General features: G+C 47.4%; 4 protein-coding genes and 1 long non-coding RNA gene across 10 annotated transcripts in view; 2 read left to right on the forward strand and 3 right to left on the reverse strand.

Moving 5' to 3' along the window:
* LOC144807975 (uncharacterized) overlaps positions 1 to 18,303 on the forward strand; it is a 21,880-nt gene extending 3,577 nt beyond the window's left edge. Inside the window, exons 2-4 of the mRNA XM_078673559.1 lie at positions 307 to 372; positions 4,208 to 4,272; positions 15,451 to 18,303. Coding sequence (XP_078529685.1) covers positions 16,169 to 17,602 — 1,434 coding nt within the window. The 5' untranslated portion in view covers positions 307 to 372; positions 4,208 to 4,272; positions 15,451 to 16,168 and the 3' untranslated portion in view covers positions 17,603 to 18,303. The remainder of the gene's footprint in view (positions 1 to 306; positions 373 to 4,207; positions 4,273 to 15,450) is intronic.
* A 43,439-nt stretch (positions 18,304 to 61,742) lies between these two features.
* Positions 61,743 to 124,710, reverse strand: LOC144806645 (uncharacterized). The gene is made up of 4 exons (XM_078672971.1): positions 124,608 to 124,710; positions 86,414 to 86,464; positions 84,518 to 84,636; positions 61,743 to 70,100 (listed from the first exon to the last, which is right to left on the reverse strand). Exon 4 carries the CDS (start codon positions 68,692 to 68,694, stop codon positions 67,063 to 67,065), a length of 1,632 nt encoding a protein of 543 aa, XP_078529097.1. The 5' UTR covers positions 68,695 to 70,100; positions 84,518 to 84,636; positions 86,414 to 86,464; positions 124,608 to 124,710; the 3' UTR covers positions 61,743 to 67,062.
* A 578-nt stretch (positions 124,711 to 125,288) lies between these two features.
* LOC144806656 (uncharacterized) lies at positions 125,289 to 344,064 on the forward strand. Of its 5 annotated transcripts, XR_013605877.1 has the most exons (8): positions 125,289 to 125,393; positions 148,353 to 148,403; positions 150,252 to 150,370; positions 156,837 to 161,123; positions 161,391 to 161,466; positions 276,364 to 276,428; positions 277,445 to 277,498; positions 312,734 to 312,903. XR_013605877.1 is itself a non-coding variant. In XM_078672986.1 (4 exons), the coding sequence occupies exon 4, from the start codon at positions 158,085 to 158,087 to the stop codon at positions 159,882 to 159,884; it is 1,800 nt and encodes a 599-aa protein (XP_078529112.1). In that variant the 5' UTR covers positions 125,289 to 125,393; positions 148,353 to 148,403; positions 150,252 to 150,370; positions 156,837 to 158,084; the 3' UTR covers positions 159,885 to 161,678. The 5 variants fall into 5 exon arrangements, 1 of the variants encoding a protein (XP_078529112.1); XR_013605869.1 differs by lacking the exon at positions 312,734 to 312,903 and adding an exon at positions 344,032 to 344,064 and having other exon boundaries at positions 156,837 to 161,466; XR_013605866.1 differs by having other exon boundaries at positions 156,837 to 161,466.
* LOC144806684 (uncharacterized) lies at positions 304,789 to 343,471 on the reverse strand. 2 transcript variants are annotated; one of them, XR_013605887.1, is made up of 4 exons: positions 343,355 to 343,471; positions 314,734 to 314,912; positions 305,268 to 305,436; positions 304,789 to 305,172 (listed from the first exon to the last, which is right to left on the reverse strand). It is a non-coding gene; the product is annotated as an uncharacterized LOC144806684 (long non-coding RNA). The 2 variants fall into 2 exon arrangements; XR_013605882.1 differs by having other exon boundaries at positions 304,789 to 305,436.
* Positions 344,065 to 411,086: 67,022 nt separating the features above from the next.
* Positions 411,087 to 413,584, reverse strand: LOC144807976 (uncharacterized). The gene has a single exon (XM_078673560.1). It carries the CDS (start codon positions 413,497 to 413,499, stop codon positions 411,649 to 411,651), a length of 1,851 nt encoding a protein of 616 aa, XP_078529686.1. The 5' UTR covers positions 413,500 to 413,584; the 3' UTR covers positions 411,087 to 411,648.
* Between the last annotated feature and the right edge of the window lie 163,132 nt (positions 413,585 to 576,716).

The raw sequence follows: 576,716 nt of genomic DNA on the forward strand, positions 1-576,716 counted from the left end.
ATGCCTTTCTTATTCCCTCTCTATCTTTAAGCATGAGTGGATATCGCTGAAACAGAAAAGCACACCATTACTAATTTCCTTCTCCACTTTTTTACTCTCTCTCTATTTCCTTACCCAAAGGGCCTATGGCTTTGGCTCCTCTTCTATTCTACAATATAAGTATTCTATTCTTTGGTAACCTGCATTATAAACAACTTTTTAGCACCCTTTAACTCTTGTGAGTTCATTTATTCTTTTTCACTCATTTGTTCGTTCACTCTCTGCCTTACTTTCTTATCTTCTAAATTCTTATTACTTCTCCCTTAGGAACCCTCTGGACCTTCCGCCGTCAACCAAGCGACGAAGAAAATCAGGAACTGAAGTATTCAATGGGTAAGTATTAATTCTTCTCTTTATATATTTTTTTCCTGTTTACTTTAAATTGGTATTTCTCTCTAGCCTACGCCTGGCACAAAACGTCACTTTTTCTATCTAACTAGACTACAGAAAGAACGTGACTAATCTCTGAAAATCCGTTTGTGAAGTGCGTGGTTCTAAAATCAACCTGCGCTCTTCACAGCTTGTCTAGACCTCGCACCCGTGTCCAGGAGCGCAGGACTAGACCGACAACTTCTACCGCGGTCCTCCCTGTTGGTAGTACAGGGGAGAATACCCAGTTCCGCAGTATAATCACTCGCGACCATTTGCGAGCGGTTAATCTTTGCAATGCCCATTTAATGGCAGATACTGCGGGACAAAGAAGAGCTTTGATTTCTTTTTCCTGCACCTTCGCAAGGTTAAGCCTCCGGGCTGAGGTTTGTGAGGATTTTGCAAGTGAAAAATATTGGTTAATCGGGGAGCATGAGCATCTGATTGTTCCACCCATGACCTATCCTCTGGGCCAAAACCCTTCCAGTCTACAAGATAGAAGATTTTCCCTCGAATGGACTTTGAAACTAAGATTCTTTTAACTTAAAATTCTTCTCGTCCTTTCACTAAAATAGGTTCTCTGTTTCTCAATTCTTTCAAATGCAGTGAAACCTTTTTAAGAAGAGAAACATGAAACACTGGGTGTATTTTTAGCTGTGGTGGTAGTTTTAGTTTGAAAGTCACTGGATTTACTACTTGCTCCACAGGAAATGGACCTATAAATCGGGGTTGAAACTTTCTATTTCCTTTAAGCTTTAGGTTTCTTGTGCTTAACCATCCCCTGTACTCCAATCTGGTTCAGGTCTTCTTTTTCATCTGCACTTGTAGCGTTCCTTAGCTTTCATTAAGTTCTTGGTGGCAGACTCGTGTACCTTGCTAAGATGCTGTACAAAGTTTTGTGCTGCAGGCACCGACACTTCTTGAGAGGAAACCTCAGAATTCGGATGCCTTCCATAATTCAAGTAGAAAGGGGGAAAACCAGTAGAGGCATTCTTAGCATTATTATGTGCAAACTCTGCAGTCCAAAGAAGATCAAGCCACTCTCCCTCTTGATCCAAAAGAAACAGTCTGAGATACTTTTCTAACTCTTGATTGGCCCTTTCAGTTTGACCATCTGTTTGTGGATGAAAACTCGTTGGGTAACGTGTCTCAATTCTCAAATCCCAAGAAATCCACAGGTTTCCCCCCCCAAAGCGCATTTTTCAAGTTTTATGTAAAGCTTGCTTTCCTTCAGGCAATGCAAAACTCTTTTGACCTTTTGCTGATCTTCTTCTGATGAGGAATAAATGAAAATGTTGTCGATGTAAACAATTGTGCATTGATCAATGAACTCCTTCAGGACATCATTAATGAAGTTCTGGAAGGCTGCAGGAGTGTTGCTCAAACTGTGGGGCATCACTTGGTACTCATATAATCCATGCTTTGTTCTGAATGCTGTTTTCCATTCCTCTCCACTTCTCACTCAAATTAAATGGCACTCCCCATGTAAATCTAACTTCATGAAGATTTTGGCATCTTTTAGTTGATCTAGAAGAACTGAAATCAGGGGAAGAGGATAACGATTCTTTATTGTAATCTTGTTCAAGGCACGATCATCTATACACATTCTCAGATCACCGTCACGCTGCGGAATGAAAAATAACGGTGAAGAAACGGGGACTGTGATGGTCGTATGAACCCGTTTTCTAAGTATTTCTGAATGTAATCTTTAGGTTGACGGTTTTCAGCTTCAGTAAGCGCATACAAGCGCAAGGAAGGTTAGATCCAGGTTCCAAATCAAATTTTGCAGTCATACCAATGATGTGGGGGCAACTTCTTTGATTCCAATTCACTGAAAACTTCAGCAAACTATTGCTATTCTACCGGAAGACCTGACACACCATCATCTTTTGCTTGCATAATAAAGCTGAAAGACTTCTATCTTGCTCTTTCTGCTTTTCTCCGAAGCAATTCTCCAACCAATAACTTGGTTGTATTCAGTTAACCAAGGCAAACCCAGGATGATTCCAAACTGCGGAGCATCGATCAAGTTAAATTGAATCTCTTCCTTCTGACCTTCAAAAGAGACAAGTTCCACAACTTCTGTGTGACTGGTTATTGGGCCAGAAGCTACATTTGTACCCTCAACAGCCCTAACTGCCTCACTTCTCTCTTTAGGTAATGCCTCAGACCAATTTTCGAGGCATATTTGCGGTCACAAAAGTTCCCTGTAGCACCGGAGTCCAGCATCACGGCCACTCCTGAAAGAACTCGGTCTTGAAAGCTTAGGGTCCTCGTCAGAATACGGTGTGGAGTGGAAGATTGTAGAATATTGGCTACTTGATGAGAAATTGGAGTTGTATCCTTGTTAGCAACCACCAGCCCAACTCCATCTACTAGTGGTGCAGAGAGTTTTCCTTCTTGAAGGTTTTTGGCTTCTTGGGACATTTCTTTACAAAATGTTCACTGATACCACAATAAAGCCATAGATTATTCTGTCAACGCTTTGCTTTCTCTTCTTTGGAAAGGGGTCCTCTAATAGTTCCAATTTGCATAGGTTTGACTCCATGTTCTTTATCACCAGATTTAACAACCTCTGCGCTGACCCGGTCAAAGCGTGGTACACTGGGCCGAAATTTCCATTGTCTTTCACCCCTTCATTCCGTTTGTCGATAGTCTATCTCCAAAACGAGATCAATCAAAGCTGAAACTTCTGCAGGGCAATTTGGGATCTGTGACACAGCATCCTTTAAGTCATCTTTCAAACCCCGATAGAACAAGCCTGCCCTTTTGGCCTCCGGCCATTCAGTTTCTACTACAAGTTTGTTAAATTGGGCCAGGTAAGTGACAAGCGCTCGATTCCCTTGCCTCAACTCCAGTAATTCATTGTCCGACGATCAAAAATTCACAAAAACTCTTTCTTGAATTCCTCGAAGTTATATAAAATTGGGGTTCCTTGGGTGACCAGGGGCATTGACCACGAAGCTGCGTCTCCATTGAGATACGACAAGATGGAAGCTCTACAAGATTGTGCATCTGGGAAGACAGTGGGCCGACACATGAAGTACAAAGAGCAATGAGTTAAGAAATGCGGGCCTTCATTTAAAATTTGATTACCTTATTTTTCTCCCTGAATCCTATCCACTCTTGTTGAATCTCCTTAAGAATATTTCCTAATTTTTTTTAAATGAACCCTTTAGCGTTTCTGCTCAGGTGAGTATTGACGTGGGCACTTCACTCTGTTAAGGGTCGTGGTTACTCACAGTGCCACACTCCCAGGAGCAGAACTATGAGATTTTCCAAATTCGGAGCAGAACTATGAGATTTTCCAATTTCCACCACTGGTTTTCCCACAGCCACCAACTGAAGAGTTTACTAGTGGCCGTGTGAACCCAGCCGGGGAAAAGGGGAATGGAACAGAGAAGAGACTGCCTGACCATCTGGCTCTTCCACTCTACTTCTTCCTTTCCGCCGTACTCCTTTTTTTGCCTTTCTACTCCCTCTCTCTCTTCAAGCATGAGTGGAAATCGATGTAACAGAAAAGCACACCATTACTAATTTCCTTCTATTCCTTCTCCACTTTCTTACTCTCTCACTCTCTCTATATATATATATACATATTTCCTTACCCAGAGAGCCTATGGCTTTCGCTCCTAATCTATTCTTCAATATAAGTATTTTATTCTTTGGTAACCTGCATTATAAACAACATTTTCGCACCCTTTAACTCTGTGAGTTAATTTATTCTTTTTCACTCATTCGTTCATTCACTCACTGCCTTACTTTCTTATCTTCTGAATTCTTCTTACTTCTCCCTTAGAAACCTTCTGGAGCCTCCGTCATCAACCAAGCAACGAAGAAATCAGGAACTGAAGTATTCAATGGGTAAGCGTTAATTCTTCTCTTTAAATTTCTTTTTTCCTATTTACTTTAAGTTGGTATTTCTCTCTAGTTCTAAATTACCGAGCTAACTAACCGACGCACCGAAGCGCTCGAACATGCGCCTAAGCCTGGCACAAAATTGCACTATTTCTATTTAACTAGACTACAGAAAGAACATGACTAATCTCTGAAATCCATTGGTGCCTCGGTTCTAGAATCAACCAGTGCACTTCACAGCTGGTCTAGACCTCGCACCCGTGTACAGGAACTCTGGACTAGACCGGCAACTTCCACCGCGGTCCTCCCTGTTGGTAGTATAGGGGAGAATGCCCGGTTCCGCGCTATAATCACCCGCGACCTTTTGCGAGCGGGTGGTCTTTGCAATGCCGGTTCAGTGGCAGATACTGTGAGACAAAGAAGATCTTTAATTACTTTTTTATGCACCCTGACACCTGTCCAGGGGGTGCAGAAGAGGTGAGGTCTGTACTGTGCTAAGGAGGAGAGTCCTGGCCTGGGGGTGCAGTGGAGGTGCGGCCTATCCAATGTAGAAGTAAACCTCAGCAAGGCCTACCAGTGCAAGTGGTACTCCCTTCTCTGCACAAAAAGTCCTCAGACCATAGGAAGAAGTTGGCACAGAAACTGGAAAATAGAAGAGTATAGTTTATTAACCTCCGGAGGTGGTACAGCAGTCCACACAACACCCTTCGGTATTGTATGGAGTAGCACACCGAACTAAAGCACATGGCCCCTTTTATACACAAAGAGGGGGCTCAAAGAAGGCGGTACAAAACACAAGAATGAGTTTTATGTACATATAAGGACATTTAGAAGCACAATCGATGAGTGGGCGGAGTTAACGGTTCTCGAGACCTTCGAAAACACATTCCTATCTGGAACTAATTACTAACAGCTGTAGACTACTGGGCATGCGCTAAAACAGGAGATACTAAATATAGCCTGTTGCTGGGCAGATTTCAAGCGCAGTTAACAAGGAAGTAGGACAAAACACACAGTGAGCACATGGCAGGATATGACAGACAAAATGGCTGCCGCAAATACAAAATGGAGTCGACTCAATTGCTCCGGTAGTTGCCAAATACAGCATGTGGTGGTGGTGGAGATCGTGAGGGAGAGGCCGCGGGACTACAATCCTAGGATACGTACCTGTATAGTGGCCCTGTCGAGAAGTAACATTTGGTGTTTATTTCCAGCATCTTTAGGTAAGGTGGTAAAGCCAGGATTAGATGTTATGTCTCCCCTCGGCCCCTCCTAGGTTGATTGGTCTGTGTGTAAAGGCGCTTTTGTGTACTGCGTACATGTGAGGTGCAAAGCCCAATTCAGGTGTCTCCCTTGTATCTAAGTAGCCTCTAAAGTTGTGTGCTGTTCTATAACGTTAGTGATACTCTGCATTCTCTCCTCTCACTGCATGCCCCATTGCTGCTTTTTAGAGTCACTCCTTGTATTGAAATTCTTTGTAAAGCAGATGACCCTTGTAGGAAAAATTATAATATCTCTGACACCCATGGTACGTAATATCCCATACCTGGCCAAAAAAAAAAACCGTACTCTGCATGAATAACTATATGGTAATACTTCCTTCAAATATTGCTCATTTTGCCCATGCTTCAGTCCATATGAAGCTAGTCTTTGCCCTCCCACCCTCTTGTCCACACAGTACACTAGATCCCACCAGGTATTACATGCTCACCTGCATCAGATTTCCCTCGTGCCTGGCCCGTGTTCCTGGCCTGTGTTATTGTATTTTCTACGTCAGATTCTGATCGTGTCTGGTCCATGTTATTGCATTGTTTGCCTCAGATTCTCATAGTGGTTGGCCCGTGTTATTGCATTATTTGCCTCAGATTCTACTAGTGCCTGGCCTGTGTTATTGCATTGTTTGCATCAATCCTAGCCTCTTCGATGCTCATGACGAGCTGAGCTCGTCATGAGCCACGGCGCTCCGGTGCTCATGACGAGCTGAGCTCGTCATGAGCCATGGAACGCTCAGGTGCGGGGAGAATTCCCCTCCTGTGCTGAGTGTTCCACGGGAGGCAATGCACCTGTGATGAGCTGAGCTCGTCATGAGCACAGGAGCGCCGTGCCTCATGACGAGCTCAGCTCGTCATGAGCATGCAGGCGCTGTGCGCGCCCCCTCCCCCCCAGCACAGCGGGGGAATAACCCCCGCAGCGAAGGGCTAGTGCCTGGCCTGTGTTATTGTATTGTTTGTGCCAGATTCTCCTATTGCCTGGCATGTGTTATTGCATTGTTTCCATCAGATTCTCCTAGTGTCTGGCCTGTGTTATTGCATTGTTTGTGTGAAATTCTTCTAGTGCCTGGCCTGTATTATTGCATTGTTTGCATCAGATTCTCCTAGTGCCTAGCCTGCGTTATTGCATTGTTTGGATCAGATTCTCCTTGTGCCTGGCCTGTGTTATTGCATTGTTTGAGTCAGATTCTCCTTGTGCCTGGCCTGTGTTTTTGCATTGTTTGCCTCAGATTCTCATAGTGCCTGGCATGTGTTATTACATTGTTTACATCAGATTTCCCTTGTGCCTGGCCTGTGTTATTGCATTGTTTACATCAGATTCTCCTAGTGTCTGGCCCGTGTTATTGCATTGTTTGCGCCAGCCTGTGTTATTGCACTGTTTAAATCAGATTTTCCTTGTGCCTGGCCTGTGTTATTGCATTGTTTACATCAGATTTTCCTTGTGCCTGGACTGTGTTATTGCAGTGTTTGTGTCAGATTCACCTAGTGCCTGGCCAGTGTTATTGCATTGTTTGAATCAGATTCACATAGTGCCTGACCTGTGTTATTGCATTGTTTGCATCAGATTTTACTTGTGCATGGCCTGTGTTATTGCATTGTTTGCATCAGATACACCTTGTGCCTGACCTGTGTTATTGCATTGTTTGCATCAGATTCTCCTAGTGCCTGGCCTGTGTTATTGCATTGTTTGCGTTATATGCTCCTCGTGCATGGCCTGTGTTATTAGCATTGTTTGAGTCAGATTCTCCCAACGCCTGGCCTGTGTTATTGCATTGTTTAAATCAGATTCTCCTCGTGCCTGGTTTGCGTTAAGGCATTGTTTGCGTCAGATTCTCCCAACGCCTGGCCTGTGTTATTGTATTGTCTACATCAGATTCACCTAGTGCCTGTCCAGTGTTATTGCATTGTTTGCATCAGATTCTCCTCAAGCCTGGCCTGTGTTATTGCATTGTTTACATCAGCTTTTCCCAACACCTGTCCTGTTATTGCATTGTTCGCCTCAGATTCACCTAGTGCCTGGCCAGTGTTATTGCATTGTTTCCATCCGATTCACCTAGTGCCTGGCCTGTGTTATTGCATTGTTTGCATCAGATTCTCCTCGAGCCTGGCCTGTGTTATTGCATTGTTTACATCAGATTCTAATAAAGGACCGGAGGCTTCAGATTATGCTTCTCAATCTTTACTGCAAAATCACAGCAGCCAATGAAAATGCATATTTTCTTTTGTAACAGTATAAACAAACTACATTGCCCATGATGCACATATAGTAGCCACGCCTCCATTGTCCATAAGATCCCTTTGCATGTAGCCATCTTCCTCTTTCTTTGCTGCTCACAGCAAGAGATAAGTGCACCTTTCATGTTCCCATACTCTGCATGAGTTTAGCTAGTGATTGATGCCTATTGTGTTATGTGACCGGATTTATATATATTGAAGGTGTTTCTAGATTAATGTGTTCCTAGACTGTCATTATTGGTACCTTAGCGATTGTTTCGCCAGGATTCGAGGGACTCAGGGCGCTGCTCCGTTTCCGAGCGCAAAATCCTTCCCCTTCATGTGCTTGCTAGCGGAGCAGTTTTCTCTCTGACCTGCGAGCTTGCGACCCGTCATAGTCGCGTTTGGGTGTACGGTCATCGACCGGCAGAGCGGCAACCGTCTACACGCATAGGATCCTCCATTACCGGCATTGCGCTTCAAGCGCCGGCGCTGGGCCCCTTCATAGCCCTCCCTTGCCGTAGGCGCCTGGTTGCTCTCGGCCGACGAGCGCGTTCAAACGCTGACTAGATTGGGCTGGTTTTGGGCTGTTTTGGTTGCGTTTGGGCTGCGCTCCTCGGCGCGAATCCCCGTCATACTTAAACGCATTTTCAGAGCGTTTTCACATCGGATTGCAGCTCTGTATAATTCTCCTTGCCTAAAGGTTGTAAAATTCTGGCCTGAGAGTGAGCACACGCTCTGGAGATTATTTGGCCCATGTCACTGACCTATTTGGACTACAGCTTTGCTAAGGGGGCTTTATAATTGTTTTATAAACTTTTAGTGTGCTAGTGGGCTGCCCCCCCATTACTCCTCCTGGTGACTGTGATACCAATTGGGCTTTATCACTGTTCTATTGGCCACACTCCAAATTGACTATGGAAGAGTGGGCGCAATATCCTGCAGAATATGGTGAGGAGGAGGTGTATGATGACCAACAGCAGGAGGCTGTTTTGGAGGACAACATTGTAGAAGTGTTAGATGCTTCGGTCCAGTCTTCAGTAAACAAAGCAATGGATACCACGGTCCCTCAGACCGTCCAGCAAGCCCTTGCAGCCGCCTCACGGCCTATTAGGAAGCAATTGGGCCCTTAGCACGTGGTCATCTATTCGGCGAACGTTTTGTAAAAGACGTCTCAAAGTATGTGGGCACGTTCGCTTCCCTCGATAAGGCGCAATCTGGAATAAAGAGGGTATTCCAGCAACGTGTTTTTAATCGGGCCGGACGAGGCGGGGGCCGCTCGTCAGGCCGAGGATTTCAACAAGGGTCCCAACGCGGCGACTTTGGTCGCGGAAGAGGAGATTGGGACTCCACTCGTGGAGGTACCTTTTATCCGGCACGCAGAGGCTTCAACAGAGGGCGTTTTGCAGTCCGGCGGCAACAGGGCCAGCTTCAAAGGACCGCAATCCACAGGTGAGTGTGGTAGACCACTTTCCACTTCCTTTGGGGGGTCGCACTCGTCACTGTCTGCGACAGTGGCAAGCCCTGACCCGGGACGCTTGGGTGTTGCAAACCGTTCAAGGTTTTCAGTTGGAGTTTTACTCTCCTCCTTTGCAACCAGTTCTTCCAGCAGAACTTCATTTTTCCCTACGACATCGCAATTTCATAGCCGAAGAGGTTGCAGACTTGCTACAGAAGCACGCGATTGCACCGTGCAACAAAGGGCCTCACGGCTTCTGCCGCAACATCTTTATTGTGCAGAAGAAAGGAGGTGGCAACAGACTCGTTCTGAATCTCAGAGAATTCAATCAATTTCTTACGTACAATCATTTCAAGATGGAGGGGATCCATCTTCTGGCGGATTTGCTACAGGAGGAAGATTGGTTGGTAAGACTGGATCTCAAAGACGCCTACCTCTCCATCCCAATCTTCCCTCCCCACCGCCGCTTTGTCCAGTTCCGGTGGAACGGGCGGTGGTACGAATTTTTGGCCCTTCCTTTCGCACTCTCCTCAGCTCCTTGGTGCTTCACCATGAAACCTGTGATTGCCCATCTGAGGGAGAGGGGGATACGACTCATTGTATACCTAGACGATATCCTAATTATGGCACAAGATCAAGCCACACTCAGGCAGCACCTAAGTCAGAGTTTAGGGTTTGTGATCAACCCGAAGAAGTCGGTGATTGCCCTGACTCAGGTGACAGAGTTCCTCGGGTTCACAATCGATTCACAGGCGGCTCAGCTGTGCCTTCCCAAGGCGAAGTTGAGAAATCTCAAGACGGAAATACAGAAGTTACTGGACAGTCAGACAGTCACACTCAGGGCCATTGCCAGAGTGGTAGGGATTTTAGCATCATCAATTCAAGTAATATTCCCGGGCCCTCTTCATTACAGGGCTCTTCAGCGCCTGAAGATCAGACATCTTCAGAGAGGACTGTCTTATGCGGACTCCATCCCATTATCAAAAAGTGGGCTAAAGAACGGTGATGGATTAAACCCAGATCGTTTGACTGGGTGTGAGTGTTTGATTGGTTCTGATGCTCCGTCCATTACCACCCCCTTTTGTACCACTTCTAGAAGTTGGCATGTTTGTGTAATTTGTGTCTGGCTTGTAAATGGCTGGAGCTGGCTGGTGAGCCTGGCTCCATGAGTCATATTGGGTCTGCCCCGGTGGTGAGTGTTGAGATTAGCATGAGTGATGGGAGGGAGGAGTACACCTGGGACCTGAATAGGGCTGGGCTTACGCCACACAATACTGGCGCTGGCCCCTGTGGTGCGTCTAATGTCCCTAGCCTGGCCAGTGAAAGGAAAGGTTGGCTGAGGAAAACAAAGTGCTCCAAAACCAGCTGCGACTGGTTTTTTCCCCCACCCTGCACCCTGAGACAAAGGGATTTACTGTATAAAAAGAGGCTGTGACCTCTTACAAGGGGTTCTCTTGCTGGATCCTTTCTTGAGGGGGGCTGCTACTGCTGGGCACCAGGAGGACCGCCACTGGGGATTGCCTCCCTGCCTAGGAGGACCCTGTGTGCTGGTTCTGGGCCCAGCCTTGCCCCCCCCCACCTCCTAAAGGACTTTTTGGCTGTGACTTGCCCTGGACTTCTGGGCATCAAGCGCTTGGGAGCGCTTTATTTTACCACTAGCGCTTGGGAGCGGTGTGGCTCACTGGTTAGAGGCGGCAGACCCAGAAGCAGAGAACAACCTGGGACCAGGGTTCAATTCCCGACGCGGCAGGGTCGTGGACCAGGGTCAGCTGACTCGATAATTCTCGCCTCGGTGCCTACTCTAACCAGGGATCACACTCGGCAACTCTGGGCATTAGCTTGCCTCATCTCTACAACGGCCCCCCACATTCACTGGGGATGCCTGGTTTCACCTTGGAGATGCCCAGTTAGGGACCATCTCACAGGGATAGCCAGGACGGGTTCCCCAGCGGTCTACAGCGCCAGGACACCTCAGGGCAGCAGTGCGCTTTACAAGACCACATACATTACATTACATTACAGCGCTGTAATTATCCCCCTAGTGCCTTGGGAGCGCTCTCTGTTCGTAACCGGTGCCCACCCTGCATTTTCCTCGCTTAATTGCCAAGCTAAGCCCCTGGCAGGTGCCCCCCCCAGCGAGTGCCCACCTCGCTTTATTATTTATTTTGAGGGAGCCTACCCCTCGTTTTGACCCCCGAGATCACTGCCGCCGGCCCGGGGATCCTATGTGAGGTGCTGTCCCGCCTCCACACCCCAGGGCCGCGCTGCTATCGGCCGCAGCCACGACCCGGAAGTACTTAGTGCCGAAACCAGAAGTCGACGGGAGCCCACCCCATGCTCCGGTGCAAGGTGGTAAGGAGAGGCGTCCTGAGGGCCCTGGAGGACGGGAGATCACCCCGCCTCCACCCGACGCGAGAAGAAGCCAGAAGCTGGTGTTTGGAGGCTCCCATGAATGAGGGAGAACCCCGTGGTGACCAGCGTAGGAGTCTCGTCAGCAGGGAGACACAGCACGACGTCGGAGCCTCCCCGCAGCAGAACCCAGTGAGTGTTGATGGGCGGGCGAGAGCTACGGGCATGTCCACAGAGCCTGAGAGGCTCCACTAGCTCCTCAGTAACTGAGAGCGGCCCCGGTTGGCAGAGGGCCGCTCCCCCAAAGTTGCCGCACCTTTGTTCGAGCCCACGAGAGGCTCCTGAGCATTTTGCCATCTTGAGTCCCCCAGGGAGGGACTCCCAACGACGGTGCACATTTCTTTCAGAGCCCCGAGAGGCTCAGGGGGCATTTCTCTATTTCGAGTCACCAGAAGGTGGACTCCAACGAAGGCCCAGTATTGTTGAGAGCCCGGAGAGGCTCCAGGGGCATTTAATTGATCAGAGCCCACGAGGCTCAAAGGGGGCACAGTGTATTCCGAGCCCACGAGGCTCCTAAGGGCCCAGTTGTTTGGTCGCAGAGCCCACGAGGCTCCCACGTGCTCTTGGGCCCCATTGCTTGTTCAGCACCGAGGAGAGCCAGGAAGGCATGCTGGTGCCACGCTCAAGTTCTATAGCTGCCCAGCACTTAGTGGGCAGCTGCTCCGTTTAGGAATTCTTGCGCATTTCTTCTTTTGGCTGCCTGCGCAGCCTGCCCTGACATTTGGGACACAGGGCATCCTAGCCCCAGAGAGGCCAGTTGGCCGGGGACAGCCACGGGTTGTGGCCTATGTAATTTCTGCTAAAGTGTTTTTCATGCACCTCTGAATGGATTTTAATGCGTCATGTGTAATGCTTTTATTCCTATACCCCTAAATGTATGGTGATACGTAGGTGATTGTTCTTCCTAGTACAGGTGTTGCTAGTGAGGTCCTGGTTCCCTGCGTGATTCTCCTAAGGTGGTTATTGTTTCCGTAGGTGGTACTTACCTGTTACCAGTGATTACTGGTTGTGTGCTCTATGTTCTATTTTGTGCTACAGTGATTTTATATTCTATGCCTAAGTGCTAATTCTAACAAGTATTCTAGTTCTAAAAGTGCCTATTCCTGACAGTGGTCCATGTGGCCCTGTCCTGTACATATATCCCCTGTAAATTCTGCCCATGCCTGTTGGCACATTGTAAAGTGTGTGTTTTTATCTTATGTGTTTGCTACAATACAAAGGCTATTTTTATACATTACCTTGTGTGGAGTTTCCTTTGTGGTGGGCCTTGGGTGTTGTTGCTGGGTGCGCACGCAAACGCTTAACTTCCATAGTCTCCGAGTTTAGCCTTACTGCCGTGTCACGTTACCATGGGGGTGAGCAAGGGTTTTCTTGGCGTGTAACTCCCTTGCCCTGACTTAGAGTGGTGATCTCTGACTGACTTTTGCGCAAGCCTTTGGCCAGCCAGAGATCCCATTTCTAACAATTATAATAAGGCAGACAGGATATCTGTCACGTTTTGATAATGCCTTGGTGTAGTTTGCAGAGTTTACCCCGCGGAACTCCATGAAGTGTCAGGGAAACTCCGCCGCACTCTGCAGACTTCCGCTAGTGTTAGAGTGTAAGTTGCACTTCTCATACTGATTTTTTGTGCCAGGAGTTTAACCCCCACTGTAAAATCAGCACGAACAGCACTACGTGTCGTGCCAGAGGGCATTGCTGCTTTCTGCCGCTCTAATTGATATTCTAATCGAATGGCAGCTTCATCAACAAGAATGGCAGATTTTAACACTCGAGTGGTCGCGACCTGCCGGGACCTCCCTCAATGAGAAATCTCACAAGGAGGAGGTCTAGCGTGTTATATTTTCTCACAAGCGCTCGTCACCTTACCTTTGGCGAACCGCTTGAGAAAAGAACTCCGTTCGGCATCGAGTTTTTTGGACCCTTCGCGAGCTCCGCCGGCCGAGCGGAATTCTTCACCCACCCCTAGTTTTGAGGCAATAATCTGTTGGACAAACTCTAAACTAGGCCCTTTGTCTGCAATAAGTGTTGTAGAAGAAGTGAGATCCATGGCCTAGTGAGTATGAGGCAGTTATCTGACTTCTGATGAACCCCACAGAGTGAGTGTGCAGCCATAGGGCAGTAGGGGTGGCCGAAGGACAGGAAATTAGGTAAACTTGAATATGAGAAATATGGAAAGGTAGAAATGCCGCATCACCTGTGGATAACTGACAACTCCTCCCGCTCTGCCAAATGCCCATCCAGTGACAAAGTATCATCCTGAGCCCCAAACGGACAATGTCATGCCAGATGCCATGTAATGTTGCAAAAGGGGGGAAAAGAGTAATATGCACACATCTGCTGCGGGGATATGTCAGGTGTAAATTATTGGTTGTGATGGATTATCTATAAGTACTAAATGACTGATCTAGTTGAATATTAAATATATGAATCAACGTTTGTTTACCTTATCAGCGCTTATAATGTAAAGGATGGGGCTTACAGTGAACCCCTCGTTATGTTTTACACAACAGCCCCGGAAGGAGCTGCAGCTTACAGAACTTTATCTACTTTAGGAAGAACTAAAGACCTGCTTTTTAAAGTTGTCTTTCAGGGCCAGAACCAGGCTCTGTAAGCTGCACTAGTTTCAGGGAGATTGACAGATGTTATGCTGATAGGAAACCCCCCCTCAACTGACAATAATGTTCCAATCTTCCAAGTTAGAAGAAACCAGAAATGCTTGAACCAAGGAGCTGTTGAAAGTGTCAAAGGTGACTTATGAACAGCGAGTAAAGACAGGAGTTGGTATGTGAGATGATCTTAAGTGAATCGGAAAGAATGAGAAAAAGTGTGTAAATTGAGTTATTTTTGTTGTATACTTTGTAAAGAGTTACTGGAAATTTTACAGCCCAGCCTGATCCATCTCTTTCTCTAAACTCTATTGTTGTTTAAATGAAATCTTGACCATGTGCTTCTATCTTCAGCTATACCACTAAGTACTTGGGAGCTAAGAGCACCCTTACTTTGCTCAGTTACTCTGTGAACACTGGTAAATCACCTCCTTTTCAGACATTAATAAGATGTGACCTGATCAACAGAACTTTTAGTTAAATATCTGTGTATGATGAAATATTCCTTGCTAAGTTTCAAAGGCGGTAAAGAAGAAGGGGGAGATTTACTAAGATTTTGCACTGTTTGCATCACAAAAGAGGCACAAAATGGAGCAAAATCTTTTTTCCTAATTTACTTTCCAGCGCTAAACTTGTTTAACACTGGAAATAACGTTAAAATAAATTTGACACTGCGCATAGCATTGTTTCGCATTACTTTGTGCCATGGGGCCTGCCAAGGATGGTGCATGGGCGTTCCCGTGCAACCAGAAAACTAGGTGCAAGGAAGGAGAAATGCTTTCCTTCCTCCTTCCTTTTCTGACTTTGCATATGTGCTGCACTGTGCAACACGTATGCAAAATGGTAAAAGCTTTCCCTCGTGTCGAGTCATAGTAATTTGTACAGAAAGGGTGTCCTTCCTGTACAAAACCCATGCTGGACTCACAGACACACACACACCCTAGTGCTCTGGTGCTGAGGTGTGTGCATGGTGCAGGCCCTCTGTAATCAGTGCCGGCGCAAGGGAAAGGAAAGGAGAGAGCCATATCTTCGAAAATATGGTGCTCTCCTGTTCCCTTCCTGTCGCGCTACGCAGCGTAGCCTCGCGGGGGAGGGCTGCGCTGCATTGTGTGGAGATTTGGTAAATCTCCCCTGAAATGTCTGTTACAATCAGTTAAACATTGTGAATTCTCATTCCATTATGTTTCAATTTAGTAATTTAAAATATCTTTCGATCCAACAGAAAACAAGCCTTGCATGTGTGAAATGACCATCAATAATGAAGCGAAGGCTGTAAATCTTCAATAATAGCGGAAATAATGAGCTCCAGTATTCAGGAAAACATCAGCGCAGTCGGCGACAGAGGAACCTGCACACAAACTGACAGATCCCGGATGAAGCTTCAAGGGCAGTTCAGTGATTGTAAGAGTCTGAGCTGTGCACCTGCACGCTACAAGACGAAGAAATGACCTTAGTAAAATTAAGGCAACAACAATAACAAACCCCCTCCTGTATAAACAAGTGTCCAACATCAGCTTTGATCATGGGATCGGTATGATGTGATTACCGCAGTGCTCTGTTTTCTAAGATGATTACAAGCCATCATTCCGGGCGCTAGGTGAATTGTAAACTCTTTCTGGCCAAACCACAATAACCAGAGAAGAGCACAACAGAGTGGAGCCAGACAACTGACGGGTAAAGGAAAGAGGAGTTCTTATATCTACAATACAACAGACTGTCCCGATTTGCACTGGCCAGAAGGAAGATACATCTTTACCCGCAAGCGTGCATTGCCATAATCCAATCTAAAGGCACAATCCCCTACAAAGACACCTTCTAGATATTAGGAGTGTGGCAAATATTTGGTGGCTATCGCATTTTATTGTTAAAACAGAAATCAAACGTGCAAATTACTGCACACATATAAAGTTTGTGAGAAAAACACAAGTGCTTTATCAGCCATGTCGGCCCATCAGGAAATGCAGTCATGGGATGTAGACAAATATATACACGACCCACAGACACTAACCAAGAAAGAGGAATCATACACATGCAGCACGAGCTTTAGTTTGTCATCACTACGCAAGCTTCATCAGCACACGTACACAGGACAAAAACCATTCAAGTGCAGTGAATGTGTCAAGAGATTTAGTCAGTTATCAATCCTACAGAAACATCAGCGTACACACACGGGGGAAAAGCCATATCATTGCAGTGAATGTGCAAAGTGCTTTAGTTACTTTTCAAACCTCCAACAACATCAGCGAATACACACGGGACAAAAACCTTTCAAGTGCAGTGAATGTGTAAAGAGCTTTGGTCAGTTATCAACCCTACAGATACATCAGCGTACACACACGGGGGAAAAACCATATCATTGCAGTGAATGTGCCAAGTGCTTTAGTCAATTATCAAAACTCCAAAAACATCAGCGAATACACACAGGGGAAAAACCATTCAAGTGCAGTGAATGTGCAAAGTGCTTTAGTCACTTATCAAAACTCCAAAAACATCAGCGAATACACACAGGGGAAAAGCCATTCAAGTGCAGTGAATGTGCAAAGTGCTTTAGTCAATTATCAACCCTTCAAAAACATCAGCGAATACACACAGGGGAAAAACCATTCAAGTGCAGTGAATGTGACAATAGTTTTTGCAGCTCTTCAGCATTAAGGTATCATCTGCGAACACACACAGTAGAAAAACCATACAAGTGTAGTGAGTGTGCAAAGAGCTTTAGTCGCTTATCAAACCTCCAACAACATCAGCGAATACACACAGGGGAAAAACCATTCAAGTGCAGTGAATGTGCAAAGTGCTTTAGTAACCTATCAAACCTCCAAAAACATCAGCGAATACACACAGGGGAAAAACCATTCAAGTGCAGTGAATGTGCAAAGTGCTTTAGTCAATTATCAAACCTTCAAAGCCATCAGCGAATACACACAGGGGAAAAACCATTCAAGTGCAATGAATGTGGGAAGAGCTTTAGTCATATATCAGACCGAAAACGTCATCTGCGAACACACACGGGGGAAAAACCTTATTATTGTAGTGAATGTGACAGTAGTTTTTGCGACTCTTCAACATTAAGGTACCATCAGGTAACACACACTGGGAAAAAACCATTCAAGTGCAGTGAATGTGCAAAGTGCTTTAGTCACTTATCAAACCTCCAACAACATCAGCGAATACACACAGGGGAAAAACCATTCAAGTGCAGTCAATGTGCAAAGTGCTTTAGTAACCTATCAAACCTCCAAAAACATCAGCAAATACACACAGGGGGAAAACCATTCAAGTGCAGTGAATGTGCAAAGTGCTTTAGTCAATTATCAAACCTTCAAAACCATCAGCGAACACACACAGGGGAAAAACCTATTCAAGTGCAGTGAATGTGACAATAGTTTTTGCAGCTCTTCAGCATTAAGGTATCATCTGCGAACACACATAGTAGAAAACTCATTCAAGTGCAATGAATGTGGGAAGAGATTTAGTCAGTTATCAGACTTAAAAAGTCAGCAGCGAACACACACGGGGAAAACCCTATCATTGTAGTGAATTTGACAGTAGTTTTTGCAGCTCTTCAGCATTAAGGTATCACCAGCGAACACACACAGTAGAAAAACCATTCAAGTGCAATGAATATGGGAAGAGCATTAGTCAATTATCAGACCTACAAAGACATCAGCGAACACACACAAGGGCAAAACTATATGATTGCTGTGAATGTTTGAAGAGCCTTAGTCAGTTATCAACCCTACGAAAACATCAACAAACACACACAGGGGGAAAGCCACTCAAGTGCAATGACTGTGGGAAGAGCTTCAGTAAGTCATCACACCTACAACATCTTCAGTGAACACACACGAGTGTAATTACATTGTTGGCATTTAAAGTGTCACTATTGTTTTAATATTTTGGTTCTAGGCTCGTATATACCAGCTTAATATGGCCGCCACTCACGTCCTTGTATTTCGTCTCCTTGCATATTTACTATTAGGTTTACTTGGACCGTTCCAATATGGCCGCGATCGACGTTTTCCTTCTTTTCATTTTTTTGCATGTTTGGGTCATATGCACCACTTCAATATGGCCGCGATTTATGTTTGTCCCTCTTTTTTACATTTGTTACATTGACCCCTTATTATTAAGTCTTCAAATCCCTTATATTGGTTTTCCGCATAAACTCTACTGTCTAGATTGAACTCATATTCTGAGAGTCGTCAGGTTCGTCATGTGTATTTAACAATCTAAGTAGACCCTATATCGGAGTGTAATTACATTGTTGGCATTTAAAGTGTCACTATTGTTTTAATATTTTGTTTCTAGGCTCGTATACACCGGCTTAATATGGCCGCTACTCACGTCCTTGTATTTCGTCTCCTTGCATATTTACTATTAGGTTTACTTGGACCGTTCCAATATGGCCGCGATCTACGTTTTCCTTCTTTTTCGTTTTTTGCACGTTTGGGTCATATGCACCACTTCAATATGGCCGCGATTTATGTTTGTCCCTCTTTTTTACATTTCTGTCTTTAATATTGATATACAATCATAAAGACACTTTTACAGGGATCACTCTTGTCTTTATAATAGAGACGCTGAACGCGAAGGATTATTTTCTGGATTCTTCCTTTATCCTTTTCTTCTACCCATACTTCCCAATTCCAGATGATATATACACCCTTCAAATATGGCCGCCATCGAACACTAACACTACATGGCCATTTACGGTGCTAATACCTTACAGGTGGACCGACTTAAACAATTAGCCGGGTTATAAATACGGATCATGCCACAGATAGTTACCTTTAGGTGCTATACGGACTGAGGGTGTACGACGGCTGGGCTCTGCAAGACGGCATGTAACTCTCCTCGTGGTAAGTCAATCTAAATTTCTTTTGCTCCTTTCCCTTCCTTTTTCATAGTCGGTATCGTTTCTGAACCGACTCTCTCCAAATATGTATAGTTATATTTCTTTATGTTCTATTACTGAATACGAGCATTTCTTGAGGATCATATATACTAACCTCATGCTTCTTCATGCTTGTTTCAAGAAGCATTTTGACATGAATGTTTACATGTGGAAGACCATATATAGGGAGTCTCTTTTTTATCTTTTAATAATCTTTGACGTTTTGACGTAAATTTTGGTCATTAGATGTATAGTATCCTATTGGTGAGTTACTATGTAGGGGGCAACTTGGACACGACTTCTGGTTTACGCATCTCCACTTCACGTCGACACTTTATTTAAAGTGGAGGTGAGGTGGGTTCAGTGCATATTCGCTATGAGCCCTTTGCATGTTTCCATGTCTTCCATCTTATAGTTTATCTTTGCAATTTTTGTCATGATTCAAACTATGCATAACGTAATTTCTTTTTATAAAAATATTTTCAATAAATATTACTCTCTACCTATTTATATTCTTTCATGTCTAGAAATTTGTTCGAGGAATAAGAGGACTCATTGGAATTATAAGCCTTCTTCTGTCTTTGAGGTCCTCTCTCACATAAATGTAGGTAAATATTCCTGTTCTCTCTTACCCAGACTTCTGCCTTCTTTCCAATGAATATAATCGATGTTGATGATTGTTTTTTGTTTTTTTCAGATTAAGGTGCACAACTCATGGATGGTGCACCTATAGAATTACATTTTGAGTATACATTTTTATTTATTGCATTAATAATTATAGTTAAGCCTTATCTATTGGGCAATACATATGGTTCAGTCCAAAAGAACATGCAGATGTAAAATAGAACTGGGTCTATACCTGGAGAGCAGGAATTATGCAAATAGATTCAATTTAATGTAGCCTGATATAGATCATAGAAAGGAACACATCAGATCTGAAGTGTTTACATAGGTGTTTCTTTTTTCCTTATAATTAAACCACAAGCCCAGTTGTATATATATTTTTTTTTCTTAGAGGATACAGACATTATTCAGACCTCCAATGGTTATTGCATTTTCAACGTGAGTGTCCTTCTATTCTCCTTACTGACCATAAAATGGGATGACCTCCTAGTAGATTAGAAGCTGTTAGATATGTATCATTTCGCTTTCTTATATTTTCTTTTTTCACCCATTTGTTTTATCCAGTTCTTAATTTTTCTCTGCGAAACAGACTTCGTTATCCGGGTCCTTGTGCACGCTCATTATGCCAAGTTTTGACCACCTATCCTTGGTAGGTTTGCACTTACAATTCTCAAAACCTATTTCACATGTCATGTTTAGCGATCACTACTGTTTCAAGAATTGTTCTCCAACTCAAATATACAAGTTCACACACTTTTTTCGAAATGAACTCAATGTGTGTAGTTTTTTCTGAACTAAATTCCGCCTCTAGGCTGACTATTTTCGAAATGAACTTAATGTGTGTAGCTTTTTCTGAACTACATGTCGCCTCTAGGCTGACTAATAATAATAGTCTAAATAACAGTCCATTAGGCTCTATTTATGTTTAATCTCTCTTTTGGGAAATGTAACAAATAGACTCGTGCTCTTTCTTGTAACTTTCAAGATGATTATTCTGTTAAAGTTACCTGTTTTTAAACTTGTTACTATTGTTGCTCTTTTGGGATATACAATAGTGCATGATTTTAATGGTTTGTTTTATATGTCTTTTGTAAACACAGCCCTGAAGAAGTCCCACAGGGACGAAACGCGTCAGCTGCACGTTTTTCTACTGTTGAAAAATAAAGGATTCAAACAAATAAGACCTTTGGATATCACTGTTTTGTGCCTCAACATTAATATTATTGTTCCTGCACATTTGTAAATGTATGGTGCACCTGTGTTTTTTCTCATTACACACGGGAAAAAACCATTCAACTGCAGTGAATGTGTGAAGAGCTTTAGTCGATTATCAAACCGCCAAACACATCAACTATTCTATTCTATTCTATACGGAATTTGTTAAGCGCACGGTCACCCAGGGGTTTCATGGCGCTGAAGAAAGCAGATGGTAAAAGGTAAGTGAGAGAGCAGATGGTGTAATGCCCTAACCGTACGCTTGTTTAAATAGCCAGGTCTTCAAGGCTCGTCTGAACTCTGTCAGCTTGGTGCAGCTCCGGATGGACAAGGGCAAGGAGTTCCAGGTCTTAGGGGCAAGATGTGCGAAGCTGGATCCGCCGAGTCGTTTCTTTTTGAAAGTCGGCACCGTGAGGAGGGACAAATGGGTGGAGCGAAGCTCACGGGTAGGTTCATATTTGTTGATAAGTTGGTTGATGAACCTGGGGCTCTTTCCGTGGAGAGCCTTGAAGATTATACAGCCTGTCTTAAAAGTGATCCGATGGGTGATGGGGAGCCAATGGAGGGAGGCCAGCAGAGGTTTGGCTGACTTCCTGCGATTGCTCTTGAATATTAATCTAGCTGCTTGATTTTGAGCAATCTGCAGGCGTTTGGCGATGGTGAGGGGAAGGCCTAGGTAGGTAGAGTTGGAGAAATCTAACCGGGAAAGAACCAGTGCGATTACCACCTGGATGAGGGCAGAGTTGGTCAGCAGGTGAGCAATTTTTTTTATCTTTCTTAGCTGATAGAAACAGGAGGAGATCACGGTTCCAACCTGGGTCTTCAGTGAGAGATCGGCACTGAGAGTAACCCCAAGACTTTTGGCAGACTGGGAGGGGGATGGAGGAGCACCTAGCGAGGGAGGCCAGAAGTGGGGCCCCCAACTGAGTGCACTGTTGCTAGGGAGTACTAACTCAGTTTTTCCTGGGTTCAATTTAAGGTGGTTCCGATCCATCCAGCTCTGGATGTGCAGCATGGTCTTTTGGAATTCCTCGACAGAGTCCGGAGAGTTGAGGGAGAATACCAGCTGCAAATCGTCTGCGTAGTTGAATATGGTGACCTTCCTATCTTTCAGGGAGTGCAGTAGGGGTTTGAGATAAAGATTAAAAAGGAGGGGGGACAGAGAGGAACCCTGTGGGACACCGCATGTGGTAGGGAGTGTGGGGGCTATGAAATTTTCCAGCTTTACAGCCTGGGATCTATCCGCCAGGAATGACTTAATCCAAGAGAGAGCCGCGCCGCTGACGCCAGCTTGTTCGACACGGTGTAAAAGTATGGTGTGGTCCACTGTGTCGAACGCGGCCGATAGATCGAGTAGCACGAGGGCCTGATGGATTCCACTATCGGCATTGGTCCTTAGGGTGTTCTGCACGGCGAGGATCACCGCCTCGGTGGAGTGTGCCTGGCGGAATCCCGCTTGGTTGGGTTCCAAATAATCAGACATTTCGATGAAATTGGATAAGCAACTGGTTACGTGAGTTTCCAGTAGCTTAGCGCCGTAAGGGAGAAGGGAAATGGGGCGGTAATTAGAGGTTGGAGGGATCGGCGCCTGGTTTCTTAATAAGAGGGACCAGGATGGCCTTTTTGAAGGAGTCAGGTACTATTCCCCGTGAAAGGGAGGTGTTCAGAATAGGGAGAATGCCCTGGGGGAGTGCAGTGTAGACTTCTTTTAGGATGTGCGGAGGACAGGGATCGTTGGGTGAGCCAGATTTTACTCGGTTCATTAGCTCCAGTAATTTGGGTGGTTCGATGGGGGGGATATCCTGATTTCCCACAATGGGGAAAAACCCTATCATTGCGGTGAATGTGACAGCAGTTTTCGCTTCTCTTCAGTATTAAGGTATCATCAGCGAACTCACACAGGAGAAAAACCATTCAAGTGCAATGAATGTGGGAAGAGCTTTAGTCAATTATCAGACCTACAAACATATCAGCGAATATACAAAGGGAAAAAACTATATGATTGCTGTGAATGTTTGAAGAGCTTTAGTCAGTTATCAACCCTACGAAAACATCAACAAACACACACAGGGGGAATGCCACTCAAGTGCAATGAATGTGGGAAGAGCTTTAGTCGACGATTAGAGCTACAAAGTCATCAGCAAACACACAGGGGGAAAACATAGAAGGGCACTGAAAGTGAGAAGTGCTTTTGTCAATTTTTGATCCCACACAGCCCTCAGTGAATTCACTCCTTCATTTAACTCACATGGAAATAATCCTAGAGCTGCAGAGATTCCGGAAAGAACTTAAGAACATAAAAAATAATATTGACCCTTGTAAATGTAAATGTAAATGTAATTTGTACTTGTAAAGTGCACTAATACCCCAACTGGGGTGTCCTGGTGCTGTAACGCATACCGCTGTGGAATCCTTCCTGGCTTTTCCCTGTGAAATGTCCACTCCTGGGCACCCCCAAGGTGAAGCCAGTCATCCCAGCGCTGTTGGGGCCGTTGTGGAGATTAAGCAAGCTATTGCCCAGAGTTGCAGAGTGGGACCCATGATTAGATTAGGCACCGAGGCGAGAATTATTAGGTCCGAGGAAATTGAGCCCAAGACCCGCCGAGGTGGGAATTGAACCCAGGTCCCGGGCCAGACCTCTGCATCAGGGCCTGCCACTCTAACCATTGAGCCACATTTTTCCACTTCTGACCCTTCTGAGGACATAGAAAAGAGCAAAACAGTGCAGTTATTGTGAGAGGAATGAAATACAGAAAAAGATACAATTCAAATTATGTAGGACATTGAAATACCAGATGATAAAAGACCCGAATAGCAGTAAAGAAGAAAAACAGATAACAGTATCTGCAGAATTATAAAAGTGTTTGTTTCCAGTGATTGTTCACTTCCGTACACATAGCAAAGTGACATAATGTACCAGGATACACAGTGGGAGACAAGCACAATGTGGATTAAAAGAAAAGAAACATTGTTGATTATTATTTGGTGAAGAAGAGATACAAAGAAAAACATTCAATCGCCCCTGACCACACTACCTGTAAAAGCAACACTGAACAATACTGGGACTAACAGTGGTATTTTCAGTTAACTTGTCGGATTAGTGATAAAACTTATAAACCCAACTGAGCCAGAGTGGACATGTTGTCAGGGCTCTGGAGATGGAAGCTTCATTGGTAAAATGCATGTATTACTATTAACAAATGCCACTGCATTGAACTAAAGCGAAGCACAGGTGTTCAAGAAATAACCTATTTTTAGATAAAAAAGAGCATATACCTTATTTTTAAGTAACGTTTGCTGCATCTTTTACACACTGTTATCGGTTGATGGATCAGTTCGTGCCTCGGGCCTTATAACTAAGTGTGATCCGTGGCTCCTCTCCGACTTGGCTCTCCCTATTCATTTTGTGACTTGCCAAACTCTACTTTTTACCAGAATTGAACCACTGTAAGCATCAGACTCTGTTTGAAGAATGTGGTGAAATAGTCCTCAAATGTTCTGAAGGATTTGTCGTATGAATGCCAGAAGTGGCAGTGACATTCATGAAGCTAAAGCTAACAGGAGTGTGTGGGAGATAGAGAGGGGGAGAGATAAAGAGAGTGAGAGAGACAAAGAAAGGGGGAGAAAAAGAACGAATTGGAAGGAGGGGGAACGTACGTTATTTGTACTCATCTAAAAATAGAAGAAGCAGCCGAATACATGCCAATATGTGACATCACCAGAGAAATGGGCTGAACACCTGTGAATTTAATGTTTATTTTTAATACCTATAGACCCATGTCATGCCAATAAACAGGGCACAAGTAAGGAAAATAGTGAAGGAGCCCATTATCATATGAAAAACACAGTGACGTCACATGTAGTGACATCACAAGAAGTGATGTCAGGCCCTTATAATTTTCACGTGAAAGGTTGATGGACTGTTTTAAAAACAATAAACAAGAAACATAAAATAATGTAAAAATAAGTTTTTGGTTTCAGTGTTTATACATCATGTGTTTTGCCCACTATTAGTTTGTAACTAAACTTGAAAAAGGACTGAAAGTGTAAATATTTTTAAACAGATATGTGGAACTTGGAAATTACATTTTTAAACAGTTTTCAGCGAATAAATAAAATATGCTTTTAATTTGCGCTTGTTTCCTGATGTTATTCTTTATCCAGCCAATGTATTAAGCAATAGAAGGACTAATTGTGTCAAGTTCTCTGTTCCTCTCTTGCGCCACTCACACAAACAAACACTCAGAGGCCTGTGTCTGCAGTGCTGGGGCACGAAGTAACAATTACCAGTTGCAGGCTAAGGAGCTATGTGGAATTGAGTCCCGTTTCTAGATAATAGTGGGGGGACCGCTTCAAACTGTGGCTACCCCCCGACTTGTGCCGTGCTGATAAAGCAATAATGAATTTGAGTAATTTGCTATGAATTGAAATGAGAGAAAGAGAAGAACAGAGCAAGGTGCAGGATATATTAAAGAAAATGAAAAAAAGAGACACAAGACTGTAACCTGTTCTGTGTACTAGCACTTTACGTAAACAAGTTGTGCTGTGCGTTGTGAACAGGCTGTCACCCCCTTTGTATGTAAATGAGCTTCTGTGACCAGACACCCCAGGCTCCCATCTCTTCTAGCGTGGATGATAATGTGAGCACTGTAAGGTAATCACAAACTAGGACTATATTGAGAAACAATCGACTTCCAGGTCACACAGCTGTTGTTATGCAGTTCTTTATTATTATTTTTTCATTTACTTTAATTTACAGCAATCCTCCAGGTTACTTTTTCTCAGTATTACACTTCAGGTCGCTCATTTGTCGGCATGGGTTTTGTCCTCACACTGGTCTAGGACGGGCCTTCTCAAGGTAGAAGGCACTGTAATAGGAATAATAAATCAGACATATATGAAATTGTATGTAAACAAATGTGTGCCTTTCAGTTATCAGGCACCACCAGACTCACATCTACACATGGAATTGAGCACCAAACTAAAGTGACTCCTCCCTGAATAAATATTTGCCATCAGTAATCGGGCTGATCGTTCTACTGATGCGCTCAGCAAATACAGTTTCTGGCATTGTGCGCATAGGCCGAAACTTTAATTGCTGAAGTTTCACGCAGTTCCCCTGATGCGCACAGCTTATAAGGTTTGTGGATATTGTGCACTGTACGCAGATCACTGAAAATCACCCTTAAGTAGTAACTAGGTCAAAACATAGCTCGTACATCATGCAAAATGTCACTGCCCCTCCCTTCTTGTTGACATCTCCAGAAGTTCCTCCTCTCTCGTGGAAGAAGGTTTCCACACATTATGCTCGTGTCTGTGGCACTTCCTTAAGTGCAGAGAGGAAAGCCTCATTGTTAATGCATTGCTTGGGCTCTGAGGGACAAGAATTCTTTAAGTACCTTCCTGAACTCTCTGATAGTGACTCCGACACTCTTAATGAATACGAGATCTGCTTCAAAAAGTTGGACTTGCACCACCTCCCCAAAGTGAGTACTGTCCTTGTAAGATATAACTTCGGGAGAAGGATGCAAAGGCAGGATGAGTCGGTCGAACAGTACATAACTACAGTGCGCACATTGGCTTCCACATGCAATTTTGGTGCCGCTTTAGAGGATCGCTTAAGAGATTAGTTCATGTTAGGATGCGCCCTCGACAAAACGAGACATGCCCTGTGGCAAAAAGACACACCATCGCCTTAAGAAGTGCTGACCATATCCAAAAGTCAAGGGCATTCAAAAGTGTGTGTTGATATTATACGCAAAGACAGTTCAGGTGATAAAAAGGAGAACATTAATGTCAAGGTGGTGGTGGATAGATTTGTTAAACCCAAATTGAGCACCACTTCAAAGCCCTTTAACACAAAGAATTTTCAGAGGAAGTGTTTCAGGTGTGGCAACTCTGGCCATATGGCCAACTTTAACCCGTTGCGTGCGTCGGACGGCCCCCTAACGTCACAGTGGGCATGTGCGGAGGACGACTAGGGGCTGTCCGAACTGCACCCACTCATTAATATGCCCGCACAGCGGTGAAATTTGCGCCACTGTCAACGGGTTAAAGACTGCCCAGGTTGGAAGGCCATGTGCAAAAAGAGAGAAAAGGTCACGTATCAAAGAGCTGCAGATCGGGACACGGGCATAAAAAAGTCAGGGAAGTTTATCTTTATGAAGAAGATTTGGAAGGAATCAATGTTCTCCCTGTCACAGGGAATGCTAGAGATGGCCCTCAGGAGCTAGTTTTGATCAATGATGCTCCAGTGAGCATGCTCTTCGACTTTGGGGCCAAGATACCGCTAGTCCCCAAAACATTTTATGAGTGTAATCTGCTGGGCAAACTCACCCTGTTGAAGCCAGACATTAGACCAAAAGGTTAAGGTATGGTGACTATTGAGTTGCTGGGTTATTTCTGGGTCACAATTGATTTCAAAGGGAGAGTCATGCCTGGTAAAATCTATGTCTCGATGAAGCAGGACTCGCTCATAAGTTGCTTCCATCAACGTGATCTACATAGCTGCCTTTATCCCAATGAGATCTATCTGCCTAAAATAATTACCACCAGTTAGGGTTGTTAGTAATGCTAATCGAGACTGGATCAAGGAATTCCTTGAGGTCTTTGCTGGTGGACTGTGTTTGTTTCAAAAACTATGTACATTGGATAAAGGTCAAATCTAACTCTGTTCCAAAAACAGCTAAGGTCAGAAATGCACCTCTGTAAGTAAGGGAGAGCATGAAAGTTGAATTAGGCAATCTCTTTGCCAAGTTTATCATTCAAGAAGTTGAAGCAACAGAGTGGGTCTCTCCTGTTGTTATGGCCCGCAAAGCCAATGGGGAGGCTAGGCTCTGTGTCAGCTTGAGGGAGCTCAACAAAGCAGTTATTGTTGATCATTATGCTTTCACCCACATAACTAAAATGCTGTGTTCTCTTGAGTGGGCAAGGCATTTTTCTTCCTTGGACTTGACCTCCGCCTATCACCAGGCCGGCCTTCACTCCTCTTCAGAACATTCAGAGCATTCACACCTCTTCCCAGGACCTTACCTCCTGGGTAACACCCTTTGGTACCTTTAGGTTTTCTAAGAATGCCTTTCGACTGATTTCTGCAGCCTCCGTTTTTTAGAGGGCGATGGAGGGCATTCTTGGAAGCCTTCAGGGTTTCAAGGTGTACCCAGATGATGTGCTCATCTTTGGTGTGGATCTTGAGGAACATAATGGGAGGCTGAGGTCAGTATTGAAGAAGTTATGTGATGCTGACCTCACCCTTATTATTGACCAGTGCAAATTTGATGTCAAAGAATTAGAGTACCATGGGCGTTTTGTGTCCGCTGCAGGCATCAAACCTAAACACTCATTGGTAAGCACCATTTTAATTTGCACAACCCTTTGAACAAAGAAGAGTTCGTAAAGTTTCTAAGCATGGCTGAATTTATTAGAAGTTTGTTCCGAACTTTGCAGGGAAAACCTCTTGTTTGAGGTCTCTCCTCAAGAAGGGAGGCACATGTGTTTGGTCCAAGGGCTGTGAGGAAGAGTTTGAGTGCATTAAGAAACATCTGAATGAAGCACCTTGTCTAGGAAGGTTTGACCCCACAAAGGAATCTTATCTCATCACTGATGCCAGCTCAAAGGGGTTAGGAGCAGTTCTTTTGCAAAAGGTTGATGGGGAGGTTAAAATGATTATTTTCCTCTCTAGGCCCTTGAGGTGTGCTGAATGCAACTGTTCTGTTGTGGAAAAAGAAGCTCTGGGTTTTTCCTGGGCAGTGCACAAGCTGAGAAAGGATTTGTGGGGGAAAAGGTTCAGAATTCGTACTGACCACAAACCTCTTAGGGAGGTCTTCTCCAAGAAAGGCATTGACTCGGTCTCCCATGGGTTACGGAAGTGGGTTGTGGCTCTACAGTTCTGGCACACCGTCTGCCAAGACTCGTGGTATGGAGTGTGAAACGACAGATGATGTTGAGAGGTTTGGAGGTGAATAATTGGAGGAAGGAATTAATTTGTGTGTGATTAGCGAAGGGTTGATTTCAGAGAGAGAGTGGAGGGAACATCACATGATCGATTTAGACTTGCAGAAAGTCCTCACCATGGTCAAAGGTGGTTGGTGTGAGAAGAAGGACTGTGAGGAGGTCTTCGAAAGCTTTTGGCAAGTTAGGGAAGATCTGGCGGGGGAGGATGGTTTCCTCGTGTGTGGTAGTAAGTTGGTTGCACCCCTTGCACTAAGGGATAAGCTAGTAAAGACTGCTCACACCTCGCACATGGGCATTGCCAAGACAAAGCAAAGTATCAGGTAAGAATATTGGTGGCCAGCCATGGATGTACATGTAGAGAGGTTGGTGCGTGAATGTGCGTGTTATGACAGGATATTGAAGTGCAGGACTCAACCCATGGTTATTAGGGAACAGGCTACTGGTCCGTGGTGGACACTTCTATAGATATTTTGGGACCTGTGAAGTTGAAAACTCAGGATCTCTATTTGATCGTGTGTATTGATATGTTTTCCCATTGGCCTGATATCAGAGGCGGTTTATTCCGTTGAGTCTGGGAAAGTGATTGAGTTTCTAGAAGAGTTATTTGAACGTGAGGGTTTCCAGTTAACACTCTTGTCAGACAATGGTGTTCAGTTCACAACCTTAGTCATGGAAGAGTTTCGGAGTTCCAGGGGGATCAAGCATAAGAAGGCGTCCCTGTACCATCCACAAAGCAATGGTGTGGTGGAAAGGTTTGTCAAGGTTGTTAAAGAGACTCTGCAACAAGCTGTTGTCTGTGGTGAAAGTTGGGAGTTGGCCATGAGGAAGTAGGTTAGCGAGTATAGGTTCACTTCTTGTTCGTCCATTGGTGAAACTCCCTTTCGTTTTTTAAAGGATGGGTCCCCAACATGGAGGTCACTCCGTTGTGGGTAATGGCCAAAAGAACCTTAGTGGATGAAAAGGTGGGTTTTAGAACAGGGGGTCTCTAAACGGCAATGGCTTGCACCTTTGTCCAAATAGGGACCCTTGATTCTAGTCAGAGTAAGGGGGTGACACTCCTAAAATAACCCCTGCTCAACCCTGTGGTATCTTGGCAAGAGCAGGAAGGTTTATCTCAGAGGCAGTGTGTGAACCATTTGTGAACACATACAGTAATACAGGGAAAACACTACAGGTGTACACTACACAGGTTTTATAAAAATAAGTATTCTTAATATAGACTTAACAAAAGACTCAAATGACAAAAATCCACAATACTGTAAGCAGAAATAAGATGGTGGAAGTAGCTCAAAAATAGGTTATTCACTTAAACGCAGTTTTTAGCAACAGATAACCCCAACTGGAGTTATCACGACGTCTAGGTCAAAGAAATCCCAAAGTACGGTGCCGACCGTGAGGTGCGGGGCTTCGAGCGCGTAGTCAAAACAGACCCACAAAGAACAGTACCTTGGGAAAAGGGAAAATAAAGACAGCTCGCGGCATAGTTGGCGCTGTGCTTCGTCGGTTCCTTGCTTCAGGGGAGGCGACGCGTCAGGTCCTCAATGCTTGCACAAAGCAGGGGAGGCGTTGGTTCCTTACGATAGCGCCGAAACCATGGTTCCGTACAATGTCACGCTGTCGATGGATTCTTGACCACCCACGTCGAGGATCGGCTCCACAATGATGTCGGCTTTGGAGGCGATGCAGCATAGCAGCTGGCATCGGGCCTATGTCACAAAGTCGGAGCAGTGCTCAGGGCTTGTGGCAGGTTACGATGTCGCTTGTTGGCGTCGATATGGCACGGCGGCCGGCGGCGGGTCTACGTTGTAAGTCAGAGCAGCGCTCACGGCTTCGATGCAGATTATGGCTTTGCTCGCCGGCGTTGGTTTTGCAATTTCCTTCTGTAGCAGCCAGAAAAGCAAGTTCCAGATGCAGGCAAGCAGATGGGGTGAAGTCTTTGTATCCCTGAGACTTCAGACAGGAGGCAAGCTTAAATTCTAGCCCTTGGAGATTTTCTGTAAGATGATGAAAGTTTCAATAAAAGTCTTTTCTCCTTTCCTTGGCAATAAAGAAACCACTGCAGGCCATCCCCAGCAAACAACACAATGGTATAGGGGTAGTCAAAAACTCCTGCTGATTCTCTTGTTCTTCTCCTTGATTCCCAGAAGTGATCTAAAGTTCTGGGGTCTGGGTCCCCCTTTTTATACACACAAATCCTCTGTCTCTGAAAGCAGAGAGTGTCTGTACCTAGTCTAAACGAGTTCTTTGTGCATCCTGCCAGTGCACAACTTCTTCCTTTGTCAGGGTGGGCCAGGGTCAACAGACACACCACAGGAGGTGGAGCCAGCATTGTGGAAGGCAGACACAGCCCTATTCAGGCCCATGTGCTACTCCCCCCACCACTCTACATGCAGATAGGTCTATTCAGCCCAGTGCTGACTCACCCTGTCTCCTGGAGCCCCCTCAGCCCCTGTCACTCACAAACCAGACATGGAATACACAGCCTTGCAGAAGCAGGCTTGGATGGTTAGGCAAGAAAATACCTATTTCTAAAAGTGGTAGTTTCAAACACAGAATGTTTAAAACCAACTTCACTAAAAGATGTATTTTATCATTCTGAATTCAGGCATATTAAATTCGTTTTTCTACCATGTTCCCTGGGATAGTTAAGATTATAAGGTGTTATAACCAAACTGCCATTCTGGCCTATGGGGACAGGTAGCCTTGCAGTAGTGAAAAAGAAAATTGGCTGTAATTCACTACCAGGACATGCAACACACATCAGTGCATGTCCTACCTTTCACATACAATGCACCCTGCCCTAGGTCCTACCTAAGGGGTGGCTAACATGTAGAAAAGGGACGGTTTAGAGACTGGTCAGTGGGTGCACTTTATAAACAACATAAGGCCTCACCTAAAAGACACTTAGTCCTAACGTAAATAACAAATCCAGGGTTTTCAATACTCTTCTCAATTCCCTCGAGTGTGTACAGTTCAACTGCTCTTGTTTGTCACAGTGTCTCACTAAAAACAACAACTGCTACCATCCAGACTCCCCACCTTCCAGCAGTGAAAAAATGTGAGAGAAGGGAGAGAGTACCTCATGGTAGAACCGCCAACAGGGTTGCTGACTAACAATCGCCAGCTTACCCACTTCTCATCATCGGTAACTCTCTCTCTGAGTGTGTAAGAAGTAAAGAAAAGACAGGGACAAACAGTGTTTGTTCTCCTTTTCGAGAACCACAAAAAAAAGGGTGACACAAGTGATAGTGAGACAAAATAACCGTGCTTACTATTGTGTTTATGTGGCCAATAAACCCCTGTGAGAAATAATGAACGTAATTCTGTGAGTGGGTGCACTTACCAAGTCCACATCGCAGTACTAGACTGCATACAGGCTCTGCAATGGCAGGCCTGAGACACACTTTACAAGCTGTTTCTGTGGGTGGCACAATCAGTGCTGCAAGCCAACCAGCAGCATTTGACTTACAGGCCCTGGGCACACGCAGTGCACTGTACTAGGGACTGACATGTAAACCAAATAAGCCAATCATGGAGTCATTAATCCATGACATCAAATTAACATAGGGAGCACTTGCACTGTGGCACTGAATAGCAGTGGCACCGTGCTCACATACAATGCACCCTGCCCTAGGGCCTACCTTAGGGGTGGCTACCATGTAGAAAAAGGAAGGTTTAGGGACTGGTCAGTGGGTGCACTTACCAAGTCGACATGGCAGTACTAGTGGAAGGGAGTCTCATGCCAATGCTACCAGGTCTAACAGTATTGAGGACTGGAAAGAGGTGATAAAAAAATACAGATCTTGTATGATAAAAGGAGGGCTGTGAAGAGAACAGTGGTCGACGTGGGAGACTGGGTCAAGATGAAGTCTCCCAGATCCAAATTCAGTCTTCCGTTTAAGGGTATCAAGGTTTTCAAAAATGCAATAAAGACGAGTGAGCCTGATTCAGGCTCTGAGGTGGAAGAGCCTGTTGCAGGAGAAAGGGGCTCTGGGCCACTTCACTTGAAATGTATTCCCCGACATTTGCACGATTGTGTTTCTTAAAGTGAGCTCTTTTCCCATCTCCCATGCACCCCAGTTTTCTCTTTGCCTATAAAATCGCTTTGTTGAGTTTTTCAAAGATCCTACATGCATTCTCTATTATGTTCTTTGTATCCTTTGCATTCATAGTTAAGTTTCCTTTTATTTTCTTTAAGTTTAGAATGTGTGAGGGGGAGAAGGCGTGTCGTCCTGTGTCATGATACTCTGGAATGTGAGGATGGGTGCTGGGCCGTGGGCTGGGATAGAGACATTTGTCATTCATTCTTAGCTTGATGAAGGATGGGGTCTCTGTAGCTGTGATACTTAAATAAACCTTTCTTGACCCCCGTATGATCTACTCTGCTTTCTGGAGGGACACACTTCCACAGACGTCCATGTTAAATCTAGCAGCGCACAACCCACTGAGCATTCCTGCATGTGTGGTACTTGATGGCAAAGGTTTATTGTCAGCGGTTTGTGCCATAACCACCGTTCCCTCTAAGGCGCGTGCGCGCGCGCTCGCACCACTCCTGACCTCACCACGCACCACCTAGCGTGGAGCGCGCACACAGTCAGGAAGTCGAGCCGCCGGCCGCTTTGAAAGAGAGCGGCACGAATGCGGCAGAGCGGTCGTGAGGCAAGCAGGTAAGGTGGTGGGGGGAGGGCTTGTGGCGCTTGAGGCTATGAGGGAGGGTGGGGTAGACTCTGGCCTTTTGTTTAAGTATTGCTGTTAATCAGAGCCCCTTCACGGGCTCCGATTAACAGTAATACTTAAACAAAGGCCAGAGTCTTCCCCGCGCTTTCCTAACAAAAGAGTAGACAGTTTCCAAACACAGTGTTTTTACCAAAGGTAAGCCCGTCTGCACACGTCCGTGCCTGGAAGGCGCCCAGCCCCCTGGCACCCGAAGATGCCAGCCCGCCCGCCGGACTTACGACCACGCCACCCTCAACGCACTCAACATCGGCCGAATCCCCGGCTGTCATCAAGCCACCCCGGGACGCACCCACGGATCCTTCGCCTGCCAATCCTGCAAGTTTTCCTGCATCCGGACCTACACCGCACCCGCCAAGCCGACCCCCAGCAGCAACCACCTGAAGTGCATCCTGCTCAACACTCGCTCCGTCCACAGGCACGCCGTAGAACTCTGGAACCTCCTCGACACCACATCTCCAGACGTCGCCTTCCTCACGGAGACCTGGATGAACGCCTCCTCAGCACCCGACATCGCCATCGCCATCCCGGACGGATACAAGTTCACCCGGAGGGACCGCGTCAACCAGACGGGAGGAGGCATCGCCATCGTCCACAAGAACACCATCCGCGTCACGACCAACACCGACGACACCCTTACAGCCGCCGGACACCTGCACTTCCAGATACACACCAACCCCAAGACCACCCTCAGAGGCACCCTCATCTACAGACCCCCGGGACCACGCACGCAATTCAGCGAAGACATTGCCGACTTCATCAGCCCGCACGCCCTCCCCTCCGCTGACTACATCCTCCTCGGTGACCTCAACTTCCACCTGGAGAACAACAATGACCACAACACCACCACCCTGCTGGACAACCTCACCAACCTCGGACTCAAGCAACTGGTGACCACCCCCACCCACTATGCCAGCCATACGCTTGACCCCGTCTTCTCCTCCAGCAAGGACATCTCCTTCAGCCACGCCACCGGACTCCACTGGACAGACCACAGCTGCGTCCACTTCAGCTTCAAAAGGACCACGACCCATCACCACCCGCAACAGGTTCCCCGCAGGAGCTGGAACAAGATCACAGCCGACCAGCTCGCCACATCCCTGAGCCAGAACCCTCCAGCCAGCTCAGCGAATCCCAACACAGCCGCCAACAACCTCACGAGGTGGATCAACAACTGCGCAGACAACCTCGCTCCACTGAAGACCCCTCCCCACCAGACCCGGCTCCAAGAAAGCATCCTGGTTTACCGACGAACTCAAGAGCTCCAAGAAGAACTGCCGAGCCCTCGAGAAAGCCTGGCGCAGAGACCCAACTACAGACAACATAACCACCCTCAAGCTTGCCACTCGAAAGCATCACCAGCTGATCCACGCCACCAAGAGAACCGCATTCAAGGAACGACTAGACAACAACGCCCACAACAGCAAGGAACTCTTCAACATCGTCAAAGAGCTCTCGAACCCTAGCGCCGGAAACAACGACATCACTCCCTCGCAAGACCTCTGCAACTCGCTCGCCTCGTACTTCCACAACAAGATCGCTGACATACACAACAGTTTCAGCACACAGCCGACGCACCCCACCACCACCCTCCACGCCTGGACCCCGGTGAACACAGAAGACACCATCCGCACAATGAACTCCATATACTCCGGCTCCCCAACCGTCCCCTGCCCTCACCACATCTTCAACAAGGCCGACTCCGTCATCGCACCCCACCTATGGGACATCATCAATGCCTCCTTCGACACCGCCACCTTCCCGGAGAGCTGGAAGCATGCCAAACTCAGCGCCCTACTGAAGAAACCATCAGCGGACCCCACCGACCTCATAAACTACCGCCCCATCTCACTCCTTCCTTTTCCTGCCAAAGTCATCGAGAAGACCGTCAACAGACAGCTGTTCCTCGAGACGAATGGATCCCTCGACCACTCGCAGTCCGGCTTCGGAGTCAACCACAGCACCGAGACTGCCCTCATCGCAGCCACCGATGACATCCGAACACTGCTCGACAACGGGGAAACAGCGGCCCTCATCCTCCTGGACCTCTCCGCGGCGTTCGACACGGTCTGCCACCGCACCCTAGTGCAGCGCCTCAACAACATCGGAATCCAGGAGAAGGCACTAGAATGGATCATCTCCTTCCTCGCCGGAAGAACACAGAGAGTACGCCTCCCCCCGTTCAGATCCGAGGCCACCAAAGTCATCTGCGGCGTACCACAAGGATCATCACTCAGCCCCACGCTGTTCAACATCTACATGATCCCCCTTGCGGCCATCGCACGCCAACACAACCTCAACATCATCTCCTACGCCGACGACACCCAGCTGATCCTCTCCCTCACCAACGACCCCGCCACCGCCAGAACCAACCTACACGAAGGGATGAAAGATGTAGCCGAGTGGATGATGACCAGCCGCCTAAAACTGAACTCAGATAAGACGGAAGTCCTCATCCTGGGATCTTCGCCCTCCGCCTGGGACGACTCCTGGTGGCCCCCTGCCCTGGGCAGCGCACCCAAACCAACAGACCACGCACGCAACCTGGGCTTCATCCTGGACGCCTCCCTCTCCATGACCAGACAAGTCAACGCCGCCTCCTCGTCATGCTTCAACATCCTATGCATGCTACGCAAGATCTTCCGGTGGATCCCCTCCGAAACCAAGAAGACAGTCACCCAGGCTCTCGTCACCAGCCGACTGGACTACGGCAACTCCCTCTACGCCGGCACCACAGCCAAACTCCAGAAAAGACTCCAGCGCATTCAGAACGCCTCAGGACGCCACATCCTGGACATCCCCCGACACAGCCACATCTCCGCACACCTGAGAATCCTGCGCTGGCTCCCCGTCAGTAAGAGAATCACGTTCCGACTCCTCACCTGCTGAAACACCACTTCAATCGACGAGAGATACGCACACGAAGGAATGCAGTCCTTTCCTGTTTTTCATCCCAGGATCCTCAGTTGAACTGTAGTTTTGTAAAATTTATGAAGGCAGTGGAAAAGAAGATGCCAAAAAACTAATCTCCAAAGGTTTCGATACAGCTGACTAAGCATTGCACCTCCCACTGTCACTGCTGACTTGATGAAGACACCGGGAAATCAAGATTAAAAGAGAACATTTTTGGTATTCTTATTTTTAAAACTACATGATCAATAAAAACTGGTGTGACACAGTCGCAGTTCCTCGATTTGATTAGGCACAGAATGTCTGATAGTTTTTAAAGAAAATTTGATTCGGACTTTGTGTTTATGCCACATTATACCTGCGCCAGGTATAATGTATGCAAGGGGGGCGTTCTGACGCAAGAAAGGGTCATAGAAGTGACGCTTTGAAATCTATGAGATTTCACTGCGCCAGTTCCAGGACACAAATGCGTCAATTTCTTACGCCTGCCTCACAGCAGGCGTAAGACTGACGCAGGCCCTTTCACATGGGGCTTGCCCCATGTGAAAGGACACATTGCTGGAGTTACGTCACTTTTCTGACACACTCCAGCAATGCGTCACTTTTGCGCCATAGAGATACGTCAGAAATCCTGACATATCTGTAACTCCTTGCGCCATGATGCGTCATACAGTAAATATGACGCATCATTGGTGTCGCAAAGAGAGCGCAGTGAAAAGTGACGCATCGCTGTTTTCACGCAGCGATGCATCGCTTTTCATAAATGAGGCCCTTGCTTTTTAAAGTTGTCTTTCAGGCCAGAACTGGGTGTTGTAAACTGCACTAGTTTCAGGGAGATGGACAGATGTTATGGCGATAGGAAACCCCCCTCAACCAACAATAATGTTTCAATCTTCCAGGTTAGAAGAAACCAGAAATGCTTGAACCAAGGGAGCTGTTGAAAGTGTCAAAGGTGACTTATGACCAGCGAGTAAAGACAGGAGTTGGTATTTGAGATGATCTTAAGTGAATAGGAAAGAATGAGAAAAAGTGTGTGACTGGAGTTACTTTTGTTGTATACTTTGTGAAGAGTTACTGGAAATTTTGCAGCCCTTCCTGATCCATCTCTTTTTCTAAAATCTATTGTTGTTTAAATAAAATCTTGACCATATGCGTCTATCTTAAGCTTTACCTCTAGCACTTGGGTGCCTCATGAGCGCCCTTACTCTGTAAACCCTGGTAAATCACCTCCTTTTCAGACATTAATAAGATGTCACCTGATCAACAGAACTTTTAGTTAAATATCTGTGTATGATGAAAAATTCCTTGCTAAGCTTCAAAAGTGATAAAGAAGAAGGGGGAGATTTACTAAGATTTTGCACTGTGTTTGCGTCACAAAAGTGGCACAAAATGGCGAAAAATCTTTTTTTCCTAATTTACTTTCCAGAGCTAAACTTGTTTAGCGCTGGAAATAACGTTGAAGTAATATGACACTGCGCATAGCATTGTTTCGCATTACTTTGTGCCATGGGGGCCTGCCAAGGGTGGTGCATGGGCATTCCTGTGCAATAACAAAACTAGATGCACGGAAGGAGAAATGCTTTCATTTCTCCTTCCTTTTCTGACTTTGCATGTGTGCTGCACTGTGCAACACACATACAAAATGGTAAAAGCTTTCCCTCGTGTCGAGGCATAGTAATTTGTACAGGAAGGGTGTCCTTCCTGTACAAAACCCATGCTGGACTCACAGACACACACACGCTAGGGCTCTGGTGCTAAGGTGTGTGCATGACGCAGGCCTTCTGTAATCAGTGCCGGCTCAAGGGAAAGGAAAAGAGAGAGCCATATCTTTGAAAATATGGTGCTCTCCTGCTCCCTCCCTGTCGCGCAGCGCAGCCTCGCGGATGAAGGGCTGCGCTGCATTGTGTGGAGATTTGGTAAATCTCCCCCGAAATGTCTTTTACAACCAGTTAAACATTGTGAATTCTCATTCCATTATGTTTCAATTCAGTAATTTTAAATATCTTTACATCCAACAGAAGACAAGCCTTGACTGTATGAAATGACCATCAATAATGAAGCGAATGCTGTAAATCTTCAATCATAGCAGAAATAATGAGCTAGAGTATTTAGGAAAACATCAGCGCAGTCGGTGACAGAGGAACCTGCGCAGAAACTGACAGATCCGGGATGGAGCATCAAGGGCAGTTCAGTGATTGTAAGAGTCTGAGCTGTGCACCTCCACGCCACAAGACGAAGAAATGACCTTAGGAAAATTAAGGCAACAACAATAACAAACCGTCTCATGTATAAACAAGTGTCCAACACCAGCTTTGATCTTCGGATTGGTATGATGTGATTACCACAGTGCTCTGTTTTCTAAAATGACGACAAGCCATCATTCCGTGCTCTAGGAGAATTGTAAACTCTTTCTGGCTAAACCACAGTAACCAGAGAAGAGCACAACAGAGTGGAGCCAGACAACTGACGAGTAAATGAAAGAGGAGTTCTTCTCTCTGAAATACAACAGACTGTCCCTATTTGCACCGGCCAGAAGGAAGATACATCTTTACCCGCAAGCGTGCATAGCCATAATCCAATCTAAAGGCACAATCGCCTACAAAGACACCTTCTACATATTAGGAGTGTGGCAAATATTTGGGGGCTATCGCATTTTATTGTTAAAACAGAAATCAAACGTGCAAAATACTGCACACATATAAAGTGTGTGAGAAAAACACAAGTTCTTTATCAGCCATGTTGGCCCATCAGGAAATGCAGTCATTGGATGTAGACAAATATATACCCGACCCACAGACACTAACCAAGAAAGAAGAATCATACACATACAGCAAGAGCTTTAGTTTGTCATCAAAACGCAAGCTTCATCAGCACAAGTACACAGGACAAAAACCATTCAAGTGCAGTGAATGTGTAAAGAGCTTTGGTCAATTACCAAGCCTTTAAAGTCATCAGCAAACTCACACAGGAGAAAAACCATTCAAGTGCTGTGAATGTGCAAAGTGCTTTAGTCACTTATAAAACCTCCAAAAACATCAGCAAATACACACAGGGGAAAAACCATTCAAGATCTTTGAATGTGCATAGTGCTTTAGTTACTTATCAAACCTCCAAAAACATCAGCAAATACACACAGGGGAAAAACATTCAAGTGCAATGAATGTGCAAAGTGCTTTAGTCAGTTATCAGACCTAAAAAGTCATAATCGAACACACATGGGGGAAAAACCATTCAAGTGCAGTGAATGTGACAGTAGTCTTTGCAGCTCTTCAGCATTAAGGTATCATCAGCGAACACACACAGGGGAAAGACCATACAAGTGCAATGAATGTGGGAAGAGCTTTAGTCAGTTATCAGACCTAAAAAGTCATAATCGAACACACACGGGAGGAAAACCATTCAAGTGCAGTGAATGTGACAGTAGTCTTTGCAGCTCTTCAGGATTAAGGCATCATCAGCAAATACACACAGGAGAAAAACCATTCAAGTGCAGTGAATGTGCAAAGTGCTTTAGTCACTTATCATACCTCCAAAAACATCAGCGAATACACACAGGGGAAAAACTATTCAAGTGCAATGAATGTGCAAAGTGCTTTAGTCGGTTATCACACCTTCAAAGACATCAGCGAACACACACAGGGGAAAAACCCTATCATTGTAGTGAATGTGACAGTAGTTTTAGTTACTCTTCAGCATTAAAGGTTCATCAGCGAACTCACACAGGAGAAGAACCATTCAAGTGCAGTGAATGTGCAAAGTGCTTTAGTCGGTTATCACACCTTCAAAGACATCAGCGAACACACACAGGGGAAAACCCCTATAATTGTAGTGAATGTGGCAGTAGTTTTAGTTACTCGTCAGCATTAAGGGTTCATCAGCGAACTCACACAGGAGAAGAACCATTCAAGTGCAGTGAATGTGCAAAGTGCTTTAGTCGGTTATCAAACCTTCAAACACATCAGCGAACACACACAGGGGAAAAACCATTCAAGTGCAATGAATGTGCAAAGTGCTTTAGTTACATATCAAACCTACATATTCATCAGCGCACACACACAGGGGAAAAACTATATGATTGCTGTGAATGTTTGAAGAGCTTTAGTCAGTTATCAACCCTACGAAAACATCAACAAACACACACAGGGGGAAAGCCACTCAAGTGCAATGAATGTGGGAAGAGCTTTAGTCGACGATCAGAGCTACAAAGTCATCAGCGAACACACAGGGGGAAAACATAGAAGGGCACTGGAAGTGAGAAGGGCTTTTGTCAATTTTTGATCCCACACAGCCCTCAGTGAATACACTTCTTCATTTAACTCACATGGAAATAATCCTAGAGATGCAGAGATTCCAGAAAGAACTTAAGAACATCAAAAATAATATTGACCCATCTGAGGACATAGACAAGAGCTAAACAGCGCAGTTATTGTGAGAGGAATGAATTACGGAAAAAGATAAAATTCTAATTATGTAGGACATTGAAATACCAGATGATAGATGACCCGAATAACAGTAAAGAAGAAAAACAGATTACCGTATTTGCAGAATTATAAAAGTGTTTGTTTCCAGTCATTGTTCACTTCCGTACACATAGCAAAGTGACATGATGTACCAGGATACACAGTGGGAGACAAGCACAATGTGGATTAAAAGAAAAGAAACATTGTTGATTTTTATTTGGTGAAGAAGAGATACAAAGAAAAACATTCAATCGCACCTGACCACACTACCTGTAAAAGCAACACTGAACAATATTGGGACTAACAGTAGTCTTTTCAGCTAACTTGTCGGATTAGTGATAAAACCTATAAACCCAACACACCCAGAGTGGATCTGTTGTCAGGGCTCTGGAGATGGAAGCTTCATTGGTAAAATGCATGTATTACTATTAACAAATGCCACTGCAGTATATGTAATGAACTAAAGTGAAGCACAGGTGTTCAAGAAATAACCTATTTTCAGATATAAAAGAGCATATACCTTGTTTTTAAGTAACGTTTGCTGCATCTTTTACAGACTGTTATCGGTTGATGGATCAGCTCGTGCCTCGCGCCTTATAACTAAGTGTGATCCGTGGTTCCTCTTCGACTTGGCTCTCCCTATTCATTTTGTGACTTGCCAAACTCTACTTTTTGCCAGAATTTAGCCATTGTAGGCAGGAGACTCTGTTTGAAGAATGTGGTGAAATAGCGAAATCCCACATCAAAAGCATATATGTGCCAGGACAATCAGTTGCACTCCCAGCAACTTGTCTTCCACACTTGATTGTCCCTTGTCCTCAAATGTTCTGAAGGATTTGTCGTATGAATGCCAGAAGTGGCAGTGACGTTCATGAAGCCAACGCTAACAGCAGTGTGTGGGAGATAGAGAGGGGGAGAGATAAAGAGAGCGAGAGAGACAATGAAAGGGGCAGAAAAAGAGAGAAATGGAAGGAGGGGGAACGGCAGGTGATATGTATTCACCTAAAAAAAGAGGAAGCAGCCGAATACATGCCAATGTGTGACATCACCAGAGAAACGGGATGAACACATGTGAATGTATATGTTTATTTTTAATACCCATAGACCCATGTCATGCCAATAAACATGGCACAAGTAAGGAAAATAGTGAAGGAGCCCATTATCATATACAAATCACAATGACGTCACATGTACTGACATCACAAGAAATGAGGTAAGGCCCTTATAATAATTTTCACGTGAAAGGTTGACAGCCTGTTTTAAAAACAAAGAAACATAAAATAATGTAAAAATAAGTTTTTGGTTTCAGTTTTTATACATCATGTGTTTTTTCCAATATTAGTTTGTAACTAAACTCGGAAATGACTGAAAGTGTAAATATTTTTAAACAGATATGTGGTACTTGGAAATTAAATTTTTAACAGTTTTCAGCGAATAAATAAAAATGTGCTTTCAATTTGCTCTTGTTTCCTGGCGTTATTCTTTATCCAGGCCCTAAGCCCCAAAATGTTCCACATTTACAATGTATTAAGCAAAAGAAGGGCTAATTTTGTCAAGTTCTCTGTTCCTGTCTTGCGCCACTCACACAAACAAACACTCAGAGGCCTGTGTCTGCAGTGCTGGGGCACAAAGTAACATTTACCAGTCGCAGACTAAGGATCTAGGTGGAACTGAGTCCCGTTTCTAGATAATAGTGGCGGGACCCCTTAAACTGTGGCTACCCCCGCCTTGCTGATAAAGCAATAGGGAATTTGAGTAATTTACGATGAATTGAAATGCTAGGAAGAGAAGAAGAGAGCGAGGTGCAGGATATATTAAAGAAAATGAAAAAAAGAGACACAAGACTTTACCCTGTTCTGTGTACAAGCACTTTACGTAAACAAGTTGTGCTGTGCGTTGTGAACAGGCTGTCACCCCCCTTTGTATGTAAATGAGCTTCTGTGACCAGACACCCCAGGCTCCCATCTTTTCTAGCGCGGATGATAATGTGAGCACTGTAAGGTAATCACAAACAAGGGCTACATTGAGAAACAATCGCCTTCCAGGTCACACATCTGTGGATATGTAGTTCTTTATTAGTTTTTTTAATTTACTTTAATTTGCAGCAATTCTCCAGGTTATTTCTTCTCAGTATATCGCTTTATATCGCTCTTTGCGCTCCATCAGTTAAACGTGAGGTTTGATGTTGGATTTGTTGTTAGTGTCCCTAGACCATGTCCCAATCCCTTTGTCCTCGATTTGTCGGCATGTTTTTTGTCCACACACTGGTCTAGGATGGGCCTTCTCAAGGTAGAAGGCGCTGTAATAGCAATAATAAATCAGACATATATGAAATTGTAAGTAAACAAATATGTGCCTTTCAGTTATCAGGCATCACCAGACTCACGTCTACACATGTAATTGAGCACCAGACTAAAGTGACTCCTCCCTGTATAAATAAGTGCCATCAGTAATCGGGCTGATGGTTCCGCTGATGCGCACTGCAAATAAAGTTTCTGGGCCTAAATTTTAATTGCTGAAGTTTCACGCAATTTCGCTGATGCGCACAGCTTATGAGGTTTGTGGATATCGCGCACTGTAAGCAGATCACTGAAGTTCACCCTAAAGCAGAAACTGGGTCAAAACATAGTACATACATAATGCAAAATGCACTGCCCCTCCCTTCTTTTTGATATGTCCAGGAGTTCCTCCTCTTTCGTGGCTGATGTGGAAGAAGGTTTTCACACACGCTCTTGTGGAGGCATCTGAATCTGCTCTTGAGTATCCCGAATGCGCGCTCAATGGTGCCTCTGGTTGCTATGTGTGCTCTGTTGTATCGCCGCTCCCCAGCGTTGGCAGGATTCAGGTAGGGCGTCAGTATGAAGTCCCGGACCGCATACGCACTGTCACCTGTGGGGTGGGGTGGGGTGGATATGTTATGTTATGTTATATAAATGCTTAGAAAGCGCTCGAATGCCGAGGCGTCTTGGCGCTGGGGTGTGTAAAGGAGGCAGAGTGTGGGGAAGGACTGGTCACTAACCGGCATTACACAACCAAGATTTTAAGGTTTTCCTGAACGATAGAAGGTTCGGATGCAGTCTCAGGGCAACTGGTAGTTTGTTCCACAATTGGGCCACACAACAGGAAAATAGGCGACCCCTCCATCTAGCTCGCCTGTACCTAGGTACACAAATCAGGCCGTGATTAGCCGAGCGTAAGTCACACAAAGGCATGCAAGGACTGAGCCTGTTCTGACAGTGGTCCACACCTCCCCCGTACCGTGCTTTGTGCACCAAGCAGAGTGCTTTGAACTCAATTCTCTGATGGACAGAGAGCGAGTGAATTGCTCTCCCGCCCTGAGTGGTGGGATGGCGGTTCGGCAGCTTTAGAATCAATCGAACGGCAGCATTCTGCTGTGATTAAAGTTTGCTAATATGGTACTTATCAATGCCCAGGAACATCGCATTGCAATAGTCCACTCTGGACATAAAAAGGGCGGCCATAACTGTTTTTTTAAGTGCCAGGGGGATGAAAGGGAAGATTTTCCTCAGGGTCTTAAGTAATAAAAAGCAGGCTGATGTTAGACTGTTCACCTGAGCTGACATATTAAGTTTGTCATTGAAGATGACTCCCAGATTCCTCACTTTCTTTACGGGTAAGGGACATTTCCCGGCTTCCGGTGGCCACCAATGATTGCCCCACATTGGCAGTCCATTCCCAAATTCAATGACTTCTGTTTTGTCCGTATTAATTTTTAAGAAGCTCCGACTCATCCACTCCATGACGTCCGTCAAACAAGCATGAAATCCTTTCGCTGTTAGCTCTGGCTTATCTGAAACGGAAATCACCAGCTGTAAGTCGTCAGCATATAACACAAGAGTAGAGCCATGCTTCCTTACTAGCCTGGCCAACGGCCTCACGTAGACGTTAAACAGTGTTGGCGACAGAGCTGAGCCCTGCGGGACACCGCAGGGTAGATTAAAACAGTCCGATTGTAGACCGTCCCAGTTCAGACTTTGTTTCCTGTTGTTTAAAAAGAAGGAAAGGAGAGCAAGGGCCACCCCGTTTATTCCAGTTTCCTGTAGTCGCCGCACCAACACCGTATGATTCACGGTGTCAAATGCGGCCGACAAGTCAAGGAGCACAAGAATGGCCCTCCCTCTACCATCCACTACTGTCCGAATTCCCTTCGCTGCAGTAATCGGAGCAGATTCCGTAGAGTCTCTGGGGCAAAAGCCATGCTGGGATGGGGGTCCAGTAACCTGTTGATGTCCAGGTATTCAGTTAAAGTTTTATTAATCGACCTCTCCAGAATCTAGGCTACCAGTGGCAGACCTGAAATAAGAAAAAAGAAGAAGGTCCCCTTTATATCCAATACGGGACAGGGGAAGAGTGCAGTAAAATTACAATGTCCCTACAACAGAGAAAATCCACAGACCCTTACAGTAAGATGATGTTAAGGTTGTCAGAGCTCAAATATGAAACAACAATGCCACAATGTCAAAAGTATAATAAAATTTAAGAAACTTAAAAAAAAAATCAGTTATACAAATACATCATTTATTACATACCTTACACAATTCTCTGCACAAATCAATATCATAAAAATACATCCTTATTAAAATATTTCCCAGAGAACAATGGTTCTAAGCGAACAGTTGTCACAATATCATAAAAACACATCCATATTAAAATATTTCCAAGAGAACAATTGTCGACGCAGCGTTTCGTTTTTTTTGCTTTAAAACACTTTCATCTGGACAGTTTTTCTCAGTATCACAATTAGTGTATGCAACCGGAGTATTTTGTTTTTCATTAATACTTCTAGGTACATCCAATCAGTACCGGATTATGGGAATATCGAGCTTCACATCTGGATATCCTCCTTTCAGCAATTTGGATGCCCACGAGGAATAATGTATACTGGAGCCACCACTATCTTCAAGTTAAAAAACGAATTTGATTGAAAATGAAATTCGGTTAGGTAGCAAAGCGCTGTATTTTGATCCAGTCTTTGCAGTTTTTTCAAAATGCGCTATCATTAGGGGATGTCCTCCTGAAGGGGTCTTTTATTATGACCATCGGTAAAATTAAATGCGGCCTTACTGCTCCAGCTATAGGGGTTTCTGCTTCCAAACGTATGATCTGAGATAGGTCGGTAGTTTCTACAGTCCGTAGGATCCAGGGTGGACTTCTTCAGAATTGGCCTAATACTAGCTGTCTTCCGAGCCAAAGGGTAGATGCCAGATATCAGGACCTGGTTAATCAGAGATGTGAGAGTCTCGCTAATCCTCTCCGCTGCCAAGTGCATAATGGCTGGTGGACATGGGTCATGGGCCGAGCCAGATTTGATAGATTTTAAAATATTTATTACGGTCTCTTCAGATGGGGGTTAAAACATAGCAACTTGTTTGGCATTATTTCTTCCTCCAAAGGTGGTAGACTTATGTTTGACTGAGAAATTAATGAACTGGCCAAATCGTTATATATAGTTTGCACCTTATTATGGAAAAAAACTACAAGCTGTTTGCAAAACGCCTGATCAGGCTTAAACCCACTACCCTGCTGAGGTTCAGTCAGTGAAGACACAGATTTAAACAACTCTTTAGCGGAGTTTCCGGCAACCTGAATTTTCGAGGTGAAATACACCCTTTTGGCCGCTAAAATAGCCTCTTTGTATCTATTCATCGCTTGGTTATAGGCTTCTCTACTGATTTTGCAGTACTCTACTCTCCAAAGGCGCTCGAACCTTCTGCATTCAACTTTTAACTGTTTAAGTTCAGGGCCATACCATGGCCTCCCCGAAGGGCGCCTGTTTGCTATAGCGGTCTGCTCCGAAGCAACACAGTTTACTGCTGCTTGAATCCACTCATTAAATTGAGTGGCAGCCAGTTCATTATCCTTGTCTAAGCTTGGGGAGTTGGTCGGGAGATGGTCGGGGGCAGCCCCTAGGCCACTCCTTGTAACCTTACTCCGGCGACGAAACGTCACCTTGGTAGCTTTATGAGAGGGACACTTCCCCAATTCCCTGGCCCTAACCTTAAAGAATACTGCTTTGTGGTCAGTCCACGGGAGTGCCTCTACGTCACCTGGTGAAATGTCCAGATGGTTCGAAAAAAGCCCATCTAAAATATGTCCTCCTAGATGCGTAGGTTCAGATACAAGTTGGTGCATGCCATGCGCTTCCATTAAATCTAGGAGTTGGCCCGTATCTGGGTTGGCAGCCAACTCCAAGTGATAGTTGAAGTCACCTAGGACTGTAAAGTACTGGTAGTTAATACAGGATTCCAAGTAGGACATAAGGGCTGTTAGAAAGGTGGCTCTAGTGCCCGGTGGTCGATAGACCAGTAGGCCATGTAGTACGGTCTTGTCCTTAAGTCTGACACAGAATTGCATGGCTTGCGCCTGAAGATCGGCCACAGCTTTCGTCTGCACCTTCAGGCCTTCCTTGTATATAATGGCGATGCCGCCTCCTCCACTGCCTGATCTGCCGTAGTTAGAAAAAAGGCATAGGCCGGGAGTAGGGTGACATTCCAGTCAGGGATTGAGGTTGTGTCTGTCCAGGTCTCCGTTAAAAAGACCAAGTCAGGGCTATGTGTGTTGAGTAGTAGTTCGAGCTCATACTTATGTTTAACTATGGAGCGAGTATTCAAGAGGATACAGAGAAGCTTTTTTGCTGAGGCAGCCACCTGTTCTGTAGTCCGTCCTTGGTCGTTGAGAGCGGGAGGTATATGATTAGGTGGCCAAACACCCTCAGTATAATCTCTGCGCATACAGCAGGCTGCCCCGCCCCTTGGTACGGTGTATTGAGCTAAGTTACCGCCCAATCAATATCCGCATTGCGAGCAAATAAACATTTCCCTCTCACCGTCCAGGTTCATCGTAGCTCCCGCTCTACAGTTCTCCCCCCCGTAACTTCATCAGTGCTTCTCTTGAGTAGATATGGGGAAACAGAAGACCGGGGGTCCTGGCCCTGGGCACGTTCCGGGCGCTGACGGGCGCAGATGGGCTTGCCTTTGGCGCGCCCGCTGCGCCTTCGCGCCAGCGTGCGTTGTAAAGGATTTCAAGCTAAAAGGCTAGTGCGCTAACCCAATGAAAGCGGGCCCGCTCTTACAGACTGACAACGCCGGGTTCTTGCGTCTATGCCAGGAGAGTATGTGACTCGGATGTAGCTTGGCAAGATGGTAATATTAAAAACAGTGCATTTATTATTAAAAATGATTCTCCAGTCCCAATTAGCAGCAATGAGCGCAACTCGCAGCTTGAGTCTCACTCAAACAGCAGTACTCTGCCCCAGAATTACACACATTATGGTTAAACACTGTTCTGCACATTCTAGTCTTAACAAATGTGGCCTCTGTTCAAATGCATTTACCTAGTAAATATCCCTCGCCAAACTTCCCACTTGTGAGTCTACGGTGTATCCCACTGTGACGGTAGATGAAAGCGTTGTGCGTGCTGCCTGGGTATTTGGCAACAATGTCTGTGATGATGTGTTTGGCATCACACACACACCAGGGAGGGAATATTGCAACATGTGTCCCAGGGAATTGGGCTATTTGATAAAATTCCTGCTTGGTCTGGTCTAGTGCCTGTGGGGTGCTTGGGAACTTAATGTGATGATGCAGCCTCTGTACCATGGCATCAAGGAACATGTGGAAAAAGCGTGAAAGTGCACTCTGTGACACCCCACCTACTGAGGCAATCACCCCCTGGAAACTACCAGATGCCAAGAGGTGCAGTGAGCACTGGACCTGGATGTGGGTGGGGATGGATTGAGTCCTGCCTGTGGGGTGTTCAAGGAAGGGTTTGAGTTCCTCAATAAAATCAAGGATGCTCTCTTCATCCAATCTGTAGTGTGTGTGGATGTCGTCCTCAGTCCTCTGGAACAGGGTGATGCGCACACGGAATATCCTCTCCTGGCGTCTCCTCCTCTGTGCAGCAGCTCTGAGTCGCAACCTCCTGGGTATCATGTGCAGTCCAGCCATAGTGGAGAAAAGTCTGTTGCATTCTGGGACTCCTTAAATAGTTTGCACCTGGTTACCAACTGCTCCTACTTGGTGGTAACTGCGATTCTCTAATTTGCGCTTTTCGTGAATTCGCACGTTTTTGTGATTTCTCATTTGCAAAGCTATTTGGCTTCATACATTGGAAATAGCGAATTTTCATTCGCAAACGCTGTTTTTTTGCGAATCGCAGCGTTTGCGAATGAAAATTGGCTTGATACATATGGCCCTTAATGAATATGAGATCAACATTTCATGGACTCAATTTCATCTCACAAGAGGGTAACTAAATTTGTTAAGGTGCTAACTTCTTGTAAGGCAATTTTGCCCCTAGTAATGTCGAGGTCAGTGACCAAACTAGATGTAGGATTTGATACTGGAGCAAGGCTGGGCCCAGAAATTTGCGACACTTGCAGGACAGAGAGCTCTTCATGTACACAACTGAAAATCTATTAGAGCAGGGTATTGGAGGGTGAGAGACAGATATACTACTTTCTATTACAGTAATGGACTTGTCAGGAGCCTTAGGATCGAGGACCTCACTCGCTAGAATAGCTGGGCCTTTGCCATCTGTGTTACTTCTCTCCACCTCCCTTCGTTTTACCCGAAACATGGCGGGGATAGTAGGTGATTGGTTGGCCTCAATTTCAGGCCCTGACACCCCTCTACTCTACTGCCTAGAGCCCTCACCCATGGTAGGATCTTGACTACCGACAAGAATCTCCCCACACTCACCAACAAGAGAATCAATTTGATCAATAACACAGTTCAAAGCGGCATGGCTAGGCGTTTTTTAGCTTTCCTCCCCTTCCGATGTTTGGATGGGTTAACAGACTCCAACCGTCCATCGACTTTTGCTTACCCATGCCCTTAATACGTCTCACTTGCTAGGTATTCAAAGTGTCACAAGATAGCAATTGTCTCAGTTAGTCCCAAAGTAATGAGATAATAGTATTCAGGACCCTGTCTGTACCACGGGAATCCTCAGCAAACAAACTCTACCTTCCTCTACCTTCCTGAAGTAGACAATCCCCCAGGAACAGGTAGCGCTTCCTCCGGGACAAAATACAATTTTCGGGGGGTGGCCCGGCCCGGCAGCCTACGGCCACAGATGGCCCGCCCTTTGCCCGGGCTTAGCGATGCGGGGGTTGGCCTTGGTTTTAAAGCGCCTCCAGGTGCGCAAATCAGCTGAGGCGGCTTCCTGCCGCAAGTCACTCTGGGGATTGAAGTCTCCCCCTCTCAGCGGCCGCGATGGGATGAAGGAGGCTGCGGCGGTAGGGGGAGCCGGGAGCCAAGAGCTGGAAGCATAACAGGTGAGTCAGGGAAACCACAGGGCTGCAGGCAGAAATGTCCCATTGGATTTGTGAGCAAACCTGGTAGGAATAAGCAAACCCTGTTTGTGAAAGAAAAGAGTTACTAGCAATTGTGCACCCCTCCACACTTTCTTGTAGTATATCACGGGATGGAATTAGTAGGATGGTCTCTTAAAAATAAATATTGGAGAAGTCTTCCATCAGAACATCGAAGAAATCAATAATTAGGATGAGCGCTGGTGATAACATTGCCTATTAGGTAGAAACAGTGCCTATTAGGTAGAAATACGAAATGTCCAAGTAAGCAAAGAAGGGTCTTGCACTCCTGCGCTAGGTTTGTAAAAACAGTAATGTTGGCAAAAAGAAAGTTATTGCGCTCCTGTGCTAGGTTTGTAGAAGGAGAAATGCGGGCAAAAGAAGGTTCTTGCGCTCCTGCGCTAGATTTGAAGAAGGAGGAATGCGGGCAAAAGGAAAACAATTCAAACTCAAAAACCCGAGCCTTCGCGCAAGAGCACGTTTTGGAAATAACCCAAAACTAATGCCACAACCTGGCTGTGAAAATGTTGATTACAAATCTAACTACTATGGTTGGTTGTGTACTCGAGGGGGGGCCACGTACTCTACCTGATAATATTACAACTAATGGCAATTCCTTCCCCCTGAGACCACGCATAGAAAAGAAGGCACACCCAGTACAGGCAGGGGTCAGTGGAAGTGGAATCATTCCTGTACCTGCAGAAGTAGACACGTGTAGGAGAGTAGGGTCTGCTATCCTATGGTCACCCCAAATTTTTGCTTTTTGCTTCACTGGTTTATGACTTAATGTGGCTGTGGGCCTGCTAATCAGACCCACAGCCTGCTGTTCTCTCTCTAAATTAATGCCAATGCACATTAGGTGCATTATGAAATTGGAACTGGTTCACCTTATTGGCCCCTGTAACAGTGTACCCCAGGTACCCAGGGCATAGGTGCTTCCAAGGCCTACCAGGGGCTGCAGCACGTATTGTGCCACCCCTGGCCTGGCCTCCATATTTGACACAACTGGCTGATCACTCAGCTGGGGTAAGTCGGTGTAATCACCCCTTACTTAGGTGTAGTATGCCTATGCCTAACCTAAAATGGACACATATGTTCCTATCAGCCACTCCTATGGAAGGCCTCATCAATCCTGGAGGCAGAGTGCTTGGAAATATGTGAGATGGTGCTCTGGCATGAGCTGAGCCTGTCTGCAGCTTTCGGAACCATGTCCTTTAGCTGTTTCATGATACTGCCATACCATATACTCTTAAGTGCATTATGAACCTCGCGGTTAAATGCTATCTTTGGTTTGGCTTTATCCAAACATGTCGAGTAAGGTGTCATACGATTTGGAATACTACCCCCTCGCCAGTTCTAGCGACAGGGGTAGCATTCCACCCTTCTAGAGGGATACGACATGTAACTAACCTGAACCCCGGTTAAAGTTAAACAGAGCCTCAGCATCACAAAATGGATGCTGCCACCACAGACACAAGTCTGACCTCCTGCTGCTGGGAGTCCTTCCAGCGAGGGCAGCTTGGACAAAGGGTTTCCTGCCTTGGGAGGTGCTAGCACCACCCCAGACAGGATTTTGTGTATTGGGTAGGACAGGGCTGAATAGAATCAGACATGCCTGGGGCACACAAGGTGTCCCTGTGCATAAGCCAGTTCAAACCGGTGCTGGGGCTCTCCAGCCCCAGTCTTGGCGCGAAGCAGGACAAAGTAAAGGGGGTGTAACCACCCCCCTTCCTGGTCCCACCCAGAGGAGGGACCTCGCAGGTATTCCGGCCCCTAGATTTGGAATAAGAGTAGGAGCTGTGTCCCAAGACTTCAGATCATCCTGAACTTGACTTGAAACTAAGAAGAAGACTGGACTTCGACATTCTGCTGCACAGAAGACTGAAGAGAATCTCCCTTGTGGCCAAGGAGTGACCACCCTGTGAATACAGGCACCAACCAGCAACTCGACGTCTGCTTTGCCGCCACCTCCTGCCGGAGCCCGAGCCCAGAGCCCAACAAGACCCAGACTCCCAGACATCTTAGAGCCCGATCCACAGTACCTGCAAAGAAGAGACCCATGGAGGCACCGAGAGACGTGGGACTGGCCATCTTGAAAGACCCCCGAGAAGCTGACTGCACAGCACCCGAGGCACCCTCAATGCTGTGCTTTGGGGTTTGAGAAGCCCCACCACGGAGCAGCATCTGCACCGAAGATCAGCCCCCCAGCATCTCCACCATCTGCGTGGGGCCCTTTTACACTTTGCCACTCGACGCGCCATCCCGGCCACTTGCCACGTGGCTAGCGGCTATCTTGGCGAAGAAATCTACAATCTACACTGCTGGTCTGGTTGCTCCAGACTGGCCCTTGCTCCCCTGAGAAGGAGCACCCGCTCTGACCTTGCTGGTCCGAGTAACAAGCTTTTTCCACTTCCTGCATGGCTTGCATTAGCCAAGGCCTTTTTTGCTCCAATCAAGTTGCCGACACCGCCATCAGCTAGAACCTTCGTGGGACAGCTCGTGATCGACTCCTGGAAGTCCTTGACCTCTTCATGTCCACGTGGCTGTCGAGACAAGCTGCACCTCTTCACCTGTTTGCACCCGACATCGCCTGGTTCCACGGTAGTCACTGGCTAGTGACTTTGAACATTGTCCCCTCTGCTTTCAGGTCTTCACATTTTCAGATCCATCCTTGGATCCACCGGAACTCTCCTCGACGACCCACCTGCAGCATCTTCATCTCCAGGCACCATCGGCCTGCGTGACGAAACCCGACACGACTTGGCACCTGTGTGTGCACCCGCTTCCTGTGGGTGAGGTAACTCAGCAACGCCGGTGTTCCTACACTGGTACACACCTCTAGTGCCTAGCTCTAAAGTTTTGTCCTTCTAGGTCAGTCGGAAGGTTCCTAAAACACTAACTTTGTAACTTTTACGCACCATTGACATTGCATTGGTGCATGCGTGTGCTTTAAGCGCTGCACCCGAGTCCCGCGGGCCTTTCCCGACTTCTTCACTGTTAGTCCCGAACAGCTCCAGCGATTCCCCAGGCCCTAGGCCTACTTCCTTTCAGATTAGTGGTCCTTATACCACTATTTTAGCATATGGTTTAGGTGGCCCCTAGGGCTCATCCATAGTGTGCAACTTTTGTGTATTTAAACTGTGTTTTGTTTTAACGCATTTGCTTCTGTGCTCATAAAGAGTATAGGGGATATTTGTAGTAAATAAATATATATATATATTTTCAATATATATCTGTGTGGTGTCCTTTCATTTGGTATTCAAGGGGATTGTGTATGGTGAAACAGCTTGCTTCACATGCCTTTACAGAGTTTAGCCTAAGACTGCTTTGTCCACGCTACTAGGATAGCTGGTCTATAAGGTTGACTTACAACCAATCATCATAAGGGTTGCTTGGCATGGTACAAGGTGATCACAAGAACTAGTGAGCATCATATACCAGGCCAACTTCTCACAACTTGTATCACTTTACACATGTTCTCATCATATCTGTAAATTCAGTAATGTCTCTTCCTTTTACATAGTCAAAGTCAAATGTTAAGTGACATCACTCCCTGTAAGGTCATCAGTATGCCAATTAGTTTTCAAAAACTTGAGATGCCTTTTTTAAATATCTCAATTCTTTATTGATTTTCCATAAACAATCAACAGGTATGAAAGATCATCTATTAAGCAGAGTCCAAGATACTGTGTAAATTGGAACTTGTGAGAATGCATTGAGAACAGGAAAAACAAATAGCATAACCCTTCGAGATAGAGGTGATACGGCCCAGAAGATCCCGCAGATGATTAGGGAAGGAGGACGAGGGGGAACACGAGGGGAAGGGACATGGGAACAGGAGTGTAAAGTCAGGGAGCCAGGCCACCTGGCAGCCCCTCAAGAAGCCAACTCCCACCCCCAAAGTAATCAAGGAGCAGGCACAGAGGACGGAACCAGGCCGATTGGTGTCAGCGTATACTGCTACCGATGTAGGAAGGGTCCCCAAACTTCTGCAGTTGGTCTTTCAGCTTACACATAGGTCTTTTGTAAGTGGCCATGCTGAGCATGTCAAAGAGCCATGTACTATGAGACGGTAGTGTGGTGGATGACCAATGGCATAAAATTCCACCTTTGCCTCTACGAAGGCCGTAGTCAGCCAACTCTTACCATGGTGGGTTAGATCTGGGAATATTGACATTTTGTGAAGCAAGGTCAGACGGGTCGTTAATTGTGGTGTCACCCCTAGGTTGGTCATCAAGGTATCCCAAACTGAGCCCCAGTAGCACAAAAGTACTATACAGTCCCACAGGAAATGCAAAATGTCACAGGCCAGTGAACCACACCTTCAGCACCTCCAGGACTTGGAATCCTCTGCCATATGTGCTTTATAGACCCACTCCGGCGTTCAGTGCCAGTGGTGTAGGAACTTGAAATAACTGAATTTCAACCTTTTTGATTCAGTCCTTGGTGCAATTATATCGCACCAATCGGACTCTTAGATCTAACAATAAACAACTTCTTGAAGTCCCTAGGATTAAACAGTCACGGACGGGAGGTCGACGGTTCCCCTACAATGCGGCCAAGTTTTGGAACCAGCTTCCGGACCATATTCGTCTTGAACATAACTATCTTAGGTTCAGGAAGCAGTTGAAGACGTTTCTCTTTCCTTGAGCTGTGGTGAATGATAAGGTGTCACAAGAAGTGTTGGGATGCCCTTGGGTAGCCATGCGCAATACAAGTGCGTATTCATTCATTCATTCATTCAACCTGGCCTCTTGGAGGGAACTGCCATGGTCTTTCCAAAGTTCATGGGAGTCCTCCTCAGAGAGTGAGAGGCACAGCCTCTGCTCCAACAAACACCATAAATTGTGGATGGTGACACTCAAAAAAAGGCTGTCTGCAGCGGTGTAGCAAAGTAGGATCTGCTTCTATGGCTCCCTTCCCTTTTTGCCCGGTGTTATACTGTTTCTGACTAATCTGGCTGGGATCCTGCGAACCAGTACCCTAGCCTATGTTCTTTCTTCCCTAAATTGGCTATGGCAAGTACCTTGGTACATTCCTGTTTGGCTACTGGTGCACCCTTGTAAATCCCTAGTATATGGCTCTGAAGTACCTGGGGCATAGGTGCACCAGGGTTCCTCCCTGGGCTGAAGCATGGATTATGCCACCCATGAGTGTCCCTCTAAATCCTGACTACAGGCCTGCCATTGCAGACTGTGTGAGTTGGTGCCTGCACCTTTCAGGAGAGATGTAAGCTCCTTATATCTCTCTCCACTGCACTTAGACCCTATAAGTCACCCCTCTGGCAGGCCTTTTCAGCCCCATAGGCAGGGTGCTCGGTTTTAAGATTGAAGGTTCCCCTGCATGACGGGGACACCCATACAAACCCTGGAGTCCATTCTCCAGGCTTTGTAAGTGGAACAGCCATCCTGAAATAGAGAGACCAAGAGTCATCACGTGATGACCATCTCGAAACTGACTGGAACGAACCTTGGCATGTTTGGTATCAAACCTGTTGGAATCATACCCCAACACCATATCCGGTGTTGAAGGTATGATTCCAATCACAGGAGAGCTCTTCCGGGGAACCCTCCCTGCTCCCGGGACCGACGTTACAGAGCCTAACAGCAACCTAGGTCTGCTGCCGATGCCAAACACAATTCTGTGCTCCTGCTGCTGGGCCATGGCCGAGCAGGGGAAGGTAGGACAATAGGTTTCCTGTCACAGGGAGTTCGCTCCCCACCTGCAACAGCACCACCTGTCTGCCCGTGTCTCCCAGCTCGCTGCTGTTGCCTCGGACACGAGTTCAAGGCCCTCCTCCACCCGCAGGCTACCACCTGTGCCTCATCCCTGTTGGCCAGTGGTAGGTTGCTTTGTGTAATTGTATTGCTTGTTGTATTGTTTATTTTGTTTGCTTCATTCCCCCTGTTGCCTCTTGTGCTATTTCTGTGCCATGTGCCTTCTGCCTTCTCGCCGTTCCTCCTGTGGTTTCCCCGCCACTGCGTCCCCTGCGGCCCTGCCCCCCACTCGCTACACTTCGCCTTAGTGTATTTTGTATTGCATTTTGTTGGATTGTTAGTTGTTTTCTTTTCCATTTCTCCTTTTCCTCTTATGCCAATTCTGTGCACTTTTTGCCTTTTGTACCCTCGCCGTTCCCAGTGTTCCCGGCGCTGCGCCCCCTGCGGCCCCAACTCCCCGCTCGCTCATTCATGCACCCCCACCTCCCAGATGCTCCTCCCTCCCATGTTCCCTTCTTATGGCGGCTGCTGCACGGTGAGGAGAACGACCCTTGACCCTTTCACAGGCAGGTGGCTTCCCACGCCGCAACAGCACCACCTGTCTGCCCGTGTTTCCCAGCTCGCTGCAGCTGCCTTGGACGCAAGATCGGGCCCTCTTCCACCTACAGGCTACCACCTGTGTCCCATCCCTTGTGACCAGTGGTAGGTTGATTTGTGTAATTGTATTGCTTGTTGTATTGTTTATTTTGTTTGTTTCATTACCCCGGTTGCCTCTTGCGCTACTTCTGTGCCCAGTGCCCTTCTGCCTTCTCGCCGTTCCTCCCATGGTTTCTCTGTCGCTGCGTCCCCTCCGGCCCCGCCCCCCCACTTGCTACTCTAGCCTTAGTGTATTTTGTATTGCATTTTGGTGGATTGTTAGTTGTTTTCCTTCCCATTCCTCCTTTTCCTCTTGTGCCATTTCTGTGCCCTTTCTGCCCTTTCTGCCTTCTGTACCCTCGCCGTTCCTCCCTAGTTTTGCCGCCGCTGCGCCCCCGCTCCCCCACTCGCCCATTCGTCTCCCACCCAGCTGCTCCTCTCTTCTACCTCCCCTTCTTATGGCGTCCGCGCCTGGACCTCGCCCAGAGCCAGAACACCTGGCCCCCGCGAATGTCACGACGCCCGTCTCCGCTACTACTTCAGCTCCCTCCACGCACTCAATGCCGGACGATCATGCACCTGCTGCCTGGCTGCCCCGAAACGCACCCAAGGACCCTTCTCCTGCCAGAAATGCAGCTTCACCAGCATCCGGCCCGCCAACCCTCCTACCAGGAAAGAACCCAACTACCTTAGATGCATTCATCTCAACACTCGCAACACTAGAAAGCATGTTAAGACTCACTTACCAGCCGGGATGAGATGAAAACTGTGGATCAATAGGAAAATTAGTTAAATTAGGATTGCTATATAAGATACAGTGCCAAAGTTCATAATGCCATCTTTGATGTAATCTTTTCTAGATTTTCGGTGCAGGGCAGTAGAAAAACGAATTTGCAGGAAATCGCGCTGAGTGTGGCACTTCTTTACGATCCCTAAGGGATTCTATAAGGACAGTATCCACTTGTCCTTGCTAAAATTTACATTTAGTTACAATCAATCAGGGAAGCTAGATTCAAAGAACTTAAAGTATAAGTAAAAGAGAGGGATTCATATATTCATTAGAAGTTTCAAAACTCCACGTTCGATTTCTGAAGAACTAATAAATCATTGTGGCTTTTCTCTGCGCTTCTGGTTAACGAAACACGGCAGAGAAGACCTACAACATAAGCGGGATGCAGTTGGCAGCCCCAGCGAGTACATGCACGTTTTTACAGTGTTCAAAGACGGCCAATCAGTTGGGTGGCGGTTTAGCTGCCGCTTGCTGTATGGTACAAGTGGGATGATATGACGTATGCATCTCAGACAACCCAATGTTACAGTCCTCTTTTTCTATCACAAACTTACTTCAAATGTTTAGTTTGATTTACGCTATTCCTGTAACTGTTCAAAACGAAGAGATAGATCTTGAGAACACAATTTGTCACAAGGGGAGGCTGAGAATTAAGAAAAACAAATCTCCTGGTTTTATAGATGCCATCTTCAACGTGGATGTCACTGTCTGTGATGGTGAGACCGGGGCTGTTCAAGGAAATGCCACTGAGTGCGAGCTGCCCAGACCTTTAATAGAGAGTTCTCAACCACAATATTTTGGCAAAGAGGTCAAGTCAGGAATAAATAAGCGAGGTTTATGGCTGCCCAACTCAGTGAACTAAACACCTTGTTGGGGGTTCACAAGGATTTTTTTAAAGCACTCTGTACTTTAACAGAGCCTGTTACCAAGCACTCAAAGTGTTTACAGATAACAGACTAAAGGAATAAGGAGGTAGTGATGCCTAAGATTGTATTTTATACCAATCAAGTTACTTCCTGTGTAAACTTGCTCACCAAATGCAGCAATAGCTGGCAGAAAAGGCTTACTTTAAGGTCCAGTATCTATGTTTCTTCTAAATATTAGGGGGTTCAACACACTTTATCCAGTTTTATCAAAGAAAAAAAACATAAGAGTCATAAATAGGAAGCTTTTTTGCAGCAGGCTGCTGGGGTTCTGCACAAGGCGATTGAATTGGCTATTAGACGATTATCTCGCTCACCTTCCCATCCTTCCCTAGTGGTTTCTTGTGTTGCTCCATATGCTGGTTCCCATACTTAGCCTCAGTCCCCTCAAGTAGACTTGGTGGACATACCTCAAGCTATGCCTCAAGACCAGGCTGGGGGTATCGTCCTCCTTACACCAGTTGTTGTCACATGGGTCGGTGCCCAGTCGCTCAATTTTTAGGTCAGCCCCTGACATGACGCCAGTCAATGGGCTGGGCCCAGGAGGCACTAAAAGGAAGCGCCCCTCGGTTGGGGGCCCTTGTAAACGCAGAAAGAACATTGGATCACAGTCATCTTCAGCAGTCCACCCAGTAGTGCCTAACCTGGATGCTATTTCGTTAGACATGCTCAAAGCGGCCTTGCTGTCAGCACTTGGAACTAAATTGGACCCCATCCTACTACAACTTTCTGCACTGGAAAGCAACCTGTCTGCACTGATTGCCTCCTTGCAAGGGGACAATGCCCTTCTCTCCACAAGTATCCCTCCTGCAAGGCCTACGATCTCGACCATCATTTCCAGGCCCAGGGGTAGTGGCACAGGGGCAGGAGACAGAGCAGTGTCTATCACAAAGCAGTCTAGTCACATGGTAGGAGATACAACGCCACCTATTATGCCCAGGACTGACCCTAAAGATTGTCCAGCCAACCGGAGGTGGGCGGGGGTCACCCTGAACCCAGTTTCTTCTCAGTCTTTGAAATCTCAGGGTTTCGAAGTGGGCGGATTGTGCAGTTCTGATGATAGGTAGGAAGGCTGGAAGCCATGCCCCCAGGGACTAGAAAAACTATTCTCCTAGTTTGGGCTCTGTTCATCTCCTACCCGAGTCCACTCCGCTTGTTGTGGTGTTAGCTGGAGTACCATGCCTCAACCCCGGGACCAAGGAAGACTTTTACTAGCTGAACAATAAGGTGGTGCACTGGCTCAATTCCAACATTGCCACTAGGCTTAGGGTGGAAAACAAAATTCTCATGGTGCACCGGACACAGTGGGTTGGTAGTACCAAGAAATCCTGGCTGGGGGGCTGTATTATCATCAATTTTAACAATCCAGTCATGGTAAACCGAACCTTAAGCACGATTGCCTAGTCTAACTACAGGCGCTGGAACTCAGCAATCTTGACACTTCCGCTGGGATACTTCTACAGACTCAATTATTACCAACTACGGTCCCAGAACGAATGGCTCCAAGAGGTGGGTCATCGGGGTCATGCATAGGGGATGATAGGGGTAAGCACAGCAAATAGGTTTACTCCTCTGAGCTCATTGGAAGATTACAATTGACGATGTGTTGGTCTCTCGGACCCTGTGGCACCCGCATTCCAGGGAAATGTATCGCCCCCGGAACAGGCATCGATTGTGATTGGAGGGTGTAAATTTCTTTCTAGGAAAATCGCGGGGCTGGAGAGCGAGATTGAGAACACCAAATGGTTGGCCCTTGTTATGAGATTTGATGTGATATGCCTCCAGGAAACTTGGGCTGTAGACAATAATTATCACCTGGATGGCTATAAAACCCTCTTCATTCCAGCAACCCCATCCAGGTCAGGGAGAGCCAAGGGGGGGGATTATCACATTTGTTTTTCTAGCTGTCCTTGACATCTTCGCTGCCTCACTAAAAATCTCTCCCAATTTACATGTGATGTTGTTGTCCAGTGGATAGAGCAAGCTACTTCTGTTAAACTTTTACAACGGGGGAGTTACACACCTGGATGAGGGCTATATAACTCTGCTGGGGTTCAGGATAGCATCTTGAAAGGTCAGAGTTATCACTACATTTTTCTAACAGGGGATTTTAACTCATGTGTGGGGACATCAGGCAAAGAGAAGTGGAAGCTATGGACTGTGCACAACAAGCAGGCTTACACATGGAACATACTCCCCAGGGTATTGAGCTTAAGCTGCCTCCGGGGAAAACAGACATTACTCCCACCTTTATTGGGAGAGGGTGTGAGACCTTTATTGAATTCACCTTTGTATCTACCCCCCTTATTCACTGGTTACCGATTTGTCTGTGAAGGTGAGTGAATGTAGTGACCATAACCCCATTTGTGTCTTAACAGGCTAGACCCAAACACTCGGACATACTGAGGTGGGTGACGGGGGGCTTGTGGCCCCCTTAAAGTGGTGGAAGCGGGAAGGAGCATAACGTGGGAGTGTATTGTCCCAGAGCTACTCCACGAGTCCCTTTTAACCCAGTGTCGCAGCAAGTTTGCAACCTGTCTCGATGGACATCATGGGTGCATTTGGATCTATGTCTACTGTCATAAGGAAGTTATTACGAGCCTCGGGTGGGGGCTATACGCACCCCAAGGGTTGATCCGTGATATTTAAAAGACAAGAAGTTCAAAGCTTGTATGAGAGATAGAGCAGAATTCTATTTTAAGGAAAATGGGCGGCCTGTTGAATCAGCTTGCGTGCTATAGGGTGAATTCAAAAAACACAGTTGATGGACAGAATGTAGAACAATGTCATACATTCACCCCAGTACAAGGATCTGGGCCTAAATCCATAGTTTTTTTGCACTCCACACCACCCTGGGTTAGACACTGGCTATATGCAAATCAGCTCTGACCCTGTGCCTCATGGGAACAGTCTAGTCGGTACTACCAAGCCATGTCTTGTGTTTTGATTAACTTGTACATATTATATTTGTCAATCTGTAACTTGGAAAATGTTTTATCATTTTATGTATGATTTTTATGGTTCTCTTTTATTAAACCGAATAAAGTTTGTTGATAATAATCACTAGGGGATTCATTTTCAGGGTAGCATGGTATCCCTCACAATAACTCCAGGAGTCACAGTCCACACAATGTACATGCTTTGTTCCCCCTACTTCTAACCTTACATATACTCCCAATCACCTGCCCAAACCTCTCCCTGCTGATGCCAATGTGGTCCTCCGTCATCCAGCAGACCATATTTTTGGCCCCTTTAAAAGTTCCCATACAATAAAAATGCTGCAGTTGTAAATACATATAAACAACCATTTGTTGTGTTTGAAACATTTTATTGAATAATAAAACCTAATAAACATAAGCTGATTATTAAAAAACAAAACATCAGTTGCTACAACATTTGCAAATATATTTAACAAAACATTAAAGCTGGATTTCAGAAATTCTGTCTTTAAGTATTGTGTAAGAGTTACGTGTGATGGTTTTTATTTGATCTGAAGCAACACTAACACTAAATAGGTACATGCACAGGTTATTATTCAACTAACATTATTATCAAACTTAATTTGGAGGAAATTGAGAAAACTTGCCTCATGTACCAAGGGTTTTCTTGTTAAAAAAATCCACTGGTTCAGTATTTCACCGAGTTTGCAAATGCTAAACCCCTTTTAGAAATGTACTAAGCCCATTTAACAATTCAGAATTCGGAAGGGGAATGTTAATAGTTTACCTTCTTAATATTAAATACATCCTTAAGGTATGTATTGAGCTTTGAAACCATATGTGGGCTGAAAAACAGTAACAGGAGGTAGTAACCCAAGGGTACATTTGTAAATCTGAAAGTAAAATGGGGTGCATTAAAAAATTCCATTATTTAAAAGCAATCACAGACACAGTAGTGTGCTGACTCTACAAGCAACCACTTTTTACTAAATGGATTATTAGTACATGAACCTCAGTATTTCCTATATTGCTGAAATTTAGTCTCTAATATGTTTGTAATGTTGTGTAAATATGTGTTTCTGTTATTTCAATATTGTCATGAAATGTACCTATTCTTTTTGTCAAACATATTGAAATATCTTTATCACAATTTTTGGGGCATTCTAAAAAGTGTTTTATTTTCTAACTTGAAGCTTCCTAAGAAAAATACTGACACCAGTTCCTGGTTTCTCCTAGATCATTTAGCTATCTCACTAAACAAGCACAATATTGATTTGAGAGCGGTGGTTATTGTAGTCATACGCAATGGGGTTAGTTTAGAAAAGACCAATATAGAACTTCCTTTATATTTAGAAATAATACTTGCAAAATTTATGTTCAATAATTTCAGATAATTTACTGATAAATATATCAGATAAAGATCCCCTAATTTCTTATACCTTGTGGTATCACAAATCTGCTAGAATTAACAGACTTCTCTTCTAGATAAATCCAGGTATCAGAAGTTATTAAATGCGATTATCAACTTTCCGTTATTTTAACACACTTTCTCAGTGCACAGAGTATTTTCCCTACATAGATCATAACATTTCATGCAATGGTCTGTGCTTGAACGTACAATGAAGAGGTAAAAATGTATTTCTACCACAAACAAGAAACCCTTGGGTCTATGAGGATTACTGTTGCAAATGAAGAGCTAGCTTAGATGAAATATCCCTTTAAAGGGAAGATTTCCCTCACCCACCATAGTTGGCATGCTTCCTTATTGGGCATCTCCTTGCACCGTGATACAACCCCCTCACTGAGAGGAAGGAGTTCAGGCATATTTTGTTATAGAGAAAGGTATAACTAAATACCACAATAATGAGCTCAGGGTAGTGGGGGCAGCAGAGTGAAAGTTAAAACTGGCTAAGTGTTTAGCCATGCAGATCAAGTAACAATGTGAAATAATTTCTATTAAAAAAAAGAAGACTATAAACTAAGCTAGACTTTATAACTGGTTAATCAAACGTTTCTGGAGGTTTAGTATATATAAACAACTCCTTCTTTCTATGGTGTGTCATAAAAATGATGCTCTAAATTTTGGTAAGAGTACACAATGTCAAAAAATTCAATACTGCTTTTATATCAATTTACTTTTGAAAGCTTGAAGTGAAAGACAATTCTAAGTGGCATTTGGTTATGAGTAGGCGCTAATGACTATTTCCGGATGACAATGTAGTTAGCATTTTTTGTATAAGATGTGTTAAAAGTATGGGTAGGGAAAATGACTATTTTGGCCAAATGCTGCCCTTTCTATATGCATGCCAGTTTTAATTTGTAAATAGAATCACAATTTTTTATGTGGTAAACTGTAATGTTAGATGAATCTATTTTACTCTTCTGATAAGCAAGGGATGACGATGAACCGTTTTTTTGCCCCTGGTTTTAAATGGATTAAGGTTGGAACAGACGAGGTGTTGGTTGACTTTGCCTCAGAAAATGGTTGTTTCCCGCATGCTGCTTTCATGCGACTTACATCCCTTCAGTGGAAGAGGCGGCTGCATGCCTGCATATATGGCCAGATCAGTACTTGGCTGTTTCGGTTCTACAGTGGGGCTAGAATAGAAGCTGTTAAGGGCTTCCCATTGGTGCAGCAAGTACAGTGGCACCAGCCCCCAGATGCCTTAAAGGCCCACTGATCCCTGATAACTGCTGTTTGTCACAGTTCAAACAGAAGCCTGAGGGGCCCACAAAACAATGATTATTGCTGTTTTCCACAGTCCAAACAGAGGGCAGGGGTCACATTTCCTTTCTTGCCTTGGGGCCCAGGGCACACTGGCTAGGCCACTTGTTAAGGATGCAGCAGGGAAAAGGTGGCGAGACAGGTGGATTATTTAAACAGCTCGAAGATGACTTCATGTCTTGGGTATTAAAGTATTCATTGCAATTAAAGACTGAAGCAGGAATAGATCTCATAATATAGGAAGGCCTATGTACAAATGCAGCTCGATTAACGGCTGCCTTTTTACTTCTCACCTCTCCTAATTTACAGTTTTATTTTAGATGCAGACTTAAATTGTGACCTATGAATATGTTTATCTATCTTTAGGTTCCAAATGACCCATTTTTTCCATATGCAAGTATCAGACAGGTCGGGAAAGCCTAATGGCTTTGAACTTGATAAAGCCACATTAATCACTGGTCTTGAAATACAAATGGCAGCATTAGGCACGTAGAGGTGTAATCTACGTAATCCCATTATGTTCAGGGTACGGGAGGGTGTTGAGGGCATAAAGCACTTTGACAAAAACATTGCTGCCACCGTAGAAATTCAATCTTCCTTGTCCTACCCTAGTATACAAGTAGTACCACATTCTTTGTAAACCTGAATTAAAACACAAAATAATACTGTATTTAAAGGCCCAGTTCAGAATTACATGGAAGGTGCACTATCCCAGACTACACAACAATGCAGTCTTTAGTGTGTGCTATCATCCCACACAGGGGGAGTACACCAGATTATGCTGGAAAAAGCATGCGGTGCCCCAACGTAGGTACAGTTGTGAAGCACCAGTCTGCTTACAAAGTAAAGTGTCTGGGAGCTATTAAACGAGGTGGCCAGTTTCCCCTGCAGGTAGTTGGGGTCTGTCACCATCCTGTCAGGTGGGGGTATACAATCAGTGCGCCTTCTGACTGCTTGTTTGCGCTTTCACCCGTGTCAGTAATACAGTGCAGTCGCAAGACAAAAGGTTTTCCCACATTTGAACGTGGCCATGCCCAATACAAAGGAAAACATGCCCGCTTAGAATCTCTCCTACGTGATCCACACTACATAAAGGGCTATGGAAGTGTCTGCAGCCTCTTATGCAGAACAAAAGCCAAAATGCCTATGGGACGCAGAAAGAGGGTGCACTCTGATGCTTCATTATGTACGAGGACCTTTGGCGTTCGTCTGTACTAAGCTAGTGACAGAGTTAGTGGAGTGTTTATTGCCCTCTATGTCACTCTACTTCTAAGCACCTAATACAGCTTGTACAGTGGTTACTGTCATCTGTTCACCTACATTATGCTTAATAAAAATAGTGCACAATTTCGGCGTTTGTGTCTGCCTACAACGTGGACCTGATACAAATAGCAGTAGCTACAAGTTGGATGGTACAATTCAACAAGAGTCTAGGATACTCCAGCACAGATGACTTTGCATCAACATTACCGGGCATCAGTCTTGATGGCAAGCCAACTTTGTATACATTATTATCAGAGACTATACTTGCCTCTTGGATACAACTTTACAACAGAATTTTATGAATTTTCGTACAGTTGTATTTATATAATAAAACAACCTACCCACCATAATTGATCTATCTATTCATCTTTTTGGGTTCTGGAGTGGCATGCTACTCGCCGAAAAGCACTTCAACACTTCATATGGGGTGGAAAGCGCTATATAAATGCAAAACCCTCCCTCTTCTATCCCTCCACTCTCTTTTTCAACCCAACTAACAGACCAACATGTCCAGCTCTCAAATACATTTTATATTTCCCTACACTAATTCACCACTAATCATTTTTGGAATGAGGAGTTGCGTGCTCCTCGCCGAAAAAGCGCTTCAAATTGACCCTAACGCACTCCGCTGCTCGCAGAACTCTGCGTTGAGCGGTTGAGTTTTTTTGACATTTTGCGAAGTTCTTCATTGCGGAACACCGCCTAGGCCTAATCTTACCATGAAAATCTAGATTTCAGTCATATGTAAAGAAACAAGTGTAAGTAGAAACCTTTTGGGTGGAGAAAATTGAAGACATTAATATTGTGAATTTTTTGTTAATTAGTTGATGTTTGCAAGTACGAACACTTCTCTGTGTCAAGTAAAGACCTTGAGAGTTTTGTAACTTTCAGATACTCAAATTGTGGATTTTGTTGCAATTTTTTCAAGGCCTGAAATTTCTTTGGAGGTTGCATGCGGGCAGCCTAAGTTATCCTGCAAGAGTTTCTTGATGAATTCTATTGCAACTACAATATGTGCTCTCTCATGTAAAGTCAGGTTGTTAGAAGCTTTTCTGCAACTCAAGATACGCCTTACTTTTCACCTGGTGTGGGTGCATTTCTCATGTTAAGTGAGATCTCCTTTCTGAGTATAACGTTTCTGGCTTTCCCCTCCTGTATAAGGCTTTAGTCCAGTGTGAATTCCCTCATGTGAAATGACATTGTATTCGTGAATAAACCTTATCTGACATTCAGAACACACATAAGGCTTTTTTCTCCCTTGTGAGTTTGCTCCTGACAAGTGAGAAGTAATTTGTGACCAAAACTTTGCTTGCATTTCGAGCACTCATGAGGTTTTTCCCGAGTGTGGGATCTCTCATGAAGCATAACACTGTCTTTCAGATTCAAGCTTTTATGGCATAAGGATTTTCTCGAGTGTGGAGTTTCTCATGGAGAGATAGTGCTTTTCTCTGCAGCTTTTCCGGAATTCAGAGCACTCATAAGGTTTTTCATCAGTATGGAGTTGATTATGGTTAGTGAGGCTGTGCCTATCAAATAGGAATTTCTGGCATTCAGAGCATTGGTGATGTTTTTCCCCTGTGTGCGTCTGCTCATGTAGAGTGAGATTGCATTTTAAATTGATGCTTTTCTGGCACTTGGAGCACTGAAGTATTTTTGATGGTGTGTTTTCTTATGGTGCATGTAACCATCACTACCTCTGAATCTTTTCTGACATTTAGAGCACTGATAATGTTTTTCCCCCAATGTGGATTCTCACATGTTCAGTGAGATGAGATTTACTGCTGAAACATTTTAGGCATTCGGAGCACTGATAAGGCTTTTCTCCAGTGTGGATTATTATATGGCAAGTGAGACTGCCTTTTTCACTGAAACATTTGTGGCATTCAATGCACTGATAAGGTTTTTCCCCAGTGTGGGTTCTTGTATGCCGAGTGAATATTCTTTTTTCACTGAAACATTTCTGACATTCAATGCACTGATAAGGTTTTTCCCCAGTGTGGGTTCTTGCATGTGTAGTGAGTATTCTTTTTTCACTGAAAGATTTCTGGCATTCAGAGCACTGATAAGGTTTTTCCCCAGTGTGGATTCTTATGTGCCGTGTGAGAAATCTTTTTTCATTGAAACATTTCTGGCATTCAGAGCACTGATAAGGTTTTTCCCCAGTGTGGGTTCTTGTATGCCGTGTGAGACTACTTTTTATACTGAAACATTTCTGGCATTCAGAGCACTGATAAGGATGTTCCAGAGAATGGGTTATTGAATGTTTAGAAAGACTTTGTTGGTTGCAAAACCTTTCCTGGCTTTCAGAGCACTGATAAGGTTTTCCCCCAGTGTGGGTCTGTATATGCTGAGTGAGACTGAATTTGTTTTTGAAACATTTCTGGCATTCAGAGCACTGATAAGGTTTTTCCCCAGTGTGGAATCTCACATGTGCAGTTAGAAGTGATTTACGGATGAAATGTTTTGGGCATTCAGAGCACTGATATGGGTTTTCCCCAGTGTGGATTCTGATGTTCTCTGTGAGTCTACTTTTTAAACTGAAACATTTCTGGCATTCAGAGCACTGATAAGGGTTTTCTCCAGTGTGGATTCTGATGTGCCGTGTGAGACTACTTTTTAAACTGAAACATTTCTGGCATTCAGAGCACGTATAAGGTTTTTCCCCAGTGTGGTTCATTGCATGTAGAGAAAGACTTTGTTTTTTACAAAACCTTTTCTGCCATTCAGAGCACTGATAAGGTTTTTCCCCAGTGTGGATTCTTGTATGTTCATTGAGTCTTATTTTTACCCTGAAACATTTCTGGCATTCAGAGCACTGAAAAGGTTTCTCCCCAGTGTGGGTTCTTATATGAAGAGTGAGACTGTTTTTGTCAATAAAACATTTCTGGCATTCCGAGCACTGATAAGGTTTCTCTCCAGTGTGAGTTCTTCTATGCCGAGTGAGATGGGTTTTGGCATTGAAACATTTCTGGCAATCTGTGCACTGATAAGTTTTTTCCCCAGTGTGGGTTAATACATGTTGAAAAATACATTGTTTTTTACGAAACCTTTTTTGGCATTCAGAGCACTGATAAGGTTTTTCCCCAGTGTGGGTTAATACATGTTGAGAAAGACTTTGTTTGTAACAAAACCTTTTCTGGCATTCAGAGCACTGATAAGGTTTTTCCCCAGTGTGGGTCCTTATATGTACAGTAAGGTCTCTTTTTTCACTGAAATATTTCTGGCATTCAGAGCACTGATAAGGTTTTTCCCCATGGTAGATTCTCATATGCTCATTGAGATGAGATTTACGGCTGTAACTTTTGTGGCACACTGAGCACTGAGAGTGGTTTTTCCCAGTGTGCATTCTCTCAAATTCAGTGAGATGAGAATTATGGCCGAATCTTTTTTGGCACAGGTAACTTTTTTCCCCAACTTGGGTTACTTTGCTTTGATTGAGGCGAGTTTTAACACTGAATTTGTTCTCACAGCCCGTGCTTTTATAAGGTTTATTCCTAGAGTTAATATCTCTACATTTAGTTTTCTCTTGCTTATATGCCACGGTAAGAGTCAACCCGATTTTAGAGTCGGGCTTGTTTAGATAATGTTCAGCATTTATCTTTAAAAGAAATTGTGTGTAATCTTCTTAACACTTAAATTGAGCAAAATATGTCTGGATGCAGCCCTGTAACACCTGTCGAAATGTTTCTAGCAAATAACAGTCTTTTGGTTATAACCTCTCCGGCAGCAACTTATTTTGTGACTGAAGTTTTTCTCAAATCTATTTGTATGGGTTCTTAACAATGCAGTGATAAGGTGTTAGTCTGATATTTAATGATTAAACTGAGAAGTACCTTTTTGCACTGGCGTAATGGCAGTAACTGAGAACATTAGAACATGCACAGTAATATTGTGTCTCACCAGTCGCAGAACATCAGTTCCTTTTACCCTTTCTATGTTTGGTGGAAGGCTAAGGATTGTAGTTCTGAAGACGAGGATTTATTTACATTAGCTATAGCGCAATGGTGCTCATTTAATCCATTTTTATATTTAACAGTTTTACATATCACTCCTGCACAACAGATAATGTTGAGGCGATTTACATAGAATTACAGAACAGTACACAATAAAAAGGAAACAATCTGAGATGGTCATGAACACAATAAAGTGGTGAATTTTTAAGGTTTTCGCCAGAGTGAGCAGAGTGGGTCGAGGTGTTATATCCCGAGGCAGATAGTCTCAAACTTGCGTAACTGGTTAAAAACGGTTGTTGAATAAAGGTGATTTTCCAATCTTTTGGTTGTTAGCGTGTCAGCTTCGGAGTCTTCTTTCAGTGTCTTTTCTTTGATGGTTTGCAGAAGAAACCTTTTGTTATACCTTTCTTTTATGCAGTGTGTGCGTCCACTCTGGAATTACATGATGCTTTAGATCATGCGTGTTTTAGATGAACGTTATTCTGTCATGCTGAGGCAATTTGTCTTTCTGATAATATTTCAGATGAGGATGTTGTGATTGGTCTTTCTGGCATTATTTCTGATGCTGTGTGGACAGATATGACTTTGCTCTGGGTTAATGAAATGCAAAATTAGAGACTTCACTTACAGGTATAGTACCTTCCTCAGCTCCCACTTCCTCGGCACACCTAGATTTTAGAAATTGTTCAAACTTAGAAAGCTGGATGTCCATCAATTTTTCGATATAAACCTTCTTATGGCACTTACATTCAGTTGGCTGGTGCTAAATCTTGCTTTCTTCGTCCATAATTTCAATCCCCTATAGTATTAAAATTAAATAGTTAATACATGTAAATCTACCCAAAAATAATTTACAAGCCATATCAATGCAGAATTGCAGAATTTTGAAAATGTTGAGCTGTTCTTCAGACAGAGCAGAGTGTAGAATGGTAGCATGAGAGTACTTGGATCTAGGAGTGAGGATTTGTAGAATTTCCAACATTTTATTAAGCTCAGAAAGGATACATGTACCCTATGGACTTGTAACATAGAATCCCAAAAGCAGACATTAAAGTCATATGGACTGGCACCAAACAGATATTTAAAATAGAATACTATTAATTAATTTTAATGTAGATTTCTAGGATGGGAATTTCCCCTCCACGGACAACAGGCACTTCCCCTGCCCTGAGTTACCACCTACTTGTATCTGGTATCCTGACTTTTGAGCTCTGGCCTCTGCCGCAAGCAAATCTATTGTGTGTTGCGGGGACTATGCATAGACCCATCCCTCAACTATGGTCCAGAGTATGAATCAAGGGCAATGAAATTAAGGAGTACTTTCATGTGTGCATTTTATTCCACCTGATTATCAGTTGTTAGGCTTTTCTGCACCTGGATTTACCGGACAGAAAAATTAGACTGAAAAGACCCACAAGACTCTCGGTGCAGCAGAAGCAGCCAAGACGTATGCTGTTTTTTTTACTAACTGGGGGAAACACACAATTCTTCCCTCTGTTAGAAAATGCTTTCCTCTTCCCTACCCTGCTTCACCCATCTCCCCCCAACCAACCACATGAATATATCTACCACCTGCATAAAACAAGTGGTAAATAAAAGCAGAAAAATACTATGAAATAGTGAAGGGCATGTGGTTTGACAGGCAGAAGAATCTGTTCCTCGTGGCAACTCCCCAGTCCATGGCGTCAAACTTGTAACTGCACGTTACTGGGGTAAATCTACCACAAAACAATTACATAAGATTTTTCTGCCACCCCTGTACTATGCAACTTCTAACAAGGGACTATGAGAGATCTTGGACTGGTCCTGTGACCTGGAGGGTCACACCAAGTGTGCCCTCATTTAAGGCAGAGGACTGTCATGGGTTTAACAGCTAGAGCGGTGGTGGCAATACACCATGCTGTAAGGATCAATAGCCTGATGCGATCTTTGCATCATTGTCAGTGGAGTGGCTTTCTACTGACACACCCATGTAATGCTCCATTTCTTTGCCTGTGCCCAGACTTTGCGCCAACATCAAGTGCGTGTTTAGGGTGTTGGTGTGCGTAGCATAAATGCAATGTGAGAGTGCGACAGAGTAAACTGCATCTCCTGCCTGCCAGTTGTGTATACAAGTGGGACCATCTATCCCTCTTTTATACCCCAGTCCAAAGTCCTCTGTTACCAACGAATAATGTGCTCTACAAAGTACTCAGGTGCCTGCTGTGCCACCAGGGATGGTGTCAGCCTGACAGTCTATCTAAGTTGAAGGGACATCACCTGCAGGCTGAATTACTTAATGGAGAAGCTGTGTACCTGTCCTGAAGAGCCTAGAAGTCTGCCTAGAAGCCTGCCTGTCTGGTAAGAAAGGGAAGGGAGTTTGACTATCCAGCAGGAGGACAAGGCTGCCCTGGAAAAAGAAAGGTCCGACACATCCCAGTTATATGTAGGGCGGGCCGGACAGCCATCCAGCAGGACCAGCTAGTCTGGGGGACCCCCCACCCCGCCCCCCCACAACTGACTCTCCCAACAGTTCAAGGCTGAAAATAAAATTCTACGACAACGTGATTGTTGAGGCCCCGTAGGAGAGTGTGTGCTGCCAACCAGCCCATTCAAGGTTGCATTTGCCAAATTCCTAACACAACAAGGTCTGAATCTACTGACTTCCTGGAGAGCCTGTGTTGGGCTTTTAGCTGCTGAATTTCTGACTACTCTGTGTCAGAGGCCCATGAAGGACTACAACTACTCCAGTGTCGAACACCCTGTCTGAGCTTACGCCTGTGGTCCAGCCAGCCACAGTGTGGGCTCAATTGCTAATGATCAGGCCTCCAGAGGGCGCTGCACTTACAGACAGGCCAGGTGTGACTGATACCTTGGGACTGCTGATCTTCAGGAAAAGGCAAAGAAAAGACAGAGTGGGTGCCCTACTGTATGCAGCCTTACATCCAGGACAAAAGCGCTCCACAAAAGCCTGCTGGTGGGTCAATGCTCTCTCGAGTCTTTGGGCGTGCCATTCAAGTGTCGGGAAACAGGATAGAGACCCAGACAAGACTGACTCATCCTGTGAAAGGGTAAGACACTTACGACAGAGCATACACGCATTGGGGTGACTGGAGTGACAGAACTGACCCTATACTATATTCATGATACTCCTAAACGCCCCTAGAGGGGAAGAGGGTATCAGAACCAGACGCACCTGTCTGCAGCTCATGGTAGTCTGGCATGCCTGCACTATCTTTTGACCCAGACTGTCCATAAAGTTGATTTCAGAGCCGCTACACACATAGCAGGGGGAATCTCAGAACATTCGCCGGTGGAGTTGCAGCTCGATGCTCTGGTTGTGGACTTCATGCTACCCCCAAGGGTTGATCCGTGATATTTAAAAGACAAGACGTTCAAAGCTTGTATGAGAGATGGAGCAGACTTCTATTTTAATGAGAACAGAATCAGCTTGCGTGCTATAGGATGAATTCAAGCCAGTGATCCTTGAGGACACTGACAACAAGGGGACGGAAATACTGGAAGAGACTTCCTGAAAGACCTGACCCTGCCAATGCTAACGAATGAGGACTGAGACGCACTAGACCAAGACCTGACAGTAGACTATATATATAAGACAATAAGAACCTTGCAAACAGAGCAAGCAACAGGGCCTAATGAGCTCCCCTTAGAATTATATAAAAGCATGATGGATGAAATCATGGAGTACCTTCAGAGTAGGTTTCAGACTGCCTGAAAATAAGGGTGTCTCCCAGAGGACAAAAGAATGTCTGAGGTGGTGGTCATCCCAAAAAAGGACGAACCAGCAACTGAGTGTGGGTCTTATAGACATATCTCCCGCTTAATTTTGAGACTAAAGTCCTTGCGCAGGCCCTGGCGATCTGCCTGCGGACAGTAATTGCATCAGTGGTTCATCCTGATCAATCGGGCTTTATACCACACCAGGGAACGCGCTTAAATCTCCGACACCTTAATGGAGTACCACACGCAACAGGGGATTCATTTGCTGAACCAGTGGCGCTGCTGTCATGCTCTTGTATGTGGACCCTCTAGCGTGCATGTGCGTCAATAATACAGTCTCCCGAGTCTTTGCCGTCCGACAGGGATGCTCCTTGTCTCCTATGCTCTTCACACATGCGTAGGTTCACTAGGACCTCTCTTATGGGGTATTTCAGTGGATCAGGAGTGGGATGAAAGAATCTCCCTCTATGCTGACGTTTTGCTGTAGGACACGTAATCAGTCTTCTCAAGTGAACAAATCCTACAAATTTTTCACATATTTAGAGATTATTCTAGATATAAGATCAATTGGAAGAAGTCCTTAATATTCCTTCTGGAGGCAGGGACCCTGCGGCTGCACGCTAGGTGCACAGTTCGGGAGGCACTACATGGCTTTAAATATTTGGGTGTGTTTATTAAAAGAGAGCCACAGGCAAGAACATACTTCCGAAATTAGACCAGATTTGCTGGGATGCCCCACACTTGCGGTCCTTACTGGGTCGAGTGGTCCTATTTAAAGTGATGACCCTCCAGGGTCTCCTGTACATCGTGCAAAAAACGTCCTTTAAGATCCCACCAAACATTTTCTTTCAAAGGGTAGACTGAGAACTTTGGCTCCTGATGTGGGATGGTGGCACTTCGCTCTGAGTAAGGTGCAGAGGGGAGTTTAAGGTGGAGTGGCGGTCCGTAGCATTCTCAAGTACTACTGGGCCACGCAGCTGATGGCTGTCAACAACTGGATTTTTGTGGACTGTGAGGATCCTGCTTACCGGGTAGATAGATTGACCATGGGCAAGAGAGGTTACCCCACCCCGGTGCTGTATCGAAGAAAGTATGAGTGCGCCCTACCTACTCATACCTAAACAGTGGTAAGGGTGTGGAGAGAGGCTACCAAGTGTTTAGGCTGAGAAGGTAAGCTGCCTGAAATTATTGCACTGTATGGTGGTGATCTCTTAAGTGCAGTGGGAGGATTGCAGGGCTTCACAAAATGGGGATTGATTAGCTTAGAGCAGCCGGGCGATGTGTGGAGGGGACAGGCGCTTGTGCCCTTCACGATCCTACAACAAAAGTAAGAATTAGGTGACTAAAAACGGTTATGACATTTGCAGGTGGGTCACGCTCTGCAAGGTCACATCTGGGAAGGGGGGAGATTGCCTGATGCATCCCCACTGGAGGACCAGCTGCTAACTAATCCCCTGACCGAAAAAACAATCTCAACCATCTATAGGAAGTTGATCGACAATTCTCTGGATCCCTTGGGGATGTTTCAGGTGGCCATTCACCAACTTTTGTTATTTTCAAGAACAAGCTTTCAAAGCTGGAGTTTGTTTTTAAAAAGCAATAACTAATGACCCTCACACCCCTGGAACTTTCTCTTTGATTAATTTACTCCCAGGAAGTTGGATTCATTTAAAGACAAATTCTCATCACGACTGCCAGGTATTCCCTGGTGGTCCTGAATAAGAGAAAAACACATCAGACAGCCTGATCTAGAAAGGAAGGGCCGTCCGGTGTATTTACTGGCAGACCATCGTTAGTTGGACAGGATACTCCACCACGCTTGTGAAGGAGTACCCTGCTCACCAAACTCTAAATCAAGACCTTTATCTTGTCTGTGCTATGCATGTATCTCTAGGTCTGCTTCATTATGTCCATCAGTCTTTGTATTATCTACCTGTTATTGAGGCTTGTGTGTTTAGCACAGGTTTAATCTTACGGTCTGTGTGTGTGTGGGTTTATTTGAATCCTGCGGTTTAATCTGCACTTGTTGTTTATGCGGTGTTATTTGGTGCCCCTTGTAATTATACAAAATTATGTGACAGGCGACCAGGTGTCTCTTGCCTGTGACTTCTGAGGAAGTAATGGTGCATAGTTAATAGCAGCAACATTGCAAAGTGTCAAGAGCCTGATTTAGAGTTCGCTGGCCGGGTGACTGGCCGGGTTACTCAGACACAAACGTGACGGATATCCTGGTTGCCGCATTACAAGCACCACTGAATATGATATGTGGGAGCCTCATTTCTTTCTTTCGTACTTTCTATGTCCCTTGTTTTTATTATCTTTATTTCACTTTTTTTTTCTCTCTTATTTCTTTTTCTGTTTCTCTCTATTCCTGGCTTATTTTTCATTCATTTCTTAATTTAAGAAGGCTTAGCTTCCTAAAGCATTTTATTCATTCATTTCCATTTCTTCTTTCCTGTCATGGGGATGACTGCACAGATATCCTTACAAGTAGGATCTTTTGAATTCTGCATGAACCTATTTACTAATGGTCCTAGTTGAAGGTGTCATTAAGAAGTTAAATATATGTTTCTGATGTGAGGTAGGGTGGGTATGTGTGAGAATGTGTGTCAGAGAGAGTGTGTGTCTGTGTGTGTCTGTCTATGTCTTAGTGTGAGTACTTGAGCGTGGGGAGTCGGCTCTCACTATACTATACCAAAAAGAGGTATAGTGTGCAGAGAGTCCAGTGGATCCCCAGAGATTTTACAGAGGCTAAAGTAGATAATACTAATGCTCTTTTGTGGTAGTGTGGGGGAGCAGTTAGACGTATACGAGGGTAGTTTTAAGCATTTGTTGTACACATAGTGGCAATAAATGACACACACTGTTGTACACACAGTGGTAATACATGACACACAATCAATGAATAAATCTGAGACCAATTTATAAAATGACACTTGGTTAGATTTATTTTGCGGAACGACAGAATTTCATCTAGGGTAAATAAGTGTTCGAGGCATATGGGCTGCAGATGGTACATTTATGAATAGATCGCCACGTGGTGTTGGGCTCGGATGATTGCACTTGTTTTTCTCCTGGAGAAGTCTTTTGTAGTCACAAGACTGATGACTCCTCCCCTGGGTGCTAGTGCACATGGGCATTGGCTCCATCCTCAGATTGTTTTTTTCCGCCATCTGGTTAGGATGAGGATCGAAGCGCTCCGGATCGACTTTGAGAAAAGAGTTATATTTCGGCACGTATTCCCTTTCTAATTGGACGGTATTGTTATCGAGCGCGAGTTCATTTCCATTTCGACGAGCTTCGACGTCAACAACAAAAATTTCCAACTTCTACGTCGAGCAGACCGGGAGGCCTATCTCGACGTAGTCCAGCCCGGAATCCATGGAAAGGACTCCATTCAAAAAATGTCCAACGTGTGGTGCTAAGTTCCCACACAAGGACCTACACGAGGTGTGCAACCTCTGTTTATCACCTGAACACAAATCCAGGGACTGTGAAGCCTGCGCGGCATTCTCCTCCAAGTCGATGATTAGAAACCGTCGAGCCGAAGACACGAGGCGTCGAGAATGCAGTCAGATGCAATCCCGGAGTTGTTCGAGGCCCAACACCTAGAAGAGGAAGAAGAAGATGAGCACGAGTCGGGGTCGGAAGCGGACGAGTCTGACGTCGAAGAAATCGACGTTCATCAAACCGTGAGTGACGACGTCCCTTTACCAAAAAACCGACCCCGTTTGGTGTCAACCCCGTTTGGTTTCGAGCCCGGTCAGACAACCGAAAAAAGTTTCCGACGCCCCGCCTTTAGGCTCGGCGACCAAACCGAAAACGAAACACTCGGCCTCCCATCATGTCGGATCCGAGAAATGGTCGGCATCGACAGCGACACCGAAGCTCCATAACAAGGAAAGCTCGCAGTCGAAACATTCCATGTCGAAACTGAAACAAGCTTCGACGTCGAAGACTTCCTCGACACCGAAAAAATCGGATTCGAACAAACTCTCGGTGCCGAAAACATATAACACTGACAGTCAAAAGCACCTTTCGGAACCAAAAACTTCGGTACCGACACAGGAGCATCAGACAGATCCAAAACAAAAGACTTTGTTTATTGATCCACAAACTGGCAAGGTGGTGACAAAACTACCTAAAAAGAGGAAGAATGAACAGTTGGACGACAAAGCTCCTCCTCCTAAGAAGAGAACAATGGGGACAAATACAACTCCTCCCCTTTCTCCACAACCTAGAGACACACCCTCTTCTCCTCTTCCTCACACTCTGCCAGCTATTCTTCCACCTTCTACATCACGACCATCTACACCTCAAACAGATGTAGAAAGTGACACAGGGGAGGGGGAACTTCCTAGGGATGATAACGACACTATCCCAGAAGATACAGACCCATGGGAAGATTATAATGCAGGGTCAGATAATGATAATGACCCTGAACTGTATCCCTCAAAACCTTCCCCACCTGATGATAATACAGGCTTTGCACAGTTAATTAATAGGGCAGCAAAATACCACAAGGTAGACTTACATGCAGAACCTCAGATAGAGAATTTCCTTTTAGAAACACTACCTGCTGCACAAAGAACCTCAGGGACCCTACCAATGCTTAAGGGTCTCCTTAATCACACATCAGACATATTTAAAGACCCAGTGAGGGCTAGGGTATTAAACCCAAGAATTGATAAAAAATATAAGGCAGCCCCAAAGGACCCAAAATTTATTAAGGGACAATACCCTTGGACTCCCTAGTGGTCACAAACGCTCGTAAGAGAGCAAATTCATTAACTACGGGAGAATCTCTTCCTCCTGACAGGGAGTCCAAGTTAATAGATGCCTCTGGCAAAAGAGTAGCATCCCAAACAGCAAACAGCTGGCGCATAGCTAATACGCAAGCGCTACTTGCACGTTATGATAGAGCTCATTATGATGAGTTAGAAAAACTCATTACACATCTCCCTAAGGAACATCAAAAAAGGGCAGATCAGCTCATACAAGAAGGGAAGATAGTAACTAACACTTCCATTAAGTGCGCCTTAGACACAGCAGACACTGCAGCAAGATCCATAAACACCAGTATCATGTTAAGAAGACATGCATGGCTCAGAGTCTCAGGATTCAAACAAGAGGTACAAACCTCCTTATTGAACCAGCCTTTTGATGGGAAAACACTTTTCGGCTCAGGGACAGATGAGGCCTTAGAAAAGATGAAAAAAGACACAGAAACGGCTAAATCAATGGGAGCATTGCAACAGCCAGCTCAAAGAGGTTCCTTTCGTAGGTCCACCTATAGAGGTGGATCAAAGAATACAGGCACAAGCCAGCAATCAACCTCTTTTACACCAACATCACCCAGAGGTAATTCTAGAGGCAGTTACAGAGGTAACAACAACAAGGGTAGAGGTCGCGGAAATAACAACAACCGCAACTCTCCAACCGCAAAACAGTGACTTCATAAAGCTCCCCCCCAGACCATGTAACACCGGTCGGGGGACGTCTATCACAGTTCCTAACTGTCTGGGAAAACATCACATCAGACAGGTGGGTGAGACAAATTATCCAACATGGTTATTGCCTAGAACTGACAGCTACCCCACCAAACATCCCCCCCAAACAGCGTCCAATGAGTCAAGATCATCTAACATTGTTAAAACAGGAAATATTATCACTACTATAAAAGCATGCCATAGAGAAGGTTCCACAACATCAACAGGGAACAGGAGTATACTCTCAATACTTTCTGATTCCCAAAAAAGACGGGTCCCTAAGGCCAATTCTAGACCTCAGACCTCTCAATGCATACATAAATTCAGAACATTTCCACATGGTCACGCTCCAACAAGTACTTCCTTTATTGAAGAAAGGGGACTTTCTTTCTACACTGGATCTAAAAGACGCATACTTTCATATCCCAATTCACAAAGCCCGCAGGAAATACCTCAGGTCTGTTGTAGAAGGACAACATTATCAGTTCAAAGTCCTTCCTTTTGGGGTTACAACAGCGCCAAGGGTGTTCACAAAATGCCTAGCAGTGGTTGCAGCACACCTAAGAAGACAACAAATACATGTCTTCCCTTACTTGGACGACTGGTTAATAAAGGCCAAGTCACAACAAGAATGTCTTCAAAACACACAGAAGACAATTCAGTTGCTGCACCAGCTAGGGTTTACGGTGAACTACACAAAATCCCACCAGCAACCAAACAAGGGGCTACTATAGACACAGAAAAAGCCATAGTATACCCCAATCCAGTCAGGATTCAAACAATGCTCACATTGATTCAAAGATTTCAACCACAACACTCACTAACAGCTCGAGTGTTCATGCAGCTATTAGGAATGATGTCACTGGGTGTGAGTGTTTGATTGGTTCAGATGCTCCGTCCATCACCACCCCCTTTTGTACCATTTTGTTCGCCATAAGTTGGCTGGGTATGCTCAGACGTGAGTCCCTTGCTCACTTTGCCACTGGATTCAAGCAAGCCGGGCTGAAGACGGCTAGAATGCCAGAAACCGGTCCTCGGAAGCTTGTTTCCGGTCCAGGGAAGGCATGGCTTGGCAGTTCGGGCTGGACTGTTCCCATGAGGCACAGGGTCAGACTGATTTGCATATGGCCATGTCTGAACTGGGGTGGCAGAGTGGGCTAAAGAACGGTGATGGATTAAACCCAGATCTGTTGAGCGGGTGTGAGTATTTGATTGGTTCAGATGCTCCGTCCATCACCACCCCCTTTTGTACCATTTTGTTCGCCATATGTTGGCAGGGTATGCTCAGACGTGAGTCCCTTGCTCACTTTGCCACTGGATTCAAGCAAGCCGGGCTGAAGACGGCTGTAATGCCAGAAACCGGTCTTCAGAAGCTTGTTTCCGGTCCAGGGAAGGCATGGCTTGGCAGTTCAGGCTGCACTGTTCCCATGAGGCACAGGGTCAGACTGATTTGCATATGGCCATGTCTGAACTGCGGTGGCAGAGTGGGATAAAGAACGGTGATGGATTAAACCCAGATCTGTTGACTGGGTGTGAGTGTTTGATTAGTTCAGATGTTCCGTCCATCACCACCCCCTTTTGTACCATACTGGCATAGAGATGGGCATTTTCTTCTACGGCAGACGCTTCTATCTCGTCTTGGTCAGATTCTTACCAGAAGATATCCAGAGTGTGTTGAATGCTCTGACGCTGACTCTCTCGCCGTCGAGCCTGATGATCGGGTAGAGTCCTCTTGGACCGAAACGACTTACAATCGTCGCAGTCTTTCTCCTTGTGTGCTGGAGAGAGGCACAATTTACAAACTTGATGAATGTTTTGCGAGGGTACTTGGCGTGGCACCCAGGACAGAAATGGAATGGAGTCCGTTCCATTTGCAGTTGACTGGCCCTACGCAGCAAGGCCTGACGGTTGCCCATGAGGTTTTCTATCGAACATGGAGAGTTTGCTGATCTATTTGAAACGCGGAGAACAGGGAAACGGGTACTGAAACAATACCGTTGAGGGTAGAGTGGACTGCGGGAAACCCAAAGAGCGGTTTCGGAGCGCAGCAATACACATCCGAACCCATTTGGGGTAAAAACAATCTAACAATGGAGTCGATGTCCATGCGCACTATCACCGAAAGGTGGAGTCACCTTTCCTCGTGATTGGAAAGACTTATTCATAGAAAAACAACTTGCAAACATCCAGACCCAACACAAGATGGCAGGAGTATGCAAAGCATGTGCATCTACAGCACACATGCCTCGACCAGAGGATTAATGGCCCCAAATCTCTGCCGTGGTATCTTGTCATGTTGTGGCTGAGTGTGCCATGTGATGTGTCAGGCTATAGTGCTTGGTGTGATTTGGTCATTTTTGACAAGGTGGAGTGCTGAATGGTGAGACAAATTTTGATTTTCTTTGTTTTTGGGATTGTGTGAAATAGTGCGGTACCTACCGTATGATGTAAATAAATTACATTGCTAATATACCATAAGGACGTGGGGTGAGTGTTATTAGGGCCTAAGCCTTGCTGATTATATGCAGAATAACAAGTCTGGGAGGTCACTACTGACTAGGGCAGGTTAGCAGCTGCACAGGCCTTGGGCATTGATCCTACTGAGGATAATATGTGACGGGCCGCTGGTGACTGGAGCTGGCTAGCAACAACGCTAGCCTCTGGTATTTATGACAAGCAGGGTAACAATACATGTCAATATTGACTGGAGCTGGCTAGCAACAACGCTGGCCTCTGGTATTCATTACGAGCAGGGTAACAATACATGTCAATATTGACTGGAACTGGTTGGCAGTAGAGTTGACCTCTTGTTTTGAATATTTGCAGGATTTAAGGTTCAGGGGTCTCTACTGACTGGAGTTACTTAGCAGGATAATAGATCTCAGGGGGACAATACTGACTGAAACTGGTTAGTATGATCACTAGTCCCAAGGTGCTACTAATGACTCAAGTTGGCTAGAATGATAACAGGTCCTAGGGGCCAGTACTAACAGGAGCTGGCTAGTAGGCTTACATACAGGTCCAAGGGGCCACTACTGGCTGGAGCTGGCTAAAAGAATAACAGGCCCAAGGGTGGTGTGGTGCAAGTGGCACCAGTGACCGGGGTTGGCTAGAAGCATTGACGGCCTTTGGTATTGATTAAATGAAGGATTCCAGGTCACAGGAGGCTCTGCTGAATACAGCTGGATAGCAGCAGTGGTGGCCTCTAGAAGAAGGAATTGAGAAAACATAACTGGATATACTGGATATTTAATACCGATAATTGGTTACACATGAATGCCACAAAGTGCATTGATATATTACATTACCAAATTACAATATTCTTATATTAATTTGATGTGTCTTAGATCTGCACCTCACGGACTCCTCACATTCCTCTCGAGAGAAGATCCTGCCTCCTACTCATTAGTGTCGTTTCAGTAACTATTATGAACAGCTGTGCCCCTGCAATAACACAATTGTGTGCAGCTTCAAAATAGTGTATGATTGTTTACATGTAATAGTGACATATAGCACATCAATCTAAACAGTTAGTGGAGATACGTAATTCAGTGACAATTCATCTATTGAGACGGGTAAGTCAATCAATATTTTGTGTTTAGAGTGTCCATTTTCTGTTTATTGTTCCATTTCAAAAAGCCAACACGTGTTTCATCGCAAGGAACAAATGCGAATCTTCAGGGCAGATATATCTGGAAAGTGTGGCTTCCAGGACAGGATGTGCTGGTTCAGATAGGACACAAGAAAGGGCGCGAGAGGACCGGTCAGGACGTGAACAGGAAAACCAAAATTGTGTTTATTTGGCTTCTATGTACTAGGGGTGTCTACCACGGTAGGGGCAGAAAACCACGTATCGCGTTATTAGGACAAAAGTTTCTTATTTGTGTGTAAACACATCTTCGTTTAGGGCAGGTTGAGTGGAGACCGGGAGGAGAGAGGTCTTCGTGGTTGTAGGGCGGGTGCGCTCGTGACCAACAAAATACCTTGTCCTGGCGGACGAACTTCTCCCTCTTGGAGTTTCCCGGCGCCGTATTTCGTAAACGGACCGCCCTACAACCACGCCCTACAACCACGAAGACCTCTCTCCTCCCGGTCTCCACTCAACCTGCCCTAAACGAAGATGTGTTTACACACAAATAAGAAACTTTTGTCCTAATAACGCGATACGTGGTTTTCTGCCCCTACCGTGGTAGACACCCCTAGTACATAGAAGCCAAATAAACACAATTTTGGTTTTCCTGTTCACGTCCTGACCGGTCCTCTCGCGCCCTTTCTTGTGTCCTATCTGAACCAGCACATCCTGTCCTGGAAGCCACACTTTCCAGATATATCTGCCCTGAAGATTCGCATTTGTTCCTTGCGATGAAACACGTGTTGGCTTTTTGAAATGGAACCATAAACAGAAAATGGACACTCTAAACACAAAATATTGATTGACTTACCCGTCTCAATAGATGAATTGTCACTGAATTACGTATCTCCACTAACTGTTTAGATTGATGTGCTATATGTCACTATTACATGTAAACAATCATACACTATTTTGAAGCTGCACACAATTGTGTTAGTGCAGGGGCACAGCTGTTCATATTCGTTATAGACCAGTTTTCTGGCCTTTCTGAGTGGTTGTGAGGTATTACCACTCGCCCTATTGCCTACACCATTTTACTCTTGCTTGCCAACATTTAGCGGTCACCAAGGCGTGCGCCCTGTCTTTCTGGAATTCCCAAAAAAGACCTCAGCAGGTGCTTACAGTCGTTTCAGTAACTGTTTCTATCATGTGTTCAGGTTTCATTGACTTGTATTAGGAGAAAAGTGTATAAAAATACATTGAGTAGCATTAGCATTATATACTCCAACTTGCTTTAGAGTGGATGCTCTTGTCCATTGCAAAGACAATTATCACTTGTTAGTTTGCTTGGCCTTTTGCTATTTTTGCATTAAATTTATGATAGATTTGTTGGCCTCCCGGTGTGTTGTGTTTTATTTTACATAGCACAAGAGACGCTGAGAAAAATGACAGTCCAGTATACACATTCTTCATATAAATCAACTCACAGTATACTGTTCTGGAGGTTCAGTCCCACAGACATTATCTCTAACTGAACGCAGGCACCCAAGGAAGCATGTGCTTTTCAAACCAGTTGCCCTCTGATTCGGCGTCCTCCCTATTGGATAAGTCAGTTTGTCCTGAATTTTAGGAGGGTTACCGTATCTAGTGCATTCTGTTAGGCAGTGCTCACCTGTGGTAGTAAGATGTTAATAGGCACCTTATCACCTATGCACGGTGCAGGGCTTTGAGTTACAGAGCTCTTCACGCTTTGGTGAAGATTAGGTCACATTTACCCATTTTCCCATATTTGGTCCTGATGAAATGCCAACAGATTGCTCCATGACTACACAAGGCATGAAAAACGTTGACCTGAAGTATAGACTCCAGCTTACCAGCAGGTCCATAGGTGATCGACACTTTCACACAGTGATAGGGACCATTAGTTCCTCAATTTCTCTGCTACTGTTTTTAATCTCAACATGGACCAGGAAGATCACATTAACTATATTGTGGCAACTGGTCAATAGTTGATCTTTTATTCAGACTTCACCAATCTCACATCTTATGACACAACATCCTCTGTCCTACTATGCTCATCCGGCGTACTTATTAAAAGATCTGCGACAAAGTGCCTTCTGGTGGTGCCCACCAGGCATTGTAGCTCCGGCCTGGTGAGGAGTATAGCCCAATGATGAAGCAGGTCACCTTCAGGTGAGTGAACACAACTTGTCTTAAAAGCACATGCTTCCTACGGTGTCTGCGTTCAGTTACAGATAATGTCTCTGGGACGAACCTCCGGAACAGTATACTGTGATTTGACTGTTTTATTTTAACAAATGTACATAGCAAATATTGGCGCTTGCTTGTTTCACAAAAATGATCGGATACCTGCCTCCGAGCGCACTTCTTACAGACGAGTATGGGGTTATCATGTTGCTGCTACCAGCTCCTTACCTGTGCGAGTTATCGGGTACGATGCAGGGGCAGACCCAAACCAGTCACATATGAAGATCAATGACAAATACTGAAGAATTACCAGAGCTTCCAAGCTGGTGACCATTACTTAATTGATCCTGAAAATAAAAGACACGTTTTTAGTATTCTGGTGACTCATGACCATAAAAAACAAAGGTTATAAATTCAATATTGTTTGAAATACTTAAAAAATGGAACTGAAGGTGCTGAACCGGATGTTGTCCCAGGTCATGCGTGACACCTTCCACCACTATTGCTTATGGGACTTGTAGTTTTGTTTTTCTCATTAAAAGGATGGTCTCTAAAGTCACAGTGAGATGAATGACAGTTGCCCAGCCCTTCTATTCTTTGACAGACAGAGGCTCATCAGCCGTTCATATTTTTTTGCAATGGGAAAGAAACTTTTAGTGCAGCTTGTGCCAACTGAAGAGATAAAACCCCTGGGCATGTTTAATTAACTACTGATAAACATGAACAATCAAGAACATGAGTTTCTGGAAAACTATCAAGCACCCAATCAGAATCAGCCGCCCTTCACACCCAGGAATTCTTGAGGCTTTGGAGAGGGTGAATTGCACGTGGTGTAAGAGGAACACTACATCGACTCAAAGCTCACTTCTCAGGGATGTACTGAAACACCAGCCTCATGGCACACTTAGCCAGCTCTTCACCTCCTCCTCCTCAAACTGTTGACCAGCTATCAGGGCAAATGAACCTGCAGCAAAGCATCGCTGGCTTGGTTCCACACCGGACCAGGCAAGGTGGTCAACTCCATACTCCTCCGAGTCAGCAAGCACTCTGGTCGAGCCAGTCCTAATCCCACATGAATGTTCCCTATCACAACTATTTTAATGGTACTAGGTTATGTTTCTGCCAAATGATTGAGTCAAAAATTGAAAGGTTTGACTATGAAGTGCTGAAAGTGAAATCATGAAGTTTTTCAATATTTCTGAGTCTGCCACAGTACACAGGACCATTATTTATCTACAGCAGCAAATCATGCATGTGCCCTGTAGAAAGCACATTTGAATGAAACATGGAAGGCATTGCAGCCAACATCATAGCAACATCATAGCAGAGTGAAAGATAACTTGTGTTATTATTCCAGCAGAACGAAATGCCATTCCTAATGTGTACGTCATTTTAAAGACAAACCCAGAAAAATGTACGGTCAGTGTTGTTCTTCTGCCAGTTAAAAGACAATCTCCATTAATGTGTCAGGAAATAAAATACTATGAGAAATCCTACTTGTTGGCAGGGTGCTGTCTGCCACTATATTGCAGGTTACTTCCAACGTAATCTGATTTACACATACATACTCCAGGGTGCTGCCAGCTATCGGGTCTGCACACAGCAGTCTGGAGCCACTCAGGAAGGAGGTAAGCTCTTCATTTCATCTTAAGCCCTTAGGTTACATTCACAGCCTGATAGACCCGGAGAACTTTATCCACGCTCTTACTGCGTCAAGCAGATAGACGTAGCTTATCATAGTCTGTGTTGTGTGCTGGGTGATGCCTGGCATCTTATTATCGTTGGCGGGAGGATGGATGAAGCTCTGATAAGAGCTACTACAAGAAGAGCAGAGAAACAGGACCAGAGATCGCCACAGAGCGACAACTGTCCAGAAGCTGAAGAAGGAACTCTGAAACAGCAAACCTCCTGCACCCTGGAGATTTTCCAGGATAAGCAAATGATGGTAATGAAATGCAAACTGCAGCATTAAGGTCACACACTACAACATCTTTCCCTTTAAACCAAAGGTAACAGCCTACAAGAAAAAACTAAACAAAAGCAACAAAACTAGAAAATGCATTTCCAAATGCTGCAAAAGAGAAACAGTTAATACAATTGAAAAATATTAAACTTTGTTGGTACCTTAGTAATGTGCTTACTTCTGGGCTTCACTCCATCTGCAGCGATAACGCTCTGAAAGGAGAAATTACTGCTGTGAGTCTCAGAGTCTTCAGTATTCCTGGTCTCAGTCACGAAGACTGTGGTGTTGGAAGATAACTTTCTCTTATTTCGCTTTATAGTTCCAACAGTCACGCCATTGCTTTTAGCAGACACGCTACTGTCGGCAGCATCACAACTTCAGGCAGACCAGCAATGCGGATCTCACCACTCACATTGGGTGAATATTAATAAGCACGGTCTCGGCTTACCAAGCAGGACAAAAGAATCGGGTCTCATAACCATACCCAGAGCCACAGCTAGCTCTGCCGCCACTTGAGTACACCCAAACACCTCAGCACTTAAGCACCAGCCCCAGGGGAGACCATCTGTGAAGTCCTTGTTAACTGGCACCACTCCTGGGTCAGCAAAAGCAGCATCATGGACAACGTCTAACACTGCTGCCACAAACATTCATGAAATTCCAAATCCTCGTCACCCAAACTACCCAAAAATGGCTTTCTAGATAAGCAGCCAGCCCTGTAGTTTCTGTCTCTGTTTATTAATTTGATGCCAAAGATGTAATTTTAAAAACAGCCTTAGCAGCCTGACTGGCATCATTAAGGGTTCAAAGCAAAGGGCTGTGGTCTGTGAACTTTAAAAGATGCATGCCCCCAGACCTCTTCTGGACAATAAAACTGGCAAAACAATTCAGAAGAATTGGTGACAGCATAAATCATGTAAGAGTTCAGTAAGCTCACTCTGTACCCTCAGAAAAACAGAGCACACTCTATGAATGAGAGGTACTGCCTGAGCTTTAAGTTTGATACAATGCTCAAACCATTCACTGCTCCCACTCGGTAAACATCAGGAGAATGTAGTAAAGTATTATTAAGGTCATTTGCATCAAAATCTACATTCGATACAGGCATGTCACTCAACACCGCTGGATTATCAGGAACCGGCCTCATAGCGAAACCAACTTAGTCTGATTCTGCCATTCCATCCCTTACCTTCCATTGATAGATACACATTTTTGAGTGAATCTTTTTACCCAATCATTCCAGCAGACTAACAAAGTAATCCAGCATATATCGATATCCTGCTCACCTAAGGTGTGGGGATTTATACTGGAGCTGGCCAGCTGTTTCTCACATCTCTAGTTTTATCAAAGGCTACATCACACAAAATCTTGATGGGTAGTCCTGAATCCGCCATTCCATTTAACAGCACCGCACCAGCATGAATGATACACAAGGGACACATTACCTGTCGCATGAAGGTGGAACGAACTATGGAATCAATGGCTAAAACTAAGTTATTCCCTCTGGAGACATTTTTCCTCATTAACATCAATTGTGCAGACTTTTACAGTAGTGCATACAATCATACTGCTTGAAAATGCCCCAACACTGCCACACTGTCCTTGATCCGGGCATTTCCCATTACTTCCCACGTGTGACTTAAACCCACATCAGTAACAACTGCCATAATGAGCTTTCTCAGCCCAATTCCTTTTTGTTCGGTCTCTGGAGTTCACAGAACAACCCAGAGCAGTCCCAAGAATGCGACTCACTGATGATGCGCCCTCCTCAGAGGTCAGTGTCTTAGATGAAAGCGTGGAGCGCCCTATGCTTTTAGGAATGTTCACCTCTCGGGGAGAGTTGGGTTCCTGCAGCTCAGTAATCTCTCCTGCAAATTCTTAGAGAAACAGCTCAACACAAACTTGTCTCTGCTACATACATCCACTCTGTTCTCAAATTTGCTTGGGGCTGTCAAAATGCAAAGAGCTGCAATATATCTGTTTTAAAAAGTTGTGACGTTCAAGCGTGATGCTTGGTTCATCTCTAAACTGAATTTTGTAGCGGTTCTGTTCCCGCACGATACTCTTCCCATATTCCAAGTGCTTCATCCCTGGTAGGTAATCAACTGCCTATTTGCAGATAATTTCTATAAACTCTCTGCTTGTTCTCAAGAAATTGAATTATTTGTGGTGAAAGAGGAAAAATCACAACCCCTGTCAGAGTGAATTCCCAACGCCATTAAAAGTAACCTGGAGTCAACCCCCTGGTACCTAAGGCACGGAACAGGCAGGCTTAACTTAGGACAATATGTAAAATATGTATGCAGAAACCAAAACAGTAAAAGTCAAAATGCAAAACAATAAAAACAAAACAAGCATTGGAAATGCAATAGGTCTCGCAGTAGAAAAGTTGGAGCTATTGGTTTTGTAAATGACAATTTTTTTTTAATGTGTTTGTCTTGAAAATAGCAAAATTAATAGCTTTGTCATTTACAATGCCAATACTGTAAACTTTTTCAAATGTGACACCTATAGCATTTGTAATGCAACATGTTTTGTATGTACGTGACTTAGATGTATTCATCTAACAAATACAAATGTCTTTTAATTTTTTTAAATAATACTGAAATAAAAGTTGTTGTAATTTATAATAGCAATAGCTTAAACTATTGTAAATAACTTTTGTGAAGAATATGTTCAGTGTATTTTATTGTGACAAATCCAAGAACAGAGGTGAAATATTAACATATTGTTGTGACATTTGTAATAAAGCTTGAAACATTGAGAGAACATATTTGAACCAGTTGTTGTTGAATGGTTGCACAGAGTGATGCTGCGAGGGTGATAGATAGGTAGAGTGAGGGCGATAGGTAGAGTGAGGGCGATAGGTAGAGTGAGGGCGATAGGTAGAGTGAGGGCGATAGGTAGAGTGAGGGCGATAGATCGATAGATTGAGCGCACTGTTAACTGTATGTTGCTGAGAATCGGCCTGTGGGTTCACTGCTGAACTCTGAGCAGTATTTCAGTATAGGGTAAACAGCCTGCCTATAATTCCATCCACCTTCATTGAGAGCGGGTACTCAGGCATGAGGTTTGTGGCAACACAGATTATAATTCACCTAGATGTTACGGTAATTTGTATAGTGCATTAATCACACAAGAGGGTATCCATTCCTCCAGAATCAATGTCCTCCCACAAAACACTGCATCTAAGTCTCCTGTTCTTACGTTCACATTGTTGTGTTTTAAAAAGTATTCCTATAGGAGCTGCATCGTTTAATACAGAAAGGTCGGGGGTGGGGGACTGGGGTCATATCGTGAAATACAATGAAATGCCCTTTAGCTGGTTTTGGTAAAGCTGCTCTGCTGTTCCTGCATACATTATCTCTTAAAGTTGCGCTGCTGTTCATGCATACATTATATCTTAAAGTGTATGAGTTGTGGTATACGCTGTAGACAGTACAGATAGTTGTTTCTTAAAATGTACTGCAGATGATGCAGTTTTAGCAATCCCCGGTGCATGGACTCGTTCTGAGCCTGCACATTAACATAGGTCAAGACCACGAAGTTCAACTTTCATTTGTACTGCCTCCATGTCAAATGAAGCCTAAAATGTATACTGAAACAAGGCTTGACAACTGACATCCTCAGCTGTACAAAACAATACTGCATTTAATGGAAACATGTTGAGATGTGCTTGTTCTTTCCCCCAAGGTGGAAAACACATTATACCAATGCACACTGCACAGAATACAAGTGTTGAGTTCCTTGTACAACTGCCTGGCTGCAACATAATCCCACACTGCTTTAAAAAACCTACAAAAAAACACTTCTTTCTGATGGTGAATGGCTCATTCAAATGACCGAGGCACCCTGCAAGGGATGGATCTTCTTACTACTGTTGGCAGGGGGAGAAACAGAAAGGCATGGGGAAAAGCAGAAGGGCAAATGGAGTGAAAGAACGGCAGGGGAGAAATAGGAGCCCTATTAAAGACAGAAAGGCTAAGAAGAAACAGAAGGGCAAGGAAAGTGACGATGGGGCATTGAGGAGACGGAAGGGTATGAGGAGAGAAGGGTATAGGAAAAACAGAATGTTGGGGGAAGAGACAGGTGAGGGGAGAATCATATGGTTGTTGAAAGAAACAGAAAGGAAGGAGGCAGTACAGAAAAAGAGAAGTAAGAAAAGGTCAGGGTATTCCTAGTTTTCATCCCATTCATAGGGGCTGCACGTAATTTTACTGTTTATGGGCGGGGTGGGCTCAGTGCGTGCACCAGAGCACACATGGCGGTGGTACAGCGCTCACAGAGCTGTGCACAAGTGCTCCTATTCACAAGGGCTGTGCGTTATTTTACTGCTTATGGACGGAGCATGCTTGGTGCGTGTATATCGCCATTGTCTAACCCAGGGTGGTGTGGAGTGGAAAAACGATGGATTTGGGCCCAGATCTTTGGACTGGGGTGAATGTGTGACATTGATCCACATTCTGTCCATCATTGTTGTGTTTGCAGTTACCGCTCTAAGTGTACTGGGGATGCTCAGACGTGAGTCCCAGGCACTCCACACCACTGGAATCAAGCTAGCCGGGCTGAAGAGAGGTGTTACCTCGAAACCGGGCCGGTCCTCGGATGCTTGTTTCCGTTCTGGGAAGGACATGGCTTTTGTAGTTCGGACTGGACTGTTCCCATGGGGCACAGGGTCAGCGCTGATTTGCATATCGCCATTGTCTAACCCAGGGTGGTGTGGAGTGGAAAAACGATGGATTTGGGCCCAGATCTTTGGACTGGGGTGAATGTGTGACATTGATCCACATTCTGTCCATCATTGTTGTGTTTGCAGTTACCGCTCTAAGTGTACTGGGGATGCTCAGACGTGAGTCCCAGGCACTCCACACCACTGGAATCAAGCTAGCCGGGCTGAAGAGAGGTGTTACCTCGAAACCGGGCCGGTCCTCGGATGCTTGTTTCCGTTCTGGGAAGGACATGGCTTTTGTAGTTCGGACTGGACTGTTCCCATGGGGCACAGGGTCAGCGCTGATTTGCATATCGCCATTGTCTAACCCAGGGTGGTGTGGAGTGGAAAAACAATGGATTTGGGCCCAGATCTTTGGACTGGGGTGAATGTGTGACATTGATCCACATTCTGTCCATCATTGTTGTGTTTGCAGTTACCGCTCTAAGTGTACTGGGGATGCTCAGACGTGAGTCCCAGGCACTCCACACCACTGGAATCAAGCTAGCCGGGCTGAAGAGAGGTGTTACATCGAAACCGGGCCGGTCCTCGGATGCTTGTTTCCGTTCTGGGAAGGACATGGCTTTTGTAGTTCGGACTGGACTGTTCCCATGGGGCACAGGGTCAGCGCTGATTTGCATATCGCCATTGTCTAACCCAGGGTGGTGTGGAGTGGAAAAACGATGGATTTGGGCCCAGATCTTTGGACTGGGGTGAATGTGTGACATTGATCCACATTCTGTCCATCATTGTTGTGTTTGCAGTTACCGCTCTAAGTGTACTGGGGATGCTCAGACGTGAGTCCCGGGCACTCCACACCACTGGAATCAAGCTAGCCGGGCTGAAGAGAGGTGTTACCTCGAAACCGGGCCGGTCCTCGGATGCTTGTTTCCGTTCTGGGAAGGACATGGCTTTTGTAGTTCGGACTGGACTGTTCCCATGGGGCACAGGGTCAGCGCTGATTTGCATATCGCCATTGTCTAACCCAGGGTGGTGTGGAGTGGAAAAACGATGGATTTGGGCCCAGATCTTTGGACTGGGGTGAATGTGTGACATTGATCCACATTCTGTCCATCATTGTTGTGTTTGCAGTTACCGCTCTAAGTGTACTGGGGATGCTCAGACGTGAGTCCCAGGCACTCCACACCACTGGAATCAAGCTAGCCGGGCTGAAGAGAGGTGTTACCTCGAAACCGGGCCGGTCCTCGGATGCTTGTTTCCGTTCTGGGAAGGACATGGCTTTTGTAGTTCGGACTGGACTGTTCCCATGGGGCACAGGGTCAGCGCTGATTTGCATATCGCCATTGTCTAACCCAGGGTGGTGTGGAGTGGAAAAACGATGGATTTGGGCCCAGATCTTTGGACTGGGGTGAATGTGTGACATTGATCCACATTCTGTCCATCATTGTTGTGTTTGCAGTTACCGCTCTAAGTGTACTGGGGATGCTCAGACGTGAGTCCCAGGCACTCCACACCACTGGAATCAAGCTAGCCGGGCTGAAGAGAGGTGTTACCTCGAAACCGGGCCGGTCCTCGGATGCTTGTTTCCGTTCTGGGAAGGACATGGCTTTTGTAGTTCGGACTGGACTGTTCCCATGGGGCACAGGGTCAGCGCTGATTTGCATATCGCCATTGTCTAACCCAGGGTGGTGTGGAGTGGAAAAACGATGGATTTGGGCCCAGATCTTTGGACTGGGGTGAATGTGTGACATTGATCCACATTCTGTCCATCATTGTTGTGTTTGCAGTTACCGCTCTAAGTGTACTGGGGATGCTCAGACGTGAGTCCCAGGCACTCCACACCACTGGAATCAAGCTAGCCGGGCTGAAGAGAGGTGTTACCTCGAAACCGGGCCGGTCCTCGGATGCTTGTTTCCGTTCTGGGAAGGACATGGCTTTTGTAGTTCGGACTGGACTGTTCCCATGGGGCACAGGGTCAGCGCTGATTTGCATATCGCCATTGTCTAACCCAGGGTGGTGTGGAGTGGAAAAACAATGGATTTGGGCCCAGATCTTTGGACTGGGGTGAATGTGTGACATTGATCCACATTCTGTCCATCATTGTTGTGTTTGCAGTTACCGCTCTAAGTGTACTGGGGATGCTCAGACGTGAGTCCCAGGCACTCCACACCACTGGAATCAAGCTAGCCGGGCTGAAGAGAGGTGTTACATCGAAACCGGGCCGGTCCTCGGATGCTTGTTTCCGTTCTGGGAAGGACATGGCTTTTGTAGTTCGGACTGGACTGTTCCCATGGGGCACAGGGTCAGCGCTGATTTGCATATCGCCATTGTCTAACCCAGGGTGGTGTGGAGTGGAAAAACGATGGATTTGGGCCCAGATCTTTGGACTGGGGTGAATGTGTGACATTGATCCACATTCTGTCCATCATTGTTGTGTTTGCAGTTACCGCTCTAAGTGTACTGGGGATGCTCAGACGTGAGTCCCGGGCACTCCACACCACTGGAATCAAGCTAGCCGGGCTGAAGAGAGGTGTTACCTCGAAACCGGGCCGGTCCTCGGATGCTTGTTTCCGTTCTGGGAAGGACATGGCTTTTGTAGTTCGGACTGGACTGTTCCCATGGGGCACAGGGTCAGCGCTGATTTGCATATCGCCATTGTCTAACCCAGGGTGGTGTGGAGTGGAAAAACGATGGATTTGGGCCCAGATCTTTGGACTGGGGTGAATGTGTGACATTGATCCACATTCTGTCCATCATTGTTGTGTTTGCAGTTACCGCTCTAAGTGTACTGGGGATGCTCAGACGTGAGTCCCTGGCACTCCACACCACTGGAATCAAGCTAGCCGGGCTGAAGAGAGGTGTTACCTCGAAACCGGGCCGGTCCTCGGATGCTTGTTTCCGTTCTGGGAAGGACATGGCTTTTGTAGTTCGGACTGGACTGTTCCCATGGGGCACAGGGTCAGCGCTGATTTGCATATCGCCATTGTCTAACCCAGGGTGGTGTGGAGTGGAAAAACGATGGATTTGGGCCCAGATCTTTAGACTGGGGTGAATGTGTGACATTGATCCACATTCTGTCCATCATTGTTGTGTTTGCAGTTACCGCTCTAAGTGTACTGGGGATGCTCAGACGTGAGTCCCAGGCACTCCACACCACTGGAATCAAGCTAGCCGGGCTGAAGAGAGGTGTTACCTCGAAACCGGGCCGGTCCTCGGATGCTTGTTTCCGTTCTGGGAAGGACATGGCTTTTGTAGTTCGGACTGGACTGTTCCCATGGGGCACAGGGTCAGGGCTGATTTGCATATCGTCATTGTCTAACCCAGGGTGGTGTGGAGTGGAAAAACGATGGATTTGGGCCCAGATCTTTGGACTGGGGTGAATGTGTGACATTGATCCACATTCTGTCCATCATTGTTGTGTTTGCAGTTACCGCTCTAAGTGTACTGGGGATGCTCAGACGTGAGTCCCAGGCACTCCACACCACTGGAATCAAGCTAGCCGGGCTGAAGAGAGGTGTTACCTCGAAACCGGGCCGGTCCTCGGATGCTTGTTTCCGTTCTGGGAAGGACATGGCTTTTGTAGTTCGGACTGGACTGTTCCCATGGGACACAGGGTCAGCGCTGATTTGCATATCGCCATTGTTAGACGGGGACCTGGAGGGTCGGCCGAGCACAAGGGGAGAGGCCTCCGGTGAGGGCCGTCTCCGACGATCGCACAGACAGGTAACTTCCCCCCCACAGATGGACACCACACGAAGATCAGATTAACACCTTTTATAGGCAGTTCTTGAAGTGAGGCAGTACGATACAAGGAGATCAGGACACGATGGTCCTCTCAATTTTAGTCTCTAGTAGGGAAAGGGGGTAGCGGGACAGTCTTGGTACCTACGGGTACTGGGGTGGAAACGGCGGTAGCTCACAATCCTCGAGCTCGGCGTTCGGATGGATCGGACCGCGGCAGCGCCAGCAGGTCCCGAAGAGATCGTAGGTGGCAACGGGCCGCGGCAGCGCCAGCAGGTCCCAACGAGGATGATGGTTACAACGGGCCGCGGCAGCGCCGGCAGGTCCCACGAGGATGAAGGTTGCAACGGGCCGCGGCAGCACCAGCAGGTCCCACGAGGATGAAGGTTGGAACGGGCCGCGGCAGCGCCAGCAGGTCCCACGAGGATGAAGGTTGCAGAAGGCCGCGGCAGCGCCAGCAGGCAGGACAATAGTTCACAAGGCAGGGCTGCGGCAGCGCCAGCAGTCCGTCAAGGATGAGTTCTTCTCGGTGTCTCTCGACTCCAGGATACAACTGCCTTCCTGTTCTGGGGCTGCCTCAGTTATAGGTCTGGCGCTCTTTGATGTCCGGACCCTCGCTCTTGGAGGTCGGGAGGTCCGGGATGAGGGAGTCCAGACACCCAGCAGGGGGGTGGAGCCAGCGCCCGAGGAGGCTGGGGGTGATCGGCACCTGGCGGGAGAGAGCCATCGACACTTCTTACTCCCATTGACCTGCCAAGTGGTCCGTTCACCTCCTGGGTGGATGGTGGTGCCGGGATGTCGGGGCCTGGCCAGGCCCAGGGTTGGGGTCGAGCTGAGGCCGCGCGGCCGCGTGATGCCGTGTCCAAGATGGCGGCTGGGCCGGGCAATGGTGCTGACGGTGGCCCGGGCCCGTGACACAGGGACATCCGGGAGCAGGCGTCCCATAGGGGACGGGTTGCGGGTTGGTTCTGTGGGTAGCACCCGGAGAGCCGGTGTCTGGGCTCTGTCATGCGGGGGGGGAGCGAGCCCGTCATGGGGCCTGTCCAACATGCGTCCCCCCCAGCTGAAGGCGGGGAGAGTCACCCATCCTCCTGGGGACTCTCCTCGTCGAGGCGGAAAAAGCGGGACAGGCCATCCGCGTTGGCGTGGTCTTGGCCAGGGCGATGTTCCACAGTGAAGTCCATCCCCTGCAGGGAGATGGACCATCGCAAGAGTTTGGGATTCTCCCCCCGCATTTGCATTAGCCATTGAAGGGGCCGATGGTCTGTTTGTACCCGGAAGTGGGTTCCGAAGAGGTAAGGCCGGAGCTTCTTGAGGGCCCACACTACAGCGAAGGCCTCCCGCTCAATAGTGCTCCCGCGCTGCTCTCGGGGCAGTAGGCGTCTGCTGATGAAGGCCACTGGTTGGTCGACTCCCTCGGGGTTCAGTTGGGAGAGGACGGCCCCAATACCATGGTCGGAGGCATCGGTCTGAACGATGAACTCGCGGCTGTAGTCGGGGGCCTGGAGCACAGGAGCGGTGCACATGGCGGCCTTCAGCTTCTCGAAGGCCGCTTGACAGTCGGGCGTCCAGTTGACTCTTTTTGGGTGGTTCTTAGACGTGAGTTCCGTGAGGGGCCCCACAATGCTGCCATAGTCCTTCACGAACCGCCGGTAGTATCCGGTGAGTCCCAGAAAGGCTCGGACCTCTGTTTGTGTTTCGGGGGGTTGCCAGGACTGAATGGCAGCTACCTTGAGTTGAAGGGGGGCCACCAGACCGCTCCCCACTTGGTGTCCGAGGTAGGTCACGGACCCCTGGCCGATTTGGCACTTGCTGGCCTTTATTGTGAGGCCGGCCTGTTGGAGGGCCTGCAGGACTTCTCGGAGGTGGTGGAGGTGGTCTGTCCAGTGGCGGCTGTATACTGCGATGTCGTCCAGGTAGGCGGCGCTGAATTCTTCGAGGCCCGCCAACACCTGGTTCACCAGTCTTTGGAAAGTGGCTGGAGCGTTCTTCATGCCGAATGGCATCACTCTGAAATGGTAGTGCCCATCCGGGGTGGAGAAAGCGGAACGTTCTTGGGCCCTGGGGGTGAGGCCGATCTGCCAGTAGCCCGCTGTCAGGTCGAAGATGCTTAGGTAGCGGGCTGCCCCCATGCGGTCGACTAGTTCATCTGCTCGGGGGATAGGGTGAGCGTCGGTTCGGGTGACCGCGTTCAGACCCCGATAGTCAATGCAGAACCGGAGTTCAGGTGTGGTGCCCGGGGCCGCGGCCTTGGGGACCAGGACGACCGGGCTGGCCCAGGGACTGTCCGAAGGTTCGATGACTCCGAGGGCGAGCATCTTGGAGACTTCTTCTTGGATGCAGGTACGTACCCGATCCGGTACTCGGTACGCCCGGTGTCGGACAGGAGGACTGTCCCCGGTGTCCACGTCGTGCAGGCACCAGGAGGTGACTCCGGGTGCGAGAGAAAACAGGTTTGCGAACGGTAGCAGGAGGGCCCGACAATCTTGACGCTGCTCCGGGGTCAGGGCCTCGGAGAGTCGGACCCCGTCCACCGAACCATCTCTTTCACGGGACCTCAGTAGGTCAGGGAGGGGCTCGGAGTCTCTTTCTGCGCCACTGTCGATAGCCATCAGCAGGCTGAGTTCCGAGCGCGCGAAGTGTGGTTTGAGTCTGTTGGCGTGGAGCACCCGTAGGGGGTTCCGGGGGGACTCCAGGTCGATGAGATAGGTGACGGGGCTCTTGCGCTCGATCACCTTGAAAGGCCCCGTCCATTTGTCCTGCAAGGCGCACGGTTCGATGGGGGACATCACCCATACCTGCTGACCCGGTTCAAACTCGATGGAGGAGGCATGTTGATCGTACCACTTCTTCATGTCCTCTTGACTGGCCTCAAGATTGGCTTTGGCGATCTCCCTGAATCGCCGGGTCTGATTGCGGAGGGTCAGGAGGTACTTGTAGACGTCTGGAGGGGTCTTCAGGGGGGCCATTTCCCATTCCTCCTTCACTAGGCTGAGAGGCCCGCGAACGGGGTGTCCGTACAGGAGTTCGAAGGGGCTGAAGCCGAGGGACTTCTGGGGGACTTCTCGGTAGGCGAAGAGGAGGCACGGTAGTAGCACGTCCCACTGGCGGCGTAGGGGTTCTTCTAGTCCCATGATCATCCCCTTGAGAGTGCGGTTGAACCGCTCAACCAGTCCGTTTCCCTGGGGGTGATAGGGGGTTGTGAATCGGTAGATGACCCCGCACTGCTGCCAGAGGGATTTCATATACTTTGAAATAAAGTTCGTGCCCCTGTCGCTGATGACTTCCCGGGGGAAGCCCACTCGAGAAAAGATCCCCATTAAGGCTCGACCCACTACTGGGGCTGTTATAGTACGAAGGGGGACCGCCTCAGGATAGCGGGTGGCGTGGTCCACCAGGACCAGGATGAAGCGATGCCCTTGTGCTGTTCGGGGGTCCAGGGGCCCCACAATGTCTATTCCCACCCTTTCGAACGGGGTGGTCACCACGGGGAATGGCTGTAGGGGTGCCTTGAGTTTGCGGCTGCTCTTCCCGCTGGCCTGGCAGGTCGGGCAGGACCGGCAGTGGTTGGAGACGTCATTTCTCATTTTGGGCCAGAAAAAGTGAGTCACCAGGCGGTGGTAGGTTTTGTCTTGCCCCAGGTGCCCAGCCAGGGGGACATCATGGGCCAAGTTCAACAGGAAGTCTCTGAAGTGGAGGGGCACCACCAGCACTCGACCGGCCCCCAGCTCTGCGATTCTTTGCTCGCTGTACAAGAGATCATTGTCCCAATAAACCCAGTGGGCCCCGGTGGTGTCTCCTTGGCCCTGGGCGAGCGCTTGCTGTCGCAGTCCCTCGAGGGAGGGACAGGTCTTTTGCTCCTGCCGGAATTGTTCTTGGGTGGGCCCCCCTTCTTGACGCCACTGAGCCAGGTCGGGAAGTTCGGGGGGCTGTGCAGACCCCTCTGGGGTTGGTTCCGGGTGGTCGGTATGGATGGTGTCTTCTTCTGGAGCGATCGGGGGCGGAGGTGCTGACCATTCAGGTTCTTCTGGTCTAGGGATGGTGCGGGTGGCCATGGACCGGGTGGTCACGCACGCCCAGTCCGGGAGACCCAACATCCCCAGATGCTCTCTTCTTTCAACAGCTGCCCACGGGGAGCTCTCGAGATCGTTCCCCAGGAGGCAGTCCACGGGGGCATCGTCGCGGACAGTTACTTTTAGCATGCCGGACACTCCTCCCCATTCGAAGGGGACGCAGGCCATCCGACACAGGCTCTCCGAATTGTCTGCCGATCGGACGGGGCAAAGAACGTTTGGCAGGATTTGTTCTGGGGTCACCAGGTGACAACGGACGGCCGTCACACTGGCCCCGGTGTCACGCAGGGCTTCGGCCTTGTGCCCATTTATGCTCACCCATTGGCTGTACTTCCGATTGTTGGCGGGCAGGGGAGTCCGCGGGACCATGTCTCTTCCTCCTAGGCAGGCCAGGGTCATGGCGGCGGGTTCCCACTCGAACTGCTCCGACTCGTATGCTTCAGGGTCTTCGGAGACTTGTTCTTCTCCTAGGGCGGCGGCCGCCACCTGGCGGGGCCCGGGAGCCTGGTTCTTCGGGCAGGTCGGGTCACTGGCATAGTGGCCGACTCGCTGGCATCGGTGACACGTAACGTTGGCTCGGAACCCCGGGCGCATCGGGGGGTTTCCCCGGCCGGCTGGGGGCGGGGTGGTGTTAGCGGGAGTGACCGGGACAGCGTCTCTGCCCCGGCCCTGTCCTCCTCCTCCTCCTCGGGGACGATGATGACCTTGGTTGGTTCTGTTCTGCTCGTTCGGCCCACTCCGGGCCACTCGGGTGCTCTCCCACCGGTCCGCCTCGGTGGCGAGCTGCCGTGGTTCAGTCAATTTACTGTCGAGGAGGTGCTGCCTGAGCTCGACGAAACAGTTGTTGGAGAGGTGCTCCCACACAATGAGATTGAAGAGTTGTTCGTAAGTGGTTACGTTGTTACCCTTGATCCATCCCTCGAAGGCTCGGCTGAAATAGTTCACGTATTCCAACCAAGTTGTACCTGGGATCCGGGTGCAGTTGCGGAACCTCTGGCGGTACATTTCGGGCGTAAGCCCATATCGACTGAGGAGGGCGGCCTTCATGTGGTCATAGGACGTCATTTGATGGTCCGGAAGCTGCAGCAGGGCATCACGGCCCTCATTGACGAATCTCCCCCATAGACCGGCTCCCCAGTCACTTCGAGCGATCCGGTGGGCCGTCATGGCGATCTCATAGGCCTTGAACCACTGCTGTATGTCGTCGTTTCGGTGGTATTCTCGGACCACATCCTTGGGGATGTGGACCTTCTGCTCGGTAGTACCCGGGGAGCGCGGTGGCTCGGGCACCCCTAGGTTTTTGTTCAGTTTGCGCATTTCAATCTCTGCTAGTTTGCACTCGTGTTCGTATGCCAGTCTTTTTTCTTCGAGATCGCTCTGTCTCTGTTTTTCCTCTCGCTCTTCTCTGAGCCGTAAGTGTTCTAAGTTTATTTTTTGTTCCCCCAGCTTCAATTCTCCGTCTAATTTGAGCCGTGCCAAGTCTAACTCGTGTAGTCTATTTTTTTCCCGCTCCTGGATCTCTTCTCGGGAGGGACCTGTTCTCCGTTCTTCCGTCAGGGTGGTGTTGACTTCCGGGGCTTCGAGGTCCCGGGGGGTGGCGGTATTCGTCTCTGTCCAGGCCTCTAGGGCGTTTTTGAAGTCTTCTTTTGTGCTTAGCCCGGTGGTAGCAATGCCTAAGTCCATGCAAAATTGTTTTAGCTCTCGGTGGTTGTATTCCTCCAGCTTTTCCATCTGGAACTTCTCTGCAGATCCGCTCTCTTTGGTCGTCATTATGGTTTAGTCGTAGGGTGAGTTACTATCTGTACGGTACGCGTTGGTTCGGATCCCGCCGCTGCCACCAATGTTAGACGGGGACCTGGAGGGTCGGCCGAGCACAAGGGGAGAGGCCTCCGGTGAGGGCCGTCTCCGACGATCGCACAGACAGGTAACTTCCCCCCCACAGATGGACACCACACGAAGATCAGATTAACACCTTTTATAGGCAGTTCTTGAAGTGAGGCAGTACGATACAAGGAGATCAGGACACGATGGTCCTCTCAATTCTAGTCTCTAGTAGGGAAAGGGGGTAGCGGGACAGTCTTGGTACCTACGGGTACTGGGGTGGAAACGGCGGTAGCTCACAATCCTCGAGCTCGGCGTTCGGATGGATCGGACCGCGGCAGCGCCAGCAGGTCCCGAAGAGATCGTAGGTGGCAACGGGCCGCGGCAGCGCCAGCAGGTCCCAACGAGGATGACGGTTACAACGGGCCGCGGCAGCGCCGGCAGGTCCCACGAGGATGAAGGTTGCAACGGGCCGCGGCAGCGCCAGCAGGTCCCACGAGGATGAAGGTTGCAGAAGGCCGCGGCAGCGCCAGCAGGCAGGACAATAGTTCACAAGGCAGGGCTGCGGCAGCGCCAGCAGTCCGTCAAGGATGAGTTCTTCTCGGTGTCTCTCGACTCCAGGATACAACTGCCTTCCTGTTCTGGGGCTGCCTCAGTTATAGGTCTGGCGCTCTTTGATGTCCGGACCCTCGCTCTTGGAGGTCAGGAGGTCCGGGATGAGGGAGTCCAGACACCCAGCAGGGGGGTGGAGCCAGCGCCCGAGGAGGCTGGGGGTGATCGGCACCTGGCGGGAGAGAGCCATCGACACTTCTTACTCCCATTGACCTGCCAAGTGGTCCGTTCACCTCCTGGGTGGATGGTGGTGCCGGGATGTCGGGGCCTGGCCAGGCCCAGGGTTGGGGTCGAGCTGAGGCCGCGCGGCCGCGTGATGCCGTGTCCAAGATGGCGGCTGGGCCGGGCAATGGTGCTGACGGTGGCCCGGGCCCTTGACACAGGGACATCCGGGAGCAGGCGTCCCATAGGGGACGGGTTGCGGGTTGGTTCTGTGGGTAGCACCCGGAGAGCCGGTGTCTGGGCTCTGTCATGCGGGGGGGAGCGAGCCCGTCATGGGGCCTGTCCAACAGCCATTGTCTAACCCAGGGTGGTGTGGAGTGGAAAAACGATGGATTTGGGCCCAGATCTTTGGACTGGGGTGAATGTGTGACATTGATCCACATTCTGTCCATCATTGTTGTGTTTGCAGTTACCGCTCTAAGTGTACTGGGGATGCTCAGACGTGAGTCCCAGGCACTCCACACCACTGGAATCAAGCTAGCCGGGCTGAAGAGAGGTGTTACCTCGAAATCGGGCCGGTCCTCGGATGCTTGTTTCCGTTCTGGGAAGGACATGGCTTTTGTAGTTCGGACTGGACTGTTCCCATGGGGCACAGGGTCAGCGCTGATTTGCATATCGCCATTGTCTAACCCAGGGTGGTGTGGAGTGGAAAAACGATGGATTTGGGCCCAGATCTTTGGACTGGGGTGAATGTGTGACATTGATCCACATTCTGTCCATCATTGTTGTGTTTGCAGTTACCGCTCTAAGTGTTCTGGGGATGCTCAGACGTGAGTCCCAGGCACTCCACACCACTGGAATCAAGCTAGCCGGGCTGAAGAGAGGTGTTACCTCGAAACCGGGCCGGTCCTCGGATGCTTGTTTCCGTTCTGGGAAGGACATGGCTTTTGTAGTTCGGACTGGACTGTTCCCATGGGGCACAGGGTCAGCGCTGATTTGCATATCGCCATTGTCTAACCCAGGGTGGTGTGGAGTGGAAAAACGATGGATTTGGGCCCAGATCTTTGGACTGGGGTGAATGTGTGACATTGATCCACATTCTGTCCATCATTGTTGTGTTTGCAGTTACTGCTCTAAGTGTACTGGGGATGCTCAGACGTGAGTCCCAGGCACTCCACACCACTGGAATCAAGCTAGCCGGGCTGAAGAGAGGTGTTACCTCGAAACCGGGCCGGTCCTCGGATGCTTGTTTCCGTTCTGGGAAGGACATGGCTTTTGTAGTTCGGACTGGACTGTTCCCATGGGGCACAGGGTCAGCGCTGATTTGCATATCGCCATTGTCTAACCCAGGGTGGTGTGGAGTGGAAAAACGATGGATTTGGGCCCAGATCTTTGGACTGGGGTGAATGTGTGACATTGATCCACATTCTGTCCATCATTGTTGTGTTTGCAGTTACCGCTCTAAGTGTACTGGGGATGCTCAGACGTGAGTCCCAGGCACTCCACACCACTGGAATCAAGCTAGCCGGGCTGAAGAGAGGTGTTACCTCGAAACCGGGCCGGTCCTCGGATGCTTGTTTCCGTTCTGGGAAGGACATGGCTTTTGTAGTTCGGACTGGACTGTTCCCATGGGGCACAGGGTCAGCGCTGATTTGCATATCGCCATTGTCTAACCCAGGGTGGTGTGGAGTGGAAAAACGATGGATTTGGGCCCAGATCTTTGGACTGGGGTGAATGTGTGACATTGATCCACATTCTGTCCATCATTGTTGTGTTTGCAGTTACCGCTCTAAGTGTACTGGGGATGCTCAGACGTGAGTCCCAGGCACTCCACACCACTGGAATCAAGCTAGCCGGGCTGAAGAGAGGTGTTACCTCGAAACCGGGCCGATCCTCGGATGCTTGTTTCCGTTCTGGGAAGGACATGGCTTTTGTAGTTCGGACTGGACTGTTCCCATGGGGCACAGGGTCAGCGCTGATTTGCATATCGCCATTGTCTAACCCAGGGTGGTGTGGAGTGGAAAAACGATGGATTTGGGCCCAGATCTTTGGACTGGGGTGAATGTGTGACATTGATCCACATTCTGTCCATCATTGTTGTGTTTGCAGTTACCGCTCTAAGTGTACTGGGGATGCTCAGACGTGAGTCCCAGGCACTCCACACCACTGGAATCAAGCTAGCCGGGCTGAAGAGAGGTGTTACCTCGAAACCGGGCCGGTCCTCGGATGCTTGTTTCCGTTCTGGGAAGGACATGGCTTTTGTAGTTCGGACTGGACTGTTCCCATGGGGCACAGGGTCAGCGCTGATTTGCATATCGCCATTGTCTAACCCAGGGTGGTGTGGAGTGGAAAAACGATGGATTTGGGCCCAGATCTTTGGACTGGGGTGAATGTGTGACATTGATCCACATTCTGTCCATCATTGTTGTGTTTGCAGTTACCGCTCTAAGTGTACTGGGGATGCTCAGACGTGAGTCCCAGGCACTCCACACCACTGGAATCAAGCTAGCCGGGCTGAAGAGAGGTGTTACCTCGAAACCGGGCCGGTCCTCGGATGCTTGTTTCCGTTCTGGGAAGGACATGGCTTTTGTAGTTCGGACTGGACTGTTCCCATGGGGCACAGGGTCAGCGCTGATTTGCATATCGCCATTGTCTAACCCAGGGTGGTGTGGAGTGGAAAAACGATGGATTTGGGCCCAGATCTTTGGACTGGGGTGAATGTGTGACATTGATCCACATTCTGTCCATCATTGTTGTGTTTGCAGTTACCGCTCTAAGTGTACTGGGGATGCTCAGACGTGAGTCCCAGGCACTCCACACCACTGGAATCAAGCTAGCCGGGCTGAAGAGAGGTGTTACCTCGAAACCGGGCCGGTCCTCGGATGCTTGTTTCCGTTCTGGGAAGGACATGGCTTTTGTAGTTCGGACTGGACTGTTCCCATGGGGCACAGGGTCAGCGCTGATTTGCATATCGCCATTGTCTAACCCAGGGTGGTGTGGAGTGGAAAAACGATGGATTTGGGCCCAGATCTTTGGACTGGGGTGAATGTGTGACATTGATCCACATTCTGTCCATCATTGTTGTGTTTGCAGTTACCGCTCTAAGTGTACTGGGGATGCTCAGACGTGAGTCCCAGGCACTCCACACCACTGGAATCAAGCTAGCCGGGCTGAAGAGAGGTGTTACCTCGAAACCGGGCCAGTCCTCGGATGCCTGTTTCCGTTCTGGGAAGGACATGGCTTTTGTAGTTCGGACTGGACTGTTCCCATGGGGCACAGGGTCAGCGCTGATTTGCATATCGCCATTGTCTAACCCAGGGTGGTGTGGAGTGGAAAAACGATGGATTTGGGCCCAGATCTTTGGACTGGGGTGAATGTGTGACATTGATCCACATTCTGTCCATCATTGTTGTGTTTGCAGTTACCGCTCTAAGTGTACTGGGGATGCTCAGACGTGAGTCCCAGGCACTCCACACCACTGGAATCAAGCTAGCCGGGCTGAAGAGAGGTGTTACCTCGAAACCGGGCCGGTCCTCGGATGCTTGTTTCCGTTCTGGGAAGGACATGGCTTTTGTAGTTCGGACTGGACTGTTCCCATGGGGCACAGGGTCAGCGCTGATTTGCATATCGCCATTGTCTAACCCAGGGTGGTGTGGAGTGGAAAAACGATGGATTTGGGCCCAGATCTTTGGACTGGGGTGAATGTGTGACATTGATCCACATTCTGTCCATCATTGTTGTGTTTGCAGTTACCGCTCTAAGTGTACTGGGGATGCTCAGACGTGAGTCCCAGGCACTCCACACCACTGGAATCAAGCTAGCCGGGCTGAAGAGAGGTGTTACCTCGAAACCGGGCCGGTCCTCGGATGCTTGTTTCCGTTCTGGGAAGGACATGGCTTTTGTAGTTCGGACTGGACTGTTCCCATGGGGCACAGGGTCAGCGCTGATTTGCATATCGCCATTGTCTAACCCAGGGTGGTGTGGAGTGGAAAAACGATGGATTTGGGCCCAGATCTTTGGACTGGGGTGAATGTGTGACATTGATCCACATTCTGTCCATCATTGTTGTGTTTGCAGTTACCGCTCTAAGTGTACTGGGGATGCTCAGACGTGAGTCCCAGGCACTCCACACCACTGGAATCAAGCTAGCCGGGCTGAAGAGAGGTTTTACCTCGAAACCGAGCCGGTCCTCGGATGCTTGTTTCCGTTCTGGGAAGGACATGGCTTTTGTAGTTCGGACTGGACTGTTCCCATGGGGCACAGGGTCAGCGCTGATTTGCATATCGCCATTGTCTAACCCAGGGTGGTGTGGAGTGGAAAAACAATGGATTTGGGCACAGATCTTTGGACTGGGGTGAATGTGTGACATTGATCCACATTCTGTCCATCATTGTTGTGTTTGCAGTTACCGCTCTAAGTGTACTGGGGATGCTCAGACGTGAGTCCCAGGCACTCCACACCACTGGAATCAAGCTAGCCGGGCTGAAGAGAGGTGTTACCTCGAAACCGGGCCGGTCCTCGGATGCTTGTTTCCGTTCTGGGAAGGACATGGCTTTTGTAGTTCGGACTGGACTGTTCCCATGGGGCACAGGGTCAGCGCTGATTTGCATATCGCCATTGTCTAACCCAGGGTGGTGTGGAGTGGAAAAACGATGGATTTGGGCCCAGATCTTTGGACTGGGGTGAATGTGTGACATTGATCCACATTCTGTCCATCATTGTTGTGTTTGCAGTTACCGCTCTAAGTGTACTGGGGATGCTCAGACGTGAGTCCCAGGCACTCCACACCACTGGAATCAAGCTAGCCGGGCTGAAGAGAGGTGTTACCTCGAAACCGGGCCGGTCCTCGGATGCTTGTTTCCGTTCTGGGAAGGACATGGCTTTTGTAGTTCGGACTGGACTGTTCCCATGGGGCACTGGGTCAGCGCTGATTTGCATATCGCCATTGTCTAACCCAGGGTGGTGTGGAGTGGAAAAACGATGGATTTGGGCCCAGATCTTTGGACTGGGGTGAATGTGTGACATTGATCCACATTCTGTCCATCATTGTTGTGTTTGCAGTTACAGCTCTAAGTGTACTGGGGATGCTCAGACGTGAGTCCCAGGCACTCCACACCACTGGAATCAAGCTAGCCGGGCTGAAGAGAGGTGTTACCTCGAAACCGGGCCGGTCCTCGGATGCTTGTTTCCGTTCTGGGAAGGACATGGCTTTTGTAGTTCGGACTGGACTGTTCCCATGGGGCACAGGGTCAGCGCTGATTTGCATATCGCCATTGTCTAACCCAGGGTGGTGTGGAGTGGAAAAACGATGGATTTGGGCCCAGATCTTTGGACTGGGGTGAATGTGTGACATTGATCCACATTCTGTCCATCATTGTTGTGTTTGCAGTTACCGCTCTAAGTGTACTGGGGATGCTCAGACGTGAGTCCCAGGCACTCCACACCACTGGAATCAAGCTAGCCGGGCTGAAGAGAGGTGTTACCTCGAAACCGGGCCGGTCCTCGGATGCTTGTTTCCGTTCTGGGAAGGACATGGCTTTTGTAGTTCGGACTGGACTGTTCTCATGGGGCACAGGGACAGCGCTGATTTGCATATCGCCATTGTCTAACCCAGGGTGGTGTGGAGTGGAAAAACGATGGATTTGGGCCCAGATCTTTGGACTGGGGTGAATGTGTGACATTGATCCACATTCTGTCCATCATTGTTGTGTTTGCAGTTACCGCTCTAAGTGTACTGGGGATGCTCAGACGTGAGTCCCAGGCACTCCACACCACTGGAATCAAGCTAGCCGGGCTGAAGAGAGGTGTTACCTCGAAACCGGGCCGGTCCTCGGATGCTTGTTTCCGTTCTGGGAAGGACATGGCTTTTGTAGTTCGGACTGGACTGTTCCCATGGGGCACAGGGTCAGCGCTGATTTACATATCGCCATTGTCTAACCCAGGGTGGTGTGGAGTGGAAAAACGATGGATTTGGGCCCAGATCTTTGGACTGGGGTGAATGTGTGACATTGATCCACATTCTGTCCATCATTGTTGTGTTTGCAGTTACCGCTCTAAGTGTACTGGGGATGCTCAGACGTGAGTCCCAGGCACTCCACACCACTGGAATCAAGCTAGCCGGGCTGAAGAGAGGTGTTACCTCGAAACCGGGCCGGTCCTCGGATGCTTGTTTCCGTTCTGGGAAGGACATGGCTTTTGTAGTTCGGACTGGACTGTTCCCATGAGGCACAGGGTCAGCGCTGATTTGCATATCGCCATTGTCTAACCCAGGGTGGTGTGGAGTGGAAAAACGATGGATTTGGGCCCAGATCTTTGGACTGGGGTGAATGTGTGACATTGATCCACATTCTGTCCATCATTGTTGTGTTTGCAGTTACCGCTCTAAGTGTACTGGGGATGCTCAGACGTGAGTCCCAGGCACTCCACACCACTGGAATCAAGCTAGCCGGGCTGAAGAGAGGTGTTACCTCGAAACCGGGCCGGTCCTCGGATGCTTGTTTCCGTTCTGGGAAGGACATGGCTTTTGTAGTTCGGACTGGACTGTTCCCATGGGGCACAGGGTCAGCGCTGATTTGCATATCGCCATTGTCTAACCCAGGGTGGTGTGGAGTGGAAAAACGATGGATTTGGGCCCAGATCTTTGGACTGGGGTGAATGTGTGACATTGATCCACATTCTGTCCATCATTGTTGTGTTTGCAGTTACCGCTCTAAGTGTACTGGGGATGCTCAGACGTGAGTCCCAGGCACTCCACACCACTGGAATCAAGCTAGCCGGGCTGAAGAGAGGTGTTACCTCGAAACCGGGCCGGTCCTCGGATGCTTGTTTCCGTTCTGGGAAGGACATGGCTTTTGTAGTTCGGACTGGACTGTTCCCATGGGGCACAGGGTCAGCGCTGATTTGCATATCGCCATTGTCTAACCCAGGGTGGTGTGGAGTGGAAAAACGATGGATTTGGGCCCAGATCTTTGGACTGGGGTGAATGTGTGACATTGATCCACATTCTGTCCATCATTGTTGTGTTTGCAGTTACCGCTCTAAGTGTACTGGGGATGCTCAGACGTGAGTCCCAGGCACTCCACACCACTGGAATCAAGCTAGCCGGGCTGAAGAGAGGTGTTACCTCGAAACCGGGCCAGTCCTCGGATGCTTGTTTCCGTTCTGGGAAGGACATGGCTTTTGTAGTTCGGACTGGACTGTTCCCATGGGGCACAGGGTCAGCGCTGATTTGCATATCGCCATTGTCTAACCCAGGGTGGTGTGGAGTGGAAAAACGATGGATTTGGGCCCAGATCTTTGGACTGGGGTGAATGTGTGACATTGATCCACATTCTGTCCATCATTGTTGTGTTTGCAGTTACCGCTCTAAGTGTACTGGGGATGCTCAGACGTGAGTCCCAGGCACTCCACACCACTGGAATCAAGCTAGCCGGGCTGAAGAGAGGTGTTACCTCGAAACCGGGCCGGTCCTCGGATGCTTGTTTCCGTTCTGGGAAGGACATGGCTTTTGTAGTTCGGACTGGACTGTTCCCATGGGGCACAGGGTCAGCGCTGATTTGCATATCGCCATTGTCTAACCCAGGGTGGTGTGGAGTGGAAAAACGATGGATTTGGGCCCAGATCTTTGGACTGGGGTGAATGTGTGACATTGATCCACATTCTGTCCATCATTGTTGTGTTTGCAGTTACCGCTCTAAGTGTACTGGGGATGCTCAGACGTGAGTCCCAGGCACTCCACACCACTGGAATCAAGCTAGCCGGGCTGAAGAGAGGTGTTACCTCGAAACCGGGCCGGTCCTCGGATGCTTGTTTCCGTTCTGGGAAGGACATGGCTTTTGTAGTTCGGACTGGACTGTTCCCATGGGGCACAGGGTCAGCGCTGATTTGCATATCGCCATTGTCTAACCCAGGGTGGTGTGGAGTGGAAAAACGATGGATTTGGGCCCAGATCTTTGGACTGGGGTGAATGTGTGACATTGATCCACATTCTGTCCATCATTGTTGTGTTTGCAGTTACCGCTCTAAGTGTACTGGGGATGCTCAGACGTGAGTCCCAGGCACTCCACACCACTGGAATCAAGCTAGCCGGGCTGAAGAGAGGTTTTACCTCGAAACCGAGCCGGTCCTCGGATGCTTGTTTCCGTTCTGGGAAGGACATGGCTTTTGTAGTTCGGACTGGACTGTTCCCATGGGGCACAGGGTCAGCGCTGATTTGCATATCGCCATTGTCTAACCCAGGGTGGTGTGGAGTGGAAAAACAATGGATTTGGGCACAGATCTTTGGACTGGGGTGAATGTGTGACATTGATCCACATTCTGTCCATCATTGTTGTGTTTGCAGTTACCGCTCTAAGTGTACTGGGGATGCTCAGACGTGAGTCCCAGGCACTCCACACCACTGGAATCAAGCTAGCCGGGCTGAAGAGAGGTGTTACCTCGAAACCGGGCCGGTCCTCGGATGCTTGTTTCCGTTCTGGGAAGGACATGGCTTTTGTAGTTCGGACTGGACTGTTCCCATGGGGCACAGGGTCAGTGCTGATTTGCATATCGCCATTGTCTAACCCAGGGTGGTGTGGAGTGGAAAAACGATGGATTTGGGCCCAGATCTTTGGACTGGGGTGAATGTGTGACATTGATCCACATTCTGTCCATCATTGTTGTGTTTGCAGTTACCGCTCTAAGTGTACTGGGGATGCTCAGACGTGAGTCCCAGGCACTCCACACCACTGGAATCAAGCTAGCCGGGCTGAAGAGAGGTGTTACCTCGAAACCGGGCCGGTCCTCGGATGCTTGTTTCCGTTCTGGGAAGGACATGGCTTTTGTAGTTCGGACTGGACTGTTCTCATGGGGCACAGGGACAGCGCTGATTTGCATATCGCCATTGTCTAACCCAGGGTGGTGTGGAGTGGAAAAACGATGGATTTGGGCCCAGATCTTTGGACTGGGGTGAATGTGTGACATTGATCCACATTCTGTCCATCATTGTTGTGTTTGCAGTTACCGCTCTAAGTGTACTGGGGATGCTCAGACGTGAGTCCCAGGCACTCCACACCACTGGAATCAAGCTAGCCGGGCTGAAGAGAGGTGTTACCTCGAAACCGGGCCGGTCCTCGGATGCTTGTTTCCGTTCTGGGAAGGACATGGCTTTTGTAGTTCGGACTGGACTGTTCCCATGGGGCACAGGGTCAGCGCTGATTTGCATATCGCCATTGTCTAACCCAGGGTGGTGTGGAGTGGAAAAACGATGGATTTGGGCCCAGATCTTTGGACTGGGGTGAATGTGTGACATTGATCCACATTCTGTCCATCATTGTTGTGTTTGCAGTTACCGCTCTAAGTGTACTGGGGATGCTCAGACGTGAGTCCCAGGCACTCCACACCACTGGAATCAAGCTAGCCGGGCTGAAGAGAGGTGTTACCTCGAAACCGGGCCGGTCCTCGGATGCTTGTTTCCGTTCTGGGAAGGACATGGCTTTTGTAGTTCGGACTGGACTGTTCCCATGGGGCACAGGGTCAGCGCTGATTTGCATATCGCCATTGTCTAACCCAGGGTGGTGTGGAGTGGAAAAACGATGGATTTGGGCCCAGATCTTTGGACTGGGGTGAATGTGTGACATTGATCCACATTCTGTCCATCATTGTTGTGTTTGCAGTTACCGCTCTAAGTGTACTGGGGATGCTCAGACGTGAGTCCCAGGCACTCCACACCACTGGAATCAAGCTAGCCGGGCTGAAGAGAGGTGTTACCTCGAAACCGGGCCAGTCCTCGGATGCTTGTTTCCGTTCTGGGAAGGACATGGCTTTTGTAGTTCGGACTGGACTGTTCCCATGGGGCACAGGGTCAGCGCTGATTTGCATATCGCCATTGTCTAACCCAGGGTGGTGTGGAGTGGAAAAACGATGGATTTGGGCCCAGATCTTTGGACTGGGGTGAATGTGTGACATTGATCCACATTCTGTCCATCATTGTTGTGTTTGCAGTTACCGCTCTAAGTGTACTGGGGATGCTCAGACGTGAGTCCCAGGCACTCCACACCACTGGAATCAAGCTAGCCGGGCTGAAGAGAGGTGTTACCTCGAAACCGGGCCGGTCCTCGGATGCTTGTTTCCGTTCTGGGAAGGACATGGCTTTTGTAGTTCGGACTGGACTGTTCCCATGGGGCACAGGGTCAGCGCTGATTTGCATATCGCCATTGTCTAACCCAGGGTGGTGTGGAGTGGAAAAACGATGGATTTGGGCCCAGATCTTTGGACTGGGGTGAATGTGTGACATTGATCCACATTCTGTCCATCATTGTTGTGTTTGCAGTTACCGCTCTAAGTGTACTGGGGATGCTCAGACGTGAGTCCCAGGCACTCCACACCACTGGAATCAAGCTAGCCGGGCTGAAGAGAGGTGTTACCTCGAAACCGGGCCGGTCCTCGGATGCTTGTTTCCGTTCTGGGAAGGACATGGCTTTTGTAGTTCGGACTGGACTGTTCCCATGGGGCACAGGGTCAGCGCTGATTTGCATATCGCCATTGTCTAACCCAGGGTGGTGTGGAGTGGAAAAACGATGGATTTGGGCCCAGATCTTTGGACTGGGGTGAATGTGTGACATTGATCCACATTCTGTCCATCATTGTTGTGTTTGCAGTTACCGCTCTAAGTGTACTGGGGATGCTCAGACGTGAGTCCCAGGCACTCCACACCACTGGAATCAAGCTAGCCGGGCTGAAGAGAGGTTTTACCTCGAAACCGAGCCGGTCCTCGGATGCTTGTTTCCGTTCTGGGAAGGACATGGCTTTTGTAGTTCGGACTGGACTGTTCCCATGGGGCACAGGGTCAGCGCTGATTTGCATATCGCCATTGTCTAACCCAGGGTGGTGTGGAGTGGAAAAACAATGGATTTGGGCACAGATCTTTGGACTGGGGTGAATGTGTGACATTGATCCACATTCTGTCCATCATTGTTGTGTTTGCAGTTACCGCTCTAAGTGTACTGGGGATGCTCAGACGTGAGTCCCAGGCACTCCACACCACTGGAATCAAGCTAGCCGGGCTGAAGAGAGGTGTTACCTCGAAACCGGGCCGGTCCTCGGATGCTTGTTTCCGTTCTGGGAAGGACATGGCTTTTGTAGTTCGGACTGGACTGTTCCCATGGGGCACAGGGTCAGTGCTGATTTGCATATCGCCATTGTCTAACCCAGGGTGGTGTGGAGTGGAAAAACGATGGATTTGGGCCCAGATCTTTGGACTGGGGTGAATGTGTGACATTGATCCACATTCTGTCCATCATTGTTGTGTTTGCAGTTACCGCTCTAAGTGTACTGGGGATGCTCAGACGTGAGTCCCAGGCACTCCACACCACTGGAATCAAGCTAGCCGGGCTGAAGAGAGGTGTTACCTCGAAACCGGGCCGGTCCTCGGATGCTTGTTTCCGTTCTGGGAAGGACATGGCTTTTGTAGTTCGGACTGGACTGTTCTCATGGGGCACAGGGACAGCGCTGATTTGCATATCGCCATTGTCTAACCCAGGGTGGTGTGGAGTGGAAAAACGATGGATTTGGGCCCAGATCTTTGGACTGGGGTGAATGTGTGACATTGATCCACATTCTGTCCATCATTGTTGTGTTTGCAGTTACCGCTCTAAGTGTACTGGGGATGCTCAGACGTGAGTCCCAGGCACTCCACACCACTGGAATCAAGCTAGCCGGGCTGAAGAGAGGTGTTACCTCGAAACCGGGCCGGTCCTCGGATGCTTGTTTCCGTTCTGGGAAGGACATGGCTTTTGTAGTTCGGACTGGACTGTTCCCATGGGGCACAGGGTCAGCGCTGATTTACATATCGCCATTGTCTAACCCAGGGTGGTGTGGAGTGGAAAAACGATGGATTTGGGCCCAGATCTTTGGACTGGGGTGAATGTGTGACATTGATCCACATTCTGTCCATCATTGTTGTGTTTGCAGTTACCGCTCTAAGTGTACTGGGGATGCTCAGACGTGAGTCCCAGGCACTCCACACCACTGGAATCAAGCTAGCCGGGCTGAAGAGAGGTGTTACCTCGAAACCGGGCCGGTCCTCGGATGCTTGTTTCCGTTCTGGGAAGGACATGGCTTTTGTAGTTCGGACTGGACTGTTCCCATGAGGCACAGGGTCAGCGCTGATTTGCATATCGCCATTGTCTAACCCAGGGTGGTGTGGAGTGGAAAAACGATGGATTTGGGCCCAGATCTTTGGACTGGGGTGAATGTGTGACATTGATCCACATTCTGTCCATCATTGTTGTGTTTGCAGTTACCGCTCTAAGTGTACTGGGGATGCTCAGACGTGAGTCCCAGGCACTCCACACCACTGGAATCAAGCTAGCCGGGCTGAAGAGAGGTGTTACCTCGAAACCGGGCCGGTCCTCGGATGCTTGTTTCCGTTCTGGGAAGGACATGGCTTTTGTAGTTCGGACTGGACTGTTCCCATGGGGCACAGGGTCAGCGCTGATTTGCATATCGCCATTGTCTAACCCAGGGTGGTGTGGAGTGGAAAAACGATGGATTTGGGCCCAGATCTTTGGACTGGGGTGAATGTGTGACATTGATCCACATTCTGTCCATCATTGTTGTGTTTGCAGTTACCGCTCTAAGTGTACTGGGGATGCTCAGACGTGAGTCCCAGGCACTCCACACCACTGGAATCAAGCTAGCCGGGCTGAAGAGAGGTGTTACCTCGAAACCGGGCCGGTCCTCGGATGCTTGTTTCCGTTCTGGGAAGGACATGGCTTTTGTAGTTCGGACTGGACTGTTCCCATGGGGCACAGGGTCAGCGCTGATTTGCATATCGCCATTGTCTAACCCAGGGTGGTGTGGAGTGGAAAAACGATGGATTTGGGCCCAGATCTTTGGACTGGGGTGAATGTGTGACATTGATCCACATTCTGTCCATCATTGTTGTGTTTCAAGTTACCGCTCTAAGTGTACTGGGGATGCTCAGACGTGAGTCCCAGGCACTCCACACCACTGGAATCAAGCTAGCCGGGCTGAAGAGAGGTGTTACCTCGAAACCGGGCCGGTCCTCGGATGCTTGTTTCCGATACTGGGAAGGACATGGCTTTTGTAGTTCGGACTGGACTGTTCCCATGGGGCACAGGGTCAGCGCTGATTTGCATATCGCCATTGTCTAACCCAGGGTGGTGTGGAGTGGAAAAACGATGGATTTGGGCCCAGATCTTTGGACTGGGGTGAATGTGTGACATTGATCCACATTCTGTCCATCATTGTTGTGTTTGCAGTTACCGCTCTAAGTGTACTGGGGATGCTCAGACGTGAGTCCCAGGCACTCCACACCACTGGAATCAAGCTAGCCGGGCTGAAGAGAGGTGTTACCTCGAAACCGGGCCGGTCCTCGGATGCTTGTTTCCGATACTGGGAAGGGCATGGCTTTTGTAGTTCGGACTGGACTGTTCCCATGGGGCACAGGGTCAGCGCTGATTTGCATATCGCCATTGTCTAACCCAGGGTGGTGTGGAGTGGAAAAACGATGGATTTGGGCCCAGATCTTTGGACTGGGGTGAATGTGTGACATTGATCCACATTCTGTCCATCATTGTTGTGTTTGCAGTTACCGCTCTAAGTGTACTGGGGATGCTCAGACGTGAGTCCCAGGCACTCCACACCACTGGAATCAAGCTAGCCGGGCTGAAGAGAGGTGTTACCTCGAAACCGGGCCGGTCCTCGGATGCTTGTTTCCGTTCTGGGAAGGACATGGCTTTTGTAGTTCGGACTGGACTGTTCCCATGAGGCACAGGGTCAGCGCTGATTTGCATATCGCCATTGTCTAACCCAGGGTTGTGTGGAGTGGAAAAACGATGGATTTGGGCCCAGATCTTTGGACTGGGGTGAATGTGTGACATTGATCCACATTCTGTCCATCATTGTTGTGTTTGCAGTTACCGCTCTAAGTGTACTGGGGATGCTCAGACGTGAGTCCCAGGCACTCCACACCACTGGAATCAAGCTAGCCGGGCTGAAGAGAGGTGTTACCTCGAAACCGGGCCGGTCCTCGGATGCTTGTTTCCGTTCTGGGAAGGACATGGCTTTTGTAGTTCGGACTGGACTGTTCCCATGGGGCACAGGGTCAGCGCTGATTTGCATATCGCCATTGTCTAACCCAGGGTGGTGTGGAGTGGAAAAACGATGGATTTGGGCCCAGATCTTTGGACTGGGGTGAATGTGTGACATTGATCCACATTCTGTCCATCATTGTTGTGTTTGCAGTTACCGCTCTAAGTGTACTGGAGATGCTCAGACGTGAGTCCCAGGCACTCCACACCACTGGAATCAAGCTAGCCGGGCTGAAGAGAGGTGTTACCTCGAAACCGGGCCGGTCCTCGGATGCTTGTTTCCGTTCTGGGAAGGACATGGCTTTTGTAGTTCGGACTGGACTGTTCCCATGGGGCACAGGGTCAGCGCTGATTTGCATATCGCCATTGTCTAACCCAGGGTGGTGTGGAGTGGAAAAACGATGGATTTGGGCCCAGATCTTTGGACTGGGGTGAATGTGTGACATTGATCCACATTCTGTCCATCATTGTTGTGTGTGCAGATACCGCTCTAAGTGTACTGGGGATGCTCAGGCGTGAGTCCCAGGCACTCCACACCACTGGAATCAAGCTAGCCGGGCTGAAGAGAGGTGTTACCTCGAAACCGGGCCGGTCCTCGGATGCTTGTTTCCGTTCTGGGAAGGACATGGCTTTTGTAGTTCGGACTGGACTGTTCCCATGGGGCACAGGGTCAGCGCTGATTTGCATATCGCCATTGTCTAACCCAGGGTGGTGTGGAGTGGAAAAACGATGGATTTGGGCCCAGATCTTTGGACTGGGGTGAATGTGTGACATTGATCCACATTCTGTCCATCATTGTTGTGTTTGCAGTTGGTGCGTGTACCGGAGCACACGTGCTAATGTGTACATCGCTCACAAAATGGGTGACTGCTCCTGTTCACACACGCTGCATGTTATTTACTTCCTGCCAAAGCAGATGCGGGCAGGAAATGTGCAACTAGGTTCAAAAGGAACAGGGGAGTCATGGTGCTTAATTCCTGATAACCTGAAACACTCACTAAAACGCTTGTTACCGCTATTCCTGGAAAAATTAGTCTACATCATTGCTCAAAATATAGAACTGGCCATGACGTACCCCTTCATCTGAAGGGACCTGTGCTTGCGTAGAACATACATTTCTGTCACACAATTTTTTTTTTTATTGAGTTTATGCCGGACGCGTGCAATTCCTAATCTGACAGTGCCTCCGTTTTTAACGATGATGTTTGGGTACTGTCAGACCAGGACCTGGCCTTTCTATTCCGGTCTGAAAACAGGCATATAATCTCAGCTCACGTGTTTGGCTGTAGCTTTGTTTACACACGTCCTGGTGAGTGAGTGTGGAGTCTCACTGCCCTGCCTCTTGGAGTTCATTTTCTGCCTCTGCTCACTGATGTCTATCCCTAGTTGCCTGGTGCTTTCCGTGTGTAGCCATTTCCAGGGGCCTTCTTGCTTGCATACAAAACAAGATTGTAAAAAAATATCACATGGTTATATTACGATGTTGCTGAGGGCGATTCCGGCAACACTTTGGTTTGGGTGAAATCATGGACAGGAGTAGGCACGCAACTGCCATGATTTTATGTTAAAAAAACAAAACAGCGAGTTGGAGCTGCGCAGAACAAAACGTGCAAGCCCCATAATTTAATGTAAAAATAAATAATAAACAAGTTAAGAGAGCTGCACACCCATCCAGCGAGTGGAGGGTGTGGCCCCATTGTGTAATTGAAAGCAAATATAGCGTGCTGCAAACACATCCCGCCATGTACATAAAACCGAGCTGGCTGCATGAGCGAGGGGGTTGGAGAGGGGAAAAGCGAGAAAGGCTTCTGGCTATAGTGAGATTCAGGGCTGCACCGATTACGTTACACACAGGGCACAAGTCCTAACAAGGAAGCAAAGCAAACAGCCGGAGAAGAGAGAAAACGGCAGGAATCGAAGTAAAGAGGAGGATGCAAGGAGAGGTACAGAGGGAGTTAGCATAAAAGGAGACACGGCCGTCGGCCGTGAAAGTGAAAGTACGGCCGGCCGGCCGTGAATAATTAGGGGATGAGCGCACGCTGAGAAGCTGCCTTTGATGTGGTAATGCGAGGCAGGCAGGCGGCTGGTGGCATTGCGCACGCGCTTTTTAGGGCTTGCGCTTGCGCAATGACCTAAAAAGCACATGCACTTCAAGAAATCGCCAGTGGAATCGTGCTTGGGTAAACGCTGTTTAAGCCCCTATAGAGCTTCGCCAGCTATGCGCATGCGCACAGGAGGCGAGCCCTAAAAAGTAATAGAAAAATAATGTAAAATGTAATGAACAAAATAACAATAAAATGACAAAACCCAATAAGCGGAATCTGAGATATGAAATGTAACGCTTCAAGTAGCGATAGTGCCAAGAATCACAAGGTGCCAATGATACTCCATTGTTGCGGAAAACCTAGGCATAAATTGATGGTGACCACGATGGAAGTCAGGTCGGATACCCCAACCAGGTTCGTGCTGGTCAAAGATTTTACCTTTTGACTTTAGTCCTTTAAGTCTTCTTCCATAATAGGAGTGCACTTCTATAGCCTCCCAGGACCTCAGGGAAGCACTTAGAGCCTCATATGGGCTCAGTCAAGGACCAACAGCCGGGACCAGTCCAGCCCATGCCACTGGTCAGCTAACAGTTGCAGCAAAGGCCTTTTTAGTGTTCTGTATCCTTGTAGGTTGAACACTACACAGCACATGGGCACATCTATTGTTAGTGCAGCAGGCCTGAAGAAGGGGTAAGAGCTCACTGAAGCCTACCCTATGCCCACACAGGAGCAGCAATCATTACTGAAGCAGGTGCAGGGAAGCTCACCAAGGTGCTATTTCCGCAATCAGATGTAGGATAGATATATAGGCAATCACCCGGCATACCCGACGAGACTACACGCTAGTACTAGCAATAATCCTTTCAAGATTTTATCTGACTGGAAGCGACTTGGTGTTCCTCAATAAGACTATTTCAATATGGATCGAAGGCATTAAATTAATCATGAATGTACCAAACTGATGCTACGTTGATTGCCTATATATCAATACTACATCTGATTACATGCTTAGGTGAAAGAACGTGGACAGTGGCCCTCTACTTCAGAGGCAATCATCGGTTCTATGCCCCTTTTAACTCAGTTGGATACCTCTATCTACACTCTCCTGAGACACTGAACTGATCTATGGGGAACTCTTCGCCTCATCTGTACAGCACCTAACCGTAACTTGTTCACAGATACATCCCAGGTGGCAGACAGTACCACCATGGCAAACAAAAGGGATCTGGCTCAGTACACCCCTTGGATCAGACTTTTGTTCCCAACTCAAGGTAAACTCTGTGAATTAAGACAGCAACCAACAGAGGCCCCTGATAACTGTCAGCTGGCAAAAACATCGAAGACAAACTGATACGTGCCAATACACAGGTGAATAGACCAAAGGTTTCATACAGACCATGCTAGCACTACCTCACATTAAATGTGGAAATTGCATCTCATGCTTGAGTACCATCGAAGGAGATAAATTTGAATACAGAGGCAAAAGTATCATACATGAAGAATTCACAAATTACAATAGTACCAACGTAATATATTGTGTAATATGCCCATGCCAGCTTGCATACGTAGGTAAAACAAATCGGGCAGTAAAAAAGAGGATCACTCAACACAGATCAAGAATTAAATGCAAAGTCCAGAATGCACCCATGGTACAACATTGCGAAGAAAAAAAGGCATGGGACACAAGACATAAAATGGACAGTCCTAAAACATGCAAAAGGATGTTGCACTGATTCTATACTATCGCGCTTCGAAGAAAAAACTATCCTACGTATGGGCACCACCGACAATGGACTCAACAAGAAGAGCTAAATAATTAATTGCATATGAGGAGCCAACTACATAACGCACAGCACAATATGCAGTAACATTCGTACTGATAGTTTTTCACTAGGTCCTGATGAATTGCCACTGATCCTCCAGACTATTAAGCAACAAACATGTCGACCACTTAAGAGTAGAGCGCAGTTATCCCGAACTATTAATTCAGAGAGTCACCACTCTTCCTTTTAACCAGGTGGGGAGCCAAACTGAATAAAAGTCATTCTTTGGAATACCCAACCTCTTTTAATCACTTTCCATTACATCTCATCTAAACTTTATAGGTCCCTTACCTCCAATGCACCAAACGGCATAGAACAAAAGAGCACCACCTAAGAGGCCCAACGAGGAGCAGGCCCAAATGATGAAGCATGGCACCTAGCTGGCTGGGTGTGTGAGGGCCCTAGATCCGAAAGGAGGAATTCCCCCTCCTGCCGATTATTTTAGGACTGCCATTTCTCTTTGTGCCAATATATTGTTGATCTCTCTTTACTTCTCTTGACCCACCTAAGGAACTGCATACCCTCTTCTCTAGTGTTGGCCTGGGCATGTATGCTGGACCTTCCAAAAGCCCTTCTGTCCCCCTCTTGTTGATTGACATAAGGGGATTGCATGCTTCAAGCACTACTATGGTATGAGCCCTGGCATAATCAGAGAGGCTACATCAGCGGTCTAATATTATGAGATTGCTGACATAATTTGCGGCTGCACTACATGGCACCAAAGGGACAAGTGGATTTTGTTACAGGACAAGTACATTTATGAAGCAACCTGCCCCATGGATGAGTAGATATTATATTAAATTCCACCCCCCCACCCCCGTAACTGACATTGTTAGAATTGCAGTTAGTATGACTCTTCTGAATTTAAGGAGTTATTAGATAAGATAATTTGCAGTGGACTTCCTGGTAAAAGGGCTGATGTGTATTGGCCACAAGGGGAGTGACCCGTAATCCTGGGAAGATTCTACAAGGCATTTTGGGAGGTGGTGCCAGTTCTTAGTGATCTGGTGGGTACCAGTAAGCTTCTGAAGCTGGTGTTTTGCTTACATGAGAACAGAGGTTAGTCAAAACTAAGTTTGTTGCATGTAAGGATACACCAGTTTCTTCATTCGGCACACTGCTAAGCTTAGTTACACAAATAAGTTATTTTTGGTCTTTTCTGTTTTGATCCATTAGGAATAATTCTTTGCGATTATTATGAGCCCTTTTATTTGCTCCGAGTCAAATGTTTCAGAGGTGTGCCCATCTAAAAGTGTATTGGTAAGTATGACAGCTTCTTGTTTGTAATCGTCAATCTTGGAGCATTTTCTTGTTATGCGAAGAAACTGTCCAACTGGTAAATTTTCCAAAGTGCGTGTGGGTGTGCACTTTGAAAGTGGAGGAGGCTATTCTTATCTGTAGGTTTTGTATAAAGTTTGATGACCAATCTACTTTGCTCATCTTTGATAGAGACATCTAGAAATGGTAATTCATCATTGCTTGTAGTCATGGTGACTCTGAATTTGTTTCGGCTGTTAAGCTAATCTAAGAAGCGGGTTGCATTCTCCAAGGTGCCATGTCAGATGATGAAGACATCATCTATTTGTCTGCACCACAGACGTAGCTTCTGTTTGAAGGAGTTAATTATTCCATTTGTTCTTTTGTTCGAATCGGTGTACATAGAGACAGGCTATGCTGTACGTGAAACTGCTCCCCATGGAAGTTCCATGTAATTGTGAGTAGATGGTATCTTCAAATTGAAAGAAGTTCCTTGTTAGGGCGAAGTACGCTAGTTGTATAGTCCACTTGACTGGTGCTTCAAAGGCCACTCCCTTTCATTTAGGATGTCTTCAATGACTCGAAGGCTTTCTTCTCGGTGAATGCTTGTGTATAAGGCTTCCACATCAAGGCACATCATAAGTTCAAAAGTCACATCAAATTCTTGATCCAAGATGATATTCAACAGGTTTTTAGTGTCTTAAACGTAGGACCTCGTTTCTGAGACAAGTGGCCATGAAAACCAATCCACAAATTTGGAAAGAGGCTTGAGAACGGAACATATGCCAGAGACGATAGTGCGCCCATGTGGAGGCTCTGTTTATGTCTGTTTTAGAAATATAAAAATAGGGTATCTTAGCTTTCATTGTAATCAAAAATGCAGCTTCCTTTCCAGTGATCCATCTTTCATTCTTGGCCTCTTCCATCAAAACATTAATCTCTTTCTGAAGTGTTTCAGTTGGGTTAGTTTCCAACACTTTGTCATTTCTGGTGTCTCCTAATAGGGTAAGGTATGCCTCTCTGTAGTTACCTGCTGACTGAATCACAATGGCGCCTCCTTTATCCGCGTGTTTCATGACTAGGAGAGGCTTCTTCTCAAGATCTTCCCAGGGCTTTTCTTTCAATTTGTGTAAGATTATTGTAATTGGCTTTCCTTATGTCTACATTCTCAATCTGCTTTATCGCAGCATCTTCAGGCCAAAACTTCAGGGGGGATACAACCTGGTTGGGAATTCAAAGATAATTCCAAGTTCAAATCTGTGTACCCTTGACTAAAGTACATGCTAAGGTTTATTCTTGCAAAAAGGCTTTAAGTCTTATCTTGAGGAAATTAAAATACTTGCCCGGGATCCCTTCATTTGAAACCAATTTAGGGGTCATGAGCATTATAATTAGGTTGAGTAGATTATTTGAGTCACTAGACCTGCAAGTCTTCTAACATTTTTAGGAATTTTCGAGGCCTGTTTGGGACCCGACTGTACCAAACAGGATTAGAGAGGCCCCAACACGAATAATCTCAGCTGCCTGCTAATAAATTATCATTACTACTTAAATTAACTACAGTCTGCTAACTTGGAGAGCTGCCCAGCCCGCCGCAGCACTGGGCAAACCTCAGGAGAGTGAGAAGCTGAGGTACACAGATGTAATTTTTTGAAAAGGCTTCAGCTTAGCTGCTAGCTCCCTAAAATAATGTAAATCAATTTTACTGTAGGCAATATGCCTAATCTGTTTATTAATAAAAGCTATGGAAAAAACATATGGTGGGATGTATTTATTGTTAAAAGCATATGTTAAAAGTGCCTAGCGGTGTAATATAGGGGAATTGCTATTACATTGCATTAAAGCCTGCAGAGAGGTATTTATTACCACAATCTAACATATTCCCACAGAAGACTCGTATTTGATCAGCTTTTGTAATAACAATGGTCTCAATGAAATAGGCTGTAATTGCTGTGACTTTACTCAAGCCAGTTTTATCTACAGCTGTTATATTACAAGTGACTTACGATTAAAAGTTATATATTTGTCAAAACAAAAACATGTCACTTAAAATGCTTTACATAGATTGTGTATGATGAAAATCAAATTTTGATCTTGTATTTTTAGCATTGTATGAATTCAGAAGCACCAAGTAGAGATGGTCAGAATTGTTCCTTTTAAAACAAGAGTTAGTGAAAGAGACGGTGAACATGTCTGTCTTTTGGTGCTTGAGAAGAAGTGTTTGTAAAGGGCTGCAGGGTGTGCAAGTAGAAGCGTGTGTGTGGAGTAAAACTGTGAAGGCAGCTACATCGGGCCTGTGCACTGAAGCACGATAAGAGAGTAGGCGTGATCTGTATCCACAAATGGGCACTTCCACAAACCGAATGGGAGGACAGGAACAGCACCAGCCCTCACTGCACCAGCTTCTGTTCATTTTAAATACAAGAGCATGGCTTTAAAAAAATATTTGCTGCAAGTCCCAGATCAGCCAAATTAAAAGATGCTCATGTGGACACTCTTGTGTCAAAAACATCATTTATAGATGCGGGCAGCAATGGGTAAAGTCTGTGGTTGCGGTGGCCCAGGAGAAAGGTAAGAATGTTCAACTTGAGATACGCCAACCACGGCGGCATTCAGAATCATGCCTGAATACTCCAAACACAAATTTTACGCGAGTCTCCCGTTTTTTCCTATCTTGTAATGCATTTTACATACCAGTATATCTGACTCCCCTAATGTTACATTTTGAGTTATTGTTGTCTTGTATCGTATGAAGCCTCCAAAAGCAGCCTGCCGGAGCCTGAGGAATTGAACAGTTCTGAGTTCCTGGCTGCTAAAATTAAATTATTAACAGTCTTTAGTCTACAGACCCAGTGAGTCCAGGCCCGCGGCGACGAGGAGTCTCCAACAGCCTGGTCGCAGGGCATTGCATTTATTTAGATTTTTTTTATAGCGCATACTTTACCCAGAGGTGTCAGAGCGCTTTACAATAGAGTGTAGTATATAGGTTTAGATATTATGGTAACATATTTACAGAGTATAAATTCGCTAAAAATTACACAATGCAAACTAAAGTTGTAGCTATTAGGGTTCCAAAAGTACATATTCCACAGTTGAAGAGTAAGGACAAACTAGTTCTCCAATGTGGAACATGAAACAGAGTTATTGGAAGCTGTGTCTTTGAAAGAGAAGAGTTTTAACCCCTTCACTGCGGGGCTGTTTTGTCTGTGCGACCTGAATTTGGAACTCGCTTCCTCCATACCTCCGCACTGCCACCTCTTCCAAAAGGACCTTAACCCCCCTGGTGCTCATGACGAGCTCAGCTCGCTATGAGCCACGGCGCTCCGGTCGCACCCGTTTAATGGAACGCTCAGCACAGCAGGGGAATCAGCCCAGCGTGCGAGCGTTCCAACGGGCATAACGAGCTCCGCTCGCCATGAGCAACGGAGGGGTTAAGGTCCTTTTGGAAGATGCGGAAAGAGGTGGTGGTGCGGAGGTATGGAGGGGGCGAGATCCAAATTCTGGTCGCACAGGCGTCGGTGCGCGCAGGAAATCAAACTCAGAAACATATGGCGCCCGCTCCCTATATAATGCACCGCCCCCAGGCTGGGCATGTTTGCTGTTTTGACCCCGCCCTCACATTCACTGACCCCGCCCTCACCCCCACAGGCCCCACATCCACTGACACCGCTTCAACTTTTCCAGACCCCCGCCCCCCCCCCCTAGACCCCGCCCACCCAACCCCACATCCACTGTCTCCGCCCCCACAGGCCACACTCCCACAGGCCCCGCCCCTGGTAGAGGAGGAGCATTCACACCACAGGCCCCGGCCCCACGCGCCTGGGATTAACAACTGCGCATGCGCTCAAGGGTAGTACACCAATGCAGTTTAGAAACGGGGATTCTGTAGCCAGGCTTAGAATAGTGAGTATCACGCGCCGTGTAACTGCGCATGCGCGGAAAACAGACACTGCCTCCCGCAGCGGAGCGCGGGTTAAAGCGGGTCTAAGAGTAACAACTGGGCATGCGCAAAGAGTATAGTACCAATGGCGTTCGGAAACTGATAATAGAGTGTCTCACCTCTCCTTGTGCCCCGCTCAGTGGAGGCTGCAGGGCCTGGGGAGAGGTGGGGGCACGCCGGGGGCCCAGCTGCCTGAGAGGAGTGTGTCCCGGTGTGTTATTGACCCCCAAGTGACGCGCGCACTCACGCCGCTGCACGAGCCACCATCGCGCACGAAAAAAACAGCGTCTCACAACTGCGCACGCGCAGGAGCGCGCGACACGGCTGCGCATGTGCGGAGCGAAGACACCTAGCACCTTGCACGGAGTGCAGCCAGTGAACTGCCCTGGACAGAGGCCGCTCAGTCTCACTGCGCATGCGCAGAGGAAAGACACCACCCCAGAGGAGCCGAACCGAGGAGCTTTGTACTGAAATACATCTCACCCTGTGCTGTGGCGCGAGGCGCCTCGTGCTCCGCGGCGGGAGGCAGTAGTTGTATCTCATTCATTGTCTCCCCGCGCGGACGCTGTCATTGTTGTCCCTGCGAGGACCCCGTCACCCATGTCCTGGCCCTGAGCTGTGGCCCCTTCTTGCGCTCCGTGCTGTCGGGCCTGTGAATCTTTCTTGCATCGATTTCTAGAGTGGGATTGTAGTAACAGAATGTCTATCCCCAGCGCATGCGCAGTTCATTGAAGGCCTTCCTTAGCTCGCGCTCCGCGCGGGAGGCAGTGTCTGTCCTCCGCGCATGCGCAGTTGTTAATCTACGGTCGTCTTTCACCCACGCTCATCGTCCCGGGGTTACACAAAGGCCTCAGAAAGCTCAACCCGACCCCAGCAGGGCCCAGAACCCCCGCATGAACCCCCAGGTGAGGCCATGAGATACAAAGACTGTCTGGAGGGTCTCGAGCCTGCTGCCCGGGATTCATGTTTGTTGTTGTTGTTGTCTGCATCGATACTTAGACATGATTATTTTGTATCAACAAGGCTCATTGACCATCATTTGTGCATTTGGTGTTATGTATTTATTTATTGTCTCGTGCTTCGTCTCGCTCTTGCCCTCGCTCCAACTTCCGCTGCGGTAATGTTCTAGAGTGTAAAGCAGCTGGAGAGCTGAGAGAAGAGAGAAGAGGCCTTCATCTGCTGTGCTGCAATAAATCCACTTTCTATATTAGTTACGGTGTCAGACCATCTTTACAGTTGGGTCGCTCTTTCGAAGGCCTCAGCAAACGGGGACAAGTCTGTGTGATGAGAAGATCGACTTGAATCCCGTTTGTGGCTTTCACCAGAGTGAAGGGGGCAGCCCCGTGAATCGAAAGTGAAAGAACGCACTCCCAGGCACCACCGACTGCGCCTCAGGTAAACAAGCATTGGCAACGCACTCCCAGCTGCACCGACTGCGCCTCAGGTAAACAAGCATTGGCAACGCACTCCCAGCTGCACCGACTGCGCCTCAGGTAAACAAGAATTGGCAACGCACTCCCGGGCAGCACCGACTGCGCCTCAGGTAAACAAGCATTGGCAACGCACTCCCAGCAGCACCGACTGCGCCTCAGGTAAACAAGCATTGGCAACGCACTCCCAGGCAGCACCGACTGCGCCTCATTGCACCTGGGCTGGGCCTGCACAGCATCATCTGATGAGGCTAAAACTCCCCCAAATATGACTCAACCTCACTAGGGCCTCAGTGACCAGGCAGCGGTCAGCCGATGCCCATCAGGTAAACAAGCATTGGCAACGCACTCACAGCCAGCACCGACTGCGCCTCATTGCACCTGGGCCTGGGCCTGCACAGCATCATCTGATGAGGCTAAAACTCCCCCAAATATGACTCAACCTCACTAGGGCCTCAGTGACCAGGCAGCGGCAGCCAATGCCCATCAGGTAAACAAGCATTGGCATCGCCAGTAGGTCTCGCCTTTGAGACCTTATAAGTGTTTAGTTATCCAGCACAATATCCTTGGTGCAACAACATCAACTGTTGCATGGCTAAACACTTATAAGGTCCCAAAGGCGTGACCTATTGGCTATGCCAATGCTTGTTTTCATTGGTTCCTGTTCGTGCCTTTTAGAGATGCATGCTTCTGTTTCGTCCTCGTGTCTAACTGCTTCCGCCTTTTCTTGATCTAGGTCATGGGTACTCACAAACATTTTCTCGGGGGCCGCAAAGTTTGCTCTATGGTGTGACCGAGGGCCGCCCTGATGCCAGCGGGGTGTAAAGTCGGGGTAGGGAAACAAAGCAAGTATATCTAGTGGCTGCCTTTAAGAATGAAGGTGTTCCTAAAGTTAAGGGCCTAGTTACTTCCTTTTCCTAACTGCAATTAACCTTTAAATAAGTGTTTGCTGTATATGTCCATTGCTTTTTCATGTTAGTTCTAAGTCAAGTAATCGGCAGCCCAGTGCTGCTGCTGCCAAGGGGTTCGCATGTAAAGACCTGGAGGGCTTTATGCGGCCCCCAGGCCGTACTTTGAGTATCACTGATCTAGATCCTCCTGGCAACCACCCCAGCTACATGTGTATTTCCATGTTCTTCAAAAAGCGGTCGTGTTGAGCCGGGGCCGCTGTATCTCCTTTGCTCTCGGTGGTCCCATGGGAGTAAAAGCTGCTCATTCTGCCAATCCTTCCCTAACTTTCCAGAAGTGTCAGAGCGGACAGGCTCGCTGAGTCATTCTTGGTTACTGAGCGAATCTGTTACATTTTTGCAACATTTCTTCAGCGAGTCTGTTTATTCTTAATGTATGGTGACAAGAGGCTCAGATCAGATTCTTCCTGTTTCTCTTGCTAAGCCATAGCGCGTCCATTGGGGGGAGTGGGAGGGGTAGAGCTGGGGCTGCCCTACAAGATGCTCACACCCTGCACAGCTCAAGAAGCTGCCATGGCTTAAGAGAAACAGGAAGAATCAGAGAAACTGACACAGGTCAGACACACGGTACCAGAGAGTACTAACTGAGAACTTGCTTGTTTGCACAGTCTTTTTAAGCCAGAGTATTTTGAATGATTGAATGTATTGCTTTTAAAGCTCTCTGAACGCTTCTAAGACAATCACATTTTAAATGTAAAGCTTTTTGAAACAAATGTTTTTTTTAAAACTGAAATTGAATTGAATGCTCACTCACTGTGGGGAAGCCTGACTTATTTACGTCGAACAGTAGAACGGGAGTTGGGCGGGGCAGGACCAGTGAGCACAGCTGAGAGGACTCGCCCTCGTGGGGAGCGAGGGGCAGGTCAGCGCTCTAGTAGTTAAGCAAAAGCCTACTTATGGTGCCCGCAGCACCGACGCGCAATCAGCAAGGCTTTGCCCCTAATAACACTCACCCCACATCCTTATTGTATATTAGCAATGTAATTTATTTACTTACATCATACGGTAGTGTGGACCGGGCTTGTGGATCAGGGATGAGAGAAATGCCAGGTTGTTGAGGTAATGCTGGTTTTATTGGAATTACACGTTTTGACTTTAACATCAAAGTCCTCCTGGTTCTGAATGTTAGTCTTTCCTTGGCAAACTGACTTGAATCCGTTTTGGGGTTCTGTTTGTTTCCGGCTTGGTTTTCTGGGTGTAGGTCTGCCCTTCAAGGTCTGGTCTGTAAGGCGACTTCCCGGACTCCGGTTTCCCATGCAAAAGAAGACCAACAGAGAGGGAGCCGTTAGTTCCAATGTCGTCTGGGGGTTTGCACCTCGGGGCCGGGTGTAGTGAGACTGGGGATCACCGGTGACAACGTGCATCTAGCAGAAGTCGGTGTGGTGAGTCGGGACTACTGACAGTGAGGGAACAAACGTGGGGTAAGGGAAACGGGAAACGGGAGGAAGGGAAAGACGAGGGAGAACGATCAGGGGGCTATTTACACTATTCACACACGCTTGCTTCCCACCCAAGCCGCCATACGCCGCCGTACCTGGGAAAGCCACACTCCTCCCCCGGGAGTGTGGCACGGCGGCTCACGGGGTCGTTGGCCTCCTGGCTCTCCGTGGGACTCTTCTCCGTTTCCTTCTGGATGTTCTTCGGGAAACCTTCGTATTCCTGTACTGCAATCTCCAACCCGCTCTCCAACGTCGCTCCTCGCCTTCTCCACCGGGGTGATGTCACACGCCACAAACAACACTTCCTGGGGTTTATCCAATCCGGCATTGCTGACGTTTACAGAAGGAGGGTTCTCCTCCTCAGTGAACGTCCAATTAAAGGCGCCGTGTTCCTCTTCCTCAAGTTCGTCCTGTTCTGGTTCCCAGGGGTCCGTCTGCAATAAAGGAGGCATCACGTGGTCAGTTCCGGGTTTCCACCACTCCTCGTTACAGGTAGGTACCGCACTATATCACACAATCCCAAAAACAAAGAAAATCAAAAATTGCCTAACCATTCAAATTTTGATCTTATATTTTTAGCATTGTATGAATTCAGAAGCACCAAGTAGAGAAGGCCAGAATTTTTCCTTTTAAAACAAGAGTTAGCGAAATAGACGGTAAACATATCTGTCTTTTGGTGCTTGAGAAGAAGTGATTGTAAAGGGCTGCATGGTGTGCAAGTAGAAGCGTGTGTGTGGGATAAAACTGTGAAGTCAGCTACATCGGGCCTATGCACTGAAGCACGATAAGAGAGTAGGCGTGATCTGTATCCACAAATGGTACTTCCACAAACCGAATGGGAGGTCAGGAGCAGCACCAGCCCTCACTGCACCAGCTTCTGTTGATTGTAAATACAAGAGCATGGCTTTAAAAAAATATTTGCTGCAAGTCCCAGATCAGTCAAATTAAAAGATGCTCTAGTGGACACTCTTGTGTCAAAAACATCATTTATAGATGTGGGCAGCAATGGGTAAAGTCTGTGGTTGCGGTGCCCCAGGAGAAAGGTAAGAATGTGCAACTTGAGATACGCCGACTATGACGGCATTCAGAATCATAACTGAATACTCCAAACACAAATTTTACGCGAGTCTCCCGTTTTTTCCTATCTTGTAATGCATTTTACATACCAGTATATCTGACTCCCCTAGTGTTACATTTTGAGATATTGTTGTCTTTTATCATATGAAGCCTCCAAAAGCAGCCCGCCGGAGCCTGAGGAATTGAACAGTTCTGAGTTCCTGGCTGCTAAAATTAAATTATTAACAGTCTTTAGTCTACAGACCCAGTGAGTCCAGGCCAGAGGTGACGAAGAGTCTACAACAGCCTGGTCGCAGGGCATTGCATTTATTTAGATTTTTTTTTTATAGCGCATACTTTACCCAGAGGTGTCAGAGCGCTTTACAATAGAGTGTAGTATATAGGATTAGATATTATGGTAACATATTTACAGAGTATAAATTCGCTAAAAATTACACTGTAAACTAAAGTTGGAGCGATTAGGGTTCCAAAAGTACATATTCCACAGTTGAAGAGTAAGGACAAACTAGTTCTCCAGTGTGGAACATGAAACAGTCAGAGTTATTTGGAGCCGTGTCTTTGAAAGAGAAGAGTTTTAACCCCTTCACTGCGGGGCTGTTTCCTCCGCTGTGGGGTGGGGGGGGCGCGCGCACAGCACCCCGGTGCTCGCTCTGCGAGCTCATCATTACCGCATCCGTTTAATGGAACGCTCAGCACAGCAGGGGAATCAGACCAGCGTGCGAGCGTTCCAACGTGCATAACGAGCTGAGCTCGTCATGAGCACAGGAGGGGTTAAGGTCCTTTTGGAAGATGTGGAAAGAGGTGGCAGTGCGGAGGTATGGAGGAAGCGAGTTCCAAATTCTGGTCGCACTGGCGTCGGTGCACGCAGGAAATCGAACTCCGAAACATATGGCGCCCGCTCCCTATATAATGCACTGCCTCCAGTCTGGGCATGTTTGCTGTTTTGACCCCGCCCTCACATCCACTGACCCCGCCCCCACTTTCCCAGACCCCACCCACACCCCCAACAGACCCCGCCCACCCCACATCCACAGACTCCGCCCCCACAGACTCCACAACCACAGGCCCCACTCCCAGAGACCCCGCTCCCACCCATAGGCCCCGCCCCCGGTAGAGGAGGAGCATTCACACCACAGGCCCCGCCCCCACCCGCCTGGGATTAACAACTGCGCATGCGCTCAAGGGTAGTACACCAATGCAGTATGGAAACAGGGATTACTGCTGCCAGGCTTAGAATAGTCAGTCTCAAGCGTCGTGTAACTGCGCATGCGCGGAAAATTAGACACTGCCTCCCGCAGCAGCGCGCGGGTTAAAGCGGGTCGATTAGAGTGTCTCACCTCTCCTTGTGCACCGCTCAGTGGAGGCTGCAGGACCGGGGGGAGAGGTGGGGTACGCTGGGGGCCCAGCTGCCTGTGAGGAGTGTGTCCCGGTGTGTTATTGTCCCCGTAGTGACGCGCGTGCTTACGCTGCTACACGAGCCACCATCACGCACAAAAAAAAACATGGCGTCTCACAACTGTGTACGCGCAGCACCGCGCGTCACAGCTGCGCATGTATGGAGCGAAGACAGAACTTCCTATCGCCGAGGTCGGACCTTGCACGGAATGCAGCCTGAGAACTGCCCTGGACACAGGACGCTCAGTCTCACTGCGCATGCGCAGAGGATAGACACGCCCCCACAGAGGAACCGAACCGAGGAGCTTTGCACTTACATCTCCGCGCGTTCTGTGGCGCGAGGCTCCTCGTGCTCCCTGGCGGGAGGCAGTTGTTGTATCTCATTCATTGTGTCCCCGCGCGGACACTGTCATTCTTGTGCCTGCGAGGACCCCGTCCCACCTGTGCTGGCCCTGAGCTGTGGCCCCTTCCTGCGCTCCGTGCTGTCAAAGCCTGTGCTGTGAATTAAAGAAATAAATCTTTCTTGTATCGATTTCTGGAGTGGGATTGTAGTAACAGCGTTATCTGTCCTCAGCGCATGCACAGTTAATTCAAGGCCTTCCCGAACATACGCTCCGCGCGGGAGGCAGTGTCTGTTCTCAGCGCATGCGCAGCTGTCCATCTACGGCCCTCTTTAACCCGCGCTCATAGTTCAGTCCTGCGGTTACTCAAAGGCCTCAGAAAGCTCAGCACGACCCCAGCAGGGCCCAGAGGACCCGCATGAAACCCCAGGTGAGGCCATGAGATACAAAGCCTGTCTGCTGCTGGAGGGTCTCGAGCCTGCTCTCCGGGATTCATTTGTTGTTTGTTTTTGTTGTTGCATCGATCGATGATTATTTTGTCTCAACAATGCTCATTGGCCCTGACTGCTGGAGTTGGGTCACTCTTTTGAAGGCCTCAGCAAACGGTGACAAGTCTGTGTGATGAGAAGATCGACTTGAATCCCGTTTGTGGCTTTCACCAGAGTAAAGGGGGGCAGCCCCGCCAATCGAAAGTGAAAGAACACACTCCCAGGCAGCACCGACTGCGCCTCATTGCACCTGGGCTGGGACTGCACAGCATCATCTGATGAGGCTAAAACTGCCCCAAATATGTCTCAACCTCACTAGGGCCTCAGTAACCAGGCAGCGGTCAGCCAATGCCCATCAGGTAAACAAGCATTGGCATCGCCAGTAGGTCTGGCCTCTGGCGACCTTATAAGGGTTTAGTTATCCAGCACAATATCCTTGGTGCAACAACATCAACTGCTGCATGGCTAAACACTTATAAGGTCCCAAAGGAGCGACCTATTGGCTATGCCAATGCTTGTTTTCATTGGTTCCTGTTTGAGCCTTTTAGAGATGCATGCTTCAGTTTCGTCCTCATGTCTAACTACTTCCGCCTTTTGTTGATCTAGGTCACGGGTACTCACAAACATTTTCCCGGGGGCCGCAAAGTTTGGTCTGTGGTGTGACCGAGGGCCGCACTGATGCCAGCAGGGTGTAAAGTCGGGGTAGGGAAACAAAGCATGTATATCTAGTGGCTGCCTTTAAGAATGAAGGTGTTCCTAAAGTTAAAGTCCTAGTTACCGCCTTTTCCTAACTGCAATTAACCTTTAAAAAAGTGTTTGCTGCATATGTACATTTCTTTTTCGTGTTAGTTCTGAGTCGAGTGCTGCTGCTGCCGGGGTGTCTGTATTTAAAGACCTGGAGGGCCTTATGCGGCCTCCGGGCCGTACTTTGAGTATCACTGATCTAGATCCTCCCTGTCAACCGCCCCAGCTACATGTGTATTTCAATGTTCTTCGAAAGGGGGTCGGGGTTGAGCCGGGGCCGCTGTATCTCCTTTGCTCTCGGTGATCCCATGGGAGTAAAAGCTGCTCATTCTGCTAATCCTTCCCTAACTTTCCAGAAGTGTCAGAGCAGACAGGCTCGCTGAGTCATTCTTGGTTACTGAGCGAATCTGTTATATTTTTGCAACATTTCTTCAGCGAGTCTGTTTATTCCCAATGTATGGTGACAAGAGGCTCAGATCAGATTCTTCCTGTTTCTCTTGCTAAGCCATAGCGCGTTCATTGGGGGAGTGGGAGGGGTAGAGCTGGGACTGTCCTTCAAGATGCTCACACCCTGCACAGCTCAAGAAGCTGCCATGGCTTAACAAGAGAAACAGGAAGAATCAGAGAAACTGACACAGGTCAGACACACGGTACCAGAGAGTACTAACTGAGAACTTGCTTGTTTGCACAGTCTTTTTAAGGCAGACTATTTTGAATGATTGAATGTATCGCTTTTAAAATTACTCTGAAAGCTTCTAAGACAATCACATTTTAAATGTAAAGCTTTTCGATACAAATGTTTTTTTTAAACTGAAATTGAATTGAATGCTCACTCACTGTGGGGAAGCCTGACTTACTTACGTTGAACAGTAGAACGGGAGCTGGGCGGGGCAGGACCAGTGAGCACAGCTGAGAGGACTCGCCCTCGTGGGGAGTGAGGGACAAGTCAGCGCTCTAGTAGTTAAGCAAAAGCCTACTTATGCTGACTGCAGCACCGACACGCAGCTGCACGCTGCGGGCATGCCTTAGGCAAGCCAGTCTGCGTCCGGACATGGTCAAGGGCAAGGCACCATGCGGTATTCGTCCCAGAAAGCGGTAAGCTCATCACATATGATAGAGCAGTATTACTCTCATTGAGATACTCGGGTAGAGCTCATTGTGAGATGACTCAAGCGCCAACAAGCTTGATAGGGAAGAAGATGTCATGCCCTGTCTGCCGGACTAAGTTCAACTCAGGCAAGATTGAAGGGCCACTACAACTAGATAGGCCCACAAGGAATGATATATGGGACTTATTAACAGTAGATCCTTGCCAGCACACACCACAGAAATCATAATGCTAATAGAGAATGAAGAACTTGACATTCTCTTCGTTACTGAAACGTGGTTGAAAGACTGGTCCGCCCCATACCTAATCCAAGGACTAACCCCAGATTTCTCTATACAAAGACAAGATAGGATTGTAAAAACGGGAGGCGGGGTAGCAATCATTTACAAAAACGACTATGAGTGCATGATATCGTCCGTTGCCACCACCAACAGTGAAACTGTACAATTCAGCCTAAAACATCGGCTTATAACTCGTTTTCAGGCACACTGCTCTGTAGACCCCCACTCCAGTCCTAGAGGAATTTTCCAGCTTAATAGCAGACATGGTGGCCAGCAAGAGCTCCATTACATTATTGGGGGACTTTAACTTCCATCTGGATGAACCTATCACAGCAGTTAGATTAATTCATGACATGGAGGCCATGCAACTGAAACAACTGATAAACACAAGCACCATTGCAAAGGGAACCATACTGGATGCCATTTTTAGGTCTCGCATATGCAGTGAGCATACGCTGCATAGGAGGACCTTAACCGTTGCTCTGCTCTTTTTGGAAGCACATACTAGTGCTTGTGGCGGCAACTGCCTTGAGGGAGCAAGCAGGGGCGCGCCACAAGCACTAGTATGTGCTTCCAAAAAGAGCTGACTGCGCACACACGCACGCTGGCATTCTAACGTGCCGCAAGTGCACGCATGCACTACTTGCATCTTCAAATGGCTCTTGCTTTAACAAATCTCATCAAAGATCGCTCTATCACTGATGCACGCACATCTATAGGGAGAATATTTGAATGTGCTTTACTTAAACAAAACCTGTTCATTCAACGATGGCTCCGTGGATGCGCAAGCATCAGCCAGAGCTCGCTTTGAGTGCACTTTTGAATAGTTAACAAAATGCCACTTAAGGACAGCCACCGCAGATGCTCATGCATTCATGAATATCTAGGACAACAACAAGCACCTGTAAAGAAAATAGTTTTTGAAAGCTTGTTTTATACTCAGACTTTTGAAGATGCCTTTCGGGAGTTCAGGTATTGTTGCAAGATTTGCTCCCACTTCCGAGTAAACAACCAGAGAGGTCTCGTCCGTGCCAGAGATGCATTTTCAGAGTCTCAGAGTCCTGTAATTCAATCTCTTTATTAGTTTAAAATGAGCAATAAACAGTTAGTGTAGACTCGCACTAGGGTTTGCCTGGAACACAAGTCAGAATAGAATAATATCATATCTCCTCAGAACTACAAACATGCATAGATGGTGCCTTCAGCATGCCAAAGCACAACATTGATGCCATTTTTACACCCACTATTAGAGGGCATGATTCACTGTATATTTCCACTGTCGCTCTGATCCTTGACACAAAAACATTTTTTAATAATTAGAAAGGAAACACCAAGGCAACACTACAAAAACAGTAGGAAACGATCTTGCACAGGCAACGTTTATTTGATTATATGTATTAACCCTATTTTAAAATACGGTGTATAGCACTGTACCAAATGAAACACCAGTGCAACACTAAACAAGCATTGGCATAGCCAATAGGTCTCGCTTTTGGCTCCTTATAAGTATTTAGTTATGCAGCACAATAACCTTGGTGCAACAGCATCAACTTGTGCATAGCTAAACACTTATAAGGTCCCAAAGGCGAGACATATTGCTTACACCAATGCTTGTTTCCAATGACACTAAGCTAAAAGTAGGGGCCCCTAAACCAATGCCATGGTCGGATCATTATTTCACTGGAAAATTCCCAGGCTTGACAAACCAGTCACAAAGTAACCGGGATTAAGAATAAATGGCCAAAATCCCTACCTGACAACGTAAGGATTGAATTAGAGGACCAAGCCTGACAGATGATGTAGAAGAAGACCACAAGATTTGGGCTGACTGGCTCAACAAAGTTGCAGCCCAACACCCAGAGAAAACCAGACAAAGTAAACTTGATGTTAGGATTAAAGCCCCATGGTTCAATGAGCAATTAATTTTGACAAAACAATTATGTAAAAGAATGGAAAGGTTGTGGAGAAAAAACTATGATCCTGCCATCAAAAGTCAATATAAGGCAGCTATTAGACAATATCCTAGGGAGATGATCCAAGCACAGACCAAATTCTTCGAAGAAAAAATTAATACGGCACACAACACACAAATGGGTTTCCGGCGCACACAACACACACATGGGTTTCCGTCCCCAACATAGCACAGAGTCAGCTCTATTGGTGGTAACTGAGGAACTAAAAAAGTGTTAAACCAGGGGTGCACAACTGGCATCCTGCTCCTGGATCTTAGCGCCACATTTGATACAGTTGACCATTGCACATTGATCAATAGGCTAAAGGAAGAAGGTATCACAGGCACAGCAATAAAGTGGCTCACTTCATTTCTGAAAGACAGAGTTGCTGGAAGGGGACTATCTATCCGATACCCTCCAACTACCATACAGTGTCCCACAGGGCTCTGCAGTGAGCACCACACTTTTTAATATTTACATGCAGCCTCTTACAGGGATAGTACAAGAATTTGGTCTATCCATAGTGTTGTACGCGGACGATACACAACTTGTATTATCAGTGATGAACGACCCTCACTCCCTACACAACAACCTAGGGCATTTTATGAAATGAATAGCTGAATGGATGTGTAAATAGTCCGTTAAACAGAATGAGGATAAAACTGAACTCATGGTCCTGGGAAACAAAACAGTCCCCAGGAATCTTATAAGCTGGCCTACTCAGTTGGAAGAACCACCAACCCCCAAGACTGCCATCAAAAACCTGGGAATCTGGCTAGACAAAAATTTAAGCATGGAGACCCAAGCAAAAAAACTTTCAGGCAAATGTTTCAGCTTACTCCATATGCTTCGTAAAATTCTACCCATCCTACCTGACCAATCTCGTAGAATTGTGATCCAAGCATTAATCGTGTCACAGCTGGACTACGGGAACTCGCTGTAACTGGGCGCACCAAAATACGTCATTAATCGGTTGCGGGTAGGGCAGAATGCCGCAGCAAGAATCCTGCTACAAATCCTGAAACAGCAATCGGCCAGGGCAGCCCTGAGGACACTTCACTGGCTTCCAGTCCAGGCGAGGATCAAGTTGAAGGCACTGTGTATCGCCCACAGAGCCATGAATGACAGAGGACCGGCCTTAATCCCAAAATTGGTTACACACTATACACCGAGTAGGACCCTAAGGTCATCAGAGGATCTTCTTATGCAACAGGGCAGAATAAAAAGAGAAAAATGGAGAGGAAGGTCCTTCAAGCACTTGGTTCCTAAAATGTGGAACACACTACCCAGGGACATGTGCATGATAACCAACGAATTAGAATTCAGGAAAACACTCAAAACATTGCTCTTTCCCTAAAAACTCCCGATTTTAGGCAACTTGACTTATTCCACCGTAGTTATGTTTCTCTTAGCGCTGGGAAGCCTAAGGCCAGCTATGCACTTTACAAATACATAAACATCTTATCTGAGCCTCTTGTCACAATGCATTTAAGAATAAACCGACTCACTGAAGAAATGTTGCAAAAATGTAACTGAATCACTCAGTAACCAAGAATGACTCCACGAGCCTGTCTGCTCCGACACTTCTGGAAAGTTAGGGAAGGATTTGCAGAACAAGCTGCTTTTACCCAGAGCAGTGAATGAAAGTCTGCGCATAAAAAGCAAGTTACATTGCTATATTATTTAGACAGAGAAGGTTTAGAACAATATTTCACTTTGCCATGATCAGAATGTGAAGCATGATAATACAAAACGATATGCAATTCCAGGTTACAATATGAATACTTGGCATCATTCATTTAATTAATTTTGGCCCGAGAGGTCCTGACAGTCTGGGGGAAGGAGGGCGTCCATGTTTTTTGCAGATAGGGAGTGGGGTGAGGGCTCACGTTTTGTTACACCACTGACCTGCACATAAACTTAGTACACAAAAAGTTGTGAGCCTTCTCTTGTCACTGTGCCTCTCAGAGAGCCCCCAAACTTGGAAATTAATTATCTGCTAACTGCAGGAACATGAGTTATCCACAGAGCACTGTCAGGGAAAGCCATTAGCAGCAGCCAACTTAAAGAAACCCTTCTAATCCCATTCAAGAGTGAGAGGACTGAAAGTAGCCAATCCAATCCCAATCCAAAAGACTTTATTCGGATAGCAACGTATCCATAAAAGTAACACATGTACAGGATAAAAACCATTAGAAAACTATATAGATAGCAATGTCCAATCCATAATGTAGCAAAATACAGTAAACCTAGGTAAAGTGCATATTGTGAATAGTACTATATGAATGACTTCATAGATCGCACATAGATTTCCGTGCACCCGTAGCTACTCTCAAAATGGTGCCAATGTGCAAGATCAATTCAACATTGTCCAATTTAAATTTGCAGTCAAGAGCGTCTGTTAAATTAATAGGTGACAATTTTTTAAAATACAGAATTAATAACCATTGTGCATATTTCATAAGTTAAGTTTAAGTTAAGTTAAGTTAAGTTAAGTTTAACATTTGTATAGCGCACTACTCACCCGGAGGGTCTCAAGGCCCTTGAGGGAGGGGGTACTTTACTTATCGAATATCCAAGTTTTTAGTTGTTTTCTGAAGGAGAGGTGGTTCTGTGTAAGGCAGAGGTGGGTGGGGAGAGAATTCCTGGTTTTGGCCGCTAAGTAGGAGAAGGATCTTCCCCCCATGGTGTATCTATGAATGCGTGGAATTGCGGCGAGGGCTTGATTGGACGATCGTAGTTAGCGGGTGGGGGTGTAAAAGGACAGGCGCTTGTTGAGGCATTCGGGTCCTAGGTCATAGAGGGCTTTGTGTGCGTGGGTGAGGAGACGGAACGTTATTCTCTTGTTGACGGGGAGCCAGTGGAGGTCTTTCAGGTGACCGGAAATGTGAGCTTGGCGGAGGATGTCTAGTATGAGTCTGGCTGAGGCGTTTTGGATGCGTTGGAGTTTTTTCTGTAGTTTGGCTGTGGTTCCGGCGTAAAGGATGTTTCCGTAGTCCAGTCGGTTTGTGACCAGTGCGTGGGTGACCGTCTTTCTTGTTTCGGTGGGGATCCAACAGAAGATTTTTTTGAGCATACGTAGGATGTTGAAGCATGATGATGAGACGGCGTTGACTTGTCTGGTCATCGAGAGGGAGGAGTCCAGGATGAAGCCCAGGTTACGTGCGTGTTCCGTAGGTATGGGTGCGTTTCCCAGGGCCGGTGGCCACCATGATTCGTCCCAGGCGGAGAGGGATGAACCTAAGATGAGGATTCCGTTTTGTCCGAGTTCGGTTTTAAACGGCTGTTCTTCATCCACTCGGCTACTTCTTTCATCCCTTTGTGTAGGTTGGTTTTGGCGGTGTTTGGGTCTTTGGTGAGGTAGAGGATCAGCTGGGTGTCGTCTGCGTAGGAGATGATGTTGAGGTTGTGTTGGCGCGCGATGGATGCGAAGGGACTCATGTATACGTTGAAGAGGGTGGGACTGAGTGATGATCCTTGTGGTACGCTGCAGATGACTTCGGTGGCCTCTGATCTAAAAGGGGGGAGGCGGACTCTCTGGGTTCTTCCGGCGAGGAACGAGATGATCCAGTCCAATGCTTTTCCTTGTATTCTGACGTTGCTGAGGCGTTGTATAAGGGTGTTATGACAGACTGTGTCGAAGGCTGCGGAGAGGTCAAGTAGGATGAGGGCAGCTGTTTCTCCGTTGCCCAGTAGTGTTCGAATGTCGTCTGTTGCTGCGATGAGGGCGGTCTCGGTGCTGTGTTTGGCTTGGAAGCCGGACTGTGAAGGGTCGAGGGATTTGTTGGATTCGAGGAAGGCGGCGAGCTGACTGTTGACGGCTTTCTCAATGACTTTGGCAGGGAATGGGAGGAGCGAGATGGGGCGGTAGTTCTTAAGTTCAGTGGGTTCTGCTGTGGGTTTCTTCAGAAGGGCGCTGAGTTCGGCATGTTTCCAGCTTTCCGGGAAGGTAGCGGAGTTGAGGGAGCAGTTGATGACGTCTCGGAGATGGGGTGCGATAATGGAGTCTGCTTTGTTGAAAATGTGGTGGGGACATGGGTCGGTTGGCGATCCTGAGTGGATGGAGTTCATCAGGCGGATGGTGTCCTCAGTGGTGATTGGGTTCCAGGCTCAAAGGTTGTTGGAGGGGGCTTTTAGTTCGGAGGTGGGTGGGGTGGACAGGTCTCTGGACTGGTTATCAAAGCTGTTATGTATGTCAGTGATTTTGTTGTGGAAGAATGAGGCTAGGGAGTCGCAGAGGTCTTGGGAGGGAGTGATGTCATTGGTGCTGGCAGTGGGGTTGGTAAATTCTTTGACGATGTTGAATAGTTCCTTGCTGTTGTGGGCGTTGTTGTCGAGTCGATCCTTGAATGCTGATTTCTTGGTGGATCGGATCAGTTGGTGGTGTTTGCGGGTGGCGTTCTTGAAGGTGGCCAGGTTGTCAGTGGTTGGGTTTTTTCTCCAGGCTTTCTCGAGGGTGCGACAGAACTTCTTGGATTTCTTAAGGTCATCGTTGAACCAGGGGGCTTTTTTGCTACCTTGCTTGATTTGATGTTTTTTCAAGGGTGCTAATTCGTCAGCGCTGTGGGTGATCCATTATGTGAGGTTGGTGGCTGCAAGGTTTGGGTCCAATGATTTTGCAGGAGGGTTTTGGTGAAGCGATGTGAAGAGTTGGTCGGTGGTAATTTTGTTCCAGTTTCTGCGGGGAATTGGTTGTGGGTGGTTGTGGGTCGTAGTTTTTTTGTAGTTGAAGTGAACGCAGCTGTGGTCTGTCCAATGGAGAGCTGTGGTGTGATTGAAGGAGATGTGCTTGCTGGAGGAGAAGATTGGGTTGAGCGTGTGCCCGGCATAGTGGGTGGGGGTGCCAACAAGTTGTTTGAGTCCGAGATTGGCGAGGTTGTCCAGAAGGGGGGTGGTGTTGCTGTCGTTGTTCTTTTCCAGGTGGAAGTTGAGGTCTCCCAGTAGAATGTAGTCCTCGGAGGGGAGGGCGTGTGGACTGATGAAGTCGGTGATGTCTTCGCTGAATTGTGTGCGGGGTCCTGGTGGCCTGTAGATGAGGGTGCCTCTGAGTGTGGTCTTGGGGTCGGTGTGGATCTGGAAGTGAAGGTGTTCGGCGGCTCCGAGGTGATCGTCGGAACTGGTCGTGATGCGGATGGAGTTCTTATGAACAATGGCGATGCCTCCTCCTGTTTGGTTGATGCGGTCCTTTCGGATGATCTTGTAGCCGTCCGGGATGGCTATCGCGATGTCGGGCGCTGATGAGGCGTTCATCCAGGTTTCTGCAAGAAAGGCGACGTCCGGCGATGTGGTGTCGAGTAGGTTCCAAAGTTCAATGGCGTGTCTGTGGACCGAGCGGGTGTTGAGCAGGATGCACTTCAGGTTGTTAGTGTCGGAGCTCTGTTTGGAGTTTGTGGATTTGGTGTGGGTCTTGGTGCAGTCGAACTTGCAGGAGTGGCAGGTGAAGGGTCCATGGGTGTGTCCGGGGGCGGCTTGGTGGCAATCAGGAAGACGGCCGGGGTTGAGTGGTAAGAGGGTTGCGGCGTCGTACGTTATGCGGGTGGAGTGGATTTTGCGGGGGCCAGGGGGTCTGGCGCTGGGCGCGGTCCAGGCGCGGACGGGCGTAGACGGGCTTACCTTTGGCGCACCTTCGGCGCGCATGGGGCGCGTCCGCTGCGCGTGGACGGTGCGCGTCAGCTGTTCTGACATAAGTGGAAAGTGGAGGGGGGCGGAGCGAGGGAGGAGCAGCTGGGAGGTGGGAGCGGGGTGGAGAGGACGGGCTCCGAGGCACAACAACAAAATGGATGGCAGCAAAACCGAAACAGGTTGGGGCACAAAGTGGGATTACGCTGTGGGCAGTGGCACCGGCACAATCAGGCACTAATAATTATTTTCTGTAATGCAATGCGAGCGCTACGATAATGCACCAATGAGCAATAGAGCGCTATGAAATTACAATGCACAAATGAGCAATAGAGCGCTATGAGATTACAATGCACAAATGAGCAATTGAGCGCTATGAAATCTAAGCAGGCAGCAATTCTTTAAAGCAACAAGCAATGCGAGCGAAGCTCAACGATACCCAAGGAAGACCAGGGAGCGTGGGGAGCGACCGCTTTCGAAGACTAAAAAGTGTAAAAGCGTTTGACCGCTGTGACCATCACATGGACATGGCAGGGAGTCAAGTTTTACGTTATACCCATAGGGAAAACAAAGCAAATATCTTACTGTCCCAGCTCTTAGACGGAATAGGAGGCCTCTCTCCCATTGGGACATCGGTAGTGCGATGTCACTTGGTAGACAATGCTCAGGGTACTCAATGGATATAAATTTTGCGACAGTTTGTTTATTCAATTCCCTTTCTAGTCTTTCCGCGCTATAAAGTGCGTACAATGCTGTCTTTAAAACTTTTTTGTCCATTGATACAGATGTGTTCGAATTAGCAAACAGTCTACCAAGGTTAACGCTTTCCAAACTCTTCACTACCCCAGGAAGCCATGGAATATCCATCCCTTTCTCACAGCAAAGACTCTCATCTATTATGTCCCTTGTGAGAGAAGCCTCGGGATTCTTCCTTATGGATAGCCAAAATAGTGCGGGCGGGCCCTTATGATGTCTTCAATGTATCCTAATTTCAATTTGCCGTGACATGTATACAGAGGGGTGGAGATTGGAGCGCCCAAGAGTTTTCTGCAAAATCTATTTTCCTTTGATTGGACGCAAGAGCATTTTGCAACACCCCATACCTCTGCCCCATAGGTAGCTATTGGTACACACTGGATCATAAAAATCTTTAAAATGGCTGCAATTGTTCCCTATCTTTTAGGGCGGGGAGTCTGAGGATTGAGCTAAATGCCCTCGAGAACTTACTTTTACAATATGCCAAGTGTTCCCACCAGGTGACGTTCACAGCGAAGACCATTCCCATATAAGGGGAAGTAGCAGTACAAGTTAATTTTTGGTCGCCCACAGAGATACAATTTAATGGACATTTCCTTGCCCCACAAGGCATTATAAAATATTTCTTAAATTTTGTGCATATATCTAGGCTGGACATAAAATCTGTGAAACCTCGAACTAAAGTGCATAGTCCATTTGGTGTGCGACCAATTAAAACTGCATCATCTGCATATAAAAGCACTGGGAGAGGTTTGCCTTAAATTCTGGGAACATCATTAGTTAGTGTGATCAGTGATTTATGTCAATTGTTTATATATATGATAAATAGAAAAGGAGCCAGAACACACCCCTGTGTGACCCCTCTATCTACACTGATGTAATTGGAAACTTATCCCCCACCCCCAATCCTGACCCGCGCTTTCAGGTCCGCATGGAGATAGGCCAAAAAATGAACAAGGGTCTCATCCAGTCTATATTCTAAAAGGATGAACCATAGACGGGAACTATTGACAAAATCAAAAGCTGAGGACAGGTCCATAAAAGCTAAGTAAACTGGCGAATGCTGTGTAATAGTGTACTTCCCTATCATCAAATTAAGATTAAGACATTGCTTGTTCGTGCCAACTTTACCCCTGAAACCTAATTGGCATTGTTCTAAAATTGAATTGTCCGTTGTCCAGGTAAACTTTTTTGTGTATAAGCCTCTTTTACGGGTGTTATCTATGAGGGAGATCGGTCTACAGCAACAAGGTTGTGTGCAATCGCCCTTTTTAAAAATGGAAACGATCGTGCTAGTACACCATGTCTTAGGCAGTGGGGCATTGGTTAGATTATTAACAATATTTAACAACAGTGGGGCCCAAAATTCTGGTTTATATTTAATAAGATCGATGGGCATCCCATCAGAGCCTGGAGTTTTATTGCCCGCACTCTGACGTATAGCCGCCTCAACCTCGTTTATTGATAATGAGACTCCAGGTGGCACCCTTTTCATAAAAGGGTCGGATTCAAAAGCAGGCTCTTGGTAAATAGTGGAAAAGTGACTTTCCCAGGTAGTGCTCATTATGTTGCAGCTGATGGGAGTTAACGGTTGTCCCATTGATCTTAACACTTTAATGGTAGTCATAAATATATTCCCATAATTTAAGCTGGCAGCATTAATGATCGCACCCCAGTACTCACCTAATAACTGTTCCTTCCTATTAGCAATAGCCAGCTTATATGGCAACCTTAAGGACTTGACCACATCTTTACACCTAGGGCTTTGAGATAGGCCTTGCGGAGCTTCCTGTTGGCAATTGAGCACTCCTGATTGAACCATCTAGGTTTGCGCAGTACTGTACAAATGGGTTTAGACAGCAGGGATTTAATGGCCCCACTGAGTTCGGTAAAGGCGCTGATAGCCACTGGGTGTGCAACAGGGCCTCTAAACAGATGTTAATAAGATTCATGTTTCCCCTAACCATAGAACTGAATCGGTCTGCGTTATTAATGCCTCGCCAGCCCAGTCTAAGGTTATCTGTGGATGGTGATTGATCCCGAGCACCACATTTTGTCTGAGGCGTTGGAACTGGAGACATCCGTAATGTTATTTGGATTGGGTTATGGTCCCCAAAGATTTTGGCCATAATTTCGGCTTTAAGCAAGCTTGTTTCTAAAGCGGGGGAGATAAAACATAATCAATTGTAGATGAGCAGCCCCTCCCTCTGTGGGCGGTTCAGGGGGGCATTATCTTTTGTAGTTGCATCAATTTCCATAACATTAATTAAGTTAAGGGTGGTCAAATGGTCCATTAGCTCTCTACCCCATTGCATGTTTGTCTGCTGCTGTGTGAATATTCACTTGACCATGACAAAGATAGCTTAGCATTAAAATCGCCCCCCAGACAGATTCCTACTGACTTGAAAGAGTCTTTGGATTTTCCAATAGATGCAATAAAATTAAACACATTTATAAAATGCATATTTGGAACAGAATGAAAATCATTGTTATAAGAATGAATTATCCAAAAGGAAATTCCCCTATTAAATAATATGCCTTGAAAATTATTGTTATCTGTATGTACAGTTTTTATGCAACCCCCTGTCTTAATATTGACCCAGATTGATAAACCCCAAAATGGTCGACCCTGCTTAGGGGATGTTGCTAGGATGTTATGGCACTCAAACCCCACAATATGCAATTCTTTTGTGGCCCATGTTAACTGAAATAAAAGGATACCTTGGTCTTTAATAAGTTGTACCCAATCTAGCTAATGAAGTTTAGAGTACAACCATGAAACATTCCAGCTTAAGATACGGAGGTCTGAACTTGCTGAGGCCTTCGTTTGCATAGGGGGGATACGTGGGCTGTGGGAACAGTACACTCAGTTACTGGCAGGGCAAGAGGTTACCTAATAGCAGGATCAGTATTTTCCTTTCATTCGGATACATGGAAGCTTCTATGCCTTGATAGCCAGTCCGCACATTTATTGCGTAGCTGGTCCCATGACTCATGCTGATCCCTCTTCAAAGTAGGTACTCCTGCCAGTACCAACACATGAGGGCAAGCAGCAGGCCGCAGACTCAGGATATCCTGATTAGCCATTGATACTTGGGGCGGCAGGAACATTAATGCATGAGGTACTAGGCAACCTGTTCTGATTCGAGCCCCTGGGCCTGTTTAACCTATTAGCACCATCCCTGGTGGGGTTGGTATTTGAAATGGTTATTGGTATAGGGTGTGTGGGGGGGAGGAGCCGTTTCTATCTATAGGCAATTGACGCAGCCCCTGGATTGATCGTATATCGGGTGAAGGGTGATTGCGGGAGCAGTAACTCTGGCGGTTTGCCACACAATTTCGGCATCTAAAATACTCATACCAACACCTATGCTATCGATGGCCCTGCTCCCATCAACCTCTTTGATTTTAGCCACCTTTTCCCCCACTGTCCCCTTAAAATGTTTGGCTTCTAAAATAGCCACCCGCCTTCTTATCCATGGTAGATGAAAAGAACTGCTGGGGAAAGAGTCATGACCTCATTCCATGCCAATCTTTGGAGAGGAGCTGTGTCTCCTGGAGGAGGCACTCATTTGTCTCCATGTTATCCAGGTAGGAAATGATGGACCTCCTTTTATTGAGATTGTTGAAACCTCTCGCATTGAGAGTGAGAATTTTCAGTGTGGGCTGGGAAATAGCGTGTCATAGTGAGTGCACCAGCTTTGGCCTGTATTTGGGTCCCTGTGATCCCTCTTCCCCCTGAGCTCCCAACGTCTGCCCGGCCTCCATTGCCGCTTGATCCTCTCTTCAACGCCTTCAACCTGCATACCCGTTCTCCACCCTCCCCTCCCTAACCCCAACTTAGAAACCCATTAACCTCAAATTGTCCAGGGCCCGCCATTCGTGCGTGCGCGTCCTTGGAAGTCGGAATAGTTGGGAACATGTGTGGCCAGTTCCACGTGTCTCTACACTCCCCATGTCTCTACGCTCCCCGCAGACTTCTTTGCCGCCCACCCATCCTTGCAAATGTCACATGTCTGTCCCTCAGTCGTTCACGGTGTCATCATGGGGGGATGTCTCCTTCGTCAATGTCTCCAGCACTGCCAGTCTCTCTTGTGCCATGGTCTTGGGGTCCGGTCTCGTCGCTCGCTCTGTGCTACGCCTCCCGTAGAGCTTATGTCATCTTTCTCGAGGAGTTTTAGTCCGTGGGCCCTCTTTCTCCTCCTGATTGGATTCTCAATGCCCAGCACCTGGCAAGTGTCCTGCATGGACCTGAGCTGGAGGAGTTTGCCCTTCCATATGAAAATCAGCCGGAAATGGTGACCCAAAGAATACGGTATTCCTTGATTTCGAAGACGCGTTGTTGCCACTCGGAACACCCAACACTTTTGAAGGGGTATTAGAGCCAGGTCCTGGTACAAAGCTATGGAGTGGGCCTGATATCTTAGCCGTTGCTTGTCCCTGGCAGCACGTAGTATACACTCTTTTAGTTGAAAGTCTGGAATGTAAGCCAAAATATCCGGTGGGGGCGCCCAGTATGCTCCTGAAGAGACCCTGGAGGTATTGTGTGATGTATGGCCCTTCTTCTTTAGGGGGAACTTCCTTAACGCTGATGTTGTTTCGCCAAGACCGATTCTCCAGGGCTTCTGTGTGTGCCTGGAGATCGCTATGTTGAGCCTTGAGCCGGAGTATCTCTTGCTGTAGATGCTTCACCTCCTCTTCCCTGGCTTGCTCCTGATCCTCGATGGAGGCAATGCGGTCCCCAATGGCATCGACGTCCCGCCTTATCATAAGGCGGGACGTTTATGCCGTTTGGGAACGTGTGGCCTCCATTGGTTATCTCCTTCATCTCCCCGCTATTTCCCTTTTCAGCGTCTGCAAGTCGCCTTGCAATGCACCGAATAGCGACTCTAAAAAGGCGTGGGTAACTGGGGCTTCAGAGGTGTCTGCATCTTCGCTGATTTGTGTCATTGGGGAGAGCCTCCCTTCTCTGCTGCCGGTCATCGGGAGCTTGGTCGGTATCTTTTTTAGATTCTGATCCTTCTTGCTTCTCGCTGAGGACATGGCTGCTATATCTCTTACCACACCACCAGTCTGGCCTGCCTTGTCAGGGGGGTCCCAGCCCCAGTGGGTGGCTGTCATTGGGTTGTCCTCCCGCTGAGCTCCACTAAGCTGTTGCATGATGGTGAGGGCCCTAGGTGTCACTCCCTTTCAGTCTTGTGCGGGCCATGCTGTCTTTGACCGTCTGCTATTGCCCTGCTGGGCATCTGCTGCTTGTTCTCAATACTCTAAGCACTTTGCGCCCGAACCTGCTGTGAATCCCCCTGTAGGCCAGCTGCCCTATCTGGCCCTACAGCACTAGATGTCTTCTAGGACCACTGCGGCTAATTCCTGCATTATGTGCTTGCAGGCCGTGGCCTCCGGTTTCCTCTGACTTGGCAGTCAGCTCCAGAGAGACTGATCCATGCCCGGGCCCCTCATCCATTGGCACCTTGTGATTCTTACAGCGTTACAGTTCATATCTCATTCCCCTTATTGGATGTTGTCATTTTAGTGTCATTTTGTTCAATACACTTTACTTTATTTTTCTATTTCATTTTTTTTATTTTTTTTATTGTTTTGCATTTTGACTTTTATTTTTTGGTTTCTACATACATATTTTACATATTACCTTAAGTTAAGCCTGCCTGTTCGGTGCTTAGGTACCAGGGGGTTGATCCTAGGTTAATTGAATGGCTTTGAAAGTTCACTCTGACAACGGTTGTGATTGTTCCACATCTACCGCAAATAATAATTCAGTTTCTTACAGAAACTATCTAACATTATCTGTAAAACAGGCAGTTGATAACCTACCAGGGTTGAAGCACCATGTGGACAGATTGAAATATGGGATGAGTATTGTGTGGCAATAGAATCTCTAAAAAACTTCAGCTTGCAGACGAACTAAGAATTACACTTGAATGTCATAACTTTTTAAAACAAGGTAGTCAGGAAAGTGTGGCGAATATATTGCAGCATTTTGACAGCCCCAAGCAAATTTGAGAACAGACTGGATGTATGTTGCAGAGACGAGTCTGTTCACCCAATGCGAGTGGTGATATCCACTTTGCTAATCTGCCTGAAGTGATGATGCTGCTGACAGTAGCGTGTCTGCTAAAAGTGATGGATTGACTGGTGGAACTATAAAGCCAAATAAGAGAAAGTTATCTTCCGACACCGCAGTCTTCGTGACTGAGACCAATAATGCTGAAGACTCTGAGACTCACAGCAGTATTTTCTCCTTTCAGAGCGTTATTGCTGCAGATGGAGTGAAGCCAAGAAGTAAGCACATTACTAAGGTACCAACAACGTTTAATATTATTAATTTGTATTAACTGTTTCTCTTTTACAGCATTTGGAAATGCATTTTCTTATTTTGTTGCTTTTTGGTTCGTTTTTTATTGTAGACTGTTATCTTCGGTTTAAAGGGAAAGATGTTGTAGTGCGTGACCTTAATGCTGCAGTTTGCATTTCATTACCATCATTTACTTATCCTGGAGAATCTCCAGGGTGGAGGAGTTTTGCTGTTCCAGAGTTCTTTCTTCAACTTCTGGGCAGTTGTCACTCTGTGGCTATCTGTGGTCCTGTTTCTCTGCTCTTCTTGTAGTAGCTCCTATCAGAGTTTCTTCCTCCCGCCAACGATAATAAGATGCCAGGCGTCACCCAGCGCTCAACACAGCCTGTGATGGGCTACGTCTATCTGCTCGGCGCAGTTAGAGCGGGGATAAAGTTCTCCGGACCCATCAGGCTGTGACTGTAACCTAAAGGCTTAAGATGAAATGAAGAGCTTACCTCCTTCCTGAGTGGCTCCAGACTGCTGTGTGTACACCCGATAGCTGGCAGTACCCTGGAGTATGTATGTATAAATCAGATTATGTTGGAAGTAACCTGCAATATAGTGGCACGCAGCACCCTGCCATAGAGTAGGATTTCTCATAGTATTTTATTTCCTGACACATTAATGGAGATTGTCTTTTAACTGGCAGAAGAACAACACTGACCATACATTTTTTCTGGGGTTGTCTTTAAAATGACGTACACATTAGGAATGGCATTTCGTTCTGCTGGAATAATAACACAAGTTATCTTGCACTCTGCTATGATGTTGCATAGATTGTTGGCTGCAATGCATTCCATGTTTCATTCAAACGTGCTTTCTACAGGGCACATATATGATTTGCTGCTGTAGAGATATAATGGTCCTGTGTACTGTGGTAGACTCCGAAATATTGAAAAACTTCATGATTTCTCTTTCAGCACTTCATAGTAAAACCTTTCAATTTTTGACTCAATCATTTGGCAGAAACATAACTTTGTACCATTAAAATAGTTGTGATGGGGAACATTCATGTGGGGTTAGGACTGGCTCGATCAGAGTGCTTGCTGACTTGGAGGAGCATGGAGTTGACCACCTTGCCTGGTCCGGTGTGGAGCCAAGCCAGCGATGCTTTGCTGCAGGCTCATTTGCCCTGATAGCTGGTCAACAGTTTGAGGAGGAGGAGGTGAAGAGCTGGCTAAGTGTGCCATGAGGCTGGCAGTTCAGTACATCCCTGAGAAGTGAGCTTTGAGTTGATGTAGTGTTCCTTTTATACCACGTGCAATTCACCCTCTCCAAAGCCTCAAGAATTCCTGGGTGTGAAGGGCGGCTGATTCTGATTGGGTGCTTGATAGTTTTCCAGAAACTCATGTTCTTGATTGTTCATGTTTGTCAGTAGTTAATGAAACACGCCCAGGGGTTTTATCTCTTCAGTTGACAGAAGCTGCAATAAAAGTTTCTTTGTCGTTGCAAAAAAATATGAATCGCCAACGAGCCTCTGTAGGTCAAAGAATGGAAGGGCTGGGGAACTGTCAGTCATCTCACTGCTAAGCAGAGCAGTGTCATGCTTCACCCTCACTCAGGCCTCTGATTTTGACCAACATCACTTAGAACACTGGGACTTTAGAGACCATCCTTTTAATGAGAAAAACAAAACTACAAGTCCCATAAGCAATAGTGGCGGAAGGTGTCACGCATGACCTGGGACAACATCTGATTCAGCACACCCAGTTCCATTTTTTAAGTATTTGACACAATATTGAATTTATAACCTTTGTTTTTTATGGTCATGAGTCACCAGAATACTAAAAACGTGTCTTTTATTTTCAAGGTCAATTAAGTAATGGTCACCAGCTTGGAAGCTCTTTTAAATCTTCAGTATTTGTCATTGATCTCCACGTGTGGCTGGTTTGGGTCTGCCCCCTGCATCGTTCCCGATAACTCGCACAGGTAAGGAGCTTGTAGCAGCAACATAAAACAGTCAAATCACTGTATACTGTTTTCGGAGGTTCAGTCCCAGCGACATTATCTGTAACTGAACGCAGACACCCTAGGAAGCATGTGCTTTTAATACAAGTTGCGTTCGCTCACCTGAAGGTGACATGCTTCATCATTGGGTTATACTCCTCACCAGGCCGGCGCTACAATGCCTGGCAGGCACCACTAGAGAACACTTTGTCTCACATCTTTTATTAACTACGCCGGATGAGCATAGTAGGACAGAGGATGTTGTGTCATAAGATGTGAGATTGCTGACGTCTGAATATAAGATCAACTATCGACCAGTTGTCACAATATAGTTAACCCCTTCGCTGCGGCGGCTATTCGGCCGCATCGCTAAGGGGACGGGGGGGCCGCGCAGCGCTCACACGCTGGTGACGGAAGCGCTTCGTCACCAGCCTCGGGTGAGCTGTGCTTATGACTGACCGGTTCCGTCATGGCCCTGACCGCTCAATAGAACGCGCAGCACAGGCGCAAAATCAGCGCCGCGCAGGAGCGTCGGACAGGCCATGAAGGAACCGCTCCGTCATCAGCACAGCGACACCGCGGCTGATGACGGAGCGGTTCCGTCATCTGCTTCGATGCGGTTAATGTGATCTTCCTGGTCCATGTTGAGATTAAAAACAGTGGCAGAGAAATTGAGGAACTAATGGCCCCTATCACTGTGTGAAAGTGTCGAACACCTATGGACCTGCTGGTAAGCTAGGGTCTATACCTCAGGTCAACTTTTCTCATGCCTTGTGTAGTCATGGAGCAATCTGTTGGCATTTCATCAGGACCAAATATGGGAAAATGGGTAAATGTGACCTAATCTTCTCCACAGCGTGAGGAGCTCTGTAACTCAAAGCCCTGCACTGTGCATAGGTGATAAGGTGCCTATTACCATATTACTACCACAGGTGAGCGCTGTCTAACAGAGTGCACTAGATACGGTAACCCTCCTAAAATTCAGGACATATTGACTTATCCAATAGCGAAGACGCCACATCAAACGGCACCTGGTTTGAAAAGCACATGCTTCCTAGGGTGCCAGCGTTCAGTTAGAGATAATGTCTGTGGGACTGAACCTCCAGAACAGTATTCTGTGAGTTGATTTATATAAAGAATGTGTATTCTGGACTGCCATTTTCCTCGTCATCTCTTATGATATGTAAAATAAAACACAACACACTTGGAGGGCTACACATCTATCATACATTTAATGCAAAAATAGCAAAAGGCCAAGCAAACTAACAAGTGACAATTGTCTTTGCAATGGACGAGAGCATCCACCCTAAAGCAAGTTGGAGTATATAATGCTAATGCTACACAATGTATTTTTATACACTTTTCTCCTAATACAAGTCAATGAAACATGAACACGTGATAGAAACAGTTACTGAAACAACACTAATGAGTAGGAGGCAGAATCTTCTCTCGAGAGGAATGTGAGGAGTCCATGAGGTGCAGATCAAAGATACACAGACAAGCTACAGAATTCACTGTTTCTGGAAATAACACTTCTGTTTGTCAGTATTCAATTTACTACAAGATGCAGGAAAGTGTGCTGATGGACATCACTAAATAAAATGGTTCTGGGCCCTAATAGAATCATGTAACTTTGCAGGCATATTAAGGCGAACAGACACATCTAATTAATATAAGAATATTGTAATTTGGTAATTTAATATATCAATGCATGTTGTGGCATTCATGTGAAACCAATTATCGGTATTAAAGAAACCAGTATATCCAGTTATGCTTTCTCAATTCCGTCTTCCTAGAGGCCACCACTGCTGCTATCCAGCTGTCTTCAGCAGTGCCTCCTGTGACCTGGAATCCTGCATTTAATCAATACCGAAGGTCGTCAATGCTTCTAGCCAACTCCGGTCACTGGTGCCACTCACACCCCCACCACCCTTGGGCCTGTTATTCTTTTAGCCAGCTCCAGTCAGTAGTGGCCCCTTGGGCCTGTATGTAAGCCTACTAGCCAGCTCCTGTTAGTACTGGCCCCTGGGACCTGTTGTCATTCTAGCCAACTTGAGTCATTAGTAGCACCTTGGGACTAGTGATCATACTAACCAGCTTCAGTCAGTATTGGCCCCCTGAGACCTATTATCCTGCTAAGTAACTCCAGTCAGTAGTGACCCCTGTACCTTAAATCCTGCTAATATTCAAAACCAGAGGTTAACTCTACTGCCAACCAGTTCCAGTCAATATTGACATGTATTGTTACCCTGCTTGTCATGAATACCAGAGGCTAGCGTTGTTGCTAGCCAGCTCCAGTCACCAGTGGCCCGTCACATATTATCCTCAATAGGATCAATGCCCAAGACCTGTGCAGCTGCTAAACTGCTCTAGTCAGTAGTGACCTCCCAGACCTGTTATTCTGCATATAATCAGCAAGGCTTCGGCCCTAATAGCACTCACCCCACATCCTTATGGTATATTAGCAATGTAATTTATTTACTTACATCATACGGTAGGTACCGCACTATATCACATGATCCCAAAAACAAAGAAAACCAAAATTTGCCTAACCGTTCAGCACTCCACCTTGTCAAAAATGACGAAATCACACCAAGCACATCACATGGCACACTCAGCCACAACATGACAAGATACCACGGCTGGGATTTGAGGCCATTAATCCTCTGTTCGAGGCATGTATGCTGTAGATGCACATGCTTTGCATACTCCTGCCATCCTGTGTTGAGTTCGGATGTTTGCAAGTTGTTTAATTATTACCCCTAGATTTATATTCCGGGGTAAAAATTACCTGCACCACTCCTTCTTTTTGATCTGGGTTATTTAATTTAAATTGTTGCAGGCTATTTTCACCTTGAGCATGTTCAATTAACCTTCCATTATGATTACTAACAGTTTGAGACCATGATTGTCGATGTTTATGTAACTGCTTCGTTTCGGTTCCCAGATCTTGTGGTCATTTATTATCCTTCCAGGTTTTTAACAAATCTCTATTCGTTTCATCCCCTCTGATACTCTCCCTCTTTGCTCTATTTGTTTCCAATTGTGATGGCTTATTTCCATTTGCAGCATTTCTAAGGACTGAATTTTCCCATTCTCTATCATTTTTTATACTATCAGCTTGATTGTTCAGGCATTTATTTTTCATAACTGCTTGTACTTCCGATAGATCCTTATTAAATAGAGGGTAAAAGGGTTTTGTTGGAGACATTTGTTTACTCTAACCTTAACAATTTGATATTTGGTCATGGTTATTTCCAGTGTTCAATCTCACTTTATCTGATGCAATTGTATTTTTTATACTTTTAGAGGCTTTATTTCTTGCTTTCCGTTATTTTTTCCTCTCTCTTTTTGATAGATGAACTTCTGGAGCTACATCTGTCATTGTGGATTATGTCGAGCATAGGTTTATCACTTCTTGATCTTTTGTTTTATCATCTATTTTTTCTTTAACAACAACAGTATTGTCTTTCCATTTTATTCTATCTTTAGAGAGGCAGTCGTTCTTGATGGTTTGAATTCCCACATTAGGAAAATTCCCTTTTACAACGTCAATTATTGTTTTTAAAATATCCGGAATGGTAGCTAGTTTGTTAATTAGAGGGGCACAACTACACTCTGCATACGTAGATATTGGCTGAGATTGTGCCCTTACTATTAGATTATTTTGCGTTATCTTCTGCTCAATTCCGGTAACAGAGGATGCCATAGCGCCCGAGATCTATTTGGACCTCCTTTTTGTTGGACTGATATGTTAAAGCTTCCAGAGTTAATTGCGAGGTTTTGAAGAATAAATCCCAAATTGCTCCTGCGTTCCCACTTCCTGGTGCCTGAGTACCTGGGCTATGATGTTGCCCATTTATGAATGAGAGGTCCTTATACTCCTCTTTCTGTGGTCGTTGAAAATCATGTCCCTCTTCACAAGAATTAATGAATTGTGGACTACTATTCAAAACGTGTTTTTGATACGGAGTACTCCAGCGCTGCAGAGTTTCTGGGTTGCTGTTGTATTCATCCTTATTAATTTGAGATCCGTTATTTTGATTACATTTCGGCTGGTCCTGTTTTTTAGCTGAATTTATTTTAGACAGAGTAAGATCCGATTTCAGTGGGGTATTGGCTTCCCTTATGATTTTCCCCCCACCATTTAGTTAATTTGGAGCATCTTGCTCTCGTTGATTTATTTGGCCCAAATAAGATGGTTCCCCTATCCCGTTAGCTTTTCTGATTTTTACTTGGACTTCTATTGGCATTGGCTGCCTAGTTTGTAGTAAGTGCCGAGTATCTCCCATTTTTAGATTTGTGCATTTTGCGTCCTCTTATTGTGAACGACCAGTAAGTGGAATAGTTAACATCTCTAGGTCTGTTATTTGACCCCTTTGGTTGACTTGGTCCTTAGTTGAATTTGACATTTGTTCGACTTCAGCTTCAGACTCAGGGTGGCCTGGTTCACTTACTCCTTGCTTAGGGGATATAATATTTGTTCTACTCAGTGTTTTAATTGGAGTTTGAAGTTCACATGGGTTAGTTAGCATTGTTAGCATAGCATCATTTGGATCTTTCATAAAATCAAACTTTGACAGCGACTATCCCAGTTTCCCAAATGTATGGACCTTAGATGATTTAAAGGACTATGTGTCACCTGCCTGTTCTAATATTGTTGTTTGTTGTATTTTTCTTTTCCTTTTGATAGGAGGGAAAGGTGGCCGCTCCTTTCCTGAGCTCATAATACACCCTCTAAGGTGAAGAAGTCTTGCTCTTTTCAGAGAATCAAACGGGCCAGTGACAAGACCAAAGGGTGCTTTGATAGGACAAAAACACCACCAAATACCTCCAAGGGAAAACACCCCCAAAGCACACCTCCGTACAGAATCCGCCGGTACTGCTGGTTACCTAATTAGTTAATTAATTAACCGATTGATCAACATCCGGGCACCGGGTAGGGCTGTAGTCTAGGCATACAGAGTAATTCAGGGGCCGAGGGGTGCTTTAAGAGGGTCTAAGTCTATTGTCACTTTCCTCTTTCCATAATTTCTCAGATTTTGTATTACAGACTTATTACAGACTCCAATGGCTCAGCGACTTAGGGACCGATCAATCTTAGCTACTCGCCACACGCCACACACCTCTTGCCACTTGTCACTCACCACTCACTGTTCATTGCTTGTTCGTTGCTATTCATCGCTGACAAGAGTACAAGGGAGAATGCTGGCAATCGTTCAGGAGCAAGAGCGGAATCCAGAGCCAGTCCCACTACAGACGGCAGATGTAGGCACTTCCCTCCACTGCTCGGCTCAGCTCTGCTCTGCTCAATACTTAGTAAATACGTAAAATCAGGTGGCAGGCCAAGGTTCCTCTGTGATCCTCTGTTCTCCTCTGTGCTTCTGTGCGCTGCTGCAGCGGCCGCACCAGCAGCACCGCAGGCCAAGGCTCCTTTGACCCCTGCAGCCGCCGCGCACGAGCAGCACTAGCAGCGCCTTAGCACTGCGGTGCCGGTAGCGGCCTTTCCTGCCCCCACAGCAGATTTGTAGAACTTAAAGCGCCCATATAACAGGACGCGGGTGAAGCGGGAGAAACCTTCGGGAGCGGGAACTGGTCACAAAACAAACCCGGGCAGTCGTCCCAGGCTCCGCTCCGCTTGCTCGTCAACTCCTGCTCGGCCCTTCAGCTCTACTCGGTACGCTCTGCACTCAATGCCGAATCACAGGCCGACAACGACTGTGAACGCCAACAGAGGGAAGAATTGTGTGTTTCCCCCAGTTAGTAAAAAACCAGCATAAGACTTGGCTGCTTCTGCTGCACCCAGAGTCTTATGCGTCTTTGCAGTCTAATTTTTCTGTCTGGAAAAAAATGGTGTCCTGGTTTTCTGCACCCAGTAAGTCCAGGTGCAGAAAAACCTAACAAATCAGGTGGAATAAAATGAACACATGAAAGTACGCCTTAATTTCATTGCCCTTGATTCACACTCTGGACCATAGTTGAGGGATTGGTCTAGGCATAGTCCTCGCAGCACACAATAGATTTGTTTGAGGCAGAGGCCAAAACTCAAAAGTCAGGATACCAGATACAAGTAGGTGGTAACTCAGGGCAGGGGAAAACGCCTGTTGTCCGTGGACGAATAATTCCCGTCCCAGAAATCTACATTACAAATTAATTAATAGTATTTATTTGTTTAATATCTGTTTGGTGCCAGTCCATATGACTTTAATTTCTGCTTTGGTATTCTATGTTACAACTCCATAGGGTACATGTATCCTATGTGAGCTTAATAAAATGCTGAAAATTCTACAAATCCTCACTCGTATATCCAAGTACTCTATTGCTACCATTCTACACTCTGCACAGTCTGAAAAACAGCTCAACATTTTCAAAATTCTGCTTTGATTTGGCTTGTAAATTATATTTTTGGAAATGTACATGTATTAACTATTTAATTTTAATACTATAGGTGATTGACATTACGGACGAAGAAAGCAAGATTTAGCACTAAGCAACTGAATGTCAGTGCCTTAAGAAGGATTATTTTGAAAAACTGAAGGACATCCAGCATTCTACGTTTAAACAATTTCCAAATATCTAAGTGTGGCGAGGAAAGTACTATAACTGTAAGTGAATTCTCTAATTTTGCATTTCATTAACCCAGAGCAAAGCCATATCTGTGCACACAGCATCAGAAATAATGTAGAAACACCACTTCAGCATCTTCATCTGGAAAATTATCAGAAAGACAAATTGCCTCAGCATGACAGAATAACGTTCATCTAAAGCATCATGTAATTCTAGAGAGGAAGCACACACTGCATAAAAGAAAGTTACAACTAAAGGTTGCTTCTGGATACCATCAAAGAAAAGACGCTGAAAGAAGACTCCGAAGCTGACACGTTAACAACTAAAAGATTGGAAAATCACCTTTGTTCAACACCGTTTTTAACCAGTTACGCAAGTTTGAGACTATTTGCCTCGGGATATAACACCTCGACCCACTCTGCTCACTCTTGCGAAAACCTTAAAAATTCACCACTTAATTGTGTTCATGACCATCTCAGATTGTTTCCTTTTTATTGTGTACTGTTCTGTAATTCTATGTAAATCGCCTCAACATTATCTGTTGTGCAGGAATGATATGTAAAACTGTTAAATATAAAAATGGATTAAAGGAGCACCGTTGCGCTATAGCTAATGTAAATAAATCCTCATCTTCAGAACTACAAACCTTAACCTTACACCAAACATAGAAAAGGTAGAAGGAACTGATGTTCTGCGACTAATGATCCACAATATTACTGTGCATGTTCTAATGTTCTCAGTTACTGCCATTACGCCAGTGCAAAAAGGTACTTCTCAGTTTAATCATTAAATATCAGACTAACTCCTTATGACTGCATTGCTAAGAACCTATACAAATAGATTTGAGAAAATTTCAGTCACAAATGAAGTTGCTTCCGGAGAGGCTATTACCTAAAGACTATTATCTGCTAGAAAATGTTCAACAGGTGTTACAGGACTGCTTCCTGACATTTTTTGCTCAATTCAAGTTTTGAGAAGATTACCCACAATTTTGTTTAGAGATAAGTGCTGAACATTATCTAAACAAGCCTGACTCTAAAATCGAGGCAAAATAACCGAAGTTGGGGAAAAAAGTTACCTGTGCCCAAAAATATACAGCCATAAATCTTATCTCACAGAATTTGACAGAATGCACACTGGGGAAAACTACTTTCAGTGCAAAGTATGCCAAAAAAGTTTCAGGCGTAAATCTTATCTCACTGAGCATATGAGAATCCACACTGGGGTAAAACACTCTCCGTGCAAAGTATGCCAAAAAAGTTTCCGGCGTAAATCTTATCTCACTGAGCATATGAGAATCCACACTGGGGAAAAACCTTATCAGTGCTCTGAATGCCAGAAAAGGTTTAGTATCAAACCGAGTCTATATCAACATGCATTAACCCACTCTGTGGAAAAACCTTACCAGTGCGCTGAATGCCAAAAAAGTTTCAAACGTAAATCTTATTTCACTGACCATATGAGAATCCACTCTGGGGAAAAACCGTATCAGTGCTCTGAATTCCAGGAAAGGTTTTGTAACAAACAAAGTCTTTCTCAACATCTAATAACCCACTCTGGCGAAAAACCTTACCAGTGCTCTGAATGCCAGAAATGTTTCATTTACAAAACCAGTCTCACCCGGCATAGAAGAACCCACACTGGGGATAAACCTTTTCAGTGCTCGGAATGCCAAAAAAGTTTCATTGACAAAAACAGTCTCACTCGGCATAGAAGAGTCCACACTGGAGATAAACCTTTTCAGTGCTCTGAATGCCAGAAATGTTTCAGTTGCAAAAGCAAACTCACTGAACATACAAGAATCCACTCTGGGGAAAACCCTTATCAGTGCTCTGAATGCCCAAAACATTTCAACCGTAAATCACTTCTAACTGCACATTTGAGATTCCACACTGGGGAAAAACCTTATCAGTGCTCTGAATGCCAGGAAAGGTTTTGTAACAAACAAAGTCTTTCTCGACATGCAATAACCCATTCTGTGGAACAACCTTATCAGTGCTCTGAATGCCAGAAATGTTTCAGTATAAAAAGTAGTCTCACTCGACACATAAGAATCCACACTGGGGAAAACCGTTATCAGTGCACTGAATGCCACAAATGTTTCAGTCAAAAAAACTGTCTCACTCGGCATACAAGAACCCACACTGGGGAAAAACCTTATCAGTGCTCTGAATGCCAGAAATGTTTCAGTGAAAAAAGACATCTCACGCTGCATATAAAAACTCACACTGGGGAAAAACTTTATCAGTGCTCAGAATGCCCAAAAGATTTCAAACTTAAATCACTTCTAACTGCACATGTGAGATTCCACACTGGGGAAAAACCTTATCAGTGCTCTGAATGCCAGAGGTGTTTCAGTGAAAAAAGACATCTCACGCTGCATATAATAAACCACACTGGGGACAAACCTTATCAGTGCTCTGAATGCCCAAAAGATTTCAAACTTAAATCACTTCTAACTGCACATGTGAGATTCCACACTGGGGAAAAACCTTATCAGTGCTCTGAATGCCAGAGATGTTTCAGTGACAAAATGAGACTCACTAAACATACAAGGATCCACACTTGGGTAAAACGTTATCGGTGCACTGAATGTGACAAATGTTTCAGTGAAAAAAGTAGTCTCACTCAGCATATAAGAACCCACACTGGGGATAAACCTTATCAGTGCTCTGAATGCCACAAATGTTTCAGTACAAAAAACAGTCTCATTCATCATATAAGAATCCACACTGGGGAAAAACCTTATCAGTGCTCTGAATGCCAGATCTGTTTCATTCAAAAAAGCAGTCTCACTCAGCATATAAGAATCCACACTGGGGAAAAACCTTATCAGTGCTCCGAATGCCAAAAATGTTTCAGCCAAAAATCTCATCTCACTGAACATGTGAGAATCCACACTGGAGAGAAAAAATTATCAGTGCTCTAAATGTCAGAAAAGATTCAGAGGTAGAGATGGTTACAAGCGGCATAAAATAATTCAGTTCTCCGAATGCCAGAAAAGCATCAATTTTAAATTCAATCTCACTCTACATGAGCAGACGCACACAGGGGAAAAACATTACCAATTTCTGTGAATGCCATAAATTCCTATTTGATAGGCCCAGCCTCACTAACTATAAGCGACTCCATACTGATGAAAAACCTCACGAGTGCTCTGAATGCCAGAAAAGCTGCAGAGAAAAAAGCTATTTCCCCATGAGAAGCTCCAGACCGGAGAAAATCCTTATGCCATAAAAGTTGAATCTGAAAGACAGTGTTACACGTCATGAGAGATCCCACTCTGGGGAAAAACCTTATGAGTGCTCGAAATGCAAGCAAAGTTTTGGTTACAAATTACTTCTCACTTGACATGAGCGAACTCACACGGGGGAAAAAAAGCCTTATGTGTGTTCTGAATGTCAGAGAAGGTTTAGTCTTGAACACAATGTCATTTCAAATGAGAGAATACACACTGGACTAAAGCCATATACAGGAGGGGAAAGCCGGAAACGTTATACTCAGAAAGGAGATCTCACTAAGCATGAGAACTGCATCCACACCAGGTAAAAAGTAAGGCGTATCTTGAGTTGCAGAAAAGCTTCTAACAACCTGACTTTACATGAGAGAGCACAAATTGTATTATTATTATTATAATGCTGAGGAGGTTAAAATATTCAAATTGAATTCTAATTACATATGAAATGTTCATTGTTCAATATATTTCTCTTAGTATTTTAATGTGAGGACTTTATTGCTTAAGCAAAATAATTAGTATTTGTTTTTCTATATGTAGGAAGCATTACAATAATGAAATCACTGTATCCCACCTTCTTTGTTTCCTTTCCTGTTCTTTATGAACGTTTCTATTGCTGAACTTTAAAGATTGCGCGAAATTATTAGGAATTGTGCTCTACATAACTTTGCTGTGTTACAGTATGTTGATTTTGTATGTACTACTTTTGTCTCTTATGTGTATGGCAACTGATGTTTTGTTTTGCTTTAATAATCAGCTTATGTTTATTAGGTTTTATTATTCAATAAAATGTTTCAAACACAACAAATGGTAGTTGATATGTATTTAAAACGGCATCATTTTTATTGCATGGGCAGTTTCAAAGCGGCCAACAATATGGTCTGTGGGATGACGGAGGACCACATTGGCATCAGCACGGAGAGGTTTGGGCAGGTGATTTTGAACTTTATGAACGTTTATATTGTTGAACTTTAAAGATTGCCCGAAATTAGGAATTGTGCTCTACATAACTTTGCTGTGTTACAGCAGTTGATTTTTATGTACTACTTTTATCTCTTATGTGTATGGCAACTGATGTTTTGTTTTGCTTTAATAATCAGCTTATGTTTATTAGGTTTTATTATTCAATAAAATGTTTCAAACACAACAAATGGTAGTTGATATGTATTTAAAACGGCATCATTTTTATTGCATGGGCAGTTTCAAAGCGGCCAACAATATGGTCTGTGGGATGACGGAGGACCACATTGGCATCAGCACGGAGAGGTTTGGGCAGGTGATTTTGAACTTTATGAACGTTTATATTGTTGAACTTTAAAGATTGCCCGAAATTATTAGGAATTGTGCTCTACATAACTTTGCAGTGTAACAGTATGTTTATTTTTATGTACTACTTTTGTCTCTTATGTGTACGGCAACTGATGTTTTGTTTTGCTTTAATAATCATCTTATGTTTATTAGGTTTTATTATTCAATAAAATGTTTCAAATACAACAAATGGTAGTTGATATGTATTTACAACTGCAGCATTTTTCTTGTATGGGCAGTTTCAAAGCGGCCAAAAATATGGTCTGTGGGATGACTGAGGACCACATTGGCATCAGCAGGGAGAGGTTTGGGCAGGTGATTAGGGGTATATGTAAGGTTGGAAGTAGGGGGAACAAAGCATGTCCATTTTGTGGACTGTGACTCCTGGAGTTAGTGTGAGGGATACCATGCTACCCTGTAAATGAATCCCCTAGTGATTATTATCAACAAATTTGATTAGGTTTTATAAAAGAAAAACATCTTCCAAGTTACAGATTGATAAATATAATATGTCCAAGTTAATCAGAACACAAGATAAAAATTCATGAATTACAGCAGTAGCTTTTTGCGTCTGTGAGATCCCAATGAATGCCGTCATCAGAATCGGTAGCCGCTGGGGACAACACAGTGCATGGGCTGTTACTGGTTCAAGCAAAGTATCAACATCCGTTGGCATGACTGATGGGAGTTTGAGACATGTGTCTAACACGCATTCTTCTCCGCATAGCAGGCAGCGTAGAACAGGTAGGATGCAATCTTGCCAAATTGGTCTGAATGACAGAAACCATGTGGTATTTAATTCTCTTAGACGAGGTAGTCCCAAAATTTGGACGATGCGCTCACGACACTTCATCGCCAGTAGAGTTGTCTCCATGGAGAACTAGGTGTCGTTTGTGAAATGACTTGCCATATCGCAGCAATAGAAGCAAAAATAGTATTCCTGCAGCGAGTCCCAAAATGAGAGGCAATCCGCCAAACACAGAGTGCACAAAGTTTGGAAATATTACCAGGACTGCTTCAAAAGGTGCTAACAGTCCAGAAAATACGGTCTTAAATACATGTATAATACCACTCGTATCAGACATGTTTAAGACACGACTTAACGTTTCTGAGAAATGTATAGGGCAATGTGTAGTTAAGAGGGCATGTAACTCTGCAGAAGTTCTTGGGATTTGCAGAACATAGGTTTCTTTTGCCGAGGTCAGTGTCACTGTTTTTTGCAAAAGAATGGCTTTCATTCTCCTTAAAGTATCAATTTGTATAGAAGAGATGTTCAGTGAAGGCCAAAGTGGCGACTCCTTGCTTTCTTGGTTTTAGGAAACAATACTTGCATACAGCAAGTGACCCTGGCTGACACAGTTACTAGATATGGTATTCCTGGCAACATGCCACAGCAGCAGCGATCATCCAACGTAAGGTAACTCCCATTCGAGAGTTGTCCAAAAATTGGGTCAATCACCGCTGCTGGTGAACCTTGCAGGTGGGAGGATAAGTTTTTAGAGGAACTATTGCAGGCCCTGTGTAAGTTTATACCCTGACATAGGAGAGAACCACTTAGTGCATTTTCACAATTTTCCCCGCTAAGAAATACTTCACGACCCCCACTCCAATATCTGTATGTGTACGGCAATTCCCAGGATGTCTTGATGTATACTTTACCCAACCTTTTATATGTGCCTGCTGATACATGTTCTAGGCAATATTGAAAATGGAAAATTGTAACAGACTGAGTGAATGTTCCAATGTATAATCCATTCCATAACTGGCTTTTCAGCGACAGTAAATGGCAATCTTTCCAGTTTTTCAATGCTCAGCACCGTATTGTCTGCTCCCCTTTGTGCCAATTTGATCTGTTTATCAGTGAGATTGAATTCTGAAAACAGTGACGTAGTATAGCCTGAATGAAGGTTTTGCAATGTCCAGCCTAATAGCATGATAGAACGTACTTGCGACTGACCATGTTGCAACATGACCAAGTCCTGTTCCATGATGTCTATGGCAGAAGACACTATGCTATCTAAAGAATATATCCTGGATCACAGAGTCGTTAACCCATTGTCAACCACAGAGAGAGATTTCTCTAAATAAATACGATCAATTTCTCGAATTCGTTCTGCAGTCTCTGCTTGCGTAATTTTCCATGCTTCATTATAAGCAGCAAAGATACCGGCATATATAAAACGTTTATGACGCGGTGTTCTTGTTCCTAGCAACAATTCCCTAAGATCAGCGCCATCTTTAAATAAAGATAAGTGTTGCTTTACATCCTTAAGTGTAGATCTATGTATCCAATCAAGGCAAAGTTTCCCTACACTGTATGTTGTTACTATTCCTGGATGCTGTCCAGGAATATTGAACATATCTTGGTTCTGGCCTAATGAATGCGAACCCCTTTGTTTTATTCAGGAATCTATCTTGACAGTTGTTTGTGTCTGTGGGCCAGATCAACCATTTATTCCAATCTGGATCTGTTCTGTTTTGATGCAAAATAGTATGTACGTCGACACCCCCCTCTGAAGTGGTATCACTAACAGGTGTAGGTGTAGGTATAGACAGATTGTTCAAGTCTTTTATCTTGGCTAACCCAAGACAAGACGTCTCTTAGACAGTGTCATTCAAAAACATAATTTGCTCAGGGATGATGCAGGCTCTAAATTAAGCTTCTATCCTCTGCACTTGCCAATATTTTGTGCCCCAGACAGTTTTTTGTCTCGATGTTGTCTTTCCAAGATTCGAAACCTAGTGAAGACAGTTGAGCATAAAAGGCTACAGAATAAATTTGCTTGGTATTTGTTAACATACTTTTCATTCCTGTTTTTGTTTACATTTTTAAAGTAAAATGATTCCGGATTGGATACATTGAACCCTGAAAAGTACGGACATTTTCTAAAAAATATTTTGATCTACCCTTTGGTGGCGTAGGACAATGTTCCCATTGGTTATACATTAATACATTTCTAGGATTTGCAGATTTGTGCAAGAAATGATGACCATAGTGATTATAACAATACATTTGTTCATAATCTGATGAACCTTCTAAGTATTCATGATTTGTAAAGTCTGACATCATATTATTAACAGTCTCGAAGTCCCAATCATCAGAAAAGGTACTAGATGAAACAAAGTAATTCAAGGAAATCTTGAACTGGTGTGAAATCTTCAACAGCTCTGACGGGCCAAAAATGTCATAATTAGTTCTGTCCCAAGCTATACTTGCTGGTATAGGAACGTCTGTGATGTTCACTGATGGCAAGTCTCCTTGTTCACAATGGGATGATTTGTGTGGCTTGAGAATTAAGTTGATGTTCTTACTTGCTGGGTCCATTTTGACATATCTTCCCTTTATCAGCATTCCCAAAGTTATTACCAGAGTTAACCAAAGTAGAAGAAAAAGCACACCCGACACAATCCAAAGTTCAATCCATGGTGATACCAAATAGGTCTTTTCCAGGTGATGAAAAAGGTTTGTTGCTTGTTCTTTCAAAGTTCTTTTTACTGGCGCAGTTTTAGGTTCGCTTGGATCCTCGGAAAATGTATCAAAGTTAATGAAATAGCCAGAGGCAGTTCTGTCAATTGTTGGGTTTGCATCTGGATTCGTTGAAATCGCTGGAACCTCAGGATTACTTGTAACATTTGTGTAGTCAGATGCTACTTCATTGTAGACAGGCGTTTCTTGACAAACTGTTATTTGGGTTTCAAGAGGTACAACTTCCATAGCTTTGTTGCTTAGTACTTCATTTCGCACTGCAGATTCTTCAAAGGTGATGAGTCTCTCAGTTTGAACCTCTTGGATAGTAGCCAGAGCTGGGCATCTGCTAAATTGGCGGAGTCCACTTGGCCTACTGCTTATGATTGTCCACATGAGGTGGTTTGACCAGGTTGATAGACATAAACCTGTTCTCCTTTTTTCCAGCAAGGGGCGGCAGTAATACTGTTCTTGATCCGTGGATTGATACAGGTACTGGTTGTCAGTTAGAAGGCCCAAATTCCTTCTTGTCCGCGATCTTTTCTCCGACCAGATCACCAAGGTTTGGGATCCAGACAGGCCTTGCTGGGACGGTCGGTTTCTCTTCAGTGGTGGTTGGCTTCAGGAACACATTACTTTGTTTCGTTCCTATTTCATTTAAGTCCTGTAAGACAGCCAAACGATCTTTGATATCAAAGAGTTTGTGGTCTACCAATCGAGGTCCGCTACTAGCATTCTGGTCCCAAAAAGGACTTCCTATGGAGTGATACCCCCTAGAGAACTTCTTGGCAGATTGTTAAGACTACGTTGGACACTTATTAGATGTTTGACCCACCCGTAAGCCGAACTTAATACCCTAGCTGTTATAGATTGCTTTATGTCTCGTTTTTTTCTCTCCACTACCGAATTTCCCTCAGGATGGAATGGACTAGAGTACCGCAATGCAACGCCCAGATTGGCCGTGGCCTCTTGGTAAGCTCGAAAGGTAAACGCAGGACCCTGGTCAGAATGTAGCGTGCCGATAAAGACTCGCAAATCTTTAATAACAGTTTGAGCGTCAGCCGAGCGCTGAGGCCACATCCAAATGAATGTTGAATACGAAACCACTGCGATCATGATATATTTATAGTTGCCATCACTCTGTATGGGACCGCAGTGGTCCAGGTAAACGCAAGCTAATGGTTTATCTGAAATCAACAGGGGCATCTGCGCAGGACGTTTCACAGTAGAGACTTTCATCTTTTGGCATATTTCACATTCCAAAACATAGTGTTCGAGGCATATGAGCTGCAGATACTACACTGTGCATTAGATCGCCAGCTGGTGTTAGGCTCGGATGATTGCATGTTGTTGTCGTCTTGGAAGAAGTTTTTTGTAGTCACGAGATAGGTGACTCCTCCCTTGGACGATAGTGCGCAAGGGCATCGGCTCCATCCTTAGATTGTTTTTTTCCGCCACTGGGTTCGGATGAACTTTTTCCGCTCCGGCTCGACATCTACTTTTCAAGTACTTCAAAGCGCAAAAACGTGACCTAACTACCTTCGATATCGACTAACATTGTTTTCGACTCCATCAGCTCGATTCCGGTCATCGGCGCGGGCCGTTGGGCCTATCCACGCCGTGAGGCCTACACCTTATGGAAAGTACGCCATTCAAGAAATGCCCCTTGTGTGGAGCAAAGTTTCCATGCAGTGACCACCACGAGGTCTGTAACCTGTGCTTATCGCCAGAACACGACGAAGCCAGCTGTACAGCCTGCGCGTCCTTTCGATCCAAGAAAACCATCCGAGATCGGAGGGCCCATCGACATGATATACAGAGATGAGCTCCAGAACCGGTGGATATCTTCGACGAGGAGGTTCCGTTCGTTCCCGAAGAGGATTACGATGATCTCAAAATCGTCATATCAGAGGCAGACGACTCAGACGACTCCGTACCATTGGGTCAGTGTGTGAGTACTACTGCCCCTGCATCAGACACCGCACCCAAACTGAAGGCAAAGGTCAACACTCCGCCTCCTGGGCCCAGTCGAGACCGAAAAATCACTTCGAAAGCCCTACCATCGAGCCCGGCTCAGAAGAAAATAAGTAAGCCTTCCGGCATCTCCTTACCGAGCAAGCCGCACGTGTCGATCCCACCAGCTCCATCGGCACCGAAACCGAAAGAAGTCGAGGCTCTGTCGACTTCTAAAGACAAAGGTGCGAAGCCAACGTCCGACGCCTCAAAGCCGACGAGACCAGCTTCCACTCTGAAGCCATCACCTTCGGTATCGAAACCGACAAGGCCTGATTCCGATGCACCCAAGCGCTTGAAACTGCCTACCACACCGAAAACAACACCTTCGGTGCTGAAAACTATGCCAAAGGACACTGTAACGCCTCCTAAGGCTAAAGACAAGCAGCATACTCGTTCGGATCCGAAAAAATCGGCGCCGACAAAGGTTACACAAGGAGAAGAACTTTTCCAACCTGATCCGCTGCAAAAGAAGATCTACATTGACCTAAAGACAGGTGCTGTATCCACCATACCACACAAGAAGAGGAAGGCAGATACAACACCCACTGTAGTACCTGCCAAGAAGAAGGACTCTGCCACATCTCCTATCACCCTTCTTCTCCTATACTTCCTTCTCCTCCTTCACCAGGAGATAATATTAGTTTTGGACACCTGCTGAACAGAGCTGCCATTTATAATGGAGTCACTATGCACTCTGATGAGGCAGAGGAAGATTTTCGTTTAGACACATTTGAACAATCGCAAAGGTCTGTTCAAATTCTTCCTATGATTAAAGGGGTCATCAAACACGCTCCAGAGATATTTTAAGAACCTGTACGTACCAGGATCTTAAAACCCTAGAATTGAGAAAAAATATAGGCCTGCACCTGCAGATCCAGCCTATATTAAAGGACAACTACCATTAGATTCACTAGTTGTATCAAATGCTAGGAAAAGGGCAAATTCACAAATGTCGGGTGAGACACCCCCACCTGACAGAGAATCTAAAGTAATAGATGCTTCAGGCAAAAGAATAGCTGCGCAAGCTTCTAACATATGGCATATAGCTAACACACAAGCCCTCCTCTCAAGATATGATAGGACTCATTATGATCAGTTAGAGAAACTACTGGAACATCTACCTGACCAATATAAGGCGCAGGCAAACAACCTTTTACAAGAAGGCAAGCTAATTTCCAATGCCTCAATCAAGTGTGCACTTAATGTGGCAGACACTGCATCCAGAGCTGTCAACACTAGTGTCATACTTGGAAGACATGCGTGGTTACGCATTTCAGGATTTAAACAGGAAGTGCAAACTACCATTTTAAATCAACCATTTAATCAAAAACAATTGTTCGGACCAGAGGTAGACACAGCACTTGAAAAGATGAAGAAGGATACATATACTGCCAAATCTATGGGAGCTTTACAGTCCAAACAAGCTAAAAGTTCCTTTCATCGCTCCTTCTACAGAGGAGGCTCCAAACAGTCTGGAGCAGACAATACAACATCCTTCAAATCAAACACACAAACATCCTCTAACAAAGGATATTTTAGAGCAGGATATGGAGGAAACAACAACAAAGGAAGAGGTCGGGGTAACAACAATAATCAAACCTCCTCAAACACAAAACAGCGACTTTCCTCTGCTCCCCCAACAGCATTCCACTACTGTGGGGGGCAGATTAACACAGTTCCTACCTGTCTGGAATTCCATCATAACAGACAAGTGGGTAAGACAAATTATCCAGTCTGGCTACTGCCTGGAACTTACTGCAACCCCTCCACACATACCACCCAGACAGCGTCCAATGTCGGCAGAACACCTTACTCTGCTCAAACAAGAAGTCCTGTCACTTCTTCAAAAGGACGCAATAGAAACAGTTCCTTTACAACACCAAGGAACAGGGGTTTACTCACAGTATTTTCTAATACCCAAGAAAGATGGGACACTAAGACCAATTCTAGACATCAGGCCCCTCAATCATAACATAAAATCAGATCATTTTCACATGATCACTTTACTACAAGTGCTCCCACTGCTGCAACAAGGCGATTTCCTTACAACACTAGATCTAAACGACGCCTAATTTCACATTCCTATGCATCCTGCTCACAGGAAGTATCTAAGGTTTGTACTGGAATGACAACATTATCAATTCAAAGTCCTTCCATTCGGAGTTACAACAGCACCAAGAGCATTTACAAAATGCCTAGCAGTAGTAGCAGCACATCTAAGGAGACAACAAATACATGTCCTCCCTTATCTAGACGATTGGCTCATGAAAGCCAAGTCATTCAATCAGTGTGTTCAACATACACATCAAACAATTCAAACATTGTACGACTTAGGGTTCACAATCAACTTCACCAAGTCACACCTGCAACCCTCTCATATACATCAGTATCTAGGGGCTACAATAAACACGTCTACAGCTCTAGCGTATCCCAGTCCAGCAACGATACAGAGCATTCAGTCCTTAGTGACAGTCTTCCAACATCAACAATCTCTGCAAGCCAGAGTGTTCATGAGACGGATAGGATTGAAGGCATCTTGCATCTTCATAGTACCATATGCAAGACTGCAGATGCGTCAGTTACAGGAATGTCTAGCACGACAGTGGAACCAGGCTCAAGGGCAACTAACAGACTTGGTGTTGTTAGACAGCCGCACACATCGCTCTCTGCAGTGGTGGAACACCAAAAACTTGACAAATGGGCGGCCATTCCTCAAACCTGTCATCTCTCACAGGATGGGGAGCCCATCTCCTACATCATGCAACTCAAGGGCATTGGACCATTCAACAAAGATTGTTCCATATCAACCATCTAGAGCTGCTAGCAATATTCTTAGCACTCAAAGCATTCCAACTACAAGTACAAAACTATATACACCCGTCCTATAAAGGATCCATAGGGCATTAAGCTTAAGAGCCCCAGTAAAAGTCCAAGGGAAGAAATTGAGAATCAACCTTGGATCAAATACCGCTACCAACTTTTGGGTAATAAAATAACCTGTTTTTAACAAAAGGGAGTTTAACTGATAATTGGGAAAGGAGCAAGACACCAAAAATTCCAACACAAATAATTAAAAAAAAATTTTAACCGTAAAAAGCATAGTCCTGAAGAAGGTGTTCAAGCCAGTTCACCGAAACGCCGCGTCGACAATTCCTGTGCTTTTTTGCTTTTGTTTTTAATTGCACTGCATTCCACATGTTTTTTTAATGTAAAGTTGTTGTTTTTAATGAAATTGTTAAAAATTGTATTACCTTGTCGGATAAACTAAATAAATGTATGAATTTTAATATGACTCTAGTATTCAATAACCTCTTACCATCTTGAAAAAAAGATAATTGCATGTAAAAAGGACATTTGCATTCAGTAGTTCTATTTGTAAATTTGTTATCAGCTGTGGGTGCCTCATATTTATGTGACTTAGAACTTTGATAAATAAGACTGTTCATTTCCTGTCTTATCTATCTACAAAAACCAGGAAAAGGGAAACCTTTGTTTTTTTGAATGCGTGTTTCTACATCTAAATGAAAACCCTTAATTGTTCAACACATCGTATGTTATTAAGTCATTGAGGCACCTTTAGTGATAATATAGATATCCAAGGGCCAGTTACATGCCAAGTTTTGAGGACAACAACAGACTTTGTAATGTTTTCTATTGATATTCAACGCATGCAAATATAATTTATGTGCATATCCTGAAATACACCAGGCCCTCCTAGACCTACGTTGGATTCCCTTGTGTTATGGGATTAGTGCTGGATGGAACGGCAGGAAAAGGGTTCACATTAAGTGATGTTCGTCATTCATAGCATTGTGCCTATAGTGTATTTATGCATTTATTTAAGTGATGATTTTTGTAAAGCACCTATAGCTCCTGAGCCTTTTTCAGAACACTTAACTGACTTGGGAAATGAATATGCTCAGTCGGTGTTTCAAATGTAGTACCTTTCCAGAGAGTCTTCAAAATGAAGTTAGTGTGCATGCTGTACCTTAATTCCACTGGGTGTCATGTCCTCCGCCTCCTTCTTTTTTTTACCTGTTGCCTGCCCAAGATCAGGAAGCAGGCACACCGAAACGGCACCTCCTCACCACTTCTTGTCAGCCAATAGCAACCCCCATGCCCAGCATACACAGAGAACTACACTGCTATGGCACAGCACTACCAACTGCCTGCCTTCCTGCCCCTACACTGTTACCCCGCGGTGCAGCCACAGGACAGTGGCTACATTGCCTGTGTCTGCCCCGCAACACGTTGTTCCTGCCATGGAGGTTTCCCACAGCTGGGTGCAGTTCATAAGTACAGGGACCCAAAGATATGTGGCATCGCAGAATAAGAATGGACGTGGTACAGGTAGGCTTTTTAAAATGTATTTATTAGTTTTCACTTTTATATAGCGCAAACTTTACCCGCAGGTATCAGAGGGCTTTAAATCAGCATGCTTATAACAAGCAAGACTAGCACTCTATATTACTGCCAACTTTGCTTAGCATAAGCAACAGCTAACCATTCGCAAACAATGTTTATATACCAATTGCAAATTTAAAAAAAAGGATGCCAGTAACTCAAACTTTAATGCTGCGAGACCTATTGCATTGTAAATGCTTGTTTCACAAGAGGGGCCATCCAGACATAGATCTGTTCGCCACACAAGAAAACGCAAAATGCCCAACGTTCGCCATCAGGTTTCCACACCCGCTGTCCAAGGGCAATGCGATATGGATGAACTGGTCAGGCAGATTTGCGTATGCTTTTCTGCCACTACCACTAATACCACTAGTAGTACGCAAGCTCAGACAACAGTCTCTCAAATCAATTCTGGTAGCTCCCAATTGGGCATGCCAACCATGGTTCACCACACTGTTAGAACTGTCTCTAGTTCCACACCAAAGCTATGTCTCACACCATCTCTGCTAAGGCGGAACCATGGAGACATCAGACATCCAGACCCAAATCAACTGAATCTGGCGATCTGGCTCCTGAAGTCTTAGAGTTTGGTTATCTTTACCTACCTCCAGACAGTATGAACGTTATTAAAGAGGCCAGGAGACCTACTACAAGAGCTTGTTATACTGCTAAATGGAAGAGATTTGCCATTTATTGCAACAATAACCAAATAGATCCCCTGGATGCTTCTATACAGGATATCATTTGCTACCTTTGACATTTACAAAGATGTAACTTGGCACATTCATCTATACGACTGCACCTTGCAGCAATTGCAGCATATTTACAAAACAGACAACATCTGTCTCTTTTTTGAGTACCTGCTATTAAAGCATGTATGGAAGGATTAAAGAGAATCATTCCCCCCAGGTTACCACCTTCTCCAGTGTGGAACCTAAACGTTGTTCTTACAAGGCTCATGGGACCACCTCATGGGGCCACCTTGTGAACAAATGTGAACTGCAATTCCTCACATGGAAAACAGCTTTCCTTATTGCTATTACCTCTCTTAGAAGAGTAAGTGAGTTACAAGCTTTCACAATACAAGAACCATTTTTACAACTACATCGTAACAAAGTGGTTCTAAGAACTAATCCTAAATTCCTTCCAAAAGTCATTACTCCTTTTCATTTAAACCAATCTGTAGAGTGACCTGTGTTTTCCAAAACCCTGACTCTGTAGCAGAAAGAGCTCTACACACACAAGATGTTAAAAGAGCTCTTCTCTACTATATAGATAGGACTAAATCTTTTTCAAAAACAAAACAATTGTTTGTATCTTTCTCTCCACCGCATAAAGGCAACCCCATCTCCAAGGGTGGAATTGCAAGGTGGATTGAAAAATGTATACAAATATGCTATCAAAAAGCAAAATGTACATTAACAGTTCCTCCTAAAGCGCACTCCACACGCAAAATTGGAACATCTATGACTTTCTTAGGGAGCATCCCCTAGAAGACATATGCAAGGCAGCGACATGGTCTACAACACACACATTCACTAAACACTACTGTGTTGATGTGCAAACCAAGCAGCAAGCTGCAGTAGGACAAGCTGTCCTTAAAACTCTTTCAAACTACTGCAACAGATACAGGTGACCACCGCTAGGGACACAGTGCTGCACAATCGATGCACAGTGTAGTATCTGCAGCTCATATGCCCGAACGGAAAATGCTACTTACCAGTATGCATCTGTTCTTGGCATGTAGAGCTGCAGATTACTACACACCCTCCCGCCTCCCCGGGACCTGTATCTGTTCCAGTTTTCATCTTACTTAGATGCACATGCAGGACATCTTTCTATTTACTTCTACTAACTCCATCATTTCCCATCATGGCGAAAAACAATCTACGGATGGAGCCGATGCCCATGCGCACTATCGTCCAAGGGAGGAGTCACCTATCTCGTGACTACAAAAGACTTCTTCCAAGACGACATCAACATCCAATCATCCGAGCCCAACACCAGGTGGCGATCTGATGCACAGTGTAGTAATCTGCAGCTCTACATGCCAAGAACAGATGCATACTGGTAAGTAGCATTTTCCTTCTGGTTTGTTTCCTCATGTGTGGCCACCAGTATCTCTGCTTTAATAATGACACTGTGGCGGAAACACGTGCATGTGCAGAGGCGAGCCCTTCATGTGCTGCTAAAGATTAGTCCTAATCTTTGTTTCATGTTTGAAATTACTCTATCCCCCACTCCAGGAATTTGAGCAAATGGAACATTGTTCGCATCAGTTATATATGAATATTTGAGTGGAAACCCTTTTGGTAATGTTTACCACTGTCTTTGCTTGAAGCATTGACTTCCAACATTATTTTGCCATTCATTTTTGTTTTTGAACGAGTGATTCCAGCTACGGAAGCCGTTTGCACAGCTGCCTTCGCGACTTCATCAGCCAATTAATTCCCTGCAACGTGAACGCATTCATGTTGATGACTCAGCCTATGTATCACATGAGTGTTTTGTAGTTCTTGTCGTAACTGAACTACTTGTTCCCAAAGCAACTTATGCTTAATTGTGCCACTCTTTGCATCTTTGTAACCGTTTTGAATCCAGTTTTGGAAGTATTCATTGTAAGATTGAACACAATAATGCGAATCGCACACTATGAGTGTGGGGAATTCGCGGTCCGTATTCTCAAGCGCCATCTTGAATGCTTGTAGTTCAGCTCGCTGAGCTGTACAATCTCCTAGAGGTTGAGTTTTAGTAACCATTGGTCGGGATTTGCCATCGTGGCAACAACCTTTAACGATCCCGCAGGCCGCACTATAGGCTTGTTTACCCTCGGTAGCGGGTTGAGCTGATCCGTTACTATAAATGATACATTCATACTGTTCTAGAGGCAGAATTTCAGTAGGCAGAGGACATTCTTGTTCGTATTGTAAAAATGCTTGTGTTTTCAAATAAGGCTAAAAAATATAGTCAACGTCTGTTGCAGCAAGAGAATTAACCCATTGTATCCATCTCGGATGTAAAGCTTTAGCATTAGGAATGCTCTCTTTTGTCACTGCCTCTAAGGCAGGTACAGGTGTAACCACCATAATGCGCTTACCGTGTGCGAGGGCTCTCTCTTTCGCTACAGCAGTTTGAACAGCTGTCAGAATTTTTTCTGTAAAAGTGAATTTCATTTCTGCTTGTGTGTACAAATGTGATTTGTAAGTTATTGGTACTTTTTCACCTTCGTTAAAAGTTAAGTACGTGAATCCGCATTGCCCTGGAATGATTGGGATCACTAAGTTGCGTATGTTTACACGTGTTTGCAAATGTTTTGTCACTAACATCTCTGTTTGCAATAAACGCAAAATTTCAGTGTGTTTTTGTGTCCAATTAACTGTTTTAAAATCAGGTTTGATTAATGCATAGAGAGGTTTTGCCTTTCTGTGTAATTTAGAATGTAATTTCTTCCGCAATTCAGGAAACCTAGAATCGACTGTAAGTTTTTCAGCGTTGTTTGAGGTTGGAGCAGCGCTCATTTCTCTAGAAAGTTTGCTGCCAGTCTTTTGCCTTCACTTGAAAGTTCGTATCCTAAAAAATGGACATTGAGGTGGGCAATATTTGATTTCTTAAAATTGAATTTATACCCTTCAGAGGCGAAGCCCAATATAATGGTGTTCACCCTGTTCAAGTGCCTATCCAAGTCATCATCTGTCAGATAGATGTCATCAACATATAACAATGCTTCATCATCATAAGTTTGTAGTAACTCTGTTACCCTCGCTTAGAATAACACAGGACTATTCTTGAATCCATGAGGGAGACGACAGAAGTGACTCTGTGTCCCCATGATTGAGAAAGCGGTCAAATACCTACTTTCTGGTGCAATGTTTTGACAGAAGAAACCGTTAGAAATATATAATGTGGTTTTATATTTTTTACGCACAATGTTATTCAATAATGCTGCACTGTGTGCTTTTTGTACTGCAAATGTTTTGCAACAAGAGTTTAGATGTCTGTAATCCAAAACTAGATGATATGTATTGTCTGGTTTGGAGACAGGAAACAAAGGATTGTTCATTGACGAGGTGTATGTTTCAATCACCCCCTGATATTCAAGTTGATCTAAGATCTCCCTGACCTGTTTTGTATCTTCATGCTTAACTGGGTACTGCCTTTGTGCAGTTGGTTGATTTTTTAACTGGATCTTATAGTGAGGAGAATCCTCATCCCATCCTACATGATTTTTGTATAATGCGGGAGCTTGGGCAACTGCTCATTTCCTGGCATAAGTATATTTTAAGTGAATTGGAATGTGGTTGGAGAAGGCTGGCATAATGATGTCTTCGCCATGTGGGCACTTCCTGACAAATTCTGGTAGCCAGTCTTGTTCAGCAAGAAGAATGTCATAACCCTTAGAAAGTCGCTCCCCAAAGAGTGCTCTCACTTTTCTTGGTATGTCTCCCTCCATCTGGAGTGTTACTTCATATAACTTATGTGGAGAACTAACCCTGAGATCTGCAGTTTCAACTTGGATGAACTCATTCAAGTCCACTGTCTCCAGATGATCCTTCAAGTTCTTGTGAGCTCTGGTGACTTCTGCTGCACTGTCCAACATTGTCTGAGCCCATTCCCCGTTCTTGAGTTGTGTCCTAAAGATCCTCGGCATGTCTGATTTTTAGACCTGCTACCTTCTTTTTGGTGAATTGAGGTTTCTTGTTTTTCTGAACGTGTTGATCGTCTTTGGACTTCATGCGTTCTTCCTTATGTTCTGACCATCCTCTCCTTTCGGAATTCTGTGACAATATCTGGTGCATTGTTCTGTGCCTTACAAACCGTGCATATACGTGTGCATTGATTGCTTATCCTATAAAATACTATTTATGTAGGGACGACATATTTTTAAAAGGGACTTTTTTGCATTCCATATGGTTAAGGTGTTTCTAGTACAACATTTATATTGCTTACCTGGCGGTTAATGCACCCTTGCTGTGCCACTGAGTGTAATATCACGTTTATAAAACTCTCACACACCAGTAGCAGTGGGAGGCGGGAAGCAGAGTCATGGCAAGGGATGCTTCTGTGGCAACCATCTTCTGTTACTAAAAACAGTCATCTAAAGGCAAGTGTCCAACAACTTGCAAAGTGAATGCTGCGGGGAGAGGGGGGAGGGATTGGGCAACACTTAAAGCCTGGCACATCACGGCACAAAGTAGCCTTTCAGGCTATACGTTATTATTCAAGCCAATCAGTCTGGTGTGTTGCATCAGCCTACCATCCTGCAGGACTCAGCAATATTTACTCAGGCTGTGCTTGCACAATATTTTCTGCACTACCCATCTGTTCTGTGTTAAATCCTATGCAGCACCATCATTTTCATGACAGACAGTTACAGCCTGCTGTGTCAGTAACTCCCCCATTCGAAGTCCTCTAGACAGTGCTGTAGCTCTGTCTTTTATCACACAGGTAATTTCCTCATTCGGAGTCCTCAAGACAGTGCTGCAGCTGTGTCTTTGGTCACACAGGTAATTTCCTCATTCGGAGTCCTCAAGGCAGTGCTGCAGCTGTGTCTTTGGTCACACTGGTAATTCCTCATTCTTAGTCCTCTAAACAGTGCTACAGCTGTGGCTTTGGTCACACAGGTCATTCCTCATTCTTAGTCCTCTAAACAGTACTACAGCTGTGTCTCTGGTCACAGTGGTAATTCCTCATTCTTAGTCCTCTAAATAGGGCTACAGCTGTGTCTCTGGTCACAGTGGTAATTCCTCATTCTTAATCCTCTAGGCAGTGCTGCAGCTGCTTATCTTGTCTTGTCAGTAACTCCCCCATTCTAAGTCCTCTAGACAGTGTGCAGCTGTGTCTTTGGTCACAAAGGTAATTCCCCATTCTTAGTCCTCTAGGCAGTGCTGCAGCTGCTTATCTGTCAGTAACTCCCCCATTCTAAGTTCTCTAAACAGTGCTGCAATTGTATCTTTGGTCAAACAGGTAATTCCTCATTCTTAGTCCTCTAGGCAGTGCTGCAGCTGTGTCTCTGGTCACAGTGGTAATTCCTCAGTCTAAGTCCTCTAGACAGTGCTGCAGCTGTGTCTTCAGTCACATAGGTAATTCCTCAATCTTAGTCTTCTATGCAATGCTGCAGCTGTGTCTTTGCTCACACAGGTAATTCCTCATTCTTAGTCCTCTAAGCAGTGCTACAGCTGTGTCTTTGGTCACACGGGTAATTCCTCATTCTTAGTCCTCTAAACAGTGCTACAGCTGTGTCTTTGGTCACACAGGTCATTCCTCATTCTTAGTCCTCTAAACAGTTCTACAGCTGTGTCTCTGGTCACAGTGGTAATTCCTCATTCTTAGTCCTCTAAATAGGGCTACAGCTGTGTCTTTGGTCACACAGGTAATTCCTCATTCGTAATCCTCTAGGCAGTGCTGCAGCTGCTTATCTGGTCTTGTCAGTAACTCCCCCATTCTAAGTCCTCTAGACAGTGCGCAGCTGTGTCTTTGGTCACAAAGGTAATTCCTCATTCTTAGTCCTCTAGGCAGTGCTGCAGCTGCTTATCTGGTCTTGTCAGTAACTCCCCCATTCTAAGTTCTCTAAACAGTGCTGCAGTTGTATCTTAGGTCAAACAGGTAATTCCTCATTCTTAGTCCTCTAGGCAGTGCTGCAGCTGTGTCTCTGGTCACAGTGGTAATTCCTCATTCTAAGTCCTCTAGACAGTGCTGCAGCTGTGTCTTCAGTCACACAGGTAATTCCTCATTCTTAGTCCTCTAGGCCGTGCTGCAGCTGTCTCTCTGGTGACAGTGGTAATTCCTCATTCTTAGTCCTCTAGACAGTGCTGTTAGCTGCTTGTCTGGTTCGGTCTGTAATTCCTCATTCTAAGTCCTCTAGGCTGAGATGCAGCTCTGTCTCTCTTCATACACCCACTACACTCCAAACCAAAAAACATAGGTAAAAGGCATTGTCATTATCAACGCCAATAGCTCTAACTCTCAAAAAAGCGAGACCTATTGCAGTGCAAATTCTTGCTATACTTCTATGCACATTTCTTGTGATCTCTGATCCCGAATTCACATTGGACAGGCAAGCTTCCTGTGACTACAGATAAGTTGTGATTCATTCACTACATATTTAATTACGATCATGTCAAACACAGGTCTTGAAATATGTATCTTTTGTATTTCCCAGGCTGCACTTGTTTTTAGAACTGAGGAAGACCCAATCTGATGTTTTAAGAAAACACTACTAGCAAGGGTCAAAACTTCAACTATATACATATGTTGTGCCCCGTATTTACTCTAAACACAACACAAAGTATTCACTCTAAAACTAGCCGTTGTTATTCATAGACTTACGGAACAAAATAGGCACTATATCGAATGAATTATTTTAATATATTTTTTTGTTGTGTTCAAAGTCTATTGGTCATACTGCATGATGACTTCCCTTCAATGTCACTTTCAAAGACAGCCTTGATGAATTATTTTCCTGTAAACCTCTGCATATGAATAACAATATACGTAGGAAACCAGACTCCTGTGTTTTTGAAATCATTTAGTGATAGGTCAAAGTTGTGAAGCAGAATATAAATAGTTGGATGCAACATTTCCTTCCTTCTGACAACCGTTGTAGCTACATATTATGAGCTTAAAGCAAGCAAGGACTTTAGAAACTTCTGCCAGAGTGTTTGGTAGTTGTGGAAGATGGTGGGCGTGAGGAGGAAGATGGCGCGTTGAACCGCACCGATGGGGGTGTGTTCTCTGCCGTGCACTTGACCGCTGCTGTTCTTACCAGCCCTCGGCTCAGCCTTGTCATCCAGCTGGGAGACTTGAGCGTGTGAATTTGTGTGGGTGCTCGGCCCCTTCTCTGTATCTACTCCATTATGGATGGCTGCATGATCCCGCGAAGGTGTGCATCTTGAAGCAGCATGTTCCTGAGGAGGTGAATACCCTCAATTTTGAATTGGCGATAGACCAGCCACTCCTTGAAAGACCTGAGGTTGATCGCCAGGCGGAACCCCCGTCCCTCTTCTCCACTAGGATGAAGCTGGGAGAAGCATATCACACTCTTGGCCAGAAGGTCCGTAGAATTCTGTGTGGTACCCTTGGACGGTCTCCAGTACCCACTAGTCCGCCGTTATCTCTGCCCATTTGTGCAAGAAAAGGCATACCCCCCCCCCCCCAAACAGAGAGGTGATAGAACAGGGTTTACTGTTGTATCCATTGTTGTTGGATCCCCCTCAAGGTTGATTATGTTTCCCTTGACTGCCACCACGGGAGGGAAAGATGGTTCTGTGACGGCCATCAAGCCATCTTTTCGCATGGGCACTGTTAGGACCTTGGTATGATTGGCTTCTGGAGGAGCAACCCCTGCCTCTTCTGGCCCCTCCAATAACCCTCGCCAGGAAGATATTTTTTATTGAAGACTGAGCTTTGTCGAGGGCTGAGAACATGGCGACGAACTTTCCTGGTTCTTTGACAAAAGGGTCGCCGAACAAGGTAACCTGTGCTATCGGGCCTGCCTCTGAGATTAGAGGTTCTCCCAGCTTTGGGTTGATTTTGATTAGAAGGGAGCAGCATTGTTCTGCTGAGTGGGCGCAGTTGGCATTGCCCAGGAGGCAGATCGCTCTCTGCGCCCAGCATGCAACGTCCTCTGTGGGAAGAGGATTCTCTGACTGTCTAGCCTGTTCTGCTAGTTTGATGAGCTTGGTTAAAGGCCCCACTACGTCCCGGAGTTTGTCCTGGCAGGCTCGCCATGACCTGTCTACCCCTTTCTTAGGATCCCTCATGTACTTAGCGAGAAAGGTGCATCATTTGGGATTTATCTCTGGGGTTGCTGTCACCATCTCGCGAAGGAAAGGTCTGGGACATTCCACCCTTAGGCTTGCCCTAACTTCTTTACTGAGAGGCTGGCGGCTCTTGCTCGCCACATACACCGCCCCTTTCTTCTCCGGGACACACTCTGCGGAGCGTGGTGGATAGATTCCTTCTGTGTTAAACATGTCACTAGGCCAATTGTCTCCCTCAGCAGAGTCTGAGCAGGTTGAATGTGGGTGCCAGAATCTGCCCAAGTCTTGTGCCTCATCGTACGAGGCTTTGTCATCCTCAACATCACCCTCACCTGTATCGGGGAACCCCTATTTGGGATCAAAATCCATTGAGACGTCATCGCCCATTTCTCCGGGTATTTCTTCCTACCGGTAGGGTGCATCTTAAGCGTGCACGCACTCTTGTGGAAGACTTCATTCAAACAGCTAAAGCCTTCCATGTGCCCCCTGTTATGCTTGCCAGCCTTGCGTGTGGGGACTGAGATCACCACACCAGGCCCAGCCCCTCCGTCCCCAAGTATACCTCTGTAATCAGAGGCCGACAGTTTGGCAACACTCTACTGCAGAAGGGCAGATCCTATGATATGGCTATGAGACATGGCTTGGGGAAAGAACTTATCCATCTCTGCAGGAAGGTGTCATTGTGGGGGCCAAACCTCCTCCTAGGCACACGAGGGTGCATAGTCGTGTTCTCTCTAGGATTGCATCTTCTTTAAGGGTGAGAGCACCAATACGTCCTAAGGTATATAAATGGGCATCCCCCTCGCTGGTGCTCCGAAGTGGTGTTCCAGGCAGTAACCAATTTCAGGGGTGTACGCTGCTTGCCTGCACCACACAAAAGTTTTAATTAGGCTTAGCCCTGTTTGTCTTACCGCCTCCGTGGTGTCGGGTGAGGGTTGAAGAGAGGAGGCACACAGCGGGAGTACGCTTCACCTCTCTTCAGCAGTACGTGCTGCTGGAGCGCTGACAGAGCTGCTCTGCGGTGTCATGAATGGGTTGGGAAGTGCGAAAGAGTGCCATGTAGCGCACCAGCGCTGTACTAGGTAGACACCTGTGGGCGGTTTGCCTACAGCGCATGGAGCCTGAAGCAAGGAGGCTGTAACTAAAACAAAACAAAGCTATGTGAAAGCTCATGTAGAAAGGCAACAATTTTTTTAAATAAGCAGTCAAATCAATAACGCTGCACCAGAAATCCCCACTATCCATCTAACAATAGTCAGGAAGGAATCTGAAGGCGACTTAACTGACGTCATGCAGTGAAGAAAGAGGAAGGCCTGCGATGTGTTGTGTTATTTAGACTATCGTACTGTTAATGGATTTGACTATTGGTGACCATGATTACTCCCTGTGGTTCATGGGAGTTGTAGTATTGTTGCAGTGTTGTTTTTACTTTTATCTTTGAACTTGCTATTAGTAAAGAGTGAAGAAAGATATGCATAACCTCACCTCCTGTCCTGCCGTAGAATTCCCATGTCTGGAAGAAAACGGTGTTAACGGCACAGGTTGTATCTAAAGAGTTAGACTCTTTAGAGGCTGCGCCCTCTCTGCAAGGCTGTCCACACAGTCTCTACATCTTGACAAAACACAATACTTCTACAAGTTCTACTATAGGAACAATGTATTTTCTACGTGCGTGCGCAACTATGACGAGTTGTAATATGCATGCGCAGTTGTAGGTGGCATTACTACACATACGTCTTGTTCCATGCAAGAGCACTTGTTATTCATCATATCGTGCAATGCGCACTTGTTCATGATCAAATTCCTCTTAACCGATGTACGTGCTTCAGTGCCGCGTGTCCAGGGGAATAACAGTGTCTGTGGTCCCTGCTGTGCCCTCAGTGCAGGACTCACACAGGCTGGCCCCAGACAGTCTACACTCCGTGCATCGCTCCTCACATGTTGTGTTCTCTCTCTTTATTCATTTATGCGTCGCTATATAACACAAACTTTACCCAGAGGTGTCAGTGCACTTTACAATAGAGCAAAGTAAGTTGCATAAGGCATGAGAGTAGCATGGTAGTAGATAAAACTACTTATATGTACAACAGTTACTCTCACTGCCAAACCGCCCCTCCCTTTCCCCCATCTGCGCCAGGCCTCCCCTCCCTTAGGCTGTCTACTCACTCTGCCAGACCGGCCTGTCCTCTCCACTAGCTGTCTACCCTCTGTGCCAGGCCATCCCTCTCCATTGGCTGCCTTCCCTCGGTGCCAGGCCGCATCGCTCTCAGGCTGTCTACCATCTGTGCCTGGCCACCCCTCCCTGTCCTCCAGCTGTCTACCATCTGTGCCAGGCTGTGCAGCCCTCCCTCAGGCTGTCTACCCTCTGTGCCAGGCCGCCCCTCCCTCTCCACCAGCTGTTCTCCATCACTCCCTGCCTCTCACAAACTGCATGCATGAGGAGAGTTTAGGTAAGAAATGGCCTTGAGGGCAGGATGGGCTCTGTCAGTGCTGTATTATACAGGACAGTTACAACCCCCTCAAGGGACCCCTGTGGAGTGTGACTGGTTGTAGGTTAAATGAAAAATAACCACAAAGTGTATATATAAAAGTGTTTATTTACCACACAACACTCACTAACACATTGGTTTATTTCCTACCCACAAATACACAACAATACTTCAATTGCAAATAAGATAAGTAGCACAAACTACAGTGGTCTCCAGGGAAACACCGAACCATATCCTAAAAAAGTGGAATGTGAACTGTGACCGAAGTCAGGACTTGGACCAGGAGACTCAATGTAAGACTTCAGAAAAGATGCCGTTAGCGAAGGCTTGGCAATAGTCCGGTGGAATCCAAGGGGGGATTCTTGAAGAGGAGACAGGAGGCACGGAAGAGCAGTACCCACCAATGTCAGAAGGTTTAGGAGTAATGACAGTGACCTTGTCACGGCAGTTGTGGCGACCAGGAGACACTGAGGAAGATCAGGAGCCATGCACAAGCTGTCCCCCGTCGGAAGTGAAGAACCAGGGATTCAGTGTCCTGCAGTAGGACTAACAAGCCTTGGCAGGTGCAACATGCATAGAAAGCAAAGAAGGAGCAACGTTTGGGCCAGCAAGGTCCAAGGGACACAACATAAGCAGGAGTGTCATAGCTGGTCCAGAGCAGGCAGGGGAGCCCACTGAAGGAGAAGAAGACTCTCGAGAGGAGCTACAGGCCGAAGGCACAGGAGTCACAAGAGGACCTCGAGCAGCTTACCAAAGATGAAAGCCCGTGGTGCAGAGTATGCGGTGAGGACGCTGTTCTTGGCAGGACAAGATGCTGGAGGCTGGAGATTCTTGTAGCCTGAAGATTAATAGGGCTATAAAAGTCCTGGCTTAGGGCCTCTCAGCCTAGGCATCGAGTTTAAGCGCATAGAGGAAAGGGCTGTTGCCTGTTTGAGCTTGTTCGAGACTGGTCGGGACTAGGGCCAGAAATGCTGCCCAATTTCCCATTCAGGAATACCCACCCTACACCATTCACATCCACAAACAGAGTAACACACTCACACCAAATGTACATGACTCAAAACCCTATGCACATGCCAATGTTACCAGTATACACTACAAAACAAACCAAAAAACATCTGCACACCCTCCTAGCCCAACTACCACACCGTCACCTACAAACAGTATACAATTCTATCCTATACCACTAACCAATCCATTCATCACTAACACAACACCATTCAACACCATACATAACTACATTCCATTCAGACATGCACTCCCTGCTCTAAATACCCCTATCAGACCACTGTATCTCACTAACAAACATATAATCACCCTTCCATCATTTGTCCAACCAACACCCTCCTCTTCCTTCTACCTTAACACTAACGCACAACACATACACTGCACAGCACCACACTTTTTAACTCTTGCAACAAACCAGTCTAAGAGAAAGACAAATACTCTTACCTCTACTTCATCCCCTCCTACACACAACATCCACTCTACTCATACACTCATCACCACCGCTCTACCTTACAACATCCACTCATAAACAATACTATACAAACAAATCCATCACATGAAACAAATACACCAGAACCCCTTTCCAATACTCCTCAAAAACAAAACATCACACACACCAGCACAACAAAATCTTCAAAGCGCAACACCTCTCAATACCTACCATCACAAAATACAAACATACACCGGCTTTTCAAACAACATAAAGGAACAAACTCCAATGCCAAGCTTTCTCTCTTCTACCACACCTAACAAAGATACAGCAACACAGCAACACTCCTCCAAACGCCTCTCATCCACTGGACAATTTAAGAATCTTACTACGTGACCCACTGCTGCACCACCACCCCTGACTCATACACCTGCCGCCCTAAACAAGCAAACAATATAAGCAATTAAGAAAGAAAGGTCAACGCGGACATCATCTGACATCTTTTACTATACCGATCCCCAAAGCAAACCTTTCTAAACTCTTCTCTCTGACTCTTCCCATCCAAAAGCCTCCTCCTACTGCTATGACCTCACAAAAAAACCTTGACTATCCCACCACTATCCTTTTCAATCCAAATAACAGTCTAACATGTTCACTTCTCAAATTCCATATTCCACTATACTAATTCAACACTAATCCTTTATGGGTTCCAGAGTACACATCTACAACACGTATACAATGGTAACTGCCTTAATAACGCGGTCTGAGACAGGCATGTCGTTTACCTGCAAGCGGAACCATGTTTACCTTAACCACACATATGCATGTTTAAGGCAGTGCGCGGTCTGAATGTTGGATAGGCAGGGAGATGAAAAGGAAGCGTTAAGAAAGAAAGGTCAACGCGGACAGGTAGAGGGGCTGGGGTGGGGTTTGGGGGTGGAGTAGTTGGTTTTGGGGGGGTGGTCAGGGTAGTTTTTAGGGCTTAAGGTTGGATTGGGTTAGGGCTCCTTGAGTTAGGACTCAGGGGCCATTTCAGTTTTGCACATATAGGAGTTAGCAAGGTTTGGCTGAAATTTGGTTTTTGACTTGTTTTGGCTGAATTTTGCTTGTTTTTGAATGGGTGCAGGTGGGGTTTTTTAGGTCAAAAGTCATACCCATTCCTGTGAATCGATCGGATGCAGCTTGGTAGGTATTTGGGGACAAGTGGGACTTGTGTCCCTCCAAGTTTGCAAAGGATCGAACAAGTGGAACTAGTAGAAAAGCAATTGTTTCTGAGATGCTGGTGCCCAATTTTACCCAATGGGCCCATTTTGGAGGTTCTTGAGAAATATTTTTGGGGTGGTTTCAGTCGCTCCAGGTGAATGCGGCTTCTGATGGTTGGGGATGCCTGCTGTGTGTATGAACATTTTGGGGAAAATCGATCCACAGTAAGGGTGGTTTTGGACCTAGTTTGGAAAAAGCAAATCGCCTGCATTGGGGCCTATGGGATTGCATCTAATGTTTCTGAGTGGAGCTAGTTGGATTTGCTGGTTTTGAAATTACCACACATATTCATTTAGCAGTCAAACCTTTGCAACAAAAATCGTTGTAAAGGCATACATAGTAAACAAATGCATGGTTAAGTCGCATTTGAGGTTGGAACTGCGTTGTAGAGGCATGCGTGGTTCAGCCATGACTGCCTCTGTCATACAACCTTATGTAATGTTTTGGACTCATTAGGCTCAGTGGGTCTCAAGGTCAATCTCGTAAAAATCCACTTAGCCACTAGAAAATGTGTTGCAGGGATTCAGCTCCTAGCACAGAGACCCAGGACCTCAGTGAATTGTGGTGTACCAAAAACTCACCTCAGTGCCTGGAAACCCTAACCAGCTAGCATCAGTGTCACATTAGCTCTTCATCCTATAGCAAAGGAACCAATGATTAGAAAACCCAGAACATGGGACTTAGGTTATACTCAGGAATGGTGGGAAGCAAGATCACTCTTTCGTTATACTCTCATACCAGTCCACAACAGGAGTAAAAAGAGACAGAGGCAAAGTTAAAATATTTATTTTAACGACGTGCTCTAAGATGCAGTATTTTTGCTAATATAAGCAGACATACAATCAGAAATAATATGGTCAGCATTGTTACAATTGCTTATTTAGTATTCATCTTTTTTTAATTTTTTTTATTTCATTTCAAATTCATATTTCGAATAATGTTTCTTGGAATCAATATATAGAAAAATGTTTACATAACATATACAAACAATTAAAATAAGAAAATCAATTCTATATACATGATACCCTACAATCATATTACAATAATGGTGAAAACTGGTCTTATATTGCCTAATATAACACCCTCCCTAGATAGGAACTATGTTTTATAAAATATAGAAGGTCTCTTAGGCTTGTGCGGGTGACCCCATACCTCTAGGATCAGCAGGAATGTATCACATCAGGATCTGCAAGAGCTCTCTGTCTCTCTGGAAAAACGTGAGTCTTCCAAGTGCCTGAAATCATGCTTACAGTGCATTAATAAAGGCACCAGAATCACGTTGGCGGCAGCTGCATGTATGTTATGGCTAAAACGTGAGCCGATCAGCCCGAACAACAGCTACCTTGTTATGATAATCTTGGAGGCTTTAGAACACTGTGTGCAGACTAGAGTCTCAATGTAAGTCTCGGGATGCTAAAAACAAGCCATTCTCGTGTGAAGCATTTCACGCAGCCTAACTTACAACAACATTTATGTGTAGTGTCGTGTGCAAAAGCAGCGAAAAGGTAAAATGGCGTTTAAACTTCTAATAAGCCTATGCTAAAATAGCAATGCACGCAATAAGGCCCAGCCCTCACTACACCCTCCCTTGATCGGAGAACGCACAATAGCGGGGCAATTTCTAGAACGCAGAGTTCAAGTTTGAGTGAGAGAGAACCCAGTTCAAAATTTCCCCAAACTGAATAATTTGGAGTACAATCCGAATTAGTAACCAGAAAAATTACAAAACCCATCAGGGGTGCAAGTTGTTAACATACCTAAAAAGAGTAAAGAAGAAAAAGAAATGAATGAAAAAAATCACGAGTCCATTACGTGTCCATGAAGCAGAGAAAAAAGTTTCACTTCAATCCAACAGCATATAGCCACAGTACGTTGCAACCGCCTCCAACAGGAAGTCGTTGTTTTCGTCAGTGAACAATTCAGCCATCCAATTTAGCAATGGAAAAGAACACACATGTTCCTCAACAGCCGGAGCCTCTAGCACCATTAGAGGACAACTCTGGTGTTCTTCGAGATAAATGCGCGCCAAGAAATCAGTGGCAGCAGTCCATATATCCAATTGCCTAGGATTCTATGGGCCGCTGCGCAGGCCATAATCCCGACTCCAGAACAGTCTATTTCATGAGCAACTAAGGGGCTCATTAGTAGATCATATAATGGTTTAGGAGACACCGTGTTGCAGAGACACAAATCCAGAGCCCATTCAAAACTGCAATCCAGACAGTGGAAAACTGGCTGCACGCATGTGAAGTACGAAAACCGGAAAGATAAACCATACGCCACACTCAGAGTCGCCAGAGGTAGCGATCCATAGTATTCAAGCATCTGGTTACGAAGTTGGAGCAGCCGGGGCAGATTGTCATGGGGCACAGAATGTGCAACCTTTTCGGAGTAAGCAAATCAACAGCAGTACACCAGCAGTCAAGGCGAGAATTAACAGGAAACCGCCAAAGAGGCTGGAAAAAATAAAATGAAAAAATGTTGGTATCACACCGAATATAGTTTGGAATGAGGTCACAAGGCCAGAACGTACTACTTTAAAAAAGTGTGCCAAGCCCGTGGTCGAGGAGGCATTGAATATAGTGTGAATCAACTGCCCCAAAATACAGGGGGAGATCAGTATTTAATAAGGCATGTACCTCGGTATGAGTATTAGCCACGCGAATGACGAATGTTTCACACGCAGATGTAAGGGCGAATTCTTTTTGAGACAAAAGAGCCCTCATTTGACTCATCTTGTTGAACTCTGCTTTCAAGGTCGGAATGGAAGGCCAGATGGATATATCGAGCTTCCCATGTGGAGGAGGAAACACGACATTCTTAAAACAGACAACACGTTGGGAAACAGTTACTATGTACAGAATCCCTGCCAGCATACCACAGCACTCTTCATTAAATAACTACTGTTTGCTAATAACGTGAAAGTAGGTGTAATAGCCAGTTCGGGTGTCCCTTTAAAATACAGGCCAAATAGGGCATCTGAATTACAGGAACCGAGCAAATATATATTCCTACAGACCAATGAGTGATCAGGGGGGGAAGTGCAATCTTCAACTTTTCTGTAAACTTCTTTACCCTCCCTCAGACACCTATAGGTGAACGGAAGAGACCAAACCTCATGGAAGTATGCACTACCCAATGGTTCATACCTGCCTATGGCATAGTGTTTCATGCAAGCTTCAAATTTAAATAGCGGGAAGGTAACGTTATTAACCCATGTGTTGGAAAGGGGAGTCTCTGGTTGGCGCAGTGCAGCACTGGCGACAAGCAGGGACCCTCTCTTCCACGTCAGGGCTAAGGGTTACCTTCAAGAACAACCTCTGCTTACCCTCTAGGTAGTGTGGCGCAAGTAGTCTAGGCTAATCTCTGGGGTACATAGGGTTAAACATTTGCAATATCATACCATCACAACCAACCCACCACACAATGACACCAAACTGTATTTGTAAAAAATATATTCTCTTTATATATTTGTTGTAGAATCAGGCTTGTAAATACAGTCTTCGTTACTTAAGAAATGCGAGGTTCCAGTTACTCTTAAAAAGTCACAGTGTCTTCAAAATGCAATGTTTTGGGCCTTCTGCCCAGGTTTATCAAGGTTCAGTGTTTTCTAGCGCCTCAATGCGCTTCCCCCCGCCTCCGCTCGCTTCCTCGGCGAAAATCGGGCCCGACCTGCCAAAGCTCACGCTTCCCGCGTGGGCCGCGAAAGGCACGGCCGGGTCCGCTCTGGTAATTAGTCACCCTTCGGGGCTCGACTCGAGGGGAGAGGGCCGCGGGCCACAGGGAGCGTCAGGAGGGGCCTCGGGGGCCAGAAGCAGGGCGAGCCTCTGACTCAGGGGCGGCTCGCGCTGTAGGGCAGACAGCAGCTGCGAGGCTCCCGGGGCGCCCGAGTTCACACAGCGCGGTGCGAGCTCAAGTTGCAGGACGCTCGCACCGCGAGGGGGCAAAGACACAGTACCTTGTCAATTCCTTGGAGATCTTGGAGCGGACGGCTGCCAGGGGAGCTGTCCCACGTCGCGTTGTCTTCCTTGGGGGTGCGGCGGCCTGCGAGTCTCAGCTGCAGGTCACAGGGCACCCGGGATGGCGGTGCGTTCACGGGACAGGGTTCTCTCAGCAAGGTTCGCTTCGGTCGCTGAAGGGGGAAGCTGCAGCAGGCGGGGCTGAGGGGGGTGCACTCCACGAGGCGTGGTGCACAGATCAGGCGGGGGCCCGGCAGCGAGTCACTTCCCAGCTGCGGGGGCCAGGGGGTCTCAGCGCCCAAGTTACGAGGCGGGGCGGCCTGTACCTCGGGGGTCAAACAGGCGGCGATGCTCGGACCGGACAGGTCCTACCTTTCCTTTGTGAGCGCGGCTCAGCGCAGACAGTCACGGCGCTCGGACCAGCGTGGGGCTGGTCTTAACTTTGGAGCTGGCACACGATCAGGCCACAGTCACGGTGGTCCGGGGAGGGGCACGGCTGCACGAATTGTTAGAGAGCGTGGCGGAGGGCACAGCGCTCTCAAATCTCCTTCACTCGGCGCTGTAGAGACACACAGCACACGCCAGCAGCAGCTTTCTTCAGAGGGGTAGCGCCCACTGTTCCTGGGGCGCTGGTCAGGGGGCAAGTTCACAGGCAAGCCCTTGGAGATCTTTCAGCAGAGTTTGACACAAAGTTCAATAAAAGCAAAAGTCTCTTGTAGTCTCTTCTTTTCCTCTCCTTCTGCAGCAAGGCACCAGACACAGGCCAGAGACAGCACTCCTCCTTGTAGTCCTTCCAGGTCCTTCTCTTCGGGCAGAGTTTCTTCTGTAGCGCAAACAGGATCTAATTTACAAGGAGCAGGGCTCCTACTTTTATACCCAGTTTCTTTTGTTCTTACAGGCCAGGGGGGCCTTTGCCTAACTGCTCTCAGCCTCTGAGCACTTGTGGTGGGTACTTCTGCTTCTGCATTCAGTGTGAGGGCAGGCACATCAGCCGCTCCCCAGGGGGGCGGAGCCAGCATTGTGAGGACAGGGGCAGCCTGAGCACTTTGTTGACAAGCTTCGGTCCTTCCTGGGCCAGGTGCAGGCTGAGTCATCAGTCGCTCCCCAGGAGGGCGAAGCCAGCATTGTGGAGGCAGAGCACAGCCTGATGCATCATTCAGGGGAAACTCCCACCCCCCACTAAGGTGTCATCCTGCTATTCACCACCTGTCAACTCCCAGTCCTGTCACTCACACAACTCAGACAGTCAGATACACACAAAAGCAGAGGCGGGCTGAAATGGTTAGACAAGCAAATGCTAGCTTTCTAAAAGTAGCATTTGCAAACACAGGATATTAAAATAAACTTTACTAAAAGAAGTATTTTATTATTTCAGGCATACTAAACATTAATTTCTACCATGTTCCCTGAGCCTGCTGGGATTATAGAGTGTAATAATTCCAGCAGCCCATCTGGCCTAAAGGAACTGGTAGCCTTACAATAGTGAAAAACGAATTTGGCAGTAATTCACTATTAGCACATGCCACACACATCAGGGCATGTCCTACCTTACACTTACAATGCACCCTGCCCTCAGGCCTACCATAGGGGTGACTAATATGAAGTTAAGGGAAGGTTTAGGGGCTGACAAGTGTGTGCACTTGCCCAGCCAGCATGACAGTACCAGACTGCACGCAGGTTCTGCAATGGCAGACCCTAGACACATTTTAAGGCTGCTTCTGTGGGTGGCGCAACCAGCGCTGCAGGCCCACTAGCAGTATTGGCATTTACAAGCCCTGGCACTCCTGGTGCACTTTACTGGGGACTAACAGTAAATCCAATGAACCAATCATGGACATCAATCACATGTACACTTTTCACAGGGAGAGCATATGCACTTTGGCACTGGTCAGCAGTGGCAAAGTGCCCAGAGTCATTAAACCAACAAAATAGGTCAGAGAGAGTATTGGAGGAAGGCAAAAAGTTTAGGGATGACCCTGCCAAGAGGGCCAGGTCCAACACCATGAATAAGCTACACTGTAGAATTTGTCTCGGCCACAGAAAATGGTAAGGGTTCTTACTTTTCAATATGAGCAAAAGAAAAAATATAGCATCTTTCATTGACATAAATTGTTATTTAACAGTCAAATTAAATGGTAAAAACAGTGAAGAAGTGTTCATATAGTCCCAAAGCACATTCCCAGCCTTCAACGTTTGTAAAGTCCATGTGAACTGCGTAATAGAACGCAATTGATTTTGACCATGATACAGGACTGGGACTTCATCTTGCACAATATCAACAACAGAAGAAACGATATTATCTAATGTGTAAATTCGGGAAGAAAGTTTATTAATGCTATTATCTACAACTGGATGCACCTTTTCTAAATTAGCTTGCTCAATAGCTCTTAACCTAGAAGCAGCTTTAATTTGGGACAGTTTCCAAACTTTGTTATAAACTGGATAAATCCATCTTTTGGACCTGCCTGTTGCAGGACCTTTTACAAAGTAATTCAAGTCAACGGCGTCAGTCAATTTAGACAAATGGAGTTTAACTGACGCTAAGGTGGAGTGCTTGAACTAGGACTGACATAGCTTTCCTACATAATAGGTAGTGACAGAATGGTCACTCTCAAAACGGGGAACCACCCTAAACTGTATATAGCCAGGTGTTAAACCCAGAAAACAATGTTGGCACGAATGTGCACTTTTTTGCCATTATAACCAGTCTTGGGGATTCAAACTGGAAATGTTAAAGGACAAATTTTGTAAATGAGTCTGTAACTCACTAAGGGACCTACTGGTGTGATTATTCCAATTGGAGTATTCTCCCAAATCAGGAACAGAAGAAGCATTTAATTTTTTAGAAGTTGCCAATCCAAAGCAGGTGGTTTGTGAAATAGTAGAATTCAGAAACAACATATGGTTCGGGATGAGACATGCACGATGCAAAGCTTCAGTGCCAATCTTTAGAACCCCAAACAGATTTAAGATCAATAGTATCTTTCCACAGCTCATAGTCTCATACAACCACTTGGTCGATAAAGGACTTTGAATATAATAACTTAGTGTGGGTAAGTCTAACTTTGGAAGAAGACTTTTCAGTCATCTTAAACAAAAATGCATCAGGGTGTGATTGATTAAAACCTGTAAAGTAAGAAAACTTTTTCAAAAGAGCTTTAGAGCTTCCTTCAACGGTAGCGGGACAATGTTCCCATTGTGTGTAATTAACTACATTTTTAAATGTGTTTGCTTTGTGCAGAAAAGGATTGCCATAGTGTTGGTAACAGAACAAATCAGCATATTTAGCAGAATCTAAGTACAAATCTTCAGCAGTGTAATATTTCAAATCAGAAAAAAGATCCTCTACGGCTTGGACGTCCCAATCTTCAGAGCATGTATTTTGTTTAACCACATCCCCCATTGAAACACGAAGTACATTAGGGACATTAATAACCACTGTGGGTCCGTGAATCTGAGATTTTATAGCATCCCATACAATCCCATCTAATACAGGCCAAGCAGTGATAGTCATGAAAGTCTGGTCCCTCTTCATTCTGTATGGCGAGGAGTGAGGGGTCAAAGTTCCATCAATTAATCTAATTGTAGTTCTTTCTATAACATAGTGGCCATTCACAAGACGGAAAAAATACACCACAAATCCAATGGACATAAACAAAAAAATTGAAAAAAGCACCAGCCAAATGGAAGTCCAAGGAGGAATCAAAAAATGTTTTTGAAACAAATAGCAAAAATTTAAACTTTTGAGGGAGACTTTGATCTGGTAGAGTCAGTGTCACATGAAAAACGTGGTTGATTAGCCACACAGGTCTCTAAATCACGCATGGATAAATCTGTGGGATAACTGTACTCAGTATCATCCTAGGTATATCCCGGTGGAGCACTAAAATAGAGAAAGGAATAAAGTAGTGATCGGACCAGATCACTGGACTAGGGTCACCGATTGTAATATCAGGGAGGTTAGAGCAGATAAGGTCCAACGTATGTCCAGCCCTATGTGTGGAAAGAGTAACCAGTTGAATTAATCCACAGTCATCCAGAGTGGATAGGAAGTTATTACTAGACATTCCTAGGATACTGGCTAAGGAGTTTGGCAGAAACTGGAGTAAGATCTCATCGGAATGTTTATTGGATCATCTCCCCTCTGCTGAACCACCAGGTGCCTTAGACCTGGATTCCCGTCTAGACATTTTTAATATTTGGGTGTCTTCAGCCATCGATTCTATTGCCCCACTTCGGCCTATTAAAACCTGTCGCTCAGCCCCTGCAGCACTCTGGTATTCTGATGACCTGCGTAAATGTAAGTCTGCATGTAAATCTCTTGAACGCAGCTGGAGACTGTCCTATTCAGCAGACAGTAAACTAAAATACAGAGCCTCTCTAAAAGATTATCGGAAAATGATTATAAATCATAAATGATGTTACCTCTCGGAAAAAATCAGTCAGGCTCATGGCTCTTCCAGGGAGATTTTTAAAACGGTCAAAACTTTCACTGAACCACAGGCTCTTAACCGGCGACCACCAGTGTCCCAAACTCTTGGCACACGGCTCTCCGATTACTTTGAGGAGAAAATAGCCTTAATCTATGACTCCTTCCCCATTACTGATAGTCATGATTTCAGGGAAGTGTCATCGGTAACCTCAGCACCAACCTCAATCTTTGCTGAATTTTAGGAAATCACCGAAGATCGTTCCCTCCAAGAACTATACAAATGCAAGTCAGGGTCGCCTAACGACCCCTGGCCGGCTAAACAATACAAAGCCCTTGCTATACTTCTCAATTCCCACCTTAACAGTGTCTGGAATGCCTCTCTGCGTACCGGTGTTTATCCAGAGTCATGGAAACATGCCCTCCTTGTTCCCATTCTGAAGAAGGTCAACGCTGACCCCGATAACCCGGCTAACTACAGGCCCATTTTCTTACTTCCAGCCCCAGCTAAGATCCTTGAAAGACTGGTGCACCAACAGCTCGCAGGCTTCATCGAATCAAATGGCCTATTTCATAATTCCCAACACGGGTTTCGGTCCGGATACAGTACTGAGTCGGCCCTGATAGAGATGGTCGACTCCGTGCGGTGGACACTGGATAAGGGTTCTAGAGCGGTGTTGGTGCTGCTGGATCTTTCCGCAGCATTCGACACCGTCTCCCACCCGATCTTGCTCAACCGTCTCAGTGCCATAGGCTTTCAGGGCAAAGCACTCAATTGGATTGTTTCTTTTTTGTCCAATCGCACTCAACAAGTGTTTACCCCTCCCTACACCTCTACAAGTCGCCCACTTAAATGGGGAGTGCCGCAGGGCTCCCCACTGAGTCCCCTCCTATTTAACGTTTACTTTTTCCCCCTGGCTGAGTTAATATCCCAGACTAGAATTAAGATGACATCGTACGCTGATGACATCCAGCTTCTTTTTCCCTACGATGATTTTAACCTGACCACCTTTGATCCCCTGAAAAATTGTCTCGGAGACATTGCTAACTGGATGGATGACAACTTTTTGAGACTGAACGCAGGAAAGACTGAGGTTCTTTTCTTTAATCAACCCTCTCCTTTGGATTCGAACCTCTGGTGGCCGGTGGATTTGAGTCCCGCTCCCCTCCCTGAGGAATCAGTAAGAAACCTGGGCGTTAGATGGGATACGTGTCTTTCTTTCCATTGCCAAATTCATACGTTCTCCGCAGCCTGTTTCCAAAAAATTAGGTTGATAATAAAATTCATCAACTACTTACCCAGTAAAACCAGAAAAACAATTGTTCAGGCCCTTATTACATCTCATTTGGACTATGCCAATGGTTTATACCTTGGATTATCTTCAGGTCTGTGCCACAGACTGCAGATAGTCCAAAACGCAGCTGCTCGGCTAGTCTGTGGCATCTCTCTCCGAGAACCTATCTCCCCTCATTTGCGAAACCTACATTGGCTACCGATCCACAAAAGGGTGGAGTTCAAAGCTTTGACTTTGGCTCACCGGGCCACAAAAGGACGCGGTTCTGCCTATCTCTCATCGTGCCTTCGTCCCTATAGTAATTCCCGAAATCTCTGCTCCAATTCCAAGCTACTACTTGCAACTCCCAGACTTAAAAAAGTACGCTCTGACGGAAGAACATTTCAAGTGTGTGCTTCCTCTCGGTGGAACAAACTTCCAATCTCTCTGCGCATGATTCAAGAGGAACTGCCATTCCGTAAATCTCTTAAGACCTTTCTTTTCTGTTAATCGTATCCTCCGGTAAGATCCAGTATCCTGAGCATTAGCACCGGGACACCCCATTGGGGTAGCTGCGCGCTTTATAAAACACACAAATAATAATAACAAATAAATAATAATCATCAAGAGGCTCAGCAGCCTGTGGATTCATTGAAGGATTCGTAACTGTAGTCATCATGATGGCAACATCAGGTCCGGCAGCAGTTGTCGGGACCAGAACAAAGTTTCGCAGCATAGCTGGACAAGAGACCGCAGGTGTCATATTAATAAGAATCGGCCTCTCTGTGTAGTTTGACATTGTCAATGGAGATGTACCTGTTTTCCTTCTGACCAGGAAGTGGAGGTAAAATGACTGTTCTTGTATCCTGCACGCCAAGCACAGGAACTGGAGCACGATATGAGGGGCCAAACTCCTTGTTTGCAACCTTTTCTTGGACCAATTCACCAACTTGGGGTATCTAGCCAACTACCGGGATCTGCAACACAGCATCAGATGTGGAGGGTAAATGTTCCTTTGCAAGACAGACACGGGTCTTTTGTAGATTCTGGAAAACAGTACAATGTTCATCTACGTCAGAGGGAGCGGCAGTCACCGCTTGGTCTAGACCTTCAAAGTCCGGAACAAACATTTTGATACCAAAGAGCATCTCATATGGGGTCCGCTCATCCAGAGACCTTGTAGGGAGATTATTAATTGCACGCTGACCGCTATTGAAGTGGGCTGTCCAGTTCCAGCCTGTACCTAATACCCTAGCTGTCAAGGATTGCTTTAAGTCACGGTTCATCCAGTCCACAACACTGTTGCCCTCAGGCTGATATGGAGACGAAAATTTGACTTGGACCCCCAATGAACCTCATGGCATCCTTGTATGCCTTAGAGGCAAACGCCGGACCCTGGGTCAAATGGAAGGTACCACATGCAAAAATTCCCACAAAGACACGCAAATCCCATACGACAGTTCGAGAATCAGCACTCCTTTGGGGCCACACCCACACAAAGTGCGTCCAAGAATCAACTGCTACTAAGATGTTTTAATGCGCAGTATCAGAGGAGAAAGGACTGCAGTGATCTAAATAAACACACCCAAGTGGTTTATTAGATATGTACAACTTTTTCTGGGGCGGGCGTGCAGCAGTAGAAGGTTTAATCTGCTGTCAAATGTTACAATGAAGGACATAATCACGCATCTGTTTGTACAATCCACGCCACCAGTAACGCTGTTGTTAGAGAGATACAGTAGATGGCACGCCGGCATGCGCTGAGGCCATGCCCTCGTGAGCTGCTGTAATCAAAGTCTGCCAGTAGTGCGCGTTGGGAATCAACCTGTCACCAACGTCGATAATTCTCACATAAGGAACTTTATCAGGACTTAAATGATAGAAGTATTTAGAAGGGAACCCTTTTGGGAAATTACCTCCCTTCTCTGATGGGGCAATAGCTGCCAATATGTCATCACCAATCTTACTTTTGGAACGTGTAACTGCTGCTACTGTGTATGTCCCAACTGCTGTCTTGGCCACTTCATCGGCAAGACTATTGCCAACAGCGTGAACTCCAACACGCTGGTGACCAAGAGTATGAATCACAAACGCGAGTGGGAGCCATTCTTTAAGTTTAGCCACTCGAACCCAGATCATTTTATGTTTTATTGTGTGACCGTTGGAGTCATTGTATGATTGAACACAGTAGTAAGAGTCACTTACGACAAGAGTAGTCACACTAGGATCCACGTACTCCAATGCAAGCATCAGAGCACGAAGCTCTGCCAATTGGGCGGTACAGTCCCCTAATGTCTGTGTATGCACGACATCGGACTTGAATTCACCAACCACCATAGTACCAACCACTATTGCGCAGGTAGAAGAATAGGCGTGCCTTGAACCCGTAGCCAGTTGCACTGAACCGTCAGTGCATATGATACAATGGAACTCCTCCAGTGGTCGCATGGTCAGAGGAGCAGATGAACAAATTCATAATGCAAAAACTCCCGAATCTGCAAAGAGCATTCAAAAATGAGCGTGACATCCGGAGATGTCAAGGACGTGGCCCATTGTATCCACCTCGGGTGCAGTCTTTGAATTTGGTACACTGGCTTTTTTCACTGCCTCCAAGGCAGGATACTGAGTAACAACCAAAATGTGTTTTCCCTGCGACAGTGCATGTTCTTTAAGAATTGCCATTTGCACTGCTGTCAAAACTTTTTCCACAGTGGAAAACCGCAACTCAGCCAAAGTGTACAAGTGTGACTTGTAAGCGATAGGGACTGTGTCACCCTCATTAAAGGTCAGGTACATGAAACCCACCGCCCCAGGCACGATTCTTATTACCAGGTTAGTGTGGTTATCACAAGTCAATAAGAATTTAGATTCCAGAAGATCAGCCAGCAAAGATTGCAAGATGGCTGAATGAGCAGGCAGCCAGCAAGATTTGGAGAAAGTAGGTTGTACCAAAGAGTAAAGAGGCTTGATACATTGGGCATAATCGGGAATGTAAGTACACCCGAAATTCAAAAAGCCCAACAAAGACTGTAGTTTTTTCAGTGTTGTAGGCGCGTGCCGCTGTGCGCATTTCTCCAGGAAGTGAGGAGCCATACCTCGACCTTCATTGTTGAGCTCGTAGCCCAGGAACAACATTGTGTACTCTGCAATGTGCGATTTTGCAAAGTTTAATTTATAGCCAAAGTCCGCAAAATGGCAAATTATGTGGTCAAAACGACACAGATGCGGCCATAATTTGTCGTCTGTGAGATAAATTTCATCCACATACGAACAAGCATCTGGGTTGAGCCCCTCCAAAAGAGAGACTATGCGGGCGGCAAAGATGCCTGGACTATTTTTATAGCCCATAGTCAAACGTCAGAATTGGCGTTGTTTGCCACCACTGGTAAAAGCTATCCATTGACTACTAATAGAGCATAGATTGTGGGCAAAGAAGGATATGTCAAGTGTGGTTTTAAACATTTTGCGCACAAGACTATCCACAAGAGCAGAACTGTGAGTATTCTGTACCACGCACGTACGACAATGTGAGTTCAAGTGGCAGTAATCCAATACCAAACGGTACAAGCCATCAGGCTTAGTCACAGTAAAAAGAGGGTTATTCATCAGAGACACACAAGTTTAAATCACACCTTGATATTCCAATTGCTCAAGGATTTCTGCTACGGGAGCTTTCGCCTCACGTCGCATGGGTATTGGGGTTGTGGCTGTGGCATAGACTGCAAGGGAATCTCATGTCTAGGGGATCATTTGTCCCATCCACAGTGAGTACAGTACAAAGCCAGTGCAAGCACATTAGCCCAATCTTCTGCAAAATGCAGAGCCTGCTCCTTCGGCACCGTGTGCGCAAAACTAGGGAGGATTACCTCCTCCCCTTGTGGAGCTGCTAAAACAAAAGGCAGGGGCCAGTTGACCTCGACCAATAAAATGTCATAGGTAGTAGTCAAATTTTCCCAATATACCCCTTTTATAGTACGTTGTATGTCACCTTCAATTGAAAGGACAATTTCAAAAAGTCTTTCAGGGGGAGCCACTCTAGTGTCAGCTGTCTCAACAACAACGAACGTGTCAGTTGCTGTCACCTTCAGAAGTGGATGCAGCACCTCGCACACTATGGTAGTCTCCGCTGCGCTGTCCAACAGCGTCAGTGCCCATGTCAAGTTCTGAAGCTGTGTTCTCACTATCCGTGGCATATCTTGCTGTTAAAGCAGCAACTTTCTTTTTCTGAAACTGGGGTCTCTGACGTGGAGAGTCGTCCTGCTTGCCTTTACTGTCCGTCTTGAGGTGTTGCTCTTGCTTCGCAACCCTTCCTCTGCCGCCGTCTACTCCACCGGTGGGTGAGACCGATGAATCCTGCAAAGAGCAAGGAGAACGTTGATCAGGAACCTGAAAACCATCAGGTGACTTAATCATTCAAAGTGCGCTCAGTAGACGCAGATATTGGCGAGGTGGGATGGGACCGCTGTTTCTGTTGCTTCTTCCCCTGTTTCTTATTCTTATTCCAATTCTGTTTTGGAACAGAGGGGCGATCATCATAGACTGCCACAAAAAACAAACCCCATGTGGTACGGTCATTTACTTCCGGCACTAAGTCTTTCTGCAAACTAATTGTAAGAATCCTTTGTTTCTCCACAGAAGTTGTATTAGGAAATACTGCCTCCAGTTGGACAAATTTCTCAGCAATCCAAAAAGGCATTTCAATCTTATCCTGGGGACACTTGCCCATAACCGCATTAACTATAACGGGACTAAGCTTTAACCCGTTTGGCCTAACTGGATGCGCCGCAACACCAGGAGCCCCACCCTGCATGTTGCGTGAAATGTAATGAACCAAGGCCCTTATAACCCCTACAGCAGAGGTATAAAGGGTACTTACTTCACCGATGGGAGCCGTTCCAGCTCAGGGGTGTGGAGTAAATCCAGCCAAAACAGGCCAAGAAGAGCCTGGGATGGACAAAGGACCTAATCTCACCGCTGTCAAGGAGTGGGGGAGGGCGCCATTAAACCAAACTCGGTGCTGCATAGCAGAAATCGAATCTCCTGTGTCCTATAAGGAGTGTACTCCATAGGCATGACAGTGTGAGTGTAAACATGGAACATATTGGTATCCGCATTGACCGCAGGAAACTTAACCTTGAGTAGAATAGCTCAAATGGGTAAGTCACGTCAGCACTCACAAATTGCCATGCCTTCCAAGGGGAAGTTAAAAGCCTACAAATGATTGCGAACCGCCAACCGACTATGCTGCGGTATTTCGACGTCACCCATTATGACACAGAAGAGAAAAGCACCATACAAAGTAATCTTGAACAACTGGGCAGTAATCCAACAGAAACCGTTTTAAATATCAAGCTTGAAAAGACCTATTTAACTATAGGTAGGTTTAGCCGTCACCACTGTCAACCGTAAACAATAGTGAGGGGGTCGTGGACTGATATAAGCACTACTCGAGAGCCTCAAATGAAGACCACAACATTAAGTGCGCCATGTAGCAGGGATTCTGCTCCTACACAGAACTGTGCACAGAGACCCAGGACCTCAGTGAATTGTTGTGTACCAAAAAACTCACCTCAGTGCCTAGAAACCCTAACCAGCTAGTATCAGTGTCACATTAGCTCTTCGCCGTATAGCAACGGAACCAATGATTAGACAACCCAGAACATGCGACTTAGGTTATACTCAGGAATGGTGGTAAGCAAGATCACTCTTTCGTTATACTCTCATACCAGTTCACAACAGAAATAAAAAAAGTCACGGGCAAAGTTAAAACATTTATTTTAAAGACGTGCTCTAAGATGCAGTATTTTTGCTAATATAAGCAGACATACAATCAGAAATAATATGGTCAGCATTGTTACAATGCCATAAATTACAAAAGGAGAAATCATATTACAATGATGGTGAAAACCAGTCTTATAGTGCCTAGTTTAACACCCTCCCTAGATAGGAACTATATTTTATAAAATAGAGAAGGTCTCTTAGGATTGTGCGGGGGACCCCATACCTCTAGGATCAGCAGGAATGTATCACATCAGAATCTGCAAAAGCTCTCTGTCTCTCTGGAAAAACAGGAGTCTTCCAAGTGCCTGAAATCATGCTTACAGACCCCAGGTCACCCCCCACGCCGCACGGCTCCTCGTGATTGCCCGAGTCTCTGCCCTCTGCTCCGCCGCTGCCGAGGGTTCGCCCCTGGTATCCGGTAACTGTGTTTTTTCCCCTCTGTACTTTGCTAAGGACTGTATACTGTAATTTGTATTTTTCGTATTGAATTCTCAGGCACTCCTTGCGCTCTGTGCCCCCCGCTCCCCGCTTCCCACCGCTGCTCCCCCTTGGCCCCGCCCCCTTTTCCTTCTGTTTCCCCTGCCCTCGCCCATTGGCCGCCCGCTCCCACCTCCCAGCTGTTCCTCCCTCCCAATTTGCCTCTTATGGAGGCCGCGCAACGGCCACGCACCGCGGGTTTGGCGCTGGTGCGCCAATGGCGCACTGAAGGCGTGCCAAAGGCAAGCCCGTCTGCGCCCATCCGCGCCTGGACCGCACCCAGCGCCAGAAGCCCTGGACCCCGCGCTCCCCGCAATGCCAGACTGCACTACGACTCCAGCACCCTCCACGCACTCAACACCGAATGAGACCACCCCTGCTACTGGGCCAACCCGAAGCACACCCAAGGGCCCTTCGCCTGCCGGAACGCAAATTTAACAGCATCCAGCCCACCAAACCACCAACCAGAGAACCCAACCACCTCCGCTGCATCCTCCTCAACAACCGCTCCGCTCGCAAGCACGCCATCGAACTCTGGGACCACCTAGACTCCACCGCCCCCGACGTTGCCTTCCTGACGGAGACCTGGCTGAACGCCACCTCAGCACCAGACATCGCCATAGCCATCCCACAGGGCTACAAGATCTCCCGCAGAGACCGCACCAACGGAGTGGGAGGGGGAAATCGCCATCATCCACAAAGACTCCATCAGAATCTCGACCAACACCGATGACACCCTCACCACCACCGAGCACATGCACTTCCAGATCCACACCGACCCCAACACCACCCTCAGAGGAACACTCGTCTACAGACCACTCGTCTACAGACCACAGTTCAGCGACACCATCGCCGACCTCGTCAGCACCCACGCCCTCGCCTCCACGGACTACACCTACTCGGGGACCTGAACTTCCACCTCGTCAACAAGAACGACGCCAACTACACCGCCCTGATCGACAACCTCGCCAACCTCGGACTCAAACAGCCCGTGATGACACCCACCCTCACTGCTGGACACACGCTGGACCCCATCTTCTCCACAAGCCCCCATGTCTCCTTTAACCACACCACCGAACCCCACTGGACCGACCACAGATGCGTCCATTTCACCTTCAGGAAACCCACCACACACCACCGCACCCAACAGCTGCCACGCCACTGCTGGGGCAAGATCACCAAGGACCAACTGACTACCACCCTCGCCCTGAGACCACCCGCCGACCCAGACACCACCGCGACCAACCTCAAACAGTAGATCAACGACTGCGCCAACACACTCGCCCCTCTTATGACCGCCACAACCAACCACACCAACAAGAAAGCCACCTGGTTCACCGAAGACCTCCGGATCTCCAAGCACACCTGTCGGAAGCTGGAGAAGAAATGGCTCCACGACCGAACACCTGACAGCCACACAGCCCACAAGAGCGCCACCCGCAGACACCACCAACTCATCAGGGCCGCCAAGAGGACCGCCTTCAAGGACCGCTTAGATAACAACGCACACAACACCAAAGAGCTCTTCAACATTGTGAAAGAACTCTCCAACACTAATGACATCCCACCATCACAAGACCTCTGCGACTCCCTAGCCACCTTCTTTCACCGCAAGATCACCGACATCCACGACAGCTTCAACTCTGACACCCCGCACCCACCACCGAGTCCACCACCCCTGCGACCACCACCCGTACCAGCAGCCTGACTGCCTGGTCCAACGTCAGCGACGAAGACACCATCAAAACCATGAACTCCATCCACTCCGGATCCCCATCTGACCCCTGCCCTCACCACGTCTTCAACAAAGCCAGCACAACCATCGCACCTCACCTCCGAAAAACAATCAGCAGTTCCTTCGAGACAGCAACCTTCCCAGAAAGCTGGAAGCACGCCGAGATCAACGCCCTTCTGAAGAAGCCCAAGGCGGACCCTAAGGACCTCAAGAACTTCCGGCCCATCTCCCTGCTCCCGTTCCCGGCAAAAGTAACAGAGAAGATTGTCAACAAACAGCTAACCCGCTACCTCGAAGACAACAACATCCTGGACCCTTCCCAATCCGGCTTTCGCAGCAACCACAGCACCGAGACTGCCCTCATCGCCGCCACTGACGACATCAGGATCCTGATGGACAAAGGAGAAACGGCCACCCTCATCCTCCTGGACCTATCAGCAGCCTTCGACACAGTCTGCCACCGCACCCTATCAGCACGCCTCCATGACGACGGAATTCAAGAAAAGGCCCTGGCCTGGACCACATCCTTCCTCTCGGGCAGAACCCAGAGCGTCCGCCTCCCACCCTTCCACTCGAAATCCGCCGAGATCATCTGCGGCGTCCCACAGGGATCCCCCCTCAGCCCGATGCTGTTCGACAACATAACCTCAACATCATCTCCTATGCCGACGACCCCAGCTGATCATATCCCTCACAGAAGACCCCCACACCGCCAAAGCCAACCTCCACAGAGGAATGAAAGCCATAGCCGACTGGATGAAGGACAGCAGACTGAAGTTGAACTCAGACAAGACAGAGGTCCTCATTCTCAGACCCACCCCATCAGCCTGGGACGACTCTTGGTGGTCCACATCGCTAGGCACAGCTTCGGAACCCACAGACCACGCATGCAACCTAGGGGTCATCCTCGACTCCACCCTCTCCATGACCAAGCAAGTCAATGCCGTCTCCGCGTCCTGCTTCAACACCCTCCGGATGCTCCGCAGGATCTTCAAATGGATCCCTCCCGACACGAGAAAAAACATCACCCAGGCCCTCGTCACCAGCAGACTCGACTACGGGAACGCCCTCTACTCAGGAACAACAACCAAGCTCCTGAAACGACTACAACGAATCCAGAACGCCTCGGCACGACTGATCCTTGACGTCCCCCGACGCAGCCACATCACACCCCACCTGAGAGGCCTGCACTGGCTCCCCGTCAACAAGAGGATCACCTTCAAACTCCTCATCCATGCACCCTACACAACACCGGACCCACATACCTCAACAACAGACTCAGCTTCCACACCCCCCCCCGAAGCCTCCGCTCAGCCAACCTCGCCCTCGCCACAGTTCCTCGTATCCGGAAAACCACTACCGGCGGCAGATCCTTCTCCTACCTCTCCGTCAAGACCTGGAACACTCTCCCTACCAGCCTACAACAGACTCAGGACCTGCTGGCCTTCAGAAAACTCCTCAAGACCTGGCTCTTCGATCAGTAGCAGCCCGTCCCCCTCCCCCCTCCAGCGCCTTGAGACCCTCACGGGTATGTAGCGCGCTTTACAAATGCAGTGATTGATTGATTATTAAAGGCGCCAGAATCACGTTGGCTGCAGCTGCATGCATGTTATGGCTAAAACATAAGCCGATCAGCCTGAACAACAGCTACCTTGTTATGATAAATTTGGCGGCATTAGAACACTGTGTGCAGACTAGAGTCTCGATGTAAGTCTAGGGATGATACAAACAAGCCATTCTCATGTGAAGCATTTCACGCAGTCTAACTTACAACAACATTTATGTGTAGTGTTGTGTGCAAAAGCAGCGAAAAGGTAAAATGGCGTTTAAACTTCTAATAAGCCTATGCTAAAATAGCAATGCACGCAACAAGGCACATCTCTCACTACAAAGGTACAATACCTAGGGCATTTAATTGGGAAATCTTAATTTAACCCCAGAGAGAAAAAATTGCATCCATTCTCAAGATATTCTTCCCAAAAACAAAAAGAGACCTGAGGGCTTTCTTGGGACAGGTAGGCTACTACATAAGATTCCTACCAAAATTTTCTCAATTAGCTGTTCCCCTAACACACAGCTTTCCAAACTTTATATGTTGGTGAGACACCTTTCCAACACTCTTCAAATGGCGACAATAATGCGAGCGAGTGCATCGAGCTTGCCCGAACCACCCCAGTCGGGGTTCGGGGTGGACGGGGGATTCTCCCCCCGAGAAAATGTTGAAAAAATAGTGGGCAAATGGTGCATTTTCAAGCAAATTTGAGAAAGCAATAAGGTTAATAAAGCAATTGTGAATCTGTTCTAACAAAGACAGTGACTGGCAAAACTGGGTGTAAGCAAGATTAGGTTTGTGCCTGAAACAAGAATATAATCATGGACACATTGACACATGCCCCAGTGATTTACGGCACAAAAGGGGGGGTGTACGCACTGCCATCCCTTTCAACCATGCACAAAGTCAGCCTGCTGCCTTGCTGAATATGAGTTATACAAAAATCCGTTCAGGAAGGGGGAATTGTGATTGGTAAAACAATCAGGCAACTTATCAGCTGGTCTGCGCATTGAACTCAGGTGGGACCGCTTTCCTCATCGCAGTGCGCCAAAAGGCAACAGAAAATAAGACGAGTCGTATGTTTTTCCATCCAGCACTTTGAGGTAAAATTAACTGGATATAAGAGATAAGGACAAATACATATATGGCATATAAATTGTAAATATCAATATGTATGGGGACCCAACATATCTTACGAAAACCTTTCCTTGATTTAAAAAAAAATATATATGATTTGTAATATAACACACATACTTTTCCAAAACATGTTGTCCTTTATGAGTAACAATATGTAAATATGTGCAAGAATGAAAAACTTTGAATATAAACAATAGCACTTACTATTTTATTGAGATGAATGAGAGGGATAGGATGAACACGGCTGGTCAATAGTTGGTGGAATATTAGATAAAGACACACGCATTTCGTCATTAAGCATTTTCAAGCTTCCACATTTCAGTGTCATGTTTTATTTCAGCTAATTCTTCTTTAGAAAGTGAAAAAGTTTCCAGTTGCAGTTGAAAGAAATTGATTTCTTATGCAATCATAGTCTTTGATTTCAACATTTGGGAAGTAATGATAAACTTTCTCTCCGAGCCATGTTAAATGGTCAACAATCAGCCGACTGATCTCATTTTTCAGTTGGCACTCATCAGTTTTGGAAAACATTTCAAACCTGCCTTCTTTCACTTTCCTTTCCCAAATATGTATTTTGTCTCTCAAATCACAAATTTTATCTACTGCCGTTAAGATATTTTCTCCTATTCCTTGCATACTGGTGTTAATTTTATTCAAATGTTCAAATATGTCAGCAAAATATGCCAATTTTGTGCACCAAAGTGTGTTTAGAATTAGATCGCCGAATCCGTCTTGCTGATTTTCCTCCAAAAGTTTAAGTATCATTTCCCGCAATTCGTATACACAACAAAGCACTCGACCTCTTGAGAGCCAACAAACGTCTTTGTGCAGCAGGAGCTTTTTAAATCTTGTCCCCATTTGTTCACAAATATGAGTAAATATTTGTGATTCAAGAGGTCTGATTTTAATGTAATTGACCATTTGAATCACTTTGTCCATAACTTTTCTGCGACTAGTGTCTCGCGATGTAAAAAGCAATGAGTAAATATGATATTTTCATTTTCTTTCTTTGCTAAAGCTATAAAACCTTTTGTTGAGCCAACCATTGAGGGTGCTCCATCAGTGCATATCCCCACACAATTTAACCAGCGCAAATTATTTTCCTTCATGAAGCAATTTAAAGTTTTAAATATATCCTCACCTCTAGTTCTCAGTGGAAGTTCTAGGCAACACAGGAATCGCTCAATTATTCTGTCACTATGAATGAAACGTATAAAAACTAGTAATTGAGCTAACCCACTGACAACTGTTGATTCGTTTAATTGCAATGTAAAGACCATATTATCGTCTTGGAAAATATCCTTCCTTTGCAGCTTAACGTTAGCTGGCATATCTTGAATACGTCTTCCAAGTGTGATATCTGCCAAAGGGATTTTATTAACTTCTATCTTAAATTCTGCCCCAAACATTGTTCGAACAATAGCACAGCAATATTGCTTTATGGTGGTTTCGGCAACAATGTGTGGTTCCTTGTTTCTGGCAATTATTTTAGCAACCAAGTAACTTGGCTTTTGAGCTTTCTCCGATGTCTTCTTTCTCTTTGTGAATGATGCAGACTGCTTCCTTATAGATTTAGAAAGTTCAAAGTATTCCACTGGTTTTTCTGACAAATGGCTGTGTTTTGTGGTAAAATGTCATTTTAATTTATTTGGCACCATACTTTCATTTGCAAGTATTTCCCCACAAACTAAACACTGGAGACAAGGATGGTTTTCATTACCCGAAAATGTGAACCCCAGTTACATATAAGCTTTATTATGTAAACGGGGATTGGAGATTTTCCCTTCACACTTCTTACGTACTGAGACGGACCGCTCAGTTGATTCTTGGGTACTTTGCTCAATAGCTGCTACATTTTGTCCTTCGCAAACGCCATCTTCACCAGCTTTTCACTTCCTAATTATAAACTTATCCATTTTTGAGTTTCTGTTTGCCTTATGGGAAAATGATGAAATGTGGAAATCTAGACATAGGAAGAACATGAGATATGAAGTTTAACATTCTTACGCCTAGCTCACAGTCCTCATTCTCGCTAGTAACATTTCAGGATTTGAGTAGTAGATAATCATTTGAAATCAGAGCTCTCAGCATAAGGTGGGAAAGAAGTAATAACTGCATTGACGCGGGCTCGGACAGACTCAGGATGCCACGTGAGCTGTCCAGAACCCACAATTATATTCCATCCTTTAGCAGAAGGCCCTTATATTTCTATGCCATGGTCTTTCCCGGCAAACTAGATTGCTTACTTTCCTAACCAAGCATTTGCAATGCAATAGGTCTCGCATTTGCGAGAGTTTGAGCTATTGGCATTGTAAATGAAAATGCCTTTTATTTGTGTGTTTTGAAATTCTGTATGTGATGTGTAAACTCGCACTTTATACTTATAGTCAGTGCTTAGGAGAAGCATGGTTGGCAGTAAAAGAGGCAGAGTTACTGCCAGCCTTGTTTCTTGTAAGCAACAACTATAAGTACAAAGTTGCATGTTTACGCACCACTAGCAGGTTTTCAAAACATAAATAAAAGGCGTTGTCATTTACATGGCCAATAGCTTAAACTCTTGCAAATGTGAGATTTATTCCATTGCAAATGCTTGTTGAGCTCTGAGACAGAGGCGGCAGCTGCCATAGGAAGGCAGGGACCGTGACGTCAGGCCGTGCGTTTCAAAAGCAGGAAGGAGGAGAAGGCAGCTGCAGCCAAAACAGACCTCGGACTTTGAAGGCACAGCAAATGTGGCAAGATAAGAGCAAGATTTACAGCCCTGTTTACATCAGAGCTCTATAAACCAGGAGCCCTGGTCTCTCATGCTCCAACTTAAAGAAAGAAATAGTGCTCACCAGCTCTGAGTGACAATACATGTAACAGGGGGCAGTCTTTGAAAATGGGCCGAGTTTTTAAAGCCCATATCCTGAATACAGCAGGTCCTGCAGAAACAGTGCAAGCGCTGCCTCGGCGAGATCAAAAAACGGCCTTTACCTCTGGAAAGGTGCTGCGGGCCAAAGCCAGAGAGTGGTCCCTTAGTGCTGCTGCTAAATACTGACTTCTGGCTGCCACCGTGAACGCAGGCAAAGACTGCACAAGAGCACCCAGCATGACTGCTATGTGCTTTATCTCTTCGATAGTTATGAGACTGCTAGAGGACAGGCAGGGGTGCTGGGAGATAGAAACAAGCTAGACATAAGGAGTGGAATGGAAACAACAGACAACACGAAAGAGTGACAGAGACAGCATGGATAGCGCCATCTTGTCAAATGAGTTACTTCTATGCTCTTCCTCCCTAGAGAGGGTGTTGTATTTTATTTTACATACATTTTAGCATTCCATGGCTAACAGAGGCCCAGGAGCATAAAGTGATTTACGCAGAATGACATTAGGATTTAGTCGAGGGGCCGGTATTATCGTTTCGTTTCACCGTACAAAAGTGGCAGCACAGGGCACAGAAGAAGAGAAATATAGAAGAAAAAAGAGGGACATAAAGAGATGGAAAAAGTCAGAGATTTCAAGAGTTGGTGTAGAAAAATAGGGAAACAGATTCCCATTGAAAGTGACAGAGGAAGGGATATGGGAGAAAAGAGGCGTGAGGGATGTACTTTGCTTGCAGTGCTTCTGCTGCAGCCTTGCAGCTTCGTTGCAATGGAACTAAAAGAAGGTTCTGTAATGCCATCAAAAAAGCACTAGGAGGCAGTGTTTGAAATGGTATTGTAGACGTAGAGATATTCTTTGCCCAGGAGTACATGTGTGATCTTGGGAAGCCTGTACTCTCCCAGTAAAAGTCCCCATTGAGAAGAGCAAGTACTCTCTCCCGCTCAAACTAAAGAAGTGCAGGTACTCAGTACCTTTGAGCACTGGCTCATTTAAAGCACTGCTCGGAAGAGTTGCACATAAGGAAAATGAGCAGTGGAATTAGGAAAGAGGCTCATGTGAAAAAGAACAGAGACTGGTGCAAAGCAAGTGTCACGGGAAAAAAGTTAGGTGTCTCGGCTAAACTTGTAGAGAACCGACAGAGAGAGAATGAGTGCCACAGAAGAAACAGACAGAGTGGGAGAAACAGAGGGGCTAGATTGGCTCGAAGCAAGTTTCTCTAGGAAAGAGGGAAAAGTCTAAGAGAAAGGAGAGGAACTAAGAGGAAAAAAGAAATACTAAAAACGGCGAGAAAAAGAAGGAATGTAACTTGCGAAGATAAACTAGAAAGGTGAGTCAAAGAGAGATAGATATAGACAAAGGGTGGCAGAACGATGAGAAGGGAGAGGGTGACAGGAATGGGAGGGAAAGGGGTCAAGTGTCAATGGAAACGCAGGTGTGATAATCGGAAAGTATGAGTGAAAACTGATGGAGGACACTCGCAGAAACTTAGAACGCGCGAGAAAGAGTAGAGCGAGGTAAAGTGAGAGAACAAATGAGACTGAATGAGCAAAATATAGAGGTAGGAAAGGGGAAAGATTGAATTTTCATCCCCACACTGAGAGCGGGGGGTAAAGCTGAAGAGTAATCTAGGGGAGCTCTGTGAAACAGAACCGTGGCTATCAGAGGCGCAGCATTAGCAGTGTCACCGGGGCTCAGGGACCGGATTGGACCCAACAAACCTTGGCAACAGCAACCCACGCAGAATGAAAAGATTGGCTTCGGAGTAGACCAGCAAGGTCTGAGGTACTCACCCTTTGGAGGCTGGGTCATTGACAGCGATGAGTCCAGGATGGACCCCAGATTGCGTGTGTGGTCGGTGGGAGTCGGTGCAGCTCCCAGTGTGGCCGGCCATCAGGAGTCGTCCCAGGAGGACGGGGTGCAGCTGAGGATGAGGACCTCCATCTTGTCCGAGTTCAGTTTCAGGTGGCTGTTCTTCATTCATTCGGCGACGGCCTTCATTCCTTCGTGGAGGTTGGTTTTGGCAGTGGTGGGGGCCTTGGTGAGGGAGAGGATCAGCTGGGTGTCATATGAGATGATGTTGAGGTTATGCGATCGGGCCATGTGGGCGAGCAGTGCCATGTAGACATTGAAGAGTGTTGGGCTGAGGGATGATCCTTGGGGTTCGCCGCAGATGATCTTGGTGGCTTTAGATTGGATTCCAATTAAAATCAAAGCAGAATCCGCACTGTGAAATTCAACACACTAAAAAGCAGTTCGCATTTTGCAAAAATATTTTTAAATCAATTTAATGTGTCGTGCTAAAAATGTTGTGTCTCAAATTGTGTAGAAACATGCAGAGATGTTTCTTTTCCAGTAATTGATATTCCTGATATATAATGGTGTCATCTATTTTACATTCTGTTTGCTGCAATAGTTTTGTAACACTGTAAGTGAGCGTAAGATAGACTATATAGGTTGGAAGTAATAATAATGTTAATCTAGATATAAGTGTTTTGTGTAGTGCTTGCTACGTGGATATGGCTGTTTGCGCAGTGCAGTGTTCATGTTTTTATTTTCACTACCGACCTTGCCATGATTGCATGCCCTATTTCCCAGCAGCCTACCACTTCCTTTCAGACTTTTTCAGGCAGACAAGGGACCTGATTTTGATGGTTATCTCGAGGTTTTTTTTTCTATTCTAGCCAGAATGGTAAAATACTTGTCTGGAAGCAACCCTACCTTGATGGATAGATGGTATTTATCACACCCGTTCAAATCTGATACCCAAGAGCTAAGCAGCTTTGACTTGCTGAAATCTACACTGGAGGGGCTTGGGGCTAGGGGAGGGGTAGTTCGGTCTTTAAACCAATCTGTAATTACAGGGTTTGTTGAAATCCGACACACTTGTAAATGCAATTACCGTACGACCTAAACAGAGTTTTAAAATTGTACAAATTTGGCTTACCGAGCGCCTGGAGAGCAGAGGCGGCTCCGTGGTCTCTGGGTCGGAAAGGGAACAAGGCTGCACGCTCAGCTTCTCCTTCTCTGCGTACGTCGCTGTACTGTACTGTGTCACTGAATGCAAGCCTTCGCCCTAATATGCCTATGACGTCACGTCATCGTCGCGCGACACACCCACACATGGGAGGCGACACAGTGGAGAAGTGTGGCTCAGGGGTTAGAGGCGGCAGACCCGGAAGCTGAGATCGGTCCTGGACCAGGGTTCAATTCCCCGCCTCAGCGGGTCTTGGGCTCAAAAAATTCCATGGACTCGATAATTCCCGTTCCGGTGCCTACTTGACTCACGGGTTCACACTCTGCGACTCTGGGCAATAGCTTGCTTAATCTCCACTATGGCCCCTCGCGGCGGGATGCCTGGCTTTCACCTTGTGGATACCCTGCTGGGGTTATCTCACAGGGGAATACCAGGACGGGTTCCCAAGGCAAGCGCCTTGATGCCTTCGGGTGATACGTGCGCAATATAAATCGCAATACATTTACACATTTACATTTACAGTACTGTGTCACGACACACACTTTGGAAAGCTCTGCCCTAACAGAGCGTAAAAAAAAAAGAATAAAGAAGCTGAATTAAGGTTACGTCATCCCTCCTAAGCGGTCCTATTGGATTTCTATACCTTACAAAACATTCTCCCCTCAGAACCCATCCTTCGCAGTCACGATTTTACAAAACCTTTTATTTCCAAAACAAGAGCATTGGGAGTTGGCTTAGGTACGGCACTGTCCCAAAAAGATGAAAGAGGAGAGGAAACCCCATCCTATATATGGCTGCATGCTATTTCCCCAAGAAAAGAACGATGCTACAGTGGAGAAAGAAGCCTTAGCTATTAAATGCACTTCGATACTACTTGGAAGGACAGCCTTAGCTATTAAATGCACTTCGATTCTACTTGGAAGGACAGCCTTAGCTATTAAATGCACTTCGATACTACTTGGAAGGACAGCCTTAGCTATTAAATGCACTTCGATTCTACTTGGAAGGACAGCCTTAGCTATTAAATGCACTTCGATACTACTTGGAAGGACAGGACTTTGCCCTCTATAGATACCATGCTCCTTCTGAATGGATGGCTCATAACAAGGGTAGAAACCCTCGCATACTAAGATGGTTCCTGGCCCTTCAGCCTTTTCATTTTAAAACTCAACACCATAAGAGAAGGGGGAGAACAAGAGAAAGATGCCAGCATGGAGGAGAGAGAGAAGCGAGACCAGCAAAACAAAAAGACATCAGAAAAGAAGCCTCGAGTCAGCGCCACACTGGAGGAGAAGAATCGGCAGGACCGCAGCAAGGCAGAAGACATCCGCTATGTGTGGTTCACCACCGAATGGTAGACAATGGGGGGGTGCATCATTATGGGTAGGGGGAGTACCTGCATGAAGGGGAAAGGAGAAAAACTGGAGGCCCATGCATGTCTCTTAGAGGGTGCCAGTATACAAGTAGGGGGAGGATAATATGAAATTCTCCCTCAAGTTGGGCAAAGGAACTGAGAGATCCAAAGCTTCCATTTCTTTTCTTTTTATTTCCTTCCCTACCTTCTCCTTTTGCAGTTTTCTGTGAACTTCTTAATAACCTTGGGCACTCCCTCCGGTCTACCATCACGCTCCTACCAGAGAGAAAAGAGACACTGAGTGTTTAGAATCCTTCATCGTGGGTGACCTGGTGACGGGAGAAAATAGTAATAGAATAGAGTAGCTTGCACCTCGCATTGTCCCTATTTATTTTGGAGGAGACGGCCAGTGGCACCATCCCTCAAGAAACCTGTAGAGAGGAAAAGTAAACCATTACTACACCTGTCAAGACCAAGAAGCTGTAGCCCCCACCCCTTACCCTTTTGGAATTGTGTTCATCGATATTATTGATTTATAAAACCGTAACAATATCCTAACACCCAAAAAAGGCAAAATTCACAGAAGAACCAAGTCATCAAAGCCATATTTCCCTCCCACAATGCTTTTGGGAAAATTGTTGGTTGACAACATTTTAAAAGACAGGTAGTCAGTCAAGTCAACCAAAAATATTTTTCTCCTAATGGATGAATAAGGCTATAAACAGATAACAAATGAAACACAATGAAGGGGTAGAAGGGAATGCAAAGGACATATGGTATTGGTTGGGAATGGTATCTCATTCCTGCCATGCTGTACTGTTGTGGAAACTGGTAGTGTAAGACAACATTGGGGATCCATGACCACTGTCTCTGTCCCTGTATATTTCTGTTCTCTTTTTTTGATAAACAATTTTTATTGTTTTCACACACAAATTCAGTCCTGTATTACAATGCATAAAAGCATAGGTATATACAAAAGGTAGGACTTTCCCGAGGTACGAATCTGGCAAGTTACAAAATAGTATAAGTAAACATTTCCATAAATCTAAATCCGTCCCCCCAGCCACTTCCCCCACACCCTGCGATATTTCCTAGGGCAACCACGTGTTTCATACAATGTTTTCTCCTGCGCGGCGCACCAGTCAACCCCGCTCCGCCATCGTCGACACTCGGAGAATCCGAACATATCTAAGAGGCAGCTATGTCATTTTAGTCACAGCCAATGCAGTTGTGACAAACAGTTTTTCATTCCTGGACCCGTCCAGCCCATCTGTAATTCCCAGAAGTTTATCTCGAGGATCATGGGGGACCACCCATCCCAGCACTTCCGTAAACTCTTCTTCAATGTCACCGCAGAACCGTGACAATTTGGGACAAGCCCTCACCATGTGGAAGAAGTCAGCGGGATCATGTGCGCACCTGGTGCATGCAGGGGAGGGACAGAGTCCAGCCTGAGGAAGGCGGGCTGGGGTCAAGTAGGCGGCGTGCAAGTAGTATAGCTGGACCAAGCGAAGTCTGGCGGAATGAGTGATAGTCCTGGGGGCCATCAGGGCATCACGCCAATCCACCTCATCCAGAGTTCCCACCCATTGATGTCGGAGTCGGTCGAGCGTGGTCGGGGTATTAATAATTAGTGTGCGGTAGATGCAGGAGACTCCCACCTTCCCCATGTCCCTAAGCATGATCTGGGCCTCAGGCGGGTTGTGCTCAGGGATGCGTGTGCCCTCAGAGAGGTGTACATGGAGGGCGTGACGGAGCTGCAAATATTTGTAGAATTGGAACTGGTGCAGGGAATACCGGGTCCGTAGGTCCGCAAAGGAACGCATATGGTCATTCGCCCACACATCGCCCAGCTGAGAGATCCCGTAAGATCCCAGGAGCGAAAGCCCTGTAGGCCACTCACCTTCTTAAGCCAGGTGCGGTGCCAGAGGGGGGTGCACCAAGTCAACTTGTGTGTCCACTGAGTGTGCCGCAGCGCCACCCGCCAGGCAAGGAGCACTGAACGCGTCCCGTCCGGCAGTCAGGATGGAATGCGGTCCCCATAAAGTATGGATTGGATGTCAGTCAGTGGCAGCGTGTGCAGCTCAAGCGTGAAGGCCGGGTCAGACCACCCCCCACTAAACCAATCATGTAAGGAGAGTCTGTTCTCTTAACAGTACTACACAAGAAAACATGTCAAAGAGGGGCGAGGGAAGTGAGTCCCTCATAGGCGAAATCTACATTTGCTTGACTGATGTTTCAACTACTGATGTAATGCTAATTAACCTGTTCCTTCGGCACTAACTCACGGGTGTTGCGCGCGACCGTTGGCCGCCGCCACCCTGCCCGCTCAATGGAATGCCCGCACCACGATGGACATTCCGACGCGGTAAACGGAGTAAACTGAAGCTGTCTGTCTAGCATGGCAGGATTGTTAACTTGTTCAATGCAAGTAAAAACGATTTAATAATATAAAAATAAAAAAGAGGGGCGAGTGAAAGCTTACTAAACAAGCAACGGCAAAGCCAATAGGTTTTGCCTCAGCGAGATCTATTGGATTTATCAATGCTTTTAGACATGTTGCACAGCAGTGCAGCTGTTGTGCAAAGCAGCTTCAAGTAAAGAAAAAAACACTGTGTGGGTTTCTACTTTAGGAATAAGAAAAAAACAAATGTCAGTGATCCTGAAAAAAGGTTACTGCTACATATAGAGCGTTGGCTTGCAAAACAGTGATATATAAGGTGTCTGCAACTGTGATCAGCTGTTTTAAAGAATCCAGAGATTCTCCTTTGGCTTGATAATGGCCTGCCCACCTCTTGCTAGGGCGCCGCCACCGCTTGCACTCCGCCACACCCCTGGAGGGAATCAGCGGAGCACTCGACGATCGGATAGCCTGCTCCAGGCCACAGAGGCGCCACCGCCATCTCCAGGCTCCCCGCGGCACCCGACACGGCCCTGCATCCACTCGTGGGGGCTAGATGTTATGCGGAGGGTCGGTCCCCCGCGGGAGACCCCCGATGACAGCCGGCGCCTCCCGTCCAGCAGCCAGGTGACCAGATTAGTCCGCCGGCCTCGCAGCAGTCACCATCACCGGGTCTCCCTCAGAGCAGCAGAGGCCGCATCCCCGGCCTTGCGTAGTTCTGGCCCGGGAGTCTCACGGGCCCAACACTGCGATGGCCGTTTCCAGGCTGCAAACCAGTTCCGCCTTACTACCCGGTGTTCCCCCTGCCTGCAGGGTCCCGGGCCGATCCAAGGGCTCGGTTCAAGCTCTGCAGAAAGGATTTTAACAGTCGGTCGGGAGCCAAAGGTCACGTCATGTCGACCCTGCTGCTTGGCCGCGCCCCCCGTAGAGTTATATCATTAGCAGTACTACGAAAGTAAAGAAATGGTAAAGCTCTACCATGTAGCAATAATCATGAAAACATACATAGATATAAAACACATGATAAATGTGCATACTCCTACAATACTTCACCAACTAGATATACCTAAATGTACAATGCATCTATGTAGGTGTTATGCCAAGAGTTACTCTAGGATTTAGTCAACATCATTACCTTAGAATAAGAAAATGGGGCACCCCATCCTCGTCTCGAGTTGGACACCCCGCAATGGATGTTAGACCACTGCTCGCTGGAGCATCTGCATGCAGGAACCTCAGTGTCACTGGTCAGTGTATATAAAGCAAAGTGGATATGCCTTCATCGACCTGCACATCAATGTGTCTCCTTAATATATCAGCTTGACAAATAGTGATGAAGCAAATATTGAGTGCATTCTTAGTGTCCAACGCTCATCCACCTAGGGCGCCAAACTCTTTATCCACACAGTGAAGAAAGATCTAACTTTATCAAGGCATATCCACTTTGCTGTATATACTGTATGTAATTATTTGCTGATCTAGCACTCAAGTACCTTTGAATCAACAAGTTTGATAATTAAGTTCTGTCAATTGGTATAGAATAGATAGTTAAAAGTTCATGAAGTAATGAAATATTAGAGACCATATAATTGATGCGTCTTTGTGTGAGATAAATTGTGCACAGATATACTGATACAATATGCTTTTAGGCCACCTTTGATGACAACAGAGATGCCTTGTTAGAAGATCTGTATAGTGCAAACCCCGGAAAAAGCATGACATATCCCAAGATATTGGCGAAAGAAGGGTTTACCACAGAAATTTGTAAGATTGGAAAGGGTAAAAAAAACAAGAACTGTAGCGATGGTGGGATGCCACCGTATCACGGAAGTACATAGATAAGGAACAAGTCCCTAGAGGCCTATGCGTGCTGATTTTTCCCTCCTTTGAGGATTTGGATAAGGGACACCTTAAGGAGTGGGGGAAACTTTTACTTCATTCTTCTATGGGTAAGGTGGATATCCTAATAAGAGACACTGAATTAAAACGAGAGATGCTTCTCTTAGAAATTGCCAATCTGGAGAAAGAGATACAAGATCCTAATCTCCCAGATGTTACAGAACGCAATTGGGCCATTCTTAAAGAGGAATTGTAGAAACATCAAATGTATTTACGGGAAAAGAAATCCCAAAAGATCAAATGGGATGAGCGCGATTATCGCAAAGGCAGGATATACCTGTGCTATAAAATGTGATAAAATAAAACCATGCATGAGCCAAGAGGTTCCGAATGTACATCGTAGTCAGCAGAATTAACAAGTATGTCGGATGTGTCTCGTAACAGCAATGTGACAAGTGGACGATCATTAAAAGCCCTTAGTGGTGCAGGAGGTATGGGGCCCGACCCGTTTGTTTAAGAACTGCACAGGTTCAGGAAAGGCAACAAGCAAGCTTTCAAAACAGATATGAATAGAAAAGAACGCCGAGGGGTAAATTAAGAACAAGATCCAAAAGAGAAAGTAGGGGTAACAACAAATGGGGGGCACACAATCAAAAGATGTAGAATACCCCATGATACTGAACCATGTAATGATATCAATATTGTAAATCTCTCTGAACATGTAAGGTCGAATACAGAAATAAAAATACTAAGCAAGGGACTTGGCTTCTGTCCTAGCTCTAAATCGGATTTCTCATTGTTTCATATCAGTTGCTTTAAATTTGTCAGGAACATTAAATTGCACAAATATTTTTTCAGATATTAGGCATTATATTAGGTATAGAAATAGGCCCAATGCCACAAACATATGTTTACCATCTGACCAGAGTGAGTCTATGCCATCCATTAGAGAAATCAAGGATGTACAATTACTACTTAGTTTAGATGACCAGGTGGACAATCCAACATTACAAAAATCAATAGCGGATTCAAAGTGAAATCTAGATTCACTCCTCAATTGCAGGGAGGAAATAACTTCGATAAATTCCAACAAAATGTCATGTCTGATCTCTATAAATTGGAGGACACATTCCATACTAAAAGTACATTTTATAGACAGAACATCACGGTAGAAGAAAGAAATGCTGTGGGCAATCTTAAGAAGCAGTCCCTTGTCATCCGAGAGGCTGACAAGGGTGGAAATATAGTCCTGATCAATCATCAGGAGTATACCTCAGAAATAGACAGACAGCTCAGTGATGTGACGACATACATGCAATTTAGTGGTAATCCCATGAAAGAAACTAAAGATTTGATATATAGTCAACTAAAGTTTTGGAATGATCAGTGCCTAATCTCGGATTTGGAGATTAAATATCTCTACAATGATGAGCCCACTTATCCATGCATCTATTGCTTACCCAAAGTACACAAGGGTGGAGATTTTCCTCCGGGGAGACCCATCATATCTGGTGTTGGGTCTCCCACTGAAAAAATCTCTGAATATATAGGTCTGTTGCTTCAACCGCTGGTTAAAAACTTCCCTTTGTTTATCCAGGCTACTGGTGATGTCCTGAATAAAATTGGAAATGTGGATTGGGTCGTTGGGCATCACTTGGACGTTTGTGCATTGTACACAAGTATTCCAGACAAGCTTGGTCTAGACGCAGTACGACATTTTCTGGATACAAGACCTATGGAAACGTCTGATGTTATTGGCAATGATAGAGCTGGTTCTTAACAATAACATCTTTCTGCACAGTGGTATTTGTTTCCCCCAAATTAGAGGGGTGGCCATGGGGGCAAAATTTTCCCCATTGCTGGCCATCCTTTATATGGGGTACTTTGAACTAGCACACATCTGGTGCAAAGGCCCAGTAAACCGTCTGAACAACATCTTGTATCTAGGTAGATACACTGATGATATCCTTATGTTCTGGTCAGGCACCATTGATGAATGAGACCAGCTCTTTGCATATATGAATGACAATCCTTTCAATTTAAGCTTTACAAAGGAACAAAGTACTTCTCGCATAGATTTTCTAGACATCACTATTGTGGTGGTCAAAGGTAAACTATGTTCAGTTCCAGATAGAAAACCAACTACTTATAATGCCTTATTACATGCAGAGAGCTCACATCCTATCTCACAGATTAACTCATTTCCTTTGGGGGAAATGGTGAGAACGAAAAGAAACTGTATTGACGAAACCAGACTCAATGAAGAACTGGTACAGGTGGAAAAAAGATTTATGGCGAGGGGATATGGCAAATATGTAATTGACACGGCTCGGTCAAAGATCAACAAGAAGGACAGAAACACTCTTCTCAAACACAGATGCAGTAAAAAGGTGTTGGATTCTAAAAAAATCAGATTTATCACACCATATACTTCGATCAGTACAGGTTTGTATAGAATCTGAAACAAACGCTGGCATCTGTTATTAGAGGATGGAAGTCTACGCGAGAAGATAGGCACCAAACCCTCAATTACTTTTAGGAAGGCAAAAACACTTAGACAAGAACTATGTCTGAGTTATCTTCCACCTAAGAGAACAAGTACATGGTTACCTACTGCCCCTGAGGGCTTTTACAAATGTGGAATGTGCAGTGTGTGCTATTTTGCCATGAATAAAACTACCAAATTCAAATATAATAGTGCGATAACACACAGTTAATCACTTCATTAACTGCAATACTACATATGTAGTTTATTGCATGAAATGCATTTGTAATAAAATCTATATTGACAGCACTGTACGGCCCTTAAAAGACAGAATACAAGAACACATAAAAGCAATCTGCATTAACAGCACACAATACCCTTTTGCAGTACATTTTAACACCATACATGCAAACAAAGAGATCATAAATATAGGGTTTCATGGGTTAGATGTGGCACAGCTGGGCCAAAGAGGTAGTAACAGGATTTCCAAACTGCGACAGATTGAAAGTAAATGGATAATTTCCCTACGAGCAGTAGAACAGGGAATAAACACAGACAAAGAACTTTTTGAATTACTGTCGTGAATTGGGTTAGATTTATGTATCACAGCATATCTGTATTTGCTAATACTGTTGCTAGTGATGAGCAGTAGATAGAGAATATGAAGCGTCTAATATAGCGCTCAATATCTACCTATGCTGCAAAATATCAAGCAAGACTGATAAAGGTCATATCATACTAGCAGGAACATACGACGACCTAATTCATATACCTTATAACATCATTTGGAACCATTTATGTTATAAATGTGAATGTATTATATGAAATACGACCAGAGGTGGGGTTTCTATAGTTATGAGTACGGAGCAGGATGTCTAATGGAGCGGTTATGAATTTCACGCCTAAACACATAGAAGGGATCTTCTACGGATTAGTCACAAAGGCATTCAGGTTGTAATTGAAGAAAAAATTGTAAATTAAAGACGTAATTTGCATTGTCACAGAATCAGGCCTGAAATGCCTCAAATGTAAAGATGTCCGATTGTTTGTTATATGTCTACTGTTTATATATGTATGGCAATATTTATGGAATTATGGACATATTGTTGATATTACTTTTCACATGCGGTGAGTGATGCACCGAATTAAGGAGAGCTGTTGTCCGGTCTAATGCGCTTAAGTCGGTTAATGAATCGGGTATATATTTATTCAACAAGGGCTGTGGATGGCATTTGAAACTAAAAGATGGCCGCCACGTCCTGTCTTCTAATTCTCCTTGACCTTTCTGCAGCCTTTGACACTGTCAATCACTACACCCTCCTCAACACTCTCCAACAGAGAATGGGCATGGAGGGCACTGTGCTTAAATGGTTTGCCTCCTTCCTCTCAGATAGATCCCAAATGATCAAAATAGCGAACAGTCTTTCATCTCCTGGGGCGGTGGGTCAAGGTGTTCCTCAGGGCTCTATACTTGCACCCACATTGTTCAATCTCTACTTAGAACCACTGGGAAATCTCCTACGTAAATCCGGGATCCACTATCATCTCTACGCAGACGACACTCAAATCTACCTCAAGGTTGCCTCCACTCTCGACTCCATTCAAAACTGGATCTTTACTCATCAACTGATTCTGAATCCCGACAAAACTGAATTTCTCCTCTTCTCCCCTGGTGCAATCATGGATGGATCAGATGAATCTACTTAACAATAAACCCATCATTGTCGACAGCGCGAAATCCCTTGGTGTCATACTCGACAAAAAACTCAATCTAATCTCCCACATCAATTCCATTGCAAAGTCTGCTCGATACCAACTGCGCCTTCTTTGGGGAATCCGTCGCTTCTTCCCGGAGCAGGACCTTAAAACCCTGGTCCAATCGCTGGTTCTCTCCAGAATGGACTACTGCAATTCTCTTCTTACTGGCCTCCCCAAATCACACCTGTCTCCACTTAAATCTGTTCTCCATTCAGCAGCTCGTTTCATTTATGGGGCCAAAAGAAGCGATCACATCACACCGATGTTATCCACCCTCCGCTGGCTTCCCATCGAGGCTAGAGCTATCTACAAGACTGCCTCTATCACCCACGAAGCCTTGCACTCCTCCTCTCCTCGCTACCTGGCGAATAAACTGAAACTGTCGGGAGGCTCTAGACCTTCACGAAATACGGAAAACTTACTGCTTGAACCCCCACTTTCAAGAAGGAAAGATCAATGGCCCAATCCTTTTCAGGCAATGCAGTGAGAATCTGGACCTCCCTTCCGCCTCAGCTCCGGACCACCGCCTCCACCCGGGCCTTCAAAACGGACCTCAAAGTTCTCCTCCTTCAAAGGCACTTCCAAACTTAATTCATGCCCTCTCTATTATCTGAAGGAAGACCTTTTAGTATAGAAAATGTCTATTCTCCATGACTCTGGAAGTGCCTTCCCAGTGTGTTCTTGTGGTTTGAGAGTCTGCCATTTATTGCAGTATTGTCCTTCTACCTGTGTTTGGTTCTCTTTTGTAACATGCACATGTCACTTTTCTCTTGTAGCACACTGTTTGCTACCTCTTACATTTTGTTTGCTTTAGATACTTGCACAAGTGCCACCATTGCCTACGTAACGTCTGTTCTTGTATTTGAGTGTCTGCCATTTATTGCAGTATTATACCTGTTTGTACACTTTTGTAACCTGCACACGTCACTTTTTCCTCCTGTAATGCACCGTTTGCTTCCTCTTATATTTTTTTGCTCACAATTGTCACTTTTGCCTCATGTAATGTAACGTTTGCTTTTGTATTTTGCTCACTTGTAATGTTCTCAGGTATCAGTTCTGTTCCTATTGTGAAGCCTCTGACGCCTTCGGGTAAAGTCCGCGCTATAGAAAAACGCAGAAAATAAATAAATAAAGTGTGTGTGGCTGTGCTCGGTGTGTGGTTGTGTGTAGTGCATGAGTCTGTGTGGCTGTGCTCAGTGTGCTGTGAATGAGGAGAGGCGGGCCCGTATCTCTGGGGGGGCGGTATAGCACACCCACTCCCCCACTCTTTGATTGTCCGTTTCAGGGTCCGCACCTGTGCGGGCCCCTCAAGGGTTGACAGCAGCGCCCCCTTACCTCTCCAGCCCTTGTGGGTGCGCAGCTTGGAGACCCGCCCTCCTCCCCTCCACTCCGACCTCCACCGCCGCGGTGTCTAGGCGCTCTGCACTCTAGCGCCTTGAAGCAGCCACCGACCCGAACTTAGTGAGGGGCACAGAGGGACCCTGAGCCCCGGGAGAGGGGGCACAGATCGTTCGGCACTGGTGAGTGAGCAGTCCCCCCTCCCTCCTCCACTCCAAGACCCCCCCCCCCCCCATTCCGACCTCCACCACTGTGGTGTCTATGCGCTGTGCACTCTAGCGCCGTGAAGCTGCTGCTGCCACCGACCTACACCGAGTGAGGGGCACAGAGGGCCCCCCGGGAGAGGGGGTCACTGACCGTTCGAGGAGGTCTCAGAGCTCGGGTAAGTATCTGACCCCCCCTCTCGTGTAGCGCTCTATGCAGAGCCTCAGCTCCTCTCTAGGCAGACCCCCCAGGATATAGCGGCATGGATTGGCAAATTTAGCGGCACAAAAATGAAAATTTAGCGGCACAAAAATGGAAATTTAGCGGCATTTAGCGGCATTTTATTTTGTGGTTTTTGCAACACCAAACACAGATATCTTACTGTTTGAGTTATTTGACAACATGGAGCTATGTACATTTTGTTTATTTACAATTCAGCCAATTTGTTTTAGTTAAAAGGCATGTTAGTCTTGGCCACGTACGGTAAGTTCTTCCGTGTTCCAAAGAAATGTGTGCTAAATTTACAAGGATAGGCAGACATTTTCTTGGGTCATTTCATTAACAGCATACATCAATCCTTCTTTGTATAATTCAATTACAAAACATCAATAAAAATCGCATTTCAAAACTCACAAGTCAAGTGCCCCAGCAATTCGAGTCCCTGAAACAGCAGAAGCAGTCGCTGCATCATTGCATATTGTAAATTAAGCATTCAGAAATTATATTGTCACTTTAAAAGAAATGGTAAGGAACTGGCAGCAGGTTATTAATGTTTTATGTTTGATTGAAAGTTTGAGGGTGTAGGTTTCACAAATTGTGAAACCTACACCCTCAAACTTTCAATCAAACATAAAACATTGTGACAATGCGCAACATTAAAAAAGTCTGCCTTTCTGCCTGTAATTTCGTTTCCCCCGTCTCTCTGCCTTTGTGTAAAGTGCTAGAAAGCCAACTAGTTTCTTTACTTTGTGAATGATTGAATCAATCATTCACAAAGTAAAGAAACTAGTTGGCTTTCTAGCACTTTAGAACAGCAGCAAAGCCATATCTTTTTTTCTAAAAATGAGGCCAAAGACTACAACTGTCACAAGTAATGTAAAACGAGGCGCACAGATAAATATATACAGTATTCTGAATGGTAACACACACTGCAGAGCAGAGATAGCCAAAAGCGTGGGAGTACAAGTGTTAATTCGGACAGACAGAGTAAGATAAATAGAAAGCCATAGTCGTTTACACAAAAAGTAAACATGTACTTTGTCTGTATGTTACATAAATTGCAATGGAAAATAACTCGGCCTTAACAAACCCCAGCGCACCGAGCCTTACAGCCAGCATGGAAATAACACTGCCGAGTCACATAATTTATGTGACTCGGCAGTGTTATTTCCATGCTGGCTGTAAGGCTCGGTGTGCTGGGGAATACATGATAAAGACGGGAATACATGATAAAGACGGAAAACGGGAGTTGAGCCTGGATGATTTGCCTGGATGATTTACACGCAGCCCTGGCCGGGGGCCGGTCGGCCACATCTCCACGGCTACCCTCCCGCCCGGGCAGCACTCTCCCTCTCCCCTATGTGCGGGCCCCCACCAGCGGGACGGACGTACCTGTGTTCTGCTCCGCCGAGCCCTGGAATCTTCGTGTGTGTCTGGTCTTCGTCTTCTCCCTCGCTCGGCCGCCGACCTCCTGACCTCCTCGCCGCACTCGCCCGCAATATCCCAATCCTCTTCTTCGCCGCAATGAGAACAAATGGGTGCCTCGCTCCTCCTTTTATGCGGAAACGGGCGGAAAGACGGCGAACGGGCAGAAACGCCAAATTTCGCGGGCTTTTTGCAAATATCGCGGCATTTCCCGCGATCGGCCGATTTCGCGATTTTTTTGCAAATCGCGAAATCGCGATAAGCTGGAGGGTCTGTCTAGGGCGCGCACGTGTCTCACCGATGGACTCAGAGGTGGGGTGGATGGGGGCTGGACGCATAGCGCCAAGACAGACAGCAACAGCCGGAGCGCCTGCTGATGATGGAGGGGGAGGGGTGTGTGTGTGGGGCGCGGGGGGGGGGGGGGCATGAGCTTCGCCCCGTTAAATCTCAATCTGCCCCTTTATACCTCCGCGCTGTGATCCACTCTTTGTAGCGCCAAGAAGCGATCGATGCATGAGGCGCCTCATGGACTGCAAAGAACAAGAGCAGCTTCGACCCCCCCCCCACATCCCCTCTATCTCTCTTCTCTCTCTCTCTCTTTCTTCTTTCTCTCTCTTTCTCACTCCTTCTCTCTCCCCCTCTCTTTCTCTCTCCCTCTCTTTCTGTCTCTCTCTCTCTATCTCTCGCTCTCTCACTCACTCATTCTCTCTCCCCCTCTCTTTCACTCTTCCTCTCTTTCACTCTTCCTCTCTCTCTCTCTATCTCTCTCTCTCTCACTCACTCCTTCTCTCTCCCCCTCTCTTTCACTCTTCCTCTCTTTCACTCTTCCTCTCTCTCTCTCTCTTTCTCTCGCTTCTCGTGCCGCCTCTCTCTCTCTCTCTCTCTCTCTATCTCTCTCTCAGGGTTTCTTTCTCCCTCATGCCCCAGTTTCTTCTTCTTCTCTCTCTCTAGCTCCTTCTCTCTCCCCCTCTATCTGTGCCTCTCTTGCTTCTCGCGCCTCCTCTCTCTCTCTCTCTCTAAAACTCTCTCAGGGTGTCTGTCTCACTGTTGCCCCTGTTTCTTCTTCTTCTCTCTCTCTCTCTCTAGGTCGGTCTCTCTCCCTCTCTCGTATGTTTTCAGTCTCCCTCCAGCCCCTGTCTAGTCTCTCTCTCCCTCCCTCTCCCTGTTTCTCTCTCTCCTTTCTATGTCTTTGTCTCTCTCTCTTCCTCTCCTTCTCTCTCTCTTCCTTTCTCTCTCTCTCTCTCTTTCTCTCCCCATCTCTGTCTCTCTGTCCCTCTGTCCCTCCCTCCCTCCCTATTTCTCTCCTCTTTCGCTCTCCCTTTCTCTGTCTCTCTCTCTCCCTCTCTTCTCTCTATCGCTATCTCTCAGGGGTTCTATCTCCCTCCTGCCCCCCCCTCTATCTCTCTGTCTCTCTCTGTCTCTCCCCTCCCTCCCTCACCCCTCTATTTCTCCCTCTCTCTCGCAGGTTCTCTGTCTGCATCCTGCCCTCTCTCTCTGTCTCTCCCTCTCTCTTTCTTCTCTCTATCTCTATTTCTCAGGGTTTCTGTCTCCCCCCTGCCCCCCTCTCTCTCTCCCTCTCTCTCTCTCAGGTTCTCTATCTGCATCCTGCCCTCTCTCTCAGTTCTCTCTTTATCTCTCAGGGCCCTTTCTTTCTCTTGCTCACTGAATTATTCTCTTCTTGCAGCCGGCTCCCTCTCGTGTTCTGGTTGTGTGTAAAGCGCATATGTGCCTCGAGGGCGGCACCGCAGCGCTATAGTGCAGGACTGTCCAGACAGGGGCCAGGACTTAATTCGGGTGGTGAATGCTGCGACGAGTCGGTTGGAGTTTGCATTAATCTTACTGTGTGAGGTGAATGTGTCACGGTACAGAGGGTCACACCAGGTGTCTGCACTGACTCGCCTCACCATCTCCTGTGTGAGGTGAATGTGTCACGGTACAGAGGGTCACACCAGGTGTCTGCACTGACTTGCCTCACCATCTCCTGTGTGAGGTGAATGTGTCACGGTACAGAGGGTCACACCAGGTGTCTGCACTGACTCGCCTCACCATCTCCTGTGTGAGGTGAATGTGTCACGGTACAGAGGGTCACACCAGGTGTCTGCACTGACTTGCCTCACCATCTCCTGTGTGAGGTGAATGTGTCACGGTACAGAGGGTCACACCAGGTGTCGGCACTGACTTGCCTCACCATCGCCTATGTGAGGTGAATGTGTCATGTTACAGAGGGTCACACCAGGTGTCTGCACTGACTCGCCTCACCATCTTCTGTGTGAGGTGAATGTGTCGCGGTACAGAGGGTCACACCTGGTGTCTAAACTGACTCGCCTCACTGTCTCCTGTGTGAGGTGAATGTGCCACGGTACAGAGGGTCACACCAGGTGTATGCACTGACTCGCCTCACCATCTCCTGTGTGAGGTGAATGTTTCACGGTACAGAGGGTCACACCAGGTGTCTGCACTGACTCGCTTCACCATCTCCTGTGCGAGGTGAATGTGTCACGGTACAGAGGGTCACACCAGGTGTCTGCACTGACTCGACTCACCATCTCCTGTGTGAGGTGAATGTGTCACGGTACAGAGGGTCACACCAGGTGTCTGCACTGACTTGCCTCACCATCTCCTGTGTGAGGTGAATGTGTCACGGTACAGAGGGTCACACCAGGTGTCTGCACTGGCTCGCCTCGCCATCTCCTGTGTGCGGTGAATGTGCCACAGTACAGAGGGTCACACCAGGTGTCTGCACTGACTTGCCTCACCATCTCCTGTGTGAGGTGAATGTGTCACGGTACAGAGGGTCACACCAGGTGTCTGCACTGACTTGCCTCACCATCTCCTATGTGAGGTGAATGTGTCATGTTACAGAGGGTCACACCAGGTGTCTGCACTGACTTGCCTCACCATCTCCTGTGTGAGGTAAATGTGTCACGGTACAGAGGGTCACACCAGGTGTCTGCACTGACTTGCCTCACCATCTCCTGTGTGAGGTGAATGTGTCACGGTACAGAGGGTCACACCAGGTGTCTGCACTGACTTGCCTCACCATCTCCTGTGTGAGGTGGATGTGTCATGTTACAGAGGGTCACACCAGGTGTCTGCACTGACTTGCCTCACCATCTCCTGTGTGAGGTGAATGTGTCACGGTACAGAGGGTCACACCAGGTGTCAGCACTGACTTGACTCACCATCTCCTGTGTGAGGTGAATGTGTCACGGTACAGAGGGTCACACCAGGTGTCTGCACTGACTTGCCTCACCATCTCCTGTGTGAGGTGAATGTGTCACGGTACATAGGGTCACACCAGGTGTCTGCACTGACTTGCCTCACCATCTCCTATGTGAGGTGAATGTGTCATGTTACAGAGGGTCACACCAGGTGTCTGCACTGACTTGCATCACCATCTCCTGTGTGAGGTGAATGTGTCACGGTACAGAGGGTCACACCAGGTGTCTGCTCTGACTTGCCTCACCATCTCCTGTGTGAGGTGAATGTGTCATGGTGCAGAGGGTCACACCAGGTGTCTGCACTGACTTGCCTCACCATCGCCTATGTGAGGTGAATGTGTCATGTTACAGAGGGTCACACCAGATGTCTGCACTGACTCGCCTCACCATCTTCTGTGTGAGGTGAATGTGTCGCGGTACAGAGGGTCACACCTGGTGTCTAAACTGACTCGCCTTGCTGTCTCCTGTGTGAGGTGAATGTGCCACGGTACAGAGGGTCACACCAGGTGTATGCACTGACTCGCCTCACCATCTCCTGTGTGAGGTGAATGTTTCACGGTACAGAGGGTCACACCAGGTGTCCGCACTGACTCGCTTCACCATCTCCTGTGCGAGGTGAATGTGTCACGGTACAGAGGGTCACACCAGGTGTCTGCACTGACTCGACTCACCATCTCCTGTGTGAGGTGAATGTGTCATGGTACAGAGGGTTACACCAGGTGTCTGCACTGACTCGGCTCACCATCTCCTGTGTGGGGTGAATGTTTCACGGTACAGAGGGTCACACCAGGTGTCTGCACTGACTCGCCTCACCATCTCCTGTGTGAGGTGAATGTGTCACGGTACAGAGGGTCACACCAGGTGTCTGCACTGACTCGCCTCACCATCTCCTATGTGAGGTGAATGTGTCATGTTACAGAGGGTCACACCAGGTGTCTGCACTGACTTGCCTCACCATCTCCTGTGTGAGGTGAATGTGTCACGGTACAGAGGGTCACACCAGGTGTCTGCACTGACTTGCCTCACCATCTCCTGTGTGAGGTGAATGTGTCACGGTACAGAGGGTCACACCAGGTGTCTGCACTGACTTGCCTCACCATCTCCTATGTGAGGTGAATGTGTCATGTTACAGAGGGTCACACCAGGTGTCTGCACTGACTCGCCTCACCATCTTCTGTGTGAGGTGAATGTGTCGCGGTACAGAGGGTCACACCTGGTGTCTAAACTGACTCGCCTCACTGTCTCCTGTGTGAGGTGAATGTGCCATGGTACAAAGGGTCACACCAGGTGTATGCACTGACTCGCCTCACCATCTCCTGTGTCAGGTGAATGTTTCACGGTACAGAGGGTCACACCAGGTGTCTGCACTGACTCGCTTCACCATCTCCTGTACGAGGTGAATGTGTCACGGTACAGAGGGTCACACCAGGTGTCTGCACTGACTCGACTCACCATCTCCTGTGTGAGGTGAATGTGTCACGGTACAGAGGGTTACACCAGGTGTCTGCACTGACTCGCCTCACCATCTCCTGTGTGAGGTGAATGTTTCACGGTACAGAGGGGCACACCAGGTGTCTGCACTGACTCGCCTCACCATCTCCTGTGTGAGGTGAATGTGTCACGGTACAGAGGGTCACACCAGGTGTCTGCACTGACTCGCCTCACCATCTTCTGTGTGAGGTGAATGTTTCACGGTACAGAGGGTCACACCAGGTGTCTGCACTGACTCGCCTCACCATCTCCTGTGTGAGGTGAATGTGTCACGGTACACAGGGTCACACCAGGTGTCTGCACTGACTCGCCTCACAATCTCCTGTGTGAGGTGAATGTGCCACAGTACAGAGGGTCACACCAGGTGTCTGCACTGACTCGCTTCACCATCTCCTGTGCGAGGTGAATGTGTCACAGTACAGAGGGTCACACCGGGTGTCTGCACTGACCCACCTCACCATCTCCTGTGTGAAGTGAATGTGCCACGGTACAGAGGGTCACACCAGATGTCTGCACTGACTCGCTTCACCATCTCCTGTGTGAGGTGAATGTGCCACAGTACAGAGGGTCACACTAGGTGTCTGCACTGACTCGCCTCACCATCTCCTGTGTGAGGTGAATGTGCCACAGTACAAAGGGTCACACCAGGTGTCTGCACTGTCTCGCCTCACCATCTCCTGTGTGAGGTGAATGTGCGATGGTACAGAGGGTCACACCAGGTGTCTGCACTGACACACCTCACTATCTCCTGTGTGAGGTGAATGTGTCACGGTACAGAGGGTCACAACTGGTGTCTGCACTGACTTGTCTCACCATCTCCTGTGTGAGGTGAATGTGTCACGGTACAGAGGGTCACACCAGGTGTCTGCACTGACTTGCCTCACCATCTCCTATGTGAGGTGAATGTGTCATGTTACAGAGGGTCACACCAGGTGTCTGCACTGACTCGCCTCACCATCTTCTGTGTGAGGTGAATGTGTCGCGGTACAGAGGGTCACACCTGGTGTCTAAACTGACTCGCCTCACTGTCTCCTGTGTGAGGTGAATGTGCCACGGTACAGAGGGTCACACCAGATGTATGCACTGACTCGCCTTGCTGTCTCCTGTGTGAGGTGAATGTGCCACGGTACAGAGGGTCACACCAGGTGTATGCACTGACTCGCCTCACCATCTCCTGTGTGAGGTGAATGTTTCACGGTACAGAGGGTCACACCAGGTGTCCGCACTGACTCGCTTCACCATCTCCTGTGCGAGGTGAATGTGTCACGGTACAGAGGGTCACACCAGGTGTCTACACTGACTCGCCTCACCATCTCCTGTGTGAGGTGAATGTTTCACGGTATAGAGGGTCACACCAGGTGTCTGCACTGACTCGGCTCACCATCTCCTGTGTGGGGCTAATGTGTCACGGTACAGAGGGTCACACCAGGTGTCTGCACTGACTCGCCTCACCATCTCCTGTGTGAGGTGAATGTGTCATGTTACAGAGGGTCACACCAGGTGTCTGCACTGACTTGCCTCACCATCTCCTGTGTGAGGTGAATGTGTCACGGTACAGAGGGTCACACCAGGTGTCTGCACTGACTTGCCTCACCATCTCCTGTGTGAGGTGAATGTGTCACGGTACAGAGGGTCACACCAGGTGTCTGCACTGACTTGCCTCACCATCTCCTATGTGAGGTGAATGTGTCATGTTACAGAGGGTCACACCAGGTGTCTGCACTGACTCGCCTCACCATCTTCTGTGTGAGGTGAATGTGCCGCGGTACAGAGGGCCACACCAGGTGTTTGCACTGACTCGTCTCACCATCTCCTGTGTGCGGTGAATGTGCCACAGTACAGAGGGTCACACTAGGTGTCTGCACTGACTCGCCTCACCATCTCCTGTGTGAGGTGAATGTGCCACAGTACAAAGGGTCACACCAGGTGTCTGCACTGACTTGCCTCCCCATCTCCTGTGTGAGGTGAATGTGTCACGGTACAGAGGGTCACACCAGGTGTCTGCACTGACTTGCCTCACCATCTCCTATGCGAGATGAATGTGTCATGTTACAGAGGGTCACACCAGGTGTCTGCACTGACTTGCCTCACCATCTCCTGTGTGAGGTGAATGTGTCACGGTACAGAGGGTCACACCAGGTGTCTGCACTGACTTGCCTCACCATCTCCTGTGTGAGGTGAATGTGTCACGGTACAGAGGGTCACACCAGGTGTCTGCACTGACTCGCCTCACCATCTCCTGTGTGAGGTGAATGTGTCATGTTACAGAGGGTCACACCAGGTGTCTGCACTGACTTGCCTCACCATCTCCTGTGTGAGGTGAATGTGTCACGGTACAGAGGGTCACACCAGGTGTCTGCACTGACTTGCCTCACCATCTCCTGTGTGAGGTGAATGTGTCACGGTACAGAGGGTCACACCAGGTGTCTGCACTGACTTGCCTCACCATCTCCTATGTGAGGTGAATGTGTCATGTTACAGAGGGTCACACCAGGTGTCTGCACTGACTCGCCTCACCATCTTCTGTGTGAGGTGAATGTGCCGCGGTACAGAGGGCCACACCAGGTGTTTGCACTGACTCGTCTCACCATCTCCTGTGTGCGGTGAATGTGCCACAGTACAGAGGGTCACACTAGGTGTCTGCACTGACTCGCCTCACCATCTCCTGTGTGAGGTGAATGTGCCACAGTACAAAGGGTCACACCAGGTGTCTGCACTGACTTGCCTCACCATCTCCTGTGTGAGGTGAATGTGTCACGGTACAGAGGGTCACACCACGTGTCTGCACTGACTTGCCTCACCATCTCCTATGCGAGGTGAATGTGTCATGTTACAGAGGGTCACACCAGGTGTCTGCACTGACTTGCCTCACCATCTCCTGTGTGAGGTGAATGTGTCACGGTACAGAGGGTCACACCAGGTGTCTGCACTGACTTGCCTCACCATCTCCTGTGTGAGGTGAATGTGTCACGGTACAGAGGGTCACACCAGGTGTCTGCACTGACTTGCCTCACCATCTCCTGTGTGAGGTGAATGTGTCATGTTACAGAGGGTCACACCAGGTGTCTGCACTGACTTGCCTCACCATCTCCTGTGTGAGGTGAATGTGTCACGGTACAGAGGGTCACACCAGGTGTCAGCACTGACTTGACTCACCATCTCCTGTGTGAGGTGAATGTGTCACGGTACAGAGGGTCACACCAGGTGTCTGCACTGACTTGCCTCACCATCTCCTGTGTGAGGTGAATGTGTCACGGTACATAGGGTCACACCAGGTGTCTGCACTGACTTGCCTCACCATCTCCTATGTGAGGTGAATGTGTCATGTTACAGAGGGTCACACCAGGTGTCTGCACTGACTTGCATCACCATCTCCTGTGTGAGGTGAATGTGTCACGGTACAGAGGGTCACACCAGGTGTCTGCTCTGACTTGCCTCACCATCTCCTGTGTGAGGTGAATGTGTCATGGTGCAGAGGGTCACACCAGGTGTCTGCACTGACTTGCCTCACCATCGCCTATGTGAGGTGAATGTGTCATGTTACAGAGGGTCACACCAGATGTCTGCACTGACTCGCCTCACCATCTTCTGTGTGAGGTGATTGTGTCGCGGTACAGAGGGTCACACCTGGTGTCTAAACTGACTCGCCGTGCTGTCTCCTGTGTGAGGTGAATGTGCCACGGTACAGAGGGTCACACCAGGTGTATGCACTGACTCGCCTCACCATCTCCTGTGTGAGGTGAATGTTTCACGGTACAGAGGGTCACACCAGGTGTCCGCACTGACTCGCTTCACCATCTCCTGTGCGAGGTGAATGTGTCACGGTACAGAGGGTCACACCAGGTGTCTGCACTGACTCGACTCACCATCTCCTGTGTGAGGTGAATGTGTCATGGTACAGAGGGTTACACCAGGTGTCTGCACTGACTCGGCTCACCATCTCCTGTGTGGGGTGAATGTTTCACGGTACAGAGGGTCACACCAGGTGTCTGCACTGACTCGCCTCACCATCTCCTGTGTGAGGTGAATGTGTCGCGGTACAGAGGGTCACACCTCGTGTCTAAACTGACTCGCCTCACTGTCTCCTGTGTGAGGTGAATGTGCCATGGTACAAAGGGTCACACCAGGTGTATGCACTGACTCGCCTCACCATCTCCTGTGTCAGGTGAATGTTTCACGGTACAGAGGGTCACACCAGGTGTCTGCACTGACTCGCTTCACCATCTCCTGTACGAGGTGAATGTGTCACGGTACAGAGGGTCACACCAGGTGTCTGCACTGACTTGCCTCACCATCTCCTATGTGAGGTGAATGTGTCATGTTACAGAGGGTCACACCAGGTGTCTGCACTGACTCGCCTCACCATCTTCTGTGTGAGGTGAATGTGTCGCGGTACAGAGGGTCACACCTGGTGTCTAAACTGACTCGCCTCACTGTCTCCTGTGTGAGGTGAATGTGCCATGGTACAAAGGGTCACACCAGGTGTATGCACTGACTCGCCTCACCATCTCCTGTGTCAGGTGAATGTTTCACGGTACAGAGGGTCACACCAGGTGTCTGCACTGACTCGCTTCACCATCTCCTGTACGAGGTGAATGTGTCACGGTACAGAGGGTCACACCAGGTGTCTGCACTGACTCGACTCACCATCTCCTGTGTGAGGTGAATGTGTCACGGTACAGAGGGTTACACCAGGTGTCTGCACTGACTCGCCTCACCATCTCCTGTGTGAGGTGAATGTTTCACGGTACAGAGGGTCACACCAGGTGTCTGCACTGACTCGCCTCACCATCTCCTGTGTGAGGTGAATGTGTCACGGTACAGAGGGTCACACCAGGTGTCTGCACTGACTCGCCTCACCATCTTCTGTGTGAGGTGAATGTTTCACGGTACAGAGGGTCACACCAGGTGTCTGCACTGACTCGCCTCACCATCTCCTGTGTGAGGTGAATGTGTCACGGTACACAGGGTCACACCAGGTGTCTGCACTGACTCGCCTCACCATCTCCTGTGTGAGGTGAATGTGCCACAGTACAGAGGGTCACACCAGGTGTCTGCACTGACTCGCTTCACCATCTCCTGTGCGAGGTGAATGTGTCACAGTACAGAGGGTCACACCGGGTGTCTGCACTGACCCACCTCACCATCTCCTGTGTGAAGTGAATGTGCCACGGTACAGAGGGTCACACCAGGTGTCTGCACTGACTCGCTTCACCATCTCCTGTGTGAGGTGAATGTGCCACAGTACAGAGGGTCACACTAGGTGTCTGCACTGACTCGCCTCACCATCTCCTGTGTGAGGTGAATGTGTCATGGTACAGAGGGTTACACCAGGTGTCTGCACTGACTCGGCTCACCATCTCCTGTGTGGGGTGAATGTTTCACGGTACAGAGGGTCACACCAGGTGTCTGCACTGACTCGCCTCACCATCTCCTGTGTGAGGTGAATGTGTCACGGTACAGAGGGTCACACCAGGTGTCTGCACTGACTCGCCTCACCATCTCCTATGTGAGGTGAATGTGTCATGTTACAGAGGGTCACACCAGGTGTCTGCACTGACTTGCCTCACCATCTCCTGTGTGAGGTGAATGTGTCACGGTACAGAGGGTCACACCAGGTGTCTGCACTGACTTGCCTCACCATCTCCTGTGTGAGGTGAATGTGTCACGGTACAGAGGGTCACACCAGGTGTCTGCACTGACTTGCCTCACCATCTCCTATGTGAGGTGAATGTGTCATGTTACAGAGGGTCACACCAGGTGTCTGCACTGACTCGCCTCACCATCTTCTGTGTGAGGTGAATGTGTCGCGGTACAGAGGGTCACACCTGGTGTCTAAACTGACGCGCCTCACTGTCTCCTGTGTGAGGTGAATGTGCCATGGTACAAAGGGTCACACCAGGTGTATGCACTGACTCGCCTCACCATCTCCTGTGTCAGGTGAATGTTTCACGGTACAGAGGGTCACACCAGGTGTCTGCACTGACTCGCTTCACCATCTCCTGTACGAGGTGAATGTGTCACGGTACAGAGGGTCACACCAGGTGTCTGCACTGACTCGCCTCACCATCTCCTGTGTGAGGTGAATGTGTCACGGTACAGAGGGTTACACCAGGTGTCTGCACTGACTCGCCTCACCATCTCCTGTGTGAGGTGAATGTTTCACGGTACAGAGGGTCACACCAGGTGTCTGCACTGACTCGCCTCACCATCTCCTGTGTGAGGTGAATGTGTCACGGTACAGAGGGTCACACCAGGTGTCTGCACTGACTCGCCTCACCATCTTCTGTGTGAGGTGAATGTTTCACGGTACAGAGGGTCACACCAGGTGTCTGCACTGACTCGCCTCACCATCTCCTGTGTGAGGTGAATGTGTCACGGTACACAGGGTCACACCAGGTGTCTGCACTGACTCGCCTCACCATCTCCTGTGTGAGGTGAATGTGCCACAGTACAGAGGGTCACACCAGGTGTCTGCACTGACTCGCTTCACCATCTCCTGTGCGAGGTGAATGTGTCACAGTACAGAGGGTCACACCGGGTGTCTGCACTGACCCACCTCACCATCTCCTGTGTGAAGTGAATGTGCCACGGTACAGAGGGTCACACCAGGTGTCTGCACTGACTCGCTTCACCATCTCCTGTGTGAGGTGAATGTGCCACAGTACAAAGGGTCACACCAGGTGTCTGCACTGTCTCGCCTCACCATCTCCTGTGTGAGGTGAATGTGCGATGGTACAGAGGGTCACACCAGGTGTCTGCACTGACACACCTCACTATCTCCTGTGTGAGGTGAATGTGTCACGGTACAGAGGGTCACAACTGGTGTCTGCACTGACTTGTCTCACCATCTCCTGTGTGAGGTGAATGTGTCACGGTACAGAGGGTCACACCAGGTCTCTGCACTGACTTGCCTCACCATCTCCTATGTGAGGTGAATGTGTCATGTTACAGAGGGTCACACCAGGTGTCTGCACTGACTCGCCTCACCATCTTCTGTGTGAGGTGAATGTGTCGCGGTACAGAGGGTCACACCTGGTGTCTAAACTGACTCGCCTCACTGTCTCCTGTGTGAGGTGAATGTGCCACGGTACAGAGGGTCACACCAGATGTATGCACTGACTCGCCTTGCTGTCTCCTGTGTGAGGTGAATGTGCCACGGTACAGAGGGTCACACCAGGTGTATGCACTGACTCGCCTCACCATCTCCTGTGTGAGGTGAATGTTTCACGGTACAGAGGGTCACACCAGGTGTCCACACTGACTCGCTTCACCATCTCCTGTGCGAGGTGAATGTGTCACGGTACAGAGGGTCACACCAGGTGTCTACACTGACTCGCCTCACCATCTCCTGTGTGAGGTGAATGTTTCACGGTATAGAGGGTCACACCAGGTGTCTGCACTGACTCGGCTCACCATCTCCTGTGTGGGGTGAATGTGTCACGGTACAGAGGGTCACACCAGGTGTCTGCACTGACTCGCCTCACCATCTCCTGTGTGAGGTGAATGTGTCACGGTACAGAGGGTCACACCAGGTGTCTGCACTGACTCGCCTCACCATCTCCTGTGTGAGGTGAATGTGTCATGTTACAGAGGGTCACACCAGGTGTCTGCACTGACTTGCCTCACCATCTCCTGTGTGAGGTGAATGTGTCACGGTACAGAGGGTCACACCAGGTGTCTGCACTGACTTGCCTCACCATCTCCTGTGTTAGGTGAATGTGTCACGGTACAGAGGGTCACACCAGGTGTCTGCACTGACTTGCCTCACCATCTTCTGTGTGAGGTGAATGTGCCGCGGTACAGAGGGCCACACCAGGTGTTTGCACTGACTCGTCTCACCATCTCCTGTGTGCGGTGAATGTGCCACAGTACAGAGGGTCACACTAGGTGTCTGCACTGACTCGCCTCACCATCTCCTGTGTGAGGTGAATGTGCCACAGTACAAAGGGTCACACCAGGTGTCTGCACTGACACACCTCACTATCTCCTGTGTGAGGTGAATGTGTCACGGTACAGAGGGTCACAACTGGTGTCTGCACTGACTTGTCTCACCATCTCCTGTGTGAGGTGAATGTGTCACGGTACAGAGTGTCACACCAGGTGTCTGCACTGACTCGCCTCACCATCTACTATGTGAGGTGAATGTGTCACGGTACAGAGGGTCACACGGCACCGGGTGTCTGCACTGACTCACTTCACCATCTCCTGTGTGAGGTGAATGTGTCACAATGCAGAAGGTCCCACCGGGTGTCCGCACTGACTTGCCTCGCCATCTCCTGTGTGAGGTGAATGTGCCACAGTACAGAGGGTCACACCAGGTGTCTGCACTGACTCGCCTCACCATCCCCTGTGTGAGGTGAACGTGTCACAGTACAGAGGGTCACACCAGGTGTCTGCACTGACTCGCCTCACCATCTCCTGTGTGAGGTGAATGTGCCACGGTACAGAGGGTCACACCTGGTATCTGCACTGACTCACTTCACCATCTCCTGTGTGAGGTGAATGTGCCACAGTACAGAGGGTCACACCAGGTGTCTGCACTGACTCGCCTCGCCATCTCCTGTGGGAGGTGAATGTGTTATGGTATAGAGGGCCACACCGGGTGTCTGCACTGACTCGCCTCGCCATCTCCTATGTGAGGTGAATGTGTCATGTTACAGAGGGTCACACCAGGTGTATGCACTGACTTGCCTCACCATCTCCTGTGTGAGGTGAATGTGTCACGTACAGAGGGTCAAACCTGGTGTCTGCACTGACTCGCCTCACCATCTCTTGTGTGAGGTGAATGTGGCACGGTACAGAGGGTCACACCTGGTGTCTGCACTGACTCGCCTCACCATCTCCTGTGTGAGGTGAATGTGTCACGGTACAGAGGGTCACACCAGGTATCTGCACTGACTCGTCTCACCATCTCCTGTGTGAGGTGAATGTGTCACGGTAAAAAGGGTCACAGTAGGTGTCTGCACTGACTCGCCTCGCCATCTCCTGTGTGAGGTGAATGTGTCATGGTACAGAGGGTCACACCAGGTGTCTGCACTGACACGCCTCACCATCTCCTGTGTGAGGTGAATGTGTCACGGTACAGAGGGTCACACCAGGTGTCTGCACTGACTCAAGTCAAGTCAAGTCATAACATTTATATAGCGCACTACATACCCAGAGGGTTTCAAGGCGCTTAGGAAGGGGAGGAGGATTATTTGTCAAATATCCACGTTTTAAGCTGCTTTCTGAACGCTAGGTGATTCTGGGTGAGGCGAAGGTAAGCGGGGAGTGAGTTCCATGTTTTGGCAGCCAGGTATGAGAAGGATCTGCCTCCCATGGTGGTCATGTTGATGCGAGGTACAGTGGCGAAGGCTTGACTGGAAGAGCGAAGTTGTCGGGAGGGGGTGTAAAAGGACAGTCGAGAGTTGAGGCAATCTGGTCCGATGTCGTAGAGTGATTTGTGTGCGTGGGTAAGCAGTCGGAAAGTTATCCTCTTATTGACGGGTAGCCAGTGGAGGTCTTTAAGGTGACCAGAGATGTGTTCGTTGCGTGGGATGTCTAATATGAGCCTGGCTGAGGCGTTTTGGATTCGTTGTAGTTTCTTCTGGAGTTTAGCGGTGGTACCTGCGTAGAGGGTGTTTCCGTAGTCCAGTCGGCTCGTGACTAGAGCGTGGGTGACTGTTTTCCTTGTTTCGGAGGGGATCCAGCGAAATGTTTTTCTGAGCATGCGAAGAATGTTAAAGCAGGAAGAGGATACGGCGCTGACTTGTTTGTTCATTGAGAGTGAAGAATCCAGGATGACGCCAAGGTTCCGTGCGTGGTCTGTCGGGATGGGTGCATTTCCGAGGGCTTCCGGCCACCAGGAGTCGTCCCATGCAGAGGGGGATTTACCTAAGATGAGGACTTCTGTTTTGTCTGAGTTCAGTTTCAGACAGCTTTGTTTCATCCATTCGGCGATTTCTTTCATTCCTTCGTGTAGGTTAGTTTTGGCGGTGCTGGGGTCCTTGGTGAGAGATAGGATCAGTTGAGTGTCATCCGCGTAAGAGATGATGTTGAGGTTGTGTTGGCGGGCGATGGCCGCGAGGGGGCTCATGTATACGTTGAAGAGGGTGGGACTGAGTGAGGATCCTTGTGGTACGCCGCAGATGACTTCGGTGGCCTCGGACTTGAAAGGTGGGAGGCGGACTCTCTGGGTTCTTCCGGTGAGGAACGAAGTGATCCATTCCAGTGCCTTTCCTTGGATTCCGATGTTTCTGAGGCGTTGTAAAAGGGTGCTGTGGCAGACTGTGTCGAAGGCTGCAGAGAGGTCGAGGAGGATGAGGGCGACTGTGTCTCCATTGTCCAGCAGAGTTCGAATGTCGTCTGTTGTTGCGATGAGGGCGGTCTCAGTGCTGTGTTTGGCTCGGAAGCCAGATTGTGAGGGGTCGAGGGATTTGTTGGCTTCGAGGAAGGCGGCGAGTTGGTTGTTGACGGCTTTCTCGATGACTTTGGCCGGGAATGGAAGAAGCGAGATGGGGCGGTAGTTTTTGAGTTCGGTGGGGTCTGCTGTTGTTTTTTTCAGAAGGGCGGTGAGTTCAGCGTGTTTCCAGTCTTCTGGGAAGGTAGCGGAGTTGAAGGAGCAGTTGATGACGTCTCGGAGGTGTGGAGCTATGACGGAGTCTGCTTTGTTGAAGATGTGGTGAGGGCATGGGTCTGTGGGGGATCCAGAGTGGATGGAGTTCATCAGGCGGATGGTGTCCTCAGTGGAGATTGGCTTCCAGGCGTTGAGGGTGTTAACGGGGGGAAGATGGTCAGCTGATGGTAGGGTGGGTTGGCTTCCGGGTTGGTTGTCAAAGCTGTTGTGGATGTCAGCAATCTTGTTGTGGAAAAAAGAGGCTAGGGAATCGCAGAGGGTTTGAGAGGGGGTGATGTCGTTGGAGTTGGCCGAGGGGTTGGAAAATTCCTTGACGATGTTGAAAAGTTCCTTGCTGTTGTGGGCGTTGTTGTCAAGTCGATCTTTGAATGCTGTTTTCTTGGCTTTTCGGATCAGTTGGTGGTGAGTGCGGGTGGCGCTTTTGAAGGCGTCCTTGTTGCTGGTGGATGGGTCTTTTTTCCAGGCCTTTTCAAGGGAGCGGCATAGTTTCTTGGACTTCTTGAGGTCGTCGTTGAACCATGCGGCCTTCTTGATGCCAAGTTTGTGTTGACGTTTTTTCAGTGGTGCTAAGGTGTCGGCGGTGTTGGATAACCAGCGGGTGAGGTTGGAGGCGGCTTCGTTGGCGTTAGAAGAGAGGGCTGGGGAGGTTTGAAGGAGCGATGTGGAGATCTGTTCTGTGGTGATTTTGTTCCAGTTTCTTTGTAGAGTTGGTTGGAGGTGGATGATGGGTTTCGGTTTGTTGTAGGTGAAGTGAACGCAGCTGTGGTCAGTCCAGAGGAGATCCGTAGTGTGGCTGAAGGAGACATGGTTGCTGGAGGTGAAGATGGGGTCCAGAGTGTGACCTGCGATGTGGGTGGGGGAAGTGACCAGTTGTTTAAGTCCGAGGTTGTCGAGGTTGTCTAAGAGGGTGGCGGTGTTGCGGTCGTTGATCTTTTCAAGGTGAAAGTTGAGGTCTCCCAGAAGGATGTAGTCTTTGGAGGGGAGCGCGTGTGGGGTGATGAAGTCCGTGATGTCTTCACTGAATTTTGCGCGTGGTCCTGGTGGTCTGTAAAGGAGGGTGCCTCTGAGTGTGGTCTTGGGGTCGATGTGGATCTGGAAGTGAAGGTGTTCGGAGTTGGCGAGGTTGGCATCAGAGCTGGTTGAGATGCGGATTGTTTTCTTATGGACGATAGCGATTCCACCTCCTGTATGGTCGGTGCGGTCCTTGCGTGTGATCTTATAGTCATCAGGGATGGCGATGGCGATGTCAGGGGCGGAGGAAGCGTTCATCCATGTTTCCGTTAGGAAGGCGACGTCAGGAGAGATGGTGTCTAGTAGGTTCCAAAGGTCAATGGCGTGCCTGTGGACCGAGCGGGTGTTGAGAAGGATGCATTCTAGGTGGTTGGGGTCGGGAATCTGTGTTGTGGTCGTAGCGGAGTTGGTGACGGTGCTGCTGAATTTGCAGGAGTAGCAGGAGAAAGGTCCATGGGTGCGTCCAGGAGCGGCATGGACGCAGGTGGGGGCGCGGCCGGGGTTAAGGGCTAGGAGGGTGGCGGCATCGTAGGTAATGCGGGGGGGTGGGCGGCGAGAGGGGCAGGGGGTCTAGCGCTGGGCGCGGTCCAGGCGCGGACGGGCGTAGACGGGCTTACCTTTGGCGCACCTTCGGCGCGGATTGGGCGCGGTCGCTGCGCGTGAACGCTGCGTGCGGGAACTACTGTCATATATGGATAGTGAAGGGGAGGGGCGAGGGCGGTTCAGCTGGGAGGCGGGTCGGGCTCACGAGGGCAAACAATAATAAACAAAATGGAGGCGGAGGGGGGGAGCACAGCCGAGCGCTAGAAGGAAACGCGCTAACAAAGTGAAAACCAGTGAAAACAGCGCAAAATTTACAAATCGCGTTTAAATCAAGCCAAGCGGCACACAGGCAGACAGCAGGCAATGTTATACAGCAATTCAAATGCAATGCAGCAGAAACGATACCAGATGTCTCCAGGGGACACTGGGAGCGACCACCCTGCTCGAGGGAGAGGAGCGAGTCACGCTGAATGCAGGTAGGGGAGCGCTGTTTACGGTCAGTGGGAGGGCGGTTCAGCTGGGAGGCGGGTCGGGCTCACGAGGGCAAACAATAATAAACAAAATGGAGGCGGAGGGGGGGAGCACAGCCGAGCGCTAGAAGGAAACGCGCTAACAAAGTGAAAACCAGTGAAAACAGCGCCAAATTTACAAATCGCGTTTAAATCAAGCCAAGCGGCACACAGGCAGACAGCAGGCAATGTTATACAGCAATTCAAATGCAATGCAGCAGAAACGATACCAGATGTCTCCAGGGGACACTGGGAGCGACCACCCTGCTCGAGGGAGAGGAGCGAGTCACTCGCCTCACCATCTTCTGTGTGAGGTGAATGTTTCACGGTACAGAGGGTCACACCAGGTGTCTGCACTGACTCGCCTCACCATCTCCTGTGTGAGGTGAATGTGTCACGGTACAGAGGGTCACACCAGGTGTCTGCACTGACTCGCCTCACCATCTCCTGTGTGAGGTGAATGTGCCACAGTACAGAGGGTCACACCAGGTGTCTGCACTGACTCGCCTCACCATCTCCTGTGTGAGGTGAATGTGCCACAGTACAGAGGGTCACACCAGGTGTATGCACTGACCCACCTCACCATCTCCTGTGTGAAGTGAATGTGCCACGGTACAGAGGGCCACACCAGGTGTTTGCACTGACTCGCCTCACCATCTCCTGTGTGAGGTGAATGTGCCACAGTACAGAGGGTCACACTAGGTGTCTGCACTGACTCGCCTCACCATCTCCTGTGTGAGGTGAATGTGCCACAGTACAAAGGGTCACACCAGGTGTCTGCACTGACTCGCTTCACCATCTCCTGTGTGAGGTGAATGTGCCACAGTACAGAGGGTCACACTAGGTGTCTGCACTGACTCGCCTCACCATCTCCTGTGTGAGGTGAATGTGCCACAGTACAAAGGGTCACACCAGGTGTCTGCACTGTCTCGCCTCACCATCTCCTGTGTGAGGTGAATGTGCGATGGTACAGAGGGTCACACCAGGTGTCTGCACTGACACACCTCACTATCTCCTGTGTGAGGTGAATGTGTCACGGTACAGAGGGTCACAACTGGTGTCTGCACTGACTTGTCTCACCATCTCCTGTGTGAGGTGAATGTGTCACGGTACAGAGGGTCACACCAGGTGTCTGCACTGACTTGCCTCACCATCTCCTATGTGAGGTGAATGTGTCATGTTACAGAGGGTCACACCAGGTGTCTGCACTGACTCGCCTCACCATCTTCTGTGTGAGGTGAATGTGTCGCGGTACAGAGGGTCACACCTGGTGTCTAAACTGACTCGCCTCACTGTCTCCTGTGTGAGGTGAATGTGCCACGGTACAGAGGGTCACACCAGATGTATGCACTGACTCGCCTTGCTGTCTCCTGTGTGAGGTGAATGTGCCACGGTACAGAGGGTCACACCAGGTGTATGCACTGACTCGCCTCACCATCTCCTGTGTGAGGTGAATGTTTCACGGTACAGAGGGTCACACCAGGTGTCCGCACTGACTCGCTTCACCATCTCCTGTGCGAGGTGAATGTGTCACGGTACAGAGGGTCACACCAGGTGTCTACACTGACTCGCCTCACCATCTCCTGTGTGAGGTGAATGTTTCACGGTATAGAGGGTCACACCAGGTGTCTGCACTGACTCGGCTCACCATCTCCTGTGTGGGGTGAATGTGTCACGGTACAGAGGGTCACACCAGGTGTCTGCACTGACTCGCCTCACCATCTCCTGTGTGAGGTGAATGTGTCATGTTACAGAGGGTCACACCAGGTGTCTGCACTGACTTGCCTCACCATCTCCTGTGTGAGGTGAATGTGTCACGGTACAGAGGGTCACACCAGGTGTCTGCACTGACTTGCCTCACCATCTCCTGTGTGAGGTGAATGTGTCACGGTACAGAGGGTCACACCAGGTGTCTGCACTGACTTGCCTCACCATCTCCTATGTGAGGTGAATCTGTCATGTTACAGAGGGTCACACCTGGTGTCTGCACTGACTCGCCTCACCATCTTCTGTGTGAGGTGAATGTGCCGCGGTACAGAGGGCCACACCAGGTGTTTGCACTGACTCGTCTCACCATCTCCTGTGTGCGGTGAATGTGCCACAGTACAGAGGGTCACACTAGGTGTCTGCACTGACTCGCCTCACCATCTCCTGTGTGAGGTGAATGTGCCACAGTACAAAGGGTCACACCAGGTGTCTGCACTGACTTGCCTCACCATCTCCTGTGTGAGGTGAATGTGTCACGGTACAGAGGGTCACACCAGGTGTCTGCACTGACTTGCCTCACCATCTCCTATGCGAGGTGAATGTGTCATGTTACAGAGGGTCACACCAGGTGTCTGCACTGACTTGCCTCACCATCTCCTGTGTGAGGTGAATGTGTCACGGTACAGAGGGTCACACCAGGTGTCTGCACTGACTTGCCTCACCATCTCCTGTGTGAGGTGAATGTGTCACGGTACAGAGGGTCACACCAGGTGTCTGCACTGACTCGCCTCACCATCTCCTGTGTGAGGTGAATGTGTCATGTTACAGAGGGTCACACCAGGTGTCTGCACTGACTTGCCTCACCATCTCCTGTGTGAGGTGAATGTGTCACGGTACAGAGGGTCACACCAGGTGTCTGCACTGACTTGCCTCACCATCTCCTGTGTGAGGTGAATGTGTCACGGTACAGAGGGTCACACCAGGTGTCTGCACTGACTTGCCTCACCATCTCCTATGTGAGGTGAATGTGTCATGTTACAGAGGGTCACACCAGGTGTCTGCACTGACTCGCCTCACCATCTTCTGTGTGAGGTGAATGTGCCGCGGTACAGAGGGCCACACCAGGTGTTTGCACTGACTCGTCTCACCATCTCCTGTGTGCGGTGAATGTGCCACAGTACAGAGGGTCACACTAGGTGTCTGCACTGACTCGCCTCACCATCTCCTGTGTGAGGTGAATGTGCCACAGTACAAAGGGTCACACCAGGTGTCTGCACTGACTTGCCTCACCATCTCCTGTGTGAGGTGAATGTGTCACGGTACAGAGGGTCACACCACGTGTCTGCACTGACTTGCCTCACCATCTCCTATGCGAGGTGAATGTGTCATGTTACAGAGGGTCACACCAGGTGTCTGCACTGACTTGCCTCACCATCTCCTGTGTGAGGTGAATGTGTCACGGTACAGAGGGTCACACCAGGTGTCTGCACTGACTTGCCTCACCATCTCCTGTGTGAGGTGAATGTGTCACGGTACAGAGGGTCACACCAGGTGTCTGCACTGACTTGCCTCACCATCTCCTGTGTGAGGTGAATGTGTCATGTTACAGAGGGTCACACCAGGTGTCTGCACTGACTTGCCTCACCATCTCCTGTGTGAGGTGAATGTGTCACGGTACAGAGGGTCACACCAGGTGTCAGCACTGACTTGACTCACCATCTCCTGTGTGAGGTGAATGTGTCACGGTACAGAGGGTCACACCAGGTGTCTGCACTGACTTGCCTCACCATCTCCTGTGTGAGGTGAATGTGTCACGGTACATAGGGTCACACCAGGTGTCTGCACTGACTTGCCTCACCATCTCCTATGTGAGGTGAATGTGTCATGTTACAGAGGGTCACACCAGGTGTCTGCACTGACTTGCATCACCATCTCCTGTGTGAGGTGAATGTGTCACGGTACAGAGGGTCACACCAGGTGTCTGCTCTGACTTGCCTCACCATCTCCTGTGTGAGGTGAATGTGTCATGGTGCAGAGGGTCACACCAGGTGTCTGCACTGACTTGCCTCACCATCGCCTATGTGATGTGAATGTGTCATGTTACAGAGGGTCACACCAGATGTCTGCACTGACTCGCATCACCATCTTCTGTGTGAGGTGATTGTGTCGCGGTACAGAGGGTCACACCTGGTGTCTAAACTGACTCGCCTTGCTGTCTCCTGTGTGAGGTGAATGTGCCACGGTACAGAGGGTCACACCAGGTGTATGCACTGACTCGCCTCACCATCTCCTGTGTGAGGTGAATGTTTCACGGTACAGAGGGTCACACCAGGTGTCCGCACTGACTCGCTTCACCATCTCCTGTGCGAGGTGAATGTGTCACGGTACAGAGGGTCACACCAGGTGTCTGCACTGACTCGACTCACCATCTCCTGTGTGAGGTGAATGTGTCATGGTACAGAGGGTTACACCAGGTGTCTGCACTGACTCGGCTCACCATCTCCTGTGTGGGGTGAATGTTTCACGGTACAGAGGGTCACACCAGGTGTCTGTACTGACTCGCCTCACCATCTCCTGTGTGAGGTGAATGTGTCACGGTACAGAGGGTCACACCAGGTGTCTGCACTGACTCGCCTCACCATCTCCTATGTGAGGTGAATGTGTCATGTTACAGAGGGTCACACCAGGTGTCTGCACTGACTTGCCTCACCATCTCCTGTGTGAGGTGAATGTGTCACGGTACAGAGGGTCACACCAGGTGTCTGCACTGACTTGCCTCACCATCTCCTGTGTGAGGTGAATGTGTCACGGTACAGAGGGTCACACCAGGTGTCTGCACTGACTTGCCTCACCATCTCCTATGTGAGGTGAATGTGTCATGTTACAGAGGGTCACACCAGGTGTCTGCACTGACTCGCCTCACCATCTTCTGTGTGAGGTGAATGTGTCGCGGTACAGAGGGTCACACCTGGTGTCTAAACTGACTCGCCTCACTGTCTCCTGTGTGAGGTGAATGTGCCATGGTACAAAGGGTCACACCAGGTGTATGCACTGACTCGCCTCACCATCTCCTGTGTCAGGTGAATGTTTCACGGTACAGAGGGTCACACCAGGTGTCTGCACTGACTCGCTTCACCATCTCCTGTACGAGGTGAATGTGTCACGGTACAGAGGGTCACACCAGGTGTCTGCACTGACTCGACTCACCATCTCCTGTGTGAGGTGAATGTGTCACGGTACAGAGGGTTACACCAGGTGTCTGCACTGACTCGCCTCACCATCTCCTGTGTGAGGTGAATGTTTCACGGTACAGAGGGTCACACCAGGTGTCTGCACTGACTCGCCTCACCATCTCCTGTGTGAGGTGAATGTGTCACGGTACAGAGGGTCACACCAGGTGTCTGCACTGACTCGCCTCACCATCTTCTGTGTGAGGTGAATGTTTCACGGTACAGAGGGTCACACCAGGTGTCTGCACTGACTCGCCTCACCATCTCCTGTGTGAGGTGAATGTGTCACGGTACACAGGGTCACACCAGGTGTCTGCACTGACTCGCCTCACCATCTCCTGTGTGAGGTGAATGTGCCACAGTACAGAGGGTCACACCAGGTGTCTGCACTGACTCGCTTCACCATCTCCTGTGCGAGGTGAATGTGTCACAGTACAGAGGGTCACACCGGGTGTCTGCACTGACCCACCTCACCATCTCCTGTGTGAAGTGAATGTGCCACGGTACAGAGGGTCACACCAGGTGTCTGCACTGACTCGCTTCACCATCTCCTGTGTGAGGTGAATGTGCCACAGTACAGAGGGTCACACTAGGTGTCTGCACTGACTCGCCTCACCATCTCCTGTGTGAGGTGAATGTGTCATGGTACAGAGGGTTACACCAGGTGTCTGCACTGACTCGGCTCACCATCTCCTGTGTGGGGTGAATGTTTCACGGTACAGAGGGTCACACCAGGTGTCTGCACTGACTCGCCTCACCATCTCCTGTGTGAGGTGAATGTGTCACGGTACAGAGGGTCACACCAGGTGTCTGCACTGACTCGCCTCACCATCTCCTTTGTGAGGTGAATGTGTCATGTTACAGAGGGTCACACCAGGTGTCTGCACTGACTTGCCTCACCATCTCCTGTGTGAGGTGAATGTGCCACGGTACAGAGGGTCACACCAGGTGTCTGCACTGACTTGCCTCACCATCTCCTGTGTGAGGTGAATGTGTCACGGTACAGAGGGTCACACCAGGTGTCTGCACTGACTTGCCTCACCATCTCCTATGTGAGGTGAATGTGTCATGTTACAGAGGGTCACACCAGGTGTCTGCACTGACTCGCCTCACCATCTTCTGTGTGAGGTGAATGTGTCGCGGTACAGAGGGTCACACCTGGTGTCTAAACTGACTCGCCTCACTGTCTCCTGTGTGAGGTGAATGTGCCATGGTACAAAGGGTCACACCAGGTGTATGCACTGACTCGCCTCACCATCTCCTGTGTCAGGTGAATGTTTCACGGTACAGAGGGTCACACCAGGTGTCTGCACTGACTCGCTTCACCATCTCCTGTACGAGGTGAATGTGTCACGGTACAGAGGGTCACACCAGGTGTCTGCACTGACTCGACTCACCATCTCCTGTGTGAGGTGAATGTGTCACAGTACAGAGGGTTACACCAGGTGTCTGCACTGACTCGCCTCACCATCTCCTGTGTGAGGTGAATGTTTCACGGTACAGAGGGTCACACCAGGTGTCTGCACTGACTCGCCTCACCATCTCCTGTGTGAGGTGAATGTGTCACGGTACAGAGGGTCACACCAGGTGTCTGCACTGACTCGCCTCACCATCTTCTGTGTGAGGTGAATGTTTCACGGTACAGAGGGTCACACCAGGTGTCTGCACTGACTCGCCTCACCATCTCCTGTGTGAGGTGAATGTGTCACGGTACACAGGGTCACACCAGGTGTCTGCACTGACTCGCCTCACCATCTCCTGTGTGAGGTGAATGTGCCACAGTACAGAGGGTCACACCAGGTGTCTGCACTGACTCGCTTCACCATCTCCTGTGCGAGGTGAATGTGTCACAGTACAGAGGGTCACACCGGGTGTCTGCACTGACCCACCTCACCATCTCCTGTGTGAAGTGAATGTGCCACGGTACAGAGGGTCACACCAGGTGTCTGCACTGACTCGCTTCACCATCTCCTGTGTGAGGTGAATGTGCCACAGTACAGAGGGTCACACTAGGTGTCTGCACTGACTCGCCTCACCATCTCCTGTGTGAGGTGAATGTGCCACAGTACAAAGGGTCACACCAGGTGTCTGCACTGTCTCGCCTCACCATCTCCTGTGTGAGGTGAATGTGCGATGGTACAGAGGGTCACACCAGGTGTCTGCACTGACACACCTCACTATCTCCTGTGTGAGGTGAATGTGTCACGGTACAGAGGGTCACAACTGGTGTCTGCACTGACTTGTCTCACCATCTCCTGTGTGAGGTGAATGTGTCACGGTACAGAGGGTCACACCAGGTGTCTGCACTGACTTGCCTCACCATCTCCTATGTGAGGTGAATGTGTCATGTTACAGAGGGTCACACCAGGTGTCTGCACTGACTCGCCTCACCATCTTCTGTGTGAGGTGAATGTGTCGCGGTACAGAGGGTCACACCTGGTGTCTAAACTGACTCGCCTCACTGTCTCCTGTGTGAGGTGAATGTGCCACGGTACAGAGGGTCACACCAGATGTATGCACTGACTCGCCTTGCTGTCTCCTGTGTGAGGTGAATGTGCCACGGTACAGAGGGTCACACCAGGTGTATGCACTGACTCGCCTCACCATATCCTGTGTGAGGTGAATGTTTCACGGTACAGAGGGTCACACCAGGTGTCCGCACTGACTCGCTTCACCATCTCCTGTGCGAGGTGAATGTGTCACGGTACAGAGGGTCACACCAGGTGTCTACACTGACTCGCCTCACCATCTCCTGTGTGAGGTGAATGTTTCACGGTATAGAGGGTCACACCAGGTGTCTGCACTGACTCGGCTCACCATCTCCTGTGTGGGGTGAATGTGTCACGGTACAGAGGGTCACACCAGGTGTCTGCACTGACTCGCCTCACCATCTCCTGTGTGAGGTGAATGTGTCACGGTACAGAGGGTCACACCAGGTGTCTGCACTGACTCGCCTCACCATCTCCTGTGTGAGGTGAATGTGTCATGTTACAGAGGGTCACACCAGGTGTCTGCACTGACTTGCCTCACCATCTCCTGTGTGAGGTGAATGTGTCACGGTACAGAGGGTCACACCAGGTGTCTGCACTGACTTGCCTCACCATCTCCTGTGTTAGGTGAATGTGTCACGGTACAGAGGGTCACACCAGGTGTCTGCACTGACTTGCCTCACCATCTTCTGTGTGAGGTGAATGTGCCGCGGTACAGAGGGCCACACCAGGTGTTTGCACTGACTCGTCTCACCATCTCCTGTGTGCGGTGAATGTGCCACAGTACAGAGGGTCACACTAGGTGTCTGCACTGACTCGCCTCACCATCTCCTGTGTGAGGTGAATGTGCCACAGTACAAAGGGTCACACCAGGTGTCTGCACTGACACACCTCACTATCTCCTGTGTGAGGTGAATGTGTCACGGTACAGAGGGTCACAACTGGTGTCTGCACTGACTTGTCTCACCATCTCCTGTGTGAGGTGAATGTGTCACGGTACAGAGTGTCACACCAGGTGTCTGCACTGACTCGCCTCACCATCTACTATGTGAGGTGAATGTGTCACGGTACAGAGGGTCACACGGCACCGGGTGTCTGCACTGACTCACTTCACCATCTCCTGTGTGAGGTGAATGTGTCACAATGCAGAAGGTCCCACCGGGTGTCCGCACTGACTTGCCTCGCCATCTCCTGTGTGAGGTGAATGTGCCACAGTACAGAGGGTCACACCAGGTGTCTGCACTGACTCGCCTCACCATCCCCTGTGTGAGGTGAACGTGTCACAGTACAGAGGGTCACACCAGGTGTCTGCACTGACTCGCCTCACCATCTCCTGTGTGAGGTGAATGTGCCACGGTACAGAGGGTCACACCTGGTATCTGCACTGACTCACTTCACCATCTCCTGTGTGAGGTGAATGTGCCACAGTACAGAGGGTCACACCAGGTGTCTGCACTGACTCGCCTCGCCATCTCCTGTGGGAGGTGAATGTGTTATGGTATAGAGGGCCACACCGGGTGTCTGCACTGACTCGCCTCGCCATCTCCTATGTGAGGTGAATGTGTCATGTTACAGAGGGTCACACCAGGTGTATGCACTGACTTGCCTCACCATCTCCTGTGTGAGGTGAATGTGTCACGTACAGAGGGTCAAAGCTGGTGTCTGCACTGACTCGCCTCACCATCTCTTGTGTGAGGTGAATGTGGCACGGTACAGAGGGTCACACCTGGTGTCTGCACTGACTCGCCTCACCATCTCCTGTGTGAGGTGAATGTGTCACGGTACAGAGGGTCACACCAGGTATCTGCACTGACTCGTCTCACCATCTCCTGTGTGAGGTGAATGTGTCACGGTAAAAAGGGTCACAGTAGGTGTCTGCACTGACTCGCCTCGCCATCTCCTGTGTGAGGTGAATGTGTCATGGTACAGAGGGTCACACCAGGTGTCTGCACTGACACGCCTCACCATCTCCTGTGTGAGGTGAATGTGTCACGGTACAGAGGGTCACACCAGGTGTCTGCACTGACTCGCCTCACCATCTTCTGTGTGAGGTGAATGTTTCACGGTACAGAGGGTCACACCAGGTGTCTGCACTGACTCGCCTCACCATCTCCTGTGTGAGGTGAATGTGTCACGGTACAGAGGGTCACACCAGGTGTCTGCACTGACTCGCCTCACCATCTCCTGTGTGAGGTGAATGTGCCACAGTACAGAGGGTCACACCAGGTGTCTGCACTGACTCGCCTCACCATCTCCTGTGTGAGGTGAATGTGCCACAGTACAGAGGGTCACACCAGGTGTATGCACTGACCCACCTCACCATCTCCTGTGTGAAGTGAATGTGCCACGGTACAGAGGGCCACACCAGGTGTTTGCACTGACTCGCCTCACCATCTCCTGTGTGAGGTGAATGTGCCACAGTACAGAGGGTCACACTAGGTGTCTGCACTGACTCGCCTCACCATCTCCTGTGTGAGGTGAATGTGCCACAGTACAAAGGGTCACACCAGGTGTCTGCACTGACACACCTCACTATCTCCTGTGTGAGGTGAATGTGTCACGGTACAGAGGGTCACAACTGGTGTCTGCACTGACTTGTCTCACCATCTCCTGTGTGAGGTGAATGTGTCACGGTACAGAGTGTCACACCAGGTGTCTGCACTGACTCGCCTCACCATCTACTATGTGAGGTGAATGTGTCACGGTACAGAGGGTCACACGGCACCGGGTGTCTGCACTGACTCACTTCACCATCTCCTGTGTGAGGTGAATGTGTCACGATGCAGAAGGTCCCACCGGGTGTCTGCACTGACTCGCCTCGCCATCTCCTGTGTGAGGTGAATGTGCCACAGTACAGAGGGTCACACCAGGTGTCTGCACTGACTCGCCTCACCATCTCCTGTGTGAGGTGAATGTGTCACAGTACAGAGGGTCACACCAGGTGTCTGCACTGACTCGCCTCACCATCTCCTGTGTGAGGTGAATATGCCACGGTACAGAGGGTCACACCTGGTATCTGCACTGACTCACTTCACCATCTCCTCTGTGAGGTGAATGTGCCACAGTACAGAGGGTCACACCAGGTGTCTGCACTGACTCGCCTCACCATGTCCTGTGTGAGGTGAATGTGTTACAGTATAGAGGGTCACACCGGGTGTCTGCACTGACTCGCCTCACCATCTCCTATGTGAGGTGAATGTGTCATGTTACAGAGGGTCACACCAGGTGTATGCACTGACTTGCCTCACCATCTCCTGTGTGAGGTGAATGTGTCACGTACAGAGGGTCAAACCTGGTGTCTGCACTGACTCGCCTCACCATCTCCTGTGTGAGGTGAATGTGTCACGTACAGAGGGTCAAACCTGGTGTCTGCACTGACTCGCCTCACCATCTCCTGTGTGAGGTGAATGTGGCACGGTACAGAGGGTCACACCTGGTGTCTGCACTGACTCGCCTCACCATCTCCTGTGTGAGGTGAATGTGTCACGGTACAGAGGTTCACACCAGGTATCTGCACTGACTCGTCTCACCATCTCCTGTGTGAGGTGAATGTGTCACGGTACAAAGGGTCACAGTAGGTGTCTGCACTGACTCGCCTCGCCATCTCCTGTGTGAGGTGAATGTGTCATGGTACAGAGGGTCACACCAGGTGTCTGCACTGAAACGCCTCACCATCTCCTGTGTGAGGTGAATGTGTCACAGTACAGAGGGTCACACCAGGTGTCTGCACTGACTCGCCTCACCATCTCCTGTATGAGGTGAATTTGTCATGATGCAGGGGGTCACACCGGGTGTCTGCACTGACTCACCTCACCATCTCCTGTGTGAAGTGAATATGCCACGGTACAGAGGGTCACACCAGGTGTCTACACTGACTCGCCTCACCATCTCCTGTGTGAGGTGAATGTGCCACGTTACAGAGGGTCACACCAGGTATCTGCACTGACTCGCCTCACCATCTCCTGTGTGAGGTGAATGTGCCACGGTACAGAGGGTCACACCAGGTGTCTGCACTGACTCGCCTCACCATCTCCTGTGTGAGGTGAATGTGTCACGGTACAGAGGGTCACACGAGGTGTCTGCACTGACTCGCCTCACCATCTCCTGTGTGAGGTGAGTGTTTCACGGTTCAGAGGGTCACACCAGGTGTCTGCACTGACTCGCCTCGCCATCTCCTGTGTGAGGTGAATGTGCCACGTTACAGAGGGTCACACCGGGTGTCTGCACTGACTCGCCTCGCCATCTCCTGTGTGAGGTGAAAGTGCCACAGTACAGAGGGTCACACCGGGTGTCTGCACTGACTCGCCTCGCCATCTCTTGTCTGAGGTGAATGTGTCACGGTACAGAGGGTCACACCAGGTGTCTGCACTGACTCCCCTCGCCATCTCCTGTGTGAGGTGAATGTGCCACGATGCAGAGGGTCACACCGGGTGTCTGCACTGACTCCCCTCACCATCTCCTATGTGAGGTGAATGTGCCACAGTACAGAGGGTCACACCGGGTGTCTGCACTGACTCGCCTCGCCATCTCTTGTCTGAGGTGAATGTGTCACGGTACAGAGGGTCACACCAGGTGTCTGCACTGACTCGCCTCACCATCTCCTGTGTGAGGTGAAAGTGCCACGTTACAGAGGGTCACACCAGGTATCTGCACTGACTCGCCTCACCATCTCCTGTGTGAGGTGAATGTGCCACGGTACAGAGGGTCACACCAGGTGTCTGCACTGACTCGCCTCACCATCTCCTGTGTGAGGTGAATGTGTCACGGTACAGAGGGTCACACCTGGTGTCTGCACTGACTCGCCTCGCCATCTCCTGTGTCAGGTGAATGTGTCACGGTACAGAGGGTCACATCAGGTGTCTGCTCTGACTCGTATCACCATCTCCTGTGTGAGGCGAATGTGTCACGGTACAGAGGGTCACACCAGGTGTTTGCACTGACTCGCCTCACCATTTCCTGTGTAAGGTGAATGTGTCAGGGTACAGAGGGTCACACCAGGTGTCTGCACTGACTCGCCTCACCATCTCCTGTGTGAGGCGAATGTGTCACGATGCAGAGGGTCACACCGGATGTCTGCACTGACTCGCCTCCCCACTTTCTCTGTGTGAGATGAATATGTCACGGTACAGAGGGTCACACCAGGTGTCTGCACGGACTCGCCTCACTATCTCCTGTGGGAGGTGAATGTGTAATTGTACAGAGGGTCACACCAGGTGTCTGCACTGACTCGCCTTACCATCTCCTGTGTGAGGTGAATGTGCCATGGTACAGAGGGTCACACCGGGTTTCTGCACTGACTCGCCTCACCATCTCCTGTGTGAGGTGAATGTGGCGCAGTACAGAGGGTCACACCAGGTGTCTGCACTGACTTGCCTCACCATCTCCTATGTGAGGTGAATGTGTCACGTTACAGAGGGTCACACCAGGTGTCTGCACTGACTCGCCTCACCATCTCCTGTGCAGTGAATGTGTCACGGTACAGAGGGTCACACCTGGTATCTGCACTGACTTGCCTCACCATCTCCTGTGTGAGGTGAATGTGTCACGGTACAGAGGGTCACACCAGGTGTCTGCACTGACTCGCCTCACCATCTCCTGTGTGAGGTGAATGTGTCACTGTACAAAGGGTCACACCAGGTGTCTGCACTGACTCGCCTCACCATCTCCTGTGTGAGGTGAATGTGCCACGGTACAGAGGGTTACACCAGGTGTCTTCACTGAATCGCCTCACCATCTCCTGTGTGAAGTGAATGTGTCGCGGTACAGTGGGTCACACCAGGTGTCTGCACTGACCCACCTCACCATCTCCTGTGTGAGGTGAATGTGTCACGGTACAGAGGGTCAAACCAGGTGTCTGCACTGACTCGCCTCACCATCTCCTGTGCAGTGAATGTGTCACGGTACAGAGGGTTACACCAGGTGTCTGCACTGAATCGCCTCACCATCTCCTGTGTGAGGTGAATGTGTCACAGTACAGAGGGTCACAGCAGGTGTCTGCACTGACTGTCCTCACCCTCTCCTGTGTGAGGTGATTGTGTCACGGTACAGAGGGTCAAACCAGGTGTCTGCACTGACTCGCCTCACCATCTCCTGTGCAGTGAATGTGTCATGGTACAGAGGGTCACAGTAGGTGTCTGCACTGACTCGCCTCACCATCTCCTGTGTGAGGTGAATGTGCCTTGGTACAGAGGGTCACACCTGGTGTCTGCACTGACTCGCCTCGCCATCTCCTGTGTGAGGTGAATGTGTCACGGTACAGAGGGTCACACCTGTGTCTGCACTGACTCGCCTTGCCATCTCCATTGTGAGGTGAATGTGTCACGGTACAGAGGGTCCCACCGTGTGTCTGCACTGACTCGCCTCACCATCTCCTGTCTGAGGTGAATGTGTCACGGTACAGAGGGTTACACCGGGTGACTGCACTGACTCGCCTCGCCATCTCCTGTGTGAGGTGAATGTCTCACGGTACAGAGGGTTACACCAGGTGTCTGCACTGAACCGCCTCACCATCTCCTGTGTGAAGTGAATGTGTCACGGTACAGAGTTACACCAGGTGTCTGCACTGACTCGCCTCGCCATCTCCTGTGCAGTGAATGTGTCACGGTAGAGGGTCACACCAGGTGTCTGCACTGAATCGCCTTACCATCTCCTGTGTGAAGTTAATGTGTCACGGTACAGAGGGTCAAACCAGGTGTCTGCACTGACTCGCCTCACCATCTCCTGTGCAGTGAATGTGTCACGGTACAGAGGGTTACACCAGGTGTCTGCACTGACTCGCCTCACCATCTCCTGTGTGAGGTGAATGTGTCACGGTACAGAGGGTCACACGAGGTGTCTGCACTGACTCGCCTCACCATCTCCTGTGTGAGGTGAGTGTTTCACGGTTCAGAGGGTCACACCAGGTGTCTGCACTGACTCGCCTCGCCATCTCCTGTGTGAGGTGAATGTGCCACGTTACAGAGGGTCACACCGGGTGTCTGCACTGACTCGCCTCGCCATCTCCTGTGTGAGGTGAAAGTGCCACAGTACAGAGGGTCACACCGGGTGTCTGCACTGACTCGCCTCGCCATCTCTTGTCTGAGGTGAATGTGTCACGGTACAGAGGGTCACACCAGGTGTCTGCACTGACTCCCCTCGCCATCTCCTGTGTGAGGTGAATGTGCCACGATGCAGAGGGTCACACCGGGTGTCTGCACTGACTCCCCTCACCATCTCCTATGTGAGGTGAATGTGCCACAGTACAGAGGGTCACACCGGGTGTCTGCACTGACTCGCCTCGCCATCTCTTGTCTGAGGTGAATGTGTCACGGTACAGAGGGTCACACCAGGTGTCTGCACTGACTCGCCTCACCATCTCCTGTGTGAGGTGAAAGTGCCACGTTACAGAGGGTCACACCAGGTATCTGCACTGACTCGCCTCACCATCTCCTGTGTGAGGTGAATGTGCCACGGTACAGAGGGTCACACCAGGTGTCTGCACTGACTCGCCTCACCATCTCCTGTGTGAGGTGAATGTGTCACGGTACAGAGGGTCACACCTGGTGTCTGCACTGACTCGCCTCGCCATCTCCTGTGTCAGGTGAATGTGTCACGGTACAGAGGGTCACATCAGGTGTCTGCTCTGACTCGTATCACCATCTCCTGTGTGAGGTGAATGTGTCACGGTACAGAGGGTCACACCAGGTGTTTGCACTGACTCGCCTCACCATTTCCTGTGTAAGGTGAATGTGTCAGGGTACAGAGGGTCACACCAGGTGTCTGCACTGACTCGCCTCACCATCTCCTGTGTGAGGCGAATGTGTCACGATGCAGAGGGTCACACCGGATGTCTGCACTGACTCGCCTCCCCACTTTCTCTGTGTGAGATGAATATGTCACGGTACAGAGGGTCACACCAGGTGTCTGCACGGACTCGCCTCACTATCTCCTGTGGGAGGTGAATGTGTAATTGTACAGAGGGTCACACCAGGTGTCTGCACTGACTCGCCTTACCATCTCCTGTGTGAGGTGAATGTGCCATGGTACAGAGGGTCACACCGGGTTTCTGCACTGACTCGCCTCACCATCTCCTGTGTGAGGTGAATGTGGCGCAGTACAGAGGGTCACACCAGGTGTCTGCACTGACTTGCCTCACCATCTCCTATGTGAGGTGAATGTGTCACGTTACAGAGGGTCACACCAGGTGTCTGCACTGACTCGCCTCACCATCTCCTGTGCAGTGAATGTGTCACGGTACAGAGGGTCACACCTGGTATCTGCACTGACTTGCCTCACCATCTCCTGTGTGAGGTGAATGTGTCACGGTACAGAGGGTCACACCAGGTGTCTGCACTGACTCGCCTCACCATCTCCTGTGTGAGGTGAATGTGTCACTGTACAAAGGGTCACACCAGGTGTCTGCACTGACTCGCCTCACCATCTCCTGTGTGAGGTGAATGTGCCACGGTACAGAGGGTTACACCAGGTGTCTTCACTGAATCGCCTCACCATCTCCTGTGTGAAGTGAATGTGTTGCGGTACAGTGGGTCACACCAGGTGTCTGCACTGACCCACCTCACCATCTCCTGTGTGAGGTGAATGTGTCACGGTACAGAGGGTCAAACCAGGTGTCTGCACTGACTCGCCTCACCATCTCCTGTGCAGTGAATGTGTCACGGTACAGAGGGTTACACCAGGTGTCTGCACTGAATCGCCTCACCATCTCCTGTGTGAGGTGAATGTGTCACAGTACAGAGGGTCACAGCAGGTGTCTGCACTGACTGTCCTCACCCTCTCCTGTGTGAGGTGATTGTGTCACGGTACAGAGGGTCAAACCAGGTGTCTGCACTGACTCGCCTCACCATCTCCTGTGCAGTGAATGTGTCATGGTACAGAGGGTCACAGTAGGTGTCTGCACTGACTCGCCTCACCATCTCCTGTGTGAGGTGAATGTGCCTTGGTACAGAGGGTCACACCTGGTGTCTGCACTGACTCGCCTCGCCATCTCCTGTGTGAGGTGAATGTGTCACGGTACAGAGGGTCACACCTGGTGTCTGCACTGACTCGCCTTGCCATCTCCATTGTGAGGTGAATGTGTCACGGTACAGAGGGTCCCACCGTGTGTCTGCACTGACTCGCCTCACCATCTCCTGTCTGAGGTGAATGTGTCACGGTACAGAGGGTTACACCGGGTGACTGCACTGACTCGCCTCGCCATCTCCTGTGTGAGGTGAATGTCTCACGGTACAGAGGGTTACACCAGGTGTCTGCACTGAACCGCCTCACCATCTCCTGTGTGAAGTGAATGTGTCACGGTACAGAGTTACACCAGGTGTCTGCACTGACTCGCCTCGCCATCTCCTGTGCAGTGAATGTGTCACGGTAGAGGGTCACACCAGGTGTCTGCACTGAATCGCCTTACCATCTCCTGTGTGAAGTGAATGTGTCACGGTACAGAGGGTCAAACCAGGTGTCTGCACTGACTCGCCTCACCATCTCCTGTGCAGTGAATGTGTCACGGTACAGAGGGTTACACCAGGTGTCTGCACTGACTCGCCTCACCATCTCCTGTGTGAAGTGAATGTGTCACGGTACAGAGGGTCAAACCAGGTGTCTGCACTGACTCGCCTCACCATCTCCTGTGCAGTGAATGTGTCACGGTACAGAGGGTCACAGCAGGTGTCTGCACTGACTCGCCTCACCGTCTCCTGTGTGAGGTGAATGTGCCACGGTATACAGGGTCACACCAGGTGTGTGCACTAACTCGCCTCACCATCTCCTGTGTGGGGTGAGTGTGTCACTGCACAGAGGGTCACACCTGGTGTCTGCACTGACTCGCCTCGCCATCTCCTGTGTGAGGTGAATGTGTCACGGTTCAGAGGGTCCCACCTGGTGTCTGCACTGACTCGCATCACCATCTTCTGTGTGAGGTGAATGTGTCACGGTACAGAGGGTCACACCAGGTGTCTGCACTGACTCGCCTCACCATCTCCTGTGTGAGGTGTATGTGCCACAGGACAGAAGGTCACACCTGGTGTCTGCACTGACTTGCCTCACCATCTCCTGTGTGAGGTGAATGTGTCACGGTACAGAGGGTCACACCAGGTGTCTGCACTGACTTGCCTCACCATCTCCTGTGCAGTGAATGTGTCACGGTAGAGGGTCACACCAGGTGTCTGCACTGAATCGCCTTACCATCTCCTGTGTGAAGTGAATGTGTCACGGTACAGAGGGTCAAACCAGGTGTCTGCACTGACTCGCCTCACCATCTCCTGTGCAGTCAATGTGTCACGGTACAGAGGGTTACACCAGGTGTCTGCACTGACTCGCCTCACCATCTCCTGTGTGAAGTGAATGTGTCACGGTACAGAGGGTCAACCAGGTGTCTGCACTGACTCGCCTCACCATCTCCTGTGCAGTGAATGTGTCACGGTACAGAGGGTCACAGCAGGTGTCTGCACTGACTCGCCTCACCGTCTCCTGTGTGAGGTGAATGTGCCACGGTATACAGGGTCACACCAGGTGTGTGCACTAACTCGCCTCACCATCTCCTGTGTGAGGTGAATGTGTCACGGTGCAGAGGGTCACACCTGGTGTCTGCACTAACTCGCCTCACCATCTCCTGTGTGAGGTGAATGTGTCATGGTACAGAGGGTCACACCGGGTGTCTGCACTGACTCGTATCACCATCTCCTGTGTGGGGTGAATGTGTCATGGTACAGAGGGTCACACCGGGTGTCTGCACTGACTCACCTCGCCATCTCCTGCGTGAGGTGAACATGTCACGGTACAGAGGGTCACACCAGCTTTCTGCACTGACTCGCCTCGTCATCTCCTGTGTGAGGTGAATGTGTCACAGTATAGAGGGTCACACCAGGTGTCTGCACTGACTCGCCTCACCATCTTCTGTGTGGGGTGAGTGTGTCACGGTACAGAGGGTCACACCAGCTGTCTGCACTGTCTCGCCTCACCATCTCCTGTGTGGGGTGAGTGTGTCCCTGCACAGAGGGTCACACCTGGTGTCTGCACTGACTCGCCTCGCCATCTCCTGTGTGAGGTGAATGTGTCACGGTTCAGAGGGTCCCACCTGGTGTCTGCACTGACTCGCATCACCATCTCCTGTGTGAGGTGAATGTGCCACAGTACAGAGGGTCACACCAGGTGTCTGCACTGACTCGCCTCACCATCTCCTGTGTGAGGTGTATGTGCCACAGGACAGAAGGTCACACCTGGTGTCTGCACTGACTCGCCTCACCATCTCCTATGTGAGGTGAATGTGCCAAGTAACTTAAGAGAGGATCACACTGGGTGGCTGTTGTAAGAACTGGGACCACCAGTTCTCTGGGGGGTAGCTTGGCTCGAGCAGGAAGGCAACCAGGGGCATACGTGTAAAGCAGCTTCGCAACATACTCATCCACTGAGACAAGAAGTGGGCGCAATAATGGAGACCACACCAGTATTTGTGATTGAAAATCATGGTCTTTTATATAGGCTTTAGGTCAAGGCAATCAACGCATTAGCATTTCTTTAGCATTTCATAAGTATTTCATTAAAGCAGTAAAACGTCAAATAACACAGCCTGCCACTTTATACTCTTCAGCAGGATAAGGGGGGTACCTTCATAAACCATGTACTAACATTCCAAGAGCAGTTATGAACATTTCCTCTTGTAAATATCAACAGTTCAATACCAGAAATCCTGTCATCAAAATAGTACTGGAGTAAATCAATCAGTGTCATAACACGACCCCATCAGGATCCGTAGAAGCCCGCCCCTGCAAGAAATTCAGTACAGGGAAAGATTATCTCTGCATCAGCATTACTTAAAGGTAATTAGGCGTGCACAGGTAATGCAGCATGAGACTGTCAAAGAGGTGAATAACCTCGCTATCACTTCGGGCCCAAACAGTTAATCAGGCGTGAAGAGTTAAATAGGGGATGAGCCGGTCCCCAGTATTCAGCCAGCAGCACTTCCTTATGCCGTCATAACCCTAGCGACAGTGCCTACACTAGCTGGCAGGAACCTGGCCCCCAGGCGGGGGACACCCAATCTCTTAGCCCAGTTCTGAGCGTTGCCGGGGCCACTTAGGGCCAACGGGGCCCAGCAATAGCTTTTCCCGAGGGGAGGGGCGGAACCGGGACCTTTGTGTCACTCCTGGGAAGCCCCGCGTCCGTTGAGGTCCTCCGCCCTCCCCCAGGGTTTTACCTATGTTCTTCGGGCCTTTCCGGCCCCTTGCGAGGATTGCTGACGAGAGAGAGGGCTCCTTACCTCCTCGGAGCCCTCCGGCAGGGGTGTGGACTGTTAGGGGAGGCCCGCACTGCTCCCACGCTCTCTGAGGGGCCTCCCTGTAGTCCTGATGCTGTTCCGGCTCTTCGAAGCCTCCAACGGGCCGGGAGCCAATGGCCGGCTTGGTTTGGGGGGGTGTGGCGCCGGCCCAATCAAAATGCGGCGGTGGCGGTGGCGGGGCTTGACGCGCCCTCGTCACGTGAGGTGGAAGCCAGCTTCACGGCCTGGCAGGCCCAGCGCCGCCTGACAGGAATCCCGGCACGGCCTAGGCGATGATCGCGGCGGCCTCCCCAAGGCTCCGGGGGCCGCCGCGGGGGAGCTGCACACAGTCGGGCCGGGGGCGGCCCTCAGGGAACACAGCGGCGGCCCTCTCCTGACATCGAGGGCCGCCGGGGGCAGACCGCAGCACCTCAAGGCCAGCGCTTCCCACGGGTTGTGGGGGTGAGTACTTCAGGGAGCGCTGCGAAGGCGCAGCAGCGCAGCGCTCCGGGGGCCCAGCGCTTCACAGTAGTTGTGGGCAACAGCGCGTCGATCATACAGTGCCTCGGGACAGCGCGTGGGGGTAATAGCGCTTCGGGGCAGATTACAGCGATCAGGTGATACACGCTGCGGGGGCCCACCCAGCAGTTCTGACAGGGAAGGGAGTCTCTGACACGGTGCTTGACAGGGGGAGCAGGATATCGTGCTTTTCCCACAATTCAGCAGGGACTGCAGGCAGGTTGGGGTGCAAAGCAAGTCAGTCAGGGGGAGACAGGTAGGGCAAGAGGGGCCCAGATGAAGGCAGGGATTGCGCAGGGCAGCAAAGTCCAGTACCTGGTCGATCCCCCAGCAGTCTCTGGCTAAAGACAAGTAGTCTTCTCGGCACTTGGATGGTTCTGCGCCCTTAGGTGTTGGTTTCTTGAAGTTGAGGGGGGGTGGGTTGAGTTGGAGGCTGGATGAGTTTTCCTCAGTCACTGCAGATGGACCCTGGGGTTCCCTACCGCTGGGCCAGATCAGGAGGCTTGTCTAGGATACCTCACTCAGCTTAAGAGGCAGCACCTAAATCCTGTCACTCCCAGTGGCATAAGTTCCTGACTAGGCCCTCCCACCTAAATCTCCTGCGTGGGTTCCCCAGGTCAGTGATGCCCCAACTGACTAGAAAAAGTTCCCTCCCTTGCTTAAGTATGCCCAGGTCAGGTGACCACTCTCTAAGGCGGAAAAAATAGGCTCCGCCTTTCTTTTGGAAGGTTCCAGGAGCTTCCCCACTCTACCTATGGACAGGGGATGGCAGGCTGGCATTGCAACAATGTATGGGGTTCCAGCTAGCTCCTGGCAGCTAGGGTGCTACACTAAAAGACCACGCTGCAGTAGCAGGGGCCAGTGGCAGCCATGTTTGGAGTAGAGAGCACCTGCACCCTAACATGGATTAGCCATGAAAAGGTGCCCGAAGACCTAAGGGCCAACAGAAAGAAGGTGGGAAAAATGAGGCAAGGGCAAAAAAATAGGGAAAGACCACCCTAGGACTGACAGGTCTAACAGCTGTCCTCACCTATCCCACCTTCCGGTGTTATAAGATGGTGTAAGGTATCCTGTGCCTATTGCTGTGGGCACTGCTGACGTCACCACCATCCATATCATTTTGGTTCATCACCGAGGGGAAGATTTACAAGCCATCTGAGCCATCAGTACATCACTTTGTTTGAGGTACCAGTGGCGCAGGGGGCTCCTCCATATTTACAAGGACAGGAAAAGCCACTGTGCGTGACGTTTCCTCTCCTTGTAAATACGGCCCCTACACACACAGCACTTTGCAATGAAGGGGCGTTCCATGGTTTTGCTGTGGGTGTTCCCACGCAACACCCATGGAACAAGACACATCTCCAGACTTACGAGAATTTGCAAATCTGGAGATACGTCTGAATACTGCGCCACGCTAGAGGTGGCGTAAGAAGGCGCAACGAGGAGAAATGTTTTCATTTCTCCACGTTTTATCCTCTTTCAATGCTTGCTGCATTAAAAGAGAGGCCTCTCCAAGGTGCAGAGGAGGAGAGGCCTGTCCAGGGCTTTCTAAAGCACACATTGAAAGAGGAAAATATCTGTAGTGTTTTTTTTGTGTGCAGGAAGTAGTCCCTTCCTGTACAAAAACAATCTCCCCACGACGCACGAATCCTGGCACCATGGTGCTAGGGTGCCTGCGCCAGTGCATTGCTGCAGTTTGTGCACCAGCGCAGTGGGAAGCACAGACATGCGACTTATTCATGTAAATATGTTGCATCCCTGTGATTCGGAAGTGCCGCAGCGTGGCGCAGCCAAAGGGTTTGGGGTGCCACGCTGCGGCACTTCCTTGTAGATCTACCCCGACTTCGGAGATATTCAACTCCTCAGTGTTGCAAACAAGAGAGTGCATCAAACCGGAGGGTCTCTCTGAGAGAAAGATTACCACCCCAACCCCACAGTAGTGGTCACCACACCAGGGGTCACCACACCAAGGGGTCACCACACCAAGGGTCACCACACCAGGGGTCACCACACCACGGGTCACCACACCAAGGGATCACCACACCAATGGATCACCACACCAAGGGTCACCACACCAGGGGTCACCCCACCAAGGGGTCACCACACAAAGGGTCACCACACCAGGGGTCACCACACCAAGGGTCACCACACCAAGGGATCACCACACCAAGGGATCACCACACCAAAGATCACCACACCAAGGGTCACCACACCAGGGGTCACCACACCAGGAGGTCACCACACCAAGGGGTCACCACACCAGGGGTCACCACACCAGGGGTCACCCCACCAAGGATCACCACACCAGGGGTCACCACTCCAAGGATCACCACACATGGGGTCACCACACCAGGGGTCACCACACCAGGGGTCCCTACACAAGGGGTCACCACACCAAGGGATCACCACACCAGGGGTCACCATACCACAGGTCACCACACCAGGGATCACCACACCAAGGGTCACCACACCAGAGGTCACCACACCAAAGATCACCACACAAGGGATCACCACACCAAGGGTCACCACACCAAGGGTCACCACACCAAAGATCACCACACCAGGGGTCACCACACCAGGCGTCACCACACCAGGGATCACCACACCACGGGTCACCAAACCAGGGATCACCACACCAAGGGATCACCACACCACGGGTCACCACACCACGGGTCACCACACCAAGGGTCACCACACCAGAGGTCACCACACCAGCGATCACCACACTAGGGATCACCACACCAAGAGATCACCACACCAGGGGTCAGCACACCAGGGGTCACCACACCAAGGATCATCACACCAGGGGTCACCATACCAGGGGTCACCACACCAAGGATCACCACACCAGGGGTCACCACACCACGGGTCACCACACCAGGGGTCCCCACACCAGGGGTCACCACACCAGAGCTCACCACACCAAGGGCTCACCACACCAAGGGGTCATCACACCAGGGGTCACCACACCAGGGGTCACCACACCAGGGGTCACCACACCAGAGATCACCACACCAAGGGATCACCACACCAAAGATCACCACACCAGGGGTCACAACACCAGGGGTCACCATACCAGGGGTCACCACACCAGAGGTCGCCACACCAGAGGTCACCACACCAGGGGTCACCACACCAGGGGTCAACACACCAGGGGTCACCACACCAGGGGTCACCACACCAGGGGTCACCACATCAGAGGATCACCACACCATAGGATCACCACACCAGGGATCACCACACCAAGGATCACCACACCAGGGGTAACCACACCAAGGGATCACCACACCAGGGGTCACCCCACCAGGGGTTACCACACCAAGGGTCACCACACCAAGGGTCACCACACTAGGGGTCACCACACTAGGGGTCCCCACACCAGGGGTCCCCACACCAGCGGTCCCCACACCAGGGGTCACCACACCAGGGTCACCATACCAGGGGTCACAACACCAGGGGTCACCACACCAGGGGTCACCACACCAGGGGTCCCCACACCAGGGGTCCCCACACCAGGGTCGGTATACCAGGGGTCACCACACCAAGGGATCACCACACCAGGGGTCACCACACCATTGGTCACCACTCCAGGGGTCACCACACCAGGGGTCACCACACTAAGGGTCACCACACCATGGATCACCACACCAGGGGTCACCACACCAGGGATCACAAGACCTAGGGTCCCCACACCAGGGGTCCCCACACCAGGGGTCCCCACACCAGGGGTCCCCATACCAGGAGTCACCATACCAATGGTCAGCACACCAGGGGTCACCACACCAGGGGTCACCACACCAAGGTTCACCACACCAAGGGTCACAACACCAAGGGTCACAACACCAAGGGTCACAACACCAGGGGTCACCACACCAGGGATCACCACACCAAGGGATCACCACACCAAGGGTCACCACACCAAGGGTCAACACACCAGGGGTCACCACACCAGGGGTCACCACACCAAGGGTCACCACACCAGGGGTCACCACACCAAGGGTCACCACACCAAGGGATCACCACACCAAGGGATCACCACACCAAAGATCACCACACCAAGGGTCACCACACCAGGGGTCACCACACCAGGAGGTCACCACACCAAGGGGTCACCACACCAGGGGTCACCACACCAGGGGTCACCCCACCAAGGATCACCACACCAGGGGTCACCACTCCAAGGATCACCACACATGGGGTCACCACACCAGGGGTCACCACACCAGGGGTCCCTACACAAGGGGTCACCACACCAAGGGATCACCACACCAGGGGTCACCATACCACAGGTCACCACACCAGGGATCACCACACCAAGGGTCACCACACCAGAGGTCACCACACCAAAGATCACCACACAAGGGATCACCACACCAAGGGTCACCACACCAAAGATCACCACACCAGGGGTCACCACACCAGGCGTCACCACACCAGGGATCACCACACCACGGGTCACCAAACCAGGGATCACCACACCAAGGGATCACCACACCACGGGTCACCACACCACGGGTCACCACACCAAGGGTCACCACACCAGAGGTCACCACACCAGCGATCACCACACTAGGGATCACCACACCAAGAGATCACCACACCAGGGGTCAGCACACCAGGGGTCACCACACCAAGGATCATCACACCAGGGGTCACCATACCAGGGGTCACCACACCAAGGATCACCACACCAGGGGTCACCACACCACGGGTCACCACACCAGGGGTCCCCACACCAGGGGTCACCACACCAGAGCTCACCACACCAAGGGCTCACCACACCAAGGGGTCATCACACCAGGGGTCACCACACCAGGGGTCACCACACCAGGGGTCACCACACCAGAGATCACCACACCAAGGGATCACCACACCAAAGATCACCACACCAGGGGTCACAACACCAGGGGTCACCATACCAGGGGTCACCACACCAGAGGTCGCCACACCAGAGGTCACCACACCAGGGGTCACCACACCAGGGGTCAACACACCAGGGGTCACCACACCAGGGGTCACCACACCAGGGGTCACCACATCAGAGGATCACCACACCATAGGATCACCACACCAGGGATCACCACACCAAGGATCACCACACCAGGGGTAACCACACCAAGGGATCACCACACCAGGGGTCACCACACCAGGGGTTACCACACCAAGGGTCACCACACCAAGGGTCACCACACTAGGGGTCACCACACTAGGGGTCCCCACACCAGGGGTCCCCACACCAGCGGTCCCCACACCAGGGGTCACCACACCAGGGTCACCATACCAGGGGTCACAACACCAGGGGTCACCACACCAGGGGTCACCACACCAGGGGTCCCCACACCAGGGGTCCCCACACCAGGGTCGGTATACCAGGGGTCACCACTCCAAGGGATCACCACACCAGGGGTCACCACACCATTGGTCACCACTCCAGGGGTCACCACACCAGGGGTCACCACACTAAGGGTCACCACACCATGGATCACCACACCAGGGGTCACCACACCAGGGATCACAAGACCTAGGGTCCCCACACCAGGGGTCCCCACACCAGGGGTCCCCACACCAGGGGTCCCCATACCAGGAGTCACCATACCAATGGTCAGCACACCAGGGGTCACCACACCAGGGGTCACCACACCAAGGTTCACCACACCAAGGGTCACAACACCAAGGGTCACAACACCAAGGGTCACAACACCAGGGGTCACCACACCAGGGATCACCACACCAAGGGATCACCACACCAAGGGTCACCACACCAAGGGTCAACACACCAGGGGTCACCACACCAGGGGTCACCACACCAAGGGTCACCACACCAGGGGTCACCACACCAAGGGACCTCACACCAGGGGTCCCCACACTAAGGATACCACACCAGGGGTCACCACAATGGGGGTCACCACATTAGGGGTCAGCACACCAGTAGTATTTACAAGAGGCTCGAGCGGTGACATAATTCAGGCAGAGGAGGTGAGGCATGTCCAGGGGGAGCAGAGGAGGAGAGGCCTGTCCAGGGGTGCAGAGGAGGCAAGGCCTGTCCAGGGGTGCAGAGGAGGCGAGGCCTGTCCAGGGGTGCAGAGGAGGTGAGGCCTGTCCAGGGGTGCAGAGAAGGTGAGGCCTGTCCAGGGGTGCAGAGGAGGTGAGGCCTGTCCAGGGGTGCAGAAGAGGTGAGGCCTGTCCAGAGGTGCAGAGGAGGTGAGGCCTGTTGAGGGGGGTAGAGGAAGTGAGTCCTTTCCAGGGGGTGCCGAGGAGGAGAGGCTTGTCCAGGGGTGCATGGGACGTGAGGCCTGTCCAGGGGTGCCGAGGAGGTGTGGCCTGCCCTGAGCTGGGGGTGCAAAGAAGGAGAGGCCTGTCCAGGGGTGCAGTGGAGGTGAGGCCTGTCCAGGGGGAGCAGAGGAGGAGAGGCCTGTCCATGGGTGCAGAGGAGGTGAGGCCTGTCCAGGGGTGCAGAGGAGGCGAGGCCTGTCCAGGGATGCAGAGGAGGTGAGGCCTGTCCAGGGGTGCAGAGGAGGTGAGGCCTGTCCAGGGGTGCAGAGGAGGAGAGGCCTGTCCAGGGGTGCAAAGGAGGAGAGGCCTGTCCAGGGGTGCAGAGGAGGAAAGGCCTGTCCAGGGGGCAGAGGAGGAGAGGCCTGTCCAGGGGTGCAGAGGAGGAGAGGACTGTCCAGGGGTGTAGAGGAGGTGAGGCCTGTCGAAAGGGGTGCAGAGGAGGTTAGGCCTGTCCAGGGCTTTCTAAAGCACACATTGAAAGAGGAAAATATCTGTAGTGTTTTTTTTGTGTGCAGGAAGTAGTCCCTTCCTGTACAAAAACAATCTCCCCACGACGCACGAATCCTGGCACCATGGTGCTAGGGTTCCTGCGCCAGTGCATTGCTGCAGTTTGTGCACCAGCGCAGTGGGAAGCACAGACATGCGACTTATTCATGTAAATATGTTGCATCCCTGTGATTCGGAAGTGCCGCAGCGTGGCGCAGCCAAAGGGTTTGGGGTGCCACGCTGCGGCACTTCCTTGTAGATCTACCCCGACTTCGGAGATATTCGACTCCTCAGTGTTGCAAACAAGAGAGTGCATCAAACCGGAGGGTCTCTCTGAGAGAAAGATTACCACCCCAACCCCACAGTAGTGGTCACCACACCAGGGGTCACCACACCAAGGGGTCAACACACCAAGGGTCACCACACCAGGGGTCACCACACCAGGGGTCACCACACCAAGGGATCACCACACCAATGGATCACCACACCAAAGATCACCACACCAAGGGTCACCACACCAAGAGATAACCACACCAAGGGTCACCACACCAGGGGTCACCCCACCAAGGGGTCACCACACCAAGGGGTCACCACACCAAGGGGTCACCACACAAAGGGTCACCACACCAAGGGTCACCACACCAAGGGATCACCACACCAAGGGATCACCACACCAAAGATCACCACACCAAGGGTCACCACACCAGGGGTCACCACACCAGGAGGTCACCACACCAAGGGGTCACCACACCAGGGGTCACCACACCAGGGGTCACCCCACCAAGGATCACCACACCAGGGGTCACCACTCCAAGGATCACCACACATGGGGTCACCACACCAGGGGTCACCACACCAGGGGTCCCTACACAAGGGGTCACCACACCAAGGGATCACCACACCAGGGGTCACCATACCACAGGTCACCACACCAGGGATCACCACACCAAGGGTCACCACACCAGAGGTCACCACACCAAAGATCACCACACAAGGGATCACCACACCAAGGGTCACCACACCAAGGGTCACCACACCAAAGATCACCACACCAGGGGTCACCACACCAGGCGTCACCACACCAGGGATCACCACACCACGGGTCACCACACCACGGGTCACCACACCACGGGTCACCACACCAAGGGTCACCACACCAGAGGTCACCACACCAGAGGTCACCACACTAGGGATCACCACGCCAAGAGATCACCACACCAGGGGTCAGCACACCAGGGGTCAGCACACCAGGGGTCACCACACCAAGGATCACCACACCAGGGGTCACCATACCAGGGGTCACCACACCAAGGATCACCACACCAGGGGTCACCACACCACGGGTCACCACACCAGGGGTCCCCACACCAGGGGTCACCACACCAGAGCTCACCACACCAAGGGCTCACCACACCAAGGGGTCATCACACCAGGGGTCACCACACCAGGGGTCACCACACCAGGGGTCACCACACCAGAGATCACCACACCAAAGGGATCACCACACCAAAGATCACCACACCAGGGGTCACAACACCAGGGGTCACCATACCAGGGGTCACCACACCAGAGGTCGCCACACCAGAGGTCACCACACCAGGGGTCACCACACCAGGGGTCAACACACCAGGGGTCACCACACCAGGGGTCACCACACCAGGGGTCACCACATCAGAGGATCACCACACCATAGGATCACCACACCAGGGATCACCACACCAAGGATCACCACACCAGGGGTAACCACACCAAGGGATCACCACACCAGGGGTCACCACACCAGGGGTTACCACACCAAGGGTCACCACACCAAGGGTCACCACACTAGGGGTCACCACACTAGGGGTCACCACACTAGGGGTCCCCACACCAGGGGTCCCCACACCAGCGGTCCCCACACCAGGGGTCACCACACCAGGGTCACCATACCAGGGGTCACAACACCAGGGGTCACCACACCAGGGGTCACCACACCAGGGGTCCCCACACCAGGGGTCCCCACACCAGGGTCGGTATACCAGGGGTCACCACACCAAGGGATCACCACACCAGGGGTCACCACACCATTGGTCACCACTCCAGGGGTCACCACACCAGGGGTCACCACACTAAGGGTCACCACACCATGGATCACCACACCAGGGGTCACCACACCAGGGATCACAAGACCTAGGGTCCCCACACCAGGGGTCCCCACACCAGGGGTCCCCATACCAATGGTCAGCACACCAGGGGTCACCACACCAGGGGTCACCACACCAAGGTTCACCACACCAAGGGTCACAACACCAAGGGTCACAACACCAAGGGTCACAACACCAGGGGTCACCACACCAGGGATCACCACACCAAGGGATCACCACACCAAGGGTCACCACACCAAGGGTCAACACACCAGGGGTCACCACACCAGGGGTCACCACACCAAGGGTCACCACACCAGGGGTCACCACACCAAGGGACCTCACACCAGGGGTCCCCACACTAAGGATACCACACCAGGGGTCACCACAATGGGGGTCACCACATTAGGGGTCAGCACACCAGTAGTATTTACAAGAGGCTCGAGCGGTGACGTAATTCAGGCAGAGGAGGTGAGGCATGTCCAGGGGGAGCAGAGGAGGAGAGGCCTGTCCAGGGGTGCAGAGGAGTCGAGGCCTGTCCAGAGGTGCAGAGGAGGCGAGGCCTGTCCAGGGGTGCCGAGGAGCCTAGGCCTGTCCAGGGGTGCAGAGAAGGTGAGGCCTGTCCAGGGGTGCAGAGGAGGTGAGGCCTGTCCAGGGGTGCAGAAGAGGTGAGGCCTGTCCAGAGGTGCAGAGTAGGTGAGGCCTGTTGAGGGGGGTAGAGGAAGTGAGTCCTTTCCAGGGGGTGCCGAGGAGGAGAGGCTTGTCCAGGGGTGCATGGGACGTGAGGCCTGTCCAGGGGTGCCGAGGAGGTGTGGCCTGCCCTGAGCTGGGGGTGCAAAGAAGGAGAGCCCTGTCCAGGGGTGCAGTGGAGGTGAGGCCTGTCCAGGGGGAGCAGAGGAGGAGAGGCCTGTCCATGGGTGCAGAGGAGGTGAGGCCTGTCCAGGGGTGCAGAGGAGGCGAGGCCTGTCCAGGGATGCAGAGGAGGTGAGGCCTGTCCAGGGGTGCAGAGGAGGTGAGGCCTGTCCAGGGGTGCAGAGGAGGAGAGGCCTGTCCAGGGGTGCAAAGGAGGAGAGGCCTGTCCAGGGGTGCAGAGGAGGAAAGGCCTGTCCAGGGGGCAGAGGAGGAGAGGCCTGTCCAGGGGTGCAGAGGAGGAGAGGACTGTCCAGGGGTGTAGAGGAGGTGAAGCCTGTCCAGGGGTGCAGAGGAGGAGAGGCCTGTCCAGGGGTGCAGAGGAGGAGAGGACTGTCCAGGGGTGTAGAGGAGGTGAAGCCTGTCCAGGGAAGCAGACGAGGTGAGGACTGTCCAGAGGGGATGCCCAAGAAGCGAGACCAATACAGAGGGGGTGCAGAGGAAGGGAGTTCTGTCCACGGTGTACAGAGGAGGAGAGGCCTGTCGAGCTGGTACAGAGCAGATGTGCGGCCTGTCCTCTGGTGGGGTGAGGCCTGTCCTGACTCTGCATGATTTACTAATACTGTAATACTTCTTAGAATTGTTGCTCTTTTTGCCCCTCCTTCAGTCCATATTAAACCAGTGTCCCCCCGCCCCACCCGACTCCCTCTTGAGCCCTAGAGTTAATGCAGGCTCACCTGTCGAAAGAACTACAGACAGAATAGAACCTTTCCACTTGGTGGACACTGAACGGTTCCTGTTAGTCTCTCTTTCGAGTGCACTCCCATTGGTGCTGCGGCTGCACAAACCAATGCACTCAGGTACATTCCCTGACCTCACCTGTCAGAATATCAGGAGCGCCCCAATATCTTATCGCACATGACTGCCCTAGAGTGCTCTAATCGGACCCAAATTAGTGAGATCGCCCTCCAAACAAACTTCTCTCCTTCAAAAATATGTTTAATCTCAAAAGATTTCACCAGGTTCATCTAAAGGATGAGAGGTGAGCAGTGCACATTGAAACAACCTCCTTATATCTGTCAGGACGCACCAAAGCTGCTCCAATTTATGGAAGAGTTGAAGCTGCATCTCGTTAAAGATCCCTACATCACAAGTTTATTAACCGTCAACAAACTGCCTCCTCTTCTATCACTTTATGTTATGTTATACGCACTTGTAGAGCTCATGGCTGCCCCAACAACAGGGCGTCCCAGCGCTAAATCTGACAGAGCAGACGGCGAGGAAGCTAGTGGTTGGAGAAAAGCCACTACTTGATCATTTTCCTGAAAGCCCAATGGTCTTGCGTGCTACGGGCAGCATTCCAAAGGGCAGGTGCCAGTGCTCCGAACCAGCGCCCCCCTGCCCTTGTCCTGCGCACTCGTGGGACACGGGCCAAATGCAGGTCCGCAGAGTGCAAGGCTCGAGCCGGGACATACAGAGAGCACAGCTCGCTCAAAATTTGTGGACCCAGGCCATACATGATCTTGTGTGTCATACACAGATTCTTAAAGTAGACTCTCTGTTCTTTAGATAGCCAGTGGAGCTGACGGAGAAGGTCTGAAACACGGCAGTACTAAGGTAGTACAAAGAGCGTGCGGGCAGCCACGTTCTGGGCCCATTAAAGTCTTGGTCACAGCTTCATTAACACCAAGTAGCAACCCATTACAATAGTCTAGCCGTGACAGCACGGTGGATTGGACAATCACCTTTCGAGCAGGTGCGTCAAAAAGTCCCAAAATGGGTTTCAGGCCATGTAAGACACCAAAGCAAGTGCCAGCCACTGTCTTAGCGTGCCCCTCAAATGAGAGAGCACATCCACCGAAACTCCCAGGTTCTTGACCACGGATTTCGGTTGAGGCGGGGTTCCAAGGGCCACAGGCCACCATCGATTGCCCCATCGATGGGCATCTCGGCCCACCAGGAGCACTTCTGACTTGGTGGAATTCAGTTGAAGATAGTTATCCACCATCCATTCAGAGATGGCCGTGAGGTCGTCTTGGATTTTATGCTTGTCTTTGACCATCTACATCACTCCATTGCTTTTTTCGCTGGGTTCTTGCCATAGTAATACCACAAAGCAAACACAAGGAGATGATGGATGGAGCACTGAGACTTTTCAGACACTCACACCCAGTCACAGATCTGGGTTGAATCCATCATCGTTCTTTAGCTCACTTCGCCACCCCAGTTCAGACATAGCTATATGCAAATCAGTCTTGACTCTGTGCCTCATGGGAAGAGTCCAGCCCGAACTGCCAAGCCATGTCTTCCCTGCACTGGAAACAAGCATCCTGGGACCGGTTTCGGGCTAACAGCCCTCATCAGCCAGGCTTTTAGTTTGGGCTGGACTGTTCCCATGAGGCACAGCGTCAAGACTGGTTCTAGACTGATTTGCATATGGCCATGTCTAAACCAGGGGGGCATGGTGAGCAAAATTATGATGGATTTAACCCAGATCTCTTGACTGGTGGTGAATGTTTTGATTTGTTCTGCATTTTGTCCATCAATTGTGTGTCTTTGCTTCCTCGCCCTAAGTGCGCAGGGTATGCCCAGACGTGGGTCCCGGACTCGCTGTGCCTCTGGATTCAAGCTATCCTGGCTGGAGAGGGTTAAAACCCCGAAACAGGTCCTAGGATGCTTGTTTCCGGTTCAGGTAGGACCTGGCCTGGAAGTTCGGGCTGGACTGTTCCCATGGGTCACAGGGTCAAGACTGATTTGCATATTGTCAGGTCTAAACTGGGTGGCATGGTGAGCAAGCAATGATGGATTGACCCCAGATCTCTTGACTGGGTGTGAATGTTTTGATTTGTTCTGCATTGCGTCCATCAATTGTGTGTCTTTTGATAGTAATACCACATACATACATACATTCATCCATATTGGCATGACCAGTGGGCCCTTGTATAGCTTCCCTGTTCGCTCATATACTTGCCCCACCCTGTGCTGGGAAGCCGTGCTGCCCTCCATTCACTATTGCCAGCCATTGAAGGGGTGACCATCCATCGTTCAAGGCATTGCTTAACCCCTTGCCTTTCCAGGGCAGAGGTCACTAATTGCACGTCATCATCCAATCTGCATCTTTTTCACTTGATCATGGGCTGCCTGGTTCCCATCACAACGGAGGGCCTTCAGGTCCTGCCATCTCGAATGTCCCTCATTTGACTCCAACATCGCCCACCAGCCATTTGGCTCACACGTTGTTCCTTCAGGTGGGTCGCCTCGCTTCCACTCCTGGTTCACCTTAAGAGCAGGGATTGGATGCATTGATGCCTTGATGCTGCCATTTCTCAGCATTCGGTTGGACGCTGCATCAGCTTAAAGTTGCTCAGAGAGCATGGGTTCTGTAAATCTGAATGTGGTTGACTGCGTTATGGAGGGTGGGCCAAAATATGTACAAAGACTTAAACATGCTGTTTTGTTTTAATTTCTATATTTCATGGGCTCTAAATAGAAAAATTGGGTTATGAAGAAGTGGGCTTAGCTGTTTGGATATGCTCTCTGAGACTGTGAGTGTGCTATATGTTGTCTCAGACCTTGTTCAGCCTGTTGGTGTGCGGTATGTTGACTCGGACTTTGTTCAGCCTGTGGGTGTGCTGTGTTTTGACTCAGACCTTGTTCAGCCTGTGGGTGCGCTGTAAGTTGACTCAGACCTTGTTCAGCCTGTTGGTGTGTGGTATGTTGTCTCAGACCTTGTTCAGCCTGTGGGTGCGCTGTAAGTTGCCTCAGACCTTGTTCAGCCTGCGGGTGCGCTGTATGTTGTCTCAGACCTTGTTCAGCCTGTGGGTGTGCTGTATGTTGTTTCAGACCTTGTTGAGCTGGAGGTGCGCTGTAAGTTGACTCAGACCTTGTTCAGCCTGTTGGTGTGCGGTATGTTGTCTCAGACCTTGTTCAGCCTGTGGGTGCGCTGTAAGTTGACTCAGACCTTGTTCAGCCTGCGGGTGCGCTGTATGTTGTCTCAGACCTTGTTCAGCCTGTGGGTGCGCTGTATTTTGACTCAGACCTTGTTCAGCCTGCGGGTGGGCTGTCTGTTCACTCAGAATCTCCTATACCTGTGGGTGCGCTGAATGTGCACTTAGACTTTGTTAAGCCTGTTGGCGCGTTGTCTCGTCACTCGAACATTGTCTAGCCTGTGGGTGCGCTGTATGAGCACTCAGACCTTGTTTAGCTTGTTGGTGGGCTGTGTCTTCACTCGGACCTTGTTCAGAAAGTGATCATGGTTCATTGTGTGTCCATTGCAGTGCAATGTTTGGATTTGGAGGGTGTTGTGGGTTTGGTCGTAGATACCAGAAGAATAAAAAGGTTAAAAAAAATATTCTATTTAATCATAGACCAACAGTGCTTTACAATGGTTTTGCAGAGAACAAGAGTTTTCCTTTGTAAGTTTAGGACAGTTGTTTTGGAAGATGAGATGAAGTGTGATTCACTTTTTATGCAGATAAGTTCTTGGTTGAAGCAAATCTTTACTTCCTTTCAAGGTATTCTGGGACGGGCCAGGTGGTGCGGCTGCCTCCCTTGGAGGAATAAACAAGATAACTGTCAGGTAACGTTTCCTAGTGCCTTCTGTTTCCTTTTCTTCTATTTATTCTCAAGTCTCTCTCTGTGTCTCTCTCTCTGTTTTTTATCTCTCTTCAGCTTCAACAATTTGACTCCCTCTCCAGACCATTCTCTAGCTAGATAGCATATGATTAAAAAAAAAAAATAATAAAAAAAAATACGTGGCTTTAACGTAGTCCTCTTCCTTATTTGTTTTTATGCTAGCTGTTTTAAGCGTGTTTCGTGACAAATGTTGGTATACTCCAGGGTCAGGCTATTTATCTTCGGGTTCCTAAATTGTGTGATGTTTTTGTTATAATTAACCTACTTGGTACAACCCTCCTTTCCCCCTTTGTCCTGCCACATTTGGAATGCTCTATCATCTGTTGGCCTGAAGGTATGGAAGCTAATAAGGAACTGTTCAACTCTTTCAGTGTATTCTCTTCATACCAGTTTTATTCTTTCTGCATCTTACTTTAGGGCTCTTATAAATGCTAAGGTTTATCTGGCAAAGCGTGCCGCCACACATGGTTGTTGTAGCAGTGGGCAGCCTCCCCATGTTCCCGCAAACCTCCCCCATCAATTTTTGAGTTTCCACTAACCCTGGCACCCACCTGATGCAGCCACATTCTCAAGGAATATGAATGTGGTGGGGCTCTAGCGCAGGTCTGGGCCCTTCTCGGGTCGGGAGGCACTGGGCCATCAACACGATTGCCTCCCATGTTCCCAAGCAGTCCCTTGACTGTCGACACATTTGTCTCCTCAACACCCCATGATTCTATCCTCTCCTTGGTCTATACCTGCCCCATCCTTTCTCTCTTGATCTGACTTCCAGCTCTTTGCGTCCTCCCAGCCTGCCCTTTCCTGTCCTGTTTTTCACCCCCAGGGCCACACTGGGTCTCTTTGAAGAAGAGTGGAAGAGAGCCTCTTTTTTATTATTCTTCTGTTTCTGTAGTATTTGTCTTTTCTTATCCCATTTTAGTTTCCTTTCCCGTTATGCTGTTTTTTTTCTTCTTTTTTTAGGTGTTGAAGTGTCTGGGTCCTGTCAAAGGAGTGTGACAAGTTCCAGTCCACCAGGTAAGTCCTTATCCTCAACATAATTTGAAATGGTGAATTCCACTGAGCTTACTGGACACAGCCTCAGTCTACGGTGGTGATCCAGGGGAAGAGGTGTAAAATTTGTGAGCTCAGATATAGGATACCCACCACATCGTAAACTCAGTCCTCAGCAACACAATTCAAAATAACACAGAGTTTGGCCCATAGAAACTCTACAATTTAATCACAATCATAAAGTCCTCCGTATGAGCTAATAGGGACTCAGATAACTAGAGATGGAAAGCCACTCCTTCATGATGACCTGTAATCAAGAAGTGCCTAGCTAATAATATTCACACAATATTAATAAAATCATCAATAAGTAAGGACAAACACATGGAATAGTTATCAAGTTATCTTTATCTAAACTTCAAGATTGAATGGTCAAAGCACAAACATACACTAGAATCGTTTAATTACGGTTATTCTTTTGTATACAGGTAAATCACAGCACATCACAGCTCAGAACAAATACATCGTGAAATAACACCTACTGTGGAAGGAAGAGAGAAAAAGAGAGAAAACATATTGCAAAATAGAACACGTAATTTGGAATCATACAAACTAAGAATTGGTTGTAGATTCATCAGGACACAAGGTGCACCCAGTAGAACGCTAGAGCACAGCGTGAAATAGCCGGAGTCATAAATTCTAAGGGTAGGCGAAGTTGGCGGAGTACCACTACGCAGAATTCTGCGGAGTTGAACAAAAACTCGGTGAAACTCCACTCCGTAACTCCGTCCCATCTCATCCCAATTAATGAAACAGAAACCTCACATACCTTCGGTAAAACAACAAGTAACTCTATCATTACATGCTAAAATGCATGTAGTCGTCTCACAAAAGTGAAAATGAAAATTTAGCAAGCATTGGAGAGTTGATGATTTTGGGGTCCTCCCTAACCTAAGGAGAGAACTAAGCAGAAGCCTTGGACACAAAGAGCATATCAGGCTGAACGATTCAATGGTGGTACCATCCTCCCAGGACCACCCCAAGCACAGTCAGTTATGGGCAAAATTACAATCCCAACCAAAAGCCCTGCAAAGCATTATGGGATGAGATTCTAGAGTGCAGTGAATATTATAGTATACAATATCAAAACATTCCTCAAGCTGCATCTCTCCCGGCTCAGCCGAGAGCTAATACTATATTATTCACTGCACTTTAGAATCTCGCCCTATAATGCTTTGCTGGGCCTTTGGTTGGCATTGTATTTTTGCCCATAACTTTGCTTGGGATGGTTCTAGGAGAATGGGAACACCACTGAATCGTTCAGCATGATATGCTCTTTGTATTCAAGGCATCTGCTTGGCCCTTCCCCTAGGTTAGGTGGCACCCCAAAATCATCACCTCTCTCATTGCCTGATATTTTTCGAAGCTCACTTTTGTGAATTGGTTATATGCTTTTTAGCATGTAAAGGTAAAGTTGTTTTATCAAAGGGTTGTGGGTGTAGTTGCTAACTCCCTACGTGGCAGAGCCAGAGTTTTTACATGAACTCCGTGTTTCAATGTAATGCGTAGTTAGCAAATCTCTGTAACCTCTACTAACGGACCTGAGTTCATTGCCCACGGTTAATAAATTCTTCAGCTGAAAGATTTGACCTGCTGAAGTTCACCAGCCGGTAAAGTGCGGAGGTAATCAGGAGATTTCAGTTCAGGGAAAAATCAGAGTTCAGACCGACAGCAGATCAGGCCAAGGATTTGCAAGGGAAAATAGCAGCATGCCGTCCTTTTCCCAAGGGGCAATTATGCCTCCAAACGATTTCAGTTCCTGCCCACAAAATAACTTTTAGGTAGTTTGCATGATTTCCATTGGTCGAAGTCCATAGTGTAACCGAGGTGGGATCGTTCTCTAACCCAAATCGTCTGGAACCCATACGTAATACCTTTGTTCAGTGGTCATTGTTCTTTAAGAATGTGCAATATCACTCCCTTCGGAAATAGTAAATACATTTGCAATTCGACGTGTCCCCTCCACACTCTCTCTTCTGAGCTTTCAATAAAGTCAATACAGTTTTTTTCTAACAGAAAGGATGTCCATTTTTCAAACTGTAGGACAGAAACTTCAGCGATAATACTCGTAGCTACAGTGCAATCAGGACAACATCTTTAGTCGATTCGAAGGAAATAATGAAAGACAAAATAAATATTTAAGGCCTACAAAGAAAACCACTAAATCATTATTTTCTAAAGAAAAAAACTTACTGAATATTGAAAACAGTAAAGAAATAGAGATGCATAAGAAATAATATAAAAACACCATTTCATTATACTTGTAAGCATTGCCTAATTACATTTCTTTGAGAAACGTGCAAGCACTTTCTCTCGGAATTGCATCTCAAAGAAAACATAAGCAGGACTCATTTTACTTGAGCATTTTCATAATCATATTTTGTGTTAACACTACAGACTGCATTATTACCTTTAATATTATTTTCATAGCACATTAGTAGGTTTCTCTCTGTCATGAATGAATTAATCTCAAACCAGTTTGTGACCCTTCTGCATGCTTTTTTGCAGTTTTAAACTCTCACATGTTTCACGAGGCACACTGTTAGTCATGTTTCTTAAGTATGTATTATGTATAGTATCACACCCAAGGGTAAGGAATTAATCGACCAAAACACTCTTAATAAAATAATCACGCTCCTCCAGTGGCATTTAAAGCAGTGATTACAACAAGGCAGATTCCTTTGTTCAATGAAATATCCCTTCATGGATCCCTGAAATAAGGAATAGAAGAGTCCTTTAAATGGGCAGGGGAGTACACAACATCTGATAATTCATTAAAGGATGTACAAATACCTTACTGTGATGCCAGTCGTCATAACAGAAAGAGTAAACTGTTGGTGTTGGATGCTTCTGAGAATCTGTGTCATGATGCATGTGTAACTTGTGTTTCTTTCTACAGTGTTCACTACTTTTACTCACGACATTGAGTTTGAGTGGTCCCGAGCTCCCTGTATATGCAGTATCCATGAAGTGTTTTACCCCCTTGGAGTGCAACTCATTTATAATTTCTAACTCTATTTTTCCAGGTCACTGAAGCAACAAAAAGAAAAAGAAATGTTGCAATGTTGGACACATTTCTAAAAAGGGTTATTTTGAGGAAAGTAGAAACAATCTAGATCTCTAAAGAAGAAACTAGTTCTATGCACCAGGAATGGTGAGGAATTTGGTGCGGAAGAAACTGCTGAATTTGAAAGTGATTTATCGACTTTCTTACAATCATTATTTGTTGTCGAACCCTTGAAGTACAATGACCAGGAACATTTACCAAGTGTCAGTTATTAGGATTGAATAACCTCTGAAATAATAACTATACCCGCAAATAAATTGAAAATCTACTGCAACTACTAATCATAAGAATATTTTCACTTAAAGGAAACATTTCACGATTGGTCAATCAAAGAACATAGGCAACAACTGATCCTCAAACAGAGCACTTAGGAATAATCAGTGTTGCAAATTCTGTCTGATGGTTTATGAGAAATGCCATGGAGACCTAAGCCTCTCCCAGCAAATCAGTATCCATAGATGTGATGTGACAGAAGTGTCAGGAAGGCTAATAACCTCAGTTTACACGAGCAAGCTTATGTCTCCGTCTCCTGTGATTTGGAGGAGAGAAAACATTGTATTTTAAAAAATAACTGAAAATGTTCCTCTCAGCTGTCATTACAGCAAAGACACTGGATTAACATCTACAATATAGAAAGATTTGTCCCACCATTGATCTATGTTGTTTCCAAGTGTGCCAGACCTCCAAAGTTAATGGTGTACCTTTTTGGGACTCACCGGAATAGGAAGCTTAAAAAGGGCCAGTGTTACACTATTGATAATTTGTGAACTACCCTAACATATTTTAATCCCTGTTCATTACTTGTATAAAAATGTACCTCACTTGTAAGTACAAATCCCCAAAGACCCAATCACTGCTTTTAAAACTCCTAAATTAAATGCGATAAACTGCAGTCAGAATGAGCTTAATCCCACTTGAGAGAATCCTTGTGGGCATAACTTGGAGAAAATGAATCCATGAGGGGCATCTTAATAAAAATAAGGGGCCTCTCAGTGAAAGTTTATAAGACAAGTTAGATAGGCTGGCTTCAAAGATAAGAACATTGATCTCCAAATAAAAACTATAATTAGTCAAATGCAAATGTGAAGAAGAGCTTCAGCAGCGTAGTTTAGAAGTTAATGTTGAGTTTTAACACAAACAAGTACAGACTCCGGAATTAGATTCAGACTTAAGATGGCATGTATCCAGGAAGAACCCCAACTTGGAGATACAAACAACTTGAATAAGAGCAATGAATGTGAGAACAACTTTAGTTATCAATCCCACCTCACTAAACACAAGAAAACTCACACTGGACAAAAACCGTATCAGTGTCCTGAATGTCGGAAAGGCTTCAGTCGGAAAAGCGATCTCATTCAACATGTGAGAATCCACACTGGGCACAAACCGTATCAGTGCACTAAGTGCACTAAGTCCCTAAAGTGCTTTAGTCAGAAAGACCATCTCATTCAACACGAGAGAACTCATACTGGGCTCAAACCGTATCAGTGTTCTGAATGCTGGAAAAGCTTCAGTCAGAAATCTACTCTCTCACAACGTGCGGTAACTCACACTGAGCAAAAACATTATCAGTGCTCTGAATGCTGTAAAAGCTTCAGTCTGAAATTTAGCCTTACTTTACATGAAAGGACCCACACGGGGCAAAAACCTTTTCAGTGCTCTGAATGCAGGGAAAGCTTCAGTCATAAATTTGGTCTCACTTGTCATGAAAGAACTCACACTGGACTAAAACCGTATCAGTGCTCTGAATGCCAGAAAAGGTTCAGTCAGAAATCTGGCCTCAGTCAACATGAGCAAACTCACACTGGACTAAAACCGTATCAGTGCTCTGAATGCTTGAAAAGCTTCACATTGAAAAGAAATCTCACTAGACATGAAAGAATTCACTCTAGGCAAAGACCTTATCAGTGCTCTGAATGCTAGAAAAGCTTCAGTCAGAAATCTGGTCTCCCTGAACATGAGAAAACTCACACTGGACTAAACTTTGTCATTGGTCTAAATGCCAGAGAAGCATCTGCTGGAGACTCAGTTTGATTCAACATGAGAAAATCCACAGGGAGAAAGAAAATGATCAGTGCTCTCAGTGTGACAAAAACTTCAGTTATAAAAGCAACCTCTCTACATGACAGAGACAATGTGGGAGAGTAAAAGGTGCTCTGAGGAGGAGCTTTCAGCATTGCAAAACCTTCACATGAAGCAGCCACAAACACATCAATCAATGTATCGTCCAACAAACTGTTACTGAGAAAAGCGCACAGTGAGGGATAGAAATTTGTGAATTAACCTCATTCCTTAGTGACTATTTGTGGTCTCATTCCATTCCGTGTACTTTGCTTCCTGAGTTTTTATAAGCCATGGCTCTGACTCACCAAGTCCATTTGATCCTGAACTTTGAGACCATGCCCCCAAGGATCTGGAATCCAAGTAACCTCAAACTATTTCCAGCCTTAATGAGCCTCAGCAGGGGGCTGCAGCACGAGTCCCTTTGTCGTAGGAATCTACGGGACCAACGTCTGTTCATCCCTGTGCAATTTGTGACTGATTATTGAAAAAAAAATAAAAGTGATGGAAAGACTGGTCATTAATCTCAGCAACATCCCACCATATCATTCTCCAGTCTCTGTGTCTCTGTGCCACTAAAGACAAGACCAGCCATATGCTAACCATTCCTGTCACTACCCTAAATAGTCCTAATGACTTCTGTTCCAATGGGACACAGCTTCGTATTACAAAGATCAACTTTAGTGACCTCTTTCCAGCTCCTTTTTTATTACAAATGGAACCTACTTCCCATCTGCTGAGGACAGTTTCAGTTTCACGAGCTCTACAATCACATCAGTCATACCCAAGAGAGTCTCATAGATATCTGAGTTGTACATTTTTAGTACTACTAAAGAACTACAAAATGCTTTTCACAAATTACGTGCGGTTGTTCTGCCTCTCCTATCTTTTTCTGTGTGTAGTTGTCTGCCCCGACTTCACAGTCAAAAGATCTGCGTTTAATCCATCACCGTTCTTTAGCCCACTCTGCCACCCCAGTTCAGACATTGCCATATGCAAATCAGTCTGACCCTGTGCCTCATGGGAACAGTCCAGCCCAAACTGCCAAGCCATGTCTTCCCTGGGGAATGTCTTGACTGGGGGTGAATGTTTTGCCATTGTGCAACATTCCGTCCATCATCTTGTGTGTTTTGCTGTTCACCCTATGTGGGGAGGGTATGCCCAGACGTGGGTCCCGTGCTCACTAAGCCCCTGGAGTCAAGCTATCCTGGCTGAAGACGACTGATAGCCAGAAACCGGTCCTAGGATGCTTGATTCCGGTCCAGGGAAGACATGGCTTGGCAGTTCGGGCTGGACTGTTCCCATGAGGCACAGGGTCAAGACTGATTTGCATATGGCCATGTCTGAACTGGGTGGCTTGGTGAGCAAAATAACAATGGATTAAACCCAGATCTGTGACTGGGGGTGAATGTTTTGCCATTGTGCAACATTCTGTCCATCATCTTGTGTGTTTTGCTGTTCACCCTATGTGGGAAGGGTATGCCCAGACGTGGGTTCCGTGCTCACTAAGCCCCTGGAGTCAAGCTATCCTGGCTGAAGACGGCTGATAGCCAGAAACCGGTCCTAGGATGCTTGATTCCGGTCCAGGGAAGACATGGATTGGCAGTTCGGGCTGGACTGTTCCCATGAGACACAGGGTCAAGACTGATTTGCATATGGCCATGCCTGAACTGGGGTGGCTTGGTGAGCAAAATAACGATGGATTAAACCCAGATCTGTGACTGGGGGTGAATGTTTTGCCATTGTGCAACATTCCGTCCATCATCTTGTGTGTTTTGCTGTTCACCCTATGTGGGAAAGGTATGCCCAGACGTGTGTCCCATGCTCACTAAGCCCCTGAAGTCAAGCTATCCTGGCTGAAGACAACTGATAGCCAGAAAGCGGTCCTAGGATGCTTGATTCCGGTCCAGGGAAGACATGGCTTGGCAGTTCGGGCTGGACTGTTCCCATGAGGCACAGGGTCAAGACTGATTTGAATATGGCCATGCCTGAACTGGGGTGGCTTGGTGAGCAAAATAACGATGGATTAAACCCAGATCTGTGACTGGGGGTGAATGTTTTGCCATTGTGCAACATTCCGTCCATCATCTTGTGTGTTTTGCTGTTCACCCTATGTGGGAAGGGTATGCCCGGACGTGGGTCCCGTGCTCACTAAGCCCCTGGAGTCAAGCTATCCTGGCTGAAGACGGCTGATAGCCAGAAACCGGTCCTAGGATGCTTGATTCCGGTCCAGGGAAGACATGGCTTGGCAGTTTAGGCTGGACTGTTCCCATGAGGCACAGGGTCAAGACTGATTTGCATATGGCCATGCCTGAACTGGTGTGGCTTGGTGAGCAAAATAACGATGGATTAAACCCAGATCTGTCACTGGGGGTGAATGTTTTGCCATTGTGCAACATTCCGTCCATCATCTTGTGTGTTTTGCTGTTATTAGAGCGAATGGGATGATCCTGCGCGAACACCAGAGCACTCGTCCGATGTGTTTGTTTGGCTGGTTCTTTGAGTTGGTTTGGATCATCAACCTTGGACCATATCCATAACCTGGAAGGTCTGAAGACTTCACACCTGTTATAACTGCCTGAAGTTTCACACATTTTGATGGCCATAGATTTTGATTTGACTTGATGACCCAACTCTACTCTGAGAATTTTGTACTTCAAGCCACTTCTGTGCAGCTCGTCACCTTCTGTGATTGGTTCAGCCCAAACCCTTGAATCAAATTGCAGTGTTAATCATTACGGAGACTAGACTTACCTTTCTCCCTTGAGCATGGCTAGCGAGGACAACTACTATTTCATATGTGGCTTCAACATTGTATCAGTGGATCGGCATTTTAATGTAAATTTTTTTAGCATTTGTTTTTGGTTTAGAATACATGACTAACTGTATCCTTTATTTCCTTTGGGACAGTTGTTTTTGCAAATTAATAATCCCTAAATCACAATTATTCTTTTGATTTTGCTTCTGAATAATTATTAAATATTCTTCTTTATCTAAACTTGGTTAGAATCTTGAAGTCATTGTCTCTTATTTCTTTGAAATTTGTGACTTCCACTGTTCTGCTTTACCATCAAACGTGGCCGTACTGCACAAGTCATGTTACCAAAAGCGAGCTAAGGACACTTTAGTAGAAGACACATTTACCTTTGCTGAAAGAAGTATGGGAAGAACAAGGCAGGGTGACTCCTGGAACCCGACCACCGAGCTGAAAAGCTTACCGTCTTAGGTGGAATCAGCACTGGCTGTGGATGCAAAAAGTAAAACAAACTATGAGGGGAGCTGTTGGTAGCTGTGTCCCCAGAATTTGAGACTGCCACCCTCTCTCAAACAGTTGAAGTATTTAAAGATGCATCCATCAGACATTTAGGTCTCAACAACTAAGACTGCCCGCTCCTGTCATACAACACTTGCACTGGTACCCGAGTCACTTTACACTGTGCTGTGTATAGGCATTTAACATAAACAAGTTGTGCTGTGCATTGTGAACAGGCTGTCACCCCTCTTTGTATGTAAATGAGCTTCTGTGACCAGACACCCCAGGCTCCCATCTCTTCTAGTGTGGATGATAATGTGAGCACTGTAAGGAAAACACAAACAAGGGCTGTATTGAGAAATAGTCGGCTTCCAAGTCACACAGCTGTGGATATGTGGTTCTTTATTAGTTTTGATTTATGTTAATTTGCAGCAATTCTCTGTGTTACTTTTTTCTCAGTTCATCACTTCATATCGCTCTTTGCTCCATCAGTTAAACGTGAGGTTTGATGTAGGATATGTTGGTAGTGTTCCTCAACCTTTGTTTTTTTTATGTTTTCAAAAACCTTTATTATATACCGGATAGTGTGATATAGAGTCGTTCAGAGCTAACCGCTCTACACCAGCATACATCTTATAACCATACGTTAGAAAGAAAACAGCTCTACCCCCAAACCCCAACTCCAACATCATCCCTGTCTACCCATAGGATCCCCCCTCACCCCACAGCACACTAGATAGATCACAGTCCAACTGGTCAACTATATAAATGCAAGGTCCAAAAGTCCACTCGCTGAGCGAGACAGTGTCCTGATTTCCTCGGCCCACAGCATACTAGGGTCTACAATCCTCCCCCCTCATGACCTTCCTCCTTGGTATCTCTGTGCACATGCATTCTTAAATTGTCCTCCTTTCTCTCACTATATTCATTCATTCCCCCGTGGCCTGCCCTCAGCTCCCTCCCCGTCACCCTCCACCCGCAACAAATAAGCCAGCAAGGGCCCCCAGATATCCCGTGGCCGCGACCGCAGTGGTAGTTGTTCCGCATACGCATGTAGATACTCCTGCCAGGTGGACATTTCATGGAGCCGGTCCTTAAATGTGGGGGCTCTCCCTCTGTCACATCTGCAAGCCACTTGTCTACGCGCTAGTAGAATACCCATGGCAAGGAACTGCTTGTGTGTTGTGCGTATGTCCCCCGTAAGTCCCAATTGGGCTCTCAAAGGTGTCAGTGTCAAAGGTCGGCCCACTTTGCTGGTTAACCCCGTGAATATCTCCTCCCAGAAAGAGGCAACGCGGGGCACCTCCAGGCCAACTGCATAAAATCTGCCCCCCCCTTGTCCACATCACAACCATTTGTCATCTTCTCTAAGGTGAATCTGATACAGGCGCGCTAGGGTGTGATAGAGTCGGTGTAAAAATGTATAGTGTACTAAGCGCAATCGACAATTACTGGATATGACTTCAGTTTGAAGACATGCCATCTCCACTGCTCGTCTGTTAGGGGGTCGTCTAGATCCGCATCCCACTCCCGGCGGGCACGGACAGAGTGAGCGGAGCGGGTGCTTTGCACCCTTTTGTATAGCATGAAAATTACATGTGCGTGTGTTTCCTGCTGCAGCATGAGGTGCAATGACACGAATGTTTCCGGTTACTGCGGGAAGTCCAAAGTTAGGACACGTAAACTTTGCCTCAGGCGCGTTTATAAGAACATATCCATGAAGGAATACTCCTTGTCTCCAAAAACCTGTTCCGCCGTGCGGAATTTCCTAGCAATATATAAATTTCCCCACGTCCCCAGCTGCAATCTATCAAATAAGCGTTGGCAAATCCTTTCACCCGTTACAGGCAGCAAAGGGCAGTGGCTCAAGGATACTCTGGGGGAGTACATCAGCTTCACACCCTCAGTTTGGGCTAACCAATTCCACACCCGGACTGTGCAGTCCACCGTGGAAGGATCCTCCTGTCGCTCCCAAGAGGGTATGTATGCATATTCAGTCGTAGGAGTAGGGGCCATGTATCCGTCCTTAACTGCGAGGTGAGGCATGTATGGGGGTGGGTGAAACCAATATACCACAAAATGTGCCTGGGCACTGTAATAGTATTGTTCAAAATTTGGGACATCAAAGCCGCCCTCGCGGTATGGCAGCATAAGTGTGGTCAGCTTCAATCATGCCTGTTTGCCCCCCCAGATTAGCCGGATTAATTGTGAATTGAGAGAATGGAAGAAGAAGGATCCGGGATGATATGGAATGTTGATGGAGAGATATAAGAATTTTGGGACAATGTTCATTTTAATCAAGGAGATTCGGCCGCCATGGAAAGGGGCAATTTAATCCATGTAGAGACATTGTCTGTCACCTTGTCCATGGCTTGCCAATAATTAAGCCTCATCAGAGTGTCCTTGTCCCTAGTAACGTGGATGCCTAGGTACTTAAAGTCATGCATTTTCCATGCTAGGGGATAATCTAGCGGGTGTGGCCTAGTGTGTTCAGTCAAAGGGAAAATCGCCGATTTATTCCAATTTATTTGCTCCATACTTAGTGATTTCCCTCAATATTGGGTTTAGGTTGTCTTGCGGGTTGTGAACATACAATGTGATGTCATCCGCATAAAGGGAAACTAGGAGCTGCCTAGATGGGTAAATGAGGCTCCGGTGGTTGTGGTGCTGCCACAACTTCGCGGCGAGGGGCTCTATCGCTAGGGCGAATAGGCCTGGGGAGAGCGGGCAGCCCTGCCTAGTACCTCTGGATACTGGGAAGCTAGCACATCTGGATCCATTAAGGAGGACCCTGGCACTTGGTTGTGTATATAATAGCTGAATCCAGTGGACAAAGGAGAAGGGCATCCTCAGATGTAGAAGGACCCCCAACAAGATGTCCCATTCCACAGAATCAAACGCTTTGGTGGCGTCTAAGAAGACTGGCACCGCTGCGCTATTCGGGTCAATGTCCTGAATAACTGCTAATATTGTGCGAAGGTTGTGGGTTGTGGCCCTGTGGGGCGCGAAGCCCGCTTGATCAGGCAAGACTAACCTTTCTAGAAGTAGATTAAGTCGCGTCGCGAGGACTTTAGCCAGGATCTTGGTGTCAGTATTTAGGAGGGATAAGGGCCGGTATGAATCACAAAGCTGAGGTGCCTTACCGGGTTTTAATAATGACATAATTTGAGCCTCCCTCATTGTGTCAGGTAAGCGACCTTGCTCCAACTCTGCATAGAACACCTCCTTAAGTAAAGGCGCAAGGAGATAGTCACAAAGGTTTTGTAGAAGTCTATCAGACCCCGGTGCCCTCCCCGAGGACATGGACATGATGGCTACTGTGATCTCGTCGACCTCAAGATCGTGGTCTAGAAACTTACACTGCGCATCTCCCAGCCACGCCAGCGCCACTTCCTCCAGATAGGTCGGAAGATCCAGAGGAGCACCCGTTTGCGATGCATAGAGCTGTTTAAAATACCTCATAAGGATCTCCATTTGACCTGGGAGATTACGACACACCCCTCCATTTTCATCTTGTAATTCCGAGATGTAATTCTGGAACCTAGGATCTCGTATCGGACCAGCCAGTGATTTACCAGGTCTATCCCCTCGCCATATACTCGGGCCACGTGGTGTTTCCCCCGGCATTTACATTCTCTGCTCGCTGCCTCCTCATATTCTGAGATTTCTTCCCTCAGTCGAGCGTGTAGCGCCCCGGAGTGCCCCCCCCCCTCAATCATATCTTTTTCTAGTGCTTTCAATTCCACCTCTAGCTTGTGTAGCTCCTGTCTAAGGTCGCGAAGTATACCTCCTCCTTTAGCAATGCACCACCCCCTCACTGTCACCTTAAATGCTTCCCAAACAGTGGTGAGGCTATTCAGGGAGTCCACATTCCTATCAAAAAAGTCCCGAATATCTAGTTCCATCGCTGTTTTGAACACCGTGTCCTGTAAATGAAGTGGGTTCAGCCGCCACCCCAGGTAGGGGGAAAGGTCCAAGGGAGGGTCAAGAGATACAAGTACTGGTGAGTGGTCCGAGTAAGTGCGAGCCAGGTGAGTGGCTTTACTTATCCAGTGCGCCATTCCCCATGCCACCAACACGTAATCTAGCCTGCCCAAGGTGTCATGCACTGCTGAGTGGTGTGCCCCTTACCTCCTGGAGTGGTGTAGATGATGCCATGTATCTAAAGAATTGTCTTTCTGTAAGATATCTCGTAGTGTGCGGTGTGTAGTGGTATCGTGCGCAGTCACAGCATGGGAACGGTCAAGGCTAGGATCAATAACAGTGTTAAAATCCCCCCCCCAAATGACATAGGCAATCCCTAGCGCAGTAAGTTTACCTAGAAGCACCAGAAGGGGATACGCGTCATCTATGTTAGACCCATAATAATTTGCGATCACGACCTCCTGCGAATTCAGCTTCCCCCACAGTAGTCAGTATCCCCCTTCAGGGTCTAGATCCATGCCGCCCTGTACAAATCGCACCCCCCTTTTGAAGAGGATGGCAACCCCCATGGAGTAGCTGGAATAGAGGCAAAACAGCGGCGAGACGCCCAGCGTGAGGCAAATAGAGGCGCTTCGCTACCCGCGAGGTGCGTCTCCTGCAACAGGGCAACATGGATTTGATGGCAATCTAAATATCCGAGGACCTGCCGCGCCTACGAGGGTCATTCAGGCCCCTTACATTCTAGGTCAGTACATTCATATTCGTGGAAGTGCCATCGCTACTGGCCATGAGTCATACCTAATACATTTACTGAACAGCTGTAAACAATCTCTTCGTAACCTTCAGCATAGTGTGCCTGAGCCCTCCCCTCCTCCCTCTCCCTCCCACACTGGCTACCACAACTCGCCAGAAACAAACTCCCCTCTCCCACAACCAATCACCCCAACAATCATCATATATACTTCCCAAAAACTCCACATACAAAAGGAAGAATAAGGGGAATGCCCTCAATGGGGGACCGCTAGGGGCCACCAACATGCCCACTCCACCTCCTTGTCTCACCCATCACCAAACACCTGAACCCAGGGGTCGGTATGAAGGGACGGAGGCGAGTGCCGGGGTGGCTAAGCATAGATACTCAAATCAAACTGTGGTTATACATCACCAAACTGCAAAGCGTCCATAAGGTCCTTATCAGCAGTAGTGTCAGGCATCTGGACACCTGCTGTCCCTCATCAGCCTGGGTCGGACAGTGGTGAGTGGGACCTGGATCTTCTCCTCCCTGCCTCCTCTCGCGAAGCCGAACGGTGTTCCTGTTTAAGAAAGTCTTCCGCTTGCTGTGGGCTGCCGAAGATATGTGGTTTCTCGCGATGGTGGATCCACAGCCTCGCAGGGTATAGGATGGCGTACTGAATGCCTTGCGTTTGCAGTTTCTTTTTCACGGCCGCGAACTTGCGGCGGGCCTCCTGCACATTGTGGGTGAAGTCAGGATAGAATGACGGTGGTATTTTTGCACCGCACTTCACCTTTCTCACGTACCAGGCGCAATACCGTGTCTCTATCGCGGTAGTTCAGGAACCGCATAATGATCGGGCGCGGTGGGGCTCCAGGAGGGGGGCAGACCGGCAGCGACCGATGTGCCCGCTCAATAACCATGTGGGGTGAGAAGGAGTCCCTCCCAAACAGGTCAGCTAGTAGGCGGTCCATGAAGTCTTCCAGCCTCCCAGTGTAGGTGGTTCCTGCCAAACATAAGCACGCGGAAATTATTGCGCCGTGATCGGGCTTCCAACTCCTCGTTCTTGTCAGCTATAACTTTCAATAGCTTATCCATTTGCTGTAGGTGTTGCTGCCTGGTCCCTGCACCATCCTCCAAGCCCGACACTGTGTGTTCCACCTCCTTCAGTCTTTCATCGTGTGTATCTAATTTCGCCACCACTGCTTCCAGCTTGCTACACATGGCATCCATCTTTGAGTCAATAGAGGTCAGGCTCTGCTGCATCCCAACCAGCAGAGTTTTCCACCCCTCATCCCGGGTCTCTGGCGGATCAGCATCTTCGCGCTCTCTGGACTGGGAGCTGGGGGCTTTGCGGGCGTCGAATGTCAGCTTCGCTTGTCTGGGTTCCGTTCTGCCCATAGCTGCTCCGGCAGTATAGTTTGAGTCACAGCCTGCAGTGCGGAGTAAACCTCAAAGGGCCTCTGGGCGCCCCGGTCGTTAGCAACCTCCTCTGCCGGACCGCAACCAGGCAGGCAGCAGTCTCAGCAAGCAGGAGTGCCCCCCCCGTGTATACTCCAGCCGGCCTCCAGCACTCCCAAGTTTGATGAAGGGGGGGTGACTATATTCCCCTAGGACCTTCCGCAATGCTCCACAGCAGGGTTCTGGCTTCAGCAGTTACAGGGGCCTTGAGTTGCTCCAGTTGCCACTCTACTCCCCAGGATGGCCCTCGTCGTCCCTCAGTGCGAGATAGGGCCCCAATCAGTACACACTTGTATAATGGCGTTTGCAGTCTCAATGTTCAGGCCCGCACGCCACCTGCTTCGTGCTGTGTTATCTCACCCCCATGCAGCCAGTCAGTCTGCAACGTTGTATGGGTGCCGCTGCTAGTGATGTCAGTGGGGCCGTTAGATATGACCACTCTACCCCTCCATGCGTGCCCCCATCTGGCAGGGAAATTGCGAGTCTTATGGCTGCATAAGATGGTGGCTCGAGTCCTGCCGTCTAATGAGTCCTGCCCCCTGCGCAGCAACGTGGGCGCTCAGTGTGTGTCTGCGGGCAACTCTGTCGTTATGCCCCCCCTGCCGTACTCCCTCCGATGGCAGCAGGGACCTCCAACACCTGGTCCCGTCATTAAGGGGCCCACGCTCCTCCCTCCGGGCTGAAGCAGTTATGGCCAGGCGCAGGGGACGGAGTCCTTTTCGTCCCGTGGGGTGCGTGGCCTACGCTCTCACCTTTGTGTGACCGTATCTTTCCTGCCCAGGTGCGAAGCGCTTTCCAGGAGTCCGATCGGTGATACTCCCGGGCCAATCACCGTGGACCGGCCTAGTCCGCCGCGGCCTCGCCTAGCGTCTCCCGCCGGCGAAGCGTACCTGGCGGAAAACGTCTCGATCGGCTGCCAGATTCCGTCGTTCATCGCTCGGTAAATGGGTGTCCTACGCGCACCAAATTGGGGCTGCTGCCTCAGGATGCCTTCAGCTTCGCAATGGTGATGAGGAATAAGCGATTTTTTCAGTCAGAATGAGGATTAAGAGTAGGAAGCCGCCCGTGGCTACGGGAGCCTCACTGCAGTGCGGCCATTACAGTCCGGCGCCACCTAGCGCCCCCTAGTGTTCCTCAACCTTGTCACAATCCCTTTGTCCTCGATTTGACTGCATGTGTTTTGTCTTCATGTTGGTCCAGGATGAGCCTTCTCAAGGCAGAAGGCGCTGTAATAGGGATAATATTTCAGAAATCTTAAGAGCTGCACATTGTGACAGAAAAGAGCTGAAAACGCACCTCTTTAAAGATTATCACATTATGATGCATCAACACGCCTCTCACTCTTAGAAACCATCTCGCCCTCCAATCACATGTTGACTGTCTTTGTCTTGGACCATGTGCAGAGCTCTGATGCCTTCCAGTGATAGTCATGGTATATTAATAGGATATATATATAAGGTGAAATGTGTCCACACTTCAGTAGCACTCATCCCTCTTACAGTGTGGTGTGGGGAGCTACGCTCTGTATACTGGTTTCCATTTGTGATTCAATGTTGTGACCTGATATGTCAGACACATGATCTCTTATAAGGTCTTCCTGTTACTCGGTCTGGAGCTTGTAACCAGCTGGAGCCTTGGCTGGAAGGGTCTGTGGTATTTACGGATCGGTATACAGAGCGTTGAAAGAGGACAGAGATGACACCAGACTCCACATGACCTGGTTCGGATGTCAGTAGGATTATGGTTGGCAACGGGGAGCCAAGAACATTCTGTAAAACATGTTTCATGGAGGTTGGGCTGAATATCCATCACGCTGCAGATTGCCAGACCCTGGCTTTCTTTCATCACCCAGCCCCTCTCCCTGTTTAAAGCTCCTGTGCGTCGTCTGTAACCAGGCGCCACCAAGCTCACATCTCCCACATATGTAAAGGAGCACTAGGCTCCTATCCTCCTCCCTGTGTAAAGACGCTAGTGTGCCGTCTCTAACCAGGAACCACCAGTCTTGTATGTAAATGAGCATGTGTGCCATCTGTAGCCCGGCTCGCTTGTGCACATGTACCCAAGCACCAGGTTAATGTGACTCCTCACTGTGTAAACAAGATTGTGTGCCGTCTGCAACCAGAATAATTATACTTTTGGTAACCAAGCTGAGGTGTGGTGCCCTTTATAATAGAGAACAACTTCTCCTATTTCTCATCTCTATGTAAAGAACATGGTGGCACTCTGTGACCAGGAATAACCAGGCTCCTTTCCTCATTATGTAAATCGCCCTATTACGTCAGAGGATAAATCTCTGATACATAAATGCTATGGTGTTAGTGCACTGCGAGTGTTGATGGTCTCCGATAGCACCCAGTGAAAAACATCTAAAGCAGGCTACACAAGGGGAAAAGTACCTTCTGTCATACATTATACAGATATTGCAAGTCACTAAGGAGTTCTGTGCCCATACAGAAGAACGAGTCTGACGATAAAGCTCCTTGTTAGGGTCATGGAATTAGGAGATGGTTTAAAATATCCTTTTAATTAAGTCTGGGCAGTGAGCTCCGCTCAGTTTGCGAAGTATGTAGTTTTCCACACTCTGCGGAGCAAGCAGAATTTCACAGAGCAGAGTTTTTTTCCTCGCTCGTTCTTGTTCCTCCACTCCAGGAGTCACAGTCCACACATTGAATATGCTTTGTTCCCCCTACTTCCAACCTTACATGTACCCCCAATCACCTGCCCAACTCTCTCCCTGCTGATGCCAATGTGATCCTCCGTCATCCCACAGACAATATTTTTGGCCCCTTTGAAAGTGCCCATACAATAAAAATGCTGCAGTTGTAAATACATATCAACTACCATTTGTTGTGTTTGAAACATTTTATTGACTAATAAAACCCAACATAAGCTGATTATTAAAGCAAAACAAAACATCAGTTGCCATACACATAAGAGACAAAAGTAGTACATAAAAATCAACATACTGTAACACAGCAAAGTTATGTAGAGCACAATTCTTAATTTCGGGCAATCTTTAAAGTTCAAAAATAGAAACGTTCATAAAGAACAGGAAAGGAAACAAAGAAGGTGGGATACAGTGATTTCATTAATGTAATGCTTCCTACAAATAGAAAAACAAATACTAATTATTTTCCTTAAGCAATAAAGTCCGTACATTAAAATTCTAAGAGAAAAATATTGAACAATGAACATTTCATGTGCAATTAGAATTCAATTTGAATATTTTAACCTTCTCAGCATTATTTGACTCATGATTACAACCTGAATGCTTTCTGGAAAGGAACCGCCTCATGGGGTTCAAAATCACATATTTTCCAACAATAGGATTAAAATGATAAACTTAAATTTCTATTCGATTTATTGATTTAGACCTTTTTGGAGATCAGCAATTTTAAATATATACAAAATCCACACGCTTTTGCAAAATTGTCACCTAAACTTGAATTCAATCCACTTTCTGATTAAACACTGCCCATTCCAGCAAGCATCACATGACCACTTGTTGTTATCTTGCTAATTAGTGATAATGTTTCGGATGATTTTGAGGGAGGAGATTATCCCGGTCTGGCTAAAACTGTTTAATGGGATCTTAGAAGGTAAATCTCCCCTGCTGGACTCTTGGAGTGATGCAGTTATTGCACTGATTTTAAAGCCATGGAAGAACCCAACTCAATGTCAGTCATACCACCCAATTTCTTTGCTAAATGTTGACTATAAAGTATTTGCTGGAATTCTGAATGCCCGGTTTAGCAAAGTTGTTGGGCAAATAATTCACACGGATCAAAAGGGTTTCTTGCAAGGCCGGCAGATGTCTGATTTAATACATACCTTAATTGGGTCGATTGACTTTGCTTCGTCGCAGGGTCTCCGTCTATCAATCATTACTGTTGATGCAGCCAGGGCCTTTGACCGGGGGAACTGAAACCTTTTGAATAGGGTTCTTAAGGTTTTTGGTTTTGCTGATAGTTTTAGGGAAGTGTTGAAAGAAATATATAAATCCCCTCGGGCCCAGATTCTGGTTAATGGCAATATTTTCCCGATAGTTAAGATAGGGTGTGGAACTAGGCAGGGCTGCCCGCTTTCCCCCATCTTATTTGATTTATATACAGAGCCGCTAGCTCAGAGCGTTAGGCTGAATCAGAAGATTGTCCCTTTTTAAATAAACGGGTTTGTACGAAAGTTAACACTGTATGCTGACAACCTGATCCTTCTATCATCCAATTTCAGCACTACACTTTCAGAGCCTGAAGCTGAAACCCAAACTTTTGGAAGCCTGTCAGGTTATGAGATAAACAATGAGAAACCCGAGGTTGTGGCCTGGAACATAACCGATCGGGAGGGGAATTTTGCTAAAGAACTTAGATACTTAGGTGTTATAATATCTCAGGCCCCCGCCCTAATCCCCAAGATTAATCTAGATAGAGTTTCAAAAGAGGTCAATGTCCTACTAAAATAATGGCAGAGCATCCCACTATCATTGTATGGGTGAGTTAATCTTACCAAGATGTGTGTCCTCCCAAAATACGCTTACCTTTTTAACAACATTCCTTTAGAATTTGGAAAATCTGATATCGTTAAAATCCAGTGCAAGATATCTTCCTTTATCTGGGCAAGTAAAGCAATCTGGGTATCCTGGAAGAAATTAAGGCGCAAACTCCAGCGAGGGGGGTGGCCCTACCAGACTTCCAGCTGTACTGTTGGGCTTATCAACTAAAGAACTGTAGAATGCTATTACTCTCTCCAGACAGGCTGCATGTTTAAAGCCATGTTAGTAGGGGAAGAGGATCTAGGTTTGATGAATAAGTTAGACTCTCGTAAATTCTTTAAAAAAGTCGTTAAAAGACTATGCGTTCGGCGGCTAGGTCGAGATCAGACTGCCGAAATTGTTTAGGACTATCCTATTATAGTGATTGGGCGTCAGTTTGGGATTCTCCAGGTACAGTGGAGTGTCTTTTGGACTCTCTTGCTTACCCACTAAAAGAGGCAGGAGTTGTATATTAGAGAGACATTGTACTGGGTGACAAGTGCCATTCCTGGGAATACTGGAACCATATTACTAACTGTACTTTGTCCAGGTTCAAGTTTTATCAGCTCTCTTCCTGCTGTAGGAAGCAAAGCTGGCCACTTCTAGAGGATAGCAGTATGGAAAGCATACTACAGGATCTAGCTCCTCGGAAAAAAGAAGTGGCACAATGGTATAACCATCTTTTGTCAGCTACAGACAGAAAGATGGATCAACCATACAGAATCTGGGAGAACTACTTGCCGAGCGAGGAGTTGGAAACTTTAAGGCAAGTATCTCTAGATACTCTTTACCCCCTGATTAAATCTGCTGCACTGAGATAAAACACTTGTTTACACTCCATAGAATCTATTGGTCTCCCCTTAAGTTATCCAAGATAAAGGGAGGTGGAGAAGCCAGCTGTATAAGATGCGGCCTTCAGAATGCAGATGATGTCCATGTATTCGCGTCCTGTTTCAAGATACAAGAAATTTGGAAAAATGTGGGTAAGACTATCTCTAGAGCCCTGGGTCGCATCGTGGAGGTAAGCCCAACTCTTATACTATTTGGTTTTACTCCTGCACTGGGGGGACCTTCAGACCCGATAGGGCCCCCACTAAAACTGGTGTTTTACTTAATTTTGCTGGCTAGGAGGGAGATTTGTAAAGCATGCGCCAGGCGACATCTCCTACTTGGAATGCTTGGTGGAGTTCTGTTAGAACCAATAGGATCAAGGCCGCATTAATCTCCTCTATCCACAATGGATCTGATCTCTTCAGTTACTGACAATAAGGTTGACTCTGTACAGTAGTAGGGTCTAAACCCATGTTGAGCAGGATCCAGACTATCCGTATTTTCAAAGAAGGTGGTGATCTCCTGATTCATGGCCTTTTCAAACATTTTAGCAGGAAGTGGAAGGACCAATCTGGATCTGTAGTTCTTTACATCTGAGTGAACGAGGGAAAGAGTCTTTAGAAGTGGCAAAATCAATGCCTTTTTCCAAGCAACTGGAAAAAAGACAGACTGGAGCACCATTTTAATAACAAAGTGAGATGAGCAGAAATGGTAGCTGAAACTGAATGGAGGGCAAGAATCTGCAGGGCTCCAAATTTCATAGTGTTGATAAGATTAGAGACTTTCTCTTCAGGAAGTGGAGTGAATGTACTCATTACCAGGAAATGGTAAGTTAGTTTATTCACCGTACGATTACTCCACTGTATCTGTCCCTAAAGATTATCTGGTGTTATATTAAAATTCAGGAATATTTTATTTACTTTGGAAAAAAGAATTAGGTTACTTCATCACAGCTTTTCGGCTGGGAGTTGCTACATTTTTATAACCAAAGGATGAAAGTGATTTAACTGTGTTGAACAGCAGGCTGTAACTCTTCCTCCAACATTGCTGTTGGTGCCTACATTTTCTTTGGCATTTCTTGAGATCATAGGAGTACCATGGCGCGGAAGGCGCAGACAGATGGTTAGTCTTCAATCTAAAAGGCCCTACTTGACAAACTGTCTGGTAACAATGTGCGAGATGATTAGCCTTAAGTGGCTCAAGATTTTCTCTAATCAGAAGTGGCTCTCACTTCAGAAAAGGTTGAAGACCCCTGTTGTAAACACTAAATATCCCCAAAATTAAATAATTGATGAATGCAAAACAGCAGGCAGGCCTTTTATTGGCCCATTGGCGAGCGCTGGCTCAATGCAAGGATGAGGTAGCATTCACTGGCATTTTTATGAAAAGTGCAGGCTTGTTACAAAACTGGTGATTTATTTTTGCACATCGCTATATCCAGGAGGGTCTGAATGTCAACGCTCCCAAATATAATCATGCCGTGTGGGAAACAGTGGCCTAAACTCTGCCGGAAAACACAAGTTATTCAGGATAGGTGTGTTGCAGCAAAGTTTGTACTATGTTGTGACTTGGACACAGCCAATTGCTTTGGTCAGGCGATTGACATGAGTGTGGAACTTCGGTGCATTGCCTGGATTAGGTCTATATGCTTCTCTAAAGATACCCAAGCATCGTTAATGGACAAGCTATTCGATGGCTCTCATCTTTTACGCAAGAAAGCGGACTAGGCCCCAGAATGATTCCTTGGGTCTGTCTGCCTCCGCCACGCAATTTCAACACAAATCTCGTCCCCTTTTGGCTACAGTAGGGTTTTTCAACATTGCCAGCACCAGACCCTGCTGCAAACCCAGCAGGTCTCCCAGTTCTTTCATGGCCATGGCACACAAAGGCAACGTCCAGGACATCATGCCACTGAGCGACCTGCCTCTACAACTGGTGCAGCTGCAAAACCTCTTTGTGTCCTGCCAGTCACTGACTCACCCTATTGTAGGCAGCATCCAACATTTTCTCCAGTGAATTAGATTGTTTTAGTGGCAGACTCCCCTCCCTATTCCATCCAGACTTAACAGTGGCAATGGATGTATTACTTCTGGGATGGGAAGGCCATATGGGAGACAGAGACTAGGGAACCCTCGTCACCGGCAGAGACCCAACTCCACATCAAGCTGTTGCGAGCATTTCACTTGGCGGTGAAGGTCTTCCGGCCCACCATCACAGGAGGCCTGGTGCAGCTTCTCACAGACAAAGCAGTCAATGACGATGGTCTCATCAGGAAGAGTCACACTTGAGCGTGTTTGGCAGCGAGCCGAGGATTCACTGGCTCCCAGGTACGCTGCCCCGGGATACAGAAGAATCCTTACTGGGTTGTATTAAATATAGTGTGAGAAGCGTATGGGAGAGACGGTGATCTACCATCCTGATGAGCCCACGGTAATTAACTGGAATGGTTGAAACATTGACTAAACAGGGACTATTTCATATAAATGATGTCTTCTAAGAATCGCCTTTGCTTAACTTGTATTGTACAAAAGCAATTTACAGCCCTGTTTCTGTGAACAAAATGTGGATCGGACTGTTTTATCATCATATCACTTTCATCTTGAGCACTGCGCAGTCATCACTCAACGATTTATATATACCCTTGCTGCTGAGAATACAATTAGAATTTTTGGAAATGAAAAGTCCTCATCTGAATTCTAATCATGATAAAAATGGTGAATTAATTTTTAACCAGGCCTGCATATGTGATACAGACCAGTGAGATAATGAACTCATAGACCTCTTAGTTGTTCACTGTGCGCATGGGAAGTACTTCTATGCGTCTACGCTTGTTACTTCTGGAGCAGAATGATGTCGACACTGAGCTGCATGATGTCTCCTACTGCGTGCAGCAGGAGTGCTTTAAAGTTTGAGGATCCAGCCTGGCGTGTGGGGAATATTCACACGGTAAGGAATCTTCAGGTAAAGGAGTACCCACCAGAAAGAGCGTTATCGAAGGCAAGTAACTGGTTGGTTATGTTTTCCTGCTGTCGTATATTATCTCATTCTGGGTGGTGAACTCTGCTCGCGGAGCTTTCCGTACTCCGCGGAGCTCGCATAGTTCCTAAAAACTCCGCTCCATGGAGCGTAGCGAGGTTTTTTTCGACGCTTGCGCTCTTCAACGTCATGTGCCAGAGCGGGGAAAATCCACCTCCTAATGAGATTTTTCCTTGCTCGCGCTCGCCATGGTCTAGTTGGCGAGCAAAATCAACCTCCTGGGGCGATTTGTCATAGCGGGTCGTCGGATTTCTCAATGCTTCGCATTGACAAAGCTGCCGCTCGAGTAGAGGCAGCTGCACACTCTTGCGCTGCACATGGTGCCATTCGCAATTATTTTTAGTGGGCAGGACAAACACCAGGAGATCAAAATCACCACAAACAGCATGACCCTTACGTACTCCGCTGCTCGCGGAACTCCGCGTAGACCGCCAGACTTTTTTTGTCACTGTGCGGAGTTCCTCATTGAGGAACTCTGCATAGGCTTAATCTTATCATGAAAATATAGATATCAGTCATATGTTAAGAATCAATGGTAAGTAGAAACCTTTTGGGTGGAGTAAAATTTAAGGCATTATTATTGTGATTTTGTTGGCAATTATTGAGCGGTTGAGTTTTTTTTACACTTTGCCGAGTTCTTAATTGAGGAACACTGCCTGGGCCTAATCTTACCATGAACATCTAGATTTCAGTCATATGTAAAGAAACAAGTGTGAGTAGAAACCTTTTGGGTGGAGAAAATTTAAGACATTAATATTGTGAATTTTTTGTTAATTAGTTGATGTTTGCAAGCACTAACACTTCTCTGTGTAAAGTAAAGACCTTGAGAGTTTTGTAACTTTCAGATACTCAAATTGAGGATTCTGTTGCAATTAAAAATATTTCCAGGCCTGAAATTTCTTTGGAGGTTGCATGCGGACAGCCTAAGTTATCCTGCAAGAGTTTCTTGATGAATCCTATTGCAACTACAATATGTGCTCTCTCATGTAAAGTCAGGTTGTTAGAAGCTTTTCTGCAACTCAAGATACGCCTTACTTTTCACCTCATGTGGATGCATTTCTCATGTTTAGTGAGATCTCATTTCTGAGTAAAATGTTGCTGGCTTTCCCCTTCTTTATAAGGCTTTAGTCCAGGGTGAATTCCCTCATGTGAAATGACATTGTATTCGTGACTAAACCTTATCTGACATTCAGAACACACATAAGGCTTTTTTCCCCCGTGTGAGTTCGCTCATGTCAAGTGACAAGTAATTTGTAACCAAAACTTTGCTTGCATTTCGAGCACTCATAAGGTTTTTCCCCAGAGTGGGATCTCTCATGACGTGTAACACTGTCTTTCAGATTCAAGCTTTTATGGCATAAGGATTTTCTCCAGTGTGGAGTTTCTCATGGTGAGATAGCGTTTTTCTCTGCAGCTTTTCTGGCATTCAGAGCACTCATAAGGTTTTCATCAGTATGGAGTCGCTTATGGTTAGTGAGGCTGTGCCTATCAAATAGGAATTTCGGGCATTCACAGTGTTGGTAATGTTTTTCCCCTGTGTGCGTCTGCTCATGTAGAGTGAGGTTGAGTTTAAAATTGTTCCTTTTCTGGCATTCAGAGAACTGAATTATTTTTATGGCGCTTGTAACCATCTCTACCTCTGAATCTTTTCTGACATTTAGAGCACTGTTAATTTATTTTTTCTCCAGTGTGGATTCCCACATGTTCAGTGAGATGCGATTTTTGGCTGAAACATTTTTGGCATTCAGAGCACTGATAAGGTTTTTCCCCAGTGTGGGTTCTTAAATGCTGAGTGAGGCTGCTTTTTTGAGTGAAACATATCTGGCATTCAGAGCACGTATAAGGTTTTTCCCCAGTGTGGATTCTTATATGGTAAGTGAGACTGTGTTTGAAACTGAAACATTTTTGGCATTCAGAGCACTGATAAGGTTTTTCCCCAGTGTGGGTTCTTATATGATGAGTGAGACTGTTTTTTCCAATGAAACATTTGTGGCATTCAGAGCACTCATAAGGTTTTTCCCCAGTGTGGGTTCTTATATGATGAATGAGACTGTTTTTTGTACTGAAACATTTGTGGCATTCAGAGCACTGATAAGGTTTTTCCCCAGTGTGGATTCTTATATGGTAAGTGAGACCGCGTTTTTTACTGAAACATTTTTGGCATTCAGAGCACTGATAAGGTATTTCCCCAGTGTGGGTCCTTGCATGTTTAGTGAGTCTTATTTTGTCAATGAAACATATCTGGCATTCAGAGCACGTATAAGGTTTTTCCCCAGTGTGGATTCTTATATGGTAAGTGAGACTGTGTTTGAAACTGAAACATTTTTGGCATTCAGAGCACTGATAAGGTTTTTCCCCAGTGTGGGTTCTTATATGATGAGTGAGACTGTTTTTTCCAATGAAAGATTTGTGGCATTCAGAGCACTGATAAGGTTTTTCCCCAGTGTGGGTTTTTATATGCAGCGTGAGACTCCTTTTTTCACTGAAACATTTCTGGCATTCAGAGCACTGATAAGGTTTTTCCCCAGTGTGGGTTATTGTATGTCGAGAAAGACTTCTTTTGTCACTGAAACATTTCTGGCATTCAGAGCACCGATAAGGGTTTTCCCCAGTGTGGGTTTTTATATGCTTAGTGAGACTGCTTTTTTCACGGAAACATTTCTGGCATTCAGAGCACTGATAAGGTTTTTCCCCAGTGTGGGTTTTTATGTGCTTAGTGAGACTGCTTTTTTCACGGAAACATTTCTGGCATTCAGTGCACTGATAAGGTTTTTCCCCAGTGTGGGTGCTTGTATGCCGAGTGAGATAGATTTTTTCACGGAAACATTTGTGGCATTCAGTGCACTGATAAGGTTTTTCCCCAGTGTGGGTTACTGCATGTCGAGAAAGACTTTGTTTGTCTCTGAAACATTTCTGGCATTCAGAGCACTGATAAGGTTTTTCACCAGTGTGGGTTATTGCATGTCGAGAAAGACTTTCTTTGTTACCAAACCTTTCCTGGCATTCAGAGCACTGGTAAGGTTTTTCCCCAGTGTGGATTCTTGTATGTACAGTGAGTTTGCCTTTGCAACTGAAACATTTCTGGCATTCAGAGCACTGAAAAGGTTTATCCCCAGTGTGGGTTCTTCTATGCTGAGTGAGACTGAATTTTAGACTGAAACATTTCTGGCATTCAGAGCACTGGTAAGGTTTATCCCCAGTGTGGGTTCTTATATGCCGAGTGAGATGGGTTTTGTAAATGAAAGATTTCTGGCATTCAGAGCACTGGTAAGGTTTTTCGCCAGAGTGGGTTATTACATGTCGAGAAAGACTTTGTTTGTTACAAAATCTTTCCTGGCATTCAGAGCACTGATAAGGGTTTTCCCCAGAGTGTATTCTCATATGTTCAGTGAAATAAGATTTACGGTTGAAACTTTTTTGGCATTCAGCGCACTGGTAAAGTTTTTCCACAGAGTGGGTTAATTCATGTCGATATAGACTCAGTTTGATACTAAACCTTTTCTGGCACTCAGAGCACTGATAAGGTTTTTCCCCAGTGTGGATTCTCATATGCTCAGTGAGATAAGATTTACGCCTAAAACTTTTTTTGCATACTTTGCACGGAGAGTGGTTTACCCCAGTGTGGATTCTCATATGCTCAGTGAGATAAGATTTACGCCTAAAACTTTTTTTGCATACTTTGCACTGAAAGTGGTTTTCCCCAGTGTGCATTCTGTCAAATTCTGTGAGATAAGATTTATGGCTGTATCTTTTTTGGCACAAGTAACTTTTTTCCCCACCTTCGGTTATTTTGCCTCGATTGAGGCAGGTTTGAACCCTGACTTTGCTCTCACAGTCCGTGTTTTATAAGGTGTTTTCCTAGAGTTAATATCTCTACATTTAGTTTTCTCTTGCTTATATGCCACGGTAAGAGTGAACCTGATTTTAGAGTCGGGCTTGTTTAGATAATGCTCAGCATTTATCTCTAAAATAAATTGTGTGTATTCTTCCTAACACTTGAATTGAGAAAAATATGTCTGGAAGCAGCCCTGTAACACCTGTTGAAATTGTTCTAGCAGATAATAGTCTTTAGGTAATAGCCTCTCCGGCAGCGACTTATTTTGTGACTGAAGTTTTTCTCAAATCTATTTGTATAGGTTCTTAGCAATGCAGTAATAAGGTGTTAGTCTGATATTTAATCATTAAACTGATAAGTACCTTTTTCCCCTGACGAATGGCAGTAACTGAGGGCGTTAGAACGGCACAGTACTATTGTGGATCATTAGTCGCAGAACATCAGTTCCTTTTACCCTTTCTATGTTTGGTGTAAAGTTAAGATTTGTAGTTCTGAAGACATAGATTTATTTACATTACATATAGCGCAACTGTGCTCATTTAATCCATTTTTATATTGAACAGTTTTACATATCACTCATTCACAGCAGATACTGTTGAGGCGATTTACATAGAATTACAGAACAGTACACAATAAAAAACAAACAATCTGAGATGGTTATGGACACAATAAAGTGGTGAATTTTTAAGGTTTTCATAAGAGTGAGCAGAGTGGGTCGTGGTTTTCTACCCAGAGTCAGATAGTCTCAAACTTGTGTAACTGGTTAAAAATGGTTGTTGAACAAAGGTGATTTTCCAATCTTTTGGTTGTTAACGTGTCAGCTTCGGAGTCTTCTCTCAGCGTCTTTTCTTTGATGGTCTGCAGAAGAAACCTTTTGTTATAACTTTCTTTTATGCAGTGTGTGCTTCCTCTCTGGAATTACATGATGTTTTAGATGAAGGTTATTCTGTGCACAGATTTGGCATTGCTCTGGGTTAATGAAATGCTAAATTAGAGACTTCACTTACAGTATAGTACTTTCCTCAGCTCCCACTTCCTCGCCACACTTAGATTTTGGAAATTGTTTAAACGTAGAATGCTGGATGTCCTTCAGTTTTTCAAAATAATCCTTCTTATGGCACTGACTTCAGTTGCCTGGTGCTAAATCTTGCTTTCTTCGTCAGTAATTTCAATCACCTATAGTATTAAAATTAAATACTTAATACATGAAAATTTCCCGAAATATAATTTTCAAGCCAAATCAATGCAGAGTTGCAGAATTTTGAAAATGTTGAGGTGTTTTTATACAGAGCAGAGTGTAGAATTGTAGCCTGAGAGAACTTGGATGTAGGAGTGAGGATTTATAGAATTTTCAACATTTTATTAAGCTCACAGAGGATACATGCACCCTATGGACTTGTAACATAGAATCCCAAAGGCAGAAATTAAAGTCATATGCACTGGCACCAAACAGATATTTAAACAAGCATTTACAATGCAACGCAACTGCAACTGGATGCTCACCAGTGTCATTTATGACGCCCTAGCTCCTACACCCAACATTACAGCCTCTAAAATGGAGCGCAACGGCAAGCACACCTTTAGAATTAACTACCCTTCCACCCTCACCAAAAAAGCCACTAAACGTTTTAAACATAACTTCATGAGGTCGCACCCTGAAACACCCTTTGCCGACACCTACTTCTCACCAGGCAATGGAGCCCCGAATACCGATATCATCTTCCACACCTCACGCAGAGCCCAATGGAGAAAAGCGTTCCTTACCCTACTCACCGTCTCCTCCACCAGGAAAACAACTCATGGCCTAACTCTCTCTATCACACCTTCCCACCTCTTCCCTGGCAGGACTACCATTACTATCTATAACAACGGGATTGTCCTAATTCAATCCACGGACAAGAACCTGGAACTACTAGACAACCTGTTCCCCAAGTTCAAAGAGCACCTCTCCAATCTGCGGACCCCCACCCAGATCTCCACCAGCAATATCACCCCTGACGTCGCAGCCCCCACCTACAACACCTCTACCCCCAGCACCCCAGTAAATGGCCCACCTGCTGTTAACACCCCACACTCCCCAAGGACAGACACCCCCAGCACCCCAGTAAATGGCCCACGTGCTGTCAACGCCCCACATTCCCCAAGGACAGACACAAATGTCGCCACCTCTTATACTAACCGCCCCTCTAACATGATCCCTTTTACCCCCACTCACATCCCCCCATCCCTCTCCTCCCTGACATAACAACCCCCACCCGCAACACGCCACCTGAACACACCACCGCTCGGAGTTTATCCACCCCCCCTCCCATCCCCCCCACGACAGACGCCTCTCCCTCCCCAGCTCCCTCCCCACTCTCACCCACGACACTCTCACACCTGACAGAACAACTCTCACCCACAACACGCCACCATATGATAACATCACCACTCTGAGCCTATCCACCCCCCCCTCCCATACCCCCCATGGCGGACACCTTTCCCCCCCCAGCTCCCTCCCCACTCCCACCCACGACACTCACACCCTCCCAACAACACACACAGAACATACCACCTCCCCTACCTTAGCATCCCCCTCTCTCCCACCTCCTATTCTCAGCCCTCACTACCCTCCGGTCTCCCCCACTGTCTTCAGCCTTCACTCACTCTTCCACTCACCGGCACCGTCGCCCACTGACGGCACTACCTATGCCTCCCACCCACCGCCTTCACCGCCTACTTCACCCACACCCCCGCCCACAAACACGCCCACTCTTTGAATGCCATCCCACCCATTTGCACCGCAGAACATTCCAACAACGCTAGTATAGCCCCCCCTTCGATTCCCTACCCGCTTTCCAGCGCACTACACAACCATTCACCAAGGGCTCTCACCACCTACGCCATCCCCAATGCACCCCCTGACCTGACTTTACTCACCCTCCAACAAGTCAAAGAGGATATTCTACAAATCAAAAAAGATGTCCACGCAATCAAAGACCTTCTCACATCACAGCCCAGTCTACCTCCCATCATCCCTCTACCCTACAAAGGACGCACCCGCCCTACATACCCTCGCCTCCAACGACATCCGCGCTGGCCGACTATCCCCGTTCGCAACAACTCCCACCGCCCCGCCGTGTCCTCAACACATTGTCGGACCGCGACCTATGCTCTCTCCTAAGCTCTTATGGCCCAGGTCCGGTAAAACACATATCCAACACACACATCCCCATACCCACAATTCTTACAAACCCTCTGAGGCTCCCAACACTCAACAACAGAGGCTCCGTCCCTAACAACCTCAGAAAAGTTCCCCTCACTCTAGAAAGCTCGACTACCCTTCTCTCTCCCAAACTCAAATGCATCCTACTCAACTGCAGATCGGCCCAGAGACACTCCTCCGACATCGCTGATCTCGTCTCAGCTAGGGATCTGGACCTAGCCATTCTAACAGAAACTTGGCTCACTGAAGCCTCTACCCCGATTATGGACATACTAGTCCCCCCCAACTATCACATCATTAGGCTAGACAGGTCTTCAGACAAGACGGGCGGGGGAATTGCATGCATTTTTAGAAGCAACCTCTCCGTTACTAAAGTCACCTCCCCCTCCCTCTCCTCCTGTGAACTCCTCTGCCTCGACATCACCAGCGAGGGCAAACAAGTGTGTGCTTTACATCTCATCTATCACCCGCCTGGTGACAATCTCATATTCACCCAACAACTCATGGACATGATCACTTCCAATGCCGGTCGGCAGACCACCCAAGTCTACCTGGGTGACTTCAATCTCCACTGGAACGATCAGAAAGACACAGTGGTGAATAGTCTCAAATCTTTCCTTAATGCGCTTGACCTCACCCAAATATGCGATAGACCAACACACGACAAAGGCTCGATACTTGATCTCATCATTGCCAAAGAGAATTCTACACAACTGGAGTCGATTCTACCCTGCGACTGGTCAGATCACCACATTATCACCTTCTTTATCAATGAAAAAGTTAAACCTAACCCGGCTCAACCAATCAAATCCAAAACTTGGAAAAGGGACATGAAGAATCTCAACCCTTCTACTCTGCCTCCCCACATCGGCAATCTCCTCCGTCCCCCTTCAGGTGCCTCGGATGTTCAATCACTGACTGACCACTACCTTGAATCTATGAATACATTAGTCAATGAAGTCGCCCCACTGCAACTGAAGAGAGTCTCCACCAAAACCTCTAACCCCTGGTATGACGACAGACTCAATGACGACAGGCGTTCGATGCGAATGGCAGAGCGCACCTGGAGAGCGGACCCTTCAGCGCTGCACCTCAAAAGGCTTAAAAACAAGAGAAATGCCTACTTCAGGAAAATAAAGCGCACAAAGTTGGACTTCTTCAGCCGCCAGTTGGACCAAGCAAAAAACAGGCCAAGAAAACTGTTCGAACTAATCAAGACCCAAACAAAGGCACAACCCTTACAATCAAATAGCACAACCAGCGACACCCCACACTGTGAAGACTTCTCTGCTTTCTTTAAGCTAAAGACGGACAACATAAGAAATGACCTCATCATGGATGTAAGCTGATTCCCCAACCACACCAGAATGGCTAACACTCAACCTAAAAACATGGCATCTTGGCTGTACTTCGATACCTACTCGGAAGAAACAATACACAAGCTGCTCTGCACCTTGAAGCCCTCTAATCACCTCACAGACCCTCTACCTGCTAATGCTGTAAAAGACTTCATCCCCTTGCTCCTCCCTCTCTGGACCAAAATCATCAACTGCTCCCTGCAACAAGGCCTCATTCCAGACTCCCTCAAGGTGGGGCAAGTCACGCCTATACTCAAGAAACCTACAGCTGATCCGTCTGACCTAAACAATTACCGGCCCATCACCCATATCCCCACCCTGGCCAAACTGCTGGAGAAATGTGTCCAACTCCAACTAACAAGACACATTGACCAATTTGACCTCCTCAACTCTCATCAATCAGGCTTCCGAGCGAAACATAGCACGGAAACAGCTATGACACACATAATTGATGACGCCCTCCAAATTCTTGATCACAATGAGTCCTGCCTCCTCATCCTTCTTGACCTCTCGTCAGCATTTGACACGGTCAAACATGAGAACTTGCTGGAGCTGCTAAGCACTAGAATGGGTATATCGGGAACGGTTCTCAAATGGTTTTCGTCCTTCCTTCACAACCGGTCTCAGAAGTTCAAGATCGACAATGTGCTATCTTCACCTGTGCCTGCAGATCTAGGTGTTCCACAAGGATCCTCCCTCTCCCCCACATTGTTCAACCTCGTCATGGAACCGCTCGCCACCTTGCTCCAAGCTTCTAATGTCCAATTCCATATGTACGCCGACGACACACAACTGTACCTAAAGCTTCAATCCCCGGAAGATATCAAACATCTGAATTCCACGCTTATTAACACTCAATCCTGGCTAGCCGATAATCACCTCAAACTAAATGCTCTGAAAACTGAGTTCCTTCTCATCTCACCCCCGGCGAAAATTTCCACCACCCAAACATGGCTCAACAACCTAACAGCACTCAATGTCCAACCCACCATCGTGGACTCAGCGAAATCCCTAGGCATCACACTGGACGCCAAGCTCAACATGCAGCAGCACGTCAGCAAAGCCACAAAAGCAGCTAATTTCCAAATCAACACACTGAGGAAAATTAAACCCTTCCTCCCTGCTGAAGACTTCCAAACTGCTGTACAAGCGTTAGTCATCCCTCGAATAGACTACGGAATTGTGGCCCTCAGCGGACTCCCGCTATCCACAACAGCACCCTTAAGAGCCTCCCTGAACGCTGCCGCAAGACTCATTACTGGCTCAAGAAAACATTCGCATATTTCCCCAGACTTAAAGTCCCTAAAATGGCTGCCTTTTGAAGCCAGAATACAACTAAAAATCGCAGTTATGACACACGCGGCCGTGCACCCAACTACCTCGCTCAAAAGTTGTCTATATCAGGAGGTTCGAGATCCAATAGAAGCTCAAAAAATCTACTCCTGAAACCCCGTAGATTCCGGAAAGAGAAAACTTACAAGCGCTCCTTCTCAGGAATGGCACCCAGGATCTGGAATGCGCTCCCTCCTGAAACAAGGCGTATCTCCTCCACTGCACTCTTCAAGAAAGAGGTGAAAACCATCCTTCTGGCCAAGATCTCCTGAACCTTATAGGTGCTGGATCAGAGACTCTGCATTGCCTTGTGTCAACGCTCACCTTGTCCTCTGGCACTATACCTCTACTTGATGGAGACACTACTACGCTACTTTCTTACTACCGACCAATATATGATACATGTTGGGTCACTGATTCACCCTCCCGATGCCCCCACTCAGTGCTCTCTCTGTACTAAGACACTGGTATAAGCCTTCCACACACCCAAGGTGCACCTGAACACCTCTGTAGTGGGATCAATGACTTGTGCCGTCTTATATTACTTGTTTACCTGACTGTATATTGATATGTTTTATGTATGTTATTTTTTATCCTTTCTTGTTAGTGACTACTACATTGCTCCCATTACCTCTGTTCATTCCTACTGCCCCTACCCTGTCATCATTGTGAAGCGCTCTGATATCTGTAAGGATCTTGTTCGCGCTATATAAAACTTTGAATAAATAAATAAATAACGGTTTCACCTTTGCAAAAGTTAGAGCTATTGGCATTGTAAATGACAACATTTTTATTTATGTGTTGGTTTTGAAAACATAAATAAATGGCATTGTCATTTACAATGCCAATAGCTTAATCTCTCGCAAATGCCACACACACACACCCACAGAGAGCCACACCCACAGAGAACCCCCCTCAGAGCCCCCCCACACACACACCCACACAGAGCCACCCACACCCAGCCCCCCCCACACCTACACAGAGCCGCCCCACACAGAGCCCCCCACACACCCACACAGAGCCCCCCACACACTGCGAGCCCCCCCACACACCCACAGAGAGCCCCCCCATACACTGGGAGCCCCCCCACACACTGCGAGCCCCACAACCTGCGAGGCCCCCCCAACACACACTGCGAGCCCCCCACACACACTGCGAGCCCCACACATTGCGAGCCCCACACACTGCTGCTGTTTACAAGGAGGTGCCGCATGTAAAGGTCAAGTTGGACACAAGCGGAAACAGTTGGAAACAGAAGAATGGTGAGATGGTTGGAAGTTGGTTCTGCTTGGGTATGGAAGGTGACACTAAAGTTACTCCTTTCCTTGTGCTCAAGATGCCTTGCACTGTCTTATGAGCTAAGATGGACCTTGAACACGAAGCAAGAAGTGTAAAAGCACCTGCACTTAGCAACAAGGCCAGTGATATGAGACTACAGGATCACGTGATACACATAGATCTGGCAATACAGAGAAGGTTGTGAGCGATAGGATGAAACCAGAAAATGAATGCTGTCAAATAAGAAAGCGCATCTGGTAATCCGCGACAGGCAACATGTAAGTTTATCAGAAATTGAGGTTTCTTTTTTTTTACTTGTCTCTACTGCTATGATTCTCGGTAAAATGTAAGAGTTGTTTTTCTACCGCTCTGAGCTCTGTTGGGCCGCCGATCCCCAGTTCACCGCAGGCGTCAGCTCACTGCCGCACATCGCCTGTAGAAAGTGATTTACAAGCTGCTTGTGCCAATTAGCGTCTGCGTCTTACAACGGGGGGCTCACCAGGGCACCTCTGAAGTACAAATCGGCTGGGAGGCGGCTTAAAGGTATCCTCCAGGTGTCAGGGCCTTCTGGACAGGCAGTGTTGTCCTGCAGCTAAATCCACATGGGAGGGTCCTGTCCACCCCGAGAGCCCGGCCTGTCAATACAGCTGCTGAGCCCAATCACAACACGGCTTAGGCGGGATTTGTTTATTACTGGCGAGGTTAAGTAATTGTCACAGGATATGGAGAGCAGACAGGACTGGTTCGGGTGGGCCAAGTGGGGTGGATTCTATAGATGCCCTTTCTGGAGATAGGTGTCGACCTACATTTCTCACTTCCTAACTTCTGAGAACTTAAAAACGTGACGTATTTGTACACCATGTGCCAGTGAATTCGATGCGTGTTCTGCACAGTTGATGGTACTTTCAGCAGCCACCCTTCAGTACGTTTTTCATGAAGCTTAACTGATTTCAGAACTAAACCTAAACGCTCTGCGTAACGGGTGACATTACCTCCAATGTACCTTCTTTAAATCTGACGCGGTCTGGCTGGAAGTCGAACACGTGAGTGACAACTGCACGGCTGAGACAGCAATGTTTCCCAGGGCGGGGTCCAATTTAGTAAAATTGTACTTTAGAAAAACAAATTGTTGGTAAACACCATCATGAAAACTATATGTGTTTTTGAATGAAATAACAGTTATGCATCATAAGAATGTCACCCCTGTATGTCCCTTATGTCCTTGTACATAAAGATGCTTTGGAAATTAAAGATCGTAGGTGCTACAATTTATACGAATAACTTTCTATTTTTATTTCAGAAGGAATACTTTTTTGCTTTGTGCGGACAGTGGTCACCATAGCACAGTTAAAGAGCGGAGAGTTGGTAGACGGCCTTGTCGAAGAGGGCAGGGAAGGGGCAGGCCGAGGGGGTACTTTGTGGGGCCTTACATGAGGTCAACATCTTTTTCCCCTCTCTGCAGGTAGTTGTGCACCAGCCAGCTAAGAAACAGTGCACTTGTTATAGAGGAATCTAAAATAAAGTTTAATTTGCATGTAACAAGGACTGGCAGTCGTGTACTAGAAGCCCACAGTGTCGGTGCGCTTTGTTCTTTGCTAGCCCATTGTCACTTGAAATAACCGATTGGGCCATGAACTCAGTATAATTCAAATACACATCCAGGCCCACTCGAGCAGGAGTTTTGTTTTCCTGCTGAGTTCCGCCCGTGGGGGGGCTCTATTACTCCTGGAACAGACTCGGTTTGCCTGTGGCCTCCATCTCTGCTGCTCGCGTCCGACAGGTGAGGAGGGCTCGGTGGAGTGGTGCGGCGGTGTCCAGACGCCCTAATGAGATTTGGAAGCTGCCGAGCTTCTGAGTGGGGATGAGGTCTCAGGGCGTAATGGCCTAGCGTTTATACAGACTCCATGTGTGGGAGGATTATTTTTTTTATTTTTTTAAGGGTTGGAGATGTCAATGGAGAAGGTACGGATGCAATATTGAGGTTCTATATGTGTGTATGTATATTAATAAGTCATTTCTTTCTATGTCCTTTCATCATTGTGTAATAAAAGACCCCAATTTGCATTATTTCCATTTGTTTGTTGTCACTAAGAGAGAGTGTGGGTTCTTCTTAACCAGGTGCTGTAGTATAGAAGGAGGGGTGATTCCCTTCTTACAGGTAACGGATGATGGGAAGGTGTGCTGCTCATGATTAGGGATGACTACATGGGAGAATATATAATTTGTCCTTATTCTCTGTGGAGGAAGGTCGGGCCCCTTTTTTACCAAGTGCTTACAGAGGGATGTGCTAGTTCCTCTCTAATGAGTACTTATAGATACGGAAGGGAAATCGGCTCCTAAGCAGGAATACCTAAATTGCTGGTAGACCAACCCAACATAGCGTAAGAGGTATGTACTGATTTTCACCGGAAGGTGTTGCTGATTCGCACCAGGGTGCGTTGCTCGCATAAGTGCGCGTTGAACGTCGGAAGACGTTGCTGACTTGATTTGATATTTGATTCGTCGGAAGACGTTGCTGATTTGATATTGATTCGTCGGAGGACGTTGCTGATTTGATATTGATTCGTCGGAAGACATTGCTGATTTGATATCGATTCACACCAGGGTGCGTTGCTCGCGTAAGTGCGCGTTGATCGTCGGAAGACGTTGCTGACCTGATTTGATATTTGATTCTGATTCGTCGGAGGACGTTGCTATACATACCCTCTGAGCTTTGATCTATAGTATCTTTAGTTATTTATGTTAGTCCTTTCTCAGATAGGTAGTCTGAATGTGGTGTTTTGTTGTTAGGCATTCTGGGAAGGGACTGTGATGAGTAATTACTTTATAGCTAACTAGCTGACACACCAGAAAAGTAGGAAAATATCAGTCATTGCATCAGTCCACATGAAAAGACAACCCTCCTCCACCTGTTGTAGTTGGAGACAATATTGCATATGAAGAAAATCGCATTATAGATGCAAAACGTAAACATGGTCGATTACAGTATTTAATTAACTGGAAGGGTTATGATGCGTCAGAAAGATCCTGGAAACAGGAACACATGTACATACTACAAGATTGGTCAGATCTTTCCATGCCTTGCATCCGGAAAAACCCTGTCACATACGAAGACCTTTGGGGGGGCAGGAGGCATTTCCTGCATGTGTAAACGTTCTTGGCATGTACACGTGAATTACTTGGGAAAGATCTAAGGCCCAAATCACCTTCACATGCACACGTGAGAAAACCTGTGACCCAAAGCAATTTAAACCCCACCCACTTGGTTCCCGATGCTTCACTTCGTGCCTAAACACTCACCTGACTCCGGACCTTGGTGGCAGATCATCCGAAGCTCTTTAGCGCTCCACCCTGCTTCCTTCCCTGTCTTCACTCAGTGTCTACGGCTGTGTTCTTGCTCCCCGGTGCACATTTCAGACGTTCCTTCCTGTTTCTGAATTTCCGGCTCCAGATCCTCTCCCGGCACTGTTTCCGATTTCCTGCAAAAGAGAAAAGAAAAGAGAATCAACAAAGGGATGCCAAGCAACACCTCGCTCTGAATGGTAAAGCGTTAGCATGCTTGAACACATACCAGTAAGAATTTAAACTTTATGAAAACTGTGGCAGACCTCTTGACCTTCTATAAATCAAGAGAACGTTTTGAAACTCTTCCTGAAACAATCCAAGGACTTTAAGGACATTGAGTAAGTGAAGAATGTTAAAGTAAAACAGACATTTGTGTAAATACCTTGAGTCTGATTAGAAGACTGAAAGGAAACAGAGAGCTCGATTGTTGTTATTATTTATATATATTTAATGTGAAATTACGGAGCAAATATTGTAAAGGAAATCAGTAACTCTTGAGATAATTTGAGCAATCACAGATTATTAGTGCACCTGTAGTGTTTTTTTTGTTTATTCTTTCTTTTAGTTTCAAGAATCCTTTTGAGAAAAGGTCAAGGGTAATTCAGGTATACCTAATTAATAGTTCCAAAGCAGATGTTTGACCTAAAAAAGTGATTTAGGGTGTTCAGATTAATCGGGTACATTTATCAGATTATACACGAGCTGAAAACTGAAGCCCAGTAACACTTTGCCTTTCTCGAGAGACATTCTACACGACTGAATTGTCAAGTCGGTCTACAAGAATCCAGTTTGTCTTCTCTTTTCTCTTGTCCCTATTTCCCCCTCCCCCGGGGTTCGATCAGGGCGGCAAGTGAATCCTATCCTTGCCTCTCTGGTGGAGTTCAGAGGGAGTTGGGTAATAGAAGCATCAAGGAAGGAACAAACCGGAGTACAGGTGGGTGAATTCATGACACCCTGGGCCCCGGGGACCACCACCTCCAAGGGGCTTTGTACTCGTTGGGAGGGGGGCCGCGCAGCCCCCATTCTAGAGCCCTTGATGGCCTGGGCACCATCACCCCCTAGAGCCAGCTGCAATGTCTCCCGCTATGCCATAGCATACTCTGCTTTGCTTCTTGGAAGCGAGAGCAGGAAACCTGCTCTCGCTTCCAAGAAGCAAAGCAGAATTGCTTTTGGGCAAGGGGAGCTGCATGTTAGCAGCTCCCCTTGCCCAAAGGCAATTATGGTTCCTGCAGGAGGCGAGGAGCCAGCAGGGACCGTTGGGGCATTGGGGCTCCCCTCGAATTGAGGGTCGGCTCCCGGGGGAGGGGTCCCTGGGCCACAAATGGCACAGGAGGGGGGCCACAAAGCCACCTCATCTTTAGTTTATTGATTTTTTTTTAATGGAAGGGCAGCCCTGGGGGATGTGGTCCCCGGGGCTAGAGGTGGCCCTGGGGAGTGAGGCCACGCTGCCCCCCTCCCGGCAATTCTTTTTTTACACAAGGCCAGGTCCTGGGGTATTGGGTCTCCGGGGTCACAAGTGACCCAGGGGCATGGGGACACCCTCCCTGTAAAAAAATTAATAAAACAAGGCCAGGCCCCGGGGGAGGTGGTCCCCGGGCCCAAAGAATGTTAAGAGAAGGTGGGCCAAACAGCCCCTTCCTAAAAAACAAAAAAGAAAACCGAAGCTGGATCTCACCGGAGGTCCCGCCCCCTCCCTGCACCACTTGAAAACACGCCTTCTGGCGCGTTTTGGGTTGGGGGATGAAGTCCCCTCGCATCTTATGGGTCCTTAGGGGCCAACTAGCCCACCAGGTACCTCCAGCAAGCAGCACACTGTGGGATTTCTGAGAGGTGGTCCGAGGCCACGCCCTTTTTTACACCATTTTGCAAACGCGCCTTGTGGCGCATTGCTGATGGGGCAATGAGGTCCTGTTGTGTCCTGAGGCCCTCAGGACTAAAGTGAACTTCATCCCCTGAGCAGCAGTGCGCCAGGAGTCGCGTTTGCAGAATGGTGTAAAAAGGTGGCGTGGCCTTTGAACACTCTCAGCAATCCAGCTGTATGGGGCTTACTGGAGGTAACAGGAGGGCTAGTTGGCCCTGAGGGACAGGGCACTGTCGCAATTAAAACTCACATGTGATTAATGGCAGTTGTCTGCATTTTCTGAGACTCTGGCTTTACTGCCTCACTGATGAGTGATCCTATTCACTTTCGGGTACTCACTGACACCCAATGTGCTCCTCAGCCCTTACCTCTACGCTCAAAGATATCAATTTATAATAGGATCTTCCAGTTAAGCCGTAGGCTAGTTAGTAAATTCTCTCTCTCTCAATCTATGCAGCCTCCATTTGTAACTGCTTCGACTGCCTACTCTTTGGAGTACAGCACGTTGGCAATCAAAGTCTTGTATCGATCATGATTACTGGACTATTTATACTTCACAGATGTGCCTGCGATTACTCTGTGGCATACTTTTTCCCCAAAACAGCAGTCTACAGACAGCATTTCATTGTGAGAACTAGTTGGCACTGAAAGTCGATGTATCATTCTATTGTGAGATAATTTCAAACTGTTTATCCTGAATTTTTTTAATGGATCAATATTGCTGCTTTTTTTTTATTCCCACCACCTACAAGTGGTGTAATTGTTTTGATTTTCATTAGTAAATCCCGTACAAAAGACATTGCTACCTGCGCCTGGTTATAGTATTCATGAAAAGTACGTCAATTTGTGAGAAAAAAACCTTTAACATCACAAATTCCTTCAATGCAGCCTTTCTTCTCATTCCACTTTACTTTCTCTCCTTACATGTCTCTCACGAATGTGGTCCCTCTTCTATCCTTTTCAGCCTCTCATTCCCTCACTCTAGTGGTCCTTCATGCTCTTACTTTATCTCTTACTTTCTCTTTCTAGCTTCTCACTTTCTTTTTCCCGTATTATCTCACTGTTTTCTTTTAACTCTCTTCCTCTTTTTCAACAGCCTTTTTTTCTTTCAATCTTGTTTTTTTCTCACTCTTTTTCTTCTTGCTTTTACTTTTTGTCTCACTGTCTGTTGTATTTTCGCTCTCTTGATCTTGTTCTCTTCTAGCCCTGCTGCTCTTTTTATCCCTCTGTTCTTCTCTCATCCTCATCTTTGTCTCCTTTTATCTCTCTCTTTATTTTTGCCTTATTTGCTCTTCTTCTCAACCATTGTCTGCATCACCCTCTTTCTGTCATCTTTTTCACTCTGTTCTCTGATACTTTTGGGTTTCCTCTTGCTCTCCCTTCTCATCTTTCTCACTCTCCACCCTACTTGCAGAGTGTGCACCTTTAAGCACTCTGAATAAGGGGGACATCATATCTGACAATCTCTGGCTGATATCCATCATCTCAACATCTAAATGCAAACCTTTGACTTTTTCACTCTATTCTATAATTCCCTTGATTTTGCGGTCACTTTCATGTTAATTTGTTTCTCTTTTGCTCTGGTTCTTACCCTATTTCATTCTCTCATGCTATTTCTCACTTAGTTTTCACATTCTCTTAGTCTATCTTTCTATCTCTTTTGCTATTTTGGTTACACATAAGACTACCAGATTTTGAAAACAACAAAAAAACTGTATATTTTAAAAAATCTAAAAGAAGGACGACTATTTTACATCAACTGAGGGGTATGGGATGACAGTGCTTATCAACATCGAAATGCCAAGGAAATAAATAAAATGTCATTTTAAACACCGTTTCATACCTGCTAATTAAATTGCTTTCTGATCACAGAAACTAGCCAGTCCTCCAATGGAATACATAAAAATGTGCCTCTTTCAGCTAGCCCTCTATGAAAACAGGGACACAAGACAAATTTCTTGAAATTTGAAAAACTGGGGTTGTCCTGGTAAATCCGGGGCACCTGGTCACCCTAATCACACATGCACTTCATAACCTTTGTTTCTCCTTTGCTGTTTCTCGTTCTGTTTTTCTACAACATTCACTCTTTTTTATATCCCCATTTTCTCTCTTGCTTTGTTTTCTTATATATATTCTCTGCATAGCAGGTTTCAAAGAGGCCCTTACGGATTGCAGAGTTGAAAGGGTCTTATCTAATGTATGGTTCATATGAGGGCAGATGGAGTCACATGAGGGCACATAAATGTAAACAGCCCAGTGCAACCAAAGTACAAAATGCTCCTAGGACAGAGAACATAGGCACATCTATTATTAGTGCAGCAGGCACAGGGGCACCAGGGCTGAAGAAGAGGTAAGAGCCGGGGGCGTGGCCAAGCCAGAGACCAAGATGGTCGCTCGGCTTTGAAGCTCCGTCAGCAGTCGTTGCAACAACGTGATGTCCCGCTATCCAGCGAGGCTACCGGGCAGGGAAAAGACGCCATAATGCAGCGGAAGGGATCCTGATTAAAAGTCTCCCTGCGGTGCTGCGAGAAAACCACCGGAACGGCAGAAGTCGGCGACTCCAGGCGGACGGACGACTTTCAAGATGGCGGCATCGACGATATGAGGAGACTCCGGGTGCGGCAGCGGAGGGACTGAGCCAGCAGCTGGGTGCTGCGAGTCACCGGGCCACGGGCCGGATCGTTGAGCGGCCACAATCTGGGCAAAGCGGCGCTCGGTACTGGCGGGAGGTCCGTTTGACCTTCGGCGGTCTGAGCGCGGCACTCTTATGTCTGCGCTGATCGTAGGGGCACACAGGGCTCCCCCGTCGACACCTGGTACAGCATTTCCAAAGCACCCTTGGGGATCTCCTCCCCGCATATGCACTCGCTCGGCCGCGGCCTGCGCTGTTCTCCCTCTCTTCTCCCGCAGGGCTCCGTTTTTGTAAGGCTTCCTGGCATGTCTGCGCTGCTCCCGGAGCGCAAAACTGAATCCAAACCTCAGCAGTGTCTCCGCCCCAGCCACCAATTTATGCTGCAGCAAACTTGAAACATTAACTGCCCACTGCACATTGCCTTGTCTTCAAACAACCTGCTTCGTGGAAGTACTGTGCCTCGACCACTACTGCGCCACAAGCTCCATTATGGGAGACAATAGTGAAATACCCAAAACCTCCCCTGTTGCCAGGAAAATACAAACACGGGTTAGATGCCCATTCCTTGCTGATCAGTTCTGCTTGCCTAATCTGTCTTCGCCAGCTACTTGCACCTGCTCGGCGGCCATAACCAGAAGACTCTGTCATTGGGCTTAATTAATACTTGGCAGGTGGAACTGCGGTATGGGCCGCAAAGACCCCAAACAGTGCCTTCTCCCCTTCGAAAAGGTACCGAAGTGGCACAAGAAGCCCCTGACAAGATGGCAGAAAGTGGCCAGAAAGAAACAACACCAGAGGTTGATACCAACCAATTAGGTTCCCTGCTACAAGAGATGAGAGTGGGGTTCAGAGCCCTAGATGTGCGCTTTGATGCCCTAGATAAGCACATGGAGGATCTGGGATCAAAGATCCAAGTTCACGACAGAAAAATTGCCGTGGTGGAATCGCATACATCAGATCTAGGAGATGGAACGGCGCAATCCTTGAAAAGGCTCGGCCGAATGGAACGTTACCTCAAAGTCGTCGCGATCAAGAAAGAGGACTTAGAGGTGCGCAGTCGCCAAAATAACGTGCACATTTTGGGTGTTCCGGAATTGACAGCCACTGGTCGCATGGACACCTTGGTAGAAACAATCCTGATAGACTTGTTTTGTAGAGAAGTCTTCACTATGGGCTTTGTGATAGGACGCGCTCATAGATCACTAGGTCCAAGGCCCAATCCTGGATGCCCACCCAGACCCATCACTGCCCGTGTCATGAACTTTAGGGATCGAGACACGGCCCTGCGCCTGGCACGAGAACGAAGCGAAACGGTATGGCAGGGCTCCAAGCTGTCCCTATACCCAGACTTTACAATCATGGTACAGGAGGCAAGGCGGAAATACACTGGAGTTAAGGCAACACTCAGAAATCTAGGACTGCTCTATCCAGCTCGGTTACGTGTTGAGATCAATGGGAGAGCCCGTGTCTTTGACAATCCTACGGAGGTGCAGGAGTTCTGTCACTCTTACAAACTTAACAACAAACGCCCAGCTGAGGACAAAAGACTTCCCCCTCCGCAGAGTGGTTCAGACGCCAGCATGGAACTATTATCGGGATCTGGGCACGGCTAAACTGTTAATATGGCCTTTCTTTACATGGAGAATTTAATAAGTTGGGATTTCATTCAATCACTTTATAGTATCATTTTTTATTGCCACATAGCTGTAGGGCCGCTGCCACCACCCCTAATGGTGTTCACCTTATAATTGTTGTGTGAATTTAGTAAGTACTACTTATGGTTGTTTTTCAGCGATGCAGAGGAACTATTAGTACTGCACTGTTTAGGTCTCGCGACCTATCGATGCGCGCATGCGCATCGAGCGGAGCGAGAATTCAAACGGCGAAAACGTCATGAAACCACCAGCTTTTTGCTGGCGTTTTCATGGCGTTTTCTTGCAGTTCATGTGAACCACGTGAGCAACATGCACGCGCATTCACGGCCAGGGCTTCTCCTCCCCTAATTATTCATGGCCGGCCGCAGGCCGGCCGTACTTTCAGTTTCCCGCTTCTCCTCCCCTAATCATTCATTCCGGCCGCTCACAGCACATCAAAGGGCTTCGCCCAGCGTGCGCTCTGCATTCTCTCCCCAGCCAGCTTCCCCCAGGCCGTGTTCCCTCATCCCTCGCACCCCCTCCTCCTTCAGGCCCCCACCATTTGCTTCCATTTGTTTTGGCTTGTTTTGGAAGTATGTTGTTGTTATTCCAACTCGTGTACTCTACCGTTTCTATGTGATTCTTAGACTTTATCCATTTGTATCTCTTCGTTGAGTGACTTTACAACTTGTACATTTGCAATTTTCTGTTTGTATCTCTTCCGTGTGACTTTACAACTTGTACATTTGCAATTTTTTCTGTTTGTATCTTTTATGTAACTCATGTAATCCTAACTCCTTATGTATTGCAACTGGTTCTTTTGTAAAGCGCTGACACCTTCGGGTAATGTTCGCGCTATATAAAATCCCATTATTTAAATAAATACAAATAAATGACTTGTGTTTCTTGCTCTAAACGAATTCTTTTTAAATGAGCCCCTAAGTACTAGCAAACGGCCAGGTCCCATTTAATGTTGGATTTTATGCACACCTCGGCGTCTGCAAGCTACAACTGTTCAATTAGTCGAAAGTCCATAACGTTTAATTGCTTAGACAGGGTCTGGAGACAGAGGCTGTTCACGAGCGCACTCCACGTGAACAGGAAGCACCAATCTTCCTTTTGTTGGATAAGTCTGCCACACACTATTATTTAATTAGGTTTTGTGAAGGCGGTCCCCAAGCGAGACCTATTGGCAATGCCAATGCTTGTTTTGGATAGTAATGGTTTTGCCTCTCTGGTAGGGTGGGGAGGCTGGGTGCGGGGTGAGGCTGGGACATTGTTTAGCTACACTGAGACGTTCTTAGGTACACACTTGGATGTAACTGGCAAGTACGCCCGGTTGATTTTCATTAAGCACTCATTTTTACCACCACCATGGCTCAGTTAGGGCGTAATTCTGTACCCTCAGAGGGGGTTTTGGTGACATGGAACGTCCGCGGCCTGAACAACACTCACAAGAAAAGGAAGATAACACAGTATTTACTACGTCACAGGATAGATGTAGCTTTCTTACAGGGAACTCATCTGCCTCCTTGTGATCAGGCCCACTTTGCCGCAAATTGGGGAACACATCGCTATTTTGCCAACTTCAGCAACTTTGCAAGGGGCACTGCCATTCTTATACATAAACGACTCCCCTTCCATTTGCATTCTGTAATACGTGACAGTGAAGGCAGGTATATCACTGTCCTGGGTACGTTAATGGGTCACAGGGTGGCATTGGTCTGTGTGTATGACCCCAATAGCGACTCCCCAGACTTTTATTATACCCTACTCTCTAAACTGGTGCAGCTAGGCCCGGTTCCCCTTTTACTGGGGGGTGATTTTAATATAGTCCAGGACCAGTCACTTGACACCACTTCGAGAGCACCAGATCCTAAACCGTGAGCACGAAAGGCATTGAGCTCGCTTTGCGATCAATTCTCCTTAATTGACATAGGTCGTACGCAAAACCCGCATAGCACTGACTATACTCACTACACTGGCAGTCATAACACATGGACGAGGCTCGACTATTGGCTGGCATCCCCAGAATTTATCAGCTGGTGTCATGTGATCCGGAGGCTTCCTCGCACATATTCTGCTCACTCCCCGGTATTATTAACATTGAAGGTCCCGCGACCCGACGGTTTTGAACGGCAGTGGCGATTCCCCAGCCGCACATTAGATGATTACATTTTTAGACAGGAATTACAAGAAGCGATAGAGGACTACTTCGTCATTAACACTGGTTCAGTAGACACCGTGGCAATGTTATGGGAGGGTTTTAAAGCATACATGCCGGTGTATGGCGGAATTTGGCAGTACGTTAGCCCGCCTGGAAAAGGACCGAGGGCCGTTAGACTCTGAACAACGCCAGGCGACAGGTCCTGAATTAGACAAGCAACGGTTGTCCCTGCTCACAGAATTCAAAGATACCGCTGGAGAAATACTACAACGCCTGGAAATACGGCGAAGGCAAGCGGCTGGGACGAGTCCTAGCACAGATGATTAGACCTCCCTATTGTAAGGCATACATCCCCGAGTTGAGAACTTTGTCGGGACAGCAGATCACTGACCCACTGGATATCCAGGGGGAATTTATGTCCTATTTTAAAACATTATACACCACTAGATTGGGTTGAGACAGGGCGGAGCAGGAGAGTTATTTGTCTGAGTTCGCTTTAGTGTATCTCGAAAAGTTTATGCAGGACTTCCTCGCTGAGCCTATCTCCGAGGAGAGCATGTTCCTCTGACCCAGGGCTCAGCAGTTTCACAGCGGATTTTTATAAGGCCTGTTGGACAGGCCTCGTAGCCGGGCCGTCCCCCCTCCGCACAACAGGGCCCGGACCCCAGCTCTCCCTGAATCCCCAGCAAGAGCCACCCCGGCAACCCCCCCGAGGTAATCCACAACCCGTCCACAACGGGACCCCAGCTCCAGAACCCTCCCGTACAGGCTGGCCCTGGTCCCCGTCAGCACCATGGCCCCGACCCGGCAGCCATCTTTGGACACTACAACACGAGGCCACGTGGCCTCGACCCGACCCCAACCCTGGGCCTGGCCAGGCCCCGACATCGAGGCACCAACCTCCACACAGGAGGTAAAGAGACCACTTGGCAGATCAATGAAAGAAGAAGGCGTCAACGGCTCTCCTCCGCCAGGTGTCGATCACCCCCGGCTTCCCTGGGCGCTGGCTCCAACCCCCTGCTGGGTGTCGGGACTCCCTCATTCCGGACCTCCCGACCTCCAAGCGCGAGGGTCCGGACATCAAAGGGAACCAGACCTATAACTGGGGCGGTCCCGGACCAGGAGGGCAGTTGTATCCTGGAGTCGAGAGACCCCGAGAAGAACTCATCCTTGGCGGACTGCTGGCGCTGCCACAGCCCGGCCCTGGGAACCCTTCGTCTTGGCCTGCTGGCGCTGCCGCGGCCCTCTGCAACTTGACCCATCCTCTTGGCCTGCTGGCGCTGCCGCGGCCCTCTGCAACGTGAACCCTCATCTTGGCCTGCTGGCGCTGCCGCGGCCCTCTGCAACGTGAACCATCATCTTGGCCTGCTGGCGCTGCCGCGGCCCTCTGCACCGTGAACCATCATCTTGGCCTGCTGGCGCTGCCGCGGCCCTCTGCAACGTGAACCATCATCTTAGCCTGCTGGCGCTGCCGCGGCCCCCTTCGTTGTCGACCTTCCTCCTAGCCAGCTGGCGCTGCCGCGGCCCGACCTTGCAGACTCCTAAGCTCGAGGATTGTGAGCTTCCCTCCTGCCACCTCCTGTACCGATCCGGTACCAAGACTGTCCCGCTACCCCCTTTTCCCTACAGAGACTAGAATTGAGAGGACCCCCGAGTCCTGAATCTCCTGTACCGCTGATAACCTTGCCGCAAGAACCCTATATAAAGAGTGTTGATCTCATCCTCTTGTGGTGTCTATCTGTGGGGAGGGAAGTGACTTGTCTGTACGATCGCCGCAGACGGCCCTCCTCGGAGGCCTCTCCCCCAGTTCGGCCGACCCTCCGGGTCCCCGTCTAACATTGGTGGCCAGCGGCGCGATCCGAACCTACGCATAATCGTACAGAGGGTCACTCGCCCCACGACACACAACCACCATGACAACAAAAGAGAGCGGAACAACGGAAAAATTCCAGATGGAAAAGCTAGAAGAATACAACCACAGAGAACTGAAACAATTTTGCATAGAATTAGGCATTTCAACCACAGGACTGAGCACGAAAGAGGACTTCAAACGAGCCCTGGAATCTTGGGCGGAGACAGGTACGACCGTACCCCAAATACGAAGCCACGAGACACCCGAAACAAGCCCCGCGCCGACGGAAGAAAGAAGATCGGGTCTCTCCCCAGAAGAGGTCCGGGAACGGGAAAAAAGCAGGCTCCATGAATTAGAATTGGCACGACTTCGCCTAGATGGAGAGCTCAAATTGGCGGAACAAAAAATAACGTTGGAACACTTACGGCTCCGAGAGGAGCGAGAAGAGAAACAAAGGCAGAGAGAGCTAGAAGAGAAGAAGATAACCTACGAACATGAGCGCAACCTCAAAGAACTAGAGATTCGGAAGCAGAACAAGGAGCTCGGGGTCCCCGAGCGCACGAGTCCTCCTGCCCCTACAGACCCCAAGGTCCACATACCCAAAGATGTCGTCAGAGAGTACTACAAGAACGATGATATCCAGCAATGGTTCAAAGCATACGAGGTAGCCATGACCTCCCACCGGATTCCCCGGAGCGACTGGGGAGCCGGGTTATGGGGGAGGTTTGTCAACGAAGGGCGAGACACCCTGCTGCAACTCCCGGACCATCTGATGACATCCTACGACCACATGAAAGCCGCTCTCCTCACTCGATACGGACTCACACCCGAGATGTACCGCCAGCGGTTCCGCGACTGCAAACGGATCCTGGGTACAACTTGGGTGGAGTACGTGAACTTCTTTAGCCGGGCCTTCGAGGGGTGGATCAAGGGCAGCAACGTGACCACCTACGAGCAGCTTTTTGACCTTATTGTGTGGGAGCACCTTTCTAACAACTGCTTCATCGAACTCAGGCAGCACCTCCTGGACAGTAAACTAACGGAACCTCGGCAACTCGCCGCCGAAGCCGACCAATGGGAAAGCACCCGAGTTGGCCGAAACGGACCCAGCGAACCGAACAGAACTGCCCAAGGGCCCCATCGCCCCCGGGGAGGAGGAGGCCAGGGTCGGGGTAGGGACACCGGCCCGGTGACTCCCGCAAGCAACCCCCCGCCCCCGGCCGGCAGGGGAAACCCCACCGATGCGACCAGGTTTCCGAGCCAACATTACTTGCCACCGATGCCAGCGACCCGGCCACTGCGCCAGTGATCCCAATTGCCCAAAGAACCCGTACACTCTACCCCGCCAGGTCGCTGCTGCAGCCCTGGGGGAAGAGCAAACCCCAGAAGACCAAGAAGAGTACGAAACCGACCAGCCTGAGTGGGAACCGGCCGCCATGTCCCTGGTTTGCTTAGGGGAACGAGACCTGATCCCTCGGGCCCCCCTTCCCGCCAACACGCAGAAGTACAGCCAGTGGGTGAACATTAATGGCCGCCGGGCTGAAGCCCTCCGTGACACCGGGGCCAGCGTGACCGCGGTCCGCTGTCATCTGGTGGCCCCGGACCAGATCTTGCCGAACATTCTTTGCCCTGTCCGGTCGGCCGACAACTCAGAAAGTCTCTGTCAAATGGCCTACGTCCCCTTCGAATGGGGAGGAGTATCAGGGATGCTGAAAGTGACTGTCCGCGATGATGCCCCCGTGGATTGCCTCCTGGGGAACGATCTCGAAAGTTCTCCCTGGGCCGCAGTCGAACGGAGAGAGCACCTGGGGATGCTGGGCCTCCCCGAATGGGTCTGTGCCACGACCCGGTCCATGACCGCCCGTGCCGTCCCCAGTCCAGAGGAACCCGAGTGGCCGGAGCCTCCTCCCGCAATTGTCCCAGAAGAGGCCACCCCCGAAGCAAGTCCCCCGGCCCAAACAGAAGAAGGACCCGGTCGGCTCCCGGACCTCCCCGACCTGGCCCAGTGGTGTCAAGAGGGGGGTCCCACCCAGGAACAATTCCAACAAGAACAAAGAACCTGTCCCTCCCTCGAGGGACTCCGACAGCAAGCCCTGGCCCAGAGCGCAGGGGACACCTCGGGGGCCCACTGGATCTACTGGGACCATGACCTGCTTTACAGTGAGCAAAGGATTGCAGAACTGGGGGCCCGTCGGGTGCTGGTGGTGCCCCTCCGCTTCAGAGATTTCCTCTTGAACTTAGCCCACGATATACCCCCTGCCGGATACCTGGGACAGGACAAAACGTACGACCGCCTGGTGACCCACTTTTACTGGCCCCGAATGCGAAAGGATGTCACCAACCACTGCAAGGCCTGCCCCACCTGCCAGGCCAGCGGAAAAAGTGGCCGAAAAACCAAAGCACCCTTGCAGCCTTTTCCCGTCGTCACCACCCCGTTCGAACGGGTGGGAATAGACATTGTGGGGCCCCTGGACCCCCGAACCGCCCAAGGACACCGGTTCATCCTAGTCCTGGTGGACCACGCCACCCGCTATCCCGAGGCCATCCCTCTTCGAACCGTGACAGCGCCTGTGGTAGGACGAGCCCTGATGGGGATCTTCTCCCGGGTGGGCTTTCCCCGGGAGGTCGTCAGCGACAGGGGCACGAACTTCATCTCGAAATACATGAAGTCTCCCTGGCAACAGTGCGGGGTCACCTACAAATTCACGACCCCCTATCACCCACAAGGAAATGGATTGGTCGAGCGGTTTAACCGCACTCTCAAAGGAATGATCATGGGCCTAGAAGAGCCCCTCTGTCGCCAGTGGGACGTGCTACTCCCGTGCCTCCTGTTCGCCTACCGAGAGGTCCCTCAAAAATCCCTAGGCTTCAGCCCATTCGAACTCCTGTACGGGCACCCCGTCCGGGGTCCCCTCAGCCTAGTCAAAGAAGGTTGGGAGAGGCCCCCCCAGAAAACTCCCCCGGATGTATACAAATACCTCTTGGCCCTTCGCAACCAGACCCGGCGATTCAGGGAGATCGCCAAAGTCAACCTTGAAGCCAGTCAGGAAGACATGAAGAAATGGTATGATCAGCACGCCCCCTCCCTCGAGTTCGAGCCGGGACAGCAGGTCTGGGTGATGTCCCCGGTTGAACCCTGTGCCCTACAGGACAAATGGTCCGGACCCTTCAAGGTGATCGAACGCAAGGGGCCCGTCACCTACTTAATCGACATGGAAACTTCCCGGAACCCCCTACGGGTCCTCCACGCCAACAGACTCAAGCCCCATTTTGTACGCTCAGAACTCAGCCTCCTGATGGCTACCGATAATGGGGCGGAAGAAGACTCCGAGCCCCTCCCGGACCTGCTGAGGACCCTCGAGCAGGATGGCTCCGTGGAAGGGGTCAGACTCTCCGAGGCCTTTTCCCCGGAGCAACGCCAAGACTGTCAAGCTCTCCTGGCACGATTCGCATCCTTGTTCTCTCTCACCCCTGGGGTCACCCCCTGGTGCCTTCACGATGTGGACACCGGGGACAGCCCCCCTATTCGCCACAGGGCGTACCGCGTACCAGATCGGGTGCGCGCCTGCATCCAGACCGAGGTGTCCAAGATGCTGACCCTGGGAGTGATCGAACCCTCTAACAGCCCCTGAGCCAGCCCAGTCGTCCTGGTCCCCAAGGCCGCCGCCCCGGGCGTTGCCCCTGAGCTCCGGTTCTGTGTGGACTACCGGGGATTGAATGCCGTTACCAGGACCGACGCTCACCCTATCCCCCGGGCAGATGAGCTAATTGACCGTATGGGGGCCGCCCGCTACCTGAGCATCTTCGATTTAACAGCAGGCTACTGGCAAATCGGCCTCACCCCCAGGGCTCAAGAACGATCCGCCTTCTCTACCCCGGACGGTCACTACCACTTCAGGGTGATGCCATTCGGCATGAAAAACGCTCCGGCAACATTTCAACGACTCGTGAACAAGGTACTGGCGGGCCTCGAAGTATTCAGCGCCGCCTACCTGGACGACATCGCTGTGTACAGTCACCACTGGACCGACCACCTCCGCCACCTGCGGGAAGTTCTACACGCCCTCCAGCAGGCCGGGTTCACCATCAAGGCCAGCAAATGTCAGGTGGGCCAAGGGTCCGTGACCTACCTAGGACACCAAGTGGGAAGCGGTCTGGTGGCCCCCCTCCAGCTCAAGATCGCTGCCATCCAGGCCTGGCAACCCCCTACGACCCAAACCAAGGTCCGGGCCTTCCTGGGGCTCACCGGGTATTACCGGCGGTTTGTGAAGGACTATGGCAGCATCGTGGGGCCCCTCACGGAGCTCACATCCAAGAAGAACCCCAAAACAGTCAACTGGACTCCGGACTGCCAATCGGCCTTCGAGAAGCTGAAGGCCACCATGTGCACTGCCCCCGTGCTCCAGGCTCCCGACTACGGCGGGGAATTCACCGTACAGACGGACGCCTCCGATCATGGCGTGGGGGCCGTCCTCTCCCAACTCAACACCGAGGGAGTCGATCAGCCAGTGGCATTCATGGAGCACCATCGAGAGGGAGGCCTTCGCCGTAGTATGGGCCCTCAAGAAGCTCCGGCCCTACCTCTTCGGCACCCGCTTCCGGGTGCAGACAGACCACCGACCCCTGCAATGGCTGATGCAGATGCGGGGGGAAAACCCGAAACTGTTGCGCTGGTCCATCTCCCTACAGGGGATGGACTTCACTGTGGAGCATCGTCCAGGCCAGGACCACACCAATGCCGACGGCCTGTCACGCTTTTTCCGCCTCGGCGAGGAGAGTCCCCAGGAGGATGGCTGACTCTCCCTGCCTTCAGCTGGGGGGGACGCATGTTGGACAGGCCTCGTAGCCGGGCCGTCCCCCCTCCGCACAACAGGGCCCGGACCCCAGCTCTCCCTGAATCCCCAGCAAGAGCCACCCCGGCAACCCCCCCGAGGTAATCCACAACCCGTCCACAACGGGACCCCAGCTCCTGAACCCTCCCGTACAGGCTGGCCCTGATCCCCGTCAGCACCATGGCCCCGACCCGGCAGCCATCTTTGGACACTACAACACGAGGCCACGTGGCCTCGACCCGACCCCAACCCTGGGCCTGGCCAGGCCCCGACATCGAGGCACCAACCTCCACACAGGAGGTAAAGAGACCACTTGGCAGATCAATGAAAGAAGAAGGCGTCAACGGCTCTCCTCCGCCAGGTGTCGATCACCCCCGGCTTCCCTGGGCGCTGGCTCCAACCACCTGCTGGGTGTCGGGACTCCCTCATTCCGGACCTCCCGACCTCCAGGTGCGAGGGTCCGGACATCAAAGGGAACCAGACCTATAACTGGGGCGGTCCCGGACCAGGAGGGCAGTTGTATCCTGGAGTCGAGAGACCCCGAGAAGAACTCATCCTTGGCGGACTGCTGGCGCTGCCACAGCCCGGCCCTGGGAACCCTTCGTCTTGGCCTGCTGGCGCTGCCGCGGCCCTCTGCAACTTGACCCATCCTCTTGGCCTGCTGGCGCTGCCGCGGCCCTCTGCAACGTGAACCCTCATCTTGGCCTGCTGGCGCTGCCGCGGCCCTCTGCAACGTGAACCATCATCTTGGCCTGCTGGCGCTGCCGCGGCCCTCTGCACCGTGAACCATCATCTTGGCCTGCTGGCGCTGCCGCGGCCCTCTGCAACGTGAACCATCATCTTGGCCTGCTGGCGCTGCCGCGGCCCTCTGCTACGTGAACCATCATCTTAGCCTGCTGGCGCTGCCGCGGCCCCCTTCGTTGTCGACCTTCCTCCTAGCCAACTGGCGCTGCCGCGGCCCGACCTTGCAGACTCCTAAGCTCGAGGATTGTGAGCTTCCCTCCTGCCACCTCCTGTACCGATCCGGTACCAAGACTGTCCCGCTACCCCCTTTTCCCTACAGAGACTAGAATTGAGAGGACCCCCGAGTCCTGAATCACCTGTACCACTGATAACCTTGCCGCAAGACCCCTATATAAAGAGTGTTGATCTCATCCTTGTGTGGTGTCTATCTGTGGGGAGGGAAGTGACTTGTCTGTACGATCGCCGGAGACGGCCCTCCTCCGAGGCCTCTCCCCCAGTTCGGCCGACCCTCCGGGTCCCCGTCTAACATTAGATAAAGATTTATTGATTCCCCATCTCCTTTAAGTATATGCAGAAGCCCTGGAGCGGCAGATATTACCTCCCCCCCTGCGTGAGGCAGTCATCATTCTTCAGCAGATCACTGACCCACTGGATATCCAGGGGGAATTTATGTCCTATTTTAAAACATTATACACCACTAGATTGGGTTGAGACAGGGCGGAGCAGGAGAGTTATTTGTCTGAGTTCGCTTTAGTGTATCTCGAAAAGTTTATGCAGGACTTCCTCGCTGAGGCTATCTCCGAGGAGAGCATGTTCCTCTGCCCCAGGGCTCAACAGTTTCACAGCGGATTTTTATAAGGCCTATAAAGATTTATTGATTCCCCATCTCCTTAAAGTATATGCAGAAGCCCAGGAGAGGCAGATATTACCTCCCCCCCTGCGTGAGGCAGTCATCATTCTTCTCCCCAAATGGAAAAGACCTCCTGCTGTGCGGTTCCTATAGACCGTTATCACTCTTAAACCTAGACTACAAAATACTGGCAAAGGCTCTGGCATGTCGCCTGTCTCTCTTAATAGAATCTATAATTGCCCCGGCCCAGTCTGGTATCATACCCTTTCGCTCGACAGCCTTCAATCTACGCACATTATTTAACCCTCTGCATAGAATTAACCCGGAAATCCCTGCTGCGGCAATCCTATTGGATACAGACAAGGCATTTGACTTTCTTGAATGGCCTTTTATTTTATCCATCATGGAGCGCATGGGGATGCCGTTTGGTTTTGTAGCCACGACTGCCCTGCTATATAGGCAAGCGCTGGCCCGACTGACTAAATGGTACATTGACGGCTCCCTTCTCACTTTCACGCGGAATGAGATAGGGCTGCCTGTTGTCGCCTTTGTTGTTCATTTTAGCCATGGCCCCACTAATACGGCACTTCCAAGAGAAACACCTTCATAGGTGTTTACAGTTCACCACCGGCCCATTGTTAGTATCATTGTATGCAGATGACACGATTTTATTTGTACGCAACCCCCAGACTAATTTGGATCCCCTTATCCGGAAGGTTCTGCGCTTTGGCAGACATTCCGGACTGGGCATCAATTGGAACAAATCTGTCATTTTTCCACTCACTGCCAGCACAGACATGTGGAACTTGGAGTTCCCCCTGGAATGGAATACTGACTCGGTTAAATACCTGGGCATACATATACACTTAGAAACAGAGCAGATCATCCGCCGCAATTACGGGACAGCTATTTCCAAATTAGAGACTCAAATAGAGAAATGGCTAAAGCTCCCACTATCTATGGCTGGACGAGTTTCCCTCATTAAGATGGTCGTGCTTCCTAAATTTTGATATCTATTTCAAAACATCTGTATCCCTCTCACGAATAAATTATTTTCGACCCTTCGATCACACTTAATAAGATTAGTATGGGGTGGCGGAAACGCCAGGTTAAACTGGCGGATTATGGAAGTCCCCTGCGATAGAGGTGGGTTCGGGGTCCCTGATTTACAACTGTACTATTTAGCTGCACAGTGCAGTTTTTCACAGACATGGTACCACCCTGACGCCAGAATTCCATACCTCCGACCAGAGTCTGACTTAGTCCTCCCGGACATTTTAGCGAGTTGAGAACTTCGTCGGGACAGCAGATCACTGACCCACTGGATATCCAGGGGGAATTTATGTCCTATTTTAAAACATTATACACCACTAGATTGGGTTGAGACAGGGCGGAGCAGGAGAGTTATTTGTCTGAGTTCGCTTTAGTGTATTTCGAAAAGTTTATGCAGGACTTCCTCGCTGAGGCTATCTCCGAGGAGAGCATGTTCCTCTGCCCCAGGGCTCAACAGTTTCACAGCGGATTTTTATAAGGCCTATAAAGGTTTATTGATTCCCCATCTCCTTAAAGTATATGCAGAAGTCTGGAGAGGCAGATATTACCTCCCCCCCTGCGTGAGGCAGTCATCATTCTTCTCCCCAAATGGCAAAGACCTCCTGCTGTGCGGTTCCTATAGACCGTTATTACTCTTAAACCTAGACTACAAAATACTGGCAAAGGCTCTGGCATGTCGCCTGTCTCTCTTAATAGAATCTATAATTGCCCCGGCCCAGTCTGGTATCATACCCTATCGCTCGACAGCCTTCAATCTACGCACATTATTTAACCCTCTGCATAGAATTAACCCGGAAATCCCTGCTGCGGCAATCCTATTGGATACAGACAAGGCATTTGACTTTCTTGAATGGCCTTTTATTTTATCCATCATGGAGCGCATGGGGATGCCGTTTGGTTTTGTAGCCACGACTGCCCTGCTATATAGGCAAGCGCTGGCCCGACTGACTAAATGGTACATTGACAGCTCCCTTCTCACTTTCACGCAGAATGAGATAGGGCTGCCTGTTGTCGCCTCTGTTGTTCATTTTAGCCATGGCCCCACTAATACGGCACTTCCAAGAGAAACACCTTCATAGGTGTTTACAGTTCACCACCGGCCCATTGTTAGTATCATTGTATGCAGATGACACGATTTTATTTGTACGCAACCCCCAGACTAATTTGGATCCTCTTATCCGGAAGGTTCTGCGCTTTGGCAGACATTCCGGACTGGGCATCAATTGGAACAAATCTGTCATTTTTCCACTCACTGCCAGCACAGACATGTGGGACTTGGAGTTCCCCCTGGAATGGAATACTGACTCGGTTAAATACCTGGGCATACATATACACTTAGAAACAGAGCAGATCATCCGCCGCAATTACGGAACAGCTATTTCCAAATTAGAGACTCAAATAGAGAAATGGCTAAAGCTCCCACTATCTATGGCTGGACGAGTTTCCCTCATTAAGATGGTCGTGCTTCCTAAATTTTGATATCTATTTCAAAACATCTGTATCCCTATCACGAATAAATTATTTTCGACCCTTCGATCACACTTAATAAGATTAGTATGGGGTGGCGGAAACGCCAGGTTAAACTGGCGGATTATGGAAGTCCCCTGCGATAGAGGTGGGTTCGGGGTCCCTGATTTACAACTGTACTATTTAGCTGCACAGTGCAGTTTTTCACAGACATGGTACCACCCTGACGCCAGAATTCCATACCTCCGACCAGAGTCTGACTTAGTCCTCCCGGACATTTTTGCGGCGATATTAACAAAGGGTTTCCCCAAAGACCCCAAAGATATCCAAAGCGCATCACCCACTAGTTGGGCATGGGAGAAATTGTGTTGCATAATACACACACCATTGCTTTATTCTTCTGATCTCCCACTCCCCAACCCTAAATGGATACATACCTATAACTAGCAAAAAGCTCATACAGAAGACATGCGCTAAATTTGACATTACTAAGATAGGCTATCTATTTCCAGATGGACATATTTTTGATCCCGATGATGAGTCCTTGTTTCCTGGCGCCACATTCATGGACAGATTCGTCCTTCTACGAATCTGTTCTACCCTGCAAGCTACTTTCCCGGACTTCCCTCTGGAACCTCCTTCCTTCCCCCCACTCACGACAGTGCTAGGCAGCGAGAGAGGGGTACATCTAATATCCCAGCTCTATAAGGCATGCGCTGCCATCGTACCGTTCAATGATGACAGAGTACGCACTGCCTGGGAGACCGACTTGGGTATTCCGATCAGAGACAAATAGTGGGCTGCCTGCTGTGCAGTTACGAAAAATGTCTCCCTTAGTAGCTGACACAAACTAATAAACTTTAAGTTTCTTTGTAGGATATACATTACCTCCTCCAGACTCCACAGGATAGACCCTGCCGGACGACACCATTGTGCAAGATGCAACGCTCCAAATGCAGACTTCGCCCACCTCGCCTGGACCTGTCCACGCAAACACTCATACTGGGTAGGAATACATAAGATAGTGAGTGGCATGGTTAAGGTACTGATGACCCCCTTGCCCGAGATTGCTCTGTTGGGATATGTAAAGCAGTTCCCACCGGCAATTCGCAGGTTTGTTGCCATAAGCTTACTACTGGCCAAAAGGGAGGTATCCATTCATTGGGGTGGCAGAACAGCACCATCGATGAAGGGATGGCTGAAGAGCATGGCGTCCTGTTCCACAAACAGCGACCTATACGCAATAACGGTCCCCCCCCACCTCCAGGCCCAAAGATATCTGGGGACCTTTCAGAACATACCTAGAGGCGCAGCGACAAGACCCCCTACCCAGAAAGAACAGGGCATAGTCCCAACAGGGGTGGGTTAGACTGTCCCGAGATACATGTCAATAATCAACTACACCGGATGCTAAACTCCTTTTTTGATGTCGGTACAGTTGATGTATCCCTATGTCATGTTTGTAAACACCGTTTATGTGAATTAGAGTCAAGAACGATTGTAACAGAAAATATGTTAGCAGCCGAGGGACTTGCTTTATGTAACATGTGATCACTCTGCGGCATTGATTGAACCCTGGACAGTGTGCATTATGTCTACCTGTACTTGCCAAAGGATTTTACTTGTCCTAGTGTACTTCTTTACTCATACCTAAACGCAAAATAAAGTTTAAAAAAAAATAAGGGGTAAGAGCTCACTGAAGCCTACCCTACGCCCACACAGGAGCAGCAATCATTAGTGAAGCAGGTGCAAGGAAGCTCACCAAGGTGCAATTTCTGTAATCAGATGTAGGATAGATATATAGCCAATCACCGCTGCATGCAAGACCGTCTGTCTATCAGATCGGATAGATGGCTTTGCATACCCGACGAGACTACATGCTAGGACTTATCAAAGGCAATAATCCTTTCATGATTTTATCTGACTGGATGCGATGGTGATTACCAGCTTATTGATATTGCATCTCTTAATAAGAATAAGCGACTTGGTGTTCTTCAATAAAACTATTTCAATATGGATCGAAGGAATTAAATCAATCATGAATGATACGGTGATTGCCTATATATCTATACTACATCTGATTACAGAAATAGCACCTTGGTGAGCTTCTATAAAAGACTATTCCAACCCTGATGAAGTCCATGTTGGACGAAACACGTTGGCTGGGCTGATGCATTTGAGTACAAATAAAGAATACATTGAAAAAAAGAAATCTCAAGACTCTGCGCTGTATTTTCTGATTTGGTGGAACTTATAATATTTTGTATAGTTTGCAAAGGAAATGAGGTTTAATTACATGCTTGAGCATAATTGATTTAGGAATCTAGTAATAACTGTATGCTCCTTTTCAGAATTTGACAATCCTAGTCAGTATAAGGCACAAGCAAACCCCATATTTAAACTGTGGTCAACCCCCTGGTAGCTTGGCACAGAGCAGTCAGGCTTATATTAGAGGCAATGTGTAAATATTTGTGCAACACTTCAAACAGTAAAACAGCGTAAACAGCACACAAAATCAACACCAGGTTAGAAAAATAGAGCTCAATTTAATCAACAAATCGAAACCCAAAGACAAAAATCCAATCAGTATAACCGGAGATATGAATTTTTAAAGTATAAACTTCTATACAGCACCTAAAAACATAAAGCGTCAACCGAGGCAATCTGGTCATGCTGGACCAGGTTAAAGTAAAAAGTTCAAGCTGATCACGATGGAGCGCGAATTAGATAGAGCCCCAGATTAGTTCAGCTGAAGGTTTTACCCTCTCAAGTTTTGAGCCAAGAGCCCCGTTCGCATTGGAGAGGGTCGCAGGGAGTAAGGAGAGAGTTGATAGCGGTGGTGGACATGGCACAAAGAGCAGGCCAGGTGTCGCAGAAGGTCGGGCTGGAGATTTACGCTGTTGGTCTTCCAGATCGATTGATGCTTTCCGTGCAAGGGGATAGGCGGCAGGGGCTTGTGCTGAAGTTCCATGCGAGCAGTGGGATTCCGGTGCGAATGGGTTCATTTCCACTCATGAAGAGTTCAAAAGTTTGATTTAGGAGCCCACCGAACCACAGCAAGGGTCTAGGGCCTGAGAGGCACCATTTGGGAGAAAGGAACGCGCTGAAGTCTGGTCCAGGCACTTCCACAAAATGAATGGGAGGTCAGGAACAGCACCAGCCCTCACTGCACAAGCTTCTGTTGATTGTAAATACAAGAGCATGGCTTTAACCCGTTTATTGCGGTGGCAATTCCGCTGCGATGTGGGCGTTCGAATGCGCGTCCGGGGCCGTGTAGGCCAATGGACGTGCGCAGCACTACTGAGGTAGTGCTTGCGACGGCTGTTGGCCAACGCACGCACGCAAGGGTTAAAAAAAATATTTGCTGCAAACCCCAGATCAGCCAAATTAAAAGATGCTCATGTGGACACACTTGTGTCAAAAACTTATTTTATAGATGCGGTCAGCAAGTGGGTAAAGTCTGTGGTTGCGGTGGCTCAGGAGAAAGGCAAGAATGTGCAACTTGAGATTCGCGGACTACGGCGGCACTCAGAATCATGCCTGAAGCCTCCAAAAGCAGCCCGCCGGAGCCTGAGGAATTGCCAGTTCTGAGTTGCAAGCTGCAACAGTCTTTAGTCTACAGACCTGAGGACATGTGACTGGGAGCCCCAAGGCCACGACGAGCCTCCAACAGCCTGGTCGCAGGGCATTGGATTTATTTAGGCATTTTTTATAGCGCATACTTTACCCAGCGGAGTCAGAGCGCTTTACAATAGAGCGAAGTATATAGGATTAGATATTATGGTAACATATTTACAGAGTATAAATCCACCAAAAATTACATGATACAAACTAAAGTTGGAGCGATTAGGGTTCCAAAAAAACACATTCCAGAGTTGAAGCGTAAGGACAAACTAGTCTCCAGTGAGGAACACGAAACAGTCAATGCCTCCAGGCTGTGTAGGTGTATCGTTTTGGCCCCGCCCCCAGCCACTGACCACGCCCACGTGCCCCGCCCCCAATGCACAGACCCTGCCCCCACTGTCACAGGCCCCGCCCCCACATACACCACACCCACAAGTCCCGCCCCCACATTCACTGTCCCCGCCCGAGTAAGAGCATTCACACCCACAGGCCCCGCCCCCACATTCACTGACCCCGCCCCCGGCAGAGGAGGAGCATCCACACCCACAGGCCCCGCCCCCACAGACCCCGCCTTGACACCCACAGGCCCCGCCCCCTCTCAGGAATCATACGTTAATGCTCTTCCACCACTGCCTCGAGTCCTTGTCTCCCCTTACCTCTCTTGTGGTTTCGAGGGGGCAGTGTCGGCCTGGTGGAGGGGACACACCGAGGGCCCCACGTGACAACAAAGCGTGCGCTGGACAAGGGCCGCCCTGATCTGTAGCTGCGCATGCGCAGGACACTCAGTTTGTCACAAGTGCGCATGCGCAGGATGTCTGCTCGTTATGGCCGCGCATGCGCTGAGAATAGCGAAGCACATAAAACTGTAAGAGTGTGTAATTGAGCAGCCCGCAGGGAAGCACGGCCTGGAGAGTCCAACCGAGAGGGGACGCAACTGGGACCGTACACACTGTCTTCCATTCAGAAAAACAGAAAACCCCAGGACTTAACTAAGAGCGCGGCTTAAAGAGGTCTTGATGGGTTAACAACTGCGCATGCGCTAGTGACAGACACTGCGTCCCGCAGCGGAGCACGAGCTAAGAAGGGCCTTGGATTAACAACTGCGCATGCGCTGAGAACAGACACCTTCAAGAGGGCCTTGTATTAACAGCTGCGCATGCGCTGAGGACAGACACTGCTCCCGGGCCTTGGATTACCATGAGCTCCTCACTGCCACGCCAGGGACACTGCAGCAGCAGCTCCAAGCAGCAGGTAGAGGGAGCACAGAGGGGTGAGACTCTGAGACACACATGCAAACAATCAATCGATAAAATCTGTATTCGATCTCTTAAATACAGATCATAAAAGCACAATTTAAATCAGTGATCAACAACCAGCCCCAGTTCATAACAAGTTAAAATCCTATAGCAAGTAGAATTATCTAAAAAGAACATCAGATCATTTTTACAGGACATTTTATCCCATAAAGTGCATCATGTGCCTCATAGACCGAATCCAGTTAGTTTACATCAAATTACTCATTTCTGCATATAATTATTAGTTAAAACCAACCTCGCGCCTTTCTACTTTTCATACAGGCCCACAAAAAGGTGGCTACCACAGACAAAGGGATCAGGCAGAGATTTAAAGAAGTAACGTGCCACCTGGCATCGTTTAAAATTGTGGCGCTTTAAAATCGAAAGGATAAATTCTTCTCTTCCTGTATTATAAAACACACAGAACAAGACTAGATGCAGGTCAGATTGGGGGGAATGGTTGTCGCAGGGGCACAGCATCAAATCTGAGTGTTTGACTCTTCTCTCCGTATAACCTAACATCAAGGGGAGGAGAGTCCGACAAAATCTCAATAGTTCCTATCTTATTCTAGATAGGAATATCCTCCCTCTGGCCCGGGGGAATCAAATGATATGCAAGGACCGTATTTTTCTGTAATTCCTTTCCCTGCGAAGATACTGAGCCCTCCGCATAAAAATCTCAATTAATTTCTGTTTTGAAATCTTCCTGCATGCCGTTTAATCCTTAAATAATTCTCCCAACCAAATTGCCATTAATTCTGATTCCACATAACTCAGCCATCTGATCTTATTGTAATGGTCCAATTTTCAACAATCTTTAAATATATTTTGTATTAAATTGGCGCTAGTCTAATGGTATGTAACATATAAGGTAATCCCAATTCTATATGTAAGATATCATTTGAATAAGTGGATGGTAGGGACACTAGGGACTTAAAAATGATCTTCAAGTTTTTGGAGACAGCCGGTAGGCGCCATACCCCAGACTCCTGCCCCTTATGTGGCTACTGCCTTCATCTTGGCCTGAGAAATGTTTTTAATTGGGTCAAGGGAGCTAGCGTCTAACTTTTGGAGAAGGCCTTAATAGCTTTCAGACTCCTTTCATTCCTGGTGCTCTTGCCGATACCAGGTTCTTCCAAGTTTGATTTTTTATCAAGTATTACTCCTACGTATGTAAAGGACTCTGCCACTTCTGTTTTCTGGCAATCCATATGGAAATGTGGGGATTTATCAGCTTTGCCAGATCCTGCTATAATGACAGAAGATTTTGTATCATTTACTTTAAGGTCCAGCGAAGCCATGAATGATGCATATGTTGTTATGAGCCATTGGAGAGCTTCCCCCGTTCTTGCAATTAACACTGCACCTCAGCATAAGCTAACATTAGTAGGGGGTTGGTGTCAAACACGGGCACGTCCGTGTTATGAGCCCGAGAGGGCTGCCTCAACCCTGTTTGTATAGCTGGAAAAAAACAGAAACGGGGCGAGGACACATCCCAGCTTAACTCCCCTAGCGATCTTAAAGGGGCGGGTTCATTCCACATTTTTGCCATTCGGGACACATGCAGTGGCATTTACATATAGTTGGCGGATAAAGTTAATTATAAGTGGATCAATCCCCATCTCCTCGAATAAATAATAATGTTTTTGATGGCTCACGCAGTCAAATGCAGCTGACAAGTCTATAAAAACCATGTAGATTTTCCCGTCTTTCGCTCTGGTATATTAGTGACAGGTTTAGACATTGGTCTGTAGTGGTTTTTACCCTCTGGAAGCCATACTGCACCTGCATTAAGATGTTTCTTGGGTCCACTCTTCCAGCCTGAATAAAAGGAGCCAACCCATAAGTTTGGCAGTTGTGTCCAACACGGAGATGGGCCTACAGTTCTTTGGGCTTCCCCGTCCCCTTTTTTGTATATCATAACAATTACACTATGCTTCCAAGAAGGTGGAGACCCATCTATAACTATGCCTCCTCTGCACCCCTGGACAGGCCTCGCATCCTCTGCACCCCTGGACAGGCCTCACGGCCTCTGCACCCCTGGACTGGCCTCGCCTCCTCTGCACTCCTCTGGACAGGCCTCTCCTCCTCTGCACCCCCTGGACAGGCCTCACCTCCTCTGCACCCCTGGACAGGCCTCACCCTCTCTCTACCCCTGGACAGGCCTCACCTCCTCTGCACTCCTGGACAGGCCTCTCGGTGCTTCTCCCAGGAGCTCTCGGTGAAGGATTCTCATTAAGGACAGAGGAGCCCAGACTTCATTCCACCCCATACAGCGCCTCTCATTCAGCCCTGAGCCTCGCGGCGCTATGCACAGGCCCCCGAAGAGACACTGCTCCCCTGGACAGGCCTCACCTCTTCTGCACCACTGGACAGGCCTCACCTCCTCGGCACCCAGGACAGGCCTCTCCTCCTCTGCCCCCTGGACAGGCCTCGCCTCCTCTGCCCCCTGGACAGGCCTAACCTCCTCTGCACCCCCGGACAGGCCTCACCTCCTCAGCACCCCTGGACAGGCCTCACCGCCTCTGCACCCCTGGACAGGCCTCACCTCCTCTGCACCCCTGGACAGGCCTCACCTCCTCTGCACCCCTAGACAGGCCTCATCTCCTCTGTACCCCTGGACAGGCCTTTCCTCCTCTGCACCCCTGGACAGGCCTCTCCTCCTCTGCACCCCTGGACAGGCCATGCCTCCTCTGCACCCCTGGACAGGCATCGCGTCCTCTGCACCCCTGGACAGGCCTCACCTCCTCTGCACCCCTGGACTGGCCTCGCCTCCTCTGCACTCCTCTGGACAGGCCTCTGCACCTCTGCCCCCCCTGGACAGGCCTCACCTCCTCTGCACCCCTGGACAGGCATCACCTTCTCTCTACCCCTGGACAGGCCTCACCTCCTCTGCACTCCTGGACAGGCCTCTCGGTGCTTCTCCCAGGAGCTCTCGGTGAAGGATTCTCATTAAGGACAGAGGAGCCCAGACTTCATTCCACCCCATACAGCGCCTCTCATTCAGCCCTGAGCCTCGCGGCGCTATGCAAAGGCCCACGAAGAGACACTGCTCCCCTGGACAGGCCTCCCCTCCTCTGCACCCCCGTGACAGGCCTCACCTCTTCTGCTCCCCTTGGACAGGCATCACCTCTGCACCCCTCAGGACAGGCATCTCCTCCTCTGCACCCCTGGACAGGCCATACCTCCTCTGCACCCCCGCGGAACAGACCTCAACTCTTCTGCATCAGCTTCGCAGGCCTCATCACCTCTGCACCCCTGAACAGGCCTCTCCTCCTCTGCACCGCCGGACAGGCCTCTCCTCCTCTGACCCCTGGACAGGCCTCTGCTCCTCTGCACCCCTGGACAGGCCCCCCCTCTTCTGCACCACTGGACAGGCCTCACCTCCTCTGCACCCCTGGACAGACCTCTCTCCCCCTCTGCACCACTGGACTGGCCTCTCCTTCTCTGCCCCTCCTGTGGACAGGCCTCTCCTCCTCTTCACCCCTGGACAGGCCTCACCTCCTCTGCCCCTGGACAGGCCTCTCCTCCTCTGCACCCCTGGACAGGCCTCACCTCCTCTGCACCCCTGGACAGGCCTCTCCTCCTCTCCACCACTGGACAGACCTCTCCTCCTCTGCCCCTCCTCTGGACAGGCCTCTCCTCCTCTGCACCTCTGGACAGGCCTCTCCTCCTCTTCACCCATGGACTGGCCTCACCTCCTCTGCATCCCTGGACAGGCCTCACCTCCTCTGCTCCCCTGGACAGGCCCCTCCTCCTCTGCACCCCTGGACAGGCCTCTTCTCCTCTGGCCAGGCTTCACCTCCTCTGCACCACTGGACAGGCCTCTCCTCCTCTGCCCCCCTGGACAGGCCTCTCCTCCTCTGCACCCCTGGACAGGCCTCTCCTCCTCTGTCCCTGGACAGGCCTCTCCTCCTCTGCACCCCTGGACAGGCCTCTCCTCCTCTGCACCCCTGGACAGGCCTCACCTCCTCTGCACCCCTGGACAGGCCTCACCTCCTCTGCACCTCTGGACAGGCCTCTCCTCCTCTGTACCCCTGGACAGTCCTCACCTCCTCTGCACCCCTGGACAGGCCTCTTCTCCTCTGGCCAGGCTTCACCTCCTCTGCACCACTGGGCAGGCCTCTCCTCCTCTGCCCCCCTGGACAGGCCTCTCCTCCTCTGCACCCCCGGACAGGCCTCTCCTCCTCTGCACCCCTGGACAGGCCTCACCTCCTCTGCACCCCTGGACAGGCCTCACCTCCTCTGCACCTCTGGACAGGCCTCTCCTCCTCTGTACCCCTGGACAGTCCTCACCTCTCTGCACCCCTGGACAGGCCTCACCTCCTCTCCACCCCTGGACAGGTCTCTCCTCCTCTGCCCCTCCCCTGGACAGGCCTCACCTCCTCTACACCCCTGGACAGGCCTCACTTCCTCTGCACCCCTGGACAGGCCTCTCCTCCTCTGTTCCCCACTTAGGCTCTCCTGACCTCACCATGAATGCCAGGGGGGGAGGGAGGGGATCTGATCCATGGATTCATAAATTGTGAAAAGTAAAAAATAAAGTGAGTTGGCAGCTCTCCTACCTGAGCAGAAACCTGTCCAGGCTCTCCCTCCTCCTGGGGGGCCCTGAGGGGGGGCAGATCTGTGGGTGTCTGAAGATGGCGGTAACTGCCCACCAGACAGGGCTCCTTCCTCCTCTGCAGCAGGCTGGACACACCAGGAGAGGCCGGAAGTGATGTCACCACCGCTGCTGATGCTGTCTCTGCCGCCGCTGACCCGGAAGAGGAAACCCTTCTCCTTTCATACAATGTGCAGCTCATTGGGTTTCATCAGCAGGCGAGGAGCGCCCTCTGGTGGCCGCTGACGGAACCGCCACCTCCAGGGTCCAGGAGTGAATACATTTCACACAAACAAGAATGTATACCTGTAAAGACCTGGGATTTCAGATGTCACAGACGGGAATGTTTTTAAAGGTCAGACAGTTCAAGTACAGGGCCTCACGCTTGCTGCTGTAAAAAAGTATTTATAGCTTTACTTCAGATGAGCATCTTCCAAACACTGGCATAAAGGACTTAAGAGTATTTACAGAAAGGTGACAACTGGAAGTGACAATCTGAATGTCAATGAATATATCTGTATTTCAATGAATATATCTGTATTTCAATGAATATATCGGTATTTTAAAGTATATATTAGTATTTTGGTCAGTTTTGCAATTAAACTGGACAGCTTATTTATTTCCTAAATAACTTATTTGCAGGTTTTTAAAATCCATAACGTGGTACATAGGAAAGTAAACAGAGGAAAATACCAGGGAGTTTTAAACACCAGGTAAAATAGAATGAGGCATGAGTCATGAGTCAAAGCAACAATTAAAGGAACAGTTTATTTCCAATTTTCCTGTGTCTGTGGCTTATTACTTATATCTGATACAGTTTTATATCCTCGAACAAGACTGAAATTTATGCCCTAAGTAGGTTTTGAATTTCTGATTTAAGAGCACAACTGTCTTCTAAATTATTAAGACACCGGCCTCTTCGAGGCTTTGTTGTTTTGTTTACAGTAACCACCTCCCTCTCTCAACAAAGATTCACTGACAAAAAAAGCAATTTATCTTTGAAGCATTTAATTCCTAAGATAGAGATATCAAGTATGAACCAGAATTTTCTCACACAGTTTGCATTGTATCATAAAAAAAATGAGTGGGTGTTACTGGTTTGAAGAGCAGGGGAGGGGCATTTCATTACTTGAAAATATTGAACTCCTTAATATAAGCCCCTATATCATAGTACGCTCGTCATCAGTACACCGTTGATTAGTGAGTGCGTCAACTCTTTTTAGCATTGTCATGCAAGCAGCCTTGAATGCCTCGACAGTGACATTAGTTCGGACGTGCATACATCAGAGCCCTCAAGCGTCACTCATCACGAGTGAAACTAACACATTTGGAGGTCGTGTTGAGGTCTCACTCAAACCTGGCCCATTCTTCAAAACTATGGGGATTAACTAGAACTTCACACATGACTTCTGCTGTGTGCTGAGTAGCATCGCTAAAACTTTTCTACACAGAGCAGACTCTCTGTCCCGCATTTCGGTGGCAAAACCTTTCTCATATTTCACCTTGAACACTGTACATGTTACAGTTCAGAAGAATGCTAATGTGAATGTCTATTTTAGTCAGACTTGGTTGTTAATTGTATCACTTTACATGTGTTCTCATCATGTCTATAAATTCATTAATGTCACTAATAGCCTTTTTATAATATCTCAATTCTTTATTGATTTTCCTTATACAATCAGCATATAACAGGTATGAAAGATTATCGATTAAGCAGAGTCCAAGATACTGTGTAAACTAGAACTTGTGAGAATACATTGATAACAGGAAAAACAATAAATAGAATAACCCCTTCAGATAAAGGTGATACGGCCCAGAAGATCGGACAGATGATCAAGGAAGGAGGATGGTGGGGAACACGAGGGGAAGGAACATGGGGACAGGGGGGAAAAGTCAGGGTGCCAGGCCACCTGGCAGCCCCTCAAGAAGCCAACTCCCACCCCGAAGTAGTCAAGGGGCAGGCACAGAGGACGGAACCAGGTCGATTGGTGTCAGCGTATACCACTACCCATGTAGGAAGGGACTCCAAACTTCTGCAGCTGATCTTTCAGCTTACAAATAGGTCTTTTGTAAGTGGCCATGTTGTGCATGTCAAAGAGCCATGTACTATGAGACGGTAGCGTGGTGTAAAATTCCACCTTTGCCTCTACGAAGGCCGTAGCCAGCCAACTCTTACCATGGTGCATTATATCCGGGAATATTGACATTTTGTGAAGCAATGTCAGACGGGTCATTAATTGCGGTGTCACCCCTAGGTTGGTCATCAAGGTACCCTGAACGGAGCCCCAGTAGCTCAGAAATACTATACAGTCCCAGAGGAAATGCAAAATGTCACAGGCCAGTGCAGCACACCTTCAGCACCTCCAGGACTTGGAATACTCTGCCAAATGTGCTTTATAGACCCACCCTGTCGTGCAGTGCCAGTGGTGTAGGAACTTGAAATAACTGAATTTCAACCTGGCCTCCTGGAGGAAACTGCCATGGTCTTTCCAGAGGTCATGGGAGTCCTCCTCAGAGAGTGAGAGGCACAGCCTCTGCTCCAACAAACAGCATAAATTATGGGCGGTGATGCTCGTAAAAAGGCTGTCTGCAGCAGTGTAGGAAAGTAGGATATGCTTCTATGGTTACCCGACACATTTTGCCTGGTGTTATACTGTTTCTGACTGCTCTGGCTGGGATCCTGCTACCCAGGACCCTGGCTCTGTTCTTTCTCCCCTAAATTGGCTATAGCAAGTACCTTGGTTCATTCCTGTTTGGTTACTGTTGCACCCTTGTAAGTCCCTAGATGACCGTCCTGACTTGTTCAGAAGTGGTCGCTCCACCCGCTCCCTGGTCAAGTTGGTATTGTAGCGCGATATTGCTCATTGCTGTTAATAATTAATTGTGCCTGATTGTGCCTGTGCCATTACTTATATCATAGAGCTATTGCTCGCATTGCTTGTAAGAATTATTTGTGCCTGATTGTGCCGGTGCCACTGCCCATATCGTAGCGATATTGCTCTCCTTCCTTTTAATACCACTTTTGCCTGATTGTGCCTGTGCCACTGCCCATAATCGTATTAGTGCCAGATTGTGCCCCAATCTCGTCCTGTTTCGCTTTTGTTTTTGCTGCCATTTTGTTGTTGTGCCTCCTAGCCCGTCTCTCCACCCAGCTCCCGCCTCCCAGCTGCTCCTCCCTCGCTCCGCCCCCCCTCCACCGTCCACTTATGACAGATGTACATGCGCGCAGCGTTCACGCGCAGTGGGCACGCCCTATGCGTGCCGAAGGCGTGCCACAGGTAAGCCCGTCCACGCCCGTCCGCGACCGGACCGCGCCCTGGTCCCTGCAAAATCCACTCCACCCGCATATCGTACGACGCCGCAACCCTCTCTGCACTCAGCACCGGCCGTCTCCCTGACTGCCACCAAGCCGCCCCAGGACGCACCCATGGTCCCTTCACCTGCCACTCCTGCACATTTGACTGCATCAAGACCCACACTAAATCCACAAACGCCAAACAGAGCTCCGACACTAACCACCTGAAATGCATCCTGCTTAACACCCGCTCGGTCCACAAACACGCCATTGAACTATGGAACCTACTAGACACCACAACGCCGGACGTCGCCTTTCTTACAGAAACCTGGATGAACGCCTCATCAGCGCCCGACATCGCCATAGCCATCCCGGACGGTTACAAGATCATCCAAAGGGACCGCATCAACCAAACAGGAGGAGGCATCGCCATCGTTAATAAGAACACCATCCACATCACGACCAGTTCCGACGACAACCTCACAGCCGCCGAACACCTTCACTTCCAGATTCACACCGACCCTAAGACCACACTCAGAGGCACCCTCATCTATAGACCACCAGGACCCCAAACACAATTCAGCGAAGACATGACTGACTTCATCAGCCCACACGCCCTCCCCTCCGAGGACTACATTCTCCAAGGAGATCTCAACTTCCACCTGGAAAAGAACAACGACAGCAACACCATCACCTTTCTGGACAATCTCGGCAATCTGTGACTCAAACAACTGGTAAACACCCCCACCCACTACGCCGGACACACGCTCGACCCAATCTTCTCCTCCAGCAAGCACATCTCCTTCAATCACACCACAGGACTCCATTGGACGGACCACAACTGCGTCCACTTCAACTACAGAAAGATCACGACCCACCACCACCCACAACAAGTCCCCCGCAGAAACTGGAACAAAATTACCACCGACCAGCTCACCACATCGCTATACCAAAACCCTCCCGCCAAATCATCGGACCCACATCAAGCAGCCATCAACCTCACACAATGGATCACCCACAGCGCTGACGAATTAGATCGCCGCCTTCCTCGAGTCTAACGGATCCCTCGACCCTTCACAGTCCAGCTTCCAAGGCAAACACAGCACCAAGACCGCCCTCATCGCAGCCACAGACGACATTCGAACACTACTTGACAACGGGGAAACAGCTGCCCTCATCCTACTGGACCTCTCCGCAGCGTTCGACACGGTCTGTCATAGCACCAATGTACAACGCCTCAGCAACGTCGGGATACAAGGAAAAGCATTGGACTTGATCATCTCATTCCTCGCCGGAAGAACCCAGAGGCTCCGCCTCCCCCCTTTCAGATCAGAGGCCACCGAAGTCATCTGCGGCGTACCACAAGGATCATCGCTCAGCCCCACCCTCTTCAACGTCTACATGAGCCCCCTCGCATCCATCGCGCGCCAACACAACCTCAACATCATTTCCTACGCAGACGACACCCAGCTGATCCTCTCCCTCACCAAAGACCCAAACACCGCCAAAACCAACCTACACGAAGGGATGAAAGACATGGCCGAGTGGATGAAGAACAGCCGTTTAAAGCTGAATTCAGACAAGACGGAAGTCCTCATCCTAGGATCATCCCCCTCTGCTTGGGACGACTCATGGTGGCCACCGGCCATGGGCAGGGCACCCATACCAACGGACCATGCTCGCAACCTGGGATTCATCCTGGACTCCTCCCTCTCGATGACCAGACAAGTCAACGCCATCTCATCATCATGCTTTAACATCTTACGTATGCTCAAAAAGATCTTCCGATGGATCCCCACCGAAACAAGAAAGACGGTCACCCAAGCACCTGTCACAAGCCGACTGGACTACGGAAACACCCTCTACGCCGGAACCACAGCCAAATTACAGAAAAAACTCCAACGCATTCAGAACGCCCCCGCCCGACTCATCCTAGACATCCCCCGCCACAATCACATATCCGGTCACCTGAGAGACCTTCACTAGCTCCCCGTCAACAAGAGAATAACGTTCCGTCTCCTCACCCACGCACACAAAGCCCTCTACGACCTAGGACCCAAATACCTCAACACGCGCCTGACCTTTTACACCCCCACCCGCAAACTACGATCGTCCAATCAAGCCCTCGCTGTGATTCCACGCATCCGAAGATCCACCATGGGAGGAAGATCTTTCTCCTACTTAGCGGCCAAAACCTGGAATTCTCTCCCCACCCACCTCCGCCTTACACAGAACCACCTCTCCTTCAGAAAACAACTCAAAACTTGGATATTTGATAAGTAACGAACCCCCCCTCCCTCAAGCGCCTTGAGACCCTCTGGGTGAGTAGTGCGCTATACAAATTTTAACTTGAACTTGAACCTAGTATGTGGTACGGAAGATATACGTTTCCTTATATCTCTCCCCATGTGCACTTAGACACTATAAGTCACCCCTCTGGCAGGCCTTTTCAGTCCCAAAGGCAGGGTTCTTGGTTTTAATTGTGAGGGTGCCCCTGCATGAGCAGGACACCCCTACAAACCCCAGAGTCCATTCTGCAGGCTTTGTAAGTGGAACAGCCATCCTGAAATAGAGAGGCCAAGCGTCATTACGCGATGAGCATCTCGAAACTGACTAGAACGAACCTGGGCATGTTTGGTATCAAACCTGTTGGAATCATACCTCAACACTGTTGGCTCCCTGCACAGACGCAAAACTGGACAAAGGACATGGGCGTATCCTCCCCACTGTCTGACCCCTCCTCTGAGAGGGACCCCTGAATCAACCCAATCCTCACCTTATGGTACATAAGGACTTACCTGTGGATGCATCCCTAGAGTCATTGTGGGATTCGATTCAGATCAACATCACTTCTACTTCGACCGCCTGGGTACTCTGGACTTCGCTTTGGACCTCGAGATTGCACCGGGGTAGATTCTTGCTGCTCTTTACTGCCTCGTCCTGCAAGCCCTCTGCAACATATGTGCCTGTGCTCCATACAGGTCCAACCAAGGCCTGTGGAACTCCGAGACAACTTAAGGAGTCTCCCTTGGAGTGAAGGAGTCACTCCCCTGCAGTCGCAGGCACTGCAAGGCAACCTATCGGTCTGCCAAGCCTGAGCTCCTCCAGACTCCCCAAAGGTTCAGCAACACAGGTGGTGGTCCTGCATCCCTTCGATGTCTGATCTGTCCTCTCATCCAGTTGAGGTCAGCATCCCTCATGGAACCGAACCCCTGTGCACTGCAACACTGGATCCCTTGATTTCCTGGTGACCGCATCGGTTACCTCCACCAACTCGCGGTAACGGAGTCGATCACTACGGAAGGTTCTGTCATTGAGTCTGTCCCCTTTAAAACTGACCCATAGGATGCAGTTGTTTGATCGGAACAACTCAGCCATCTCCAAAGACGCAGTAGTTCCGGCGTAACTACTGGTTCGGCGCAACAGAGCCTGGGCTCTGCAACAAGCATCCTGTTCTTCTTGTCTTCGAGAGACCTGCATCTTCCAGGCCTCCCGCATTGACTCCATCTGCTTACAGGTACTACTTTACATGATCCGCATTAGGGTTCCAACAGACTCTGTCTTTGTTCCAACAGACTGACTTCGTCCAATGGACTCTGTAGACCTTGCAACAGACTCTTTCATCCTTCCAGCAGCGGCATCGAACGGAAGTCCTCCTTCGTTTCCGACAGTGGTTATAGGTATCCTGCTTCCGATGACATCCACTGGTGGGGTGGCTCCTTAACCTTCTGTATTCCGCGTGTCCACTGAGAAGGGTCCTTATTTCTTGACAGTATACATGGTTTGGTCTCCCTCGGGGGACTATTGTGTATTGGTGCTGCTTTACTAATATATTGTTGCAATATTGTGTGCATTGTTTAGTGTTAGTTGGTTATTGTAATAAATATCTATTTTTATACATAGCGTGTGTAGTTCTTTTTCTCTTAGCCTACACTAAAGGATTAGATACTGGTAAACCGCGCTGCTTTGCACTCCTCCTAGACTAAGCCTAAAGGTTGCTCTCCATAGCTACCACTTTGAGAGCCTTTATAAAGTTGGCTAAACCACTAACATCGCCATAAGGGTTGGCTGGAGTGGTGCAGGGTGCTACTCTTACAATTGGCTTTTGATTGTATCACATGTAATGTGTGGTTTTTAAACTTGTATTGCTTCAGATGAAATGTGTGACACATAGTGTGTGATGATTATTGTAAACTGATGATAACGTTTTTAATTAAAAAAGGTTTTAATGATACATTTTGAGTGTTGGAATTTATATGATTATAAGAGTAGTAGGAGTCTATTGCTCAGGCTGGAGGATCTTTCTCATCTAAGGGTGAACTCTGAAGTGAGCACAGGGTTATGCCACTTCATTGTGGCATAATCCAAGGGATCATTTGTTTTACTTGAATTAAGAACAAAACAAAGCAACGTTAACCTGAAGCCAACCGCCACTGGGGAAGAATCGGCAGTCCATGCAAGGCCTGTGTGGGTCCCAAAAGTTAGGGATCTAGTCAGAGAGAAAATTGCAGGTAAGAAGGAATTTGGACCTTCCTATAGAAAACCTGTACCCATCCTAGCTGTCAACGGAACAAGAACAGTACTTCTGCCACCCTTTGCCGGAAAAAAAGGAGAAAAGATGTGTGTCAATCAACCTCATCAAATCACAATATGTGACCAATACTCAACAGTAGGCCTCGTGGTCTCCGCCCTAGTAGCAGACGCCCTCCTCTCGCTACTATCCAAGAGGTTCAAACTGAAAGACTCATACCCATCGAGGAGTCACCAGTGCAAAATGAAGGACTATGCAACAATGCTATGGAACTCATTCCTCTTGAAACCCAAATAACAGTCCGACCAGATACACCTGTCTACACCAATGTAACAAGTGATCAATTAGTTTGACGAAAACAAGCAAACACAGCAATTCTACAAATCCTGATGCAATCCAAACAATTGATTGAACTACTTCTGGCTATTTCATTACATTTGATACGTTCTCTGACGATCCAAGAGAACCTGAAACAACACCAGTCAAAAAATCCTACAAACAGCAAGCCAAAGATTTTCTTCATTTTCTTAAAGAGACTTATCTGACTTCACCATGGACTGAACTATGACTGGAATGCTGTTCTTTTTTCTGGCTAGGTTTAGTTGTAAATGGCAGATAAAATCATCTAGATTCTACAAGTAAAAATGTGAACCTAATTTTAAAACCTCACAAATGATCCCACCATGAAGAAAGAGACTTGTCTGCAGTGAACATTGTAGCTGTACCTGTACCTGATGGTGTAGGTTAGGACAAAGTTGATTTCGAAATTTTTGGCCCGTCGGAAATGTTAAAAGTTCGACACTTGTTGAAATTAATGAAATAATAACTATAATTAACTAAAACATACTTAAAATACTTAAATAACTAAAAACATATAAAATAATTAATGTAAGTTACAAAAATAAACATACAATTTAATTTTTTAACACATATATATATTAACATAATATTAATTAATAATATACAATATTTGTACTGCAACAATAGGGTAAATGTTGGATAGCATAGGGGTAAAAATTACTATTGCCACTCCAGTTAGTGTAACAGTAGGGAAACCGTTGGATAGCATACGGGTAAAAATTACTATTCCCACTCCAGTGAGTGCAACAGTAGGGAAAGCGTTGGATAGGGTAGGGGTAAAAATTACTATTCCCACTCGAGAGAGTGCAACAGTAGGGAAAGCGTTGGATAGCGCAGGGGTAAAAATTACTATTCCCACTCCAGAGAGTGCAACAGTAGGGAAAGCATTGGATAGCGTAAGGGTAAAAATGACTATTCCCACTCCAGAGAGTGCAACAGTGAGGAAAGCGTTGGATAACAGGAGTGTAAAAATTACTATTCCCACTCCAGTGAGTGCAACAGTAGGAAAAGCGTTGGATAACGGGAGGGTAATAATTACTATTTCCACTCCAGAGAGTGCAACAGTAGGAAAAGCGTTGGATAGCGTAGGGGTAAAAATTACTATTCCTCCTCCAGAGGGTGCAACAGTAGGGAAAGCGTTGGATAGGGTAGGGGTAAAAATTACTATTCCCACTCCAGTGAGTGCAACAGTAGGGAAAGCGTTGGATAGCGTAGGGGTAAAAATTACTATTTCCACTCCAGAGAGTGCAACAGTAGGGAAAGCGTTGGATAGCGTAGGGGTAAAAATGACTATTCCCACTCCAGTGAGTGTAACAGTAGGGAAAGTAAATACTTCTTATATTAATCAAAATTAATTAAATATTAATACCAATAAACAATTAATTAAATGTAATTACTAATTTAATATAATATAATAATTAATCAGTTAAAATTAATTACCTATTAATGCAAATTAATTAACAATTAATTAATTAGCAATAAAAAATGAATTAACAATAATTCTAAATAAATACCAATAAATAAATTAAAATATTTAATTAATTACAATTAAAAAACTTTCCACCCTATTCCCCTATAAACTCACAACCCGCTATGGGAAATAAATAAAAAAAAATTAACATAATTATCAATTAATCAATTAAAAATTAATTACCAATTACAATTTAATTAATTACCAATTAAACATTATTGAATAATTAATTCAAGATAAATACCAATAAATACATTAAAATATTTAATTAATTATAATTAAATTACTTCCCACCCTATTCCCCTATAAACCCACAACCGGCTACAGAATTAAATTACGCAAAAATTCAATAACATTAAATTCATTACTTCAGTTCAGTTCAGTTCTTTATTTATTTCGGTGGTTAAAAACCATCATAAAAACTACACAATGCATTACAAATCAACATATAGTCATTGTTACTCTGAACATTACACTATTAAAAACACACATGTTAAAAAGATTACTTAAAATAAGTTATAAAATAAATATACACTTTTCACACTTATACTAACATACAAAACACTTTAAAAAATTTATATTATTAAAAATTTCGATATATTTAATGCCTATATTATATACTTTGATATTTTGACTTTCTATATTAATGAAAATCGATATTAAATTACTTACCTTAAATTCGATATTTTTGTTGACTATATTCTGTCCATTCGATATTTTGTCCATTCTATATTTTAACTTCGATATTAGTGCTATTCTATTTTTTTGATTCGATATTTTGTCTGTATACCATTCAGATGATTGGGACTTCGAGACTGTCAGTAATATGATGTCTGATCTAGCGAAGTCTGCTGAATTTTCTAATAATGAAGGTTCATCAGATTATGAACAAATGTACTGTTATCAGCATTTTGGTCATCATTTTTTGCATAGATCTGCAATGCCTAGAAATGCCTAGAAATGTGTTTAAGTACAATCAATGGGAACATTCCCCCACATGCATCATTGTAGGATTTTGCATTTCCTAAATTGCGAAAATTAAGGAATCGCAATTTAGGAATTGCAAAATCCTATGCATCAAGAAATCCTAAATTTTTTTAGGATTTCTTAATTTTCGGAATTTGCGATTCCTTAATTGCGAATCGCAATTAAGGAATGGCATTACATTGATTCCTATGGGCCTAGTGGCCCATAGGAATCAATGCCGTTTTGCATTTTTTTTGAACTCGCAATTTGTTGATGCATTGCAAGGGTGCAGAGGGGGGTCCAAAGGACCCCCCCTCTGCACCCCTGAAATGTCTTTTAAAGTGCATGTTTCACACACACATGTCCTAAGGACATGTGTGTCTGTAACATGAAAGTTTAAAAAATGCATTTTGTTGCTTTTTTAAAGATTTTCGCAAATAAAAAACAAAGGGTCAACCTCGTGTTAATTTGCACTTCCTATTTCAAAATTTTCATTTTTTTAAAAATTGATGCATTGCATTTAGGGAATCGCACAAATGCGATTCCTTAAATGCATTCGCATTTTTAGGAAATGCAAAAAAAAAGCGATTTTGAAACATTGTTTCATGCATCCCAAAAACGTATTTAGGAAGCGCAAACGGCCGAATTTACCGATTCGCACCGTTTGCACTTCCTAAATAGGTTGATGCATGTGCCCCATTGTCCTACACCACCGAAGGGCAGTTAAAAAACATTTTCACAGATGTTTCCATCATTTTCAGGGTTCAATACCACAGACCCATCTTCTTATTTTTATAGGACTGCAAACCAAACAGCACAGAAAAATATGTTAACTAACACCAAACAGATCTACTCTGCAGCCTTTATTGCCCAGCTGTCTAGACAAGGGTTTGAGTTTTGGAAGGACACTATAGACACAAAATCAGTCTGGGGTTCTAGAGACTGGCAAGTGCAGGGGACTGAAGCCTTGTTTAGAGCAAGCCTCATCCCGATAGGACGCATTGAGAACTCCTGAGGCGGAAAGCCGGGAGCACCATTCGCTCGCATTTTTAAAATTTGTTTGTCATTTTAAAACTTGATTTCTTGTGCACTTACCATTTCCCTCTCCTCCTCACTGTGCTTCGCTCCACCCGTGCAGCCGATTAGCCGCTGCTACGGGGAACTGTGAGGGTAGCCGCCATCTTGGGGGTAGCCCCGGGTTGCCGCTGCAGTCTTCCTGCCATTAACATTCTAGCCAGCATATAAGACGCGCTCTCAGCATCGTGCACTACACTGATAGGACGCATTAAGAACTCCTGAGGCGGAAAGCTAGGAGCACCATTCGCTCGCATTTTTTAAATGTGTTTGTCATTTTAAAACTTGATTTCTTGTGCACTTACCATTTCCCTCTCCTCCTCACTGTGCTTCGCTCCACCCGTACAGCCGATTAGGCGCTGTTACGGGGAACTGTGAGGGTAGCCACCATCTTGGGGGTAGCCCCGGGTTGCCGCTGCAGTCTTCCTGCCATTAACATTCTAGCCAGCATATAATGATCATCCCCTCCCGGCCGCGCAGCGGACGCGCGCAGCGGGTGCGCCGATGGGGCGCGGAAGGCGTGCCAAAGGCAAGCCCGTCTGCGCCCGTCCGCGCTAGACCGGGCCCAGGGGCCAGTTCTCCTGCCCCCCATTAATGTATTCCATGGAGACCCTGTTGAACGTTCGCAGCGCAGCCTATCCATTGTACCCAGCCTCCATCGACCGCCTACAATATCTAGGCATCTTCCAATCCCCCTCCAGCCCTCCGGGACCCCTGCCTCGGGCGCTCTGCCTGCATCAGCAACCAAAGTCTGTACCGGCCGAAATCCAACGACTAAATATCTTTTATCTCAATACCAGGTCCCTAGTAAAACATCAACTGGACATTTTCCTGCTCCTTACATGTCAAAAACCTGATTTCCTCTTTGTCACGGAAACTTGGCTTAACATCGACTCATCCCCGGACATCTTAGCTGCCCTCCCAGAAAATTACTAAATCTTACAGGTAGACCATGACTCAGGGAAAGTAGGGGGTGGAGTAGCAGCCATTATTAACAAAAGCTATACATTCTCCAAACTGACGTCTCTTGATCTCTCTGCAGCCGACAACCTGGTCATTAAGCTCGACTCCAGGTCAGGACCACTTCTATGTGTATTGGTATATAGGCTCCCCAGAGTATGCCCCTATTTCCTTTTTCTCTGTGCGACCAATTGGCCACCAGGGTCACCAATTACACCAAAATCTTATTAATCGGAGACTTTAACTATTGGTTTAACAGCGATCTTGGTGGCCCTTTGGCCAGTGAACTTACAGAGCTTCTCACAGGCCTCAATTTTAGCCATCACATTAATACTGTCACCCATACTAAAGGCCATACACTAGATCAGATCTGGAGTACGAACCTTAGCATTCCCCCCCCAACCCCCCCCGTTGTCTCGCCCTGCATATGGTCCGACCATTTTCTGATTCAATTCAACATCTCTATCCCTAAGGCTAAAATAAATGTAGACACCAAGGAGGGCTCCCTGGACACTCCAGCCTTTTTGGGATGTTTAGAGAACTCTATTCCAGCCCATAATACTGACCTCAACCAGGCCGAGGTCGATATATCTAACTGGCTTGTAACTGCAAGCGATATACACGTTCAGTTAAAGAAAATCTAAACTATTCGTCAAGCTAAGGTTCATAAATGGTTCTGCTCCGACGTTAGGGCAAAAAAACTCACCGTCCGCCAAAAGGAACGGGTATGGATGAGTAACTATGACCCTCTTGAAAAGGCCCTCTATGTGGCCGCCCGTGCGGACTATATGAAGGATATTATCCTAGCCAAAGCTGCTTTTTTCTCCAGTCTAATCGAGCAATCCAACAATAATTCTAAGGACATTTTTGCCATCGTTAATAAGCTCTCGAATCCTGGAAGAACTCAGCCTAAACCCGCGATCACTCAGGATTTCTGTAATACTCTCAACCAATACTTTCTGGACAAAATCGAGACCATTAAATCTGGTATTCCTGTTACTACCCCGGTCTCTCTAGACTTGACACATGTTACCAATACCCATTCCCTGGATCACTTTCCTCTTCTGGATGCCCCTTCCCTACTTATTCTTTTGAATAGGGTCAAGTCTGGATCCCCTCGTGACTGTTATCCCCCTTACATCCTAAAAACATTTTTGCTGCTTTTCCTTCTCCCATCTTAGGACTCCTTAACACATCCTTAACTCAAGGCATAGTACCCAACTCTTTTAAGGAGGCAGTTGTGGTTCCCCTCCTAAAGAAATCAGGAACGGAACCCACTATTCTATCAAATTACAGGCCAATTTCCCTCCTCCCTTATCAAGCTAAGGTATTGGACGTCCATGTAACATTACATCTTTCCAGCTTCATTGAACAATCCGATTTTTTGGATCCTTCTCAAGCTGGATTTCGACCGGTTCACTCGACTGCGTCAGTCATGACGGCGGTCTTGGACTCCCTGCGTCATAACGCTGATATGGGAATCCCTCAGGCCCTGGTCTTACTTGATCTGTCGGCAGCGTTTGACACGGTCGACCATGTCATCCTTCTCGACCGTGTCAAACTTGCCGGATTCTGTGGCCCTGCTTATGATTGGGTCAGATCATTTCTTGGTGGCCGTACGCAGGTAGTCGGTCTGCCCCCCTTTTCGTCCCCTAAACTCCACACCACCTGTGGGGTCCTCCAGGGCTCCTCACTGTCCCCTATCTTATTTAATATGTATTTGATCCCTCTACTTCAGTCTCTTAAAGCCTTCAAAGTCACTACTTTCAATTATGCAGATGATCTGCAACTCACTTTCACAATTGACAATTCACCAGATTCGGTCCACGAATTCCATAACACCATGCTCCACATACGTCATTGGATGGATGGTAACCAATTAAAGTTAAATCCTGACAAGACAGAACTGGTCCTTTTTGGCAAAAGCCAGTTATTTTGGGGCCCACATTATTGGCCACCCGAACTCGGCCCCCCTCCTATCCCGTCCAGTTCGGTCAAAAGCCTGGGGGTGCTTATTGATAGAGATTTATCGTTAAAGCCCCAAGTGAATTCAGTTGTGTCCACTTGTTTTTTTCAGCTCCGCAAAATAAAAAGATTAGTCGGATGCTCACCCAGCCAGCCTTGACCCAGGTGGTGAAGGCCTTGGTGTTGTCACATTTAAACTACGCCAACGCCATCTACCTGGGCCTTCCTGTTGCCCTCAGTAGACACCTGCAGATGGCTCAAAATCAGGCAGCCAGACTTATATACCGACTGCCGCGCTGGCAGTCAGCTAGACCCTTACTAAGGCAACTTCATTGGCTCCCTATTGCACACCGTGTCACTTTTAAAACTGCTTGCATCACCTTTAAATCTCTACATGCCCGCAGCCCGAAATTCATTCAAGACCTCTTGCCCAGATACATCCCCCCGTAGCTTACGCTCTGCTTCTCAAATTCTTCTAACCGTCCCTCGCTACAAGTTCCAACGCAAGGGAGGCCGAAGGTTTGCTACCCTCGCCCCCAAACTATGAAACTCCCTTCCTCTGGATATACGCTCCTGTTCCACTCTTCTTCCGTTCAGGAGGCATCTTAAAACCTGGCTGTTTGTCCAGACCATGGCCTCCTTCTAGCCTCTTAAGCTGTGTCCTCATAGCCTCTGTCGGTCAGCGCCATGAAACCTCTGGGTGTACGAGCGCTATATAAAACCTTGTTAAGATAAGATAAGATAAGATCCCACAGCAAATAATATTTTTGAATGGCACAGTGCAACAAACATCTTGCCTTGAACTAGCCAAGATCAAGGACATGAACACACCTCGTGTACCAACACCTGCAAATATAGAGGGTAATGGTGCATCACAAGAGGCAATTACCATGATAACATACTACAATACAACAGATCAGACCCGTCACGAGTGCAGCTTCGCTGTGCCTCATGAAGAGCCGAGCTCATCATCAGCACAGCGGCGCCACACGCGCCCCATCCCCCCCGCACAGTGGGGGGAAAACACCCCCCAGGGAAGGGGTTAAACAAAAGCAGGTAGGCAAATATGAAAGGTTGGGTAGCTAATACATTCAGCAATCCTGGGAACTACCTTACGACTATAGATGTAGGAGTGGAGGGAGGTGAAGTGTTTCTAAGTGGTACCAACTGTGAAAATACACTGAGCGGTTCGCTCATATGTCAGGACATTTCTTTAAACGGGGCTTGTAATGGTTCTGTGGCAAACTTGTCCGGCCACCTGCAAGGACATTCGGCCTACTCTCAAATGGGAGTTACCTCATGTTGAATGATCAAGGCTGTTGTGGCATGCTATCAGGCATCCCATATCTGGTGACAGTGAATTCCAGGGTTATTTGTTGATTGCAAGTACTGTTTCCCCCAGCAAATACAGTCAGTGAGTCACCAATTTGGCCTTCACTGAATGTTTTTATATGTTGTGATACTCTAAGCAGAATGAAAGCCATGTTTATACAACAGAGCCAACCCTTAACCTCCACCCGAAAAATGTATAAACTTCAAGTTGCAACGACCTAGGCTGAGATACAGGCTCTGATACACACAAACTGCCCCATACATTTCCTAGAAATTATGGGTCGTATCTTTAACATGTCTGACACGAGCGGAACTATACATGTATTTAAGACCATTGGTTCAGGACTGTTATACATCTTTCAGACAGCCGTCGGAATCATTCCAGACTTTGTGCATTCAGTGTTTGGAGGTCTGCCCTTAATTCTTGCCATCATTGCAGCAAATTAATCAAAATTATATTCCGATGTTCTAGATCTACTGACTGTAAAAGTTGAAGAAAGTGTGCAGTATCTCTCACATACGTCACCCAACCTTGCACGAACGTTTGCAGAAACTCACCAATGTATTGGACTAGTGTTTATATTGGAGTTGCTACAATTTTGTCTACGCCACTCATACTTCAGATGGAAGGAAGATTACTTTTTGCAGATAAGTGACAAAGACATAGGGCCAGATGTATCAAGATACCCTTTTGCGATTCTCAAATAGCGATTTTTTGAGAATCGCTATTTGAGAATTGCAAAATGGTATGTATGTAGAAATTCGCTATTTCTTAAAATTCCTTATGTTTTTTTTAGTTTTTTTTTTAATTAAAAGTTTTTAAATTTCCAACTTAAATCCGCAAATGTTACAGCACATTTGTTTACAGCTTGACATACATATCATATTATACCTTGAAAAATCCGACAACACAGAATATAAGCAGAAATAAGATCTATCCCTGAAGCATCCCTATCCCGAGCTTACTGCCCTCCCCATTCTGCTCTTCCATAATTCTATAGGATGCCAGATCTTCACGCCTAGTGCTCTACCATATATTGCACTTTCCAGATTGTAGGTGGAGAGTAACCTAGCTAGCCAGATTTGGAAGGTTGGCGGAGCTCTATCCAACCAGGCTTTAGCTATGCAAATCCGTAATGCTGCCATGGCGACAAACATAAACTCTATGTGATGTCCCTCTCCCTCCCTCATCAGCCCAAGCAGTATTAAATCCGAAGAAATTTCTACTGGAATCCCTAGTGTACCTCCTACAAAAGACTTTATTGCCGCTATTAATGAATACAGTTGTGGACACTCCGCAAACATGGGGACTATATCCGCATTAGTTGAGTCGCAGCGCGGGCAGGTTGTTCCCGAGGTGCCACCCCATTGCGCTATTCTAGCAGGGGTATAATAAAGTGAATACAGCGTTTTGTAGTGCTGTGCCTGTAGCGTGGCTGAGCATAGCACCGAGCAGCCTAAGTCTAGTGAATCCTGAAAGTTCTCTTGCGAGGAGCCTATTTTCTCCCCCCATTTTGCGACATACTTTCCCCTGTCATCTTCTTTCAGTGCATACAGTTCTGCGTACAGCTGCCGGATCGTGCAGTGCTGGCTACGCTGTACATACTGCATTATTTTGCACTGCCCAAACCCAAGTGTACCTCCCTGCTTGTTCATAAAGTAACTTCTCAGCTGCAAATACTTAAAGAAACTCCTTCCACCTAATTTGTACTTTGTTTGTAGCTCCTGAAACAGCAGAATGCCTCCCTGATTGCAGAGATCCCCTATTTTCCTAATGCCTTTTTCCTCCCATTCTCTCATAACTGGATCCCTGAATATGTCCCCCGGGAGTGAGAGATTTATATATAACCGAGTGTACCTGTTGTATCTCGCCAATCCTAGTTTTTTGGACACTGTTGTCCATACCTTGTAAGCTGCTTTCAGAGTCTTGAACCTCGTATGCTTAAAATAACTGAAGTCAACTGTGTTTAAAAAGGCATTCTTCGCATCCCCCCCATCAGTGCAATATATACATTCGTGAAGGCAATTCCAGTACCCCCTTGATCTTGACCCCCCTCCCCCTATCATCCCCTGGAAGTACTGCAGGGCTGCTGCCCAATAATACAGTCTAAAATCTGGAGCGCCCCAGCCCCCTTTCCCTCTCGGTAGTGTGATGTACCGATACGCTCTCCCCGTTTTCCCATGGGCCCAGATAAGTCTGTTGAGGATTAATTCCAATTTGGTAAACCAAGTGTGTTCAAAGAAAAGCGGGATGGCCCTAAAAATGTAAAGAAATTTGGGGAAGGTAATCATCTTTATAGCATTTATTCTGCCCATTAAAGTCAGATGCAAATTATGTATTCTTTCGTTATTTTTCTTCAATTTTGTTATTAGTGGATCCATGTTTATTTCAACCAACTTATCCAGATCCGTGGTAATTTTAATCCCTAAATAAGTTGCCTCTGAGACTGTCCTATTGTCCTGATGTACTGTGCTATTATATTGTACTATCTGTGTCTTCCCTTTATTTATTGAGTACCCCGAAATCCTACCGAATAGCATTGCCTTCTGCTCAATTTCCATGATAGCCCTCCCTGGGTCTGGTGTAATGATTGCCACGTCGTCTGCATAGTCAAACACTTTGTATTCCCTAGTGTGCTGCTTAACCGGAGCGATATTGTTATTGCCTGCAAACCTCCGTAAAATAGGGTCTAAGTATAGAGCAAACAATAGGGGTGAAGCGGGGCAGCCCTGCCGGGTCCCTCGCCCTGTCCTTACTATTTCCGTATATCCTTTATTAATCCTAATCCTTGCCGTAGGTTCAGCATACAAGGCCGGAATTGCTTTAATGAAACCCTGGCCAATCCCAAACCAGTTAGAGATAGTGGCCGTGCACTGCATAGAGTTCTACTTAGTATTAGGGCGTGAGTCGTGCTCCTATGGATACTCCCCGCTCGGGAGTATTGAAATATCACAAATTAGCGCTGGCACTATCTAGTGCAAGTGTCTCCTAGGGCACTGACTACTGTGTGCTGAATTTGTCAGCGAAGATATAAACAATAAAGTTTTCCACCAAATCAATTTTCTTTTTCAAGTCTTTTAAGTATTTTATTCATACTTGTAAAGTTCTTCATTTGTAAATGTAGTTTCTTTCATCTGAAATTGCATATATTCAGTATATGTATTTTACATCCAATTTGTTTTTCGAATAAACAAAGAAATACATTCCAATGCATTTCGGCCAGAGGCCTTCATCAGGGAAATCTGTGGAACAAAGATTGTATCCATCACGATATGTTTCAATATACAACATGGTATTAACAAAACAGTTGGCTAACTTAATGAAATGCATACTTCTAAAGTTACAAAAAGTCAGTGATCATGTTACTAACTTCCAGTATCGTTAATCATAAACACAAAGTTACCCTTCGTTTACACATTTACTGTGTGTTTGGTATGTGTCTGAGTGATAACATGGACGACTTTTAAACTAAGCGCATTAGCCGATAGTGACACCTGGATATATCGAGGGTTGCTTCTATGAAGGGGCTAATCGCGGCAAGAATGAAATGCGAGTAAATATACTTGAACGCCATAGCGTCTTACCCAAGGTGATATGGACCGTTTTTAAACAGGCATGACTGCACGCGTTAGCAATTAAGCTCGCATAGGGGTTCAGTAAGCGGCACGCGCATAACAGTGAAGCGCGTTAGAATTTAGTATTCGCTTAGTTGCATTTGATACGGCTAAAGTTCTTACCGGAATGCGCTGTTACAAAGTCTCAAGCCTGCATTAGGAGCCGCCGCTCTCTCTGCTACAAAGTCGGCGTGTGACGTATGTGGGATGGGTTAAACCTTAAAATAGCGCGCGCTGCCATTAAAGGGCCAGGGTAAAAAGGTAGTCACCACTATAAACCATGTGGATGAATGAATCTCAAAAGGCGATCATCGCGTGAAACTCACAAATGCATGCACAGCACTGTAATGATACACTTATATCAAAAAACCAACAAATTATAGATAACAGCTAAATTCTGTCCGTTCATTAATTCCATGCGGGCGTAGGGTCTGTAAGTGGTATATCCAGTGGTTTTCACGTTTTAGCAAGGCTTTTCTGTTGTCCGTCTCCTCATTTTTTTCCACTACTTCTAGTATGCAAGCCTTCATTTGGTTGATCTGATGGTTATGTTCAATGAAATGGGTGGCAAGCGCCGATTTTAGCACTTTGGTTCTTATGTTGCTTTTATGCTCTGTTAGCCGGATTTTGAGTTTGCGCTCTGTCTGTCCAACATAAGCATGGCCACATGGGCATTTTATCATATATATGATGTTTTTAGTGTCACATGTACCATTAACTTGTAACCTGATTTTATTGCCTCTCATAGGGTGGGTGATCGTGTTGCCTTCCATGATGTTATGGCAATTGCTGCAATTTCTACAAGGGGTTGTTCCTTTGTATATTGTATGCAGTTTTTCCGCTGCTGGTTTCTTGATGATTTCTCCTATGTTTTTTGCTCTGGTGAACGCAAATATTGGTATTCAGCGATGAACGGACAGAATTTAGCTGTTATCTATAATTTGTTGGTTTTTTGATATAAGTGTATCATTACAGTGCTGTGCATGCATTTCACGCGATGATCGCCTTTTGAGATTCATTCATCCACATGGTTTATAGTGGTGACTACCTTTTTACCCTGGCCCTTTAATGGCAGCGCGCGCTATTTTAAGGTTTAACCCATCCCACATACGTCACACGCCGACTTTGTAGCAGAGAGAGCGGCGGCTCCTAATGCAGGCTTGAGACTTTGTAACAGCGCATTCCGGTAAGAACTTTAGCCGTATCAAATGCAACTAAGCGAATACTAAATTCTAACGCGCTTCACTGTTATGCGCGTGCCGCTTACTGAACCCCTATGCGAGCTTAATTGCTAACGCGTGCAGTCATGCCTGTTTAAAAACGGTCCATATCACCTTGGGTAAGACGCTATGGCGTTCAAGTATATTTACTCGCATTTCATTCTTGCCGCGATTAGCCCCTACATAGAAGCAACCCTCGATATATCCAGGTGTCACTATCGGCTAATGCGCTTAGTTTAAAAGTCGTCCATGTTATCACTCAGACACATACCAAACACACAGTAAATGCGTAAACGAAGGGTAACTTTGTGTTTATGATTAACGATACTGGAAGTTAGTAACATGATCACGGACTTTTTGTAACTTTAGAAGTATGCATTTCATTAAGTTAGCCAACTGTTTTGTCAATCCCAAACCAGGCCATCACCCTCCACAAGTAGTTCCAGGAGACCCTGTCAAAGGCCTTCTCTGCGTCGAGAAAAATGGCCGCGGCAGGGTCTCCCACAACTCCCGCGGCATCAAATATGGTGATCATTTGCCGTGTATGTTGAGTAGTTCCCTTCCCTGGGATAAACCCATGCTGTGTATCACTAACCAAGCTCTCGATAACCCTGCTCAACCTTTGTGCCAGTGATTTAGATTTTTTTTTAGCATCCGCGTTTATGAGCGTGATTGGCCTATAGGACCCTGGTTCTAGTGGAGGCTTGTCTTTTTTGAGTATGACTATAATATCTGCCCCCGCCCAGGAGGGGGGAACTGATAACCCCTGCTGTGCCTGACCAAGAGTCTTATGCATATCTTCCCCCAGTACATTCCAGAAAGTCTTATAGAATTCTGCTGGAATTTGGTCCGGACCAGTAGCTTTTCCCGAGGGGAGTTTCTGTATAGATTCCTGAATTTCTTGTAATGTTAACGGTTGATCTAACTCCTCCTTCCCCTCCTCCGTTAATTCTACATGTGGTGTCCCAGACAGGTATTACATAATCTCGGCATCCGTATTGGGGGCCCTGATTGTATAATGCCTCATAAAAATTCCTAAAGGTCTCTCTGATCTATTCCACCTTATTTGTGACCCCACCTGTCCCATCCTTGATTTCTTTTATCTCGCCCATAGCCGAGCTTTGCCTTGCTCTGATTGCAAGCAAATGCCCACTCCTCTCACTGTATTCATAGCTTTTTTCTTTATTGGCAAGATACCTACCCGCGGCCCTCCTCGCTATGTTTTCGGTGGCTTCTGCCTTAGCTACTTCCATCTTTAATAAAATTTCCTCTAACGGATCTTGCTTAACTATTGCCCCAATAAGAAGTTCTTCCAGATCTGCCAGTTCTTTAACCTTTTCCTCTACCTTACTCCTTTCCTGCCTATCTCTATGCAACGTGTAGCTCAGGGTTTCCCCTCTCACTGAAGCTTTGAACGCATCCCAGGTTATACCCGGTGAGGCTGTTCCCCTATTTATCTCCCAAAATAATGCGATCCACCGTTGCATATGCTCGAGATAGCTTTCCTCCCTAAGAAGCCCCCTCTCAAAGGTCCATATGCTCTCCTTCCTGCTTTTATTCTTGTGAGCTAATGATAGAATGAGTGGGTTGTGATCTGATACTATTCTTGGTGTCCTTTCCAGCTGGCTGCAGCTTACTAATGAACTTGAGACAAAGAAATAGTCTAACCTGGCCACCATCCTATGGGCTGCAGAGTAGTATGTGCTCCCTGTACCCGGTAAATTCTTCTGGGCCCATAGGTCTACTAGTGCATTATTTCGTACTAAGTTACCAATGGCCTGGGAGGTCTTCTTCTTCCTTCCCCTGTATGGGCTCCCACCCGTTAGACCTAGTCCATCTTTGCCATTTATATTAAAGTCCCCACAGCAAATTATGGGTTCAGGCCAAATCGCCAGCTCTGTGTCTAGAAATTGGAAGATATCTGGTTCATCATCCGTGGAGCCGTACACCGAGACAAGTGTGCATCTCCCCGCCTCCGTTTCCCCCTCCACTATCACCCATCTCCCCAATGATCCTCTTTTTTCCTCATGACCCTAACCCCTCCTTTTTTTGCTAATATGGCCACCCCTCTTGTTTTGGTGCCTTGTTTCGTGTATGCAAGTACCTCAAATCCTAGATGGTCCAGTAAGTGTCTATTATTCCCTTCAACATGGGTCTCCTGAAGGCAAATTATGTCTAATTTAAGCGTTCTCAACATGGCAGCCACTTTCATCCTTTTGCCTCCCTCATTCAAGCCACAGATATTTATCGAGGCTATCCTTAATGCCATGTATATTTCCTTGTAGTTTCCAGCTTTACTCCTGCCTTTCTCTGTGTCTTACTCACCCCAAAAATGTGCCTCTGTGTCCTATTGTCTTTGTGCTGTAATATACCTTCCGCCATCCCCCATCCCCCCCTCCCCCAAACCCTCCTCCCCCTGTAGAATCCCCCCCCCCTTTTACAGGCAAATAGGTCAGACATGACCTATGTGTGGCTGTAGTGGATTGTAGTGTCGCTACCCTCTCCTGTCTTGACCAAATTAAGGTTTGCTGTGTTACCCCTAAGGTGCCTGAGGTGGTATTTTCCCTCTGCTACCTTGTCCCCTTCCATTGTCTGTAAGTTCCTCTAAAAACTGGTTAGCCTTTATTTCCGAGAAAAACATCTTGACCTGCCCCCTCGTTATGACTTTAAGTCTTGCTGGGAACAACAGATAGGCTTCTGAGCCTAGACCTTGGAAGGGTGCAATTAATTGCCTAAGCTTCCACCTCCTCTCTACCGTTATATGGCAGAAGTCTGGTCTTGAGAAGAAGGTGACCCCCTCGGCTGTTATCTTGGAGTTAGGTCTAGCTTTATCCATTATCTCTTGCCTTGCCAGAAAATTCCCTAGAAACACCAGCATGGCCCCAGGTAAATTATCCTGGCTGCCATCCCTTCTTTTCTTGAGTGTAAGCGGAAACCGGTGAGCCCTTTGGACCTCCGTCTCACTCAGGAAAGGCACCCTTCAGCAATTAAATAACATAACCCCTCGGATCTTGCCCTTCTACCCCTTCCGCCAAACCAAGAAGTCTAATGTTATTCCGCCTCTGGCGGTTTTCGAAATCCTCCATCTTCCACCACCTTCACATGATCCGCTTTAAAGGTTTGCCAATCCGCTGCGTCGTCTTCTAGTCTGCCCATTCTTTCCTCCACCTGGGTCACTTTTTCATCCATTTCATCAAACTTCCTGTTCATCTTCCTTAAGGAGCCTTGGATTTTTTTAGTTGCATTCCTAGCCCTCCGGCTCTCAGCTCTGGCTTCCCCCTGCATCTGCTTTAACGTGCTGAACATTAAATTAAGTGTGGCATGATGCGGTGGGGACCTGGTGCTACTCCCTGCAGCTGCTGCCCCATCCCCATAGTTAGTTTCTTGATACACATTAGCAGTGGCCGAATAGTCCCATAGTAGTTTTTTATTCATACTAACTGGGGAGGCACCTCCTGCTTGCTCTGCCCTCGACTTCCTTTTTTTCTTTTGCGTGCTTTTCCCCCCAGTGCCATTAGAACTTAAGTTCGAATCCGAGGTGTCCCCCATGCCGCTTCCTGTCTCACTTGAGGAGAAAGAATTTGATTCTTCATTAACTGAAAAAAATGTGTCCATTTCTGGTGAGCCACCGCCTCTGCCCCGTTTATTCTTCTCCTTTTCTCTTTACGAGTCAAGACTTGCCAAACTGCCCCACTTATTTTCTCCTTCCACCCTCCTGCTGTTAAGTCCTGCCTCAACCTGCAGCAGTGCATCCAGCATGTCAGAGTTAGTGGGGTTAACTACGGGGTTCGCTATCCCCTGTATCACAGTATCACAGTCTCTCCCCCCGTCTGCACACCCTCCGCTCACCTCCTGTTTACTGTCCGTGTGAGCTTCTGCCAGCGTGCTTACCGCGGGAGGCGCGTTTTTCATGCCTGACTCCGGCTCTTGCAGTTGCCTGGTAACCATGACTCTTACGTCCTCGAGGACGTCTTTCCCCGGATCAGCGTCCACCAGCGATGACTGCCTCAGAACGGGTCCGGCTGCCGATGATTTTGCGGAGGATGATTCTGTTAAGGTAGGCTGCCTTAATACCATTTCGCTGTTGTCTCCGGCATTCTGCATTGCCTTCCGTTCAGTACCCCTTCCTTTGACCAGCTTTTTGAGCTGAGCCTTTGTTGCCATGCTAGTAACTGTTGCCGATCGCGTGGTGCTGTTAGGCTTCCTTAGTTTGCTCCCCGATCCCGGGGTGCCGCGTTGCCCCACCGGCTTCGTCGTGTTAACTTGAGCAGGTAGCAGCTTCTCTTTCTCCTGCCTCGAACGCTGTGACATTTCTCCCAATGCACTGAGATGACTAGCGCCGCAATAGAAGTTTTTCCTCCAGGCTCTCACTATCAGTAGTATAGAGCAGATCCCCCGGTTTAGTCGCTGGTCTAAGCGTAGGACTGCCTTCTCCTTTGCCTGGGGTTCAGAGCTCCACAGCATGCCCGTATTACTAGTCCATCAGCATCCCGTTCAGGAGAGGGTAAAAGGTGCGACTGCCCTCTACAATCCTCTAGCGGCCATCTTGCCTCCGCTAACATGTTAAAATTCCTTAATTGCGATTAGCAACTTGCTAATCGCAATTAAGGAATAATTTCCCATTCATTTCTATGGGCCAGGAGGCCCATAGGAATGAATGGGAATTTATTCATTCCCAATTTTCAAATCGCAAATTGAGAATAATTTCAAGGGTGTCTTAAGGACACCCTGCTGCACCCCTGAAATTGACATGTGTGTGCATGTGGCGCACATGCATGCCCTAATGGCATGTATGAGCGTCACATGGCACCTTTACAAATGGCAAAAAGTGCATTTGTAAAAGAATTCGCAAATTATCACCAACTACAAGTTGGTGGTAATTTGCGATTTCTTAGCCTAAATTTACAAAACTTAAATGCTTCATACGTAGCATTTAAGGAATCACAATTTGCGATTCCTTAAATGCTTATGCAATATTAAGGAATCACAAAATTTGCGATTCCTTAATATTGCGAGGCTTTTTACTTGATACATTCCATTTTCCTATTTTTTTGTCGCAATTCGCAGCGTTTTCGACAAGAAAATAGTTTGATACATCTGCCCCATAGATTCTTAGCTCATGGGTACCCGTGTGACCTTGTACAGTCAGCAGAAAGAAGAATGGAAACAGTACCAAGAGAAACACTAATACAAGTTAAATCGAAGACTAAACAGGAAAGGTTGTTTTTTGTCTAAATATTCTACACAATCACAGCAAATTAAAAAAAATTTGATTTCCCGCTGGGAATTACGACAACAAGAAGGAGATTTTCAAGGAGTATTTGCGAGCAAACCTTTGTTTGCATATACAAGGAGCAAGAATCTAAAAGTTGGTGACTGATGTCACTACATCACAGATGACACAAAGCTTGAATCCAGGGATGAAAAAATTTCAAAACTGCACGCATGCAATAACGTCATTTCTAGGATCATTTATTTTACATCCACAAACTGGCAGAAAGGTCAAATTGAAATGTCAGACAGATTGTAAATAATCACATGTAATTTACAGTATTAAATGTCCCTGCGGATGACGAAGACTGGCAATCTGTTTTGTCCTCGCCCAAGGAGGTCGCCATTCCTGCTCGTCTTCGCTTTGTCCTACTTAAGATCCTTCACCGTATATATGTCACTGGTCCGAGTCTGGTGCGAATGGGCTATTCTCTGGATGAGTTGTGTAAACGTGGTTGCGGCTTGCCTGGAACCTTCCTTCACATTCTGTGGGAGTGTTCGGCAGTGGCGGGGTTTTGGGCCCGAGTGCATGCGGTGATGGACAGAGTTACCAGAGTGTCGTTGTTGCCCGAAGCTAGGCGCTGCCTGCTGAATGTGTGGGAGCCGAATGATTACACTGTTGCTCAGATCCGTTGGGCGACCCTTGGAAATATGATCGCTAAGAGAGACATCACACAGTTGTGGGGTTCCCAGAGGTCGCCCACGGTCTTGGCGTGGAAGGATGGCATGGATTGGTGCATGTTTAGGGAGAAAACGGTGTATCTGGATAGGGGTAGGCCTAGGAAATGGAACAGAGTCTGGTCCCAGTGGAATGCCTATCGTGGGAATATCTGTACTCCCCCGCAAGACTTATTATCTGATGTTCCCTTATCCCCCTAAATGACGTTCCATGTACTGTTTAATATTATAAGTGCTGCACTGTTTCCCCACTGCCCCCCCCCTCTCGACGGATTATAAGTGTATGATTTTTTCCTGAATATTTGGAGTAACACTGTGTGGACACGTGATCGCCTGTACTGTACCTAATGCCTTGATTGTTGTTGTTGTATTTTATTTGTCAATAAAAGTTTTAAAAAAACTAAAAATGTCCCTGCGGAAAACTATACATAGGCAAGACAGAGCGTAAAATAAAGGTACGCATAACTAAACACAAAAGTAGAATCCGTAACAAGACCACAACGTCGAGTCTGGCTACTCATTGGGATTAAATGAATCCTACCATTCCACAATTGGGGTTTCAGGTCTTAGAGCAAATCAAATTGGAGCAAGATCGCGATAACGCTAAATGGCTAGCAAAAAGGGAGATCTAGTGGATTAAATTCTTGGAGACCATGGTGCCGAAAGGCCTCAATGATAAACTGGATATGATTTGTTTTCTTTGATAGCAGTAAAGTAGAACATCGTTCAAATCAACTTTGAAAGTTTATAGTACGTGTTCATCCACAGGTTGAGGTGGTCTCAGTAAAAGGTTGAGGATGAGATCGCTAGAAGAGCATTTAACAACAGATGCTGACAGCTACCGTAGTACAGTATTTATCTCTGAGTCTTAGATTTAATGAGCAGCCACTGTTCACCATCATTGTCAATATGAAAATATACTCTCACAGGTTTGATTCTATAATCATTTGGCATTATTGTATGATACATGTTTGATGTACTAGGCTTACCAGGTTCGTACGAGAAATGAAGCTGACTATCCGAGGAGGTTGAGAACCGAGAGAAGTGAAGTGGTGGTGATCACAACGAGCGGGTATATGGTGGAGTACCATTAGAGTTCAAGATTGTTCAAGGCAATTATTAGTGCACTAAAGAAGAAATAGTTCATCGAGGTTGGTTTATATGGATTTGAGCTCCCCTATACTAGAATTTGACCAGCCTGGCTGTAGTTAGAGTGCTCATTCGTCTTTGATTACGTGCCACTATCAGACATTGGTGGTTATTAGCTAAACCCATGAAGGCATTGATCTTGACTACGATATTGTTGTTCCCCTGCAGAAGGGAGTCATTCCCCAAATGCAGTGGGATTTGCAACAGCAGCAATATTGATTTAAAATTAATAATTAATTCAAAATTCATTATGGATATATGTTTATGTACATGAAAAGGTGTTCTCATGTTAATTTAAATGTTAATTTTTTTTGTAGTGGACAAATTCAAAAGGTTAATAAAAAGAGGACTGTGAATGCATTTTGCATATGCCTCATGTTCTAATACTTTAAGAATGATTACAGAGTAAAGATTAAACTGTTGACTAATTAATGCAAACGGAAGCTTGCTACTTGCAGTGCGGGTAGAGTCAAGTGACTGCTGTCACTTGAACATTTTTGTTCATAGTTTAACTTGGAGGGTAGCATCCTCCATCCTGCCAGGCATGCCTAGAATTACACTGGATTACTCATGAAAAAGGTTTTTAGGTGAGATTTAGATTAGGTGGGCACTGCACAACATTTTTATCTAAAAGTAAAGTGCGCTATACTGCGATTGCTACAATAGTTAATTGTGGATGCGTTAACAATTGATGTGTGCACTGATGGCTGGTGGTGTGTGTGCCTGTAGAAATTGTGCACTGATTTTCTTGTGGTGTGTGTGCCTGTAGAAATTGTGCACTGATGGCTGGTGGTGTGTGTGCCTGGTGGAAGTGTGCCCTGCCGGCTGGTGGTGTGTGTGCCTGGTGGACAAGGTAACAGCACGCACGCGCGATATGCTGCTGTAATTGTAGGCTGCAGGCTGGTCATTTTTAAAATTACCGTTTTTTCCATTTTCTTTGTTGTAATTTACATTTAGCCCTGTTTTTATCTGTGTTTGCAGCGCCCACACACTTGCACGTTAATTGTGCCCCTCACCGCGTTTTGAGCGGATCTGTCATCTTTCTGCTCGCGTTTTGGCGCGTGGCCGCCATCTTGGGGGTGGTTGTGGCGAGTGTGCCATTTGTTGAGCGCTCTAGCGCTTATTTCAACCAACAGGTGTGCCCTATTTAAGGTGAGCTTTACTTCAGCTCGACCTCGGACAAGGTAACAGCACGCACGCGCGATATGCTGCTGTAATTGTAGGCTGCAGGCTGGTCATTTTTAAAATTACCGTTTTTTCCATTTTCTTTGTTGTAATTTACATTTAGCCCTGTTTTTATCTGTGTTTGCAGCGCCCACACACTTGCACGTTAATTGTGCCCCTCACCGCGTTTTGAGCGGATCTGTCATCTTTCTGCTCGCGTTTTGGCGCGTGGCCGCCATCTTGGGGGTGGTTGTGGCGAGTGTGCCATTTGTTGAGCGCTCTAGCGCTTATTTCAACCAACAGGTGTGCCCTATTTAACGCTCGCTCTACCCGCGCAGCGGTGAGGCGCAGCGGTAGCGCCTGGTCGGCGCCTGAGTCAAGCCAGAGTCCTGCCCGTCTGCGCCCGTCAGCGACTCGGAGGCGCGCGGGGCGGCGGGTCAGGCTCGGTCTTTCATTATGTGCCGATCAGGACCCCTTGCGCTGCGCTACACTGCGGGGGAGCTCCGCGCTCTTCACACTGGTTCTAGTGGCTGCTGTGCTGTTTTCCCTGGGCGTCACCGCGGTAAGTCCATCTGCCCCGGTTGCGGTTGGCGTCCCTCACGTGCTCTGCCATGGCCCCCTGGCAATTCCAGCGCCAGTGTGCGATATCTCTGCATGCTACTTAACACCAGATCGGCATGCAGACATACTCAAGATATCTTTGAGCTACTGGACACGGCTAAGCCACTGTGCCTCATGCTTACTGAGACATGGTGGGGAGAGTCGTCGAATCCGGACGTTGCCATGGCTATCCCGCCTGATTACAATGTCTTCAGGAAGGACAGAGCTGTGGGAAGGGGCGGCGGAGTGGCACTGGTGGTGAGGAAAGACCTGGCTTGTACTATCTTGCCAGTGGAGGATATTCGTGGCTCAGAGGCCCTTGCCTTTTCCATCTCGCTGGCCCCACATCAATCAGTCAAGGGGCTATTGGTCTACAGACCACCAGGCCCACCCGGAATGTTTTTTGAAGATCTCGACTCCGTCCTACTGAGTTTGGCTCTGAAAGCAGATCATTGCATTGTGGCCGGGGATTTTAACTTCCGGATGGATGATCCTTTGGATGCGGCCGCAATTAAAATCTTAGAGGCTACGGCTCCATTGGGACTGCGTCCCTATTTACATGGGCCGACGCATGACAAGGGGCACACCTCAGACCAGGTTTTCTCGACCTCCCCTTTAGAGGTGTTAGAGATTATCCCGGTTCTATGGTCAGACCATCTGCTGGCTAAATTTTCGATCTGTGGCACAGTTAAACTGGCTGCTGCCGCCCCATTGCAGTATGGTCAAACCCATAGGGCGTTCCATCGAGTGACCCCTGAGATGCTGGCTCAGGCTGCTCTGGATCATCCCTGCCCTCTCTCTGGAGACCTGTCGAAGGATTTGGAGTCCCTGCAGGTGTGGCTGACTGACAGGCTTAACGATCTTGCCCCGGAACTAGCCCCCGTCTTACTCCTAAACGAGTTTCCGCCCCCTGGTTTACCGTAGCACTGTCGGCTAAGCGGCAGCAGTGCAAGGTAGCTGAAAGAGCTTGGCGGGTTAAATATGATGCGGAGGCTAAGGTGGCTTTTAAGAGTATGGTTAAGCAGTATCACCGGGACATCCGCCTAGGTAAGAAAGCCTACCTGGCAGGGAGGATAGAAGCTGCCTCCAACTCCTGTAAGGAGATTTTTTCTATAGTCAGGGAATTTACATCTCCACGGATAAACATCGCTGAGGAGAGGCCCTCTGATTCCTGGGCGGCGGATCTTGCCGTTTTTTTCACGAGCAAGATCCAACTTATTCAGGCCTCCTTCCCGTCGGCTACACCTGCGGAGCGGATTGCCACTGAGGTCAACCGATCGCCCCCGGCTTCGCCAGGCCTGACACTGGGCGCTTTTCACCTATATCGGCGCCCGCCTCTTTAGCACTCATGGGTAACCTGAAATCTGGCTCGCCCCTGGACCCTTGTCCTGCTAAAATCCTGGCGAAACTGGCTGAGGTGATTAATCCATTGGTTTGTGGAAAAGTAAATTTTGCCATGTTGTATGTGCCTACGTGTTCCCCATCTTATGCTATATGTGCATGATCGATATGCATGTATTCCCCTCTGATCGATTAAAGACGCAATTACAAGTTGTGTCCATCTCTAGTATGCCAGTTTCCAGTCCTTGTGAAAGCAACGAATATTAAGCCTATGTAAACCTACGTTGCCACATTTTACAGTGTGCACGTTAATTCATTGAATTGTCCCCGTTTCTAGGCCTCAAAAGGGCTCAGATTCAGCTCCTGTCTCCTGAACCCTCTCCGAGGAGCGATACAGCCCCCACCTGCATCCCTGACCCCTAGCTTACTTTCATGCCTCGCAGTGCCCGGCCCGGCCTGGCTCTGCCTCCCAGTCTGCCAAGAGTATGTTATGATTCTAGTTATCAGTCCGGCCCTCCTTCTCTGCATTCCTAAGCTAGTGAATCGCATCAATAGTTTCCGTCATGGTCTAGCCTTACTGTCTCCATGTAAGAGAAATACTGTATTAATATTCATAGAATATTCCTCGCACACGCAATACATGTAGAATTATGCATGCACCAGTCCTAATGTCTAGTAGCCTTTGCCCTGATAACTTTTGGATTCTATCAACATGTACTCTAAACACCAGATACCAGATATGCCTTGGGTACATGTCGCTCTGACACTCCAGACTTTAGTCTCCTCTTCTAGCACAGAAGTCATAGCCCCCAGTTCTCTCTGGTAACACGTCATTGCCCGTTTTCGCGCACCACTAGGTTAGAGGTCCCAGCTGCTCAGGTAGCCCCCTCCATGTTTCCGCCCCGTTTATGACACTTCTGTTACGTTTACATCACATGTCTATGTACACGCCCTGTACACGCCTTCTTGTTACATCATTTTGCCCTTATCTTTCGCGACTGCTACGAGTCACGCCTACTGCTACGCCTACTGTATTGAATGTAATGCAATTGTTTAAGTATATATACTGTGCACCCATATTAAAAGTTGCCAATTAGCCATCCTGACTTCCCTTGTCCCTTCCCTGGCAGCTGCCATCCCGTACTATTGCAGGCTGTCCTGTTCCTGTCCTTATGCCTGATTAAAGCCTGTCGACTCAAGATACCTCGAATCCTGACTCTTATTTATTGAGCTACCTGTTTTATTGATTATATGAAAAATAGTACCGGTAATTAATTATTTATTTACCACATAATGGCGCCCGAATAGGGACTTGCCCTTTCCCCACGCGCCGGCGAAGCCACGCAGGCCCCCTGATCCTCTGCAGCCGTGACGGAACCACACCGTGCACGTGCAGATATTTCTGCTTCAAGTATCCCTCAGGCCCACGGAGGAGACGGAGGTTACGGTCCAGCATCCAGACGAGGCGGTGAGGAACGCGGCGAGTCCCGACCAGAGCCCAAGCCGAGAGTCCAAGGTCCGAGGTATCCGGAGGCCCACCTGTAACTGAAGTCCGAAGTTCGTAGTCCGTCGTCGTAGCAGTCCAGTCCAGTCCGAGGCCTTCCGTTCTTGCTGCCCGGTGAGTACCGTTGCTGGGGTAGTATCTAGACAGGGTCAATTAATTTGTCTCTGGTCCGTGGGTTTGGGTACACAGATCCAACACGAAGTGTTCACCTAGGTGGACGCGGGTCCTGACGTGTCTCTTTATGGGACCGGTAAGTTTCGTGCTGTTTTAGCAGTGCATCTAGTAATTCTAGTAAGTTCCGTTCTCGAGAAATTCATGTGTTCTGTTCTCAGTATATCAGGTAATATTCTGTCCGAACTGTTATTTTAAATGTTATTCCATGTGTTTTCAATGTCGTGGTATGAGTGATTTGTTTTCCCAGTTATTATTGTGTTTATCGTGTATTGTATTGTGTCCAGACTCCAGCCTAAACTATGCCTCTATTCTCGAAGTTACGTCAGTTAAAAACCAGAAAAGGGTTATTAGAGGAAGCAGTTCCTGTCCCGCCTAGGGACAGTCCAGGTCATTTTATGTATCATAAGCATGGCTTAAGTGCCATATTATATCTAGACTTATGGGTGGAGTACACCAAGGAATTAGAGGAGAAATATAGATGGCCCGTATCAGGTACATGGGCTGCCGAGTGCATCATGCGAGTAGAAGAAGCATTATGGAAAAAGAAATCCAGACAGTCCCAGAAAGATGCCATCGAGTTATGGCGCAAAGAATCTCATAGAAGAACCGAAAAAGAAATCAGAAAAACAGAATTAAGTAGAGAATCCTCGGAAAGAGCCCAAGAAAGGGAATTAATCGAAGTAGGTGAACGAGTTAAAGCCGAACAGTCAGACAGACAGAGAAATGCCCTTATTAAGGGTATGTATCCTCTTCTGGCCGAGGGCTTGCCGAGAGCAAACCCGGAAGCACCATGTAATTTTCCGCCGCCATTAGTTCCGATTAAGTTACGTCACAAACCGACCGCAGCTGATATTTTTCTCTCGTCCTATTTGGACGACACAGTCCCAGCATATGCAAATCCTGTTCCGCCAGCTCCCGTAAATAATGTAGTTCCTGTTCCTCCAGCCAACGGGGCACCCGTTACAGCACCTGTTACAGTACCCCCGGTCCAGCCTACAGTACATGTACCCGCTACATCAGTCACTCTCCCAGCACGTACAATACCCGTCGACGATTCTAGTCTAGGGGCCACGGGGGGAAGTCCTCCTGGAACCCCGCCTCAACACAGACGTGTAACATTACTCGAGCTATATGCACGAGCGTTACAGCGTTCGCCCAAACTTCAGTCAGTCGCAGATATCAAGTGAGCACTTACCGAATGCCGTTATGATCCGGTCCCAGGCGATGATGATATGGTCCTGTATTCATTACGTGTAAGACGGGTGACCGAATATTTGGACACCCTACCGAATATGAAAGGTTATCTAGACAGAATATATTGTTTCATCCGTACAGGAGTAGATCCAGGAAGTATTGGCGATGCCATGGTTCAAAGGAAAGTCGAGATTCAACTCATGCTTTTAAAGTTTCTAATTAATTGTTTAATAAGGGAACAAGATTATCCGGATAAAGATCCGGAAGAAATGAAAGTCCTGACCAGGTGGAGTGACCATATAGCCGAGGGAAGACACAAGACACAGAACTGTATAGAGAGTATGTACAAGAAAATCCGTAGGGAAATAATAAAGATACACGAGAAACGAGAAGCAGCACAAGTAACCGAGAAAGAAGACAACTCTTCTACTGAAGAGGTAAACGACGAGAATCCCTCCAGAATAGCGTATGTAGGTAGAACTAGACTTCCCGACCGACATTCACGCCTAGATCACAAGAAAGTTTTCCCTCCTCCAGCACCAGAACAAGGTTCTCTTGAGCAAGTATTTCAAGCTACCGATCATATTCTGAAATCGCGAATCGGTTATAGTGAACTTAGTACCATGCATGAACAAGAACTAGCCCGATCAGCAGTCCGATGGACTACTGATTCTACCACTTTTCCAGACGAAATAGTGGCACAAATGTTTCTGAAACTGCCCCCAGCCGAGCAGCGACTGGTGGGTATGTATATGATCCAGCACCTCATTACACTGTATGAGGGACAGCATTCTGATCCAGGTCCGTTACATGATGTTCTGAACGAGTTACTCCAGTATAGATGGAGAGGTCTAGGTACCGATTTAATTAGTATCATTCTAGAACAGCGCCACAAATATCGAAAGTTTTTGAATCCGCATTTTGTTCATGTCTCACCTCCAGAAAGTAAATCATTTTACATAGATAGACAGCATCCGTTACGAGAAGTACACCCAGTTAGGACAGCGGGTGGAGAACTAGAACGAGTATTTGTCTACACCCCTATCACAAAGATGGAACTCTTAGAGATGAAAAAGTTAATTCCCTGTCACGACAAAGATCCAGCAGGGTTCCATCGAGAATTAAAAGACATGCTCCGTATGGGAGAATACACTTATCCTGATATCATTAAAATGTTAAAGGTCCTGTTGCCCGCAGGGGTATATGAAAAACTCAAGGAAAAAGAATGGGAGGTGGGAGAGAAAAAGATAGATTGGACAGCTTTAGAAGCTGAAGATAAATCACGAGTACCAGGTACCGGTCTTGGGGGTAAAGTTAAAGAATTGCCCGAGTTATTGATACAGGTTTTGCCAAGGTTACTAGCCACGAAAAAGGAAGATTGGGATGCAATCTCAGCTTGTAAACAGAAACAGGATGAAGACACTAGTGATTTTTATTCTAGATTTGAAAAATGTTTTATTATTAACAGTGGTCTGAAAACAAGTAGTGAATCGTACCCTCATCTTTTTGTTACCAAACTAGTCGAGAATTCAAGTCCACAAGTTAAAAATCGAGTATTGAAAGTCGAAAGTAGTTGGCAAGCTAATACTCCGTCACAAATGTTACAGATGCTCCAGTATCACCAGAATAGAATCAGGGAAGAGCAAGAACACGAAAGGAGACGTATGAAAGACACAAAAATGAAAGTATTAGTTGCACAATCTGTTCCACATGACAGTCAGAAGAGGGGTCCGAATCAAGCCAGTCATCCTGCAGCTCCCGTTGAAAGGACATGCAATTATTGTAAACAGCCAGGTCATTTTATAAACGAGTGTGCAGTTCTGAAACACAACATAGCTACTGGTAAGACTAAAGAAAGACCACGTCCGCCTAGACATGAACAAGTTTCACAGACTTCTCAGCCACCACAGAATGCACAACAGACAGTTCCAGCACCGCAGCCTATTGCTGCAACACAGCATGTTACACAGCAAATGTACCAGTATGCTCAGACAGAGTATCCAGAATATCAGCCTTATCCATGAAACAGCCTAGAGAGGGAGGTAGGCTTGCCTCTCATCGAGATACCTGGAGATCAAGAGGGTCCCTATGTACACAGTCAAGTATTAGGGAAAGACAGAAAGTTTTTGATTGATACAGGGGCAAGTAGGACTACTATCAGTCATGACGAGGTTCCAGGGGCTCCGCTCTCAGGCTCTAAAAATGTTTCCCTTGGATTTTCAGGAAAGCCGATTGTTAATGAAATTTCGAAACCAGTTACTCTAGAAGTTGGTCCATTGTCCCGAACTACTGATTTGTTACTCACGAAATCATGTCCAGAAAATTTGTTAGGCATTAAGACACTAAAAGAATTAGGAGCGGTAATTTGCTGCTCCCCAGAAGGGGTCCGATTGTTCCTGAGAGACTTTAAAGGTCACTATGTATTACGTGATTTTGATCCAAGATTATTGAATGTACCACAGCATTTATGGGCGCAAGGTCCAACTGATGTAGGTTGTATGCATATCACACCCCATCGTGTGACTCTCAAACAAGGTGTAGTTTTGCCACGAATCAGACAGTACAGATTGCCACCTGAGGCTGTAGCAGCCTTATCCAAAATTATTGACAAGCTTATTGCTCAAGGAGTGGTTGTAGAAACTGACTCCAATGTATGTAATTCTCCTATCATTCCAGTCTTGAAACGTACTGATCCAAATGCACCCCCAGTATATCGATTAGTGATTGACCTTCGAGAGCTTAATAAATGTATCATTCCTCAGTATCCAGTAGTCCCAGATATTTCTTCCCTATTGACAGCCATTGATTCTGAAGCTACATTTTTCACAGTTATCGATCTCAAGAACGCATTTTTCAGTGTCCCCATTCATCCCGACAGCCAGTACCTTTTCGGTTTTTGTTTAAATGGAAGGAGCTATAAATTCACACGAGCTCCTCAAGGTTTCACAGAAAGTCCTAGTATTTACAGTCAAGCACTTAAGAGACAACTAGACAATATTCACATGCCAACTGACACTGCCCTGCTCCATTATGTCGATGATCTACTGATCACAGCCCGTTCTGAACGTGACTGCGAGCGTGCGTCACTTACAGTTCTGTATTTTCTGGCCGAGCAGGGGCACAAGGTGTCCCCTTCCAAATTACAATTCTGTGTCCAGCAAGTGGTATACTTAGGACACTTACTGTCCAAGTGGGGTAGGCAGTTGACACCAGACCGTATCCAGTTAATAGCGAGTCTTCCACAGCCCAAGACACAGAAGGAGGTACGAGCTTTTATTGGCCTCACTTCTTACTGCAGACAATGGATTCCACAGTATGCATTTCTAGCCAAGCCACTGATACAGTTAACGACACAGGAGGCAGCCGTATCGACTGTCCTCCCTTGGACCCAGGAACATACACTTGTATTCAATGAATTAAAGAAAGCCTTATGCCAAGCACCTGTTCTAGCGACACCGAACTACAGTAAGCCTTTTACACTTTTTGTCACAGAACGTGATGGTACTGCATTATCTGTTCTCACACAAGATCAAGCAGGACAGTACAAGCCCTGTGCTTATTTTTCGAGCACATTAGATCCAGTAGCCCAGGCTCTGCCTGCGTGCCTCAAGTCAGTTGCAGCCACAGCTCTAGCTATCAGACAAAGTGATTCCATAGTGTTAGGACACTCCCTGACAGTGCAAGTTCCACACTCCGTGGAAGTTCTTTTAAACCGAACACAGACTCAGCACTTGACAATTGCACGTTTAACAGGTTATGAACTGACACTGTTCCAGCCACACATAGAAATCAGACGCTGCAATATTCTAAATCCTGCTACACTGTTACCGTCAGTTACTTCAAATCCTGCCACACATGACTGTGTGGAAGTTGTTAACACTATGACAAAACCAAGACAAGACCTGACAGACATTGCATTACCTAATCCTGACCTGACACTTTATGTGGATGGTTCATGTATGAGAACAAGTACAGGAAAACTAGTAGCCGCGTATGCAGTGACTACTGAAACCGAAGTTATAGAAATACATCGTATTGACACCTTGTCTGCTCAAGCAGCAGAGCTAGTAGCTCTGACCCAAGCCTGCATACGTGCCAAGGACCTGAAAGTAAACATATATACAGATTCACGTTACGCATTCGGAGTCGTACACGACTTTGGAGTGCTCTGGCAGGAGAGAGGTTTCATGACTTCTCATGGAACCAAGATTCAGCATGGTCTCCTCATTCAAGCTCTGTTAGATGCAATACATTTACCGACAGCTATCGCTATCATGAAGTGCAAGGCACATACGAAAGTTACTGACATCATTTCCCAAGGTAACGATCTAGCAGATCGAACAGCCAAGCTTACAGCTCAGACTCCAGACGTTCCAGTTAACACGACACAGACACTCACTCAAGATCAGACTACTTGTATGACAATTAAGGACCCTACACAAGATGTCATAGACATACAGTTACATGCTACTCCCGAAGAAATCAAGAAATGGTCCGAACAAGGAGGGGTCCAGACAGATCAAGGATGGTTGACGAAGGGAAAGGCCACATGGTTTCTCCCCGACTCTATGGTTCAAGTTATTATTAATACCGTACATAGTCCAGCACATCTAGGAGAAAAAGCTATGTTAGACAGTATTCAGAACCTTTGGTTCAACAAACATTTACGAGCTGCAGCCAAGCAGAAAGTCCGTACCTGTATGATATGTTGTCAGTTCAATCCAGGTAAAGGTGTCCCGGTGGAACAAGGTGGATTCCAACCTCCTGACCACCCTTTTGAAGTCCTCCAGATGGATTATATTCAGATGGAGCGATGTCGAGGTTTCAAGTATGTCCTCGTAGTTGTATGCGCCTTGTCCAGGTGGACAGAAGCATATCCAGTTCCAGATTACACAGCCGCGACCACTGCCAGGCAGTTGGTTCGTGAATTCTTTCCCCGCTATGGACTCCCTAGGGTCGTGTATTCAGATAACGGCCAGCCATTCTCATCTGAGCTTATGAAACATGTTTCCCTTCTGTTAGGGTACCAGTGGAAGTTCCATTGTGTGCGCCATCCTGAAGCAGCCGGTCTCGTAGAGAGACATAATCAGACTCTGAAAATACGCATTGCAAAAGTATGTAAAGAGAAAGGTGTAGACTGGCTAGTAGCTCTGCCAGTTGCTTTATTCTATATGAGGATGGTTGCACATTCCAGATCAGGTCTGTCCCCGTATGAGGTCGTATTCGGCCGCCCCCAAACATGTGGGGTACACCTAGACCCCGCAGTATTACAGATGTTTCCAGTAATATGCTGACAGATTACCTAGCTTCCTTGATGTCTGCCCTACACTCTTGTCGTTCACAGGTTGCCGCCGCATTTCCAGACAACACCGAGGTGACACCGCATGAAGTCGTCCCCGGTGACTTCGTATTCGTCCGAAATTTTGATCGTTCAAGTCCGCTGGAGCCCCGCTGGAAGGAGCCTCGGATGATCTTACTAACAACAAGGACCGCCGTAAAGCTCGAGGGCAGGAAGGGGTGGGTCCACCTGAGCCACATAAAGAAGTTCCATGGAATACGTAAACAGACTTTTGCTAAGGACTGCCTTATTCCGAAAGACTGCCTAAAAACAGACTCTGAACTTGACTTTGAACTCAAAGTTCCCCTGTTAGAGAAAACTCAGCAACAGGAGTATAAACAGAAGCTCCGGTCTAGTAAAATAAGTCAGCCAGTTTAATTGTCTAAGTCCCTCTCGGGTGAAACGGTTAGACAGATTCCTGACATGTATGAGATAGACCACCACAGTAAGAAAGTTAGTCGAAACTCTAAAATATGTATTATTGTTCTAAGTTTTCTATTATTGTTAAGTCTTATGGTTACCTGCACAAGTTATGCTTTACATTTATGTTTTCCAGTTTCACATGTACATATGTTTTCTAATGATACAGTAGAGCACACATTTAGTGATCTGCCTCCTCACGAGTTATCCTATCGTCTTGCTATGCGAAATAATACATTCATCCGAATGTTGCACTATTCACACCAGACCAGCAATGCCACTAATTGTTGGGTATGTGGTCGACTCCCCCCTTTCCAGACACCGAAGGGAGTTCTGCCACTCTTTCCCTATCCGTTTTCACATAATGGTTCGTGTGGAGCATGGTCCACTTTAACGTCATCCTCAACTGATATGTCCCTTCTGAATAGAACATGTTTTCCAGACAAGCAAGGTCTCTCCCATAGAACAGGGTTAGATCTAGAAAATGAAGTATATGATTTAGGTAATTATTCTTCGAATTTCATGGTCCTGAATGTTCAGTCAGATACTACTCCAGATTTACCTGCTATTTCAGTACTACCAGTCAAAGGCGAATTATGTGTCAGAAAGAATGGTTCCGCACATGTAGGACATAGTGATTGTACTACTACTGTCGAGTATAGTGACAGTGGGAAATCTATTTTCAAAGCCTCACGTCATTCTTATTTTGTTTGTGGTCAGACCGCATATGTTCGTCTGCCTCTTGATTGGGATGGAACATGTTACATTGCCTTCCTACTGCCACCAGTTTTTCTAGCCCCATCTGATTATCACAGAAACACACATCTAGTACACATTAGACATAGAAGGGAGATCGAGTCCCCGATTGTCGATCAAACTGAAACTACTCTAGAACAGTATCAAGACTTTAATAAAGGTTTCTTCTTTTTTATAGGACCTATCCAGAATAGTAAGTTAATACGTAGGTTATATAACAAATAATAGCACACAGTTCCCCTGGGATTAGTGATTGCGTAGTGTAGGGTGCTGTCTTCCTCTCTGCCTAGAGTGCAACAGGGAAGGGTATCCCTTGTCGGAACTAGGGATGCCTCACACAACAGGCTGGTTTAATGGCTATTGTCATGTCACCAGCTAGTCGTATCGTGTCATCATCGGCGCCCTGCTCCAACGTCAAGCCGGCGCTGCAATGCCTGACGGGTAGCACAAGGTGCTACACTCTTGTGGAGATCTTTTGTTCCTTGCCGGTGGATGAAAGGGTGTGAGGGCCCTAGTGAGTGAAGTAGTGAGCGTGAGTGCAGTGGGTTAAAAAAGGTTGGTGTGATCTACTGCTTTGTCTTTAATCGTGTAGTTCACCACCTTAACTTAATAAAAAGTGTGAGGGGTAATGGGACTACAGTAGTTACGAGAAGTCAGTCCCGTTCAACCCTCAATTGTGGATCGGTCGACATGTTTCATGCCCTATTGGCAATTCTTCAGGACCAAAATGGTGCTCATAAACTTTAGTGAGATGCCCCGCGGCAGGCTGAGGCATCTGAAGGATACAACCTGTGTGGTTGCCGGATCCAGCCAGAGAGGGGTTCCTGCATCAGGCGGATGCCCTGTGGGGAGAGAAGTAGACTTCAACCGGTGATACAGGGCCCCATGTTACCCAATCAGGGGGATGCTACTAGGTTACGATGCAGTAATACATAGTAATAAGGTGAGGGGAGGGGGAGAGGACACAGTTTAGGTCACTACGCATCAGGGGGTTGGTGAAATTCACTTAAAAACAATGCTGGGTAAAGGACTGCCAGCAGACATTAGGTGTCTCAACGCGCAATTGGTGATTAAAAATGCATGGAAGGATCTAACGCTAGCCAGCGTTATTGCTACACTAAGAGGTGAAAATACAAAAGTACAGAGTATGGAAAACACTTACCCTCGATGGCGGTCGTAAGTGCCCCTGGGCTGCTCCCGTGGGGTCTGCGGGAATGGGGCAGTTATCTGGAGGGTATAAGTAAGTAGTTTCAGGGGTAGACACGGGTAAATTGCCCACAGGGGGATAATGGTAGTAGGTGGGTAAGTGTGTGTATGCCGTCTGGTGGGACAGCAGGGGCGGAGTCAGCAGCCTGGGTTAGGTCCGCGGTGGTCCCACCCGGTCCCGGTGGATCCAGGACAATCACACCACCCCGGGAGGTCGCAGCCTGGAGGGGCACCGAATGGCAACGAGCGGCGGAACTCCGCTGCTCTTCATGGCCGGTTGGTGGTGGAATAGTCGCCCCTGGCCACCAGCCGCGCCAAACCTCACGAGGAAACAATCCTGGTCGTATAGATCAGCCCTCACCCTGGCGGTAGGTAGATCCGTACGCTCAAAGCCCGGTACCCCAACTATGCAAGCGGCCTCGGAGGGGGCCGACGCCTGAGGTCCCTAAGGGGTGGGAGGAACCCGCCGGGGGCCCAACCAGGGCGTCAGGGCTCCTGGTGGTCAAGGTGTCCGCCTAACAACTAGCAATGGGTGATTAATAAACAAATGATAGTAATAATAATAAACCCGTACCCAACACCTTACCTCAGCAGAGCGGGCGGGTGACCTATGCACCTAAACCCACGTACCAGCGCGAAGTGTCGCCAAAAGCAGCCGTAGCTGTTTGATCTTGGCGCTTGCTGATAAGGGTTCCGGTGAACGCCGGAGGCGTGTCTGGTCAGGGGCTCAGTGTCCGCGGCGCGCCGGCATGACGTCAGAGCGTCTAGGTGTCGGTGTCCGCCGCCATCTTGGAGAGGGGAATAGGGAGAGCGGAAGCCCAAGCAATCAGCAATGTGGCTGTCTCCACCTGATCAGGGGCCCACATGGTGCGATGTTATAGGTGCTAAAACCAGACCGTGGCTCTGGGGAGGTTGACCAGCCAGGATGGTAAGTGGATGGAGGAGATCAGAGGGAAGTCGTATGTACTGAGTAAACCTGGCGGGACTGAGTGACGCCCCGTCAGTGATGGGCCGGGGAGTCCTACCGGTATTAGGAGGTCATTGATCAGAGGGGCAGTAGTCCAAGCATGTAGATGATCACCACGTCATCTAGAGGATGGGTGCATGGGAAATTGGTCCCTGGGTGGATCCTGCTGGGGGTGAGGGTGGGCAACAATGGGATAAGGGGATATGATGTGCATATCAAGTGTGGTATTGCGTTAGTGATGACAGCAGCTTGGAATGTTGACAGCAATTGTATATACCACTGGGGAGAGAGAGAGTGTGTCTATCTCGATAGAGTGTTCCACGGGACGAAATCATTCAAGCCCTCAGTATCTAAGTGTAGGCGGTGCACCCATCTTTGTTCCATCCTAAACAGAGCCTGTTGGTTTAATGAAGGATGCCATTCTAGCACGACCCATTGGATGCCCTCAGCTGCATGCTCCTTTTCATGGCAATGTGCATATAGGCGAGTTTGTGTCCTTTTGCAGCGAATGTTGCTGTTATGTTCCATCACTCTTATTTTTACTGGGCGGGTCGTCATCCCAATGTACTTAAGTCCGCAGGGACAGGTCAACATATAAATACAGTTACTGCTGTTGCAATTGGTGTGTCGGTTCAGGCACCATGTGAAGGTATCAGAGAGTTGGACTGTTTTGGTTTGTATTGTTTGCGGACACACCACACAGTTGCCACATCGGTAATGTCCCGTGACTGGGGGCAGGTCCCACAGAGTGTTCTGCGGACGAGTGGGAGTTTTCTTTGGTCGGGTATGGACAAGCTGGTCCTTCAGGCTGCTAGTTCTTTTGAAGGCAAACCGAGGACGTGGGATGTCCAAAGACACAGAATTCAAAATACCCCAGTGTGCATTTACTGTCTTCTTAATGTAAGGTGAGTTTTTCGTGAAGGATGTCACGCAAGTGATGATGTCCTCGCTCTCTTTGCTGTGAGTTTCCAGAAGGGATTCCCTGTTGTTGTTCTGGGCTCTCTTCATGGATCGTTTTAATAGTCTGGTCGGGTAGCCCCTGTCTTGGAGTTTGTGTTGTAGGGATTGCGCCTCCCACCACACCACCACACGACAATACGTAGGTTAACCAGAACCCTTGAAGCAGTAGTGAATGAGACTACTTCTGCTCTAGGTAACTTAACCGAAGAGCAATCTGCTATGCGTTTTGTCGTGCTCCAAAATCGTCTCGTTCTTGACGTCATACTGGCCGATAGAGGAGGAGCATGTAGAGTCATCGGATCTAGTTGCTGCATTTTCATTCCTAATAACGCGCCGTCTGTTTATTCAGCTATAACCAGACTTCATAAAATTGCCCATCAGTTGCACCAGAATCCAGGCACCTGGACATGGTCCGGTTGGCTCTGGAGTATTGTATCTGCCTGGGGATGGAAAGTACTGTCATTCCTGGGTATTGCAGTAATGATCATATTCAGTTACTGCCTCTGTATACAATGTGGCCCTGCGATTTGCGGCATGTGCGCTACCTCTTGTATTCCTAGTCCTAAGTCCCGTTCCAAGACAATTCGAGACGAGCAAATGATGCTATATGAAATGATAGATGGTATCATGAATATTGATGTTTCCTGATGTAAACGTAGGGCACAAGGAGGGAATGTGGAAAAGTAAATTTTGCCATGTTGTATGTGCCTACGTGTTCCCCATCTTATGCTATATGTGCATGATCGATATGCATGTATTCCCCTCTGATCGATTAAAGACGCAATTACAAGTTGTGTCCATCTCTAGTATGCCAGTTTCCAGTCCTTGTGAAAGCAACGAATATTAAGCCTATGTAAACCTACGTTGCCACATTTTACAGTGTGCACGTTAATTCATTGAATTGTCCCCGTTTCTAGGCCTCAAAAGGGCCCAGACTCAGATTCAGCTCCTGTCTCCTGAACCCTCTCCGAGGAGCGATACAGCCCCCACCTGCATCCCTGACCCCTAGCTTACTTTCATGCCTCGCAGTGCCCGGCCCGGCCTGGCTCTGCCTCCCAGTCTGCCAAGAGTATGTTATGATTCTAGTTATCAGTCCGGCCCTCCTTCTCTGCATTCCTAAGCTACTGAATCGCATCAATAGTTTCCGTCATGGTCTAGCCTTACTGTCTCCATGTAAGAGAAATACTGTATTAATATTCATAGAATATTCCTCGCACACGCAATACATGTAGAATTATGCATGCACCAGTCCTAATGTCTAGTAGCCTTTGCCCTGATAACTTTTGGATTCTATCAACATGTACTCTAAACACCAGATACCAGATATGCCTTGGGTACATGTCGCTCTGACACTCCAGACTTTAGTCTCCTCTTCTAGCACAGAAGTCATAGCCCCCAGTTCTCTCTGGTAACACGTCATTGCCCGTTTTCACGCACCACTAGGTTAGAGGTCCCAGCTGCTCAGGTAGCCCCCTCCATGTTTCCGCCCCGTTTATGACACTTCTGTTACGTTTACATCACATGTCTATGTACACGCCCTGTACACGCCTTCTTGTTACATCATTTTGCCCTTATCTTTCACGACTGCTACGAGTCACGCCTACTGCTACGCCTACTGTATTGAATGTAATGCAATTGTTTAAGTATATATACTGTGCACCCATATTAAAAGTTGCCAATTAGCCATCCTGACTTTCCTTGTGCCTTCCCTGGCAGCTGCCATCCCGTACTATTGCAGGCTGTCCTGTTCCTGTCCTTATGCCTGATTAAAGCCTGTCGACTCAAGATACCTCGAATCCTGACTCTTATTTATTGAGCTACCTGTTTTATTGATTATATGAAAAATAGTACCGGTAATTAATTATTTATTTACCACAGGTTAATCCGCTGCTGAATCTTTCACTGAGCCAGGGAGTGGTCCCGCAGGCTTGGAAGCAGGCAATGGTCATCCCGCTGCTTAAGAAGCCTGGTTTGGACCCTAAGGCCCTTGCTAACTATCGGCCTATCTCTCTGCTGCCGGCTCTTACGAAAATTGTTGAAAAGCACGTGCAGACGGTGCTCTCCAATTTTCTAGAGGCGAACGAGATTCTGCATGCCACCCAGTCAGGTTTTCGCCCTAATCTTAGCACCGAGACTGCGCTCCTCGAGGTCTCCGAAACAATCAAGGAGATCCTGGATTCAGGGGGCAAAGCCATGCTGGTGATGTTGGATTTGTCGGCGGCCTTCGACACCGTTCCCCATGATGGTCTTCTCACAAGACTCTACGAGATAGGACTTCGGGGAACGGTGTTCAGCTGGTTTTCCTCCTTTCTAGCTGGCCGCCGGCAAACGGTCTGGGCCTCACCAGATTCCGCCGTGATGCCTCCTCTGGGAGTCGGGGTCCCGCAGGGCTCTATTCTGAGCCCGACCCTCTTTAATATCTTCATGACCCCTTTGGCGGCGTTGGCGGAGTCGTTTGGGGCCCGGATCGTATCCTATGCCGACGATACCCAGCTCCTCTTCTCGTGTAAGAGAGGAGGAGATTTTGAGGGGGAGAGTATCCGGGATTGCCTTGGGGCTGTGTTTCAATGGTTCCAACTGCACAGCCTCAAGTGCAATTCCGACAAGTCCGAGATACTCTTCTTTGGGTGCGACACTGAGCCAGACTGGCAGGCTTGGTGGCCTATCGACATGTTCCCCCCAACGTGTTCATCCCAAATGGCTAAGAACTTGGGTGTTAAGATGGACACGGGGCTGACAATGAAGGCCCAGAATCTGGGGGTGTCGGGCATGTGTTTCGGCCTCCTCAGGATGCTACGGAGGTTTCTTCCCCTGTTATCGGAGGAGCACAGGAAGCTGACTGTACAGGCCCTGATAGGCTCCAGGTTGGATTATTCTAACGTTCTATACCTGGGCCTGCCAGAGTACCTGTTACAGCGGCTTCAAGTTGTGCAGAATGCCACGGCAAGAGCGATCTACGGAGTGAACAGACGTACCAGTGCTGCGGGCTTGCTCCAGACTTTGCACTGGCTCCCAATCCGTAAGCGGATCGCCTTTAAGGCTCTGACTCTGACATACAAGGCCCTCCATGCGACGGGAGCTAAGTATCTCCAGAGGAGACTTACTTTTTACCAACCAGCTCGCTCTCTGAGGTCAGAATCTTTATTTCTGGCTACTGTTCCACGAGTGAAGAGAGCGCGCTTGGGAGGTCGCTCCTTTGGATTACTGGCGCCCCAATTATGGAATTCTTTGCCCCTTTCCCTCCGGGGAGCCACTGGCTTATTGGCTTTTAGAAAGGACCTTAAAACCTGGCTGTTTACCCAGTAGGCCTTTTTTTTGTTTTCTGTTTCTTCCTTTTCTGTGTCTTTTTCTCTTTAATGTGTTATGTTAGTTTACTGCAGCCTTCTTTAATTAAAAGCGCCGGGACACTCTTTTTGAGTAGCCGCGCGCTCTATAAAAACCATTTTAACATAACATAACATAACATAACAAGTGTGCACTGACAGCTGGTGGTGTTTGTGCCTGGTGAAAGCGTGCACTGATGGCTGGTGGTGTGTGAATGAATGAATAATGAATGAATAAGATATTTATTGAGCGCACTGTGGCCAAGCGGCTTCCTGGCGCTGAGAGCTCTAAACAACAGAGACAGACAGGGCCGAGGGAGTTTAACAGGTGTAGGCCTGGGCAAACAAGAAGGTTTTAAGCGCTTTGCGGAAGTGTGAAAAGATGGGAATTGAGCGCATAGATAGAGGGAGGGAGTTCCAGAACCGGGGGGCCATCACAGAAAATCTTGTACCACCAGTGCGGGATTTGCGAAAACGAGGAACAGTGAGGAGGGCGGAGGTAGATGAGCGGAGGGTACGGGCAGGGGTATGAGTGGAGATCAGGGTATTGATGAACGCCGGAGCAGAGCGATCAACAGCCCGGAAAACTAGGCACCCTAGTTTGAATAGGGATCTCTGCAAAACAGGTAACCAATGAAGAGATTTAAGGACAGGAGTGATATGATGGGTTTTGGGAAAATGAAAAATAAGACGGGCAGCCTGATTCTGGATTGCTTGCAGATGGCAAGTTTCGTAGGCGGGGATGCCCACGAACAAGCTATTTCCATAATCAAGGCGGGAGGTGATGAGGGCCAAAATGATAATTTTAAGGGAATCCAGGGGAAAAAAACGGGAGATTTTTTGGATCAAGCGGAGGGAGAGGAAGCAGGAGGACACTACAGAGCTGACCTGTGCATGCATTGACAGGTCCTGGCTGACCTTGATGTCCACCAGCGTTTTAACAGAGGAAACCGGGGTAGGAGGGGGACCAAGGATGGGGGGCCAGAAAGCAGAAGACCATGGACTGGATGAGCCACCAGTCAAGACAAGCTCAGTCTTATCCGGATTGAGCTTGAGATGATTGGCGCTCATCCAACCGGAAATAAAAACCAGAGTGGAACGAAAAAATGAAAGGGAGTGGGAAGAGGAGGAGAGGTCGAAAACGAGCTGGAGGTCGTCTGCGTAATTATACACAGAGACCCCCAGATCAAGAAGAGAAACAATGAGGGGACGAATATAGAGATTAAAAAGAAAAGAAGAGAGGGAAGAACCTTGAGGAACCCCACAGGACACCGGAAGGGGAGAAGCGGAGAACCCAGAGAGGTGAACGGCTTGTGAGCGTCCTGTTAGAAAGGACGTGATCCAGGAGAGAGCAGAGCCCCGAATGCCCGCTGCGCCGACACGGTCAAGTAAGATGGTATGCTCAACCGTGTCGAACGCAGCGGACAAATTGAGGAGAACCAGAGCTTGAGGGGAGTTAGTATCGGCCTTAGCTTTCTGTGTGGCTGATGAAAGCATGCACTGACGGCTGGTGGTGTGTGTGTGCCTGGTGAAAGCGTGCAGTGATGGCTGGTGGTATGTGTGTGCCTGGTGAAAGTGTGCACTGACGTCTGGTGGTGTGTGTCAGGTGGAAGCATGCACTGACGGCTGGTGGTGTTTGTGCCCAGTGAAAGCGTGCACTGACGGCTGGTGGTGTTTGTGCCCCGTAAAAGCGTGCACTGACGACTGATGGTGTCTGTACCTGTTGAAAGTGTGCACTGACTGTGTGGCTGTGTGTGTGGTTGTGTGTGTGTAGTTGTGTGTGTGTGGTTGTGTGTGTGGTTGTATGTGTGGTTGGGTGTGGTTGTGGTTGTGTGTGTGAGTGTGTGTGTGTGTGGTTGTGTGTGGTTGTGTGTGTGGTTGTGTGTGGTTGTGTGTGTTGTGTTTGTGGTTGTGTGTTTATGGTTGTGTGTGTGTGGGTGTGTGTGTGGTTGTATGTGTAGTTATGTGTGTGTATGTGTGTGGTTGTGTGTGGTTGTGTGTGTGCTTGTGGTTGTGTGTTTGTGGTTGTGTGTGTATGGTTGTGTGTGTGGTTGTGTGTGTGGTTGTGTGTGTGGTTGTGTGTGTGTGTGGTTGTGTGTGTGCTTGTTGTTGTGTGTATGATGGTGGTTGTGCGTGTGGTTGTGGTTGTGTGTGTGGTTGTGGTTGTGTGTGTTGTGTTTGTGTGTGTGGTTGTGTGTGGTTGTGTGTGTGATTGTGTGTGTCGTTGTGTGTGGGTGTGGTAGTGTGTGTGGTAGTGTGTGTGTATGGTTGATGAAAGCACCAGATGGCTTAGCGCACTGTGGAATAGGAATCACAATGATTGACAAAATTACAAGGAAAAAAAACAGCGGCGCCCGGTTAAATGTGAGGAATTCAATGACCTTGGCACTGAACTTGACCTGACACACACTCACAACAACACAAGTAATCACATTCAGAAACAAACTGAATCAGAAGTTATATGCCAAGCATGTATGATCACAGAATCAAGTCAAGGACTAATGACTTGTGAAAGAGATCGCAAAAGGATAAACACTGCTCAACAATAAAGGAATGTGACAGCATGAGCCTACAGTCACCGGATGAAGAAAACAAGGAAGCGGCGTCTGAGTACACCGTTGAAATTAGCCAATATGGGAAAAAACTCGCTTTGAAAAGACATCGGCAAGTCAGAGCAAAGGGTAATTATAGTAATTGACAGTTACGTACTGACATCAGCGGCGCGTAGCTCTGAAAGTGAACTATTCTATTTTGGGGCTCACAGTCTAAACCGCCAGTACTTAAAGAGGAAATATAAATAAATAAACTCAACCTGTGCCATGGGAATAGTTCGATTTCCGCCTGTTACACGCAAGTATAGATACAAATTAACATGAACAAATGATCAACTCTGAGCATAATAAATGCTTAGCTCAAAACGTTCGTATTTAGGTTGAAAAAAAGTAAAACAAATTGTTTGCATAAGTGGTGAAAGTGAATAAAAGTGAATAGACGTGATTAAATAATTTGAGAATGGCATGTAAGCACTATATACACTATTTAAAAAACAGTGAAGAGAAGAAACAGTGTCCGATGGATCCCTAAATTCAATGGGAAAAGGAGTTAACATACAAAGAATACCTGTACATCAGAGGAACATGTTAGAAAGATTTGGAGCGTGAATCTGGGCAAAAACGCGCTTTGATTAGGCGTCAGCAAGTCAGAGCAAAGGGTAATTAAAGTAATTGACAGCAACTTACAGACAACAGCGGCGCAGAGCTGTGGAAGTGAACTATTCTATTTCAGGGCTCACAGCTTAAAACGCAAGTGTGTGAGGAGGAAATGTAAACAAATGGAAGTTGTCCACTGCTTTGGAAATAAATTGAATTTCAACTGTTTCAAGCAAGTACAAATTTAAATTGACAGAAACACAAGGTCAATTCTGAGCACAAGAAATGCTTAGCCCAAAACGATCGCACTAGTTTAAGAAAACGGAATAAAGAAACCATTTGCAAAAGTAGGGAGAGTGAACAGAAGTGAATTGGAGTGAGGAAAGCAATTTAAAGAACGGCATGAAAGAATTACAAACACTGTCCGACAAACAATGACAAGCAGGAAGTGGGGTAAGGGAAGGAGTGGCAAATGGTGAGCATTTTGCGGCCGCTTTGATGTTCTCAGTGGCCACGCGGCTAACTGAGAACATCAAAGCGGCTGCGAAAATGCTCCCAAAGGCTGTAGGGGGACAAATGGTGCATGCGCCTGGCGCACATGCACTGTGCCCGATCCGCCTGCAGATTTTGGGAGCATTTTTGAAAGCCCCTTGCTATACTCTCGCAGAAAAACGCATGCGCGTTGGTTCAGCGAGACCTAAAAAGGATCATGTTCTTTATTTTTATTTATTTGTGGATTAAAGGATCCATCTGGAAGATGTCCTGGAGAAGACATATGACTGAAGAACTAACCCAAATTAGTTCTGAGAGTGCAGACAGAAAATCCATATCCCTTGCAAGCGTTAACTGTACAAAAGTATGAGCTGCTGATGCACTTGCTGCTCCATATTCAAATTCTCTATGTCCAAGAAAATTTAAAAAGAAAATACCTGCTGTTCCAGGTTCAAAAATTCTCTTTGGCCAAGGAAGGTAGGGATCCACAGAGTACTTAAAGGATAGCTGTGCAACCAGCAATGGTGTCTTCCTGACACCAATAGACAGCTCGCAACCCCACATATTTCTCTTCTCCCCTGCATATGTTGATTTTCTCGGACCAGGTGCGGTGACGTTCCTATACGGAATTTGGTGCTCCCTGATGCACCCATCTCTCCTTTAATGAAAATACAGTAGAACATTGTCTCTTGATCACATTGGAATCTTTAAGAACGACAGACACAATAGTTTTACGTTTTAAAGATTTACTTTGAAAATATTCAAAGTTCGTAGGCACAAATTGAAGTTAATCAAATAGAAACTCAGACTGAGTGCTAAGTCAGAAATACAGAGAATTATGAATTTAGGAGGTGGAGACACACATTTATCCGATTTTAAACAAAGATTCATGAATTCACTATATTAGTATAGGATTCTCAGGACCAATAGGACATATAATGTGAGGCGGCTAGGAGATGAATGTTCTCACCACACGTTTCGGCACTGTGAGTGCCTTCATCAGGAGGGCCACAACTCTTTCTATATGTGGTGGTAAGTGAGCTTCAATAGATAGACTGCGGGTGTGCCAACGACACCAAACGCGTATACGGCGCTGCTATTACCGACAAACGGTTAAAATGGGAAAGAATTTCACAGAAATCATGGCTCTGTTCTGAAAATAAAGTTAAAGTTACCTAGTATTGAAAGATGTAACTTTAAGGCGGTATTCCTGCTCTTTGTATAGGTCCGGAAACTCTATGGAACCCGCATAAAACCAAACCAGCTAGGTGGTGGGCTGCGTACTTTTTCCGATGGAGTTACGGAAGGGATAGAATTCGCCATGATCAAAAAAGTAGCACTAGGACACTCCTTGGAGTAATAGCTGCGCTTTATAAATAACACCACATAGACATAGACAATGGAAGTGTACTGCTGACATTCCTAATGGTGTAGGGACACTGAAATCGAGACAGAGGTGGCAGGGCTTCCTTTAGTGATTCGATGAGGTCTTTTTGCTGTGAGGGCTGCTGGTTAGTGTTCCTGAGCACCACCATTTTGTAGATGGTGGGGTGAATTGCGGGTCCCAGGTGTGTGAGTAGTCCTAAAGTTTTAGGGTGCTTCATAGGGTTAGCATCAGGGTTGAGATGAGAATGTCCCCTCATGGTGTCTAGTCGTGTTCCCCTGCCCGAGTGTCGAGTATCTAGCATTGTTTTTGATTTTATCCCAGTGCAACGTTATACGAGAGAGAGAGAGACAGAGAGAGAGAGAGAGAGAGAGAGAGAGAGAGAGAGAGAGAGAGACTTTCGTCAAGTAAAACTTTCCCTTTGGGACACCTTACTAGTAGGAAAAACAATCTCAGACATACACAGATGAAAACACCCTAATTGTAATACTATACTACCGAGGCACAATGTAAACAAACAAATTATGAGAAAATACAGAACAGTTTATTCATATTACAGTACATCATAAGATAATTAAAACAGGGACAGATAATTTAAAAAAGGAAACAGATATTTTCCTATTGGTAAAAAGGAGGTCACAGACAGTGATTGAATTCCGCAAAACGTCAGAATTATCTTCAATTGGTATAGAACATAATCCTCCATTCTTTTGCATCGACGCGTTTCGGTGGACCTTCTAGTAAAGCCACCTTCATCAGGAAAACATATAATGTCTTCCTATAAATTTCTACAGAACTTTTTCAAAGTCAACTGACAGCATGGGGAAGAAACCTCTGATAAACGTCAAATGCCACGTCTCTTGTTAATATTATATATAATATAATGACTGGAGTGTGCTGACACGCGACACGCGGGATGCCGGTGATTTTATGCACCAAGGTGGTGTTTGCACTTTACTTTTTAAAAAGAGACGAGGCATTTGACGTTGGCGTTTTTGACACGCGGCGATATTGCTACGAATTATTGTGGTCCCCGGTTTGGCGGAATTCGATATAGGAGGAAACTGCCTTTACGCTGCCGTGTGACTTAGCCCGTTAATGTAATTGATTATTTAGAAGCCCATTAGGTGTTTCCCTTTTTTAATCTACCGTGTGTCCGGGAGAGATTTCGTGTCAAACAGATTGAATAATTGAATTCTAATCAGCTACTACCAAGCCAGTGATATTGATCCTGGATTTTATCCTTATTGCAATATCCAGTACTGCATGAGACGGACTAACTGGTTACAGCAGTCAACCCTCGCAAGGACATCGGAGGTTTCTTCCCCATGCTGTCAGTTGACTTTGAAAAAGTTCTGTAGAAATTTATGGGAAGACATTATATGTATTCCTGATGAAGGTGGCTTTACTAGAAGGTCCGCCGAAACGCGTCAATGCAAAAGAAAGGAGGATTATGTTCTATACCAATTGAAGATAATTCTGACATTTTGCGGAGTTCAATCTCTGGCTGTGACCTCCTTTTTACCAATAGGAAAATATCTGTTTCCTTTTTTAAATTGTCTGTCCCTGTTTTAATTATTTTATGATGTACTGTAATATGAATAAACTGTTCTGTATTTTCTCATAATTTGTTTGTTTACATTGTGCCTCGGTAGTATAGTATCACAATTGGGGTGTTTTCATCTGTGTATGTCTGAGATTGTTTGTCCTACTAGTAAGGTGTCCCAAAGGGAAATTTTTACTTGATGAAAGTCTACTGTGGTACTCCATCCCTTTGGTGTGGGGTCCCTCTCTCTTTTATTGGAGAGAGAGATGCAGAGAGAGAGATACATAGAGAGAGAGAGAGAGAGAGAGAGAGAGAGAGAGGAGAGAGAAAGAGAGAAAGAAAGAGAGAGGAGAGAGAGCGATAGAGAGAGGGGAAGAGTGAGAGAGCGAAGCAGAGAGAGAGGAGAAAGAGAGGGAGGAGAGAGAGGGAGAGAGAGAGAGAGAGAGAGAGGGAGAGAGAGAGATACAGAGAGATACAGAGAGAGAGATACAGAGAGAGAGAGAGAGATACAGAGAAGTGGGAGGAGAGAGAGAAGGGAAAGAGAAGGAGAGAAAGAGAGAGGAGAGAGAGAGGTAGAGAGAGGGGAAGAGTGAGAGAGAGAAGAAGAGAGAGAGGAGAGAGAGAGAGAGAGAAGAGAGAGAGAGGGGGAGAGAGGAGAGAGAGGGAGAGAGAGAGATACAGAGAGATACAGGAAGAGAGAAAGAGATAGAGAGAGGGGAAGAGTGAGAGAGAGAAGAAGAGAGAGAGGAGAGAGAGAGAGAGAGAAGAGAGAGAGGGGGAGAGAGAGAGAAATATTCAGAGAGAGAGAGAGAGATACAGAGAGAGATACAACGAGAGAGGAGAGAAAGAGTGAGAGAGAGAAGAAAAGAGAGAGGAGAGAGAGGGAGAGGTGAGAGAGAGGGAGAGAGAGGAGAGAGAGAGAGAGGAGAGAGAGAACAGTAGAGAGGAGAGAGAGAGGTGGGGGGAGAAAGGTGGTAGGGAGGGAGGGCCCGTGCATGTCCCTTGACATACGTGAGGTCCTGGATCTGAGGTGAGAACTCACGCGTGTCCTCAGTTCTTGGACAGTGGCCTACAATCTCTGTCACGCCTTTAGCATGTAGAGCGGTGATAGCAGCGTACCATGTTTTGTGAATTAATAGTTGTGAACAGACACTTTTTTCTGTGTCACAGGATCGGGGGCCTCCTGATGAGGGCTGGTGTCCACCTGACTGCGGTGTCCAGTCTCCCAGATGTGAGGAGCTGCACAGCTGTCATGAGCTCATAGTAGCCAGTCTGCCTGCTTAGAGATGACATGTCCCTGCAGGAGGAGTGTCTGACCTGAGGAGTGAGTGCAGCTACTGAACGTGCTGAGAGGTGGCCTCAGAGCTATTTACTAAACACGCACTGATAGGAACAACAGGCTGCGTTAATAGTCAATTGACCCATGGGATAGTTATTCACCCATACTCTCAACTCTGAAAATGAAGAGAACCATGGCTCATGCAGAAAACTTTGAGCAAGAAATTGAATTGTTGAAGTAATCGGAACATTTCAACATAGATGATATCCAAAAACATAGCGGAAAAACCATGATAAACTGACAGAAATTCTCACTTTTGCATCACTTTTAATCTTAGTTGAAGATTTGGATCAATGAGGAGGTCCACAAGATAGTTTTAAAATATATTTTAATACTAATTAAAAAATATTTAATATCAAAACTTTTTGACACAACAGTTCATTATCAGGTAAAAATATCAGATTTGGACTACCTTCTGAGATTTATAAAGTGCTAGCACCTGTATTAATACCAGTTTTGAATATGCTTTTCACCTCTATATATGAGGAAGGAGGCAAAATCCCTCTTTCTTGGAATGATGCCATAGTGGTCCTTATCTTAAAACCAATGAAGAGACCATCCCAATGTGATTCTTATAGGCCTATCTCCCTCCTTAATACTGATTACAAGCCCATGGCAAAAATATTAGCGGAGAGGTTAAACGGGGCAGCAGGGCAATTATTACACTTAGATCAAAAGGGTTTTGTCAGAGGTCGCTCTATGCAAGATCTTACACAAGCCTTGGTGGGTGCAATAGACGTTACTTCTCAATATAAAGTTCCACTAGCGGTTATCACATTAGATGCCGCAAAGGCGTTTGATCGCGTTAACTGGGAATTTTTGGTTAAAGTACTAGAAAAGGTCAATTTAGGCAGAAATTTCTGTAGGACAATAGCAGCATTTTACCAAGCTCCGACAGCCAGAGTATTAATAAACGGGAGTTTATCCCATCCTATAAAAATTCAAAGAGGGACAAGACAAGGATGTCCGCTTTCACCCTTGCTTTTTGATTTATATATGGAATCATTTGCAGAGAAGATTAGACAAGACCAAGACATCCTACCCTTAAACATAACAACTGGGTTAAAAAAGACGCTTTATATGCGGACGATCTGATGCTGTACACTACTGACCCTATCAAATCAATCCCTCTTATATACAAAGCAGCAGAGATGTTTGGTCAAGTTTCTGGATATCTGATTAACCAATCTAAATCAGAATGTATGTGCTGGAATATAACCCACGCAAACTCCATCCCAATTTTGAAACACCAAATCAGATATCTGGGAATTCAAATTACGCAGGACATAAATCAACTTCCGGAAACAAATCTCCAAAAAATAGAGAAAGAAATCGCGGAATCCCTAAAAAGCTGGTCATTTCTTCCTCTGACCTTATTCGAAAGAATCAATATAGTAAAAATGATGCTGCTACCCAAACTAATATATATATTCCAGAATATTCAACTGACTTTCAAAGAAGCCAGACTAACTAAAATCCAAGCTAAATGGAATTCCTTTATTTGGGCTTCAAAAGGCATAAGGATTTCCTGGAAAAAGCTCCATAGAAAGAAAACCAAGGGTGGTCTATGCGCACCAGATCTGAGAGTATATGCCTGGACCTTATTATTGAAGGCAGGACTAAGATTATTTGATACCCTAGGGGAGACAGAAACAGACTTTATGTTCCAAAATATGTTATCTGAGATCCAGGGAGGATCTAATGCATTTTTGTTCAAGTTTGGAGATATGCGTTACTTTAAAAAAGTGCGTTTAAAGATTCTTAGAGACATGACATATGTGAGGGCTAGAGTCAGGAGAGCGCTGAATAGCCCATATTACTCTGCTATTGCCCAAATTTGGGACTCACCGGTCTCTCCTGAATGGACTAAAGACTTACTATCTATAGCTGTGCAGAGTGCAAACATCAGAACATGGGGTCAGTTATTGCCTGAAGGGAATCTTTTGAGTTGGGAAGACATTTCTGCTCTTACGGATAAAAACGTATCCAAATTTAAGTACTTACAAATCAAAAGCTGGACCCAGGCTGTTACAGGGGATAAAGGTGCTAACACTGGTTTGGATGAGCTTTTAATAAAGACACCTAGATCACTCAAAAGATCAGTCCTCTATTGGACAATACTCGAGGAGGAAGATAGAGATTTCGCCCTTCCAGAACAGCTATGGAGGGATCAAGTACCGGACGTCGACCTGCAGATTTTATGGCAAGTATCCTTTGATTTACTACATCTTACGGTCTCACCTGCCAATTTAAAGCAGAATCACTTGTTTTCTCTCCATAGAGTATATTGGTCTCCAGCCAGGCTTGCTAAATTTTCGAAGGGGCCTAGTCCCTGTTGCCCAAAATGCAATCTGGAAAAAGCAGATGACCTGCACATGTTCTTGACTTGTCCCGCACTTAATGAATTTTGGTTTGAAATACAAGAAGGTATGAAAGCCATCTTTGGCTATGAAATACAGGTTAGTACGCAACAAGTTTTTTTGGGAATTCCTTCCAATTATGAAAATGTACCTCGAGACAGTAACAAGTTATTTTTGTATTTAATTGTCTTGGCTCGTAGGGTAATATGTAAACTCTGGGTGAGCACCACTGTCCCGATATATGCAGTCTGGATAGCATAGCATGGAAGAGAAGGAAGCATTTTTGGACCCCCTGTATAATTTGGCTCGATGGATTATAACAACTTTGTCCAATGATTATGCCTTTTTGCGGAAGGATCCACCCTAAGATCAGTCTATGGGTCTGGTAAAGTGCGAGACTGAGCTGACTCTCTACATGGTGGTACCGTGAGATTTATACTGGGTGTTCGCAGAAAGAGCTTCCATAAAGATTCTCGGTATAATCAATTCTGAAAATATCTTTATCGGCGTATGAGGACAAAAAAATATATATATATCAGATTTGGAGCTTTTTCTACTGTGCTTATATTGTATTTTAAAAACAAAGGTCTCAATAATAAACGACGCTGTTAGTGCGAGGCAGTGGTAACAAAGAGTACATGGTTGCTATCCTGTATACCAGCTTACAGCAGTCACATATTCCATCCATAACTTTCATCCGAGACCATTTTATATTAACAGATTTTAAAGGGAGTGATTCATACAGAACAATATCAAAAAGTGTTGAATTCTGTCATCAAGGTTCCAAGAGAGAGCTTTTTGAGGCTTTGTCACAGAAAAGGATGAAATTATTACATCAAATGTTCCCTTATTTGTAGAAAATTAAGAATCCAAATTTAAACTAAGGGCACCCCAGGATGTCTTTAAAAAACGTTTTAGCTGATAAACTGAACATGAGATAAGAGTTTCCTGATTTACCTCAAACATATTTATTGCATATTTAAAATTTCTATAGAATGCACACTTTTCTTATTTCATATCAAAACTTTCTGTAAGTGACAGTGAAAGATATCTAATTGTGTTTTCTTTGTTCATCTGCAGCCGGTGCCTCCACCGTACTACCGCTGCCAGGCCTTACACAAAACCATTCATTATCCTGAATTCTAGTCTAAGTGCTGGTACTGCCAGAAGTGTATTCAAATTACATATTTTCCTTAAAATTGTTAAAGTAGCATTTTGAAATATCTATGCATTCTATAGCGTCCAGCAGAGTCTAAGAGACTATTGCTTGATATACAGGTGATAAATGTAGAAAGTACCTATGGACATTGTAATAAGCCTCTAACCCACCTACGCAACGAGGAGTTGTTTAATATGTGCTCACTTTCATTCTGGGTATCAGACGATATTTCGTCCAAGTAAGGGTGAAGGCTTCCAGCTACTCTTTACCAGGGTGCCAATCACAGCTGCAATGTTTACGAAACTTATTTCCCTTAAAAATCAAACCTTTACTCTTGGAAATATAAACTTTCAAAAAGTGGGAAACAGCAAACTGACAGAGAGAAAACAGGAGGGTATTGGGACCCTGAGGCGGTAAATCCAAGATAACAATATCATCTACATAAAGTAAACATGACAGATGGTGGACTCCTACAGACATCCCTGTTTCAATCCATTATTAGTATGAATTACGGCTTAGAGGCCACCGTCCTCTCCTAAAAGTTCTTGCTGCCAGGTCGAGGAATGTAAGGCAATAACGCTGTGGAAACGTCTGTGAATGCTGCAAAGACCGTTTTTTTCTCTTCTGGACTCTGTGGTGAAGGTGGTGGGCCGCATGATACTTGACACACTTGTATCTTGGGTTGATGAAAACAACTTTTTATCCACTATCCAATAAGGCTTTCGCCCAGGTCGTTCCACTGTGAAACAGTGTTTTAAACCTGTACATGACTCTGAACAAATACACTGTGGCTCGTTCCAGCCCCATATACCTAGCCTTCATGGACCAGTCCTCAGCATTCCACTGGGTCAATAGGTCCAAGCTGTGGCAGGTGATGTCCTCCATTGGCATTGACAGTAACATCATTTTATTTCTGCGGGATCTTCACCGTTTTTCCGCTATTCAAAGGATCTGAGAGTGTCCAGTCAGCTTGACATCAAAAGAGGGGTGTGTCAGGGGTGCATTTTAGCACCTTTTCTTTTTAACCTATATATTAATTCCTTAAAGAAGACCCTTTTGGCCACAAATGCTGATTATCCCCAGGTAGCCAAGCATAGCCTGCCAGTCCTCCTATATGCAGACGACGTAGTCCTTGGGCGAGGACAGCTAGGCGCCTGCAACTTCTTCTGAATTCTTTTGCCCTTTTTATGAAGGACTTGGACCTTTAGTTTCATCATTCCAAGTCGTGCATTATGCAGGTGGGACCTCGTAAAGCTAAGCAGTTCACTTTTAAATTTGGACTTTCGTCAATACCGAAGACCAATGTTTTCTCTTATTTGGGAGTTGTGTTTGACGATTCCTTGAGTTGGTGCCCTTTGTTTACTTGGAAGACAGGGGATATAGTGAAAGCTTTTGCAGCTGTTTTTAACTTTGCCAGCAGAGTGGGAGGGAAGCCAATAGGGGCTCTTTTGAAGACATACGAAGACAAATATATCTCAAAGGTTAGTAATGGGAGTGAGATATGGGGCCACATTGGGGTAGGGGCAGTGCAAAGTGCTGAAAACTCTTTCCTGCGATGGGCCCTTTCTGTCCCACAAAGCACCCCGTTTTATGTTGTGCACGTAGAGTTGGGGATGCCTTTCTTCTCAGATTTACTGGTTTTCCATCCCCTAGCTTTGTGGCTTAATATTTGGGCTAATTAAGAAAATACACTTAGCAAAGACGCCCTAAGGGAATGCCTTTCACTTGACCATGTCTCACGCATCCGTTGGTTCCAGTATATAAGAGTTGGCCTCTCCAGGGTAGGTAGGAACTATTTGCTAACCCTGAGCGCATATGTAAGAGAGACCTTTCTCTGGTCCAAGAGTGTTTTTTAAAGAATGAGCTGCTGTGATAGAAAGGGAAATGAGCTGTGTAAGCCTAGTGTGCGTAAGTACATTGTGTTAAAAACTGTACCAACCATCGAACCTTATCTTCTAGGGCTTAAAAGCATCCATGATCTTCTTCTATTCACCCAGTTTCGGCTCAACTTCTTCCATTACCTCTTAGCACACCCTTGCGGTTCCCACAGAGGCCAGTGCCTCATGCCCTGCGGCTGCAACGGTGAGTCTCCTCAGGACATGATGCCCTTTTTTAATGTTTTGTATTTTTTATGCTGTCCCTAGAAAGTTATTTATTATTCCCATTCTCAAAAAAGCGTGTTTTAGGCGGGTGAGACCAGCTTTTATCTTTTTACAACTGCTCTCTAATGACACTGTTTTGCATACGCTTTACTTTTTACGGTTCGCTGTTAGATTCAGGTCAAGCTGCGATTAACTTCTGTACTGTAATTCATGAATTTTTACCTTGTGTTCTGATTAACTTGGACATATTATATTTGTCAATCTGTAACTTGGAAAATGTTTTATCATTTTATGTATGACTTTTATGGTTTTCTTTTATAAAACTGAATAAAGTTTGTTGATAATAATCACTAGGGGATTCATTTTCAGGGTAGCATGGTATCCCTCACAATAACTCCAGGAGTCACAGTCCACACAATGTACATGCGTTGTTCCCCCTACTTCCAACCTTACATATACCCCCAATCACCTGCCCAAACCTCTCCCTGCTGATGCCAATGTGGTCCTCCGTCAACCCACAGACCATATTTTTGGCCTTTGAAAGTGCCCATACAATAAAAATGCTGCAGTTGTAAATACATATCAACTACCATTTGTTGTGTTTGAAACATTTTATTGAATAATAAAACCTAATAAACATAAGCTGATTATTAAAGCAAAACAAAACATCAGTTGCCATACACATAAGAGACGAAAGTTGTACATAAAAATCAACATACTGTAACACAGCAAAGTTATGTAGAGCACAATTCTTAATTTCGGGCAATCTTTAAAGCTCAACAATAGAAACTTTAATAAAGAACAGGAAAGGAAAGAACAAAGGTGGGATACAGTGGTTTCATTAATGTAATGCTTGCTACATATAGAAAAACAAATACTAATTATTTTCCTTAAGCAATAAAGTCCTCACATTAAAATACTAAGAGAAATATATTGAACATTGAACATTTCATATGTAATTAGAATTCAATTTTAATATTTTAACCTCCTCAGCATTATTTGACTCATGATTACAACCTGAATGCTTCCTGGAAAGGAACCGCCTCATGGGGTTCAAAATCACATATTTTCCAACAATAGGATTAAAATGATAAACTTGAATTTCAATTCAATTTATTGATTTAGGCCTTTTTGGAGATCAACAATTTTAAATACATTTTAAATCAAGCGCACAATTACCAAAAAGGCATCTTGGCACTCGTGTCATTTCAAACCTGACAGTACCGGATATAAAATACCTAAACATTTGCTAAGCAGTTAGATGACTACATTAACCTATGGGCTGAAAAGAAAAGGCTTAAGTTCCTGAACTTCAATAGTTTAGGCTGACCTCAAATGATTGGATAGAGTTCCACCATCTGGAGGTAGAGTAGGGGAAACTTCTTCCTCCCCAATCGACACTTTTCATTTGGAAAGGTAAAAGGCGCATGCCCGTCTCTGACACTCTCTCCTGATCGGCCAGTCTAGCACCAAACATCGGGCTTCTGTGATACGGCCCTCGCAGCGGGAGACAAGGAGCAGTGGACTGAGGAGGCGACAATATGAGCATAAACTCCGCAGGAGGCCACCGCGAGCTCAGGGGAATATCCGGAAATCGGGACAGCGATCCGGAGCTGCCGCCGAACCGTCCCCTCCCCCCTCCCATAGCGGCATCGTCCAGGGGCAGATAAGGCCCCTGCATACCTGCAGTATAAACCACGGACACTTGGTAATTTCAGCATCCTTCATCTGAGGGCACAGAGCACACTCTCACCCCCGGCCCCTGCATCAGTTTAGACGCGATCCAACACCGGGGCTGCCTCGACTCAAAATGGCGCCCGAGAGACTGCGTGGCTGAGATGGCCCGGGAAAGGTGATACAGCCCACTCCGTGAGGACACCGCAGCGGAGCTCGGGAGTTAGGCTGTGAGACCCCACTGAGCCGCCTGCTGTCTCCCGTACAAACCCCCCTTTACTGACCTAGACCGGTAAGCGGCACGGCAGGAGGTCATCGCCTGACCTTAAGATGGCCACCGGACCGCCCAGTCTGCACCCAGTTTGATCAACCTCCCTCCCCACTGAATTCTTTGGAGTGAGGCTTCCCAGCGCCTGCCAGATGGACTGAGTTCCTGAGGCACAATCCATCACCCGCGCATTGAGTACCCACTGGGAAGTGGGGTGTGGACTACGCTTGCCCGGAAGTGACTACTGAGGGGGAGGCCACACACAATTTTCTGAGCTGGGGAGCCACACAGACAACAGACAGTGCACTACACTGGACCATCAGGTGGCACCAGCTCTACGCAGCACAATGGGGAAACCAAAGTTCTCACAGAACGCGACGGGACCAGAAACTACACTGGAAAACCTACCAAATACCCGCGCCTCATCAAGACACCAGTGACCCCCTCGTACCCATAGTGGTCCTTTACCACGTTGTGCTACTACTATTGGACATCGACCAGTCCTCAAGCATATCCCCTATCCGGCTCACCCATTAAGACACTGACTCTGCGAACTTGCTGCCGACCGTTGAGACGTAGCAGTTTGGCCGATGCTCAGTGGAGCTACCTAGATAGCTATAGAGGAGATGGGATTTGGGCTTCCCCCTCGGCCATCACCTACCCAGCCGGACTTTGGACAGACTTTCCTTCGTCTCTCCGCCGTATCTCCCTCCTACCCATCTACCTTACTCCCCTACGCTTCTACACTCCTTTTATCTCGTCTTCTATTCTCTTTAAATGTTTTCTTGCCACAAATGTAACTTGTAACTGATGTAACCTTGTAACATTGTGGAACCTCATATAAAGCGCTCTGATACCTCCGGGTCTAGCCAGCGCTATATAAAACTCTTAAAATAAAATAAATAAAATAAACCTACCTGCCTAGTATTGCTGGACCATAGAGTACGAGAATGGGAATATCATTTGAACGTCTTCAAGGAAGTGAGGGCCAATCTAATGCAGTGCCTTATGGGCACAGCATGAGGCTTTGAATTTAATTCTTGTCTTAATGGGCAGCCGATAGAGGTCTTAAATGGCTTCAAAGGCTGAGCAAAATTAGGGGAGGTTCTTCAGCACTTTTGCTGCCACATTTTGGACTGTTTGCAAGTTATTGAGAAGACAACTGGGAGCCCATATAAAGTTCAATAAAAGATTCCATTTTAGATACGACAAGAGCCAGGATAACACTTTTCCTAAGCTCCATGGGAAGGAAGGGCAAGATTTTCTTTGAATGTTTTAACATAAGGAAACAGGAAGAGGTTACTTGATTGGAGTGGTTAATAAAAGTGAGTTTTGAGTCAAAGACGAATACCCAAATTTCTAGCCTTCCGGACTCGAAGTGGAAAAGGCTTGAGACTGTGTGGCCACCAAAAGGTGTTCCAGAAGGAGGAATCCTTACAAAATAGCACTAACTCTGTTTTTTCTGCATCCAATTTTAAGAAATTTTTCTGCATCAATTAGCGATGCTAGTCATACTAGTTCTAAAATCTTTTGCCACTTTTTCAGGTTCTGCAGTAACCAATACCACTATTTGCTTATCATTAGAATAAAAGAATGCAGAGAACCAACAGGATCAAACTAGTTCAATTAATGGAGTGCTGTAGGCATTAGGCAAAGTCAGACTTATTGAAGATCCTGAGACCCCACAAGGAAGTGAAAATGGGGCAGAGATAAAATCTTTCAAAGGTACCAATTGCTCTATGTTTGACAAAAACAACCTGGTCAGTTTTAGAGCAGTACCGTTGATGCTTATACGTTCTAAATGGCTTACCAAAGAGAAATGGTTAACCGGATCAAATGTGGCCGAAATGTCAAATAAGATCAAGGCCGCATTAATCTCCTCTATCCACAATGGATCTGATCTCTTCAGTTACTGCTGATAAGGCCGACTCTGTTCATTAGTACGGTCTAAACCCATGTTGAGCAGGACCCATACAGTCCGTATTTTCAAAGAAGGCGTGATCTCCTGATTCATGGCCTTTTCTAAAATTGTATCGGGAAGAGGAAATACCAATTTGGATCCGTAGCTCTTTACATCTGAGGGATCGAGGGAAGGAGTCTTTAGAAGTGGCAAAATAGATGCCTTTTTCCAAGCAACTGGAAAAAAGGCGGACTTCAGCACCATTCTTAGTAACAAAATGAGATAAGCAGAGATGGTAGATGAAACCGGATGGAGGGCAAGAATCTGCAGGGGTTCCACATTTCATAGTGTTGAAAAGATTAGATACTTTCTCTTCAGTAAGTGGGGTGAATGTACTCATTACCAGGAAATGGTAAGTTAGTTTATTCACCGTACGTTCCTCCACTGTATCTGTCCCTAAAGATTATCTGGTGTTATTGTAAAATCCAGGAATATTTTATTTACTTTGGAACAAAGAATTTGGTTAGTTCATCACAGCTTTTTGGCTGGGAGTTACTATATTTTTATAACCAAAGGATGAAAGTGATTTAACTGTGTTGAACAATAGGCTGTAACTCTTCCTCCAAAATTGTTATTGGTGCCTTCATTTTCTTTTCCATTTCTCGAGATCATAGGAGTACCATGATGCGGAAGGCGCAGACAGATGGTTAATCTTCAATCTAAAAGGCCCTACTTGACAAACTGTCTGGTAACAATGTGCGAGATGATTAGCCTCAAGACTTTCACTGATCAGAAGTGGCTTTCACTTCAGAAAAGGTTGAAGACCCCGGTTGTAAACACTTAATATCCCCAAAATCAAATAATTTGAAAAATGCAAAAAAAACAGAAATGTGCTACAAAACAAAGAGCTTCCATTGGGCCAATCCTGTGAAAGGGGTCTTGTTTTTACACTTGCAACAATTGTCTAGGAAAGATAGGATAGGCATGATGCAAATTGTGAAAGGGAGAGGGCACATGTTACTTCCACCCTTTCCAAGTGGGAGTTCAAAAATATGGATCCATCTCACAAGGTTCTGAGTTTCCCAGAAGTGTACTGAACCCCAGACTGACCGGAGTCTTGAAGCAATAAGAGTATATTGTAGTTACAGCCCAAGAGCTCTATAACCAGCAGAATCTAGCATCCACGACTCTACACAAGAACAAATGGGATTTAGAATAGCCTAGCCCTTTTCCATGTCACCCTACCCCACAGCACTGCCACCAGCCCCACCACACTAACCTTGAAAACCATAGCCCCTTTCCCCAAAACACTGCCAACATCCTTTCCCACAAAACACTGGCCCCTTCTGCTCGCCCTAAAACTAATGTAGATGGGAGGGAGGAGTTGCATCTAGGACCTAAATAGGGCTGGGCCTTCCGCCTACAATGCTGGCTCCACCCCCTGTGGTGCGTCTGATGTCCTTGGCCTGTACTGTGAATAGAGGAGAGGAGCTGAGCAAAACAAAGTGCTCAAGTGCTCCTTAACCAGTTGTAACTGGTTCTCTCCTAGCCCTGTGCAGTGTCACAAAGTGATTTAGCTGTATAAATAAGGGGCTGTGACCCCATGAAAATGTTCTTGTTTGATACTTGCATCTACCAGGGGCGTGCTGCTGCTGGGCACCAGGGGAAGACTTACCTCCCTGGGCCCTGCCCTGCCCCTGGATTCCTGGAGGACTTGTTGGGGACCCTTCTACTTTTGGATCCTGACAGAGGGGGGCTTGCTGCGGGTGTGGCCCAGGAGGGACCGCCAGGGGGGCTGTCTCCTTGCTGGAGTGCCCTGTGTGCTGGCCAGGGGCCCTAACTGCCCTCCCTGATGCCCAGGACTTCTTGGACCTATTGCTCAGTGTTCTGCTTTTACCAAGGCTTGCTACAGCCAACCTGTGCTTTATATGAAGACTGGGTGCGCTTTTGATTTAGTGCCCCCAGCGAGGGAGAGCCTGGGGGCTGAGCAGCCCGGGCTGAGGGAATCCCCCTCGTAGGCGATTCCCCTCTTCTCTTGAGCCTTTCGGGTGCCCACCCCGCTTATCTCGTTATTTATGGTGTGCAGGTGCCCACCCTGCGTCTTGGTGTGCTATTTTTAATTTATGCGCTGGTGCCCACCCCGCGACTTTGCCTAATTAAGCGTGTGCCAACCCCTCTGTATATTTGTACTTACGAGGGAGCCTACCCCTCTTATTGCTGGAAAAGAGATCACCGCAGCAGCCCACAGCAAAACAGGAAGCCAGGCCCCATAGTGCCTGACGGCGGGCAGGACTTTCGGTTTCGAAAGGAAGTCCCGCGCTTGCCGCCGGTGGAAAAGCCGCCCGAAGGAGAATGCTGGGGCCTGCCCGTGCGGGGCTCCCATTGCTGAGGGAGAGCACCGCGTGCAGCAGGACTGCTTTAAAGTTTGAGGATCTTATCTGGCCTGTGGGAAATATTCACAAGGTGAGGAATCTGCAGGTAAAGGAGTATCCACCAGAAAGAGCGTTACCGAAGGCAAGTAACTGGTTTGTTATGTTTTCCTGCTGTTGTATATTATCTAATTCCGGGTGGTGAACTACGCTAGCAGAGTTTTCTATACTCAGCGGAGCTTGCATAGTTCTTAAAAACTCTGCACTGTGGAGCGTAGCGAGGTTTTTTTCCACACTCGCGCTCTTCAACGTCATTAACTGGAGCGAGGAAAATCCACCTCCTGATTAGATTTTTCCTTGATCGCGCTTGCCAAGGTCTAGTTGGTGATCAAAATCAACTTCCTGGCGAAATTCGTCGTCGGATTTCTCAATGCGAGTAGTCGCGGCAGGACACAACCACTCGCGTTGAGAAACCTTCCTTCGCATTGACAAAGCTGCCGCTCGAGTAGAAGCAGCTGCACCCTCTTGCACTGCACATGGTGCCATTCACGATTAATTTTACAGGGCGGGACTAACAATCAGAGATCAAAATCACCACGAAAGGCATGACCCTAACACACTCCGCTGCTCGCAGAACTCCACGTAGAGCGGTTGAGTTTTTTTTACACTTTGCGGAGTTCTTCATTGAGGAACACCGCCTAGGCCTAATCTTATCATGAAAATATAGATTTCAGTCATATGTTAAGAAACAAGTGTGAGTAGAAACCTTTTGGGTGGAGAAAATTTAAGACATTAATATTGTGAATTTTTTGTTAATTAGTTGATGTTTGCAAGTACGAACACTTCACTGTGTCAACTAAAGACCTTGAGAGTTTTGTAACTTTCAGATACTCAAATTGTGGATTTTGTTGCAATTAAAATATTTTCAAGGCCTCAAATTTCTTTGGACGTTGCATGCGGGCAGCCTAAGTTATCCTGCAAGAGTTTTGTGATGAATCCTATTGCAACTACAATATGTGCTCTCTCATATAAAGTCAGGTTGTTAGAAGCTTTTCTGCAACTCAAGATACGCCTTACTTTTCACCTCATGTGGATGCATTTCTCATGTTTAGTGAGATCTCCTTTCTGAGTATAACGTTTCTGGCTTTCCCCTCCTGTATTAGGCTTTAGTCCAGTGGGAATTCTCTCTTGTGAAGTGACATTGTATTTGAGACTAAACCTTATCTGACATTCAGAACACACATAAATGATGTTCACTCTTCTAGTGAGCACCTTGATTGCATTTCGAGCACTCATAAGGTTTTTCCCCAGAGTGGGATCTCTCATGAAGCATAACTCTGTCTTTCAGATACAAGCTTTTAAGGCATAAGGATTTTCTCCAGTGTGGAGCTTCTCATGGTGAGATAGCGTTTTTCTCTGCAGCTTTTCTGGCATTCAGGGCACTCATAATGTTTTTCATTAGTATGGAGTCGCTTATGGTTATTGAGGCTCTGCCTATCAAATAGCTATTTCTGGCATTCACAGCATAGGTAATGTTTTTCCCATGTGGCTGCGTCTGCTCATGTAGAGTGAGATTGCGTTTAAAACTGATGCTTTTCTGGCATTCGGAGCACTGAATTATTTCGACAGTGTGTTTTCGTATGGCGCTTGTAACCATCTCTACCTCTGAATCTTTTCTGACATTTAGAGCACTGATAATTTTTTTTCCCCAGTGTGGATTCTCACATGTTCAGTGTGATGAGATTTTTGGCTGAAACATTTTAGGCATTCGGAGCACTGATAAGGCTTTTCTCCAGTGTGGATTCTTATATGATGAGTGAGATTGCCTTTTTCACTGAAACATTTTTGGCATTCGGAGCACTGATAAGGTTTTTCCCCAGTGTGGGTTCTTATATGCTGAGTGAGACTGATTTTTTCACTGAAACATTTGTGGCATTCAGAGCACTGATAAGGTTTTTCCCCAGTGTGGCTTCTTATATGCTGAGTGAGATGGCCTTTTTGACTGAAACATTTGTGGCATTCAGAGCACTGATAAGGTTTTTCCCCAGTGTGGGTTCTTATATGCTTAGTGAGATCGAATCTGTTTATGAAACATTTCTGACATTCAGAGCACTGATAAGGTGGTTCCCCTGTGTGGTTTTTTATATGCACAGTGAGAAAGTGTTTTTCACTGAAACATTTCTGGCATTCAGAGCACTGATAAGGTTTTTCCCGAGTATGGATTCTTATATGCTGAGTGAGACTGCTTTTTTCACTGAAACATTTGTGGCATTCAGAGCACTGATAAGGTTTTTCCCCAGTGTGGGTTCTTATGTGCCGAGTGAGACTGATTTTGTTTAGGAAACATTTCTGACATTCAGAGCACTGATAAGGATGTTCCCCTGTGTGGGTTTTTATATGCACAGTGAGAAAGCGTTTGTCACTGAAACATTTCTGGCATTCAGGGCACTGATAAGGTTTTTCCCCAGTGTGGGTCCTTGTATGTAGAGTGAGTCCTCCTTTGTCACGGAAACATTTCTGGCATTCAGAGCACTGAAATGGTTGTTCCACAGAATGGGTTATTGCATGTCGAGAAAGGCTTTGTTTGTAACAAAACCTTTTCTGGCAATGAGAGCACTGATAAGGTTTTTCCCCAGTGTGGATTCTCATATGCTCAGTGAGGTAAGATTTACTGCTGAAACTTTTTGGGCATTCAGAGCACTGATAAGGTTTTTCCCCAGTGTGGACTCTCAAATGTTCAGTTAGATGTGATTTACGGTTGAAATGTTTTGGGCATTCAGAGCACTGGTAATGTTTTTCCCCAGTGTGGAATCTCAAATGTGCAGTTAGAAGTGATTTACGGTTGAAATGTTTTGGGCATTCAGAGCACTGATAAGGGTTTTCCCCAGTATGGATTCTTATATGCCGAGTGAGACGGATTTTTTCACTGAAACATTTCTGGCATTCAGAGCACTGATAAGGCTTTTCCCCAGTGTGGATTCTCACATGTTCAATGAGATGAGATTTACGCCTGAAACATTTCTGGCATTCAGCGCACTGATAAGGTTTTTCCACAGAGTGGGTTAATGCATGTTGAGAAAGGCTTGGTTTGTTACAAAACCTTTTCTGGCATTCAGAGTACTGGTAAGGTTTTTCGCCAGAGTGGAATCTCATATGTTTAGTAAGTTTAGATTTACGGCAGAAACTTTTTTGGCATTCAGCGCACTGGTAAGGTTTTTCCACAGAGTGGGTTAATGCATGTTGAACGAGAGTCGCTTTGAAACTAAAACTTTTCTGGCATTCAGAGCACTGATAAGGTTTTTCTCCAGTGTGGATTTTCATATGCTCAGTGAGATAAGATTTACGCCTGAAGCTTTTTTGGCATACTTTGCACGGAGAGTGGTTTTCCCCAGTGTGGATTCTCATATGCTCAGTGAGATAAGATTTACGCTTGAAACTTTTTTGGCATACTTTGCACTGAGAGTGGTTTCCCTCAGTGTGCATTCTGTCAAATTCTGTGAGATGAGATTTATGGCTGTATCTTTTTTGGCACATGTAACTTTTTTCCCCAACTTAGGTTATTTTGCCTTGATTGAGGCGGTTTTTAACAATGAATTTGTTCTCACAGTCTGTGTTTTTATAAGGTGTATTCCTAGAGTTAATATCTCTACATTTAGTTTTCATTTGCTTATATGCCACGGTAAGAGTGAACCCGATTTTAGAGTTGGGCTTGTTTAGATAATGTTCAGCATTTATCTCTAAAAGAAATTGTGTGTAATCTTCTTAACACTTGAATTGAGCAAAATATGTCTGGAAGCAGCCCTGTAACACCTGTCGAAATGTTTCTAGCAGATAATAGTCTTTAGGTTATAGCCTATCCGGCAGCAACTTCTTTTGTGACTGAAGATTTTCTCTAATTCATTTGTATAGGTTCTTAACAATGCAGTGATAAGGTGTTAGTCTGATATTTAATCATTAAACTGATAAGTACCTTTTCGCACTGACGTAATGGCAGTAACTGAGGGTGTTTGAACGTGCACAGTACTATTGTGGATCACCAGTTGCAGAACATCAGTTCCTTTTACCCTTTCTTTGTTTGGTGTAAGGTTAAAATTTGTAGTTCTGAAGACGAGGATGTATTTACATTACCTATAGCGCAACTGTGCTCATTTAATCCATTCTTATCTTGAACAGTTTTACATACCCCTCACGCACAGCAGATAATGTTGAGGCAATTTACATAGAATTACAGAACAGTACACAATAAAAAGGAAACAATCTGAGATGGTCATGAACACAATAAGGTGGTGAATTTTTAAGGTTTTCGCAATAGTGAGCAGAGTGGGTCGTGGTTTTCTACCCAGAGGCAGATAGTCTCAAACTTGTGTAACTGGTTATAAACGGTGTTGAACAAAGGTGATTTTCCAATCTTTCGGTTGTTAACGTGTCAGCTTCGGAGTCTTCTCTCAGCGTCTTTTTTCCTTGATGGTCTGCAGAAGAAACCTTTTGTTATAACTTTCTTTTATGCAGTGTGTGCTTCCTCTCTGGAATTACATGATGTTTTAGATGAACGTTATTCTGTGCACAGATAGGGCTTTGCTCTGGGTTAATGAAATACTAAATTAGAGACTTCACTTACAGTATAGTACTTTCCTCAGCTCCCACTTCCTCGCCACACCGAGATTTTGGAAATTGTTTAAACGTAGAAGGCTGGATGTCCTTCAGTTTTTCAAAATAATCCTTCCTATGGCACTGACTTCAGTTGCCTGGTGCTAAATCTTGCTTTCTTCGTCAGTAATTTCAATCACCTATAGTATTAAAATTAAATAGTTAATACAAGAAAATTTCCAAAAATATAATTTACAAGCCAAATCAATGCAGAGTTGCAGAATTTTGACAATGTTGAGCTGTTTTTCAGACAGAGCAGAGTGTAGAATGGTAGCCTGAGAGTACTTGGATGTAGGAGTGAGGATTTATAGAATTTTCAACATTTTATTAAGCTCACAAAGGATATATGCACCCTATGGACTTGTAACATTGAATCCCAAAGGCAGAAATTAAAGTCATATGCACTGGCACAAAACAGATATTTAAACAAGCATTGGAAATGCAATAGGTCTCGCCATAGGATAGTTTTGAGTTTTTGGTGTGGAAAAGGGTTTTTTTTTGTTAAGTTTTTTCCCTTCTAAATAAAAGTATTAATTTTGTTTTTAGATTTGTGATTATTTTAGCAAATAGAGGGGGGGGGCGAGAGCGAAGGACGGAGGGGAGAGAGAGGGGAGAGAGAGAGAGAGATGGGGAGAGAGGAGAGGTAAGAGAGGGAAAGGGAGAGAGGGAGAGGGAAGTGAGGTAAAGGGAGAGAAGGAAAGGGAGAGAGGGTAGAGGGAGAGAGGGAGGGTTTAGAAGAGAGGGGGAGGACGAGTGCGAAGGACAGAGGGGGAGGGAGGGAGAGAGAGAGGAGAGCAGGCAGAGGGGGAGATGGGGAGAGGGAGAAAAATTAGAGCAGAGGGAAGGTAAAGAGAGGGAGAGAGGAGAGAGAGGGGGAGAGGAGAGAGGAGAGAGGGAGGGAGAGGGTGAGAGAGGAAAGAGGAGTGAGGAGAGAGTGAGAGGGAAGTGAGGGAAAGGGAGTGGGCGGGGAGAAAGAGTGGGGAGAGGGCAGAGCGGGAAGAGCTGCTCTCGGCAGGCTGAGAACAGATGCTGCTGGGGAACGGATGAGGGGAGGTGCTGGCGGCTGGGGAGGCAGGTGGCGGAGAGCAAGGGGCGGAGCGGGAAGAGCTGCTGGCGGAGCAACCTTGTTATTGGCGATGTGTTGCTGTAAAGTGGATTATAGGCTGATCAACTAAGAGTAGACCAAGGTCTATGTGTCAGTGTGAGTGATCTCAACATCACAGAACAAAATAGTGTGTAACTTTCTTTATTTACCGAGCAGTTTATGCAATCTCTACAAGTTGCGCTATAAGAATCTGGGAAATTTTCCGCATGTCCTGCTGATGCCTGAATTCTGTGCTGTATGCTGGAGGGGGAGGTGTGCTGGGAGAGAGAGTGGGGAGGGGGCGGAGCGGGAAGAGCGTCGTGAGGGGAGAGAGAGTGGGGAGAGGGCGGAGCGTGAAGAGCTGCTCTCGGCAGGCTGTGTCAGTGTGGAGTGCTGGCGGCTGGGGAGGCAGGGGGCGGAGAGCAAGGGGCGGAGCGGGGGGAGGTGTGCTGGGAGAGAGAGTGGGGAGGGGAAGAGCTGCTGGCGGAGCATCCTTGTTATGGGCGATGTGTTGCTGTAAAGTGGATTATAGGCTGATCGACTAAGAGTAGACCAAGGTCTATGTGTCAGTGTGAGTGATCTCAACATCACAGAACAAAATAGTGTCGAGCAGTTTATGCAATCTCTACAAGTTGCGCTATAAGAATCTAGGAAATTTTCCACATGTCCAGCTGATGCCTGAATTCCGTGCTGTATGCTAGAGGGGGAGGTGTGCTAGGAGAGAGAGTGGGGAGGGGGCGGAGCGGAGCGGAGCGGGAGGAGCGTCGTGAGGGGAGAGAGAGTGGGGAGAGGGCGGAGCGGGAAGAGCTGCTCTCGGCAGGCTGGGGAACAGATGCTGCTGGGGAATGGATGAGGGGAGGTGCTGGCGGCTGGGGAGGCAGGGGGCGGAGAGCAAGGGGCGGAGCGGGAAGAGCTGCTGGCGGAGCTAAGTAACAGATATTTACACAAAAAGCCGATTTGATGCTGTGCACGTGCTTTAGGCCACGCCTGAAAGCCACGTGCACTGTATCAAATCAGCTTTTTGGTTAAACTCTGGTTAAGGCCCTATATCCTCACAAGCTCGATGTGTGCGCATCGAATAGCGAGACCTAAAAAGGATACTATTAATAATTTTTAATCTGGATTTCTGGGACGGGAATTTCCCCTCCATGGACAACAGGCATTTTTCCCCTGCCCTGAGTTACCACCTACTTGTATCTAGTATCCTGACTTTTGAGTTTGGCCTCTGCCGCACACAAATCTATTGTGTATTGCGAGGATTATGCCTAGACATATCCCTCAACTATGGTCCAAAATATGAATTGAGGGCAATGAAATTAAGGCGTACTTTCATGTGGTCATTTTATTCCACCTGATTATCCTTTGTTAGGTTTTGCTGCACCTGGATGTAACGGGTGCAGAAAAACAGGACACCATTTTTGTCCAGACAGGAAAATTAGACTGAAAAGACCCACAAGACTGTGGGTGCAGCAGAAGCAGCCAAGACTTATGCTGTTTTTTTACTAACTGGGGGAAACACACAATTCTTCCCTTTGTTAGACATTTCTTTACCCTTCCCTCCCCTGCTTCACCCATCGCCCCCCAACCAACCACATGCATATATCTACCACCTGCTTAAATCAAGTGGTAAATAAAAGCCCCAAAACATTGTGAAATAATGAATGGCATGCGGTTTAACAGGCAGAAGAATCTGTTCCTTGTGGCAACTCCCCAGTCAATTGCTTCAAACTGGTAATGGAATATGCTACTTACCAGTATGCATCTGTTCTTGGCATGTAGGGCCGCTAACATTCATATCTTGTGCATAGATCGCCGCCTAGTGTTGGGTCCGGATGATTGCACCTTGTTGTCCTGGAAGAGTCTTTTGAGTATCACGAGATAGGTGGCTCCTCATCTGGACTACAGTGCGCATGGGCATCCTCTCCATCCTCAGATTGTTTTTCGCCATTGTGGCAGGGATGGAGTTTTAAATATCATAATTGATGACCATGCTTGCAAATAATTCTGACTGCTACAGCTGCGACAGGCACCGGGGAGGATGGGAGGGCAATATGAATGTTAGCGGCCCTATACATGCCAAGAACAGATGCATACTGGTAAGTAGCATATTCCGTTCGAGGCATGTGGGCCGCTAAATTCATATCTTGTGCATAGAATGGATAGCAGTTTCTCCCCTAGCGGGGGTTGCCCGAGCCAGCTGCAGCAGCCTGAAAAAGAGACTTCAGAACAGCCTGTCCTACAGAAGCTTGCTGCTTGGAATGCACATCTACACAGTAGTGTTTTGTAAATGTATGTATGTTATTCCATGTGGCTGCTCTGCATATGTCCTCTAATGGAATGTTCCCCAGGAAAGCCATGGATGCCCCTAGCTTGCGTGTTGAATGCGCTCTTGGGGGGACTGTCAGTGTGCGTTTAGCTTTCTGATAACAAATCTGAATACACTTCACAATCCATCTGGCTATTCCTGCCTTGGAAATGGGTTTGCCTTTGTGCTGTGGTGAGAAAGCTACAAAGAGTTGTTTAGTCTTCCTGAGGAAAATTGAATTTTGCCCTGTTATGTGTCCCTACGTGTTCCCCAACATGTAATATATATGTGCATGATCGCTATGCATTTTCCCTTTATGACCGAAAATAAAGACGCATTTCCAGTTGCGTCCAACGTTAGTATGTCAGTTATCCAGTCCTTCGTGAAAGCAACCTGAATTAGGCTTTCAGGCCTATGTTGCCAACGTATTTACATGGTGCACGTTAAATCATCGAGATGCACCCGTTTCTAGGCCCCACAGGGCCCGGACATCAGATTCAGGCCTCAAGTCTCCTGAAATGCTCCGAGAGATACAGCCCCGCCCGCATCCCTGACCCTTCACTTACTTCCTGCCCAGCAACGCGGTGCCCGGCTCGGCCTGGCCTGCTTGCCAAGAATATGTTATGCCTACAGTTATCTGTTCAGCTCCCCGGCTTCACATTCCTAGCTAACGAACAGCATAAACATATCCATCTACAGTCTAGTCTTTCTGTCTCCTTGCAAGTAATTTACTGAATTAGTATCCATAGGAGATCCATAGCTCACGCAATACATGAAGAAATATATGCATGCACTAGCCTTTAGTGACAAGCAGCCTTTGCCCTGATGACACTTAGAATCAAGCAACATGTACTCTAAACACAAGATATCAGATACGCTATAGGTACAGGTCGTTCTGACATCCCAGACTTTAGTCTCCTCTACTAGTGCTAGGAGTCAGCGCCCCCAGCTCTCCCCAGTTACACGTCATGACTCGTTTTGCGCGCACCAGTAGGTTAAAGGTTCCAGCTGCCCATGTAGCCCCCTCCATGTGTCCACCCACTTATGACACTTCTGTGACGTCTACATCACACACCTCCGTGCACGCCCTGTGCACGCCTTCTTTTCACGCCCATATGTTCTTATCTTTCATTTGTCACTTGTTACGCCTACTGTATTCAATGCAACTGTATGGTTTTACTATATATATTGTATGATGTTAATGAAATGTTGAATGTCCCTTCCTGAACCTTAGTAGGTGATGGAACCCGATATCCATTGGCTCGAGCCACTTAATTAAAGCCCGTATGACTCAGATACCACGGACTCTGCCTCTTATTTATTGAGCTATCCTTTTCGTTTAATGCATAGAAAAATAGTACCGGTAATTTATTTATTTATCACATAATGGCGCCTGAATAGGGACGAGCCCCTTCCCCACGCGCCGGCGATGTAACGCAGGCCCCCTGACCCCTTCTACAGCCGTGACGGACCCCTACTGTGCGCCTGCAGGTTTTCCTGCTTAAACTCCCTCAGGCCCACGGGGGAGACGGAGACTGCGGTCCGGCATCCAGACGAGGCGGTGAGGAATGCGGCGAGTCCCGACCAGAGCCCAAGCCGAGAGAGCGAGGTCCGAGGTATCCTGAGGCCCACCTGTTTCCGAAGCCCGAAGCGCATGCGTAGTGCGTAGCAGTAACCAGACGTCGTAGCAGTCCAGTCCAGTCCAGTCGAGTTTCCGAGGCCTTCAGTTTTGCTTCCCGGTGAGTACCATTGCTGGGGACGCATCTAGACGGGTTCATTAATTTGTGCCCGGTCCAGACGGGTTTGGGTACACAGATCCGGTCCGACGTGTTCACCTAGGTGGATACGGTATGACGTGTCTCTTTATGAGACCGGTATGTTCTGTACTGTTTGAGCAGTGCATCCAGTAATTCTGTTTTCTAGTATAGTCTCTCGAGATTTCCAGTATTATGTTTTCGATGTATTATGTTTTCAATGTATGAGGTAGTACCTGTTCGAACTGTTTTTAATGTGTTTTGATGTCGTGGTATGAGTGATTTGTTTGCTATTTCATTACTGTGTTTACTGTGTTCATTGTGTTCGAGTTCAAGTACGTTCAAATATGCCTCTGTTTTCAAAGTTACGTCAGATAGGAACCAGAAAAGGGATACTCGAAGAATCAGTTCCTGTCCCACCTAGGGACAGTCCCGGACATTTCATGTATCATAAACATGGCTTAGATGCCATACTGTACTTAGACTTATGGGTAGACTATACCAAACATCTGGAAGAGAAATATAGATGGCCTGTTTCAGGAACTTGGGATGCTGAGTGCATCATGAGAGTAGAGGAAGCATTATGGAAAAAGAAAGCCAGACAATCCCAGAAAGATGCCATAGAGTTGTGGCGTAAAGAATCCCATAAAAGAACAGAAAAAGAATTCAGGAAAGCAGAACTAAGTAGGGAATCATCAGAAAAAGCCCAAGAAAGGGAATTACTAGAAGAAGGTGAACGAGTTAGAGCAGAACAGTCAGACAGACAAAGAAATGCCCTTATTAAAGGCATGTATCCCCTTCTCGCCGAGGGCCTGCCTAAGGCGACCCCGGAAGCACCATGTAATTTACCGCCACCATTGGTCGCGACTAAGCTACGTTATAAACCGACCGCAGCTGAAATTTTCCTTTCTTCCTATTTAGACGACACTGTCCCAGAATATGCTAATCCGAATCCTACCCCGTCTGTTCAACCTCACAACCCTGTTAATAACGCAATTACTGTTCCTCCAGCCACTGGTCCCGGGAATCCTTTTAATCCGCCAGTTACCCAGGACCAACCCACATTACATATGCCTACTTTACCAGTCACATTACCAGCAACGGCACATCCAGTATTAGTTGCCGATTCTAGTTCAGGAGGAGCAGGGGGAGGTATCCCTATCACCCCGCCTCAAGTAAAACGAATGACGCTGAGAGACGCAGCATTACAACGTACGCCAAAAATGGCTACATACGCAGCCCTCAAACAATACCTTACCGACTGTAGATATGATCCAGTGCCAGGCGAAGATCACATGATATTATATTCCGTACGTCTACGACGAGTTGCAAGTTATTTGACTATCATGCCAGAAATGAGGGAACATTTAGACAGAATATATCATTTCATCAGAACAGGAGAAGGACCAGAAAGCATTCACGAGGCTATGGCACACAGGAAAGTCGAGACTCAAAATATGATCTTGCAGTTTTTGATAAACTGTTTAATAAGAGAACAAGACCAGCCTGGTAAAGATAAAGACGAGATGAAGGCCCTGATAAAATGGAGTGACAATATAGCAGACGGAAAACACAGTAAACAAGGTAGTATAGAAACCATGTATAGAAAGATTCGTAAAGAAATTCTAGGCATACACGAAAGGGAGAAAGCAGCAAGAGGAACCGAGAAAGAGAATGACACTTCAGACGAAGATGTAGACACAGAGAACCCAGAAAGAATAGCGTACGTAGGTAGGACGAGACCTTTTGACAGACACACACGCCTAGAATGTAAGAAAACTTTTCTTCCTCCCGTACCAGAACAGTGTTCTCTTGAGCATTTATTCCAAGCTACCGATAAAGTCCTGAAATTACGAATAGGTTACAGTGAGCTTAGTACCATGCATGAACAGGAACTAGCCCGATCAGCAGTTCAATGGACTAGTAATTCTAGCACATTTTCAGACGAAGTAGTGGCCCAAACATTTCTGAAACTATCCCCAGACGAACAGCGACTGGTGGGTATGTACATGATCCAGCACCTCATTACACTGTACGAAAGTCAGCATTCTGATCCAGGTCCCCTATATAATGTATTGGACGAGTTACTCCTAAACAGATGGAAAGGCCTAGGTACCGATTTGATTAATGTCATTTTAGAACAACGCCACAAATACAGAACGTTCCTGACTCCACATTTCGTTCCTGTTCCACCCCCAGTAAGGAAGACATTTTACATAGACAGACAGAATCCCTTGCGAGAAGTCCATCCTGTTAAGGGAACGGGAGGTACGCTCGAACGAGTATTTGTTTACACCCCTTTAACGAAAATAGAACTACTGGAAATGAAAAAGTTAGTGCCCTGTCACGATAAAGATCCAGCAGGATTCCATCGTGAATTAAAAGACATGCTCCGTATGGGAGAATACACGTATCCCGATATCATTAAAATGTTAAAGGTCCTGTTGCCTGCGGGCATATATGAAAAACTTAAAGAAAAAGAATGGGAGGTGGGAGAGAAAAAGATTGACTGGGCAGAATTAGAGAACGAAGATAACACACGAGTTCCTGGTACTGGTCTCGGGGAAAAAGCCAAAGCATTGCCCGAGTTGTTAATACAAATCTTGCCAAGATTACTAACCACGAAAAAGGAAGACTGGGATGCCATCTCAGCCTGTAAACAGAAACAAGACGAAGACACTAGTGATTTTTATTCCAGATTTGAGAAATGTTTCATTAATAACAGCGGCTTGAAAACAAGTAGTGAGTCGTATCCACATCTTTTTGTTACTAAATTAGTAGAGAATTCTTTACCACAAGTTAAAAATCGAGTACTGAAAGTCGAGAGTACCTGGCAAGCTAATACCCCGTCCCAAATGTTACAAATGTTACAGTACCATCAGAACCGAATCAGAGAAGAGCAAGAACACGAAAGGAGACGTATGAAAGACACGAAAATGAAAGTACTAGTGGCACAGTCTGTTCCGGTGGATAGTCAAAAGAAGGGTACGACTCAGACTAGTCATTCTGCAGCTCCCGTTAAAGGGACATGCAATTACTGTAAACAGCCAGGTCACTATATAAACGAATGTGCCGTTCTGAAACACAACATAGCTACTGGTAAGACGAAAGAGAGACCGCGTCCTCCTAGACAGGAACATGTTCCACAGAATACGCAACCACCGCAGAACGCACAACAGACAGTAACAGTACCGCAGCCTATAGCTGCCACACAACACGTTACACAGCAGATGTACCAGTACGCACAGTCAGATTATCCAGAATATCAGCAGTATTCATGAAACAGCCTAGAGAGAGAGGTTGGCTTGCCTCTCATCGAGGTTCCTGTAGATCAAGAGGGTCCCTATGTACACAGCCAGGTATTAGGGAAAGACAGAAAATTTCTGATTGATACAGGGGCAAGTAGGACTACCATCAGTCATGACGAGGTTCCAGGGGCTCCTCTCTCAGGCTCAAGAAATGTTTCCCTGGGATTTTCAGGAAAGCCTATTGTTAATGAAATATCGAAACCAGTTTCCCTAGAAGTTGGTCCATTGTCCCGAATTACAGACTTGTTACTTACGAAGTCATGTCCAGAAAACTTACTTGGTATTAAAACATTGAAAGAACTAGGTGCAGTGATTTGTTGTTCTCCGGAAGGAGTGATATTGTTTTTACGTGATTTTAAAGGACATTATGTGTTAAGAGATTTTGATCCAAGATTACTGAATGTACCACAGCATTTATGGGCGCAAGGTCCAACTGATGTAGGTTGTATGCACATTACACCATACCGTGTCACTCTGAAACAAGGAGTTGTACTACCACGAATCCGACAATACAAGTTGCCACCTGAGGCTGTAACAGCCTTATCAAAAATCATTGACGAGCTCATCGCTCAAGGAGTGGTTGTAGAAACTGACTCCAATGTATGTAATTCTCCTATCATTCCGATCCTTAAACGCACTGACCCAAATGCACCTCCAGTTTATCGACTAGTGATTGACCTTCGAGAACTTAATAAATGTATCATACCCCAGTACCCAGTGGTTCCAGACATCTCTTCCCTATTGACTGCCATTGATTCCGAAGCAGCGTTCTTTACTGTCATCGATCTCAAGAACGCCTTCTTTAGTGTCCCCATCCATCCGGACAGCCAGTTCCTTTTCGGATTCTGTTTAAATGGAAGAAGCTATAAATTCACACGTGCACCTCAAGGGTTCACAGAAAGTCCTAGTATTTATAGTCAAGCACTTAAACGACAACTAGATAGTATTCACATGCCAACTGACACTGCCCTGCTCCAGTACGTCGATGACCTATTAATTACAGCCCGTACAGAACGTGACTGCGAACGTGCGTCACTGACAGTCTTGTATTTTCTGGCTGAAATGGGGCACAAGGTGTCCCCTTCGAAACTGCAATTCTGTGTCCAGCAAGTGGTATACATTGGACACTTGCTGTCCAAGAGGGGTAGACAGTTGACACCTGACCGCATCCAGTTAATTGCACATCTTCCACAGCCCAAGACACAGAAGGAGGTACGAGCTTTTATCGGCCTCACTTCTTACTGCAGACAATGGATCCCTCAGTACACATATCTAGCCAAGCCACTGATACAGTTGACAACACAGGAGGCAGCAACATCGACTGTCCTCCCTTGGACCCAGGAACACACACTTGTTTTCGAAGAATTAAAGAAAGCTTTATGTCAAGCACCTGTCTTAGCGACACCAAACTACAGTAAGCCTTTTACACTTTTTGTCACTGAACGTGATGGTACAGCATTATCTGTTCTCACACAAGATCAAGCAGGACAACACAAGCCTTGTGCTTATTTTTCTAGCACATTAGATCCAGTAGACCAGGCTTTGCCTGCGTGCCTCAAATCAGTTGCCGCCACAGCTTTAGCTATCAGACAAAGTGATTCCATAGTGTTAGGACACTCCCTGACAGTACAGGTTCCACACTCCGTGGAAGTTCTTTTAAACCGAACACAGACTCAGCACTTGACCATAGCACGATTGACAGGATATGAACTGACACTGTTCCAGCCACACATAGAGATCAGACGCTGTAACATATTAAATCCTGCTACACTGTTACCCTCGATTACCCCAAATCCTGCAGCACATGACTGTGTGGAAGTTATTAACACCATGACGAAGCCAAGACAAGACTTGACAGACATTGCATTACCAGACCCAGACCTGACACTTTATGTGGACGGTTCATGTATGAGAACAAATACAGGAGAGTTAGTGGCCGCATATGCAGTGACTACTGAAACTGAAGTTATAGAAACACATCATATTGACACTTTGTCTGCTCAAGCAGCAGAGCTCATCGCTCTGACCCAAGCCTGCATACGAGCCAAGAACCTGAAAGTAAACATATATACAGATTCACGTTATGCATTCGGAGTCGTTCACGACTTTGGAGTCCTCTGGCAAGAAAGAGGTTTTATGACCTCTCATGGAGCCAAGATTCAGCATGGCCCCCTCATTTAAGCTCTGTTAGAAGCAATACATTTACCTACAGCTATAGCCATTATGAAGTGCAAAGCACATACGAGAGTCACTGACACCATTTCCCAGGGTAACGACCTGGCAGATCGAACAGCCAAGTTTACAGCTCAGACTCCAGACATTCCAGCTGACACGACAAAGACAGACGTTTCAGTCCTGACGACTTGTATGACAGTCAAGGACCCTACACAAGATGTACTAGACATACAGACACATGCTACTCCAGACGAAATCAAGAAATGGTCTGAACAAGGAGGGGTCCAAACAGATCAGGGATGGTTGACGAAGGGAAAAGCCACATGGTTTCTCCCCGACTCTATGGTTCAAGTCATCATTAATACAGCACATAGTCCAGCACACTTAGGAGAAAAAGCCATGTTAGACAGCATCCAGAACCTCTGGTTTAACAAGCATTTACGAGCAGCAGCGAAGCAGAAAGTACGTACCTGCATGATCTGTTGTCAGTTCAATCCAGGTAAAGGTGTTCCCGTGGAACAAGGTGGATTTCATCCTCCTGACCATCCTTTTGAAGTCCTCCAGATGGATTATATCCAGATGGATCGATGTCGAGGATTCAAGTATGTCCTCGTAGTTGTATGCGCTTTGTCCAGATGGACAGAAGCATATCCAGACCCAGATTATACTGCCGTGACCACTGCCAAGCAGCTGGTACGTGAGTTTTTCCCTCGATACGGTTTACCCCGTGTCGTGTATTCAGATAATGGACAGCCATTCTCGTCCGAACTCATGAAACAGGTATCACTTCTGTTAGGGTACCAGTGGAAATTCCACTGCGTACGACACCCCGAGGCAGCTTGCCTCGTCGAGCGACACAATCAAACTCTGAAAATACGAATAGCGAAGGTCTGTGCAGAAAAAGGTGTAGATTGGATGGTAGCCCTGCCGGTTGCCCTCTTCTATATGCGAATGGTCGCTCACTCCAGATCTGGTTTGTCACCCTATAAAGTAGTTTTCGGTCGTCCCCCGAACATGTGGGGTACACCTATGCCTCGTAAAATCACCGATGTTGACAGTAACATGCTGTCAGATTACCTAGCTTCCTTGATGTCTGCACTACTCTCTTGTCGTTCACAGGTCGCGGCTGCCTTTCCAGACAACACCCAGGTGAAACCGCACGAGGTCGTTCCCGGAGATCTTGTATTGGTTAGAAATTTTGATCGCTCAAGCCCTCTGGAGCCCCGCTGGAAGGAGCCAAAACTCGTTCTGATGACCACAAGGACCGCCGTAAAGCTAGAAGGAAGGAAAGGCTGGCTCCATTCCAGTCACATCAAGCGTTTCCATGGACTGTGTCCAAAGACTTTTTTCAAGGACTGCCCCGATACTGACTCTAAACTTCCCCTGTTAGAGAAAACTCCGCAGCAGGAGTATAAAATGAAATTGAGGTCTAGTAAGTCAGACAGCGTTTAATTGTTTAAGTCCCCCAAGGGTGAAGCGGTTAGACAGGTTTCTGACATGTATGAGATAGACCCACATAGTGAGAGAGATAGACGAAACTTCAAAAAGATGAAATATTGTAAAAGTCTACGAAGCAGATGCATTGTTACCTTATTTTTTATGTTTATTCTGATTCTTACGATCACATGTAGAAGTTATATGCTACATGTATTTTTTCCTCCTCTTGGTTCGCATTCACACCTTTCCTCTAATGATACTGTAGAGCACGCATTTAGTGAACTACCCCCTCACGAGTTATCCTATCGACTTGCAATGCGCAACAATACTTTTATTCGTATGTTACACTATTCGCACCAGACCAGCAATGCCACTAATTGCTGGGTATGTGGTCGACTCCCCCCTTTTCAGACAGTGAAGGGAGTTCTGCCACTCTTTCCCTATCCGTTTTCACACAATGGTTCGTGTGGAGCATGGTTTGCATTAACGACATCTTTAGACGATAAGTCCCTTCTGAATACAGTTATGAATGAAACCGGTTTCCCAGACAAGGATGGTCTTCCCCATAGGACAGGGATAGATCTACAAAATGAAGTATATGATCTAGGCAATTTTTCCTCTAACCTCATGGTTTTGAATGTTCAGTCCGAGACCAATCCAGACTTGCCTTCTATAACAGTTCTACCAGTGAAAGGCGAATTATGTGTTAGAAAGAATGGTTCAGTACATCTAGGACACAGTGATTGTACTACTGTGGTCGAGTACAGTGACAGTGGGAAGTCTACTTTCAAAACTTCACGTCATTCCTATTTTATATGTGGTCAGACCGCTTATGTACGTTTGCCCCCAGATTGGGATGGAACCTGTTACATTGCATTCCTACTGCCACCAGTTTTCCTAGCCCCATCCGATTATCACCGAAATACCCATCTAGTACACGTCAGACATAAAAGGGAGATCGAGTCCCCAATTGTCGATCAGACTGAAACTGCATTGGAACAGTATACCGATTTCAATAAAGGTTTCTTTTTCTTCATAGGTCCCGTCCAGAATGGTAAATTAATACGCAGGTTAACCAGAACCCTTGAAGCAGTAGTGAATGAGACTACTTCCGCCCTAGGTAACTTAACAGAAGAACAGTCTGCTATGAGTTTTGTTGTTCTTCAGAACCGCCTTGTCCTTGACGTCATTCTGGCCGATAGGGGCGGAGCTTGTAGAGTCATCGGATCTAGTTGTTGCATTTTGATTCCTAATAACGCACCATCTGTGTATTCAGCAATAACTAGACTTCATAAAATAGCTCATCAGCTACACCAGAATCCAGGCACCTGGACTTGGTCCGGCTGGCTCTGGAGTGTAATATCTGCATGGGGATGGAAAGTACTGTCATTCCTAGGAGTAATAGTAATGATCATATTCAGTTGTTGTCTCTGTTTACAATGTGGCCCAGCGATTTGCGGCTTGTGCGCTACATCTTGTATTCCACGTCCACAGTCCCATTCCCAAATGAAAAGAGACGAGCAAATGATGCTGTATGAACAGATAGATGGTCTTATGAATATTGATGTTTCCTGAAGGGAACGTAGGGAACAAGGAGGGAATGAGGAAAATTGAATTTTGCCCTGTTATGTGTCCCTACGTGTTCCCCAACATGTAATATATATGTGCATGATCGCTATGCATTTTCCCTTTATGACCGAAAATAAAGACGCATTTCCAGTTGCGTCCAACGTTAGTATGTCAGTTATCCAGTCCTTCGTGAAGGCAACCTGAATTAGGCTTTCAGGCCTATGTTGCCAACGTATTTACATGGTGCACGTTAAATCATCGAGATGCACCCGTTTCTAGGCCCCACAGGGCCCGGACACCAGATTCAGGCCTCAAGTCTCCTGAAATGCTCCGAGAGATACAGCCCCGCCCGCATCCCTGACCCTTCACTTACTTCCTTCCCCAGCAACGCGGTGCCCGGCTCGGCCTGGCCTGCTTGCCAAGAATATGTTATGCCTACAGTTATCTGTTCAGCTTCCCGGCTTCACATTCCTAGCTAACGAACAGCATAAACATATCCATCTACAGTCTAGTCTTTCTGTCTCCATGCAAGTAATTTACTGAATTAGTATCCATAGAAGATCCATAGCTCACGCAATACATGAAGAAATATATGCATGCACTAGCCTTTAGTGACAAGCAGCCTTTGCCCTGATGACACTTAGAATCAAGCAACATGTACTCTAAACACAAGATATCAGATACGCTATAGGTACAGGTCGTTCTGACATCCCAGACTTTAGTCTCCTCTACTAGTGCTAGGAGTCAGCGCCCCCAGCTCTCCCCAGTTACACGTCATGACTCGTTTTGCGCGCACCAGTAGGTTAAAGGTTCCAGCTGCCCATGTAGCCCCCTCCATGTGTCCACCCACTTATGACACTTCTGTGACGTCTACATCACACACCTCCGTGCACGCCCTGTGCACGCCTTCTTTTCACGCCCATATGTTCTTATCTTTCGTTTGTCACTTGTTACGCCTACTGTATTCAATGCAACTGTATGGTTTTTCTATATATATTGTATGATGTTAATGAAATGTTGAATGTCCCTTCCTGAACCTTAGTAGGTGATGGAACCCGATATCCATTGGCTCGAGCCACTTAATTAAAGCCCGTATGACTCAGATACCACGGACTCTGCCTCTTATTTATTGAGCTATCCTTTTCGTTTAATGCATAGAAAAATAGTACCGGTAATTTATTTATTTACCACATTCCTAAAATCTTTTGTCCTGTCTATGTAATACAGGAGAGCTCTTTTCACGTCTAGCGTGTGCAGTGATCTTTCTGCAACTGAGTCTGGATTAGGGAAGAAAACCGGTAGCTCTATGGTCTGATTGATATGGAACTGAGAGACTACCTTGGGCATGAATTTAGGGTTGGTGCATAGAACTACCCTATTCGCATGAATTTGAATAAAGGGTTCCTGAACGGTTAGGGCTTGCAGCTCGCTAACCCGTCTTAGTGACGTAATCGCTATTAAGAAAGCCACCTTCCACGTTAAGAACTGAATCTCACAAGAGTGGAGGGGCTCGAAAGGAGGTCCCATTAGTCTGGTCAGAACTAAGTTAAGGTTCCAGACTGGAGAAGGTGGTCTTCTGGGAGGAATGACTCTTTTGAGTCCTTCCATGAAAGCCTTTATGGCAGGAACTCTGAACAGTGACAGGTGTTGTCTGTTCTGCAAGTAAGCCGCTATTGCCACCAAATGTATACGGATGGAACTGTACGCCAGATTGCATCTGTACAAGTGTAACAGGTAACAAATGATGTTCTGCGTGGATGCATCTAGCGGGTTAATGTCATGGTTGGAACAATAAATGACAAAACGTTTCCATTTGGCGGCATAGCATGCTCGAGTCGTAGACCTCCTCGCCTCCTTAATGATGTCCATACAATCAGGGGGCAGATTTAGATACCCAAATTCTATAACTTCAGGAGCCATATTGCAAGGTTTAACTGTTGCGGATCTAGGTGCTGAACCTCGCCATGGCTCTGGGTGAGAAGACTGGGTGTAAGACGCAGTCTTTAATGAGGCACCACGGAAAGTTCTAGGAACGTGGTGTACCATGCTTGCCTCACCCACGTTGGAGCAACCAGAATGAGGGTCATCGAGTGTTGTCTCAGTTTCTGCGCCACCAGAGGTATGAGAGGGGCTGGCGGAAAAGCGTACGCAAATCTGCCTGACCAGTTCATCCATATCGCATTGCCCTGAGACCGTGGGTGTGGGAACCTGGCGGCGAAGCTTGGGCATTTTGCGTTCTCGTTTGTGGCGAACAGGTCTATCTCTGGTTGCCCCCACTGCTGGAAGAACGGCTGCAGTACCGAGGGATGAATCTCCCACTCGTGCACCTGATGGCTGTGCCTGCTGAGCAGATCCGTCATCTGGCTGTCCTGTCCCGGGAGGTTCTCCGCCATGAGGAAGATGTTCCTCTGAATGGCCCACTTCCACATGCTCTGAGCCAGGTGAGACAACTGTGGAGAGTGAGTGCCTCCCTGCTTCTAAATGTAATACATTGCGTCATGCTGTCCGTCCGGATCAACACGACCTTGTAGCACAGATGCATCTTGAAAGCCTTCATCGCCATGAAGATCGCCATCAGTTCCAACAGGTTGATATGCATCTTCTTCTGTTGGTCCGACCATAGTCCCTGCACTGTGTAATGAAGGAGATGCGCCCCCCATCCCAGGAGGGATGCGTCCGTCGTGAGCACTATTTGTGGTACAGGCTCCTGGAATGGTCGTCCCTTGCAAAGGTTGTGTGGGTTCCACCAATGCAGAGAGTTGTATGCACGACCGGTCACCAACACTAGGTCTTTCAAATGTCCTTGAGCCTGGTTCCACTGCCGTGCTAGACACTCTTGGAGCAGCCGCATGTGCCTATCAACTGCAAAAACACTCGCGCTTGAAGTGAGTGCTGAGGTCTGAATCTGCGAATCAGCATTTGCATGCTGTTGATCCGCACCTGAGTTGGCAGGGCTGACGCTGTCAGTGTCCAGTGTCGCTCCCAAGTACTGTTGCACTTGAGCGGGCTGCAGATGCGACTTGGGATAGTTTAGAGAAAATCCCAAGCTGTGCAGAAGATGAATTGTACGTGACACGTGGTCGACACACTGTTCGGGCGACTTTGCTTGAACAAGCCAGTCGTCCAGATAGGGATAAACATGATTATGTTGTCTCCGAAGGTGTGCCGCCACCGTCGCCAAGCACTTGGTGAACACTCGGGGAGCAGTGGTCACTCCGAAAGGCAGTACCTTGAACTGATAGTGTTTGTTCTGTATAGTGAACCTGAGGTATTTCCCGTGTGCTTGATGTATAGGTATATGGAAATATGCATCCTTCAGATCCAAGGTTGCCAGAAAATCCCCTTGACTGAGCAGGGGCAGAACCTGCTGCAGAGTCAGCATATGAAAATGCTCTGAGAGGATGTACAGGTTCAGGGGTCTAAGGTCTAAAATGGGTCTGAGAGACCCGTTCTTCTTCGGGACTAAGAAATAGAGAGAGTACACCCCTGTTCCGTGCTCCTCTAAAGGTACCAGCTCTATGGCCCCCTTTTGCACCTCCTGCTGTAATAAGAGTATGTGCTCTGCGGACATAGGATGGTGTCTTGGTGGTATGTCGGGTGGAGTGGATGTCAGTTCTAAACAATACCCGAACTGGATACGTTTTCTCACCCACCTGTCTGTGGTAATGCCTTCCCAGACTGGCAGGAACTGTTGAAGTCACCCCCTGACCGGTGTTATGTGGTCCGGGGGCAGTGACAAGACGTCACTGTTTGTTATTTGCTGAGGACCTGGCGTTATTGTTACCGCGTCCTCTGCCCTTGGTGCTGTTACCACGGTATCCACCCCTGTTGTTCTTATTGAAGGTGTTCGGTGAAGCGCCTTTATTGAACTGTGTCTGCTGAGACATTTGCCCCCTCGAGGTTCCTCTGTTATTTGAGCGACGAAAGGAACCACCCCTGAACTGCTGAGACTGTAAAGCTCCCATAGACTTAGCAGTCTCATTATCTTTCTTTATTTTTTCAAGGATGGTATCAACGTCAGGCCCAAATAGGGAATCTGGGTTTATGGGGTGATTCAGAAGACTTGTTTGTATTTCTGGCTTAAAACCTGAAATCCTCAACCACGCCTGTCTCCTCAACATTACGCAAGTGTTGATAGCCCTGGCTGCAGTGTCTGCTGCATCTAGCGCACACTTGATGGACGCATTTGAAATCAGTTTCCCTTCCTGAATCAACATGTCCGCCCCATCCTTATACTCGTCAGGCAAGTGTTGTAATAGTTGCTCTAGAGTGTCATAGTGTGCCCTGTCATATCTGGCCAGTAGGGCCTGTGTATTAGCTATCCTCCAAATGGTAGCCGCCTGCGCAGCAACCCGCTTCCCAGAAGCCTCTAGCACTTTAGACTCTTTGTCGGGGGGAGGAGCATCACCACTCGTCTGCGAGTTCGCCCTCTTCCGGGCATTGGACACCACCAGCGAGTCCAACGGCAGTTGACCCTTTATGTACGTAGGGTCCACAGGGGCAGGCCTGTATTTCCTCTCAATACGGGGGTTCACCACCCTTGCTCTGGTTGTGTCCTTGAAAATGTCAGTGGCATGCTTGAGGACACCCTTGAGCATCGGTAGTGTCTTCACTGATCTATCCGATGTAGCGAAAGTGTCAAACAAGAAGTCCTCTTCAATCGGGTCTGCATGCATGACCACATCGTGATTCAACGTCGCCCTTTCAATAAGGGCATTGAAGGCCGCAGTACCCTCCGTGGGTGCTGTCTTCACTTGGAACTGCTGTGTGTCCGACGTGCCTTGGTCGTCACCCACATCTTGAGATGCATCAGGGTAATTAAATTGTTCATCATTTTGTCCATCACCCCCACCATCGTCTGTGAGTGCGGGGGAATGCGTAAAGGCCTGCTCGTAAGGCCTTAAAGGCTCGAAAAGTACTGGCGAGGCAGCAGAGCCTCGTTTCTTTTTGAGCGGAATTCGATATTATTCCATCCCCTTTTCCGGTAAGATCTTCCGTTTCACGAGGGTGAGTCTTCCGGTTGCAGAGTCAATGTACAAACCCTTTGACCCCTCGGAGGGGGGTTGGGTAAGACTAGCGCTTCAGGAGTGGAGTACCGTTCCTTAAAGCTGGACATCGTTTTCGCAGGGTCGGCGCCCTGCACTGGCTTAGACATCTTGGGTCTTGCGGTCGGAGGCAACCCAAATACTATCGGTGGGTGCCCCGATGTCTGTTTGACCTTCTTTGCGGCCGTCTCCAACTTCGATCTAGTTGGGGCGCCTTGTGTCCCAAAATGGCGGTGGCTTGATGCGTCACGTTCCAACGCGGCCATTTTCTCCTTCTCGTCGAGAAGCTTCACCAGCATATCCCTGTATGCCTCCGGACTGAGGAGCTGCTGCGACTCAAGTCCGTCTTCAGTGTTCACGCCCCTCAGGGCTGCCTTAGATGACGACGATCCGTCTGTTTCGGCTTTCGACACCCTCTTGGGCATGCCGATCTTCGGGTTGGCACCCTTATGTGACCTCGAAAGGTCAATGACACTCTGAGCCTTAGTACAATCCGGAGGATCGAGGCTTTGAGAAACGAATCCTGGAGGAACCAGTTTCAGTTTCGATTTGTCCTTAGTCAGTTTCAGTTTCGTTTTCTAAGGCGCAACCACCGATGGCTCTGATATATTCTTAGCCGGGCAAGATAGAGGGGCTGTAGAATGAGTAGAAAGATCTTGGCTAAGGCCTTGCGGCGATGCTTCGACCTGAGCCTTTGACCAGACAGTGTCACTTTCGACCCCCGACACGTCGGTAGGTTCTTGTTCATCACTCGAGTCGCCCTCCGCGACTCCGATATCCATAACGACGTCTCTTACCTCGACGTCTTCATTGTCTTCTACATTTTCTACCTCTCCGTAGTAAGAGTCTTGATAGGAGGCCAGATTGGAGAGTTGTTCTGGTTCCTCCTCTTGGACGCCCTCGTCGTCCCCAGCCTCGAAGATATTCTCTGCTTCTAGCGCCTCTCGCGCCGGTGGTCTCGCCTCACGTCGAAGAGCGAGCGCCCCTTCCGACCTGAATTTCGCACAGGCCCGGCAACTCTCCTCGTCGTGGTCTGGAGATAGACAATTGCTGCACACCGGGTGCACGTCTAATGAAGGGTACTTCGAGTCACAAAGTGGACAACGTTTCAACGGGGTCCCAGTTTCCATCGCCGATGTCAGAACTTCGGTCGGGCCTAAAAAGTTCATCAAAAGCACATGTGCTTAGGTATCCGAGAACCGGACAATATAACTCAGCACCGAACGAAGAACAATACCGACGCTTCAAAGGCCTTTTGGCCTGTAGAAACTAAAGTTTTTCCTTAGGTTCCGAACACGAGTCACGGAACACATCCGAACCCAATGGCGGAAAAAAACAATCTGAGGATGGAGAGGATGCCCATGCGCACTGTAGTCCAGGGGAGGAGCCACCTATCTCGTGATACTCAAAAGACTCTTCCAGGACAACAAGGTGCAATCATCCGGACCCAACACTAGGCGGCGATCTATGCACAAGATATGAATTTAGCGTCCCACATGCCTCGAACTGCATGTTACTGGGATAAATCTACCACAAAACAATTACATGAGATTTTTCTGCCACCCCAGTATTGTGCAACTTCTAAAAAGGGACTATGAGAGGTCTTGGACCGGTCCTGTGACCTGGAGGGTCACACCAAGTGTGCCCTTATTTAAGGCGGAGGACTGTCATGGGTTTAACAGCTAGAGCGGTGGTGGCAATGCACCCTGTTGTAAGGATCAATACCCTGATGAGATCTTTGCATCATGGTCAGTGTAGTGGCTTCCTACTGATACACCCATGTAATGCTCAATTTCTATGCCTGGGTGTTAAGGGTGTTGGTGCGCGTAGAATAAATGCAATGTGAGAGTGCGACAGAGTAAACAGCATCTCCTGCCTGCCAGTTGTGTATACAAGTGGGACCATCTGTCCCTCTTTTATACCCAAGTTCAAAGTCCTCTGTTACCAAGGAATTGAGTGCTCTACAAAGTACTCAGGTGCCTGCTGTGACACCAGGGATGGTGTCAGCCTATCTAAGTTGAGGGGACATCACCTGCAGGCTGAATTACTTAATGGAGAAGCTGTGTACCTGTCATGAAGAGCCTAGAAGTCTGCCTAGAAGCCTGCCTGTCTGGTAAGAAAGGGAAGGGAGGACAAGGCTGTCCTGGAAGAAGCAAGGTCCGACACATCCTCGTTATCTGTAGGGCGGGCCGGAAAGCCATCCAGCAGGACCAGCTAGTCTGAGGGACTTCCCCCCCCACCCCGCCAATACTCTCCCAACAGTTCAAGGCAAAAAATAAAACTCTACAACAAAGTGATTGTTGAGGCCCAGTTGGAAGATTGTGTGCTGCCAACGGCGTGTTCAAGGTTCCATTTGCCAAATTCCTAACACAACAGGGTCTGAATCTACTGACTTCCTGGAGAGAATGTGTTGGGCTTTTAGCTGCTGAATTTCTGACTACTCTGTGTCAGAGGTCCATGAGGGACTACAACTGCTCCAGTGTCTGAGCTTACGCCTGTGGTCCAGCCAGCCACAGTGTGGCCTCGATTGCTGACGGTCGGGCCTCCAGAGGGGCTGCACTTACCGACAGGCCAGGTGTGACTGCTACCTTGGGACTGCTGATCTTCAGGCAACTGCAAAGAAAAGACAGAGTGGGTGCCCTACGGAATGCAGCCCTACATCCAGGACAAAAGCGCTCCACAAAAGCCTGCTGGTGGGTGACTGCTCTCTCGAGTGTTTGCGCGTGCCATTCAAGTGCCGGGAAACAGGAAAGAGACCCAGACAAGACTGACTCATCCTGTGGAAGGATAAAACGCTTACGACAGAGCATATACACATTGGGGTGACTAGAGTGACAGAACTGCACCTATACTATATTCATGATACTCCTAAATGCCCCAGGGGGCAAGAGGGTATCAGAACCGGACGCACCTGTCTGCAGCAGATGGTAGTCTGGCATCCCTGCACTATCTTTTCACCCAGACTGTCCATAAAGATGATTTCAGAGCCGCTACGCACATAGCAGTGGGAATCACAGACCATTGGCTGGTGGAGGTGCAACTCGATAGTCCGGTTGTGGACTTCATCCTACCCCCAAGGGGTGATCCGTGATATTTAAAAGACAAGACGTTGAAAGCTCGTATGAGAGATAGAGCAGAATTCTATTTTAAGGAGAACGGGCGGCCTGTTGAATCAGCTTACGTGCTATAGGATGAATTCAAGCCAGTGATCCTTGAGGACACTTACAACAAAGGGGACGGAAATACTGGGAGAGACTTCCTGAAAGACCAGACCCTGCCAATGCTAATGAATGAGGACCGAGACGCACTAGACCAAGACCTGACAGTAGACTAAATAAATAAGACAATAAGAACCTTGCAAACAAGACAAGCAACAGGGCCTAATGAGCTTCCCTCAAAATTATATAAAAGCATGATGGATAAAATCAGGGAGTACCTCCAGAAGAGGTTTAAGACTGCCTGAAAATAAAGGTGTCTCCCAGAGGACCAAAGAACGTCTGAGGTGGTGGTCATCCCAAAAAAGGACAAACCAGTAACTGAGTTTGGGTCTCATAGACCTCTCTCCCTGCTTAATTTTGAGACTAAGGTCCTTGCATAGGCCCTAGCGATCTGCCTGCTGACAGTAGCTTTATGCCACACTAGGGAACGCGCTTAAATCTCCGACACCTTAATGGAGTACCACATGCAACAGGGGATTCCTTTGCTGAACCAGTGGCGCTGCTGTCATGCTCTTGTATGTGGCCCCTCTAGTGTGCATGCGCGTCAATAACACAGTCTCCCGAGTCTTTGCCGTCCGACAGGGATGTTCCTTGTCTCCTATGCTCTTCACACATGCGTAGGTTCGCCAGGACCTCTCATATGGGGTATTCCAGTTGATCAAGAGTGGGATGAGAGAATCTCCCTCTACACTGATGTTTTGGTGTAGGATACGTAATCAGCCTTCTCGAGTGAACGAATCCTACAAATCTTTCACATATTTGGAGATTATTAAGGATATAAGATCAACTGGAAGAAGTCCTTAATATTCCTGCTGGTGGCAGGGACCCTGCGGCTGGACTCTACGTGCACAGTTTGAGTGGCACTACATGGCTTTAAATATTTGGGCGTGTTCATTACAAGAGAGCCACGGGCAGGAACATACTTCTGAAATTAGACCGGCTTCGCTGGGATGCCCCACACTTGTGGGCGCTCCCGCTCTCCTTATTGGGCCGAGTGGCCCTATTTAAAGTGATGACCCTCCAGGGTTTCCTGTACATCGTGCAAAAAACGTCCTTTAAGATCCCACCTGACATTTTCTTTTAAAAGGTAGACTGAGAACTTCAGCTCCTGTTGTGGGATGGTGGCTCTTCAAGCTGAGTAAGGTGCAGAGGGGAGTTCAAGGTGGACTGGCGGTCCGGAGCATTCGCAAGTATTACTGGGCCACGCAGCTGGTGGCAGTCACCAACTGGGTTTTTGCGGACCGTGAGGATCCTGCTTACCGGGTAGATAGATTGGCCATGGGCAAGAGAGGTTACCCCACCCCGATGCTGTATCGAAGAAAGTATGAGTGCGCCCTACCAACTCATATCCAAACAGTGGTAAGGGTGTGGAGAGAGGCTACCAAGTGTTTAGGCTGAGAAGGTAAGCTGACTGAAATTACTCCACTGTATGATGGTGATCTTTTAAGTGCAGTGGGAGGATTGCAGGGCTTTACAAAATAGGGATTGATTAGCTTAGAACGCCGGGCGATGTGTGGAGGAGTCAGGCGCTTGTGTCCTTCACAATCCTACAACAACGGTATATTAGGTGACTAAAGACGGTTCTGACATTTGCAGGTGGGTCAAGCTCTGCAAATGTAAATGTAAATGTCAAGGTATTTGTAGAGCGCGCTGCCACCAAGCGGCTATTACTCATACCGCTATGGAACCCCTCCTGGCTTTCCCTGTGAAGTGTCCACTCCTGGGCACCCCCAGGGTGAAGCCAGGCATCCTAGCGCTGTTGGGGCCGGTGTAGAGGTTAAGCAAGCTATTGCCCAGAGTTGCAGCGAGGGACCCATGATTAGACAAGGCACCGAGGCGAGAATTGTCAGGTCTGAGGAAATTGAGCCCAAGACCCGCCGAGGCGGGAATTGAAGCCTGGTCCCGGGCTAGACCTCTGCATCAGGGTCTGCCGCTCTAACCATTGAGCCACACTCCTCCGAAAAAGCAATCTCAACCATCTATAGGAAGTTTATCTACAATTCTCTGGATCCCTTGGGGATGTTTCAGGCGACCATTCACCAACTTTTGTGTTTTTCAAAAACAAGCTTTCAAAGCTGGAGTTGATTTTTAAAAACCAATAACTAATCACCCTCACACCCTTGGAACTTTCTCCCTGATTAATTTTAACCCAGGAAGTGGGTTTCATTTAAAAACAAATTCTCATCACGACTGCCAGGTATTCCCTGGTGGTCCTGAATAAGAGAAAAATACCTCAGACTGCCTGATCTAGAGAGGAAGGGCCGTCCGATGTATTTACATCAATGCCACTCAAGTAAGGCTGGACAAATGACAATCCAGCTGACTTGCATTAGGTCAGGCAGACCATCCGTTTGTTGGACATGATACTCCACCACGCTTGTGCAGGAGTACCCTGCTCACCAAACTCTAAATCAAGACCTTTATCTTGTCTGTGCTATGCATGTATCTATAGTTCTGCTTCATTATGTCCATCAGTGTTTGTATTAGTTACCTGTTATTGAGGCTTGTGTGTTTGGTACAGCGTAATCTTACGGTGTGTGTGTGTGGGTTTATTGGAACCCTGCGGTTTAATCTGCACTTGTTGTTTATGCCGTGTTATCACACCCTTGTAATTATAAAAAGTATGTTACAGGCGGCCAGGTGTCTCTTGCCCGTGACTTCTGCAGAAGTAATGGTGCACAGTTAACAGCAGCAACATTGCAAAGTGTCAAGAGCCTGATTTAGAGTTCGCTGGCAGGGTTAGTCAGACAGAACCGTGACGGATATCCTGGCCGCCGTATTACAAGCACCACTGAATATAATATATGAGAGCCTCATTTCTTTCTTTCGTACTTTCTATTTCCCTTGTTTTTATTAACTTTACTAGCTGTACCCGGCCACGCGTTGCTGTGGCTCAGTCTGGTTAAATGGAAAAGAAAGAAAAGGACAAGCGCACGTTTCTAATATGTTTAATTTCACAATGCTTGTGGGTATACAATATTTTTTGTTGTTCCATTGTCTGTGCAGATGTAGAGATTGTCTGGTTTTCCGACTCTAGAACACCCAACATATAATTGTCCCTGTGAGAAGCAAGATCTAAACCGCACAATTCTAAAGATTGGCCCTGAGCTTTTTAAAAAAAAAAAAATTTAAACAAACTGTACAGTATCATAGCAAGTACCCATGTTTTTTTGTTTTTGCTGCTTGTTATCCAGTATTTACCGATATCAATTTGATACATGTTTAAATCACATCACATCAGTTAATATAACAGAAACAAACAGTACAGATGGTAGCTTTTGGACGCATCCTTAATATATAACATGTAACAGAACCGCAGGTCGCGGTTGCATCCTGTTCTTTTAAATTATGTTGCAAACTGAACCAACTCCTCCCCCCTTCCTCCACCCACTTCACGGTCTGCCATCCTGACACCAACTGTCCATCCTAATATATGTAGACTATTGCCTCTATGCGTCCCTTGTAGTTGTTGCGCATCAACCAAATCAATAGGGTCTGTTCGGGCCTTCGATTAAAAACACGCACGTATTCGACACGCGTGTATTTGAATCCAACGTTGTGTATATAAAAACACGCACGTTTTCAAATCCAATGTTGTGTCAAAATTTCAAAGCAATCGGTGGAGTACTTTCGGAGATTTTAGATTTTGAACAACGAACAGTTACATTTTTATTTATATAGATAGATTTCACTTTTTTTTGTCCTCTTTCTTATTTCTTTTTCTGTTTCTCTCTATTCCTGGCTTATCTCTCATTCATTTCTTAATTTAAGAATGCTTAGCCCCTAAAGCATTTTATTAATTCATTTGTGTAGGAGAGTAGGGTCTGCTATCCTATGGTCACCCCAAATTTTTGCTTTTTGCTTCACTGGTTTTCGACTACTGAGGCTGTGGGCCTGCTGATCAGACCCCCAGCCTGCTGTTCTCTCACTAAATTACTGACACATGTGCTATAGGCACATACCAATTGGAAATGGACTCCTTGTCAGCCCCTGTATAATGCACTATAGGTGCCCAGGGCATAGGGGCCACCAAGGCCTACCAGGGGCTGCAGCATATCTTTTGCCACCCCTGGCTGGTTCTTAAATTGACACAACTGGCTGATCACTCAGCTGGGGTAAGGTGGTGTAAAACACCCCTTGCTTAGATATAGTATACCTATATCTAAACCTATATCTGGACACATGTAAACCTGTGAGTCACTCCTATGGAAGGCCTCATCAATCCTGGAGGCAGAGTGCGTGGTTTTATGTGAGATGGAGCTCTAGCATGAGCTGAGCCTGTCTGCAGCTGTCGGGAACAACTCCCTAAGCTGTTTCAGGATAATGCCATACCATATACTCTTAAGTGCCTTATAATCCTCGCGGTTAAATAGCAACTTTGGTTTGGCTTTATCAAAACATGTCGTGTAAGGTGTCATACGATTTGGAATACCATCCCCTCGCCAGTTCTGGCGACGGGGATGGCATTCCACCCCTCTAGAGGGGTAAGACATGTTGCTTTACTGAAACGCGGTTAATTTCTCCAAAGACCTTAGATCCACAAAATGGATGCCTCTGCCACAGACAAATGTCTGGACCCCTGTAGCTGACCGAAACTCAGCCAAAGGGGTCCTGGACAAAGGGTTTCCTGTCACAGGAGGGTGTCACCGCCCTCCAGACAGGAGATAGTGGATTGTAGCAGGGAGGTTTGAAAGAAACCAGACACTGCTTGGGGCGCACAAGGCTGCCCCTTGCATAATCCGGCCAAACCGGTTCTGGGGCACTCCAGCCCTCGTGCCAGGGCGGCCTGGATCAAAGGAAGGGGGTGTACCCACCCACTTCTGTTGAAAATTAGTACGGTTTGGTGAACATTATCTGCGCCATCTTGCCTCTTCCCCTGATGCCACACTTTTGTCGTGCGCACCCGCCATTTTAAGATGCCCTGATCAGAGCGAACCCTTTCGCATGCCGCTGGCCCCTGACATAGCCCTTCGCCCTCACTAAGCCTGCACGCTGACCAACCCCCTGCTTGCACCTGCCTTGAATCATAAACCCCTCTTCGGCGCTGCTCTGCCCCAGGCCCTCATCCTGTTCCCAGCGCGACACCTCCCTTCTTCCCTTTCATGATCCCCGGCCCTTAGATGCAAACCCCCTTTTCCCCGTGTGCCCGTTTGTCTTCCCCGTTCCCAGGCCGACACCCAGCTCTGCCGATACTATCCCTTGCCCCTCCCCGTGCAATAGAAAGCTTCCCTCATCAAAGGACCCCCGAGTTGATCAAAGCCCCCACCCCATGAGATCCGATCGAACCCCGCATTCCATGAATTGGCGGAATATCCAGCTGCGCGATAGTCATCACCTGCTGTGACCAGGGTGGGGACTTTTACTGTAGATATGTGTGGGAACGGGCCCGAAGGGGGATTCCGGGAATGTCTTTCCGTACATCAAAGCTTTATCATATGTATGTAAACTGTAATAAAAACCACAAACACTGTATATAAGGGGCCAGGCCTCAGACGTAAGTTAGAGCACCTCATAACGATACCTGCTGTCCGTTTTGCTGTGTTCTCCTCCGGAGAGAATAAAAACCTTGTTTCCTGCTTTCCAGTCTCCAGCGCCTGCCTCTTCATTGATTAAATAACTAGAGGGTCACAGAGGCAATACCGCCGGGCAAATATCGATTGTCCCCGACCCGACCCAGGTTTCAACACTTCCTGGGTCCCACCCATAGGGGTGGACCTAGCAGGTAATCACGCCCCCCAGATTCGAATAAGAGTGGGAGCAGTGCCAATGCACATCAGATTTCCTGGAAGAAACATTTGAAACGAAATTCTGGACCCTTCGCCCTCCATCTCAACGTGGAAGCCCGAAGAATCTCCCTTGTGGTCAAGGAGTGACCACCCTGCAGCAGCAGGCACCATCCAGCCCTCGACGTCTACTTAGTTGCAGTTCCCGCCGGAACTCGAGCGACTGAGATCGACGAGATCAAGCCTGCCTGCCTTCTAACAGCCCGATCCACAGTCCCTGCAAAGCTGAGACCCGTGGAGGCGACCGGAAGCGTGGGGCACGCCATCTTGAATTGACCACGAGACGCTGACCGTGCAGCCCACGAGTGACCCTCGAAGTTGTACACCGGGGTTTGAGAAGCCCCCACCCTGAGCTACTCCTGAGCCGAAGTTCAGCCCTCCACACTCGACGAGTGCTGCGTGGGGCCCTTTGGCTCTATTTGGCTCAACGCGTTGGCCCGGTCACTTGCCAGCTGGCTAGTGGTCCCGGTGCCGACGAACTAACTAAGAAGACTCGTGAATCTGGTTGCTCCAGATCCACACCAGCTCCCCTGAAAAGGAGCCCCGACTCTGACCTTCCTGGTCCGAGTGAGAAGCAATCTCCCGATCCCGCGTGGATTGCTCTTGCCAAGGCTTGTTTGCTCCAAACTTGAAGCCGACTGCACCGACGGTGAGAGCCTGCGTGGGACAGATCGTGACCTGCTCCTGGACGTCGCAGATGCCCCAGAGCCCACGTGACAGCGGAGAGAAGCTCCTCGACGACCACCTGATTGTGCCCGACATTGCCTGGTTCCGTCCTGGTTCCACCCTGGTCACTGCTGAGTGACCCAGACTCTGTCCCCTCTGCTTTCAGGTACTCTACAACTTGAGTCCACCCTTGGACTCCACCGGACACTTCATCTTTAACCCGCCTGCAGCCCTTTCAGCTTCAAGCACCAAGAGCCTGCGAGTCAGAACCCGACGCCACTTCGACCCTGTGCACCCACTTCCTGTGGGTGAGGTAACTTTGCTCCGCCGGTGTTCCCACACTGGTGCACACCTCTAGGGTCTGTGTGTTAAGTTTTGTTCCTCTAGGTTCAGCGGAAGTGTCCTTTAACTTTAACTTTACAACTTTTACGCACCATTGGTTAACATTGGTGCGTGCGTGCGCTTTCCGCACATCTCCCGAATCCCGAGGGCCATTCCCGACTTCAGCATTGCTTGTCCTGACTGCTCCCAGCGATTCCCTAGGCCCTAGGCCTAACCACTGCTCGAGTGGCATCTCTTATACCACTTGTTTAGTATATGGTTTGAGTGGCCCCCTGCCCTCATCCATAATTGTGCAACTTTGTATGTTTAAACAGTGCTTTTGATTTAACGCTTGTGCCCCTTTATTCATAAAGAATACTGGGGATTGTTTTTAGTAATAAATACATATATTTTTATAATATATACTTGTGTGGTGTCCTTTCATTTGATATTACAGGATTCTATGTGGTAAAACAGCTCGCTTAACACGACCTCTTAAGTTAAGCCTTTAGGCTGCTTAGTCCATGCTACCCCTAGGATAGCTTGTCTAATAAGGTTGACTTACAACCAGACACCATAAGGGATTGTTTGGTCTGATAATAGGTGGTTCCAGAATTGGAAACATCACCTATCAGGCCAACTTCTCACATTGGTGAGCAGCGGTGCGGATTTGAGCTTGCTGTTGTTTTACCATTGCAATCTTTGTATCAAATTGAAAGATCACATCAAGTACCTCTAGGTACATATAAATCAAAAGCTTAGCATATTAAGTTCTACTGAACTTAGTAGTTGTAGAGAAAAGGGATTAGCACACCCTGACTACAACTCACTAGCAAGGTACAGTAGGAAAACACTTAGTGTAGGTAAGTGCACCACTTACACCTCACTAGTAGTCATGTCTGACACAGGAAAAGCCTCAGGGTCTGATCCTGCGACAGTTGACCTTACCAAGGCAACTTCCAGCTATGACAAGTTAACCCGAAAGGACTTGGGCCCTTGTGCATCTCAAGAGGGTTAAAAAGGGGCAGAAGTCCCACCTGCCAAATCCTGATAGACATCCTAGAGCAGGATGACTTAGAAAGGGCGAAGGAAGCTTCCCTAGAGACAGGAAATGGAGGGAACCCCCCTGTAACTGATCCCCCTCAGGAGGACGAGGAAGAAGAAGAGGAGGAGGAGGACTCAGAAGTTGAGGACCCAGAAGATCAGGATCAGAGGGGTAGCCAGGTCCAAGTTGCCCGGCTTAACCAGGCCAACTTAGACCTACTGGGGAATGGAGAGGGCCAGCACCTCCCCAGATCCCACCATGTTATTCTCCCAGGCAACAGAAGAGTGAGATCTCCCTCAGGGGACTCTCATATTTCTAGTGCCTCCAGAGAATCACAGAGAGGCATGACTGCTTCTCAGAAAACTGAGCATAGGGCTAGAATGAGGACTGTCAAACTCCAAATAGAGAGGGAGGAGGTAGCCCTGACTCAAGCTAAACTTACCTTAGCTCAAGCTAGACTTGCCTTGGCAAGAGAGCAGAAATTAAGTGGCTTAGATGCCACTGGTGGCAGCAATTTTCCAAGAGAAAAAGACAGGGGCTATGACAATAGAAACCTGACAAAAATTGTGGCCCCCTTCAAAGAAGGGGATGACATCCACAAATGGATGACTGCTCTTGAGAGAGCCTGCATGGTACAGCAGGTTCCTGAGGATCAGTGGGCTGCAATTTTATGGTACTCCTTTTCTGAGAAAGGGAGGGACAGGCTCCTCACAGTTAGACCTGAGGATGCCAAAAACTACACTGTTTTGAAGAGTGCTCTTATTGAAGGGTTTGGCCTAACCACTGAGCAATACAGGTTGTTGTTCAGAGACACCCAAAAAGCACAGACTCAAGACTGGACTGATTTCGTTGAGTGTGCCACTAAGGCTTTGGAGGGTTGGTTGCAGGGAAGTAAAGTTTCAGACTATACAGGATTGTACAATCTTATGATGAGAGAACAGATCCTTAATAACTGTACAAACCAGCTGTTGCATCAATACCTTATTGACTCTGATCTGACCTCTCCCCAAGAATTGGGAAAGAAGGCGGACAAATGGGTCAGAACAAGGATTAAGCAGAAACCCCAGAACCAAGGTGGTGACCAGAAGAAAACAGACCAGAAGGGTGGTAATCAGAAAGATAAAGAAAAAGACCAGAAGTCTTCAGGCCCCCAAACTAATAGTAAGGAGGGTGGTTCCCAAAATGGAAACAAGAAGAAGAAGAACAAAGGTCCAAAGACACCTTGGTGTAATACCTGCAAATCAGTTTCACACTGGGGCAGTGAATGCACCAAGGCAAATCCAGTCTCCACCACTCCAGCTCCTAAAGCAACTGCAACCCCAAGTACAGTAAGCAGTGGTGGAACACAGTCCAAGGGTGTAGCTGGGTTGACCCTGGGTATTGAAGTAGGATCTGGCCTAGTCAGAATCCCTACACAGGCAGTTCTCCTGTATGATGTGGACATAGAGTTGCCCACTGCAGTAAGCCCCAGTAACCTGGGCAAATACAGGCAGACTCCCTTAATTAATGAGAAACTGGCTCAGGCCTACAGGGACACATGTGCCAGTGTCACAATGGTGACACCTGACTTTGTGGACCCTGGACAGATTGTACTAGGAGAGAGCTACCTAGTAACCAATGCAAGCAACTCCACTACTTCCCATAGTGTGGCAGTTGTGAACTTCTCCTGGGGAGGAGTTGATGGCCTAAAGAAAGCTGTGGTGAGTGCAGACCTACCAGTAGACTGTCTGTTAGGCAATGACCTTGAAAGCTCAGCATGGTCAGAAGTGGAGTACAGGACTCATGCAGAAATGCTAGGGATTTCAGAGCATGTCCTTGCCATGACAAGGGCTCAGGCTAAGAAGTGCCTTCCTGAACCAGTGGTGGATCTTGAAACAATAGACCAGCCACAACCCAAGAGAAGGAGCAAGAGAGGAAAGGCTCAGCCTTCCACCTTGCCCCAGGTTGAGGATCAAGTTTCAGAGGAAACTGATTCTGCAGTCCAAGAGGAGACTGTCTCTGAGGAGCTTGAACCTGACCAGGTTGAGTTTCTGGGGACAGGGGGACCCTCCAGGGCAGACCCGAGGCAGGCTCAATTAGATTCCCCTTCCCTTGAACCCCTCAGACAGCAGGCTGCTGCTGAGGCTGCTGGGGATGCCCAAGGTACCCATACTGTGTATTGGGATGATGGACTCCTTTACTCAGAGGCTAGAGACCCCAAGCCTGGCATGACCAGGAGGTTGGTTATACCTCTGCAGTTTAGGGGGTTCCTTCTTACCTTGGCCCATGATATTCCCCTTGCAGGACACTTAGGCCAGAACAAGACGTGGGACAGGCTTGTCTCACACTTTCACTGGCCTCACATGTCAGAGAATGTCAAGGAGTTTTGTCGCTCCTGTGTCACTTGCCAAGCCAGTGGTAAGTCAGGTGGCACAACAAAGGCCCCCCTAATACCACTACGTGTGGTGGGGGTCCCCTTTGAGAGAGTTGGAATTGATATTGTGGGTCCAATGGACCCCCAAACAGCATCTGGGAACAGATTCATACTGGTGGTAGTGGATCATGCCACCAGGTATCCAGAGGCTATTCCCCTAAGGACCACCACAGCACCTGTGGTGGCAAAGGCCCTCATTGCAGTTTTCTCAAGAGTGGGCTTTCCTAAGGAGGTACTATCAGATAGAGGCACGAATTTTATGTCTAGCTATCTGAAAGCAATGTGGAAGGAATGTGGAGTAAACTATAAGTTTACCACCCCATATCATCCACAGTGCAATGGGCTTGTGGAGAGATTTAACAAGACCCTTAAAGGCATGATAAAAGGATTACCAGAGAAGCTCAGGCGGAAATGGGACATTCTTTTACCCTGCCTGCTCTTTGCTTACAGAGAGGTCCCACAGAAGGGGGTTGGCTACAGCCCTTTTGAACTTTTGTTTGGCCACCCTGTGAGAGGTCCATTGTGTTTGGTGAAAGAAGGATGGGAGTTACCTCTCAAACAACCCAAACTAGACATAGTGGACTATGTACTTGGTCTCCGCTCCAGGATGGCTGAGTACATGGAAAGAGCATCTAAAAACCTGGAGGCCAGCCAAGAATTACAGAAAGCTTGGCATGACCAAAAGGCTGTGCTGGTAGAGTTCCAACCAGGACAGAAGGTATGGGTACTGGAGCCAGTGGCTCCAGCAGCACTCCAAGACAAATGGAGTGGACCCTATCCTATTATTGCAAAGAAGGGAGAAGTCACCTACTTGGTGGACTTTGGAACACCCAGGAGCCCTCACAGGGTAATCCATGTGAATCGCTTGAAAGCATTTGTGGACAGGGAGGACATGAGCTTGCTCATGGCCACAGATGGGGAACAGGAGGAAGAGAGTGACCCTCTCCCAGACCTGCTTTCTCAGAACCCTGATGATGGTTCAGTTGATGGAGTAGCCTTGGCAGGCAGCCTCACTGACCAGCAACAGATGGACTGCAGACAAGTTTTGCAGGCCCACAGGCATTTGTTTTCACTCACACCCAGCCAGACTGACTGGTGTACCCATGTAGTGGACACTGGTGACAGTCTGCCTGTCAAGAATAAGATCTACAGGCAACCTGACCATGTCAGGGATTGCATCAAGGCTGAGGTGCAAAAGATGTTGGAGCTTGGAGTGATTGAGCCATCAGAGAGCCCATGGGCCAGCCCAGTAGTCCTGGTGCCAAAACCTCATACCCAAGATGGAAAGAGAGAAATGAGGTTTTGCGTGGATTACAGGGGTCTCAATGCTGTCACTAGGACAGATGCTCACCCCATTCCAAGAGCAGATGAGCTCATTGACAGATTGGCTTCTGCCAAGTTTCTGAGCACATTCGATCTGACAGCTGGCTACTGGCAAATCAGACTAGCTGAGGAGTCAAAAGCCAAAACAGCATTCTCTACCCCTAGTGGACATTATCAGTTTGTGGTAATGCCCTTTGGTTTGAAGAATGCACCTGCCACTTTCCAAAGGTTGGTGAACCAAGTCCTTACTGGGTTGGATGACTTTTGTGCAGCTTATCTGGATGATATTGCTGTCTTTAGCTCCACCTGGGAGGATCACCTGATCCACCTGAAGAGAGTTTTGGAGGCCCTGCAGAAGGCAGGCCTAACTATCAAGGCCACTAAGTGCCAGATAGGGCAGAGTAAGGTTGTATACCTGGGCCACCTAGTTGGTGGAGACCAGGTTCAGCCACTGGAGAGCAAAATCCAGGCCATACAGGACTGGGCTCCTCCAGTTACCCAGACACAAGTCAGAGCCTTCTTGGGCCTGACTGGGTATTACAGGAAGTTTGTGAAGAACTATGGGTCTATAGTGACACCATTAAATGACTTGACATCCAAGAAGATGCCAAAAAAGGTTCAGTGGACAGTTAGCTGTCAGAAGACATTTGAAGACCTGAAGAAGGCCATGTGCTCTGCACCTATCCTAAAGAGTCCTGACTACTCCAAACAGTTCATTGTACAGACAGATGCTTCTGAGTTGGGGGTGGGAGCTGTGCTCTCACAACTTAATCAAGATGGTCAAGACCAGCCTATTGCTTTCATTAGCAGGAGGCTGACCCCAAGAGAAAAACGTTGGTCAGCCATTGAGAGGGAGGCCTTTGCTGTGGTTTGGGCATTAAAGAAGTTGAGGTCCTACTTGTTTGGAACTCACTTCCTGGTGCAAACAGACCATAAGCCCCTCTTATGGCTTAATCAGATGAAGGGTGAAAATCCCAAACTGCTCAGGTGGTCCATTTCCCTACAGGGGATGGACTTTACAGTGGAGCACCGCCCAGGGACTGACCATGGTAATGCAGATGGTCTCTCCCGGTACTTCCACTTAGAACATGAAGACTTATCTGGTCAAGGTTAGTTTAATGTCCCTGCGTTGGGGGGGGGGTTGTGTAGGAGAGTAGGGTCTGCTATCCTATGGTCACCCCAAATTTTTGCTTTTTGCTTCACTGGTTTTCGACTACTGAGGCTGTGGGCCTGCTGATCAGACCCCCAGCCTGCTGTTCTCTCACTAAATTACTGACACATGTGCTATAGGCACATACCAATTGGAAATGGACTCCTTGTCAGCCCCTGTATAATGCACTATAGGTGCCCAGGGCATAGGGGCCACCAAGGCCTACCAGGGGCTGCAGCATATCTTTTGCCACCCCTGGCTGGTTCTTAAATTGACACAACTGGCTGATCACTCAGCTGGGGTAAGGTGGTGTAAAACACCCCTTGCTTAGATATAGTATACCTATATCTAAACCTATATCTGGACACATGTAAACCTGTGAGTCACTCCTATGGAAGGCCTCATCAATCCTGGAGGCAGAGTGCGTGGTTTTATGTGAGATGGAGCTCTAGCATGAGCTGAGCCTGTCTGCAGCTGTCGGGAACAACTCCCTAAGCTGTTTCAGGATAATGCCATACCATATACTCTTAAGTGCCTTATAATCCTCGCGGTTAAATAGCAACTTTGGTTTGGCTTTATCAAAACATGTCGTGTAAGGTGTCATACGATTTGGAATACCATCCCCTCGCCAGTTCAGGCGACGGGGATGGCATTCCACCCCTCTAGAGGGGTAAGACATGTTGCTTTACTGAAACGCGGTTAATTTCTCCAAAGACCTTAGATCCACAAAATGGATGCCTCTGCCACAGACAAATGTCTGGACCCCTGTAGCTGACCGAAACTCAGCCAAAGGGGTCCTGGACAAAGGGTTTCCTGTCACAGGAGGGTGTCACCGCCCTCCAGACAGGAGATAGTGGATTGTAGCAGGGAGGTTTGAAAGAAACCAGACACTGCTTGGGGCGCACAAGGCTGCCCCTTGCATAATCCGGCCAAACCGGTTCTGGGGCACTCCAGCCCTCGTGCCAGGGCGGCCTGGATCAAAGGAAGGGGGTGTATCCACCCACTTCCTGGGTCCCACCCATAGGGGTGGACCTAGCAGGTAATCACGCCCCCCAGATTTGAATAAGAGTGGGAGCAGTGCCAATGCACATCAGATTTCCTGGAAGAAACATTTGAAACGAAATTCTGGACCCTTCGCCCTCCATCTCAACGTGGAAGCCCGAAGAATCTCCCTTGTGGTCAAGGAGTGACCACCCTGCAGCAGCAGGCACCATCCAGCCCTCGACGTCTACTTAGTTGCAGTTCCCGCCGGAACTCGAGCGACTGAGATCGACGAGATCAAGCCTGCCTGCCTTCTAACAGCCCGATCCACAGTCCCTGCAAAGCTGAGACCCGTGGAGGCGACCGGAAGCGTGGGGCACGCCATCTTGAATTGACCACGAGACGCTGACCGTGCAGCCCACGAGTGACCCTCGAAGTTGTACACCGGGGTTTGAGAAGCCCCCACCCTGAGCTACTCCTGAGCCGAAGTTCAGCCCTCCACACTCGACGAGTGCTGCGTGGGGCCCTTTGGCTCTATTTGGCTCAACGCGTTGGCCCGGTCACTTGCCAGCTGGCTAGTGGTCCCGGTGCCGACGAACTAACTAAGAAGACTCGTGAATCTGGTTGCTCCAGATCCACACCAGCTCCCCTGAAAAGGAGCCCCGACTCTGACCTTCCTGGTCCGAGTGAGAAGCAATCTCCCGATCCCGCGTGGATTGCTCTTGCCAAGGCTTGTTTGCTCCAAACTTGAAGCCGACTGCACCGACGGTGAGAGCCTGCGTGGGACAGATCGTGACCTGCTCCTGGACGTCGCAGATGCCCCAGAGCCCACGTGACAGCGGAGAGAAGCTCCTCGACGACCACCTGATTGCGCCCGACATTGCCTGGTTCCGTCCTGGTTCCACCCTGGTCACTGCTGAGTGACCCAGACTCTGTCCCCTCTGCTTTCAGGTACTCTACAACTTGAGTCCACCCTTGGACTCTACCGGACACTTCATCTTTAACCCGCCTGCAGCCCTTTCAGCTTCAAGCACCAAGAGCCTGCGAGTCAGAACCCGACGCCACTTCGACCCTGTGCACCCACTTCCTGTGGGTGAGGTAACTTTGCTCCGCCGGTGTTCCCACACTGGTGCACACCTCTAGGGTCTGTGTGTTAAGTTTTGTTCCTCTAGGTTCAGCGGAAGTGTCCTTTAACTTTAACTTTACAACTTTTACGCACCATTGGTTAACATTGGTGCGTGCGTGCGCTTTCCGCACATCTCCCAAATCCCGAGGGCCATTCCCGACTTCAGCATTGCTTGTCCTGACTGCTCCCAGCGACTCCCTAGGCCCTAGGCCTAACCACTGCTCGAGTGGCATCTCTTATACCACTTGTTTAGTATATGGTTTGAGTGGCCCCCTGCCCTCATCCATAATTGTGCAACTTTGTATGTTTAAACAGTGCTTTTGATTTAACGCTTGTGCCCCTTTATTCATAAAGAATACTGGGGATTGTTTTTAGTAATAAATACATATATTTTTATAATATATACTTGTGTGGTGTCCTTTCATTTGGTATTACAGGATTGTATGTGGTAAAACAGCTCGCTTAACACGACCTCTTAAGTTAAGCCTTTAGGCTGCTTAGTCCATGCTACCCCTAGGATAGCTTGTCTAATAAGGTTGACTTACAACCAGACACCATAAGGGATTGTTTGGTCAGGTAGTAGGTGGTTCCAGAATTGGAAACATCCCCTACCAGGCCAACTTCTCACAATTTGCATTTCTTCTTTCCTGTCATGGGGATGACTGCACAGATATCCTTACAAGTAGGATCTTTTGAATTCTGCATGAACCTGTTTACTAATGGTCCTAGTGGAAGGTGTCATTTAGAAGTTAATTATATGTTTCTTATGTGAGGTAGGGTGGGTATGTGTGAGAATGTGTGTGAGTGAGAGAGCGTGTGTGTCTGTGTGTCTATGTTATGTTATTTGTACTTGTAAAGCGCACTGCTACCCTAGGGTGTCCTGCTGCTGAGTACTGGTGACCTGGGGAGCATCAGCTGTTTAGTGGGAGAAGAATCATGTTTTCAAACCCTTGCGAAAAGAAAAAAGGTTTAGCGCATTTCTGAGATGGAACGGAAGTTCATTCCATGCTTTGGAGGCACAGTGGAGAATACTTCTGCCTCCCCAATTAGTTTTCTTAAAGGTGGAGGTTTGGACTAATTTGGATCCGGAGTAACGTAGGAACATACCATGTAAGTCTGGTTTTAAGAAACTCCGGACCAATCCCATTAACCGCCTTAAAGACGACACAAAGTGCCTTGAAGCGTGATCTAAGTGGAACTGGGAGCCAATGCAGTTTCTTAAGTTCTCCTTTGACCGAAGCAAACCTACGGGTTCCCGTCAGCATTCTCGCTGCCGCGTTCTGGACCAGTTGCAACTTGTTCATATGTTGTTTCTGAACATTAAGATAGAGGCTGTTGCAATAGTCCAGACGGGACATAATGAGTGTAGTGACAACCGTCCTTAGGTTTTCTGCCGATAGGAAGAACTGATTTTTTTGCTGAAGTTACCTGATTCACTAGGTCCCCCATGGTGAGTTTGTTATCCACCATGACTCCCCAATTCTTAGCTTTCCTAGAGAGTGTAGGGCACGATCCTAGATCCTCCGGCCACCAGTCTGGGGTCCAGACCCAGGGATTATTGCCAAATTTTAACACCTCAATTTTAGCTGAGTTGAGTTTTAAACAGTTGGACGACATCCAGGTGGAAATCGAGCTCATGCAATTATAGAACCTCTCCCCCGCCTCCCTTTCCGCACCCTCCATCAGTGATAGCACAATTTGTGTGTCATCAGCGTAGGAGGTGAGCTGGAAACCAAACGACTTGATGACACTGGCCAGGGGTACCACTTAGATGTTAAAAAGCGTAGGGCTCAACGCCGAGCCCTGTGGCACCCCGCAGGGAAGTGAGAAGGGTTCCTAAGTGTTGCCATCTAAATCTACTGTCTGAGCTCTGTCAGACAGGAAGGAATGTAGCAGTTTCCATGCTGAGCCCTTCACACCAATATCAGAGAGCCTGTTCAGCAGGACCTTACGGTGGACCGCATCAAAGTCCGCGGATAGGTCCAGGAGGATTAAGATGGCATTACCTCCCCTATCCACTGCTTCTCTGATTTCCTCGGTTGATTTTATTAAAGCCAGTTCCGTTCTGTGAAAAGCTCTAAACCCATATTGCGATGGGTCCAAGGAGTTATTGGCAGAGATAAAGTTGCTGATTTGGCTATTTATTTCTTTTTCCAGTAATTTGGCAGGTAGTGGAAGCCTAGAGATAGGACGATAATTATTCGGGTCCTTAGGGCCAAGATTACTTCTTTAGAAGAGGAAGCACAGAGCCTTTTTCCAATTTTTGGGAAAAATTCCAGTCTGGAAATCTGCATTAAGCAGGGGTGTGAGAGACGTTCCAAAAGTTTCCGGAATTTGCTTAGCAATTCCAACAGGACACGGATTACTAGGGGCACCTGATTTTAGCATAGACAACAATTTGCCCAAATCTGCTTTCTCAATCGGGGTGAAATGCTCCAGTAGTTCTGCCGGGGTACCTAAGCTTCATGATTCTGTTAGATTGAAATCAGTCTGAGTATCATTGATTAGACCATTGAGCGAGGTAAAAAAAAATCTACTTTGGTTTTAAAAAAGCCAGGTATTTTATTACAAAATTCTGCATCCCCCTGTTTCTTTGGTGTGGCAGGGTTAGCTAGTTTAGAAAAATCATTCCACTTTTAAAAAAGCCTTCCTTGGAGTCATCGGACCCGAGTAACTTTCGTCCAATTTCCCAGCTTCCTTTTCTGGCTAAGGTTACTGAGGCATATGTGAAGTCAGTCCTGGCAGAATCTGTCGAGCATTTCAAGTGGTGGCACCACCGTTTCATTCTCACATACATGCTATTAAACACGGGGTTCCTCAGGGCTCTATATTGAGCCCTGCACTTTTTAACATCTTTGTACGGCCCCTAGTCCTGCTGGCAAAAAGCAGAGGGTTGTCATTGGTTTCATACGCCGATGACACCCAGCTAGTCATCACTTTTTTCGAGGAACTGCCAAGACAATCTCATCACATTGAAAGAGGACTTGGTAGCTATCTCTGACTGGATGGCAGCTAGTTGTTTACAGCTGAATGCTGCCAAGTCAGAAATTCTAGTGCTGGGTAGAGACAGCTCCCTCTGGTCAGAGCAGTGGTGGCCTGTCAAACTTAAACCTGCACCCCAGCCAAAGAAGGCTGTAAAATATTTGGGCTTTTCGATCGATAGCGAACTTTCATTTGATGTGCAATCCAAGGCCCTGTCTGGATCCTGCTTTGGTCTCCTAAGAGGGTTGAGGCCCCTACTTGGCTATTTTGCACCAAAAGTTCGCCAAGTCATCCTTCAGGCTACAATTTTGTCAAGGCTGGACTATGGGAACTCCTAATATTTAGGCGTCAACAAGTCCTGTATTGTCCGCCTGCAGAGAATCCAGAACCCAGCAGCTCGCGCCCTGCTAGCTTTGCCCAGATCTTGCTCAGTCTCGCACCTTCTGCCTAAATTGCACTGGCTACCGATAGCGAAAAGAATCCAGTTTAAGTCTTTGTGTGTGGCTCATAAAATATTGACCTACCAAGGACCGCAGATTTTGGCGAATCTGCTGGCCCATTATGTAAAGAACCGCCTTTTGCTTTCGGCTAATGCGGGCTTGGCTTGCACTTCCCGTTTTCTCAGAGCTAGAGCGGGCGGTCGATCATTTAAAGTTCAGGCGGCACGCCTCTGGAACTCTCTTCCTACATCTATCAGAGGACTCCAGAACCATCTGGCCTTTCGTAAGGCGTTAAAGACCTGGCTCTTTCCAGCTTAGGCTCTTCTTTTTCCTTTGAAGTGTTTCAGCCATGGCTTAGTTAGCGCTGGGACACCCCGTCACTGGGGCAGCTATGCGCTTTATAAAACTTAAAACATTAAAAATAGTTCTAAACAATTCTTTGGAATTGGATTCGGCCATGGTATTTTGTAACGAGAAGTACTCTTTTTTTAGCTTCCAAAAGAGCTTGCTTGTAACTGAAAATACAAGTTTTGTAATTCTCCTTCTCTGCTTTGTCATAAAATTTCCGCCAATTCACCTCTGCAGGAGAGGCCCGTTTGGGAGTCCATTTTTTGCGAGAAACAAGCTGATCACAGGCATCCAAAAGCCAATTATTATAAATGGTCGTGGCCTCCTCCACATCCAGCGGGAGCTGGTACATTGGGTTTTCCAAGACATTTCCCAGTCCCTCCACATCCAGCTTGTCCGAGTGTGAGTCTCAATATAGTATGCAAAAACAACAATTGATGGACAGAATGCAGAACAATGTCATACATTCACCCCAGTACAGAGATCTGGGCCTAAATCCATCGTTTTTTTCCACTCCACACCACCCCAGTTCAGACATGGCCATATGCAAATCGGTTTGACCCTGTGCCTCATGGGAACAGTCCAGCCCGAACTGCCAAGCCATGCCTTCCCTGGACTGGAAACAAGCTTCCGAGGACCGGTTTCTGGCATTTCAGCCGTCTTCAGCCAGGATAGCTTGACTACAGTGGTGTGGAGAGCATGGGACTCACGTCTGAGCATACCCATCCCTCTCGGGGTGACAAATGCAAATCTCAATATAGTATACCATAGTGTGCAGAGTGTCCAGTGGATCCCCAGAGATTTTACAGAGGTTAAATTAGATGATACTAATGCTCTTTTGTGGTAGTGTGGGGGAGCAGTTAGATGTATCCGGGGGTACTGTTAAGCACTTGTTGTACACACAGTGGCAATAATGACACACACTGTTGTACGCACAGTGGTAATAAATGACACACACTCAATGAATAAATCTGATATCAATTTATAAAATGATACTTGGTTAGATTTATTTTGCAGAACCACAGAATTTCATCTAGAGTAAATATGTTTTGCAATATTAGTACTGTCCAATATAAAAAGTGGATAATTCGTGCAATTTTCAGACTTTGCAATGTTAACTTATGGGGTGAAAAAAACATTCAACATACGTATAGGCAACATCCACTTACAAGACCATTCTTCGGAAGTTAAGGTCAGTATTGGACAAGGTTCAGTTCAGAACCAACAGTGCACCACCAGCGGCACGTGGGCGCCCAAGTGCAAGTTCAAGGTTAGAAACCCCATACAAGCTAAAGGAGACTGGGGCAATCGGACAGAGGCTGCTTACAGGTAAGTAACAGCGGCTTGGAGGAAGTAGGTGGTCAGGAACTGAAGTTCATGGACTGGGGATGCCACCTAAGACCTAGATTTAAGGGCGTTACAAGGGAGTGACAGGTAGTGTCCAATGGGCCCTTTGCCTGGGGTGTCTACGCACTCTAACATGCCCACCTTCTGTGAGATCCGACTTAGCGGATGGGTGCAGGTTTGAGTGTTTGTTCTTTGGATTTGCCGTGGCTCTGCTCACTGAGATTGTTTCCAGAAGGAGCTGAATGAAGTATAGACTTGCCCCGTGTGAACTGGCATACCCAATTTGGGACATTTGAGTAGACGCCCTCATTTTTGAGGACGTGTACACCAGTACCCGTGTCCTGATGAAGCCTAAAGAAATATTTGGCGGAAGCGCGACTGCGTCGACACCATTCTAAGGAGTCCCCTTATATTGATTTATTGTGTTTCGTTTCTGGCGCCTTCTTCTCTATATTTTTGTGTATAAAGAATTTACAACTTAGGCGCGGAGAGGATTTCCTTTATAGCTTTATATCACTTAAGGTTATAGTGAATACTGTTTATCCTAATTATTTTTCTTTCCTTTTGTAGGGTACACATTGTTTCTTTATATGTAATGTATATAATGTATTTGTATGATGTATATATATATATATATTGTAAATATGTATCATCTATATATTATTTTTGCTGTTGTGCCACCTTGTCCTGTGATGCGTATATCTGTGTTTGTGAATTTGTGAAATCATATGCTTTACAAATAATTGTACATTACAAGGTAATTAAATATATCTTGTGTATAAAGTTTGTTGTCCAATTGATCCCTCTATACCCCCTTTGTTCTACTTTTTCATCCTTGTGACGTACCTAGCCCAGGTTTGGGAGGGTTATTTGGGCAGAACCCCTGCATTATTTTTTCACCTTCTGTGAGAGGAGGACACAGTCCTAGCCCTAACTGGATAAGTCCCATCATCTTCAAGATGGTGGGCACTGAAAAGTGTACTTGACCTAGCCTCCAGCACCCGAGGGCTGGAGTTGGCAGAGGGGGGCTCATCTCCTCTTCTATCAAAGGTTTACCACCTGTCCTGCTGCCAAAAAGGGGTGAGGACAGGATGGAGGCCAGCTCCTTCGAACAGGAGAGGCTGGGGTCGCATTACAAAGGAGGCAAGACCTCTGAAGCTCCCCACCGCGGATGGCTCTTCCTGACCAGGGGGGATGTGAACACCTCCACCCAGGAAAGGCATTGTTCTCAGCCTCAGAGTGCGCAGGCACTCTCCCCTGAGGTCAGAACACACTCTGGTGGTAGCAGGCTGGCTCAGGCCAGTCAAGGACCATTCTGAGTATGAACAACTGTGCCCCTGCACTAACACAAATGCGTACAATTTCAAAATTTGTATACGATTGTTTACATACAATAGTGACATATAGCACATCAATCTAAACAGTTGGTGGAGATACGTAATTCAATGAAAGTTCATCTATTGAGACGGGTAAGTCAATCAATAGTCTGTATTTGGAGTGTCCATTTTCTGTTTATTGTTCCGTTTCAAAAAAGCCAACACGTGTTTCATCGCAAGGAACAAATGCGAATCTTCAGGGCTGGAGAATGGCTTTCTGGACAGGAAGTGCTGATACGGAGTGGACACAAGAAAGGGCGCGAAAGGACCGGTCAGGGCGTGGACAGGCTAGCCAAAAATTGTGTTTATTTGGCTTCTATGCACTAGGGGTGTCTGCCACGGTAGCGGCAGAAAACCAAGTATCGCGTTATTTTGACAAAAGTATCTGATGTGTGGATAAGCACATCTTAGTATTAGGCAGGTTGAGTAGAAACCGGGAGGAGAGAGGTCCTTGTGGTTTCAGGGCGGGTGCGCTCGTGACCCACAAAGTGCCTTGTCCTTGCGGACGAAATTCCCCCTCTTAGAGTTTCCCGGCGCCGTGTTTCGTGAACGGCCCCGTTCACGAAACACGGCGCCGGGAAACTCTAAGAGGGGGAATTTCGTCCGCCAGGACAAGGCACTTTGTGGGTCACGAGCGCACCCGCCCTGAAACCACAAGGACCTCTCTCCTCCCGGTTTCTACTCAACCTGCCTAATACTAAGATGTGTTTATCCACACATCAGATACTTTTGTCAAAATAACGCGATACTTGGTTTTCTGCCGCTACCGTGGCAGACACCCATAGTGCATAGAAGCCAAATAAACACAATTAATTTTTGGCTAGCCTGTCCACGCCCTGACCGGTCCTTTCGCGCCCTTTCTTGTGTCCACTCCGTATCAGCACTTCCTGTCCAGAAAGCCATTCTCCAGCCCTGAAGATTCGCATTTGTTCCTTGCGATGAAACACGTGTTGGCTTTTTTGAAACGGAACAATAAACAGAAAATGGACACTCCAAATACAGACTATTGATTGACTTACCCGTCTCAATAGATGAACTTTCATTGAATTACGTATCTCCACCAACTGTTTAGATTGATGTGCTATATGTCACTATTGTATGTAAACAATCGTATACAAATTTTGAAATTGTACGCATTTGTGTTAGTGCAGGGGCACAGTTGTTCATATTCATTGTAGACCAGTTTTCTGGTCGTTCTGAGTGGTTGTGAGGTATTACCACTCGCCCTATTGCCTACACCATTTTTTACTCTTGCCTGCCACCATTTAGCGGTTACCAAGGCGTGCGCCCAGAAGATCTGGTATTCCCAAAAAGACCTCAGCAGGTGCTCACAAGGACCATTCTGAGGATTGGTAGGTTTCATGGGACCCCTCTAAGGGGCCCTCTGTGTGCAATTTTTAATAAAATCGACACAAATCAGTGCAGGTTTATTGTGTTGAGATGCTTGGTGATAAACATCACATATTTCAGTGAAGTCATCATGGAGCCGGCGAACTCATAATGACGAGTGTCCAGCCTATGTACTTACCATGACTTCCCTGGTCACTTACAATATCCAGGAATCGACTAGGATATTGCAGGGGCATCAGGGGCATTTCATGCAGATATGCCCTCACAGGGGGGAGAGGATGTGGTGCAGCAGCAAGAGCTGCCGTCTCGGGAAATGGGGTTCCGGGCTCAAGTCTCTGCTTCAGCGCAACATCCTGTGATTCTGGGCAAATCACTATCTCCCGGTGCCCATAGACAGCGTCTGTAAACCCTCACAGGTGATGAGCTGCAATATATAAATCTGTGAACTTTAACTCCCTGCCTGAGATATGGGAAGACACCCCTCTAGCAGTGTTCATGGGTATGACACACAGGTCGGCTCTTCAGTTTTGTCTGCAACAAGACACTCAGGCCGCTGTGGCAGTATGCATGTGCTTGGTGAGGGGCCCCTTAGGGTGGCATAATGAATATGCTACTTACCAGTGTGCATCTTTTCTTGGCATGTAGGGCTGCTAACATTCATATCTATAGCATAGATCGCCGCCTAGTATTGGGTCCGGATGATTGCACATTGTTGTCCTGGAAGAGTCTTCGAAGTATCACGAGATAGGTGGCTTCTCCCTGGACTACAGTGCGCATGGGCATCGACTCCATCCCCAGATTGTTTTTAGCCATTGTGGCAAAGATGGAGTGTAATAGTGTAAGCGATGGCCATGCTAATGATTGAATGCAAGAAAAGTCTGCAGCCTCTACGGGCGCCGGGGAGGAGGGCGGGCGATATGAATGTTAGCAGCCCTACATGCCAAGAACAGATGCATACTGGTAAGTAGCATATTCAGTTCGAGGCATGTGGGCTGTTAAATTCATATCTATAGCATAGAATACATAGCAGTCCCTCCATTAACGGCGGCCGCCCGTGCCAGCTGCAGAAGTTTGAAAAAGTGTTTTAAGAACAGCCTGTCCTACAGCTGCCTGCTGTTTGGAATGCACATCTACACAGTAATATTTGGTAAAAGTATGTGGTGTAGACCATGTGGCTGCTCTACAATTGTCTTCCAAAGGAATGTTACCTAGGAATGCCATGGAGGCCCCCAACTTGCGTGTGGAGTGTGCCCTGGGGGGGACCGTTAAAGTGCGCTTAGCTTTCTGATAGCAAATCTGAATACACTTAACGATCCACCTGGCTATTCCTGCTTTGGAAATGGGGTTGCCTTTGTGCTGGGCTGAGAAGGCAACAAAGAGTTGCTGTGTCTTTCTAAAATGTTGTGTTCTGTCAATATAGTACATTAACGCCCTTTTGACATCAAGCGTATGGAGCATTCTTTCTGCTACTGTTTCTGGGTTTGGAAAGAATGCGGGCAGTTCAATGGTTTGATTGACATGAAACTGCGACACCACCTTAGGAAGAAACTTGGGGTTAGTGCAGAGCACCACCCTGTTTGATTGAATTTGTATAAATGGCTCTTGTATCGTGAGCGCCTGTAGCTCACTAGCACGTCTTAGAGACGTGATGGCAATGAGAAAAGCCACTTTCCATGTCAAGAACTGAATCTCACATGAATGTAGAGGCTCAAAAGGTGGGCCCATCAACCTGGTGAGCACCACATTGAAGTTCCACACAGGAGCCAGGGGTCCTGGGAGGAATGACCCGTTTCAGCCCTTCTAGGAAGGCTTTAATGGCAGGCACCCTGAAAACAGAGAGATGCTGCCTGTTTTGAAGATAAGCCGCTATGGCGGATACGTGTATCCGAATGGAAGCATATGCTAGATTGCATTTGTAAAGATGTAACAAATAGCAGATGATGTTAGGAATGGATGCATCTAGCGGGTTGATATTGTGTTCTGTACAGTACATGACAAACCGCTTTCATTATGCTGCATAGCAAGCTCTGGTAGTGGGCTTTCTTGCCTCCTGGATGATGTCCATGCATTCAGGAGGCAAATTAAGGTAGCCAAACTCTAAGACCTCAGGAGCCAGATCGCCAGATTGAGCTGTTGCGGATCTGGATGCTGAATGTCGCCATGGTTCTGCGTCAAGAGTCTGGGTGTGAGGCGCAGCCTTTGATCCGGTACCACGGAGAGTTCTAGAAACGTGGTGTACCATGGTTGGCGTGCCCACGTTGGAGCAACCAGGATGAGCGTCATCGAGTGTTGCTTTAGCTTTCTTGCCACCAGCGGAATGAGAGGTGCTGGGGGAAAAGCGTACGCAAATTTGCCTGACCAGTTCATCCATATCGCATTGCCCTGCGACTGTGGGTGAGGGAACCTGGCGGCAAAGCTTTGGCATTTTTCGTTTTCCCTTGTGGCAAACAGGTCTATCTCTGGATGACCCCACTGCTGAAAGTACGGGTGGAGTACTGATGGATGTAACTCCCACTCGTGCATCTGGTGGCTGTACCAGCTGAGCAGATCCGCCATCTGATTGTCCTTGCCCGGGAGGTGTTCCGCCATGAAGAAGATGTTCCTCTGAATGGCCCACTTCCACATGCTCTGAGCCAGATGAGACAACTGTGGAGAGTGTGTACCTCCCTGCTTTTGGATGTAGTACATGGCCGTCATGTTGTCCGTCCGGATCAACACGACTTTGTTGCACAGATGTACCTTGAAGGACTTGAGTGCCATGAAGATTGCCATCAGTTCTAGGTAGTTGATGTGCATCTTCCTTTGCTGCGTCGTCCACAGTCCCTGCACCGGTGTAGTGGAGCACATGAGCTCCCCATCCCTGGAGAGATGCGTCCATTGTCAGGATAATCTGTGGCACAGGCTCTTGGAACGGTAGGCCCTTGCAAAGGTTGTGTGGATTCCACCAATGCAGAGAGTTGTATGCCCGACCGGTCACCAACACTAGGTCCTTCAACTGTCCTTGAGCCTGAGTCCACTGATGCGCCAAGCATTCTTGGAGCGGACGCATATGCAACCGTGTGTGTGGGACTATGAAGATGCAGGAGGCCATCATGCCTATCAACTGCATGAACACTCTCGCTGGGAGTGAGTGTTGCGGTGTGAACCTCTGGATTAGCGACTGGATATGGTCGATCCTCGCTGGGTTTGGCTGAGCTGTGGCAGCCAGAGTATTTATCGTTGCGCCAAATACTGCCGCACATGGGCTGGCTAAAGGTGCGACTTTGGATAGTTTAGTGAAAACCCCAGACTGTGAAGGAGGTGAATGGTGTGGGACATGTCTGCGGCGCACTGCTGTGCCGACTTGGCCTGAACTAGCCAGTCGTCTAGGTAAGGGTAGACATGTATGTTCTGTCTCCTGAGGTGCGCCGCTACACGTGAACACTCTGGGGGCAGTGGTCACTCTGAAGGGGAGGACTTTGAACTGGTAATGCCGGTTTTGGATGGTGAACCTGAGGTATTTCCTGTGGGATGGATGGAGTGGTATGTGAAAGTAAGCATCCTTGAGGTCCAAGGTTTCGAGGAAGTCTCCCTGGTTTAACAATGGAAGAACCTGCTGCAGTTTCAACATGTGGAAGTGTTCTGAGAGAATGTACTGGTTCAGAGGCCTGAGGTCCAGAATCGGTCTGAGTGAGCCGTCCTTCTTTGGGATTAAGAAGTACAGGGAATACACCCCTGTGCCTTCTTCCTCCACCGGCACGAGCTCTATTGCGCCTTTTTGCAGCATCACAAGAACCTCCTGCTGCAATAAGTGCAAGTGCTCTGCTGACATAGGACGTTGTCTTGGGGGTATGTTGGGTGGAGTGGATGTTAACACCAAACAATAGCCGAACTGGATAAGTTTCCTTACCCACCTGTCTGTGGTGATGGACTTCCAGACTGGCAGGAACTGTTGGAGTCTCCCCCCGACAGGTGTTGGATGGTCGGGGGGCAGTGACAGGAAGTCACTGTTTGTTGGTGGCAGAGGAACGGGAACTGTTGTTGCCTCTGCCTCTGCCCTTGGCGCTGTTTCCCCGTTAACCTCTTCTACCCTGCTTGGGGTACGAGGATTGCGCCCCACCTTTATTGAATTGCGTCTGCTGTGCCAAGTGTCCTCTGTTAACACCTCGATTGCCTGAGCGACGAAAAGTGTTCCCTCTGAATTGCTGAGACTGGAGAGCACCCATGGATTTGGTAGTCTCAGTATCTTTTTTGATTTTTTCGAGGGTGGTGTCAACCTCTGGACCAAATAACCTGTCTGGGTTAACGGGCTGGTTGAGGATAGTAGTCTGTATCTCTGGCTTGAACCCTGAGATGCGGAGCCATGCTTGACGCCTCAACATCACACTAGTGTTGATTGCTCTCGCTGCCGTGTCCGCAACGTCTAGCGCACATTTTATTGCAGCGTTGGAGATGAGCTTGCCCTCCTGGATAAGCATCTCAGCTCCCTCTTTAAACTGGTCTGGAAGGTGTTGCAACAGCTGCTCTAAGGTGTCATAGTGTGCCCTATCGTATCTGTCCAACAGAGCCTGTGTGTTTGATATGCGCCAGATGTTGGCTGCCTGAGCTGCCACCCTCTTCCCCGATGCCTCCAGCACATTTGATTCTTTGTCTGGGGGAGGAGCTTCACCCGTGGTTTGCGAGTTCGCCCTCTTGTGGGCATTAGAGACCACTAAAGAGTCCAAAGGCAACTGGCCCCGTATGTAGGTTGGGTCGCCAGGTGCTGGTCTGTATTTCTTCTCTATTCTAGGGTTGACAACCCTTGATCTCGTGGGTTCCTTGAAAATGTCTGTGGCATGCTTAAGGACCCCTTTTAGCATTGGAAGAGTTTTCACAGTTTTTTCGGCAGCGGAGAAAGTGTCAAAAAGAAAGTCAACCTCCACAGGGTCAGCATGCATTTCCACTTTATGGTTTGTAGCTGCCCTTTCAATCAAGGCATTAAATGCCGCAGAATCTTCAGTGGGAGACGTTTTCACATTATATACCTGAGGGTCATGGACAGCTTGCTGGTCCCCTTGATCACCTGTGTCCATCCACGAGTCCTGTTGCTCATCAGGCTCTGTGTTTGCAGGAAAATTATACTCCTCATCCTGCTCACCCTCATCTCCATCTGAGTAAGTGGGTGAAGGTGTTGCACTCCTCCTAGGCTGTGGAAGAATGTGTTCAACCAGTACTGGTGTCTCTGGTGCTGGGTTTATTCTCTTTAGAGGAATTACAAATGACTCCAAAGGCTGTGATGTAATTTTCCTCTTGTAGAGCGTGAGCTTTCCTGTGTCGGCGTCAATGAAATGCTCCGACTGCTCTTCCAATAAAGGTTGTCGATGACTTAAACTTCCACTCGGGCGAGTTTGTTTCGACACTTCAGAGTCCTTGGGCACCAATCGTGGTGCAAAGGCCTTCGGCGCCACCTTAGGCGGTAGAGTGTAGAGGATCGGCATCGAAGTCTTCTTCGGTGGGGCCATCGGCTTCGGTGCTGAAGGCGTTTTCGGCTCCGACGCTGACGCCTTGTCCCGTATCCGCTTGAGGGAGTCCGAGACCTGCTTCGTGAAGGAAGCGGATAGTTTCGTCGACCCGACCGATGACCTCGGTCCACCCCCAGGGGAAGACCCGAGCGTCGATGACTTCTGTTTGCCTGTCTGAGGTGCAGGAGTATCTTCGACCACTGCGCTTCGATCACCTTCCACGGTCGCAGACGTCGACGCCGACGGCTTCGGATCGGCAGCTTTTGCCTTTGGCGTCGGGACTCCAGACTTCGGCTCGGCACCCTTTGCCGACTTTGTCTCGACGGGCCTTGTGCCTTTTGGCTCGATAGCCTTGCCTGGTGTAGGCTCGACAGTCTTCTTGGACTTCGACTCGACCACCTTGCTCGACACCTTGCTCGACACACCTGCTCGACGACCTTCTTCGAGCTTGGCTCCTTGACCACTTTCGGCACCTTTGCCTGGTTGACAGCCTTCTTTGACTTTAAGGCCTCCGAAGACGACGGCGTCGATGGTGGATTAGCCGTCTTCGGTTTCGATGGCGTGTTCTTCTTTGTTTTCGGCGACACCGATGGTTTCGGTTTCGATTTTGGTAATGGCGGCTCCGCTGGGGTGTCCGTAGCCGGGCCGGAAGGTGGGGCCGTGGATCGAGGTGTAAGGTCTTGGGTAAGGCCATGTGGCGATCCCGTGACCTGAGCCTTTGTAAAAGTACGTACGGGGCATAGCTCTTCCTCTGAGCTATCTTCCATGGCCCCATATGCTTCGTCGTCGTCCCCTACCTCATCAACGACTTCCTCTAGGTCTTGGCCTTCGTCGTCCACTTCGTAGACGGACACGACCTCCACCGATGTAGGTGAAATCTGCAGTTGAAGCTCTTGCTCGTCTGCTTCGTCGTCGTCGAAGATGTCCACCGGTGCCGGAGCCGATCGCTGGGCTTCGAGGCGCGCCACGCGCCGCATCTTGATCGTCTTCTTCGATCGAAATCGTGAACAGGCCATACAGTTGGCCTCATCGTGGTCCGGCGACAGGCACTTGTTGCACACAGGATGGACGTCGATGTGTGGGTACTTAGAACCACACACGGGGCAGTGCGTGAACGGACTCCGTTCCATGCCGTCGAAGTCTTGCTGCGTCGACTGGGCCTCGATCACCGAAGAGTCACCCGACTCCCCGGATATCCAACTCGACGAGTTTGAGTATACACGAGACCGAACGCGAACAATACCGACGGTGTAAAAGAAGGCCTTTTGGCCTTGAAAAAAGTTTTTATCGATTCCGAACAGGAGATGTCGAAATCACATCCGAACCCAATGGCGGAAAAAAACTATCTGGGGATGGACTCGATGCCCATGCGCACTGTAGTCCAGGGGAGGAGCCACCTATCTCGTGATACTTCGAAGACTCTTCCAGGACAACAATGTGCAATCATCCGGACCCAACACTAGGCGGCGATCTATGCTATAGATATGAATTTAGCAGCCCACATGCCTCGAACTTTGTGCTGCAGCCCTTAGGGACCCTCTTTAACCACACGGCACTTGGTACCAGGGGTACCTTTTACAAAGAACTTATATGTGAGCTAAAGGGGTGCCAATGTGGAAATGACGGGAACAGTTTAGGGAAGGAGATCTGGCATAAGGGACCTGGTTGGCAGGGGACTCTGTGCTCTTCCAGTCGAAACCACAATATTTTCCAGGCAACACGTGGGGGCTTACTATGTCCAAAAGAGGCACATGTATTCATGACAACCTCCCCCCACAAATGAAAGAGGATGAGACTAACCTTCCTCTACAGAGTCTTCATCGCCCGCTTAGTGGATAATGTGAGTAATGCAGGGATACAGTGTCTGGCCCTTAAGTGGCTTACGTCTTTCCAAGAGGATCGGAATCAAGCTGTACGCTTTGCCCAATTCTCTACCTCTAAAGTCAAATTGACTTGTGGGGTGCCGCAGGGCTCCTCCCTGTCACCGCACCTTTTTAATCTGTATCCTCTAATTCAATCCTTAGGCTAAAGAAAGGTATGCACTTTTAACTAAGCTGACGATCATCAACTGATCTTGGAAATCGACAAGTCTGCAGCCTCTGTTAGTAACTTTCAAACTACCATGTGACATATTGGTAGCTGGATGAACAGTAACCACCTGCATTTAAACCCAGACAAAACTGGCCCTGGAACTCTAATGTTTGTCCAACTGAGTTGGGAAACCCACCCCTACCATCTAGATCAACTAAAAGCCTTGGCATCACAATTGACTGCGTTCGATCTGTGAAATCCCAGATTGGGATGGTAGTCTCTACCTGCTTTTTTCCGCTCCGGAAGATCAGGAAGATGAACATAAGTTACTTACCTGTAAACTGTGGTTCTCCAGTATTGGCATCTTTTATAGATTCACATGCTTGAATCATTCCCCGTCGCCGAAGTGGGCGTCTTACGGTACATAGAATAAATAGCAATATAGCAATAGCATAGCGAAAGCATAGCTGAAAGAGCAATAGGAAGTATTGTAACATAGAAGTTAATAGGAAAAAACGTGTCACTTTAATAACTTGTCCAAGTCATTAGATATGGTCCAAACTCCAGCCAATCAGGCAACAGCACCCTCTGGAACCTTCTCCTCAGAGGCTCAGGCTCTCCGATGTTTTAGCACACGTGTGGCATAAGAGCCAAGGAGAAGAGGGGAGCCTCTGAGGGGAGGTGGGTGGGTCACATGTGAATCTATGAAAGATATCAATACTGGAGAAGCACAGTTTTCAGGTAAGTAACTTATGTTCTTCTCCAGTATTGGGGTATCTTTCATAGATTCACATGCTTGAATCAGAGTAGATAGGAGTAATTCGAGAACTGTGCATAGTAAGCCATAAGTACATTGTAAACAGAGTACGAGAGAATACATATACGTATATTACAGAATAGCAGTAAACATGGGCACATCTGCAAAAAGCAGAAATATATACATGTATACAATGTGTGCAGGAGGAGGTAAGAAACAGAGGCTCACCTTACTTAAAAAGATTACGTAGCACCGCTTGCCCCACAGCGGTGTCAACATTGTTGGCAGATTCCAGACAGTAGTGCTGGGTCGCAGCTCTGCGAATCTGATAAAGAGGCACACCAGCAAAGAGAGAAGTAGAAGAGAAGACTGCTCTAGTAGAGTGTGCTTTAATCGTTGGTTGAAGTGTCTTGCCTGCTTGCTGATTCCAAAAGGAAATTTCTCTAGATATCCAACGTGCAATAGTCTGTTTAGCAACTGGAGGTTCTTTACGCATCCTGCCGTAGGCTATGAAGAGCTGATCAGTTTTACGGATACTGGTTGTTCTTTGCAAATAAAATTTCAAACATATCTTAACATCTAGAGAATGTAAAGTCTTTTCCGCTGGCGACTGTGGATTAGGGAAAAAGTCTTTAAGATGACCGGCTCATTCAGGTGGAAATCAGATGGAACTTTAGGAATTAAGGCCGTATTAGTGCGGAGCGCCACAGCGTCTTTGGTAAATTGAAGAAAAGGTGGTTTGATAGTAAAAGCTTGTATCTCGCTGACTCGAAGTAAGAGCTAAAAGCAGTGATGTCTTCCAGGAGATGAATTTAAGATCAGCCCTACGAATGGGTTCAAATGGGGACTTCATGAGTTGTGCCAACACAATGTTCAGATGCCAAGGAGGAGGCGGGCGTCGAATTGGAGGGAAAATCTGAAATAAGCCTTTGAAAAAATGTTGAATAATTCTTGAAGAATAAAGAGAATTGGAGCCATGCTGCCAGAATTTGGAAATTGCAGCCAGAAAAACCTTCAGGGTAGAGTGAGAGAGGCCTGATATTGCTAATTGTAAGAAAAAAGGCAGAAGCTGCTCTGGCGTAGAGTGAACAGGGTGAACATTTATTTTATCATTATTTGTAAAGCGCAACTGACACCCTACGGGTAACCTGGCGCTGTGATACAGGCGACTAGCTTAGGGCCGAGAGACTGTGTCCCCTGCAGGGAAGGAGTTAGCAGGATGCCAAGGAGCATACTCGAGGGTAGAGCCAGGTGTTTAACCTTTTTCTAAACTGCAGGATGTTGTCTATTTGTCTCGTATCAAATGGAAGAGTATTCCAAAGGCGGGACGCTGCCGCACTGAAGGCCCTACCTCCTGATTTGACTTGCCTAACTCTAGGCACCCTCACCAGATTAGCCGATGAGGAGCACAGTGCTCATGAAGGGACATACCATGTCAGTTTCTCCTGCAGAGATTTGGGCCCGTGCCCACGTGGAGCCTTAAATACTATACATAGTGCCCTAAATCGTATCCTCTGCGAGACTGGCAGCCAGTGTAAATCTGAGAGTGCCCGGGAGGCGGAGGAGTGGCGTGGTTGCACTAGTACCATTTTGGCCACCATGGTCTGTACTCTCTGCAATCTCTCAATCAGATATTGCGGGGATTCTAGTAACAGGGCATCACAATAGTCCAGCTTACTGAGGATGGTGCTCCGGACTATCAGCGCTCTGCTCTGTTAAGAGAACATCGGAAGGATTTTCCGAAATGCTCTGATCAGAGTAAAACCACTTCCAGCTGTTTTGTTGACAGTTTTCTAATGTCAATTTGTTGTCAACCATGACTCCCAGATTATGTACCAGGCTACTGGGAGCCAATGGAGTAGCAGGGGATGTTGGCCAGGATTCAAGCAAGCCGGGCCGAAGAGGCTGAAATGCCAGAAACCGGTCCCCGGTAGCTTGTCTCCTTTCTGGTGAAGAATTGGCTTGGTAGTTTGGTCTGCCCTGTTCCCATGATGCACTGGGCCAGGGACAGACTAATTTGCATATAGCCAGGTTCTGAGCTGGGATGGGGCAGTGAGATAAATAACGGTGATGGATCAAGCCCTGATCTTTGGACTGGGTAAGAGTGGTCTGCTTAATTCAGACACTCTGTTCATCACCACCCCCTTTTCTGTATCGTTTTTGGCCAAAACACAAGCGGAAGTTTAGGAGGGATTCTATCTACTGCATAGTGTAGAATCTCTGTCTTCTCAGAGTTAAAATGAAGACTTTAAATTTGAAGCTTCACACCAAAGATAGAACCGTTTCCACTTGAGTTTGTAGGTTTTGATAGTGGAGGGTGCTCTAGCGTTAGTGAGGACCTCCCTGCAGTTCGGAGGAATAATCAAATTAGCAAACTTATAGTGCTCAGGCACCAGTTGGATTCGGATGGCAGATCAGGCCATGGTTCATAGTAAGAAGATTCGAAATTGGGCGCAGCCAAATTGGATTGCACTCCGACAGAAGGAGGAGCTCCGTAAACCAGAACTGGTGAGGCCATCTGGGGGCTATGAGAAGAATGCTGCAGGGTTCTTTCTGCATTTTCCAAAGTACCCTTGCGACTAGAGGAATCAGTGGAAAAGCGTGAGCATATATTTTGAACAGTTCATCAAAAACGCATTTCTGCACGATTCTGAGTGGGGAAGCCAACTTGCATAGAATGGGCATTTGCGGTTCAGGTTGGTCACCAATAAATCCAGTTTGGGGTGTCCGCAAAGCTGAAAGATGCGGTCCAGCGTCGGCTGATGAAGTTCCCACTAGTGGTTTGACGAGACCGACCTGCTCGGGGAGTCTGCTAGAAGGTTGGACACCCCCGGAACATGGACTGCTGTGATCTGATTTTGAATCGCCCAATCCCAAATGTGCTGAGCTTGTAGGGATAGCAAAGTGTATCTCGTGCCCCCTTGTTTGGTCACATAATGCATGCTTGTTCAATCAATCAATCAATCAACAGATTTGTAAAGCACGCTACACACCCGTAAGGGTCTCAAGGCGCTGGGAGGAGGGAGGGGGTCGCTACTGCTCAAAGAGCAAGGTCTTGAGTTGTTTCCGGAAGGAAAGATGGTCCTGGGTTAGCCATAGGTGGGTGGGGAGGGAGTTCCAGGTCCTGGCCGCCAGGTAGGAGAAGGCTCTTCCTCCGGCGGTGGCTTTGCGAATGCGTGGGACAGTGGCGAGGGCGAGGCTGGCGGATCGGAGCTGGCGGGTGGGTGTGTAGAATGTGAGGCGGCTGTTGAGGTTTATGGGGCCCATGTCGTGGAGAGCCTTGTGTGCGTGGGTGAGGAGTCTGAACGTGATCCTCTTGCTGACGGGGAGCGAGTGCAGGTCTTTCAGATAGGGAGAGATATGGCTGTGACGGGGGATGTCCAGGATGAGTCGTGCAGAGGCGTTCTGTATGCGCTGGAGTCTTTTCTGGAGTTTGGCTGTGGTTCCAGCGTAGAGGGTGTTCCCGTAGTCCAGTCGGCTGGTGACGAGGGCCTAGGTGACCGACTTCCTGGTTTCGGTGGGGATCCACCAGAAGATTTTTGGAAGCATGTGCAGGGTGTTCAAACAGGATGACGAGATGGCGATGACTTGCTTGGTCATCGTGAGGGAGGAGTCCAAGAAGAAGCCCAGGTTGCGTGCATGGTCCGTTGGCTTGGGGGCGGTGCCCAGGGCAGGGGGCCACCAGGAATCGTCCCAGGCAGAGGGGGATGGTCCCAGGATGAGGACTTCCGTCTTGTCCGAGTTCAGTTTCAGATGGCTGAGCTTCATCCATTCTGCGACATCTTTCATTCCTTCCTGGAGGCTGGCTCTGGCGGTGGCGGGTCGATGGGGAGGGAGAGGATCAGCTGGGTGTCGTCAGCGTAGGAGATGATGTTTAAGTTGTGTTGGCGTGCGATGGGTGCGAGGGGGCTCATGTAGACGTTGAAGAGGGTGGGGCTGAGCGAGGATCCTTGCGGTACGCCGCAGATGACTTCGGTGGCCGCGGATCGGAACGGGGGAGACGGACTCTCTGGGTTCTTCCGGCGAGGAACGAGATGATCCACTCCAAGGCCTTTCCTTGGATTCCGGTGTTGCTGAGGCACTGTATTAGGGTGCGGTGGCACACGGTGTCGAAGGCTGCTGAGAGGTCCAGGAGGATGAGGGCAGCTGTTTCCCCGTTGTCGAGCAAGGACCTGATGTCGTCGGTAGCTGCGATGAGGGCGGTCTCGGTGCTGTGGTTTGCTCGGAAACCAGACTGCGAGGGGTCAAGGGATTCGTTTGTCTCGAGGAAGGCGGAGAGTTGTTTGTTGACGGTCTTCTCGATGACTTTGGCCGGAAACGGGAGGAGCGAGATGGGGCGGAAGTTCTTGAGGTCCGTGGGGTCCGGGGTGGGTTTCTTCAGGAGGGCGCTGAGCTCGGCATGTTTCCGGCTCTCCGGGAAGGTGGTGGATGTGAAGGAGCTGTTGATGATGTCCCGGAGTTGGGGTAAGATGATGGAGTCAGCTTTGTTGAAGATGTGGTGTGACCAGGGGTCGGTTGAGGAGCCGGAGTGGATGGTGTTCATCGTTCGGGTGATGTCTTCGGTGCTGACCGAGGTCCAGGTGCATAGGGTGGTGGTGGGGGGCAATGGTTCAGTGGTAGGGTGCGTGGTCTGTGCGCTGAAGCTGTTGTGTATGTCGGCGATCTTACAGTGAAAGAACGAGGCGAGTGAGTCGCAGGGTTCTTGCGATGGTTTGATGTCGTTGTTGCAGGTGCTTGGGTTGGAGAGCTCTTTAACGATGCTGAAAAGTTCCTTGCTGTTGTGGGTGTTGTTGTCCAGTCATTCTTTGAATGTTGTCCTTTTGGTGGTGCGGATCAGCTGGTGATGATTGCGGGTGGCGTTCTTGAGGGCTGTCATGTTTTCTGTTGTCTGGTCGTGGCGCCAGGCTTTCTCAAGTGTGCGGCAGGTTTTCTTAGAGTTTTTGAGGTCTTTGGTAAACCACAAGGCTTTCTTGCTGCCGGGTCTGCTGGGAGGGTTCTTCAGTGGTGCGAGGTCATCGGCGCCGTTGGTGAGCCACTGTGTGAGGTTGTGGGCTGCTTCGTTGGGGTCCGTCGTGTTGGTGGGAGGGTTCTGGCTGAGGGAGGTGGTGAGCTGGTCGGTGGTGATCTTGCGCCAGCTTCTGCAAGGAACCTGTTGCGGGTGGTGGTGGGTCGTGGTTCTCCTGAAGTTGAAGTGGACGCAGCTGTGATCTGTCCAGTGTAGTCCGGTGGAGTGGCTGAAGGAGATGTGCTTGCCGGAGGAGAAGATGGGGTCAAGCGTTTGGCCGGCGTAGTGGGTGTGGGTGTTCATCAGTTGCTTGAGTCCGAGGTGGGCGAGGTTGTCCAGCAGGGCGGCGGTGTTGCTGTCATTGTTGTTCTCCAGGTGGAAGTTGAGGTCCCCTAGGAGGATGTAGTCTGAAGAGGTTAGGGCGTGCGGGCTGATGAGGTCTGTGATGGCTTCGCTGAATTGTGTGCGTGGTCCCGGGGGTCTGTAGATGAGAGTGCCCCTGAGGGTGGTCTTGGGGTCGGTGTGTATCTGGAAGTGAAGGTGCTCGGCGGCGGTGAGGGTGTCGTCGGAGTTGGTCGTGATTTGGATGGTGTTTCTGTGGACGATGGCGATGCCTCCTCCGGTTTGGTTGACGCGGTCCCTCTGGGTGATCTTGTAGCCATCCGGGATGGCTATGGCGATGTCGGGGGCTGAGGAGGCGTTCATCCAGGTTTCTGTGAGGAAGGCGACGTCTAGTGATGTTGTGTCCCGGAGGTTCCAGAGTTCGACGCCGTGCCTGTGGACGGAGCGGGTGTTGAGCAAGATGCACTTGAGGTGATTGTTGCTGGTAGCTGACTTGGAGGGTGCGGTGCTGGTTTGGAGGCAGGTGAATTTGCAGGGTTGGCAGGTGAAGGGTCCGTGGGTGCGTTTCGGGATGGCTCGGTAGCAGGCGGGGTTCTGTCCGGCGTTGAGTGCGTGGATGGTTGTGCCGTCGTAAGTCCGTCGGGTGGGCAGGCATCGTCGAGGGCCAGGGGTCCTTGCGCTGGGCGCGGTCCAGGGCACGGACGGGTGCAGACGGGCTTGCCTTTGGCGCGCCTTCAGCATGCCCGCTGCGCGGCCTCCATATGAGACGAAGTGGGAGGGAGGAGCAGCTGGGAGGCAGGAGCGGGGCGGCCAATGGGCAGGGGGTACAAAAGAAAAAGGGGCGGGCCGCGAGGGAGCAGCGGGGGGGGCACACACAGAGGACAGGGATACAACAGCAACTACGAAAAATACAGAAAAATGCAGAAGTCCAGAAAAAAAAAGCACAATTCACAAGTCACAAGTGTGGGCAGCAGCATGAAAAAGGAGAAGGTAGCAGCAGGGGGACACTGAGGTCAGGGTCGAACTTGCGGCGCCGGGGGCCGAGACGCTGTCACAGCGGAGGAGCCGTGCGGCATGGGGGGTGGCCTGGGGTCAGGTGAGGTTCTCTAAATTCGACTCCATCTTACATTCATCCACCATTTTGTGTTGCCTTTACACAGGCCACTCGACAAACGAATTGTCTCTGCCTTTTTGACTGCAACATGTCGCAAGACCCCCTCCATCCTTGTCCAAAACCATGCCCAGACAACGCCCGGCCTAACTAATCCTTGTACCAACTATCTGTTAAGCCTTTAGCATTCTTCTCTTGCCGTATCTTATCTATCGGCCTTTCGCTATTCTCTCCTCTTGTTTTCCTATTTTACAACCTTTCCTTTGAAGCATACAAGACAAGCCTTTTCATTCCAGACTGATTAACTTGAGGGGCCGAATAACACACAAACATGTAAGCAGAGAACATTCCGGTTGCACAACACTTTGTTTTCAAACTCTTCTGACTGGCTGTAACTTTGTGCATCGGGTATATGTTTGTACAACTGCATTTTTACCATAAAAGCTTGTGAGCCACGGAGTAAAGTGGCAGTCTCCCGAGAACATACTTGGTGTACTTCTAGGACAACTGTGCCTAGCTGCAGCTAATAAATTCGGTTTCCTACGACAACAGAGTGTTCCGTGTCTCTGTGCAACAAGACAGGTGACCTCGGAGATTAAGGCGTGCCCTGTGCCGCCAGGCCCATAAGGCCCGGTTCTTCACAGGTCACACTCACCTGCGCCGTGCGGCCTCCATATGAGGCCAAGTGGGAAGGAGGAGCAGCTGGGAGGCAGGAGCGGGGCGGGCAATGGGCAGGGAGTACAAAAGAAAAGGGGCGGGCGCGAGGGAGCAGCGGCGGGGAGCGGGGGGGCACACACAGAGGGAAGAAATACAACGGCAACTACGAAAAATGCCGAAAAATGTAGAAGTCCAGAAAAAAAAAGCACAATTCACAAGTCACAAGTGAGGGCAGCAGCAGAAAGAGGGAGAAGGTAGCAGCAGGGGGACACGAAGGTCAGGGGCGAACCTGCAGCGCCAGGGGCAGAGACGTGGTCACAGCGGAGGAGCCGTGCGGCGTGGGGGGTGGCCTGGGGTCAGGTTGTTGTGTTGTCCATTCGGATCAACACTGAAGCTCCTTGAATGAGGGTGCAAAAGGACTTCAGAGCCGGGAATATCGCCAGTAACTCCAAAAGGTTTATGTGCCAAGTTCATTGGTGGGTGTCCCATTTCCCCTTGACTGTGAGGGCTTGAAGGTGACCTTCCCAACATTCGAGGGAGGCATCTGTCGTGAGGATGAAATTTGGAGTGTCCACTACAAACAAACTGCAGAAATGTTTGGTATGCGAGTCCTATACAAAAAATATTTGAGTAACCTGCACACCTTCAGTGTTCAAACAGTGTATTTCTAACTTTTGATCATCGGTGCAAACCTGCTGTCTGACTAACCCCTGTCAGTTTTCAATAATAGCTGCAAAATCAGACACAATTGTGTCCCTCGCAGGGATGCACTGTTCGTAATGGCCCTAGTGCCAGGGTGCTTTGCCCACGTTTTTCAGAAAATAAACATATGTATCAATATTCACAACTTCATTAGACCATCAGTGTCTTCAAAATACTTGATACACAGACACAAACCAAATTCATGTTCAAAAACTTCTCCTTTTTACTGTTTCAAAGTGTTATGATTCTCCTGTTTAACCTTTTACATATTCACAATTCGTTTTCATTGAGAACATAATGCAAACTGATATATTTTTCAAAAACCATGTTCCACATCATTTTCATATAGTGCAATAATTGTATCACAACAGACGATGACTTCCTCCCAATGCATTTCGATGCCGCCGCATCTTCGTCAGGGGAATAACTGTGTAAAAAAACATTCCATGTAAAATAACAAAAGCGTAATTTTTGTCTACATCACTATGTTTATACTCAAGCATCACATGCTGTATATATACTCTATTTACAAACCTCATGCAATTGGTCGTTTCTAACATAATCCAAGCCTACCAGCTGCTCAAGGAATATCTTAACAATATCGTGGTGTTTCCTATACATGCTATTTGATATTCTGGTTAACGCACCCCATGATCGTGATTTAGTAAAACAAGACTCCTGAGTAACCTGCACCACACCCTGCTGTGTTTATTGCCAAAATGGTGAACAATTCACAAAAGAAGCTTGTACCTGTCGTACGTTACTGAAACCAACTCTTTCTGTAATAAAGAAAGATACAACATGCGAAAATAAGTATCAGTGTATCCGGTCATGTCCGGCACCCAGAGCCACTACCATTTTACCTCAATTCCCTGCTTACTTCTAAATGTTATCGCGCACCGCACGAGAACCGTTTCTGCAACCACTGCACCGTCTGTAAAACGAAACACAAGCTGTAACCCACACGTTATCAACCGGCGTGTTCAGTATCACACCGCCTTCCACTGACCCTTACCTTGCACTAATCTCCACGATCCTCTGCTGCTCCGCTCTCTGAAAGTCTGCCGAGTGTCGGCAGTGCATGACGGGATGTGCTTTAAATCTCCGTCATAGACATAGGACTAGTGCCCGACTCAAACTGTCCTAATATTCTGTGTCGCCAACTCGATAATATTAGGTGGTGCACCTGAATGTAATGTTAACTCATGAGCATTAAAATATACATAGGAATCATGTTTGATTACTTGTGCGTTTACGAGTGCTGTGTTACCAAGTGGTGTGCATGGAAAGAGGACTACCCCACATGCAACTTTATTTACAACTTAATACGAAACAACCCTGCCATCCCTAATTATAAATCGCTACAAACTGCCTGTACCTAAAATGTGTGTTACTCAACTGCGGCCAATAATCCTACTGACTATTGTCCTTGTCCGGTAAGTTGGGAATTAAATTACAGGGGAAAAAATTACAAGGGGAAAAATTAAGGTGTCTAAGAGTCGTAATACCTATATCCACGAAACATTTGGTGCGCTTCTCAAAAAATCAAATCCTGTATTAACAACTTGTTAATCACCACTGGTGTGCATCTATATAGTTTGATTGAAAAATATACATGCCTATAAAACAATCATAGATAGCACGCAAATTCAATTTTGTCGTTCAGCCCCCCAGGTTTCACGGTCTGAAGATACCTCATCCAAAAAGTTTCTCTTTGCGCAATTCTTACATTTGGGTCCACATGGGGCTCAACCGATACCTGCTCTAGTACAGTGAATCTGAGTTGAGGAATAGTGTGCCTCCTCTCTTTCCAATGTTGGGCAAGACTGGATTTTTCATTGCCTAGCCTGATATTTGACTTATGCTCGGTGATCCTGATTTTAATTTTTCTTGTGGTGCGGCCCACATACACTAGGCCGTCGTAAACGGACATTTGATTGCATATATCACCGAACTAGTGTTGCAGTCTGAAGTGTGTCTCAGTGTGATCTGTCTACCTGTATGTGGATGTGTGAATACCTCTCCAACTAGTACATTGCCACAATGTCCACAGTTAAAGCATTTCTGCATTCCTTTAGTTTTAACCTGCACTTGTTTGGGTTTTTTGTTTTTCAGCAACTCTTTGAGGTTCTTGGATCTCGACAGTGCAAAAATTGGAGTTTCAAAATAGACTGTTTTAAAATCTTCTTCTTGCTCAATAAGTTCCCATCTTCTCAAAATGCATTTTTTGATCTTTGGTGTGATTGTTGATTGTTTTAAAACACAAACCTCTCTTTTCGATGTCGATTTCTGTGCTTTTTCGAGTAGGTTTTCTCGTGTTTTCAATGACACCTTCCTTTTTGCCTCCGCCAAAACTTGCTCTGGATAGCCCCTGCGGCTATATTGTTGCGACAAGTCCTCTATGTCTGCCGTTGCCTGTGCTTCATTGCTGCTAATCCTCTTGATTCTGATAAACTGCGAAAATGGCAAGTGGTTCTTCAAATTCTGTGAGTGAAAACTGGAATAGTGTAATGCGTTGTTCCTGTCAGTTGGTTTCTTAAATACTTTCGTGTTGATTTTGTTTCCCTGTTTTGAAATGGTGATATCCAAAAAATTGATAGTGTTCTGATCAATAGTGTGGGTGAATTTAATCTTGGGATGACATCCATTCAGAATCTCTATTGACTTTTCCAACTGTGCTTTAGATCCTTGCCACACAATCAGAATGTCGTCTATGTAACGTGCGTACAATTTCAAATGTCCTATCCAATCAGGATTCTCCAGTATGTGCGAGTGTTCAAAGTTGGCCATGAAAATATTTGCGTAAGTGGGCGCCCCCGTAAACCCCATGGATGTGCCTGTCTTCTGTAGGTAGAACTGCGATTGCCATGAGAAATACCCGTGATAGAGACAAAATTGCAAAATCTCTAATAAGAAGACACTTAATGATTCCTCATACTCACTCCTCAACAGCATCCATTCCACTGCCTCTATACCTTCCCCATGGGGGATGGACGTATAAAGGGCGGTTACATCAATCGTGGCTAGCCATGTTTCACTGTCAACTGACAATTGTAAGCTTGCCAATTTATTTAGACAGTCTGTAGTGTCCTGAATGTACGAGACCCACTGTTGCACCAGTGGCTGCAAATAATAGTCTAGGAATTTTCCTATCGGCTCATGAATCGAGCCGCATCCTGCCACAATTGGACGAAAAGGTGGATCATTCGCATTCTTGTGCAGTTTAGGCAGCATGTAGATGTGAGGTCTTTTAGGATATTCAGTCACTAAGTATTTGTAGGTCTTTTCATTAATCCATCCTAGATCTCTTGCTTTCTTGAGGATGTCAGTGAGTACAGTTTGAAACATTGCTGTGGGGTCTGTATCCAGAGCTATATATGTATCGGTGTCGCCCACATGTGCTGAAACGTTTTGATTGTAGTAAGTGGTATCCATCACCACCAGGGCTCCTCCCTTATCTGCTGCTTGAAACGTAAGGTCCGGATTCTCGCTCAATGCTTTGAGTGTTATCCATTCTTTCTTGGTCAAATTAGTGTTCCTCGGTTCTTTCTTATGTATGTCTACCAGATCCTTTTTCACCAGTAATTCAAATAAATCCAAGGTTTTATGTGAAGTCGGAGGAATGAAAGTGCTTTTTGATTTGAATACTGTAGCGGTTGTTTCCTTTTCACAGCAGGGTGTGGTGCAGGTTACTCAGGAGTCTTGTTTTACTAAATCACGATCATGGGGTGCGTTAACCAGAATATCAAATAGCATGTATAGGAAACACCACGATATTGTTAAGATATTGCTTGAGCAGCTGGTAGGCTTGGATTATGTTAGAAACGACCAATTGCATGAGGTTTGTAAATAGAGTATATATACAGCATGTGATGCTTGAGTATAAACATAGTGATGTAGACAAAAATTACGCTTTTGTTATTTTACATGGAATGTTTTTTTACACAGTTATTCCCCTGACGAAGATGCGGCGGCATCGAAATGCATTGGGAGGAAGTCATCGTCTGTTGTGATACAATTATTGCACTATATGAAAATGATGTGAAACATGGTTTTTGAAAAATATATCAGTTTGCATTATGTTCTCAATGAAAACGAATTGTGAATATGTAAAAGGTTAAACAGGAGAATCATAACACTTTGAAACAGTAAAAAGGAGAAGTTTTTGAACATGAATTTGGTTTGTGTCTGTGTATCAAGTATTTTGAAGACACTGATGGTCTAATGAAGTTGTGAATATTGATACATATGTTTATTTTCTGAAAAACGTGGGCAAAGCACCCTGGCACTAGGGCCATTACGAACAGTGCATCCCTGCGAGGGACACAATTGTGTCTGATTTTGCAGCTATTATTGAAAACTGACAGGGGTTAGTCAGACAGCAGGTTTGCACCGATGATCAAAAGTTAGAAATACACTGTTTGAACACTGAAGGTGTGCAGGTTACTCAAATATTTTTTGTATATAACTTTTTACCCCCATTGCTGACCGGCACCCACAAAAAGAATTAGCATGAATTTTGAGGAAATATCTCACTTAACAGCTAATCAAGCTGAGGTGAAAGGTTACACAGATGAAGAAGCAACCAGTATATATTCATTAATTAAGGAAGCGAAGGCTTTTCAAGCAGCTCCAGGCTCGACTAGCAAAGCACTCAAGCAACTTCAATATACTCTTAGAAAAGAGGTGAACCAGAGGCTACACGCCTCTACATTGATTCAGTACCACCGGGTGAAGCGGATCCCACGAGGATTGAGGATTGCATTGAAACCGATGCTTTTCAAATTCAATAAACCATTCATGGTTAAATGGTATTCGATTCTCAATAAGTGTTCCCTTGACTTAATACTTTTAATAATAGAGGAACTAGCGGACATCTTGAAAGAATTGGCAACTGAAATTCAAGATTTGCAAACCGATTTGGATTCACGAATGACAAAGGAGGAGTTGGATCAAGCAATGAAAGATATCAATGAAACTATAGAAGCGCACGAAAAAGAGGTTCATGAGAGAAAATTGAGGAAATTTCGTAGGGATACGATTGACTACAAGTTGGACGAGGTGTATACCTGGGCAGAGGTATACGCCCAGAGGCGTCCGTTTAGAAAAACACAAGCTTCATCAGAGGAAAGTGTGGCAACTGAACAGGATACTCGACCCAATAGACCCCCTGCACCAACGATGAGTCCCACGTCGATGACAGAGCATGGAGCATCCACTAGTGGCACTGGCAGAGAGCCTTTTTTAGAGGCAGGCCAGAGAAGCGACCATCCACCTCAAGAGGACACAACAAGCAGAACAAAAGGGTCAGAAGGGGACAAGGCTCAACAAGAACAAAGGAAGCCCAAACCAAGGGGGAAAAACCGATAGAAGATTTGGTGGTAAACATCTCAAGCACCAATCTCACTGATAGTCAACTGACAGTTGTGAATAAAGGAATGTCTTTTGTTCCTACGTATAAGACCAACCCACTGGAAACCGAGATAGCATTGTATAAGTTTACAAGGAAACTTCGACTCAGATGGTTCTTCCACAATTTACCTCAACTGCCAGAAAAGGAAACAACCGCTACAGTAGTCAAATCAAAAAGCACTTTCATTCCTCCGACTTCACATAAAACCTTGGATTTATTTGAATTACTGGTGAAAAAGGATCTGGTAGACATACATAAGAAAGAACCGAGGAACACTAATTTGACCAAGAAAGAATGGATAACACTCAAAGCATTGAGCGAGAATCCGGACCTTACGTTTCAAGCAGCAGATAAGGGAGGAGCCCTGGTGGTGATGGATACCACTTACTACAATCAAAAAGTTTCAGCACATGTGGGCGACACCGATACATATATAGCTCTGGATACAGACCCCACAGCAATGTTTCAAACTGTACTCACTGACATCCTCAAGAAAGCAAGAGATCTAGGATGGATTAATGAAAAGACCTACAAATACTTAGTGACTGAATATCCTAAAAGACCTCACATCTACATGCTGCCTAAACTGCACAAGAATGCGAATGATCCACCTTTTCGTCCAATTGTGGCAGGATGCGGCTCGATTCATGAGCCGATAGGAAAATTCCTAGACTATTATTTGCAGCCACTGGTGCAACAGTGGGTCTCGTACATTCAGGACACTACAGACTGTCTAAATAAATTGGCAAGCTTACAATTGTCAGTTGATAGTGAAACATGGCTAGCCACGATTGATGTAACCGCCCTTTATACGTCCATCCCCCATGGGGAAGGTATAGAGGCAGTGGAATGGATGCTGTTGAGGAGTGAGTATGAGGAATCATTAAGTGTCTTCTTATTAGAGATTTTGCAATTTTGTCTCTATCACGGGTATTTCTCATGGCAATCGCAGTTCTACCTACAGAAGACAGGCACATCCATGGGGTTTACGGGGGCGCCCACTTACGCAAATATTTTCATGGCCAACTTTGAACACTCGCACATACTGGAGAATCCTGATTGGATAGGACATTTGAAATTGTACGCACGTTACATAGACGACATTCTGATTGTGTGGCAAGGATCTAAAGCACAGTTGGAAAAGTCAATAGAGATTCTGAATGGATGTCATCCCAAGATTAAATTCACCCACACTATTGATCAGAACACTATCAATTTTTTGGATATCACCATTTCAAAACAGGGAAACAAAATCAACACGAAAGTATTTAAGAAACCAACTGACAGGAACAACGCATTACACTATTCCAGTTTTCACTCACAGAATTTGAAGAACCACTTGCCATTTTCGCAGTTTATCAGAATCAAGAGGATTAGCAGCAATGAAGCACAGGCAACGGCAGACATAGAGGACTTGTCGCAACAATATAGCCGCAGGGGCTATCCAGAGCAAGTTTTGGCGGAGGCAAAAAGGAAGGTGTCATTGAAAACACGAGAAAACCTACTCGAAAAAGCACAGAAATCGACATCGAAAAGAGAGGTTTGTGTTTTAAAACAATCAACAATCACACCAAAGATCAAAAAATGCATTTTGAGAAGATGGGAACTTATTGAGCAAGAAGAAGATTTTAAAACAGTCTTTTTTGAAACTCCAATTTTTGCACTGTCGAGATCCAAGAACCTCAAAGAGTTGCTGAAAAACAAAAAACCCAAACAAGTGCAGGTTAAAACTAAAGGAATGCAGAAATGCTTTAACTGTGGACATTGTGGCAATGTACTAGTTGGAGAGGTATTCACACATCCACATACAGGTAGACAGATCACACTGAGACACACTTCAGACTGCAACACTAGTTAGGTGATATATGCAATCAAATGTCCGTGCGGCCTAGTGTATGTGGGCCGCACCACAAGAAAAATTTAAATCAGGATCACCGAGCATAAGTCAAATATCAGGCTAGGCAATGAAAAATCCAGTCTTGCCCAACATTGGAAAGAGAGGAGGCACACTATTCCTCAACTCAGATTCACTGTACTAGAGCAGGTATCGGTTGAGCCCCATGTGGACCCAAATGTAAGAATTGCGCAAAGAGAAACTTTTTGGATGAGGTATCTTCAGACCGTGAAACCTGGGGGGCTGAACGACAAAATTGAATTTGCGTGCTATCTATGATTGTTTTATAGGCATGTATATTTTTCAATCAAACTATATAGATGCACACCAGTGGTGATTAACAAGTTGTTAATACAGGATTTGATTTTTTGAGAAGCGCACCAAATGTTTCGTGGATATAGGTATTACGACTCTTAGACACCTTAATTTTTCCCCTTGTAATTTTTTCCCCTGTAATTTAATTCCAAACTTACCGGACAGGGACAATAGTCAGTAGGATTATTGGCCGCAGTTGAGTAACACACATTTTAGGTACAGGCAGTTTGTAGCGATTTATAATTAGGGATGGCAGGGTTGTTTCGTATTCAGTTGTAAATAAAGTTGCATGTGGGGTAGTCCTCTTTCCATGCACACCACTTGGTTACACAGCACTCGTAAACGCACAAGTAATCAAACATGATTCCTATGTATATTTTAATGCTCATGAGTTAACATTACATTCAGGTGCACCACCTAATATTATCGAGTTGGCGACGCAGAATATTAGGACAGTTTGAGTCGGGCACTAGTCCTATGTCTATGACGGAGATTTAAAGCACATCCCGTCATGCACTGCCGACACTCGGCAGACTTTCAGAGAGCGGAGCAGCAGAGGATCGTGGAGATTAGTGCAAGGTAAGGGTCAGTGGAAGGTGGTGTGATACTGAACACGCCGGTTGATAACGTGTGGGTTACAGCTTGTGTTTCGTTTTAGAGACGGTGCAGTGGTTGCAGAAACGGTTCTCGTGCGGTGCGCGATAACATTTAGAAGTAAGCAGGGAATTGAGGTAAAATGGTAGTGGCTCTGGGTGCCGGACATGACCGGATACACTGATACTTATTTTCGCATGTTGTATCTTTCTTTATTACAGAAAGAGTTGGTTTCAGTAAAGTACGACAGGTACAAGCTTCTTTTGTGAATTGTTCACCATTTTGGCAATAAACACAGCAGGGTGTGGTGCAGGTTACTCAGGAGTCTTGTTTTACTAAATCACGATCATGGGGTGCGTTAACCAGAATATCAAATAGCATGTATAGGAAACACCACGATATTGTTAAGATATTGCTTGAGCAGCTGGTAGGCTTGGATTATGTCAGAAACGACCAATTGCATGAGGTTTGTAAATAGAGTATATATACAGCATGTGATGCTTGAGTATAAACATAGTGATGTAGACAAAAATTACGCTTTTGTTATTTTACATGGAATGTTTTTTTACACAGTTATTCCCCTGACGAAGATGCGGCGGCATCGAAATGCATTGGGAGGAAGTCATCGTCTGTTGTGATACAATTATTGCACTATATGAAAATGATGTGGAACATGGTTTTTGAAAAATATATCAGTTTGCATTATGTTCTCAATGAAAACGAATTGTGAATATGTAAAAGGTTAAACAGGAGAATCATAACACTTTGAAACAGTAAAAAGAAGAAGTTTTTGAACATGAATTTGGTTTGTGTCTGTGTATCAAGTATTTTGAAGACACTAATGGTCTAATGAAGTTGTGAATATTGATACATATGTTTATTTTCTGAAAAACGTGGGCAAAGCACCCTGGCACTAGGGCCATTACGAACAGTGCATCCCTGCGAGGGACACAATTGTGTCTGATTTTGCAGCTGGTATGCGAGTCCACCATACCAATGCTCTTCATATCTGAGACGTGATGGTGATGACATCGTCGAAGTACCCTGAGACTTGTTGCAATTGGTTGTCGAGTTCTCCAGTCGGGGTCCTATTTTGAGGCGAGAGTTGGGAATTAGGGGAATACCGGAAGACAGCATCCCCAGAAGCGATTTGAACTGTCGAACAGAAACATACTTTTATGTGCACAGGAGTTGCCAGTTTGAAAATCTGCTGTTGTCTTTTATTGGAGACAAAGGGCCCTTGTTTGCTGTGTGTCTATGATGGCCCCCAAGAAGGTCCTCACTTGAGAGGGGGTGAACTGAGACTTCTCCAGAGTGATGGAAAGACACAGAGACAGGCATGATTGAGTGTGTCTGCTTGCGACTGCGAACAACTGTGCCTTTATAAGGCAGTCGTCGAGATAGCGAAATATTTGGACATCAGCTAGACCAAGATATGCTGCCACCGGTGCCAAGACCTTAGTGAACATTCGGGTGCAGAGCGAAGGCCAGATGGAAGGACTTGGAATTGGAAATCTCTGCCAGCCACTCTGAAGCGCAGGAAGTTTCTGTGACTGGGTAGGATAGGGACATAAAAATAGGCATCTTGAAGGTCCAGTGTTGGCTTGTAATCCCCTTGAGGCCGTAATTGAAGCACTTCTAGGAGAGACAACATCCGGAAAGTTTGCTTCTTGAGAATCTTTTTGAGGGAACGAAGGTCCAGAATGGGGCGCCACTCCCCCGATTTTTCCTTGATTTGGAAGAATCTTGACTAGAAGCCTGCATCCCTTTGAAGATTCGGTACACTTTGATCGCTCCTTTCCTTAACATGAGATGGATTTGGCATACAAGTTCCTTCAGACGGTCAGGAGGAGGACCTCTGGGGGGAGATTTTTGATGGAATTTCACAAATTCCAGAGTGTAGTCTCTGGACACTATGTCCAAAACCCATCGATCTGTAGTTATTACGGACCAATTGGAGAAGAAATGGGAGATCCGCCCTCCAGCTTTGGTCGGATTGATGGGAAGAGCGGTTGACAGTTGGCAGTTGGAACTGCTTTTTTGAGGAATCTCTACCTCAGCAGGAGGATTTCCCTCTGTACTGCTTTTAAGAGGCAGCCTGCAGCTGTCGAAACAACTGCTGTTGCAGGGAGGAGGAGTAACGCGGTTGGCCCGGATAGGGATGGTACTGCTGATATTGGTTGTAACATCCCCGAAAGGAAGAGGAGGAGCCACGACCCCTCGCACCCCTAAAGGGCTGCATTTTAAACAGTACAGTAGACACTTCACACTACACACGGACCCGAGAGGCCTGGAATTTAGACTTTGACATTCCAAAGGAAGATCAAGACTGGCAGCGGTCCTGTGAACTAACATGCATGGTTTCTAGTAATGCCCATTTTCAAATGATACATTATAAATGTCTGTGAAGAACCTACTCAATGCCACAGGACCTTTATCGAATGGTCGTGTCTTGCCCAGATATACTCCTGCGCTGCAACACTGTGGGGGCTGATTTCTTACATTAACGATGGCCCTGCGATGCAATACACTCCTTCTGGCAACAAGCTGTCGAAGAAATGGTACATGCCACACAACTAAGTATTGATCCGACACCGAAATGCTGATTATTAAGCCTCATTAGATGCCAGAAGGGCGCAAGATAACCTTTCAATTTGATCAGTTGCCTATGGTACTGGCATGACGTAAAAATGCAATCACATGGCTGTCCCAGCATGCCCTAACGATTGCGCTCTGGCATAGAGATGCACTCGACTGGGCCCTAGCTGAGAAGACACATATGCGCCTTAGCAGAAAGGATGACAAATTTGAGGATACACCAAACACTTGCCGGTCTCATACAGATAACTCCTAGCTCCTGCTTCCCGAGTGACAACAGACACAGGCACAGACTCTGAAACTGACGAGGCAAAACACTACGACACTGGGGATGAGCAAGGAGGTGTCTCCACATGATAATTATAAGGTACATTCCCAGTTAGGGGAATGGGACACTTATTGATCACCTGGAGAATCGGAAAGCAGATTAATGCATGTGTAATTAGTGACTGCTTCTTGATTAACCTACTTACGTAGAACATATTGTTATGATATGCCTATGTATACTCTGCCTGCCAGGTTGTATGTTGTTAAAATTAAAATAAAGGTCTAAAAAAACAAAACAAAGCCATTAGATTGTGGGTGGTAGAGGGTAGTGAACCGGTAACTCACGCCACACTCCTTCGACATGTGTTTCAAGTAGCCAGACATGAAGTTGGTACCTCTGTATGACACCACCTCCTTAGGGAAACCCACCCTGGTAAAGATGCTAATGAGGGCCCTAGCCACTGCAGGGGCAGTGGTAGTCCAGAGGGGAATAGCCTCGGAATACCTGGAGGCATGATCTACTACCAGCAGAACTGTTCCCTGATGCTGTAGGGGGTCAAGGGGACCAACAATGTCAATCATTGCCTTTTCAAAGGGAACACCAACCATTGGAAGCGGGATTATGGGGGCCTTTGGGTACCCACCTGTCGTGCCACTGGCTTGACAGATGGGACAGGAGTTACAAATCTCCTTCACCTTCTGGTGCATCCCTGGCCTTTAGTTCTGGTCTGGTCAAGGTGTCCAGCTACAGGGATGCCATAGCCAGGTCCTCTAGGAAAGATACAAACAAGTTTGCCCCACTGAAGGGAAGAGCTTCTGAGAGTTACTTACCTTCAAGACTCTCATCCAGATATGCTTTGTGGCTGCTTTCACTGATCTTAAAGCAGATGTGGCTGCACAGATGTCAAACAATACGTCATATACAACTCTGACCCGAAGTTCTATCATGGAAAGCCGAGAAGCACAGTCCATTTGTTGATAATCTCAAAGAGTCTGGACAGAATAAGTCGTATATGTGACTGCTTATAATGCACAAATGGAGGCGCAAGAACTCCCGAAACGCTCTACCACTCTCCTAGTGGCACTAGGTTTGGGGTCTTTGGCCTCAGTGTAAAGGATTCTTCCCAATACGTCCCGTGGGCACCACTGCCATCACCTCCTTCCTGTGCTGCAGCTTGCCGTCACAGGTTTTCAAGAATGGGACAGGTTTTCTGTCCCTGGCACAGATCTTCCCTAGAGGATCACCCCAGGGACAAAAGCTCATCCTGGTAAAACTTCAGCTCCTGAGACTCAGTTATCTCTGGGGCTGACCCTTCTTCCTCCTGAGGAGAATGGTCTGGTGTCTGATTAGAAGCTGTTTCTCCAGTTTTCCTGCCTTTTCTCTTGGAGGACTGGGCCATTATTCCAGACTTCAGCACCTCTTTTACACCCGGGCTCTGCTCTGTGCAATGGTTTTCACACACACACACAGTGTGAGGTTCCAAGTACTTCTGCATGGATCCTCAGTTCAGCCTCAGCCCAGGCTAAGGACTCCAAATCATTGCCAAGAAAACAATCAACTAGTATGGATGAAGAGACTGCTACCCAGTGCTTAATTTGTGCTGGTGCTTTCCGGTGCTTAGCACCGGCACTTATATCTCAGGGCCATGTCTACACTCTAGCCGAGCCCACATGCAATTGAGCAATAATTGACTGCGCATTCTCGAAGTAGGTGCCACCATTTCAGCCTCTCTCCATCCCTGCGTAAACTATTTCGAATCTGCTGCACGCCTAAATGTGAGCCACATACCTCACATTACCGCCAGAAACTGAAACTGCCTGGGGCCTGGGCTGGGTCTCGACGTATGTCACCAACACCGTAAAACCTCATTTCCTTTTTGCAGTCACTCATTGGTAGCGCGCAAGCGTAATGCACTACCAATAAAAGATTGCAAAATATAACATTAGAAGTTTGTTCCTCAAATCGGACCAATCAGTAGTTGTTTTTACCCGCGGCCGCCTAGCACACTGCGCAGCTGCAGCAGTTAATCATTATCACAGGACAGAAGCAATGAGCGTGTCAAGAAGCAGGCCTCCTCCGCTGCTGATTAATTTAAACTAAGACGGCTCTCCCGGATTCCAGGTAAGTAATTAATGCCTTTGACCAGCGTTATATTTGTGTACAATTCAAGCTTTGAAATGTACGATCATGTTAAATAATAGTGTGGGGCCCATGGCTGCAGCTCTTCTTGTACTGCTGCTGGCTTGTAACTTTTGCAGAGAAATCTTATTATTAAGTTAAAAGCCAGCAGCAGTGGTGGAAGAACTGCTGCTGTGGGCTTAATACGATACGATAAAGCGTGATTTTGCATGAGGAGCAATTTGAATGCTTGAATGCAATGTGTGGTGCAAGCTGCAGTGGCCTCCCAGTGGGAGCATCAGCACTTATTTTTTTTTACAAATTAAACACTGCTGCTACCTCTTCGTTGCCAACAACTCCTCCCAAATCAAAAGATACCCTCGCCTGCGGGATAGGTTTTTGTCACATTTTCAGCATTGATGACTGGAAAGGTCCTTCCAGGCAGATACTGTTCCAAGGAAACTATCTGCTCAGTCACCATGGTGATGTCTGGTTCGGAAAGAACCTTAAATTTGAAGACCATCTAAATAAACTTACTGGGGTCTGCTTTTCTACCCTGAAAACTTTACGTAGGTTTTTCCCTCTCCTACCGAAAGAGGCTAAAGAGACTGTCATTCGCGCCTTGATACTCTCTAGGCTGGATTACGCGAATGGATTGTTCTGCGGGTTGCCGGCATACCTGATCCACCGTCTTCAGGTCATACAAAATGCCGCTGCTAGACTCTTGTTTAATACACCTAGGCGTTCCAGTGCTCGACCCCTTCTCCGTGTTCTTCACTGGCTCCCAGTTGCCCACAGGATTTTGTTTAAAATTTTAGTGCTTGCCTATCGTGCTATCCATCAAACAGGCCCAGCCTACCTGAGGAAAAGGTTTTGTCTGTATGTCCCTAACCGCCCCCTTCGATCGGCCAACCTGTGCCAAATGTCCGTCCCTAAATTTAACTATTGCAGACTGGGTGGCCAATCAATTTCAGTGAGAGCCGCAAAAGCCTGGAATGCTCTTCCCCTTCATATAAAAACTGCATCTACTCTCAGTGCTTTTAAGAAAGGACTAAAGACTCACCTTTTTAACGCCACAGTTTAATCCTTTTTCATTTTTTCCTGGTGTCTGTCCTCTCCCTTTTCTGTTCAGCCTTCACCGCGCCAGGATACTATTCTTTTAGTAATAGAGCGCGCTACAAAAGCCTTTAATAATAATAATAATAATAATAATAATAATAATAATGCTGGCACCAGTGTCTCTCAAGGCCTCCACCCTAACCCTGTGCATGTTAGTGGGCTAGGCAGCTAAGGTGGCTACGGCCACATCCCCTACTCGAGTCACCTCAGTGAGCTCCTTGGCCTGGTCATTGCTCTCTGAGATCCCATCTGGAGATTGGCAGCTGCAGGTACTGCAGGTGGACCAGAGGTATATGTCTTGTTTTTACAGCCAGAGTCTTAAGGTCAGTGCCCAAGTGACCTACAGCCATGGCACCAAGCCTTCTTAGGATCCCAGTTCTTACCCTGGTACGCACCCTTTGGCTGTCAAGAGTCTCTGGGTCCACTCTCTTGAACAGGTTTTTGGGGGCCTGAAGAAGAATCTTTCTTTTTTGGGTTACCCCATTTCCCTAGGGTCGCTTTCTGGCCTCTTTCTTTTGGTCTCCCCCACCAGCAGGAGTCTTGGTCACCCTTGTTTTTACCCAGTGGTGTGCCTTCTTTCCCTACTCTTGAGGAGAATGTGGATCAAGGTCTACCAGGAATTGATGTAGCCTTCCTTGCTAACAATTACTTAAAAGATGCTTGTTAGACCTGTCAGCCCTAGGGTGGTCTTTCCCTTTTTTTTCCGCCCTTGCCTCATTTTTCCCACCTTCTTTTTGTTGGCCCTTAGGTCTTCGGGCACCTTTTCATGGCTAATCCATGTTGGGGTGCAGGTGCTCTCTACTTTAAACATGGCTGCCACTGGCCCCTGCTACTGCAGCGTGGTCTTTTAGTGTAGCACCCTAGCTGCCAGGAGCTGGCTGGATCCCCATACAATGTTGCAATGCCAGCCACCCATCCCCTGTCCATAGGTAGAGTGGGGAAGCTCCTGGAACCTTCCAGAAGAAAGGCGGAGTTGATTTTTGCCGCCTTAGAGAGTGGTCACCTGACCTGGGCATACTTAAGCAAGGGAGGGAACTTTTTCTAGTCAGTTGGGCCATCACTGACCTGGGGAACCCACGCAGGAGTTTTAGGCGGGAGGGCCTAGTTAGGAACTTATGCCACTGGGAGTGACAGGATTTAGGTGCTGCCTCTTAAGCTGAGTGAGGTGTCCTAGACTAGCCCCCTGATCTGGCACAGCGGTAGGGAACCCCAGGGTCCATCTGCAGTGACTGAGGAAAATTCATCCAGCCTCCAACTCAAACCCCCCCCTCCTCTTCAAGAAACCATCACCTAAGGGCACAGAACCATCCAAGCGCCAAGAAGACTACTTGCTTTACCCAGAGACTGCTGGGGGATCGGCCAGGTACTGGACTGTGCTGCCCTGCGCACCCCCCCTGCCTGCAGAGGGCCCACCTTGCCCCACCTGTCTCCCCCCTGACTGAGCTGCTCTGCTGTCCATTCTGCCTGCAGTCCCTGCTGAACTGTGTGAAAAGCGCTATATCCTGCTCCCCCTGTCCAGCGCTGTATCTGAGACTGCCTGTCCTGTTGAGGGTGCCTTCTTTGCCCTGTCTGCAAAGAGCGCTGGATTGCCCCGTGGGAGCTTTGACTGACCCTGCCCCGTAGCGCTGTGAAATCCCCTCAGCGCTGGGTCCCCCGAGGAGCGCCGTAGTGCCCCCTTCAAGCGCTTACCTGTAGCGCCTAGCAAAGCGCCGAAATTGCCCCCAGGCGGCCCTCGGTGTCAGGAGAGGGCCGCCGCTGTGTGCGCGTCGGCTGCGCCCAACCCGAGACTCTGCCCTCCTTGCGCCGGCCTCCGGAGCTCTGTGGAGGCCGCTGCCGTAAACATCGACCCGGCTGGGTCATGACTGGAGGCCCTTGTCCCCGGGCCTAGCCAAATCCTGTGAGCGCGGAATCCAGTCAGGCCGCGGTAGGCCTGAAGCCAGCTCCCGTCCCACGTGACAGGGGAGCTCCTCCACCCCGCCCCTACAAGCGCCGCGCAGCCATTGGTCCTGGCTGGCGCGCCCTCGAGGCGGGCGTCCTGATTGGTGGTGACAGCCCTGGCCCCTGCCCTGATTGGTCCCCGGGCCGTAGCTGTTTGAGGAGGCCTGGGGAGAGCCCGGACTCGTCGCAGAGGGGGCCGTGAAGCAGGAGAGCCCCCTCCGATTTACCCCACAAGAGAAGTCTCTAGTTCCCGGCGCCGGTGCCCCGCACTGGCTACCTGCACCGCCCCGGGCCGCGAGAGTCTTCAGAGGGACCGGAGCTACTCCGCCGGCCCCCTTCGCCTGCTAGGCCTGCCAGAGGGCCGAAGCCCTCCCCATCCAGCAGCGTACCATCGCAAGGGCCCCGGAGGGCCGAAAACCCAAGGTAACCCCCAGGGGAGGAGGGCGGAAGGCCGGTATTTGGCCCCGAGTTCGCCCCTCCCCCGTGGAACACTGTGACTGGGCCCTGTTGGCCCCATTGAGCCTCAAGTATTCGTGAGGCCTGATTTCAGCATCAAGAGTGCTGGGGGCCAAATAACTGTGCATGCCTGGAGAGCAGGCCATACTGAATTAACTGTGTCCGGCCCACTTGATAACAAGATAAGTCACTTCATTGATTGTTGGTGCGGGGTGGCCGTCTTATGCTGCCTGTACTGCTCATGCCTGCTTAAATGTTTTCAAGCCTGCTGATGAAATGGTGATCTTTTTCCCTGTACTGAATTTCTTGCAGGGGCAGGCTTCTACAGTTCCTGATGGAGTTAAATTCTGATCCCTAGTGATTTATTACAGTACTATTTTGATGATCTGACTTTGGTTACTGAACTGTTGATATTTACAAGAGGAAATGTTTATATCTGCTTCTTGAATGCTATTCCATGAGTTATGGAAGTACCCTCTTAGCCTGTGGAAGAGTATAATGCGACAGGCTGTGTTATTTGATGTTTTCTACTTTACTGGAAATACTTAATGAAATGCTTTACTGAAGTACTTTAATGAGATGCTAATGAAATGCTAACGCTTGAATTGCCTTGATTTAAAGCCTATATAAAAGATCTTGATTTTTAAACACAGATACTGGTGTGGTCTCCATTATTGCGTCCACTTCTTGTCTCAGTGGATGAGTGTGTTAAGTAGCTGCTTTACACGTAAGCCCCTGGCTGCCTTCCTGCTCGAGCCAAGCTACCCCCCGGAGAAGTGGTGGTCCCAGTTCTTACAGTTGGCCTCTCAAAGACAAGCCTATTAGCACTCATCTGCTCCTGGACCGCGCCCAGCGCCACATACCCTGCCCCTATGGTCCTTGAACCATCAACCACAACGACTCCAGCACCCTTTACGCCCTCAACACCGGATGTTTCACCAGCTCCCACCTTGCTTTCCCTAAGAATACCCAAGGCCCCCATTCATTTGCTGAAACTGCAGCTGCACCTTTGCCTGGCTCCGCACACCAGACCCACCAACCACACGACCCTCAAGAACCGGACCTGCCACCTCAGATGAATCCTACTCAGCACCCGCTCCCTCAAAAGACACACCAGGGAGATCTGGGACCTGCTTTACTCTTATGCCCCCTGATGTTGCCTTCTTCACAGAAGCCTGGATGAACTACACTTCAGCTCCAGAACTCACAACCGCCATCCCAGACAGCTTCAAAATCATCCAGAAGGACCACATTAACAGACCAGGAGGAGGCATTTCCATCGTACACAAAAACATCCTCTGCTCCATAACCAACTGTAACATCCACTCACCCGACATGGAGTATCTCCACTTCCAGATCTAAACCAACCCGAAAGCCACAATCCGCAGCACCCTCTCCTTCGGAGAAGCCAAAGCCAACTTCATCGCCAACCACGCTCTCACTTCAATTGACTACATCCTCATCCCTTCTGGAGAACCTCGCCACCATCGGACTCAAACAACAGGTCACAATGCCAACTCACTCAGCAGGACACACGCTCGACCCCATCTTCTCCGCAAGCAACCACACCTCTGAGCCACACTGGACTGACCACCACTGCATCCACTCCTCCTTCACCAAACCCACTGTATGACATAATGCCACCTTGATCCTCACAGAAGAGGGCACCAAAGACCAGCTCACCACCTCACTCAGCAAAACCCCACCAACATCCACAGACGCTAACACCTCAGTACGCAACTGCCACCGCTGAATCTCTGACTGCGCCAACACACTGGCTACCCTCTGGAAACCCTCAGGCAAGCAGCCCTCCAATAAAGCCAGATGGTTCTCCCTCACCCTCCAGTTCAGGCACACCTGCACATGGCTCTAGAAAAGATGGAGGAGCAGCAAGATAATAGCAGACTATGCAGCCTTCAATACCGCTGTTACCACACACCACCACCTCATCAGAACAACAAAAAAAGCAGCCACCCATGAACTCATCAACACCAAAAGCACTCAACAGTAAAGAACTCTCCGTCATGGTCAAAGAATTCACCAAACCCAGCACAGAGACAGCAGACATTCCCCCCTCTCAAGAGCTCTGCAATAACTTCACCACCTTCTTCCACAGCAAAATCAAGATCTAAGGCAGCTTCACAACTCCAGACCCAACCACCCCACCCGCAACCACTACACCCAATGGCTCGACCCAGCAGACCTTGCCCAACTGGACCACTCTCACCCCTGATGCCACCATCAAGATTATGAAGAGCATCCACTTCTGAGCCCCCTCGGATTCCTGCCCCCACCACATCTTCATATCTTCAACAGAGCCTGCACCTCCATCGAACCCGAACTCTGCTGCAGCATCAACTGCTCCATCGAGTCTGCCACCTTCCCTGAAAGACTGGAAGCATGCAGAGATCAACCCACTGCTGAAGAAACCATCTGTCGACCTAATGGACCTCAAGAACTACAGACCCATCTCTCTACTCCCCTTCCCAGCCAAAGTCATCGAGAAAGCCATCAACGCTTAACTCTCCAAGTTCACATAGACAAACCACACCCTATACCTCTCCCAATTGGGCTTTGGAAGCAACCACAGCTCCGAGACCACCCTCTGTCTGCTACAGACGACAAAAGCACCCTCCTCGACATAGGAGAAACTGCTGCTCTCATCCTCCTAGACCTCTCAGCCGCTGTTGACACTGTTTTCCACAACACCCTCGCAAGACTCCATGACGCCGGCATCCGTGACAAAGCCCTGGAATGGATTGACTCCTTAATCGCCAGCCAAACACAGAGTCAGACTTCCACTGTTCAACTCAGAACCAACAGAGATCAGTTGCGGAGTCCTCAGGGATCCTTCCTGAACCCCACCCTCTTAAACAGCTACATGGCTCTGCTTGCAGCCATCATCAGAAGCCAGGGACTCAACAAAGTCTCCTACGCTGATAACACCCAGCTAATTCTCTCCCTCACAGACGATCCCACAGCCACCAGGAGCAACTTCCACAATGGGATCAAGGCAGTCGCCACCTGGATGAGGGAGTGCTGCCTCAAGCTTAACTCAGATAAGACCGAAGTCCTCATCCTGCGCTCCACCCCCTCTGCCTGGGAGGACTCCTGGTGGCCTGCAGCGCTCGGAACCCCCCGCACCCACGGACCATGCACAAAACCTCAACATCAAGAAAAGAATTACCTTTAAGCTCCTCAGGCACACCTGCAAAGCCCTCCACAACGCCAAACCTGAATACCTCAACCACTGCCTCTCCTTCTACACAGCGACCAGACATCTCCGCCCAACTGGCTTTGGCCACCTCCCACAGATCTGCAAGACCACGGCTGGAGGACGATCCTTCTTCTACCTCAATGCAAAGACCTCAGGCACGCACCACTGCTGCCACAATTCAGGAATGACCTCAAGACTTAACTCTTCGACTAAACCACAGCTCCTCGCCCCCCTCAGCGCCTGGAGAGTAGTTGTGCTTTATAAGAACCCTGATTGATTGATTGATTGAAGTGAATCCATACTCAATTCATAAAGATAATCTGGGCTAACAAGTAACCCCATATCAAATGGGAGGTCCTTATGCTCCTGTTTCACTTGGGAGGATTTGAGGCTCTAGATCCCGAGTTATCCTACCAGTGCGATCAGGCTCATTTCTCCTACTATTGGATCCGTCCATATGCTCCACTCCACACATTGCAGACGAAAAGGACACGGCCGCTCCCTGCGTGTTACGTACTCTGTTAGGAGACACATCTATTTACTAGTCCATGCATATGTCAACCACGGAGTGCACCTCCAGAGCTTTAAGCTCGCTTGGTGGGCCTATGGGAAGCATGCCAGAGGATTAGAATTGCCTGATATTTGTGAATAGCGTGTTTTTTAACATTGTAAAATATTTTAACCGGTGCATTTTTATCTCAGTTATTCACCTACCTAAGTTGGGAATGGGACATCCTAGCATCCGTCCATCATCTTGTTGTGTTTGCTATGTTCCCCCCAAGTGGCCAAGGTTTTGCCCAGATGTGGTTCCCTTGCTGGGGTCACAGGGCTCATCCGCCATCTTAGGGGGAGGCAGGGTAGCGCTCCAGCTCGTGGACGCCTCCCGCCCTCCCTGATTACTTAAGGCGGCATTCCCTTTACCTGGTGCAGATTACTTGCAACTTTCCCCTGAGGCGGAAGCCGGGGGCGTTCTCTCTTCTTTCTTAGAATTGCCTGATATTTGTGAATAGCGTGTTTTTTAACATTGTAAAATATTTTAACCGGTGCATTTTTATCTCAGTTATTCACCTACTTGTTCGCCCCTCTTGGACGAGATCTACATCGCTCCAAGGCTCCCAAGCTCCTGTCACTCAGCCATTCCTCCCGGCACAGCCGAGTCAAGCGCTGACGCCGGGGTCACAGGGCTCATCCGCCATCTTAGGGGGAGGCAGGGTAGCGCTCCAGCTCGTGGACGCCTCCTGCCCTCCCTGATTACTTAAGGCGGCATTCCCATTACCTGGTGCAGATTACTTGCAACTTTCCCCTGAGGCGGAAGCCGGGGGCGTTCTCTCTTCTTTCTTAGAATTGCCTGATATTTGTGAATAGCGTGTTTTTTAACATTGTAAAATATTTTAACCGGTGCATTTTTATCTCAGTTATTCACCTACTTGGTCGCCCCTCTTGGACGAGATCTACATCGCTCCAAGGCTCCCAAGCTCCTGTCACTCAGCCATTCCTCCCGGCACAGCCGAGTCAAGCGCTGACGCCGGGGTCACAGGGCTCATCCGCCATCTTAGGGGGAGGCAGGGTAGCGCTCCAGCTCGTGGATGCCTCCCGCCCTCCTCCACTATGGATATAAAGAAGGGGACTTCCCGTCCGCGCAGAGGGCGGGCGCAGCGGGCGGGCGCAGCGGGCGCGCCTATGGCAAGCCCGTCTGCGCCCGTCTGCGCCCGTCCGCGCCTGGCCCGTGCCTAGTGCCGGTCCCCCTGCTACTTTGTCTTCTAAAACCTGCTGGTCGAGCTCGCAGCTCCATCTGTTCAGAAAAGACATTTGCTCCCCTAGTTCTGGTTGTTGCCCACTCAGATTAGAGCGACTGCCTTTTAACTGCAATTGCTGCGAGTTCACTCTCGCCCCTCTATCTAATCACCTCCCTCAATTTTCAAAATTGTCTAAAGCCCAGACTTGCCCCACAGCTGCTCTACTCAACTGCCGCTCCCTACCTCGTCACACTAGCGAGATATGGCTGGCACTTGATACCTATGCTTGGGATTTTTTATTCCTCACAGAAACCTGGAATAAAGACACGTCAAAACCAGATATACACTTGGCCCCTCCCTCTGGATATCGATTAGTAGGTATTAACCGCAACATTGCAAAAACAGGAGGTGGATTAGCCATCATTTTAAAATCTTACCTCAATGTAACTATCAAGAAACTTACCAATTTGGGACTGATTGAAGCCCTATACTTTACGATCTCAGATTCAGCCACTACTCTGCTAGCTGGTATCTTGGTATATAACCCCCCTAATGCTTTAACCTCCTCTATGGCCGCACTGCTGCACATGATCGCTGATTTCGCTCTCAGACATGCTTCCTTCATTGTGCTAGGAGATTTTAACTTACATGCGGACAATCTTGCTTGCTCTTGAGCTGTGCATCTAATCGAGACCTTACAAGGACTAACCCTTCCCCTATTAATCCAGGGCCCGACCCATGTAGCAGGGCATACTCTGGACCTGATATTATCCAATCATCCCGGGATTACTAAAACCCCCCGTCACTCCCTCTAACTTGGTCGGATCATTTCCTCCTCCCATTCAATCTTACCCTCCCTCAACTTCCCCTTTTTTCCACTCAGAACGGGGAGACAGGACCAAAATGGCACAAAGTCACTTGTGACTCTGTGGCCCCCCACTTTGCCTATCATTTTGATCCCTCTGCTGAAGACCTTAATGAGGAAGTGTCGAAATGTAACTCCTCTCTTTTAGATGCGATAGACGCCATCTCCCCTCTAAACCCCATCTCTTCTACTAGATCTAGACCCTCTGCCCCTTGGTTCTCCCCCGCGTTGAAAGAGGAAAAGAGCCGCTGTAAACAGCTTGAACGTAAATGGCGGCAGAAATATGATCTTGAGTCCAAAACTATCTACAAGACTGCTCTGAATAAATTTCAAAAACTGAAACGCTCCACAATGAGAGACTTTTTCTCTCAGCAAATCAAGAGAGCCGAGAGCTCCACTAAAACCCTCTTTAAGATTGTAAAGGACTTTGCTAACCCTCCCGCCTTGACATCTCAGAGTCCCTCCAGCCAGGCCCTTTGTAATGGCCTATCTGATTTTTTCCAGGATAAAATTATTAAACTATCCTCCTCATTTGAGCCTGTCCCTCCCTCCCACTTGCCGAAGGATATTGACTCTCAAAAAGGTGTCCTGAACTCTTTTAAAGAGCTTTCCCTAGAAACGGCTACAAAGCTATTCACCCAGGGCAAATCTGGATCTCCGCTTGATCCAGCTCCGGCTAAGGTGATGGGCAATCTGGCCCCTATTCTACTTAGTCCCCTCCTCTCCATTTGGAATTATTCGCTCTGCTCGGGTCAATTTCCCATGGCTTGGAAACAAGTTGGTTCCGATTTTTAAAAAAAATGATGCTGACCCTTCACAATTCTGTAACTATCGTCCGATTTCCCTTCTACCTAAGCCTGCTAAAATTCTAGAGAAGGCGGCTCAGACGCAACTGGCAGATTATCTAGAAGTCAACCAGTTGCTACATGACTCGCAGTCTGGGTTTCGTACCGGCTATAGCACCGAGACTGCGCTCCTAGAAGTCTCGGAGACTATTCGTGAGTGTGTGGACAGGGGCGAGGAGGCCATGCTGGTCCTCCTCGACCTGTCCGCCGCTTTCGATACGGTATCCCATGAAATACTACTGAGCCGGTTAAGACAGCTGGGATCGGAGGCTCTGTGCTTACCTGGATTCGATCGTTCCTTTCAGGACGCACTCAAAAGGTTTTTCTTCGACCCTTTGAATCCAAAGGTAAGCCGCTCTTTTGCGGAGTGCCTCAGGGTTCGGCGCTTAGCCCTCTATTTTTGTAATGCCTACTTAGGCCCGCTGGCTACAGTGGTTGAATCTTGGGGGGTCAGAGTGATCTCCTACGCTGATGATACTCAGCTGGTGTTTTCTTTTAGAGATCATTCTGACTCCAACTTTTTTTTTTTTTTTTTTAAATCTCTTTATTAGCATCAGATTGGTTCGTGCAAGCATACAATCACACTGTAAACCGCTCACAATGAAAACATAAATGGTCATTATACAAAGTTAGCAAGTGGAGGACTAAACCAATAATATTACAAGCATTGTAACACAGTCTAGAATCTTATTTTCCGTTTTCCAGATCGTAAGGGGAATCGCACATGTGGAAAGTTGATGCAAAGAGACATAACCTGTTTCAAACATAACGAAAACGAATGAGCCTTCGTGACAGAGAGAGCGGCAAGCAACACAGCAATTACGAGCAAGATGGCATCAGCATTGGCATAGACATACGAGGGTAGATAAAACGACAAATGAAAAGACTTGGGTAAAGCAACCTCTCCAATCGGGGCAAAACATGCAAGGAAACGGAGGAGGGAAACCTCCTGGCCCCAACCAGCACATACACTAGAATCAGCAACTCACGTATACCATTCTCCAATAGTGTGCAAATGCTAAGTCTCTTAGAACGTTATAGGCAGCGCATGACTGTCCCACCAAAACCACCTAGCCAACCCCTTCCGGGACAATAGAACTAGCAGCTTGGGAGAGTGTATCCCGCGCTAACTTGCTAACATACTGTCGATATGGGCCCCAGATGTCGATCGGGCGTGAGGCTGTTGGGACCTGCGTGGAGTATTCCACACTATTGGTATTGCATTGGGCAAGGCTGCGCATCCAGGTCCTGGAGTCAGGGATTCGTCTGGACCCCCAGAGTAAAGCAATTTCCCGTTTCGCCAGCAAGAAACCTATGGCAGCAAGCTTACGCGTGGTTCGGGGGAACTCAGCGACATACCCAAGCAGTGCAATTTCCAGCCTGTGTTGCAGTTCACATTCTAAAATGTCGCCCAAGATGCGGTGTACCTGCAGCCAGTAGGTGTGTAGTTTTGGACAAGTCCATGTGAGGTGTGCGAAATCGGCATGTGGAGCCTTGCATTTAGGGCAGTGATGAGGTCTGGTCGGGTCAATTCTGTGGGCCAGCGCTGGCGTGAAATATAGGCGCCGCAAAAATTTAAAATGTATTAGCTTATGCCTACTGTTGACTGACACCTCTTTAGTGACGCGGCAACAGGCAGTCCACTGGTCGTCCGTGATAGGACCACCCAGATCAGCTTCCCAGGCCGCACGAACCCTCGCATCCGAAGCAGGAAGGGCCTCCACACAGAGTCCGTATAACCTGGAAACCATGTGAGCTCCCGTTTGTGACTGGAGTAGGAAAGTCAGCGCTGCCATGTCTTCTGGCGGGAGTGGGAACGAGGAAAACTGTGCCCTAAGCATGGATCTCACCCTGGTCAGGACAAAGGAATCCATAAACGTCCGGTCCGTGAATCGCGGATCCTCGGACACCGAAAAAACATGTCCGTCTGGGAATAGAGCACCTATTGTGGCGAGCTGGTATTTGGACAACGTTTTGCGGACCACTGCCTCCGCGGTGATGGGGAGCCAGTGTGGGTTAGGTAGTGGAAGAGCCGGAGAGTACAACACGTCTAGCTGGAGCAGTTTATGCAATTGCAACCAAGCCCATGATGTAGTGGACACAGTTTGTATGTCGAGCGGGTCTCGGGGTAAGCCTTTGGGCAGTATCGAATTGAGGGCAAGCGGTAGTACCAAGTCCGCTTCAGGCCTCAGATATGGGATCCGAGCGTCCGGATGGAACCAAGGATGCGCGTAGGCGCATTGCGCGACTAGGTAATAAATATAAAAGTCTGGCACTCCAAAGCCACCTCTCTCATAAGGCAGCATCAGGATTCGCCACGAGACTCGCGGGTTCTTGTCCCCCCACACTAACCGCAACAACAGAGAGCGTAGTTGGGTAAAGAAGATTTCAGTGAGCGGGATCGGCAAGTTATTAAATAAATATAGAAAACGGGGAAGTATAATCATTTTGATTATGGCGATACGGCCAGCCATCGAGAGAGGGAGGCGTATCCAACGCGCTATATTATCCTCCAGAAAGTCCAACGCCTGGCCGTTATTGAGAAGAATCATGGATACCGTATCTAGATGAATGTGTATACCCAGATATTTCACCGAATCAGTATTCCACTCAAGCGGGAACGGACATTCCCAGCGGGCAGTGGAGGGGGTAAGTGGAAAGATATCAGATTTGTGCCAATTAATACGAAGGCCGGAGTATTCCCCAAAGCGTGTCACCTCAAGCAGCAAGGGCGACAGGTTGGTCTCCGGAGACCTGACATATAGAATGGTATCATCTGCGTAGAGGGAGATGAGTAACGGACCCGTCCGAAACTGGAGCCCGCGGTGTAAGTGGCGCTCCTGAAAGTGTCGTACCAAGGGATCCATGGCCAGAATATACAGTAGGGGGGACAGGGGGCATCCCTGCCTGGTTCCCCGGGAGAGAGGGAAGCTATCCGAGAGCGTGCCATTAAGGCGCAGTCGCGCCCTAGGGGCGGTATAAAGCAGCTCGACCGTGGAGACAAACAGTGATGGCATGCCCATCCGGTTCATGACTGATAGAAAAAACGACCATTCCAGGGAGTCAAATGCCTTCTCGGCATCCAAAAACACCGCAGCCGCCGGTGTACCTGGGTCAATTCTGTGAAGGACAGAAAACAGCGTCCGTAGATTAAAGGAGGTGGATCTATGGGGGACGAATCCGGACTGGGCCGGCGAGATGATAGATTCCATAAGTAACGACAGTCTAGTTGCAAGGACTTTTGCCAAAATCTTATAGTCAAGATTGAGTAGGGAAAGGGGTCTGTAGGATCCACATCTCGTGGGGTCTCGGCCTGGTTTAGGAAGTAGAATGATGACTGCCTCCCGCAGCGTGGGTGGCAGAACCCCCGTCTCGAGTGCCTCCGCATACACCTCGATCAGGCGAGGTACCAGTTCCTCCTTGTACTCCTTATAGAAGTCGACCGAAAAGCAATCGAGACCCGGTGCCGAGGAGCCCTTTAATGCATCAATGGCTTCCACAACGCAGTCTGGATCGATAGGCAGAAATTCCTGCATATGTTTTTCCAGGAACACCATAGAGATCTCGTTGATATAGGGGCCTGGGTCGCGACAGTCAGCCGTCAGAGCGGAGGTGTACAAGTCCTTGTAGTAGGATAGGAAGGCATCGCAAATGGCGGGGGTGGTCTGATGACGAACACCTAGTTCATCAACCACGTCAGAGATGTATGAAGCCTGGCGGGGAGGACGGAGCAATTGGGCCAAGAGTTTGCCAGGCCTGTCACCCTCACCGTATTGTCTAGCTGAGTGTTGTGTGCAGAGATATGTCAGTTCCCTGTCGGCAGTGTCCCTGAACTCTTGCAGCAGCTCTAGCCTTTTCGCCTCCACCCCGCCGTCCGCATCTGTGAGCGTGCTCATGTCTAGCGTAGCAATTTCAGTCTCGATACGGGTCAGGGAGGCCCGGATCTCACGCAAGGCCCCCACATGTTTATTGATGCAAACCCCTCTAATAGTGGCCTTGAATCCCTCCCACAACGTAGCCCAAGTGTCCACCGTGCCCTCGTTGAACTCAAAATACTCCTCTATCGCAGTACGAATGTCTTCTTTCAAGACCGGATCAGATAACGCCCTGCCAGGAAAGCGCCATTGTTTCTCATATCCTCCCAACCTGGGAATCAGTAGGGTCAGCACAATGGGAGAGTGATCAGACAGCGTGCGTGGGAGTGTCAAATGGTCCCTCACCCACCCGGCCACCCCTGGGGAAAGGAGCCAATAGTCGATTCTGGTGCTAGTGTTGTGATATCCCGAGTGGTGGGTATAGGCGGGCGTGTTGGAGTGTAAACGGGCCTCAATGTCAATGAGTGGGTAGTGCGCGCACATATCCGCCAGCACAGCACGTGAACGGGGTTTACAATCTGGGGAAGAGGAGGTGCTGTCCCTGATAGGGTCCATCAACAGGTTAAAGTCGCCCCCCACTACCAACATATCGGTATCCAATCTTAGCAGAACATCCTGGAGGCTTTGGAAGAAGGCAGGGGAATCTGAGTTGGGGCCGTAAATTCCAACAAAGGTGATCTTGAAGCCAAGAAGTATACCTGTAACTACAACATATCTGCCATCCACATCAAATGTACTGTCTGAGTGCACAAATGGGACGCGCCTATGTATCAATAGCGCCACCCCCCTTGCGTATCTGCTATAGCTAGAGAAAAATCTGTGCATGCCCCAGCCTTTTGCAAAGGAGGAAGAGTCAGCACTCACCAGGTGTGTTTCCTGCAGAAACAATACATCCACCCCGTGTCGCGCTGCGTAGTTTAGAACCTGCCGTCTTTTCCTCGTGTCAATCAAACCCCGGACATTCCAAGACATGAAGGTAAGTCTGGAAGGACCAGACTGCTGCCCTATCTTAGCCATTCAAACCCGTAGGAATCGCAATAAAACATGTGTGTGCAGACCCGCCGCATCCCTCCCGCAAAACAGGCATCATTCACGTAGAAAAACAGTGCATTTGCACAACCAGTAGAACCAGAGCATAAAACAACCCTTCCCAACCACCCACCACCCAGCCACTCCTTAAACCCTAGGAGGCTCACCCCACCCCTGAGAAGAAAACCAAGAGCAACAGACAAAAACAGTTGTCCAAAATTGTACCTGAAAAATAAAGACAAATTAAGAGAAAAGTACAGTACGGCTCGTGCCATGGGGGTTGGCAACGCTACGCCATGCGAGAACCGCAATCGGGGCAACATTCAATACTCAGCATATATGAAAAGCACTGCAGAAAAATAACAACATCTTTAGATGCACAATACTGAAGTAAATGGCCTGTCATGGAAAAGACGGTGTGGAAACAAGTCAACCCTGACCGCTTTCAGCAAAAAGATCAGCACTAGTCTGCGAGTCTGTGTGTGGCGGAGATCGTTGTGCATCGCTTGAGTTACGAGGCGACCCCTTGTTTTTGTAGGCTCGACAAAACTCCTGTGCCTCCGCCGGGGAATCAAAAATGCGAAACCTGCCATCCACGTCCACTCTGAGCCTGGCAGGGTACAGCATCCCATAACGTAACCCCATTTTGCGCAAAGCAGCCTTGACACCAGTGTACTTACGGCGCGCATCTTGGACCATGATTGTGAAGTCCGGGTAGAAAGAAAGCACGTCACCTTGCCACCTAAACTCGCCCGCTTCCCTGGCAGCCTTCAGCGCCGCGTCTCTGTCTCTGAAGTTCATGAGCCTGGCTATAATGGGTCGGGGCGGCAGTCCTGGATTAGGCCGGGGCCCCAGCGATCTATGTGCGCGCTCCACTACGAAGCCAGCCGTGAACGTGTCTCGACCAAACAGTTCGATTAGGAGATGTTCCACAAAAGTGTCAAATCGTCCAGTTGCTGTCGTCTCCGCCACACCAATTATTCGGATATTATTGCGCCTACTGCGTGCTTCTAAATCCTCGTTCTTAATTGCGACGTCTTTGAGGATCTTTTCCACGCGTTCCAGTTGTTTCAGCGTCGACGCAGCTCCATCTTCGATGTCGGAAACTCTGGATTCCGCCAAGTCCAGGCGCCTATCGTGTAGTTGAATCGTCGCGCCCATGTCCGCCATTTTCTTTTCGAGGGTATCGAAGCGAGAGTCCAAGGCCTTGAATCCAGCCCGCATCTCACCCATCATCTCAGCGACCATACCAGCGGTGTCCTTCGCCGCTGCCTGGCCCCCGGTGTCCGCCTCAGTTGCAGGCGAAACCGCAGCCGCACGGAGGGACGCTGTGCCGAAGGTAAGCCTCTTCTGGGTAAGATCTTTCTTGACCATGTTGGAAATAATGGCGGGCAGGTCACCAGTACCGCAGGACCCAAAGACAACTGCGACCGGCCAGAGCGTCAAGCACAGACACAGGGCCCCCCGACAGCAAGGTGTTCAGGTCGGGACCAATGGAACAGGGGCTCCCGATACCTCTCCGCACTAGGGCTGTGCTGCACCGCAGGAGCCACAGAGACGCCAAGGCAGCGTCTCGCAGGTCGTCGGGGTATTAACCCGGCTGGAGCAAAGCGGTGGAGGCCCTGCGTAGTAAGTAGGGCCAGTAGATGGCCGGGGCGATCACTCAGTAGCAGCCGGCAGGACCAGGACTCCGCCAAGACAGGTAACAAATGGTGGCGTAGTAGGGGGACCAGGTATTCAGGCCATCGAGGCATCAGCAGCCAAAACGGGCGAAGTCACATAGGCCATGCAGCCAGCGCCGGACTTGTAAATGTGCACAGGCGTTTGATAATCTGGGCCAGTCGGAGCAGCAGGAGAGCAGGAGAGCGTGCAGTTCCTGGGCCTGCAGGGGGACAGGCGTGGGTATGGGGTGCACGTTAACGGTGAGGGCAAAGGTGTCGTGCCCCCACCGAGTGCAGCAATGCGTGGCCGTCCAGAGAGCGCCTCAGAGCCCGCCAGTCGTACCCCCCGCCACTCACCCCCCAACCCCGGAGCCCGCCGCCCGCTCCCCCCGCCCGCCGCCGCACGTCCCAGGCAGCCTCCAAAAATCAAGGCCCCGGCTCCCAAGGCCGGACCAGGCCGCAAGAGCCGGTCCCGTACCGAGGGGCCGCCCCTCTACCAACGGAGACAACCGGGGCCAAGCAGCGGACCCGGGAGAGCACAACAGCGACCCCAGGGCCGAGGGGGGCAACGAAGAGGCCGCCAAGAAGACGCACAGCCGGCCTCAGCACCCCTCCGCTGTTCCGCCCGTTCTCGCCGTCCCCCGTCCTCCAAACTTGGCAGGCTGCATCAGGTGGTGTTAGGGGTCGGTGTCAGGCATATCCCGACCCCAGCGCAGTGCCGGATCACATGCGAATGGCCCCGTTCCACTCTCGCTCGGCGGAGCTCTACAGTCAGACGGCCATTTCGTTCGCCTGCGTAGCCACGCCCCTTCTGACTCCAACTTTACCAACTTTCGCCTCTGCCTCAGTAATATCAGCTCCTGGATGGCCTCGAACCACCTAGTACTGAATGCAGATAAAACCGAGGTCTTATTTTTTAACCAAAAAGATCCTCTGCCTGCTATTCAGTGGTGGCCTACGGAATTAAATCCCCCTCCGGTCCCTGTTCTAACAGCCCGTAACTTAGGCTTCCAATTCGACAACGCTTTGTCCTGTCAATCTCCGATTAACAAGGTTACCTCTGCTTGTTTTGCTAAACTGCGCATGATTAGAAAGATCTTCCCCTATCTCCCGCTGGACTCCCGTAAGACCATTGTGCATGCCCTGATTACGTCTCATTTAGACTATGCCAATAGTCTCTATGCAGGCGCTCCCCTTTACCAAATCGAACGTTTGCAAATTGTGCAAAATGCCGCTGCGCGGCTAATTGGTAATATCCCTTTCTGTCAATCTGTTGCCTCGTATCGGAAAAAACTTCACTGGCTTCCCATTGCCCGCCGCATTCAGTTCAAGGCTTTGACTTTAGCCTTTCGCGCCATTAATGGGTTAGGTCCAGGATATTTACGAAAGAGACTTACACTATCTCAGTCCGTTGGATCTCTGCGATCTAATAGCTTACGCCTTCTAGTGATTCCCAGATTTCGCCGTGCCAGGAGTGGGGGCAGAGCTTTCGGAGTAGTCACAGCCAGACTCTGGAACAGCCTTCCACTGGACCTGAGGTTCATTGACTCAGAGCCTATGTTCCGACGCAAACTCAAAACGTGGCTATTTACCATTTCTTAGTAAACTTTTCTTCTTGCTTGCAATCTGTAGCGCCGGGACACCCCCGACGGGGGTAGCTGCGCGCTTTATAAGCTTCTTAATAAATAAATAAAATAAAGATGTTTGTTTACGGTGCAGGGAGGACCTGGCCTCACAGTTCGAGTTGGACTGTTACCATGAGGAGCAGGGTCAAGACTGAATTGCATATGTCTGGGTCCAAACGGGGGTGGCATAGTGAGCAAAAGAACAATGGATTAAACCTAGATCTCTAGACTTGGGGTGAATGGTTAAAAAGTTTCAGCACTCTTTCCATCATGTTGTTGTGTTTGCTATATCCTAGGCTTGCACAGGATATATACAGCTGTTGTGCTTTTACTGGCTAAGCGGCTGGTTGCTTGCAGCTGGGGAGGTGGAAGATCACCTAAATATAAGGCATGGTTGGGCTCTCTCCTTTACTGTAACAAGCAGTTAGAAACGTATGCCATGCTGCTGCCGCCATCTTCCAGGCCCAGAAAAATATGAGCCCCACTCACAGCCTTTGTTTGAACTTAGCCCACTGGTGACCCAGGCGTCATGCATAACCCAGAGGAGTCCAGAGACCCCCAGCATCAAGACCCGATGTCATACTGAGAGTCGATGTTTGTAGCGTGCACTGGTGCGATGTGCCACCAAAATGTTATGCAGAAACTGGACATTTGCACCGGATTATAGAAGTCATTAAAATCCCTGTGTGCCTCACACAATTATTGCCTAATAGTTTTTCCCTAACAATGATGCTGGTACAGTGTCTTTATTTTGAGCTGTTAGTATGTGTATGATTTCTTATTTATTGCTCTATAAAAAAATGAAAAACAAATTACATCGCTCCTCTGCCCACTCTCTCTGGAATGAGGGAGGGGCAGGGGGGAATCTGTATATATGCCGTTCAAATACCAGACTCTTCTTGCTGATTTCGAACAGAGAGCAGGGTTTGCCTCTTTCAGTTTACAAGCTGTGCTGTCAGAAAATCATGCTCTAACTTGGAGAAATGATGGGTTACATGAGTCACTTAAGACAATGAATGCACACATTAAGAGGTGCTCACCTGTGCTCTGAGCCAATTCAACTGTTCACTATGGGGGCCCAAAAGCATCTCTTCACATTGCTGTTGGACTGTTCAGAGGCTTAACATTCATCATTTGCAGTGACCGCAAGTATCTCTATGTGAAACAATTAAATATTTGAAACATTAAAAAAAGAACACAGTGGGTTTGTGATAGTGTCTACTGTTCACACATCAGACATCTGCAGAAGCTGCTAGAGAGCGTGTAGAGATGTGTTTGCCGTTCCCTGCCTCCCCAGCTTGAGGCAGGGCTGCATAGTGTCCTGCTTCGCATCGCTGGGACTGCGGCTGGATTCTTTGGTTAATGCTCGTTTTACCTTTCAGTCAGAACTGTAACAGCGTGTGACTAGCCTTATGAGGCCGCATCTGTCCTAACTGACTGACCCAGTCCTACTCCGTGTAATGATTCTTGTTTTAACAGTTGGCATCTCAGGAAGCCATGAGAAAGGTGTTTTATCAGTGGCTGTGTTGGTTCAGGCTTGAGAAGATGGTGGGAATGGCAACATGTAGCCTGATGCTTAGCGTTACAGTACCTCTCCAGTCTGATGACATGTCAGCCATTTTGAGGTAATATGGGTGAGCTTTTTTCCTACCCGAGATAGGCTGGGAGAGGAGATGGGTATTAAGTGACAGATGCTTTGCACCATTCCTCTCTGCTGGGAATTCACAGGTCTGACTAGCGTGGTGAACACAACCTTTGTTTTTACCTTTAGTATCAGAAAGCTCTGAGTAAAGCAAAGTATCTTCCTTAGGGCGTTGCATGAGCTCTGAATTTAGGAAGGGCAATGTACATTGTGCCTTTTCTCGGCCAACAGCAGATTAATGACCAAGTTTGGAAGTGTGTCACACAAACCTAACCCCCATTCTGAAATCCCTTCACTAGTCTGAATGTAGCTGTTCACTTTGTGCAGCTCTTTCCACCGAAGAGCCCTGCCATTCTGCATTTCATTCAGCAGGCTTGATCTGTACACTCTGCTCATGGTTCGATGCCTGGGGTGGTGGCTCCAGTCTCCGCTCAGCTGGAATCTTTCATAGGTGGCATAGGAAGTGTGCAGTCCTTGTTTTCTGTTCACTGCTGCTGAGAGGGAGATCTTTTGCCCTGTGCGATCATGCTAGCTCCGGATAATAAGAATTCGAAGGTTTGTGCAGAAGCAAAAGATGGAGTGTCATAGCGCCCTGAGTTTCTCAGCCTGGACCCAGAGCACAAGAAACCATGGGGCTGCTGCAGGAGCCTTGCTGGCACTGGAGGGGGCGTGGCCAGGCACAATCATTTGCATACCCAGAAGCCTCTGCGCCAAACACCCGATTCATCACTACAGGTGACACAGGCGTTTGTTTAATAGGAGAAGGAGTATTTGTAGCTCTGCACACACAGGCATTCATAAAAGTGACCAGCACGTCACCGTTGCAAAGTCACCCTACTAGTAGTAAGTGATATTTTTTATCGTAATTGCGCGAACAGATGAACAACTTATACAAAATATTAAGCTTTAGGTTTCGCGTATCACGCGCACTCCGAGGGGCCGTGAGAAGCGGAAAACATTACAAATTTTTGGAGGGTTTCAGTTCAAGAAACTCCGTGATCGGTGGAAATGAGAGTTTACTGGGGGGGTCGGGCCTCCTCGGCTGCTGAGAGGAGACTCACGCATGCGTCACCGGAAGGCGTCACAGGGTCACGTGACGCAGAACGAGGCGCCTGCGGGAGGTGCAACGCTCCCTCCTGTCGCTAGAGGTCGGGAGGCTCCAGAGGGAGAGGCAGCGCGTCACCGTCACTCTGCATACCCACAATCCTGTGCGCGCCTCATAATGCTGCTTTACTTTCATCATAATTGCAGGGCTCTTTATGGCATTAAAAACGATAAAGAGCAGACATTTAAGACCGAAGGGGCAGAATATAAGCCCGCTAGTAGGAAGGCACGATCCGTAGTTACGCACACTACTTTTCTAAGGGAAGTTAATGGGTAATTTGCTTCTTGTGTGATATCATCGTGTACGTGTTTTAGAGTATTGTGCTAGATGTTAAGAGAATGAAGCACTGGCAAATCCAATAGAGCCCAATACGGAGACCTGGGTGCAATTGAGTCAGAAACGACCCCTGACAAGGAAGGACAGACAGCGTAATGGCATTGTAATGTAAACATACCTATTGATAGCAACTTTGTAGATATTAAACTATGAACATGATATGGTGTTTATGTCTGTGTATGCACTCCACCATCCTTTTGGAATGTACAGTTGAGAGATGTGATAACAATGAAAGGGGCAGAGAGTGGTGGGCACAGAGAGGGAGGTGGGCACAGAGAGAGAGAGGTGGGCACAGAGAGAGAGGTGGGCACAGAGAGAGAGGTGGGCACAGAGAGGGAGGTGGGCACAGAGAGAGAGGTGGGCACAGAGAGGGAGGTGGGCACAGAGAGAGAGGTGGGCACAGAGAGGGAGGTGGGCACAGAGAGAGAGAGGTGGGCACAGAGAGAGAGGTGGGCACAGAGAGAGAGGTGGGCACAGAGAGGGAGGTGGGCACAGAGAGAGAGGTGGGCACAGAGAGGGAGGTGGGCACAGAGAGGGAGGTGGGAGGGAGGTGGGCACAGAGAGGGAGGTGGACACAGAGAGAGAGGTGGGCACAGAGAGAGAGGTGGGCACAGAGAGAGAGGTGGGCACACAGAGGGAGGTGGGCACAGAGAGGGAGGTGGGCACAGAGAGAGAGGTGGGCACAGAGAGAGAGAGGTGGGCACACAGAGGGAGGTGGGCACAGAGAGGGAGGTGGGCACAGAGAGAGAGGTGGGCACAGAGAGAGAGAGGTGGGCACAGAGAGAGAGGTGGGCACAGAGAGAGAGGTGTTCACAGAGAGGGAGGTGGGCACAGAGAGAGAGGTGGGCACAGAGAGGGAGGTGGGCACAGAGAGAGAGGTGGGCACAGAGAGAGAGGTGGGCACAGAGAGGGAGGTGGGCACAGAGAGAGAGGTGGGCACAGAGAGGGAGGTGGGCACAGAGAGGGAGGTGGGAGGGAGGTGGGCACAGAGAGGGAGGTGGACACAGAGAGAGAGGTGGGCACAGAGAGAGAGGTGGGCACAGAGAGGGAGGAGGGCACAGAGAGAGAGGTGGGCACAGAGAGGGAGGTGGGCACAGAGAGGGAGGTGGGCACAGAGAGGGAGTTAGCAAGTGACAGGGTGGAGTGAAAGCGGGCTGAGGCAGCTGTTTCTATGCACAGGGTGGAGTGAAAGCGGGCAGAGGCAGCTGTTTCTATGCACAAGGTGGAGTGAAAGCGGGCAGAGGCAGCTGTTTCTATGCACAGGGTGGAGTGAAAGCAGGCAGAGGCAGCAGTTTCTATGCACAGGGTGGAGTGAAAGCGGGCAGAGGCAGCCATTTCTATGCACAGGGTGGAGTGAAAGCGGGCAGAGGCAGCCGTTTCTATGCACAGGGTGGAGTGAAAGCGGGCAGAGGCAGCTTTTTCTATGCACAGGGTGGAGTGAAAGCGGGCAGAGGCAGCTGTTTCTATGCACAGGGCACCTGGATGTTCCTCTTCAGATACAGCAACGGAGCGAGTCAGCCGGTCCCACCTCACCCGGAGTAGTTTATAATATAATAAGGATAAGCTTCGCCTCATAACATTAAGCACCCGGGGCTCTCTCTGTAGAATGGGCTGGCTTCATACTGTAGCCAGATGTTTGTTATAACTTGCTGTAATAGGGGAAAATACAAAATGTTAGTATTTAATGAATATTTAATTAACTAATCAAGAGGCGGGCGGCCACAGGCTCTTTGAACATGCAGGCTGCAGGGAGAGATGGGGGCCGTGTTCTGCAGCTAACACTGCACCAAAGTTCACTTTTACCCAGTGCATAGCGTGCAAAGCACAATAGCAGTGAGAGCCTAGACGGTCCCAGCTCGTGCAATTGCATGGGGGTGCAGAAAAGAATTAAAAACAAACAGAGAGGGCAGGGAGTCCCGGCAGGGCAATGGAACTGAAGAATGGGTGAGGGAGAGAAAGCAGCGAGAGGCCTCCCCTTTCATCTCCACATCATCAATTAACCCAGCTGTGCATTCATGGTAGGTGGATACAAAAAACATATTTAATAACTGCAGGAATTGACTGCGCTCAAAGATACCCACCCCGTTGTGATTATTTAGGGGATCACATCAAAAAGATGAAGTCACATCAATTAGTGTGTTTCTTCGAATAACAATTGTTTTATTCAGATTTAAGTTCGCAGCTCGCTGATAATGTACCATCTGAATCTCCTATCCGAACTCAGCCTTTGAACCGCTGCGGGACTGATGAATTTAGAAACACTTAAATGAAGAATCTTACTAAAGCTTCACATACAGGGGCATATTATCAAGGGGGTTTATCTCCGCTTTTCTGGCTTTAAAAGCCAAGAAAGCAGAGATACAATTATCTCCCTATTACCTAGCAGTCGCTAACACCAGTTAGCGACAGCTTGTAGGAGATAGGGACCATCTTGGGCCCCGCTTTGCATGTCAGTGAAATTTATCACTAATGACATGCAAAGTGGGCGTGCCAAGATGTTAGCGACTGGAAACAGTCGCTAACCTCGCTATCTCCTATTAACAACTTTTGGAGATATTCGCGCTAAGCGCGAATATCTCCAAAAGCTAACACCTGCCCCTGAGCAGTTCTTAGCCATGTTATCCAATGGTAGGTGGATAACATGGCTAAGAGCATTAGCTCGGTAATGCATGAATATCGCTGACTTTTCAGTGATATTCATGCATTTCGGACGATTTTTATCGCTTAGGAGATAAACCTTGATAATAGCAAGGTTCCTAAGCGATAAAAATCGCCGCAGCTCGGCCATAAAAATATTGCCGCTAAGCCAACATAGCGGTAATTATCGCTAGTTGTTGGTAATATGCTCCACAGTTTTTATTAACGCTAATGCTATAACCAAGAGAGTCAGCTTCGTAAATGAGCAAACAAGTGAATTGGGATTATTAGAGCTTGGAGATCATCGACGCCCCTTTACCTATACTTTATATGTTGCATTAACCCACTCACACACTTGTAGCTCGTATCAATATCTCTGCCTCAGAACCCCCTTCTCAGAGAAGGTCTGTCTGTGGCTGCCGGCTGCATTACTGTGACACCCCCTCACCCCTGAGATGGAGGCTGGGAGTCCCAGAGAGCCGTAGTGCCACGGTGTATGGATGCTATAGAGGTCTGCCACGTCGGCTGCCTCCAGCCCAACCGAACATCTCTCTGGGGTCCGGTGTCGCCAGTACAGATAATTAGCAGAGAGCAGATACATGCGAAAGAGAGAAAGGACTACAGCTGTTCTTGTTCACTAAAGGACACAAACATACGCTCAGACTCCGCTTTCTCTGTCACACTAAAGGGGCATATTATCAACAACTAGCGATATTTATCGCAAAATGAGCTTAGTGATATTTTTTTATCGCCGTGCATCGCTGGGATGTTATTGCAGAGATAACGTGCTATTAGCAACGTTTATCTTAAATGCGATAAAATATCTGGCAATAGCTGCTGAATGCGTGAATATCGCTGGAAATCCATTGATATTCAGGCATTAACGGCAATAGGGTCTTAACCTGAAAATCCAACTCCCATTGAATAAACAGGTTAAGAAGTGGTCTGAGCAGGCATTAGTTTTCAGCGATATTCGCGCTTAGCTCAATTTTTTTCATCGCTACGCCTGCGTTGATAATAGGCGATAGTGATGTTAGCGACTGGTTTCAGTCGCTAACAGGTTGGGTACGCCCACTTTGCATGTCATTAGCGATAAATATCACTGACATGCAAAGCGAGCCCCAAACCGCTAGCTATCGCCTCAAACTGTCGCTAACTGATGTTAGCGACAGCTTGCTAATAGGGTGATGAAATTATCGCCGCTTTGTGGCTGAATTGGTCGCAAAAGCGGCAATAATTTCATATCGCCCACCTTGATAATATGCCCCTAACTTTTAGTCATGCTGAACAGTAAGCACACTGGTATATAACATGGCTAAAATATATTGGCAAAGCCAAAAGCTATTGCGTCGGCAAGACAAATTGCCTTTGCTAGTGCTTGTTTAATTTTAAATAGAATGTATTATATTTTACGTGGTTTGTTTTTTGCATAGCAAATCATTTCAGGGCTTGGCTCGTTCACAGGTTCTACGGTCCTTATTTTTTTGGCTCGTCCACCTCTGCTCATATTATCGACTTCAGAAACATTAACGTTTTAGTACATTTGTAGTGTTGGGAGGAAAACTCTGTAACAATACATACGTTCTCCAAAGATGCACGCTTTCGTCTTGCTAGTTATATTTAGATTATTGCAGCAAGCCTATTAAAAATTAACCATTTAGGAGAATGGTAACTTTTGGCTTTTGGGTTTCACAAAGATCCCTGCAAAGGACAATAAGATTCTCTGGACTATCTTATTTTTTTTATTTTTATTTTTTTTCAGACTTTTATATAGCGCGAACTTGACCCGAACTGGGTATCAGAGCGCTTTACATAGCACCAGTTACATTACACAAGGACACACATTCATTTTGTTAGGCACGGGGTGATTAAGTAATGTGCCCAGAATCACAGGAGGTTTGGCGACATTACCGAGACTCAAAGCGGGTTCCCCAGGTCCGTGGTCGAGCGCCTTAACCGTTATGCCAACTTCTCTCCCCTTATTAAGATTCAAATGTGAGCTACAGACTCTCTGCTACGCTCTGCATCAAACGTACTTAACCCATCCCACCCTGCCACAAATTAATGTCCAAATCATGCACTACAGCATGCGCGATCAGACCGCGTGACGAGCATAGGAGTGTGTAAAACAAGATTGGGAGCGTGTCAGCCAGGCTCTCAAGGCAGCTTCAGCAGGAATAGCTTACGCGTGACCTTAAAAGGATGAACACGGACAGGCGGTTGGAACGAAGTAACCCGAGGTGCCTTACACATATGTTTCTATGAGCTTCCCCTAGCATCTGTCTCTGGCGATGTACTCCTCCGATTAAAAGTGCTACATTAGCTCTGATGTTGGAGCGCTGAGTGGCGTTGAGAGTTGACAATCTTTCCGAAATGCCGTTTTGTTGGAAATCAGGGAGTTATGTCTCAGCACTGGTTGCAAGCGCACATTGTGGTTGCAGGTGTACCTTAAGCTTGAATAGAAAGACAGTGGGAGACCCCTACAAAAAAAGAATTTGTGATGTATTCCTATAGGTTCTGTATCGATCCCCCTATTCCTGACCCTATTCTGGTTAACAAGTTAACTAGCATCCATCCCATGATGCAGAAAACCCCCATGATGATGCAGAAACCGTTATCTGATTAAGCCACACTACGGCACAGGAACGTGTTATCTGATTAGGTCATAACGCTTGCCATCTAATTAGACAAGCGATATTCCTCCAGCCCCTGATAAGGCATACGGAGTTCTCAAAACAAATCAAACCTATGACAACCTGGGAAAAACCCTGCGGCCATTGTTTTGATTTCATCGAGAACTTCAGCAAAAGAATGTGCTAACGACCAAGTCGTATGACATCCTTATTGACGTATCTATGTCCATCCTTACGTCAATCTCGGCACCTTAAAGGTATAAATATTACCGATATTGCCCTATGCAAACACACGCGGTGGTGACGAGATCGGAGCAGCCAGACTTGCCGAAGCCCAGAGCAGAGCAGACCCCGCTGGCACAGCCCCGCCTTCCTGACGCGCTGAGAACGAGACGCTGCTTTCTCCTGCCGAGAAATCCAGCTCCGGCGCTTCCGGGTAGCCCTCGCAGGCAGCCTGGAATATCGAGACGAGAGATACCATCCCTCATTCATCCTAGATTCCAGGTACAGAACTGAATAACCCCTCTCAGAGAATTCTTTAGTCAGTCACTTGGCAAAACAAACTTAACTTAAACTGTAACTTTCTATTCCCGCCCACGTATTAGGCTTAGGTCAGGTACACGGGGTAGGCGTAGCTAGAAACATCAGTTGAGTACGATTAGTCAAATGAATATGTGCATGTTTCTATTTCATTCATTTTAAACCATCATATGGCTTAGAAACCATATCAATGTTTTTACAGTATTATTTTATACTTCTGCTTTTAATGTATGCACTTTACTTAACCATAAGTATTGCAATAATATCGATCCATTTCTCTTGTATGAGAAAAGAGACTGATCAATAAATACCATCTTTTATTGAACACGCCAGTCTCTTCCTTTTCTCTACAAACTGGTGAAACTAAGAATGCACGTACTGACTGAGTAAAATAAATTGCCTTTTGTTTTCACACGACTCTAGAGATACACTCTTGATTAGGGGAGAGCAAAGTTGTCATGTTCTATGGTTGTCAGAAACTAAATCCCTTCTTGTCTATCCAGGGAGGTTCAACTCCTCCTTGCCTATTCGAGAAAGTTTCTAGTGAACTCTGAGCTAGCTGGCAAACCCAAAACTTTAAGTCTAATATCGACAGTAGTAGACCTAGTTAACGTCTGGTCTAGGCCTATACTATTGAAGATATTATTCCAATGCGCAGAGCCTATTGGGATAATAGGAACTACACTACATGGCGCCCAACGCGTTTGGATAGGCGATAAAACGAACGTAAGACATTTAGAGTAACTCAGTCGTGCTATTTCACTCAGACCCCTTTTTTCCCATAATACTCCAAAGACGTCTGGAGTGGGTGAAAGGTCATATCCGCCAGACCTCGCAGGAGGAAACTCCTATGTATGGTTCTTGGTTTAGTCAACGTTGAAGGATACACTGTTCCAAAATATTGTGCATCTAATCTTTGTTTCCATAAGAAACCTGATCTGTAAACAAAAGAAATAACCTTCCTGTCGGTAAAATGGTAGACAGTGATGAAGAAAGAGAGACAGCTAGATTAGCAGCTGAAATAGTAGCAGCTGATAATACTATGCAAGAAGCAGACCCGGATATAATACTCATCCCAGTCATCAAAAGGAGATCTATAACCTTAAAACTTATAGAAAATGGACTGACACCTAGAGGTGGCACAATCATATTCGTAATTGAGGCACACGAATATCGGCAGACAGAGGTATACTATTCATGGATACATTTTCCAGCAGCAAATGCTGTAAAAAAGTACTTCCACTATTACAAAACAGAGGAACCTCCTAATGAGTACACTCCTTTCGAGGAGGTGGAAGTACCACTTAAATTTCAAGAGCACCTGCTCTTATTTAATGGCGCCCTAAAACATAATAATCACATCACCAGGCTCGGTCCCTTAGGTAGACCAGGAGCAACGTGGCCGGTCCTTAACACAGCTAAAACAATTAATAAAATTACATGGACAATTAGTCCAATATGTGATGCGGACTTCAACAATTCAACCAGCAATTAAAATTCCACAGCTGACCCCTCACCAGGGGAACACAAATAAAATTACACCACAGAACATACAGTCCTGCCTAGGTAAAGTACCAGCTAAACGGGAACAAATACCATTCTGGTTAGCACAAAAAATCACCCAAATAGAGGCGGTGTTTCCAGACACCACCCCGTTAGAAAAACACAGGATTCTGACTATCTGTCTTCCAATGGGAATCGCACCACACGTGGAGGACTGCGACACTTGGGGTACAGTCTTTGCTTCCATTTACACAAAAACACATGGTGTTCCATCCATCTCGGTAATACCAGATGTGCTAAAACAAATTCAAGATGAATACGGTCCAGAACCCGCTTTAACTCTTGGTATGAAATTACTAAAAGACTTCAAGCAGGTCTCGGCTATATTATTAGCCAACATAAAGGGAGAAGCAGCAAACGTGGCGATCCGCCAGAGGTTAAAAGAGACAGATATAGCAGACCAACCAGCTGAAATTGCCAGAATCATAGAAAAATCCTATGAGGAACTAGGTAGAGACAGTTTAGGTGGAATACCAGTAAAACCACAACTGATTGAAAGTCCTGAAAAAATATTTTTTAATAATAATTCAACATCACAAAAAAAGAGCTGGGATAGAAACAAACAATCCAATCCTAAAGAAAAGAAATTCCAGTCCAGAGGAATGTCTCCTCGGCGGAGAGAAAAATCTCCGAACCAAAGACACAGGTCACCCCAAAGTGACCCCTCTGGGAAAAGATATAACCTTAGAAATAGGGATAATATAAAGAAGCCTGATAGATATCAAGACATTGATACACGTCCCTCTCAATCTTTTCAGACTTCCTCGCAGAAATCGGAAAGAAGAGGACGATCAGAACAAAGAGAAGAGCACGCCAAGTCCAAAGAAACCTGCTCATCTAAAAAAGAAATTACAATTTCCAAAAAAGAAGGTAGCCAGCATTAAAATATTAACAATGCCAAGAATACTGAGGACACAACTGAAAAACGGAGAATGGGCTCAGACAATGCTAGACAGCGCAGCAGAAGTGAGTATAGCTCGCAGAGTCCTTATGAATCATCTGGAGACAGTGGACACGAATGAATATCTTCAAGTGGAAACTGCAGACACCAGAGTTAGCAAATCTCATAAAATATATGAAATAACATTACGTATAGAAGGGGATAAGACTAGAAAAATAAGGGGACTATTTTGGGATAATCTCTCCAAGGGCTATGACATCCTTCTAGCTGAAAAAGACTGGCCACCAGAGTTTGTCAGGGATTGCCCTCATGGCGAAGAAATAATTATGCCTGCCTTCTCAAATCATATCCCAATTCATAAAAAATACACACTTGCTAGAAAGTGGGCAGTAGCTCAAGCTCCTGCTTTATATAAAAATCACGTAGGATGGGATGAGGACTCTCCTCCTCACAAAATCCAGTTAAAATCACAACCTACTGCACAAAGACAGTACCCAATTAAGCAAGAAGCTAAAAAACAGGTAAAAGAAATCCTAGATCAACTAGAATACCAGGGGGTGATTGAAACTTGCACCTCACAAATGAACAACCCTTTGTTTCCGGTCTCCAAACCAGACAATTCATATCGTCTAGTTTTGGATTACCGACACCTTAACTCATGTTGCAAAACTTTTGCAGTGCAAAACTCGCATAGTGCTGCACTAATGAATAACATGGTGCGCAAAAAATACAAAACAACATTAGACATCTCTAATGGATTCTTTTGTCAAAACATAGCACCAGAGAGCAGATATTTGTCTGCATTCTCAATAAATGGCACTCAAAAACAATTCTGTCGGTTAGCTCAGGGGTACAAGAACAGCCCAGGAGTATTCTCAGCGAGAGTAACAGAATTACTACAAACATATGATGACGAAGCATTATCTTATGTCGACGACATATACTTAACAGATGATGACTTGGATACTCACTTGAAGAGAGTGAACACCATAATACTTGGGTTCGCAGCAGAGGGTTACAAATTCAACTTTAAAAAATCTAGAATTGCCCATCTAACAGTCCTGTTCTTAGGATATGAATTATCAAGTGAAGGCAAAAGCCTGGCTGACAATTTCCTAGAGAAATGTGCCGTACTCCAAGCACCTAGAACACTAAAAAACCTACAGTCAATTCTAGGCTTCCTAAATTTCGGAAGAACATACATTGCAAATTACGCAGAAAGGGTCAAACCCCTTTATGATCTAATAAAACCAGATTTTAAAAGAACCAATTGGACTCAAATACACACAGAAATTCTGAGATCCTTACAAACAGACATGTTAATTAAAACAAAATTGGAAACACGTGATAACACACGCAACCTTGTGATTCGAGTCATCCCAGGAAGATGCGGATTCACATACCTGACCTCTAATGAGGGAGAAAAGGTACCAATTGCATTCAAATCACACTTATACACAGAAACTGAAAAGAAGTTCAGTATTAAAGAAAACATTGTTCATGCAGTTCAAACCGCAATAGCTAGAGAAAAAGACAAAGCTGACGGTAGACATATCACAGTCAGAACAGAAGAACCAGCCTTTGAGGCACTAACAACACCGTGTAATTTACCAACAACAACATTGAATCCTGAATGGATACAATGGGTGAATTCAATTACAACGGACAAAGTATACTACTACTTTGATCCAGATCTAGAAGAACTGAAAAATCTAGAATATGAAAGAACATTCCCTCTGCCAATCGACATTCTGCCATTACGACAATACGCTTGTGTAATCTATACAGACGAACATGCTGAACCCTCCGTTTGGGGAGAACAAGCATACAACCCCACATGTGGGATTACAAAAGAAGTGTGGCGCGGAGGTAAACTAAGACCTCTATTAACAAAAACACACTCAGTAGAAACTAATTCAGAACAACAGACTGAAATATTAGCATTGAAAATGGCGCTAGATAATGCGGATCGCGAATTCCCGACACTTATAGTGTCCGATTCATATTACTGCGTCAAATCATATAACAACGATTTGCAGACATGGATTCAAAACGGTTACAAAGATGACACAGGTGCAACAATAAAGCAAAAACTGCTTTGGGAACAAATAGTTCTGTTACAAAAAGAACTACCAAAGACTCACGTGACACATTCACTGAGTCATCAGCGTGATGGCGTTCACGTTGCAGGGAATTCATTGGCTGAGACAGCCACAGCGGTAGCAACTAAATCGGCTTCCGTAGCTAGAAAAAAGCGTACATTAAAATACATTGACGGTGAAACAGTGCTGGCGGTGAAAACGTCATCAAAAGGCGACTGCTCAGCGCTACCGATCAACTATCCACTCAATTATACATACATAATCGATGCAAACTCCGTCCCTTTTGCTCGAATCCCTGGAGTGGGGGATAGAGTAATTCCAAACACGGACAGGAGAACCTTGTTAATTGCAGACGCACATATGGGCGAGGGTCTCAGACACCTCAAACTAAAAGATTCTCTGGAAGAATTACAATCAAGGTACTGGTGGCCAGGCATGAGCCTGCATCATACCATTTTTGTAAAGAACTGCCCAAACTGTAACAGAAATCGCAGTGGGGAGAGAAACGGTATACTACCGTGGCGTTTCACTCCAGAAAAGATCAACAGTAAAAAGCAAAGCGTCCGATTAACATATACAGGCTAGTTTCCACTTATAATGTAGATCCTCAGCACTCGGCTGACGTCTGGACTGTTATACAAAGATTTGCGAGTCTAAATGGCATATACGCTAGGAACATGCTACGTTTGACCAATGTTTTCACATTAGCCCTCAAGCCTGTGGGGAAACATGGCCAAATGAGCATAGCACAGCGGGATTCTTCTCACTTCCTTCCTGAGGGATACGGGATGGTGTAAAGAAAAAACCAAGGCAGAAAGCAATCTATAACGGAAAGGATATTAGGTTCGGGAGCTGGGTGGGTCAAACATCTAATAAGTGTCCAACGTAGTCTAAATAACCTACCAAGAAATTCTCTGAAGGGATTCAGTCCGTACGAATTATTGTTTGGAACTAGGATGTTAGTCTTAGATCTTGACAGTCAGACTTCAGTGGTGAAGGAAAAAAGCTTTGATATCAAAGATCGTTTGGCTATTTTACAGGACTTAAACAAAACAAGAAAAGACCTGAGCAACATAAAGTTGAAACAAGAGCCAACAACCACTGAAGAACCACCACCTGTCCCAGCAAGACCTGTCTGGATTCCAAAAGTCGGGGATCTAGTCAGAGAAAAGATCGCGGTAAAGAAGGAATTTGGGCCTTCTTACAGAAAAGCAGTTCCTGTCTTGTCTATCAACGGGACAAGATCAGTTGTACTACCGCCACTTGCTGGTAAAAAGGAGAACCGAGTTGTATCCATCGACCTGGTAAAACCACAATCATGTGGCCGATAACAAATAGTAGGCCAAGTGGACTCCCCATAAGTAGCAGAACACCAAGGTTTGCTACCAATACAGAGGTCCTAACTAAGAGGCTAATCACATTCGAAACGCCTACAGAAGAACAACAAGGACTATGCAACAATGCAATGGAACTTAAACCTCTGAAAACCCAAATAAAAACATTTAGCAGAGACACACCAATCTACAATGAAGTAACAAACGAATATGCAAGAAACAGTAATCCTGAAGCAATTGGAACAATTGACAGAACTGCATCCGGCTACTTCATAAACTTCGATGATTCCTCTGAAGGCTTCAGTGAATCAAAAACACAGCCATCAACAAAAACCTTTAAAGATAAAGCTAAAGAACTTTTGAAACAACTGAAAGAAACATATCTGATTTCTCCATGGATCGAATTTTGGGTGGGTTTTGGTGCATTTATCCTCATACTTTGGCTCATCATGGTACTTACTTTGGGACGCTTCATTGAGGGAAAATATGCTAAAATGGACACAGCAAGTCAGAAAATCAACTCGATCCTCAAACCACACACATCTTCACACGTCGAGAAAAGAGAACTTTCTTCAGTCAACTTCACAGCCAATCCTATACCGGGTGGGGTAGCATGGGACAACACTGACTACGAAATTTATGGTCCGGTTGAAATCCTGAAATATCCACACCAAATTAAGATCTCGTTGAGTGACTTTGTAAAACCAAGCTCATTTGCTGATGATTGGGACTTTGAAAGTATAAATAATATGATGTCTGACTTAGTGATGTCTGCTAAATTTACCAAACATGATTATTTGCAGGGTTCGACAAATTATGATAGTATGTACTGTTACAACCACTATGGTAACCATTTTCTACATAAATCGGCACAACCTAGAAATGTTTTAAATTATAATCAATGGGAACATTGTGCAACCCCTCCAAAAGGAAGCTCAAGAACCTTTTATGACAAATATTCATACTTTTCAGGATTCAACACAAGTAATGCTGAAACATTTTATTTCAAATTGTCAAATAAGACAGGGACAAAGACCATGATAACAAACACGAAATTTATATATTCAGACTCATTCTTTGAACAAATGAATACTTTTGGTTTTGATTATTGGGACAAAAATGTTGAATTAAAAAGTGTTTGGGGTACAAAAGAATGGCAAGTACAAGGTATAGAATCTTTGTTTAGAGCCTGCATGATCCCAGAACAAATTATATTTTTAAATGACACTGTTCAACAAACTACCTGTCTTGGCCTAGCCAAAATCAAAGACTTAAATAAACCGTCTATTCCAAAGCCAACAATGTACAGCAATAGCTCTACAGATGAAGAGATAGACGTAAACTATGTATTAAACCAAAACAGAACACATCCTGATTGGAAACAGTGGTTGATCTGGCCCACAGATACTAATAACTGTCAAGACAGATTCCTGAACAAAACACAGGGGTTGAAAATGACCAGGCCAGACCCTAGATATCCCCAAAGACAACACCCAGGGATAATAACCACCTACAGTGTGGGCAAATTATGCCTTCAATGGCTACAAACTTCCACACTGGCAGAAATTAAGCAACACCTAACTTTACTTACTGATGGTGCTGACTTGCGGGATTTCATTATGGGACCACGCAAACAGCGTCAAAAATGTTTCATAGCAGCCTCTGTATATGCAGCATACAACGAGGCCTGGAAGGTGACTCAAATTGAAACAGCAGAGATTATACGGGAAATTGACCGTATTAATTTGGAAAAATCACTTTCTGTAGTGGACAATGGGTTAATGACTCTGTCCTCCAGATTTTTTTCTTTGGACAGCATTGTGTCTTCAGCAATCGACATATTATCGCAAGACTTACTGTTGTTACAACACGGTCAGTCTCAATTGCGTTCTATTGTACAGCTTGGCTGGACGTTACAAAATCTGCGTTCAGGCTATGTGCCTTGGCGTTTAATCAACACAACGTCACTATTCCATATCTTTAACCTTACTGATAGACAAATCAGTATGGCACAAAAGGGTGCTGATTATACAATCCTGAGCATTGAGAAACTCGAAAGATTACCAGTGACAATGTCAGAACGACCTGTCAGTGAATGGATAATACATGGGATAATTAATATTCCAATATCAACCTTCAGGTTTCAATACTGCCAAAAATATATACAGGCTGGCATGTACGAAAAATTGGGAAAAGGGTACATTAAAACAACATGGAACTTGCCCTATTCACATGCCTGTGTCAGTAATAAAGGACAGAAAGTGTTTCTTAGTGGCAATAATTGTGCAATGTCACCAAGCGGTACACTTCTGTGTAATGGAATTAGTTTGCATGGAGCCTGTGAAGGGAATTCATATAACCTTTCATGTCACCAGCAAGGCGCACCTGCAACAGAAATAGAACCATTCTTTCAAAGACTCTATAATGGGAGTTACATTCTAATTGTAGATCGCAGATGTTGTAGTCTTATGCCCGGGACTCCTTATCTCGTAACTACGACTGCGAAGGTCAAGTGCTGTGGACGCTCATTGTTCCCCAGCTCCTTTCCAGACAGGGAGGCAAGGGCATGGCCCAACTTGAAAATTACTTCTATTCGAATAGATACTTTAAGCAGAATGAAAACAGTGCTTCTTCAGACGCCGACCAGGCTCACGTCATCAAAAGAAACGTATGATCTCCAAGTCGCAAGGACGACTGCAGAGATTCACTCTTTGTTATCAACTAATTCCCCCATACATTTCGCAGAAATCCTGAATGAAATCTTAAATATTTCTGATACCAGTGGAGTCTCAAAGGTATTTAAGACAGTATTTTCGATGGCATTAACACCATTCAAAGCCATACTGGGTATTTTTCCAGATTTCGTCCATTCGATTTTTGGCGGACTTCCCCTCATTTTGGGACTAATTGCAGGAATCCTATTCTTGGTCCTAATATTTCGTTATGGCAAACCATGTCACAGACAAAACACCTGCGACAAGGGAAGAAACAATCCTAGCCATTGGATACCGGGACCGGATATCAAAAATCCTGGGACTACCCCGGCTTAGAGACCTGAACATGACTTGGTTTCTATCATTTCGACCAATGTGGCAACGATGTGTTTTACCTGTATTAAGGTGCCTGCTATGCGGAGAAGAATGCGTGTTAGACACCTGTCTGACGCTACAATCGGATGCGCCAATGGATGCAGAAACATTGTTGAGTCCAATAAAGGCTCATTCTTTGTGCTGCCCTCAAAGGCTACCAATCCTGATGACGGCATTCGTGGAAGCTTCACCACTACGATTAAGGGGTAGTGAAGTTCAAGATGAAAGCAGCATCGATCAGGTACGACCTTCTGTCAGCAATCCAAATCAGAACGTCAATGGAGACAATCATGCGCACGAATGCATGGTTACACCTTTTTCCGAGTTAGTGGAACGTTCCCAGGAAGCTGTTGACAGCTTTTTCGAAAGCCTAAATGATATGATGTTCTCACCAGAGCAGAAATAGAGACTTTTGAGCAAGCTCGCACACGGCGTTCCCTGAATTTGGCCTTCAACTTTAATAATAAAGTCACATGAACAATTTTCCCTCCAGTTCACGTACAGCAATTTTTTCAGCAGCCCCAAAATATTTTTGCATATTTTTCGGGACACTTATCTTCTGCTTAAAGTAAGAGCTATTCTTAGAGAACTAAAATTTCTATTTTTAGGTACTTTATAGACATTAGCTGCCCGCTGGTATGTTCATAATTATTTTATTCTGTGATGGAATGGTCTCGAACTTTTTTTCTGTATTAAGAGCCATTTCATGTGTAAATTCTCATATACAAATTAGTGATAATGTATAGATATGCGTGATTACTTTAGCATTATTCTACAGCTTGAGTGCATATAATACATGTGACTGCCTTTTTTCCGTATATTTGATAATTTCAAAATGCATTTATGTATTTTGGGGTGGTAAGGTATACACAATACTCTACAGTATGTTTTACTATGCCTAGATTAGTAAATATGTCCATAGTTAGCGTGGAGTGGGTGTGATGTATTCCTATAGGTTCTGTATCGATCCCCCTATTCCTGACCCTATTCTGGTTAACAAGTTAACTAGCAGCCATCCCATGATGCAGAAAACCCCCATGATGATGCAGAAACCGTTATCTGATTAAGCCACACTACGGCACAGGAACGTGTTATCTGATTAGGTCATAACGCTTGCCATCTAATTAGACAAGCGATATTCCTCCAGCCCCTGATAAGGCATACGGAGTTCTCAAAACAAATCAAACCTATGACAACCTGGGAAAAACCCTGCGGCCATTGTTTTGATTTCATCGAGAACTTCAGCAAAAGAATGTGCTAACGACCAAGTCGTATGACATCCTTATTGACGTATCTATGTCCATCCTTACGTCAATCTCGGCACCTTAAAGGTATAAATATTACCGATATTGCCCTATGCAAACACACGCGGTGGTGACGAGATCGGAGCAGCCAGACTTGCCGAAGCCCAGAGCAGAGCAGACCCCGCTGGCGCAGCCCCGCCTTCCTGACACGCTGAGAACGAGACGCTGCTTTCTCCTGCCGAGAAATCCAGCTCCGGCGCTTCCGGGTAGCCCTCGCAGGCAGCCTGGAATATCGAGACCAGAGACGAGAGATACCATCCCTCATTCATCCTAGATTCCAGGTACAGAACTGAATAACCCCTCTCAGAGAATTCTTTAGTTAGTCACTTGGCAAAACAAACTTAACTTAAACTGTAACTTTCGATTCCCGCCCACGTATTAGGCTTAGGTCAGGTACACGGGGTAGGCGTAGCTAGAAACATCAGTTGAGTACGATTAGTCAAATGTATATGTGTATGTATCTATTTTATTCATTTTAAACCATCATATGGCTTAGAAACCATATCAATGTTTTTACAGTATTATTTTATACTTCCGCTTTTAATGTATGCACTTTACTTAACCATAAGTATTGCAATAATATCGATCCATTTCTCTTGTATGAGAAAAGAGACTGATCAATAAATACCATCTTTTATTGAACACGCCCGTCTCTTCCTTTTCTCTACAAACTGGTGAAACTAAGAATGCACGTACTGACTGAGTAAAATAAATTGCCTTTTGTTTTCACACGACTCTAGAGATACACTCTTGATTAGGGGAGAGCAAAGTTGTCATGTTCTATGGTTGTCAGAAACTAAATCCCTTCTTGTCTATCCAGAGAGGTTCAACTCCTCCTTGCCTATTCGAGAAAGTTTCTAGTGAACTCTGAGCTAGCTGGCAAACCCAAAACTTTAAGTCTAATATCGACAGTAGTAGACCTAGTTAACGTCTGGTCTAGGCCTATACTATTGAAGGTATTATTCCAATGCGCAGAGCCTATTGGGATAATAGGAACTACACTACAAATTCTTTCAAGTTTTTTACAGATACATGCTTTACTTATCCCGTCCGGAATGTTTTATCTGTGTCATGGGATTAGTTGTTCTATTGGTGATGCATCGCGGAACACAAACTACACTTACCACAGTCCTTAGGGGTGATCCTGCTGGTGTGTGAGTAGTGTGCGACCCCCATCCCCAATTGTAATGTTAAAGCTCCTTCAAGCAGTTGGCTGACGAGCCTGGGACCCCACACCTGCGTGCCTGAGTGGTACTAAACCTGGCAATATTTGGCAGCCACGGCAACCCCAGAACACGGCCTAATCCCTGCTGATGAGGTGTAAATACCCCGAAACACGTGTCCAGGGATGGGGAAGATAGCGAAGATAGCAGAGAATGGAAAGAAGATGCATTGCGGAACACAAACTACACTTACCACAGTCCTTAGGGGTGATCCCGCTGGTGTGTGAGTAGTGTGCGACCCCACCCCCAATTGTAAAGTAGCGATATTTATCGCTAAATAGGCTTAGCGATGATTTTTTTTATTGCTGGATATGTTAGCGGAGAAAACATGCTATTAGCAACGTTTTTCTCCATTGTGCTAAAATATCCAGCGATAGCGGCGAAATGCATGAATATCGCTGTATTCTCAGCGATATTCACGCAATTCGCCGCATTAGCGACAAAATGGTCTTAGCCATGTTATCCACCTCCCATTGGATAACATGGCTAAGAACTGGTCTGGGTAGGTGTTACTGTTGGGAGATATTCGCGCTTAGAGCGAATATTTCCAACGCTACGCCTGCCTTGCTAATAGGCGATAGCGACGTTAGCGGCTGCTTTCAGTCGCTAACTGGTTGGGTACACCCACTTTGCATGTTATTAGCGATAAACATTGCTGACATGCAAAGCGGGCCCCAACCCACTCGATATCGCCTAAAAGCTGTTGCTAACATCAGTTAACGACAGCTTGCTAATAGGGCGATAGAATTATGTGCAATATGGGCGATATGATTTGTGCTGGTGCACAGTGAAAAGTTCTCAATAAACATACAAAGATGAGAGAAGTTGTTCAGAGGTTTATTCATTGACACCCCATCCATCAGCTACCTCAGGAGTAGCTGACTCTTGAAGAACATCCATAACCACAGCATTCTAGGTACCACAGAACCTTCCCAAATGTAGAAGATAGAGAGAGGACACTACACATCTTCTTTCTTATAACAAACGCTCAATCTCAAAATTAAATTGTTAGAAAGGCGAACCCGGGGGCGGCAGAAGTTGTCTGACTGACCACCCCTAGGTCTACCCCTCCTTCAGAGAAGGGACCGAGCGATATCGAGAGGCCTCCGACGGGATGGCCCTCTCCTAGAATCGTACCGCAGAGTAATCACACCACTACAAAAGTACACCACACGTGGATAGCGTTTTCAATCTTTATCTGGCAATAAGTATCGTTTCAATATATACAGCAGATCCGGAGATCTAGAAAGTCTCGTGGCAAGGGGGGCAAGGTAGCGGGACAGTCTTATCGATGATCAGTTGTAAGGAGACCCTACGCACAGCTCTCAATCCTCGAGCTGGGGGGTTCCGGGAAGTTGGGCCGCGGCCGCGCCAGCAGGCTCCAAGGTGGTTACAGTGACGATGGACCGCGGCAGCGCCAGTAGGCTCCAAAGAAGGTTCAGCGAATATGGACCGTGGCAGCGCCAGCAGGCTCCAAGGTGGTTACAGCGAAGATGGACCGCGGCAGCGCCAGCAGGTTCCAAGATGGTTCAGCAAGTGTGGGCCGCGGCAGCGCCAGCAGGCTCCAAGGTGGTTACAGCGAAGATGGACCGCGGCAGCGCCAGCAGGTTCCAAGATGGTTCAGCAAGTGTGGGCCGCGGCAGCGCCAGCAGGCTCCAAGGTGGTTACAGCGAAGATGGACCGCGGCAGCGCCAGCAGGCTCCAAGGTGGTTCAGCGAGTATGGACCGCGGCAGCGCCAGCAGGCTCCAGGGGGAACAGCAAGATGAGTTCGTCTCAGGGTCAGCCGTGACAGCGTCAGCAGGGCTTCTCGAATCCGGGATACAACTGCCGTCCTACTCCGGGGCTGGCCCAGATATAGGTCTGGAGTCCTTTGATGTCCGGACCCTCTCGCCTGGGGGTCAGAGGGGCCGGGATGATGGTGTCCAGACACCCAGCAGGGGGGTGGAGCCAGCGCCCAGGGAGGCCGGAGGCCGATCGAAACCAGGCATCCGGGGACGGATGGAGAGCCATCGAAACTCCCCTCTCCTTGTCTCTGGTTGAGTGGCCACTCTACCACCCGGAGGGCTCTTGGTGCCTCGATGGAGGGCTCGCTGGGGCCGTGGCCGTTGCTGGGCCGGGACCACATGTCTGTGACGTGATGGGCCCAAGATGGCGTCGGGCCTGGAATGAGGGTCCGGGGTGGGCACCGGACCGGTAATGCTGGGGCGGCCCGAGGGTGCCGCGTCAGTGGTTGTGGGCTGCCGGGTGGCAGATCTGGTGGTTGGTAGGTCATGCAGAGGTGTGTCCGAGGCCGACCCGGGCTGGATGGAGGGCGGATGTCGTCCGGGGCCCGCCATGCGGGAAGGGTAGGACCACGCCACGAGGCCGGGTCCAACACACGTCCCCTCCAGCTGAAGGCAGGGGAGAGTCACCCATCTTCTTGGGGATTCTCCTCGCCGAGGCGGAAGAATCTGGAGAGTCCATCAGCGTTGGCGTGGTCGTTGCCAGGGCGATGCTCCACGGTGAACTTCATTCCCTGGAGGGAGATGGACCAACGTAGCAACTTCGGGTTCTCGCCCCGCATCTGCATCAACCACCGCAGGGGCCGGTGGTCTGTCTGTACTCGGAAGTGGGTGCCGAAGAGGTAGGGCTGGAGCTTCTTTAGGGCCCATACGACAGCGAATGCTTCCCTCTCGATGGTGCTCCATCGTTGTTCTCGGGCCAGCAGCCGCCGGCTGATGAAGGCCACAGGAAGGTCGACTCCGTCAGAGTTCACTTGGGAGAGTACGGCCCCAAAGCCGTGCTCCGAGGCGTCAGTTTGGACGATGAACTCTCGGCTGTAGTCGGGGGCCTGGAGCACCGGGGGCGGTGCACATGGCAGTCTTTAGTGTCTCAAAGGCTACTTGGCACTCGGGGGTCCAGTGCACCTTCGGGGGTAGTCTCTTGGAGGTTAGTTCTGTGAGGGGCCCCACAATGCTCCCATAGTCCATGATGAACCGCCGATAGTATCCAGTGAGCCCCAGGAAGGCTCGGACGGCGGTCTGGGTGACGGGGGGTTCCCAGGCCTGGATGGCGTCGATCTTGGGTTAAAGGGGAGCCACTTGGCCGCTCCCCACTTGGTGTCCCAGATAGGTCACGGACCCTTGACCGATCTGGCACTTGCTGGCTTTTATTGTTAGTCCGGCCCGTTGGAGGGCCGTCAGGACCTTCCAGAGGTGGGACAGGTGCTCATCCCTTGTGGAGTAGTGTGGCTCACTGGTTAGAGGCAGCAGACCCGAGAGCAGAAGTCGGCCCGGGACCAGGGTTCGATTCCCGACGCGGCAGGGTCGTGGACCTTGGTCAGCGGACTCGATAATTCTCGCTTCGGTGCTTACTCTAATCAGGGATCACACTCGGCAAATCTGGGCATTAGCTTGCCTAATCTCCACAACGGCCCCACCAATTCCGGGGATGCCTGGCTCCACCTTGGGGACTCCCAGCAGGGACCATCCCACAGGGAAAGCCAGGACGGGTTCCCCAGAGTTATACAGCGCCGGGACGCCCCGTTGCTGGGGCAGCTGTGCGCTTTACAAGTATACTACATTTACATTACATTTACATCCCAGTGAAGGCTGTACACTGAGATGTTGTATAGGTAGGCGGCACTGAACTCTTCTAGTCCCGCCAGCACCCTATTCACGAGTCTCTGGAAGGTGGCCGGGGCGTTTTTCATGCCGAAGGGCATCACTTTGAAATTGTAGTGGCCATCAGGGGTCGAGAAAGCGGATCGTTCTTGTGCCCCTGGCGTGAGGCCGATTTGCCAGTATCCGCCCGTGAGGTCGAAGGTGCTGAGGTACCTGGCGGCTCCCAGGCGATCGATCAGTTCATCCGCTCGGGGAATGGGATGGGCGTCGGTCCTGGTGACGGCATTCAGTCCCCGGTAGCCGACACAGAACCGCAGCTCCGGGGGCACCCCGGGGGCGGCGGCCTTAGGGACCAGGACGACGGGACTGGCCCATGGACTGTCGGAGGGTTCGACTACCCCTAGGGCTAGCATTTTGGAAACTTCGGCTTGGATGCAGGCCCGGACTCGGTCGGGGACGCGATAGGTTCTGTGCCGCATGGGCGGACTGTCCCCGGTGTCGACGTCGTGAACACACCACTGTGTGACCCCGGGGGTGAGGGAAAATAAGTTCGCAAATTGACCCAGCAGCTTCTGGCAGTCCTGGTGCTGTTTGGGTGTCAGTGTGGGAGAGAGGGAGACCCCCTCGATGGAGCCATCTTTCTCGGAGGTGCTCAGGAGGTCTGGTAGAGGCTCGGAGTCGTCCTCCGCTCCGTCATCGGTAGCCAACAACAGGCTCAGTTCGGTGCGGACAAAGTGGGGCTTGAGCCGGTTGGCGTGTAGGACCCGGAGGGAGTTCCGGGGGGACTCCATGTCCACTAGGTATGTGACGGTGCTCTTGAAGGGCCCCGTCCATTTGTCCTGGAGGGTGCCGGGGTCGACCGGGGACATAACCCAGACCTGCTGGCCCGGCTCGAACTCGATGGACGAGGCATTTTCATCATACCAGCGCTTCATCTCCTCTTGACTGAGCGGAGAGTCAAGAGGTATCGGAAAACATCGGGTGGAACATCGGAGGTGGCCAGCTCCCATCCTTCCTTGACCAGGCTGAGGGGGCCACGCACAGGGAGTCCATATAATAGTTCAAACGGGCTGAACCCCAGGGATTTCTGGGGTACCTCCCGGTAGGCGAACAGGAGGCATGGTAGCAGAACGTCCCATTTGCGCCGGAGGGGCTCTTCCAGGGCCTTGATCATTCCTTTCAGGGTCCTATTAAATCGCTCCACGAGTCCATTCCCTTGAGGGTGATACGGGGTGGTGAACTTATACGAGACCCCGCACTGTTGCCACAGGGACCGCATATATCTTGATATAAAGTTTGTGCCCCGATCACTTACGACCTCTCAGGGGAAGCTGACTCTAGAGAAGATCCCCATTAACGCTCGCCCTACTACGGGGGCTGTGATAGTCCGGAGGGGGATAGCTTCTGGGTAGCGGGTGGCATGGTCCACCAGGACGAGGATGAAGCGGTGCCCCTGAGAGGTTGGAGGATCCAGGGGCCCCACGATGTCGATCCCTACTCGCTCGAAGGGAGTGGTCACCACGGGAAACGGTTGTAGTGGGGCCTTGATTTTCCCCCCACTCTTTCCGCTGGCTTGGCAGGTCGGACAGGTTCGGCAGTGGTTGTACACATCGCTGCGCATCTGACGGGCTCCTGGATGCTGCCCTGCGTGCCGGTTCGGGCATCGAGGCCATTGACGGTTGTTTGGCGGCCTTCTCCTCCACCCCTAACCATTTCTCTACTGATGAGGGAAGTTATCCCGAAACCCGAGCCATGTCTCGGGCGATACCCAAAAACCCGGGACATGTATCGGGTCTAGAGATTCATCAGTCCAACAAGTACCGACTTGCACCCACCTGGGTGATCCACTATTGAACTACAAGTGCCAGAATCCCGAGGGGCGATCCGGAGGAGGGGCTAGCGGTGTGCGCTCCATTGCGGTGGTTTCTATTAATTGGCTCCCTTGAGCTTTGAGCCGACGGGCTCCTGGATGCTGCCCTGCGTGCCGGTTCGGGCATCGAGGCCATTGACGGTTGTTTGGCGGCCTTCTCCTCCACCCCTAACCATTTCTCTACTGATGAGGGAAGTTATCCCGAAACCCGAGCCATGTCTCGGGCGATACCCAAAAACCCGGGACATGTATCGGGTATAGAGATTCATCAGTCCAACAAGTACCGACTTGCACCCACCTGGGTGATCCACTATTGAACTACAAGTGCCAGAATCCCGAGGGGCAATCCGGAGGAGGGGCTAGCGGTGTGCGCTCCATTGCGGTGGTTTCTATTAATTGGCTCCCTTGAGCTTTGAGCCGACAGGCTCCTGGATGCTGCCCTGCGTGCCGGTTCGGGCATCGAGGCCATTGACGGTTGTTTGGCGGCCTTTCCTCCACCCCTAACCATTTCTCTACTGATGAGGGAAGTTATCCCGAAACCCGAGCCATGTCTCGGGCGATACCCAAAAACCCGGGACATGTATCAAGTCTAGAGATTCATCAATCCAACAAGTACCGACTTGCACCCACCTGGGTGATCCACTATTGAACTACAAGTGCCAGAATCCCGAGGGGCGATCCGGAGGAGGGGCTAGCGGTGTGCGCTCCATTGCGGTGGTTTCTATCTTTCGGTAGGTGAACCTTGGTGTCCACGGGAGGGGCCGAGGTCTTGGCCCCGGCCGCGCTCTCTTCGTTGATCTTGGCTTTGATTTCTAGTTCTCTCAGGCCTCGTTCGTGTTCATATGATGTGAGAAGTTGGCCTGATATGCAGTGCTCACTATTCTAGTGATCACTATGTATCAGTCCAGACAACCCTTATTGATGATTGGTTGTAAGTCAACCTTATAGACCAGCTATCCTAGTAGCATGGATACGAGCAGTCTAAGGCTAAGACTCTAGAGGGCGTGTTAAGCCAGCTGTTTTACCATCACATTACCCCTTGAACACCCAGTGAAAGGACACCACACAAGTTGTTATGAAAATAAACAGATATTTATTTATAACAAGACTACCCTGATCTCTTTATGAGTCAGGGAGCTAAGCATACAACAAAACTCTTTCAAAAATACGTTAAGTCGCACAATTTACACAAATGCCCTAGGGGCACGAAAAACCATATACTCAGTAAGTGGAATGCGAACTTGCTAGCAGGTAAGTAATACTTTTCTAGACTCAGGAATCGCTAGGCCTACAATTCTAAACACTGGGATTAGATGCAGGAGGCCTGTGGACGTCGTGTGCAGAGTGGGAACTCTCACGCGTAAGGCGGGAAAAAGTCTATGGAGGCTAGCAGTTGCAAAGTTACTGTTCTCGGGCGACCCCGACTAGGTGGGTCGAAAACAAGAGTGGATCCGAACACTAGGAGTGTTGGACTATGCTGGAGCACCAGAGTACTCGGTTTACCTAGCCCAGGGGCTGCGGCTGCATAGGGTTGATGTCACGTCGGAAACCCTCGTTGACGAACCAGGAGCCTGAAGTGGAAGTTGCTGGCAGGCGGCCAGTGAAGAAAAGTTAGTGGTGATCCAAGCCTGGATCAGGGAAGAGGAAGACCTGAAAGCAGAGGGGACCAAGTTCTGAATCACTAGCCAGTGATTAGATGGGCACCAGAGTGGCACCGGGCGAAGTCACCTCGACCAGGTGAGTGGGCGCTGCTGGGCTCTGCAGTCTCTCGGACCAGGAGGCGTTGTCGGCGACCAGGATGGAGGTGCGAGCTGTCCCACAAAGGTACTTGCTGTCGACGTCGCTGGACCCAGGATTGGGCAACAAGTCTTGGCAAATGCAAGGCCCACGCGGTGGACCTAAAATGGCGTCTTGAGTAGACCAGGAGGGTCCAGGGTGCTCCTCTTTTGGAGGGGAGCAAGGGCTAGTCTGGGGCAACCAGACCAGCGGTGTTTGTCGTTGGGGTTCATCGTCAGAGGGTCACTAGCCAACGGGCAAGTGACCGGGACAACGCGGTGAGCAGCAAAAACCAGAAGGGCCCCACGCAGATCTCGTGGCTGCAGGGGGGCTGAACTTCGGTGCTGGAGCTGCTCAGGGTCGGGGCTTCTCTTACCCCAAAGCACTCGGTCGAGGGTCACTCGGGAGTCGTGCTGGGCAAGCGTCGTGCAGTCTTGAAGATGGCCGGTCCCTCGAGGTCTCGTCACACCCACGAATCTCAGCGTGACTGATGATGTAGGTAGAGGTTAGAGGTGCCAGGGAAGCCGGTTCTCGTCGAGCTGGGCAGTCTTGATCCGGAGGAGAGACTGGCAACAAACCGCGATGCTTGGTTGGTGCCTGCTGCTGCAGGGTGACTACTCCTTAGTCACAAGGGAGAATCTTGGGAAGAAGTCTTGAGTTCCTTTCGTGGAAAGTAGTTTCAGGATTCAAAGATGATCTAATTTGGAAGGGGGCCTGCTCCTACCTTTATCCTGAAAAAGGGGGCTGGCACGCGACTAAGTCCTGCCCTATGGGTGGGACTAGGAAGGGGGGTGGTTACACCCCTCTCCCACGCCGGGCTTTCCCCAGCTCAGGGGCTGGTGTGCCCCTGGAACTGGTTCTAGCCGGCATATGCACAGTGAGCACCGGGGTGCCACTTGCAGTCACCTTCCTCTAAAGCCCTGCCTACCTAGAATACACAAAACCCTGTCTGGGACGGTGCTGGCACCGCCCCTGGCAGGAAACCCTTTGTCCTTGCCTCCTGCTCTGGGAGGACTCCCAGCAGCAGGAGGGCAGACTTGTGTCTCGGTGGCAGCATCCATTTTGTGGAGCTAAGGCTCTGTCTGATTTTAACCGGGGTTACAGGTTACCAACATGTCGTGTCCCTCTAGAAGGGTGGAATGCTAACCCCGTCGCCAGAATTGGTGAGGGGTTAGTATTCCAATTCGTATGACACCTTACTCGACATGTTTTGATAAAGCGATACCAGAGTTGGCATATAACCGCGAGGATTATAATGCACTTAAGAGTATATGGTATGCGATATCATGGAAACGGCTAAGGGATGGATCCCGAAAGCCGCAGACAGGCTCAGCTCATGCCAGAGCACTATCTCACATGATTCCAAGCACTCTGCCTTCAGGATTGTTAAGGCCTGCCATAGGAGTGACTGATAGGAGATCTGTGTGTCCATTTTAGGGTTAGATATAGGTATACTATATCTAAAGCAAAGGGTGATTACACCACCTTGCCCCAGCTGTCAAGCAGCCAGTTGTGTCAGATTTGGATGGCCAGCCAGGGGTGGCATAATACATGCTGCAGCCCCTGGTAGGCCCTGGGTACACCTATGCCCTGGGTACCTAAGGTACACTGTACAGGGACTGATAAGGTGACTCAGTATCCAATTGGATATGTACCTAGGGTACATGGAATCCATTTTACAGAGAGAGCAGTAGGCCTGGGGCCCTGAATAGCAGGGTCCCAGGTCAACTAAGTCAGAAAACCAGCAAAACACCAGGCAAAAAGTTGGGGGCAACCATAGTCAGGGATCTACCTTCCTACATATGATAGTCGTTTTTTTTCTTCGAGGTCATGTTGTCTCCGTTTCTCTTCTAGATCCCCCTCCAGCCGTAGTTGCTCGAGGGCTATCTTTTTCTCGGCTAGCTGGAGTTCCCCGTCTAGCCGGAGCCGTGCAAGCTCCAATTCGTGTAGCCGGTTGCGCTCTCGTTCTCGAGCGTCTTCATAGATGAGGTCCGCATTTAGTGTTGCGTTTCCTTCCCCCGTCGGGGGTGCGCTGATTTCCGGTTGCCCGTTCGGGCTATTCTCCTCTAGGGGTGGTCTGTCTCGGGTTTCCACCCAGGCTTGTAGGGCCAATTTGAAGTCCTCTTTTGTGCTCAGGCCAGTGGTAGCGATACCCTTGTCTTTACAGAATTGTTTTAGTTCCTTGTGGCTGTATTCTTCTATCTTCTCTTTCTGGAATTCGGCAGGTAGGTTGGTTCCTTGGGTCATCATGGTCTCCGTGTGTTTTTCCGACGTAGCGGGTAGATCCCTCTCTGTACGATTTTGCGTGGGCTCGGATCGCAGCGCCTGCCACCAATGTTAGAAAGGTGAACCCGGGGGCGGCAGAAGGTGTCTGACTGACCACCCCTAGGTTTACCCCTCCTTCAGAGAAGGGACCGAGCGATATCGAGAGGCCTCCGATGGGAGGGCCCTCTCCTAGAATCGTACAGCAGAGTAATCACACCACTACAAAAGTACACCACACTTGGATAGCGTTTTCAATCTTTATCTGGCAATAAGTATCGTTTCAATATATACAGCAGATCCGGAGATCTAGAAAGTCTCGTGGCAAGGGGGGCCAGGTAGCGGGACAGTCTTATTGATGATCAGTTGTAAGGAGACCCTACGCAGAGCTCTCAATTCTCGAGCTGGGGGGTTCCGGGAAGTTGGGCCGCGGCCACGCCAGCAGGCTCCAAGGTGGTTACAGTGACGATGGACCGCGGCAGCACCAGCAGGCTCCAAAGAAGGTTCAGCGAATATGGACCGCGGCAACGCCAGCAGGCTCCAAGGTGGTTACAGCGAAGATGGACCGCGGCAGCGCCAGCAGGTTCCAAGATGGTTCAGCAAGTGTGGGCCGCAGCAGCGCCAGCAGGCTCCAAGGTGGTTACAGCGAAGATGGACCGCGGCAGCGCCAGCAGGTTCCAAGATGGTTCAGCAAGTGTGGGCCGCAGCAGCGCCAGCAGGCTCCAAGGTGGTTATAGCGAAGATGGACCGCGGCAGCGCCAGCAGGCTCCAAGGTGGTTCAGCGAGTATGGACCGCGGCAGCGCCATCAGGCTCCAAGGTGGTTACAGCGAAGATGGACCGCGGCAGCGCCAGCAGATTCCAGGGAGAACAGCAAGATGAGTTTGTCTCAGGGTCAGCCGCGACAGCGTCAGCAGGCCTTCTCGACTCCGGGATACAACTGCCGTCCTACTCCGGGGCTGGCCCAGATATAGGTCTGGAGTCCTTTGATGTCCGGACCCTCTCGCCTGGGGGTCAGAGGGGCAGGGATGATGGTGTCCAGACACCCAGCAGGGGGGTGTAGCCAGCGCCCAGGGAGGCCGGAGGCCGATCGAAACCAGGCATCCGGGGACGGTTGGAGAGCCATCGAAACTCCCCTCTCCTTGTCTCTGGTTGAGTGGCCACTCTACCACCCGGAGGGCTCTTGGTGCATTGATGGCGGGCTCGCTGGGGCCGTGGCCGCGGCTGGGCCGGGACCATGTGTCTGTGACGTGATGGGCCCAAGATGGCGTCGGGCCTGGAATGAGGGTCCGGGGTGGGCACCGGACCGGTAATGCTGGGGCGGCCCGAGGGTGCCGCGTCAGTGGTTGTGGGCCGCCGGGTGGCGGATCTGGTGGTTGGTAGGTCGTGCAGAGGTGTGCCCGAGGCCGACCCGGGCTGGATGGAGGGCCGATGTCGTCCGGGGCCCGCCATGCGGGAGGGGTAGGACCACGCCACGAGGCCGGGTCCAACACAAATACAACAAACAAAAATGAAATACAGAACAAGAAAATGATTGAACAATGCAGTAGATACAACTTAACTTATAAAGTCTTTAAGATAGTTAAGAGTTTTCTTGACACGAGTGCTACTCCTGATTTGAGATTCTTCAGATTCATTAGAACAGGATGAATTACAATTGAACAGATTCTTATTCAAAGTGCATTCTTTAACAATGGCTACACGATTTAAATTCCAAATCTTGCCATTCTCTAATTTTACAGAATTCTTAAAACATTTAATGACATGCATAGGAGCAGAACATTTTGACCAAGATGAAGCTCCAACAGGTGCTCTGACCCTAACCAAATCACCAACCATTACTTTCCCTTCCTTTACTCTTTTCCTTTCATCAAAACAAATTTTGGGGCATATTATCAAGGGCCTTAATTCATGTGTTAGCGACCTTTTCCGATTGCTAACGCATGAATTAATTATCGCCCTATTATCAATGTGTCGCTAACTCCGGTTAGCGACGCATTTCATGCGTTTTTCATCGCCCCCACGCTGGGGACGATGAATAACGGTAATGAGATGCAGGGTGGGCGTTCCCACATCTAACCACATGTAAAATGTGGTTGGAGGTGGGATTGCCTTATTCACAAGGCAGGCGTTGGGAGAAGGAGACTTGCGATAAACGTGTCTATCACAGGTCTCCCAACGCCTGCTTTTGGTACGTGTTAGGCATTGCTAAGATGAGGGGGTGGATCATAAAGCTGAATCCACCCCCCCATATTATCAAGTCACACATTAGCTCATGAAAACAGCGCTTGTTTTGACGCGCTAATGCGACTTATCGACGATTTCACATCGCCTGTTGGCTTTAGTGTTGAGAATACGCTGCTAACAGGTGATGTGAAATCGGCGATAGATTTTCCACGTTATCAACGCTGTGCGATATTTTTTGCACAGCGTTGATAATATGCCCCTCTGTTTTTAAAACGGAGTCTCTCTTCTCTGACTCTCCAATCTCCAACACTATTATCTTTAACCACTTTACCCCAAACATCCATCATGGACATAAACTAGTATTTGGAGTTCTACCCTTAAATAATTCAAAAGGGTTTTTTTTGTTGACATTTGAGGTGAAAATCTGTCTGCCAAAATACATTTCTGCAACTCTTCCTTCCAATCTAGTGTATTTACCGTTGAAAGTTGAATATTTTCCTTTACACTCTGTTAAACCTTTCCACTGTTCCATTTGTTTCTGGATGATACACAGAAGACTTTTTATGCTTGATCCCACAAGATACCAAAAATTCAGACATCATACTAGAACAGAATTAAGGACCATTATCTGATAAAAGACTTTTTGGAAACCCTTCTCTTCTGAAAATTTCCTTCAAAAAAGAAACAACACATGAAGACGTAACTTCCGATACCGATAAAATCTCAACCCATCTTGAGTACAAGTCAATTAACACAATAAGATAGGGAGTGCGATGTTCACCAGCAAGTGGACCAACAACATCAATCGCAACATCTTCCCAAGGACCACTCGGTACATTGCGACACACCATAGGAGCAGTCCGAGAAATAAGGATCTTATCACTTACTCTATATTGCAAACACTCTCTTACTTCTCTTTCAATTTCCAGACCGATACCTGGCCACAAAAAAGAACAATGCATTCTTTCTTTCGTTTTTACAATGCCCAAATGACCTTGATGAGCCTCTTCAATTATTCTCTTTCTTAAAGAGATAGGAGGAATTAATTTTGTTCCCCTTAAAAGAATACCATTTTCCACAGATAGTTCGTTTACTATCAAATGCCAAACCTTAGACAAAGACTTATCAAATTTTGAATTATTTAAAATCAAATTAATCCCCTTAGAAATTTCACTATCCTTTCCATTTTCTTCCAACCACTCCTCCTCAAGTATAACACCAGAAGTGACTTCACAAACATTTACCTCATTTTCATACATTTCTTCCGCTACATCACCTTCAGAAACATCACCAACTAAACGTGAAAGACAGTCTGCAGTCACGTTTTCTACACCTGGTATATAATCCACACTAAAATTAAACTCTTGTAATACAACCGTTGTCGGCACTGTTGAGAATGATGCGCACATGCCAATTTGTATCATTACTATTCTTCTGATATAATGTCAGCATTTCTGCCAATTGTATGTAAATGTTTTGGACTGCTAATAAAAAGATTAATAAAAAACAAATAAAGAAAAATTCTTGTAAACCAATAACCCACTTTCTTATCCGTGAAGAAACACTATCCAAACCTTTTATCGTGAAAATTTCCTTCAATGGTTTATGATCCGAACAAACTTAAAATTTTAAACCCCAAAGAGCATTTTTAAATTTCCCGAGAGCCCAAAAGATTGCCAACGCTTCTTTTTCTATCACAGAATAATTTATTTCTTCACCCCTTACGCTCCTAGAAGCACAAGCAATACTATTTTCCTTTCCACCTCTATTCTGTTTTAGTATGGCACCTAAACCCTTTGAACATGCATCAGTTATCACAAAAGTCTCTTCAAAAGGAACAAATGCTTGTAACTCTAGAGCATCTACCAAATCTTTTTTTTATATCTTCAAATTCCTTATGACATATGTCTGACCATACAAATTCTTTATTCTTTCCTAGTAAATTTCTTAAATTGATAGATTTACTTGCTAAATCCTTTATAAATTTTCCATAATATTCTACCATACCTAAAAAAGAAACAACTTCTTCTTTATTCTTTGGAGACACCAACTTTTGTATGGCATCTACCAACTCTTTCTTAGGTGAAATTCCCATAGATGATATACTGTGTCCTAGATAATTAACTTCACTTACTGAAAATTTTCATTTTTCATATTTCAACATCAGTCCAGCAGTTTCCAACCTCCTCAAAACCAATCTCAAAGTCTTGTCATTATCTTCTTGATTGCTTCCATAAATCAGTAAATCGTATTGATAACACCGATTTTATTCCTTTCAAAATAGAGGCCATCACTCGCTGGAAAACCGACACAGCGGACACAAGATCAAACAGCATCCTTTTATACTTAAATGCACCCATAGGAGTAATAAAAGCCGTTAAGTCCTGTGAATCCTGCGTCAACTCAATCCGATGGTAAGCCTGAGTAAGATCTAATGTCGTAAACAATTTTGAATCACCCAAAGAAGTTAATAACTCATCTATATTTGGCAATGGAAATGTATCCACTATAACCTCTTTATTGAGTGATCTCAAATCACAGCATAATCTTATTTCGCCATTGGGTTTATTCGCGACAACAACTGGCGCCAACCATTCTGTTGCCTCTACAGGAGATATAATATCTTGGTCTTGTAATTTTTTTAATTCTGGCTCAACTTTATCTTGTACAGCTATCGGAATTCTCCTTACTTTAGCAATGACATGTACAGCATCTTTCTTCAACTTAATACTATGCTTGTAACCTTTAAGACAACCAAACTCTGAACGGAAAAGTCTTGGAAACTCCTTTATAAAAGAGTTACCATCAGATTCTACTTCTTGAATTTGAACCTGAGGATTTGAATTAGGATTCAACATCACACCCAAGAAACCTTGATGTGACCACCCAATCAAACAATCACCAATTTTTGAAACATATTTTTCCAACAATTATCTTCTTTTCCATTTCAATAGAGGCATTGAAGTAACCCAACATACTTATGGAAGTATCACCATACCCCCCTGGACTTACATCCATTTTGAAAAGCCTGTTTTTTTATCTGAAAATATTTTTCATAAATTTCTTTTGAAATAATTGAGATATGAGAACAAGAGTCAAATTTTATTCCTAACTCTATACCATCAATTTTAACTTTTCCACTTGGATGTTCATTACTTCTCTTCTCTTTTACCTGACATATAACCTCCTTTATCTCTTTATTAATTACTTTCCTATCTTTAGATTTACAAAACTTTACAAAATGTCCCTTTTTCCCACACCCATGACACACAAAACTCAAAGCTGGACATAACATTGAGTTGGCTTTGTGCCCAGTTTTTCCACATCTGAAACATGTTATAGTATTAGACGATGTTTCTTCTTTACTCACATCTTTTACATAGTTTTTGACTTCTTTTACTTGAGAAACACTTTCTTTCACCTTCTCAACTACTGTCTCAGATTTTCCTTTGTCATTCTTTAATTCACTTACACATTTTAACATATGCTCCACCCTTTTTGCCCTACCTATAACCTCTTCTAATGGTGGTTCATCCTTGAGCCACAATTCTTCTCTAATTTTATCCTCTCTACATTTTAAAACAAACTGATCTCTTATACGCTCCTCATTAGTTGCACTAAATTTACAAGTAGAGGATAGTTTTCTTAATGCAGATAAATGTTCCTCAACTGATTCATCTTTACCTTGCTTCCTTCTTCCAAAATGGTATCTTTCCATTATTGTGCTCACACGAGGCAAATAATTTTTATCTAACTGTAATAAACATACTTCATACTCATCCAAACCTCGTTGTTCCTGAGGAGATAAGACTGGTACATTTTTTAATACCTCCTGTCCTTCTCCCCCTAAACAATGTAACAATAAAGAACATTTCCTTTCCGCACTTAAATTTGTGCCACATACGCTTGCATAATGTGCAATTTTATTTTCCATTTACTCCATTTCACCTTTGGTTCTCCTGGATCACTTAGAAAAAATGATGGAGTAGTGACATTCTGCATTTTTAAATCTTAAACACCAATAGATTTTACTTATATTCCCCTTCTCTAAAACATCCAATAAATAGAACAATATATAAACAAATCCAGTTACTACTACAATAACCGTAATGAATATATTTCAGAGATGCACAAATATATCCTTATTTCACAACTTTGTTTCGTTTTTTTCTTATGAATCACAGAGCATTTTAAATTGTACTCATTGTTTTCCTTAAATGCTACCTACTGTATGTTTCTTCAATTAACACACCTTACTACTACTACTTACTTAAATAAACCTAGTTTATCACTCATTTCATATTTTTTAATACCAAAGTCTGAAAACTAATTTCCTTGTTATTTCCTTTCTTCTACTTCACATGTTGTGGCACTCGGTTGAGCAGACTAACACCGCATAGTCCTGAAGTCTTTAAAACTCCTTTTTCACGTGTTATTACTTCCCTTCAGATCCGATATTACCTGTTATTACTTCACTTCTGATCCAACGTATTCATACATCAGAAACACGAACAGATAAACACTATGATCCTTCCATGCTTTAATGTCACGTGATCTCTTCACGCAGTATGCTCTGCACTGAATCCTCATGCACGTTCTAATGCGTCATCAAATGTCTTTTACATCCGTGCAAAAATGAGCTCCGCTTCCATACCAACTGCCACAAGCCGCAAGACACTTCCTTATTCACCCGCTCAGAGGAGCTTCGCTTCCACGCTAACTGTCAACTAGCCACGAGACACTTCTTTATTAATCCGCACCAATCCACAAATGATTTACGAGGTATCTTTTCAAATTATTTCCTTCCCTAATTTATTTTAAAATCTGCCGCTGGGGAAGGTTCTACTTCCCGCTTGTATTTCAGCCGCAGGAGAAGGATAAACAACACGCTGTTTACTCTTTGCCCAAATAAATATCCACACTCGCTTCCGTTTTTACTTCGACTATCTTCCCAACTTTAACATTTAATCTGCCGCTGGAGAAGTTTTTAAACCTTCCAACTTATATTTCAGCCGCAGGGGAAGAACAAATAATACGCTCCAATTCAATAACACAGTCCTCTTTTACACTTCCTTTTTCATATATATATATATACTAGCAGCCGTCTCGACGTTGTCCGGGTATGAATTGCTGCCGGCCAGTAGTATATTGTTTCATAGGATTTCATTTTGATAGCATTTCTTATCTGTGACAGGCCTGTGAAACGCTCCGATTCACAGTGCACTGCTGATGCACTTAAGAGTGCGCGTTCAGTAGAGTGTGAACTCGAGTTTCCCTACTTTATTTTCCTTGCAATATTATATAGCGCGAACTTGACAACATGGCATGAGCACAATTTACATTACAGAAGAACACATTCATTTGTGGTAGACACGGGGAGAAAAAGCGATTTGCCTGGAATCACAGGATGTTGAGCTGATGCCGAGATTCGAACGTAGCTCCCCATCTCTAAAGTTCGCAATTCTAGAACTTGTGGTGGGAGGTGTGTCTAAAAGTGTATGTCGGTGCTGGGAATCAATGAGAGAGACCTGTGCATTTTTCCAATCGGTGGTGAAAAAATATGAGTATGTTGCTGGAGATGTGGGCCGCCGTGCCAACAAAGTACTTACGGGGGAGGGTAAACACCCATTATTCCGCAACTTTCTTTCCGCATACCATCACTCCGCATACTTTCATTACGAAAGTACCATGACTTCGCAATGCCATTATAACGCATGGCATTACATTTTATATGCTTTTACCACGCATACATTTACAACGAAATTCGTTGTAAATGCATGAATGGTAAAAGCATGTTTTTTAAAAAAATGTTTGGATAAGGCAAGTATGGGTATAGGGGTATATGTTTTGGGGTACTGGGGTATAGGTTTTGGGGTGTTTGGGTATTTTAATGATTCAGATATAGTTTGGGGTTATGGGGTACAGGGGTATGTTTAGGGTTCAGGGCCAGGTTTGGGTTTTGGGGTATAGGGGTATTTTTAGGGTTCAGGGGTAGGTTTGGGTTTTGGGGTACAGGGATATTTTAAGGATTATGGGCTAGGTTTGGGTTTTGGGGTACAGGGGTATTTTTAGGGTTCAGGACTAGGTTTGGGTTTTGGGATACAGGGGTATTTTAGTGTTCTGGGCTAGGTTTGGGTTTTGTGGTACAGGGGTATTTTTAGGGTTCAGGGGTAGGTTTGGGTTTTGGGGTACAGGGGTATTTTAAGGGTTCTGGGCTAGGTTTGGGTTTTGGGGCACAGGGGTATTTTAGGGTTCTGGGCTAGGTTTGGGTTTTGGGGTACAGGGGTATTTTTAGGGTTCAGGACTAGGTTTGGGTTTTGGGATACAGGGGTATTTTAGTGTTCTGGGCTAGGTTTGGGTTTTGTGGTACAGGGGTATTTTTAGGGTTCAGGGGGAGGTTTGGGTTTTGGGGTACAGGGGTATTTTAAGGGTTATGGGCTAGGTTTGGGTTTTGGAGCACAGGGGTATTTTAGGGTTATGGGGTAGGTTTGGGTTTTGGGGTACAGGGGTATTTTTAGGGTTCAGGGGTAGGTTTGGGTTTTGAGGTACAGGGGTATTAATAGGGTTCAGGGCTAGGTTTGGGTTTTGGGGTACAGGGGTATTTTTAGGGTTTAGGGATAGGTTTGGGTTTTGGGGTACAGGGTATATTTATAGGGTTAAGATGGGTTAGTGTTTAAGGGTGTTGGGGTATTTTATAGAGTAAGGGGGGGTTATAATTATGGGGTGCAGGGGTATTTAAAGTAGGGGTGGGTGGAATTGGCGCGAACAGGGGTATTTTAGGGTTATGGGGTAGGTTTGGGTTTTGGGGTACAGGGGTATTTTTAGGGTTCAGGGGTAGGTTTGGGTTTTGAGGTACAGGGGTATTAATAGGGTTCAGGGCTAGGTTTGGGTTTTGGGGTACAGGGGTATTTTTAGGGTTTAGGGATAGGTTTGGGTTTTGGGGTACAGGGTATATTTATAGGGTTAAGATGGGTTAGTGTTTAAGGGTGTTGGGGTATTTTATAGAGTAAAGGGGGGTTATAATTATGGGGTGCAGGGGTATTTAAAGTAGGGGTGGGTGGAATTGGCGCGAACTTGGTACAATAAATCCACAATATTTTGTTCCGTCAGATTTCCAATTATTAAAACAGAAACCTCATATATTCAAGGTAAAATAACAAGTATTTCTACATGCTAAAATGCATATAGTCATTTCACAAAAGTGAAATTAGCTTCCAGCAAGCAGTGAGAAAGGTGATGATTTTGAGATGAAGCCCCTGCAAAGCATTATGGGGCGAGATTAGCAGTGGGAAGTGAATATTATAGTATCCAAATAATTCTACAAAGAGCTGCAGTTCACCTCGTCGCCCCCAGTTGTCCCCGATGAGGCAAATGCAATAGCATTTAAAATATTATACATCAAGCTGCAGTTCACCTCGTCGTCCCTAGATGTCCCTGATGAGTAAAATTCAAAAACATTGAAACCCTTTCATGAATGCTAAAAATTATGCTAATCTTATCCCATGATGCTTTGCAGGACCTTTTAGTTGTATTTTTGCCCATAACTGTGCTTGGGGTGGTTCTAAGAGAATGGGACCTCCACTGAATTACTATTTAAAAGGAGCAGGAATGTATAGAACCTGGGAAGAAAAAACAACACTCGTGACGGAATGCCCCCAGCGATTGTCACGCCCCCCCCACAGCACAATGCAGACACGCCCACAAGGGACTACTTTGCTGGCACGGTTCTTTTACCTTTTAAATGTATATGGTGGGCGTCTACATAGCCTATGTCCTTCTGCTGCAACTGCCCTTTCCAACGCTGTATTGGGTGTTTTGATTGGTGCTGTGGTTCCTGAGATTACCCGCCTCAAAGGTTTGGGCTCTCTCTTTATTATATTAGTATAGTATAGTATAATGACTCAAGAATGTATTATACCATTTACTCATGGTAATAACTCCCTCAAAATTACCTTATAAAAATGAATATCCTGCCTAAGTTTTTGTATTTGTTTAGGTCTATCACTCTCTTTGTTAACAACTTATTCTTTAAAAAACTGGATGGTATTCTAGGCAGCTATATCTGGGGCTACAAGAAAAATCGCAGAGCTCTTTCTCTCCTCAAACTAACAGCCATCAAGGGCGGCCTTGAATTCCCCGATTTTACATTTTATTTTTACGCTTCTTTTCTGGGTCGGTTACGTAGTCTTTTTTCCTCTTGTTACCCTTATTTTTTTCACCAATTTATGCGTGGGGTAAATTTGACCCGAACTATTTCAAACGCGTGAAGTTTAAGACCGCTAAAGATGCGGTTCATATATGGAATACCATCATGGCTACCAATAAAACTACGTTTTTTCACTCTAAGCTAAGCATGTGGAATAACCCGAGTTTACCTGAGATTTTTAGCGAACCAATAGTTAGAATATGGGCTAATCATGGTATAAACCAACTTTCTGATTTATATGGATCATCAGGTTTTCTAACATTTGATACCTTAAGAATACTTTATAAACTACCCAAAAATGCGCTATTCAAGTACACACAGATACGTGATTTCTCGTGAATAAAATGAAATTTAAGGAAATTTCAGACTCAGAAATATGGACTGGTATTTACGGGGAAACAAATAATGATATAATCAGCTTAGGGTACAAATGTCTCTGCCAATATAAACCTGATGATTGCATTATACTCGCACAGAAATGGACTACTAATTTAGGAATGCCCATCTCCGCGCTCAATATCTCCACTTTCTTCCATAACAACAACTCTTTAACTCACTCTTCTAGCTTAAAACTTCAATCTTACAAGACTGTATGCCAGCTATACTACACGCCGCTTCACTTTTCTAAGTGGTCAGGGAACAATGCATTATCCGAACGTACAAAATGCCCAAAATGTGACCTACTAGCAGCTGATCTGGTACATATAATCTTCTCATGCCCGGCTTTACAAACACTCTGGGACGAAATAGAAAAAGTGCTGAAACTGAAAAAAATATTCTGTGGTAAACTCTCTGCCGAGATGATACTTTTGGGAATACAACCAAATACTGCTATTTATAGGGACTTAATGTTTATTTTAACTTCCTGTGCCAGATTGATAATTGCTAGGGCTTGGATCTCAGACAAACCACCATTGGTAACTGAATGGTGGTTTTTGATAAATGAGATATATGATGTGGAATTCTCATCCGCAAAAATTCGAGGGAATTGCTCTTTGAAGAAATTGGATAAATTATGGGGTATTTTGTTCCCTACTCTCGAATGAACACCCCCTTTTTTTTGCTGTATTAGATCTGTGAATAGCTCCACTATTTTGGGACCTGGATTTATCGCTTTTCCGAGTAGGATTTTTACTGTTTAGCTCTACTCTGACTATGATTCAGAAAAGGGGGTGGGGGTGGTGGTTTTGTCCACCATAAGCGTGGAAGGGTATACTCAGATGTGAGTCCCTTGCTCATTGCACCATCAGGATTCAAGCAAGCCGGACCGACGACGCCTGAAATGGCAGAAACCGGTCCCTGGAAGCTTTTTTTCTTCCCAGTATAAGAATTGGCTTGGTAGTTTGGTTTGCCCTGTTACCATCATGCACTGGGACAGGAACAGACTAATTTGCATATAGCCAAGTTCTGAGCTGGGATGGTGCAGTGAGCTAAAAAACGGTGATGGATCAAGCCCTGATCTTTGGACTGGGTAAGAGTGGTCTGCTTAATTCAGGCACTCTGTTCATCACCACCCCCTTTTCTGAATCATTTTGTCCACCATAAGCGTGGAAGGGTATACTCAGATGTGAGTCCCTTGCTCATTGCACCATCAGGATTCAAGCAAGCCGGGCCAATGACGCCTGAAATGGCAGAAACCGGTCCTTGGAAGCTTGTTTCCTTCCCAGTATAAGAATTGGCTTGGTAGTTTGGTTTGCCCTGTTCCCATCATGCACTGGGACAGGAACAGACTAATTTGCATATAGCCAAGTTCTGAGCTGGGATGGTGCAGTGAGCTAAAAAACGGTGATGGATCAAGCCCTGATATTTGGACTGGGTAAGAGTGGTCTGCTTAATTCAGGCACTCTGTTCATCACCACCCCCTTTTCTGAATCATTTTGTCCACCATAAGCGTGGAAGGGTATACTCAGATGTGAGTCCCTTGCTCATTGCACCATCAGGATTCAAGCAAGCCGGGCCAATGACGCCTGAAATGGCAGAAACCGGTCCCTGGAAGCTTGTTTCCTTCCCAGTATAAGAATTGGCTTGGTAGTTTGGTTTGCCCTGTTCCCATCATGCACTGGGACAGGAACAGACTAATTTGCATATAGCCAAGTTCTGAGCTGGGATGGTGCAGTGAGCTAAAAAACGGTGATGGATCAAGCCCTGATCTTTGGACTGGGTAAGAGTGGTCTGCTTAATTCAGGCACTCTGTTCATCACCACCCCCTTTTCTGAATCTACTCTGACTATGACTATCAATGAACCCGGCCATTAACATTTGGGAATTCATATTTAATTGATTAACTTTTGGTTTAAAAGCTGGCTGTAAGCCTACACGATGAGCCTTAAGACGAAACTGATGCATTTTTCTTTGATACACTGTAAATTCTTTGCCTATTTGCTATTTGATTAAGTCTTTAAGGAATTGTATGTACTATAATTTTTTATTCTTCGAAAATGCTTTATTTTTGTAATGAATGCTTGCTTGTGCTGTCAATAAAATTTTATTTAAAAAAAAAAGGAATATTAATGGCATCTCCGGTCAGCGGATGGAAGCTAAAATCCAAAGTATTTCAACGGAAATCCATATAATATTACTGCAGGAAACATGGGCAATAGACCCCTTTACGTTAAAACATCACACGGGTTACTTTGAACCAGCTGTAAAACATCAGAAATTTGGTCGGCCCTGTGGAGGATTAGCAATTTTTGTATCAAATGAACTTAATGCGAAACATGAGTTAATTTTCACGTTCAATCCTAACCTTCAGGCCTTAAAAATCCATTCTAAACCTGGAATAAATATTTCAAATAAAGTTTTCACTCTAGTAAATGTATATTTACCTCCGAACAGGTCTTTAAAGAATACGCTGATCAGTGCCTTAAATAATCTATTACTAGAACAAATATTAGATGAGCCTCTAGCTGACTATATCGTTACAGGGGATTTTAACGTCAATTTGCTAACACCCCTAGCACGAAGCGAATTTGTGCAATCTCAAAATCAACAATGGGCAATCCCTGACCGAATAATGGACCCTAATCACATTAGTCGATCTAATAAAATCGGGGTAAATTTGGTGAGGGATATGGAAGCGTTAGGTCTAAGAACATTGAACAGCAGATTTCCTACTGATTCTCTGCTGGCCTGCTCATTTCATTCAAAAAATTGCTCTTCCCGAATTGATTACACCCTGACGTCTTTATCTATATTTTATAAGGTGATATCCTACTCCTTAATCAAGATTATGGAAAGCGACCACAGCCAGCAAATCACGACATCAACATAATATGTACAAAATCTAAATCTTTCCTGGCAATTACTGGAGAAATCTGTTCTGCTAATTATACGAAACTAACATGAAAACCGGCAGACATGGACAAGATCACTGTAAGGGCAAAAAAGTTGTTGATGGATTCCATGGTCGAAAAAAGTTTAAATCCCATTGAACAATGGGAAAACTTTACACACAAAGTAGTCACTGATAATTTACCATCTATAATCACCCAAGAAAGGAAAAGCTCATATTGCAAAAAAGGGGAAGATGCAGTAAATACGATCTTTTTACCTCATGCTAAAAGGAAACTTAGAAGGCAACGAAACAGACGGAGAAGACACCTAAAGAGGACTCCGTCTAACAAAGATATAGGAGCCTCATTGGCGAATATCAATTGTAAACTAAGGAAACTGATATGGAATGAAAAGAATAAAGCAAGACAGGACCTATGGACAAAAATATTCCATGCAAGCTCAATGGCAAATTCAAGGGAGTTCTGGAGACTTATTAATTGCTTATCTAGACCAAAGAATCTGGGAATTGGATCAAGTTTATCCGAAGAAAAATGGGTAACTTTTCTACAAACTCATCTCAATCCAAACTAAGGAACTTTGATACAACCTAATGTCGAAAGTTCTCTAACAAAGAATTGCAAAGAAGGAGTGACAGACGTGAGTATAACTCCCGGTCAAGTGGCAAGATTGATAAAAAAAACAAGAAGATGGCGCCCCTGGGCCGAATGGCATTCCCTTTGCATTATTTAAAGAATCGCCCGACTTCTGGTCAGATCATCTTACAGCTGTTTTTAATGAGGTGGTCGAGAGAGGGGAAATACCAACCTCGTGGAAAGGCTCGCTTATAATCCCAATATTTAAAAAAGGCAACTGGCAACAGTCAGAAAATTACCGTTTAATTACCTTGCAGGATTCAAATGCAAAGTTGTTTGCCAATATTCTTTTAACGAACCTAACTGAGTGGGCAAAAGAAGTGCAGGTAATACCCCCAAACCAAACAGGCTTTGTCAAAGGTCTTGGTACAACAACAAATCTTTTAATCTTAGCAATATTAATTGAAAAGGCAATAATTGCAAATCTACCTTTATATTTGTGTTTTGTAGATTTTAAATCTGCCTTCGACTGTGTTGATCGTGAGCTTCTCTGGACCAAGCTTGCAAAACAAGGAATTCAAGCCAAGCTGTTAAAAATGATTAAACTTTTGCATTCTGATACTTGGGTTAGAGTGACTAAAATTATTTCAACATCGAATGGGCTTAAACAGAGCTGTGTGTTAGCTCCCCTACTTTTTAACTTATTTTTATCCGATCTCACCTCTGACCTTAATGTTATTAATACCCACCCGCCAAGGCTGGCTCAAACTCCGATATCAAACCTGCTATATGCGGATGATGTTGTTCTAATGAGCTATACAAAGGTGGGGATGCAACGACTGATCGACGGCATATCTAAATACTCCAAGGAAAACGGTATGCACATTAATGATGCAAAGACTAAAATACGTTTAAAGTATGTGCATACCTGGTTTTTGGAAGGTAAAAAATTGGAACAAGTAAATGATTACAAATACTTGGGAGTAACTTACAGCGATAATGGTAAGTTCGTTCATCAGAAAAGTGAAATTACAAGGAAAGCGAATTCCATTACCGCCGCATTTAGATCTGTCCAGAAATCCATTGGAGATTTGTCCTACCGCCCTCTATTAAAATCAATATCTGCTAAACTATTGCCTTCCCTAACATATGGGAGTGAGGTGCTCAATGGGAGCAATGCAGAGATTATCAATACTTCGGTAGCAAAAACCTATCGTCATTTATTTTCACTCCGTAAGAATGCCTCACAATCACAAGTAAGGTTGGAATTTGGTCTGAACGACCAATCTTGTGCATGAAAGGGAAACATAATGAAGGTGTGGAACAGAATTAAAAATGATTATGACAACGAAATGTCCCGCCTTCTTTGGCAAGAAGCAAGCACCAACCGTTCCCTAACTATTTTCGCCTATCTAAAATCGGCAATCAAGGACTATGGTTTAGCTCCTATTTGGAACAACACGATCAAACAGGAGAGTTTCAAGAAGACAATAAACAAAATCACGGACTATCTTTCTTTGATAAAGGACAAAGATAATTTTACTAAAAGACACCATGCGTGGCCAATAGTAAATGGTTTTAAGAAAAAGAAGATCCAAACCTATTTGCAAACATCATGGACGAAAAAAAATAAACAAATCTTTATGAATGCTAGGTTTGGTATCTTTCCAGGTTCATGTCATTTGGCACCATGGAAAAGACCTGAAGAATTCAGGGCGTGTATGCTTTGTAAATCTGGTCAAGAAAACATCATACACTTAATGTGCCTTTGCCCGAACCTGGAAGTCGAAAGAAAAGCTGTTCTTAAGAAACTATTTAATGAACGTGGTATAAGGACCTGTAGACAGGCTCTTATGGCAAGCTTAGATCCCGAAGATTTAGCAATTAATTCAGCATTTGTGAAATTTCTTATATTGGCCAAGAAAAAGTTGGATGCTGGTGTTTGAATTTTTGTGCAATTACTGTCAAGTTGATTAATGGAACAATTTTTATGGGTCAGACTTCTTTTTATTGTTTTATGAGAAGTATTTGAATATATGCAATGCATCAGTATTTAAGTATTGTATACATTTTTATCCGTTTGTAAGATTTTAATTAATTAATCAAACAAATAAATAAACATGAAACAACATAAACATGAAACACACATGACACCTGAACCTTCGGGAGTCCTGTTTTCTTGTCCCAGCCCATGGCCAGGGTTGGTCGTCATACCATTCTAGGTAATTATAAAATCCATGTGGGTTTGTCCTTGTATTGTCTCCCTATCTCTACCTTGCCTATGTTCAAATGCTTAATGACAGTTCTTATCAAATCTTCGCACATTTCGCTTTCATTGTTGTTCTTCTAATTGGACAAGCTTTAATTGAATTTTTGTGGACATTGACATTTACGAATTGTCTTAAAGTGTTTAAACCTTTCCCGAGTTTGTGGTTATTTTAAAGGTAAATGCAAAAGTTATTATAATACCTATTTGTGCTAACTCCATGGAACCCATAGGACTTTAGGTACCAGCGACAAAGATTGGTAAGTCAATGGTATAGGTCCTAGTAGGTAACTTAAACTTGGTAGGCGCAGGGAAAGGGTCACCTGTTCAAAGTGTTAATGTTGTTTTATGGGCCCAGGTGAGTATGGTATCAGCTGCCACCAAACCCTGATCTGGGCCACACTCGAGTGACCTGCCAAGGAGGTGCATGCAGAGGGTTTGAGCTGCCTGTGCCTTGAAGACCATAGTTTGTTCTGCAGCCTATCTCCAAAGCCCACTGCCCCCCAGACCAAGCAAGCGCAGGACTCGCCTCTGAACGGACTAGTGTGTTTATATGTTAATCGATGGAGCCCTGTATCCTGGAACATGAAAGCAGGCACAAACACGATCCCTGTGCATGGAAGTGCTACGCCCCTCCCTGTTGCCCCTCCAAAGTGCACCCCCAGTCTTCTGCCCAGTGCCCACCCTCCTGACCATCAACGTAGCTTCATTTGCCTGCTCCAATGCTGCTGCGCGGAGGCGGGGTAGCCAAGAGGCCTTCGCAATGCCCACCTATACCTACCCAAACTAGAAAAGACATCACATGGCCCAGGTCATAAACATCCTCACAGGGGATGGGGAGGAGAGGGATGTGGAGACCTGGAGACTATTCAGAAGGGGCACCCGTGCCATTTTTCCAATGCAGAGAGGGCACTGTGTCTCGTGATTAGGTGTCACCTGTGGAACCAGCACACCAAAGTTCTCATCTCAGCTATATCAAGCCACGAAACCATGTGACCCTTGACAAATAGCACCGGCACCCCACTGGAGGGCAGCCGCAAAGAGAGTAAAACATTCATAGCCCCTACTCCTCTGCGCATGGCTACAGCAACTACATGACCTACGGCGCCGAGGTGCCCGCCTTCTACTTACTCTCTGGGAAGTGTGAGGGGTGTGTGCGCGGCTCCGGGCAAGGCCACGGGGTGTGAGGAGGCTGGGCACGCTCAAGAGAGAGCCACACACTGTCCCAAATCTGAGTCTCCTCCAGTACTGACCTGCGGGGCTGGCAGAGGCCGTGCACATCACTGCGTGCAGGCCGGGGCCATCAGATGCCTCACTTTCTTTCACAGACCTGTGTCCGCGGAGACAACTGCACGCTATCTAATTTTGAAAAGCGGAAGCCTCAGAGGCCCGGCCGGGCCCCAGCGTGCGCTTGCGCACCAACCATCTAATAAATGAAGAGGCCGTGGCATGCGCGCACCATTTAATTCATGAAGTCTTGAAGAGAATTGCTTGCTTGCTCCGTTGAGTGGGGGTGCCCCTGGAGCATGGGCCGCCCGCACTGCGGGGATCTGTGTTACGCCCCTGAATAGACAGCCTGAAAACACGCATGGAGTGCTTGCAAAACAAAAATTTTACTATTAAAAAAATGCGTTAAACACCCATAAGTTAATGTTATAAAAGCAGTACTGCTTTAAAATGAAGGTGCATATCAGCAACAGACGGCGTATCGCGAAGAAAAACTGAAATTTGGGCGGGAAGAGGGAGATTAACACAGACAGAAGCAGGAGGGAAAAGAAGCAAAATGGACAGGATATGGTAGACGGCCTGAAAACACGCATGGAGTGATTGCAAAACAAAAATGTTACTATTAAATTAAATGCGTAGACACACCCAAAATCTGTTCTGTAAGTTAATGTTATTAAAGCAGTGACAAGCGGAACTGCTTTAAAATTAAGGGGCATATCAGCAACAAATATCCCAAAGCGCTTTTATATTTATCACTGGAATTTATCGCCTGGTTAGCGCGTTATCAACAATGCATTACTCCAGTGCAATAATATTACAGCAATATCCAGGGAAAAGGGCCAACATCACTGGAAAACCAGCAATGTTGCATTCAAAATGGCAATAACCTTGATGATACGACCCTGCGGTCATATCAGCATAATCCACCTCCCATGTTAGGTATGCCTTAGTTACAAATTTAACAGACGTTAAATTCCTGCGTTAAGGCATAGTTAACATGATGATTATTATCGCTAAGGCTCTTTGCTGATATCACAAAGCTGCCTTAGCGATAATTTCCCATGCAGTTTTCCCAGCCACCCCTACTTTGCATCTCATTTGTGATGTTTATCGCTGAGATGCCAGGCATTGGGAATTCGGCAGCTAACATGCGCTAATGAATGTTAGCGCTACCTTGTTGATAGGGCGTTAAAATTATTGCCGCTTTAACGGTAAAAAGTACAGCTAAAACGGCGATAATGTCCTTGATAATAAGCCCCTAAAAGCGTTAAAAGACACAAGATCTGTCCTGGGACTTAAGTTTATAAATGCAGCGCTGAAAGCAGCGAGGGGGCAGGAGGTGAACAGCCAACAAAGACCGAATGCAGGCAGCCTTTGGTAGATTATTTGAAGAGAGGAGGACAACAATAAAACCTCACAGAGCCACCAAACCCGCAGTCCCGAAGGGGTGAGTGTCACTTAGTGATGTGCGGGGAGAAACACACAGGGGGAGCACATTAACAGGGGCGTGGGCTCCAGAGTCCACCAATAAAAACAACTGGGCAGATTTACAAGCCCCCGGCACCACCAGTACGTCACTTTTTGTGACGTACTGGTGGCGTATTTAAATGCTCCATATTTACATGTACATGTACAGGAAAAGCCACCCTCCGTCGCTTTTCCTGTCCTTCTAAATATGGCCCTTTACACACCGCATTTTACGCAGAAGGGGCGTTCCATGGGTGTTGCTGTGGGAGTTCCCACGCAACACCCAAGGAACCAGACACAGTTCCAGGTTTACGAGGAATCGTTAATCTGGAAATGCTTGTGAAGCGGCGCAACGAGGAGAAATGTTTTCATTTCTCCTCGTTTTTTCCTCTTTCAATGCGTGCTGCATTCTACAGCATGCATTGCAAGAGGAAAATGCCTGCAGTGATTGTTTTTGTGCAGGAAGGTGCCCCTTCCTGCACAAAAACAATCTCCCCATGACGCAGGAATCCTTGCACCATGGTGCAAGGGAGCCTGCGCCGATGCATGGCAGCAGTTCGTGCACCTGCGCTGGGAGAAGCACAGAGATGCGACATATTCTTGTAAATATGTTGCATTCCTGTGCTTTGAAAGTGACTCAGTGCAGCGCGGCCAAATGGCTTGCGGAATGCACTCAGGGGCAGATTTATGTCGGGAATGCGCCACGTTTGTGTCACGCAACTGCGGCGTAAACGTGGCGCATCCCTACGACCCATTTACAACGTGACGCATCTAGGCAGATGCGTCACGTTGGAAAGCCCTGCGCCGCTTGTGGGCGTTCCGGGGCAGGTGCGCCTCGCAAAAGTGGCTGAGTGAAATCTATAAGATTTCACTCAGTCACTTTCAGGCCAATGCTGCGTCAAAACCCTGCGCCTGCTTGAAGCAGGGGTAGGTCTTGACGCAGCATTGTAAAGATGGGGCACCCCCGAGCCTTGCTGGAACTGCGTCGCAATTGCGACGCCGCTCCAGCAATGCGCCACCTTTACTGCACAGATGCGTCACGCATCTGTGCCGTTTTTGCCCCATGGTGCGCCGCATTGTAAATGCGGCGCACCATGGGTGGCGGAGCAGCAGCGCAAAATAACTGGCGCATCCCTGGGGATGCGCCAGTTATCATAAATCTGCCCCTGAGTCTCTTTCTCTTAAATTTGCCCCAACAATTCTAAACCAGAAGCTGAGGCAATCGTAAAAGTAGTGCGCCGAAAGTAATGTATTAGGCTGATTGTGAGATGTTCCATGAATAAGGGCCAGTCTCCAGGGCGTGAACAAAACAGCAAAAGAGGGACAAATGTAACCTAATCACCAACCAAACCAAGGTAAATATTATATATCTGCTGTGCCTCTGTCCAGAACTAAAAAATGAAAGACTAACATTATTAAAAAGTTATTTAATAAAAGAGGGATAAGGACTTGCAGACAAGCATTGATTCGATGTCTTTTCCCAGATGATGTACCCATTAATTCTGCTTTGACAAACTTTTTAACAATTGTATCGTAAAAATTAGAACAATATAACATTGATCATTATAATGATCATATTCTCCATTAACTCTTAAACATATGAATTTGTTTTATTTAAACAGTTTTAATAATGAGTGTATATAATTTTAAAGATTTACTGCTATGTAAAATGGAATTTTAATGACGTATTGTATTTCAAATTTACATAATGGAGTATTTACCTTTTCATAAAGATTTGAATTAATCAATCAATAAACAACTACTACACAAAAAAAAAAGGTAATTTTGAAAGGCACATGAAGGAACCAATCACTAGCCATTGGCGTGCTGCTACTCCATAGAGTATACAACGTCGAAAGACTAGGCTCCACTTAAAAAGAAATTTGAGCGGGTGCTGTTCCACAGGTCATCACTAGGAGTCCCTTATCAAGTCTACCAGGCATGACACTGTATGTATACTAAGGATGACACTAGGAGCCAACAGGGTCATGTACAGAGTGCTCTGGTCACTACGACCCATATGTATTTAATTATAAATTGCCGGTGAAGCTGCTTGTGTGCCGTGTAGGAACTTGACTTCTATCGATATGAGAAAGCCTTCCAACATTAGCTTATTCCATGAGAGTCTTTCCACCAGGGCTTTAAGTGGGAAAAAAAACTAGGGGCGCTCTAAAAGGACCGGGGCAAACCTCAAAGGGTTGTGGCCTATCTAAGTAGGGGTGTGGTCTAAATAAAGATAACTAGTGTACAATGCGACTCTCCTGGCATGATGTCATGGCTTTAGGGACCAGTGTCCCGTATAGGAGCAAGCCGGCCCAGCAGGGTACAGGCAAGAACAGTGCAAGCCTCCATCTGGGTGGGAGAGAGGAGCAGAAAGACCAGCTCACAACTGGCCCTCAGTCACAGGCCCATCCTTCCCTGCCGGAGTGCCTGCCTTATCAATCCGACCTTGGCCGACAGCAGGCGGGCAACTAGAGCCACATTTTGGGGGGGGGGGAGTGGCTACGTCTTCCTGCCATAGGCAGAGTGGCTCCAAGAAGGGGTGAAAACACAACAAAGGCCTCATTAAAAAGTAAATGTTTTTTTAAAGACCTGTGAAGTACTCGGGTGCGGCTGCAATTAGACGGTCGCCAGCCCGCGACGCTCTCTCAGCCGGGGCTGACACACACAACGGGGGGGCTGACGCCCGGTGAGCCCAATGGGTGTTGCACGCCTGGCTGACAGTCATTCCAGACTCAATAAGCAGCCGGAGGCCGGTCGGTTCTAATGGTACTCAGTACCCCGTTAGTGCACCTGCAGCGTGCACAGTGCACTGAGGGGCGGGGTCTATTTCAGCCTCTGTATCAGCTGTCACCACCCCTGCTTACACACTGATGCAGTATATCCCCCTCCCTGCGTACACACTGATGCAGTATATCCCCCTTCCGCACCCCTGCGTACACACTGATGCAGTATATCCCCCTCCCGCGCCCCTGCGTACACACTGATGCAGTATATCCCCCTCCCGCGCCCCTGCGTACACACTGATGCAGTATATCCCCCTCCCGCTCCCCTGCGTACACACTGATGCAGTATATCCCCCTCCCGCACCCCTGCGTACACACTGATGCAGTATATCCCCCTCCCGCGCCCCTGCGTACACACTGATGCAGTATATCCACCTCCCGCACCCCTGCGTACACACTGATGCAGTATATCCCCCTCCCGCGCCCCTGCGTACACACTGATGCAGTATATCCCCCTCCCGCGCCCCTGCGTACACACTGATGCAGTTTATCCCCCTCCCGCGCCCCTGCGTACACACTGATGCAGTATATCCCCCTCCCGCTCCCCTGCGTACACACTGATGCAGTATATCCCCCTCCCGCACCCCTGCGTACACACTGATGCAGTATATCCCCCTCCCGCACCCCTGCGTACACACTGATGCAGTATATCCCCCTCCCGCACCCCTGCGTACACACTGATGCAGTATATCCACCTCCCGCACCCCTGCGTACACACTGATGCAGTATATCCCCCTCCCGCGCCCCTGCGTACACACTGATGCAGTATATCCCCCTCCCGCGCCCCTGCGTACACACTGATGCAGTATATCCCCCTCCCGCACCCCTGCGTACACACTGATGCAGTATATCCCCCTCCCGCGCCCCTGCGTACACACTGATGCAGTATATCCCCCTCCCGCACCCCTGCGTACACACTGATGCAGTATATCCCCCTCCCGCGCCCCTGCGTACACACTGATGCAGTATATCCCCCTCCCGCGCCCCCCTCCCGCACCCCTGCGTACACACTGATGCAGTATATCCCCCTCCCGCACCCCTGCGTACACACTGATGCAGTATATCCCCCTCCCGCACCCCTGCGTGCACACTGATGCAGTATATCCCCCTCCCGCACCCCTGCGTACACACTGATGCAGTATATCCCCCTCCCGCACCCCTGCGTACACACTGATGCAGTATATCCCCCTCCCGCACCCCTGCGTACACACTGATGCAGTATATCCCCCTCCCGCACCCCTGCGTACACACTGATGCAGTATATCCCCCTCCCGCGCCCCTGCGTACACACTGATGCAGGGTATCCCCCTCCCGCACCCCTGGTGACTGTTCCAGCCAGATAGATCCCAGGTCCAACAGAACAAGCGAGAAGCACCCCAAGAAGCCGCCCCCCATTACTAGACAGACGGCAGACACCCGGGGAGGATGGGGCGGGGGACTGGAAGAAACAGATACTTATTCATTCACTTATTAAATAGGAAAGCGCATGAGATGGTAAAAGTTGTAAACTCTTTTATTCTGCTCTATAAGGTAAGTGCAGGAGGCAATCAGCACCCCAGGGGTTATTGTGGCCGAGAATAATGTTCAGTGAATTTCATGCTCTGATTGGTTGAAAGCTGTGAATTGTGAGTGCAGCAGCTGAAGGGAAAGCTCTCTCCCCCCCCAAACCACCGAGCGGGGAGTCTTGACATGCATGAAGGTCCTTGTGACCTTGAATCATATATTCCACTTGATGACTTGAGCCATATCTGAGCATGCGCACACCGATGTGTGCATGCTCGTCCATAAAACCACCAAAAGAAAAGGGTCTACCTCTGCGAGGCCCCCACCGCATGCGCGCGGCCGACATCAACAAGGAACGCGCCTGTCTTTTACAGAATGTTGGATCTGAGCACAGATCCTCCAAAAATTAAACTAACTGTTGATTATCATCGCCACTCGAAGTGCGAATGAACTACAACACCGTGTCTCTAAAAATGGCAATTCTCATCTGGCTATTGTCCCTCTTTCCATCACAAGAAATCCTAGGAACATTACGGTAACTTTACAAATGTAACTAAAAGCAGCAACAATATAACGCTGACACGCGCGCATATAGAATAGATACACCTTCTCAATCTTACAAAAAACGATTTTGACCATGACATGGAAATGGAAGTGTTTGTGGCGTTGCAGTGGCTTCTGGGTATGCAAATTTCCCCGAAGCAGCTGGTTGTTGTCAGGCAGCCTGCCCTCTAGGGACAACGGATGGCACTGCAGCTGCTGCTTAGTGGAGGCCTTCCATCTCTCCCTCCTCACTCCCAATCAATCAATCAATCAATCAATCAATCAATCAATCAATCAATCAATCAATCAATCAATCACCCTAAAAAAGAAACGGCGGCAAAGCCATTGGTTTGTGATTTTTGTGCTTATTAATTCTTTGGAGGGGGCTCGGGAATGATTACAATATCTTTGGCTGAATCAGGAAACACCGATTGTAATGGGGCAGTGGTGTTTACTTCATTTACAACATAAGCGCATCAGCGCCTCGTTGGGTGTATCAAGCGCTATACGAAAAGAATTACAATGCAATACAAATCCCAGCCAGGCTCAGCTGAGGAGCCCTTGCAGGGAGGGGGGTAGTATCGGTCCCATACTCGGTCTGACTGGGTCAGATGAGCAGGAACCCACAGGCCGAGCAGAGAAACCAGAGAGGGCCTTATTTATGAAGGACTTGCGCCGCCGGTGCGTCACTTTTAACATGGGAAAAAGTGACGCACCGGTGGCGCAAGGCTTTCATAAATAAGGCCCCAGTGGCCTCATTTATGAGGCCGTGCGTGAGTTTTGCGCTTCTCATGCGTCACTTTTTGTGACGCATCGGCAGCGTAAAACATGCGTCGTGTTGCGCACTATTTACAAAGTGACGCATCTAAGCAGATGCGTCACTTTGTAAACCCCTGCGCTACATTTTACCTGCGTCAGGTATAATGTATGCAAAGGGGGCGTTCACACGCAAAAAGCCTCGTAATAGTGACGCAGTGAAATCTATGAGATTTCACTGCGTCACTTTTAGGACGCTGGTGCGTCAAAATCTTGCGCCTGCCTCACAGCAGGCGTAAGACTGACGCAAGCCCTTTCACATGGGGCTATCCCCATGTGAAAGGACGCATTGCTGGAGTTGCGTCACTTTTGTGACACACCCCAGAAATGCGTGACTTTTGCGCTTACAGATACGTCAGAAATACTGACGTATCTGTAACTCCTTGCGACATGATGCGTCATATTATAAATATGACGCATCAATCATGTCGCGGGGAGAGCGCAGTCAAAAGTGACGCAGCGCTGTTTTCACGCAGCGATGCGTCACTTTTCATAAATAAGGCCCCAGATTTGGGGGCTCGGTCGAGGGGCTGCTGCAAGGGGGTGGGGCAACAATGCCACCATCCCTGGCCAGGATCACAAACCCACTTCTTCACACTTTATAAACATTAACAGGATTAAATGGAAGAAATCCTTGTTCACTGCTGAAACCCATGACTTCATGAAGGCCACAAACATAAGAAACAGAAATTTGGGCGCGAAGAGGGAGATTAACACAGACAGGGGCGGGAGGGAAAAGAAGCAAAATGGACTGGCTATGGTAGACAGCCTGAAAACACGCATGGGGCACTTGCAAAACAAAAATGTTGCTTTTAAATTAAATGCGTTAAAACACCTAAGACCTGTTCTGCAAGTTAATGTTATAAAAGCAGAGACAAGCGGTGCTGCTTTAAAATTAAGGGGCATATCAGCAAGAACCCTGCGTACAATTATCGGCGTTTTATCGGCAGGAAACTGCCGCTAAAACGGTGATAATGGGCTTGCTAATAAGCGTTATAGAATTCCAATAGAAGCTCTGCACATCTAACCTGGGCTTCTATTGGAATTCTATAACGCATATTAGCAAGCCCATTATCGCCGTTTTAGCGGCAGTTTCCTGCCGATAAAACTGCGATCATTTTACGCAGGGTTCTTGCTATTATGCCCCCCAATGCGTTAAAAGACCTGTCCTGGAAGTTCAGTTTATAAATGCAGCGCTGAAAGCAGCGGGGGGCAGGAGGTGAACAGCCAACAAACACCAAATGCAGGCAGCCTTTGCTAGATTAATTGAAGAGAGGAGGACAAAAATAAAAACTCACAAAGCCACCAAACCCGCAGTCCAGAAGGGGCGAGTGTCACGTAGTGATGTGTGGGGAGAAACACACAGGGGGAGAACATTACCAATGGGGCGTGGGCTCCCGAGGCCACCAATAATCACAATAGGGCAGATTTACAAGCCCCCGGCGCCACCAGTATGTCACTTTTTGTGACGTACTGGTGGCGTATTTGAATGTTTCATATTTACAAGTACAGGTAAAGCCACCCTTTCTGGCTTTTCAGGTCCTTGTAAAAATGGCCCCTTTACAAGCAGCATTTTGTGTGGAAGGGGCGTTCCTTGGGTGTTGCTGTGGGTGTTCCCATGCAACACCCATGGAACCAGACACATTCCCAGATTTAGGAGGAATCGTAAATCTGGAAAGGCGTGTGAATCCTACACCTCCCCAGGGGAGGCGTAGCGAGGCGCAACGAGGAGAAATGTTTTCATTTCTCCTTGTTTTTATTTCCTCTTTCAATCCGAGCTGCATTCTACAGCATGCATTTAAAGAGGAAAATGCCTTGTACCATGGTGCAAGGGTGCCTGCGTCGGCATATGGCAGCAGATTGTGCGCCAGTGCAGGGGGAAGCACAGAGATGCAACATATTCTTGTAAATATGTTGCATCCCTGTGCTTTGAAAGTGACTCAGTGCGGCACAATCAATGGCTTGCGGAATGCACATAGTCACTTTCTTGTGAATTTGCCCCAACATTTCTAAAGCAGAAGCTGAGGCAATCGTAAAAGTAGTGCGCCGAAAGTAAGGTATAAGGCCGATCGTGAGATGATCCATGAAATAGGCCCAGTCTCCAGGGAGTGAACAAAACAGCAAAAGGAGGGACAAATGTAACCTCATCACCAACTAAACCAAGGTAATTTAGAAAGGCACATGAAGAAACCAATCACAAGCCGTGGGCGTGCTGCTACCCCATACAGTAGAATCACCATGTCAAGAGACAGCGCATGCGCTCCCTAGGCTCCACCTAAAAAGAAATTTGAACGGGCGCCGTTCCACGGGTCATCACCAGGGGTTCCATCCATGACGCTGTATATATACCAAGGATGACACTAGGAGCCAGCGGAGTCATGTACAGAGCGCTCTGGTCTTACGACCCATTTATATTTGTTTGTAATGATTATAAATCGCCGGTAAAGCTGCTTGTGAGGCTGTAAGGAGCCCGACTTCTAGCGATACGAGAAAACTTTCCAATATTCGCTTCTTCCACAAGATGCTTTCCACAATCAATCTAGGGCAGAAATTGTGTCTCCCTGAATTCAGCAGCATAATGGTTCATTTTTAATATTTTTAGACAATGATTTGGACCTAGACTTTCACAAGATCCTCAAAAAATGTCCTCGAGCTATCATTTATTGAATTTTTATTTGGATCTACCTGTCAAGCCCTCAGTCAACCGGTCAAGCCAGCTTTGCCACACCTGCCAGCCTCGACCTCCGTCCCGGCCAACTCACTCGTCGTACTAGCCCAGGGGGTACTAGGCATGGCTTATCTTTTCAGCCGCCCGGTCTGTCAGCTCCTCCCTTCCTCCAGCAGCCAACCAGCCCAGCCAAAAGCGTGGAACCAATCAGCAGTCAGCCATTAGCCGGTCAGCCTACGGGGAACCAATTCGCAGTCAGTCATTAGCCCGTCAGCCTACGGGGAACCAATTCGCAGTCAGCCATTAGCCGGTCAGCCTTGCGCTGGTCGGACCCAGGAGGGTTTCACCACAGGGGGGTCAACTAATTTTATTTTATTTTATTTTTGCGTTTTTATATAGCGCGGACTTTACCCGAAGGCGTCAGAGCGCTTCACAATAGGAACAGAAAATTACAAATGAACAAATTACAAAAGCAGACGATAAGTTACAGAGGTAGAAGTGACAATTGTGAGCAAACAAAATACATGAGGTAGCAAACAGTGCAATACAGGAGGAGAGAGTGACAAGTGTGCAGGTTACAAGAGAAAACAAAGTACAAATAGAGGTAATATACTGCAATATATGCTAGAAACTGAGGCACAAGAACAAACGTTACGTAGGCAATGGTGGCACTTGTGCAAGTATCAAAAGCAAACAAAATGTGAGAGGTAGCAAACAGCCAAATTACAGAAAAAACTCCAACGCATCCAAAATACATCAGCCAGACTCATATTGGACATCCCTCGCCAAGCCCACATTACCGGCCACCTGAAAGACCTCCACTGGCTCCCCGTCCACAAGAGAATAACGTTCCGTCTCCTCACCCACGCACACAAAGCCCTCTACAAACTAGGACCTGAATGCCTCAACACACGACTGTCCTTCTACACACCGACCCGCCAACTAAGATCCTCCAACCAAGCCCTCGCCACAGTTCCGCGCATCCACAGATCCACCATGGGAGGAAGATACTTCTCCTATCTGGCGGCCAAGACCTGGAACTCTCTCCCCACTCACCTCCGCCTCACACAGAACCACATTTCCTTCAGAAAGGAACTTAAAACCTGGCTATTCGATAAATAACGATCCCCCTCCCAAAAGCGCCTTGAAACCCTATGGGTGAGTAGTGCGCTATACAAATTTCTGAACTTGAACTTGTGTTACAAGCCATGCCAGCCATGCCGTTCTACCGAGGACGTCAGCCCGGCCGTGAATCATGCTTGACCTGCACGCAAGACCAGCCAGGCCCAGTGACCCATGTAAAAAATCACCATCCAGCCGGTCTGCCACACTGCACAGTGCGATACAGAAAAGGGGGTGGTGATGAACAGAGTGTCTGAATTAAGCAGACCACTCTTACCCAGTCCAAAGATCAGGGCTTGATCCATCACCGTTATTTATCTCACTGCCCCATCCCAGCTCAGAACCTGGCTATATGCAAATTAGTCTGTCCCTGGCCCAGTGCATCATGGGAACAGGGCAGACCAAACTACCAAGCCAATTCTTCACCAGAAAGGAGACAAGCTACCGGGGACCGGTTTCTGGCATTTCAGCCTCTTCGGCCCGGCTTGCTTGAATCCTGATGGAGCAGTGAGAAAGGGACTCATGTCTGAGTATACCCTGCCACACCTATAGTGGCCAAAAACGATACAGAAAAGGGGGTGGTGATGAACAGAGTGTCTGAATTAAGCAGACCACTCTTACCCAGTCCAAAGATCAGGGCTTGATCCATCACCGTTATTTATCTCACTGCCCCATCCCAGCTCAGAACCTGGCTATATGCAAATTAGTCTGTCCCTGGCCCAGTGCATCATGGGAACAGGGCAGACCAAACTACCAAGCCAATTCTTCACCAGAAAGGAGACAAGCTACCGGGGACCGGTTTCTGGCATTTCACTGCACAGTGAGCCGCTCAGCTACTATAAACGTGTGACGTTACCGCCATCTCTTGCGTCACTGCTCGAGAGTTTCATCGCCACACAAAGTGCAATGATTACTTCCCAGCTGACCGTTCTCCCTCGAGGGACAATAAAGTGAACTGCACTTGATCTGAACCAAATGGCTGCGAAGCAATCGCCACACAAAGTGCAGATGAACCTCGACAAGCGCCTAGAATGGCCCTAAGTGTCGGAATTTGTCCGTCAACCTTATACAAAAAAATACTTAGGAAAATTACGGTAACTTTACAAATACCTTACCATACCACATTAAAGCCAGTCCATCGCTCCTACAGTTTAGGAAAAATCTGAAGACGTGGTTATTCAACCAATAAATGTAGTACACCTACCGCATCCTCACCTCTAGGGAATGACATAACTGCAGTCTAGCGCCGAGACACCCAAGGGTAATTGTTCGCGCTCTATAAATGTCAGAAAATAAATAAATAAATAAATGTAACTAAAAGCAACAAAAATATAGCGCCAACATATGAGCATATAGAGAGATCTTGATGCTCAATGTTACAAAAAACTATTTTGCCAATGACAATGAAATGATAGGGGCAGATTTACAAGCCCCTTGTGCCACGTTTGCGTCACTTTTCCCATGTTAAAAGCGACTCAACGGGCTTGTAAATCTGCCCCTACTGTTTGTGGCTTTGCTGTGGCTTCTGGGTATGCAAATTTCCCCAAAGCAGCTGGTTGTTGTCAGGCAGACTGCCCTCTAATCACCAATGCCACCATCCCGGGCCATGATCAGACACCCACTTCTTCGCGCTTTCTAAACAGTAACAAGACTACAAGGAAGTCTTCTGAGGCAATCGTAAAAGTAGTGCGCCGAAAGAAACGTATAAGGCCGATCGTGAGATGATCCATGAAACAGGACCAGTCTCCAGGGCGTGAGCAGAACAGCAGAAGGAGGGACAAATGTAACCTAATCACCAACCAAACCAAAGTAATTTCGAAAGGCACATGAAGGAACCAATCACAAGCCATGGGCGTGCTGCTACGTCATACAGTAGATACACCATGTCACTAGACAGCGCATGCGCTGCCTAGGTTCGACTTAAAAAGAAATTTGAACGGGTGCCGTTCCTCAGGTCACCACCAGGGGACCCTTATCAAGTCTACCAGGCATGACGCCTTTTTAAACTGGATGCTGCGTCCGCGCAGCGGGCTGGCGCAGCGCGCCAAAGACTAGCCCGTCTTCGCCCATCCGCGCCCCAGAGGCGACCAGCGCCAGCCATGATGCCGGTTTCTCGCCGAGGGAGATAGGAGCCAGAAGGTTTATTAGTAGAAGGGAACTGTTGGCTTTCAATAAGGCAAGGTGCGGTGGTGGGGAGAAATGGGGAGTACTCCAATATTTACATAGGACCTGTCCCATATGTCAGTTTCGCTTTCATGCCAGGATGCCTGCCATCGCCCTATGCAGTGAGAAGGAGAATAGAATTCGGGCAGCCCTTATTAACGCTCGCTCTATGGTTAAACATGCTTCAGATATATGTGAAGTCCTTTCAGATGGTCACTTAGATCTGTTATTCATTACTGAAACTTGGCTTCAGGAATCTTGTGCCCCGGTGGTCGAGCTGGCTATTCCTGTGGGATTTAAAATTGCACGGCTAGATCGTTCATCGGGGAGAGGGGGGGATTGCTGTGGTGTATAGGGAGTCGTTGGCCTTCTTGTGTGAGACCACTGCGGGCTTAGTGGAGGGGAAGGCTAATGGATTTATTTGATTTGGCCCACCTTACTCAGTGGATAAAGTTACCTTCCCATCAAGGGGGATATATAATTTACCTGGTGTGTTCTAACTTTGACTTGTCAGTGGATGATCCCCTTCAGGTGACTTGGTCAGATCACCATTTGGTTCAATTTTCCTGGCCTATAGGGAAGCAGCCTGCCTCTATTACTCCGGCTCATAACAATCCTGGTCGGAAGATTGATATTCCGGCTCTTTCTAGGGTCCTTGCGGAGACCTGCCCGGCGCATACCTCGGATCTTGAGGAAGCGGTGGATAGCTTTTCCTCCTGGATCAGCCAAGGAGTCGGTAAGGTGCTAAAACCCCCTTCCACTAGGTGATTGAGACCAACACCTTCAAAACATGGTATTCAGGCACCCTTAGAGATCTTAAATTGGGTTGCAAATCCTTGGAATGCTGCTGGCGGCAGCATTATTGCCCTCTGGCAAAACATGCTATACGTTTAGCGCAGCGAGAATACTATGCAGCTATTACGGAGGCAAAAAGGGGTTTTATGCTGATCGGATAGCAAAAGCCAATAACAATAGCAAGGAGATTTTTGCTATTGTGAGAAGCTTCTTAGCACCAGCTGCTCAGCGAAAGTCCCTGCCTGTCTCCACTCAATGGTGTGAGGAGCTCTCTACTATTTTTGTTGAGAAGGTACAGATCATTCAAAACAGTTTGGGCCGGTGGATGTGGCAGCGTGGGTTTATCAACCCCCTTCCCTCCCTGCACCCTTGCCATTGGCTCCTATGCTTAGGAACGTTGAGCCTATAGCTGGATCTGATATCTTAGCCATCCTTAAATCCCTCAAATCAGCGTCTCCAACTGACCTATGCCCTGCCAGAGCCCTGGCTGGGGTCACGGAAGTGGTATATCCAGCGGTCAAAACGATTATTAATCTATCTATTCAGACTGCTGTGGTTCCAGGGAGATGGAAGCAGGCCAAGCTTCTACCTCTTCTGAAGAAACCTTCTCTCGACCCGTCCAAATTTGTCAGTTATCGCCCCACATCTCTTCTGCCGGCTCTGGCAAAGGTTTGTGAGAAGGTGATCTTTCGTCAGCTAGACACCTATGTGGAGTCTTCTGGCCTCCTCCATCTGGCGCAGTCTGGCTTCCGGGCTACGTATAGTACTGAGGCTGTGCTAGTGTAGGAAACTGAGGCAATAGGGAGTGCCTGGATGCAGGTGGCAGAGCGGCCTTGATTCTACTTGACCTCTCTGCTGCCTTTGATACGGTGCCCCACCAACTACTCCTTGCTTGCCTTTCTAATATAGGCATTGGTGGCGCCGCCTGGGACTGGGTCAAGTCTTTTCTGGAAGATCGTTCCCAACAGGTATGGATGACCCCCTGTTCCTCTTCGGCCCAAAAAAGGCTCATGGGGGTCCTGCAGGGCTCTACCTTGAGCCCTTTGCTCTTTAATATCTACATGACCCCTTTGATTGCTCTGGCGGAGGAATTGGGTGCAAACATAATTGCATACGCAGATGATACCCAGCTTTTATTCACGTGGGAGGACTCTGACCTGTCCATGGACCTCACTCGCAATTGTCTCTCTGCTGTATTCAGCTGGTTGGCGCAAGCACAACTTAAGTGCCATTAGGACAAGTCCGAGATCCTTCTATTTGGCCAGTTTCTGCCCGCCTTCAGGGAGTCCTTATGGCCTTCTGATTATCCCCGCCCTAACTCTGTGGGCGCCCCAGCAAAAAATCTTGGGGTCTGGTTTGAGGAGGATCTGGGGTTCGTGGTGCAAATCAAGAAACTCACTTTAGTCTGTTTTAGAACCCTTAAAGCACTGAGAAGGTTCTTTCCTGTGCTTCCAAGGACGGCCAAGGAGATGGTGCCGCGGGCTCTAATTCTCTCCCGCATAGACTATGCCAATGCTCAGTATGCGGGTATCCCTCGGTACCTACTTAATAAGCTTCAGATCACACAGAATGCCAAGGCTAAACTACTGTTTAACATCTCTGGAAGGTCTAGCATAAAGCAGCAGCTACGTGAGCTGCATTGGCTGCCTGTGGCCCAGAGAGTGCAATATAAGGCTCTCACTATGGCTCACAGAGCTTGGCACGATCTTGGACCATTGTACATTAGGAAGCGTTACTCATTTTATATGCCTAACAGGCCGCTGCGCTCTGCCTTCCTGAGACAGATGGCGATCCCACGCTTTCACAGAATGCGGCTGGGGGGCCAGTCTTTGTCTGTTAAGGCAGCTACCCTCTGGAATTCTTTGCCTCTGTCATTGCAGCATCTCCAAAGCCTCAGACTTTTTAAAAAGCAACAGAAGACCTTCCTCTTCAAGCAGTTTTGTTAACCGGCTCCATTCCATCAGGTCACTGTTGTACGTCGCGCCAGGACACTCTGGAGTATTAGTGCGCGCTACAAATTCATTATAACATAACATATGTACTAAAGATGACACTAGGAGCCAGCGGAGCCGCTACTTGTGTGCCTGTAGGAGCCTGACTTCTAGTGATACGAGAGAGCCTCCCAACATCAGCTTCTTCCACGGTGATCCGAGCGTCGTTGGTTGATTGGCTTGCCATATCAAAGCAGAAATAGCAAAAATAATATTCCTGCTGCGAGCCCCAAAACGAGAGGCAGCCAAACACCAAGTGCACAAAGTTTGGAAATATGATGAGGACTGCTTCAAAACGTGCTAACAGTTCTGAATAAACTGTCTTAAATACATGTACAATACCACTCGTATCAGACATGTTTAAGATACGACCTAACATTTCTACGAAATGTATAGGGCAGTTTGTGGATAAAAGGGCTTGTATCTCCGCAGAGGACCTTGCAACTTGCAGATCATATGTCTCTTTGGACGAGGTCAGTGGCACAGTTTTTTGTAAAATAATTGCTTTCATTCTGCTTAAAGTATCAATTAGAATAGAAGAGATGTTCAGTGAAGGCCATAATGGTGACTCCCCGTCTGTCTTAGCTTTAGGAAACAATACTTGCATACAACAAGTGACCCTGGCTGACACAGTTACGAGATAGGTTATACCTGGCAACATGTCACAGCAGCTGTGATCTTTCAACATAATGTAGCTTCCATTAGAAAGCTGCCTAAAAATTGGATCTATCAGCGCAGCTGGAGAACCTTGCAGGTGGCAGGAAAAGTTAGTTGAAGAACCATCACAGGCTCCATGTAAATTAATACCCTGACATAAAAGTGTACTGTTTGGTGCGCTGTTGCAATTTGTACCACTAAGAAATACTTCTTTTCACCATGTTATCAAGCCCATTATCGCCTCTTTAGCGGCAGTTTCCTGCTGTTAAAGCGTCAATAATTTTAACACTGGTCTTGATAATATACCCCTAAATACGTTAAAAGACACATGACCTGTCCTGGAAGTTAATGTTATAAATGCAGTGCTGAAAGCAGCGAGGGGCAGGAGGTGAACAGCCAACAAACACCAAATGCAGGCAGACTTTGGTACATTAATTGAAGAGAGGAGGACAACAATAAAACCTCACAAAGCCACCAAACCCGCAGTCCAAAGGGGCGAGTGTCACGTAGTGATGTGTGGGGAGAAACACACAGGGGAGCACATGGGGCGTTGGCTCCCGAGGCCACCAATAAACACAACGGGCAGATTTACAAGCCCCCTTGCGCCACCAGTATGTCACTTTTTGTAACACACTGGTGGGGTATTTGATTTGAATGCTCCATATTTACAAGTACAGGAAAAGTTCCTGTCATTGTAAATATGGCCCCTTTACACGCAGCATTTTGCGTGGAAGGGGTGTTCCATGGGTGTTGCAGTGGGTGTTCCCTTGCAACACCCGTGGAACCAGACACATTTCCAGATGTACGAGGAATCGTAAATCTGGAAATGCGTGTGAATAATACGCCTACCCTTGGGAGGTGTAGGGAGGGGCAACGAGTTGAAATGTTTTTATTCTCCTCTTTTTTCCTCTTTCAGTGCGTGCTGCATTCTACAGTACACATTGAAAGAGGAAACTGCCTGTAGGGATTGTTTTTTGTGTTTTTAAAACTTTTTATTTGTCGATTCACATATATCATGCAGGGCTCTGCACACCAGAGTCATCTGCCAAAGCAATCTCAATACATTCATTACAGTAACCGACTGTAGTTTCTCCTCCCCTTTGTACTCCCCCCCATAAGCAACAATACAAAACATAGCAGAATTAAATAAAAACACATCCCCAACTCCGGCCTCCCACCCCCCAAAGATCGCACAAATCCATTCTACCACTTCTACAGTATTAAAAGGAAATTGTTCAGAAGGTCCCAGACCAGGCCCACCACCCCCTTTGCTCCTTCCCCCTCTTCCCCTTATACAGAATCCCTGGCTCAAACCGGCTGCATAGACTCCTCTATCGCCGGAGGTTCCCGCCAGAGACCTCGATACTCCGCCCATCGGTTCCAAATTCTATAATGTTTATGCAGACACCCCCTGGCTACAAATATGGGTTGCTCCAGACCCATGCAGAAGTCCAGACCATTTTTTCAAGCCGCCACCAAGGGGGCCCTCGTCTTCTTTCAAGCTTTGGCAATGTCTTGTTTCGCCAGAGTAAGGCCGAGCATTAAGAATTCTTCCAGACACAGTTTGAATTCATCAATCCTTTGCGACAAGTCCAAACATCCGTGGGCGAGGTAATACAATATAAAAAATAAATATAATAAATAGCTTTTTTTTAAAAGTAAGAAAGCTTAAAAGAATACCAGGTATTAAAAAATGTTAGAGATATTGGGTATTTGGATCATGGCAGTCTATAAGACACTACACATGTGCAATTAAGGTTGACATATGTAGACAAAATTCAGCATAATTTCATTCAATGGATTGTGGTTAAGGTCAACACATGTCAAATCAGTACTTGTCCTAGTAGTACTGTCACATTTTTAACCCGTTTCTTTTCCTAACTATCGCCACAGCAAGGAGAAAACGGCTCAGACTAAATACTATAGTCTGTGATGTGTCGCCCTTAAACACTCGCTCCCCCTCTTTAATAAGCCGAAAGCCTAAGAGGAGGCAAATGGGTTTAATCCACTTTTTTCTTGCCTTCAAATATGCGGGGCATACAAATAAAACATGGGCCTCATCCTCCCTAATACTCATATCACACAATTCACATAGGTCCAATTTGGTACTGCCACAGAGTCCATTATTACACTGATGTTCTGGATTTAATTTGTAGAATGCCATAACGGTACTTTAAATACAATGATTTGGCCACAGGGGGCTAGATTTCGTCCATAAAGCATTCAAATTTACTTTCAATTTTAGCATCCAAAAAATTAAGAGTCAATGTTCCTACTTTAGAATTTTGAATTAAACAACTGTGGGTATATTCCCAGTACCTTGCCTTGAGAAGTGTTTTTAGAAGAATGAGTTAGGGAGTCAGGATCTGTCCAAAATCTATAAAGGCCCAACTTTAAAAAACAGTTTTCAATGTGCACCAACCATGCCAACCGAGTAGTGTGCTTTATTTGAATTATTTCATCTAGTGCTTCTCTATAGTCCACATTCTCATTTTGTGAATTTTAGGAATTGCATCTTGTTTCAGAATGATCTGATGTTCAAATCCTCCAAGGGTACCCAATTCTTTTTTAAATACTCCAGGAAATTTACATTCCATTTCCTTTCCAATGGACGTTGACTCGTCAACAACCAAGACTTTTTCCTTGCTATTTGGGTCTAATATGATGTGTAAGTTCCCTTGGTCTTGCCAACTAAGTACTGACGGACCACTCTTTGCTATATACAACTTTCCTCTAGCACTTCTGTTTTTAAATTCAAATAATAACCATCTGTACCCAATTATATCTATACTTTCACCTGTAAAGCTTTCTGGTTTGATATCCGGCGGAGACAAAAATTCCCCTATTCGTTCCTTAAACTTATCCTTCCATATCTCCTCATTGATTATTGTAAACGGTGATCCTGAATCTGCGTAAATTCTAATGTTCAATCCACCAATGGACATGTTGCATTCAGGTTTCCGTTTTGTATTTTTCTCATCTATTTTTCTCATCTCACAAATCTCCTTTCTTGAAGATTTAAGACAGATGACGTTTTATCACTTCCTTCTTCATTTTCATTCTCACTACTGCTAGAACTTCCCACATCGTGGACGCATTTCACTTTGACTTTATTCCTTCAACAACTTTTTGTGAAATTCCCAACCAGACCGCAGTTCATGCACTTTTGCTTAAGTGCGGGACATGACTTACTGTGTGCTAAGTGATCTTTGCTGCCACATCGATAGCATTTCCATTCAGAGTTATTTGATCTCCCTTCTGAATTATTTGATCTCCATTGTTGTTCGTATTCCTTACTGTTTTCAAATTTATTCTTATGGCTCACATTACACACGTCTGACCGTTCTTTGTCTGGAAGTTGTAATTCTGTTGCACACCTGCCTGACATTTCTGCTTTGCGCACCAAATTAACCACCTTAAGTAGTGAAGAGTCACCATTGATCCATAAGCGATCTTGAATAGTACTATTGTTAGTGTGTATCACAATTTGATCTCTTATAAAGTCATTGTGGTTAGCTCCAAATTTACAATCAATGGCTAAAGTTCCTCAACATAGTCATCGACAGCTTCACCTTTAAGTTTTTTGCGTTGGAAGAATTTATACCTTTTTACTCCTATGCAAACTTTAGGTGTAAAATATTTGTCCAAATAAAAATACATCTGTATCACCACTAACTGCAGCTTTTGGCATTCTGGTATATGTTTTTAATCCTTTTGGACCAAGTAATAACAAAATAATTATTTTCTTTTGAACAGCAGACTTTTTTTGTTTTCATCTATGGCAGCAATGTAGAAAATAAATCTTTCCACTCTGTCCAAATCATAATTGATTCGTTGCCTGACACCCAAAATTTTGTGAGGAGGATTTATCGTAAAGTTTTGTTGAGCCATGTTAGAATATATAAAGTATCAGTATTCACTATAATGTCTTAAGTAATCACGTGTTAAATGAACAAAAATGTAATAATTCTTAGTAAGAATAAGAACGTAATTAAGGACTCCCACCTGTTTCCTGTGTAATCCGATTAGAATCTCTTAAAGCAGTTGCTCGGTTTTCGGTTGCTAAGGGAAGATACGTATGATGATGAAATGACTTGAAATTGTTTTGTTTTTTTTCACGGTTCCTCTGTCGGGTCACGTTACGTGACCCCGTCACGTTACGTAATGCGTCTTTCCGTTGCTTGGAGGCAGCAGGTAAGGAGCGTGCAGTGACTTTTCAAATGACGCGCTACTTATTAAAGAACGCATATACCGTAACTGACATGAGTAAAATAGCGGACAGATTGTCCCACGCTATTTTACGAAAATAACTAACAATAGAGGTTGAGAGTACCTCAGTGACGTTTAGTCTGGTTCTTCTCGGTATTGTCTGTTTTCCGTTATATCCTTTAGCACCAACCGAGTTTAATTATCATTTTTCTTTTCCTTGAATAATGTTCTTATTGAGAAAGTAGTTCATCCGCCAGCCCGCCACCATAAATTGTTGTATAGGTTCCTGGAGAAAATGTAAGTAGAATATCTTCTTTATTCAAGGCACAGGAAACAGGTCCGTCCGCATTAGCAGCAGTGAGATACTGGTTGAAGCAAGACAAAGCATAGAACAGAATACATATACATTCTAAATTCCACAGTATTAAATAATAACAAGAATAAGAACACAACAGGGAGGCAATTTCAGGCGGGAGACAACTAAATGAAAGCAATTGTTGGCTTTAAGCACCAGGGGCCTCATCTACAAGACAATGATGCAGCGCACCGCCGAAAGCCTGGCTGCAGTGTTGCGTCATTTTCAAGCACAGAGATGTAAATGTAATTTGGATTTGTATAGCGCCTATCACCCAGGGGTCTCTAAGCGCTGTACGAATACCGCTGTGGAACCCTTCCAGGCCTGTTCCTGTGAGGTGTCCACTCCTGGTGAAGCCAGGCATCCTAGCTTTAAGCAAGCTATTGCCAGCGTTGAACTCATAATTAGAGTAGGCACCGAGGCGAGAATTATCGGGTCCGAGGACATTGAGCCCAAGACCCTGCCGCGACAGGGATTGAACCCTGGTCCGGACCAGACCTCTGCCTCAGGGTCTGCCGCTCTAATCGGTGAGCCACACTTCTCCACACGCGTCGTATTAGTAGCAAAAGACACATCAGTGTGCTTTCCCTTTGCATCATTTTGCCACGGTTCCTGCGTTGCTGGAATGATTGACACCCTCCTGCACAAAACTAATAATTAATGGTATTTTCTTCTTCCTGTGCATGGGAAAAAAAGAAGAAAAATAAATATTTCTCTTCTTTGTGACATTTCTCCTGTAGTGTCAAGTCCCATGGATTTTGGGGAAACACCCACAGCAACACACATTGAACCCCTTTGAAAGGGAAACATATTTACAAGGTAATGAAAAGTCATGCAGGGTGACTTTACATGGCTTTTTATATCTGGTACAGCTGATTGCACTACCAGTGCATTAATAAAAGTGAATGGGTTTGTAGCCTCACTCATGTCACGGTAACGGGGCTTCAGTCCTGCCAAGCGTCACGCAACAGGCGTGACACTCACGCATTTCAGTGCGGTGATCCGTCGGGGGTGACGGCGGCCGCGGCCCGGCGGCGGCCGAGGAGTGACAGTGTCCGTCGGGATGAAGCAGCAGGCACAGCTGGTAGGCAGACTCGTCAAGAGTGGCCAGTGTTGAACCACATCGTGGCTGGGTGGGCACGGCAGCAGCTGAGCAAGTCAC

The sequence above is a fragment of the Lissotriton helveticus genome, chromosome 1_2, assembly GCF_964261635.1.
Source record: "Lissotriton helveticus chromosome 1_2, aLisHel1.1, whole genome shotgun sequence".
Lineage (NCBI taxonomy): Eukaryota > Metazoa > Chordata > Amphibia > Caudata > Salamandridae > Lissotriton > Lissotriton helveticus.

Coding starts and splice junctions, on each gene's coding strand:
- LOC144806645 (XM_078672971.1), bottom strand. CDS start 68,694: ATGCACACTGGGAAAAACCACTCTCAGTGCTCAGTGTGCCACAAAAGT.
- LOC144806656 (XM_078672986.1), top strand. CDS start 158,085: ATGCACACTGGGGAAAACTACTTTCAGTGCAAAGTATGCCAAAAAAGT.
- LOC144807976 (XM_078673560.1), bottom strand. CDS start 413,499: ATGTGCCAAAAAAGATACAGCCATAAATCTCATCTCACAGAATTTGAC.